At 40.8% G+C, this 455970-nt stretch overlaps 1 protein-coding gene, 1 long non-coding RNA gene and 2 pseudogenes across 3 annotated transcripts; 3 read left to right on the top strand and 1 right to left on the bottom strand.

Moving 5' to 3' along the window:
• Positions 1 to 119681: 119681 nt before the first annotated feature.
• On the top strand, positions 119682 to 400460 carry CHCHD3 (coiled-coil-helix-coiled-coil-helix domain containing 3). Of its 2 annotated transcripts, XM_045495677.1 has the most exons (9): positions 119699 to 119948; positions 131128 to 131215; positions 179649 to 179730; positions 223620 to 223737; positions 300617 to 300631; positions 301680 to 301763; positions 344854 to 344924; positions 388079 to 388214; positions 399732 to 400460. In XM_045495677.1, the coding sequence occupies exons 1-9, from the start codon at positions 119868 to 119870 to the stop codon at positions 399753 to 399755; spliced, it is 699 nt and encodes a 232-aa protein (XP_045351633.1). In that variant the 5' UTR covers positions 119699 to 119867; the 3' UTR covers positions 399756 to 400460. The 2 variants fall into 2 exon arrangements, with proteins under 2 accessions (XP_045351634.1, XP_045351633.1); XM_045495678.1 differs by lacking the exon at positions 300617 to 300631 and having other exon boundaries at positions 119682 to 119948.
• LOC123606893 lies at positions 176463 to 177948 on the top strand (annotated as a pseudogene).
• Positions 256701 to 257923, bottom strand: LOC123606892 (annotated as a pseudogene).
• On the top strand, positions 344945 to 362982 carry LOC123606894. The gene is made up of 2 exons (XR_006716550.1): positions 344945 to 349882; positions 362815 to 362982. It is a non-coding gene; the product is annotated as an uncharacterized LOC123606894 (long non-coding RNA).
• Positions 400461 to 455970: the final 55510 nt, after the last annotated feature.

Here is a 455970-nt window from a genome sequence, read left to right as displayed (position 1 = left end):
CTATAAACATTGGGGTACAAGTGCCCCTATGTATCAGTACTCCTGTATCCCTTGGGTAAATTCCTAGCAGTGCTACTGCTGGGTCATAGGATAGGTCTATTTTTAATTTTCTGAGGAACCTCCACACTGTTTTCCAGAGTGGCTGCACCAGTTTGCGTTCCCACCAACAGTGCAAGAGGGTTCCCGTTTCTCCACATCCTCTCCAGCATCTATGGTCTCCTGATTTGTTCATTTTGGCCACTCTGACTGGCGTGAGGTGATATCTGAGTGTGGTTTTGATTTGTATTTCCCTGATGAAGAGCGATGTTGAGCATCTTTTCATGTGCCCGTTGGCCATCCAGATGTCTTCTTTAGAGAAGTGTCTATTCATGTTTTCTGCCCATTTCTTCACTGGATTATTTGTTCTTCGGATGTGGAGTTTGGTGAGCTCTTTATAGATTTTGGATACTAGCCCTTTGTCCGATATGTCATTTGCAAATATCTTTTCCCATTCCATTGGTTGCCTTTTAGTTTTGTTGGTTGTTTCCTTTGCTGTGCAGAAGCTTTTTATCTTCATGAGGTCCCAATAGTTCATTTTTGCTTTTAATTCCCTTGCCTTTGGGGATGTGTCAAGTAAGAAATTGCTGCGACTGAGGTCAGAGAGGTCTTTTCCTGCTTTCTCCTCTAGGGTTTTGATGGTTTCCTGTCTCACATTCAGGTCCTTTATCCATTTTGAGTTTGTGTTTGTGCATGGTGTGAGAAAGTGGTCTAGTTTCAACCTTCTGCATGTTGCTGTCCAGTTCTCCCAGCACCATTTGTTAAAGAGACTGCCTTTTTTCCATTGGATGTTCTTTCCTGCTTTGTCAAAGATTAGTTGGCCATACGTTTGTGGGTCTAGTTCTGGGGTTTCTATTCTATTCCATTGGTCTATATGAAAGACCAATTACTTAAAATATACACTGAATGAAGAAATTTGGTGGGCTGAAATAAGCATCATAACTATATATTTTACAACTTGGCTTTCAAAACATGAATGGAACCCAGAATTGCTCTACCCTGGCTTGCACATGTGTCACCAGATAATATTTTATGTATATATATAAAAATTATATTTATAAGTATATAAATAAAATATATTAAATATATAGGTACTAATTTTATATTGTTCATTATATATATACTATATATTTTATACATAGTGTGTGTGCATATGTGTGTGTGTATATATATAAATATATATTTATATATGTAATATATTTATATATGTATAGTAGAAATGTTCTAGAGAATCCAGTGATCTGCTTCTCCCCTACGCTCACTGTCTAGACTTGACAGCTAGATCTATTTTATGTTCAATCTTAGGAATCATACCATGGGAGGAGGGTTGGGAGGGCAGGTATGCAGGTTAGGAGAATGGGAAATAATACAGCTCAATTTAGTGTTCTCCACTTTTGAATTTTGCCAGAGGCAGTCTATGAGACAAGTATTCAAGTGCAAGTGCTTTCATCTGGAAGGGCAGGAAAGAAGCTCCATAAGGGAGTGGGCAAGTGAGACAGGAATGGGAAGGCAGCCAAAAAGGCGTGCATTATCAAGCAAACTTCCAATTGAATGTCTGCAGCTTACTCCCATAAGAAACTCTGGTAAATGTTATAGAACACACACCTGTATCATCCAAGCCAAAAGCTGAAGGAGCTAAGTATTGTGGAAGAAAAATAATTTTCCCTGCACCATTCTGAGTTCTAAACTGGGACCCCTGTAATAAAAGACAGATTAATAAGAGAAAAACAAACAGAAGTTCATTAACACGTGTACCTCATACCTGCATGAGAGATGCCCAGGGGGAAATGTGTAACTCTCTGGGGGGGCTTATAATTCAGGTTTAAATACCATGGTAATAGAGTAAAGGGAGGGTCAACGATTTTTAGGGAAGGTGAATGGATCCTTAGTAAAATCTATGGAAGGTAGACAAAATTGTCTGGTGTGGCGTTGACTTCTGGTCTCCTCTCCTGTGATAAGAGTCAGTCTTCCCTGGGGAGGAGGAAACTCTTGGGGAGGAGATTTATAACTGAGTTCCTTTTGGAGGGTGCATCTTTAGGCAGACATGGGGGGTGTTCGCAGAAAGCTCTCCCTGCATCTGCTGTTTCTCAAGTGCCTTCAGCTCAAAAGAATCAATCTATCAAAATGGATTTTTTGGGGGTGGCATGTCCTGAACTCCTACAGTCATATTTTGGAGTGGCATACTCTCCTATTCTCCAGTATTAATATACAACTCCCAATAGTCATTGTTTGAGGGCTATTCTCATGGGCAGATAAAAAAAATAGCCTACAGGGCGCCTGGGTGGTTCAGTCAGTTAAGTGTCTGACTCTTGATTTCGGCTCAGGTTGTGATCTTGAGGTTCATGAGATCAAGCCCTGAGTTGGGCTCTGCTAACAGCACAGAGCCTGCTTGGGATTCTCTCTCTCCTTCTCTCTCTGCCTTTCTCTCTCTCTCTCTCTCTCTCTGAAAATAAATAAAAACAAAGTTAAAAAATAGCATAAAATGTAAGACTGCATTTATTTTTTTTTAACGTTTTTGTTTGTTTGTTTGTTTTTTTATTTTTGAGACAGAGAGAGACAGAGCATGAATGGGGGAGGGTCAGAGAGAGAGGGAGACACAGAATCGGAAGGAGGCTCCAGGCTCTGAGCCATCAGCCCAGAGCCTGACGCGGGGCTCGAACTCACGGACCGCGAGATCGTGACCTGGCTGAAGTCGGACGCTTAACCGACTGCGCCACCCAGGCGCCCCTGTAAGACTGCATTTAAATTCATATAAGAAGTTGGGGAGGCAGACCAAAGACCGTGGAAGCTTGAAACGTGATGAGCAGTTAAAATTTTATTCTTGGTATCAAGAATTTTATTTGGGATGCCTCGGTGGCACAGTAGGTTAAGCATCCGACTCTTGATTTCACCTCAGGCATGGAGCCTGCCTAAATTTCTCTCTCCCTCTCTCCCTCTGCCCTCTCCCCCAATTTTTATTAAAGAATTTACTCTTGAATTATTGGAAAGTATTTTTAGTATGGGAGTATTATCTGGCTAAGTTTTTAGCTAAGATTACTCGGGCTGTTCCAAGAAGAACAAATTTCAGGACCACAAGAGTTGAAACAGAGAAGCCAATTAGAAGCTGATTGCTTGATTGATTGTTGGAAACAATTTTAAATTAGTAACTGAGGCAAGAGATGATGGGGGCTCAGTTAAGGTGATGGCAACGGGATTGAGAGTCATGGCCTGAATCAAGATATTTATATTTACATATACATATACATATACATATACATATACATATACATATACATAGAGAGAGAGAGAGAGAGGAGAGGGGCAGAGGGAGAGGGAGAGAATCTTAAGCAGGCTCTATGCCCAGTGGGGAGCCCTAAGAAGGGGCTTGATCTCACTAGCTGAAATCAAAAGTGGGACGCTTAACCAACCAAGCCACCCAGGCACCCCCAGGTGTATTTTGAGGATAGAGTTTACAGCACTGCATGTAAAGAGTGAGAGGAAGAGGGGAGTATATGGTGAGTCTTGGGTGTTGGTGTTGAACAACTGGGAGTCTGCCAGAGCTTTGCTAATTCTGGAAAGGCCAGGGAGGCACACGTTTGGCGGTGGAAATCAGCAATTCTGTTTTGAATGTGTTATGTCAGTTAGACACACAAGTGAAACTGTTAAGTAGGCAGTTGGAGCTACAAGTCTAGATTTTAAAGAACTGTGGCATGAGATAATAAATTTAGGACTTAATAACATCAATTTAGGTGACAAATATAGAGATAACACTTATTTATTAAAAAAAATTTTTTAAGGTTTATTCATTTTTGAGAGACAGAGCATGAGCAAGGGAGGGGCAGAGAGAGGGAGACACAGAATCTGAAATAGGCTCCAGGTTCCGAGCTGTCAGCACAGAGCCTGATGCAAGGCTCAAACCCCTGAACCTCGAGATCATGACCAGAGCCGAAGTTGGATGCTTAACCAACTGAACAACAAAGGTGCCCCCAAGAGATAACATTTAAAGCCAGGAGACCAATCTTCCAGCTTTTAAATAGTTGCAGAAGGCGTTTCTGTCCCTGTGTCAGTTATCTTCTGTCTGTCCCTCTCCTCCATCCCCCAAGACTCACTCTCCTCCTGTTTCTACACCACTTTCTGCCTTGAGCGAATTGGTAAGTGTGTAAGGAGCCATGCATGGTCTCCCTTGCCCTCTGGCTCCAGGTTGAGGGCGCCGTGATTGGGGGATCCTCCATCTACCCCCAGGGAGAAGAGGAAGAAAAGAGAAGGAGGAAGGATGATAAGGTTCTTTGGTTGCCTCCTTACAGGGTCACCTCAACCAAAGGTCACTGCTACTCTTTCAAGATGGCTTCCTCTACTTAGCTCTCTCTTTTGGATCCCAGTTACCTTTCCCTGTTTTTCCCCCCTCAGGCTGGGGCCTGGTTGAGTAACAGCTCTGCTCTAGCCTCTGGCACCATAGTATCCCCTGTGATTCCCCTCCCTCCAGCTCATTCTTTGCAAAAAGTCCATTTATTAAACATACCTCAAATTATCCCAAGTTCAATATGACATATGTTTCCTCTCAGGACCCTGAATGGTACACCCCTTTCTCCTCTTAAAAATCACCCCAAACACTAATGAAAACAATGAACAGAAGAACAAACACCCCGTTTGTCATGTGTCATCCCAACTCACACTATATGAAGAGAGAAAAGAGGATGAGGGATGATAAACAACTTTGCAAAGCTTGGGAAAGCACCAGACTGTCTGAAAGGAAGGGGTACAAGGTGGTAAAAACAGGACGACTGTTTAAAAGGCTGGCTAGAGGCGCCTGGGTGGCGCAGTCGGTTAAGCGTCCGACTTCAGCCAGGTCACGATCTCGCGGTCCGTGAGTTCGAGCCCCGCGTCGGGCTCTGGGCTGATGGCTCAGAGCCTGGAGCCTGTTTCCCATTCTGTGTCTCCCTCTCTCTCTGCACCTCCCCTGCTCATGCTCTGTCTCTCTCTGTCTCTCAAAAATAACCATTAAAAAAAAAAGTATGTATACAAAAAGTCAGAAACAGACCCATAAATACAGAGAACAAATTGGTGGTTGCCAGAAGGGAAGGGGAGTGGGAGGTATAGGCTTCTAGTTACAGAATGAATACATCTCAGGGATAAAAGATACAGCATAGAAAATATAGTCAATGGTATTATAACAGCGTTGTATGTTGACAAATGGTAGCTACACTTGTGAGCATACCACAGTTGTCAAATCACTACGTTGTATACCTGAAACTGATGTAACATTGTATGTCAACTATGTTTCAATAAAGAAGAAATTTTAAAATTATTATTACTTAATTTTTTTTTTAGTTTGAGAGAGAGAGAGTACAAGTGAGAGAGGAGCAGAGAGAGAGAGAGAGAGAGAGAGAGAGAGAGAGGGAGAGAGAATCCTAAGCAGGCTCCAGCACAGAGCCCGATGCAGAACTCGATCCCATGACCCTGGAATCATGACCTGAGCTGAAATCAAGAGTCAGAGGCTCAACTGACTGAGCCACCCAGGCATCCCTTAAAAATTTATTTTTAAAAATGAACTCATACAACAAATTAATGGTTGCTAGAGGTGGTAGAGGTGGGGCAGAGAGGGGTTGCACAAAAGTACAAATTCCCAGTTATAAGATAAATAAATTCTTGAGATATAACGTACAGCACGGTGACTATAGTTAATAACACATACAACTGGAGGCACCTGGGTAGCTCAGTCAGTTGAGAATCCCACTCTTGACTTCAGCTCTGGTCATGGTTTCGTGGTTTGTGGGATCAAGTCCAGCATCTGGCTCTATATGAGAGAGCGGGACTTGCTTGAGATTCTCTCTCTCCCCCTTTGTGCTGTCCCTCCCTCTCTCTCTCTTTCTCTCAAAATAAATGAACTTAAAAAAATAATAATAACACATTCATCTATTTGAAAGTTGCTAAGAGAGTAAACTTAAGCGTTTGCCTCACAAGAAAAGAATTTGAAATACGTGTGTTGATATCCATTAACTTATCATGCTGATCATTTTGCAATATAGGCATATACAAAATCATTATGTTGTGCACCTAAGACTAATACAATGTTATATGTCAATTATATCTCAATTAAAAAAAGAAGCCAAGGGGCGCCTGGGTGGCGCAGTCGGTTGGGAGTCCGACTTCAGCCAGGTCACGATCTCGCGGTCCGTGAGTTCGAGCCCCGCGTCGGGCTCTGGGCTGATGGCTCAGAGCCTGGAGCCTGTTTCCGATTCTGTGTCTCCCTCTCTCTCTGCCCCTCCCCCGTTCATGCTCTGTCTCTCTCTGTCCCAAAAATAAATAAACGTTGAAAAAAAAAAAATTAAAAAAAAAAAAAGAAGCCAAAAAATTTAAGAATTAAAAAAATTAAAAGTATGTGTAGATACACTTGATCCCAAATGAATACTCAAGGCTCTTTGGCACTTACATGTTTTTTTTTTAATGCTGATTTCAAGTCTGCTCAAATTTCTGAACTTCCTTATTGACTCTAATAGTTTCAGTTAATTATCTTGAACATTTGCGTTACACAGTAATTTGTAAAGATACAAATAAGACAGTTATCTTACTTTCCCTCAGTATTTGGGACTTATTTCTTCGTCTTCTGGCTCCAAGCTCCAGTACAATATAGAAAAACTGAGCTGATGTACACATCCTTCCCGCACCCTGATTTTAGCAAGAATGTTCCCAATGTCCCACCTGAAGTTCTACTGCTTGGTCTGAATTCATGGCGGAGATCATTTATCAGGGTAAGAGTGTTTTCTTCCTTTCCTAGTTTAGCCTGAGGCTTTTAATGGTGATCAGAAATAAGAATTCAATTTGAGCAAAATTCTAAACCATGTATTGATGTCAATTTTCCTATTTGTTAATGTAGAAAATGACATGAAAAAGATTTTCTAACATTTCAGTATTCTTAAATTCATAAGTTTCAATGATACTTGCCTATGGTGTGGGCTTATGAGATTATATATTTATGTATCTTCATTTTATAATATATTACTTAGGATATTTATTTGTATTTATAGTCCTTTTTTTTTTTTTTTTGTTCTATCCGTGACTGTGTAGCAGGTTGGGAAGGCTTCCCTCTTTTTCTATTCCTGGAATGATTTCTATAAGAATATTTGTTTATTGAAAGTTTGATAGTACTGGTCTATAAATTTTCTGAGACCGAGCCTTTAGAGAATTGATCTTTGATTACCGATTCAATTGCTTTTGTAGTTATTGAGAAATTCAACTTTCTACCTCTTATTTCTCCTTAAGTCAATATGGAGATTTATGTTTTTCTGGAATATCATCAATTTCGTCTATACTTTCAAACATAAGGTACAAGATTTACATAATCTTGTGTCATTAAAAAAACTACTGCTAGACCTCTAGTCTGCTTTCTTTTTTCTAACGTTTATTATTTTTAATTTTCTCATTTATCTTTATAAGAATTGCCACTGTTTATTTTGCTATTCTTTTTAAATAATTCATTCTTGTTTATATTGATCATGTCTATTTTTATATTTTCATTAATACTATTTTTTTTATAATACTTCCCTTTTACTCTTGTGTTATTTTCAAAGGTTCTTGTAACAAATGACTAGTTCACTTTTTTAAATGTTATTTTCTTTTTTTTTTTTTTTTTTTTTCAACGTTTATTTAGTTTTGGGACAGAGAGAGACAGAGCATGAACGGGGGAGGGGCAGAGAGAGAGGGAGACACAGAATCGGAAACAGGCTCCAGGCTCTGAGCCATCAGCCCAGAGCCCGACGCGGGGCTCGAACTCACGGACCGCGAGATCGTGACCTGGCTGAAGTCGGACGCCTAACCGACTGCGCCACCCAGGCGCCCCTAAATGTTATTTTCTAATAAATACATTTAAGGCTATAAATTTTCTTTGGCATACCCTACAGGTTTTGATATGTGGGGCTACCGTGGCCATTCATTTCTCAATAATTTATAATTTCAGCATTGATATGGTTTGTAAACCAAGAATTATTAGAAGTGTGCCTTAAATATCTAACATATTTTAGGAGGACTTGAATCTCCTTTTTGACACAAGAAAAGGCACAACAATGTGAATATACTTAACACCACTGAACTGTACGTTTAAAAATTGTTAAGATAGTAGGGGTGCCTGGATGGCTCAGTCAGTTGAGCGTCTGACTCTAGATTTTGGCTCAGGTCATGATCTCACCGTTTGTGAGACAGAGCCCCACCTCTGGCTCTGCGCTGACAGCATGGAGCTTGCTTGAGATTCTCTCTCTCCTCTCTCTCTGTCCCTCTCCCTGCCCATGCAATCTCTCTCTCTCTCTTAAATAAATGTTTTAAAAAATGGTAAGAGACAAACCATAAGAGACTCTTAAATATGGAGAACAAACTGAGGGTTGATGGGGGTGGGCCGCTGGGGGGTAAGGAAAATGGGTGATGGGCACTGAGGAGGGCACTTGTTGGGATGAGCACTGGGTATTATATGTAAGCGATGAATCACTAAATTATATTCCTGAAATCATTATTATGCTATGTGTTAACTTGGATTTAAATTTTTAAAAATGTTGAAAGACAAAAAATAAAAAAAAAAAACTTAAAAGGACAGTAATTAGAAAAAAGATGGTAAATTTAATTATTTTTTAAACTTTATTTTTATTTTTGAGAGAGACAGAGTGCAAGTGGGGGAGGGGCAGAGAGCGAGGGAGACACAGAATCTGAAGCAGGCTCCAGGCTCTGAGCTGTCAGCACAGAGCCCAAAGCGGGGTTCGAACTCATGAACCTCGAGATCATGACCTGAGTTGAAGTCGTTCGCTTAACTGACTGAGCCACCCAGGTGTCCTTAATTTTATGTTATGTGTATTTCATCACAGTTTTTAAAAAGCTTAATGCAAAAAAGTAATAATAGAAGAAAAGACAAGTGGCTTTCTGGGTGGGTTCAGTGGAATCACAAGACAAAGACAGAAGAACCAAGGAGGTAGAGGCTTCAGAAGGACTTGGTCCGTTCTTGCTGACCTTGAAGATGGAGAAAGGGGCCCTGAACTGAGAAATCCAATAGCTTGTAGAAGCTGGAAAAAGCAAGAAAACAGATTCTCCGCTAGAGTCTCCAGAAAGTTCTGCCAACACCTTAACAGTTAATTAAGCCTGATGTTTATATGACATACTGCATTATTAGCCCCTCTCTCTATTTGATATAAACCTAATCTAAGCAGAGCGATCTGTATGGCCTGGCATATAAGCCATAGGGGAAGACTTCCTATAAGATACTCAAAGTCCCTTGCCCTCTTGCCATCCTTTTCCACAGCCATGGTGCAGAGAGCATCATCTAAGGTTTTCAATGAGAAAATGGAAGCGGAAGGAAGTTAGGCTCCTAGACCTCTCAGTGGTGGACGAGGGGGTAGAACTTACTAGATCAGGGATATCTCCACCATCTTAACTGAGCTCTCCCCAGAATCTACTCTACACAGCCAGGATTAGAATACTAAGCCCCTGGCACCCAGTCCCAGCAAGGCCCAAAGAGGAAGAGCTTGGGAAATATTAACCTGAAACACTATTAAAACTTTCATCTGCAGTGATTAGAATGGTGGTGAGAGAAAGGCCACAACCCAGCAGGCTCTTTGCCCTCTCGAGGGCTTAAGGGAATTTCATTCCTAGAAATGTATACAGAGCCTTTGCCACTGTGTCCCAGATGTGTTCCACTTACTTATCCTTTGAACTTTAGATTGCATTAGAAGAGCTAACATTTGCTTGTTTGGAAGGAGGCTGAGCCTCTTCTCTACCCTTCTCCCTGGCCATTTGAGAAAGGTCTGAGACAGAATGATTTCTTTAATAAAAGGATACAGAACTGCATCTTGCCAACACTATTTCCATCCATCGTTTTTCTTATACTATTTTTAAAACAGAATTCAAAGTGTTTTTCAGATTTTGTACAATTCCTCTGACCTATGATTTTCCAAGTTCGTGGATCAGTGCAGGACTTTCTGGCCTAGAAGGTGGGGAAACTGAGGCAGGGAGTTGGGGGAGTGATGGAGTCCAAGTTACTCAAGATTAGGAGGGGGAAGTTACAGAGAGGAGGGAGGCAAACAATAAGAGACTCTTAAATACTGAGAACAAACTGATGGTTGATGGGGGGGTGGCGGAGAGGGGAAAGTGGGTGATGGGCATTGAGGAGGGCACCTATTGGGATGAGCACTGGGTGTTGTATGGAAACCAATCTGACAATAAAATATATTTTTAAAAAAAGATTAGGAGGGGAATTTGAAAGCACACGATGGCATTATGAGTTGATGAGAAACTCAACCAGAGAGTTGATTTTTTTTTACTCTTTTCCTCAATGATTCTTTGGCATCTTAGAATAATTATCTCCCAGGCTTCAACTATAGCTCTCTTTCTACAAGGCAGAAAATGAAGGGGAAGACGAAGTTCACATGTTTAAAGCTGAAGCAATACTTTGTCTCCTACCCTGCCTCCCCAAATCATCCAAATAATTTCTGGAGTCTTTGAGAAAAAAACTTAAAATCTACTTTAAGTGGTTTCTATCATTGGTATTAAAACGCTATTCCAAATGTGAGATCTGCAGGCAAAAATATTTGCACACAATAATTTTTATTAGGACTTTTACAATGTATAATCTTTACAAATGACTTTCTTATGTAATCTTTCTCAGAAAGTAGTTTACTTAAGAAGGTAGTTTATGAAAGTTGTAAGTTGTTAAAAAGTTACTAAGGAAAATCATTTATGTGCAAAATAAAATATTGATCAAATGGTTGTAACTTGAAGCGAGCTCTCACATAAAAGAAAAATAAAACGCAAAGATGTAAAGGCACTCAAGTGAAGAGAGATCTAGAAATAGAATTAATTACTAAAAGGTTTTTTTATCTGAAGGGCTGAAATGCCTTACCTGGTCATAATCTCCTCCTTTTCCTGCTCCTTGCAAAGAATCGATGAAAAGACCTAAAACTTAGAAGGAGCTACTTCAGCAGAAGCTATGGAGAGACTGGAGTCCCTGAAATGATTCTTTAAGCTAAAGCAATAGCCAGGAATTGATGGACTCTATGAAAACAATGTTTTGCCCCCAGGCAGTCAGCCTATGGAGCCATGGACATGAACCATCTGATATATTATGTGACTTGAAAACAAATATTAAAGGGGCGCCTGGGTGGTTCAGTCGGTTAAGCTGCCGACTTCAGCTCAGGTCTTGATCTGGCAGTTCATGAGTTCAAGTCCTGTGTCCAGCCCTGTGCTGATCACTCAGAGCCTGGAGCCTGCTTCGGATCCTGTGTTTCCCTCTCTCCCTGCCCCTCCCTGCTCATGCTCTATTTCTCTCAAAAATAAATGAACATTTTAAAAAATAAATAAATAAAATCAAGTCTTGGGATAAGAAACTATGCTATGAATGATTATGTTCAGAATTTGTAAGAGATGAACTGAGTTTTATGTTATGCTAGGGTTTTTTCCAACGATGGCTCATAGATTAGTGCGTCTGAAGCAAAGGGCTCTAGAGAGGAAACGCAAGTTTCACCAATATCTAAGCCTTTTCTGTTCCACCTGGACATGCCAGGAGACTACATTCCCCTTCCCAATTCACAGTTAGGTGTGATCTCTCAATTGAGTGGAGCCCTGGACTTATTATGGCACTGCAGCAAAAACTCCCAGAACTTCCACATCTTCACGTTCTCAGTCTTCATTCAGTTCTTGGTTGGAGGCCATTTTTCCACACAGGGAACTTAATGTCCTTACAAGGTGACAGAACCATGAAATGTAAGGAGTCCGAGTCCCTGAATCTCTGCATGAAAGCTGCTAATCCGTTTGGGTTGGGATATGAGCAAGAGACAAACCTTTTCTTAAAGTCCTTTTATTTTTTTTTGAGAGAGAGAGCATGAGCAGGGAGGGGCAGAGAGAGAGAGAGAGAGAGACAGACAATCCCAAGCAGCTTCCGTGCTGTCGACGCAGAGCCTGATGTGGGGCTCAAACTCACAAACCGTGAGACTATGACCTGAGCTGAAACCAAGAGTCAGATGCTTACCGGTTGAGCCACCCAAGTGCCCTGAAATGAACCTTTTCTCATGTTAACCATCTGAGGCTTGGAGATTATTTGTTATGGCAGATAAGCTACCTTAATAAATACAGTGCTCATTAAAATTACAGATGGTTTGTTCCATTCCGAGATATATTGAATCAGATGCTCTTGGAACAGGATCCAGGACTCTAGGATTCTTAAGTTCTCCAAGTGATTCTATGCACACTGAAGTTTGAGAAGTGCTACTTTAGACTTGAATGTCTTTAAAAGTTATCCATTTATATATTAAATTGAAGCCTTTCTTAAAAATGTAAAGTTCAACTATTCAAAAGAGTTTTAAATCTGTTAGTAGAGAGCAATGCATTAGAAACAATATCAATCGTGCTTTTAATGCCACACACAGTTTTAAATCAAGTAGATCAGGGTATGCAACCTGTATTCAACAAATATTTATTAAGCACTCACCGTGTGACAGGAACTGTACTAAATGCTGGGGATACATGATCAACAAAATAGTCACATCTCCTGCTCCCACAGAGCCTCCTATGGGTACGGATACCTAAGATAACGGTAATACATTGTGATAAGTAGAAATACCTGATGCTCTGAGAGCATATGAAAAGCATTTAACCCAGGGGTGGTGGATTCAGAAAAGACATCTCAACTTAAGCATGAAGGATGAATAGGAATTAGCCTGATGAAAGGGAAGAGGGAGGGCAAAACATTTTTCCAAGTAGGCAAACAGTGTGCAAGATCAAAAAGCAAGAGAAAGCATGGAACATGACATTGAGGATAGGCACGAAGAGACTTGGGACTAGTGAGCTAAGTATGGGCCAGGTCAGAGGGCAGTGGAAATCAATTTCAAGAACTTGGAAATCATCTTGAGGGGAATGAGGTGCCATTGAAGGGGTTTAAAGGGAAATGCACTTTATCAGATTTGCTTATAAAATTACTCCAGTTGCATCATGCAGAATGGATTGGATGGGCTCACACTGGAGGAAACCAGTTAAAAGACTGGTTTGTGTGGGTTACAGAGTTCCAGGTAATAAGCTAGATAATTCATTTATTCATTCAACTAAGTTTTATTGATTCCCATACAAGGGGCTTGGGATACAGTGGTGACAAGGCAGATATGATTTATCCTCATGACCTTTAAAGCTGAAAGAGAGAGAAAGAGAGAGGAAGAGAGAGAGAGAGAGAGAGAGAGAGAGACTGAGGCTCAATATGTAATAAAACAATAGTGGCCCCAGAGTAGTCATGGTAAGGGTGGAGGAAACACCAGTAATTGAAGGAAGATAGGAGTGGAAGAAGAAGCCTAAGCTAACCCTCTGGTTTCTGGCATGATGAATGGCACCACCATTCATTGAAATAAAGAAGACAGGAATAAGACTAGGTTGAAAGAGAGAATGTATTTAATTCTGGACTTAACACCACCTGATTTCAAGACTTATAAACATACAGTAATCGAGACATGTGGTATTGGCATAAAGACAGATAAATAGATCAATGAAATAGATTAGAGAGTACAGAGATAGATGCACGCATATGGTCAATTGATTTTCAACAAAAGCATAAAAGCAATTCAATGGAGGAAAGCTAGTCTTTCCAACAAATGATTTTGTAACAATTGAACAACTATGTGCAACAATTATCCCTTGATCTTTATCTTATACTATATAAAAAATAAACTCAAGATGTATTTTATATGGAACTATAAATCCTAACACTAAACCTTCTAGAAGAAAATATTTGTGGCCTAATACAAAGGTTTCTTAGATATGGTACCAAGACCACAAACCATAAAAGAAAAAAAAAATCAATACATTGGATTTCATCAAAGTTAAAAATTTTGACAGAACTTGATCAAAATTAAGAACTTTCATTAGAGAATGAAAATCCGTAGACTGGGAGAAAATATTTGAAAATTACGTATCTGGTAAAGAACTTAGATCCAGAGAATATAAAGAATTCTCAAATTTCAATAGTAAGAAAAGAAACAATTATATTAAAAATGTGCAAAAGATTTGGGGCACCTGGGTGGCTCAGTAGGTTAAATGCTCAACTTCAGATCGGGTCATGATCTCGCAGTCTGTGAGTTTGAGCCCTGAGTCCAGCTCTGTGCTGACAGCTCAGAGCCTGGAGCCTGCTTTAGATTCTGTGTCTCCCTCCATCTCTGCTCCTCCCACACTCATCCTCTGTTTCTCTCTCAAAAAATAAAAAACATTAAAAAAAATTTTTTTAAATGGGCAAAAGATTTGAGAAGTCGCTTTGCCAAAGAAGATATATAGATGACAATCTCATGAAAAAATACTGAACATCTTTAGTCATTAGGAAAATGCAAATTAAAACTACAATGAACTGCACACCCATTGGGATGGCTAAAACTGAAAAGAAAAATGAACACATGTGTCTATGCAAAGACTTGTACACAAATCTGTACAGATTTATTTGTAATGCCCCAAAGTGGAAACAACCCGAGTGTTCATCATCAACAGGTGAATGAGTAAGCACATTGTAGTATAGCTACACAATGGAATACTAATCAGCAACAAGAGGAATTAAGTACGGATACACGTAATAATACAGATAAATCTCAAAGTTATTATGAGAATTAAAAACAAGTCATGAAAGGAGCACCTGGGTGGCTCAGTTAAGTGTCTGACTTTTGGCTCAAATCATGATCTCGCAGTTCATAGGTTTCAGCCCTGTGTCAGGCTCTGTGCTGACAGCTCAGAGCCTGGGGCCTGCTTCAGATTCTGTGTCTCCCTCTCTCTCTCTGCCCCTCCCCTGCTTGTGCTCTCTCTCCCTCTCTCTCTCTCAAAAATAAACAAACGTTAAAAAAAAAAAAAACAAGTCATGAAGAAGGGAATATGCCATATGACTGTATTTAAAATTGAAAAAAAATCCTAGAAAATCCAAATGAATCCATAGTGACAAACAGCAGATCAGTAGTTGCCTGGGGACTGTCAGGGAGTGGTGGCGTGAAGGGGCTGGAGAGGGGGGTGACAAGGAATACTAGGAAAACTGTGAGGTGATGCGTGTGTTCATGATCTTGACTGGTTTTAGTTTCAAGGGTGAACATAGACGCAAAGGTTCTCAAATTGTATACTTTAAATATGTGTAGTTTCTTGTATATCAATTATACCTCAATAAAACTGCCAAAGTACTTTAAAAAATAAAGCTATGTGGATGGGGCTCATCCAGGTTGTTGAAGGCCTGAATAGAATAAAAGGCTAAGGTAGAGTTTTCTGTCTTCAAACTTAGACATCAGTCTTCTTTCTGCCTTCAGACTTGGACTCAGATTAGAACTTATACCACCAGCTTCCCTGGGTCTCCAGCTTGGGACTACAGATCTTAGGCTTTTCAGCCTCCATAATTGCATGAGTGAATTCCTTAAGTAAATTATATATAAATTTATATATATAAAGTAAATATATATATATTTATATCTCAGCATTTCCTGCTTGCAGGTTTTGCTACTTTAAGTGATTCACAACCTCTGTAAAAAATGATACTCCTAAACACATAAAATGGTCATGGAAAAATATCATGCCTGAAATATTTTGATCAGAAAAACTGTGTATTTAGTGCTCTAGATGGTCCAGCTCTTTCTTGTCCTTTCAAGTGTTTTCAGCCTTGCAAGCTATAGGACTTAAAAAAAAAAAAAATCTTATTAAAAAAGTTCCTTTCCTGTGATTGATCTTTCCTAATCCCTCACCTGGCACCTCAGCTTTAGCACAGTGACTTGAGTTAGTTATGATTGGATGAGCTCTAGGAAATGAGGGCATTGGATTAGATCAGTGAGAGGTTCTGGACCTCTTTCTTTGTTGTTGACCTCTTTGGAAATTTGATGAAAATACAACTTCTTTTTCCAGGAAAATGAACGTTGCACATACCCACACAATTCTGCATTCAGTTGAAAGGTGGTCCATAGACTGTTGCTTAATATAACCTGACTTTGATTACCATGGGTATCTTTTCAATTCAATGACTACAGTTATACTACAAAATCAGCTGGCTTGTTAGCAAAAAAAAAAAAAAAAAAAAAAAAAAAAAAAAAAAAAAAAAAAAAAAAAGGACAATTAAAAAAATTTTTATTGTAATCCTTTCCCCTAAATTTGTCTCTGAGATCCCGTTCTGTAATTGGTGAGGTCCAGAGCTACCATATACATTTCTCTCTGATTGTGGCCTGATATTTCCCTCCTAGTGAGACCCTTCCCTGTCAGAGCACCTGAGAGTCATGTTATTCACCCCAACAGATTTTATTTAAAAAGGATCAATCCCTTCGGCTGAAACAGCTGAGCCTGGCATCCTGTTTGTTGACTGGCAACAGCCCAACCCCACAGCTGAAGCTGTGGAAGGGACATCAGAGACCCTCACTCTCTTGCCAATTCACTCTGACCTGGGAAGACAAGTCAGAGAGACAGGTTTGGCACAGAAGGCAGCTGAGGGAACTGATGGGCCAATGACAGGCTCTCTGCTATACACATTTGTGCTCATGGTCCCAAGAGTGCTTAGAAATGGCAAGCCTAGAATAGACCATGGAGCAAAATGAGGAAAAGAGAAAAAAAGTCCTTCCCGAGCAAGCAAGCAACAAACATACACCACTAAAAAAAGAAATCATATCTGGAGATAGACTTAATTTCTTATTCTCCTTCAGTTAAAATCAGTCACCAACACGGTATCTTTCGCTTTCTGTTAAAAGGTCATTAGCAGCTTGGCCAAGGCAGCAGATCTAGCTGCTTAGTAGCCAGAGTGAATGCAAATTCTAATCCGTCTGAGAAAATGGGCTCCATAGATGGGGTCTTCCTCTCTTGCTCTTAGGCAGAAAGTTACCTTTGTTCTGTTTCTATCTATGCCTTCTCTTTTTCTAGAGCAGTTCATTTTTGTTCTTGCTCTCCCTCTATCAAATTCCAAGAATGGTGATATAAAAAACATATACAGTTTATTTACCTATTACTTTGATTTTATTTATTGCCCAAAGCATTTGAAATTATTCACAATAAAGAGCAAACTTCTAGAAACCATCCAGAGAGCAAAAACATAAGGGCCAAGCAATAGGTCAGTTATAGCCATGTCATAATTTACAAACTTAGGCTAAGCAAAACTACAGTTAATCCCCAAACATAGCTCTGAGCTCCCTGGAAGCCAAGGTAAAAAATATGGTGGAAGCAGTCTTCATTAGCTATTAAATTAAATATATCAGCTTTAAAAATATTTCCCTATCATTAAATTCTCAAGTAAATTTATCTGTCGTGCAGATATTCAACTAATATGGTGGATTCAAATACCTCCAATTTTATTTGAGATACAGGGACATTCTTATAAGGAAAGTTCTCAAATACATTTTTGGTAAGTGTCAAGGGGAGTATCTTAAGTCATACATTTGTTAAAGTTTTCTCAGAGGCAGCTTAAAGAAGTCTATCTTCAAAGTGTTATTTGCTAGTTTTTGATTTGGCATGAAGATAAAACTTAGACCAGAAGAGAAGTTAGGCTGGAGGAATACATCTTTAGCTATGTTTCTTAGAAAATTCATTTCAATCATCAGTCATCTTAGGTGGATAATTAACAGACAGTGAATGGCAGGTAATGTGAGACCTAAAGCATAGATCTTCCACGCTGCTGATAGGAGACTCACACACATATCTGGTGTGCAGAGCTGAGGTTTTATTATGAAAACTAAGGCTTGATTTAAATTCTTGCCTAGGTGGAAAGATGAAGTTAAGCTTTCACTTTTTGCAGGTGACATGATATTATACATGGAAAATCCAATAGACTCTACCAAAAGTCTGCTAGAACTGATACATGAACTTAGCAAATTCGCAGGATACAAATCAATGTACAGAAATCAGTTGCATTCTTATACACTAATAATGAAGCAACAGAAATACAAATAAAGAAACTGATCCCATTCGCAATTGCACCAAGAAGCATAAAACACCTAGGGATAAATCTAACCAAAGATGTAAAAGATCTGTATGCTGAAAACTATAGAAAGCTTATACAGGAAATTGAAGAAGACTTAAAGAAATGGAAAAACATTCCGTGCTCATGGATTGGAAGAATAAATATTGTCAAAATGTCAATACTACTCAAAGCTATCTACACATTCAATGCAATCCCAATCAAAATTGCACCAGCATTCTTCTCGAAGCTAGAACAAGCAATCCTAAAATTCATATGGAACCACAAAAGGCCCCGAATAGCCAAAGGAATTTTGAAGAAGAAGACCAAAGCGGGAGGCATCACAATCCCAGACTTTAGCCTCTACTACAAAGCTGCAATCATCAAGACAGCATGGTATTGGCACAAAAACCGACACATAGACCAATGGAATAGAATAGAAACCCCAGAACTAGACCCACAAATGTATGGCCAACTAATCTTTGACAAAGCAGGAAAGAACATCCAATGGAAAAAAGACAGTCTCTTTAACAAATGGTGCTGGGAGAACTGGACAGCAACATGCAGAAGGTTGAAACTAGACCACTTTCTCACACCATGCACAAAAACAAACTCAAAATGGATAAAGGACCTGAATGTGAGACAGGAAACCATCAAAACCCTAGAGGAGAAAGCAGGAAAAGACTTCTCTGACCTCAGTCGCAGCAATTTCTTACTTGACACATCCCCAAAGGCAAGGGAATTAAAAGCAAAAATGAACTATTGGGACCTCATGAAGATAAAAAGCTTCTGCACAGCAAAGGAAACAACCAACAAAACTAAAAGGCAACCAACGGAATGGGAAAAGATATTTGCAAATGACATATCGGACAAAGGGCTAGTATCCAAAATCTATAAAGAGCTCACCAAACTCCACACCCGAAGAACAAATAACCCAGTGAAGAAATGGGCAGAAAACATGAATAGACACTTCTCTAAAGAAGACATCTGGACGGCCAACGGGCACATGAAAAGATGCTCAACATCGCTCCTCATCAGGGAAATACAAATCAAAACCACACTCAGATATCACCTCATGCCAGTCAGAGTGGCCAAAATGAACAAATCAGGAGACCATAGATGCTGGAGAGGATGTGGAGAAACGGGAACCCTCTTGCACTGTTGGTGGGAATGCAAACTGGTGCAGCCACTCTGGAAAACAGTGTGGAGGTTCCTCAAAAAATTAAAAATAGACCTATCCTATGACCCAGCAGTACACTTCTAGGAATTTACCCAAGGGATACAGGAGTACTGATGCATAGGGGCACTCGTACCCCAGTGTTTATAGCAGCACTCTCAACAATAGCCAAATTATGGAAAGAGCCTAAATGTCCATCAACTGATGAATGGATAAAGAAATTGTGGTTTATATACACGATGGAATACTACTTGGCAATGAGAAAGAATGAAATATGGCCCTTTGTAGCAACGTGGATGGAACTGGAGAGTGTGATGCTAAATGAAATAAGTCCTACAGAGAAAGACAGATACCATATGTTTTCACTCTTATGTGGATCCTGAGAAACTTAACAGAAACCCATGGGGGAGGGGAAGGGAAAAAAAAAAGAGGTTAGAGTGGAAGAGAGCCAAAGCATAAGAGACTCTTAAAAACTGAGAACAAACTGAGGGTTGATGGGGGGTGGGAGGGAGGGAGAGGAGGGTGGGTGACGGGTATTGAGGAGGGCACCTTTTGAGATGAGCACTGGGTGTTGTATGGAAACCAATTTGACAATAAATTTCATATATTGAAAAAAAAATAAAAAATAATAAATTCTTGCCTAGGTGGAAGGTTTTTCCATTTGTACCCTTAGTAGTTTTCCGATGCATATGTAGACAGTGCCAAGATTTTTGTCAGGATACAGCTTTGGATATCTAAAATATCTCCTGATGACTAAATTAAATAACAAAGTTGTTTAGTCTGAAAACTGGAGCACATTTGTGCATGGTGACTATTTAGAATTTGGTACAATTTTAGGCTTTTTTTTTTTTTTGATAGTCAATGGGATCACTTGCTTTAGGATGATTGCTAAAGACAGTAAGACTATGCCAACATCAGAGAACAGGATGAGCACATTCCTGTTTGCAATGGGAAGAGAGAATGCCTCCAGTTCATCTAAAAAGTTGTACTAATATTTTGATATGAGCTCCAAGGAGTGGAAAAGGAGTTATATAATTGCAACTAAGAGTATATAGGACTGCTCATTTCTGCTTCTCAGGACTCACTTCAAAGGTGCTGTTGAAGTTAGACTGAGAAGAATCAGACTGACATTACTTGTTTCAGTAAGGACAAAGGGGAACATGGTGCAAACTATAAAAAGCAAAAGACTCAGAGTGTCAGTGTGATTGTTAAAGCAAGAGGAAATTTGCATTACAATTTCCCATATTATATGAAAAAAAAAATTCCTTTAGATTCAAAGTCTACTCAGGTATCTTGTCCTATGACTTAGATTTCGAGAACCAGAACAAAGAATTCCTTGCTCTGTATTCAGTTTTTCCCCTCTGGGAATATGATTATTTTGTAAATTAGTAAATAGCCAAGCAGAATGGAGATGCAGAGAAGAAGAGTTTAGTAATGAAAGACACTTCTTTAAGTGCATTTGGAAAACTAGCCCAACCAGTGTTGGCAGTGTGCAATGAACAGAGGAGTATAATCAATAGAACCAGAGGTGCAAATAAACAACAAACAACAAAATGTCTAGATTTTAAAATAGATTCTAAGTCAAATTCAGTTACAAGAGACAAAGTAGGTCACTATATAATAAAGGAGCCAGTTCATCAAAAGCATGTCACAATTATAAATATATGCACCCAACACCAGAGAGCCTACACGTAGTAAATACCAACAGATCTGAAGGGAGAAATAGACAACAATGAAATAATAGTAGAGGACTCAGTACCCCACTTTAAACAATGGAGAGGTCATCCAAGCAGAAATGAGGGAATATTGTAATTTAACTACCTCTTAGACCAAATGGACCTATCAGATATATCCAATACATTCCACCCAGGAGCAACAGAATACACATTCTTCTCAAGTGTGCATGAAATGCTCTCCAGGACAGGTCATATGCTGAGTCACAAAATAAGCCTTAGCAAACGTAAGAAGGGTGAAATCATAACAAGTGTCTTTTCCAATCACCATGGTTTGCAAATGGAAATCAGTAATGGGAGGAAGACTGGACAATTTGCAAAGGTGAAACTAAACAATACATTCCTGAATAACCAATGGGTCCTGAACAACCAAAAGGGAAATTATAAAAATATCTTGAAACAAATAAAAATGGAAACACAACATATCAAAATTTATGAGATGCAGCAAAAACAGTTCTAAGAAGGAAGTATATTGTGTTAAATGTCTACATTAAGAAAAAAGAAAAGATTTCAAAAACATGACATAACTTTACACCTCAAGGAACTGGAAAAAGAAGGAGAAACTACGCCCAAAGAAAAGATCAATGAAATGAATTGCTTGGTTTTTGAAAAAACAAAATTGACAAACTGTTCCCTAGACTTACCAAGAAAGAAAGGATAGTTCAACATCCACAAATCAATAAGTGTGATATACCACATTAATAGAATGAAAGATAAAAATCATATGATCATCTCAACAGATATAGAAAAGGCATTTGACAAAATGCAATATTCTTTTGTGATTAAAAATTCTCAAGAAATTGGATACAGAAGAAATGTACCTCAACATAGTGAAGGCCATGGGTGACAACCCTACAACTAACACTGTACTCAATGGTGAAAGGTTAGAAACCTTCCTTAAAGGAACAGAAACAAGATAAGGGAGCCCACTCTCACCATTCCCACTCAGCGTTGTACTGGGAATCTTGGGGGCATGTAGGTAAGAAAAAGAAGTAGAAGACACACAGATTGGAAAGGAAGAAGTGAATTTGTCTCTGCAGATGATATGATCTTACAAATGAAAATCCTAAAGACTCCACCAAAAAAAGATTAGAATTAACGGATTCCATAAAATTGCAGGATACAAAATCAACACACAGAAATCAGTTGCATTTCAATATATTAACAATGAACTCCCTGAAAAAGAGGTTTAAAAATCCCATTTACAGTAGCATCAAAAATAATAAAATGCTAAGGAATAAATTTAACCAAGGAGGTGAAAGATCTGTAAGCTGAAAACTATGAGAAATTGAAGATGATATAAATAAAGATATCCCAAGTTCATGGATGAAAAGGGTATTATTAAAATGTCCCTAATGCCCATATCCATTTATGGACTCCAACCAATTCCTATCAAAATTCCAATGGCATTTCTCACAGAAAGAGAAAGAAAGGACAACCCTAACATTCATATGGAACCGCAGAAGTCCCTTAATAGCCAAAGAGATGCTGACAAAGAACAAAGCTGGCGGCATCATGATTCTTGATATCAAACTTTATTACAAAAAAATAATAATACAAAAGTAATATATTCATATAAAAACAGACACATAAACCAATGGAATAGAATCAAGAACCCAGAAATTAACCCATGCATATACGATCAACTATATTTGGCAAGGAGTTGAGAAAACTCAATGGGGGAAATCATAGTCTTTTGCGCCAAAAAAGAATGAAGAAAAGTGAAATTGGACCGCTATCTTACACCACTCACAAAACTAACTCAAAATGGAGTAAAGACATAAATGTAAAACCTGAAACTGTGAAACTTCTAGAAGAAAACACAGGGAGAAATCTCCTTCACGTTGATCTTGGCAACAATTTTTTGGATGTGAAACCAAACGCACAAGTGAAAATGAACAAGTGGGACTACATCAAACTAAAAAGCTCTGCACAGCCAAAGAAACAATTAGCAAAGTCAAAAGGCAACCTGTGGGATGGGAGAAAATATTTACAAACCACCTATACGATAAGGGATTGATGTTCCAAATACATAAGCAACTCCTACAACTCAACAGGAAAAAATTACTTTTTCTTTCTTCTTTTTTTTTTTTTTTTTTAGATATGTGGAATCTAAAAATGCCTAACTCAAGGGCATTGAGAGCAGACTGCTGGTTGTCAGTAGATGGGAAGTGAGGGAAATAAGGAAACGTTGGTCAAAGGGTATAATCTTTCAGCTACAAGAGGATTAAGTTCTGAGGATCTAAGGTACAGCACGGTGACTGTAGTTAACAATACTTTAGGGGCACCTGAGGGGCTCAGTTGATTGAGCTTCAGATGCTTGATTTCAGCTCAGGGTGGTGGGATCAAGCCCCACATCAGGCTCCACACTGATCGTGGAGCCTGCTTAAGATTCTTGCGCGCGCTCTCTCTCTCTCTCTCTTCCTCTGCCCCTCCCCCATGCTCACTCACACTCTCGTTCTCTCTCTCTCTCAAATTAAGAAAAAAAAAAAAACCCACACAATACTTTATTACATACTTGAAAGTTGTTAAGAAAGTAGATCTTAACAGTTATCACCAGGAGCATCTGGCTGATTCATTTGGTGGAGCATGCAACTCTTGATCTCAAGGTTGTGTGTTCAAGCCCCACCTTGGGTGTAGAGTTTACCTAAAAATAAGATCTTTAAAAAAATTATCACCACCCCCCCCTCCCAACACGCACACACAACTAGTAATTCTGGGAGGGGATAAAGGTGTTAACTGACCTTAGTGTGGTCATGATTTTTGTAACATATACGATTTTGGACTACTGCCTGAATTCCAGAACTGTAATAAATCGATGTTGTTCTAAGTCACCAAGGCTGTGGTCATTTGTTAACAGCAGCAATAGAATGCTAATCCCATGGGCAATGTGGATGAAATGTATCATTGTCATCATGAGTTGATGTAAGAGCCCGTTGTAGGCTTGGCAAGAATTGAAACTGAACTGTTTGGAGGGGTAGATTGGGTGTGGGTCTTGACTCTTGTCAGTCAGAGAGGTAATTCCCTACTCCCTTCCCATAGCGGTTTGTATTCAGAAGTAGGAGACAGTAGAGCCACGTGGGGAAAATATATGAGACTCTCTCCCCTTTCCTCGGATATGAAAGACAAAGACTATTCCTGCAGCCTAAGGCCAGGCTGCAGAACAGAGAGAAGTTATGCCACAAGAGAGGAGGAAATCCAGGCCAGAGGCTTTGACTTAGCACAAGCAGTTTGCTATCAGAGGAAACTGTTGCTTTGAGGCAGAGCCCATGGACTAAAACTTCTCCCCACCCAGCCTTCTCAGCACTCTGAGACCTCCATGGTGAAAATGGCTGTAAACTCAAAGAGCTGTGCCCGCTGCGACCCAGACAGCAGTGCGGCTGGCTGCCTCTCCCGGCTTTCCATTTGGCCCGATGGCAGGGGGCAGAGATGGAAACTCCAGGCCAGTGGGAGGCCAACAGTTCCCATTGCTGTTGACTGGCTGGCCGGCCTCAAGAATAAATGAATTCTCTCTCTCCTGGCTGCCAACAGCTGGCCAGCCCAGAGGGGGGCCTCCCTGGAGAAATCATGGGGTTCTTAAGGAGGTCTGGCAAGAGCGGCTCAGGAGTCTGGTGGCCTGGGGTCTTAAAGAAAATTCAAGCATCTTACATTTTGTCCTAAGCTTGTGGGTTTTGGATATTCGGGTTAGCGTAGGCAGATTTTTGGTCCTACATTTGCATTTGGAACTAAGAAATGACCACGTGTAAGTGACACGCTGGGACCCAAAAGAGAGATTACACAGTGTCCGTACAGAGAGATGCTTAAAATGACGGCCTTTCCTAGATGGACTCTTCCTGTCTTATCAAGGAAGATTCACTGGAGCAGACCATCTGTACATGTGGGAGAGGGATTTCCTGCGGTGTGAGGAAGGGTGGCAAGGCTGTTTGCAGAGAATACTTCTTAGTATAGGAGCTCCTCTCTGAGGAAGGACAGACAAGCAAATCAGGCCTAAAAGGGAAAGGCTGGGAGAGGGGCTTAGGGGAGGGCCCCAGGAACTATACTGTGTGCTGATAAGCCGGCTCTCTAGGGGGGCTGTCACCACCATGCCCAACACCCTCTCCCCGGGGATTAAGCCTTTAGTGTCCACTGATAATTGGAAGTATCAGCTTGGCCTCAAGGGTGAAATCCTGGGTTTTCTGCCAATAGGCACCTGGAGAGTTTTGCTGTCAGGCAAATAATGGGGAAAGCAAAAACACTGTGAACATATTTGCACCCCGACTTTGTGGAGCAAACAGTTTTACAATTGATATAAATGATGCTCTGTTTCCCAGAGCATTCAGCATTCAGGGAGAGACAATTTCACCGGTTCCCTCCTGCTCAGGCATCGCATGGCCTTGTTGTCTAAAAACCGCCAACAGGGGAGCCTTAGGAGATGAGGCTGGGAAATACTCACTCACATAACCCTTTCACTGCCGACTTCTGCAAACAGTTCTGCAGACAAGCATCGCGGGCTTTGTCTGACATTTGCCAGATTCCTACATAAATCACCAGTACCTGAATCTCCAGCAGCTGGGATAAATAAGATTGAATAGGTTCAGACTGATAAGGTGGTCCAATCTGGCTGACTTTGTTTCGAAACAAGATTAGATACCCTTACAGGAGCTTGAACGTGTAAATATGTGCTAAACATGACCCTGAAAGCCTGGTAGACACAGCTCTGGGCCTCACAGAGGTGTGAGGGGGAAGAAATGTCCTCTGTGCCCAGCTGTAGAACATTTTAACACCCTCTGTCTCTGTGGAGGAAATTCTGTCATCCTGTTAGCTCTAAAGCCTGTGTTCTTCGTTAATATTCTGTTTTCTTCAGAGAAAATGGTACGCAGTAATTTTAAGAGGGAGCCTATCACTGGAAGAGGTCAGGTTGGAAAAATTAACTGCTCCAAGCTGCTGACACTTCTGTTAAGGAGACAAAGCAAATGCAGATGAAGAGAAAGACACTCTTCGCAATGGAGGGAACACTTACAGCAGGTTGGTGAAGAGACGCACGGTGCCGACCTGACCTGCAGGCGTGGTGGGGTGCGAAATATCTTCGGGCAGGGCTTGCTGTGCGTTTAAGGAAGCTCTGAACACGCTCATCTGCATGAAATGAAGAGAAAGACGTAGAAGAACAGGAGGAAGGAGAGGGAGGGTAAGGGAATTGGTGTTAGAAAAAGCCCGTGAAGGATACCTGGGTAGCTCAGTTGGTTAAGTGCCGGACCTTGGCTCAGGTTGATCTCCCAGGTGGTGAGTTCGAGCCCCACATCGAGCTGGCTGGCAGCACAGAGCCTGCTTCAGATACTCAGTCCCCCTCTCTCTCTGTGCTCCTTCCCTGCTCACCGCTCGCTAGTGTTCTCTCAAAGAAAACGCCTACCAGAAGGGAGGTTTTCCATCAGTTTCCTCCAAAATGTCTTCCAGCTGTTCACTGATCCAAGTAACAGTTCAAATTGGCCCTGGATCTCAATTGTCAATCCTGGGTTGGGTGCTTTACCTGATCCCAGTCACCTGGCTAGGTGGGTGCTTTCCACCCACAGGAGAGTGAGTGGCTTGCAGCAGGGACGGAGGAATCCAAAGTTTCGGGAAGCTTCCCAGCACCCTGAAGTTCTCTGGTGGCCCTAGGTTTACAGGGACACAACTGGGCTCACCCTGTAACCTGGGGGTGGAGCAGAGGCTCGAACATTGGAGCATACCTAATCAGGGCCACTTATAACAGGTGGTCAAGCCACAAGTTTCAAGAGCAAGGTCAAAGGGATCTCGTAGCCATGAAACCTTCAGAAAAGCATAAGGCACTAACAGTAGGTCATGTAGAGAATATGAGCGCTTGTCCTGGTGACAAACACAGGAATAATTCTTTGTTCAAGTGTGATGTGATGCAACCAACCCCAGATCCTCAGGATTTCAGTTTCCTTGAAAGTCAAGATCCCATCTCAGTAAGAGCTAGATGCTATATTTGGTTGGTTGATGGGCTAAGACCCATCAATTTCAATATCCCTAGATTACGGCAAAATCATTTAAAGGCCCCTCTGACTGATGGGCTATTCTTTTTCCCTTCCATCATCACAGCATGTTGACTGTGTGTTTGCCATAATTAACTAACTTAATGTTAATAGCAAACTGCAGTGATGTATATCGGCCCTCAAACTCGCTAAGATCTTAGGAGGAAAAAAAAAGACATTTTTTTTTCTTACTTAACACAATCCCCCGGGGAAATCAGAAGCTAAGGAAATTTCCAGCGATGAAATTAAAAACTATTCCCTCAGTGGATTAAGTCAAATAATAGGGAACAATAGTGGCTGTAACTTAACCGTAAGGGACTTTTTAGGGTCATTTCAGAGTTGGCAACACTGGAACACAATAGGCCTTCAATAAATGTTGATAGATAAAAGGGAGGGGGAGGGGGGAGGGACTGAGGAACGAGGGATGGATCCGGAGGAGGTGGGAGGAAAGGGACATGGGAAAGAAGGCTTGCTGACTCGAATTTAGTTCCGATTTTTGAGGAAACCAATGAAAAGACTGAAAGTATATATAAATAGGTGTGGTGGAAAAGTATTTAATTACTTCCAAAAACTTGTGACATGTCAATAGTTGTGCTGACACATAAGTTACAAAATCAAGGGGATCCTGTAAAAATTTTATGCCGTGGGAGGAGTCTCCAATATTCCTTGCCGTTGTGATACTGTCACCTGGAATAAAAATGAATAAACTGTATCTGAGTCAGGTAAAGATAACACCAACAAGGAAAGGTGTTCTTTAGAAACTTTTGGGTTCAAATGAGAAAGCATTTCACAACCTCTGAAAAATAGTGTATATATATGTATATATATTATATATGATACATATGATATATATATTTTATATATATGTAGTATATATTTTGTATGTATATATAATTTTTAATTAAAAGATTCAGTTGTAGCAATGAGTGCTCCCTTGAGACCCTTTCTGGTGATTAAATTAAAGCTGTCTATAACATTGGAGAAACCTGTCTTTACAGTTTGGAAGCTGAACATTTGCATAATGTTGACAGGTGATTTGTCCTAGTCTATAGTATTTTAGTCTGGGGCTCAGGGTTAGGATTATATACACCTTCATCACTCTGCCAGAAATTCTAAGTGAAGGATGTGACCTTAATCCATAGATATTAATCAAAACCCAATTAAATGCCAAATGATTAATGGTGACAATCTCAAATTCCTCTTTTGAACTCTTTTGAAGAAGACTGAAAACAATCTAAAAATGGAAATTGGAGGAAAGGAAGAGAAAGGTGTGAAGAAGGAAATTATGAGAAAGGCTTTGAGAAGCAAAAGTAAAAGAAATCCCTAGAATAGTCTTGAAGTCTTATGTCCAGAGCCATTTACCCCTACTCTCTCCACTGTCTTTCTCAGCCACATCTTCCACATAAAACAGATTCCATCATCCAGAGTGTCAGGACCTGAAAATTCCAATGGGGCAGGGAGTGAACACCAGGGCTCATGGCCCTCAACCTGCTTCCACATACGAGTAAGATACCAGAAGGGGCTTCCAGTTTTCTTTCTCAGCTCCATCTGTCTCTTAATAGTTCTAGGGTATATATGCTTCGACATATTATCCTTCCTTTTATTCTGTACCAGCCAAAGCTCTTTCTCTCTCTTTCCCTCTATCTTAATTTTTAAAGGTTTATAGTCTATCATGCCTTAGCCTACTAGTTGTGCATTGTAATTTGAGTATAAAGAAATAAATCAAGATTGTATTGTTGTTGTTGTAAGTGACAGATAACTAACTCCGACTGACTTTCGCACAAAAATGATTAAGTTCTCATGATGGAAAAAGCCTAGAACTTCAGGTATGGCTGGGTGTAGGGGCCTGAACCAGGCCGAATCATTAGCACTCAGTTTTCTTCTCTCTCATATCTATTAACATCATTTTCAAGAAGATGGTCCCCACGTGCGAGCTCCCAGCAACTTCAAACATCTATCATGTTTATATCAATAGCGAGGAATATCTTCAAGAGCGGATCTTCCCCCATTATTTCAGTGAAACTCATGGGGCTCATTGCATTGCCCGACTTGGAGTGCGTGCCCATCATTGAACCAATCAATGTATCAGCAAAATGCAATATGCTTACTGGCCATGCTCGGGCCACATGACGACTCCCGGACCTGTGGGCACCATCAATTCTACAGAACAACGCAGACTGGGAGTGGCCTGACCAGAAGGGCAAAAGCAATCAATATCCACCACATACCCTTTTTTCTCTTTTTCTTTTTCTTGACTTTCCTAAAACCTTAAGAAGGTCCTTTTCTTTGTTTTTTCAGGAACATCTTCTCCTACCTTCAGTTCCAATTAGACAATGAATTTCTCAGTTAGTTATCAACCTCAACCGTGTGAGTTTCTCCTCTTCCTTCCTTTTCCTTCCCTCAGAGCTTTCAAACTAAGTGAAAATATTCCCTTCAACATTTGCTGCCTGTTTCCAAGCCTCTTCTAGCTGATTTGCCTCTTGCTTAGGTAATTTTTCTGATCACTTCTGCTTTCCCCCAGATCATGTTCCCTCATTATATATCATTCTTCTGCCTGCTTCCCTTGGCCCCATTCTATTGGTATTTTTGAGCGTCCAGGCCTGATGGCTTTTAGCCTGGCAAACGGTGCCTACTTTAAGCAATAGTAACACATGGGGTGGCTGGATGGCTAGGTCAGTTAAGCATCTGACTCTTGGTATTGGCTTAGGTCATGAGCTCACAGTTTTTGAGATCAAGTTCTGCCTCGAGCCCCTCATGGGGCTCCATGCTGACAGCACAGAGCCTGCTTAGGATTCTCTCTCTGCCCCTCACCTGTCATGCACACACTCTCTCAACATAAATAAATAAACAAAAAACCAAATAGTAACACAATTATTGGTTAAACTATTGACCGAAGAGAGAGAGTTTTTAAAAACTCCACAGCAGGGGTGACTGGGTGGCTCAGTCGGTTGGGCGACTGACTTCAGCCCAGGTCATGATCTCACGGTTCATGGGTTCGAGCCCCGCGTCGAGCTCTGTGCTGACAGCTCGGAGCCTGGAGCCTGCTTTGGATTCTGTGTCTCCCTCTCTCTCTGCCGCTTCTCTACTCACACTCTGTCTCTGTCTCTCAAAAATAAATAAACATTGAAAAAAAATTAAAAAGAAAAAACAACTCCACAGCAGACGCCTGGGTGGCTCAGTCAGTTAAGCGTCTGACTCTTGATTTTGGGATGTTCTCTATCTTGTGAGATCTTCTAATATCTTAAGACAACTAAAAAGGCAGTTTATTATGGTAAGTCCCTGACTATCTATTGAAAAATATTGAAAAAATTGTTCAAGACACCAAGAAGGTTAGGAATACATTCTATTGCAAGTTATTGAAAACACAGCTTACAATGGCTTCAATCAAATGCGGCCGTATTTTTTCCACATAAAAAGATATCTGACACAATCACTTTGGAAAACTGCTCAGCAGTGCATATCCAAGGACCCAGCAATTCCAGTCTTGGGTGTATACCTACCAGAAATGGGGACATGTGTTTATGCTCAGACTGTTTATGAACATTCATTGATAATAACCAAAAACTGGCTAGTATACAAATGTTCATCAACAGTAGAATGGATAAATTATGGTGTATACACACATGGGATACTACACAGTAACGAAAACAAATGACCCACAACACACACCAACATGGAAGACTGTCACAAACATAATATTGTGTGAATGGAGCCAGACCCCAAATAATACCCCCAATGATACACTGTAAAATTCTATCTATATAAAGTATAAAGTCGGGCCAAATTAATCAGTGGTATTAGAAGCAGGAAGAGGGTTATCCTTGTGGAGGTAAACAGCGAAAGAAGACATGGGATAGCGGGGGACACTGGGGTGCTGGTCGTGATCTGAGTTCTGCTTCTGTGGATGTGTGCAGTTTGTGAGGTTTCACTGAGCTGTACATTTATGGTTGCTGTCCTTTTTACATGTATATTACACTTCAATAAAAATTTTCACTTTTTTAAATGTTTATTTATTTTTGAGAGAGAGAGAGAGAGAGAGTGCAAGCCCGGGAGGGGCAGAGAGAGAGGGAGACACAGAATCTGAAACAGGCTGTCAGCACAGAGCCTGACATGGGGCTGGAACTCATGAACCCGCAAGATCATGACCTGAGCTGAAGTCAGACGCTTAACCAACTGAGCCACCCGGGTGCCCCAATAATAAAAATATTTTAAAAGAAGAAAAAGTGTAGAGGTGAGTGGTTGCTGGTATTAATTCTGGGACCCAGGCCTTTCTGTATTTGTGCTCTACATCCTAAGCCTGTTGGACTTTATCCTCAAGGCTGTCCCCTTATGTGATGACTACCCCAACACCCTGTGTCTCACATTCACCTTCCTGGCCTGCAGAAGAGGCCATCTCCTTTTTTTTTTTTTTTAATCAGGAAATCAAAAATTATTTTCCTGAAGCCCCCCCTCACCCTAACCCGAGAGCCATTCATTTTCATCACAAAGGCCAAAACTGGGTCATGTGATCATTCCGAGTTGCAAGAGAGCCCCCCTCCCCCATAGTGAAAAGTGCCAAGGGAGAAAACATTTGGGAAATGGTTTCATAATCGATCAACAGTATCTGCTATACAGGCCAAAGAAGATACATTTGTAAGTCGGATGTAAGGGTTGCTACTTTTCTGGATCCCCATGCAAGAGTGTTTTCCTGTGAGTGTGTTCCTGGGTATAATTCATCATATTGAATTCAAGAGATATTTTTGAGATTTACACAGCTGATCACTGAACTGTCTGACCTGGTAAGTCAGGCTTACCCAAAATGGTAAGTCGGGGAAGAGATTGGACATGAAGATGATCCAGAGTGACGGGATCCTTTTGACATGAACTGTGAGACTTTTTTTGGACTAAATAAACAATGAAATGTAGCCTTGCTCTTCTATGCATACCTGTACTAGTTAGATTTCAGACTATAAAGGCCAATTCTGTGTGTAAAAGCAGGTTTGTTCTTACTTTGAACACTGAACACCCCTTCCAAAAATCCTGAGCACTCAACAATCTCTAATAAACTTTTTGTTCATTTAATTTGCCTCTTCTAGATATTTCATATAAGTGGAATCAAATAATATTTGTCCTCTGGTGTCTGGTTAATGTCAACGAGTGTAATGTTTTCAAGGTTGTCCGTGTGGTAGCATGTGTCAGGACTTCATTTCTTTTTATGGGTGAATAATATTCCATCATACGGATAGACTATATTTTGTTTATCCATCCACCCATCTCTGGACATTTGGGTTGCTTCCACCTTTTGACTGTTATAAACAATGCTGCAGTGAACATTGGTGTATAAGTATCTGAGTCCCTGCTTGCAACTCTTTGGGGTATATACCTAGCAGAATTGCTGAACCATATGGTAATTCTATGTTTAGCTTTTTGAAGAACCGCTAAGCTATTTTCCACAGCTGCTGCACCACTTGACATTCCCATCAGCAACTTAGGAGGGTTCCAACTTCTCCAAGGATATGTTCTTTAACTGAATTTCTGCCGCTAATGGGCACATTCCACATCTGTCCGCCCTCACTTCCCATCTCACGTTTCCGGGAGAGAGAATGCCATGGGCGCAGCTTGGGTTGGATCAGGGGCTTGCCCCCCAAATCGGCTGGCAAGGGTGGGGGAGGGGGAGGGATCATGTGACATAAATGCAGTCAAATGTTGGGGGTGGGGTGGGGATTGTGTGAGCTGAGCAGTCAACCCGGGATGTTTCTAGGGTACTCAGTTTCCTCCTTTCTGAAATGGGGATAATACTCAGCACAATGCACCTGTGAAGATTAAAAAAAGATAATGCATATAAAGTTTTTAGTAATGGCCTCGCCTTCAGTAAACATAGGATGGTAGTGATAATGGCAGCTGCAGTCAGAGTGGGAAAAAGGATGCTTTGCGGGCAGGCGCGGCTATTCTCGGTCAAGTGTCAATATACCTAGCTTTCCCATTACAAAGGAAACCCTCTGTTGTAGATTTATAAGCCTTGAATTTATCCAAAGCAATTTTTGAGCCTCTTTCTATTTTCAGTCTATATCGCCTTCAGCGGCAACATGTTTCATTTCTTTACTACCTGCTTTGTCCAGTAGTAATTTGTTGTGTTTGTCCTAAACCGGCCCCCGCGCCTTCAAACTCCTGAAGACAGCTTCTCGGTTCTACCTCAGTAGCCCCGGGGATCTTCACCACAAGGACCTGCTCGCATTTCCGACTTCAAGCGAACGGGAGCATCTGTACGGGTGCTGCGTCGCTTTGCTTCTGAGTTGCTCTCCAAATCATGTATTTTCTTTGCATATCTTCACAGACAAGCTTACAGCCCTTTTTAAGCTTTATTGAAGTGTCAGAGTAAAATCACTTCCTTACAGCATCCACGCGAGTTGCTGCCTATGTGAAGGACGGAGCTGAGATGCTGAGTGGCTGCTTTGCGACTGTCTCGGTGCCACCATCACCTATAGGCTTTGTTCCTGGTACTCGTCACCAAGCACAAGCCACCCAAACTCAGGCCTCAATAAAGTGACAAATTCTCTTACCTGCCTTTGGAGCTACCCTGATCATGAACGAAAATTCATGAATGCAAGAGTCTACTGATTCAGAATTTAGTGAACGCATGCATTTTTTGAGCTTCTTTTTTCTTTTATGATTAGAGGTGCAATTAGGGACATCTGAAAAAGAGATTTTTTCCCCCTAGAAAACTACAGAGTCTTTACAAAGCTCTTCTTTGGCTCCCCCACCCGAGTTAAGCACATTAACCCAAACTCTGAGAAATGCTACTGTGATGTGATCCATATGAGACAACTGTGAATCTTCCCCCATATACAGTCACTCCCAATTATCGGCACAAATGCAGGGATGCGGTGGTGCAGATAATTCAAAACAGCAAACAATCCAAATGCCATTTCTGCTTGGCTTGAGAATACATTATGCAAATTTTGACAGCAAATTTACCTTCTTTATTACATTTTGCTTGGATTTATATTAAAAAATTATTTGCATTCTCTGGGTGTGTGGGGGGGGGGGGAAGGGGAGAGGAATGGCATTCCCGGAGTTCAAGAGAATCATAAAACCTGGGCATGGAAAGAAGCCTTCGAAATCGTCATGCAACTACTCCTTCACTTCTTTAGAGGAAGCAGCCGAGGCCTGGAGCAGTTACTCGACTTACGTGAGATGCCGAGTTAAACTGGCCGCGGAGTAGGCATCCGAGGCAGCATCGTTCCAAGGGAGAAACACGCGTTATAAAACCAGAAGCCCGATTGAGTGCTCCAGCTTTTCCCGGACAAACCCGAACACGGAAACCATCTTGTTAGTGCCTCCAAAGGGTGAAGCCGTCGGCATCCTGGCTTCTGGAGGGACAGGACTTCCAGAACAAGGAAGGCTCCGCCTCCACGTGGACTAGCTAACACCTGTTTCCCCAAGGCAGCTAATAGCCCTGGAGTGCTCTGGCTGTCAGGTTTGCAGTGCTTGGCATCAGCCAAGAGCTCCCAAGGAGGATCACCTGAGCTCTGTGTGAGTTGGGAGTAGGGAACTGCGGGGAGGCCACAAAGACTGGGATTAGCGGATCTGTGCCTCGGGGAGTGTTGCGAGGGAGAGAGTGCGTGAGCGCCTTGCTTTGAATCAGGACTCCGGCAGCGTGTGCCAACCTGATGGGAAAGCTGGGACCTGGACGCCACTGAGTTAAGTTGACCCTGAAATAACAGCTAAAAAGCAAAACATGAAGCAGGTAGGCGGGCCTTCCCCTCTGGCTAACTTCCCTGAGAAGTACCAGCGGTGAGGTTCCAGAAAAGACATCGACAAGATCAGCCTGCCAGCAAACCTCAGCTCAGGTGCCTCTGGAGTGGCTAGAGGGAACAGTAATGAGCTACGCTGGGTTGCCCCACTCCGCACCAACTTCCAACCGACTAGCAATTGTGCCAAAGGTCAATGGCAGTTAATGGCTTTTTGTAGCTTGAAGCCGGCCGGCAGTAGTTCCCCGAGCTTTCCTGTGTAGGCAGGTGTTCTCAGGGCCTTAGCTCCTCCTGGAGTGGTTCAACAGGAGGTGCTAGAGCACCTGGAGGTACTCGAGGTTGGCGTGGCGTTGGTGGCTGGCTTCCAATAGGAGTGGAACCTAGAGATTGAGGACGCGTTCTTTGCAGGGAAACAGGTAGGATTTCCTTTGAGTTTTCAGTCTGGCAAGTCTGATCTTTATCAACACCACTTGTGCGTCCCGCACACATTTGTTTTCCGCCAAGAATGAAGACAAACATTGATGTTTGAATGCAATGTCTGAAGCTACTTAATGGGTTGAAGTCCTCCCTTTTAATTGGAGATGGATTTTATTAATGTCTTTAATAATTTATTAATGTCTTTCATTCTTTTCAGGCAAAACCTTTTTCTCTACTCAGAGCAACGTCTGCTCAAAACTGCTAGGGTTATCAATAATAGCCATGTTACGGGGCGCCTGGGTGGCTCAGTCGGTTAGGCGGCTGACTTAGGCTCAGGTCATGATCTCGCAGTCCGTGAGTTCGAGCCCCGCGTCGGGCTCTGTGCTGACAGCTCAGAACCCGGAGCCTGTTTCAGACTCTGTGTCTCCCTCTCTCTCTCTGACCCTCCCCCGTTCATGCTCTGTCTCTCTCTGTCTCAAAAATAAATAAACGTTAAAAAAAATTGAAAAAAAAAATAATAGCAATGTTACAATACAGTAGGTTACTGACAATACATCATAACAATATAACTTCAGTTTCTGAAAAATTAACGTTGAATAGGTTGTATAGAATCTCCCATTTAATATTCACAATAGCCGTGTAAAGTAGGTAAGAGCATTTTAGTATCTCCAGGGCTTCAGAGAGCTTACTCAAGGGTACAGTAGGACAAAACCTTGAACCCAGGCCTTGTATTTCTTTTCCAGGTTCTATGGCTCTCCCTCCAAATACTTGGCAGGAAAGATTAAATGGCTTATGATAAGACAAAGTGAGAGCTGTGAGCTGGACCCTAGTGCTGGGCAGAATGCTCCATGCAGAGTGGGCAGAGCAATGTTGCATTGAACACACTGCTGTAGATTACACCTGCCATTTGGATTGAGAATCTTCTATCTTCCAGCTCATAGAGAACATGGAATGGGTAGTTGCCTACATAGGGTAATCTGAAGATCATTAGAAAGAACTGGAATTACAAATTCTTAGGCCCTCTTCAGATCTACTGAATCAGAAACCCTGAAGGTAGACACAGCAATCCATGTTTTAATAGGTTCTTCATGTAGCTCTGAGGCCCGGTAACATTTGAGAACAGCTGGCTGAGACCAAGGGTCAGCAAATTTTTTCTGTAAATGATCAGATAATAAATATTCTAGGCTTTGACAGCGACACAATCTCTGTCAAGATTATTCAGCTCTGCCATTGTTGTGAAAGCAGCCATGAAGAATATGTAAACAAATGGATGAGGCTGTGTTGTAACAGAACTTTATTTAGCCTAATCAGGGCTCACTTGGTTAATGATATTAATGCATACCGAGGTGAGTACACCTACAGAATAAATTCCTGTAAGTAAAATTACTTTTTCAAAGTATAATACTCTATTTTATGAAACTTTAAGAAGACTTATTTATTTTTATTTTCTGATTTATTTTATTTTCTAGGTATCCTCATATTACAGAGACTCTAAGTGGGTTGTTTTCTGTTTTTTTTTTACCTAATCATATTCTCTTTTATATTTTATCAGTTAGCTTTGCTGCCTAACAAACTACCCCAAAGCTTAGTGACTTAAGACAGTAACCATTTGTTATTGTTTCTAATTCTATAGTTCAGCTGGATGATCCAGCTCATTGGGCCAGGCTTGGCTGGTCTTGACTGGGCTTGCTTATGTGTCTGTGGTCAGCCAATGGGTTAGCTGGAGGCTTACTTGTCTAGGATGGCCTCACTCACATATCTGAAGGTTAGCAAACAATGATGATGGTGACTCAGACCCATGCCTCTCATAGGAACAAACCCAGGCTTGTTTACGTGGTGCCCGGACAGCGCTCCAAGAGATCAGCGAAAGGCTGCAAGTTATCTTGAGACCTATGCTCAGAACTGACACAAACTCACCCCCACCATATTCTGTTCATAATGCAATTCACAAGGTCAGCCCAGATTCAAGGAGTGGGGACCTAGATGAGTCCTCTCGATGGAAGGAGCTACAAAGGCACATGGCAAAGTAGTGTAGATTCAAGGAAGAGAATAATTGTGGCTATTTTGGCAATCTTCCATAGAGATGCTTTTAATTTTCATATTTGGCTTTTAGAAAGTTGAAAAAAAAAACTGCACTGATCATAAAACTAGCATAGAGTCCTGCATGATATTTTGGGTTTCTCTATCCCTGCTGGTATATCTGGGAAAGAATTATGTGGAACCTCAGGTTTTATGGGACCTTAATTACCTACCTGGTGCAGTGAGGAAAGGCCAAATGAGGTGGGATTACTTCAGTCTCATCTAACAATCTGTGAAGCTAAAACTACTTTGGAACCATTGTCCACGTCCTCTCTCTCTTCTCCCTCTCTGCCTCTCTTGCTGAGTTATAATGTACATGCAATACAATTCACCCTTTTTAATGCAGTTCTATGAGTTTTGACAAATGCTTATCGTAGTTCATCCCCCAGCACAATCAAGTGATTTATTCCATCACTTCAAAAAATCCGCCCTCTTCCCCCTCCCCCCAGCACCCTTACAGTCAACCCCACACTCTACTCCCAGGTCTTGGTAACTTCTGATCTATTTCCTGTCTCTATAGTCTTACCTTTTCCAGAATGTCTTAATCCTGTGGTTCTGGTTTCTTTGCCTTAGCATAATTCCTTTAAGGTGTATCCATTTTGTAGCATGCAGTTTGTTCTCCTGTGTTGCTGAATAGTATTCTGTCTGTGTTCTTTGAAATTACTCTTCAGGGGGCACCTGGGTGGCTCAGTTGGTTAAGCAGCCGACTTCGGCTCAGGTCATGATCTCGCGGTCCGTGAGTTCGAGCCCCGCGTCGGGCTCTGTGCTGACAGCTCGGAGCCTGGAGCCTGTTTCAGATTCTGTGTCTCCCTCTCTCTGACCCTCCCCCGTTCATGCTCTGTCTCTCTCTGTCTCAAAAATAAATAAAAGTTAAAAAAAAAATTTTTTTAAATAAAAATTAAAAAAAAAAAAAGAAATTACTCTTCAGGAAATGAACTTAGGCCAAGTTTAGAGGTTGATTCTATTCATGCAAACACATACTTTTTTTACTTCAAAGCTTATGGAATTAGCTTAAGAGCAGGAAAAAAGAAGCCCATGAAGGGGGGAAAAAGTCTTTAGTCCTTCAACATGCTAGTTAATTTTTCATACTTTTCTCCTTCCAAGTGGTTTCTTTCCTTGGAACCTTTTAATAGGCGCCTTTTTTCTTTTTAAGTTTATTTATTTATTTTGAGAGAGAGCATGTGCTTGCAAGTGGGGGGGGGGGGGGGACAGAGAGCCTGATGCGAGGCTCAATCCCACAAACCCTGAGATCATGACCTGAGCTGAAATCCAGAGTCAGATGCTCAACTGGCTGAGCCACCCAAGTGCCCCAATAAGTGCCTTTTAGAGCCAGGAGTAATTGTAAAGATCACCTAATATGACCACCTTATTATTTAAAAGTAAATGTTACTTTTGGGGACGCATGGCTGGCTCAGTTAAGTGTTTGACTCTTGATTTCAGCTGAGGTCTTGATCTCAGGGTGTGTGAGTTCTAGCCCCACATGGGGTGCGGGGTGGGGGTGGGGGAGACTCCCTACTGGCAGTGCAGTGCCTACTTGGGATTCTCTCTCTCCTTCTCTCTCTGCCCCTCCCCCATTTGTGCTGTCTTTCTCCCTCTCAAAATAAATAAATTAAAACTTTGAACAACTTTTTAAAAAAGTAAACATTACTTTTTAATGAATTATCGCAGGCAGATAATTTTTAAAAACCAAGGAGCACTGAAAGAAGTAAAAGTCACAGTGCCAGACCCCGCCATTTCCTGATTCCCTGCAGGCCCACTGTTCTCAATCCTTCTGTTTGTTCCTTCTGGTTTTTACCTCTGCCTCTCTAGGTCATGAGCTCATGTTGATGTGTGAGTTACCCTCTCTGGTGTTGTCTACTGACTTCGTGTTATGTCAGATGAAGGTTTAGGTTTCTTACACACTCACTCCCCTCTCTCCAGATGTGCTTACATCACAGTTGAAGGTTAAAGTGACATTTGTATTTACATTACATTACTTTGTGCAAACTTTGTCCACTGGTGCACCAGGGAGTATACCATGATTGTTTCCTTTCTTGGACTTTTTCCTCTAGCGTTAATGATTACCTCGTACTTTCCATTTCCTGTTTTCTTTGTAAATACTTAATTTTTCATCCAACTACCTCTCAATACAGCTTTCCACGGTGACACACTCATCAGATGATCAATCAGTTCCTTCTTATCCCTGGAACCTTACATTTCCTTGCTCCAGTGTTGACTGGTTGCTTTCTGGGCTTGCTGCTCTCATTCTAAGAATCCTCCTTATCTTCCTGTCTTGTGTTGGATCCCCAAAGACCTGTTTCTCCATCCTTTGGCTGGATATGGATAGAACATAATTTTCCTTCAAAATTTTAAAGACATTATCTTCTAATTTCCAATAATGCTGTTGAGAAATGCTATGCCATTCTGATTCTTGATCTTTTGTGTATGATTTTTAAAAAAACCTCTGAAAGGCTCTTTATTCCAGATGCACTGAAGTTTTACAATGATATCCTCTGGTGTGGGCCTTTTTCGTTCTTTGTAGTGACCTTCTGGGGGCTCTTTCAATCTGGAGACCCATGTCCTACAATTTTCTTGTATTATTTCTTTGATAATTCTCTCTCCATGCCTTTCTTTGTTCTCTCTTTCTGGTATGTCCATGAATCAGATGTTGGATTTCTTGGTTTGAATGTCTAATGTTCTCATTGTTTCTCTTATGATTTATCTCCTTGTTGGTTTGTTGTTGTTGTTGTTGTTGTTGTTGTTGTTGTTGTTGTTGTTTTGGTATACTCTCTGAGAGATTTCTTAAACTCTTTTTTCTACACATTCATTGAAAAAAATTTTTTTAATGTTTGCTGTGATATTTTTAAGAGCTCCTTTTTTCTGATTATTCTTTTTATAGTTCCTTTCCCCCCACCCCCATGGATTTATTCTTTTTATTATCTTTTGTTTTCCTTTTATTATTTCTAAGAAAATAAATTATTTGTTTTTTGAAAATAATTTTTTTGCTGCCTACATTGTCTCTATTTCTTCCTAGTTCCTTTTCACTGGTGTGTGTGTGTGTGTGTGTGTGTGTGTGTGTGTGTGTGTTACTGTCTTTCATATTGGAGGATTTTCTCAAATGTCAAGAGATCCTTGGGTGTCAGTTCATATTTTAGAAGGAGCTATTAGAGAGCTGATTGGAAATTCCATCTGTAGAGCTGAGTTTGCTGGCTCCGTTGTAAATTAGTAGAGTAGCAAGCTGATTGATTTTTATTGGTGGAATTCATATCTATATCTCTAGGTATTTTCTCTGGGACATTCAGTTATTCCAGAGAAGAATTCTACAATCTATTTTACTTTCTTTGGGTAGAGGGTGGTGGGGCAAGGGGAAGGCCATGGCAATAAATCTGGTTCCCAGTGTTTTGGCAGCTACGCATCGCAGAGGAGGTGGGGGTCTTGCTGCTCATTTTACACATAATTTACTTTTTTTAATCTAGTGCTTATTCCCTGCCTTCCACTGGGCTGGTGACCCTGAGTTTGAAGTTACTGCTTTAATTCCTTCCTGGTCCTGGGAATGAGAGATATACACCTGGCCGCTCAGGATGAGGTTCTGAGGGGTTCTCTCTGCTCCTTATATAGATTTTTAATCAATCTCCCCATTTCTAGCCACTTTCTATACTCTTACCTTCTATGGTATCAAGTGTCCTAAAAATCCTATTGTTAACCAACTATACAGGCTTTCTTCATGCTGCTACATCATTTAAACTCCTTCATCTATTTTCATCTATTATAGTTTGAGTTTATAAATATTTCCTAATTTCATGGATTATGGAGTTTGTGTTTTGTTTCTCATATTCCTTGTTGGTTGTGGGTGATTTCTTAGAAGAAACAGGGTCAGAAAAAAAAAAACTACACACTACACTGCTATCTTAAAATTGGAAATCTCTAATAGCACATTTTAACTTTGATGCATGTTCTCAAATTATCCTCCATAGAGTTTGCACCAATTTATAAATAGCAATATAAAGGTGTCCCTTCTCTATATCATCACCATCTTAACACAGTCCGTTTTTAGTCTTGGTCAATCTTCATGAAGGATGGAGATGGCCCAGTTTTAACTACATCTTTTGCAAAGGGCAGTAAAGCCCCATTCATTCTAAATTTAGTCGCTCAGTAAATACATGTCTTTGCCTACAGATGTTTGTAGGTAAATTACTATAAATTCCTCTTTAGTAAATATATCAGAGCGCTCACTTTTCTCACAGGAGATTTTCTGGAGAGTTGTATTTATGTATGAGAAATTGCACATGAGTGGGCTTGTTTGCATATAATAAAGGGTGTGGGGAAGTGTAATCTTAAGAACTCTGGATCCTGTAACATTATTCCCTAGTTTGCCCTCTTAGAGTTTCCTCTAGGGAGGCAAGTACAGGTGAGAGAAAGGGGTGGGGAGACTTATCCTATAGTAGGCTTTCTTCGCAGGCTCCTGACTTCTCAGCTCTTAGTTTTACACAGTATGTGTCCTCTTAGCTGTGCAAGGTAGTCTATAATCTCTTTGACAATGAACATTTCACAAATGGCACAAGAGCCCAGCTGTTAGATGCCAGGCTAAAGGGAAACATTCGCACAGAAGTGAATCCAAATCTCTGGCCTGCCATCACTGAGGGTTGTGGAAGTTGTTTAGACAAGAAAGATCTGATTAGGGAGTTATCCACCCTCAAGTTTAAGAAATGCAAAGGGACTGGATTTTCCCACTTAATGGTCAGTTCTCTCACACTGGGCTCCTTGTCTGTCTAGAAAGATAAAAGACACTCTTGGAAGGTATAGAAGGGAGAGTTGCTGCATTTTAACAAACTTAGTGCACCAAATTGTGAAAATCCTTTGTGAATATGTGGAAGAACTGAGTCTTTCCCCTTTATTAACCTTTTATGGCAATTTTTATACCAAATTTCCAATTCCTAGCATGTATCTGTGGCTAGGTTGGGGAAGTAATCTCAGTTTGGGGAGAGGCTAAGGGAGTCAACAAAGAGGGGTTCCTGTTTAGTGTGGCATATCAGCTACACAAACATCCTGGCAGTTTGAGCCTTAATGACTGTATCTTGTCTTCTAAGGATTACTCTTCTCAAAGATTTAAATGAGTCTTTAAAGTTCTGAAAAATTTTTAAAACAAACAAAATGGCTGGTTTCATTTAACGGTGATTTATGGTTCTGAATCTACTTCGCTGTGTTTCATCACCCTCATAAAAAGGCAAAATGGAAATAAACCTCTTAATTCCTTGACATTGGAGGAGATAGCACAACTACATGCTTTGCTACACTTTTCTAGGTGGGGTATAGATGGGGATCTATGCCTTACATTTCAGTGAAGTTTCTAAACATACTTTTTAGCTTCCCTAGTGAATGCCTAACACCTGTGTGTCTCCAATGCAATTCCGTATTTCTACCTTATTTAAGCAATTCCATCAATAAGGTTTTTTTGTTGTCATTTGACAAGGGAACAATACGCTGACAGACTAAGCCCACAATAGCTTCTATCAATCAAGCACTTTGGGAAATCAGAAATGACAATGAAACCCACTGCATTAAATAACCCATGGTGCTGGGAATTAATCAGAAATCTGGTGTTGTTGAAAATAAATGAGTTTTTAATAAATTAGATTTGAGAATTACTTACAAGCTGTGGATTATGGGTCTGTGCAGAGGCGGCCTCTGATTCATTGGGAAGTCTGCAGGGGGTAACTGCTGCTAAAGTAGACGGGAAAATATGCTCATCCCCCTGGAGAAAAGGAAAAGGAGGTTGATTGCCCAAAGATGTGCCAACGTCTCTTCTCCTGCCCATTCCCACACCGGCCAGGCCAGATCTTTGCTTGAAGCCCCTACATTGTCCGTGTTGACGTTGATATCCAACAAAGAAACATTTTTCCTACTTAGCGGTCTTACATGAAACATCTGCTTTTCATCGTAAATTTAAATTACCTGAAATTTTAGAGTAAATTATTTAAAATACGACAACACACAATTTCATAATTAAATTAATCAATTTAGTTTGGGAGACATTCAATTAATGATCAACAATAGGCAGCAAGACCTGGCCCACTGTACCCTAACAATCAATTAGATTTAACTCAAGACAGATGCACCAATTAGTTATGGAGTGCCTACTATGTGTGAGATTCTATGCTGTGTATTAGGAATACAAAATTGCCAAAGCCCTCCCAAGGATTTTAGAATCTTATGAGGAAATTAGATCTGAATACAAAGCAAGGTGTCTTAAGTGCTCAGCTGAACTTACACATCCCTATAGAATGGCAGAGGAGGGGCAGGAAATTGTAGGCTGAGTTGTTTGGGAAGACTTCACAGATATGGGGGTATGTAGACCAGATGCTGGATGACTAATCTAATTATAACAGGTGGAGGAAAGGTTAAGGTATTCCAACCAGGTGGAACAGTATGAGCTAACACTTAGATGGATTCTTGGAAATGCAGGATAAATATAGTCAACAACACGATATTGTAAACTTGAAATTTCCTATGAGGGTGAATCTTAAGTGTTTTCACCGTGTGCAAAAAAACAAAAAACAAAAAAAAAAAAAAGGAAAGGAAAGGAAAGGGTAAACATGTGATGGATATGTTAATTAGCTTGGCAGTATTCATTATTTCACAATCTATATATCTATCAAAACATCAAGGCATATACCTTAAATATATATATTTTTTTACTTGTCAATTATACCTCAGATGGGGGGAAAAGAGAAAGTGCAGGTTATATTTGAAAATTGTAATTCATTTATTCATCCAACAAGAATGCTTACTATAACTTAGCTTCTGTATAATGAGGCTGAAATGTAAGGTCGAGGAAGGAACATAGCAGGAGAGGAGGCAAGGAAAATTTGGGAATAGAGATTGAAGGACCAAAAGTTCATATAAAATATTTATTTTTATTTTGTTTAATGTTGTTTTCATAAATGGGGTTATACTGAGTCTATTTTTTTGCCACTTAATTTTTTTCACTTATTATGTCTTGGAGATACTTCCATGTACTGGTAAGACCATCTCATTTTTTAAATTTATGTATTATATATAACAATGAACTATAATTTATTTAACCATTTTCCCATTGATGAATATTTATTGAGGAAATTATCTTAAACATCTTTTTTTTTCATTAAAAGAAACCAGCCTGAGAGCCATTACTATGTTGTAGAACTTTTTAAAGGGAAGATATATTAGAGCCAAGACTGGATCATATCAAGTCAACCAATCAGTCAATTAGTCAATATTTGCAGAGAACGCTATCAGAGTCATGCCAGAAAAAAAAGAAAATGCATTCACCCTCAGTATTTGAGAAGAGTTTAATAAAGTTTAAAGTTTGATAAAGTAATAATCCTTAATAAAGGCAGGATTTACAAAAGTATAGGCAGGGGGTAGGGAAACTAATGAGGGATGATGTTATACCCCACATACTAAATTCAAGAAACTATCACCACTTCTAGGCCAGTTTGGCAGGGAGGAGAAGAGGTTTCTGGATAATCTACAGAGAAAGGCAAGCCAACTCCTTATGACCAGGCATAGAGGGATCCAGGGAAAGATATACTTTGACCTCATTCTCTTTCTGACTATTACTTTTCATCTGGGTTTCCCAGCGGCCATTAGCAGCCAGAGGGCAAGATGATACAGTCCACAAGGGTCAGCCTCTTGGGTCATAAAGCAGGATGGAGAAGGATGGGGAGAATCTGGAGGTGCACTCAAAAAATCTCTAATAAACTGATTAAGAGTTATCAACATTTTTTATATTACAAAATTATACCAAGGGGCACCTGGATGGCTCAGTCGGCCGGGCGTCCGACTTCAGCTTGGGTCATGATCTAAAGATTTGTGAGTTCAAGCCCCACGCTGGGCTCTGTGCTGACAGCTCAGAGCCTGGAGCCTGCTTCAGGTTCTCTCTCTCTCTCTCTCTCTCTCTCTGTCTGTCTCCTTCAAAAAGAAATAAACATTAAAAAAAATTTTTTTAATTATACCAAAAGATAGGGAGTTTTCATTAAGAGCTTCAGGATTAGTACTTGTCAGGAAGAAATTAAATATTTTTGAGAGTCAAAACTAGGACTTCTAGGGCATTCTACAATATTCCTGCCTAGTATTCCACAAAACAGGACTTCTGAATCTTTATCTTTATTCTTGACTTTTCTCCTGAGTTCCATACTCAGATTTGAATTGATTGCTGGGCTTCACTTCTATGTCAAACTTAATATGCCTCATTAGTGCCCCCCACCCACCCCCGGGCCGAAACTTTCCCTGGCCCTGTCCCACCTCGACTACTCTCTCCTTCCCCTGCCCCTGAATTTCTCTGTTTCTCTTACCTTATTATAGAAGCTAATCACTCTAAGTTTCTTCCTCTGCTACATCATTAGATTGTTGAACTCAAGACAGAGATGTGGCTCCTTTTTCACCTTCCACATGACCTCTGTAGGGCTTGCCTACCTTTATCTTGCCTACCTAATCTATTCCATAGGACTCCTCCTAATTTGTATCACCTTAGTTGTTCCCAAACCATTCCATTTTTTTTTAGCCATTTCCTCACCATATTGTAAGTTATTTGAGGGCGGGGACCATGTTTATTTGTGTTGATACATGCCTTCTGGTTTTGAGGAAAGAACTTAACACTCAGTAGGAGACCAGTGGGTACTGTTGATGTTTTTGTTCTCACTGTTAATTGTGTCTGGAGTAAACCATGTCTCAGCTTGGGCACCATCTAAGTTTACTAGACAAACTTCAACATGAGAACTAAGTTTGGAACTGTAATATTCAAGATGGATTCCTGTTGTGTCAGGGCTCCCCACCGGGGAAATTGCTTTCAGTCCAGCCAGTATTTAACTACTCTGTCAGTTGACATGAATATGCAAAGGGGAAGAAAAGGCCACTGACAGATCACGGGGTGACTTGGTGATTAGGAATTAACAGACAATCAGAGTTTGAACAGACCGAGTCTTCAAGTGCTGCGGGTATCAAGAAAATGTACTAAATCGTTCTGATTCCATTGAAATGGCTGTTAGACGAGACTGAAAAATACTTGATTATAACTACCCTTTGGTGGGTCTTTTCCACATTCATGTGAAAGAGGTATGGAAGCCCATAAAGAGCAGCAAGTTCCTTGCAAGCCAGAGGGCTTAATGAAGAATTAAAGATATTGCAACCTTGTAGCTGAAATAATAGAAAGAAAATTGAATTATTCTTCCCATATTAAATGCATATATTTGTGAGTGTTTCTGCCAAAATGCCTTTGCTAACCCGTGGAGTGAAATACACTTTGTTTTCACATGGGTGCATTAAACTAAGCCGGGGCCCTACTGCAACTGCTTAGAAGGGAACAAAAAACATCAGGATGAAAAAGCGTGCTCGACGTATGGTTATATCAGCCCTAAATTGTGTCACAGCTGCTTCTGGTACCATTAGACGGAACACTGGGCAATTTATAGAAGTCATTTTTAACAATTTGATTGTCGGTATATATCTGCCGAATTGATTGGTTGCGGAGACAGATCTTTATTTTTGTAATAGCAATAACATCCTTTGCAGATTACTGCTCAATTTATTCCTGATGCTAACATTACCAACCAGCATCTATCAATTTATATTGGAAAAATATGTTCTTATTTCTTAATTATCTGTTTAATTGTAGGGAGACTAGAGTCCCGTGATGCCCTGATTTGCCAGCACTGGGGAGCCTGCCAGAGTCAATGAGAGTCTCTTGGTTTGGCTTCTGGAGAGCTCCGTGCAACCTCATGATATTAACAACATTTACCCCTGTGTATAATAAGGCACTCATGCCCTGAATCACAGCCGGCAGCACAGCCCGCTCTTCTGTACCCCAACCGAAGTCTCTGCAAGCTGGCAAATGGCTTCTCCACTGACCTACTTTTCTGCCCCTCTAATCTTGCCAACTCTGGTAGTCAGGAATCCTGGTGATGACACCCTGCATGGGGTGTCCCTTAGGCCTCTCTGGAGAGTGATTGATGGGAGGGCAGGATTGCCTAAACTCTGTGGCAGCTCCCCCGGAGAAATTAGGGGCCTTATTTTTGACCAGTGGGTTCAGATTGGTAAAAATGGAACCTAAAACACATGTAGTCAGTTTCCTCTTTACCCCAGCCACCACTACCACTAAATGTAAACATAAATCTATATAATAAATGTACATTAGAAAGCAACTACAGTGATGAAGTCCTATTTGCCTGCTCCTTTGAGATTTCCTTTATTATTTTTTTATTACTTTTTTTTTTTTTTTTTTTTTTGAGAGAGAGTGAGAGTGCCAGGGGGAGGGGCAGAGAGACAGAAGGAGAGAGAGAATCCCAAGCAGGCTCCATACCATCAGACTGGAGCCCGACGCAGGGCTTGATCTCATGAACCATGAAACCACATGACCTGAGCCAAAATCAAGAGTTGGGTGCTTAACCAACTGAGTCACCCAGGCACCCATATTTATTATTCTTATTATGGTAAAATAGATATAACATAAAATTTGCCATTTTATCCATTTTAAGTGGATCTTTCAGTGGTATTAAGGACTTCCACATTGTTCTGCAGTCACCACCACCATCCACTTCCAGAACAAAATAAGAACTTTCTTTATTTTTCCCAAGCTGAAACTCTGTACCTATTAATCAATAATTCTTCATCCCCCGCTCCCCTCCTCCAGCCCCTGACAAACTCCAACCTACTTTCTGTCTACAAATTTGACTACTCTAGGTGCCCTGTGTAATTCCTACAATATCTACCCTTCAGTATCAGGCTTCTTTCATTTAGCATAATATCTTCAAGTTTCGTGTTGTGGCACATATCAGAATTTCATTCATTTTTAGGGCCAAGTAATATTCCATTGTATGGATTGACCATATGTTATATATATATATATATATATATATATATATATATATATATATATATATATTTTTTTTTTTTTTTTTTTTTTTATGTCCATCAATGGCCATTTGGGTTGCTTCCACCTTTTGGCTATTGTGATTTTTTTTTTATAGTGGCGTGATTTGATTTCTTTCTCTTTATCTTTTGTGTATCTACTAAAGGTTTTTTCTCTGTGGTCACCATGTGGTTTACACAGACCATCTTATAGCATTCCATTTTAAGTTGGCTGTCATGAATGACGCTACCATGAACACGGGTATAAATATATCTGTTTGAGCACCTGCTTTTAATTCTTTTGGTCTTTGCTTACTCTTTAGAAACACTGCTCATCTTTACCTTGTGACCACATCCCAACCCCATCTCCTTGTGATCTGCGGTTCCCGCCACAGCCTTTCATTGTTGCTACCTGAATTTCACCTCTTTTTATTCTCTGCCCTCCCTGCATCCTCTTCTTCAGCTCACAGACTGTGATTTTTCTCCCAAACCTCCTTTTTACCATGAGTCTGCCATAGAAGAGGCAGGGGCGCAGGGCTGGACTCCCAGAGAAATACTTGCACCTTTCCCCTTTGATGGCCAAGAGCCAGGGTGGGCCCAGTCCCAAGCCTTCGACGGTCAGAAATGGTAATTCCTGATTCCTACCCAGCAGCCTACATGAATGCATGAAAATCATCCTTGATTTTGAGACCCGGTCAGAAGATGAAGGCTGAGGATAAGTCCCACAATCAAAGACTAAAAGCCAGAACTGTGATAATGGCCTCAGCAACTTTGAACTCCATCAGCGCTGTGGCAGGAGGAGGCATTCTTTGTCCCAAGTGGGATCTAAGAATCAAGTAAAGACAGCCCTCTCTCCAGTAAGGAGGAGAGTTTGTGTAGGGCCAGCAGCCCTCTCAGGGGTTATAATCCCTCTTTTCTAAATTACTTTGGTTTTTTTTTTTTCATTGTTCTTTTTCTCACAATCATTATTTTAGATCACTACCATTTCTTGCATGCTTACTAAATACAAATGCATATGATAAGAAATGTAGCTGAATTTTTTTATTTTCATATATTTTTTAAAAAATTTTTAATGTTTTTATTTTTGAGATTGAGAGAGACAGAGACAGAGTGAGCGGGGGAGGGACAGAGAGAGAGGGGAATACACGGAAACTGAAGCAGGCTCCAGGCTCTGAGCTGTCAGCAGAGAGCCCGACGTGGGTCTCAAACTTATGAGCCATGAGATCATGACCTGAGCTGAAGTTGGACACTCAACTGACTGGGCCACCCAGGTGCCCCACTTTATGTATATTTTTAATCTCATTGTTAATTGGAGGCAGAATACTTTTTGGAACCAGACTTCCAGATTCCCATCCTGCTAACTAATGGCTTGAACCTCTCTATCCCTCACTTTTCTCCTGCAAAAGGGGATAATAGTCTACATCTTGAAGAGTTGTCAGAATTGAATGAGATCATTGGTGGACATCATTAGAATCATACCTAGCACATAGTCAGTACTTGCCTAAGGTTAGTTCTTCTTCTTTTTCCATCTTAAAATAAAGAAACTAAGGCAGAGCAGGTTAAGAAACTTGCCTGAAGGCACACATTTTGGGTGTATTGACTCATGATATTTCTTAGCTTTGTAGATGCTTACTCTGTTGTCCATGGACGAGGAACTAGAAAAAGCTGTATTTCAGCCTTTTATGTACATTACAAATATGTGCCCACGCCGAGATATATTTTGTGTTAACCAGCCTACCTCTACTTCAAGTTGCAAAGAGCAGATAACACAGAGTTAAATAAAATTCTTGCCTCTAATTTTTACTGCCCTAAGGCAAGTAGATATCTAAAAGGCTGATATATTGATATCCTCCATGTACAAACACACAGAGAACGTGGAGATTCCTTATCTCACCCTCTGCTAAATATCTATTCTCAACATTCCCAGTCACTGGAAAGCAGACTATTAATCCTTTCTCCTATCTCACCACCCCTCATCACTCTCCGTAAATTGGTACATGAGAGATAGTGAGTGGAGAAGGCAATTCACAGAGCCGGAAATGATCTCCACAGGTATTCCTCCTGCAGAAAGCTGCCCATTCCCCAAGAGGAAGGACCAGATGAGTCCTGCTCAAGTGCATTTCAAAGTCATCATAGGGAAACTCTTTTAAAATCTGGATCGTTTCAAAGTTACCTTTAAGAGACTTCACGTTTAATTTTCTTGGACTTGACTCCCATCAAGTGATTTGACTACATTCTCCCTGTCATCAAACGTCATACTGTGATTGATACCAATTGGTTATTTACAAGTGGGCCAGGCCCATGTGACAGCATGAAGGCAACAGGGCATGTGTCTGAACGCAGACGGTTTTAAATTCTGCATCATTTGTGATGGGTCTCTGGACATAGATGTGAGCTCATCTTTGAAAGGTAATACCAGGTAAGATGGACATGATGGAAGGCAGGTGAACTCTTCTTTAGAGTTGGTTAACAAAAGATGGGTGCGCACATGTCTAGGTTTTATGGAAACTTTTCTTGCAGAAAACAAGGTGTTAGACTAGAGACTGAGGTATAAAGTTTCTTTTAATGTCCACGTATTCTGATTCTATGGGTGAGAACAGGTGTGTAATGGGGAGAAGATTGTGTCTAGGTCAAGGTTGATAAACATTTTCTGTAAAGGGCCAGGTAGTAAATATTTTAGGTTTGCAGACTATGTCGTCTCTGTCACAACTACTCGGCTCTGCCATTGTTGCAGGAAAGCAGCCACAGCTAAGATATAAATGAATAGACGTGGCTGTGTTCCAGTAAAACTCTGTTTACCAAAACAGGTTGTAAGCTGATTTGGTCTATGGGTCACAGTTGGTCAGTCCCTGTACTAGGTTCTGTGCTGGGCACTTTTATGTATTATCTCAATTGCTCAGAATGTAAGGCACAGTCCAGTTAAGCTCATGTAGTTAAGTTACATGAACAAAGGCAAAGAGAGATTTTTCTCATGCATCAAGTAAGGAACAGTAAATAAGACTGGCCCCAAGCTTTTCTACAAGAGCATCCGATGCTAGAAGAAAGTAAAGGAGGACTATCATCATCAGAGTTCTAAGAGAAAGAAAGTATGATCTGTGACCATTACATGACCCAAGAAGCCTTCATGTAAAAAGCTACAGGCAGACTCTCTCACATATGAAATAACTCAAAGACTACAGACCCCTGAGCATTTCTGAAAAAACTGCAGATAACAAAATACCACATAGAGATAACTCAAAATCAAGAGCTCAAGAATGGACATTCCAAGATCCAAGGGCTGGGAGGAAGCATTAAATACCTTTGAATAGAGAGCCAAATCTAGAGCCAAAACCAGATTCCAAGAAACGATGAGAATTACATGTACAGGAATTAAAATGAAAGCTACAAATGTGGACAATATTAAAAAAAAAAAGCATACAGCAAGCAGATTGGGACATGGGTAAAGGGAGCTGAGAGGAATTGAGACAGTACTGATGTCTAAAGGAGAAATATGTAAATGACTCTATCTGTCAAATATTTTTCATATTCTCATCTTAGCTTTGAAGGGATCTTTTCGAAAATTGCTTCTACTGCAGGTGAAGGAAATAGTCATCTGCAGGTCAACAATTCTTTTGTTTCATGTCTATTAAAAGAAAGTGAAATTAAGTTTAATTCTTTTAATTTAAAATAGCATCTATAGGGGCACCTGGGTGGCTCAGTCGGTTAAGCATCTGACTGTGGCTTAGGGCATGATCTCACGGTTGGTGAGTTTGAGCCCTGCGTTGGGCTCTGTGCTGACAGCCGAGAGCCTGAAGCCTGCTCTGGATTCTGTGTCTCCCTCTCTGTCTGCTCCTCCCCAACTGCCTCTCTCTCTCTCTCTCTCTCTCTCTCTCTCTCTCTCTCTCAAAACTAAAATAAGCATTAAAATCTTTTTAAATAAAAAAATAAATCAAATAGCATCTATAGTATGAGGTCATTTAAAAAAATGTATTTGCATCTATTTCTAGGTCCACATTTGCATTTTACTTTATTTATTTATTTTGAGAGAGAGGGAGAGCACACAGGAGGGGCAGAGAGAGAGAGAGAGAGAAAAAATTCCAAGCAGACTTCACACTGTCATAGTGTGAAGCCCGATGCAGGGTTTGAACTCACAAACAGTGAGAACATGACCTGAGCCAACATCAAGATTAGGTTGCTTAACTGACTGAACCACCCAGGCACCCCTCCACGTTTGCATTTAAAAAATTTTTTTTTCAACGTTTATTTATTTTTGGGACAGAGAGAGACAGAGCATGAACGGGGGAGGGGCAGAGAGAGAGGGAGACACAGAATCGGAAACAGGCTCCAGGCTCTGAGCCATCATCCCAGAGCCCGACGCGGGGCTCGAACTCACGGACCGCGAGATCGTGACCTGGCTGAAGTCGGACGCTTAACCGACTGCGCCACCCAGGCGCCCCCGCATTTGCATTTTAAAGAGATATTTTGTGTGGGGCACCTGGGTGGCTCAGTTGGTTAAGCATCTGACTTTCGCTCAGGTCATGATCTCACTACTCGTGAGTTCGAGCCCCACATTGCGTTCTGTGCTAACAGCTTGGAGCCTGGAGCCTGCTTCAGAGTCTGTGTTTCCTTCTCTCTCTGCCCCTTCCCTGCTCACACTCTGTCTCTCTCTGTCTCTCAAAAATGAATAAATGTAAAAAGATATCGTGTATAACAAAAAGGCTTTGGTTGTGTCATCCTAAATAAAGAATAGAATTTGGGGATGGAGGGATTTGAGCTGTTTCTAAATTTCTAATTTTTTTTTTTTTTTTTTTTTTTTTTTTACATTTCCTTGAATTGAAACTTACATCCTGGACAAGTAAAAAAAAAAATTTCTTTTACAAAATGATGGAGTAGTTTTCATAAAGACAGGAATGAAAAAGAAAAGAGAATCAAACATGTTAGCAGCAGTTAACTTTTGGTGATGACACAAAAAAGACGAAATATTTCATTTTGTTCATTTATATATGAAGGCAATCTTAAAGCGACCAACATAGGTTTGTAAAAACACAAGATATATTGTCATAGAAGCCATAGAAAGAGCATTTTCAAGGAGAGAATGGTCAGCTGTGCCAATTGTAAAAAGAAGCTAAATAAGATTAAGACAAATATTACCAGTAGGAAAGCCACAGTTGACCTTAATGAGAAGTAAGTGAATGCAGAGGGAGTGGGGAGTGAAGAATTGGAGATTCTGAGTTTAGGTAACTCTTTCCAAAATAAGTCATTATTCCTCAAAACACCTGCTAGGAGAGACGGTATTTCCTCTATTCTTATGGAGAAATTGAGGTTTATGCTCCTTAACCAAGGTCACATGGCTGGTAATTTCTGAGCCAGGGCCCCAACCCAAGTCTGTCTGGTTCTGAGCCTATGCTCTTCCACCGTGTCATGTTGTGTGTGAAGTTGGCGTTCAAAGTTTTGGTTGGAGGATATGACTCTTGTGGCCATCCCAAACGGACTAGGGTACAGTACCAATCGAACTGGAGTAGACAAAACATGAGCCTAAATATTCTGGGGGATTTTATTAGAGCTACAAGATACAGTACTTTTTCAAAAATTTTTTTAGCCACTTGACCTGAGGAGAATGAAAATGGGTCGAGGTAGCCACATTTGTCCTTAGACACGTAACGAGGTGGAAAAAGCTGATTGAGAGAGACAGCTAGATGGGAAAAGGCAAAGGTGAGGATGGAGATGGAGAGAGAAGGGTGGGAGGGTCATGCAAGGAAAGGTGAAGTGAGAGGCTATGTGGTTCTAGAGAGGGAAAGGGACCAAATGAGGTAGAGAGAAGCTGCTTTGACTCATTGGGTTTTCCAGTGCTGGGTCTGGCAAAATCCAGCTGCACTCTTTTGATTGAGCTTGTTCTTTCTGTTACGGCCAACCAGTGAGTCTTGACTAGGACAGGAAGGCAAGAATTTAGCCACATCAAAGGAAGCCTGAGAGCTTGAAGGGTCACCTGACATCGCCATGGCTCTGGGCCTGCTACTCATCACTGGGTCATTGGACAGACTGCTCATCCATCAGAGTGTTCCAATTCTACTGAATAAAAAGAAGTGTCCCGAGAGACATGTGGCCCTGACCCCTCTTCCCAGATGCCTCCCTCCCTCTCTGACTGGGTCAAGAGAACCTCAGAGCATGGAAAGCATTGGCACTATTCTGATTCACGGTGATAGCTGTTAACTCCAGTCCTAGGCTCTGTAAGTTGCTTGCTATTGATCCACCAGCATGAATACTTGAAGATGATCTCCTTACAAGGCATGACTCTTTCCACAGTAGATTGGAGGCACCTCCTCTTGCCAAAAGTTTGGAAAGTTTTCATTTGTCAGATCCTCTCTCATAAGGAGCCAACGATTGTGGGGTTTTCCAGGGGGGAGCTGATAATTCAACATCGTGGATGAACTTTGGCTCTCAGACGGGGTGTGACTCAGATGCCCCTCCTTGATGGATTTTGTACCCTCAGCCATCACTTCCTGCACATTAGACTGCATCCTCTGAATAAAGAGCATGTAGTCTCCAAGCCAAAGTGTGCAACCTGGCTGATGCTGGCTTAAATGCTGCGACGCATTACAAAGTGCTTCATGCAACCCCAGGTTGTATTCGCCTCCATCACGGCTGAGGTTGATGGGATGCAACATAACAGGATGTGGCAAGCTGGGTGATGTATAATGCAATGTTACGTGTCCCGCCTGCAAAGCAGCGTGTTCTCAGTGGGAGCAGCGCATCACAACAGAAAGCCCTGTTCTCAACCGATCCTGCGTCTGTCAGTGGACTGGGGGAAGCTGGCTCACTTAGGCTCTCAACACCTTAGAAACTACTGTTCAATTCTAAGTGCATTTTCCCCAATTCTATCAGCAATTGCTTTAAAAAAAATCAGCCGCCTCAGGGAAGACAGGAGCCTGGAATGGCATATCTTTGGTTAGAAATTAGGCATGCTTGAAATCTCGGCATTTGCTCTGTCTTTTGAAGGCTGTTATGAGGACAACTTCCCATTTAGCTCCTGCATGTGTTTGCCGGATTTGCATTCGCTCTGAATATGATCAAGTCAGTGATACCAAAGAGTCTACGCCAGACCACTGTCAGCCTAGAAGTTGCCTTTTTGTAAATGGGAAAAAGGCACCGCTTCTTCCGCTGGGTGTCCACAAGACTGCTCATTCCGATGATAGCTGCTTACTAGTTACAGCCACCCCAGCTCTTAGTCGCTTGAAACGTTCTCTAAACAGTCTCTTCCCTTGGTCAAGTTACTCTTGTTCTTTGCCCATTGGCATTGCCTTTTGAACATGCCTATCTTCATGCAGAGTCTCCTTCAGAGAAAACTTACACAGCAAGTTAAGGGGATATTTAAAATTCCAAGCGGTTCCTGGGGCACCTGGGTGGTTCAGTCGGTTAAGCCTCTGACTCCTGGTTTTGGCTCAGGTCATGATCTCACAGTTCGTGAGTTTGAGCCCCACGTCGGACTCTGTACTGACAGCTGCAGAGCCTGCTTGGGGTTCTCTGTCTCCCTCTCTCTCTGCCCCTCCCCTACTCTCTCTCTCTCTCTCAAAATAAGTAAACATTAAAATAAAATAAAGTAAAATTCCAAGCTGTTTGAGAACATCCACTCCTTGAGTGCAGGACCAAAGCATACCAATGTATGTCCACAGCAGGGAAGATAATGTTGTAGGGTCTCACTGAATATGAGATACTAAATCAATTCATAAGTGAGGTGTTAGCATATATATAATTGGCTTTCCTAATCATAAAAGTGATGTTTACTAAAGAAAAATTAAAATGTGCAAAAAGTATAAAGTGAAAAACTAAAACTACTCATAATCCTACCACTCAGAGATAATCACTAGTAATGTTTTGGTATATTTTCTTTCAATTTTTGTTATAGACATACTCATGCATTGAAGAAAACCTCTTGAGGTTATATATATGATACATACTAGCATGTATAATATATTATATATAATGATTACATGATAAATAATTTCATTGTTATAAAATATATAATATATATGGCATATTATTATATATAAATATAGTATATATAATTTTGTGCCCTTCCTTTTTCCCATTTATTATATTATTAACATTTCTCCATGGTTTACTTTGGATACATTACTGGTACAGGAATTACTAAGTCAGAGGGGCATTTGTAAATCACGTGACATATGTGTATATATATATATATATATATATATATATAGTCACATTGCAAGGATGTTGTCCGGCTTTGAAATCTTAGCAACCTCACAGCATCTTTCCCTGAGAAGGATCCAGGCTCATTACAGGAACTAATCCACGGCAGCTGGAGGCTGAGGGTGCTTCTTCCAGTTCATTCACTGAGTCACTGGAACAATAAATAGTTCTACCTGCCAAACCTCACTTTCTACCTCTCTAGGAGGAACTTGCAAATTACCTCCAGGATTCAGGATTCGGGGGCACCTGGGTGGCTCAGTCTGTGAAGCGTCCTCTTGATCTCAGCTCAGGTCATGATCTCACCGCTCGTGAGCTAGAGCCTTCCTTCGGGCTCTGTACTGGCAGTATGGAGCCTGCCTGGGATTCTCTCTCTCTCTCTCTCTCTCTCTCTCTCTCTCTCTCTCTTAAAAATAAAGAAACATTAAAAAAATTACCTCCAGGACTCCTGAGGTCTTGTTGAGAGGATCGCAAGACACCCAGGATGGGTTCCCAGACTTCCTCACACGCACTGTTCACCACTTCCGGCTTTTCCCAGAAACAGGTTTTTTCATCTGCTCAGTTCTTCCAAAGACTGGAAAGGTTCTCAGGTGAGCAGAGGCTTAGGAGCAGAAGTGAGGCATGACGGGGAAAATGTTACAGAAGCCTCATGCTCTGCTCCGTTTCCTAGATTCTTCCTTACTTCCCAAAGACTTGCCTCAGGAGATGTTGGGAATAAAATGTAAACTTGTCCTTTAAACCTGTCCTATGCAGTAGCCACCAGCTACATGTGGCTATTTAAATGTAAATGAACTAAATGAATTAAAATGAGATACAACTAAAAATGTAGCTCCACAGTCTCACTATGTCAATAGCACATGTGTCTATATAGAGCATTTTCATGATCTTAGAAAGTTCTATGGATAGCGCTGCCCTAAACTCTTATTAGTTAGAGGAGAATAAATGCATACTCCTGGATTCTGGAGCATTTCCCAGAACTTCATCAGGGAAGAAATTTCTTTGAAGACTCTCATTTTCCTTGAAAAGCTCATGCGCATTTCTCATTCTATAATACAACACTTACACATTTGCTTTAATGTAAAAATATGATTTTATTTTTTGGGACAGAGAGAGACAGAGCATGAACGGGGGAGGGGCAGAGAGAGGGAGACACAGAATCGGAAACAGGCTCCAGGCTCTGAGCCATCAGCCCAGAGCCCGACGCGGGGCTCGAACTCACAGACCGCGAGATCGTGACCTGGCTGAAGTCGGACGCTTAACCGACTGCGCCACCCAGGCGCCCCAAAAATATGATTTTAAATATCAAACCTTGAATAACAAGGACAAGCCAGAATGGCATTAGATTTATCCTATGGTTTTTCATATCGCAGTTGGAGGAACAGCCTTTGGGGGTGTGGAGGACTGTTCTCCCCTGCCTGTCACCAGTGCAAACCTCTCACAGAACTTCCCCACACCTCCAGTGAGATGCTGTAAAGCACAGGGAACATTTAGAGGTCATTTCAGAAGGTCTTTCCCATTCCTTAACTATGCTGTGACAACCTGGCTGGCTGTGTGGATGCAGACTGAACTTGTTGGCCAGTCAGCAGATTCCTGTCTGATCACTGAGGTCCTAGCATTCTGTCTGAGGATGCTGATCTCAAGATCACTTCAAGCCCAGTGCTGAGGTTTGGTAGCCTTAGGCCAGAGGTTTTCAAAATCACTTGAAGAGGCTATTAAACATGTAAATTCCCAGGGCACCTAGGTGGCTCAGTTGGTTAAGTGTCTGACTCTTGATTTCAGCTCAGGTCATGATCTCACAGTATGTAGGATTGAGGCCCATGTGGGTCTCTGCACTGATAGCTCGGAGCCTGCTTAAGATTCCCTCTTTCTCTGTCTCTCTCTCAATAAATAAATAAATAAACATTAAAAAAAGTAAATTCCCTGGTAAGCCAGAGCCTTGAGTAATTACATTACATGTGATCCCTGAGCAATGATACTGAGCACCTACTGTGTTGGGTATAGTAGCAGACAATGGAAATATAAGGTAAATACTCATTAGTTTCTAGAATCCCAAGATTAGAGGCAACCTCCAAAGCATATATAATTCATGCCTATGCCTCGAGTGGCTTCAGCTATTGTCTACAGTCTGACCCTCCTTCCAGTACCTGAGATGGCGTCCTTTGTTAATGATTCGGCCTGTATTTTTTCCAAAGTAGTGCTTTCGTGACTGAAGTGAAGGCTGCTTAATGATTTCCAGCAAAAATGATGTCCAGGATGATATGAAGAAAAATAGAAATGTGTGCTGAGCATGGAGGGGTCTCTGTGTTGGGATTTATGGCCTCTTTGCTATCCTAAAGGCTTCGAGGGGAATTAGATCAGATGTCTGTGTCATCTCTTGCTCTAGAACCTAAAATGTCGAAATGTGTGCTAATTTCAGTTCCTCATTCTGCAGTGGGGGCTCATTTCTTCTTTGGGCTCTGGAGAGATGGACACAGTGAATTTCTATCCTTGGGGAATAAAACTTTTCATAATTGTGCAAGTCTCTATTAATGTAGTGAGCAGATTTATAGCCAGACTAAATCTCTGTTTTCTCACCTTCCCCATAGGTGCTATTTTCCAACTCAATCACTCTTGTTTGTGGATGGAACTTCTCCCACCTATCCATGCCCATGCTAGGGTAAATGTAACGACAAAATATGGTCTTAACCAGTGCTCTGGGATTGGATTCAACCAAACCTGCACCAAGGCCAATTTCAGTTCCAATTTCAACTGGCCCATTGGTTTTTCTCTGACCTGGGGCAAAACACCTGTTTTGTTGGTTTGTTTGTTTGTGGTTTTTTTTCTTTTTCTGTGTGTGTGTGTGTGTGTGTGTGTGTGTGTGTATGTGTGTGTTTTACCCCTGATCAGACCCCACTGTTAGGATTCTCTCAGCGTTCAACTGTTGCAAATATATCATATATTGGAGTTGTTATTGCAAATATTTGTTTCAATTAATTAGCAATGGCCTTATGATGAAGCCTGACTGCATTTTTCTATTGTAACCATGTGGTAGCTCTCGCCCCAGGGTGACACACAGCCCAGCAACAATCCTTAACGATCCTCTTAATTACACAGTCGGGGTAACCATTCTGTCTAAAAAATCTGCTTCGTAATTACAAAATCACCAGCCCAGTCAGCCGTGTTGACCCATCAATCGCTTGCATTCCACTGTGTCCTTAAAATGTGTGCTGTCTTCCCTCCAAATGACAGGGAAGCTTTGGAAACTGGTGAGTGTGGGGTACAGCTGCTCCTATAATAAATGTCTCTGCCTCTCTGCCCAGGGCCGCTCCACTGCTGGGCTTCTTCCTCTAACCTCCTGCCATCTTTTCCTCCACAACAGCTTCAAAAACACAAGGGAATTCATTTCTTCTTTCGAATCCATCTACAAAAAGCTAGTTGCGGTAATTTAGCATAAGCCTGAAAAAGTTAATTATGGCCCTTCAGGTTGACTGGCTTGGTTCCTTGGATGCAGAAGCTGTTGTTGAAATTGCTACTTAACTTGCTCCCATTCACTAACCGGACTTGTATCATCAGTGCCAAAATCAATGTGTGTCCATTTGTCATGGTGTGTACCACATTGAATTGTGATGGCTTGTGGACATGTTGGTCTCCTCCATGGACAAGCAGTTCTGGGATGCTAGCATCTAACATAGTGACTGGTCCGTAGCATGGGCTCAATGCATCTTTGGGGTTAAGTGTTGGCATTGAAAACCCTAGCAAGTTCTTAAGTTCTCTGCTATGTTACAGCTTTTCATTTTGAAGGCTCCTGCTGATAAATTTGTCCTGATCGCAGTATAGATGAGGAAATCTTGGGACCCAGGTGATATATATGCAACTTGAGTGGCTGGTTAGCGGAGCTCCTTTTTGATATCAGGGAAGCACTGTTTGGGTGTGTGATGAGAATTTCTAGTGTCCTGGGTGTTCTCCACATGCTCTTCCCTTATTTCATCCAGGGAATCACAGCCTCTCCTTATCCTGGGAAAATATTGGAGCTCCAGGTATCCTTTGGGAACTGGAGGCACATAGAGTCATGGGCGTGGTAGATTCTGAGGTTCTGTGCCTCAGTCACCACCGCTTTTTAGGGAAACCCTGCCTTCTGGAGCAGGAGAGACTAGTGAGGTGCTTGTCTTCATGTTTTAAGTGACATGGCTTGAATTAAAAGGGAAGGTTTGGAACAACACGGCTGCTCATTCGTTCCTGTGGGAATACAAAATGGTACAGTCACTCTGGAAGACAGTTTGGCAGTTTCTTGCAAAGTTGAACAGTGTCTCTCCATACAATCCAGGAATCATGCTCCTAGGCATTTACCCAGCTGATTTGAAAAGTTATGTTCACACAGAAACCTGCACGTAAGTGTTTATAGCACCTTTACTCATAATCGCCAAAACTTGGAAGCAGCTGAGATGTCCCTCAATAGGCGGATGGATAAACAAACTGTGGTACATCCCGACTATGGAATATTATCCAGTGATAAGAAATGAGGGGCACCTGGGTGGCTCAGTTGGTTAAGCATCAGACTCTTTTTTTTTTTTTTAACATTTTACTTTATTTCTTAAAAGACAGAGAGAGACAAAGTGGGCAGGGCAGAGAGAGAGGAGGACACAGAATCCAAAGCAGGCTCCAGGCTCTGAGCTGTCAGCACAGAGCCCAATGTGGGGCTCCAACCCATGAATGCGAGATCATAACCTGAGCTGAAGTCGGCGTTCAACCAACTGAGCCACCAAGGTGCCCCAGCATTGGACTCTTGATTTCAGTTCAGGTCATGATCCCAGGAGCATACGATTGAGCCACACATCTGGCTCTGTGCTGGCAATGTGGGGCTAGCTTGGGAGTATCTCTCTTCCTCTCTCTCTGCCCTCTCTCCTGCTTGCATGTGTGATCTCTCTCTCTCTCTCTCTCTCTCTCAAAAAGGTTAAAATTTTTAAAAAAGGAAATGAGCTATTAAGACACAAAAATACATGAAGTAACTTTAAAGCTCCTAAGCAAAATAAGCCAATCTAAAAGACCACATACTGTATGATTTCAATTATATGACATTCTGGAAAAGGGAAAAATATACAGCCAGTAAAATGCTCAGCAGTTTCTAGGAATTCAGTTGGAGGAGGAGAGGGATGAATGGGTGAGGGACGGGCGATTTTAAGACAGTAAAATTATTCTGTATGATACTGTAATTGATACCTGACATTAGGCACTTCTCAAAACCCAGAGAACTTTACACACAAAGAGTGAATCTTGTTTTTTTCTTTTCAGAGAGACAGGGTGGGGGAAGGGATAAAGGGAGAGAGAAAGAATCCTAGGCAGGCTGCACGCTCAGTGCAGAGCCCAATGTGGGGTTTGATCCCACAACCCTGGGATCGTGACCTGAGCTGAAATCAGGAGTCAAACGCTCAATGGACTGAGCCACCCAGGTGCCCCCAGAGTGAATCTTAATGTATGTAAACTTAAAAAAAAATTATTTAAGGTGTTGAAGGGTCCCAGGAAGGAATGCAGACTATGTCAAGAGAGTCTAAATGTATGAAACCTCACTGAAGAGGGCAGGGGAAAAGATGCTGACCTAAGTAATTTTGGAAATTAGTTGAGTCTGTAAGAATAAAAATGAAAGACACAGCACATAAGCCCTGTATTTATGAAGTTGTTAGCCACAGTTGTTAGCCACAGCCACAAGTTCTGATGTTGCATTTTGTGCATGTTGGAAGTGAACATTCATGTATACTGGAATTAGGTAAATGAATGGCCAATGATCCAAACCAATTTTCTCACTGATGGAGTGGAAATTTACAGACGAGCTAGGGGAAGAAACCTAGAATGATCCATGCGGTAATGGGTTAGAGTTGGAGACATCAGTATGAATTCATGTTTAGCTTAGTATAGATACAGATGATTACATGTAGAAATGTATTTTTGTATATGTGTATGTGTGTACACATGTCCATATGTGTATGTATGTGTGTATACACGTACACATGCATCTATTTTTGATTTGTTAGCTAAGAGGGTCTAAGAGAAACAACACCCCAGGAGCAACAAACACACTCAACACCCAGATCTTGGTTTCTAATATCATCCTTCAATGAAAGGGACCAGAACCCGTTGAAGAAACGGCAGTTTCTAGAACAAAGGCTAATGTGACAAAGTAAGAAATATATATTTGGTCTCTCTTCCCAATTCCAGGTATAGAACTCCTAAAACTCCTGGAATTTCCTGAGTCATAGGGTGAGAGGGACCACTTTTGTTCTTCATAATAAGCCCCTTTCAACTGTACCTGAGTTTATGCTAACAAAGTGACTCTTGGAGGATGGCTGGTTGCCAGGGGAACAAATCATGTGATTAGAGAGCTGGAACTTTCAACCCTACCTCTATCTCCAAAGAAGGGAGAAGGGCAAGAGATTGAATTAATCGCCAGAGCCTGGTGGCATGATCCATTATGCTATGTAATGGAATCTTCATAAAAACCCTAAACAAGGGAATTCAGAGAGAGTCTGGGTTGTTGAACATATCCAAGATGCTAGGATGATGTCATGCCCATGTGGCCATGGAGGCGCCACATGCCTTCTTCCTTGCCCTACGTATCTCTTCCATTTGGATGCTCCTGAGTTTGAATCCATTCTAATAAACTGGTAATAGTAAATAAAGTGTTTCTATGAATTCTGTGAGCCATTATAGCAAATTATTGAACTTGAGGAAGAAGTCGTGGGAACCTCCAATTGTAGCCAAGTCAGACAGAAGTGTGGATAACCTGGGGGCTCACTGCCTGTGATTAGCAACTCAAGTCAAGGGTGGTCTTGTGGGATTGAACCCTTAACCTGTGGGGTCTGTGCCAACTCCAGGTAGTTAGTGTCAAAATTGCTTAATATAAGAGTGAACTCCACACGTTTGGCATTAGACGTGTTATGCGAGTAGAGGAAATAGTTTTCCTCTTAGCAAGAAATGCGTAGAATAAGCCTTGAGCCATCTCGTAGGGCCAGAAATTAAGAAAGTGCATACAGGGGCACCTGAGTAGCTCAGTTGGTTAAGCGTCCAACTCTTGGTTTCGGCTCAGGTCAGGATGTCTTAGTTTCATGGGTTTAAGCCCTGCATTGGGCTCTGTGCTGGCAGCTCAGAGCCTGCTTGAGATTCTCTCTCTCTACCCCTTCTCCACTTGTGCCCTCTCTTTCCCTCTCAAAATAAATAAACTTTTTAAAAAAAAATTTTAAAAAAGAAAGTGCACACAAAAAAATAAAAATAAAACAAATTGATAGAGATGTGTCAGTGGACTACAGGAACCAACTGAAAAGCTCCTAATGGCCAAAGCTGGGACAGTTTGGACAACATGACAGGTAAAGTGTGTTGGATTATAATCCAAAGTAGAAAATAAGTATACATGAGTCCATACTGATATAATGAATGATTGGAAAAAAGAATAAATGGTGGAGAAAAGAAAAATCTGCCATGCAGAAAAATTCCAAATAATTTATGTAGATATTGCTCCTTCAAAGAGGGGAAGCATAATTTCCCAATCCTTAGGCGTCATGTAGTGACTTCCTTCCAGAATACAGTGTGGAAAGGAGGAAAAAATAACTGTGTAGTCCAGAGAGCTAACAAACCCTTCCTCAGCCAGGTGATCAAGGTCAACATCAATAGTCATAAATCATGTTGAAAGTATGTACCCTTGATATGACACAATAAAAATGGTACTTTACCCCTGTGGTTTTCCTTCCAGTAATCCATAACCCAGTCTTATCATGAGAAAAACATCAGACAAGTTCCAGTAGAGTAGCATCCTGCAAAATACCTGACCAGTACTCCTCAAAACTGTCAAGGACCTCAAAAACAAAGAAGGTCTGAGAAACTGTCACATCTAAAATGAGCCAAAAGAAACATGATGGCTGGATGTAATATGGTATTGGATGGGATTCGGGGTGGGAGCGAGGAGGACTTTAAACATAACCTAAGGAGATCTGAAAAAACGATGAACTGTAGTTAATAGTAATGTATTAAAATTGGTCCATTAACCATAAGAAATGTGCTATACTAATTTAAGATGTTAATAATAGAGGAAGTTGGGTGCAAGGTCTATGGAAACTCTTTGTATTATCTTCTTAATTTATCTGTAACTCCAAAACCATTCTCAAACAAAGACTAAAAGGTGGGAGGGGACAAGCTCTGTGGTCATCAAGGCTACCTTCCCAGTCCCTTTCTCTCCTACCTCCACATTCTGGGAGCCTCGCAGCTCTTCTGCTTTGCCCTCCTTTACCTTTGGCTAGCATGGCAGGGCAAGGCCAGATGTACTGTTTGTCTCTCTGCCCCTCACTCCTCACCCTTACTCTGTGCCTCTAGAAGTTGCCCACTATGAATTGCACCAACTGGGCTCCCTTGCTCTCTGACTCCTGCTGGGTTCTGCAAATGAAGGTGCTGGCAGGAGATCAGAAAGTGGAAGGAGGGAGAAGCTGGGGTATTTACTCCCCTGGTGTCCCTACTGCTTGGCTGTGGGCTGGCGGTGACTGTGTTGTGCTACCTGAGGCTAGAGCTCTGGGAGGCCCTCTCAACAGCTCTCTCTCTCTGTTTCCCTAACCACTCCGTCCTCTTTCTCCTTCAGATCTAGCCTGGTTACAGATGCTACTGCTACCCAGATATTTTACCATTCCTCCTTGGTTTCCTTTAACCCTGCCCACACCTTTATAAGTAGCCCCTTCACTAAACTCTTCCCTATTTCCCCACTTGAATGTGCCACCTGGATCCCGCCCTGATCCTACTGACATTCAGGGTTTCAAGACCCTGCTTATCATCAATGCTCCTTCGTGTGATTGCCCCATCCCCCGGAACCCCTCACCCCACTAGCCTGTAACCGACATGCTTCTGTTAGAGAACAAGAGAAACTTGCCTCCCACTGACGCTCTGAAGCCCATCCTGACTGCCTTGGAGTCTGCAAACCAGGTTGAAGCAGGACGATGAGGGATTTAGTCAACATAATCTCTCAACGTAAACTGACGGTGACCATAGCACTCGCACTGCCTACCAGGTTCTTCATTTGAAAAATGGGGGTGTTGCCACAGTCATGCCTCACTTCTTGCCCTAAGGACTGTTAGTGATAACAAAAGCGAGGTCATTAATGCAACCAAAGAAACATGGAATAACATCATTTTTATTATCTTTTCTCCTCATTACAAAAGGAATATAACTTCTGCAGTGTTAAATTTTTTATAAGCATGTATTCCGATATTAATATTGTAATTAAAAGGCTATAAAGAGATAAAAATAAAATACCTGCTTATTAAAAATTTGAAAAATATTCTATAACTTTGAAGGAGCAAATAAAAACGATCCGCCGTGTTGGGACAACAAAATGGCATGTGGAGAGAATGTGGGACTTCTCAGTTAAGATGCTGGTGCCATCATTTTTAGCTGTAACCTCGCACAAGACACTTAGCTCCTCTGAGTCTCCTTTGTCAAAGGTCTGGAAAAGGGACATTGGTACCTCCCTGAGAGTATTGTGGCAAGAATGAGTGATAGTAGAAGCATGGCCTTACGGATAGCACTTCGCGCAGCGTTTGTATGAGTAGAGACAGAGCTGGGTTTGAATCTCTGCTGGTGACTAGCTGTTTGACCCTGGGCAAGTTAGCTAACCTCTCTGAGTCTGTAAAATGGGGAGATAAAAATGACAACGTTCTCCTAGGGTTAAAGAGGATAATTAACGAGAAAAGAGCTTCTCAGTACAGCAAAGAGCCCCCGGTGAGCATCTTACACGGCAGCCCCTGTTTTCATCTTCCTCCTCCTCATCTTTATACCTTCAACATCACCCACAACCGCCACCATTACCTTAGGGAAAGAAATCAATCCCAGAGTGACCCACCAGGTCTGATCTTACAAAGAAGGGATTTACATATTCAGTGAGGGGGGTGTGATTGGGCCTGTTCACTGTCCCCAGAAGTACACCTTCCGAGACATATTTGAGTTCAAGCCTATCGAAATGCAATTAGCATTCTCTAGGAGCTCCTCGGTCCTCAGGCCGCTTTAAGGGATGGGGGCTGGGGCCCTTCCCACCCCGATGTTCCCAGACGGATCAAACTTGGTAAGAATGGACAGTGGTAATACCCTTAAATCGGAGAAGAAAGAAAATAAGTAATGTGGTGAGAGGGGGTGGGGTGGGAGAATGGAGGTGGAAGGTGAAAAGGTGAGGTGATGAGGGAGATGTTAGGAGAAGCTGTCTTTTCTAATTTGTCTCAGCAATGCGGGAACGTTGGCCGGCTTTTTGTTCATTTTGTGTTCGTCTGCTTGCTTTCTGAAGAATCCCGTATACTGTTTTCTGTGAGCCGGGCACTACTCTAAGCGCCTTGCAAATATTAAATGTGTTACAAATGTACAAATTTACAAGTCTAAGCATTTGATCGTATGTAGGCCCAGGAGTCTCGGGCTTTGTTTAAAGTAGCAGGTACACTTCTTCTCTCTCACCTTCCTCTCTCTGTTCTGGGGGGCAGCACGATGGCATGGTGCACCTAAGTGTAGACCACTCATTCATTAATTCTTTCAGGAAAGATTTACTGCGCACCTGTCAAGTCAAGGAAAGAGCTCACTCTGACCTTCCGGAACTTCTATCCCAGTGGAAAAAGACAAACAAATTAGTTATAAATAACTATTCTAGGGAACATTGGGGGATGAATAAGTCCATCAGAGAGTCTTTCCAAAAGCAGGGTTGTTTGGGTTTTTTTTTTTTTTTTAATTTTTAAAATGTTTATTCTTTTTTTGAGAGAGAGAGAGAGAGAGTGGGGGAGGGGCAGAGAGTGAGGGAGACAGGTTCCAGGCTCTGAGCTGTCAGCACAGAGCCTGATGCGGGGCTCGACTCATGAACTGAGAGATGGTGACCTGAGCCAAAGTCCAACGCTTAACCGACTGAGCCACCCAGGCACCCCTGAAGGTAGATTTTGATAGATGAGAAGATGGCCCAAACTTGAGGACCTGGTTTGGGGAAACAGGGTTATTTGGGGACATGTGAATGAGAGGAAGACCCAGATGGGATGACCAGAGGTCTGGGCTGGTCCCACATCACATCTTTGGCTGGGGTCGGTCCAGGGTCCCGGCCTGAATCCTGTAGGAGCTCTGGCATCCCTGGCTAACCAGGCTCTTCCCGACCTCACCACGTTTCTCTAGCAGCTCTTGGAAGTGGCACGTGTCCACACAATCTCCAAGAATGAGGGTAGTGCTGAGCCCAATGGCTGGGCGGCTTCAGAACTTCCTTATCTCTTTATCTCCTGCGGGGACTGTATCAATAAGGCAGAGGGGAACTAGGGATGATAAATTTTCTTAGGAAAATCATATTAAAGTTCAATTTGTTAAATCAGTCTCCTGATCTTATCAACAGTGGGCACTTGGTCTAGCAGCAGAACCAGGAGGTGATAAATCCTTTAGGCTGAGCCCGCAGATGGTTATCCTAACTGAGGACGAAATCAATGGGGAAGTCATCTAAGGAATGTACTCTGGGCTTATAAAATACCAGGCCGGTAATATTGCTTGATCAGATTGCAATCATTATTTTCCCCTGGCGTGTGTATCATTTCAATAACAAAGCTTTTGATATCATTGGAATTTCCCTTTTCTGATGAGAGCAGCCGAGACACCTGTTACCTATGTTCCTGTTTACAACAACAAAATTCAGACTCTCTACCGTGCCAGAATGTTTCCTGGAAATTTTTGGAAACAAGGCTGGAAGAGGAGGTTTTATGTTGCTGGGAATGAACACAAACCCATACGATGTGTTTCTCAGAGAGCCTTTGGTGCTGAGGAAAGAATCCTAACAGCCTGATGGGCAATTTGGGAAAGCAATTGCCTTTGGGGAGACTTCATGGGCTGATGGAATAAGGGGTTAAGCCAGTGAAAGCCTTAGGAAACAGTCTAGGGACTGGCCTTTACCCCATTTATCCAGTCACCCAGTAAGTGCCGAGCACATTCTATGTGCCAAGACTTGTGTGACACACAGGGCAGAGGCTGCCTGAGCAACTCATTCCCTTACTCCAGGAGTAACCTGAGGGCTAAGAATGGTCTTTACTTTTTTTTTTTTAGTGGTTGGGGGGAAATATTTCATGACCAGTGAAAATGATAAGAAATGCACATTTCAAGGACGCCTGGGTGGCTCAGTCGGTTGAGTGTCCGATTTTGGCTCAGGTCATGATCTCACGGTTCGTGAGTTCGGACCCCACGTGGGGCTGTGCTGACAGCTCGGAGCCTGGAGCCTGCTTCGGATTCTGTATCTCCCTTTCTCTCTTCCCCTCCCCTGCTCATGCTCTGTCTCTCTCTGCCTCTCAAAAATAAAGAAAACTAATTTAAAAAAATGTTTTTAAATGCACATTTCAGGGGCACCTGCATGGCGCATTCGGTTGAGCATTGACTCTTGATTTCGGCTCAGGTCATAATCTTACGGTTCGTGGGATGGAGCCCCTCATCAGCATCTGTGCTGGCTGTGCAGAGACTACTTAGGATTCTCCTTCTCCCTCCCTTTCTCTGTCCTTCTACTCATGCTCCCTCTTTCTCTCTCTCTCAAAATCAATAAACAAACTTAAAAAAAATGTAAATTTCAGTGTCCGTAAATAAAGTTTTATTGGAACACAGATGCTCATACATCTGTATTGTTGTCTGTAGTTGCCTGCTCACTACAGTAGCAGAGTCGAGTACTTGCAACAGAGACCTTAAGGCCTGAAAAGCCTAAACTATTTATTATCTGGCCCTTTAACAATATATTTTTTAAGTAAAGCTACATCCAACGTGGGGCTCAAATTCATGACCCCAAGATCAAGAGTCACATGCTCTCCCGACTACAGCCAACCAGCACCCCTATCTGGCCCTTTAAAGAAAAAGCTTGCTAACTATGATCGAGAGGGCACAGGCAAGTAAGAAAGAAGCCGTCTCACAGTGTGATAAGGTACACAAAGTGGTAAGTGCAGTAGTTGTCCCTTGCCCTTAGGACCAGCACTCAGCAGGTGTCCCAGACATCTGCACGGCAGGGGTCCACACGGCTAAGTAGAATGACGTTTGGGTCCCTGGCTGTGATCCATGCTGTTGGAGTGATATCTCTCGCTGCTGGCTGTCGGATCCCCTCCGGCTGGCCTTGCAGACCTTGTGGAAGCAGGTGCCTCGTGTGCTGGAAAGAGCACAGTTCTGGACGCTGGAAGGCCTGGATTCCCTGTCTCAGTCGGGATTCTCCAGAGAAACACACCCAGAAATGACAGTCAGGCAAGTATCTGGGCACCTGTAATCCAGTCAAGTTGATACATAAAATGAACCTTTGCGGTCCTGACCGACCCTAGTAAACTATTTATCTTTTCAGTCTGGAAAAAACTGCCCTTTCTAATTCATACGTTGCTGGTGAGGATTAAACTCATTTCAAGCTTCCCAAAAGAGCAGAGTACCATATAAATATGACAGGGGTACTGTTATTTCTGCCAGAGCCCCCTTCCCATTTCTTCTACAACACAGAAGACTTTTCAGAGAGTGTTGTCTACCAGCAGCTTGCCAACAGCCCCATCTGAGTACAGTTAGCACTTAGCAGTGGAAGTTTGCCTCTGTGGATTAGATAGGTCTGCCTGGCCCAGGATGTGTCTTGTTACCCACTGGCATTTTCCTACCTCTTTGTTGATCAGTCCGCTTCTGAGCCCTAAGGATCTGTAAGCATCCATGAAAAACTATAGGGGGTTCCTGTTTCTGACAAAAACAGATAATCCTTTGACCAGGACTACTTTTTATTTTTTGAAAGTGAAAAAAAAGAAAAGGGGAAAAAAAAAAAAAAGGAAGCTGTGGGACCTTCCTGAGCGCCCAGCCCACTGTTTCTTGAAAAATAGGACTATGTTTGGGTGGTATACCTCTTCACGTTATAGGCATCTTGCTTTCCTGGGACCATTGAAAGGACACTTTTCATATTTGATGGTATTTGCTGCTTGTGCAATACCTGGGGAGAACCAAAGATCCTGCTGCTTTCAAATATATGCAAAGTATATCTCACCCTGATAGAAGACAGTTTTCATCAAAGGGAGAAATAAGCCGGGGAAGAAAGAGGAAGAAAAGGAGGAGGGGGAGAGAGAGAGAGAGAGAGAGAGAGAGAGACAGAGAGAGATGTGAGCCATCCCAGGATGCCATCCATACTCTGGGCTGTCAAAGAAGAGGCAGACGCGGAGAGAAATGACGGAGACAGGGGATGGTCAACATCTGCAAATCACTGCTCATCGCTGCTTGGTTCAGTCGAGGTGAAAATGTGGTGAAAGAATCTATTCTCTGAAATCTGTTTTCACAACAGCTGAGAGAGGCACCACGTATAACCAATTCGATTTTATGGAAACGGGAAGTAAGTACCTAGTGTCCTGTCACAGTGGGGCCAGAGAGAGAATCCAGAAACATCCATTACCTGGGGACCCCTTTGGAGCAAAACAGTCTGACTCCCTGGGGTCCCATTCTGCCCTCCCTTTGCCAGTTCATCCCTCATCCCTCCACCTCCGATGGCATTTCCTTCTCCAAGGTAATTACGAGCAATAATTCTGAGATCCTGCCATTTGAAGAAAGAATTTTTTTTTTTTAAGAAATTGAAACTCTCAAATGCTGGAGTCCGTCCCTTAAGGCTCCTTCTTGTTTTAAACACTGAAAGAAAGAAATGCTCACTATTCTTAAAGAGAAGCAGAGATCAAAGACAGGAGTTAAACCCACAGTTACAGATCTATCATTTCAAAGATTTTTCCCACCGTGGCTGTATTTGGAATCTGCAGTAAGCAACATGTCTCAAGTCAATTGCTTCACATTTCTTTCATGATTCCTATTCCTGAGAATTTGACAATCTAACAGTATGTTTCCCCCATCACAAAAGTCAGCTTGATACCCTTGTTTCTCCTTTAATAGATAAAGGCCCTAAGATAGAGAAAGGGCAAATGGCTCTTCTTGTGGTCTTATCAAAGTCAACAAAAAAGTCAGCACTTGGACATGGAACTCTGGCACTCCTCCTTCTATTTAGGCTTACTTCCTAAAGCCTATATATACACAGTCACGTCTTGGGCTGACTGGACTGTAAGAAGGCAAAGAGGAACAATAAACTGGGACAACACATCCATCAGGGTATCTGGGTGGCATGTCACAGCATTCATCAGCAATCTTAAGACAGACACTGATAATTCCTGCAAGGAAGGAAGGAAGAAAGAAAATAAGAAAGGAAAGGAAGAAAGAAAGAAAGAAAGAAAGAAAGAAAGAAAGAAAGAAAAAGAAAGGAAAGAAGGAAGAAAAAAGGAAGGAAGGAAGGAAGGAAGGAAGGAAGAGAAAAAGGAAGAAAGAAAGGGAAAGGAAGAAAGGAAGGAAGAAAAAAAAAAGGAAAGGAAGAAAGGAAGGAAGGGTGAGAAAGAGAGAGAAAGAAAGAAAGAAAGAAAGAAAGAAAGAAAGAAAGAAAGAAAAAAAGAAAAGAAAGAAAAGGAAAGGAAAGAAGGAAGAAAAAAGGAAGGAAGGAAGGAAGGAAGGAAGGAAGAGAAAAAGGAAGAAAGAAAGGGAAAGGAAGAAAGGAAGGAAGAAAGAAAAAAAAGGAAAGGAAGAAAGGAAGGAAGGGAGAGAAAGAGAGAAAGAGAGAAAGAAAGAAAGAAAGAAAGAAAGAAAGAAAGAAAAGGAAAGGAAAGAAGGAAGAAAAAAGGAAGGAAGGAAGGAAGGAAGGAAGGAAGGAAGAGAAAAAGGAAGAAAGAAAAGGAAAGGAAGAAAGGAAGGAAGAAAGAAAAAAAGGAAAGGAAGAAAGGAAGGAAGGGAGAGAAAGAGAAAGAAAGAAAGAAAGAAAGAAAGAAAGAAAGAAAGAAAGAAAGAAAGAAAGAAGAGAAATTGGATGAGGAAGGGATCCCTATTGCCTCTACCCTTCTCACTTGTCCTTTGGCAGGAAGCTTGTTACACTCATCTAACAGGCTCTGGAAGATGCAAGACAGAAGCTGAGCGATGGAAGCTCACATCTTCTTGCTGCTGGTGGCTGCACAACCCCTAACTGATGCAGAGGGCATGTCCACGAGCAACAGGGAGCCCAGACACAATGTCAAGTGTTGATTTTACAAGGGAGGACCAGATTCAGAGTAAGACGTTGTCCTCACTGTCCCTAAGGAACCTGTGCTTGCAGAGCTCAGATTGGTTTAACTCAAAGCTACCCTGGAGTATGGTAAGCAGCAAAGAGCAAATTCAACACAACTTCATTTATGTTATGAGACCTGAGCCATGCCGGGGCACCACTCTCCTACGGACTCTACCATAGATTCTTGAGCTAGCTGCTCTGAGGAACTTCTCCTCTCAGTCCCGGGGGCCTGGATCCCTGTAGCAATGTAATAGATGCTCATGAAATCGAATGAGCCTAAAAATGAGACTCAGAGCCACAGAGAAAGTCTTACCACTCCTGGCTTGTGGGCGTCCTTTTCCAGTCTGGCACTCCAGCATTTGAAGCTTGGTCTATGTGAGGAGACCTGGGGACAGAATGAGGCTCTGGTCTCTCAGAGCCCCAACTAGGATGGTTATACTTGAAGAAGGTCCAACCTGAATCAAATCTGGAGGGCTGACCTACTTTTTTCAGTGATTACCTTTTGAGTTGTGGACACCTGGAGAGGTGTGTACACAGTTGGAGCTGAGTCTATCAATAGGCCTGATCTGTCAGGATTATCTTGACTTCAAAAGGTTCCTGTGTCTATCCAGGCATGAAACCTTCCCGTTCATTCTTTTAACAGACATTTCCTTGGACCCACTCTGCGCTAGGCATTGCATTCGAAACTGCAGATACGGATACAAAAAGGCTGATATGTGGACCTTTTCCTTGAGGAAATCATGGTGGGCTTTGCAGTGGTATTTCCTAGAATCATTAAGGACCAGTCTCAAATCTAAATGACCTTGACTACTTGACATGAACTCTAGGGTTTCTGCTGAGGCAAGAGCCCTTCTCTGAACCTCATACTCTTTGACTAGGGCCTTGATACCCTATCTGACGTTTGTAAAAATCTCCTACCTAATGTTGGCCTCTGACAAGGATGAACTTCTTGAACCTTAATACTGCCATTGTCTACCCTCAAGCATCTCAGCATCACAGAAACTTCTGCTGACATGCCTCACCCAGTGGGCTGGACCTCTACATATTTATGTCATCCCAGACAGAGCCTGAATTTGCTATAGCCCTTTGAAGTTGGAGTTGCCTTCTTTCCTTCTTTTCTTGTTTCTATCCTTCTTTTCATACTGGGACAAAGACCACAGGCTACCATCCCATGAGGACCACCCAGAAAGCAAAAGTAATACCTCAGTGCCAGCTCTACTTATTTGTGGCTCCTTCCTTTTCATCTTGGCTTACAGCCGAGAACCCAGCATGCCTTCAGGACAGACACCAGGTATTGTGGCACTGCCCAGATTAAATCTTTCCCAGGGAAGACCTCATCCTCCACATCATCTGTCCCATGCCCCCAACTCTGTGCTCCCATTGTGGATTCCTGTGGGTGTACTGGGGGCAGAAAGGGGGATGACAGCCTGAAATTATGTTGCTGCTTTTGGACATTGAATAGGAGGATGATTTCAAACCCAAGAGTGAAGGGGAGTTGACCCCTGATGGTCAGCCTGAAGGGCCTCCCATAACCCTCTGCCCCCTACAGGTTAGTTTATACCCACTTCGACACAAGATTTAAACTGGTGTTTTGGGACAACAGACCTGGGTTCTAATGCAAGTTCTGCCTTCCTCTGTGACTTTGGACACATTATTTAACTCTCTAAGTCTCAGTTTCTCTATCTGTAAAACAGTGCTAATACCTTCCCACAGAGGATGATCTGAGTATTTAATTGAGATGATGTATTAAAGCATTGGTTCAGTGTTGAGTAAGTGTTCAAAACATGGCAACTATTATTACTTCCTATGGTGATGATTATTTCTTTGACTCTCCTGAAATGAAATCTTAAGGGAGCCTCAATCCTACACTTGCAATGACAGTGCTAACACATGATTCAGGAGGGCCTGGAGGAAAAGCACAGGAAACTGAGGTGAAACCAGAGCAACCTGAGAAAGAGAGAGGAAGCAAGGTTCAAGGTCATGTCCTGTCACTGGGACAAAAATGTGCTTTTTGCTTTTTTGTTTGTTTCTAGAATCTCTCTTTCTCCTTTTCATTATGGATATTTTTTTAAGCATACACCAAAGCAGAGAGCGTACTCTAATCAACCTTGCACGTACTCCTCCAGTCTCAATGAGTGTTTGCCAACCATATGCAACTTGGTTTTGGTGTCTTAATTTCTCCCATGTATAGGAAAGAATGACCAATGTCTATTCCCCTCCTTGCTAACAGGAATGGATAGCAGCGATCAGAGGATCTTGCCATCCTCCTGTTCCTAAAGTACCTTCCAGAAAGCCGTGAAACATATCATCATTTCAAGTGCAAGAGACTTCCGAAAATGTTGAAATTTTCCAAGCTGGCACCCTCATCCCCAAACGTGCCCACAAATCCAAGACATAACCTTACAACATGCAGAGGAACATAACTTCCCTTTTCCCCCTAACTCCTGTCATATTATGTAGTATGAAACAATTCGAGATTAAAGTGACAAATTAACTGTTAACTGCTAAATATTTAATGTCAAGAAAAGCTGTTTAAAACCCATAAAAATTCAGGCAATAAATCTAAATAGTATAGAGGGGAAATGTTACATTAACTTAGGTTTTGCAGCACCTTAATATTGTCTTATATTAGACGCTTGCCAATTGGAGAACACACAGCACATTTACTGCATAAATTTATGAATGTGTTCCAGGAACCCCATCCATTTTCTCTGTATTGTTTTCTCTTGGCATTTGTAGCAACTTCAGTTTGTCACTGTGCAAGGATAAGTGATTTTTAAATTTTTTTGTCCAGATTTGGCTCTTCCTCAGTGGAGTACACTCATGGCTAGCTTACTTTGTTTCCATCACCCTGAAAAAATCAGGTTGATTTTTTCAAATGAAGGTGATAGAATCCAAGGTGGGACTACAGACGAGGTAGAACCCAAGGACAGGAAGCTCTCGTTTTCGACCTCTCAAAAACTCATCATCAGAATCCATATCACTACCCTTAATGTATTCTACTGAGGTTACTAATACTTGCCACAAAATAATTCTCCAGAGATATAGAGGGAGTTAATGAAGTAATAATGAGGTGATAATGCCTGTGGATTATAGAATCTTCCTTGGTTGAAAGTGGTAATAAGTGAATGTGAATCAAATGAGAGCTTCTGGGGGCGCCTGGGTGACTCAGTCGGTTAAGCGTCCAACTTCAGCTCAGGTGATGATCTCACCGTTTCTGAGTTCAAATCCCATGTTGGGCTCTGTGCTGACAGCTCAGAGCCTGGAGCCTGCTTTAGATTCTGTGTCTCCCTCTCTCTCTGCCCCTCCCCCTCTCCCACTCTGTCTTTGCCTCTCTCAAAAATAAATTAAAACATTAAAAATTAAAGAAAAAAAAGAGAGAGCTTCTAGGTCTTTGCTCACATTGGCTTCCCTACCTGGAATGCTCAACCCTCTTCTTCTTTACTTATCTACAGGGATGCCATGTGCAGCTACATATGTTGTGCACTGCATATCTCCAGGGGCTCCAGTCACACAGACCCCATGTGATCAGTGTTCTTGACGATCATGCTCCATCTTGGGATGGACCCCCTCAGTCTCCAGGGTTCTCTCCCTTCAGTGGACACTCAAAGACGCTACCAGTGGTACCTCAGACAGGTGCCTCTGGCTCTGATCTAATGAGAAGACCACGTCCTCCTAAAATGAGAATTCTCGGGGAACCCTGAAGACCTAAGGTGAGTGGTCAAAATGAACCAAGAAGGGAGCTTTAACTCCACAAGTAAAACCAGTCACCTCAGTGATGTTAAACTACCTACAGAAACCACAGCAAGGGTTCTTGGGCCAAGGAGGACTCAGCCATTACCACAGGGAAATCAAAATGGGTGTTCAGATGCAATCAGCCCTTTCATCTGAATGGAGATCAGCTCATGGTCCAGCCTGAGTTATCTCAGCTGACTATCTCAGAATACTGCTGGGAGCCAGGACAAAGCTAGTCATGTGCATTTCTTCTAGCCTCCAGTTCCACCGTCTGAGCCATCAGGAACTGGGCTTACTTAAGTTGCAACGAAATCTCACCTGGCTGCAAACGAGAGCCTGGAACCTTTGTAGTAACATCATTCAGACTCCCAGCCCAATTCCTGCTACAGACCATGACTTGGCCAGTTAGCTGTGTCCTCTAAGCTGGGCTGTTAGACCTCTCCATCACTGCTTCTGTCACTCTATGCAGGGCCATGAGGCATCCCGGGAAAAGGCAGCTGTCCTAATAGCCTGACACTCGTCACATGTTACCTGTGATATGTGTTGAACATAGTATTCCAGCACTTCAGCCTGGGTGAGGACACAGGCCAGGTTGCATTGATCTTTCTATCCCCAGGAGCCAGCACAGTGATGAACGCACAGTGGATATTCAAAAAGTATTTGTTAATAGTGCCATGCATGTAAATTGAGCAGTTTTAAATTTCCTAAGGTAATAAAAGGAGCATAGCTCTCGTATCATCTATTTTTTATTGCTTTGTGTTTACATGCCTCAGGTTAGTAACCCAAACCTGTTTCCATGGTGAATGCGGTAGGAATATGTGATTATGGGCCTGTAACTCTCTCTTCCTTTTGAAAGAGCTATGTGATCACCAGGCCTGGAGCTTTATCTCCTTTTACAAATTATTTCTAAATATTATCTTGTAACTAACTTGTCACTGCCAGTGGCATTCTAGAGTTGGCTTCTCTTGCCATGTACTTGACTGTTTTGTGGAAAGTTCTTATAAATGTTTCAGGAGAGGGGCACCTGGGTGGCTCAGCCAGCTAAGCGACCGACTTCAGCTCAGGTCATGATCTTGCCGTTTCCGAGTTCGAGCCCGCGTTGGGCTCTCCGCTGACAGCTCAGAGCCTGGAGCCGTTTCAGATTCTGTGCCTCCCTCTCTCTCTCTGTCCCTTCCCCACTCATGCTCTGTCTTTCTCTCTCAAAAATAAATAAACATTAAAAAAAATTTTTTTAAATGTTCCAGGAGAACGAGGACAGGGAATCCCTAAAGGTCAGAGTGGGGAAAAGAGAGGTAACATTTCTGTGGGGCTCTCCAATGCCAGGATATACATCTATTACTTCATTTAATCCTCTCACCACCATTTTACAGATGAGGAAAACTAAGTCTCAGAGACGTAAGTAACTACATACGACAGGGCAGGTCTTAAAAGTAGAACTTGACTCTAACCCAGGTCTGTGTGATTCCAGGGCTCCTTTCACTAGATATACTTCTGAACAGGTTGGGTTGGTAAGATAGCAATGAAACTATCAAAGGTCAAGGGAGTAGATAAGAAAAATGACATCCTGCACAGATGAATTGTGTTGTGATGAAAGAAGACAAAGGGAGATAATATCTCCTGCCTGTAATATCTGGCATTGATTTGATCTAAACGCAGGGGAAGGATCACATCTGTCCTGGTTGCCGGTGTCCACCCTCTGCTCAGAACGTGCTTAGCTCCTAATCTTTGCTTTGATTTGTCAAATAAGTTTCTAGTCTCTGACATGAGGCTCTTTTGTTTGTTTTGCAGTTAAATCTCAGCAAGAATAATCAAACACACCTTTATTGGTTTTGGCCACTCTGCTTCCAGATTGTTTTATGAATATTCAATCAGTGGTGCCTCATAGCTTACTCTAGGTCTTTCCTAGAAGGCAATTGCACAAAGTGGTTTTGAGCTGTTTGGCCTGGATAATCGGCGACTACCTAATATGATAGTCACTGGCTGCATGTGGCTATTTGATTTCAACCTAATTAAAATTAAATTAAATTAAAAATGTAGTTGCACTAACCACATTTCAAGTCTCAGTAGCCACATGTGGCTACTGGCTACCATATTGGGCAGTGCAGGGAGAAAACATTCCCATTATCACAGAAAGTTCTGTTGGACGGCACCAGTTGAGAACACAGCCTCAGTGTCAGACAAAGCCTGAATCCTAGTTGCATGATCCTACAGCTATATAACCATGGACAAATAATTAATTGGCATCTATAAAATGGAAATAATAATAGTACCTGTCCTCACCGAAGTGTCCCAGAAAACGGAATCTAAAACAGAGATCTGTGTGCAAATCCTTTCTTGGGGAGTATCACTGCAGAGAACGGGATGGGGCAAGTGAAGGATGAAAGGAGGAGAGCCTGTACATGGTATGTGTTTGAGTGGACATCATCTACAAGCAATTAACGACTCGATTCTTCAAGACTATCTGAAAAACTATATAAGGCGCAATGCAGATTCCATTTTCTGGGGAATGGAAAGGGATGGGAAACACTTATCTATTGGTTCTTACCAATTTGCTTCCTTTGCTTCCTTTGCTGGTGAGGGGAAGTGATTCAGATAGTCATCTCCGAACAACCTAAGTTTTGGTTGCCCTGCACTTGCCAGAGAGTGATCTCTGCAATTCTCATTCACCAGTCACTAAGAGATGCCCACATTGAATCCCCTGGAGTCTAGAAAAACCCCTCCCTACTTGAGTTGTATAGCACTAGCTCCTTGTAGTTATCAAGGTCAATTACCCTTGCCAGTTCCTTTCTTAGTGCCCTCGCGCTCCAGCATGAGGATCCCCAAACGATCCGGTGGTAGTGACTGCTTCAAGTTCAGTGGCTAAGTCCCCTGGCACAATTTCTCCCCTTCCAGGTATTCTAGATGTTGGGGAGATAACACCACATGTCTTCTTTAGACTCCATGCATATATCTTGAAGCCAAAAAAAAAAAAAAGAAGACAAGACAACCCAGCAGGTTCTACCTCTGAGATGGAGCCTCGCTGGGGTTGGCGCTCAATGAAATATTCTGTTAGGCTGGTTGCTTCTGAATAACAGGGTAAGTGGTCAGACCAGAGGGTCCTGTGGTCATGTATCCATGTTGCCCGCTGTTTGCTATAAAAACGACCCTTTTTCTAAGGTCGTGTTGTTCTGTGCACACTGTTAATGGATCAGGCATTCTGTTGTTCGATAATAGGGGCTCTAGTGGGGGCACTGTGGGTTAGAAAGGCAAACACATATCTGGAATAAATATCAATTCTATGAAAGGCAAATTGCTGCCCTCTCTGGGGTGGAAGAGTTTGATATAATCAACTCCGATTGTCTGGCTGATGTCCTTGAGGAATAGCGTGCTACATGGAGGGCTCATGGTCAGTCTTTGATGTTGGTAGGCTGAACGTTCAGAAATGACATTAGCCTTGGTGAGGGGAACCTAAGCCCTTGGACCCATGCATAGTCTCCATGGCTGCCACCATAGTCATTCCATCTTTAGATCCATTGTGCCACCACTGCAGTGGCTTAGGAGAGAAGCTGGTTGACATTCATTCATAGGATGAGTTAGCCTGTCCATCCACCTGGCTGTTTATAGCTTCTGCAAAGGAGATATCAGGTATCTTCTGTTGGCACCAATGTGAGACACAAAGGTCTGCCTGCTTTTTTCTCATTCCCAGAGGTCCAGCCACATGCCTTTCCCCTGGATTTATCTGTCTTATTATATCTTCTGGTCTCATTCACGTCCCTGATCAACCAGCCAAAGCATTCACCACTGCCCAGACATCTGTGTTTATCCATACCTCAGGCTACTTCTCCTTTCATAGAAAATGGGACAATTAAGTTCACTACTTCTCACTGCTCCATCTACTAGGAAAATTTCCTTTCACCACTGGACTTACAGAATCCATTTTTGGCCAGCACCAACATATATAGCCAACCCGTCTATGAACCAGATGCACATTCTTTCTCCCTGTGTTAGTTGGCTGGAAGGACACCCTCTTCCCACTCCACAAAGCCATTGTTGCAAGTCGAGGACAGATGTTGCTTCAGAAACCTGCTATAACCCTCACGTCAGGGCTTGCCAGAAACTTTAAACAGCTTTCTTGCCCACCAGGGATCTCCCTAGCACTATTAGATCTGCTGGGCCATGTGGTCCAAGCGACGGGGCAGTTTGCCCTAAAGCCTGGACCTGTTGCTGAGTTGTTTTTGTGTTTTGAATCCCACTTGAAAATGGAAGACTTTCTAGTGACCTGATAAACTGGTTAGAATAGTATTTTCAAGTAAGTGCAGGCTTCCAAAATCCAAAAGGCTCATCGAACATTGTGCCTCCTTGATAAGAGGTGCAAGGTACAAACGCTTGTCCTCTACCAGGACAGCCCAGACTTTATGGACTTTTAAAAATTTCATCACGAGCTGCGTATCTACAGGAAACATAGATGAACATGCCAAAAGACACCACAGGGATGCCATTAGCAAAATCCAATCTGTAGGAAAAATGACCCAGTTTCTTTAACTAATAAATTACAAGAAAAAAATCCCAGGGAGATGGAAAGGGAACTGGTAAATTAGAAGCAACATTAAGAACATGTCAACTATTGGGGCGCCTGGGTGGCTCAGTCGGTTGAGCGTCTGACTTCGGCTCAGGTCATGATCTCACGGCTCATGAGTTCAAGCCTCACGTCGGGCTCTGTGCTGACAGCTCAGAGCCTGGAGTCTGCTTTGGATTCTGTGTCCCTCTCTCACTGTGCCCCTCCCTCGCTCATGCTGTATCTCTCTCTCAAAAATAAATAAAACATTAAAAAAAAATTGTTAAAAAGAACATATCAACTACTTGCAATGTGTAGGATTTCTTTGTATCTTTACTCAAACAACCAACTTTAAAAACATTTAAAAACATTAAAACCAACTTTAAAAACATTTATGAAACAACTGGAAATTTTTTTTTTAATTAATTTTTTTCAATGTTTATTTATTTTTGGGACAGAGAGAGACAGAGCGTGAACGGGGGAGGGGCAGAGAGAGAGGGAGACACAGAATCGGAAACAGGCTCCAGGCTCTGAGCCATCAGCCCAGAGCCTGACGCGGGGCTCGAACTCACGGACCGCGAGATTGTGACCTGGCTGAAGTCGGACGCTTAACCGACTGCGCCACCCAGGCGCCCCACAACTGGAAAATTTTTAAAAATGACTAACATTTGATGATATTAAGGAATTCTTAAGTATTTTTGGATGTGAACATAATATTGTAATTATGTTAAAAAGAATTCTTATCTTCCAGAGGTATATATGGGATACTTATGAGTGAAAAGATACAAACTCTGAGATTTATTTCAAAATATATGAGAAGGGGAAGTGAATGAAGTTATAGATGAAAAAAGAATTGGCTATGGGTTCATCAGTGTTGAAATTGGTGAAGGATGCATGGTGATTTATTATCTCATTCTGCCTAGCTTTGTATATGTTTGAAATTTTCCATAATAAAAGCTAAATTTTTAAGTTAAAAAATTTTAAGTTTTTAGCAAATAATCACACTACTAATGTTTGCAACTTGAGTCTGTAGAATTTATCTCCACAAACTGGCTCACTTACAAGGGCATCCAGGACACTTGCCATCCCATTCCCAGCAAATCCCATTAGCAAGATGTCATTAATGCTCTGGTGGCATGTCAAGACAATCAAGTCCCTACAGACTCAACTGGGGCAGAGAATAGGAAAGTTAACACAGCCCTGGGGCAAGACAGTGAACATACTTCAGTCCTTCCCATGTAAAATCCGACTAACTCTGATCCTTCTTGTACTGATCTGGATGGGGAAGAAGTCATCTGCCAGATCAACAGCCACATATGAAAAGCTAGCGGCTGTGTTGATTTGCTTTAGTAGAGATATCACAGCTGAAATGGCAGCTGCTAATTGGGGTTACCACTTGATTAAGGTTTCTGGTTTTCATCCACCATGATCTATCTTGGATTTTTTGTTTTTGTTTTTCAGCATCTGGATAGGTGAATTAAATGGAAATATTATGGCAACCACTACGCCTGCACCTTTTAAACATTTGCTGGTAGCACTAATCTCTACAACTTCGGAGATACACGATTGCTTTATTCTCTTGGCCGGAAAAGTGAGGGAGGGGAGAAATGACAAGAGCTTCCACACTGTCCTTTCTATCACAGTGGCGTTTGTTCTAGAGCTCAGAAAACTAACGAGAGGATTCTTCTAACTTTTGAGTATATCCATCCCAATGACACACGTGGGCTTTCTCAGAACAACCCATGCTGATCATGAGCAGGGAAGCTCTGGGGCGGGAAGAATGGGGCTGAGGGCAGATATCGCCAGGTTGCATCTGCATGGAGCTGTGCAGGACTGGTCACTGTAGCACTGGCTAGACTAACAGATAACGGAGATTCAGAGAATTTAAAGTAGCCTATGTGTTCTATACAGTCAAATCTACGCCAAAGGATTATTGGGAGAATTAAACGAGAAAGCCTTGTTATTACATACTTAAGTACTCAAAAACTCTTAGCTACTCTGTCATTACTGTCATCATCATCATTATTATTTCCCTGAGGAGTAGACCTTTTATTTAGGGAAAGAGCAAGGGGCATAAAGCTTAGATTATTATAACACCACCTCCCATCATTTCTGGGATCGTCTTTTTAAGGAATTCATTTGCTTGCTGGGCCCCATAAGGCATGCAAACATAATTAAAACTACACTGGCAATTGTTATTTTACCTCTTCCACCAGAATCTTTCTGATAATAATGAGTTTTTCTTCCCAGTTATCTTCCCTCCCATTATTAATTAATTTTTTACTCAGTAGCCATGCTGGATATTCTCCTTCCTTGAATTCTCTTTTCAGAGGCCTGTTGTGATTTCATTATGGCACCTGGATTCTGAGCTATCCTTCTTCTGAATCTTGCTGACTATATTATCAGGTTCACAAAACTTGCTTTCGTGAAGTGTAATATCCTACTAAGTTCCAAACTAGTCCAGAGGCAAAAACGAGAAAAATAAAAAATAGTCAATTTTTTAAAAAGCAGTAAATGGAAATAAAAAATATATACACATGTAGAATAGAGACGAACAATAAGAAGATGAGGTGGTAGATATAAGCCTAAATAAATCATTGAGTGCGTAAGTAAAGAATTTAAATTGTATGATAATTAAGCTAAAATTAATAAAATTTAGCTAATACTTTAGCTAAAATGAAGATTTTATGCTAGGTTTAAGAAATCCAAATACACGCGGTGCCTGGGTAGCTCAGTGGGTTAAGCGGCCAACTTTGGCTCAGGTTGTAATCTCGCAGTCTGTGGGTTGGAGCCCCATGTCGGGCTCTTTGCTGGCAGTTCAGAGCCTGGAGCCTGCTTCCGATTCTGTATCTCCCTCTCTCTCTGCCCCTCCCTTGCTTTCTCTCTGTCTCTGTCTGTCTCTCTCTCAAATAATAAACTTTAAAAATTAAAAAAAAAAAAGAGATCCAAATACACGTTATTTACAAAAAACACATCTAAAACTTGAGACTATAGAAAGATTAGGAGTAAAAAGGTAGAACTTCTGATTCCAGCAAAGATGGAATAACAGAGTTTAAATTTACTCTCTCACCTGAAACAAATAAAAGCAGACAAAATATTTGAAACAATAATTTTCAAGATGCTGGAATTTGGTAATGAAGATCAATGATCTGTAGAAGATAGGAAACAAATGAGGTGAACCACACCACCACCCTAGTTTAATTTCTTGAGAGTTTCCCGGTCACGGATAGGGAGGGAGAACCCACGCAGAGGTTGGTGAACTCCCTGAAGTGAGGAAACAGAGCTAAGAATCTAAGGTAATATGGGTGGTTCAAGTTTTCAGGAGAGTGCTGAAAAGAAAGGGCTGAAAAGAGAGATAATTCCAGAGATCTGCAGAAGGTCCTTGAGTATTCAACAGAGTACTGATCAGTACATGCATGTGAGGAAACTCTGAGATGGTGGGGAAGAGGGGAAACAACCTTTGAAGGCTTTCACACAGGGTTGGGAACAGTACTTGTTTCCACCAGTCAGACTAGAAACCTACTTCACTGATAACTGAACAGAGTACTTAAAAAGATCTTGCCTAAGTAGTGAAGAATAATTAGTCCTAGACTAAATACTACTCTGGTCCTAACAAAACTTAAGGAGAGAACAGAAAGGATCAAAGGGTTTCCAAGTAACTAAACCAGAACAGAGGTCAAAATTATTTATAGGAATACAAAACTATTCAGCACCCAGCAAGGTGCAATTCACAATGACTCACATCCAATTAAACAATACCAGACCTGGAAAAAAAGGCAGGAAATTATGACCCAGAAAGTGGAGTAAAATCTGTTAATTGGAACTGATAAGGGATTTACACATATTAAAATTAGCAAAGATATTAAAAACTGTATTTTAATATATTTAAAAAGGTAAATAGAGATATTCAAGACATTAAAAAAAATGGATATGAAAATTATAATATTTAAGATGAAAGAAATGCTGAATGGGTTAACAGCAGATTAGACATTGCAGAAGAAAAGAGTGGTGAACTTGAAGACTAAATTTGAAGACGAAATAAGTGCTTTTCAAAATGAAACAAAAAGAAAAAAAAATTTTAAATGAAAAGAGCTTCAGTGACCATGAGACAACTTCAAGTGAAAATAAGAAATAAGAAAAAATAAGGAATAAGAAGGAAAGATCTATTGATGCCCACAACATAAATAAATTTAAAAATAAATATGTTGAATGAAAGAAGTCATATAAAAAAAGAGTACATAAGGAATGATTTCATTTATATAAAATTCTAGGGAAAGCAAACTAATCTACAGTGACAGAGAAAAAGGTCAGACATTGCCTAGGAACTGTTAGGGGACAATGCAGGGAGAATCAAGGGGAAAGGGAATGAGGCATATGGGAACTTTTGAAGGTGATGGTTATGTTCATTGTGATGCACAAAGATACCAGGCAAATACTAACTGAAAGAAATCTGCTTTTGCTATGCTAATATTGGGTGAAATAGATGGTTAGTACAAAAAAATACTGTTAGCAGTAAAGATGATCACTTCTTAATGATATAATTAAATTACCAAAAAGAGATAGCAAATTTAACATAATATGTACTTAATAATATCATCTCAAAATATATAAAGCAAAAATGGACAAAACTAAAATGAAAAACAGATAAATCCACAAACTTAGCAGGAGATTTTAACCACTTCTCTCAAAAATTCCTTTAAAAAGCTGACAAAATTCAGGGGCGTCTGGCTGGCTCAGTCAGTAGAGCATGTGACTCTCTTGATCTCCTGACCACAAGTTCAGGCCCCACGTTGGGCATAGAGCTTACTATAAAAATCAAACACTCAATCTTAAGATAAAATAAAATAAAATAAAATAAAATAAAATAAAATAAAATATAAAATAAAATAGACAAAACCAGTAAGAATATGGAAGATTAGAACAATTAACAATTTAACAAACAAACTTTGCCTAATAGCCCAAGTAGCACAGCACCCAACAGCTTTAGGATGTTGATGCTTTTCAAGGACCTATGGAAAATTTACAAAAACTGACCATGTGCTAGGACGAAAAAGAAATCTCCAAGCATTTCGGAGTATTGATTCCTATAGAACAGTGTTGCAAGTTGGGTGCTTCAGAGGCATGTCCCCCTCAACAGTCATGGGAACTGGGGTTCTCGTATACCAACTCCAATCAGTGAGTGGTTGAAATCCCCGAGTTTGAAGGTAGGGAGGCATTAATTTCCAGCAATTCCTATCAGGGTTCTGAGAGCCAGAGAAACTCTCAGGCAAAGAAAGGCAGGGCAGGCTGTTTGGGGGATCAGTGCTCAATGAGGAGGGAAGGGCAAGGGGACGAGCACTAACCACATCTGCCACACCATGGAAGGGGGTGGGATGGGGCGTGCGGTGATGAAAAACACACGGATGACTCTTTCCAAAGATATCCCAACTCTTGGCCTCTATTCTCCTTAATAAATTTTCCATCCTTCATATTGCCTAGAAGTGGGTGATGAGCCAATGCTGGCCAGAATGTTTCCACCACCCCTTTTATCAGTGATCTAGGGACGCAGTTTAGAATGTAGGAGTGTTTTGCACCTATAATCCTGAGTTGGGGAGCCTGAGCCCAAATTCTGAGACAAGAAGAGACCTATTTTTATATCCTATTACAAGTCCTTATAATTCTTTGCCCTTCCCTATTTTCTCTTGAGGCCACTTGGGCAAATCTTTACTCTTTGAAACCCAGAATCCAATGAAAACCTATAGATGTTGGCAAAGAGGGTGTTAATTATACGACTGGGAGGGAATAGTAGTTTCAATATTTTTGGAAAGTAATGGAGCATTAGTGATATTTGAAGCATATGGTACAAGTTCTTTTGTTATTTGTCAAGGAGTGAAACAAATTTTAGGGAGAAAGGAAATCTTCTGAACACAGGAGTTGACTGTAGTGTGCATTCTGTAATATGTCCATCTGTGCAGTAGCTCTCTTGCCCCCGGAAGCTCAAGTCCTATGCACAGTCCCTCCCACTTACCCAGTAAATAGTTCAGAGAAACTTTTCATCTCAAGTCCAAAACCAAAAAGTTGGAGAGATCATTTTCACCATCTGTTCAAGCATCAATAGACCAGAACAACTCAGTCCTCCAGATCTGTTGGGCAAAAACCACGCTGTCACCTCCAACTGGGAGCTCACACAGCTTATATCCAAAGAAAGCCCCCCCCCAGTCCTAGCTCTTGGAGTTGGGTAGTTGATTCTCTCTCTGCAATTTGTCTCAGATACGTCACTCTGTTCCCCATTCCTGCTTTCTTAGATAAGGGTTCCATATGGCTTATCTGAACTATAGTCTTCTGGAAGATTTTCTTGCCTCCCACCACTACCTCGTCACCACTATGTATGTACCCTGTGTTATCTGTAGCCAGGATAAGCCATTTAAAACACCACTTTCATCACTTCACTGTCTTATTTACTATCTCATTCTGGTTCAAATTTTTTATCCAAGGCCCCATCCTGGCTTTTGAAAGTCAGCCCTTCTTCAGCTGTCTAGAATACCCTGTCCCTAATTTTTTTTTTTTTAATGATTATTTATTTTGAGAGAGGGAGAGAGAGAGAGAACACGTGAGCAGGGGAGGGGGAGGGGCAGAGAGAAAGGGAGACACAGAATCCGAAGCAGGCTCCAGGCTCTGAGCTGTCAGCACAGAGCCCGATGCAGGGCTCAAACCCACGAACCATGAGATTATGACCTGAGCCCAAGTCGGTTGCTTAACTGACTGAGCTACCCAGGCTCACCTAGAAGTGGGTGATGAGCCAATGCTGGCCAGAATGTTTCCACCACCCCTTTTATCAGTGATCTAGGGACGCAGTTTGGAATGTAGGAGTGTTTTGCACCTATACTCATGAGTTGGGGACCCTGAGCCCAAATTCTGAGACAAGAAGAGTCCTATTTTTATATCCTACTACAAGTCCTTATAATTCTTTGCCCTTCCCTATTTTCTCTTAGGCCCCGTCCCTAATTTGTTTCCTGTGCCCTCCCTTATCTGGTCTGTTGCCCAAACTCAGGATGCTTTTCTTGATCTCACATCGCACGTGCTCTTATTATTGCCTTCCTGCCCATCATTAACATCCAAATGTTATTAAATGAGATAATACGCGCAGCAGAATCTACCACTCTACCTGACACAGTCAATCTTCACATTGGTCCTCTCTTCACAAATGTCACTGATTATTAGGGTGCCCCAGTCACGTGAAGCCCTCCACCTCAGAGCAATGAGGCATAAAGGGGAACTGATTCCAAACTTTAATGAACAGGACTTCAAAAACAATCAGTCTAAAAGCCCCTACTTCTGTTACTTTCATTCCGTTTCCTTTTCTTCATAGAGTTTTTCATCATTTGAAATTACCTATTCATGTCCTTGTTGACAATCTATCCCTCCCCCTTAGGTTGTGATCTCCGCAAGAATAGTGCCCTGTACATCTTGTTCCCCACTTTACCCTCAGCACCTGTGCCTGGCACATAGCAGGTGCTCAAGAAATAGTAGTTGAATGAATGAATGAGTCTGTTTCATGAAGCCTTCTCTTATTAGGTTGGCTAACATTGATTCCTCACTTTCCTGACTGATAGCACATTACCCCACTTTTGACCCTAGGTTAGATCGGGTGTGGCAGTTTACTGAAGTCTGAACACTATCTCTTTTTTCTGCACCTCAATATACTTTTTGTTACTTCTTGTTGGCAGGAATTTAAGCTTTGTGACTGAGATCATCCACTTCCGAAGGAGATAGAACTAGATTTTAATTCCATTCTTTAGCCTAACGATTTTGAATAAATTACTCAACCTTTCTGAATTGGAACAAGGCAAAAACAGTACTTTCCTCAGAGGATTGGTAGAAGGATCCAATGAGAAATTGCATGTAAAAACTTGGTAGAGAGTTTTTGACATAGTGAAAACTTGCTAAATGCCAGATACTTTTAATTTAAAAGATACATACATTTATAATGTATACATTATAAAAATATAATGTATGCTTAGTTTTGTTATAATATACATATTATTAAAATATAGTGTATATATTTTTTAAACGTTTACTTATTTTGAGAGAGAGAGAGAAAACCCATGCATGAGGAGGGGAGGGACAGAGAGAGAAAGAGGGAGAGAGAGAGAGAGAGAGAGAGAGAGAGAGACCCAAGCGGACTCCATGCTCAGCACAAACCTTGAGATCATATTCTAAGCGGAAATCAAGAGTGGGACGCTTAATGGGGCCCCTGGGTGGCTCAGTCAGTTAAGCATCCAACTTTAGCTCAGATCATGATCTCGCGGTTTGTGAGTTCGAGCCCCGCATCAGGCTCTGTGCTGACAGCTCGGAGGCTGGAGCCTGCTTCAGATTCTGTGTCTCTCCATCTCTCAGCCCCTCCCCTACTCATGTTCTGTGTCTCTCTGTCTCTCAATAATAAATAAACGTTAAAAACAAATTATAAAAAAAAGAGTGGGACGCTTAACTGACAGAGCCACCCAGACACCTCAATATAGTGCATATTTTTAAAAAGAAAATAACATAACAACCATGTGCCCACTACTCAGAATTAACAACTAATATTTCATCTTTTTTTTTTTCGGATTTTTTAAATGAAAGAAAGAACACATTATAGATAAACATAGATAAGCCCTTGGTGCTAAATGTTATTATGACTTTGCCTATGATTATCATTTCCACCCAGAAATGCTCCTTGAGGATAGTAATCATGTCTTAAATCTTTTCCACTCCAGTCCTTCTAGAACAAATGCTGACAGAGGTGCTCTGGGAACACTCATTGAATTAAATTGAGATGAGAGTTTATTCACACTCTAGAAATCTGATTTAAAGAGGATAAGAGGCTTCTTGATTGTCAGATCCAGGAAAAATCTGCAGTGTTTCTAGATCATGTATAAAAGATTTTATTAAGTTTATCAACCCTATGACAAAGCTGGAGATAAATTCTCTCCCTGTAAGATCTCAGAGAAACACTACAATTTGAAAAGGAATCAAATAGGGGGATGGGACTCACATTCCACTCCACCTGGAAAGCCTTTGAAAGCAGCATCTAGCCAGCTAACAGGAGTCAGAAAGGCTTCCAGCAGGGAAGAGACGATTAAGAAGACGCTGGTCTGTTCAAGGGAGTCTCCTTTTGCAAACCAAATGAGAGGTGGCAGGTTTCTGGGTGCTTGGTGGCACCAAACCCGGGCAGCAGCACTGAACAAAACCACCACCAAAGCCAGAGTCTGAAGATGCATCCAGGTCTAAGTCAAGCTGTCACCAATTTACTCCACAACAAGTGCCTTGGTCCCCTTTGAGCTCAGGCTCCTCACTTTCCTACTGAATTGTTGGGAACAGTTGAGCTCTTGCATTCCTGTAAATTCTAAATGTCGTGATATTCCAAGTCCCGTCTGTTTCTGAACCAGTCTGGCTCCTTCATGGTTTACCGTTGTATTCGTTATCTATTTCCATGTAACAAGATACCCCAAACCTTCATAGCTCAAAGCAAACAAACAAACAAACAAATGTCTATTGTCTCAGCTTCTCTGTATCAGGAATCCCCGTGTGACTCCACCTGGTGCCCAGCTTGAGGGTCTTTCTCAAGGCCACAGTCAAGGTGTTGGCATGGGCTACAGTTAGCTCAAGGCTGGATAGAGGGGTAATCTGTGTCCAGGCTCACTTAGATGACACTTGGCAGGTCTCAGGTCCTTGTCGGCTGGTGGCAGAGACATCAATTTTTTGCCATAGGGCTATTCAAGACATGGTCACTGGCTATCCTCAGAGGGAAAGAGAGAGGAAGAGGAAAAGAGAGGGAAGAGAGAGGGGAAGGAGGGAAGGGAGAAGGGAGACTGAGGAGAGGGAGTACCCAAAATGGAAGCCAGTCTGTTTTCTAAAATCTCAGAAGTAATAGCCTTCACATCTACCTTGTTTTCATTGGAAGTGAGTGAATAAATTAAGCCCACACTCAACTGGAGGGGATTAAAAAGGCATGCAAACTAGAAGGAGGGGATCATTGGGGCCATCTCAGAGGATGCCTACTACAATGGCATGGAAATGGAAATAGGGTTAGATGGAGACACAGGACCAAGGGGAATTTAGCTGGTAGGGCCAGTGATGGGGATACAGGTAGGTTGACCAACTCATCCCAGCATTCTTGAGACACTCTTGTTATTAGCAGTGCCAATCCTCTGTCCCAGGAAACCCCTCAGTTCATGGCACATGGGGATATTTTGTCACCCAATGACGGTTCCGGCAATTGCTCATTCTCCCTTCCAGGGTGTGCTCTGTCAGTGCACAGGAGCTGCCCTCTCACAGTCACTCTTCACAGACAGAGCCAATCTCACCCATGGGACAGGGTCTACACCGAAATGGGCCATGTGTCACTTGCCATAATGAGCGATGTTCCTAATTTGGCAGTGTGTGCCTTCCCTGGGAAGACCTTCTTACTGAATGGTATACAGTTTATTGTGTCATGCAGGGCATTGTTGCTAATGCCACTTTGGCTGGCACCGGGACTGGTGGATATTGGCATGTCACCCTGCAGCAAGGGCACCATGCCATCATGACAGATGCATTTGTGTGCTGGCATGTTGTGGAATCAACAGGTCCATCACGTGCGAAACTGACAGACTAGAAGGGGATTTCAGAAACCCGGAACTCAGACCAAACCCTAGGACCCCTCAGGGATATTGTCACGGCAGGGCTGGGAGATGAGTTTTCCAAAAATGAAATGAAGCCGAGGCCAATGTCCTCTGAAAGGCTTTGTGAAAGAATCTGGCATCAAAATAAAATTCCGCCCATCCTTGTTTTTTTCTCTCAGTGGCACCAAATGCCCAGACAGAAGATCAACTCCTCACCAACACAATGAATCAGAGCAAAACAGAGACAGAAAAAAGGAAAGAGACCCTCTGAGTCTCATTGAATTTTCAATCCCTCTCTGCTTTGCCTGCTTCTTTGTGCCTATATAGCCAGATCAGGTGACAAGTTAATAGAAAATCCTATGGTCAACTCTCCTTTAAGAGACACTTTTGCTAAAAATAATAAAAGTTATCTCTTACATTATTGCACTTTTTTTTTTTTTTAACCTGAGAGTCATCCTCATACCACGAGAATGTAATTCAATTTACCTTTGTGGCCATTATTCCCTGCATTTTCCTTAGAAACCTTGGGAAACATACTCTCAGTGAAGAGAAATAATAGCAGGCATAGAAAAGGAATGATTTTTCGTTTCAATGCAATGTTTTTCTTAGCGATCAGAGAGGCAGGGACAAAGGACTAATCAGGCAAGCAGTGTGCTAGACTGACATGGGCACACTAATAGTTCTGGGGGCTTAGATATTGGGATTCTCCAAGTATCTATCTGTATCAGACTTCCCTCGGGCCGCTATGGGGAAAGGAGACAGAGGTTACAGATAGAAACCACTGGAAGTTGAAAGAGTGGGAAGGGAATCACAGAGTCTCAGCCATGGTGGTGCAATGTCTCAGGATCTGTTAATTGTTCCCTCTAAAGCTTTCTCATCTATAATCTCACCTTGCAGAGGAGGTAGGGAAGGTGTTAGGAGCCCCACTTTATCTATGAGGAAAGGGTGGAAGAGATGTCCTTCACAGATCCGAGCTCCGGCCGGTATCTTACCCTCTGATCTTGGTGCCCTCACTAGAACATGGCCCCATGAAAGCTGAATCACATACCATCCAGTGCCTGAGTCCCCATATCTCAGCACGAGACACCCATCAAACAACCGCTTTCACACCATGTGACAAAGGGAAAGACGCTATATCCTTTTTCAAAAAATAGATTTTAATGTTATTTTAGACAAAATGCGCACAATAGAAATAGCGTTTCACGTAAGGCCAGAAAACTTAGGTGTGAGTCTAATGCCATGATTCAATTATTGGTAGGCATTCTTCTCTTGAGGTATAACCGACATATAACATTAGATTAGTTTCAGACGTACAACATAATTATTCCACATTTGTATATAGTACAAAATTATTCCCACGACAAGTCTGGTTCACATCCATCACTACACACAGTTATAATTTTTTCTTATGATGGGAAATTTAAAATACATACATATATATATATATATATATATATATATATATATATATATATATAATTTTACTAAGGTTTTTAAAAAATTCCAGTATGGGGCGCCTGGGTGGCGCAGTCGGTTAAGCGTCCGACTTCAGCCAGGTCACGATCTCGCAGTCCGTGAGTTCGAGCCCCGCGTCGGGCTCTGGGCTGATGGCTCAGAGCCTGGAGCCTGTTTCCGATTCTGTGTCTCCCTCTCTCTCTGCCCCTCCCCGTTCATGCTCTGTCTCTCTCTGTCCCAAAAATAAATAAACGTTGAAAAAAAAATTTTTTTTAAATTCCAGTAACAGTTAACATACAGTGTTCCATTAGTTTCAGGTCTGTGATAAAGTACTTCAACAATCCTATACACCACCCCGTGCTCATCATGACAAGTCCATTCCTTAATCCCCTTAGCCCCTCACCTGCTTGCTAGTAACCATCAGTTTGTTCTCCATAGTTAAGAAACTGTTTCTTGGTTTGTCTTTTTCTCTTTCCTTTTTCCCCGCCTTTGCTCATTTGTTTTGTTTCTTAAATTCCACATATAATTGAAATCATATAGTATTTGTCTTTCTCTGATTGACTTATTTTGCTTAACATTATACGTTCTAGCTCCATCCATGTTGTTGCAAATGGCAAGATTTCAATCTTTTTATGGCTGAATAGTATTCCGTTACATATATCTCACATCTTTATCCGTTTGTCTATTGATGGACACTTGGGCTGCTTCCATAATTTAGCTGTTATGAATAATGCTGCAAAAGGGGTACCTGGGTGGCTTAGTCAGTTGAGCATCCAACTCTTGATTTTGGCTCAAGTCATGATCTCACACTTGTGAGATCGAGCCCTATGTTGCGCTGAACACAGAGCCTGCTTAATATTCCCTTTCTCTCCCTCTGCCCCCTTCCCCTGCTTGCATTCTCTCTCTCTCTCTAAAATAATTTTTTTTAAAAATTTACAAAATAATGGTGCAATGAACATAGTGGTGCATGTACTTTGAATTAATACTTTGAATTAATGTTTTCATTTTTTTTTTTTTTTTTGGTAAATTCCCAGTAGTGCAATTACTATATCGGAGGGTAGTTCTATTTTTAACTTTTTGAGGAACCTCCACACTGTCTTCCACAGTGGTTTTATCAGTTTGCATTCACACCAACAGTGCATAAGGGTTCCTTTCTTATGTTGATAACTTTTAAGATCTATTCTTTTAAGAACTTTCGAATATGCACTGCATACTATTACCTATAGTCGTGATGTTGTACATCACACTCCCAGGACTTATTTATCTTACAGCTGGAATTTATAGCTTTTGACCCCCAAAATGTCATTCTCAATCCCCCTCTCTTGTAAGAAAGTTGGATGCGGAGAAAGTTCTTTGTATGGATGCAAAGTGAGGAAGCTGAGAGAAGCTCTAAATTGTTCCATGGGAAATAGGAAGCTAGGAGAGGGCGATGCTGAGCTCCAAATAGCTGGAGAGTCTGCTCTCCGGGAAAGGGTAGGCCACGGAGTGCTAAGAAGACATTAGAACAATCTTTGGAAAATGTTGCTGACGGGACTGTAGTATAGGTCTCTCCTCTGTCTTATCACAAGATCTGCCATAACGTATGCAACTTGCCGGTGCTTTTGGAGTTAGAATTTACTATAGATGGGTTTGTTTGTTGTGCTACTTGGGGAGATCAGGAGGGTGCATTGCAGTAAGTGGTGACGTGGCCCAGTCGGAGGGCCCTGAATGTGAGCACAGATGCTGTCCACGCAGAGAAGATCAACCTCGGCCATGCTTGGCTACCTAAAGCAGCTCAGGGATTTGTGACGTCAGACATGGTCAGAAGTGATGCCACAGAGTCAACGAAAGTGCTCCGGAAATAAGGGTATATATTTATTTCAGAGAGTCATTAGGGGTGAAGAAGGCCCTTAGACATTCTAGCTCAGGAGTAGGAATAAATAGGACAGCATTCTGACATCCTGTCATTGGAACACCTTCCCCTGATTGACCCTGGAACCACCGAACAACAGAAAAGCAGCATAACATACCAGGAGCAGGGAACAGCATTTCGCGAGCCCTTCCAATCCAGGCTACTTTTCGCTGTTTTTCTCCATTCGATTTGCATAAAGGGAAATAAGGAAACCTACCCCTGCTCATCCAATTATTTGTTTGGCCACCTCAGGCCCAGAATCTACGAACTAATGCTTTCATCACCAAGGCTTCAAAACAGCAGATGGGATCAACCCCTACGTTAAAACCAAGCAAGTCAAACATATTAGCCACATAAGCTCGAAATAAGAGTCTTTACAGCAATCTCTTGCCGAGAAAATAAGCTGTTGCAGTTGCTGGCAATTAATCAATTTGTTATTTTGTGGGGGATTCAGAGGCGCCTATGTTTCCGTAGGCTGGTAGCACACTGCATTGGCTGTGAGCAGACAATCACTGCCTGCCAGCCCTTTACCGCAGCTAAGCTAGGTTTAAGGAGGATGCCCAGAAAAGAAGACGTGTTGTTGGCATTGGTGGGGTCACACTGCTGTCTGTCTCCCCAGAGCCTGGTGCTAGCTCTGAGCCGCGGAGAGAACCGGGCTCCCAAATGTCAGGGAAAAACATCTGTGTCAGCCGCAGCAAAAGCCCGCACTCTTTCCCTCTGCTTTTTGACTCATTGCAGGAATCTCATTATGAACTCATTTCATCTCTCCAGGGAGCGAGTTGATGGAAGACACTGTTAAAATTGTATTTCAGTGTCTTGAACCTGTTTAAAGCAGACTGCTGGGAGGTTATTAGCCTTTCTGTCGTTAAAAGTGGAAACAACGCTACCAATAATAATATTGTTATTGAGCACTCAAACCACAAATATTTATTGAATACGTATTGTGTCTACCGAGCACCGCATCAGGCGCCGCTAGAACTTCAGAGTAGCTCGGCACCTGGCCCCTAGCTCTGGAAATTTACAACATAGCTGAAAGACAAGCTCTCTTTTAAAATATTTTCAGTACAGGGGCGCCTGGGTGGCTCAGTCTGTTGAGTGTCCGACTCTTCATTTCAGCTCAGGTCCTGATCCCAGGGTGGTGGGATGGAGCCCGGCGTCTGGCTCCGTGCCAGGCGCGGAGCCTGCTTAAGATTCTCTCTCGCCCTCTCCAACTTGTGCACGTGCTCTCTTTCAAAATAAAATAAAATTGGGCAGCAGACTCTGGGCTGACAGCTCAGAGCCTGGAGCCTGCTTCCGATTCTGTGTCTCCCTCTCTCTCTGTCCCTCCCCGACTCACACTCTGTCTCTCTCTCAAAAAAAAGAAGTAAAACTTAATAATAATAATAATAATAATAACAAAATAAACAAATATTTTCAGTATCGTTGGGCTGTATAGTGGAGAGATTCATCCCACAGACACAGAAGATCTGGATTCTACCTTGGCCCCAGCATCTACTCACCGTGTGCCATGGAGCAAGCTCTGTGGGCCTCAGTGTTCCCATTGATAGAGTGAGAGGTTTATCCTATCTGAGATATACACCGAATATTTATTGAACACGTAGGTGTCAGTCATCATGCTGGGGCTATAGAAATAAAATAATCCACATCTTAGTGCAAGCAGCAGATAAACCAGTAAATAATTACAATAGTTTAGGCAACGTGATACAACAGAGGTTCATTTGTTCCATCTGTCATGTATTCTCTTAGCACTTACTATGTGCTGTGTCCTCTTTAGGGCTTTGGAAAACATCAGTGAACAAAATGGACAAACATTCCTCCTCTTCATGAAGTGTATATTCTAGCAGAGGGGAAGACAGAAACCATCTAATAAGCAAAATTAAAGAATTGCCCACGCAAACGTGCTAAGTATGAGGAAGATAAAATGAAAACAGGCTAAGTTGGGCCCCAAGTGAGGAGACAATGAGGTGTGAGGGTGATTTTTGAGAAAAGACTGGAAGGAAATGAGGGAATTAATTATGTAAATCGCTGGGGAAAGAGTGCTCCAGGCAGAGTCTCCAGAGCAGGCGGAAAGGAGGTGAGGAGAACTGCATTCGTGGTGCAGGGGTAGCAGGGCAGAGGAGTAGGTGAGGGCAGAGAGATGGGGGCAGAACCTGACAAATTCACAACCCCTGAGGAGCTTGAACCATAGCCTAAGGGCAGCAGAGTCTTGCACACAAAGGAATGACATTTCACTACTTGCATTTTAGAGGGTTACCTCTGGCAACTGTGTAGGAGTGGGCTGGAACCTGAAGCCTGGAGGGATAAAAAGAAGCCTCTTTCCCCCACCCCACCCCCAGTTTTACAGACAGTAATTGACATTTAACATTGTGTAAGTTGAAGGTGCACCACTTGTTGACTTGTATATTGCACTTGTATATTGCACAACTATAACCACCACAGCATAGCTAATGCCTTCCTCCTGTCACATAATTACCATTCCTTTTTTTGTGGTGAGAACATTTAAGATTTACTCTCTTAGCAATGTTTCAGTATATGATACAGTATTATTAACTCTAATAACCATGCTGTACATCAAATCCTCAGAACTTATTCGTCTTGTACCTGGAAGTTTGTACTCTTTGACTAACATCTCTCCATTTCCCCCACCTTCCAGCACTGGTAACCACTACTCTATTCTCTTTTTAAAAGAAGCCTCTGGGTGCCTGCATGGCTCAGTCTGTTAAGCATCTGACTCTTGGTTTTGGCCCAGGTCATGATCTCATGGTTCCTGGGTTTGAGCCCCACAATGGGCTCTGCACTGATGGTGCTTGGGATTCTCTCTCTCTCCCTCCCTCTGTCTCTGCCCCTTCCTGGCTCATGCTCTCTCTATAAACAAACAAACAACTTAACAAAAAAAAAATTACTTAAAAAATTTTTAAAAGAAGCCTCTTTTAATGCTCCAGGAGGGAAACAAGGAAGGCGGATACTAAGTACTAGAGATCTCCGGAGATGGAAAACCAAATCAAAATATTTTAAGGTAACAGAATCGAAAAGACCAGTTGTATGTAGAGAGAAAGGGAGACGATGGGTACCAGATTCAAGGCTTGGGAACTGGATAGAGGGTGGTATCAGTCTCTGAGAGAGCACCTACACAGTTCAGTCTTCCGTAGGGCGGGGTGGGATGGGAGAAGACGTGCTCTGTTTCGGACTTGTTGACTAGGAGGTGAGTGTGGCCGCTCTGATGGAGATGGTCGGGAGGTAGTGGTGGCTTGTCGATATCTGCCTCCGCTGTGCTTCTGGGCTGGTGGAAAGCTTCATAGCGCCCTTGCAGCGGGGCAGGGCAGGCGATTTATTCTGTCTGACGAATTGTGAATGAAAGCGATGTGTGACATTTCTGGCACTATTTGCAAATGCACGCAAGAGTTCTTTACTGGGCACCTACTATGTGCCAGCTGGTGTGCCCGCAGCAGTGAACAAAACAGACCGAGTACTTGTATGGATCTGATACGCTAGCGTGTGTTGGGGAGGCGGATTGACAAAACATTTTTTTCACCTCATGTTACTTCTGAAACTGGGATGCACCATATAATTGATGGCATGTCATGCTTAATTGGCAACACTTTTTCTTCTTAGTAGTAGATAAACTAATAGTGTGTCTTACAACTGATGGCATCTTAAATTTGATGAAATATGGGTATAGGTCATCGAAGTCACAAATAATATAAAAAAATGACTATTGATTTAGCCAAAAGTTCTGATATACTATGATAAAGTGTCATGGGGTGTGCGGGAGCAGAGGCAGTGTAAATGACTGAGTTCTCCTCTATCCCCGTGGGAAGTCAGTAGATAATGTTTAAAAAGGAAATAGGGTATGCATGTTACTTAAAACATTAGGATAAATAGTAAGAGAATTAGAAGAATCGAGAAGGACTACCTCCTAGACTGGGGTGGAGAAGGTTTGGGCAGGGGACTGTTTACCAGTAAACGCCTTTTCCTACTTTTGTACTTTTAACTATGTCATCTATTTCTTTGATTAAAATAAAAACTAATTAAAAACAAACCACTGTGCATCTTAGGTTGTGTTCCCAAAAAGCAGAGCTGAGAGGGACTCGGGTGCCTGGGACTTGTCGGGCCCCTTGGGAAAGCTCTGTAAGGAAGCAAGAGCCGGAGGACAGGGAGGAGGAAGGAGCCCAGCAAGGAAGTGGCCTTAGCTCGAGTCTCGCTTTGGTGGATCCACAGATAGCTCTCGGTCACGTGTTCTGCAGAGTTGTCCCACCCGGAGGCAGGCCTGCATCCGTCAGTCAGAGGCTGATGCCTGGCGTAATTTCCTAGGCACCTCAGGGTGAAGATGTTTTGTCAACCCAGAGATCAGGCCTAAGTCATTAGCGTAGCACTTATGGCAGCTGGGGGATGGGCACACTAGCTGGAAAGGAGCCCTGGATGGGGCATCGACAGCTTTCACACTAACGTGCCATAGATCTCAAGGATAAATGCACAATCTCTAGTAGTCGGGGTTCTTTAGGTTGCAAGTGGCAGAAAGCCACTCCCAACTAACATAAGGGAAAACAAGGCACAGAAGGATTTTGTTGACTCTTAAAAATCAGGCTTTGGGGTGCCTGGGTGGCTCAGTCGGTTAAGCATCCAACTTTGGCTCAGGTCATGATCTCACAGTTCATGAGTTCGAGCCCTGTGTCAGACTCTGTGCTGACAGCTTGGAGCCTGGAGCCTGCTTTAGATTCTATCTTCCTCTCTCTCTGCCCCTCCTCCACTTGAGCTCTCTCTCTCTCTCTCTCTCTCAAAAATAAATAAATAAATACATACATACCCGGGGCGCCTGGCTGGCCTGGAGCCTGCTTCAGATTCTGTGTGTCCTCTCTCTGCCCCTTCCCTGCTTGTGCTCTGTTTCTCTCTCTCTCTCTCTCTCTCAAAAATAAATAACATCCAAAAAAAAAAAAATCATACTTGGCTGCGTCCAGAGCTCCACTTATCTCTCTCTTTCTCAGACAGCCTCTTTCACTGTGATCATAACGATGACATCCCACAGCCCAAGACTCCCATCTTGCTGGTTTGGCAATCCCAGTGGAAAGAGAAGGTTTCCTGCAGCTCTGGCAAAAAAAAAAAAAAAAAAAAAGTACCAGGGAAGTTGCTGATTGGCCGCCCCCCCTCCCATTGTATCCCTGAACCAATCGCTGCAGGCCTGAGATGGGGGGGGCGGGGCAAGGGGCAGAGTACTCAGTGGTGAGAGGCAGGGGTAGCCTATCCTAGCCACAAGGAAAAAGTCTCCCCCAGAAAAGAAGAATTCTACAAGCAGAAGGAGAAAAGGGGATGTTCGGTAGGGGGAAACCCAGCAGCTGTCCACGACCACCCATTTGTTTTTCTAGCTTTTCTCCTTCTCCTGGTGGCCAGACCTTTAATTCTGAGAGGTGGGGAGATTTCACCCCTTCGTTCGCTCTCTTCCCTCTAGTTCGGGAGTACTATCAAACTGCCCTCACCGCAGCTGCGGTCCTTAAGAAGCCGAGGGACCGACGTGAAATAATACTTGCGGCTCCACTTAGTTCATCTCAATTCTGCTCTGTGCACAGAGGTCTAGGGGGAACAGAGGGCTTGTGCAAGGTCAGACGAGAAGGGAAAATTTTCTTGACCCCGTGGTAAGACGATAAATTCTGCAGCTATGAGGTCTTGAATCAGGATGTTATGACCTTTTCATTCTTCAAGTTGTGTGGTCTGCCAACCTGGTTATTCGCACAAGTGGCAAGGAGCCCAGAGGCTTTCATGAAATATAGAGGATGCCATTCCAGAAAAGAGCACACGGCTCACTTCTTCCACAGTGGATTATATTTTTCCCATTCACATGAATATTTCTCAGCTCAGAATCCCTAAGCTGCTTTTAGCAAAGGATCGTTATTCCTTGTATTGCAATTAGATTCTGATTTAGACTTTAAACACTGAACCGGCGGGAAATCCTGCACCTCCAAACCTACCTCTACCTCAAGTCTGGACCTTAGGGGACATATAGGAAAACGTAAAAAGTGAGTCCTAATAAAGTCTTGGAAGTTGTACGCTGGGGAAAGAGTTAATATTGAAAATCAAAATGACAGGGAAATCTCAGATGCAGAGAGATGACCGTTTCTAGCCTGGGAAGGCAGGAAGCCCACCAAGGAGATTTGAACCATAGAAACACCAGTGTGAGCCTTTGACTACCTGCATCGGGTATCGCTGGGGATGTTTATTAAAAAGGTAGAGGGGGGGGGGGCGCCTGGGTGGCGCAGTCGGTTAAGCGTCCGACTTCGGTTTGAGTCATGATGTCTCGGTCCCTGAGTTCGAGCCCCACGTGGGACTCTGTGCTGACAGCTGAGAACCTGGAGCCTGCTTGGGATTCTGTGTCTCCCTCTCTCTCTGTGCTCCTCCCCCACTCTCACTCTGTCTCTCTCTCTCTCTCAAAAATAAATAAAGATTAAAAAAAAATTTTTTTTTTAAAAAAGGTAGATGAGGAGGTCCCACCCAAACCTAGCGTGAATCACAGTATCTGGGCATGGGGCCAGATATTTATTCATACATGTTTCAGAAGCCTCCTGGGTAATTCTGGTGCACATCAGTGCTTAGAACTGCCACCCCAAACAGAAAGCCACTAGAGGTAGGACTCTGTCTCTGGCACTGACAGCACCTGGCACTTCAATTTTAAGGCTGCTCTGGAGAAGTAAACCTTTGTAAGGACAGGTAAAGAAATTAACAATGCACTTGCAATGTTATTCTTCATTATACCACCACTTTGTAGAAAGAGGCCAAGAAATGCTTAGCATGAGATAGGTATTTTTAAAGAGAATGTACTATTTGATGGGGAAACCTCTACCTCATTTTTCAAAGGATAAAAGCAATGAAAGGATTGAGGGGACTTAACAACGTATTGCTTTGAAAAGCATGTTTAAAGTATCACTTGAAGATTCCAACCTTCTGCTAGCCAGCATCACAAGATTTTGTGTATAACCCTGTTAAAGCTATTATGGGATAGCTCCATCTCAGAGTTGTGCCAAATCAAAGACACATTCACAAGGAAAATCCTACCCGTGGCCCCAGGGTTACCCTGTCAGGTCCTGCAGAGGTGAGCTCCTAGCCGTGAGGCCAGAGGCCAATGCCAGGAGGACACAGGAGTAGGCAGTACCCCCCTGACCTCCAGCATGAGCTTCTGTGGGCTGTTGTAGAGGAAAGTGTTGTTTTGTTTGCATTTCACGCAGGTCTGTGGTTTCTAACTCCATCTTGCACACTTCTCCAGTCTGAATTCCCTTTGGATAAATTCCAGCTAGCATGAAAAGAGAGCTTCTGGTCAACTTTATATTTCTTTTTTTTTTTTTTAAGTTTATTTATTTATTTATTCATAGAGTGAGGGAGAGAGCACACATGAGTTAGGGAGGGGCAGAGAGAGAGAGAGAGAGAGAGAACGAACCCCAAGCAGGCTCCGTGCTGTCAGCACAGAGCCCAACTTGGGGCTTGATCTCATGAACTGTGAGATCATGACCTGAGCCAAAATCACGAGTCAGACGCTTAACTGACTGAGCCATCCAGGCAGCCCCCACATATGTATTTATTGATATCTGTACTTTTTACGGAGCTTCTTGAGTTGAGGAAACAACCTGTATTTTCTAATTCTTTTTATACTTCTGATGACACACATGAACAAGTATTTGAAAATTTGTCCACAAAAACTGGTGACTCGAAGTGCAAATTACAAAGGACTTTCTAGAGAGGTTGCAGGGTTGTCAGTGACCAAAATGTGGCACATGGGAATATGAACAGCATTATCCAGCAATAAACCTTTTCAAAAAATTGGGTGGATCTTTTTAGAATTCTACATAAACCATGATAGGGTTTCAGCTATTCCAGCTGTTCCTGGTAAAGAGGAACAATTATATAGAAAGATATTATATTATTTTTAATAATTGTCTTATCAGTTGGGAAAAGAGGTGGCAAGAGAACATCTTTATTGTTCCTATTCTTTCAGAGAAAAGTACTTTTTGTCTCAAAGATACCAAAATATGATTTTGCACTTTGTTCTTTCTATTTTTTGAACTATCCAAATATTTTCCAGTGACCATGTATTGCCTTTTCATTGTGTCGTGAGAGAAGGATCAAAGTATAAATTTCAGGCCCTCGGGGGCCTGAGATTCTACGCGAGGCAGAGTTCAGCTGGAGCCTGCACAGCCCCTAGGCCTCAACGAGATTGCTCTGAATTCCCAATTCCATCACCTCAGGGGGTTCCCCAGCCTCCTGCTGCCGTTTCCTCCAGGCTGACATTGACCTCTGTCTCCAGCTCTGGTGTCCTCCCTGTGGGCTTTCTCTGCCCCACCTCAGCCCTGATCCAAACTCCAGCATCATCCCTACTTTCCACAGCCAAGTAGTGTTTAGTCGGTTTGGGGGCACTTCTCGGAAGCTGTGCAGTTCACAGAGCAGGGTCACATGGAAGGCCTTGTGGCTTTCCTCCATCCCTGACAACATGCTTTCTCCACCCAGGTCCCACCCCCGCCCCCTTTCTCTCTCCTTTCACTTCCTTCTCCCCTCTCCATTAGGGAGCGAAAAATGTCCGTCTTTGTCTTCAAAGCCTATGTTTTCAGCCTTCTCTGAAGCCTTGACACTGGCCAATGTTCTTGCCTGTATCGTGTGGTGGAAGTTTTCCAATGACAGAGACTTTTTCCCTCAGAATACATTTGCTGCCAGCAACCGAGAGCATGTATTTTTATTTATTTTGTTAAATACAGATAGACTGCCAAATCCTAGGTAAGAATCAAAAGATTAGATAGCAACTTCCAACTTCTGTCCCTCCAAGAACTTTTGTTTTGATCAGAACTCCTAGAGTAATACCAGCTGATGACCCACAATTACCCCGGATCACTCTCTGGTATTAAACCAGCGGTTATTGGGGTGCCTGGGTGGCTCAGTCAGTTAGGTGGCCGACTTTGGCTTAGGTCATGATCTCGCGGTCCATGAGTTCAAGCCCCGAGTTGGGCTCTGTGCTGACAGCTCAGAGCCTGGAGCCTGTTTCAGATTCTGTGTCTCCCTCTCTCTAACCCTCCCCTGTTCATGCTCTGTCTCTCCCTGTTTCAAAAATAAATAAAACGTTAAAAAAAAAATAAAAAAAAAAACCCCAGCGGTTATTGAAGGATGAGCTACTTGAGACACCTGGTGCTGGAGAGGAGGAGCCCCTGGGGACCTGGTAAGAGAATGTCCCTGTGAACAGGGAAGCTCGCCCATCTGCAAAGCCCATTCCTGAGGTATCACTACCTGGCAAGAAACACCCCTGGGTACGGCATGCCCGATCCTGTCCCAAGCAAGCTGGTCTTGCCAGGGTTAGGGTCGGGGACCAGGGCTGCCATCACACACAAAGGGCTGGGGTAGGTGTATTAGGGTGACAGGGCTGGACTTGTAGAGGTGGGTCTCTATCCCACAGCAAACACGGACCAGAACAGAGCAGAGAAGCTCAGTTCCTGGGCCACCAAGCAGAATACAGGGCCAAACTGCCCTTCTGAGGGAGATGGGGTGACTGGGCAAGGGAAGGGGTTAGAAGGGAGGAGGATGGAAGGGTGCAGGATCCCAACCTTTTAGACTAAGCCCGCATAGGGAGGTATTAACAGTCACAGGGGGGCCACCTTGGGGAACCGAGGCATGGGATGGGCCTGGACGAGACTGACTCAGCGAGCGACGAGTCTGGTGGTCTTTCCAAGCCCTGGATTCCAGATCTAGAAGAGTAATTATTCCAGTTACTGTGGCTATTGCAGTAGAATTACCCTATAACTTTATGGCTTGAAACAATGCAAGGCTCATTCTGCTTGCAGATCTGATTTGAACAGGGCTCAACAGTGACAGTTTGTCTCTGTTCACACAGCATAAGCTGGGATCATCTGAAGCCTTACTCACTCCCATGTCTGGCGGTGATGCTAGCTGGAAGTGGGGACCTTAGCTGGTACCATCCGCCGGAACGCACGGCCTCTCCATGTGACCTGGGCTTCCTCACAGCATGGTGGCTGGTTTGCACGGGTGAGCATCTTGAAAAAAAGAGAGCCAAGCAGAAGCTATAGTGCTTTTGATGACCTAGCCTCAGAAGTCATGCAGTGTCTGTGTGCCTCATTCTATTCATTGAGGCTGTGGCAAATCCCAACCAGGCTCAAGGGGGCGGGGTTGGGGTTGGGGGTGGGGTTGGGGGTGGGGGTGGGGAATAGACCCCACTTCTTCACAGGGAGTGGCAACGCCACTTGGGATTAGAAAGATTGGAAATATCAGTGGCTATTTTTGGAAAATTCAGTTTGTCAGAGTCATAATAGAAAATCAGGGCCGTGACATTGATACAAGTCCTCTCCCAGTCAGATGGGCTCTGGTACTGGGGCCCACTTCAGCCTGGGACGGGGTGCTGCCTAGGGGGTGGCAGAGGGTGAGGCCCATCCCATTTCTGAAAGGCTGGGGAAGTTGGAGCAGAAGTGAACTGAAGGAGGAGAGAGGAGGTTGCTAGGAATTCTTCCTTCTGCTGTTCACAGCTCCATTAACCATTTAATATTCTGGTAGAAGGCTGGCATTTCTTGCAAGGATTTTGTTTATAATTGAATCGCCGTCTTGGAACACACAGGCAGTAGAGTCATGAACGTGGACGTGGTACCGATATGAGATTGATAAGGTTCATCGCAGCTCCAGATTAACTATAAATTCCCAATGTGTTTAGGTAAGACACATCTCTACCTCACAGCAGACAAAAAGGCAAACACAATGATCCATGAAAGAAAGAAACAGAGATGCTGCCCAAGTGAAATGAGCCTTTATATGTCACCTTCCTTACCTTGTGTTTTTGTAGCTGTACCTTCAGACTTCCAGATTGCTGCCTGAGGTTTACTGATGGTTTCTTTCAGGGATCATTAAAAGTGATTTGTGGGCTGGCAAGGCTTGCATTTTCCATGCTCAGGATTCGGTTTACAGCACGTAACTTGGGAAGGGGTATCTAGAGGACTGCTTTCCCATCCAGGAAATCTCCTACTCTGGGAAGTCAAAGAGGGCTTCAACAGTCCATTGGCGATTGATGATGCGGGGCTTGAGCCGGAGGAAATGGTTCCCTGGGACTCAGGGTGAGGGTGGGGTGAGGACACAGGAGGTTGCTGCCTCTCTTCCCTCCTGTCACGCTGCCCTGGTGAATGGGGCCTTGGGAGCACAGGGCTTTGAGCAGCCTCCATTTGGGGCCCTAGAGAACAGAGCTAATGCTCTGTGCAGGAGAGCTCACGTGACTAGGCTGTTCAAGAAGCCTTTTGCAGATTTTCCTTTGCTTGCTTCTCAGTGGCCCTCTGGCCCCCAATTTCTTCTCAGAGGTTGTTTCTATTTACATGTGAATAGCACCTTTGGACTTTGCAGACGCACGCACTGGATGAGTTATGGCGGATGAGGATGTGCATGTCAGACATCAAGGTGTTCTCTTTGAAGACTCTGTCCTTTCTCTGGGCCAGCTCTTCATCCTGGGGTGTACGCATCCAGCTTGCTCGCCCTCAGAGGAAAGGCCCTTCCTCAGGAATTCTGCAAAGGCAGAGCCACAATGCCCACCTGCCCCATTATTTTCTCTTTCTCCCCATACCCCAATTTTAATCAGCAAAAATGCTTTGCACAGCACCCGCTTAGTCTGCAGACTGTCACTGGTCTTTGTGTCTGTGCATGTCTGATACTCTTTAACAGAAATAAATCCCATTGTACTTTATGGATGAGCCTCAGGTCAGGGTCTCACCCAAAGAAACTGTCCAGTGACAAAAATGTAAAGCAGATCTAATCTATACTGGTGTGAGGTCAGTTTTCTGTGTCAACATGGCTAGCCTGTGACTTGGCCAGTTATTCAGTCACACACTCATTGAGGTGTCACTTTATTTATTTATTTATTTATTTATTTATTTATTTATTTATATTTTTGAGAGCACAGCACAGGCTGTGTCTGCTGTGTCTGTCATAAGGAGACAGACCCACAAGGGGTAGGAACCCAGCCTGGGAAGGTAAGGAAGTCCAGGAGAAGAGTAACCTCAGGGCAGATGGGGAAGAGACCCCCCCAGCAGAGACCCTGATGCTGAGCTCGAACTACAAACCATGAGATCATGACCTGAGCCAAAGTCGGACGCTTCACTGACTGAGCCACTCAGGTGCCCCTCGAGGTGTTGCTTTGGATCTGGCTAACATCTAAAATCGGTTGGTTAAATAAAGGAAATTATCCTTGATTATGCGGGTGATAATTTCAACCAATCAGTTGAATGCCCTTAATCGTAAAACTGAGTTTTCCCCGAGGAAGAAGAAATTCTGCTCAAGGCTATCATATCAGCTTCTGCCCCAGGGTTTCCAGCTTGCTGGCCTGCCCTACAGATTGCAGACTTGCCAGCCTCCACATAAACAAATTCCTTGAAATATCTGTACCTATGAACCATCTATCAATCATCCATAATATCTATCTATCTACCTATCTATCTTTCTATCTATCTATCTATCATCTATCATCACTATCTTCAATCTGGTATCAAATCTCCTACTATTTCTGTTTCTCTGGAGAGACAGCTGGCATCTACTGAGAGCCAATATAATGGAGCCAATTCTTTGTCCACTGAATTTCCCTGTCTCCCTCATCACTAGGATTTGCAATCCCTGACACCCTTGTGTTCTGCAGTCACCCCATGCCTCCACCATAGCCTCCACCATAGCCTCATCTGCCCAGGGCTGGAGATGGAGAAAAAGGAAAGGGGAACTGCTGAGTAGACGAGCCACATGTGTATCTTACTGGGCAAGAGCGAGACCATCTTAGTCGTTTTAAATTTAAATAATTAAAAAATTCTCCTGAAATCTTCATAATAACCAAACAGCTATTCTTTATGTTACTCATATTTAAAAAATATATATTTGTTTATTTTGGAGAGAGAGAGAGAACACGAGCAGGGGAGGGGCAGAGAGAGAGGCAGCCAGAGGATCCAAAGTGGCATCTGCACTGTCAGCACAGAGCCCGATGCGGGGCTTGAACTCATGAACTGCGAGATCATGACCTGAGCTGAAGTCAGATGCTTAACCGACTGAGCCACCCAGGTGCCCCTATGTTACTCATATCAGTTAGATGAGGTAGGTGTTATTTGTTTTTAGAGATGAGAAAACAAAAAGTTCGAGAAATTAAAAGTTATATGCAGGTCCCATTCTAGATAGCAATTTACTGACCACAAAGTTTGGGTTACAACCTAAGAATTCTGACTCCACTGCATTACAATGCTGGCACTTTATAAACGAGAGTGTGCTTGGTTCACATTAATTAATCATTTAACAGACATACATCAAAGACTAGGGACTCCAGATGGGCAGAATAGAAAGTTGAGTGGGACACAGTCCCCACAAGGGTACAAGGGAGGAGGGCGGTGTTGTGATACAGATGGGTGCTCCCTGGTTTCTCACCACGCTCAGGAGAAGGACGGTTTGTGTAGGAGCCCTCCTTGGGTGAGATCTCCTGCCTACCTTCTTCACTTTCCTCATGGAATGTGCGTAGCACAGCGTGTCCCAAATCTAGCTGCTGTAGTGTTTCAGGAATCCCATATACGAACTCGTAACCTCTGATGCAAGGTCCAGATGCAGAGTGGCCAGAGGTAATAGGGTTCCTACAGAAGCACACACAGGCTGTGTCTGCTGTGTCTGTCATAAGGAGACAGACCCACAAGGGGTAGGAACCCAGCCTCAGAGGTAAGGAAGTCCAGGAGAAGAGTAACCTCAGGGAAGATGGGGAAAGATGTCTTGAATGTCGAGGACTCTCCCCACCCAGAACCACTGCTGTCTCTGCTTCTCTTCCTATTAGTTTTGTAATTATTAAAAACGTAATTAAAAGCAGAGAAAATGATTTTCTAAAGAAATGAGGAGAGAATAAAAAGAAGATTATATAAGGCAAAAAATGGTTTGAAGAAAGAATTTAGAAAGACTCAGTAAGATGACATCAATTATAAAAAATTGGGAACAAATTTGAGAGATGGACAATTAAAAATAGATACAAAATAATTTAAAGTAAAAATCATAATTAATAATATAAAAACAAAATCATGATTAACATTATAAGGCAAAATTAAGTTAATTATACTTTTAAAAGACTTATAATTAAAAAGCGGAGATAAATATTATTAAGTTAAAAACTCTAATTAGTTAACATAATATTTTAGAAACGATAAGTACACTAACAGGACAATGGACTAAGAACATGAATTCACATATGAAGAAATTCAAATAATAATATATACACGCCAAAATGTTCAATCTCACTAGTAATAAAATAAATGCAAATTAAAACTATGAGCAGTTGATTTTTTATTTATTAAGTTGGGAACGGCTTGAAAAAATGATGCTGCTCAGTGTAGTCAAGGATATAGAAAACAACCATTTCATGCCTGACAGGTGGAATTGTGAATTGTTTCAGATACAGAGGTTGAGAAGACATACAAGGACCTTGAATCTTTTTTTCTTTCAATTTTCTTTATTGTGGCAAAGTATATATAAATTGTACTATCTTAATAATTTTAAATGTCCAGTTCAGTGGATGCAATTAAGTACATTCACATAGTTGTGCAAACATCCCCATTATGCATCTCCAGGAGTACTCTTTTCATCTTGCAAAACTGAAACCCTATACCCATTAAGTAATAACTCGACATTTCCCCCTCCCTCCAGCCCCCAGTAACTGCTGTTCTCCTTCCCGTCTCTGTGGGTTTGACTACTCTGGGAACCTCCTCTAAATGGAATCAGACAGTATTTGTTTTTCAGGATATACATTCTTTTGCCCAATGATTTCGATCCTAGGGTTTTATGGTAGGGAGATAATCACAAATATGCACAATGAGTTACTTTCATCAAAGCATTGATGGTGGCATTTTTGAAATTAAGAGGGAGAAAGTCCCTCTGGCCTGATAGTAGGAAATTTAATAAAGATTTATTACAAAAGAAATACTATTACAATCATTAAAACATTGTTTAAGGGGCGCCTGGGTGGCGCAGTCGGTTAAGCGTCCGACTTCAGCCAGGTCACGATCTCGCGGTCCGTGAGTTCGAGCCCCGCGTCGGGCTCTGGGCTGATGGCTCAGAGCCTGGAGCCTGCTTCCGATTCTGTGTCTCCCTCTCTCTCTCTGACCCTCCCCCGCTCATGCTCTGTCTCTCTCTGTCTCAAAAATAAATAAAAACATTAAAAAAAAAAAAAACAAAAAAACATTGTTTAAAAGAGTATTTAATGACATGGAAAAGAGAATCTCAATACATTAAGCAAAAACTCCAGCAGGCTAAATAACAATGCATACTATATGATTCCATTAGTTTTGGGGGGAAAATAGGTGTATATATGCTTAATAAATTAGCCCAAGTTATTTATGGGTAATGAGTAGTTATGGGTGATTTAAATTTCAACTTATTGTTTATCTACTTTACTACAATAAACACATTACGTTTTCTAGTTTTATTTGTTTTGAGAGAGAAAGAGAGCGAGCACATGCGCATTTGCACAGACAAGCGGGGAAAAGGTAAAGAGAGCAAGAGAGAATCCCAAGTAGGCTCTGCACTGTCAGCTTGGAGCCTGATGCAGGGCTTGACTCATAAACCATGAGATCTTGAACTGAGCTGAAACCCCGAGTCAGTTGCTTAATCAGCCAAGCCACCCAGGTGCCCCAACGTGTTGTTTTTAATAAGTGAAAGTAACTCAAGGAAGATTAAGGAAAATAAGACAGCAGGTTACAAATAAGAATTCTCAATTAAGAATTTAAAAAATAGAGTCAATCTAAGTAATTTAAATATCTAAAACATATACAAACAAAATACAATATTAAGGGCTTGGAAATATAATTAATAAGAAATTTTAAATCAGGCAGAATGAAATTAACCCCACCAGAACATAAAATCACCATTTATTGAGCTCTCAGTGGATGTCAGATGCTGTTTGTGCTAGGTGGTTTAAATACGTTAGCTAAAATGGGGAGAAAGGGTAAAAAGTTCCTTTATTTAAACGAATCAATAGATAATAGAGGGAAAAGGTAGAAACATCTGAGAAGGGCCAGCTTCAGGCCTTAGAGCAGACTCTAGCTGAGACATCCACTCCTCCTTGAGAAACTCCTTCCTCACAACCTAGTCTTGGGAGCAAATGACTCTTCCTTTCTGCCAGTCAGCAGGTGTCAAAAAACAACACGTTCAAATTGTTTCTCAGGCTCCGACCTACTCTAGGTAGTTTCTGCCCCTGGTCAGGGCCCCAAGAGATCTCCCTAGTTCCTGATCCAGTCCCTACCTTCTACCCTAGTGACCAAAAGGACTGCGTGAACTTGTGCAGTGACCACTCTGTGCTACCCTAAAAGTTGGTGGAATGAATGTAACTTGACATACAGAAGATGAAGCAATTTATCAGTTGGTGTGTTTTTTTGTGGCAACTTACAGAAAACAAGACTCAGATTTGTTTGCTCATTTAACTTAAAAGTCCAGGAAGACCTCTGGCTTCAGGTAAGGCTTGATTCAGAGCCAGGAGATGTGACCAGGGCTCACTTTCTCTCTCTCCAGTTCTTCTTGGCTCTGTTCTTTCCGGGTTAGCTCCATTTTCAGGCAGCTTTCTCTCGGGGTGAAAAAAAGGACACACTCTAGGCTATAGCCTCCTTCCCATATGGTGGAAGTCTCTTCCAGAAGCTTCTTCAGAAGAACATTTTTTTCCCTCCTAGAATCACCAGATCTGCTGATAGGCTTAAGCCACTGAGGAACCTCATTCCTACCCCTTGCTGGAGCTGAGGATGGGGGACAGTGTAACTCAAAACTGATGTCTGAGAAAGGCAAAGAGGGAGTTTGTGAATAGAAGACAACGATATTAATGGCAGGAGAGAAGAGAAGCAAGTGTCAGGGAAGAACCAACAAATATCCATCCCGGCAATTCTTTGATTTTAGGCATCTCGGGAAGACTTTAGACTGTGAAGATGACATTTGAACTGGGGTTTTCAGGAAATTCACGATCTGAAGAACAGGAAGAGTGTTTCTAGATTTAGATAACAACTTGCTGAATGGTCCGGAGTTATGAAATGTACTGGACTACTTGGAAGTTTAGTGAGATGGTGACCACAGGTAGATAGTGAGAAAGATTGACTGGGATCAGATCCTCCCTGATTAGTAGCCAACAGAGTGCAGACACATTTTACTTAGACATACTTACTCTCAGGTATCTGGTTCTAACAGTAGATGCCAGTACACCATCCCATGTGGATTGCACCTTAAATCCATTTCAATAACCTGATGTGTAACAAACAGCTGGAGGAAAAAAATAAAAGAGCTCTGATTTGTAGTGTTTGCCTTCCATTGTGGTGGAAACTATTCCCACCCCAGCCAAATGCAAGCCACGGAGGTGATGTTGCTGAAGAGAGAGTTGGGATGTCACCTAATGTGGCACAGCTCTCACGAGTCCGTGGAAGTTTACTTCAGCACATCACTGCTTTAAATTCCTCAATTTGGGACTGCCTTGGACACATTGGTTCCACTGCTTCCTCTTTTTTTCTGTCTTTCGATTTTCTCAATTTCACTGATGAAGGCTACCCTAGATTCAGAATGTTCTTGTTAATTATGAAGTATTCTGGATCCCAGCTTCCCTGTAAAGGATTCACTCATCCCGTAAGACATATTGTATCAAACAAATCTCTCTCTTTAAATTTACTTTCTAAAGTTTATTTATGTCTTACACAGAGTGGAGTGCAAAAATTGTAATCATCCACCTCTGTGAATTTTTATTTTTTAATTTTTAATTACTATTATTTCTCTTTGAGAGAGCGAGTGAGAGAGAGAGAGAGAGAGAGAGTGTGTGTGTGTGTGTGTGAGAGAGAGCATGAGTGCAAGCAGGGGAGGTGCAGAGGGAAAAGGAGGGAAGGAAAATCCCAAGCAGGCTCCACACTCAGCATGGAGGGGCTGAGTCAGGTCTCCATCTCACAACCATGAGGTCATGACCTGAGCCTAAACCGAGAGTTGGATGCTTACCCGACTAACCCATGCCGGCACCCCTCAGTGAATTTTCTAGACACCTATATAATAACTACACCATAAAACATTCCCAGCCTACCAGAAGACACCATCATGCCCCCTCCCAGTCAACCACACTCAAAAAGGTAACACCTACTCTGATATCTACCACCATACATTAGTTTTGCCTGTTCTTGAACACCATGTAAATCATGCAGTATATATTCTTCGACATTAGGCTTCTTTTGCTCAATTTCATGTCTATGATATTCAGCCATGTTGTCGAATGTAGCAATAGTTTATTCTTTTTCATGGAAGTACAGCATTCCATTGTGTAAATATACCACCATTTATTTCTCCATTCTAAAGCTGATGGACATTTGGGGCTCTGGTGAATAAAGCTGCAGTGAATATTCCTGTAGGTGTCTTGGTAGACACCAGCCTTCATTTCTGTTGCATATATTTACAGACGTGGAATTTCTGGGTCATTAGCTAGTGGATGGTTAGTAAATGAATTGATGAAGCCTCTTATATTCCTATGGGGAAGGCATACTGATTCTTGCTCCCTGAGCCACCTCTGTGCTGGATGCTTCTGTTGACACCTCACAGCTGTGCACTGTCCCTCCCCATCTCTGCTTGATAATCTTGTTCGTCATGGTTCCAGTAGCCACTGCAGTATCTCAGATCAGGCTTCAGAGCCCTGACATATAGGGCTCACAAGGGCAGTTTCTTATGGTAGAGCAGCATGGGGGTGCTGATAAAGTCCTAGACTAAATTGCTAGAGATCCGGGATCTCCCCAGGTTCTGATAAAGTAAGACTGTGTGGTCTTGGGCAACTCATAGCCTTTCTGGTTGTCAGCTCCTTCATCTACGAAATAAAGAGAAGATTCAATAGTTGTCAAGGTCACCTCCATTTGGAAGTCTTGTGATTACTAATCAAAGAGTTGTATTGTCCAGATTCTTGTTGCAGGGTGAGGGTTGGGATTCACTGTGGTTTGGAACATCTGAGTAGAACAGAATCTCAGTGGAGTTGAGATTCTCATACAGTGCCCTCCTTGGTGCTTCTCTAAGCTGGGGCAAAAGTGGAACCAAGCAGGGAAACACACTTAGGTGAGGACCAGTTGTGTGGAATGTATACTTAGGGACATTTCTACTCTATTAGCATCGATAAACAGGCATTTCTCTGCCTGTCCAACACTGAAGCAGAAGTGCTCATATAACCTTGATGCATTTCAAGCATTTGTTATCTGGAAGTAAAGAAGCTAACAGCCTGTATTTCAGAAATCTCTCAAGATCCATGACAGGTCGATATTGTTAAAGGGTGAGGAGAATGTCCCTGTGCTCTCAGATAAAAATGGTTTGAAAATTCATCAAGGCCAGAGGAGCCATTCAGGAGAGATGACAGATGGAATGTTTGAGCCTGTTTGAGGTTCAGAGAGGAGAAATGAGCCTCTTCTGACCTGGGCTCTGTTTGTCAGAGATGATCACTCCAGATCAGACACAGAGGAAATCCAAGGCCCTGAGACCTTTTCAGGGCTTGAGGGTGGATGAGACAGGAGCTGGGCTGGGTGGGCCTCTTACTCTCTGGGCAGACTTTCCCCTACTCTCTGGCATCCTTCCTTCCATGTCCTGATGCCAACACTCTGTATTTCAGCTACTGTATTCTGATGAATGTAGGATGAGGAGAAAAGAAATAAGATGTCAAGGAAAAAACATAAAAATGAAAAAATATATATATCAGAAGGATGTCCAGGAAATGGCAGAGAATGGCCTTTTAGAAACTGGCTATAAATTTGTTGAAGCTTTACTCTATGATAATCTTTATGCCAGAGGTACCAGGAAATCTTCTTGGTGCTTTGCCAAGTGATAACCCATGTGTAAAATTTATTTTAGCTATGTGGTGTTAAGTGATGTCTGTTAAGCAGAATGGCCACCAGAGCCCATACTGTGATGACGATGTAGCACAGTTTATACAATTTATTGTGAACAAGAAATCAGTAGCAAAGGCTACGAGGTGAAAGTCAAAGATAGATGGAGAGGTCCTTGAAACATGGAGAACACTGCCTCATGATTTTGCTAGATACATGGGCAGTGCAGGGGTCTGTTTTACTTGACCAGTGATGAGATACTAAAGGGACACCATGTGATTTGTGCCATTACTGTGGATATTTTCCAAGACATAGAGAGATATTGTCCTACTGTACTTATGAATACCTTGTAATTATTGCTGACTTGTTTCATGCTATTTTGGCTTTCTAATCTCTTCAAGTATGCTGCTCAAAATTCTTGTATTTGAAATATGTCACATAAGCACACTTGTGCAGGCACACACACACACACACACACACACACATACACTTCATTGTTTTTATGATTCTGCATACAGTAATTGGTGGGGAAAGCTTTAAGGCTGCTGTCCTGTTCTGGCTTGTTGAATACGTCTCAGTCTATATTTTCAGAATGTTTTTATATTGATTGTCTGCACTACATAAGAAGCTCTTTTCAGTGATCTTAATTGGTTTGCTATAACTATGGCAACTATATGTCCTAGATTTTCTAGGATGATCCTGATTTCAAGGACTGATTTAATTGTCTCTATAAGTACACAAATAATAGTCAGAGCATGTGTTCCAATTTTTAGCTCAGAAAACATGATCGTTAAATCTATCTTCTATTTCAGCACAGGTCATAGAATCTGCGTGATCTCCTGTGCAGCTGAAATGCTACTCAGAAATGCGGGAGAGAGGCTATGATGAACAACACATTCGTTAGTGTTTCTGGTTCAGGACCAGGAACAGGTCTCTCTCCTTCCTGATATCTCATCCTGCCAGAGCATCTTCTTTCCTTCTTTTTACCTCTCCTTCTCACACACTTCTTCCTACCTTCCCAAGTAGTATATCAGGGACAGTCAAGTGATGTGTGAAGAAACGTGGTAGAAGAGGGATCATCAGGATTTTGCTTCTGCAACTTTGTGTTTAAAGTTGGAATTGAAAAATCAAGAGTATGTAGTGCAAACCTTCCTCACGTGAGACTTCTGGAATTTTATGTGAGTGATTTGGAAGTCTAGGTGTGTTTTTATTTTTCCAGGGGATGGAGGGAATTAGGGATGATTGGAATTTTGACACCAAAAGCATTTATTTGTTTTCTTTATTTGGAGCATTAATTCTAAAGGTTTGAGGTGGTGGGAAAGTAAGAAGTCACTCAGGATGAAGGACTTGGAAGGTAATGTTGCTTGCTGGCCAAACTAAGCATTGTGAACAATCAAAGTACTGCCCAGTTCTCTGTTCGGCATCAATGTAAACTGTTGACAGTCAATGATTTTACTTAGAGTGCTGGTCTCCTTGTGAAGACTGAAGAGAATGCTATGTTGTATTATTATTGTTGTAGATATTTAGGTAGGCCTCCTAGGATTACAAAGATTCTTTGGTAAGGGCATGTGTACCCCAGAGCCTAGGAAACACAGAACAGCTGGGCATTAGGAAGAGTAGGAGCCTTCAAAGATCCAGTCCTTGTAAAAAACTGCAGTTTGAAGGCCTTTATGAATCCTAGGGAACTCCGGAAGCTTCTGGAGCTGTGGGTCTCCACCCCCAACACCCCCATGCTATGTGTAGGACTGAGCTAATTCTGAAAGGTCCAATTTATTCTAGTATCTCTTTTGATTGGCTTATTTTTCAGTACCTTGAAGCTTCTCAGAGTTTCTTTTTTTTTTCTTTCCCTTTTTTCTTTAAAAATCCTATTTTAGACTTTAGTGAATGATAAATAAATTTCTGTCATGTTGGTATGGAGCTTTCATACTGTATAGTTCACCCATTTGGGGTATACAATTCTATGAGAGTATATGCAAAGAGTTCTGCAAACATCACCATAATCTAATTTTAGGACATTTTTATCACTGCTCCTCCCCCCCCCCCCAAGAAACTTTGTTCCAACTAGAAGTCACTCTCCATCTTACCCCCTCCTAGCCCCTGGCAAACCTAATCTACTTTTTTTCCCCCTATGAATTTGCCTATTTTGGACATTATATTCAAATGGATCATACAAGAAGTGGTCTTTAATGTCTGAATTCTTTCACTTGGCATGTTCTTGGGGTCCATCCACATTGTTGCAGATGTCAGCACTTTATTACTTTTTATTGCTGAATAATATTCCATTTTCTGGAAATGCTACATTTTGTTTACCAATTCATTAGCTCACAGCATGTGAATTGTTTTTTGCTGCTGTTATAAATGAAATTGTCTTCTTAGTTTCATTCCCAGCTTGTTAATTGCTAGTGTATAGAAATTCAATTGGTTTTTGTATGTTGATTTTATATCCTGCAAACTTGCTGAATTTTTAAAATTATTTCTAATAGTTTTTTTTTAAGTGGATTTCTTAGGAGTTTTGTATTTATAAGATCATGTCATGTCATCTGTGAATAGAGATGGTTTTACTTTTTTTCCAGTCTGGGTACCTTTTATTGTTCTTATAATTTCTGCTCCCCTATCTTTAGCTTACTGTGATGCCTCATAGTTCTGCCTCAGAATTAGAGCTTTTCTCTTTGCTATCTTTTTGCATGCTCTGAAATTTCAAGTTTAAATTGGAGAAAGAAACAGAGAGATAGAGAAAAGGGAAAAAGACGTATAGAGTCTGACTGGCTCAAGCGTTAGCTGTTATTTTTGTTTGGATAAAGCTTTGCATTCTAGCTCATAGGTGTCTGGGTAATTAAATGACACCTTTAGGTTAGATGATCACTAATAAGCTGTGGCCAGAGAGAAAGGGAGATCACAGGTCCTGGGTAGCTCAGGAAATTATCTTTAGAAGGGACTGTAGGCATGGCTTGGCCTTGAAATTGATACAGATAGACCAATGTTGTTATAGTAGGCATTTTTCGAAGAATGAGATGTATTTTTTTTCAAGTCAAGGGTTTTTTTCCTTTGTAATGTTGGTTGGAATGGATTATGAATTCCAAAGTATTTTTAGATTGCCTAATAAGATCAGTTACATGTTTCTCTATCATAAAATATATATTATGGCAATATATTACCTCTCATACTTCGGCCTCCTCATCTTTATTTTGTTGAAAGAACTCATTTAGTAGCTTAAGGGCATAGATTCAAGATAACTAGTGATTCCTTCATATCCCTACTCTTTCCTTAAACTCCTGTAATTAGTTATTTTGATAAGAATTTACTTAACATCTGCTTTATGTAGAACTTCCAATAGGTAGTATATGTTGGGGTAATAAGTGAGGAGAGTGTGTATGTGGAGGGAAGGTGCCAATGAAAGGAAAGACATTATCCCTGGTATTTTTAGCTCCCTGTAAAAGCAAAGTTTAAACATAATATACAATTTGGGGAAAAGTACAAAGTAACATGTAGTCTCAAAACTGCAAAGTTGCATAATAGAATTTGGAAACATATATAGTGAAAATTAAAAAAATGATGACATAGGATAAATTCACTACTCTGCTACAGGGATACAGAGATGAAAAAGACATAGTCTTGGTTCTTAAGATTCCTACAGTAATAAATCAGCACATAATTGAAACTCAAAAATGTTATTGCAGTTTAAGGGGTGCCTGGCTGGTTCAGTAGGAGAAGCATGCAACTCTTGACTTTGGGGCTGTGAATTTGAACCCCATGTTGGGTGTAGAGATGAGACAAACTTAAAAAGAAAGTGTTACTGAAATTTTGTGAAGGCCTATGTAATAAGAGGATGCTGTGTTGTGGCTGGTTGTTTGTAATGTTGAAAAGGATCCCAGGATCGTACTGTCATTAGCCTTATTTCCAAATCGATCTCCGTAAGACTAAGGTCATATGACTAAACTTACACTCACAGAGTAGCAAATAATATTTTTTTTTTTTAACGTTTATTTATTTTTGAGACAGAGACAGAGCATGAACGGGGGAGGGGCAGAGAGAGAGGGAGACACAGAATGGGAAGCAGGCTCCAGGCTCTGAGCCATCAGCCCAGAGCCCGACGCGGGGCGTGAATTCACGGACCTTGAGATCGTGACCTGAGCTGAAGTCGGAGGCACAACCGACTGAGCCACCCAGGCGCCCCAACAAATAATAATTTTTTAAGGGGGGAGGGGCAGAGAGAGAAGGGGAGGGAGAATCTTAAGCAGGTTCCATGCTTAGTGCAAGCCCATCGCGGGCTCAATCCCATGAACCATGAGATCGGAACCGGAGCCAAAATCAAGAGTCCCACCCTCAGCCGACTGAGCCACGTAGGCACCACAAAAATAATACTTTTAAATGTGTGTGTACATTACTTAAAAATTATTTACTTTTCTTGTAGAGGTGAAAGTCTGAACTAGAAACTTTCCAAAATAGATTATCTCAACTTTGTCTGAAGTAGTTTCAATTCTTCCACTAATTCATGCCACTTTTAGAAATCACTTAACTTTTTCTTTGCCTCATTGTATTATGGCCTAACTAGCTTATATAACTGAAGTTGAAGGAGACACAAGAAAGTGAATGATCTGCATGTTTGGTGCAAATAATTGATGATCTTTGTTTTCACATATGCAGATTTGAAAACCATTATATTTAAAGTTTTACTTTACAAAAGTAAACAAAACAGTACATAGTATATAGTCCTCATGAGGTAAGGCCATTGGCCAAGTTTTTAATTTTTATTGTTACTTTTTTATGGTTAAGACTAAACTAAATGTTAAATTTTGCCTCAGATTTTATAGTTAGGAATCTAGGAATGGCTTCATTTGCCGAGTGCATCTCCGTAATTAAACTGTGAGTTCCTTTAGAAGAGACATTGTATCTTTTTTTTTTTTTTTCAACGTTTATTTATTTTTGGGACAGAGAGAGACAGAGCATGAACGGGGGAGGGTCAGAGAGAGAGGGAGACACAGAATCGGAAACAGGCTCCAGGCTCTGAGCCATCAGCCCAGAGCCCGACGCGGGGCTCGAACTCACGGACCGCGAGATCGTGACCTGGCTGAAGTCGGACGCTCAACCGACTGCGCCACCCAGGCGCCCCAAGAGACATTGTATCTTTTAACGCACCTACCTAAGTTTCTTGAATATTTTCAAAGTACGCTTTGTTAGATAAACGAACTTCCTTGAAAGTTGTCAGGCTAGAAGCCTTTCGGGCAGTCAAGACCACATCTCCCAGAATGCCATGCTCCCCTTGCGCCCCAGGTCTGAGGCGGGAACGTCCCAGCGACCATCGCGCCTGATGGAGACTACAATTCCCAGTGCCACCCAGGGGCTCCGGAAACCTTGTCAAACAGAACCTGTTGCCATAGCATCCGGGTCTGGACCAACCAATCAAGGCGCCCCTACAGAGTAGAGGCGGGCCATTCGTATCTCCGACCAACCGGAGGCCTTTTTGTTGTGGAGCGTGACCGGAGGAGGCGGGAGTTCGGGACCGGCGCCTTCTCCTTGCTTCTCGGGGTCGTGGCCTTGCTCCCGCCGTGCAAGGGAAGAGTTCGGGCGTGTCCACGCGCGTGTGTGCGCGTGGGGCCTGAAGTGCTCGTGCGTCCAGCTAGGTCTCTGTGGGGGCAGAGGCAGGAGCCATGGGCGGGACCTCCAGCACCCGCCGGGTCACCTTCGAGGCGGACGAGAATGAGAACATCACCGTGGTGAAGGGCATCCGGGTGAGTGACAGTGGGCGGGCAGAGGGCCAGCACCCGGACTCGGACCCCAAACCTCCGATCTTCCCGGGACTCGCTCAGCCTGGTTTCCCCCGTCCCGGCCCCCAGTGTTGTCCGGCCCGAAGCCGAGTTCTCTGCAAAGAAGCTTGAAGTTTCAAGACTTGGGACATTCATTCAGAGATATTTCCTGGTTGTGTGCTAAGTGCTGAGCACTGTGCTGGAGGGGGTTGCGGGGGTGGGGGGGAATGCCACGTTGAATTAAACCGTCCAGGGGCTCACAGGCTAGATTTGACAATTGCTCACGAGTAGTGGGACTTTATTTGAAACCCCTGTCTTCCCTTCTGTGAAATGGGGCTTGTCTTACACCCCCTGGGTTCAGGACCCCAACTCTCGTTTTGCACTACCCCCGTTACCTTTCTCAAGCTGAATTGGCTTTGAGGAGACCTTTACCTGCTCTCGGTCGTTTGGTGCCCTCCCTGTGATACCACCCGTTGCCGCACGCTCGCACACCCCATAGACTTCTGACCTGCCTGGGGTGACTTCTCCCTTCTTCGCTTTCACTTGGTACCTCCTCTTTCTTTCTGTGGCCAGCCGCCTAAGTTTTGGGCTAGACCCAGTTGCTTCAGCACAAGTGTCTGCCAGCCTGACAGGGCCTGAGACAGGTTTGCAATTTTTCAGACCGCTGGGAGTCATACAATCAGTTCTCAACCAGACGTCGCAGAGGAATTTTTAATGTTCCCGCACGTGCTTGACACATAAACTGACAGCTTGAGTTTTCTCTAGGGTGTCAGCACACCAGCACTAACTTCATTAACACACTCGCTGCTGCACCTGAATTTGGAGCCTCTTTTTTTTTTTTTTTTTTTTGAAAGTATGCCTGAACCTAGTAAATAAAGCGATTTCACTTCTGAACGTTTTATAATATCTTTTATTTTTCTTCCTCTGTAATTACATCGCCAGCACAAGTAAATGAAATGTATCAATTATTTTTAGCATGTTATCAGGAAATAAAATTTCTTAAATATTTACAATGTTTACAAACTTTTTACTGTGAGACTGTTACCTTGAGAAGAATTTATTAAAGTTTTCTTTATAGAAACTCAGACTGTTGAACTCAGTTTTTGGTCTGTGACCACCATTTCTTTATATTAATTAATGATAGTGCCACATTTTGTAATAGAATGTCTGAGGCTGCCTTGCATTGTTGTGGTTTAGTTGGTACTCTTTGGAGTAAAATAAAAACTACTATAAACTCTGAGTTTTATGCAGAGATTTGTTTAATCTTGCTTGAGGCTTTGATTGTTCCATACCAGAGAGTGAAAAAGAAGAGTAAGAGAAAACAAAATAAATTTTGGGTGAGAAAACATTGGCCAGAAGAATGTATAAATCATTATTCTCATGCTCTAGTACAGACACAGTGATGAGAGCAAACTAAATTAAAAGAAAATTTGGCCACAGCACAGAGGTTAGTATCAAATATTAGGTAAGGTTAAATAGGGTAAGTATGATGATAGGGGTATATAATAGACTAAAATGGAGAGATTGTTTAAAAAACTTTTTCTAAACTTTTTAAATAAAAGAAGCTGTGTCTTTTGGCTGCTCAGCTTGACAGCTGTCTTCTATTTTTTTTTTTTCCTTTCTCACAGAGCGCCCTTTATTTATAATAATCCAAGCACACACCATGCTCCTTTTGACCTCTACGCTTTACTTTTCTTCAGGATCTACCCTTCACCTGGAATGCCCTTGCAGTGTTCTCCCAGTTGCTTCAAATCCTTCTTTTTCAAGGACAGTTTGCATCATTCCGAGCTTTGGTTTTCTCATCTGCAAAATGATGGGGCTTGAGTACATCTCTAAGATCTCTGAGCTTTTCAAGTTCTGAAATTCTGTGAGTCTAGTGGCACTATAAATTTCTTGTAGCCATAGTCAACCCATCGCATTTTCCTCTAAAAATGGCACGCTCTTGAATTGTTGAGTATTGGGGGTCATTCTGAGTTCTTTGAGGTCACGGTCAAAAGAGCATCAGTCAGAGTTAAACAGACCTCGGTTTTAAGTCTCAGACTAGGCATTTATTAGTCTGTGGCTTTGGACAAGTCACTTTTTTACATTTGGTAAGAAGTTGAGTTAAGGTATTTAAAATATGGGGCACATTGTAGATTTTCTAAAAACAGCCGTTTTTGTAAGGTTCCATCACATCTAATATTTGAAGATTCTTTGGAGGTGCTGTGTAGTATAGTGGAGAGAGCACTTGCTTTGGAACCAGGCAGACCTGGGTTTAGTCCTAGCTCTGCCTCTCACTAGGCTCTGTGGCCCTGGACAAGTCACTTTTGACTGTGTTTCCTTGTTTAGTATGTCTGCATACTGTAGCCTGCTTGAAATACTTCTCTATCCAGCACTACTGGTGAGAAAGTTGACAATGTATATAGGCATTTAGTATTTTGACAGTGTTTACTACTTACATGAGTAATAGCTATTATTAGAGCTGTTCAAGGGAATGGATATATAAAGTTATATTGAACTTAAAAATTAGAGCATGTTGTGTTCTCACGGCATACCTAAAGATGTGGACGGGGAAATAGGAGTCCTGAGTTCTGCAGCTGATCGTCTATGTGATTTTTTTCTTTAGGCATTTTGTATATTTTTTCAGCTGATTTCTGTATTTTTCTTAGCTCGAAAGAGTCATCTTGTTTCCCTGTGAGGCACCGGGAAGGATAAGCAACAATCTCAGTATCATAAGTGAGTTACTGGTTTTAGCTCAGCCGATTCAAACATGGTGCCGATGAGGTCCACGCTTCAGTGTTGAACTGCAGATAGGTAGTTCAACTTGGCTGAAGAAAACATTCCAAATTTGCCCAATGTCTAATATTTATGTCCTCACTCGTAAGAAATGAGAGCATAGGAGCGATTCATGGACTCAGTCACTGCTGGAAAACCAATTCTGCATTCCACTGATAAGGATAGTAATTTCATCTTCATTTATCTTAATATAGGAAGTGTTGCACTTAGCAAACAATATCAGGCTTGCAGTAACTAGGCTGTGTTTATTGATAATGTTTGTCTAGATTTTTCTTGCTGAGGTCCTCAGTGGCTAGCAATTAAAGGACCTACTTACAATTTTAAGTTTAAAGTTTATTCTCACCTACGACATGTTATTTTCATGGTATTTATAGGGTCTTGTTTATTTCCTTTATCCTTAGCAATTGATAGCTTTCCCCCCCACTTGCATAAAATCACCCATAATCTTACACCTTATTTCAACTTCTAATCTGAAACAACTCATGGTTGGATGAAAGGCCACCTTCTTTCCTTGCCTTCCTCTCCAAGTCTAAAATAATTTCTAGGGATAGAAAGACCAAGCATTTTCATTACTCATATTACATGTGCTTAATAGGATTTTTCTGAGCACCTGCTGTGCCTGCTCGGAAGGCATGCTTACCACTCAGTCTTCCACTGGTTTATCTGAAACATCAAAGCTTTGAGTGAACTCTTCCAGAGCAAATGTCAACTTCAATGAGTATCATTTTCAAAGTAATATTTATCGTGCTTTCCAGGCATAAATGAGTCTCTGCAACTGGCCTTGAAGTTGCAAGCTGAAATTCATGGGAGCCATACGTGTGGTAGTGTAGATACTCACATGGAACACAACTAATGCTTTGGGGAAGTATTGGCAGTTGGGAGCCTCTAACTGAAAAGATTATTTAACGTGAGATGTTGTTGAGGATTCCGGAGAGTGTATATTAGCAGAGGCAACAAGTCCAGTCAGTCATGGGGAGTGTGGAGGGATGTTGTCTAGGTAATTCAGCTAACTGGTGGATGATTGGTACCTTTGCAGTTTAGCATCTGTGACTCTCTTGGGCAGAGTACCCTGTTAAACTTTCTAGGACTTTTCTTTTTAAAGCTTTCTAAGATTTTATGCAGGTAGTAGAAGTTCATTGCCACTAATGACAAATGCAAAGAAATGTTTGTGGCAAATTACAAACATAAGCTAAAAATTACTGTATTTATCTGTGTATCTCTCCCTCCCTTGCCATGCCCTTAAGTGTTTAGGAGTAACAGCTTCTAAATAATAATGGCAGTTTTTGGAGCCTGTGTCTTAAAATGGTAATTTAACAAAAAGCAAACCAGCGCTCTCACAGAAAATGACCTACGTGGAAGGAAGACCGAGCGACAAAAATGGGTCTGACTCCTTTAATCTTTTGGATAAGATGCATCTGGAAGAGATGAGAAAAACTATTATGGAGGTGAGGGTGTGATTTATTTGTCTCATGTGGTTGCAAACTTTACTTCTTGGAGAAGGGTAACTTAGGGAGCTCCCCTCCTTTTACTCTGTTCCTTGGAAGTGGAAATACTTTGTCCATCTCACGCAGCCTCCTGTTTCTGAAAATACTGGATTCTAGATTGGTGAGTGGTGTATTTGTGCTCATTTTATTTTATTATTATTACTTTTTAATGTTTATTTATTTTTGAGAGAGAGAGACAGAGAGAGAGAGGCAGAGCGTGAGCAGGGGAGGGGCAGAGAGAGAGGGAGACACAGAATCTGAAGCAGGCTCCAGGCTCCAAGCTGTGAGCACAGAGCCCGATGCGGGGCTTGAACTCAGGAACCGTGAGATCATGACCCGAACCGAAGTTGGACGCTTAGCTGTCTGAGCCACTGGGGAGCCCCTATCTGTGCTCATTTTAGATAAGACCAGTCAAGGTGGGTGGGAAGATTTGAGTTCCACAGCGAACCCTGTAGGATATGATACACCTCTTTTCCTCCTCTCTGGAGCACATGTTGGTGTGGTGAGTGGTTCAGAGCTTCGGAAGCCCCATTTACATAAATTTGTCTTTAGCATCAGTAGAGAATAGGGCAGATAAATCAAAGTCAGTGGATGGAATTCTGTGATGTTGGCAGGCCCTTCTCTAAGTCATCTGTCATGTTAGAACAGTGGTTCTTTTAGTTCACAGATTATTGTAAATCTGTGAGCTATAGATTCTGCCTAGAACACTGCAACAAGCAGAGAGTTGCATACAGCTGAGGAATTAATCCATGGGCCCCTGAGTCCAGGGACCTCCGGGCATGATTCCAGTGTGTGTGTGTGTGTGTGTGTGTGTGTGTGTGTGTGTGTCAGAGAGTTTGCCATTGTTTGCTGCAAATACTTTTTGTAGATGGCACATGGTATTTGCCTTGCTGGGGAGTAAGTACAGAGAGGTCTAGAAAGCAGGTATAGTAGCTATAGATCTTTAAATAGGACAGAAGCTTTTCTAAAAGAAGTACCCTGTTTAAGGGAAGATGTTTCCTGAAGTAGCTGCTTCTCTTACAGAGGGCTGCTTATCCAGCTCTTGCAGTAGCTTATGTTCTACCTCTGACCCCTTTTGGGTCTGTTCACATCACAAAGAAGAGTTGTTCTAAAGCTACAGATTGCGGGTGTAACCCTGACATGTCAACTGCTTCACGAGTACCCCGGTTCCCAGAGGAGATGAGGGGAGGGTGCAGGTATGAACCCATTTCTGCACCTGGAAGGTCAGCTCAGCTTGTGTTCACTGGAAATACAGAGGATAACACAGCATGGCAATTGCCTTGTATCAGCGTAGCTGAGAACGGCCTGGGGTAGGGTGAATCATACTTGGGGTACGCAGAGTTGCAACCATAGGCTGCCGTGGATGTGCCTTTGGAAGGGCCTAAGGATCCACTGACAAAGATTTTAAGAACAAAACAGGGAGGTTGATGCCCAACACAACTTGACGATGTGTTTATCAACTCAAAAGATGAATTGTGCTGCTTTGGACATGACATGCTTATACACTTACTGAAATACAATCAAAGACCACATTGGGGGAATGTTTGGAATTGATGTAAGAATTTGACATTAAGTAGCAAGTTTTGAGGCATCAGATAAGCCACAAAAATAAATAAAAAGACTTAGTGATCAGGCTGAAAGAGACAGTACACTTTACCCAAAGAGCATGCATGGGTAGGGACAAATGAGAACTTTATGTAATCATTTTAGGACTTAGGCCTTGCCACTGGCAATAGCTGTAGCCCTGGTCTTCATGCACCGGGTAGCCGAGGAGCTCAGCCCAAGCTCTGATGAGCTGGTGGACGACCATGATGACAGGATCAGTCCAAGTCCCCATGGCTGGAGCCGTATTGCTGGTAAAGTTTTACCAAGCATGTGTGTAGGTAATCCTCCCTAAAACTCTGGGCGTAGGCCTTCTTCAGTTTCAGATGAGGAAAATGAGGCCCCTGGAGAGGACTTCCTTAGGATTGTATAGCCAGGAGGTGGCCCGTGCTTTTTCCTCTATTTGGGTCAGCCTTTAGTTTTACTCTAAAGGGATAATACTTTTGAAGCTGCTTTAGTCACTGGAAGAACTTTCTGTCGTATTCATTTTGAAAGTAGCAATAGGTAATGGTAATGTATGAATTTGGATGAGAAATGGACGAAGTGATATTTAGAAGAAAGGGTAGCCTGTGCCCAATACAGGTGCAGGTTTATAGCTAACACTTGGTTTTTAGCAAACACATTCACTTTCTGATTGTGTAGGATATATATTTAGTGTAGTTGTAGTTCTTTGACTTTGGCCTGAGCAATAGAAATATAAATTAACATATAAAATTATGTGTGTATATAATTTATGTCAAAATAACCTTAGGTGATTGGCTTTAAACACAAATTATGTTAAATATGTAACATACCATACATGATGTATAATAGTGTATGATATGTGATATATATGTAATATATTATGGCATACTAATTTAAATAGTCTATAAATATACATAATGTGTAGTATATTACATTATATATTGAATGAGCTTTATATACATTATGTATCAGTTAAAATAGTTTTAAGATTCTAAAGCTTAGGCTCACTTTACCTCCTTAAGAGGAAGTGAATTTATTTTGTCACATAGGATTGTAGGGGTGTATTGTTTAACAGAGAAAGCACTGGCCTAGAGATTGGGGGGGTTACCGCTTATCCTGATGCTACCAGAAACTGGATGTTACTCAGGATTATAGTCAGTCAGTCTTAAAGGGTTTTTTCCTAAGATGTATCTCAGCTTTGCAGATGAGTTTCAACAGCAACGTCAGTGGCTGTCAGTTGTTATAAAAGATGCAAGTGGCCCTGACATCTTCAAATAGAAAGTCCCTTGACATTGTCCTTTCTAACTTCGATTTCTCTTCCAAGAGCCTTGGGATTTTCCTCCAAAGATGCCAGCTTTTGAGCTGTAGTCTTTCCCTTACCTGTCTCCCCCTGCATTCCGGTTTGGGTCCTGAGATACTAGTAACTGCTCAGGTACAAACTGTTTTGTTCACTAATGTCTTGCAGGGAACATTTGGTGAATGATTCAATAGTATACAGGAGCACACGGTTTTGTTGAAAGGAAAATACTTGTTTTGTCTTTGGAGATTTGTGCAAGGTATCGTGGGGGCACAAATAAGGGTAGCCCTTGGGTAAGCAGAGTTGGAATGGAGTGGGGAACTAATTTGGTCAGAGAAGGCTGTGGGATGTTTGAACTGGATTTTGAAAGGTGATTCCCTCCCCCAGGGCCAGGGGAGAAGGCAATAGAGCCATGTGTAAAGGCAAAGCAATGGCATCAAATAAGTAGCCAGTATGGAGGTGGGGAAACAAGGTATGAAGTATTAAGGGAAAGGCTGTGGAAATTGAGGTTGTTGAGTTAGGCCATGACCAAATGATGAGGAAGTCTTGGGTGCTGTGCAGAAGAATTTGGACTTTTCTGTCAACAGAAGGTATGAAGGAGTTGAAGCAGGGAGTTACCATAATCAGATTTGTGTTTTAAAAAGGTTATTGATGGTGCCATGAATTAGGGCAGGGGAATTGGGACGGGAGAAGGAATGTTGCAATAAGTAGATATTTAGCGGTTGAAGAATTCATGGCTCAGAGGACGAGGGAGAACGAAGAGTCAGGACAAGTCCTTTGTTCTGATTCAGAAAGTTGGATGGAGGTGGCGTCATTAATGAGATTAGGAAAGCAAGAAGATGGAGAGATTTTGGCAAATATGAATTCAATTTAGGAGATGTTGGGTTTGAGGGGCTTGTGGTCTGTCCAAGAGGAGGTGTCCATTAGGCAGTTCAATGTATAGGTTTAGTTTTTGGGACATGAAGGATTTAGAATTCATTCATTCATCAACACAGTTATCAAGGGAGTGGATGAGATTGCCAACAAGAGCTTTCAGAGTGAGAAGTGAATAAAGGCAAGGGAGGGTATGTGGACCTCTGGCATCTAAGGGTAGGCGAGAAGGGGAAGCCTGCCAAACAGATAAGATGTGGCCAGAGCCCTAGGGCTGTCAGGATGGTGGGTGGTCAGAAAGGCCACTGGAGACATTTCCAGAAGAGGAGAGTGACCGCAGGTGTTAGAAGCTAAAGGGAAGCCGTGTAAGTTAGTTGTATAAATATAAACACAAAAGATTATTTGGCCATTGGTGACTTTTACAAGAGCACCACTGTACTGGGTTATAAGCTAGATGGTGGTGAGTCAAGGACGTGGAAGTTGGAAGGAGGTCTTTGCGGATAGAGGAGGGGGATCACCCAGTTACACAACTCACAAACCTGGCTGTTCTGATGACTTCTGCTTCACTTCCATGGCTAGTCAGACACCAGGTTTGGCAATAAAGCGGGGTACCTGAGTGGGACCTTGAGACTCAGACTTCCTGGGTTTGATTCTGGCTCCATTACTGATAAAATATAAAATCCAGGCAAGTTATTTAGTCTGGCTGGGCTTCACATTCTCACCTATACAGTGGAGAAGTGTCTGTCTCATATGATAGGTGAGGATTAAATGAGGAAAGTGTTTTTAGTGTAACGCCTGGCACATAATAAGCACTCAGTGAATGTTAGCTATTTTAATCCTAAATATCTTTGAATGTGTTCCTTTTGGATGGCTAATAATTTTTTTTAAACAACTTTATTGTGTATTTCACATATTAAAAAATTTACCTGTTTTCTGTATACAGCACTTTCTATAAATTTACCAAGTTGTGCAACTATCAGTGCAAACCAGTTTTTTTTTAAAATTTTTAATTTTTAAAAAATTTTATTTATTTTGAAAGAGAGAGAGAGAGGGAGAGAGAGAATCCCCAGCAGGCTCTGCAGTGCAGAGCCTGATGCGGGTCTTGATCTCCCAAACCGTGAGATCATGACCTGAGTTAAAGTTGGATGTTTAACCGACTGAGCCACCCAAGTGCCCCAGCACGATCCAGTTTAAAAGAATTTTTGTTTTGTTTTTATTTATTTTTGAGACAGAAAGAAACAGAGCATGAGCAGGGGAGGGGCAGAGAGAGAGGGAGACACAGAATCCGAAGCAGGCTGCAGGCTCCAGGCTCCGAGCTGTCAGCACAGAGCCCGATGTGGGGCTCGAACTCACAGACTGTGAGACCATGACTTGAGCTGAAGTCAGACGTTTAACCAACTGAGCCACCCGGGCGCCCCAGCACAATCCAGTTTTAAAACATTTTCATCACCACAGTAAGATCTGTCGTGTTCATTTATAGTTAATCCCCATTCCTACTCTAGCCGTAAGCATCTATTTCTCTACTTTCTATCTACACAGAGTTGCCTTTTTCTGGGCATTTCATATAAATGAAATTATATAATATGTGGCCTTTTGTATCTGGCTTTCTTCCCTTAATTGTTGTTTTGATCTATCCATATTGTAGCATGTGGCAGAACTTCACTTCTTTTTACTGCTGAATTGAATTCCATCGTATGGATACATAATGTTTTGTTTATCCGTTTGCCTGCAGACGGACATTTGCGTGGTTCCGCTCTTGCTATATTATGACTGATGCTGCTGTGAACATCCCTGCACAAATCTTTGTGTGGACATATGCTTAATAGCTTCTTAATTGGTCCTTTAGCTTGCTTCAGGGGACTTCCTGCTTCTGTTCTTGTCCCCCTCCAATCTGTTCTCTACGCAGTGGCTAGAGTGATCTTTCTAAAATGTAAGTCTGATTTTGTCATTACCCTGCTTAAAACCCTTCGATTGTGCCCAGTTACCCTCAGGATCAAGTTCAAACTGTTTCACTTCATGGGTTTGCTAGGACTCTTTAGAATCCAAAATCTTATTTCCCTGTCCACCTTCTCTCACTGTGCCCTCTCCCCAGTTTCGTGCTTCAACCATTCTTCATTCATTCACATATTGTTTCAGTCATTTCTTTAGCCATTCACTCAATTAACCAGGCTTATTGAGGCTCTGGGGATATAATAGGACATCCAAATGCTAGCTTTCATGGAACTTCCTTTCTAGTGTAAAAGGCAGGCAAACAATGCATCAGATAGTGGTAAGTGCAATAAAGAAAATAAAAAGAATGGTACAATAGTAATTCAGGGACTGATGACTCTCAGACCTTCCAGGCCCGAGTGTTCCTCAGAGCCTCTGCCTTACTGTCAACTGTCTACTTGTTACCTGCACTTAACGTCTGATGGTGGCAAGCCCTGTTTCTCATCTATACCGCCGTGTGTTTTCCTCTTCTTGGAGTACTGTTATCCCCTTCTCTTCCTAACACCTGCTTATCTTTCCCAGTCCCGGCCCCATGCCCAAAGCCTGGCTAGATGTCCTGTCCATTATGCCTTCTGTATACTTCCATTCTAGGCCAGCTGACATAGGCAATGCTCTTCCTGTTATATTTAAATGCCTGATGATTGTTTCCTCTAACCCACTTTATGCAACTTGATGACTACTGAATACCCCAAGTCTAGCCTGGTTCCTGGCACAGGATAGCTGCATAATAGAATCTGTTGAAAGAGCAGTTGTTTGTGATTAGCCTGAACAGGAGGGATGGAGGGACACCATTTCCTTTGAGACTGGAAGGAAAGAAGGAACTAAGACCTGTTGCTTGCATAAATTAATTTATAGGATTAGGGGAGGAAAGTCAAAGGCGTTTTCTCGGCTTACGTTTTCTCAGAGATGAATTTAGTAGTGCACTGTATAAAATGAGGACAGGAGGTATTTATAATGCACAGTTAACAGTGCATTAGAAGAAATAAAGTAGCGCTGTAGGGTGCATCTTGATATCTTAAAACTTTTCTTCCTTGCTTTCAGTTTTATAGCTATTAGCTTTCTTTAGGCCATTCGCTACACATATTGATATGGATGACTAAATTACTTGGGTGCTATTGTACTGTTTTCTTTCTTTCCTTTTTTTTTTTTTATAATTGATTTTATTTTGATGTTGCCTTTTCAGCTTTCAGAAAATGTGATTGATCGTATGAAGGAAACCTCCCCATCTGGTTCGAAGTCTCAGCGGTATTCTGGCGCTTATGGTGCCTCAGGTATTTCAGAATTTTAATTTTAGAATTTTTAGTAGAGAAATTATAAGCGATAAAAGTTTACTTGGTAGTCAACTTCTTCTACACTCCTCTGTGTCTATTGTTATTTGGGTGTTCGGCTTTTTATATGCAATGTTAGAAATCAGTACCAGGGTTTCTTTTAAGACATTTTGCACTAAAAGGAGAATGAATCTACTTGCAAAACAGTCTTGGGAACAATTTTTTTTTTTTTCTCAGCCAGCTTCTGAACCCTTTATTAAGTTTTGGCAGGTTACTTCATAATATCTGTATAAAATGGATTACTTGTAGGAATATTAGAGATTTAGGAATAAACATTTATAATAAAATATTGAACTTAGAACATATCGACTTACTGTTTCCAAATTGTGAATATCCCTAATGCTTTCATTTTCCAGTAGACTTCTTCTAAGTTTATAAACAGTTTCTTTCTTCTCAGTCTTAATTATTGATGAAAACAAGATGTTAAATGAAATCTACAGACGATTATTAAGCCTCATTTTATTTGTGGATCCTGTGGAATAGAAGACTCTTTACCTTTTCTTTGCTCTCCCCTATCCCATCCATTTCTTCATCCAGCAGATAGTTTATTGAGCACCTGCTATGTGTGTGGTACTGTTCTTGTGCTACTCAGTGTGATGGATGGACACTGTTTATTCGGAAAATGGCAATGAGAAAATAATCGAGATGGTTAATCTTGGACTAAGTAGTTTCTGTATTTATTAGAAAGGGTATCGTGTGGCAAATCTGCCTCCAGACTGAGATACACTGAGAAAGATGAAATGCTGCCCAGATGCCATTCACTTGGGCATAGTCTTGACCTTCTTACCAATCATTAATACCATGAATTGAGCTTCTGATATGTTTTTTAAAGAAGAGGGTAAGAGATGAGTAAGAAATAGTTGAGTAAGAAATAATGAATAAGTAATAGTTCTTGCTGTTAATGAATCTTCTTGTTTAGTGGGAGCATTAAGAGGGGTTCACAGTTCATTAACATTAGAAAGTGACCACTCCCTCCTTGCCAGAAACCCTTTCTTTGGCTTCTGGACCACACACTCTCCTGGTTTTCTTCCCACCTCTTCAGCCTAGTTGTCTTTGCTGATTTCCACTAAGTAATTTCCCCCAATTCAGTGGCTTTTGAATCATGATACAGATGCCCGTGACTCCCATAATTGTATCACTAGCTCTGACTTCTCTCCTTGAAACAAAACTTAGACAATGCCTACTTGAAGTCTCTGCTTACAGATCTTCAACGTAACATATCCAAAGTAAGCCTCTTTGATCTTCCCCAGCCTTGCTTTTCTCCATCTTTCCCAGTAAATGGCACAGGTGGTCAAGCCCTAAACCTGGGCCCCATGCTATCCTTACTCCTTACTTTGGGCCATTAGCCAGTCTCGTCCCATCCATGTCTACAACACATGGGAATGTGACCCTTTCACATCTGTCTCTTCTGCTGTAGCACCGACCTAGACAACCAGTGCCTCTCACCTTGCCGTCTGAGAGCCTCTTAACTGGTTCCCTATTTCCTCTCTTTGTCCCTTTACACTTTGCCATGCACACAGAAGCCTTAGCAATCTCAAAAAAAAATTGATCAGTCCAGGTCACATCCCAGTGGTGGCTCTCCATGGTACACGGAATATAAATTGAACTGCTTTCCTTGGCCTCTGAGGCACACCATGACTGGACCCTTTCTGTTTTTCATCTCATCATTTATCATTTCCTACCATCCTTTTACTTGTGTCCAGTGACTGCCATCTCCTCCAGAAGGTAAGCTCCAGGGACATGGTCCCTTGTCTTTTCACAACTGAATTCCCAGCTTCTAGGATAGTTCCTAGTGCTTAAGTGTTGAATTAATTTAGGGTGATCCCATTATCCATTTTGAAAGTAGCTACTCGTGATTGTTTTGGAATATAATTCTATAAATTTAATTCAGGTGGCATTTACTTTATTGACTGTCCACTATTGTGCAAATAATTAAGCTAGTTGTTTTGAGAGCACACACACACACAAAACTCCTCTGCTTTCAAAAATTTTGGGTTTTTGGGCAGAAACAACTAAGTATATAAGAAGATGATAAGAAAGATAGAAGCATAGTATAAGAGAAACCTAGAAAGATACTAAAATTAAGTATATCAAGTATTTTGGCTTAAGAATAACTTTTGATATGTGGATTTTTTTTTAAAGTTTATTTATTTTGAGAGAGCGAGAGAATCAGCAGGGGAAGGGCAGAGATGGATGGGGACAGAGGATCCGGAGTGGGCTCCAAGCTGACAGCAGAGAGTCCTATGTGGGACTCACAAACCACGAGATCATGACCTGAGCTAAAGCTGATGCTTAACCGACTGAGCCACCCAGGTGCCCCGATGTGTGGATATTTTTTAAATTGGAATTTGTTCTACAACATGATTTTTTTCTGGGTAGATTTCTTTCCTTCCTACAGTGTTAGGGAGAGAGGATGATAATGGTGATGATGAAGACAATGAAGTAATGATGGAATAGTGATAAATAATCCTTAAATGTCATTTGCATGCTTGATACTCTGCTAAATCCTTTCTGTCTTATCTCGTTTAGTCCTTATAACCCTGTGAGGGAGGGACTGTTTTTAACCTGTTTTATATAGAAGGAAATGGAGACTTGACATGATTAGTTATCTTGCCCAGAGTCCCAAAGCTGGTAAGCAATGGAGGTGACAGTTGAATTCAAGTCTGTTTGACTCCAGAGCAGATGCTGTTAACCACCCTGTTTATTATAATTTGAATGGCACCTGGCTTCATTTGTGGAAAGGATGTGACAGAAACTAGTTGGAGGGAGAGCTCCCTTTTAGTGATGTGCTGCTTGAGTTTAGGAAAGAACCTTCTATCTGTAAGTGATTGTTGCATCTTCTAGCTTTTCCCCACATTAGTTCTCATTCAGTAGTGCATTGGAGGAGAGAAAGCGTTTTCCTGCTTGGGTTGGTTTCTTGAACTGGTACTTTCGAGAGAGTGGATGTGGGTAGGGAGGCTTTCTGTGAATGCTCATGGTCTGACCTGCAGAGCATGACCTGACATCGTGATGCACCCTGGCTGTGCTGAGGCGTCTGTCTCTTCCCATTTCTGGGTTTGATATGACTGATGAACTCGGGTCCATGGCCAGCCTGGGCACTGAAAACTCTTTGAATGCCACCTTGTGTTTTGGTGGTCAGGCTAGAACTACACTCTGAATGGTAGCCCCCAGTCACATGTGGCTGTGAAGATTTAAATTAAAATTAATGAAAAGGAGATAAAACTGATGTTTCAGCCCCTCAGTTGCGTGAGTCACATTTCAGTGCTCAGTAACCACATGCAGCTAGTGGCTATCTTATTGGACAGTGCAGATACAGGGCATTTTCATCACTGCAGAAAGTTCTGTTGCGTAGTCTAGAATATATCAGTGCTTGGCATTGTGAGCTCCATCAGATGATTTCAATGATGTGACTGAAGTTACTGAGCTCAATTGTGCTGTGTGTTTGAATCTTGTTGCCTGCCTTTCCCACATCCCAGCTCCCCCAGGATTGTGGGTAAGTGGACACTTCCGGGAATATTTCCCTGGGGTATACTTATCTTCACCTCAGTCTTTTTTTTTTTTTTTAATTATTATTATTATTTTTTAATGTTTATTTATTTTTGAGACAGAGAGAGGCAGAGCATGAACGGGGGAGGGACAGAGAGAGAGGGAGACACAGAATCGGAAGCAGGCTCCAGGCTCTGAGCCATCAGCCCAGAGCCCGACGCGGGGCTCGAACTCATGGACTGCGAGATCGTGACCTGAGCTGAAATCGGACGCTCAACCGACTGAGCCACCCAGGCTCCCCACCTCAGTCTTTATAATAGCTTCCTGAACTGTGTGTTACAAGTGTCCTGGAGGTATTGATTCCTTAGATTCCGAGTAGCTGGGGAACATCTGTATCTTCACATTCTGCATAAATACTTGCGTTTTCTGTCTGTACCATGATGTGGTACAGGATGTGGCCCTCTGAGTAGAATATTTCCCTAATCTATTCCAACCCAACTCAAGAAAAGAACTAAGATCTGACATGCTGTTTTGAAATGGTCTTGCCCTTAGGTTAAGAATGCAGTTAGACCATGACTGTGGTAATTAACAAAAATTTATTTTTCTTAAAAATAAGAAATGTTTATAAAAGTAGAAAGCCTCAAAGTTTATGTTCTTCTCTGTGTTTGTCTCATTTGGGGGTTTTAGTTAATACTCAGTAATAGAGTTTTTAAAGGTTTATCATTTAGATGCGTTACGAAATAATTTTTCAAGTCTACATATTGATAAAAATGTCACCAGCCTTTTCTACATTTTTCGGTGTCACGTAAGTTATGTATTAAATGTGAGTTGAATTTAAAAAAAAAAATTTTTTTTAACGTTTATTTATTTTTGAGACAGAGAGAGACAGAGCATGAAGGGGGGAGGGTCAGAGAAAGAGGGAGACACAGAATCCAAAACAGGCTCCAGGCTCTGAACTGTCAGCACAGAGCCCGACGCGGGGCTCGAACTCATGGACTGCGAGATCATGACCTGAGCCTAAGTCAGCCGCTTAACCGACTGAGCCACCCAGGCGTCCGAGTTGAAGTTTTTAATATTCATTAAAATGCCTTCTTCCTCTGAGGAGTCTCATTCATACCAGCCCTAGACTATTCATATGTGTGAATATAGGACAGCGTATTTGGTGGACTGAGAGCCCTAGGGTTTCTGTATATAGGAGCTAAGTTTTGTCATATATATTGTTTGAGAATATAATTTATGCTGTAAGAAAGTGAGTTCCTCTAAAGACTTTACTGAAACTTTTTTTTTGCCAAACCTTGAACCAGATCAATGACTCGTTGCAATAAGTATTTGCATGTAAAGCTGTTCAGGCAAAATAATATAATATGTGACACACAGCAGATTGTAATGCCACTTTAATAAATGAATGTGCTCTAAAGAACTTAACTGTGTCCTTGCTGCCTCAAATTCTTTGCTGTGTTATGTGTTATCCCAATTATGTTGGTTTGCTTTTACACCAGTTGATTTTTTTTTTTTTTTGGCTGTTGTAAGGCAATATTAACATTGTGCATCTGTTTTGATTTTAAAAACCACTGTTGGATATCGATTTTCTTCATTTCCACCCTGATCCTTTAGTTTTTCTGGCTTATAGTGAGGTCAGACCGCTCATGTTTGACCCTACCTAATGTTGAGGGAACTCTGTCCCCAAATCAATAGGAAAAAAACAGGCAGGAAAAATGACATTAGGAGGCTATTTGTTGGTTTCCTAAGCCACTAGGAACCAGATGAAAATGATGAATCTGGGAAAAAAGACAAATAACTCACTTTAATTGTTATCCTCACTGGGCAAGTTTCTCTGTACATTTCTTGCCATTGTGAAAAATAAGAAAGATTTGCTGATTTGTGTTAAGTGTATCACTGAGATCACTAAGTATTTGGCAGCCTTAACAAATTGCGGGAAACCAATTTAAGCCGGAAATAGCACAGCCCAAACTCAACAGCCAATTTAGGGAAATAGATTCATCTATATGTTCTGTGTGTTTTTCTCCCCAAATCTAGCCCTCTTAAACAGCTCTTTAAGGCCTATTTAGACATAACACAGTAGCGAGAGTTCACAGTAAACACGTTACACTTGTTCCTTTGACTTGAGTTACAAGAATGGAAGGGAAGTTACGGAATCTAGGTTTCCAACTTTTAATACACGAAACTTTGTTGATGTCAGTGTCTCAAGTGTGCACTTTTTGTGCTGTAATAGATAATTTGTCTGACGGTTCCTAAAAGGAAGTTATGTGTATGCTATTTATTTATTTATTTATTTACGAGGGAGGGCACAAGTGAGTGAGGGGCAAAGAGAGAGGGAGAGAGAGAATTCCACGAGGAGTAGAGAGAAAGAGAAGTGGGGCTTACCTGAAGTGTTCACCTGAAGTGGGGCTTGAATTCACAAAACGTGAGATCATGACCTGAGCTGAAGTCAGATGTTTACCTGACTTAGCCACCCAGGCACCCTGTACACTATTGATTTAAAGGCTTTATTTATTTATTTATTTACTTATTAATTTTAACTTTTTAAAAAAGTTTATCTATTTTGGGGGCACCTGGGTGGCTCAGTAGGTTAAGCTTCTGACTTCAGCTCAGATTACAGTCTCGCAGTTCATGAGTTCGAGCCCTGCAAGGGGCTGTGTGCTGACAGCCCAGACCCTAGAGCCTGCCTCACATTCTGTGTCTCATTCTCTCTCTGCCTCTCCCCCCGGCACGTGCGAGTGCGTGCACATGCTCTCTCTCTCTCTCTCTCTCTCTCAAGAATAAACATGAAAAAAAAAAAGTTTATTTTGAGAGAGAGCACACAAGAGTGAGAGCAGGGCGGGGCAGAGAGAGAGAGAGAGAGAGGTGGAGGGAGAGAGAATCCCAAGAAGGGTCCATGCTGTTAGCATGGAGTCCCACATGATCCGGGCAGAAACCAAGAGTCGGAGGCTTAGCTGACTGAGCCACACAGGCACCTCTCAAGGTTTTAAATCAAATTCTCTACTCAGTACATGCTGTTCTCAAAAATAGATCCACAGTCTATGTTTAATGGATGGTTGAACTCATATTGTTAATTCAATCAACAAGTATTAGCATGGCAGTGGTCTTTGGCTTCAAGGAATTATTAGTTTGGTCAAAACCTATTTAACATTATAATGTAGTGGAGAAATACTAGTTTATTCCCCTTTACCTGCTCAGTTAATATTTTTGAGTTGGTGAATGAATATGTAAGGAAGATAGAATATGCTAGAGGGATAGAAAGTGTTTTAGGAATTCAGAGAAGACAGTCAAGGGCTCGGGCAGGCAGGTAACCAGGGGAGGTGGAGGTGTTGGTGTGAAAGGTGTTCCATAGACTCAGTACACAGATGTGAATACTTTAGATGAAGGGTACACGTGGGGGTCTCATGGGACAGAAGGTTGAGGAAGTTAAGGAATTGGCTTTTGTCCTATAGGGCCTAGTGGCTACTGAGCACTCCCATTTAATTTTAGGGTGCAAGTTTAGAGAGTTGCATTTGGTGCTACTGTTCAAATGTACTCAGATATTAATAACACTGTTATGGCTAAAAATGCAGTGCTGATTTTTCTCATTGATATTTTTACATTTAACAAATGTAAACGGTAAGAATATATGTTTTCCACTGGAGTACTAAATAAAACCATTTTCATTTTCATGAAAAGATAAGCAGCCCCATGAGCATTTTTATTTGTCCTTAACTGTCCCTATAGCAAAAAAGAAAAAGAATAAACAAAGTTGCCCTCAGCTTTTTGAGACAGTATAGGGCACAGCAGATGATTTCTGAGCAGGGAGAGTGAAATGATACAAAAGGGTGCCTGGAAAGATAATAGACAGGATGCGCTGGAAATCAGAGAGACGGCCGCTCTGCATGGTGCGGATCCAAGAGGCCGTGGCAAAGAAGGACTTGGTGGACTTGGTGCCTCAGGCCACAGGGCTGGTTAGTGGCAGTCCCCCCCTCATCTAGGGCACCTTCCTCTGTATCTGTTGATCCGTCACTGTTGTGTTTTATTTATTTTTGAGGAACCAGCACAAATTTAAACTCACTTTGTTTTAAAATCGAGAGCAATAGTTCCCTCCTAAAAATGGAACAAAAAAAATCATCGACAATGTAGCTTATATCCCATGGTATTTTGGGATGATGAGAGGGGAGGCATGCAGAAAAGAACAACCTCCAGCAGTAGAGGCAAGGAGTTACAGAGAGATGCTTAGTAGGTTCTGACCTGTCACTGAGTCACACCTTCCAGTCGTTTTCTGTGACTTAGAACTTCTGCCCTTTGATTTCTGAGTTAACTGACCACTGTCTGAGCTGCTTTTTATTCCGTCTTCGGAGGCCCCTGCCCTGTGATTGGTGCAGCATAGCTGCCTTAGCGCTTCGAGGGGTTTGACATCAAGTGGGCCAGAGATTCCTGACTTGTTCCTCAGTTCCTGGAAAGAAGAGGTGCTTTGTTAGGTGCATCGCGTCCTGTAGATTCGCGGTGTAGTGGTGCCGTGGAGTCAGCGCTCAGGAGCTGAGCTGAAAGGCAGGAACGGCAGTGACCACGGGGGAAGAAAGAGAAGGGGTGTATTAGCGAAGCGCTCCACTTTTCGCCGTGGTAGATTTTGACACTGAAGTGAATTGCGGGATAGTGGATTGTATTTTCTCATAGAACAGGTGTTGTTCTTGGGCATTAACAAGTAAATCATGGTCAGCGCCAATGATGGCTCATAAACCACAAGAGGAAACGACTATAAAGTCAAAATGTTATAATCGTGCTTCAGGATTTATAAAATAAAATGTCCGACGTTGGTTATGGAGGCAGCTCTCCTGGCTTATAAAGTGTAGGACATACAATACACAAAAATACCATCTTTGATTTAAATTTAATATACCAGTTATAAAAATAAACACTTGATTAGCAATATTTTTGTCTTTCTTAGAATTTGATAGACTTTGAGGGCGTCATCTGGTGGCCCAGATCTCTGAAAATAAGTTGCCCAAGAGAGTGTTAAAGGTACATTTTTCCTTTAACTGAGGAATTCAAGCTGAGGTATTCAAAATCAATCTATTGACCCTTCCGGCTGTTGACCAAATTGTGGGTTATTGTTGTCGATGGTGATATGTTTCCTTGTAAAAAAACATTTTAAAAAGTAGTCTGACCCAGCATTTCATTTCTTCTCTCTACCCTTTCCTGTCTCCCTGGTTTATTCAGAATATAGGTACAGTGCTCTGTATTAGGCCAAATCAGTGCTACCTGGGAACACTAAGTGCTTTTAAGTCCCTTTTTAAACCTGTTCTGCCCCCAGGGCTACTTGACACTTTGTTGACAGCTGTCACTGGACTTGAGTGTCCCTTGAAAAGCGTTGGGCGCCCATGTGGGTCATTACGGTGAGGCTCTTCAAACTTTTTCACAGAATTGCCGTGGCATGCTTAAGACAGTGTTCTGGGTCTGCACGCCCTGGTCCCTCTGACTGAGCGGTTAATCGGAATATGGGTTTTAATTAACCAGACCGAATGATTGGAGCTTGGAATTGCTTTCCAGGGTAGTAATGGTAACTGCTTCCTCACTTCAAGGCTATGATGTCTTGCAGATTGTGCGGTGGGGAGGTAGAGGCCGCAGAAGGCCCTTGTGTATTGACTTTGTTGGCAGGACTCATTTACTTTGGCTGGTAAGCGAGTGCTGCTGCTCCGTTCCTCACTTCATCCCCCTTACTCTTTTTTTAATTCATTTTGCTGGTCCGCCCCCCTTGTGCCTGTAGTCCTACAGGGGACACCCCAAGCCTCCCTGTGTGTTTGAGGAGTAGGGGCAGAGCCATGGTTTCACGTTTTACGGTTTCTCCCGTCCGCAGGGTCGTTGGCCCACCAGCTTCCATCATCTCTCCCCTGCCGTGTTCCAACAGTGTCTTGCTCGGCTCCTGGCCTTCAGTCTTGCAGTTCCCTGTCTGTTTTCACTGCCAGAGTGTGAAACCAATCGTGTCTTTCCTCTGTTTAAGGAAACCTGAGAGGCTTCTCTTCCCCTTAGGATGATCTAGATTTCTCCTACGTTGCCAGCAGGTCCTGCACAGTCCCTTTGCTGCTTTATCTCCTACCTCATCTCCCAGACCCACCTGTCTCATGGTGAACTCTAGTCATATTGACGTTCTAGAGTGTTCCTTTTGGGTTTTTGACCATGTGTGAACACTGTTCCCCCAGCTGTCTTCCCCAGCCCCACCCCCACCTCAGCTCCTGCTTGTCTTTTATCTAGCTTGCCCTTCCGGATTGTTCAGATGGCTGGAAATCATGTACCCCAGCAAGTTTTTCCTGACTCCAGGTCTGAGCTAGGTGCCCCTCCCAGCACCCTGTGTGTGCCTCCCCTTATCCCATAGTGCTGCAGGTGCCCATGTACTCAGCCCTGTCTCTCAGGTGCCACAACTTTTCTTCACTTGTGTGTCCTCTCAGGACACCTTATGTGGTGCGTCTTGCTGTGGTGCTGACCTGTCTTGGCTGAGGTGAAAAGCGGTTACAGGTCTGTCTTTGCTGTAGGTAAGCATCGACCTGTTGAGGTGAGATGAATAGGCAAACTCACATAAAAAAAAAAAAGTCTCAGAGGGCTGAGGAGATTTCTCTTTCTTCAGGAGCCATTTTCCCATAATCTGGGTACAGACTTTCCAAACTGATACCTTTTTGAAGACTCTCCTGTGCTTTCATCACTATGTCTATAGTACTGATCCTTGTTAGAGGATGGGCTTCATTGCATTGTAGTTGCTGGCTTAGTTGTCTGTCTCTCTTCCTAGATTATGAGCCTTTGAGGTCAGGGAATGTTTGTTTACTCCTCTTGTATACCCACAGCCACGGCGACTATGTTATCATGTTAGGTGCCCAGTACATATTTGTGGAATGAACGAGCTAAAGCCATTTGGGTCATGGAGCCTGATGTGTATACGTGTGTGTCAGCTAGACACAAGGTGGAAGAGGGATCTTTCTCTTACACTTGTTCCACTGGGCATGGGTATGAGGGTCTTCACCAGGCCCAGGATGGTGTCCATGTAATGCTTTGCCAGTTTTAGTTCTTAACCATAGTGAATCCCGGAAACCCTGTTGCAAGAGATCCTTTCTTGAACACTATCTTGTGAAAAGCACAGTCTGTGGAGCTAGTGGCTAGGGAGTAGGGCCCTGATTGATTCAGAAATGCTGATGTGGCGATCCATGTCCCATTCCTAGTTATTAATTTAGTTTGGAGAGAAATAACGTGCCTAGATTTTGCCACGTTTTGGGGAGGGCTGAAGACAGTTGGGATTTTCCCTCTAGGACCTCCACTCTTTTTTTTTTTAATTTATTTTTGAGACAGAGACAGAGCATGAGCAGGGGAGGGGCAGAGAGAGAAGGAGACACAGGATCCGAAGCAGGCCCCAGGCTCTGAGCTGTCAGCCCAGAGCCCGACGCGGGGCTCGAACTCACAGACTGTGAGATCATGACCTGAGCTGAGGTCGGATGCCGAACCGACTGAGCCACCCAGGCGCCCCAAGGACCCTCCACTCTTAATTCCTGGTACCGTCCTCACTTTCCTTCTCTGTTGCATCAGAGTTAATCTGACATTAGTCCCTTTGTGCCCTGGAATTTGAGGAGTTTTAGGACGGTTAGATTCGGCCTCTGACCTTGAAAAGCAGCGCCTCAGCCCTGGCAGCCTCCTCCAGGAGGACCTTCTACTGTGTTCCTGATGTCAGTGCTCTGGAACCCTTGAGAGTGGAAGCCCTCTTCATCTCTTCTTCCTGGGCAGCTGTTCCCTTGCTGGATCTCCATTTCTGACGCAACTGTTATCACTCTTGTCTTCCAGAAAGGCTGGTCTCTGCTCTCATTGACTTCCTCAAGTGCCTGGGGCCAGCTCTGCGGTTTTGGTGTCTGGAAGCTCAGGAACTTAGAGGTGTTAGGGATTGGAAGGAAGATCTGCTGCTTGTGTCCTCTTATGCCAGTGTGGAGAAGACTGGGAGACCAGGGAGCTGGCTCCTCAGCGTGTTCAAACACACATAGATAGCTAAGCATTAACTAACAGTGATCAAAGAAAAACCTCTGGGGCACCTGGGTGGTCCAGTCCATTAAGTGTCCAGCTCTTGATTTCGGCTCAGGTCATGATGTTGGGATTCGTGAGTCGGAGCCCCGCATCAGGCTCTGCTCTGGCAGTGTGGAGCCTGCGTGGGATTCTCGCTCTCCCTCTCTTCTCTGGCCTCCTTCACTTGCGTGTATGTGCTTTCTCTCTCTCTCACTCAAAAATAAATACACTTAAAAAAAACTTTTTAAGAATTTGGTTTAGCTCATATGGGAATTTAGCCAAGGCATCCCATTTTCACCTTATTGCTGTATACTGCAGTAGTGATAATGCATATAATTATATCAGATTGGCTTTGCCCTACCATTTTGTTTGGTAGTTAGGCCAAATTCTTTGGATGTAATTAGTCTTGCTATCGATGTAACGGGCATCTCATTGCTTTAAAAAATAAGATAAATATTGATTGCTGTATGTCATTTTTGAGGATTGACCTGAGGAATGATAAGAAAATCAATTACCATAATGAGGATAGATTTGATCTAAATAAAAAATATAAAGCAGCATTAAAGATTGACAACTCCCCCAACACATTTTTATTGTTTCATGAATTCAGCCAGCTAGGTTATGGATTCTGAATGTTGTCCTTGTAATTATGTAAACAAATTATTGTAACAAAACACTTCCAACAGCTCTCATTCATTTCCCTTCTTAAAACTTGTGCTTTTAGCGAGAAGAGACGGCTTCGATCCACAGGGTGCGTGCACACTTGCAGACGTCATAGGGCCCATCATCTCTGTCTTGTTCTCTACTGGCAGGAGGAACGAGGCTAGCTAAGCAGCTGTTGTTTAATGCTGTGGGGCATCCTGGACGCCCGTTGGGCACAATGTGTTTCTTCAACTTTTTAAAGTGACGTGTTGACTTCTGGGAATCTCATGAGATTGAACCCATGAACTGCCTTTGTGACACCTTTATAAAACTCTTCTGAAAAGGTTGCTTTACTATTTTTTCTCAGAAGCTGTTTAGAGTGATTATTACAAGAATATGGGAAATTCTAATCCTCTTTTCATGATTATTTGGCCTTTGGCAAATTTTATTAGTTTTTTAATAAAAAACTTTTGAGAAAACATGGATTGTATAATTAAAAAATAATTTTTTATCAAGCCTGATAAACATACAAATGATAAATTGCTCCCTCTAATTTTTTTTCTGTCCTGTTAAACATTATAGCTCTACGGGCATAGGCATTGTTTCATAAACCCATGCTCACTTTTTTGCAAAATGATGATTGCAGAAATGACAATCAAATTTAAAACCAGTGATTTAAAAAAAAAATTGCTCATTTTTATTGCTCATTATTGCTTATAGGACTTGGAACTGAAACTTTTTAAGGCTATGTTATGTTTTGATTGAGAGTACCCTCTTCTCCATCCAAGTAAACTTCTTTTAGCTGAACTGTCATAGAGGCCTCTGTAGTACTCAGGTCTGCAGCATTATTTCTGATGTACTGCAGGAGGTAAGATTTGTACCAGGCTAACCAGACCCAGGATGGAGGCTGCAAAAGCTGACTGCAGTCACCACCTCTGTTTCCCTGGCAGTGATACAGTGCGATGGTGTGGTTTTGGGAACAGGATTCCAGAGGAAACGAGTCCGTTTCTTCAAATAGGTAATGGGAAGGTTGTAGTTGAATTACCTTGGATAGAAGAGAGAGAGAGCGTGTGTGTGTGTGTGTTTGCGCGTGCACATACGTGCATGCACAGTGTACGTTTAGTGTTCAAAGAGCTTTTGCCATTTTATTTATTTATTTATTTATTTATTTATTTATTTATTTTTAGAGCTTTTGCCATTTGATAGTTGTGTGATCTTGTGTTATCTCCGTTTTCTCCAGGATAAAATGGAGAGACTGATTTCACATGGTTGCCATGGAGACTAAATGAGATAATGTACAGGTGCTGACATATAGCAGGTGATCAATAAATGTCCCTTCGTTAACATAGCATCCAGGGCTCTGACTTCAATGCCACCTTTCACACACCAGGTTGGCTCTGCCAATCTTTCTGTCCCCCTCTCTGCCTTTGTCTTGTGTTCTGTTCCCTAGTCTCAACAATCATTTATTTAGTCCTGGCTGTGTGCCAGACACTATTAAGTGCTGGGCTTTCATAGATGCATAAAGCAGAGCAATCCAGTGTATGCTGTAATGGAGATACACCTGTAGCATGAAGAATTAAGGACTAACTCTGCCTGGGGAGGTCAGGGCAGACATCATGAAAGAGGTGGTGATATTTGAGCTGAATATTGGAGGATGAATAGAGTTTACCTATCACACATAATGGATTTGATGGTGGGGGATGATGAAGGAGGTGGGGCGCAATTCTTTCTTGGAAGAAGCAATGGTGGTTGCGGCATCAGAATCATAAAGGACTTAGTGCTGTCTGGGAATTACAACTAGTTATATTTATTTAGAATGCAGAAACTGAGTGGGAGATTAGAGTACGAGTAAATATGGATGGAATAACAGAGCTAAGGAGTGCTGTAGCAAATGCCTCCATCCCCATGTTTCTGTACTTGATTTTAACTATTTGTGTGTGTATATATGATCAACTCAAAGGCCACCTTATCAGAACTTCTCTTGATTCTGTTTACTTTGCCTTTCTCTGAACATACATGATACTTTGTCTGTATTTTTCCCTTGGTGGTCACTATTTCTACCAATAAAATAAGTGGGTTATTGATAGCTGTGTTAGCATCTTTACTCTTCAGTAAGCTCCTGGAAGGCAGAATTCACACCTGAAAGCCCCCCCTGGGCCCCACTGTGACCCATCTGGCATCTGCCTCACCTGTAGAGGGTGCTTAAGAATAGAAGGGCCCATGAGCATCCCCAGCTTCTTCAAAATACTGTTGACCTCAAGAACATTGTGTTCAATGAGAGAAGCCAGTCACAGAAGACCATATCTTATATGATCCCGTTTTTATGAAAAATGTCCTGCACAAGCACAGAGAAACAAAGTAAATTAGTGGTTGCCTACGGTCGGGGCGGTGGGGTGCAAGTGGGTAGAGAGTGGCTGCTGATGGTTCCACGACTGTGTAAGTCACTAAAAACCACCGAACCTGTACACTTTAGATGGGCAAATTTTATGGTATAGGAATTTTATCTCAATAAAGCTGTTAAAATACTTTTGAATCTTGTCAGATTTTTGAAAAGTATCATCAAATGCATATTTTTGCCTGTTCTCATGTTGACAGTACCCACTTAGGGACTTGCATTATAATATTTATTATTCTGTTTTAAAATTGTGACTTGGAACTCAGTAGAATGTAGGTGAAGTAGAGCTTTGGGAATTCAGTACCCCCTCAGAGATGCCAGGGAGTGTGAGAGGGACCTTCTGACGAGCCCACGCAGTGACATCATTCTCTGTGTTAATTTTAGTATCAATGAAGTGGCATCGTTGGATATAGTTGAACAGTGTATTTTTACCTTTCAGGTTTTTGAAGAAGTTTGTCTTAGAGAGTAAGGCATTGCTTTGTCTTAATAAAAAGCTATACGAGGTTCACAGAAGTAGAAGGAATGGTGTTATTTCTCTGTCACCTTCAGGATAAGAGAGGTAGATGTAGTTTTTTGATGTTGTGTTTCTCGTTAACAGGCACTTTATTTCTACAGTCTGTTTTCTACTAGAGCTTTTATGAAGCCACACATATTAATAAAACATGTGCCCTTAGATAAGTTGTTTAATGTGGTTTTCTTTTTCCTCCCTTACTGTAGGAACCAGTAGTTTCTGTGTTGATGAAACAGTGGGGAGCCTCTATTCTGGTGTGCTCATTCATGCAAAATCTAGCCCTCTTGAAAAGTGAACAAGATCATTGCCAAAAGGTATTCATCATGCAATCTACCCACAAGAAATTTTGAATGGAATCGTTATCAACTGACTTAAATAAAACAGTTATTTTCTGACACTATATCACCCAATGTAATCACTTAGGACATTTACCATTATTATGCGTACAGTTTCGTTTTTCGTATGATTGCCAACTATCTAAAAAAATGGGATGTTTCAGATTAATGTTTTGGGGAGGCTGATATGATCTACTTAACCCTGATTTAACATGAACAGTGGCAGTGGGTGGTTCCTCACCATGGATCTGATTGTTATGAGGGCTTCTTCAGAGACTCTGTAATAGCAAAAGCATTGCATTTCATTTCTCTTCACTTACCCTGCATCTAGCTGAGTGTTATCCTGTTATTCAACCCAGGGCTGCATCAGTAGGTCTTTCCAAGGATGAGTAGGAGGACTTATTAAACCAGTAAGAGCCACAGTCCTCAGGTTTTGGTGGGAGATTTTCCCACTTGTTCCAGATAGGCCCCTCCGGCCCTCCTGTGCGTGACCCCAAGAAGTTGCTCAGACACCTATTGAATAAATGCCCAGCGCCTGGGGTTTGGTGGAAGGAACACTGGATAATTGATAGATGTTAAAGTCCTGACGTGAGTGAACCTGGACTTCTGCTCTGCCCCCTCTTGTGTGTGTGACCTGGGGGCAGTGTGCTCAGCCTCTCTGAACCTCAGCTTTCTCTGATTTGTGAGGCCCACGAGTGGCAGGAGCTGCATCCTGAAGTCACTGTTTCTTGGGCAGTCCCCCATTATTGGGAAAGGAATGCATTTTCTTAAATAATGGATGACGTTGAAAATAATGCTCTTAGAGTAATTCTTCAGGCTTGTAATGGGTTTTGGGGTTAACTTGGAAACCCAGATGCCATTTCACTTTTTAGCGAAGAAATTACATTGAGCTTTGGCACCACTAAGGTGTGGGTACCTTACTGTAGCTTGCAGTCAGGGTTGGCTCCTTTGTACAAAGTTTCTTCTGTCTTGTGAGAGGGCTTATAATGCTTCACTTTGGGGTTGGGTATTGTCTCTATGCAGTTCTGTTCAAATAAACACATATGTATACACACAAACGTGTGTGTGTGTGTGTGTGTGTGTGTGTGTGTTCATCACCTATGGAAATGACGTGTCAACCACAGATGTGTTTGTGCGGACATTGAAACATTTTAATTAGTAGTTACTGAAGGAAGCTCTTGTCAAAGGCAAATGGTCTCCTGTTTGCTGTTGTGCCCAGGTCCAGTGTGACCAGACAGGGAAGCGAAGCGGTTGCAATAATTTATAATAGTTTAAATAATTTTGGTTGACTTTTGTTTATTCATTTTCCCAAGTGTGATAGTGGTGGCTTTTTGTTCTTGTTTTCCTCTATTTCAAGAGTATTAACTATTGCCATTTCTCCCCAATACACTTTAGAAGGGAGAATTTAGCACATGTACATGGAAATAATTTCATGACACATCAAGCCATTTTTCAGGGAGGGTCAGAGCCTGTCCAGATCTGTTGCTGTAACAACACTAGGGCTTTGGGATCAGTTCTGAATCTCTGTGGGCCAGTCACAGTGGTTTCCTCACCTAGAAAATTGGTACTGATTGGGGAGTCTGGGTGGCTCAGTTGGTTAAGCGTCCGACTTTGACTTAGGTCATGATCTCGCGGTTTGTGAGTTGGAGCCCGTGTCTGGCTCTGTGCTGACAGCTCAGAACCTGGAGCCTGCTTCAGATTCTGTGTGTGTGTGTGTGTGTGTGTGTGTGTCTTTCTCTCTGTCCCTTCCACGCGCAAGCTCTGTCTCTCTCTCTCAAAAATAAACAAACATTTGGGGCGCTTGGGTGGCGCAGTCGGTTAAGCGTCCGACTTCAGCCAGGTCACGATCTCGCGGTCCGTGAGTTCGAGCCCCGCGTCGGGCTCTGGGCTGATGGCTCAGAGCCTGGAGCCTGTTTCCGATTCTGTGTCTCCCTCTCTGCCCCTCCCCCGTTCATGCTCTGTCTCTCTCTGTCCCAAAAATAAATAAACGTTGAAAAAAAAAATTAAAAAAAAAAAATAAACAAACATTAAAAAAAAAAGAAAACCTAATACCTACAATATTGTTTAATAAATAGACTATTGAAATTAATGGGGCTATTGAAAGTGAGAAGATCTGACTTTTATCTTGACCTTATTACCAACTAGTCTTTTTTACCTTGGATAGGTTTATTTCTCTGGGCGTTCTAATCTGTCAAATGTGGAATGGACTCTTCTCTCTGAGATTTCCTGGGATAAATAAGAACCATTTTCATTCATGTTTGTGTGTGTGTGTGTGTGTGTGTGTTGACAGTGTTACCCGAGCAAAACAGGTTTTCAGCAAATGATGGAGTCATCGTTATGTGATTAGATACTGTGTAGTATAGTTATGAGCTTATTTGTTTATATCCATGAACATTTATAAATGGAAATTGTCTTTCTTCAAAGTTTGTTTCCAAGTGGTCTGAAATATATCTTTACCTACAAATTCATTCATATTAAGGAAGACACTTGTTGGGATGAGCACTGGGTGTTATATGTAAGCGATGAATCACTAAATTCAACTCCTGAAACAAATATTACACTGGATGTTGACTAACTGGAATTTAAATAAAAACTTGAAACAAACAAACCCAAAACCCCAAAACAAAACACAATTCCTTCATACATATATGTGTGGGTATGCCTAGATCTAATATATAAAATTTAAAAGTTAGATAAAATACATCAAAATGATCAAGGCACAAGAGCACGTATTTTGAAAGATCTCTTATTTTAAAATTATTTATTAATATACTTCATTATTTGGATATGATGCTCAGAATAACGTAGCCAATAACAGCAAAAATGCTGTTGGCAGCTTTTAGGTTTAAAGAAAGTCACTCTAGAGAATTGGGAAAAAATAGTAATTAGAAGGGTACTATCAAGGTTGGCATGTCTAAATTTAACACAGCAGCTGTACTTTGGTTTGTGAGGGGTGTGTGTGCCCTGTTACAAGCTGGGAGCATGTTATAATGGAGGTAGAGATACTGCCTTCTGAAATGCAGTCTCAAGAAGTAGCTGCTGCATGTTGCAGTGCCCTCCCTGCTGGCCCGCAAGAACCTCATCAGTTCCTGGAGAAGTTTATAACCGGTAGGTGGACTGTGGTTTGACTTTCCAGCTTGGCTTTGGTCTGTTTCTGAAGGAGGTCTCCAAGAACGTAGCAGACATAGCCTTTTTTCTCCTCTGTGTTTGAGATACTGATTTCTTTTCTTCTTTTTTAATTTTTTCTAATGTCTGTTTATTTTTGAGAGAAAGAGAGAGAACGAGAGCGAGAGAGCGAGTGGGGGAAGGGCAGAGAGAGAGGGGGAAGAGAATCCTTAGCAGGCTCAGGCTCAGGGCCGTCAGCACAGAGCCCAATGCGGGGCTTGAACTCCCTAGCCTTGAGATCATGACCTGAGCTGAAGTCAGCTTAACCGACTGAGCCACCCAGGCATCCCAAAATACTGTGATTTCTTGAATCTAAAGATGCCATTTTAATGATAAGAAACACCATTATTTTATGTTCCACAAAGAAATAACCTTGACACTTAAGCTTAATAAAATTCTTTTTTATCCATTAGGATGTTGATTTTCTATTTGTTGGAAGAACACAGATTAAAAAGGAAAACTGAAATGCATTGGGCATGATATTTTTGAAACTTATTCACTATCTAAGTCTGACTCACTTTCTGACTCTGAGTTCTCCATGTCTGTGTATTTCCCCACACTCTTCTTACCTTCTGTGCCATTAAAATGTTGCATTTCTTACAACAGTGCTTTTCTTTCGATGCTGGAGTTTTCTCCCAAGCTGCCGATACTCGTTCTGCGTGTTTCGATGGTATTGCTTTCTCTATCGTACATAGACAGTTTCATGAACTGTGTTCTGTGAGCCACTCTGCTCACAGCTATAGTCAGATGCTGTTGTTGTCAGAGCAGTTAAAATGTGGACAAGTATGTGTCCTCAGAATCCACGGAATATGGCAGCAATGTACTAGCTTGTGAAAGAGACTTGCACCAAGGAGTCACTGTCCAGAGGCTAATAGAGGAGGAGTGGAAGGTGGAATAGTTTTCTTTGTTCTAAGTGGTTAACGCTGCAGTTAAGGATATTGTTTCATGTTCAGACACTGTTAATCTCTAATCATTTTAATGTACAATTTCCTTTTCTCTTTCATGGAGATTCTTAATGGAGAGTTTTCCTTGAAAAGATAGCCCTGTTCTCTCTGTACTGTTGAAACACCTTCCAAACGTCAAAGTTATGTATCTAAGAGATACAAAGATGAGTGAGGCTTTTGTTCTCAAGGTACCGATGGTTAAATGAGAAATGGTAATAAACACAGCTAACAAGAGTACAGCATAGTCTGTGGACCTCATTATGGGTGAGAAAGCAGTTACTGTACTTCATATGCTTAAATAGTATAGGTAAGCCTGTCTTTTTTTTTTTTTTTTTGTAAATGTGGAAGACCACCATAATAGTGTATGTAAGTAGAACTGAAAAATTAAGTAGGATAAGATTGCTGGGCACTCTTTCTCCTGTATTTATTAAGTTTAATTTAGTCTTCAATAAATTAACAAAATCATGTATCTAAGGAAATATGGTAACTGAAATGTGTATGATCCAGGATTGGATCTGAATCAGGTTTTTTTTGGACATTTGTGGACAATTGGTGAAATAGAATAAGATTATAGTATTGAATGACTGTTAATTTCTTAATTTTGATCATTGTCCTGTGGTTATGTAACAGATTGTCCTTGCATTTCAGAAATCACTGGAATATTGAGGTGTGAGGGGCATCACGTCTGCAACTTACTGTCACATGTTTCAGAAGGGTGTGTGTGTGTGTTTATGTAGAGAGAAAAAATGATCAAATATATCTAGTAAATGTTTTTTTAAAGGTTTATTTATTTTGAGAGAGAGTGAGAACATGAACAGGGGAAGGGCAGAGAGAGAGGAAGAGAGAGAATCCCAAACAGGCTCCGTGCTGGTGACAAAGAGCCCGATGTGGGGCTTGAACTCACGAACTGTGAGATCGTGGCCTGAGTGAAACCAAGAGTCGGACGCTTAACTGACTGAGCCACCCAGGCTCCCCTATCTGGTAAATGTTAATTGGGAAATCTGGTTGAAGGGAACATGGGGATTTTTTGTAGAGTTGCCATTTTTCTGCAAGTTGAAATGATTTCAAAATAAAAAGTTACAAAATTGAAAAAATTTGCTAAAATACAGGGGTCTAGTACTTTAAATTAGCACATTCTATGTGGCTGTAGAACAGATACATTACCCTGGTTCTTTGTCTTCAGAAATCTGAAACCTCTCGCTTTGTGAATTTATATGTATTTTGAGGCTTGCTTGGGGAGTATTTGCACATAGGTTTTTATATTGTTGCCATTCTCTAAATATTATATCATTGTGTCTGAGAGGTTTTAAATTATTTTTTGGGGGACAATTCTTAACGTTTACCTTTTGATAGTGAATGGAAAATGAGTAACTGTTTTGTTGATTTAATTCAGAAAGGAGGTCTCCTCTTGTTACTTTCTAAACTGGCCCTATGATCTCTGTTCCCACCCTGCCTCTTTGGCTTTGCCTTCGTTGTCATCCTCTCCCCATTAGGCCAGATTCGTCTTTAAAATCAGTAAAATCCTGCCTCTTTCAAAACGCCTTCCCTGATCATCCCTATGCGACTCTGATCTCTTAACTCTTACCACACTCAGTTTCGCCTAGTTATTTTATTGTTTTAGGTTATTTTCAGTGATGGATTAGAATTGTTGCTTTGTGGTCCTTTAAAGTTATGTGTGCATATTATTTTCCCAGCCTAGTGTTAGAATACTGGCAGGTACAAATTGTTTTCTTTTCTTCCCTCCTGAATTTATACCCACAACTCATGACTGCTGTCTCTGTAAGGTAGTTGTTCACTAATTGATTCTGACTGTATAACTCTTACTGGATCCAAAACTAAAGCAACTGTGTTTGACTTTTTGGATTATCTATATCTGTCTTCTTTTCCTTCTGTCCCCCAGTCTTTAAAGATTAAAGATTTCTTTTTTGGGCCTGCATTAGTTGAGATAATGTTTTCAAAACTTAGCTATTTTATAAAATTTTTTTTTTTTTTTTCAACGTTTATTTATTTTTGGGACAGAGAGAGACAGAGCATGAACTGGGGAGGGGCAGAGAGAGAGGGAGACACAGAATCGGAAACAGGCTCCAGGCTCCGAGCCATCAGCCCAGAGCCCGACGCGGGGCTCAAACTCACGGACCGCGAGATCGTGACCTGGCTGAAGTCGGACGCTTAACCGACTGCGCCACCCAGGCGCCCCAAAACTTAGCTATTTTAAATTCAGGCATCATAGGTGGGTTTTTTTTCCACCTGTCATTAGATCTATGATTGTTAAAATGTATAAATCATATTTGAACAAAAAAGCATTGCACAGTAATTTATAAATATGTTGTACTCTGTGGTAAGGGTAAAGTGATGAGACTGATTTTTGCTTGAGACAAACCACATTTGCATCTTAAATATAACTTAATACTTCTCTTGTCGATTCAGCTCAGGTAAGGTATCTTCTTGAGTGACGAAAATTTAGATGATTGTATAAAATAATGAGCTGTGGCTCTGAGTTTAGTTCATATCTTGTTTTGAATTTTCTGGATTATCCATTTATTTATTTTAATATATTTTTTAATACTTATTTTTGAGAGAGGGAGCGAGTGAGAGAGAGAGAGAGCCAGAGCGCGAGTAGAGGAAGGGCAGAGAGAGAGGGAGATACAGAATCCGAAGCAGACTCCAGGCTCTGAGCTGTCAGCACAGAGCCCCATGTGGGGCTCAATCAAACTCACAAACCGTGAGATCACGACCTGAGCCAAAATCAGACACTTAACTGACTGAGCCACACAGGTGCCCCCTGGATTACCTTTTTAAAATGACCTGAGGATAAGACATTTTATAGAGTTAGGATTATAAGACTGTAAAATGCCCTCTTTTACCTCTGTCTTTAGTCTGAAACTTTCGGTGAAATCTTTTCGAGAAGTCATATTGATGTGTATATGCTATTAGCTCTGGTATCTCTACCATAATTTGGCATCATCTAAAATTTGATTCCTGTTCTTTCATACATTATCACAATCCAGCAACTTTGAGAGATATTTGCAAATGAGGGAACTGAGGCTTTGAGAGGTTAAATGACTTGCTTAGGTCACAGGCAACAACATCCGGATTTGAGCTTGGGTCTTTACTGCAAACCTGTGCATTCTACTGGATTAGACAGTGTTAACTGTTTTGTGCCATCGTCTCCTTTGGCATTCCGGTGAAGCATATGGATCTATTCTCAGAATAATGTTTTTATTAATACATAAAATCTATAGCATTAGAAAGGAAACCAATTATAACATTTTCGAGATACTAAAGGACCCAAATTTGTAATATTGAAGTATACTTACTAGTTATAAGCACACTAAATACAAAGATCTGGTGTTTTACTGTTACTTCAAAGTAGTGATGAGCATGAATTATTGATATTTTGAGATATCTGAAACTATTATTATGTTATGAGAATATGATTCCTTTTGGTGACAAAATCACAGGTGCTGTGTCTAATACTAATTTATTTTAGGCTATCATTCAAAATTGAAGGAAATGTTCACTTTAATTTAGAAGTTAGCAAAAATAAAGATACATTCGTTTTTTCTACCCAAGTTTATGAACCTCAAAATCTCCAGGTTACGAACTGCATTAGGGCCATATTGTCCATCATGCCGGTACACATTATGTTACCTGCTGGTCTTGGCACATACTAGGTACTTAATAAAGGTTGAATAAACAAATTGCAAAATCAAAATATATGCTAATGATATAAGGATTCATTAAAAAAGGAAAAATAATTAAGGTGCCCATATGTTGTTAGTTTCTTGAGGGTAAACATTAAAGTTCACTTTAATTTAAAATGGTTGGAACCTATACTTGTAAATTATGTGTTTCTTCAGATTCTAGTCAGTTCTCTACTCTCCTGTGCTCTAAAGGTATTATATTGGGGTTTAGTATTTTCATGCTTAAAAAGCATTAGTCTTATGTGTTTTAGCTCCTTTTGGGCAGTTTGCTTTAATGAGGATGATTGACTGTCAGCATTTCAGGTCTCCATCAGTAATGACTGGTACGTGGGGCACAGACAGGACCTGAAGTGGAACGTTAGAGTGTTGAAATGGCTTTGTTAGCATTAGGTGAGCCTGAAAAGGTTTGTTGTAATGCTTTCTACCTGGTGAGTCTGAACCTCTTCATCACTTGTCAGACCAGACAGCTTGAGTGTATTGTACTTGCTCCTGCGGGTACCTAAAGCCTAATTCTACCAGTTCTTTTGTGAGTTAAATAGGAGATAACCACTCAAAAACCTTTTATTTCTTCCCTCAGGCGGGGAATAGGTAGGCTGTTTTCTTCTACGGCTCCTGTCTGACTTAGTTGTAGCTTCAGAGATACTAAATAACTTGGATGGTGTTCCAGGAAGAGCTTTAGGTAGAGGGAACAAACTCCCTTGGCTCATTTGCCACTCAACAGGATTACAGCCCCCCCAGTACACAAGAAGTTTGTGTCTCCGCTTGACCCAGGCCAACTTCCTAGGTCCCAGCTGAGGAATGTGTGGGGCACGTGTGGGGCACCTGACATAGCCCTCCTCTTCAGCCTCGTCTTCCCTCCCATGAAGGGGGCTTGCAGACCTGCACACGCTTCCTTCCCCACGTCGGCCCTGCAGAAACATCTGGCAAACTTCTCTTCTGCCACACACGTTCTTTCCCTCTACTCTTTCTAACCTCTTTAATTTGTTATTTTTCTAGAGCAGCTTGCAACAGCTTTTGGCCCAAGTTTTTATAACAAGACTTTTGCTTAGGATAGGGCTGGAGGATGCTGTTAACTCCTTATCATCTGAGGACAAATCTTTAAATTTGGCATTGACAGTATACACTTTTTTTCTTTTAGTGCCTCTTTTTTTATAATGACGTGTGTGTGTGTAACTGTCCTGTGCCCCCATTAACTTTTATTTTGCTATTTGATTCCCATTAGGAAACTTCTGGAGCCCTAAAGCATAAGTATTTATACAATTCATAGGAAAGAACTTTGAAAGAATCCATGTCTGCTTAGGTTGGTATTTTGTACCATTTGAAAGCACTGTTTCCCATCTGGGGACCTGAATGGCAGTGTTCTGGAGAGCACATTGCTGTTAAAAGCTCTAATGGAGGATATTTTAATTTCTGTGAACAAATCAACCAGTAAAACAGTTATTTAAATATTTTCTTTGCCTGTCTAATGAGTTTTGTGATTGTTAGTGGAGATCAGGCAAATAGGCTTTAGTCCCTTGTTTGCTTTCTCACATAGTTGGTTTATTACACATACTCCCACCTGCCTTGGCGAGTAGACATTTAAGTAGTTTAAAATTTTTATTCATAGTCATGTAGTATTTGATTTATGTCCATAATGGATTATTGGTTAAAGTCTGGAAACATATGGGACACTAAAGATGAAAAGCAGGTTAATGAACATCATAAAAATGATGATAGTTTTGAAAATTAACTTTAGGATGCTTTTCACTAGATTAGTAAGCTGTATTCATTTGATAAAAATTCTCATATAGCCCATTGAGGTGTGTCTAATATTTTAATAACTAAATGTTAAAAAGAAAAATACAGTGATTATTATATTCAGTTTTGCTTTTAATTTATTGGGAATAAAAGCTATCCTCCATCAAATTTGTTTGCATTTACAAATAGCACCCTGAAATCTCTTGTATCTTGTCATTAAACATTTTTTTAAAAATGTTTACTTATTTTTGAGAGAGAGAGAGAGAGAGAGAGCAAGCATGAGCAGGGGAGGGGCAGAGAGAGAGGGAGACACAGAATCTGAAGCAGGCTCCAGGCTCTGAGCCATCAGCACAGAGCCCCACACAGGGCTCAAACTCATGAACCACAAGATCATGACCTGAGCCAAAGTCAGATGCTTAACTTACTGAGCCACCCAGGTGCCTCTCTCTTATCTTGCCATTTAGAAATAAAACACAGAAGGGGCTAAAATGAAACCACTTAATTTACTTTAACCACTTTAGACAGTTGAAGTGCAAAATGTAAGAATTCTGAATATTAGGTCATGGAAGAACTTTTCGTCTGTTTTTGATACCATATTTAAAAATACTCTTGGCCCCCAACATATATATATATGGTTTACTTTTTTTTTTTAAATGTTTATTTATTATTTTTGAGAGAGAGCACACGCAGGGAAGGGACAGAAAGAGGGGGAGACAGTATCCGAAGCGGGCTCCGGATACAGCTGATACAGTATCAGCACAGAGCCTGACGTGGGGCTTGAACTCACCAGTTGCATGACCTGAGCCGAGGTTGGTGCCCCTGGTTTTACTTTTGAAAAAATTTTTTTTGCATAAGTAAAGACTAGAACAAGTTTTATCACGGTATATTGTAAACGCTATATAGAAAGGTTATACAATACACTTTGTCATGATCTCAATAATATTAGTAATTTAAAATCAAATGTTTTAAACTTATAATTACTTTATCATGTAACATATAAATTACAGATTCGTTTAAAAATTACAGAACAGTTTCTTAAGATTGTATTATTGAGAGGATTTGTACTTTTAGAAGCATTGAGCAAAGCATTCGGCTATTGGAATGTATATCAGGGAGAAGAGCTTTGGGAAGGGAAATGAAACATCTCCCCAGTTTCTGCACCAGGGAGCGACTTTGTGGAAACGTGTACACATTGGCACAGACCGGAGCCAGTTTGGAATGACTTCAGCAGTGTATTGGCCCTGCTTGGTCCCTGTGTTATTGCAGAGTTGACTGTGGTGATGAGTGTCACCTGGCAAGGATGCCAAGCTCTCTACTTCTTTCTGGGGTAAGGATGGTTGGCAGGAGGTAGGAAGTCATTTATGACTCCTTCAGAGGCTGTTCTCTTGGTGTGCTATCTCCTGTGTGGCCACGAGGTTAAAAAACAGTCATTTAGGTGCTCAAAGGAAAGACCTAAGATAGTTCGAAAGAATCTTAGGGAAATGCAGAAATATTACTGTAGCTTGAGTAAGAGAAGCATTCTTAAGATGGCAAAAGTACGAGTATTGCTCATTAAAAAGGGAAAAAAACGATGTGTTTCAACAAAGCTTCCTGTTAAGCGAATATGTTTAAGTGGATTATGGTTCTCCATTTACATCTTTTTTTTTTTTTTTTTTTTTAAATTTTTTTTTTTCAACGTTTATTTATTTTTGGGACAGAGAGAGACAGAGCATGAATGGGGGAGGGGCAGAGAGAGAGGGAGACACAGAATCGGAAACAGGCTCCAGGCTCTGAGCCATCAGCCCAGAGCCCGACGCGGGGCTCGAACTCACAGACCGCGAGATCGTGACCTGGCTGAAGTCGGACGCTTAACCGACTGCGCCACCCAGGCGCCCCACTCCATTTACATCTTTTATGAAACTGGACATGCTGTACTAGGAAAAAAAGGGCCTCTGGATATGATTTGCATTTCTTAAGAATGCAGCAAATCAGTCACCGCATGCTTAAAATAATTATTTTCTTACAGAATTTTAACATGAATGCTAAGAACATTACCAGCAGCTTTAATGTATTAATATTTTACCTAACTTATGCCCACGCAGGCTGTTTTAGACCTAAACTAATGTTTATTTTGTAGCTGATGGTTGAAGTTCTCTTAGGAACTGTTAGCATATCAAAGAGAGCATTGAAGTTGTGCTGTTGTTTGTTTTGGGCTTTAGGAATTCCTGAAAGTTAGTAGCGGAACAGAGAATAGTGGAAGTGGGGTTCCTAGATGGTACATCCAGAATAGAATGTGAGTTTTTTGTGGATGATGGCAGGGCAAGGGAGATGGGGAAAATGAACTTGTGACATCATCATTCTATTTGAAATTCTGCTCGGTGAATTTGCAATTAAAAAAAAAAAAAAATCTGTAGAAAGGGAGGACTTAGGATTTGTTTAAACCCTTGGCTGCTATATAGAATGCTGCATAAGAAGAGAGAAGGAAAAAAATTGAGAGCATTCCTTCCGGTAGTCAGATTCTGAACAAACTTTGGGATAGCCGGAACATTTTCTCACAAAGGTTTCACTTTCCAGAAAGGGGGTGGAAAGTTAGTGAATTACTGGTTTGCAGGCAGTATGATGATGTTAGGCTCTATTAAACAGGAAGTAGATGGCGAGATGAAGCCTTGAAGAATTGCCAGGGTAGAAAAGGTAATTTGTGATTAAAAAAATTTTTTTTAATGTTTATTTTTGAAGGAGAGCGAGACAGAGTGTGAGTGGGGGAGGGGCAGAGAGCGAGGGAGGCACAGAATCCCAAGCAGGCTCCAGATTCTGAGCTATCTGCACAGAGCCCGATGCGGGGCTTGAACTCATGAGCTATGAGATCATGACCTGAGCCTAGGTCAGAATCTTAATTGACAGTCACTTGCTATTTATTTGAAATTTGAGGACCGCATGTATAGGTCTTTAGGTAAAGTAGGTTTATGAGTGCTAAAGTGTAATCTGATGAAGTATGGACATCCATTAGGAGGAGATATAATTTCCACAAATTCTTGTGACATGGTTACTCTTTTTTTTTTTAATTTAAATTTAAAATTTTTAAAATTTTATTTTTTATGTTTTAAAATTTACATCCAAATTAGTTAGCGTATAGTGAAACAGTGATTTCAGGAGTAGATTCCTTAATGCCTCTTCCCCATTTAGCCCATACCCCCTCCCACAACCCCTCCAGTAACCCTCAGTTTGTTCTCCATATTTATGAGTCTCTTCTGTTTTGTCCCCCTCCCTGGTTTTATATTATTTTTGTTTCCCTTCCCTTATGCTCATCTGTTTTGTCTCTTAAAGTCCTCATGTGAGTGAAGTCATATGATATTTGTCTTTCTCTGACTGACTCATTTCACTTAGCATAATACCCTCCAGTTCTATCTATGCAGTTGCAAATGGTCAGATTTCATTCTTTTTGATTGCCAAGTAATACTCCATTGTGTATATATATATATATACACACACACCACATCTTCTTTATCCATTCATCCGTCGATGGACATTTGGGCTCTTTCTGTACTTTGGCTATTGTTGATAGTGCTGCTATAAACACAGGGGTGCGTGTGTCCCTTCAAAACAGCACACTGGTTCCCGTGGATAAATGCCTAGTAGTGCAACTGCTGGGTCGTAGGGTAGTTCTATTTTTAGTTTTTAGAGGAATCTCCGTACTGTTTTCCCAGGTGGCTGCACCAGCTTGCATTCCCAATGGTTACTCTTATTATATTTATTTTACAGGTGAGGAAACTGAGTCACAGGGAAGCTAATGACCAAAGATTTACATATAACAATGGTAGAGCTGGGTTTTGGCACTAGGCAATCTGATTCCAGAGCTGACTTCTTTGCTGCTCTGCTCTGATGTCATGGGTAGAGAAGCACAGGTTCAGAATTAGGTTAACTGAAAGGAACATTGAGGTGATCTGATCCATGCCCCTCATTTTAGAAATAATGAAACTGAGGCTCTTCTAAAGAAATTAAATAGCTTGCTTAAATTACTTACCCTGGAATGGACCAAACACCTGGGTTATTTTCCAGTTTCCTTTTCTCATGCACATCTGGAGGGAGGGGCTTTTCCCTAGGACAAACATAGGACTCTGCCCTCAGAACTCTTCCGCTTCTTTTCAGGGATGCTCAACAGAGCTAGTTTTGAAGTGTCTTTTCCCTTCCCCACCCTTCCCCACCCTCCCCTCTCCTTCCCTCCCTGTCCTTTCTCAAGTGTGCATGTTTTTGAGATTGTCTTTGAGGTCTGAGAAAGGGTAGATTGGAACTTTGAATTTTTGCCATATTTTAGGAAGGTGTATAGGATAGAAGAGAGGTTCCGCTGTCGAACGGCGACCCCAAGTAACAGTGGCTTAAAAAGTTAGAATTTTATTTTTCTCTCCTATACATTTTGGGTAATTTGATGATTCCTTTTTATTGCGACCCAGACTCCTTCTGTCTTATTGCTCTTCATCTCTAGGGTGTTTCCTTTCTGTATATATGGTCCAAAGTGGCTCCCAGCTGTCCTCCAGCCTCTGCTGTGGGGAATGACTCAGAAGCTTCACCCACCTTGTCTGCTTACACATAATTAGCCAGAAGATGGCCATGAGGGTATGAAACTGCGAGTGAGGCTGGAAAAGGTAGTCTTTATTCTTTAAAAAATTTTTTTTAATGTTTATTTATTTTTGAAGGAGAGACAGAGTGAGTGGGGGAGGGGCAGAGAGAGAGGGAGAGAATCCGAAGCAGGCTTCAGGCTCTGAGCTGTCAGCACAGAGCCCGACGCAGGGCTCGAACTCACAAACTGTGAGATCACGACCTGAGTCAGAGTCAGACGCTTAACCAACTGAGCCACCCAGACACCCAAGGTAGTCTTTATTCTGATCGGCCATGTGCCCAACCAAAAATTACCCCTTGTGGTATCCTGTGCTGTGTTAGTTGAAGTTTGTAGTTCTCTTTGGATTCCCAGGTAAGGCTGGATGAGGATATAGCCAAGATTGTAAGTGCTGAAAATTTGGGCATCCCTGAGACACAGGTTCTTTTCAGAATAGAGCTGAGTAGCGCTGGAGTATTTTGGTTATCAATACTTCACTTTGTCACATGTCTGAATTCCTGTTTGGATTTTAGTTATTCCTGATTTAGTAGCATGGGTGAAAAATTGAAAAGATTTGATATTTTCAGTTTATATTCAAACTGCGTAAACAGTATCTGAAGATTTCTCTGCTACTGTAAGGAATGAATAATTTAGTTTGATTTTCCTTTAAACTCAAATAAATAAGATGAAGATTAAACTCACGATAAAGCTATAGTATCTGTTACAGTATCCTGTCATTTGTCATTGCTACTCTGTCTTGAAAGCTTTGTGAAAAGCGATGATTTTGATATTTGTTATTGAGATACAGTTCTTATAAATAGATATTTAAAACCTTTTTGTCTTAGCCAGCGATTGTAGTGTATACATGTACTAAGCAACTTTAAAAAAATGAGAGTTTGGTACATTGAATAATAGCTTTCACTAGAGATGCTTCAGGCCATGAAACCCCAGTGAGAAGTTGTCAGATTCCATTTTAAGGAAGCAAGGCTAAATTTTGATATGTATTTCCTACTAAGTATAAATCTAATCAGAAAGCAAAGAACATTAAATGTTTTATTTTGCTAGTGGCAGCAAAGAATATAATGATAGATATAATATAGTTTAAATTTATAGTTGAAGTTATATTTTCTTTTAGCCTGTGCCTCTGTGGAATAAAATAAATAGGACTCTATGTCTGTTTTGCAGCCAAAATGGACAATTTATAGATTTTCTAGAACATTCCCAAATGTAGTGACTCTGTAGCATTGACTGCTGCATGTAGGAAATGGATCTCCATAGAGCCTTACTATCATTATGTTGCGGGTTATTTGTTGCGTGATGTAGAAAATCCTATCAGTGGTTATCTTTCATTCCTTTTATCTGACTTGCTTAACCTCAGTTGATTGCTTAAGTCAGTGACTAAGAATTTTTCATCAGCTGTCCTTGATAACATATTATCATTCATCATACTAGGACCATTGGTATTATCAATTGAAAAATCTAAATGGAAGACAAAAAATTAAACGCTTCTTGAAACAATGAAGTGCAAAGAGAATATTTTGACTCTAAGGCTCCCCCTACCCCATTTTCTACCTGTATTTAATATGGCCATCAAGTATAATTTTTCTGACACTTTGAATCTCATCATTTTCACTACAAAAGAATTCTTTATCAAATAGCCATCATGTGGCATGCTTCTAGGTAGCACATAAGAAACCATGGTATAAATTCTGCTCCCGCAAACATTATTACAATAATGGTCTCTGATTATACTTTCTTTGAGTAATTTGCCTTTTAAGAATAGTCTATTATAATGGTGTGTAGGCAGGATGGTGTGTGGGGTAAAGGGAAAAAAACAAACAAGTTTTGTTTTCTTGAATCTTGTGGTGGTACTCACTTTTAGACTCTTTAGTCCCATCTGGGTCCTTTTTGGTGTCAGTGGGTTTTTTTTTTTTTTTTTTTTTTTTTTTGGTGGTGTAAGTGAGGTTTGAATGTCTTGTCAGCTAATCTGATATATTTTGTGTATTTGATGTTCATGATTGACTTGATAAAGGTGTTTTTTAAAAACTGGAATTCAAGCATTTTTAAAAAATAACCTTTTAAATGATTAGGGATGTAAAAGTATGTTTTTTGTAAAAAGTACCATTAAGTATAAAGAAAAAGAAAAATGATCCATTCCCCACCAAATTTAAAGATATCATTAATATCAATTTGTGTATATATATATATATATATATATATATATATATATATATATATCATTCTAGACCCTATGTATAGATATATGTATGTATTTCTTTGTGATGGTTTCCTGTGCTCTTTTCAGTTCTAGACGTTTAACTTACAAAACAAAATGATCAAACAGTATGACCAAAAAATATGGTAAGTTTAGGTTCCTGGCTTTCTTGTGAGAATCCTTTCATGGATTAATATTCTTTAAAGCCCATTTCTTAATATTAGCACCATATTTCATAATCTGGCTCTCCTGTTTTACTATTTTGACGATTTTCCTGTTTCTGGATATTGAGTTTGCTTCCTATTTGTCATTGCTTTATATATACAATGTATGCTTTCTCCTTTGTTGTCTAAATCTTTCTCTTTGCTATCAGCCTTCATGTTTCTAATAGTCATTTAAATGGGCCATGAAAATGAATATTTAGACAATACTGGGTCAGCATTAGTTTTACTTTACCCTTCAGTCTCCTCATCATTCATCATAATCTATGACTTTAGCAGTGTTCAAAGAAAAGGAAAGAGATTAAAATTAATTCTTGTTACTGTCAGATTAAATTCACTTATAATAAATACGTGAACCTTGGAGATCAGAAGCTAAAATACTTATGTAGTTGGACCCCGACATCAGGCAAAATCCTAAGTTCTCATGAGAGGCACATCACAATTTTTTTTTCTTTTTCTTGTTTTTCTTTTTTCTTTCTGTTTCAGGCTTCTGTTGAAACTCCAGTTAGTTAACATACAGTGTGATGTTAGTTTCAGGAGTAGAATTCAGGATTCACCACCTACATAGAACTCCCAGTGCTCATCACAACAAGTGAATTCCTTGCTCCTTCCTTATCACCCGTCTGGCCTATCCCCCCACCCACCTTCCCTCCAGCAACCCTCAGTTCCAGGTTTTTTAAATTAAAAAAATTTTTCTTATTATATCTTTTCCGTCCATTGAAAAAAATTGTAAATCATAGCATGTTGACATTCTGAAGAATATATGGCTTAAAATAGTCTCTTGTGAAATACAGTATTGGCTCAAAGAAATGTGATACAATAGTCAAGATTTTAAAAATCAAATGCTGGTGGTTCTTCAGTTGAGTAGAGCTTCATTCTGTTTTTGTAATGATGTTCATCATTGGCCTTAAAATACCTCCATAATTTACTTCATCTTCAAGAAAAACCTCCTTGGTAATTTATTGATAAGAATTTAAGTCACGGAGGGTAAAGTCAGAAAGAGAACACAGGTGTCTTTAAACATGATTCTTTAATTAAAATAGCTTTGCCTTGCTTCTCATTGAGCTCTGTTTTACTGTCCATTTCAGAGAAATTCAATATGATACGCTTCTCTATTTCACAGTTGTATGTGATACACACACACACACACACACACACACACACACACACACACACAATGGTGACTGTAAAATGAAAGTCTTTTTGTGTGTGGCATGTTATACTATTCCTGTTATCTTGCCATGTTTCAGGTGCATATAGATTTAAATCTGAATGTTTCATACAATTCTCTTAAAGATATTTTTATATTATGTGTGTATAATGTCTTATTTTTTACTGTGAAATCCTCTAGGAACTCTATTACAGATAAAATATGTTAAAGTCACTTAAAATGTTAAAACACAGTAAAATTAATTTGGATTCATTTAATTTACAATTTGTCATGAAATTAGAGAAGATTTATATTTACTTCACTAACAGGGTGGTGGGTGGGGTGAAAGAGAGGGAGAATTTGGTAAGAAAATTCCCTGCGAGGACATCTCCAATTACTCAGCAAATTATGTGATGAAACTGTCATGTACATTAGAAATTGCTATTTACAGAGAATAAGTTGATATTCTAATTATTGGTCTTATTAGAATATTTCTAGGGACCTTTACCTGATAACATTTTTTAAAAGACTGGATCCAGTTGCTGAAGGTACTTAAAAATGACATAAATACATTTTTTAAAAGTATCGTGTGTGTTTAGATTATACTCATTCTTGCTGCCTTCCTATAATTTGTGCTAGTTTTTCTATTATATGCTATAGTGAAAGCTAATTTATTTTGGTGTTTATAGAGAAATTATTCCTTACTAAACCTTTCATTTCCTTAATTTCAAGAAAGACTCTCTGTGAATTGTTGTAAGTTAATTTAGACTGAGTAACTTGAAATACCTTCTCATTTTCCTGGAATATAAAAATGATATGGCCTGTTGAACTGTTTGTTCAGTGTTAATTCTGATATTGTCACTTATGAAACACATAGTTTTAATTGGCCAAGAACCATCAGATGTAGATAGTTTTGATGGGAAGTGTGTTATGTTTGGGAAATTGTTTTCTTAAAGGCATTAACCTGAAAACGTCTGTGGGTTCTTAATGAAAACATTAGAATAGTTTGTGGGTAGATGGATATCACCCTGTATCTCCATGTATTCTTGAGGTATCATGACAGTGAGCTGGAGTCTTCAGGCTGTAATTTGAACCCACCTTTCCATTTTTACTAAATTCCTGATGGAACCCTCAACCTTGTAGAACTCATCTTGAGGCATCAGAGGAGAAAAAAATAGACAAGTTGATGATTAGCAGAAAGTGGTTTTGGAAACCTTAAGGAAAATGAAGATGATCTGTATGACTGGGATCTGGCAAATGTGATTTTGGAGAGTATGGGGAGAGAGGAAGCTAGTAACACTTGGGCACCTGGGAGCAGAGATCACATTGGTGGAAGGCATTTTGCAGTTCTTACCAGATTTGTATCTGTGTTTGAAAAATCCATATTGTAGCACACCTGCATAGCTCAGTCAGGAAGTGTCTGACTCTTGATTTCAGCTCAGGTAATGATCTCATGGTTTGTGGGTTCGAGCCTCACATCTGGCTCCATGCTGACAGTGCTTGTGACTCTCACTCTCTCTCTGCCCCTCCCCTGCTCTCTCTCTAAATAAATAAATAAATAAATAAATAAATAAATAAATAAACAAACTAAAAAACCAACCAAACAAACAAAACAAAAAAAGAAAAATCCATATTACTATCAGTGCATTATTTGCGACTATCATTGGTCATATGGACCATAAAGTAGCTAGGTTTCCCGTGTTTTTCTTGTTTCAGAGTGAATATTTAATTTAGTCTAAAGCAGTGGTGGTCAGGGATGAGGCAGTACTGTTTCCAGGTGGGCATTTTAGACATTTGTAAGGGAATCCTGGTGTTCAGTGGTGTGGGCAAGGATCTAGATGTCTTGCAAGGCCTGGGATAGTTCTGTACCTTGAAGAATTGTCCTTTGCCCTCAATTTTCTGGATGACTCATCAGAAATTTATACAGTTGAAAACCTGCCTACTCAGCCCAGAACTTGTTTAACATACAAGCAGAAAGTCTGTTTTGCATGGCTTTAAGATATACTGAATTTTCTAAGAATGCAGCTGCTGTGTAACAATAGTTATATCTATTGCATTTGTGGTGATTTAATATATAAGCTCAAGATTCAGACTATTTTGCTAAGTCTTTTATTTATTTATTTTGAGAGAGAGAGAGTGAGAGCAGGGGAGGAGCAAGAGCAGGAGAGAGAGAATCCCAAGCGGGCTCTGTGCTGACAGCTTGATCTCGTGAACTGTGAGATCGTGACCTGGTTGAAATCAAGAATCGGATGCTTAACCGACTGAGCCACCCAGATGCCCCTCGTTACATCTTCTAGTGTGGTTAGGTTTGAGCATTGACTTAGCGAAAGGTCATTATTTTATTATAAAGTAGTGTCTTTTTATTCTTTTATAAATATAACACGTAGGGTATTATATTGATTACAACTTTTTTTGTGCCAGATTATCATTTATTTTCAGGATAGTAAAGGGACCATTACAAAATGTTTGCTAAAAGAAAGTAGCATTGTTTCTGATAGGGAGAAAAACACTGGTTTGAAGGAAGCACCTGTTTTCATTACTATCTTGGATAGCCCCAGGTATTCCAAAGGGTTTACATCCTGAAACCTGGTGTTAAGCTAACAAAAATGACACGCTACTGAACGAGAAGAAAGGGTTCTACTGCCTTTCTCCGTATAGCACTGGTATTGAGGAAGTTTGTGGATCATTAGGAATATAATCATAATAAATGTTTTTACTATTCTGTTCGGCCTAACTTTACTGTGGGTAATTTATTTTACTTCTCGAAAAAAGGTTAAGTGCATTCTTGGATTTAAATTAAAGACAGGACAAGGGCTTTGGTCTTGAATTCCCTGTGCACGGTCTTGTGTTTTAAAGGTGGTGCAATCAGCCTTGATCTGCTGATGTGCAGCTTCCGCAATGCCTCAGAGTATTATTTTTGCTTTACTAGAGATTATGACTACATTGAAAATCTTTTTTTCTGAATGATAAGTGGAAATTTTTTACTTTAGATGAAGGAAAAAAATAAACAGGGCTATTGATATAATTTTACTTCAAAAAAAAGAGGCCGATCTAATTATCACAATGTGAATTAAATAAAAAAAAAGCTCAGGATATTGCACTATAGCTTAATGAAAAATATAATACCAATGTGTATTATGCTGTCTCACAGTTTTAATATATTTGAAGTACCATAAATAAAATATGAATTAAGCATGGGTGTTAAACCTGACTTGCTTTTTCAAAAACTTCCCAGAAGAGGCCATTGTTCTGTAGTGGTTAGCTAGTGTTAAATACGTCCTTTTTGGCATCTCACACTTAATGGGCTATAAATGAAGTCACTGAAGCCCAAAGGTCTATCTGTGATCTTCTTCTGTTTCTACTGTCTAATAGTGGGCCAGTGTCTAGAAATAGGACTCTGTAGTTTTCTTCCTTCTCAAAAGGGCCATAATTGGGTCAAAATTTTTATTTTCATTCAAAAGAAGAAAAGTCTTCAGATTGGGGTCAGTTGACATTTCCCAGAGCTATAGAAAGTTAGGTGAATTAGAAGGTAGAATTTATTTTCAGACTTTTGAGACTTCTGCTTTTCTTGGGGTTTGATTTCATGCAAAGATAAATTAGAAAGTAATGTTGGTCACAGTTTAAAGAACTAAATATCCTATTTAGTAATTAATTTATTTGTGTATTATTTAAACTTCTTTTATTAGTGATTCATGAATTTTTGGATAAAATACAGTCTTTATTGCCAGAAAGCACACACTTGCTCATAACAGTAGGAACAGGGAAGATTGATTTATGACTCTAAGTGTCAGAGTGGTATTTGACTTTGTATTTACCAAAGGAAATTATTTAGGGAAGGACATTAGTCTTGGTTAAAGCTTTTTAGCACATGAAGTGGGCTTGTCCACTCTGTTTCACTGTTATAAATATACTTTAAAAATTGTGCTGTGAACGTTGCAACAGGGTGGTAATGAGAAGAGTGGACTGGAAGATCATATATAAATTTTAGTTGGTCTTCATTATGATACATTAAACAATCAGATCCTTGTGAGTGATGTGTACATTGTATTCTCCAAATTACTTCTGAGAAACAACAAGCAGCATTCATCAGTCTTTTAACAATTTACAGATTATTCATTATGGTTGCCCTTCAGACATGCACAGATTGCCACTTTTTGTGAAAATCGTCTTTTATTTATAAAATTTCTACCTCGTTCTTGTTTTATTCCTAAACTTTTGAAGAGAGGCCTGCACCTGCTGCCCACCATTGCTCTCTTGCCACTGATTCCCGGTGCCGACACGATCCGAATTCCGTGCACTCCACGGAATGAGAGGTAATTGTTAGCCATGCTTCCAGATCTTCCTCCAGTGCTCACGGTGGACTATAATTCACTGAACCTGGACTGGCCGTGGAGTCTTTCTACACACAGCACTCCAAGCGGCTGCTGCCAGTCGATTGAAATTGGCGCATGAGATGAAGTCTCTTCCTCATTTGTGCACATGGTATCTTGGTTCATTTCTTCCTTCCCATTCCATTTCTTCTTTGTCTCTAACAGTGTTCCTCTTTTATTCCCCTCCTTCCTCTGATGTATTTTTAAGGCCTGTTCCTTAGTCTTCTACTTTTTTCTCTCTACACAGTTTTTTCCAGAATTCACTGAGCTCAGATCTGTAATTGTCATTCCCAAATCAGCATTTCTAGCCAAGTTGCAAATCAAATCTGAATTCCATGTGGTGATTCTACCATTACTTTCAAATGAATTTGTCTGAAATGGAACTCATTATCTTTCTTGCCCAAACAGCTTCTCCTTAATTGACCATCATGGGTATTAGTTTTCTGGCATCTGGTTGCACCTTTGACTTCTTTCTTTCTTCTCTCAGTTACAGAGGATCAGTTTTTTCCACAAAAGTTCTTGTATCTTCCAGCACATCGTTTCTGTCAGTATCCTGAGTTCGGGTCTTCATCACCTCCTGCCCCCCTCCCACCCCCCCACCCCCAAATTTGAGGGACCATCAGGATCACCTGGAGGGCTTGTTCACACACGGATTGCTGGGCCCCACCCCCAGGGTTTTGTGATTTATAGGTCTAGGGTGGGGCTGAAATATTTGCATCTCTATCTGGTGCTGCTGCTGCTTGGGAGGGGAAAGAATTGGGGATGAGGGGATGAAGCTATACTCTGAGAACTACTTATTGCCTTATGATTTTCCCATCCTGTTTATCTGCAAACTTTTGCCAGAATAAACTTCCTGTTACACTCTGTTTCGTTGTGTTATTCCCCTATTTTAACAACTGTTCATGGTGCCCTGTTTCTTAACATTTCGTAACATTTCTTATCCAAACTTCTGCTTGGTTTCCAAGCCACCTCACAATTAAACATAATTTACCTTCTATTTTTTCTTCTTACAAATAAGCTTTATCGCGTTTCCTTTCCGTCTCTAGTGTAGGTACTTGCTCCTGTCCCACCTGCTTCATGAACGTGGGACTCCACGAAGCACTCCATGACTACAGCCAACCTTGGTATGGTTCCTTAATATTAAACCTCAGTAGCACAATTTTACTAACTTAGACTATAATCTATAATAGTAGGGATCGTATGCCTTCATCTCTTCTAAGGCCTAGCATAGGATTAAGTCAATGAGAATTTTTTTTTTTAAAGATTTTTTTTCATGTTTATTTACTTTTGAGAGAGAGAGAGAGAGAGAGAGAGAGAGAGAGAGACAGAGAGAGAGCACAAGCAGGGGAGGGGCAGAGAGAGAGGGAGACGGAATCCGAAGCAGGCTCCAGGCTCTGAGCTGTCAGCACAGAGCCTGATGTGGGGCTTAAACCCATGGACCGTGAGATCATGACCTGAGCTGAAGTCAGACCCCTAACCGACTGAGCCACCCAGGCGTGCCTAGTCAATGAGAATTTACTGCTTAATGAATTGATTGATTCCCTTAGTTTGTGTTATTCCTACAGGTTGCTTGATTTGGAAGAAAATAATTAAACAAAAATAAGTTCATATGGTTAGCCATAGAATGGAATACTAAGGTTAAATATTGAAACTGAAATCCCTAGCCAGCACAGGAAGCTTCCTCTCCTTTATGAGTAATAGAGTGTCAGTAGTGGTGACTCCAGATTTCTGTAAAGGAGCGTCCGGGAGCAGAAACCTGGTGCTGGTGGCAGTGCTGTGGGGAAGTGAGGGGGAAGGGTGGGGAGCTTGTCTTGAATTTCTTTTTTTGAGTAGCAGGTACACTATTTACTTACATTGTATGTGATTTTACAGTGTGTCTGTTTCTTCTTCTTCTTTTTTTTTAATGTTTGTTTACTTTTGAGAGGGAGAGAGAGATCATGAGCAGAGGAGGGGCAGAGAGAGAGGGAGAGAGAGAGAATCCCAAGCAGGCTCTGTACTGTCAGCACAGAGCCCGATGTGGGGCTCGATCTTATGAACTGATTTTGAGCAAAATCTGCAAAAACTAATTGTGGCAAAGCCTGGACTAAACGGGAGCCCCCTTCATTTCCAGTTTGGCCCTCTTTGCATTTCACAGGACTCCCTGGAGAAATGTTTGAGTATGTCCATGCTCAGGACTACCGAAGTGAAATGGAAGCAGGTTTGGGAAGTTTGGGTACTTTATTTGGGGCTGGAGATTTAACGCTGTTTCATTTATAGTTTTATCCCCATGATAAAACACATCCATTTCCGAAACAGAAAAAAATTAAGCTATGCATCAAAAAGCAATACCCAGAGGTAATTATTATTTTTTAATTTAAATTATAGATCTTATTTTCCTTGAGGCTTTGTGAGGTCTTGCAACTATCATTCAGGATATTAAGACATGAAATACTAGATCTATCTGATTCTCAATACTGGTTTTATGAATTATCTACTTAAAAATGTGGAAACTGTAGAATATGACTGATGAGCTTGTCTGTTGCTATACAGCTTCTGTGGCCTGGTATTGATGTGTGTTTTCCCATAGAAAGGAATACAGAGCTGGTTTCCGTGAGTGCTGATTGTGAAGTGAACAATAAAGTGGACATTATTTGCGTATTATCCATTCAAATTAGAAATTCACAAAGGTATATATAAATCCTGATGGAGCAGTAATACTACGAAAGAAGCCCTTAACTTGGTGCTCCTGACGTTTAGGCTGCCAAACTCTTTGTAGCACTGTGCTTTCTGATTCAGTATTTGTGGTTGTAAATGTGCATTAGAGATTTTTCATTCTAACATTGTCATTAACTTTAACATATAGGTAGCCTCAGTTACTCTGCCAGGTACTTCGACAGCATGTTTTTGAAGGCAGCCTTAAAGTACATTATCCTTGGGTGATAGTTAACATAACTGTCAGCTGAACATCATACTTAGTATACCTGTGTGTGCGCGCGTGTGTTTAAATCCGGTTTGTCTGCCAAGTAAATGGTGCTACAGAAGGATAATGGCAAACTGTTACATGTTTCTTTCTAACCTCAGATTTATCCTTGTCATCTTTTGACTCTTCTCCCAATCAAACCCTGCACTTTTTATAAGGAGTGGGACAGGATTTATTCTGCAACCCATGCTGTGAGCCATTTAGTTCTAATGTACTGTGTGCTGTATTTCATTCATTGCATGGATGCTTTCATTATTATATTTAAAACAATCGGTGCTCTTTTTTGTTTATTAATGAATTTGTTGAAATTATAAGATTAATGGATATTTCTTCAGAGCTGAAAATTTAATTTGGTTATGTCTTCTGGTGTAAGCTGTGGCTCAACTATCTCAATCCTGGCAGAGTTTCATTGTTTCTGTAAAATCTGCTTGTGTTATGTGAATATATACATTTATTTCCTTCTGTCAGTAGATCTTCATAGTTTCTTTTCAGTGTTTTTAAACCAGCATATGAAAATAATAGGCTTTGTAAAATCGGACATGACATGTGTGTGCAGATGGTAAAACTGGAAAGAGAAATAGAGGAAAGAAAGAGTCCCGAAGGACCTGACATTTTGCCAGGAGGCAAGCCATCATTTTCATTAAGTAACTTCTAGAGATTGTTTGAGAAATATGGTAACTGGGGAGGGAATTACAGTGTAAGGATGTTGCAAAGAAGATGAAGGGAAAAGGAAAGTCATAGGCGGAAAACGTTACAGGGGACATTGATACGTCCCTTGAGGTTCAGGGAATCCATGTAAATCTTGAATCATAGTTGTAGTTTCAAGTTTTGTGTTTTCATAGATGTGAGGCATTCATAAAATTCTTCCATCTTTTGGAGTCATTTCTGTTTTCCACTCAAGGAACTGTCTTGAGTATAGTGAGTCTCTCTCTTCACCCCTTCCTTCCCGGTCTCCTAGTTTAACCAGTTTCTGAAAACAGGATTTAGACACAAGTCATATCACATAGAAGCAAGTGAGGCATAATGAATTTATGCTACACTTCCTCTGAGTATTAAGACCATGGTATTCTATTCCTAAGAACACTAGGATCTAGAACAAGGTAGGAATCTTGGAGTTTCTTATTTGATCGTGAACCCAAATGAGAAACCTAGATTCTCAGAATTTCTTTAGACTTTAAATTCTCACGGGTGCCTGGGTGGCTCATCTGGTTAAGCGTCTGACTCTTGATTTTGACTCAGGTCATGATCTCACGGTTTGTGAGAATCAAGCCCCACATTGGGCTCTGCGCTGAGTGTGGAGCCTGCTTGGGATTCTCTGTCTTCTCTCTCTCTGCCCCTCCCTGCAACCCCTCGAAATAAATAAATAAGATTTAAGACAAAAAGAATTTAAATTCTTAGAAATTTAGAATGTGGCCAAGAGGAGTAAAAGATTGCTAGGCAGTCAGTAAAGAATTAGTGGACTAATGAAGACATGTGTTTAGAATGTTGTTTACTCAAAACAAGTACAGATTTGTTAGGAATTGTGAGCAGCTTTCAACCATACAAGTATTTATTATTTTCTTTTTCTTTTTTTTAATTTAAAGTCTTAAAAAATTTTTTTTAACATTTTTATTTATTTTTGAGAGAGAGAGAGAGAGAGAGAGACAGAGCATGAGTGGGGGAGGGGCAGAGAGAGAGAGAGAGGGAGACACAGAATCCGAAGCAGGCTCCAGGCTCCGAGCTCTGAGCTGTCAGCACAGAGCCTGACATGGGGCTCGAACCCACAGACTGTGAGATCATGACCTGAGCTGAAGTCAGATGCCCAACTAACTGAGCCACCCAGGCGCTCCTATTGTTTTCAATAATAGTTTTAAATAAAGGATTTAGGGCCAGATTTGCTATATCCAAGCCATTGCAATACTTGACTTTTTCTCACATGTTCTTTGGTCAGTGTTGTATCATCTATAACTAATTGAGAAAATGCCACTATTTGTGTTCATTAAGACACAATTTGCCACTGAGGAAGACATTAACATGTTTTTTGAGAAGATTTTTAAAAGCAAAGCATTCAAGGATGTGAAGAAAATACCCTTTTGTCTTAACACATTTTAAAAGGAAAGTGTCGTATGTATGTAAAGGCTGTGGAACCATACTTACTGAGCTTGAAATAGGTTTGCAGATTTCCATGGCAAATCTGATTTATATGGCTTGAGCATTTCTCTTTTTCACTTTTTCTCATTTCCCAAACTTTTCCCGTCCCTAAAGATCTGCTTGGAAACTCACTGTGCTAATAGGCAAGGTTGGCCTTTCTTGTGCTTCTCTTAAAGTAGTCCATCCTGAAACTCTGACCTTTTAATTTAATAACAGTTTTATTTGAGAAAATGTTCAGATCCTGAGAGCTGAAAAGAGTGTTTTCAGAAAGGCCGTTTTAAATAGTGGTCTCCAAATGGTATATCTTTTTCCCTTCTGTGCTTTGGACCAGACCCATCAGAAGAAATATATTGTTGTTTTCTGTATTCTATTGATTTAAAAACAAATAACATAAAACTTAGATTTGCTCAAAACCCATTACTACACTGGTTTATTTTCCTGCCTGGCTTAGATTTGCTATTTTAGATTTTAAACTCTTTATGCTAGGTCATGTTTTATCTTTTGTTATTTTAAATTCTCACTTGTAGCTAAGGTAATTACTTTTTCAGCTGTGACCTTGGATGTGAGACCCAACATTGCATTTTTTTTTTTTTTTTAAAGAACTGGCTGGGGCATTAGAAAGACAGCTGTGCGTTGGTGTCTTTACTGACCATAAGTGATGTCAGCTAGTTGGTCCCTTGGGCATGTCTTCTTCAATGACCTCTAGGAGATCCTGGCCCTTTGCATTGCTGGTAATTTCTCACTCCCACCTCTTTCCCTTGTGGCCTGCCTGGATGACATCACCAGTTACCTCCATCTCTTTCTCACCTCACCCCTGGCCGGTGGTGGGGTTGACCTGATAGGCAGGATAGTATAGAGAAAGAGGACAAGCCTTGAGGCTACATTTCTTTCTCTGCAATCTCTTCTGCATGGCTGCCTTCCCAGCCACCCAGCTCGTTGCCATTTGGTAATGGAGTCCTTACTGTTCCAGTTTAGGTTTATCACACGATTGTAAGAAGCTCTCTGCAGACTTTGGCTTTTCCCGTGGTAGGAAGCCCCTATATGTAAGAGGCATAAAGCACACTGTGGAAGATATGGAGACTTAGGAAATAGATCCCATTGCTGTATCCTCAGATCTGGGATGCTGAGGTCTCACTGAAGCTTAGTTTTAATTGGTTGAATGAAATTCAGTTGAATTGTGGTTGAGAATTTGATTGCATTTTGCCTGAGACAAATGTTGGCTGTGGTACTTTGAAAAAATCCAGGGGAAGTGGTGTGACTACACATCAGCCTGTGTGTGGATTCTAACTGGTATGTGAAACTTAAGGGTATAGTTTGGGCAGCACTAATCGGATTAAATACTTGTTTCAATTTTTGCTACTAATTAGAGCTACCAGCTGTGAGCAACTTGAAACAATGTAGTGTGATGTTGTTTTGCTTGTTTATGAGAAGTAGCTGACAATGTGAAAATCATCGCCTTGTGGAGTGCATAGCCTAGAACTTCATAGACAGTTGACACCCGTGTAACCCAGCGGGTCCTGTTTTTGGTTGAGGAAGTCAAACCTCGGGTAGGTTATTTGACTGATACAAAGTCTAGCTAATGGAAAAACAGGGACTATTCTGTTTAGACTCTTCGTTGACCTATTATTGTCTAATTTCTCTTGTTGGTGTTTGTATTGTTTTAAACCTTTAATACTAAAAGAATTTAAAGATTTGCCTGAATATAGACAGAATTCTCTGTTCTAGTTCTTTTCTTGATTTTATGTGACCTTTTCAAAGCCTAGACTTGTATCTTTCTCATCTTATGGATGGTGAAGGAGGAGAGAAGCCAAAGGGCAGCATAGTATATAGTTGAAAGGGACCCTGGAGAACATCCATTTGAGAACAACCTTTTGAGGGAAACTGTCCAGAGAGGCTGGTAACTTCCCCTAGGTCCTCCAGATTGTTGATGGCCAAGCTGGGATTAGACTCAACTAGTGTTTACCCTTTCCCTAATTCGTTGTCCATTCTTCTTTTTTTGTATTATATTCTTTTTTCTTTGTAAAGCTTTATTGAGATGGATATACATTTTATTTATACATTCATCAATGGATAGGCATTTAGGTTGTTTTCACTTTTGGGATATTGTCAATAATACTCTGTAAATTTCTTCATGTTCTCAGCAACACTTGTTAATGTTTGTCTTTTTGATTATACTGTGTTTGAATTGGTGTATCATTGTTTTGATGCCTTTCCCTGATGATGAATGCCCTTCAGTCACGTTTCATATGCTTATTGGCCATTGGTATCATCTGTTTTAGAGAAATGCCTATTTCTATCCCTTGCCCATTTTTAATTTTGTTGTCTTTTTGTTTGTGTATTCTGGATACAAGTCTCTTATCAGCTATATGATTTGTCAGTATTATTTCTCATTCTGTCAGTTGTCTTTTCACCTTCTTGATGATGTCCTCTGATGCTCTTGTTGTTTCCTGATAATCTACAACTTAGAGAACACAGGGGCGCCTGGGTGGCTCAGTCAGTTAAGCGTCTGACTTCGGCTCAGGTCATGATCTCATGGCTCCTTGGTTCAAGCCCCACATCGGGCTCTGTGCTGACCGCTCACATTCTTTGTCTCCCTTTCTCTCTGACTCTCCCCTGCTCACACTCTTATCTCCCTTTCAAAAAATAAATAAACATTAAAAAATAAAAAAAAAAAAAAGAGAACACATCCTTATGACCTTTCCCATATCTTCTTTGTTATTGTCCAGTGTCAGCTAAATTTTAAAAAGGCTTTCTATGTCCTGTTGTAATTCACTTTTTTGCATACGCGCTGAGGCAAGGTGCTGATAAGCGTGGAAGATCATCAAAGTGTTGTTGCACAGGAGAGACGGTCCCACCTCATTTCCCACCTAATAGCCTCTACCATTTGAAATACTTCTTAGCTCCTGTAGGTATCCCTAGATTCCCCCCAATTTTTGTGGTGCTTTCTTGGTCATGATTTTGGGTAGTGGATTTCTAGTAAAGAGGAAATGCTCTCTACATATTTCTTATGAAGGCTCTTAAGAAGTATGTCAGATTTGTCTGTTTGATTTGCTATCATAGCTGTAAGAATCTTTACAAAACATATCGTACAACATCTTCCAATTGGAAACACCAGATGTTTCAAATCAAGTCACCAGGTATTTAGAAAGCTCCAGCTGTGTTCTCAGCATTTTTTTTTTTTTACATCTCTCTCCAATTGTTGGCACTTGACGTGGATGACATAGTTTCCAAAAATACGGCTTTAACATTTTTGCTCTCTCCCCCCTTCCCTCAGAGGATGTCCTCCTTCCAGCTCAACCTCAACCTGCTCAAGGAGCTACTCAGCTTCATTAAGGTCCTCGAGTGGATTGCTTCTATCTTTGCTTTTGCCACCTGTGGAGGTTTTAAGGGCAAAACAGAAATTCAAGTGACTTGTCCTAAAGTTAATGAAAATAAAACGATTACAGCTGCTTTTTTGCCTATCCATTCAGGTTGAATGAAGCATTCATTATTTGAGGCAATTCCAGATGCAAACGTGTGTGATGTAAATTGGAAAAATTATGTCCTTACTGGAGATTACCCTTCTTCTGCACAATTCTACGTTACATTTGCAGTCTTTGTCTTCCTGTACTGCTCAGCTGCCCTTCTGCTCCATGTTGGTTATATGAACCTGGGTGGGGATAGTCAAAACCTTCCCATGATTGGCTTCATTGTTACTCTTGTTGCCACTTTTCTGTGGTTGGTGAGCACTTCAGCCTGGGCTAAAGCTCTTACAGATATTAAAGTAGCTACTGGTCACAGTATTGTCAAGGAACTTCAGCCTTGTGACCATCAAGAAGTGACATGTTATTTTGGCTCTGTGGCTAGTATTGGATCCCTAAATGTGTCTGTGATCGTTGGCTTTCTGAATATGATACTTTGGGGAGGAAATGCATGGTTTGTGTACAAGGAGACCAGTTCACACAATCCATCACATACTTCTGCTTCCCACCCCAAGGAGGTATTCCACCTCCTTCTGGAATATAATTAAAGGGAGAAATACACTGTATGAAACATGTCTATACTTTGACCTGTTGCCACCATTTTGAGAAGCATTATTTGTTTCTAATAAAAGTAATGGCTTTTTCAATAAATCGGTGGGTTTAAAATTTTGCTGCTTTTTTATATAAAGCCTGTGCCTTTCCTAGAAATTTAAGATGTAAGTGTATTCTCACATGTAAATTTGAAAATTCAGGGGCCTATTATGAGATGATACACATTTTTAGATGACTGGTTATTTCTTTACTAAGTTGTTTGCCTTCCAGAGTTGTTTACACCTTAAGCCTTAACATATGTCTTCACTCAGAAAAGAGTTACGTTGTCATATCATAATAGGAGGAAAATCTCTATTTGGAATATACACTACTGTAAGTTTGTACAGATCATACATCTAAGACCTGTCTTTAAGAAAGCCTTGATTACATAAATCATATTTAGAAAAAACATTTAGTTCAGAATTTGTATCTGAACATTGTTTATATGTTATGAAAAACTTTTAATTGCAAAGACTGGTTGTATGTTTTATTTCTGGTTTTCTAAGTGACCTACAGTACTTAATAGGTGTACTAAAATTGTTTTGGAAACGGGGTTTGGAAATTTCTGATAGATGTATAGTTAAGTTAGTGATTCTGTCGCATGAGGCAGAAGCTTCTATTACGCTGGTTGTTTAATAGACTTGCTATAGAAGTAGAAAGAACGTGGTTCAGGTTGAGATTTTGATATGTCTGGGCTTTACTCTCAATGGTATTTGTTGTCCTTTGTTGCTCATGCCACTTAGTGCAGGCTGAGACCTAGTCTCCTTGCAAGCAGAAAAATAAGCCACCTGTTCTCGCAGACCCTTTCATAGGGTTAAATTTAAGATTGCCTTTCACTTTTGAAACATTTAACCTTTAGATTCAATGAAGTTACTATTTTGAGTATAGCATTGATATTGTGAAAATAAATGCAATTTGGGTTTCATGTTTCTTCATGTTCATTCTTCTTGCACAAGTGGATGATTAAGGAATTATGCATCATAAACAGGAATTTAAGTGAGCTGTATTATGGGTGCACTGTGTTTGTGCACACATTTGGGTATATTCTGAATGCAGGGGTTATTCACATTTTGCTTCCTAATCTTTTTGTTGTACAGGGCCAGATTTCTCATTCTTACCGCATGATTGTTTGTATGTGAAGCACATCTTGCTGTTGCCTTATTTGTGTTGCTTTTGTTCGTGGCAAGACTTGTCAGTATGAGAACGTGTATCTTTTATGCAACAAACTTAATAAAGAAGTTAAAAGAAAAATAAAATTTTCATAAATTGTAAATGTCCTTTTTCACAAATTATGGAAAAATGGTTGTAAATACAAATGATTTTCTTCCTGTCGTTAGTGGTTCTTTAAAGTGTTTAATTACCAAAGTGAGAATGTTTTGATGTCCGCTTCCTCTTCCTCTCTGAAGTCCCTTCCTTCCAGCCTCTCCTCCTCTTCTACGTGATGGTCACACTTTAATGATAGGACATCATCCTAAAGAATTTGTACTTAATGGTTCGGTCCCCACTGGGCAGTAAGCAGCTACTTGAGTTTATTATACGTTTTGGCAGGTGTGGAAGTTTCTAGGTCACCAGGGAACTTTTGATTAAATTACTCCTGAAGTGCACTAATTGGTCTTTTCTACAGTGCTTAGGTAGTTCCAAGGAGATGCTGACCAGCTGGCAGAACTTTGCCCATTAAGATCTAGTCTTCACTTTGTTTTTCTGGAGTATTGTCTTGCTTTTGTTTTTAAGAAATCATTGATTTTCTCTCCTTCCACTCTATTGATCCTAGTTTCTGATGAAGAATTGAAAAGAAGAGTGGCTGAGGAGCTGGCGTTGGAGCAAGCCAAGAAAGAGTCTGAAAATCAGAAACGGTGAGTTTTGCGATATCTGAGAGAGATTTTGGTGGACTCTTGTCATAATTATGAAATATTTTTGGAGAGGAGTGATTGTAATAAGACTCATATTTGTGTTTGAGCTGCAGAATGTGTTGAACATATGAACGTGGCCATTTTCAGTTTTGGATGGTGCTTGTTCAAACCCTCCCTTACTCTCTTCCCACACTCGATTGTGACAGCTGTATCTCTCGTGTGGTTCTTAGCTGCGTGATTATCGTACAGTTTCTCGGTATGTGAGAAGTATTTCTTGAGGATTCTCCAGGCATTTCTGAGGCTAGTTTCTCTCAACAAATGGTTTGTGATTGTAAATTGTGTAGTCTACTGTGGGTGTTAAGGTTTACGGTGTTGTAGCTACTAGTGAATGTTACATGTTTTACATAGTGCTCCTATTAACAACAGATAGCACTAATCAGTAATGTGCTCACTTAAAAGAGCTGAGACATTGCAGAAATATATAAGGTTGAAGAATCAAAATCCTCCGTAACTCTGTTCTATGCAGATAACCACTCTTGAACATTTTATTCTTTTGTACATCTGTACAATTATTGTCATTGTTACTACTGCTAACAGCTGAAAGAATGTTCACTGAAGTGTTTTTGTAATAGTAGAGAACAGGAAGCAGTCCACATGCCCATTATGGGGACAGGATGAATGACTTAGGATACATGCCTACAATGGAGTACTAGACAGTCAAGTACGTCCTCCTGTGCTGATTCAGATAGATGTGGAAAAGCCATAAATTGATAAAAAGCAACGCTCAAAACAGCATAATTTTTTGTGGTAAAAAATACTACTTTTAAAGATTTAAAGTATGTACTTATTCATAAAAATATATGACTACATTTTAATCCAAAATAGAGTCAAGTGTTCCATCTGTGCTCCTTCTGAAATTTGCATGTAGCACAGTGTATTATATAATCATGTGAATATCTTTCTACTGTGAATACTAGGCACATGCCTACCATGTGTAGATGCCTCGTATGTATTTGTTCTTATTTTGGACTGCTTAACTATTTTGTTTGAGAGAGCTCAATGTAAAGAATCTTTGAATTATTCTAGTCCTCACTGACCACAGGACCTTCGACATATAATTTAACCTCGCTGGGCCTTAAAGATTTTTATCTCTAAACTGAGGAGTTTGAAAAATGTTCCCTAATATTTCTTTCCCTTTGGCAATGTGCTGAGCTACCTCTAATTTACTTGAAATGTATGGAATAGGACATAAGTTTTATGATTAAGACCACCATTTTCTCAGGAAATAGGGAAGGCTCAGGGCTTAGGGTTTAAAAAAAAATCAAGATGTAATTAGTACTGCTAAAAGGGTTTTCTGTGTATTTCAATAGTTTCCTACGCAACACTTTATAATTACTTAATTGGGTTAGGTTGGTGGAGTATATAATTAGAGAGTGGAGTTTAAATATTCAAAAAATTTCAGACCATTTTCATTAAGAAGCAAAGAAAATCGATATGTTATGGTAGAATTTCTTGTCTTTGAAATTTTATTATTTTTAATTGAATTTTATTTTAATAAGGCTTTTTTTTTTTTTTTTGGTTAGACTCTCATATTTACTTTGCTTATTATATTTCACATAGGACTTTCGTCTTTCCTCCACATATGGTACAGGCTTTCAGTTACAATAACTCTCACTGTGGTGTCTTGTTTTTGTTTTCATGTGTTTTTTTCCCCCCCTTTATTATTCAACTCCCATTTGCTCTGCCTTGGTCTGTGAAAGGGTAAAGGGCAAATGGGATGAGTAAAAGGTACCAGTGAGAGCCAATTTCTTATCTCTTGTGGACTGGGGTTGGCAGCTTTGCTGTAACTGGACAAATGACTATTGATAAAGAATTTATTTTCTGTCACCTTTAAGGAGAGCGGAGGGTAGTACAACCTTTTTATTATTTTTTCTTTACAAAAATATTTTGTCTGAAGCCTTCTTCAGAATGAAAATTTCCAGCTGTCAGATCTCGGCAAAAAGTGTGTGTTCATCTGTATGGTAGTTCTTGGAAGAATCAATAGCTATTTTTTTTTTTTTTCTTTCTTTTTTCTACTGGAGAAGAAACTTCAGAAGAAGCATTAAGAAAGTTTTATGCATAGTCTTTTAAAAGCAACGTTTTGGAGTCACGAGGCATTTATACATTATTGTATCTGTTGCCTTAATTGAGTAAACCCTGGTAAGCAGTTTCAGAGAATGGTTCCTTGTGCCATTGTCCCGTCACTTGTAATGTTGCTTCATTGTTTTCCCTTGCTGTCCAGATACACACATAACTGCAGGTAGTTTCCCAAGCACTTAAGGTTGGCACGTAGGTACACGTATGTGTAAGGAATGAAATTTGTGCAAAAAGGACTTTGGAAATCATTTAGATTTTGTTATTTTTCTCCACAGAGTATTTGTTATCCTTGTTTTACCTTCTTATTATGGACATTTTAAAGCACACTGAAAATCAGAGATAAGTACAATGAATCCCTAAAGCCCATCACACTGTTTCAACAATTCTGGCTTCATCTATAATCCATTCATGCTGCCTGTGTGGCGAATGGTAAGGGAAGCAGTAATATTTTTTTTCTTTTTAAAATTTTTTTCTTAATGTTTCTTTTTGAGAGAGAGAGAGTGAGAGACAGAGTGCGAGCGGGGGGAGGGGCAGAGAGAGAGGGAGACACAGGATCTGAAACAGGCTCCAGGCTCTGAGCTGTCAGCACAGAGCCTGACACGGATCTTGAACTCAGGAACCGCGAGCGAGATCATGACCTGAGCTGAAGTTGGACATTCAACCCATTGAGCCACCCAGGTGCCCCACCAGTAACATTTTTAATAAGCTGATGAACTTTGTGGCAGCAAGCTAATCCAAAATGTCTTCCATCAGGCTAGCTTAAAGAAGGACTTTTGTTTCAGTTAGGTTTTTTGGTTGAAAGACTGGAACTGAACTCTGGGTAACTTAGGAAGCGAGGAAATTTTTAGAAGCATATTGGATAGCTCAAGAGAATCAAAAGGAAGATGAGAGAACTACTAGGTAGGGAAGAACTGAGTACTACTGAAACTGTACACAGCAGGGTAGAAGTAATTCTCCCAAAGGAAATCAGGATGAAGGTTTCACAACAAAGGGGAAAGAATGGTGGGCGGCTAAATTTCATTGAATTGAAGATGTCATCGATTTAAGAAGCATTTGATGTACCACTAAGAAAAAAATTGCTGCAAATTATAGCACAGTAGTTTATCTCTTAGAAACTTTATTGAAAGAGCTCATTAAGATTTACTTTGAATTTTTAAAAAACCTATTACTTTGTGTATTCATGAAAAAGGAAAATGTAAGCAAAATAAATAGGTTAAGGTAGTGTTCTCAACTGAGGGAGGTTTTGGTCCCCAGGGGCCATAAGACAATGTCTGGAGACATTTTTGGCTGTCACAGCTTGTCATTATTGCCATCTAGCAGGTGAGGCCAGAGGTGCTGCTAAAAATCCTGTAATGCATAGGGTAAACACCCCCCACCCCACGCAAGAATGATCTGGCCCAATATGTCCCTGTTCATATTGGGTCTGATTCTTCTGACTCGCTCTTTGACTCAGGGTCTTGATGTTCTTGCTTTTCCATATGGGATGCCATATTCTGTGCTATCAACACCTTGGCAACACAGCATTCCTTCCTTACAAGTTTGCTCCGCTGTCATTCCTGGGTTTTTTCCAGGCTGCTGCTGCCAGTTGTGCAAGTTTTGATGCTACGCGCAGGCCGTGACAACCGTGCAGGACTGCCGCGTGGCAGACAGCAGTTGTGAGATGCTTTCAGGCGGGAGAAAACACGGCACATCACAGTCCTGGAGCTGCATTTTCCGGTACAGTCCACACACGCTCCAGGCCATGACATCTGTCAGGTCCGAAAGGACTTCCTGAGGGTCTGCCTCCTGTCCCACCTGCTCAGAAGGCCTTGGACGGCATCTCTGCCTGGCAGTGCCACATGCCGTTAGATCCGGTTCAGAAATGTTTGGACTGGCCATTGAAAATTCACCTGAACTCTTTTCCTTTAAATCTCCACTCTCTGAAATCTAACCCGCAGACGTAGCCTAATTAAAAGTTGCTTTGTAGGAAAAGGTCTTCATTAAGACCAGTGACAATGCAGCTGATTGTAAGCACCATGACTGTATGTGTTGCATTCTCATCGTATCTCAGAAAACATTTACATGTGGAAGCTCAATTCAGTTAATTTTAGGTCCGATTCTCTTTTATGAAAATCTTTAGTTATTTGCTTAGTTGACAAGATGACACCCCCCAAATCACTGACCTAGTAGTAGTACACTACAATTGATGGGTCTAATTTGGAATCCTAGTTTTGCTTACCACCACATCTCATGGATGGAACGGTTGTTTGGTGCATTGGGAGTCAAGAGTAAATTGAACGCCCGTGTCAGCAGTCTGTTTTTGCTGTTATTCTTTATTGCCTGTTTTGGATTATGGCCGACCGTACTGTGTTGTAACCGTAGCAGGCCAATGTAGCAGGGATACAATATGCCACAATATGTGGTCTTTTGCACCCCACCTCCAAGAGTCAGTCTCTGACAGCAAGAAAAATGGAACTACTTCTGACCTCTGACCTTTGGCATTTGAATTTCACCTCTTTACCTGTAAAGGCAAGCACAGGTGTTTCAGTTTTAATAACCTTTCTTCAAGAAACCAGGAAGGGAATAGCTATGCGATGTTGTAACTAACCGAGCATTAACCAAGATGACTTACCTGCTGTTTTTGATGGACATCAGTTGAAATTTCACCTCTTTTTTTTTTTTTTTTTTTAATTTTTTTTTTTCAACATTTATTTATTTTTGGGACAGAGAGAGACAGAGCGTGAACGGGGGAGGGGCAGAGAGAGAGGGAGACACAGAATCTGAAACAGGCTCCAGGCTCTGAGCCATCAGCCCAGAGCCCGACGCGGGGCTCGAACTCATGGACCGCGAGATCGTGACCTGGCTGAAGTCGGACGCTTAACCGACTGCGCCACCCAGGCACCCCCACCTCATTTTTAATTACTTGGAAAATTACCTTAGATTTGTGAGACTTAAAATAATTAGTTTGGTTAATAAATTAGTCATAAATTTTATCAGTATCTGGGTAAGTTAGAGTAGAGCACAGTCCATTCAGTTTTCAATTTAGAGCATCAAGTAAGGGCTTATGTCAGCAAACAAGGGCTTAAATAAGCTTATTTGTGCGTTTAGTTTCTTATCGTAAAAGTGAAATTCACAGTGATGGTATCTTCTGTTTAAACTCATTATGTATCATAATTCATTTCAGCTTTATTATTAGATGTTTTCTCCCCTTGCAGGAAAAAACTGGGAAAGGAAGGAGGAAAGAGTCCACTGGAGAAAAACAGGGTATTGTGGGTTAGCGTCCCACTGAAAATACCTGTCAGAAGTTACGTAGCGTGATGCCTTTCATGTAGTGAGCTCTCACAGAAATTGTTGAGTTGAATCACTGGGCCTGGAAAATCCTGACAGTCTTCTAGCAGGGACGGCTTGTTCTATAACATATACACATATATTCTATGTTTTGTTAAAAATAAAAACAAATTATGCCTTCAAAAGTCAGACGTTGGGGTGCCTGGGTGGCTCAGTTGGTTAAGTATCCAACTCTTGACCATGAGTCATGACCCCATGGTTCTTGGGTTTGGGCCCTGCATCAGGCTTTGGCGCGGACCCTGCTTGGGATTCTCTGTCTCCCTCCCTCTCTCTGCCTTTACCCCGCTCACTCTCGACCTCTCTCTCTCAAAATAAATAAATAAACATTAAAAAAATTAATAAAAAATAAAAATCAGACTTTAACTAGAGACTATAGATACTTGTCTTATAAATCTTTGTTTTAAGTTAGTGCAGTGTGAGACACCATTTTCCAATTGTAGACACAAATCACACAGTTATGAGATTACATACCTTCAGCCTGTGTGTAATCTCTAGGTGTATAGTACTTAAAAAAAAAAAACAGTTTTCAGGCAAGAAGTACCATGGATAACCGTACTCATCATAAAAGTGCAGTTTTTTATTTTGCTGTTTTTAATGTTTATTTTTGAGAGACAGAGAGTGAGTGAGAGCACATCCGCGAGTAGGGGAGGGACTGAGAGACAGGGAGATCCAGAATCTGAAGCAGGCTTCAGGCTCTGAGCTGTCAGCACAGAGCCCCAGGCGGGGCTCGAACCCACGAACTGTGAGATCATGACCTGAGCTGAAGTCGGACCCTCAACCGGCTGAGCCGTGCAGGCGCCCCTTAAAAGTGTAGTTTTTAAGTGACTTTAAAAGATCACCTAGCAGTCAGTATTTTCTCAAGGCACTCCACTGTCACAGGCAAATGAATTTTAACTTCTGATTTATAAATATTTGCAAATAAGGTGATTGATGAAATTTGAGTTATCATTCTTCAGTGACACTCCTCTGATATCCGGGTGTAATGTGTATCACTCTGCTGTGATGCGAATGTATTTCTGTGTCTGGCTTGCTAATGGTAGTGGACAGTTTGTTGGCATTATCTGCAAACTACTCCTTTATACTCGCTGACATTTAAGAGCTCTTTCTGTGGTATTAAAAGCCCTAATATAATAGATTTGTTTTCTTATTGAAGCCTTTTTTTTTTTTTTTTTTAAATGCATACTGCATTGCTGTTGTTTTATACCCATCCCTTTTCTATTCCATTTGTTTAAAAGTAGATCAAGACCTAACCCGTTCTCAGTGCGGTAGGAAGATCACGTGTAGCCACCCAGTACTTTTCCGGGGAACATGATTGGAAGTGCTTTGTATGTACTGGTTATTGGAATCTCTCACCGTCTGCTGCTTTCATCTTTTTCTCTTCAAGTGACACTTTTCTCTTTTTAATAGAATCCACTCTATTCTATAACCAGTCATTATAGAAGGTTGGATTATTGAGTCTGTGTTTTATTTAAATCTCTTCTTTTTCCAAAGCCATTTTTCTTTCCTTTCAATGCTACGTTGTTGGAGAAGCCCACCCTGAATCCTGTTTAAGAAGCTCTTTCTACATGGTAGGAATATTAAGCCTGGAAAACCAGAATCAGTCAAGCATGCCGTAGAAATCTGTAACTTTTTCACTGATTGTAACAGCAGTGATGTCCAACCACTTCTTGTTCACGTGTATCTTCTGATAGTAATTACAGAGTTTTCTCTCGTGAAGCATAGTGTTTGAAGTCATTTGTGCCAAAATTGGTTTCTGCATTTGGAAGTTTCTACGAATTGGTTTCTGTGTGTTCTGTGGTTGTAGTGGTTCTTGTTGCTGTTTCTGCATTGCCCAGTACAATCTGGGGATGGGAGGGGGTGGTAATGTGCTCTGTGAATCATTTATCATTCCTTCCATAACACTGACAGTAGCATTAATAGTTTATCACTGTTTCATAGAAACATATGACTGAAGTAGACATATGTGAAGCTTCTTAGTCAGCAGCCGAACCAGGACTTGAATTGGACAGCCCCTCAGCCCCACACTGTCGATTGCTGAGGTGATAGAATCATATTGACTCTCATCATCCTGTAAAACATTGATTCAAAGGAAGCTCGACATGGGACTCCAATATAAAGTGCCATCTGGTTAGGGCTAGGACTAGGGATGTAGAGCTCTGTCAGCCTTTTCCCCCCTCTTTTCCCTTCCTAGAGACCTGGGAATCATCTTCATAGGCCCTGATGCTAATTAGGGCTTAGTTTGAGAAACCTGGGGCCAGGATAATTTTCTCTCCAATTTGGACACTTTCTGTGTGAGGAGTGTACTACTTGTCTTGTCCAAACGGCATTTGTTGGAAGGATGTGGTTTTGTTTCTGTTCTAGAAGGTGAGTGGGCAGTGGCCTGATGTCCATTTCCTTGAGTCCAGAAGTTAGTATTTATGGACGGTGGTCCACGTAGGCTGGGCCTTACCCTGGCTGAGCACGCAGTCCTGGCCCTTCTGGAAGACATCTGCTGATCCTGCTGGTAATGAATGCTGTGTTGGGAAGAGTGTAGAAGAATGTGAGATCCTTCTATGGCAGTTCCCTTTGGAAACTGGAAAAATACACAGATAGGGTCCCTTCTTTCTTCTTCTGACTTTAACAGCTTTGCCAGTAGAGTCTCAAGCTGAAAACGAGTGTGGGCAACACGGTTGTAAATCAGATGTAAAGTTTTTTCTCAGCATTATAATATTTCTAAACATTGATACATTTTGATGTTTAAGTAATAACCCCTCCCCCTTCCTTTCCTGGTTGGTGAAAACTGTTAAAAAGCTAGTGGCTCATGTTAAGTTTCTAGTAAGTATTTTGCTGAGAGAACCCATATTCATTCTTTCATATCCCATTCTTATCCAGAAGTGGATATGGTTTGTCTTTGGAAACTTTCTTCACAGTTTATACATGACAGACACACATAGGATATACACTCTGGGGTCACATATTATCTGTTATGAAAACCATTTCCAGTTCAGGACCCATTTGCCCAACTAAAATGAGAAAATTAAAAAAAATTGTAGGTGGTGTTGCCTTGTATTTGTTGTGTGTTCAGTGCTGTTCTGAGCGCTTTATGTATTTAAAAAAAAATTTTTTTTTAAATGTTTATTTATTTTTGAGACAGAGAGAGACAGAGCATGAATGGGGGAGGGGCAGAGAGAGAGGGAAACACAGAATCGGAAGCAGGCTCCAGGCTCTGAGCCATCAGCCCAGAGCCTGACGCGGGGCTCGAACTCACGAACCGTGAGATCGTGACCTGAGCCTAAGTCGGACGCTCAACCGACTGAGCCACCCAGGCGCCCCATGAGCACTTTATGTATTTTAAGTCATTCATCCCCTCAGCACCTCTGTTACCCCCACTTTATAAATAAGGAACATGAGAGGTAAAGGAGCTTGCCCAGGCTTGTATCTAGTAAGCGGTGGGTCTGGGATTCAGACCCAAGTCGATGGAGTCCATGCACTTTACCGTCCCACAGTACTACCTTTCCGTGTGTACAGGGAGTCCTTCCCTTAAAGTTTTTCATTTATCATTGTGGGGAGGAGTAGCAAGCATTTACTTGGATTTTCACCTCTGAATCATAGTAGATAAAAGATCGCTTGAAAAGGACCTCCGTAGTGTGCTCCTGGTTATTAGATCTGGGCAACTTTTTTTTTTTTTTTTTTTTTACAACTTCTTTTATTTTAGGACCAAAATCTTTTGAGAATTTGTGTTTAAAGTTAATATTCTTTATTTATGTAGGCTGTAACTTAATTATTAAATGCTCATTTGTGTACATATTTTAAGTGATGGAGGCAATGTAAATTCCTTATTAGCTTAAGATTGGGACATTTTTCTTAACTGCTCAGTGTGGTGGCTCCGCATGTGGCAGCAGGTGGTCCTCTGCTTCCTGAACTTTAGAGATGAGTGTCAGCTTCTGGTCACTGAGGCACACGTGTGCTCAGCAGTGTTCTGTTGAGTTCAGTGGAGCCACCTGGGCCCTGCCATTGTTCGAGAAGTAATAAAGAGGTGTAGGATTTACTTAAATAAATGACTGTGGAGTGGAAATCATTTTGCATTTCTACTTATATTCATTCTTGGGCTTTTTCTTTGTTTTTTTTTAGGAGACTTACAGTCATTCTAGTATTTTTTATCGGTTGTGTTGCTTCATGTGTTGGATTTTTGGTTTGTAGCGTTTGTTATTATTTGTCTTTTCTGTAATAGTCAAAGTAATTTGATAAGGTATCACATTTAGTTGACAAACTTCTGTGTTTTTAAGTCAGTTAAGAAAATTAGCTGTTAGGGCAATGTGCCTTTGGAACTAGAATATAGAATTCCTGCATTGAATAATGTACAGGTACGATGTGTGTGGAGCAATTTATCATATACTGTTTACAGCTGCTTCCCTACACATATACTGTGTAGGGAACTCAAACTATTTCACAAACTATTTCACTTGAACTGGTTTTCGAAGTTATCCCATTAAAATGATTTTAGTGTGCTTTTTGACATCAAGTATAAAGTATAAAAATAGTTTATTAACCATTAATGTTTCAATTAATGATTTAAATTTAAGTTCCTTCACAGCTTCTTAGAATGGATTGCTTAAATTCCTTATCTCCCGGTGCCATTTGACGAATGGTGATTAGATTAGAACAAGAATTCCTTAAAAACCCATAAATTACAATTTTGCTATAAGTACAATAGGATGATGGATTAAAAGCAAACCAAATCAAAACCAAACCAAAAAAAAAGGCAACTGAGACCACTAATTTAATATGGGAAATGTCAATTAATTTAAAGACCATTGCCCATACTCTGGTTTCTCTTCATATAAATCTTTCGCCTTTTAAAAACCATTACCCAGCAGTGTCTGCAATCTTTATTATTGCTACAGAGCGTGGTAGGTTTGACTTAGGTCATTCCTCAAACTACTGAAAACACGGATGTTTATTTGTAAAAAAAAAATACACACACACACACACACACACACACACACACACACACACAAAAGAAATACCTATTGAAGAAATTCAGATAATATAGAAGAACAAAAAGTTAATCATCTTTCCCCCTCTCTCCCTTACTCTGCTGTTTCCCCATAGAAAACCATTCACACATTCATACCCGGGGGGAAATATATTCTTAACAGTGTTTTACATGGTTTGTGTTTTAAACAAAATGAGATTGAAGTAATAATGTTGTATAACTTGCTTTTTTTCCCTTCCCAATCTTATATTGTGGGCCTCTTCCCATGTGTGCCATTTATACAGATCTTACAGGTAGACTTTAGATCTGATAATACACGCCATTTAAGAAGACTCTACCTAGGAAAAGTAATAGTCACAGTAATAATATGTAATAATAAGAAATAATAGTAACAGCGGATAGTTTTTGAACCTTTCCTTTGTGCCGAGCACTGGTGCAAGCACTTTGCACGGATTGATCATTTAATCCTTCACAGCAGTGCTGTGAAGGAAGTTCTCTTCTGCTGGCACACTCACTTTGCAGATGAAGTATCTGAAACACACAGAGATTCACTTGCTTACAGTCACATGCCCAGAAAATAGAGAAATTGGGATTTGAACACAAACAGTCTGGAATCTGAAATCATACTGATCACCACTCTACTTGACTGTGTCTCAGAGGCTAAATTATTTTCTGGTCCAACAGTGATGTTACCGATTATATATTAGTCTGAATGTTCTCTCTGAAGCTCTTTTGGTGTGGTTTACTGAAGTTTTATGTTTTTCAGATTTCAGTACAATTTTTGCCTTGATTGTGGAGCTCAATAAATAAGGAATTTAGTTTTGAAAAGAATTCATAAGTAAAGGGATTTTTTTTGGTATTTTTTTTTAATTCACATGACTGTATTTTGAAATAAAACTGTCAAAATACTGTCAAATAGTGGATGAAAATTAATATTTCAGTAAATTTTGCTATAAAATGTTGGGAATTATGTATTTCTTTATGAGTATACCTGTCAACCATACAATTCGTTTTTTATAGACTTAAAGAAAAAGAGCCCAAACTATTGTCCAAGTGAGTTTCTGTAACATAAGTTATTTGTACAGCTCCAGGTAGGTTTGACATAGAAAGCACTTTCCTGAAACTACTGAAAACTTACATGTTAGCCTAACAAAAATTGAGGGTAATATTAGAATTTTGATTACTGATTTTTCTTGCTGCCTTCTTCTTGTCTTTATGTCTCTCCTTTCCCCCTTCTAATTAATTAGCCCTGTTGTCCCTGCTTTTGAAATGTATTGCAAATCCATTGTCCCTCACTATTTCTATCCCTACTTAGTCTAAGCAAGCGGTTTTCAGTTGGGGGATAGTTTCCTCTCGCCCCCACCCCTGGGGCATTTGGCCATGGCTGGAGACCTTTACAGTTGTCACAGCGAAGAGGGTGGTCCTGGTGTCTAGGGAGTGGGTGGTGGCCAGGGATGCTGGTAAATATCCTATGATGCATAGAACAGCCTCCAACAACATAGAATTATTCAGTCCAAATGTCATCAGTGCTAAGGTTGAGAAACCCTGGTCTAAGTCTTTATCATTTCTCATTTGTACAATTACAAAGTCTCCTCCAGAGAGCCACCCTGGTCTCCAAGTTCTCTTCACAAAGCAGTATTAGTGTGCTTTAAAAATTTATTTTTTTAAGTAATGTCTGTACCCACCGTGGGGCTTGAACTCATGACCTTGGATCAAGAGTCAGATGCTCTACTCACCCAGCTAGCCGGGTGCCCCTAAAGATGTATTTTGAATCATGGGAGTTTATTTGCTTAAAATTTTCAACTGGATTTTCATTAGATTTAGCATAAAGTCCGGATCTTTCCATGACCTTCTAGTCCTCTGATTCCTTTTGTATATGAATATGGTCATGCCTCATCTCTTCCCACCTTCTCATTGGACATTTCAGTGGCATCAGCTGCAAACCTGTTTGTGCCTACAGCTCTTTGCCTACAATACTTGTATTCCATTTTTGCATGGCTGGCTTCCTCTTTACTATTTGGTGTTCTTTCCAGCCCCACAGAGAGGCTTTCCCTGATTATTTTATCTAAATATTTTTTCTTTCCTGTCCTCTCACTCTGGTTATCTTTTTCTCTACTTTGTTTCTTCATTGCACTTTGGCTGTTGATTGACGCTCTCTTCCACTGGAATAGGAGGGCAGAACTCATATATATATATATAGTAAGTGTCAACAAGAATGCATTACCAAATTAAAATGATATTTTATGGTTATGGCTAAATAGGATTAGAATGGGATAGAATTTGTCCAGAAGGGAAAAGAGGCAGGAGAATTATCATGTGACAACAGCAGCTCTCACTTAATGATTGCTTCCTGTTTACCGGGTGCCGTGCTGCTGTATTTGTGTACCTTAGCTCCGCTCTCCCGCAGGAGCCTTCTGACCACCCTTCCTTAGCCTGTATGGCAGCCTGTAGGATGATACCCCTCACACACAGTTCCTCAGGATTCAAGGCTGGGCGCCCCCCCCCCCCCCCCCCCCCCCCCCCGCCAAACTGGGAGCAAATGGATGGGTAGCTCTGCCCCTCACAGGTTTGATTTACAGTTGGAACGCCACTCGGAGAGGCTGAGTCCCTTGCCCTAGGCTGTGTTACTGACAAAAGGCAGCGTCAGGATTCGAATCCAGCCTCTTTCCCCTTACACCTCTTTCCCAGCTGTTCCTCTTCAGCTTTCTTGGGTCTCAGGAAACAACTGTGGTTCATGTCTTCCCCTCTAGTAGGTGTAACTAGCTCGCAGGTTTAACTGCAGAGGCAGCATTTTTTTTTGGTTTCATGTGACTTAGGCAAAAAATGATGTATTTTTCTATCCTGTCCTGAGACAGTTGCTTAGTCAGCATTGTCTAGAAGTGAAAGACTGACAGTTAGGAGACTATGGTTTGGACTCTGGACTATTTTTGTTGGCAACTAAAAACCTACAAAAAATTTGAACTACATCTAAAATACACACTGTGTCACACACTCATACTTCTATGACTGAGTGTGTTTTATCTCAGTCGGTGAACCTTGAATGTTGGGACAGAAATCAGGAAGTCTGTGGCTCTAGCCGCACGCCTCTCATTAGTCCCCTCGAATCCTGTTGAAGGTGTTCCAGTTTTCCTTTGAACATTTGGTGCTTTAAGTTCAAGAGGAGCCTGGGGTCACATGGATTTGTGTTTTGAAAATTTGTGTCCTTTACCTGGTTTTTTGAGATCGTTTTTTCTTGTTGTTGTTGAATCCCAAGAGACCAGGAAGGTTTCCTCAGCCTTCCTGGCTTCAAGGATTCGGTGTCCATGCGAGGCCCCCGGGGAGATAAAAGCCCAGGAGGGTCCACGATGGCAAATAGTTCTGAGTTTCAGCATTTCTGTACTCTTTGCTATTTGAATGTTGTCTTGTGCTTCATGCTCTCTTGTCTATCCTCCCACTACCTTTAATTTTTTTTTTTCTTTTGGTTGACTTTTTAGTTTTTTGTTTTTCATTTCCAGCAGCTTGTCATAGGAATGACACACACTCAGCAAACCCAGCTTTAGACAGCTTTTTGCAGACAAGAACAACAAATTCACCAGTCAGGGAGCAAAGTGAGAGAAAAATGAAGAACAATATTAGAAAAGAACCCTTTGGGAAGCTGCACAAAAAATGTTATATTAAAATCGATACCAGGGCTTGACCTTTTGTGGTACTGTATATTTTAAAGCCTTCTATTGATTCTCTTTTAATAACATGTTTATTCTAGTTTACTGACATAAGCCTAGGGAGAATACAAAAAAGAAAAGATCAAATTCTTTATTATGGTGGTCATTTAAATTTGTCTTAGGCATTTTTCATGACTGACTAGCGTTATCTTGATGTATTTAACATATATCATTCTAACACAGTATAAAACTGAGAGGTTATAAAAGTGGCAAAGTGATTTTTTAATTTACTTTTATTGACAACATGCCTGGCCTTGCTGTGTTATATAAGTGTGCCCCCCGCCCCGCCCCCATAGAATTTCTTGCTTTTCTGCATGTGTGTATAGATAACAGAGAAGTATCGTTTTGAATTTTCCTCTCCTAAAAATCATTGGTAATATGATCTGCTGATTCCGGTACCATATGGTGACAATTCTGTGCATAGAGACATAACACCTTTGACTGCATAACGAATGGCAAAATGCTGAAGAATAGGAAATTGCCTTAACTGACCTTTTTGATCACTCAATCTTCTCATTTCAGAGAAATATCCTTTGCTTTTCTCTGTGAGCAGCTGGCTATTCAGTCTTCAGTCAGGAAGGCAGCCCTCTTCAGGGTGTTGCCCAGTCTTGACTTGATTGCACTGTGTGCTCATCCTCCAGGTTTTCCCATTAGGAGAAAAACAGGATTAATTTTCTTACCTCATTCTGATGATTTTCCCCAACATACAGATATTAAGAGATATCCAGAACAGCAGGAAGGACTTGAAAGATACACCTGGAAAGGTTATGCTGTAAATGGCAAATTAAATGAGATTCAACCTGTAGAACATCAAGTTAATAGGCTTAGGGAGAAATAGGATGCTCGGATCTAATTCACGGTTTTAATATAATAGTCCTGTTGTTTATGGGACATCTGATATCACATGTTGAGAAGCCAGACAGCAATTCCAGGAAGGCTGTAATGAATTAGAGGACATTTTGAAAGGGCAAATAAATTAATCAAGAAGCTAAGAGAATCAGAAGATTGGGAGACATGTATCGTAGCGTGGTGGGGAGAGGGCTCAGCAGTATGTAGCTTGGGGGTCCCTGAGGAGGTCCAGAGAGTTGCCAGTTCCCCCTACCCGTGAAACTTTAAATGCTGCAGGGATCTGGAGTCAGCAGCAGCCATGACACGGGCCACCTTCTCTGCCCACGATAAGGGGAATTGGTTCCTGAGCACCAGCCTGTCCCTGAGCCTCTCTAGAGTCTGCCTCTGCTTGCTTCTCTTCCTTTGTCTGTAGTCGATTCTTTCTCGTAGCCTGCTCTGCTTTTCTATGTCCTATCATCCCCTCACCCGTACCATCTTCCTACTATTTGAGAATATCTGTGGATAAAAGGATAGTCAGAGGCACACAGTAGTAATAAATGTTTTACTGTAATCTCAAAAGTAATGTGCACTGTATACAAAATTAGAGAAAAGCAGCTAAACAAAATGAAGAAGGTGAAAATTGCCAAAATCCCACTGCTCCCAAAAAACCGTTGTAAATATTTTGGTACATGGGGGAAGGTAACAGAAGTGATGTCATATTGTAACTCCTGTTTTTCTGAGCTGCTTTACGTTTCTTCTTAAACGTATCATGGACGTTTTGTCATTGGATACTTTCATGGTAGTTCACCATTTGAGACTTTGCCTTCCAAATAAATAGCTCAGAATGTTTCACTACTGTGGACAATGCTTTGAATATCCTTGTTACCAAATTAACACATATCCAGTGTTATTTCCTTTCCTATTACAGTATTATCCAGCATTGCTTCCTTGGGGTAAATTTCTCTAAGTAGAATTGCTCAGGCAAAAATTATGCAAAATATTATTGCCAATACACCTTCAAGAAATTGTGTTGGTTAACTCACTACCCATGAGTCGCTGCTTTTGCCTCACTGTTGCAAATTTGGGGAATATAGCAGTAAAACTAGTGTTGTGTTACATTATGCCCATGTGATCATACCTTATCAGATTTGTTTGGCTAGCATTTTCATTAATTTTAGATGGGTGGTTCTTTGTGGGATGGAGGTGTCTTTTTGTTGGTCTTGTTACCGAAGGAGTGCCGTGAGAGTTTAAGCACCTGTTAAATACTTGCCAGATAATTTTGGGTTATTTAACAATAACCCAAATAGATTAAATAATAAATTAAATAATAAATTAAATAATAGACAAAAAAAAAAACCCACTCCATTTAAACTGTTACTCAGTTCTGATCTTGTGTTAGCTGTCTCTAGATATAAAAACCTGTCAGTGAGATCTGTACGCAGTTGAAGAGATACGATAGACTTAGAGCAGTGAGAGACAGTATGTGGCTGGCGGGCTCCAGAACTTGATGTTCCTAAAATTGCCACCCTAGATCTGGCCTAAATGTGGTTTGGTTAACTGATCAGCACCATGTCACATCTGTGAATGTATGATTGTGTTCTAAGATCAGTAGAAGAAATAAACCAGCTTTGAGATGTTTCCAGTTTTATAAACCACGCCTTGCACACAGTTTGTACTAAATAAATATTTGTTGAATGTTGAATTTGGCCTTACTTTCATCTTTTAAAGGATAACACAGTGTTTGCTTTTGGCTTGATACAAAAAATGAAATGAAAGGAAAATCAAATTTGAAGATTGAAATGAAAAACCTGTGAAAGGGAAATGGGTGACTGAAGTCTAGGCTTAAAAAAATTGCATGGCAGAGGGGCACCTGGGTGGCTCAGTCAGTTGAACGTCTGACTCTTGATTTTGGCTCAGGTTGTGATCTCAGGGTTGTGGGATCAAGCCCTCGGCTGGGCTCTGCGTTGAATGTAGAGCCTGCTTAAGACTCTCTCTCTCCCTCTCTCTCTGCTCTTCTCCCTCACTTGCATGTGCTGTCTCTCAAATTAAAAAAAAAAAAAAGCTGTGTAGTTTACAGTTTTGTTTATTTTCTTGTTTCTTAATTTTCTATAATTACCTGATTTTAAATTTGTAATTAAACAGTTATTTTCATAAATGTTCGTCTTATTCTAAAAAGTGTAAGTACATGTTTTTGCTGTAATGTCTCTTGATTCTGGACTACTAGCAGATGCAGAAGACAAGTTAGACATTCACTTCACCCTGGTCTGAGGGGTAGCCTGGGGATGTGCACGTGCTTCTCCCTGATGCCACGTGTGCTGACGAGTATAATAAACATAGAAGTGGCATTGTAGAGATGGAAGAGATTTGGGTGCGTACGCATGTGTGTTTTTAGACAAAAAGCACCCAGAATTGGGAGTCAGAAGATGGGGGGATCTAGTCCTTCCATATCCACTTATTAACTGTTTGAGGATGGGTGAATCACAGAATTTCTTTATCTCCGAAAACATGGAAACAGTTACGAGAGAGTGAGGTCCTACTTCTTTCCTAGTGTTTTGAAGATCAAATAATATATTGCGGTCATGTTGGCCCTATAAACTTTTATAGTAATACTATTTTAAATAATAAAAGTAATGACTGTTATTACCACAGCTACTTCTACTACAACTATTAATCTCTTGAATAAACTCCCTTCTGTTTGCAAATATGATGGTGGAGATAGAATGCAGATGTTTAACCAGTAGAACCCAGACTTTCTTCAGTTTGCTGTATCATGGGGATTATATTCCATAGATCACTGAACCAAAATAAAAAGTATCTGCATTTGGAAATTTTCCTGATTGCAAAGTGTTGTGCTCTTTTAAAGAAGTTTCTTTTGCCCTTTTCCCTTTCCTACCCCTTGCCTAGAAACTGTTCCCCCTTCACATCACTTTTTCACTCATATATATATATATATATATATATATATATATATATTTTTTTTTTTTTTTTTTTTTTTTTTTTTGTCTGCTACGTAATTATCCCAGTGTCTTAAATTGCTGCTTTCCTTCGCTTTTTGGACATATATCATAATTCGTGCTGTACTGAAAGGTACCTTAACCTGACCTCTATGCTGACAAGCATTATAAATCTTGGTTCCATTTGAGTTTTATCTTTATTTATAAGCTAGCTTTTCTGAAACTTTCCTTTTGCTTTCACGGCCCACCTTTGCAATGCAATCAGTCTTGTTTTCTAGAACTCTGAAGCTCCTCTGGTATTCTTTCTCGGGAGATGGCGTATTAGTTTGCTATGGCCACCATGACAGAATACCACCAACTGGGTAGCTGAAAACAACAGAAATTTATTCTCCCAGTTCTGGAGGCTGGAAGTCCAAATTAAAGTGTTGTCAGATTTGGTTCCTCCAGGGGCGCCTAGGTGGCTCGGTCAGTTGAGCATTCAGCTCTTGATTTTGGCTCAGGACATGATCTCATGCTCATGGGATTGAGCCCCATGTCAAACTCCATATTGGGCTCTGCTGAGTGTGGAGCCTGCTTAGGATTCTTTCTCTTCTCCTCTCTGCCTCCCCCCTGCTCCTATGTGCGCACTCTCTCTCTAAAATTCAAAAAAGAAAAAAAAAAGCCGGAGATTTGGTTTCTCCTGAGACTTGTCTCCTTGTCTTGCTGATGGCTGACTTCTCTCTGTGTCTTTATCTGGCTCTGCCCTCCCTGCCCCATCCCCCATTTTGAGAGCATCCTTGGTATGTCTTCTTCTTCTTAGAAGGACAGGAGTCCTATTGGATTAGGGCCCATGTTTATTTATTTTTGAGAGAGACAGAGTGTGAGTGGGGGAGGGGCTGGAAGAGAGGGAGACACAGAATCCGAAGCAAGCCCCAGGCTTCTAGCTGTCAGCACAGAGCCAGATGTGGGGCTCAAACCCAGGGACTGTGAGATCATGACCTGAGCTGAAGTTGGATGCTTAACTGACTGAGCCACCCAGATGCTCCACCTTGCATTTAAATAAATATATTAAAAAATCAGAAACAAACAGGAGACTATGTAAATTTGAACTTGACAGCTAACTATAAATGGTAGTGCATTGTCATAGTGAGGAAGGAAATAAAATTGGTCTTTACAGCCATATTTTACTTTTTCACTGTCACATATGATGGACAGCAACAAAATTATCGTTTCTTCAATTATCACATTTTTGAGTCATTGAAGATATTTATAGCCAATTGTACATATCTCACCCAGTTAAAAATAGAAGCTCAGTGGTTGTATTTGTTATTTTTAACTTTGCTTTAAAAAAATAATGGTTTATTCTGCCTTCCCATGGGACCTGACCTGAACCCAGAGAGGTTAATTTACCATTTCAAGCCTATGTTTAAAGCATACAAGTCTCCAGGCATTTTTAAGATCATGTTTGCCAATTCTGTACTTTTTTAGTCCTATAAACAGGTCTTAAGGAAATTTTTAAGAATTGGCCGTAGTGGAAGTTTCACGTTCTAGCAATCTTGCACAAATTTGGTTGCATGTTGTCTTTGAAACATTTATCTTACCTGATAAACTGTTTTCTGAGGTTCATCTTGATTCATTTTAATACATAGATAGATCCTTAATTATTTTATTTTATTTTATTTTATTTTATTTTATTTTTAAAAATTTTTTTTAACGTTTATTTATTTTTGAGACAGAGAGAGACAAAGCATGAATGGGGGAGGGTCAGAGAGAGGGAGACACAGAATCTGAAACAGGCTCCAGGCTCTGAGCTGTCAGCACAGAGCCCGACGCGGGGCTTGAACTCAGGGACCGCGAGATCATGACCTGAGCCGAAGTTGGCCGCTTAACTGACTGAGCCACCCAGGCGCCCCGATCCTTAATAATTTTAGGATTTCTTTTTTAAATATCCTAATAGACCTCATTAGTTACTTGTATCTTTTCACCCTATTTCCATACATATATAGATAGATAGATACACACACACACACACACTAATACACTTATTTATTTATTTATATAAAATATATGTAATATATAAAAATATATATAGATAACAAATATATAAATATATATAGCAACCTCTAGAAATTCAAATACACATTTTATTTTTCAATGTCTTAGCATTTTATTTCACCCTGGAATCTGTAATGAAACTGTACAATAATGCCCCTTAATTTCATTTTTATTCTTGTTTGATTTCTACTTAAATGAATGGTAGGTTAATATCATTGCAACATTTGCTGCCCGTGTGAGTGTATTGTGTATGAAGATTTCAGGAGGCGTCATTATTGTGTGACATTAAATGGGAGAGCAATTTTAATAAGGGTTCTGTAGATATTTGAAAAGAAAAAATTTGAAAATGTGTCCCTATTTAAATAGTACGCCCATTCTGAGTTAATTCTATTAAAGCAAGCTAAAAGTGAATTAGAAATTGAAACAGTGTTAGCCTCTAATAGTTTTGTAATGAGTGGTCTTTTTTGGTAGTGCTTAACTTCATGCAGGGTATCTCTCTGTATAACATGCTCGTTTTGAACTGTTAAGCATTACAAGTAAAATTATTTTAGTCATAGGAAAGCCTAATTACATAGATTTCTTCCATTATACTAATTACGAATCTACCTACATTGAGGGAGGGGCAGAGAATAGGCTGAAGGTTAAGAGATGGAGGTTTGATTTGACTGTTAGCTTTGTGTTTTAGTAATTTGTGATCTCGAGTAGCTGATTTACCTTCTCAGTTCCCTCAGTTGTGAAATTAGGTTAGTAAGAATACCTACCTGATAAGCTTGTTTTTAAGTGAAGGTTAAATAAGATAATATACATAAATTGCCTGGCACACATTAAACTTTCAATGCAAAATGCTCATTTTTTACAGAGAACTTTTGTCTCTTTGAAAAGCAGTAGAATGTGATGGGTAAGAGTGTGACCAGGGGTCAGACTGCTTGGGTTTGAATTCCATCTTTATGAGTTACTAGTTCAGAGACCACAGAGTAAATTACTCAATTTTAGGAGTCAGTTTCCCCCTATGTAAGATGGAACACAGGAATAACACCCACATTGGCATATCCTCAGGGCTACTTTGAGAGCTAAGTGATATATTCCATATAAAGTTCTTAGAGCAGCACAGTGACTCACAGAATCATAGTACATGTTCTGTATATGTGACTGTCTATTTTGTCTGTCGGTCCATCTACCCATGCGTTTCAGAGAATTATTCCCTAGTTGTATAGAGAGAAAAACCTACCTGCCACCTTCTGCATGTGCCCTTTCTCATTTCCTCTTGCTGTCATCATTTCTAAGGAGTGTAGAAAATCTCTTTGTTGGTGAAAATTCATGAAAAACAAGCTAAGTGAAGCTAGGTGTACTTTTTTTCTTTTGCATGAGCCATTGACTGTGTTTCTTAAGGATATGCCATGTCTAGTTTCAAAAGTGCTAAGTGGGAGAGGTGAGATAGGGCATTTTTTTCTTATCGGATTAACAAGTGATTGAAAAAAATCGACTTTTAGTTTGAAAAAATTATCCTTTTAGTTAATATGAGTGTTAAAATTGATAATGATGCTAAATGATTGATTCTTAAGTACTGGCACCTTCACTTTTTTTTTTTTTTTTTTTTTTGCTTGCTCAGAAAATAATTTTCAATCGCTGGGAGACCCTCTGTAAAGTCTGGAACTGTGTTCTTCAATTATGTTTGGCTTTAACAAAATTTTTTTTAATGTTTATTTATTTTTGAGAGAGAGTGTGAGGGGGAGGGGCATAGAGAGAGACACACACACAGAATCTGAAGCAGGCTCCAGGCTCTGAGCTGTCAGCACGGAGCCTGATGCAGAACACGAACCCATGGACCCTGAGATCATGACCTGAGCTGAAGGTGCCTGACTTAACTGACTGGACCACCCAGGCACCCCTGTGTTTGGCTTTTTAAAGACCTTCTGAAAGGAGAGCCAGGTGATCAGCAGTAGCCAACGTTGCTTAGGTAGTTAAAGCCCTGAATGAAGATAGTGGCATTGCACACAAATAACATAATTTTTAAAATTCCAGTTAGTTAACATACAGTGTATTGTTAGTTTCACATGGACAATATAGTGATTCAACACTTCCATGCAATACCCAGTGCTCATCACAAGTGCTCTCCTTAATCCCTATTACCTACCTAACCAATACCCCCCACTCACCTCCCTTCTGGTAACCATCAGTTTGTTCTGTGTAGTTAAGAGTCTGTCTCTTGGGTTGCCTCCCTCTCGCTGTCTTTTTCTGTTTGCTGGTTTGTTTGTTTCTTAAATTCCACCTATGAGTGAAATCATATGGTATTTATCTTTGTCTGACTGACTTGTTTCGCTTAGCGTAATACTGTTTAGCCCCATCCATGACTTTGCAAGTGCGCAGTGTAATTTTAAGAATTCTCATTTACATACCAAGAAGGTAAATGACATACACGGATTGAGGGCATTGACGAGTAGGCTAAATAAAGCCTTGCAGAAAGAAATTAAATCATTCCTTGTTGTGGAAGATGCCATCAGAAGCAAAATCTTGATAAAGATCTTCAAAATCAGTAGTGAAACAGTAGTATTACTGCCATTAGCTGAGAATTGATGAGAGAGAGGTTTGCATAGATACCTCCTTATTGCTTTGAAATCTGGGAAGAAAAATAACTTGTACCTAGATGTGTCTTTGAGACTTAATGTAGGTCTGTGTTGTCCTATGGCTACAAGTAATTATTAAGCACTTGAAGTATGGTTGATCCAAATTGAGATCTACTCTAAGTATAAAATACAGATTTCAAAGACCCAGTGTGAAAAAGAATATAGAACATCTCCTTTACTTATAAAAGTCTGTCTCTAATTGTATTGATTATATGTGGAAATAATTATTCTGGATGTATTTGGCTAAATAAAACACATTGTCAAAATTAATTTGATGTGGCTCTTTTTACCTTTTTAATGTGGTTTTTAGAAAATTAAATTTTTTTTTTTTTAACATTTATTTATTTTTGAGACAGAGACAGAGCATGAACGGGGGAGGGGCAGAGAGAGAGGGAGACACAGAATCTGAAACAGGCTCCAGGCTCTGAGCTGTCAGCACAGAGCCTGACGCGGGGCTCAAACTCACGGACCTCGAGATCATGACCTGAGCCAAAGTCGGCCGCTTAACCTACTGAGCCACCCAGGCGCCCCGAAAATTTTAAATTACATTTGTAACTTGCATTATATTTCTTCTAGTCAGTGTTGCTCTAACATTTTATGTAAATAATACAGTTGCATAAAAATGGTGATACCACAAAATTGAAAAAAACTCAGCCCAGTACCCTATCTCTTTCCCCAGTGGTAACCATTATTAACAAGTTCTTGTGTATTCTTCTGTTTTTCTGAGCATACTTTTCTCTTAAATACGGTAAAAAAATTTTTTTTAAGTTTATTTATTTATTTTGAGAGCGAGAACTCAGGGGAGGGGCAGAGGGAGAGAGAGGGGGAGAGAATCCCAAGCAGGCTCCACACCATCAGCTTGGAGCCTGACGTGTTGCTTGAAGCCACAAACTGTGAGATCAGTATCTGAGCCAAAGCCAAGAGTCGGGCGCTTAACCCACTGAGCCACCTAGGTGCTCCATTTGCTTTTAAGTACATTTTAAAAGAGAATAGTCATAAAAGCTACTGTATCTTAATATAGATTTTTGGGTTAGGGTGGGTAAAGAGTACCAAGTGAATTTCTGTCTGCCTTTTTGTCTCAGTTATTCACACTTGAGGGAAGTCTAATTACCGATTCTCTGTTCCCTTAAAGAGACACCATCATTACCTGCAGGAGCATCAGGACCAGTGCTGAGGAGGAATTAATTAATTTTCATTGAATTTGTAGCATCAATTCTTTTAAATGGTTTAACCGAAAAAAATTGACTTACTGATTGTGCTAGTAATTAACATTTTGTAGTGAAAGAAGACTATTACTACTTGTTGGCAAACTTTTCAGATTTTCTACAGTAGACATTTTAAAGCAGTTTTGTTTCTGTTCATCTCATTTTGAAATTAATGTTGATATAATTGCTGATCTGGTAAAAATGGGATAGAATTAACTTAATAGCATTATAGACAAGTCATGATATAAAGGAAGGAATGATACTGTAGTTGATAGAGTCACTGATTTTTTTAAACATGTTTTGTACACTATTCTAAGCACATAATAAGTGCTCAATTAATAATGATTAAAACATGTATCAAATTGAATAGTAGAGCATTGATGATCACTTGATAATTTGTCTTTTTTCCAAATTGAGAAGATAACTTTGTCAACTATCAAAATATGATGTTGATGGAAATACAGATACTAGAAACTTTTTCAGCCATATATTTGCGTTCCTTCTGTTGTTATTTTTTTTTTAATGGCTCAGTACATCACTATTTAGTATACACTTGAAAAGAATGTGCATTCTCTATTTGTTGTGTGGAGGGTTCTATACATGTCCATTAGGTAAAAATTGTGTTCAAATCTATAGTCTTACTTTTTTTTTTTTTTTTTTACCTGCTGCATCATCTAGTTACTGTAAGAGCTGTGTGCCTGTATTTTTGACAGTTTTTGCTTTATATAGTTTGTGGCTGTGTTATTAAATGCATACAGGTTGAACATTGTATCTATTCTTGTTGACTGAATCTTTTGTTATTATCATGTAGTTATCTTTAATGATACTCTTTAACATAAATTCTGTTTTGTCAACATTCATATAGCTGTACCAGCTTTCTTTTGGTAAGTGTTCGCTTAATTGCATTTTTTCCCATCTTTTTATTTTTGGTCTTTCTGTATTTTAGTGATTTTGCTGTATCTCCTGTAGACAGTATGTAGGTGGGATTTTAAAATTCTGTCTATCAATAATGTGACTTAAACTAGCAAGTTCAGTTCCAAATTACACATATTATGATCACTTCTATATTTAGTTTATTTCTGGCATTTTGCATTTTGTGCTTTTTGTCTCCCCCCACCATTCTCCTGTTATTTTCATTTTCCTCCTTTTTTTTTTAGAACCTAAATGAAGCGGCCTAGACTTTGCCATTGTCTTCTCTTTTTATTCTGACAACTACAGTGGTAATGCAAATGAAGGGTTTTGTGCAGGCCCTTTGTCGCGCATTGTAGTTGCTCAGTAAATGTTACATCAGTTTTTCTGTGTTTACTCACATTGGTATAGTGCCTTGAGTATGACCTAGTGCTTAACAGTGTTATTTAATTTGATTCTATAACAATCATTTGGCATAAGGTGTTACTATTTCCATCTGCCTGTGAGAAAAATCAACAGCTCAGCGAGGTTGTATTGATAAATTCAGTACGCCAGAGTAGAGTTTTACACGCAGATGTTCTGATTCTAGGTAGTGTTGTAGTGGTTATTGACATGGCTGTTGTGAACTATTAAGTGCAGATAAATATTAGAGACTGGGCCTTATTTGCATCCTTTGAATAGTGTTTTATTTTAAGAGCACAAGAATATTAACATTCCAGTTAAGAGTACTTTACAGTGCTTTCTTCACAGTTTTATGGTTTTGGGTATTACTTTACTGATTTTGATAAATCTCATTCTTATTGCTCTTCATGTGCTTAGTTTTAAGACATAGAAATGTTTGCAGGTAAGTCAAATTCAGTAATGTGTGCATTAGACTAACAAACAGGTTGAACCAACATCACTGTGATCCTTTTGATTAGATCCTTCTTGTGTGATCCTTTAGGTTAGGTACTTAACCTTTACAGAAGATATGGAGATAAGTTATTTGATCTGAAGTTAATACTGTATTATAGTTTCACACGTTTTTAAAAAGAGAAATAATCAAATTGACATATTAATGCAATTGGTGGGTTTGATTCTTAAATGTGTTTGAATGTAGACTACCCAGTGTTATTTTTACACTAACCCTCCTTTTCCCACCTCTTGGCATAGACATCTGAGCTCCTAGTAATTTAAAAATTCTGATAAATGACACTTGATAAATGTTGTGATGCTGTGAATACTGATAAGCACTAGAAATTCAGTTGGCGAAGCATCAATTTCACACCTGAGACCTCAGCTCAAAGTTTAGGTTAAAGGTTTGCCTCGAATCCGTAGTCTTTTTCTCAGGTCCCCTGAAAAATGCAGTGATTTCTAACCACATTTTTCTTCTGCATCAAATCCAGGCAGCACTCTGAATCATTAAATATTAAACCTTATATTCAAGAACATTATTCACTCATTAATATTGCATTGCGGCCTAAACTGCATTGTTCAAAACATTTTAGGATGTTATGCAAGTCTGTCAAAATATATTAACAAACTTAGTCATGTTGAACTAAGCAAAAAAATGACAAACTGTTTGCACCACAAACGTGTTGCAGTTAAATTTTTGTACAATGTAAGCATTTTGAGTTGGGATATTTGGAAATCACTGTAAAGATAAAATGAATTGCAGCGGAAGCCAGATGGAATGAATATTCATCTTCCATGTAACATCTGCTATATATCTTAATGAAATTTATAGTTATCCCTGAAATTTTTCTTTCTTGACAGTATTTATTTATCTTTAAAATTATTTTAACTAGGGGTTCACTATGAGTTAGTACAATTCTAGCTGCTTATAAAACTGAAATATCTGATTCAGGGACCATTTTTCAAATCTCCATGATGGCTATCATTGCTGCAAAATCGGAGCTAGATGGGCCTCCTGTGAACTGTGGGGTAACTGGACACTTTTGATATTCGGCAGAGTGTACGAGAGTGATCGAGTTCAAGCCTTGGTCTCTGTGACCAAATTTGTTCTGGATTGCTGTGAACGCATCTGGTTTCTTGCTGCTTTTCACAACCCTGTTAGTTACAGTGAGAAGCCATAAAATTCTTTCCATGAAGGAAAATGATAGAAGCGTTTTTGTGTCAAAAATCGTTCCTTCTTAAAAAAAATAAATAAACCCTTTTTCTGGTGCAATAAAGAAAAGTAAAGTAGTAAAAGGTGTGAAAATTCACAATTGAGGAGATGCGTTGTTTTTTGTGCCAATACCACAGCGTATCAGCTTTATCTGAAGTATGCTTACATTGATTATATGTTGGTGGTTATTGACATTTAATGGATTAGAATTTAATGAGGGAGATCAGTAAGAGCGTGTAGGTTGATTTTAAAACATCCTTGATTACTTAAATATTTTTGAACAGAGGGTGAACTAATTTTCCTGTGATAGGTGGATCCGAAACTATGTAAGTAGCCCATGGGCTCACCGCTAAGATGATGAACATCTATAGCTGTTATTTCAAAAAATGATAGAAATGGGCATTGTGAAGTAAATAATGAAGGTGGCGTAGCGAATTCCTGCTGGCTGAGAGTTAAATTATTCATTTTGTTGGTTTAGCTAACACGGTTCGTGCTGCGTGGGATTGAAGCACGATGTCAGTGACTAATATTGCATAATTAAAAAGTCTTAGTTCCTCAGGCCTATAATAGAGTTGAAATTTAGAAATGGTTGTTAACATCGTGGAAATACAGTTTTATTTGTATAAGTAGATGCGGTTTACCTAATCATTTTGAAGTTTTTACGTTATTAAACATCCGTGTAACACGAAGGCAGTACGCCCAAGACGTTTTTAACTGTGGTTAATGTTGGAGTTCCTTGCCCCTGCTTTGCGTACCGCCCGCTGTGTTGTTCTTCTGGACAGGCTGCCCGGGGGTCAATGGTGCGGTTCCAAAGCCCGAGGAGCACACTCCCTCCTCACTGCAACACTGCAGCTGCTTTTCTCACTTAGAATTATGTTGCAGATCACTGAAGGGGTTCAGGAGGATCCCCACCCCTATAACTACTAAATTTGAGGGACTGCATAGCTATTTGCATTAACTGAGACGTTAATGTTATTACCTCTGCGGCCTTAGTAACTCTAAAGAGAAAAAGACCTAACGCAGACCCCTTTGAATTTCTCTGTTCTTTTATCCATGGTATTTTGTAGTCCTAATCAATGCGCCTGTAATCTTTAGTTTATGCTTCTCTTAATGTAATTTTATATGCAGATTATACCTTTGGAATAGTGCCGTAGCAGTATTTCCCAACCTCAGGAGTCTGTGAGTGGGGGGAGAAAAGAGTGGAAGCACATTCTGGACCATGTGTTAACCACTTGTTGCCACGTGATATCACTACCCGTGTTTGCTTTTGCAGTTCATTATGGCCAAATGACAAAAGATGGAGGGGTCTGATGGGGAGGGAAGAAAGACTAACTGTGTATGTTAACATTGAATCAGACACTGGGCATTTTGCTCAGAGGGGCTTTTTTAGCTAAGCATTTTGCTTCACACAATCAAGGTCACGTAGTATAGTTGACTAGCATGTGGTTTTGAGAGTCAGACATCTAGAATACACATCTTGTATTTTCTTATGTGACTTTGAGCAGTGTATTTAACTTCTCTCAGCTTTGGTTTCTTTAGCTCTGAAAGGTGAATAACTACTACTCTGTGGGATTTTTGTGAGGATTAAATGAAATAATGTACGTAAAACACCTGTTAAAATACCTGGCACAAGGAGGTACTCCCTAAATGGCAGCTATTATAATATTATTAGTTGAAGATTATGCATATTTTTTTCACTTAAAAGGCATAAGTTGTGTGTGAAACTCTTCAGTATTCAAAGTAACAAATGAAATGGAATAGAGAATGGAAGGAGCACATGGGTCTGAATGCCTTTTGTTAGAATGAATTGGAATTGTGTCGTCGTTGACTCCTTAAGTGCAAGGCCTAGATGTCATGCTCTGTCTCCTGTGGGTTGATTCCTTGTTCCTACACTACGGTCTACATATTAAATTTGCAAAAAAGCACTTTTTAATGCATTTTCATTTCAGGCGATTCCATTTGTTTCTTTCATTTTTATCTCTGATGTGACTCCTGAATGGTAATAATTCTTATTCCTGAAGGTGCGTCTGTGATTTTACTTTCGAGTCAGAGATGGAAAATATCAAGTGAGGGAACGAACATGAATCCGAGAATGACAGTAGGTGAAACCATACAGAAATTCACAGTTTTGGATCTTGTGCTACATCTTTCTGCCATCTCATTTTCTGTTTAAGGTGAAAATTAAAATGAAATCCAGTATATATGCTGCTTAGTGTGGCTTTCAGATCAGTGTGTTTTTATTAGAGTTTGTTTTGTTCTTTAGCATGGTTTCTAGCGTGAATGCTAGAAATAGAACAGCTGCCAGAGAACGAGTTTTTAGCTGATGAATAGTATCAGAGAGGCATGTAAAATGAAATGGTTGCTGTTACCTAGGGAGAGTGCATTGTGGAGCAGGCGTGGTGGGTGCTGAGGTTGTCTGTTGTACTTGCGTAGACCAAGGTGATTTGTAACGGAAGACCAGCTTGGTCTAAGGGTCAAGACCCCTTCAACTCTTGGTATTTCTTTTGAGGTTACAGAGCAGTTGAGGTGAAAAAATATAGGGCCATCTTTATTCATCTGTGAGGCTGATGGATATTCTTTCCTTTTTTTTTAATTAAAAAATGTTTTTGAATGTTTATTTATTTTTGAGAGAGATAGAGACAGAACGCAAGTGGGGAGGGACATAGAGGGAAACAGAATCTGAAACAGGCTCCAGGCTCTGAGCTGTCAGTACAGAGCCTGATGTGGGGCATGAACCCACAATCTGTGAGATCATGACCTGAGCCGAAGTCAGTCATCAGACCGACTGAGCCACCTGGGTGCCCCATGGATATTTTTTCCTAAGGCCTGTATTTAACTAGCTCATAGTAAGAATGATGGCTGTGCTCAATGATGTAAAATTTTATTCGTTTTTTACTTTAGCTTGAAGTTTATTTATTTTGAGACTGAGAGAGGGAGAGAGAATGAGTGAGCTTGGGGGAGGGGAGGAGTAGAGAGAGGGGTAGAGAGAGAATTCCAAGCAGACTTTGCACTGTCAGTGAGGAGCCCCCATGCGGAGTTCAGACTGATGAACCATGAGATCATGACCTGAGCCAAAATGAAGAGTCGGACGCTTAACCAACTGAGCCATCCAGGTGCCCTGTAAAATTTGATTCTTTTTCTTTTTTAAAAATATTTTAATGTTAACCTATTTTTGTGAGAGAGAGAGAGAGAGAGAGAGAGAGAGAGAGAGAGAAAGAGTGTAGGCAGGGGAGGGGCAGAAAGAGAGAGGGAGACATAGAATTCAAAGCAGGCTCCAGGCTCTGAGGTGTCAACACGGAGCTCCAGGTGGGGCTCGTACCCACGAATTGTGAGCTCATGACCTGAGCCAAAGTCAGACGCTTAACTGAGCCACCCAGGTGCCCCTAAAATCTGATTCTTAAGAGGCTGTTATAGTGGATTTTGTTGTAGTGAATTTCCATAGTTTTTTGAGAACAAAATTTGTCTTTGCAGCATATACTTCTTTGGTCGAGGGGGAGTGGTTGTCTTTCTGTTTCATGTACAACTTCATTAGACTCTTAAGCTTTCCAAAGAGGATGTCACTCTTCTCTCAGGCTGACCTTTGTGTCAATTGACTGTTTGTTTCACCAGGATTATGGAATAGGTGCTTGCCATGGAATTTAATCTTGAACTTACTGCTGTGCAATATTTAATCAAAGCAGTGCTCTGCAAGATAGGCATTCTGCCTATTCTTTGATTCCCTAAGACCTGTCCTTCAATTGTGCTTGATTATTTTTAGCTGCAAAACTGGGCCACGCTATTCTGTCCTTACGTGAAATTGCTCTTATTTGATTGTTTAGGTGTTAATGGTTTTCACCATGTATGTATTACATATGTATGTATAAAGTATACGTAACGACTTCATGGTATTTATAGTGCGGGGAGCTATGTTCTACCTCAAGTTTTCTTTTTAGGAAAATGCAGCTTATAGTGAAGAGGTGATATAGGGAATTTTTTTCTAGAAGACTTAATTTCCAGTGCCCTAGATTGCTTCATCCAGCACTTTTTAGTGTTTAAAGAGTGTTTAACACTCTTTAGTGTTAAAAAAGAATAAAAATACAAGAGAAATTTTAGAAGTGGAGAAGATTGTAAGGAGTTGGAGGCTTGATAGCATTGAAAGCGTCTCCACTGACCTCTCATTTCAAGTTCGGTCTCATTCCCTGCCGTCCCTGGTGAGAAGAGCATGTGATGGACAGATGTGAGCCAGTGGGCTAGCTTTGGCATAGCACAAGGATCACCAGGATTGTCCCCAGTCTCTCTGAATGCTTCTCAGAGAACCTTTTGGCTTCCATGTCCTGGTCAACTGGTCTGGGAGGGAGATGGGAACAGAGAGATTCTCACCCGGTTCCCTTGACAGGGGGCTGAAAACTTTTCGGCTGGTGATATACCACTAGGCCCCAGGGGTGGGGACTGCCTTGTCTCCTACCATTGAACGGGTACCTCCACTTAACGTAGCCCTGCAGCTGGGCCTGTACCCTGGTGAGCGGGCAGATGAGAAGGGGGCACTTGCCGGACTCTGCAGCCAGGCAGACAAATGAAAGGAGCCCTCAGAAAAGGTGCTTCCATCAAGAACTGTTGCAATATTTCAGTGGTGCTTTTGCCATTTGTAGCATTGGCAGCGATTGCCACTCGATTGTGGGACACGTCGATCTTAAGGTGCATCTTGATTTTATACATATTGAAGGATGGGGAAGACAACCCGTGCAGGTTATATTTGATGAAATAAACGAAATTGTAGATGGGGATAAATGGAAGAGACCGAGGAACAGTTGTAATTAAATGGTGTAACACATTTCACTGAGTTGAAGACAGCCTGGAGTCTGCACTTTGAAAGGCCTCTCTATTTAGGAGGGTTGATGAGAGCAGATGCACCCCTATTCATAGACGCTAACATTTCTCAACTCTAAGGATAAAGAGAAAATCCGATAAGCTTCCTAACAGAAAGAACCACTAATTTATAAAGGCAATGGAATCAGTCTGGCATAGCCTTTTCTTCTGCCAAACTGTAAGCTAGAAGGTAGAATAACTCTCGGGATTCCTGAGAAAAAGAACTGTAAGTCCAGAATTCTGTGTTGAGCTCTCATTTACCTGTCAGGTGAAAAAAAGGACCTATGGGCATGCAAGGGTTTCGAGCATTTATTAACGGTAACAGCTAGCAGCCAGAATCCATTAAGGAGACAGAACTCATCAGTTGCTTTTACAGAGAGAATTTAATAGAAGAATTGTTAATGAAGTATTTAAGAGCTGAAAAGGCAGGGAAAAAACAACTCACAACAAAAAAGAGCCCTAAGACAGTGCTGTAGACACAGATGGTTCACATTATATTTCTGTTAATTAGAATTTATCTAGTAGCCATGTCCAAAAAGTACAAAGCAATAGGTGAAAATAATTCTAAGGTGTTTTATTTCCCCCAGTATATCCCAAATATCATCTTAACATTTAATATTAAGTTATTAACGATATATACCACATTCTTGTTTTCATACTAAGTATTAAAAATCCAATGTGTACTTTATACTGAAAGTGCATCTCAGTTTGTAACAGCCACATTTGTGTGGCTATTATTGACTGTATCAGACAGCACAGCTTGAAGGTGCCCCAGACTTAGCCCTGGTGGGAAGCGGTGGCAGTTGTTAAACATGGAAGTTTGCAGGAGGGGTTCTTACTGCTGCTCAGCCTCCGAGGAGGAGGTGCCCCCTGGGTGGTGGTGATCCTATCTCTGAGCTTAGAGGAGAGGCCAGTGTTGCTGGGACTCAGATTTTGAGGAGTGCCCTGGTAGGCAGGGCTGGTGTCTCCAGACTGGGGTACAGTGAGGTTGATTTTGCAAGTGTGGGCAAACTGGATTAAATAGTGAGGCCCGAGTGATGCTGAAAGGCATAGACAAGCAAACAGGAGAGTGCCTTTTTCTTCCCCTAGCTTTGCAGTCTCCCTCTGGCACCCTCTATTGGCAGAACCCAAGAGGGACCCAACCGCAGAGCAGAAATGTGGTGTAGAGACTTCCAGCTCTCAACATCACAAAAGTAGATAGAAGAGGGATGTGAAGCTAATAGTTGTAGAGAAATATCTGATGCAGTAGACTATTTTAGGAAAATACTTAAACAAAAGAATTCTAACGAAATTTCAAATTACAACAGGGATCTCAATATAGGGAAAGGTGGAGAGGAGAAGTTCCCATGAGGAACATTTTTATAATGTGTACATGAATGATAGAAACGTCTAATAAGGATACTATTAACACAGATGCTTGAAACTGGGGAGAATCCTTGAAGAGAAAACCCACAAATTGTATGAATTTGAAAACACTGAACCCTTAGCTAAGAGTTGAGTTGAGGGGAAAAGTCACTGTATTCAAATGATTTCATCTGACTGAGTTTGCAGAGGGTAGTGGTTGAGAAAATAGTAGGAGTTGTGTTTTTAAACTGTAGTAGGGGGAAAAAGTGTCTGAACAGGAAAAGGAATGGCCACTAATTGCATACAAAAATACTGTAGATCTTTTTGAGAGGGGAAGAGAATATATAGTATATAACTGGGAAAACAAGAAAGGGGGAAAAAAGGAGATAATGACAAGGTAAAAATAATAGTAAACATAAAATGGAAGAAATAAAGGTAAGTGTATCAGTTGTTATACTGTTGATAATTGTGGCTGGCCACATTGCCCATTTAAAGATCAAGGCTGCCAGATTGTGTTAACACACAGACACATTCACCTACCCAGATTGTGTTAACACACAGACACATTCACCTACCCAGAAGCTATGTATTATATGATGTATGCTTAAAACAAAGTAATTTGTTTTAACCTTAATAAGTTAAGGTTAAAAATTAATGGTTGGACAAAGTTGTCTCACACAAACAGAAATATGAGAAAGGTACAATTCAAGGTTGTAACCGCTAACCAGAATAAAGAAGCACGATTATGTGACGATAACAAGCACAGTTTACAAAAACAAGTTATTATTAACCTTTATGCACCAGTCAAATTAGCAGCTCAATATATGAATCAAAAACAATGAGAAATTCAAAGACTACTTGATTAAAAAAAATAAAAGACTTTGTGTAATCATTCTCTCCTTAAAAATGTTTACCCTGGGCTTGATGGAGGAATCCACTAAGCTTTAACATTAAAGCATCTCCCATAAAAGAGATGGATTGAGTCAGGTGGAGTGTGCATCTGTATGTTCCAGAGGCATAATGCCAGTGGAGGGTGAGAGGTTGTAGTTTGGTTCAAGCTTGAAAGTTCTTTGAAATAGAAAAGAAGTATTGATTATTTTCCTCTGCAAGTCTTAGAATGGAGAATGGTAATGTCTTCTCTCTCACTCTTATCTGGCCAAAATTTCCCCAGACTTCCCACCTTAACAAGGGCATTAATTTCAAAATATGTGTCCTGGCACAGTGTGTCTTTTATGAAGAAGAAATCTAAATGCCAATCACCGTAAAAGGCTTGATGTGTGTTCTGTATACTTGAGGATACGAAGATGCTGTCATTTCTTCATAGTTCAGAGACTTCTTTATACAGATACCCCTGTATCTTAGGTCACTGAATCAGGAGTGTTGTGGTTTTCTGTTTTCAGCAGGAAGCCATCTCACACTGCCATCTCTCCCTGGCTCAAGCTGCTCATGTGGGCTGATGAGAGGGATTTGTCCCCGAGATACCTGCGTTTGTATCCAGCGGACTCTGTGGTTGCCCTCCTCCAGCATCTTAGTACGTAAACCTCTGCAGCACCCACAAAAACAGTGCTAGCAAGGGGAGGGGTGTAGATACTTTCTAGACAAGGAACAGGTCACGCAAGGTGATTTCTTCCTCCTACTTCTATGAAACAGTTGGTTTTCAAGCCCTACTGATAAGCCACAATTTAATGGTGTCTCTACCTCCTTACTCTTACCACTGTTCATTTGTATTTTGAATATTGTGACAAGTGATGTAACCTTTAAAATAAATAGTTGATTTTGGTGTAAGATGTCTCTAAATATTCAGCCTAAGCCCATAAAGAAGTGGCCATAGGTCTTTCTGGGAGAGGGAAGACAGGGGTGCCTCAGGGTGTTGTGTAAGTTCCTCCCAGGGAGTTTAATTGTGAATTTCCAAGGGACAGAGACATTTATGAGCCATGGATATGGTGACATTGGGAATAAAATCAGAATTCTTTTCAAGTGTAAGTGTATTTTTCTGTGCAGTAGGAGAATGCATTTGGTAAGAAAATGGTATCAGAAAGCCACACAGGTAGAACTTGTTCCCAAGTAAGAACTGAAATAGGGACTCTAGGTACAAAATAATATATGATGTGTGATGGGAGGCAGTCATTGGGGGGGGGCAGGGATGAAAACCCGTTAGGATTGTGGCTACAGGTAATCCCCAGTAAAAGTTGTGGGTTTCCAGTTATGGGCTGAGTTTCACCTCCAGCATCATTTTGAAGTTATGCAGGAAAATGTCCAGACTACAAGTAAATTTGACTGTATACTAAAATCACTTAAAAAAAATGTTCTTCTGCAAAGGAAGGAGACCTTGATTGTTAAATTCTGAATGGCATTTTAAATGATATTTATGTAGAAACATAGATGACAAAAATGAATGTCCTCTCAGTTATATTCAGAGCCAGGTCATAATGCTGGTTAAATAATACTAATTTACTATATGATTTGTGAGATTGCGGTCATTCAGCTTTCCAAGACGGTGCCATTTATTGCTAAATCACCATTATATAAAGAATACCTATGTTCTGTAATACTAAACTATGCTTATAATCTGTATTCATTCTTTCAAAAATATTTGTTGAATACCTGCCAAGAGCTAGGCACTATTTAACTTACATAAGCTTTGGTGTTACATAACTTCTCTCTGTCTCTGCTTCCTCATTCAAGATACAATAATCGATTCCATAAGGTTTGTTGTGAGTTATGCCTGACAAGTGCCTAGACCTGTGCCTGGCACAGAAGTCAGCATTATTCAATGCTAACTCTTTATCTGTTGCACATCTGTATATTACATATAGGTATATATAAATGTCACATAGGACACATAGCTATTATATAACACTATAACATGGTATATTAATGTGCGTTTACCTTCATGCGTGTATTTTGGAACCTCAGTGCACAGATATCTCTTCCAGTATTTGAAGTAATTTGAGCAGAGAAGTATTAAGCTTGCTCTGTACTTTTATAAAGTCTCACTAATAAAAAGTTGTATACTTGTTCCATCATTATTTTTAATAGTCTAATAATCAGTTCGTTGAATTACCAGCTCAGCTTTTCTGTTTAAAAAATGAATAGTAAACAGTATTTTGAATGCTGGTTCAGCATGTTCTGACAAAGTATGATGCATTAAAATAAAATTCATCATTAGCATTAGAAATGACCTTTGAGGTTGTAGTCGCTCATTTTTCTCTTGCAGTGTTTGAAACAGTCTGAGTCAAGTGCGTTGCAATACTTTGCAGATATTGTCTGTGTATAATGGTCACAGTTCAGTTGTAGATCAATCATTTCATCAAGTTACTGTGTCTCTAACAATCTTCATTTCCCGTTTATTGTTGCCCATTATCTGAGGTTCTTGTTATTGTTCCTCAATAATATAATGGCCTTATACATTAAATTATAAAGTAATTTTCTGAGCTAGAATTGTATAGAATTACTTACGTGTCAACCCAGATGAAGATAAATCTAAGTGTCGTGAATGGCCACATGAGCAGTGTGCAGGTTCAGAGAAACATATAGGGCCACTGAAAGCCACACCACTTTGGGAAAAGGCTGGTAATAATTTTGACTTTGGCAAAATCTGACTTGATGTAGTGAAAACAAATAAAAAATGAGGTTTTAAAAAATAATTATGAATAATATCAGATTTAAAAACTGTCCGTGTATGACCACAAAGTGAGTGATGCAATAGAAATGAATTCTGGCAGAGGGGTTGACTCTTTAGGACATTTAAGAGCATAGCTTTGGAAATCCATTCAGGTTGTTCTCTGTCTCCCTCCCATGTGCTTTTCCACACCTCCGTCTTTCTCATGTAAAGAAGGGGGATGACAGTGCCTCCTTCATGGAGGATAATGAGGTTTACTGTACAAAAAATGGGTAGCCAAAGCTATCTTTAAAATGTCCTTCCCACTTTCTTGAAATCTTTAGGTTCTTTGGAATAAAATAATAAAGGCTGGTTTTTACATAGAAACTGAAATAGGTAGGACTAGATTATAGATAGCTATGAAAGCTGAATATATGAGTAGTTTATTTTTTTTCCACTTAAAAGGAAAAATATAATACTCATTATAGGAGATTTGGCTGGTTTTTAGAAATTCATTTTGCTGGTGTACTTAAGTCTCTCACCTGATGGAGAATATACTGAGAAAAAGAACGAAGTTGCTAGGGCTTGAGGTATAAGGGCAGAGCTGACTGGTATTTGTTTCATTAAGCTTAGGCAAGCTATCCAATTACTTAATGCAAATAAGAAAAGTTTACACTAAACTCCTACTTCTTTGCTTAAAACTCTAGAGAATTTAAATGAGGAGAGGTATGTATTTAAAAGAAGGAGATTTAAATGAAACTTAAATCAGGGGCTTAATGTAGAAAAATATTAGACCAGGAGATCTGAAATAGTAAGTGGGGAATGCCAGTAAATAAAAAGGGAATGTATTCTCCAAAATATTTGGTTTGGCTAGTTTTATCTTTTTTTTTTAAAAAAAAATTTTTTTTTTCAACGTTTATTTATTTTTGGGACAGAGAGAGAGACAGAGCATGAACGGGGGAGGGGCAGAGAGAGAGGGAGACACAAACTCGGAAACAGGCTCCAGGCTCTGAGCCATCAGCCCAGAGCCTGACGCGGGGCTCGAACTCACAGACCGCGAGATCGTGACCTGGCTGAAGTCGGACGCTTAACCGACTGCGCCACCCAGGCGCCCCATTGGCTAGTTTTATCTTGAGATAATTCTTTTTTTTTTTTTTTTTTTTCCAACGTTTATTTATTTATTTTTGGGACAGAGAGAGACAGAGCATGAACGGGGGAGGGGCAGAGAGAGAGGGAGACACAGAATAGGAAACAGGCTCCAGGCTCTGAGCCATCAGCCCAGAGCCTGACGCGGGGCTCGAACTCACGGACCGCGAGATCGTGACCTGGCTGAAGTCGGACGCTTAACCCAGGCGCCCCATTGAGATAACTCTTAAAGCTTTGGAAACCCAAGTTAATAATGCAAGACCTGTTTTATCTCATACCCTCTTTTCACCTAAGAGGGACCTTAAAAGTAAAGTGCTGCCTTCTGTTGTCAATGAGTACTTCACTCTTGTTTCCCTAGTGGAGTGTTTACCGAACGACCTGGCTTCTGGTGTGCAACTCCACCATTGGGCCGGTAGCATTCAGTGAGGTCCAGAAAACAGGTTCATCTCACTTGGCGCAAAATACGAGGAAAATCAGACGATCATACAACCGTCTACCTTTCATAGACGGCCATTGAACAGAGTAGCTTGGTGGAATAATAAAAGCAAGGGCCCCCGAGAGGAAGCTCAGAAAAGAATTGGGAGCTTCTGAGAATACAGGCAGTTTTTCTTTGCAAAGCAGTTGTAAAATGTTTTAAATGAATCAGTGAAAGAGGAAACTTAATTAGAAGAAAGTGTTGCTATAAATGAATTTCGTGGAGGAGAGATTTGGGGAAATTAGGAAGATTACAATATAGAAATTTTTAATCTGTTGCTTTCACTTCCGAAGTAAAAAGGAAACCTCATTTAGTGACACCATCTATCTGAAATCTGCCCTCCAAAATAATATGTCAGTAAGGAAAACTTGTAAAATTTTCTAAAATCCTTTTCTAAAATTGCAAAGGCCATTCATTTGAAATCCCCTTTCAAGCCTTGCACTAATTTTTATTGACAATTGTGTGTGTGTTTGTGTGTGTCTGTATGTTTTAAAAGCATTCCCTCAGTGACCCTAAATATGCCAGCCATTGGTGTCTGAGACAGCAGTCACAGAGCTCTAAAGAAAATCCTTTCTCACATGTTTCCTCTAAAACTCATTCTCCTTCCCGAGGTTCCTCAGTTAATATCCTTTAGATTTCAATTCACGTTTTGGCTCCTATCCATATAGTTTCATAGCAACCTCACTTAAAAAAAAAAAACAAAAACCATCAGAGTTTAAGCTTCATGAGGGTAAGGACTGTGTGTCTCTTGTGCTCACCATTTTGTTCTCAGTAATCACAGTAGTGTCTGATACTCAGTAATTATGTATCGAATGAATTTGTGAATCCCATTTTTTCTTTTCTTTTTCTTTCTTTCTTTCTTTCTTTCTTTCTTTCTTTCTTTCTTTCTTTCTTTCTTTCTTTCTTTCTTTCTTTCTTTCTTTCTTTCTTTCTTTTTTAATTTTGAGAGAGAGGAAGAGAGAACCCATGCAAACAGGGGAGGAGGATGGGGAGGGGGGGGGGTAGAGACAGAGACAAAGAAAATCCCAAGCAGGCTCCGAGCTGTTAGCTCTGAGCCTGACGTAGGGCCTGAACCCATGAACCATGAGACCATGACCTGAACTGCAATCGAATTGGACTGAACCACCCAGGCGCCGCTAGTACATGGTTTTTATTAAGTAGTGGGAAAGTCTAAGGATGACACAAGAAGTAGAAGTGCCCACTGAGTGAAAATTTGGAAATGATACTTAGTTTCATTTGTCCCCTACCACCACCTTTCTTAAGAGTTTGTACAGGATGAGGAATAATGTATTTAATGTATGATGTTTGTAAAACTTGTACCTGCAAGTGGCCTTAAGATGGTACAGTTCAACCTTCACATTTTAAAGCTGAGCAAACAGGTTTATTAGATTGTACAGATAGATTAGTTGCTGACAGGTAATGAGAATTTGTTCTGGCCCTACCGCCAGACTTTCTGAAGATGCAGGTCTATTTGTAATGGTGAATAAAAGTGGCTAAGAATTTATTAAGAAGGGGAAATAATTTTCTTTTTAGTCACTTTGTGCCCATCTAGTCTCTCTGCAGCCAAGGGTCCAGCACAATTAGGTGCTGATATTCCAGAGGCTCTGAAGTATTGTGGAGTATAGAATTTCCATCTACAATAAAAGTATTGTAACGTCCTTCTGTTTTAGGGTATTTCATGTAGTCTGGGATTATATCACACTTGTGACACTTGCAACCCGGTGGCTTGGCCCTTGTGGGGTTCAGCTGGTCTCACCAGTTGTTTTGTAAATCCCTCAGTCTTCTATGTTCTGCAGCTGGTTTCCCTCCATCCCTCCCTCCCCCCATTTCTTTTTCTTTCTTTTTCTTTCTTTCTTTCTTTCTTTCTTTCTTTCTTTCTTTCTTTCTTTCTTTCTTTCTTTCTTTCTTTCTTTCTTTTTCCTTCCTTCCTTCCTTCCTTCCTTCCTTCCTTCCTTCTTTCTTTCTTTCTTTCTTTCTTTCTTTCTTTCTTTCTTTCTTTCTTTCTTTCTTTCTTTGTCTGTGGTTGGAAACATGCTACTCATTCATTCTTGCATGCATACATTCAACAAGTATTTGTTGAGCACTTACTCTGTGGCAGGCACTGGTAAAAGCACCGGGAATGTAGCAGTGAACAAAAACAGACCACCTTCTTGCCCTTACAGAACTTATAGGCAAGTGGGGAAGAAACAAAGGAGAAGGTGAAGGGATAGGGCTGCAACGGCATTGTCGTTTTCAATTTTGGAAGTTCTTGAAGGTCGTAACAATAAAGCAGAACTTCTTATTGGTGAAAACTTGGAAACAAAGATGGAGAAGACCAAGCTATGTATAGTCATGGTATATTTAGCGAACTTGGAGATTTTCTTCTTCTTTTCAGAATACTGTTGCTTTCTCTGTGTTCCTGACCCCATAGTGAGTACTGTTACTAATACTGCTACTTACCCTAATAGTGGTGAGTGCTTATTGTATTACAGGCATCATGCTAAGTGCTTTGTGTATGTAGAACCCTTTAAGGTAAGTATTACACCAGTTCATTTTACTCATGAGAATAACAAGACCCAGGGAGGTTGGCTCAAGCATTGACTCAGCTAGTAAGTGCTAGAGCCTTTTTCTGGACCCAGGACTCCCAACTCCAGAGTCTGTGCTTCTGTACCAAATATTACAAACTGATAACCTTTATTTTTATTATAACATTGAAGCTGTGTATATGTTTTTGCTTTTTTGTTTTTTAAAGTTTATTTTGAGAGAGAGAGTGAGTGGGGGGAGAGACAGGAGAAGGAGAATCCCAAGTAGGTTCTGTGCTGTCAGCTCAGAGCCCAATGTGGGACTCGATCCCATGAACCATGAGATTCATGAGCCAAAATCAAGAGTTGGACACTTAACTGACTGAGCCACCTGGGCACCCCAAACATAGTAGTTTGCTTCTTTTTCATTACTTTGTCAAAACTTTTAAGCTTGAGCCCCTTTTAACTACATTTGTAGTTAAAATTGGTATATGTGAGTAAACTAAATTTTAAAAAGTAGGCAGTTATTATTAAATAAATACTACTTTAAAATATGATATATACCACATGTGGTAGAAGATAGAAAATCTAGTTGTACAGGATTCATTTTATGTTAATGAACTAATAATGTAATTTTTATAATAGTTGTATATATGTACGTAAAGTCCCTAGCACAGTGCTCGGCATATAGTAGGTGATCTATACATGATGGTGATTTTTATTATTTTTAGTTTCCACCTGACTTGTAACATAGGTAATATCTTTTACATGCAGGTGCCATGCCAGTAAAATGCTCTATTTAACTGCACCATCTTGTTACCTTACACGGTAACCTCAGCAGTGACCGGCACACTAGCTTGATGAGGACCACTTCATTTTTGATGTTCTTCTCCTTTTATAGGGCCTCCAGGATTTATATGAGTAGAAGTGTATTTTGCTAGTTGAGGGCTGTGGCTCTTGGTTTAGTAAGCATTAGAATCACCTGGAGGGCTTATTAAAAGGCAGTTTGGAGACACTACCCCCAGACTTTCTAATTCAGTAGATGTGAGTGGTGTCCAAGTATTTGCATTTCTCACAGTTTCCCATGGATGCTGCCACAGCTGCTCATTTATGGATACTTTTGGAACTGCTGCTTGGAAGTGACAAGACTTCGCATTATTGGTGTTCTTTTTCGATTATGCAGGTCCACTGAGTTACTGTATTGGTATCATTGATGTTGCTGAACTCACTGTGAAATAGTATGGAGAAATTTGATTTGTGTCAGTGTAATTGTACTTACTGTTTCAGGAGAAGTTCCTAATTTTTTTTTTTTTTAATGTTTATTTATTTATTTTTTAAGTGAGAGAGAGAGAGCACAAGTGGGGGAAGGGGCAGAGAGAGAGGGAGACACAGAATCCGAAGCAGGCTCCAGGCTCCAAGCTTTCAGCTCAGAGCCCGAGGTGAGGCTTGAACGCACAAATTGTGAGATCATGACCTGAGCCAAACTTGGATGCTTAACCGACTGAGCCACCCAGGCATCCCTTAAGGAAAAGTTTCTAGAGGTTACTTTTGCATTAGAGATTTTCAAAGTGTAGGTTTTAATGTGTTTCTGTTATTCGTCTTTATTCAAGACCTAAAAACGCACAGGTTTAATTTTTTGGAATATATTTTACAAGGTAATTTCTAATTATATTTTTAATTATAATTGATTATAATCAAGTTTGGTTATAATTGATTTCTGAGAATTTCAGAGTATCTGGATGATGTGGGAGTTTAAAAATAGTAGCCAAGATTTTTATTTTCTTTAGTTCTTTTCAAAAATCATTTTAAGACTAAATTTGATAGAGTAGTATTGAATTCAATTTGGTGCTCATCATTCCCACTTACAAAGTAGATTTCATTCAGAATTTCACTTATACCAACATAACAATTTTACCTTTTCTTTTTAAAGCAGTGCTTGTACCTTTAGGGATATGATGGTATACAGGGGTTATTCTCTCAAAGAAGAAAAGGCAATCAGAAAGTCTTTGTTCATGAGATTGGACTGAAATATCTTCTCATTCACTGATTACTGAATACCTTTATGTGCCAGGCATTATGGTGGAAATAGGTACCAAAGTAATTTATCTTTTTCATGCACAATGAGGGGTTTTAGTGGATGGTAACTGACTATGATGTAATTGTGTGATGAGGTTACTGATAAACCCAGTGTTGTCGGATGCTTCATTAACACAATCAGTATTCTGTACAGATCTTAGAGGGTGAAGTTCTGCTTTCTTATTTTGCTAGACTTATTTCTTATTTTGTGTCCATAGTGTTACATTTAGTTTGGAGCTAAGGGACAAATTGGAGTCCTTCCAGAAGTGAGGACCTCTGCTGTTGAAAGGTCTTGCCATTTTTGCATATGAGGATCCTTGGAAAATGGGAGTAATTCATCTGGAGGGAAGACATCTTAATTATGTTTTTAGTTCCCTGCTGTAATGTAAGATCCATGAGGACAGGGACCCATCCTTCTTGTTCAGCACTGTGTCATCGTGCTTCTTTCCATGGCTGGTGTGTATTCAACAAACAGTTGAATGAGTCAGTTTTGAGGGGAAGATGATGGTTACTTTCAAATATTTGTCTTGTAGATGGCCTGTTAATTAGACTTACTGCTTATATTCCAGAGGACCAAGGAGGCAGGCACCAGGGATGGAATTTTTAGGTGGGCATATTTCAGTTTTACATAGGAAGAACTTTGTAAAACTAGTTTAATAGTCCTATCAATTAACTTTTTCCGGGATTTGAATTCTGCTATTTTAAATGTTTGGGTAGGGGCTGCATGGGGGCTTAATAGAAAATATATGCACTTTTTTTTTTTTTAATATTTATTTTTGAGAGACAGAGAGAGAGAGAGAGAGTGAGTGAGTGAGTGAGGGAGGGGCAGAGAGAGATGGAGACCTAGAATCCGAAGCAGGCTCCGGGCTCTGAGTTGTCAGCACAGAACCCGATGTGGGGCTCGAACCCACAAACCATGAGATCATGATCTGAGACGAAGTCAGATGCTTATTAACTGAGCCACTCAGGCGCCCCAGAAAATATACGTGCTTTTAATAAATTATAGGCCAGAGTGATTTTTGGCTGCTTCGCTATTAAAGTATTTTGTTAACTAATAACCAGTAAAATAGTTTTTCCTAAGTTAGTTCTTTCTTGTCTTTTCAGACTTAAGCAAAGCAAAGAACTGGATCGAGAGAGGGCTTTTGCCAATGAGCAGTTAACCAGAGCTATTCTTCGAGAAAGGATATCAAGTGAAGAAGAACGAGCCAAGGCAAAGCACCTGGTGAGTATTAAAGATTTAGTAGAAATGTCTTGTCTACAAGGAAATCTCTGATGTTCCGGGAAAAGCTAAGTACTTCTGGCCAGCTTTCAGTGTTGACAAAATGCATGTTCTCTTTCCTTAGATTTTTGTTTCTGTTTTTTTGTTTGTTTGTTTTGTTTTTTTTTCCTCTTACAAGTTGTTGACAATTTGCTAAGATTAACCTTGAAGGACTTTTTAAGGCAGGTAACTTGAGAATTATTGCAGTGATGATCAACACTGAGACACTGGCACATGCATCTTCCCTGAAGGGATATTGCTTGTTTGCTCTGCTTGCCTCCCTCCCCGCCCCCACCCCCTTCCCCTTGATTTTGATTTCATTGTCTTTGAAACCTCTGGGGCAAGCAGCCTATCTTGTTTCTATCCCTGCTTGCAACCACCAGATGTTAGTCTGGGAAGTCTCCAGCAAAGGTGAGTAAGTTTTGATCAATCACTTTCTGGGCTTTAGAAAGGGAAAGATGCATAGCAAAGGCTTTGGGGAACTATATTTTTAAAGAAAAGGGATACTTTTTTAAAAAGAAACATTTTGAAACAGTTTAAGAGGAAAGATTATATAAACGTTTAAAATCGATTATTAATCGGGGAAAATTTAAAAGGCACCCATAAATCTGTCTGTCATTCTTACATAACTGTGATTTACACTGGGGTGTGATTCCTCTAGACAATTTTTTTTTAAGAGAGGGGTTGGAGAGAGGAGCAGAGAAAGAGAGAGGAAGAGAATCCTAAGCAGGCTCCGTGCTCAGCACAGGGCCTGACCCGGGGCTCCATCTCACAACCCTGAGATCACGACCTGAGCTGAAATCAAGTCAGACACTTAAGCAATGGAGCCACTCAGGCACCTCTAGACAATGTTGATTCTTAGATCAATTACATACTTTAAGAATTTGTGTATACATAAGAATATATAAGAATTTGTATAATGCTGTATATAGCATTTACCATCATGAACGTTTTCTTATATCAATGAATGTTCTTGTGAAATGTACTTTTTGATGGCTAAATAACATCCTGTCTTCTCTGTGCGACATAACTTATCAAAGGATTTTCCATTGTTAGGGAAAAGTGGGGCTGCTCTGGTTGAAGTTTGGTGTCCCGACAGCTTACTGCCCACTTCAGTCTTCCTAGAAACCCACATGTAACTTCTTAGGACCACTAGTGTTCATTGGAGTACAGTTGGGAAATCAGTGGAGAAGTAAAATGAGACTATATATTGGAGAACTTTGATTGCAGAACTGAGGGGGATGTCCCTTGTTCAGCAGGCCATTGAGAATTGGTGAAAAATTGATAAGAAAAGGGTCACTTTGTGTTCTCTCGTATTTTTTCCCTTGGTCCTTTCTTTGAGAGGCCAACTGCTATGACCACATGCCATTAGAGAAAATAAAAGGAAGCCGATGTGTAATGAATCCATTTCTCCAAAGACTAACCCAGGGTCCAGGCTAAATGGGTAGACAGTGAAGTCAGAACAGAAGTGATGGCCCAAGAAAGAAATGTCCAGGGTCACACTGTTTTGTAGGTCTCTTCTTTCTTGATTCTGGGGTTATAGGGTATAGATAACAACTTATAGTATCTTCTAGATTTTGGCACCTATCATAATATTAGCCAAAACAGAGCCCTCACAGCACTTAGGGACTAAAAGTGGAATTTATACAATAGGATTATAGTTGATCTGTCCTGGCTTGAGTGTTCTTAGAGATTTGAGTGGTAATTCATGGCCACAGCAACATGGCTGCCCATAGCAATTTAGCTACCTGATACGAGGTTAACCCCCCTGTATTGTTGTTATTCATTTTAGAAGGCATGCATATTCATTGGGTAAAAGTCAGAAAGGAAATAGAAAAATATTGAGATCACTTGGATTAACACTATCCAGAGACAATTACTGTTAATATTCTGGTTTATTATTTTTGTATTCCTTTCCACATTCCACTAAGTCTGTATAAAACATTTATATTATATTTATATGTAGTTCCCCAAACATAGGTGATGGCATACATAGTCTCATATAACTCTTACAGTAACCTGCACATTAAAACAATTTAGACTATATGTAAAGATCATTCTGTATTCATAAATATGTATTTGTGTGATCACTTTTAATGATTGATGACTGCATTTCACAGCATTTTCTTCTAATAAGATAATACAGGGACATTATAGAAAATTTGGAAAATGTACAAATTACTAAGGAACTGTCTGTCTCATACTCGTTAGGATGGCTGCTATCAAAAAAATCTACAATAACAAGTATTGGCAAGGATGTTGTGGGAATGTAAAATGATATAGCCACTATGGAAAACATTATGGCAGTTACTCAAAAAATTAAAAATAGAATTACCATATGATTCAGCCATCCCACATCTGGGTATTTATCTAAAAGATTTGAAAGCAGGGTCTCAAAGAGATATTTGTACATAGCAACATTATTCATAACAGGCAAAAAGTGGAAACAACCCAAGTGTATATGAGTAGATGAATGCATAAACAAAAGGTGGTATGGACTTACAGTGGCATGTTATTCAGCTTTAAAAAGGAAGGAAATTCTGACACAGTGCAACATAGATGAACCTTGAGGATATTATGGTGAGTGAAATAATCCAGTCACAAAAAGACAAATACTGTGCGACTCCACTTACATGAAGTGTCTAGAGGAGTCAGATCTGTAGAGAGAAATTCTGGAAGGGTGGTTGTCCTGGGTTGTGGGGAGGGAGAAATGGAGCACTTTTTCATGGGTATGGAGTTTCAGTTTTGCAAGATGAAAACAGTTCTGGAGATTGGTTGAATAACAATGTTAATGTCCTTTTCCTGAACTCTTCACTTCTAAATGGTTAAGATGGCAGATTTTATGTTAAATAAAGATTTAAAAAGATTCTAAAGAAAATAAACATTACTGCACGTGTAATATTTAGAGGGTATAAAGTTTATTCTTCCTTTTCCCCCATACGTCTACAGTCCAGGTTTCTAGATTCTACAATCTAGCAACTTATAAAACAGGATTTAAGTGATTTAAGTCTAATGTTGTCCTTTAGTACTTTGATTCTCAGCTGGAGAAGTAGGCATCCCCAACACCCGTTATTCCTGTGTGAGTGCTGGGCCCCAGTTGTGGCCATTCTTAACCCTAACATGTGAGACTCGTGGAATGGTGATCAAACATTGATTTTGTTCCTCTTTATTTAGAGCCCAGATGTTGCAGCCAGTAAGAAAGTAAAGGTTGGGTTTCACATGTTTGAAGGAATTGGAAAGCTGTCTTTCAGGAGAGCTAGGAAAAAAGAAACAAAACTGATGTGATACTGGTACTGTGAAATAAAACGAACTCCTTCCCCAGTCCCCGTTTTCCTCCACCCGCTGACAGTTGACATTTAGATTGCTGTCTCTGTCCAGGCTTCTCTTCCCACAGTTGTAGCAGCTGGCTTTACTGAAGCTCTTTGAAGGGCAAAGATGGTAGTCCTGTTGTTGAAGTTTTAAAATCGGATCAGATCAGACTTTGCCTTTAGGAAGAATTGCTTTAACTGGAGAAGCTGTTCAGTGCTGCTCTAGATCCGAGAAGCCCATACTAGCCCCTCACTCTCCTTCTCACTGACTGGTACTGATCTCTTAGCTGATTTTTACCCAGAAGTTTTAGAGAGGCAGTTCACTGATAGGAATGAGTGTTACTTAAGTGCAGGGAAGCCCCTCCATAAAGAATGAAGATTAAATAAAAGGACAGCACCAGGCAACCTGTAAAGTTCAACTTGACATTCTGTGTATCTTTAAGACCTTGTACATATATAAATCTAATATTTTCTGTGTCATTAGATTTTTTTTTAAAAAATTAAAGAGTAGGGAGTTGTGTCTTTTTTAACTTTGGAATTACATTTAATTTCTTTTTAAAATGTGAATTAAAATTTTGGTTTACTCTTTTTTCTGTCTTATTAAATTTTGTTGACTTAACATTAGTCATTTTTTGTTACCACGCAGAACTATGTAGTATTTTCTTTTTTCTTTTCTTAACCTAAACTTTAAAAGAGTCCACAGTTTACTTAAGGAAATAGTCAAATAAATATACCTCTAATTATGCAGTAGTGTTCTTCACCCATTGGATGGATGTTTTAGTGAGTGCTTACTGTGTGAAAAACACTGGGCTAGATACATACCAAGTGTATATAAATGAAAAAGACAAAATCTTATTCTTAAGAAATTCACAGTATAGTGTGGGAGACTGATACATTAAAAATAATGGTAAGAAGCACTAACTCTGTTAGTCATGCTACGTACATTCTTGAGAGAATTCTGACTTTTGTGAAAGCAGGGACTTTTAACTCATTGCCACATGTGCATTCGTTTGTTCAACACACATTGAGTGCCTAATATATAAGTGCCTAGCAAAGGGGAATTAGTCAATTAATACTTGTTGGTTGATTAAAGGAAGAATTGAATCTACTCAAGCCCTGAAAATGAGAGAGGGCGTGGGAAAGAATAGAAAAGACTTCTTAGGGAAGTGGTGCCTGAGCTGTGTGTTGAGGAATGAGCAGGGATCACACATATGGTTGAGGAGTAGGGATGCTTTCATGTTGCAGGTGAAAGCATGGAGGTGTGGGGCCAGTGACATACCGCAGGGAGTTGCCGAGCGGGAAGTCCAGGGCAGGGAGTGTTGAGTGATGAGACAAGAGGTTGGCAGGGCTAAGATCATGAGTTCTGTGTATGCGATCCAGGGAACCCTGCACCATATACACATAAGGGGAGAAATGAAATGGTTAGGTAGGCATTTTGATATCTTAACCTAGTGAAGTGGGCAGGACAGAGTAGAGGAGGAAGTAAGTGGAAAGAGACAAGTTCAAAGTCTTCATTAATCCTATTTGAGGGCGGGTGGTGCTGGAATTTGGACAGTGCTAGTGGGGATGGAGAGAAAAGAGGACAAGTAAGAGATATTTAGATGATAGTACTTAGAAGATTTTAGATTTGAACAGTTGAAAGAAGTGGCAGGGGTGACTCCAAGGTTTCTGTTATTAGAAATCCTCTTATTTTAAATAGAAAAAGTAGCTATCAATGAAAAACATTCTTGGTTAAGTGCATATTGTGCAGTGTGACTTCTGTGTGGAATTGGGGAGGATTCTGGACTCAGATACCGCACTAATTATTTTGTTTGACTCTAGATGAGATCATTAGTCAGATTTGGTCCCTTTCTGCACTTCCCTCTTTCGCAAATTTATTGAACACCTACAGTGTGTTACACACTGTTAGTTGCTGGGGATGCAAAGATGAATTATATATATCTGCTTAGTTTTCTTTGAAGACTCTTCTGCAAGGTGTAGGGTTTGTGGGAAGGTCATTCTTCAACTCTTCTTCTACTTATGTCATATTTCTTTGAATCCGTAAAACCTTGTAGTGTTTAGAAGAAATAACACTAAAAAAATAGGGTAGGTGAATGCATAAATTTAGTTTTTCTAAATTTAAGCGAGTGTTTCACCAAAATGTCACTTTTTATCCCCAGTTTCCTTTTTGTCTGAAATGCACCAGTGAAGCAATCAAGAAGAAGAATTGATTAATTTTGTGCTGTGTGCTTTTCAGTTCTATGTTTTGTTTGTGCTTCAAACTGTGACAGTTGAAATTTCATGGTCAAAGAGAAAAAGGTTTTGAAATTTGGGGTATGGAGGAAAATGACTAAATTAAAAGAAGTAGATAAGAATACCAACGCTGCCCAAGTATAAGTGAGGTTCTGCCCAAGGCCAAAGGATGCAGTTGGGATTGTCATTTTGAAATGATCAAAATGATCAGCATGGCTCTTGCTCAAATTCTCTGTAGAAGAACAGTAAGGCTGATCACTCAGGGCTTTAAGTGTCGTTAAGATTAACCAGGTGAGCCACATTGCCGTGTTGCAGCAGCTTTCCTGGGTTCTTGGGCTCTTAAATATACTTTAAAAAAAACTGTTGCAGTTTTTTGGGTGCAATTTAGCGCTTTGATTATAATCTCTATTGATGTGTTCCCTCTGGTTATATATACTGTGTGCTGGTTTTCTTGCAAAAGACGCCAAGCCCAAAATGTTTTGACATGCGTGGCGTATTAATTTGCTTTCAATGCCAAAAATGAAGTTAATGATTTTGAGCTTTTGCTTTTGAAGACGATTTAAATATAGAATTTCTACTTGATGTTTGAGGGATCTAAGCCATGTCGGTAGAAGATATTTTCCTCAGCCTTATTGGTAAGAATGGGACCAGGGATCCATCTACAAGTCTCAGTTACTCTCTTAACAGGAAGTTTAAAGGGCATTATCCCTCAAGACTGGTGGAGCCAAGGTGCACTGCACACATTTGCCTCCTGTGTGTTTGGAATCAGCAGGCCATTATCGTTGCCAGGACAAAGCATGCGGATGCCATCTCCCTTTGTTCTTTGTTACCATATGGTCCTTACTTTCTGTGTGTAAAGCAGCATTATTATTGTCAGTGGGAGTGCACAGAGCCCTGTGAAGAGATTGTTCGTGAAATATCCCATGGAAAGGTAGGGCAGCTTCAGGTGTGTTTATTTGCTCCTGCGGTGGAAAAGGAGAAAGACGTTTTGTCTCAGTTTGCCAGCCTAGCCTTATGTTAAGAGCCCAGAGAGAGAATAGGACTGTTATTACAGATTTCAGTGTTAACTTATGTACTGAAAGCTTAACCAGATGAATATACTTCTCAATGTACATAGTCAAACCCTGTCCTCATCCAGCTTTACGGGAATACCTGGGATCTCAGCATTACCAAGTAGCCTTAGAGAGGCATGCATGCTCAGCAGATACCGTGGGGCCTGGAGCAGAGAATGGCTGTTTTTCGCGCAGTGGAGATTAAATCTCACTGTCAGGGATGGCGAGGCTGTCCAGTGGACACATTGTACAGGTGACCACAGTTTGCTCGTGTTGCTTTTGTCCGAGGAACTACCTGTGTGACCTTGTTGACAAAGTGATTAGAGAAGAAATAGCACAGTTGAGAATAATGCTGTTGATGTTCTTGCTTACAACTAGTTGTATTAAAAGACCACCGTGAGGAGAACTCTGCTTAGAATGTGCTGTCATATTTCCATTCGAAACGTCCTGAAAAAAGTGCGTCAAGTTGCTTGCAAGCTGGCTGGCTGAGGGCAGCTCGTGTCGAGCGGTATCCTATGTGGTAGCCCTGCTGTAAATAGCTTATTGACGTCCCATCAGGTGGGTCATTATGGGTGTCAAGGTGAGGTATGGAGAGCACTGAGTAAAAATCCATAGGTAACTAAGGTGCAAAGGGCTGGTTATGATTCCATCTCTTTATAATGATCTGGCATTTATGGTTAACTTATTTGCTTCACTGCCTGGTCTGAAATGAACTGTCATTAGGGCCTTGGAATTTTATCGAACTGACATCATAATCTCATTTCCTGCTGAAGAGGCTAAGAAATATGGCCCTCGGTGTGAGGTTTAACCTTTAACAAATTAAAAGTTTAACATAAGTATAACGAAGTCTGCCAGTCCTTACAAATCCCAAGTAAGATTTTTGCACATTATGTTGTGAATGAGACTGTAAGACAAATGTGTTCCTTTTTGTTTACCAACAGTCTTTTCAGTTTGTCTTCATGGCAAGTCCCAAAGCTGCCAGTTCTGATGTCGGCTTTGGAGAATTGCTTTCAACCCATTGTGAGCAGACCTGTGACTTCGTGAATTCAGCAGTGAATCGAATAGCAGTGATGCTTACTCTGTGACATACAGCGTGCAATGAGATCTGCTTCATTTTTGGGTTTCGGACATGGAAATTTTCACAATGTTACGCATTCTTGAACCACTCTATATTTATTTCTTTTATGTATCCCTGATTTTATTGCTTAGATGTGATTCCTAAATGGGACTGAATTATGTTCTTTCTGAGTTTCTTGAAGTTTTAAACTATGCCCTGCTTTTGGGTGTGGGAAGGTTTATTTCCATGTAGCCTGGGGTTATTCCGTTAACCAGAAAGACATTCAACATTTTGTTCCAATGTGACTCTCTCCACTCTTTTCTTTACTAACTATATTTTAAGGATGACTTCTCCTGAAAATACCGAGGGGCAGAATTACCAAATGAAGTAAGGCCTCCATTCTCCAGAGAGCGGGAATCTGTTTACAAACCTGCAGTATTTATTACATACCTCATTTAGCCCATTCATCATTTTAATAGAAAAATGAGTCATTTTAGATGATTCTGAAATAATTCGAGGTAAGCTACATAGCCCTGGGCAGAATATGATTTACTCAGACGGCACCAGGCTATTTTCAAGAAAATGTAATGGAATGATCAGCACCAATAATTCATGATTACTTGTGGCAAACTCATCAGATGTTTTCATTGTCATAGAAATTTGTTGATGAGATTAAAAGTTTAGAGGAGTTTTCTAGCTAACTTCTCATTTGCCCATCTTTTATGATAAATGACTACAAAGTTACATACTTAACTCTGTGTTTAAATATCCTCTGCCTGTTTAAAACACTGACTATAAATTTAATTCTAGATTGTGTTTAGTATTCTCTTGAGATACCGGTCAGTGTCTCAGGGCTAGTTTTATTGGCGATTACAGACCTATTTGTATACATTTTCTGCTTACGCACTAAATATAATCCTTTAATGTTTCTTTAGGCTGATTCTCAGAAACATAGCTAACTGAATGCCTGGAACTATAGCTCCAAACGCAAAACACTTGGAAACCCACAGAACGTTTCTAGGTAGTGCTTTATCCCTCATGAGTTTTGTTGATAACCAGCATCACAATGAAAATAGTTGATAACTTGTTTTTAACGCTTTTCATTTAACCAAGAGTTTCCAAGTCCAGTGTCTTATTTGGTGTTGATAATTGGTTGAAATGGGCAGGACTTCTATCATTCCTGTTACAAATGATAAGAGAACTGTTCAAAGAGACTGTCAACTTAAAGGTTGCACAGGGAGTGAGCTGCAAATTAGGTCCCCACTGCCTGGGTGATCTTAGTTGGGGCACAATTTAGCAAATTTTGTTATTATCAAGTTTTTAACCTATAGTGCTTTTACCAACAATATTTGAAATAGTAAGGGGACTTTTAGGGTTAGGTGAATGGACAAAGGAGAAATTACTGGAGGCATAAAAAAGACATGAAAACGTCATACATATGGTGAGTACATGCAGGAAGTAAAAATACCACAGCATGATGGGCATACTATACTCATGGAGAAGGAACGTGAAGGCAGGCAGCCCTGGCCACTCTAGCAGGCCTTGTGTGGTATTGCTTAATGAAATAATGTATTCATTATTGCAACACTACCAGAGATTAAGAATAATCTATTTAAGGACAAGGAATGGACGAATTCATATTAGAACTAAAGTTTCCTTCTAAATTATTTTGACTTGAAAAGTTTCGGCCTGTCAGGTTGTAAATTTCAGTATTCCAAAAAAATTTCTCACCTGTGAATGTCAACAATGCAAAGGATACTGGTTAAATGAAATATTATTGTATATTTTCATAAAGTTATTTTCAAGTGTACTTATTAAAAAATGTTTGCTCTATTATGTTGTATTTTGAGAGAGGTGATTGATATGGATAGAAAAGGACCAGGTTTGTAGCAATTATCCATTTCCTTGCCCTCAGAAGATCACCAATATATAAAGGAAGAAACTTTCTTTTTTTATGTGCAAGGTAAACTATTTGCAGGGGAGGTAAGAGATGAATTGATTATTTTTCTACTTTGGACAATAAAGATGTGTTAATGTAGCAGGATTCTTGTTGAGAATAGAGATAGGCTTGCTGCAGATTTTTTTTTAAATGTTTATTTATTTATTTTGAGAGAGAGAGAGAGAGGGAGAGAGAGGGAGGGAGGGAGAGAGGGAGGGAGGGAGGGAAGGAGGAAAGGAGAAAGAATGAATCCCAAGCAGGGTCTGTGCTATCAGCACAGAGCCTGACGTGGGGCTTGTGCCCATGAACTGTGAGTTCATGACCTGAGCTGAAATCATGGGTTGGATGCCCAACTGACTGAGCCACCCAGGTACCCCTAGATTATATTTAAGATTAAGTGTAATATATTCACAATAATATATGTATGTATTCACAGTAATATATGTCCACTTTACTCCTGCAGTGGATTTAGTGAATTGTCTGTTTTATGTTTTACTGAACTTTATGAGAAATTTAAAGTGAAGGTATTCCACAGGTTTTCCCTGTAAAAGTCAGACTCTGAATAGAGTTGAAAAAAACTATGTCATTGACCATTTTGGAGATTTGTAAAGTTAAAAAAAAAAAAAAAAGGGAAACAAATTGGGGATGTAGTTATATAACCATTAATGCAGTTTTCAACTTAATTAATGATCCCAAGAATATTTCTTGTTCATAGCAGGTTAATTAATGCAATAGGAAAATTAGTCTTTTTCCTAAAAGTAGGCTTTTCCCTCACAGCTATGGTAGAAGGACAGGAAAGAGCCAGTAACTGATTTTTACTGCGTGTTGTAAAATTAAAACCTGAACATAAGCAGGGCTAGATGATGTTCTTGCATGTAGGTGTGTATACTTTGTGTTGCGCACGGTAAAGGTATTTTGTAGACACTACAGGAAATTTTAATTTCAAAATTATTTTCTTAAATTTTTTATTTTAAATTTTTAAGTTTCAGAAATTTCCTAAGAACAAAGAACTTTACTCAGATCCACCTAGCACACATGGATTACCATTCTGTCTCTTTCTATGCATGCCCGCACACATAACACATTCCTTCTCCGAACCATTTAGCATGGGTTGCATACGTCATGCCATTTTGCCCCTTAACACTTCCGCCCTTTAAAAATTAGCGTGTTTCTTTGGGTGCCTGGGTGACTCAGCTGGTTAAGGGTCTGACTTTTGCTCCAGTCATTATCTCGCTGTTCATGGGTTCGAGCCCTGCGTCGGGCTCTGTGCTGACAGCTCGGAGCCTGGAGCCTGCTTTGGATTCTGTGTTTCTCTCTCTGTCCCTCCCCTACTTGCACTGTCTCGCCTTCAAAAATAAATTATTTTTATGTATTGTTTCTTACATAACCAAGAACAGTTGTCAAAATCAGGACATCTAGCATTAATGCAATAGTTTAATCTTAAAAAAATTTTTTTTAAACGTTTATTCATTTTTGAGAGACAAAGACAGAGCACAAATGGGGGTGGGGAGGAGAGAGAGAGGGAGACATAATCCGCAGCAAGTTCCAGGCTCTGAGCTGTCAGCATGGAGCCTGAGGCAGTGCTCGAACTTAAACTGTTGAGATCATGACCTGAGCCAAAGTCGAACACTTAACTAACTGAACCACCTAGAGGCCCCTTCAGTAGTTTACTCTTTAATCCAGATGCCAATAATGTTCATAGTAATGTTTCCTCCTGGAACAGGATACATCCCAGGATCATATATTGCATTTTGTTGTCATATCTTAAGACATTTTAAGCATGATTTACGAACAACGGGATCTACATGAATACTGTGTTAATTTCAATTTATGAATTCTTGCTGTTATTGTTAGAGTTTTACAAAGATGGTGGTAGAATGGGCAGAAAATGATAGGTGAGGGGTTTTATTCAAACATACAGATTAATTAATATTCTACGTTGTGGGTAAAGATTCAATTGTTTTGGGTATTTTCTTTTCATGAACCAACATGAAAACAACTTAAATGCTTTCACCAGCATCTGTATTGATTCTGTGTCTTTGAAATGTAGCAGGCATCCATGTTGTATCATTAAAAACTGTTAGAGAGTAAACTCTTATTTTTCTACAGAGTTTTTTGAACAATATTTTTATCTGGAATAGACTTCTCTCTGTCCCCCCTTCTACTCCCTCAAGTACTGCTCCAGGTAATTTTAGGCAAATTGCTTTGTTTCTTTGTGCCCTTTGTTTCTATCTGTTTAAAATGAGGACAAGGTCGTTAATGCACTTATCTTTCAAGTCTTTTACCTTGATGAATAAATATATAAATACACGAGTTCTAAGAGAATGCAAAGTTCTATATGCTTATAAATTGACTTTTCATAAAGTAATTTTGCTTATGAATAGGTTACCAATTCCAAGAGTCACATCTATTTTAATTTTCTTTAGTTATTAAAAAAAAAACATTTAAAAAAAAGAAAAATAGTTAAAGTTGAAAGCCTCTATTTTCTTGGTTAAATTGGATTTTTGTTATTGAAAACTTAACTCTGATTAGTAGAAGTGGTTTAGTCATAGGCAGTGGTGTAAATGCTGTTAGCAGTCACTGTATTGAAAGGGTCAATGGGTGGCCAAGTGGCTCAGTCGGTAAGTGTCAGACTCTTGATTTTGGCTCAGGTCATGATCTCAGGGTTGTGAGATTGAGCCCTGCATCTGGTCTGCGCTGACAGCGGAGAGCCTGATGTAGGGTTTGAACTCACCACCTGCGAGACCATGACTGGAGCCTAAGCAGATGCTCATGCTCAACCCACTGAGCCACCCATGCACCCCTAAAGATTCACCTTTTTAAATGCTTACTGTATTTTCCATTTATTTCCCACTTATTTCATCAGCTCACTAAAAATCATTTGTTAATTTTCTAGTATGAGCATTGTATCTCTTCCTTGCCCATTTGAGGCATAATTTTTCTTTTCCAACTCCTCCCCACCTTTCCATGTTATCTCTAGAATGTTCCCGTCATTCTCTGTTATACATAGGTGACAGGAGAATGTATGGATGCTTCAAATTGTTTTTTTTAACTCCTTGAGGAACTCAGTATATTGTAAAGAAATTTGCTGAGTTCCAACTCTGAAGGCATCCATCAAAAAGAACAAGATCTAAATACCATCCTCCTTTTGGGGCGCCTGGGTGGCTCAGGCGGTTAAGTGTCTGACTTCGGCTCAGGTCACGATCTCGCGGTCTGTGAGTTCGAGCCCCGCGTCGGGCTCTGTGCTGACAGCTCGGAGCCTGGAGCCTGCTTCAGATTCTGTGTCTCCCTCTTTCTCAGCCCCACCCCTGCTCATGCTCTGTCTCTGTCTCAAAAATAAATAAATGTTAAAAAAAAAATTAAATTCCATCCTCCTTTAGAATGCAGCATATTTTAACCATGTATCTCCATCTTGTAGATCACCATTTCCAAGATGTATGTATAGCTGTACATATGCTCTGCATGTATATTACACTGTTGCTTCCCCCACCCTCTCTTCCCCTCTCCTCTCTTTATATATACTTCGCGCACACACACACACACACACACACACACACACAATATTTTTTTTCTTCTGTGAGCCTTGGGAACATGTACACCGGGCTTGTGGAGTGACACAACAAAGGCAGGCTCATGAAGTAGTCAGGTTTTGTCTTTGTAAATGACATGGCACAAATGCATGTGGTGGATTAAAATATGTTCACCCTGACAAAAGTCTTTTACTTGAAGTGAAAAAGCCTGCCGTCACTTCCAGTCGCAGCAAAGGTTGCGGCAGTAAGGGTAACTTGCCAAGCCGGCGAGTTTCTCTAGCTCTATTCTGGAGGTATGTTTGTTACTGGATTCTCAGCTTTGAGTTGGTTATAATTTTGTCTTGGCATGCGCTCTTTCCAGAATACATCAGTTTTCATGTTTCTTTGTTTTTTTCCTCAAGATTTATAAAGGGGTGGGGTTAGCTTTTTGTCTGGCAAGTAGCAAGGCCTCTTTGAGTTCCCCAGTCAATAATTGTAAAATAACTAGAAATTGATCCATGCCAGCTGTAAATCCATCCATGCATTTCTATTAATGTCTGTCATCCTAGAGAAGCTGCACAAAAGACATTTCTGTCCCCATGTCCCTGAAAATGGGACACAAGCAAGTAACAGCCAACTGTGCACAAGGGAATGTTCTTATGGTGGCCACAGTTTGTTACAAGTCTTCTGGAGCTTTTCTTCTGCTTTGTATTGTGTAATTGCAGGAGGTTGAAAAGGTTTTGTCGTGTGAGCCTAACTTAATTGGGGGCTTAGAGCTTCGTCCTGCATGTAGGTGGAGTAATGATGTGATTTGATGCTATTGCCAGGTTATATGTCTACAAAATATACTTTTCATTGATTTGGCATGGCCTTACCCTCTTCTCTGTTTCTCCCTCTTATTTCTCTCTCTCTCCAGATAGAAGCAAGGGAGGAAAGTGCGGGGGTGTTTACTTTGGCAAGACTACCGTTGATATGCACGTGTGATGCCTGGGAAAAAGGATGCTAGTTGATATCTGGGATAGGGGCACTCCTCCTCCTCTCCCAGCTGTCGTGATGAGGTGTTTGTCATATCGCCACCTTGTCAGTCTGGAGATCTTATAAAGCTTAAAGTTTCTAAGGATGGGGTGCTTTCATGTTGGGAGGTCTTTTCTGTAGTTAGAGACTGCAGTATAGTAGCTTAGAAATAAAGGAGGAATAGTTAGTTGTCTTATAATAAAGTTCAGAACATATTTTGAGTGACTGTAGAGTAAAACTTGCTTGTCACTGATGGAATACATTAACATGTCTAAAGAAAGAATATGTCAATTTTTATTTTTCAGTCTTCAAAATAAAGTTTCAAAAGATCTTTAATATCATGGGACATGTTTACAATATGATATTTAATACCATACAAGTCCTCATGCTCTTTCTAATCTGTATCTGCACAGACAGCTTGCTATAGGATATTTTCTTTTTGATTTTTTCTATTTTTAAAACACTTTTTGTGTTTATCTGATTCTCTGAATTGAATATGTGTTTATTATATACAGTTTTTAAAAAAAGATCTCTTCAGTCATTAATGAACTGCTTTTTTTTTAAATGTTCATTTATTTTTGAGACAGAGAGAGACAGAGCATGAGTGGGGGAGGGGCAGAGAAAGCGGGAGACACAGAATTAGAAGCAGGTTCCAGGCTCCGAGCCGTCAGCATAGAGCCCGACTCGGGGCTCGAACTCATGGACCGTGAGATTGTGACCTGAGCCGAAGTCGGACGCTTAACCGACTGAGCCACCCAGCAATTCCCCTAACGAATTGCTTTTGAAAGAGTTCTATAAATGGAAGGAAAGAGAAGACTCAAAAAGACAAGAAAAGCTGTGTCCTTCCCACCCCAGCCCTGGTCTGCATTTGTCTGGTGCTGGTGGATGCCTGCCTTTTGTGGAGATACTTCGAGCAAGCTGTCGTAGCGTCATGCCAGCACACTTCCAGGTCATAAAGCTTTTCGGGTAACTTTCCAGTGTCCACATAGATGGCCTGCAGAAAGAGCATGCCTTGGCCAGAGGTCCCACATGTGTGTTCTTTTTGGCAGACGTAATTCTTACTTGAAAGCAATAATTTGGCCTTTCGGTTCATTTGTAAGTCTCTGTAAACTTCCGAGGCGGTCAGCAAACTGGATTTTGAAACGTGCAATAGTAAGTTCACCCAGGTAAGTAATTCCTCACCTGGGGCCTTTGACAGGTATCCTGATGCCGGTCCTGTTAATAGCCTTTGCGCCATGTCCCTGAAGAAAGGAAATTGAGAGATGTGCTCTGCGAGGCGTGCCCTGTGATGGGAGAGCCTCATCAATTCAGAGCTGCAGCCCACTGCACACTTTTGCTCAGAACCTGCTGTATGGCGCTCTGTCTCCTTCCTTCCCCCGGTCTTAGTGGCCAGTCAGCCTTGGTGCAGACAGAGGTGAAATTGTCTCGCACGATCACTGTACTTCTTGTTACAACTTAAAGAAACTTTAGAAATCACCCTACCTAACCTCCTATTTGTGAAGAAAGAGGCCCAGGCCTCTTAGGGATAAAGTGACAGTGAGCTCAGTTTCCACTATCTCTAGTTTTCCTGTCTGGGATGTTTTTCATCATCTTCAGTGGTGATTTCCAGGTAGGCTGTGAAGATTGCAGGCCAGAGAATAAGAAGGCCAGGGTAGATCACTCTTCAACAGAGCTAGGGGAATGCACGTTTATCTTTGTATCACCTCTTCTGTCTCTATTGTATTTATTTTTTAAAAGTTTTTATTTATTTTGAGAGAGAGAGAGCAAGTGAGCATGTGCATGCAAGTCAGGGAGGGATAGAGTAAGAGAAAGAGAGAGAGAGAGAGAGAGAGAGAGTATCAGAATCCCTAGCATACTCTGAGCTGTCATTGCAGAGCTCGATTGGGGCTCAATCTCACGAACTGTGAGATTATGACCTAAGCCGAAATCAAGAGCTAGATGTTTAACCACCTGAGCCACCCAGGAACCTCTGTCTCTCCTCCTTACATGGTGGTTTTCTAAGTGGCCCATTTGCCTACCTCCTCATTTAAGAGACGTAAGTAGCTGGACAAAGATGAATATAACTTCTTAGACTATGAAACTGGTATCTTATGCCCTAGTCACTCTTAAATAATGGGGGAAAGTTCCATATTATTTGTCGGTTATTCAGGGCCACCGTTAGAACGACTTTGGTAGTGAATAAATGTCACTGGCTTCTGTTTTACCTTGAACGGAGGCAGATATATGGTAATTGAATAATGATCATTGATAGACCTCATTCCATGATTATAATGACATTTTATTGTACTCATGTGGAATTTTTATAAAGCTCTTATAATTTAAAACATAACTTGCCTATCACAACCAATGCTCATGGGTTGATCAAGAGCGAACGTTTTCTTTATCTCATATGTAGATCTGTCTGTAGGTATGTGTGTTCCATCTGCATTTCTCTTTATTCAAGAATTATTTATTGAGAGCCTACTCTGTGCTCCGCACTGTAGTTTATATACTGGGGATATATCAAAACATACAAAAAGAGAAATCCCTTCCCTAATGGCCTTTACATGTTGGTAGGAATAATTGGTATATATCATCCTTAATGCTGAGGCCTGAAATACTTGCAGATTAGGGAAAGAGAGGAGTTAACCAAAAAGGAATAAAAATAGTGAACTCCGTATTTCATGCTGTAATTCAGCCTCTTGATCATGTGTGCACGTGTGTGCCACCTTATATCTATGGAGTGTTTTGTCATTATTCAGGGAATTTTTACTTTTATGTTTGAGTTTGAACAACTTTGATAATTGGGTCAGATGACATTGTTTTTGAAAACATGTTTAAAAACTGCACCACACTTAAAATACCTAGAAATAAATTTAACCAAAAGAGATGAAAGACCTGTACTCTGGAAACTAAAACATGGATGAAAGAAATTGAAGATGGCATAAACGGAAAGACATTGCATGATCATGGATCGGAAGAACAAATATTGTTAAAATGTCTATACTACCCACAGCAGTCTACAGATTTAATGCAATCCCTGTGAAAATAACAGCACAATTTTTCACAGAACTAGAGAAAACAACGCTAAAATTTGTATGGAACCACAAAAGTTGCTGAATAGCCAAAACAATCCTGAAAAAGAACAACAAAGCTGGAGGCATCACAATTCCAGACTTCAAGTTATATTACAAAGCTGTAGTCCTCAAAACAATATGGTACTGGCACAAAAATAGACACATAGATCAATGGAACAGAATAGAAAGCCCAGAAATCAAACCACGATTACATGGTCAATTAATCCTTAACAGAGGAGGTGAGAATATGCAATGAGAGGAAGACAGGCTCTTCAACAAATGGTGCTGGGAAAACTGGACAGCCATAGACAAAAGAATGAAACTGGACCACTTCCTTATAACCATACACAAAAATAAACTCAAAATGGATTACAGACCTAAATGTGAGACCTGAAACCATAAAATCCTGTATGAGAACACAGGCAGTAATTTCTCTGACATCATCTGTAACAACATCTGTCTAGATATGTCTCCTGAGGCAAAGGAAAATAAGCAAAAATAAACTATTGGGACTCCATCAAAAAGCTTCTGCACAGCAGAACCAACAAAACTAAAAGATAACTTACTGAATGGGGTAAGATATTTGCAAATGACTAATCTGATAAAGGGTGAGTATCCAAAATATATAATCAACTTATACCACTCAACACAAAAAAAAAAAAAAAAAAAAAAATGCAAGTAAGAAATGGACTAAAGGCCTAAATAGACATTCTCCCAAGAAGACATCCAGATGGCCAACAGACACATGAAAAGATGCTTAACATTACTCATCATCAGGGAAATGCAAATCAAAACCACAATGAGATATCCCCTCACACCCGTCAGAATGGCTAAAATTAAAAATTCAAGAAACAAGTGTTGTTAAGGATGTGGAGAAAAAGAACCCTCATGCACTGTTGGTGGGAATGCAAACTGGTGCAGCCATTATGGAAAACAGTATGGAGGTTCCTCAAAAAATTAAAAATAGAACTACCCTATAGTCCAGTAATCTCACTTCTGTATTTATTTATATATATGGTGGAATATTATTCAGCCACAAAAAAGAATGATATTTTGCCATTTGTTATGACATGGATGGATCTAGAGAGTATAATGCTAGCAAAACAAGTTAGAGAAGACAAATACCATATGATTTCACTCATATGTGGAATTTAAGAAATAAAACAAAGGAAAAAGGTATAAACCAGAATCTCCAGGGCAGGGGAGGCAGACTGGAGACCCAGGGGAGTGTTGATGTGGCAGTCTGGAGGCAGAAATCCTTCTCCCTGGGGGATCTCATTCTTTGGTCTTAAGGGCTGCTGCTAGCCTTTTGGCCTTTCTGGGCAGGACTTCATGGACTGTTGAGAACTCTACCTGATATGCAGTTGGGCCTGCAGGTGAAGGCTCCTCTTGTTTCTGAGCATGACAGAGTCCCTATTTTGTTGAGATGCAAAAGGTGGCACAAGGGAGGGCTAAGGTGACATCATGTTGGCACTGTCATTTGCTTTCACCTTTCAGCCATTTCTCAGTAATTTGTCCCTGGATGTTGCCTCACGATAACCTCTGACCCTGTCTCCACAGAGGTATGGGTTCTCTAGGCCCCGCAGTCCCCTGTATGTTCTCCTAAACTACAGGGCCAGCCAAAAGTGCTAGGGTTGTAGCCAGAGCTGTGTAATATGGCAGGGTAACGTGATGGTGCGTGCCCCACTTCATTCAGTTGAATCGCAACATGTAATTATTAACCGGTAGGTTTTGTATACCTCCTCTGTGTAGGTGCTGTGTCCGGAGCTGGAGGAGCACAGATTGAGCAGGATCCTTGCTCTCAGGACACTTAGAGTAGCCATGATATGGACTGCCATTTACAAAATAAGGTCGTTCGACTAGTCAGTGGTTCAGAAGCAGCAGATGTGCCTTGCTTCTTGTATCGTACTCAGGCTGGTCCTTCTGCCTGCAATGTTGTCCTCTGCTTTTCCGCCTATCTCTGAGTCCCCTCGTTTAAATTTTGCCTTTCATTTCAAAGTACAGCATAAATACCTCTTTTATAAAGCCTTCGTGATTTCCTAATTCAGAAATGATTCACAGTCTTTCTGTATTTCTAAAACCTTTTGTTCATAGCTCTTTTATTAATAGGGCCACCCTATAATTTATCATCTAAACAGGGAAAGCGGAAGGAGGCACTATTAATTAATTATATGAGGACAGTACACTTGAACTGGGACATCCCAGGGAAACCAGAACATGTGGTCTCCCTACTCATAACCTTTACTCCCTGTTGGAGTAAAGTATGGTCTGGTCAAGTGTGTGTTCATCTCTCATTTTAGAATGTCAGTTCCATTGTAGAGGTGGGAAGGGCAGATGAGAACCCTGCCCTTTATGCCTGCATTTTCACACAAAGTTTTACACTCAGTAGGAGCCCAGTTATGCTCACTGAATGGAGTTTCTCCTATCCACAATAGGTATCAGTAGCTGAGCAGCCCTGTTGCAACCTTCCAGCCGGGTAGCTAGCTATCAGAAGGAAATCAATCTGAATAGGCAGAGTTGGGCCAGGGAGAGTCAGCTGTGATGGGGCTCCTTTGGGTCGTTCAGTAGTCCAAATCTTGGTATAATGGCAATTCATGCCCATTCTGGGCTGCTATGGTCAGCGAAATGACTGTTCTGTTAGGTGGAGGATGACCATGGGTGATGCTCCTTGCTGCATTCATCTAAGAGGACATGGGAACCTAGCTGGGGGAGTGGGGGGGGGCACTACCCCTGAGGCCAGTAGGTGACAGGGCTCTGTTCCTACATGCTGTGGTTGGTATCTTTAGAGTCTCCATTAAACTTGAACACCTCCTGGCAATATATTAAACTCAAAGCACTTGAGAAGGTTATAATCACTTAGTAAGTTTGCTAAAAGTTACATAGAGTAGAAGACTCTATAAGGTTCTTTTATAGACTAGGTGTCACTGACAGATGTCCTTGATGAAGGGTCCAGATGACATTAATTCATGGGCTTTTACATATAAATGAACCACTTGCCATTTAAACAGTCCTTTTCACTGGGTAGACTATGTAGCTATTGGTGTTATTAATTCAGGTATTGAATAATATTGAATTTATTACCATGTGGTTCTAGAATAAGTAAATAATGGACACATTGACTTCTACTTTATAGATGACCGTAAGTTAAGACCTCTTTAGAACACTTCAAAGGTCTTTAGGTGCAGTATTTTATTGCCACCTCCCTGGTTATCATTATTCTTGAATGCCAGGGGGCAACTCCCATGAAAAGGGAGACACTTAGAATCTTTCTGCAGGTAATGAGCATTTGGTTTTACTACAGTCTATAATTTGGACTTCAATGGCAAATCATTAATACAGACTTGAGCTTAGGGTGTCATAACACCTTTTGTCAAGCACCTTTGCTCAGCAAACACTATATGGTGTGAGCTTATTGTAGTCTGTCTCTGTTAAAGTGAACTTCTCATCCATCCATTTAGGGCTGTCTTGAGTGCTTTCCTTTTCTGTAGTTAAAAATCTCTCAGGCTTGGTATTACCTTCCTGGACAGGATTGTTTATTGTTTAATTCTTTACTACATTTCCTGCCCTTCACTTAACTCTTACAAAATCTGTAGCTTACTTTTAAAGCTGTGAATTTTGTCCCGACCTCTTTTTCTCTACCAAGTGTGTGTGGAGGTACAGTAGAAAGGGCTGTGACTCTAGGATTCCCAAGCCTGGCTGGTCACTCATGTCCCCTGTCAAGCTAGTAAAAAACATAAATGCCTGAGTGGACTGGCGGTTACAGGGTGGGACCTGGGCAAGTGCATTTTTAAAACACAGGATTTTATTTTATTTTATTTTATTTTATTTTATTTTATTTTATTTTATTTTATTTTATTTTATTTTATTTTTTAAAAAAATAAATAAATTTTTAAAATATGAAATTAAATATGAAATTTATTGTCAAATTGGTTTCCATACAACACCCAGTGCTCATCCCAAAAGGTGCCCTCCTCAATACTCATCGCCCACCCTCTCCTCCCTCCCACCCCCCATCAACCCTCAGTTTGTTCTCAGTTTTTTAAGAGTCTCTTATGTTTTGGCTCCCTCCCTAACTTTTTTTTTTTTTCCTTCCCCTCCCCCATGGTCTTCTGTTAAGTTTCTCAGGATCCACATAAGAGTGAAAACATGGTATCTGTCTTTCTCTGTATGACTTATTTCGCTTAGCATAACACTCTCCAGTTCCAGCCACATTGCTACAAAAGGCCATATTTCATTCTTTCTCATTGCCACGTAGTACTCCATTGTGTATATAAACCACAATTTCTTTATCCATTCATTGATTGATAGACATTTAGGCTCTTTCCATAATTTGGCTATTGTTGAAAGTGCTGCTATAAACATTGGGGTACAAGTGCCCCTATGCATCATTACTCCTGTATCCCTTGGGTAAATTCCTAGCAGTACTATTCCTGGGTCATAGGGTAGATCTATTTTTAATTTTTTGAGGAACCTCCACACTGTTTTCCAGAGCAGTTGCACCAGTTTGCATTCCCACCAACAGTGCAAGCAGGTTCCCGTTTCTCCACATCCTCTCCAGCATCTATAGTCTCCTGATTTGTTCATTTTGGCCACTCTGACTGGCGTGAGGTGGTACCTGAGTGTGGTTTTGATTTGTATTTCCCTGATGAGGAGCGACGTTGAGCATCTTTTCATGTGCCTGTTGGCCATCCGGATGTCTTCTTTAGAGAAGTGTCTATTCCTGTGTTCTGCCCATTTCTTCATTGGATTATTTGTTTTTCGGGTGTGGAGTTTGGTGAACTCTTTATAGATTTTGGGTACTAGCCCTTTGTCCGATATGTCATTTGCAATATCTTTTCCCATTCCGTTGGTTGCCTTTTAGTTTTGTTGATTGTTTCCTTGGCAGTGCAGAAGCTTTTTATCGTCACGAGGTCTAAAACACAGGATTTTATATGTCCAGCCTTCATTGTGAACAACTGATGGAGGTGAGAGAAACGAGGCCCTCTCCTCCTCTTGTTGGTACCTGGCAGCCCTGTGGTCGGATAGCCTTTTGTGTAAGCTGAACAAGGCTGTTCGTTGGGTGTGCCAAGGCCTGGGTGCCCATATCCGTTTTCAAGCGTCTTCCATGTAATGTGACTGTAACAGCTATCTGAAACATGTTATACAGTAGTCATAGTCTTCATATTTTTGTAGAGATCTAAAGAAGCTATCCCCACCCTTCCTACCTCTCGTCCCTCCCCGCTTCACATCACTTCTTTCGTGTTTGGTCTTTGAGAAAAGAGTACTGGCCTTAAAGACAGAAGACCTGACCTCTGGGCGCTTCAGCTAATGAGCCTGAGATATACTGAGTCAGTCCCCTCGCTTGTAGCTGCGCTTCGGTTTCCTCTCTTCCAAAAGCAGCATGGTATTTTCTTTATAGCCTTCTTGGTAGGATCCAGCGAGCTAACATGCATGCATTCACTTTGTAAAAACGCACTGGTCTACTTGTTGATTCCCACAGTGGCTGGGTCAGTGTTTCTTCTCAAAATGGGTGATCAACAAATATTCTTAACAGGTTGTAACGGAAGGTTCTCCGAATAACGATGTGTTGTTTCCACTCCTCCTCCTTAATTCTTCTCTTCTCCCCCGCCCCTGCACCTCCCTGTGAGGCTTGCAATTCCACACCTTGATTCACTCCTAGGAAATAGGATATGTTTTGCCTGCAGTGGGTGTTTAGTGTTGGAGACTCACCAGTTAGTAAGTACATGGAACTTTCTCCTTGGCCTTTTTAATGGTTTAATTCCAATCACGTTGTTAAAGCAATATTTCATTACTTCTGATTTTCTAATTATCATGCAGACAAACAGTGGGGATCATGACATTAGAATAAGTGAGTGGCTTATGATTTTTGCCTCAGAAAGAGAAACTCTTGCTGTTTTTCTCCCCCCTTGAGCAACGCAGCAGTAATAAATGAGCAAGTCCAGAGTACTTTATGATAGATAGTTAATGGTGCTGTGCCTCAGCCAACAGGCCTGTTTCCACAGCATCTGTCACAATTCAGAGTCATTAGCATACCTTTAATGGTTTCTTTTCAAAATAATTTCTACGAGGGCATTTAGAATGCATCAAGGAAAAATATTGAGTTGTAGAGATGAGGAATTTTAAATGTAGACAAATGGTTTTCATTCTCTCAAATGTAATTTTGATAAAATGGAGAAACCACATAGCAACATATTATACAGTGTAACACAATTGACAGCATTTAATGTACTATCTGGGAATTATTTTTTCAGACATTGGAAAATAATTAACAAAACAAATTTTTAAATAAAAATCTAAACTTAAAAAATTGTGGGGTTTCTTAGCCCCCTTACTGCCACCCTAGGCTTTCTGATCTGTGTTTGGATGGTCCTTTGGTTGTCTTTCACATTCTGTTTTATGATCAATCATGGAATCAATGTTTTTCTCATCTTATAAGATGAGAAATGTTTTGTTGGTTGTATGTCATTTTTACATAATACTGGTAAATATTAGCCTTGTTATTTATTTAGTTGTGAGGGGGAAATCTTCAGAGCAGCAAATTAAGCCATCTTTTTCCTGAAATGCCAAGTGCAGGTGAGAGGAGATCTTTATTAGATTTTTAAATATGAATGCATTTACAGTGACGTGTTTTTTTTTTAAACAAATGACTTTCTTTACTTTTTAAAAATGAAAGCCAGTGTGTATTTTAGCATGTACACATAGCTATTTGAATAATAGTTCCTTATATTTGCAAAGGATCATTTTTTGGATCCATTTATAAAATGTTTTTTCCATACTTAATGTCTACAACAGCACTGTGAAGTAGACTGGGCACCTGTTACCTATTTCTCAAAGCAAAATTGAGACCCTCCAGGAGGAACTCAGATATGGCCATGTTTGTGCAGGTGCCAATTGGAAGGGCTGGGGCTTCTGAGTTGGATCTGTCTTTTAAGTCCTTTTGTTGAATATTGTTTTAATTCTTCTCTGCCTCCTCTGGGGTGATTTTTGTAGTCTTACCTATACTGAAATCTTACACCTTTTTGGGGAGACCCTGTTGTTTCTGTATCCTTTTCTTGGTCCTTCAGAATCAAAGAATTTGATTTTCAAAGGTCTGAAGACTTATTTGAATTACTCTAAGATATGAGTTCTTAAAAATTTATTTGAAATATTGATACTTTTTGAGGTCATTTGTACATTGTTCTAGATTTTTTTTTTTTTAAATGAGACTACTTAAAATTTAAAGCCATTTGACTGAATTGGGAAAAGGTATTATCCATTTCTGGAGGATATCACATACATTTTTACATTCTGCAACAATTACTGTTACACTACTTAGGCAAATAAGTATAGGCTCACTAAAATATGGAACTTGCAATTTTAAATTTTATATTAGTATATGTTTATGGTTAGTCTTCATCCATAGGGTCTAAGAAAGCACATTTTCACGTTCCATACAATGGGACAGTGTCAGGGGCAGAGGGGCAGTAGGGATATATCCCTTCTCAACTAGGATGAGTCCTGCAAGGTACAGATACTACTTTGGTCAGAACTTACTTACTAGTCCCCACCCAGCATCAAAGGAAGCTAGGAAATACCCCCTCTCCCTATGTGCCAATCCCCCATGATAATGAGCCGAGCTAAACATCAGAGGCCCAACTATTGATAAAGGTGAGATGGATATTATGAGGAGTTATCAGTCTGCCAAAATTACAAGGTCTTCAAGACTGCTTGCTTGAGCTTTCTGACGTGAAGCCAATTTAAAAAGTATTTAGGTATTTAACATTCCTTGACAACTCCTTTGCGATTATAAATCATATTGACTTTTTGATTACATATATTCTTTTGAAAACACCAAATACTATTATTTTCCTAGATATTATAGTGATAAAAAGTTGTCAGTAAAATTTAGATTCTTTAAAGAAATTTTGAAAAGGGGTGATGGACGAAATGGAATTATAATCACTTGATTTCAACTCATTTCTCTTTCATTTGAGTCTTTGAAGGGAAAAGTGAAAAGCAACATTATTCTTGAAAAATTCTCTCTCAGCATCTAAGCAGCCGTTTTTAATTACAGAACATGTCTTCAAAATTTGTTTTGCCATTTTAAAGTTTTAGCTGTGAGAAAGTCAATTGTCAGTTGTGAAATGGAGGAAAAAAATCTTGAAGTAAAAAAGCCACTTATACATATGTTGAGTAGACGTATGTTATTTGAACGTTAGTGACTGATTCCCCATAGAAAATTTTTCTTCTTGAATTTGGTATCATTGTTGGTCATGTAAATACAGAAGAGTCTCCACTGTCAACCAATTTATGCCTGTAGAAGTATGACTGGCATGTAATGAGAATTGTTTAAAAATAAACTGAAATCACACAGTAAGTGTTCTTCCTTCTACAGAGCCTCCCTGAAGCTGTTGTATTGATTCTGTTAGAACTGCCCAAAGTCTTGCCCCATCCTCCCCTGCCCTGCCCTGCCACCTTCTTTCTTTTCTTCCTTTTTTCCCCTTCTTCCAAGAATTGCCTTTAAAAGCACATCCTTTGAATATCCTCCAAAGTGATAAATCTTCATCAGCTGAGAATAGATTTGATATTTTGGGAACAGGCTGAAGTCATTTAGAATCAAGGCTATTGGGTGATAGAACTGTAATAATATTTTCAATTCGATACAAGGAGTAACTGTAAAGTAATTAGACCAATTTTCTTGAGTTTTTGGAAGGCTAGGAAGGAAGTTCCAAAATAGGATCTCTCAGCCTGATGTGTATGTTTGTTTAAAATATTAGTTTTATTATTTGATAATGACATGACAAAATTTGTGTATTTATTTATCCTCTTACCTTTGGATTTGCCCCTATGTCTTTTTCCGAAGGGCTGTGTTTTGTGACTGTTTTGTCACAGTTTTATTTTATGATGATAGTCCTTTTGGAGTTTTTACTGATAATCTGTATGTCATATTTGAAATATAGTAATTAAACTGACACACACCAGAAGAAATCAAATTTTACTCAATGTTTAATTATATAAATTGGGTACCTGATAGATTTTTTTTCTTTTACAGTTTAACATTTGAAAATTGGCCGTCAGGTTTTTGTGCTTATCTTAAACATAATCATCATGTAGTTCCATATTATCAAATGCAATGATATTATTTTAACACCGTCAAATAAATGATATACTTAGTGCACTATCAATTTACTTTGCTTGGAAAATACAACTTTCAAAAATAAATTGAAGTGCTCAGCAGTTACACTAAACATTTGAGTCTTTCTATATCTATTAAATGTAAAACTTAATGGTCTTTATTTAAACTTAAAACTATGGTTCTCATTTCCCTATTTCTTTTGAACTTGATATCTCAAGTTTTTAAGGCTCTACTTTTAGAAACTTTTGCATTCTTTTAAAATTTTTTTAATATTTATTTTTATTTTTGAGGGACTCAGAGTGCGAGTGGGGGAGGGGCAGAGAGAGAGGGAGACACAGATTCCGAAGCAGGCTCCAGGCTCTGAGCTGTAAGCACAGAGACTAACATGGGGCTCGAACTCGTCATGACCTGAGCTGAAGTTTAGATGCTCAACTGACTGAGCCACCCAGGCACCCAAAACTATTTTGCATTCTTTTTTTTTTTTTTTTTTTTTTAAATTTTTTTTTTTCAACGTTTATTTATTTTTGGGACAGAGAGAGACAGAGCATGAACGGGGGAGGGGCAGAGAGAGAGGGAGACACAGAATCGGAAACAGGCTCCAGGCTCTGAGCCATCAGCCCAGAGCCTGACGCGGGGCTCGAACTCACGGACCGCGAGATCGTGACCTGGCTGAAGTCGGATGCTTAACCAACTGCGCCACCCAGGCGCCCCTATTTTGCATTCTTAATGCCATCAGAGATTTTTCGTTTGTTTTTCTTTTCTTTCCCTGAACTTCTTGTGTAAAGTTTTAAAATAAAGCGAAAATACTATTGAAATTGCTTTGGTAAGGAAGCAGGAAGGAAAATAAATTAGTACAAAAGCCAAATAGGCGTGCTTAGATATTGAGATAACGTACCCTTTGTTTCTGGTTATTTGTGCTACATGGTTTGTTTCATTTAATTTTTGATTAATAAAATTATGCCTTCAACTATGATACTATATAATAAATTTAAAGCACTAATAGTAGTGAAGTAAGAAAGTTATTTTATTAAGTTATTTTTTGTCAGCTTGTTTTAAAACATTAATTTTATATAAAAAGCAACAGTGTTCATTAGATTTTCTAGTATTTTAATAGAGTGGTCTATCTTATAAATACTCAGTAGCTCATGTCTCAAGAATGGGTAAAAGTGGTTCTTGTTTAGCAAAAAGAATGCTGATTCATGTACATTCTTTTGTAGAATAGACAACTGATAAAACGTAGCTTGGTAAAAGTTTTAAGATGGTGGTATAAAGGTTATTGTGGATTTGAACATTAAAGAACAAAAGAACATACAATTCAGACATTTCTTCTCATTAAAGACATTATCTAAACAGATTATAATGTTAATTTGTTCATTTATTCACTCATCCATTTATACAATAAAATATATGTATCAGGCTATAAGCACACTAATAAGAGAGGTAAGTTTGCACTGAAATAGAATCCTATCACTTTTATTTATTAAAAAAATTTTTTTTAATGGTTATTTATTTTTGAGAGAGACAGAGACAGAAAGAGAGACAGAGTGCCAGCAGGGGAGGGGCAGAGAGAGAGGGAGACACAGAATCCGAAGCAGGCTCCAGGCTCTGAGCTGTCAGCACAGAGACTGACGCGGGGCTTGAACTCCTGAGCAGTTAGATCATGACCTGAGCCAAAGTCAGATGCTCAACTGACTGAGTCACCCAGGCACCCCAGAATCCTCTCACTTTAGACCTTAGCTTGATATATACAAATTTTTACCCTGCCTGTATATTTATAAAATTAGAATATGGAATCAGTCATTAAATTCTTGGAGTTAATTCTGACCTGTTGGAATAAATTTAGCCTTTGGCATTTCCAAAAGAGTGAAGCCTTAAATGACATGAAAGTCCAGTATGAACTCAGCCTCTCAGCCAAACTGGCCAAGGTCACAAGAAGAGTTTTAAGTGATGTTCCAATCATAAGGCTCTAAAATGGGCTGATTTTTATTCCAAAAAACATATAATGAGTGGCTACCCTGTTCCAGGCCCTCTTTGGTGCTGATTTTCAGCAAATCAGGTACATTCCAAAAATATTGAGATACTCTTGAATTTCTCATTGTTTTCTTTCCCCAAAAAAGGCCAACCAAAGTTTTTAGTCAAATTATTCTCCTATGGGTAACTGAACATATCTTATCAAGACCAAATATAGTAATCATCAGTATAACTTATCAGTGTTGGATGTAATACCTATTTTTACCCATTTTGTAATTCCTGGTGGCTCTTTGGATAGTGGGTGTATACAGATGGTTCTGTTTATCATTTTCCATAAAAATGTTTATGTGACCTTTGTAAGTCTGCCCTCTGAAGATTATGCATCATAGAATCTCCTGTGCTTGTTAGTATAGTTGCTGACTGGTATAGATTGTGGTTTCAAATTTAATTCAGAAGATATTGTGAGCACTTTTTGTGTGCCTAGTGTCAGTGGTCTACATTTTAGTGCATCTTCAGTAGTTATCTGAACAGCTTAATTTTTCTTTTTAAAAGTTCTTTTAAAACACATTTTATTAATGCAGCTTGAATTTACATCTTCGAGTGTTAGACGAATGATTGCTTACTCTTCATGTTAACAGTATGCGTCCAGCTTGCTCTTGCATGTTTTCTTTCGGTCTCTTCCCTTTTCTTCATTTACATCACTTTTAAAGAAAAGAAGTTTGAGGTCATTTACTAACATGTATTATTTTAACTTTCAGTAAAATACAGGAATTCATTTAGGGGCTTGACAACCCCTTTGGGGGGTGTGTGTGTGTGTTTGCGTTTGTGTAGAGACAGATGTGTATGTGTGTGTTAATATACACACAGTATTGAAGAAATTTAATCTACTGTGTTATATCCCTTTGACACAAAATATAGAGTTCTGGAATACCATGCCTTATTTGAAAAGTGTTATTTCAGGTTAATTTTACATTATTGTGCATATTTAATTAATTCCTTTTAGTTTGAGGCAACAGTGTATGCTCTTAAGATGAGCCTTTTTAAAAATTGATTTTGAAAGAAACCCCTAAAATCCAAGATGCCATTGTGATTCCTAATGGTGATTTAAAAGAAGCATTCCCATTAAAGTCAGGAGCATGATAGGATGTCCATTATTTATTTTGTTCTGGAAGTACTAACCAGTACTGTTAGATAAGAGCAAAAAATGGAAGAGAAAACATAGAGGAAGTAAAATGTCCCTTATTTGCAGGCTTTGTACCTAGAAAACCAAGGAAATCAACTGACAAATTTTCGTAAGCTAAGAGAATTAAGTTACAGGAACTGTCTATAAAGTTAATGAAGAAATTATCTGTCTTGATAAGGAGTGAGTTCAACAAAAGAACGTTTAGAGTAGGCTTCCATTTTGGAAGACAGTTATGTAATATATAGATGATTACATCAACATAAAACAAAACCAAATGTTTATTGTAAAAAATTTGTACCGATATTGAAAAAGCAAGATATCTATACCCTACCACTCCTGAAGACTAACCACTGTTAATATTTTATGTATGGTTCCTGTTTTTTGCCATTATATATGTAGACATACATATGCATACATACACACACAAACTTTTGGGGAGTGTGCATGTGGGGCAGGAGGGTACAGGTTAGGGCTCATATTGTATTACTATTTTAAAATCTTTTTTAATGCAGAAATAGGTTGTGCATATTTTTTCTACATTATTACTTTTCTGTGGGAGTCTTTTCGTGGATGTATAGTTTGGATATTTGACCATTTCCTTATTTTTGGATGTTGTTCCTGTTTTATTAAATTTTATCAACAAAGATAGGAGAATGTACCCGTGCGCTAAATCTTTGCAGATATCCATGATGTATTTTCTGTTTTTTTGATAAATTTCTAGAAGCAAATTTGTTGGGTCAAAGGGTATATTTGAATGTTTTTGTTTTTATACACACACTGCTAATTTGAATTGCCCGTTCATAACCTTTTTTACAGGATTTACAAATATTTTTATGTTTATGGGGTGCCTGGGTGGCTCAGTCGGTTAAGTGTCTGATTCAGCTCAGGTCATGATCTCACAGTTTGGGAGTTTGAACCCCGCTTCCAGCTCTGTGCTGACAGCTCAGAGCCTGGAGCCTGCTTTGGATCCTGGGTCTCCCTCTCTCTGCTCCCGCCCCTCCTCAAAATAATAAACATTAAAAAAATTTGTTTCAATTTTTAGAAACTCAAATCTATCACTTTTTATAGTGAGTATATGCTTAGAAAGGTTTGTCCGTCTGTAAGATTTAATTAGTTTTATTTTATTTTTTACTTTGTTCTGAGTTTTTTACAGTGAAGTTTTTATTCATTCTTGTATTTATTTTGGCATAGGGTATGAAGTTTTTCTAGACAGTTTTGCCAGTAGCAGTTTTTAAAATAAATAATGTATCCTTTCTCCTCAGAGATATCTTGGCTATTTCATACCCAAGTTCTAATGTAGAATTAAGGCTGTTTCTGGTGTTGAATTCTGTTTGTCTGCTATATTTGCCAATTCTTGAACTAATATCACATTATCTAAATTATTGTAGATTTACACTTTAAAAAATTTATCAAGGCAATTCCCTAGTCATGGCCATTATTTTTTAAAGTTTCTTTATTGGTACAATTCATCTCTTCTTCACAATGAATATTAGTCTCTTTTCATTAAGTATTTTCATACTTGAGACCCTTGGTTATTCTTTGTGCCTTGAAATACCTTCACGTAGTATTTGGAATGTATATGTAAATAGAAATTTTTGTGCTCCTAATATTACTTTAGATATTTGGTAGTTTATTCTTTAAGGATCTATTCATGCTTATTCCTTATCCTTTCTCTTTTCTTCTCTTATTGTTTGCTAGAGTCTCTTCTCGCTATTTGCTACTAAACCGTTTATCACTCTTGCATGTCTGGAAGTTTTGTGACCCTTGCAGCCAATCAGATGCCTGGCAGTAGACATCATGCGTAATGTGGGTTTTGTTATTAATAAATAACATCAGTTTGTTATTTATTGAGGTTCACCTGTGAACTTCATTTAGCTAACTCTTCCTGTTGTCATTATGAACAAAGAGAAGTACTTGTTTGCTTTTTCAGAGGACATTTGTGTGATGTGTTTTGCTCTCTTCATGTTTTATGGATGTTGTCGTACAGCACTTTCAAGTCTGTAATACTAGTCTGGATCCCATCATATCATTTTTAGCTCTTCAATGTATTTCATATAGATATCTTCTTTTAATATTAAAAGCACACAGGAGAAACTGTCTGAAAATTCTTCTGATGTATAAAGCCACAGGATTCAACGATGTGAAATTATAGTGGGTTCTTTAGTATCTTCAGAGAATTGCAATTATTAACACCGAGAGTGATTTTCTTTCTTGTAGTTGTTAGAGAACAATTTAGAAAATTGATGCTTCTGTCAAAAGTCTGGATGAGTAGGATACAGGCTCAGTCTGGATATGGCAACATTAAGAACCCCACTAACTGTAAAAAAGAGAGCCTACTTTATACTCCATTAAACTGTTACACATCATAAATAAATTATTTCAACACTTGTTCTCATCTTTATCAAGGACGATAAACAAGTCACTGTAAGGATTTTTTTAATGAATGTAATAGTGTTCCCCTCTTCTGCCTTGTGTGACTTTCTGCCTTCCCTTCTCCAAGCATCTCTTGACCTCATTAGAAACAAGTGTATGCCTCCTGGATGGTCCCTGTCAACAAATATAGGCCTAGAATTGTTATGGGGGTGACACTGGAGGAGGTCAGATGACTCAGGGTGACTTGCTCCCGAGCTCTTCTCATTAAATAAATGATTTCGGCCACTATCCGGTGTCCCTGAATCTGTTTCCTCACCTTTCAAATGACCATAGTTACTTCAGAGGTTTGTTCTGGAAGTTCATAGAGATGAGACATGTGCTTTGTAACCTTTCGTCACTGTAGTCCTGTTACGTTTCTGTAGATAACGATTCCCGTAGTTGTGTTTGGCAGTGTTAACAAGGATTGGGAGATCTATATTGAGATCCCACAGTTGGACATGGGAATCCATGTGCTGTTGTTAGTGCTTTCCCACGTTGCCCTGTTGTCTTCATAAACACCTCATGCTCCCTGACTAGATCCCTGCCCTGTCTGACCATCCATCGATCCCAGCGGTTTGCCAGAAACGCAATCAGAAAAGCAGAGGAGATGATGCCATTAAGGGGAACAGGATTGAATTCCTAATTTTTGGTGTCTCCAGCAATGTGGAGAACCCGGCGTCCCTAGGAGGTGGGCAATTGGTTGGTGAAGGTGGAAGGTTTGAGAGAGTTTGTTAAGGAGGATAAAAAGAGAAAAATGAGGCTGTGGTTGAAGAGATGGAATCTCCAGTTACAAATCTATGTAGACAAGCAGAGCACCTGTAGAAAGAACCCCAGTCTAGGAGTAGCTGTTCCAATGAGTGGCTGATGGTCTCAGAGGGGTTGTTTTGAAGAGGACAAGGAAAGGCATTGATGTGAGCTGAAGTGTGGTTATGCTGAGCAGCAGGGAGTCTTAGCAGAGGGAGCATAGCTGAGGATGGCCTCGGGAGTGGTGCATAGATAGGGATGCCTAAGCAGTAACTGCAGCTAGTCCCCCCCCCCACTCCCACCGTATGAAGTTGTAAGGAATCTAGTGCCTTCTTTTAAGTACTGTCGTCGAGGATGACTACAAAGGTAAGAACTGGTGTTGTAAGTAGTGACATTGGCCACTTCTTATGTTGGATATAGTCACAAATTTGAGGAAAGAATCCAAAGAATTGCTGCCCCATCATAATCTTTTTGGTTTGAACACACAGAGCATGATACCTTTAGCAGATGGAATCATGTAAGAGTGGATGAAAATGGGCCCGCCTAAAAGTAAGGCCCACCTTTATGATTGGGAAGCATCAGCTTTAAATTATTTTGAGAGGATATTCGTCATTGAGAAATTGGCTTCTCTGGTTGTGTTTGAACTGGATCTTACCTGTGGAGTCTGGGGTCCTTAAGAGTTCCCCTGCTGTCTTCTCTAAAAATGGAAACTGACAGGGTAAATGCAAAATACTTTGCTCATTGAATTTGAGTACTAATAAGAATAATAAAACCGTATGCTTTTTTCCTTATGCCCCCATTTCTAGCCCTATTGATGCCTATTGAGTGTGTGTGTGTGTGTGTGTGTGTGTGTGTGTATTTTTTTTTTTTTTTTGACCTAAATTGTTTCTTAGGTAAGAATTTTACAAGCATGACTTGTATTAGTGGTAACGGTGGAGCTGGAGAGTATTGCTTCTTCTCCATGCCACTTGGCGAGAACCAGCAATATAGTCTAGTGGAACTTGTGACCCTTTCCAAGGCCATGGCTTTTGTGGCTTGCAGGTGTCAGCCCTCACATCTCCCTGAGCTGATAGACTGGTTTGGTGGTCTACTGGCTGTCAGGATTTCTTCTGATAGCTTTATGGAATGGATCAATGAGTATAACCTCAAAGAATTTGCACGTGGAATCTTCTTCAACACAGTAAGAGTTCAAGACTCTCAGAACCCCACAGTGGTGTCCAGCTCACTCCTCTGCAACAGAGAGAAGGCTTTGGGGAAACTTGAGCTGGTTAACACCATGGTGGACAAACTGGCCATAGGTTGCACCCTTAGGCACTGAGTGTTTGCAGCCACCACATCGCAGATGAATCTTGGCCTTGTACCCCAGTCTTCATTCTTTATTGGGCCAGGCTGGGCGGGGGGGCCTCTGTGGGAGGCACCACACAGAGCCGGTGGTATTGGCAGCTGAGCACTCTGAGAAGAAAATGCATTACATTGGATGGCTTCTTCCTCCATAGCTTCTGGATGTACATGTAGGTGCCCATCTTGGCTTTCCTATGAGCTGATGGCTCTGCCAGATGGAAAGGCTTGAATATATTTCTTAACATGTTTGGTTATTTGCTCCACCAGTCCATGGAAGATGCAACAAATCCCAAGACTGGAGTGAATAATGGAATCTGTAAATTGGAAGCCATCACTGTGATCCTGGTAGAAATGACTGCTAACTGCTTGATATTGAAGGAAAAGACACAATATAGAAAGTAAGAACTGTATGACAGTGCTTCAGTGGTGAATATTCCTTAAAATTTTTTTTTATCGTTTATTTATTTTTGAGAGGCAGAGAGAGACAGAGCACAAGTCGAGAAGGGACAAAGAGAGAGGGAGACACAGAATCCAAAGCAGGTCCAGGTTCTGAGCTGTCAGCACAGAGCCTGACGCAGGGCTGGAACTCATGAACTGTTAGGTCACGACCTGAGCTGAAGTCAGACACTTAACTGACTGAACCACCCACGTGCCCCTGGTGAATATTCCTAATGATGGCCTTGATTCATCCATAAAGCAAAACAACTTGGAAGCACTTCACTACTTTCTGTCCAATTGCCTGTAAGGAGACAGGGAAATGAAATACTCCGAGGAAAGATTTCCTTTACAGATGGCCACAGATTTAATCAGGGATTTAGGATGCATGAAGATAGAAGCTTCAGTTATATAGAAAATGCACTTAAATGGAGCACTTTATTTCCCAGGGATGCCAGATAATTGAGTTATACCTAAAATCTTGAACTGTCTGAATAACACACATTCATACACACATCTAGCTTCTGTGTGCCAAGAGGTGTTAAATGGTTTGAAAACTGTAATTAAATAGCTGAAATTCTGCTGCAAAACCACTGTAAGCGTTGCCTCTTGTAGTATTTCAGTATTAAGTGCTAAAATTTAATCTGGGTAGCTGTGACTAATCTACTCTCTATTTGTAACACATTCAAATTAAGAGGTGTATGTTCTTGTTCATGTACTTTCTCATTAGCACTAATAATGCTAATGGGAGTGACAAATGTATTCTGTTTCTGCTTTCTATCACTCACACCTTTTAGATAGCTAGCTCCTTAGAGGAAGTAATTTTCCATGTGATACATTTGTGGAGCTGTGTGTTTACTTAATAGTTTACCTCAAAAGAGAATATGTCCATAGGGACTATTTATTAGTTGATGGGCTCCTGGGAAAAGAAATTTGAATTAATCAATTTGAACTGTGGAAGAAATTATGATGATAATTAATATAAATGAGAATACCGCAAACTCATTTGTTCCAATACATCTTTCAGGGTTGTTGTTTTTTTTTTTTTTTTTTTTTTTTGGTTTGTTTTGTTTTGTTTTTTAATTTATTACGAGACTTCAAGCATTTTTTTTTTTTATCCCCCAGACTCTTGACTTTGATGCTTGAGTACACCCTATTCATTTCTCCTCTCCAAACCTTCCTGTTTGTTCAAAAGACTCTTTAATGTTTAAGCGAGTGAGTGACAGTTCTCAGTATTTGAAACAGTGCAAAGCCCTCTTCTTTTTGTGAGTACTCATCTCATTAAGGGTTAGTATGCTTTGTTATTATATTCCCTCCACCATCTTAGCAAATCCTTTCTTTCTTTCTTTCTTTTTTTTTTTTTTTTAAATGTTTATTTTTGAGAGAGAGTGAGAGCGTGCACGCATGAGCAGGGGAGGGACGGGGTTGGGGGAGACAGAGGATCTGAAGCACACTTTGTGCTGACAGCAAGAGAGCCTGATGCGAGGCTCAGACTCACGAACCGCTAGATCGTGACCTGAGCTGAAGTCAGATGCTTAAACAACTGAGCCACCCAGGTGCCCCAAGTCCTTTCTTTTTTGAGAGATCCAGAATGGGATCTGTGCAGGGATAGCCTGCTGTTACCAGGTTTCCTCCTGCTTTCCCCAGCCCCCAACTCTCACACACTCATTCATGTTCACTGCACCCCATGCCTCATGGGAATGGTGGCTGTGCAGTCCACAGCTCCGGCTCCTCTTTCAGAGGAGATTCATTGATCTCCCCAAACCAAATTCCAAGTGGAACAGCCCATTTTCAAGTTGTGTACAGTCTGTATTTGTGTCTTGTCTTGATGGGTTACTCAGATTGTTTTCTTAGGCTCTGGAAATAGATGTATCAAGTGTGCAATGTCACATGGGGGAAAGAGTGTGAATCCCTACCATTATTAACTTTATGTCCTTGGGCAACTCATTTAACATCCACAAGCCTCAGTATTTCCATCTGTTAAGTAGAAATAATTAATAGCCATGATACCTACTTCACAGAATGATTGGAAACATCATAGGAGATAATGTACATAAAAGTGCCTTGTAAGTTTTTTAGAACGGGATATAAAACAAAGACAATTATTTACTATTTAACAGTTAGAAAGAGAGAAGAACTGTGTTGGCAGGTCTCTAAAATGCTATGAATTTTCTTAGCTTGTTGAAGGTATTTGCTAGGAATTCTTTTTTCTGTCATTTTATAAAACCAATGATATATTGTTTTTAAGTAACAGATTTTTAAGGAATTAATTTCCTTAATGGCAGTATGCTGTGTAAGTAAAACACTTGACAATAATAAGGTACTTCGAAAAGGCAATGCCCTTTGACAGATGAAAGATCAGCCAGTCTCTTTATGTAGCACAGTGAAGAAATACTAGCCACCAGATTAAATCTTAAAGACTAATAGTGTTTCACTAATTATAAGAGCTCATTTATATTTTGGATAAACTGCTGTTGGTAAACATTGGATTATATTATATTAGCTCACGGAGCTGATTGCCAGCCCCAGAATAGGCATAAGAGTTACTAAAAGCTTTCATCAGCGGCTTGAAGTCGGTAGGCACCACTGCCTAATATTTCAGTTAGCGTGGAAAGGCAGGTAATGACATTATGAATACATTTATAATGCAGGCCAATTTCTTCTAAAATGCATGTAAGTATTATTACTTTACCAGGAGTCTGTGAAATATGATTTATTTAATGCATTTCAGCCCCCATAATATTAAGATATAATTGAGATGCGAAGTAAAAAAAAAAAAAAAACTGCATGCAGTTGGTATGGTACATGAATCATAGACTAAATTGCTTGTAATTTTAAAGGCACTTAGAGAAATTGTGAAATTTATATAATGCATTCTTATATTTGGAAAAGGTTATAAGAACAATAGTCTGGTTATTTTAGTATTTCAGTCCTAAAAATAGGACTTTTGAATTATTATTAAACCTGAGATAGCCATATTCGTGAACAAATCCAAAAGTCTTTGTGTCCACTTCTCATTAAATAATTTTTGTGAATTTTTCCTTTAAACATCTCCTATTTATCAGAGTAGTTGAGCAGCACATGATTTCTATAAAGGCCATAATCTAGTTTTTATAAACTATACAACTGATGAATGACAACATAAACGTTGCCAGCATGTTTAGAAGGGAATCAGTTAAATGGTACTTGGAATTTCGATGATTATTGCTTTGAAAAGACTGAAAATCACAGGTCTTGGCTTATAGTTTAATTACTTGCTTAACAATTGCTAGTGATTCACTAAATCACAAGGCTTCCAAACAAATAACATCAGTAACTGCCGCCATGCCTGAGCAACTCCAATTTTCTTGACAATGGCTACCAAACTGTGTTTAGCCTAATAGAAACTGTTAGTTTAACAGCAAGCAATAGGAGTTTCAAGTGTACCATTGATGAGATGCCAGCGAAGTGAGTGCTTTACCAGTGGTAACACTTGTGTCAAGAATAAGGTCAGCATGTTTCATCAAGACCAGTTGGAGAAGCGAATACAGTAATTATCCACCTACCTTTTTGATACTGGATTTAATAATTACGAGCACTGTCCAGCTTTTCAGGGCTTCTAATTAATAACTGGTTCTTAAGAACGCAGCTTGCAGTTCCTCACCGTTTGAATAAGATTGGGCAACAGGGCGAGCTTAAGGTCCTTCATACCTTTGTGGGCCAGGGTCAGAACTCCTGGTGGCAGTTTAAAAGAAGAGCAAGATTCAGGTGTCCTGGTGAGAGAATTTAATTTGTGCCTTTATTGACCTGTGCTCTCTTTCTTTGCCGTGTCTTAACTTGGTGGCATTTCTGTGAGTTAGTGACTCTTCCGTCGTGCCCTTTTGCAGTGGCAAGCTCTTAATCCAAGTAGATTCTCCCAGAATTAAAAGAGTTCCTCATTTTTCACTTATTTAGAGCCACAGTCTTGCTCGCATGAGTTACCTTAACCCCCGTTCCTTAGTATTTTACCACTGAAATCATGGAAAAAAACGTATCAGACCTACCTTTAAGTAGTGATGATAATGGTACTTTATCGAGCGCTCAGTCATACCAGGCTCTGTGCCAAGAACTCCACATATATTTTATATAATTGTTATAGCATGAGGTGATAGTATTCCTGCTCCTATAAGATTGGAGTAACTGAGGCTTAGACAAGTGAAGTAATTTGCGCATAGTCACCAGGCAATCACTTTGGCCCCAGACCCATGCTTGGAGCTACTATGCCATACCATCCCTGTAGTATAAATGTGCCCTCTTAATTTGTGAACAGGACTTATTTAGGTGTGATGCTATGTAAAATATGGCCCTCCTTGGTGTAGATGGGTTCTTAATTGTGTCCTACAATAATACATTTTAAATTATGACCCACCGCCCACAGATAAATTAATTGAAACACAAGAAAGAATACTATATTTTATTTATTCCCTTTTCTGCCTTCATCTTTTCTACTTTCTTCTGTTTCCATTTTCAAAAACAGTGGGTTTTGACCCACTAATAACGATTTCACAGTCCACTAATGGGTAGCAACCTACAATTTGAAAATCATTGCAAATCAGTGCTGGTGTTTTGGGTTCATGCTAGTGAGTGAAATCTGGGTTTCACTGGTTTCACACTTGCTTATATGCTGCCTCAGGTAATTGCACTTCTAATTTTGTTAGTTTTCTAATTTTGTGAGACCTTCAGTAGTTTTGCTAGGAGGCATTTATGAGTGATTGAATTCTGAGGATGGATTAATACCTTTCCTGAGGCTCAGAGTTTCTCCTTTGCCATTTCATCATGGTCCTTTGGGGATCCTGTGGAGTTTAGATTCAGGGTTATGCTTAGGTTGTACTTTCCAGAGGCTGCCTCCCTTTCTTTCTCAAGTTCTCTTATGCCAGGCAAGTTCATTATGGCAATTGAAGGAAACTGAAGAGGAAAAAAATGGTCTCCCTCCAGTTATACCTCTTCTGTTTTGTCTCCTGTTGTGCTGGACACTGTATACCCCCTGTGTTATTATAAATAGAATTGCGAAGGTGCAGAAATTAATCATCTTGTACCCTTTGCCAGGCAGACCTACCCAAGTACTGGCCAGAATTCAAGACTAAGGTTATTGCCCCACTTGTCTTTGCCTGGAATGAACTGGTAGCACAGACTAGGGTAACCCAGCACTAGGTGACACGTGGTGCCCCCATCCTCTCATCCAGTCCCTCCTTGAATCAGCAAATTTGGGTACCTCCTCCGTGCCAGAAGGCTCCAGGGCTGTGATGGGGAGTGTGATACACATGGTGCTCCTTTCTTTGAGTTTACATTCTAGTGGGAGACAGACCATACGTAAGACATGCAGTCAATATTGGAGGAGCTATAATATGGAGTAAGATGATGGAGGCTTGCAGCCTGCAGCATTTCTCCACTTGTCTGTGCCCCATCCCCAGGACTGTCAGTTTTGCCAGTACCCACAGATCCTCGAAAGAGACGCAGAACGTGTAAGTCAAAGGCCACCGTGGGCTTTTCATTTGTGAGAGGCCTGTAACTCAAGGGGAGACTGTTGAGGGGAATGGGGCCAGAGTGGTCCCTGGAGCAGCAGCATCATTTTTTCTTGTTAAACGCAGACTCTCTGACCCAGCTCAGACCTACTGAGGCAGAATCTGCATTTTAACAAGATCCCCAGGTGAATATGCACATTGAAGTTTGAGAAGTACTCTTAGAGTCGTGGTATTTCTCTACTTGGCTATGTAGAGAAATAAGAGTTGGGCACGAGAAGTCATGGCCAGCAGAATGATATTTTGTCACACCTTTAAGCATCAACAAGGATGTCAGATGCTGCTGCTTTTACTCACTTCTCTTACTCCCAGCAAGACCGAGCAGTGCACCCTATCCTGTCCTTTTGATATCTCCCTCCCCACAACTGGAGTGGACTACCTGAAATTAGTCCTCAGCCAGCATCATTCAGAAATCCCACTGGTATGCTGTAGTTCCATGTATATATGCCCAGCACCTGCCCTCTTTCGTCTCCTTGCACCCACAGGAGGGCCCTTTTGCCTGTGGCCCCCTTGCCCATAGACTCTCTTGCCATATGTATGCCTGTGTGCCATAAACCTTTGAAATACTTGTGATCTTTGGCTCAGCTGTGTGGTGTTTTGACCTCTGGTATCTTTTGAGGGAAGGAAATCCAGATGTGGACCAAGTCAGACTAGGGCTTTACATTAAAAAAAAAAAAAAAAAAGGAATCTCGATTCTCAGATATCACTCCAAACCAATGAAATCCATGTTTCTGCAGGATGGGACCTAGGATGTGGCAGTTTTTCAAAGCTTCCAGGTGATTCCAATGGGCAACCAAGGTTGACAACCTCCTCTCTAGAGGAAAAATATCTTTTATGTAGGGCCCTAGAACAATTTAGAAGCTACCTATGATAAATTCTGACTGATGCTTTCAGTGTCCATCATTGAAGTACACCCTTGTTGTGCAGATACAGATGTGTGTAGCATGCTGAGTGCACACCTGTAGAATTGCTTGGGCTCATTCTTGTAAAAACGTGGCAGAATTGATGGCAGCAGAACGGAAAGCTACCAGAGTTGAATTTGAGTCAGCACAATGAGACTGACATCAGATCCTGTGGAAAATATAACACTTGTGACTCAGTTGATAGATGAATAATAGCACTTTTGCATTTGAAAAATCACAGTTCTTTTGAACGTTTAGGATGTTCTTGCCTACCGTTGTTGTCTGTCTGTTTCACGCTTGTGAAACTCATCAAGACCCAGGGTTATATCTGATTCTGAAAAGGACAGCTGTAAGTCCCAAACTTCCACATTCTGGAAGGTTTTCATGTCAGAAAACCTTGCTTTTGCCTTTTGCTTTTTCAGATGACACAGAGCAGAAAGGATCAGCTGGGAGTCCCTCAAAGCCAGAAGATTAAATGGAATTAAGAGAAGGTATTCTGAGTCAGGACACAGTGGCTAGATGAAGGGACTCCAGGGGGAAGATTTTGAGGTCCTTAGATTTTATGACGTTTTCATAAGCCAAGGTGATAAGCTGTGGCTTGGAAGAGAAACTCAGGTGGAAAAATTGAAAGGAGGTCCTTAAAATTTTGTAGGATGTAAAAAAGAGAAATTTTAGCGGATAAGTTTTGCGTGCCAGTAATGAGCCTGATCTGAAATAGTGTCCTTCCAGCACTTTGATATGGGTCTATCAGTGGTCTGCCTTTGACGTTCAGACCCTGCATGAGCCGCCTTAACTTGTGAATCCTGACTAAAAGGGAACAGTTGGAGATGGCAGGTTCTGTGCTCATGTACGAGAGTGATGGGCTCCCGAGTTGTGCTGGCCAATAAGCAGTTCCTTCCAGGGTAGAGACCAAGGGAAGTGCCTTGCTTTTGCTTTGTCTTAGTGCCTGCATGTCTTTGACAAGTGAACAATAAAATGTACTGTTTGATTTCAGACTGTCTTGCTTCTTTCCTGTGTCCCTCCTGCAATCTTTCTTTTTCATGTCACATTACACAAGGTGCTTTTCACCTCTCTTTCTTGACCCTGGGTTCCAGTGTTCATTGGTCGCTCTCACCCAGGATGTGCTCTAATTGGCAAAACTGTAACCTGGTGGCAGCAGTTCGCTATTTCAGTTTCCTAATTGGTGTCAGGGGCTGCTGGTGGAGCCCAGCCATGTGGGATTGATTGATAGATCGGCCGCTGTGACCGCCAAGCTTCCGTCTGACCAACAGGTTTATTGCTTTTGAAACCAAAAATTAAAATGTTAAATATATCCTACAGTGTTCATGGTGGGTCTGAAATGAAATCAGCTATTCATCATTAAGGAACACTTTCAATGTTACCTAAAGGTCCCTTGGGTTTGCAACTCGAAATTTTGTTCTATTTCTAACTCACAGCTGGCTGTTTTCTTGCTTTCATAATGCAGTGTAAAGCTGCATTATATTTCACACTGCCTGCTGCACAGTGGGTTTCTTCTTTTCAGAAGTAAGGCAGACATGGTGTTAAATGTGTGTGTGTGTTGGGGGTTGGGGTGGCATTGAAGATACTCTTCTTATAAAACTTGAAATGTACAAGCTCGTTTACATTGGTCAGTGAGAATGTAGATTGTTAACTGTGAATCATAAGAAAAAATGAAAGCTGCTTTTTCAAAAGCTATTTCATGTAATTGACATTTACGTTGAAAGTATAACTGAGCATTTAGGTATAGGAGTGTAATATAATGACTGTTTACCCAGGTTAATGCCTGAAGTTACAGAAGGCTACAAAGTACTGCATTTAAAAAATTTTGTTTCTTAAATGTTTTATTTATTTTTGAGAGAGACAGACAGAATGAGAGTGGGTTAGGGGCAGAGAGAGAGGGAGACACAGAATCCAAAGCAGGTTCCAGGCTCTGAGCTGTCAGCACAGAGCCCAACACGGGGCTCGAACCCACAAGCTGTGAGATCATGACCCGAGCTGAAGTCAGATACTCAACCGGCTGAGCCACCCAGGTGCCCCTACAAAATACTGTATTTTAAAATCTAGTTTAATATTTTGTGATTAACATGTTATATTTCAGTATGATAAAACAATGCATAATCTTAAAGAGATAAAATATTACCAGTGAGCAGACCTCTTTGATGTTTTTGTCTCATCCAGTTTCTGTTGCCAGTACTTAATCATTTATAGCAGCATTTCTTTTGGAGAAAAAATTCAATCTTTATCAATATACATTGTGTTTTAAAACATTCTAGTAATGCTGTCTTATGTTTGTTTGCATAATACTGGTTTTCCAAAGAACTTTCATATATATTCTCTCTCTTGGTCCTTTGGATACCCTCAAATTAAAGAATTCTTATTTTACATTTTATTGAGGAGGGGACTGATAATCAAAACATTAGGTGGCTTGGTGGAAATCACTACTACCACAGAAGTGAGTGAGTCATGGCTTGAACCAGCCCTTGACATTCCTTGTCTAGTGTTTTCCCACATTAATGTAGTGCTTTCTATGTGCTGAGCGTTACATTAGTGCTCTTGGCATTACAAAGATGACTCACACTGTCTTGTTTTTTGAGGAGTCTCCATATTGTTTTCTAATGTGGCTGCACCACTTTGCATTGGGAGATTTTCTTTGAAGAGGTTGATGTATTTGGGAGTTAAGGGAAGGAGCCCCAATGGCAAGAGAAGGATCAAAAATGCAAGAAAGGTGGTGATAAATTGATAGAGCAAAATCTCAGAAATTTGGGAGTACATCCAAGTTTAGAGTTGAGGGTCTTCCTCTCCAGAGTGAGAGAAGGAGGAAAGGAAGGATCATGTGAGGAAATGTAAGCTGAAGGGAGAGAAGTTTGCAGCCTAATGGCCTCCATTTTCTCAGTTACAGGATTTACTGAGATTCTGCATTCTTCTGTGTGAATGCCGAGTCGATTTATTCTTTAGAGTAGGGCTCTGAAGCAGCTAAGGTGAACATGGTCAGGTGAGAGGCGATGGAATTCCCAGTCCAGTGTCCTGAGCAGGTGCATCTTCATTGCTTAGCAGATGTTGATGCCTCTTACCTGACTCGCTTGCCCCCTTCCTGATACCTCTGTCCCAACTTCAGCTTTCGCTCATGTCTCCCAAACTTCTTTTTGTTTTTCTTCCTTATCCTTGATTTAATTCTCTTCCATGTTCTAGTTCTTCCTTCTTGCCTGGGCCTGCCCTCCTCCCTCAGGATACCTTCCTCGTCAGGCCTCCAGCTAAAGATCCTAGTCTAGTCTTTCTGTGGGACTCTTCTGCAAGTTCTGTGCTTCTTAGAGATAAAAAGGCTGAAATTGCTTCATGGGTCCTTTTCTCAACTGTATCAATCAATAGATTTGCTATATGAATACTTAAATATGTTAGAAGATCCTTCAGGATATGGATATCGTTGACTTTAGGGGTACATTAAGATACTTCTTGTGAAGGATGAAACCTTTTAAAAAAGTTAAAATGAAGTCTAAAATGTATCTGACAGATTGGTTTTCTATCAGATGGACTGGGTTTTTCTTGCCAAAACATACTTTTGAGTTTTACTGAAGGGTGAGTTCTTCCAGTGCTTCTGAAATCTGTTCTGACATTGGAAATGGACATCCAATTCCAAGAAGAGCCTTACATTAAAGATTGCCAATTTCAAACAATTTAATAGATACATAAGTGATAGAGCTATTTTAACAGTGTCTTTCAGCTTTTGAAAAATACCACTTGTTTTAGAAATTCAAGCTGTTTTAAACCAGTTGCTTCCACGCAGCTTGGCGGTAGCTGTTAGACCCTATTATAAATGCTTCAGCAAGGTTCAGTGTTGTAATCTTGGAAGGGGCTGAAGTTGGTTACATATTTGATCAAATTACCAGGCACCTATCTGATTAGAAGCAGAGTTCGTTGATGGCTGATGAGAGGTTAGAAATGAATAGAGAGTTTCCAGGGACTTGGTGTGTATCTTAAGAGTAAAGGAGATTTCCCATTTCACTTCATTGTGGCTAATAAAGGCAGCTGGGGAAGGGGCCAGAAGCCTCAGCAGTTTGGAGAAAATTTATGATTTTCCATGAAACTACTGTTCATACTACATTTTGGGGAAACAGGCTAACATCTGTTTCATTGTTGTAGTGGGCTCTTTACTGTCTGAGGTTCTAATCTGGGGGTCGTGGGCTTCTGTGTAATCTGTGGGAATGTATGTTTTAATAAACTGTACTCCCTAAATTTCTGTCATACTTCAGATTCTAATCATTAAGTCCGTATCCCATAATACATAGAACTGCTCATAAAAAGACGAATCGGTAGAGACGATTGATAAAAGAGTACGGGCACTGACATTTTATTACCTGATGTTATTTATTATACTGATATTTTGTACCTGTGTCTCAAAGGCACAGCTTGCAATGCATTCACACACATCATCTCATTTGCTCGTCACAGCTTCCTGTGAGTACTTCCTGTTCAACCTCTGTACTCTCTCTTTACAGTCTCATCACACCCATGGCTCCAGCCATCAGCCATAGACCAATAACTTCAGAATGTATATTCTCAGGCTGTATTTTTCAACATGTAACATTTAACCAGTGTTCTCTTCTCACCTGCTAACTTCAGCAGAAACTGCTGTTCTCTTTCTCAGTGAGTGAGACCGCCATCTATATCCGAAATCTGGTTGTCCTCCTTGCCATTCCTGTCTCCTCTTCCACAGTCCACTGATTCCACTTCCTTAAACCTCTGGAATCCAAACCTGCCGCCACAGACCTTGTCTGGGCCTTCGTGACATTTAGCCTGTATCTCTGAAAGCATATCCCAGGTAGTCTGCCTCCGTGTTCCATGTGGCCTCTGGAGTGGTTTGGTTTGTCTCAGATGAAACTCTGATGTGTTACTCCCATGCAAGAAGTCCTGCAGCAGCTCATCTTGGTCTCCAGGTAAAGCTGGAGGCTCAGGATGGTAGCAAGGCGTATCTTCATAGTCTGCCCCTGCACGGTTTTGCCACGTCATGTTTGGCCATATTTCTGAGTGCGGCATAGACGCCACTGCCCTGAACCATTGGTAGGTTGCTGACCCTGCCGTGTACTTTCATGCTGCCACCCCTCCATGCTTTAATGCCTTTGCTTGCAAATACGCACGTACGTCTTTTCCATATTGACACTTTCTTGAGCCCCATCTTTTGGAACCATTTTTTGTTAATGTTTCTCCATCCACTGTGAAATTTATTACCCTTCTTCTGTGTTCCTACTCCACTTTCCCAGCAGATGTGAGCTTTTAGAGGACAGGGGCAATGAGGTGAACATCTGTTTCTCCAGCACCTTGTGTCATCTGGGACACTTAGGAATGTCATGGATGTTTGCAGAGCATTGCACAGGTCTGAGCCTACACACATATCATATCAACTAATTCCAAAAGTTCTTCTCGTCTAGAACTTCTCTTCCACTTCTGTATACCCCGATTCCTAAAAATGTAAGTTGTGATTCAACTGACAAAATCATTGACTTGGTTGAGTTATTCTCTTGGTTAAAAAAAAGTATCCTTTTGGCTAAAAAACATTTAGGGGTGCCCGGGTGGCTGAGTCGGTTGAGCATCCAACTTCAGCCCAGGTCATGATCTCACAGTTCGTGAGTTTGAGCCCCGCGTTGGACTCTGTGCTGACAGCTCAGAGCCTGGAGCCTGCTTCGGATTCTGTGTCTCCCTCTCACTCTGCCCCATCCCCATTCATGCTCTGTTCCTCTCTCTGTCTTAAAAATAAAACATTAATAAAAAAATTTTTTAAAAATTTAGAATGAGAGGGCGCCTGGGTGCCTCATTTGGTTGAGCGTCTGACTCTTGATTTCAGCTCAGGTCATGATCCCAGGGTTGTGGGATCGAGCCCCATGTCGGGCTCTGCTCTGAGCATGGAGCCTGCTTAAGATTCTCTCTCTCTCTCTCTCTCTCTCTCTCTCTCTCTCTCTCTCTCTCTCCCCCTCCCTCCCTCCCTCTCTCTCCCTCTCCTTCTGCCTCTCCCTCTCCCTCTCCCTATCTCTCCTTCTTCCCTTCCCCACTCATTCTCTCTTTCTCTCTCTCAAAATAAGAAAAAAGTATTGATGATAAAACAGTTTGTTAGTACGGCATTAGTATGGCTGGGTGCTGATAGGCTGTGCCATAGGTGAAAAATATCAGCCACAGATGTTTTTAGAGATTTCTATAAATAACACAAACTCAGTAAAAAACTTCACTTTACTAAACGGAGGGGCTAGCTAGGGGAACCGTGTGCCCTGTGAATAATGCATTTAATTAAGTTCAATTTTAATGTTTAAAGGCAGCAACTAGACAAATTTATTACTCCCAATATTTATATATTACAAAGTAGTAAATTGTAGCTGGAAAGCAGTAATAAAATGTAGTCATTTTGGAACGAATTCCAGAGTCACAGTAGTGCAGGGTTAATCCATGATGTACCGTGGTTTCTGCTTGCAACTTTGCAGCATAATCGGGTTCTTTTAAAATTAATCTCACTTAAATGAGAAATTGTCTCCCACCCATTTGTTAGATTAGAATCTCTCCCTTTCTAGTGGAGGCTGAAGTGATTTTCCTTACATCCTTTCTTTCTGCTTGGCTCCTCGCTCCACTCCATTATTGGTATTATTATCTCATAAGGATTGTTTTGTGTTTTGAGAATTTATTTTTCCCCTCCAAAACTCCCCCACCCTGTTCCCTTCCGAACAGATAAATTCAAAGAAAGAATAGTCCTTCTTTCATCCATTATAAATGATTTTTCATTTGAGCATATGTCATCTTGCTTTTTTGTTACAATGAAGATCAAAGGGGTACAGGTTCACCACTAGTATTCAGCAGTTCTTTTCAGTTCTGGGCCTTAAAGAAATAGGATCTAGTTTAATTTGTTGCAGCCTTAGATCTCTGTCAAGGCATGTGGCACTCAGATGGCTGGGCATGACTACATGCTGTGTGTGTGTATGTGTGTGTTAAAGTGAGCGAGCTGGACATTTGGTATTTCATATGCTTTGCAATGCATATCCCAGAGATAACGCATCTCAAAGGAATGCATTTGTGTTAAAATACTACTTGCTTCTATCTAACCCAAGTTGGGAGTCCTTTAAAGATCCTCATTTAAAAATATCCACTCCACAGTTTGAAGTCTGGTGTCATAGGAATTTTGGATATTCGACACTTGCTTGGTTTTTTCTTTTTTTTTTTTCTTTCAGAGGTGAGAAAAACGAAAAAAAAAAAAAAAAATTCAATTCCTTACTCTGACCAAAGCCAGTATGTCCCTTTTACGTGATGACCTCTCAGTTGTTTGTTGTCTCAATTTGGAGTATTGGTGGGTGAGATGAGGAGAAGTTAATCATTACCTATATTTCAAACCAGGAATAATAAATTGCACTTAAATAACTGTGATACAGTGACAGATTTATAAATTAAAAACAATTGAGCTGTTTTTAAAGTTTATTTATTTTCAAGAGAGAGTTTATTTATTTCAAAAGTTTATTTATTTTCACATGCGAGCAGAGGAGGGGCAGAGAGAGAGGGAGGAGAATCCCAAGCAGGCTCTGGGCTGTCAGTGCAGTGGCCGATGTGGGGGTTGATGTCACGAACTGTGAAATCATGACCCGAGCAGAGATCAAGAGTCAGACACTTAACCGATTGAGCCACCCAAGTGCTCCAACAACTGAGCTATTTTTAAACACTCTGCTTTTTACTTCATTCTGCCTTTATGTCATGTATTGTGAGACTATAATTGGATAATATTAGAGTGAAACCTTCCCCCAAAGCCTATTGAGGCTTATTGTCTGATCATTCTTAGTTTTCGAAATTTCCACATAATGTATTCCATATTTCACTAAAACCAAGCCTCTTTTTCCAAGTCTCATTATTGTCACCTAATCTCACCCTTGTCAGTCATCTGAATGCTGATAGTTCTTGGGGAACCTGGGTGGCTCAGTTGGTTAAGTATCTGACTTCGGCCCAGATCATGATCTCGTGGTTCATGGGTTTGAGTCCCACGTTGGGCTCTGTGCTGACAGCTCAGAGCCTGGAGCCTGCTTTGGATTCTGCGTCTCCCTCTCTGTCTCTGCACCTCACCTGCTCATACTCTGTCTCTGTCTCTCAAAAATAAATAGACATTAAAAAAAAAATTTGGTTTTTAAATGATGACAGTTCTTTTCTTCTCATCCCTTATTTCTCCATTTGTGGTCAAAGTTCCATTCTTCTAGTTACCTTGACTATTTACTCCAAGGTTTGTAAGCCAAATGTTATTCTTTTGGTTCAAATGAATTGCATAGTTTATCCGTGTTGTCTGCAAAGGATTACAGGATTCTTCAGAAGTCTGATACCCATTCATTTATTGCATACAACTAATAAATACTTCAACGCTTCAGCTATGTACCTTGTGCTTAATTATTCCTGCTCATTCCCTAAGTCAAATTGAACTTTCCATGTATCTGTTTCTTTTTTGTCTTTGGGTGAAAAAAGTGTGTAAACACTTCTTCCAAAGTCTGAAGATCAAAAATTTTTCTGGTTGTTGAGGGAGGGCTATCTCCTGTTTGACAAGTTATACTTGAAAAGGTGTGTATATCTGGATGTAAAACTTGGGTTCTGATTTTTTATCTTATTTTACATGTGATTTTATGAATAAGGATCTGAAGGCACATAAAACTCATGTATAATCAGGTTTAGAGACCCTGACACCCCTGTTGCTAAGAATTAAAAAATAAATCTTACTTGAAATCAATACTTTGTTTTAACTGGTTACATTTGCCAGAAATCTGGCCACTGCATAAATGGAATAATTAAAAAAATTTTCTCTCTGAATTTTACATATTTATTTCTATCTATGTCTAGTCTTATCTATTCTATCCATATGGAAAAAGCAGGTTTGGAGTGTCCAGTCACATACAAATCTGCCTATAAATGGGTAACCACATTCCAACTGTGTTGAAACATAGACATTTAAAACCCACCAGAATATCAAATAAACTTTTGAAAAGGATTATTATAAGTTTTCTTGGTAACTGGAGAAAAGAAAATTATTAGAAGATTCTCTTGATGCATTTGAACTTTGAATGTCTGTTATGGCATGTGTTTGAAAGCTCTTTGTTTTGTTCTCATTTAAGTGAGACATCATTCCGATTATTTTGAATTCACATTGTAAATGGCACTTTGATTTTGGTTTTCCTTATTGACCATTTTAGATTCTGCCTCATGCGGGAATAAATAAGTTTTCACATGAAGGTTTGTGTGTAAATTCTTTTTACGATATACCTTAATATGTTTATCCAACAACATTTAGCACATTATGGGTGGCATGAGCTTGATACAGCATGACTATTTGAAATGATGTTTCCTCATTATCGGTTGAGGGATATGATTTTTAAAAACAGATAGTTGCTTTTCTGGTAGCTTCCCCATACTTAAAATACAGCATAGCAGTTTATAAGGTGGAGAGTCTCAGTTGTGGCTAAAATCCTGAAAATGAATGAAACTCCCTGAAAATTGGTCAAGCGACTTAGATGCCAAACTCAAATAATTAAAATAATTTTAGGCCCGAGTGAAAAATGGGGGTTAGGACTTTCAAATCAATAATGGACATTTGCTCAAAGTTCAAATGTATCATTAGTACCTGCTCGTACATTGGCCATTCCCCCCCCCCCCCTTTTTAGTATTGAGAGGAAAAGAAACAGAGTGATAGTATTGAAACTTCTTTCAGTGAGTAAGCAGAATATGGGGGACAGACCCGGCATGGACTCACAGTCATTGAGTGGCACTGCAGTGGGGTATCGGACAGTTTTCTAAGTCCTTGTGGCATTTTCTTTGGTTACGGGCTTTGGGGGACATGAACCAATGACTGTTGATTAATTAGCAGAGGTGCTTAGTGGTGATGTTAGTAGTTTTGCTTGGAAGAGGTCACATTAAATGTCTGCAAACAGATTTTGAGTCAGGAGAGATTTGCTCAACCCCTTTCATCCTTCTTAGGGTATATTGGGTGCGCCCTATGAGCCCGTTTTGTACATCTCCAGCAGCTTCACTTACCTCCCCGCACTCCCCGTAAGCTGTTTCTTCTTTTCCCTCTGTCCTAACTCTTGCCTGCCAAGTTGACAAAAGGTTTTTCCCTTTCCTTTCTGCGTCCTCTTTGTGAACTTACAAAAACCAATCTAGTCAACCTCAGTTGTATGCACCCAGAAAAAGATGCAGGAGTTGAGACGGTGCCTCTTCACCCTTCTGGCAACTCTTTCTAGCTGTGGGTCCTTGGGTGGTCATTTCCTCTTGCTGAACCTTTGTTTCTCCTCTCAACAGAGATGTGGCTTGAAGAGATGGATTTCTCCACTCCATTGAAACTAAAATTCTGTGTCTCTGCAAGTTCCCTCTCTTCTGTAGGGAAAGGAGACTTGTCACTAACCCAGTACCATCAGCCTCTGAAACTTGGTGCTAAGAAGTCCCCTTTAGGCTTTGCAGCTAGCTGCCTTTGGACCATTTTCTAATGGAAAAATGCATTCGGAATTCCAAACAATTGCCTTTGAATTTAGTCTTTGGAAGATGACTTATATAAGTGCTTTTTGTTGGTATGTGTCATATTTTTCTGTTTTGTATTTAGTAAAAGTCTTAAGCTCTTCTTAATTTCAGTTTGTTTATCTATAAATTGAGAGTTTTGACACCTCCTTCAAGCACGTTTTAGGTTTATTTACTATTTACTTGTAGGGTGAGCTTAATATGCAGAGACTTGTAGATTATTTAAAAAAAATTTTTTTTTTCAACGTTTATTTATTTTTGGGACAGAGAGAGACAGAGCATGAACGGGGGAGGGGCAGAGAGAGAGGGAGACACAGAATCGGAAACAGGCTCCAGGCTCTGAGCCATCAGCCCAGAGCCCGACGCGGGGCTCGAACTCACGGACCGCGAGATCGTGACCTGGCTGAAGTCGGATGCTTAACCGACTGCGCCACCCAGGCGCCCCGAGACTTGTAGATTATTAATCTCATTACTTTGCAAAGGAACTGTTTCAAGGGGTGAGTAGTGAAACTTGTGCTAGTACTTGGGATTTACTTGCTTTTATTACATTTCTTAAATGAAATTTCAAAGCCTGGAGGAAAGTAGTGGTGTAAGTGTATTTCAGGGATATATAATTGGCTTGAATTCTTTGGTAGAGAAGAATTTTATAAAATTAGAGTATCATTATGAGTAGTTTGGCTTTTTGCTTGTATGTATTTATACACTCTCAAATCTTCTCAAAATTGGAGTCATAATTTCCTCAAGTATTATAATATTAAAACTAAAATATTGTTCCCTTTACAGAAGACCTTTTCCTTTCCCTTGTTCTGCATCTGATTATATTCTATGAGTTTTGTTTCTGCGTGGTGGTGATTTGTCATGAGGAAGCCATCAGTGATAGGTGGGAAACAGCCTCTTTCCGAGGAGCCCAGGGGAGGGTATGACAACGTGGTTGCCGTTGTAACCCAAGCAGTGTCTGTTACTGTGGTTCTTGCTCAGCCGGTAAGTGTTGGTAAGTGGGCAGAAAAGAAATGATGTTTGGAATTCTCTTTCTTATTCGCATTCAGCAAAGAACATGAGCTGTATTGGGATGTATAGTTTAAAAAGCTGCTTTCATGATAAACTGCAGGGCCAGACTTAATCTGTAAATCACTTTTTAAAATGTCAAACCTGAGAACATTAAAAAAATATTGATGCCTAAAGTAAAAGAATTAAGTGAACAATGATTATATTCTTATTTGTGGACATAATCCTGTAATTCTAAGTGAACTTGAACTTGGGTCAGATGAGCCACTTGTCAGGTAGCCATATTGACCATGAAACAACTTGCTTCTAAAATGTACAAGAGCATGCTGTCACCATCCTGGAACTCCATAACAATTTTTGGTTCTCTTTTTCATGGCAACAAGTAAACAAATAAACAATAAATAAAACACAAGTTGGGAAACTATCCTCTCTATGACTCAGTTTTCTGGTGCTTAAGAATAATAAGTTGAGAGAACTTGTTGATCTTCACTGTATGTGTTTGGTCACTCAGAAAACTAGTTTTTTGTTTGTTTTTAAGAGAGAGTGTGAGAGAGGGGTAAGATGGAAGGGAGAGGGGGAGAGAGAGAGAGAAAGAGAGAGAGAGGGAGGGAGGGAGGGAGAGAGAGAGAGAATATCTTAAGCAGGCTCCACACTCAGCATGGAACATGACCGAGGGCTCGATTCCATGACCCTGGGATCATGACCTGAGCCAAAAGTCATACTCTCAACTGACCAAACCACCCATGCTACCCTCAGAAAACTAGGTCTGTATCTAAATCATATTTGTCTGCCTTTTGGGAGGACTTGCATGTCAGATAAACATCTTTTTTGTATATTTTCTTTTTCTGTCCCAGAGTGTCAAAGGACTGGGTTTTCTAGGTCTTTTGGTTAAGGTACCACATTTTCTGTTAGAGCAAGGATCAGCAAACTGTATCTGTAAAGGGCCAGATAGTAAATATTTTTTAAGCATTTCATGCCTTACAGTTTCTCTTGCAATGACTTAACTGTCATTGCAACATGAAAGCAGCCATGAACAAGTACATAAATGAATGGATGGGGCTATGTTTCAGTAAAACTTTATTTCCAAAACCAGTGGTGGGCAAGATTTGGCCCTTGGGCCACAGTTTACTGACCTCCGTGATAGAACGATTTTTGCTCTTTGTATATTCATCTATACAACATTGCTGCATGGGTTACCTGTGTTATAAATAAAGGGCTAGATAAAGGCATGATGATGAAATGCATTTCCAGTGTGCTAGCTAAAGCTCTACCCCTTTCTCACTGAAAACACCCAGAAACCCAAGGAATGAGAGCAACTTATCACAGGGATAATCTTGAATCTTCTGTGATTTGTGTAAGAGGGAAACCAGTCACAACCTTTAGTACTTTGTTAGTAGGGTCAGATTACTTGTCATACTCCTCATAGATGTGTGACACATCAGCCTGTGGCTATACATCTGTGAGAAGTGCCAGTTTTAGAAGGCTAATTCTTTGGAGTTAATGGCTTGGGTTGCATTTAGAACACAACTTGTTAAAACTGGAGCAAGACATGTCTGCTCATCCAGTAGTGTGCACGTGGGCCACAGAGATCTTAGGGTGCAAAAAATGCTCTCATTATCAGTTGAGCCAAATAGTAATATGCCTTGTGTTTAATATTACTGGATCGTTCCCTGTCTTTGCTTTCTGCAAGCTAGAATTACTGCAGACTAATCACGAAAACTTGTGACTGGATTTGGGCGACTTGAAAGTTGATTTTATTGCTTCCTGGGAGGGGGTTAGATCAGTTGTCTTAGGGGATCATTTGGTCAAAGAAGGGTAAACAGCTTATGTGGAATCTTCCAGGAACAAATGGAAATATATGGGATTAGAGTGAAAGCAAACGTGTTGGTGATGATTCAGCTATAGTATAACCCTTCTCTGACCTCTTCAGATTTCACCTGGTAGGTTAAACAACTTCTATTCCCTCAGATACATACTCTGTGATGTCCATGGCTCATTGGTGCTCTTGTTACTAGTAGACTTTCTAACATTCCTGTGCATTTCTTACCTGATGCTTACCAAGTTGGATGCTTACCAAGGGTATGTAATGTTTGTTTGCAAGCCTATTTATGTTAGTTGTCACTTCTGCATAAATTAATTAAATGTCGTGTCATCTGTTGCTATTACATGAAAAGTAAGGTGAATGCTTTGGAAAGACTCATAAATGTGATTTACTGAAAATTTGCTGTTGAGTTAGGTATGGGTATGGGTGAGAGAACTGTGGGAAAGATTAGGGAAGGAATCCAAGAAGGATCCTGCATGCTGATTGCTCTATGAGGGTCTTTTAGTCCTCACTCACCATTAAGGAAACCAGTTGAAATTATTGATAATCCATTATGAAGATTATGGGGAACTCAGCAGAACCATACCCAAGGAAAAGGACTCATTCTTATTTCAGACAATTGGCAAGGAATTTGTATTTAGGTATTTTATTACAACTTAATGTATAAAGTACGTAGGTATTTTTTGTTTTTCAGTCGGTGTTTTAAGTCTGTCATTTACTAGTCCTGATGGTATTGTTTCCCACATGTGTGCCGCACCGTGCCAGAACTTTATATATGGTCTTATTTAATCCTTACAGAGCCCATTTAAGGAGTGTCTGATTGTTGTCCTCATTTTGGTGATGGAGAATCTAAGGCTTAGATAGTCTGTGTAATTTTCCCAAGGTCAAAAACTAGTAAAGGCTAGATTTGAGATTTTCCCAAAGTCAAAAAGTAGTAAAGGCTAGATTTGAGATTCAGTGTCTTGGTGTCCCTAACTATACCATCGCCATCCAGCAGCCAACTCAGCACTTTTGTAGTAGGTCTTTTTGAATATAGCAATAGGTAAGATCTTAACTTGTTGTCAGTTGCTAAGCTATTCCTTATTAGAATCAAAACTAGAAGTTGTCACAGAGTGAATTAGCTGTAGTGAAACAGAAAATAAAGACCAAGCTTGAACTTAAATTTTAACTATGTTAAATTTCCTGTGTTTTCTTCATTCTGGTCATCATTTCTCATTTGTTTGCTCATATACCTACTTGTAATGAATATATTGTTTTTAAATTCTTAATGCTTTCACAGGTATGATTTAATTTGGTTCTTAAAAGAGAAGTAATAGGGCAGGTGTCACTAGCTTTGTTTTTTAGATGACGAAACCAAAGTTCACAGAATCTAAATAAACTGAGAGGGATGTTGAGTTTGAGTAACACACAGAAAAGATCCACATTGCAGTTAAAGAGCTGGATAAAAAAACATTTAGCTGTATAGCCCAGATATTTAGTTAAAAGAGGAGACGCTTGAGGGGATTACCTTCTGCTAGTATGTGTAGAAGTATGATATGGAGGATTACGACTGGTTCTTTTCTAGCTACATCTGAGTATGGGATTAATTTTTTTAAGGATTCAATTTCAGCAGGAGGGATTTAGTTTAAAGACAGGAACTAGTTCTGGTAGAAGGAAAGTCTATTGGTTAATCTGCTCTATGGGACTGTGTATAGAACACTTTTAGATTCAGTCCAGATTCAGCATAATAAACTAGCCAACCCAGTGCAGAGTTCTACCATTAGATATATTGATTTTACTTTTTTTTTTTTAAACAACAGCAGAATCATAAACGTGGGTGCAGCCCATACCATTTGAATGCACTCATTATATACTTAGAGACTGTATTATAAATAATTTCCTACCACATTCTTTTCATTCTAGGGAAAATAAAGAATAGTGATATGAAGCTATCTATTTAGGGCAAAAGAGGCTGCTCAACAAAGTGTCACATTTATCAGTTTCTATCTTTTCCTGCTGAATGATTTAGTTATTATTTCTAATTCTCTGAAAGAGCACTTGAAGGGTAGTCCCAGACCACAATAAACTGGTGAGGATGAAGAGTAGAGACAGAGAGAGAATGGATTTAAAAATGAGAAGTATGTGAAATCAAGGGATGAGAAGTATTGTTTAACTAGATCACTGGGAAATATAGAAAAATAGGTCATGAGTAGGCAAGAGACATTGGGAGAGCTAGCTTCAGGCGGGGGCTCAAGAATTCACTGGCCTGTCCCCCATATGTGTTAATTCTGTAGTGTGAGATTCTAGAACGACAGTGCTAATTTTGACTTACCAGAGAAAAACATTTTGCTTTCTGTGAAAAATTAGTTTTATATATATCTCACACAAAGCATCACAATTTTACGTGTGCCAGGGATAATTGTGGCTTAATACCCTTTGTTCCCCATGCTCACAAAGTCAGAAATTACAGAAGTAATGAAAAGATCGGTGAGGCATCAGTACGAGCAAAGATGCAGAGAACTAAGAATGTATTTGCTAAATCAGGAATAGGGAATTTTTTTTTCTCTGTAGTTCTACTAATTATCTGGAGGAAAGAAAGAAAGAAAGAAAGAAAGAAAGAAAGAAAGAAAGAAAGAGAGAGAGAAAGAAAGAGAGAGAGAGAGAGAGAGAGAGAAAGAAAGAAAGAAAGAAAAAGAAAGGAACCCAGCCACAAGTAAGGGGCTGAGGGTGGGACTAATGCTTCTGGGTTTTTAGAGTCAAAAGTACAACATATTCAACTTGATTTCCTTTGAACTTCAAAACAATAACAACAACTTAATGCGTTGCATACATTTTCACCCACTTAAGGGCAAGAACAAAAGTGAGGAAGAAAAATGAGCAAAGAAAAGAGACCAGAATAGAAAGAATTACTGATAAGTGGAAAAATGGATAAATAAGTGAGGGAAAGATGATGGCAAAGAGTCCAAAAGAAAACACCAGAGGAAAGAGAATGAGGGAACAATAGAGGTTGTCCACATCTGCCCTCAACAAGCCTGTTCCAGCACTTTCTCAGGCTTGCTGGCCTATGCTTTTGCCCTCTAAATGTGACTCACTCACAGTAAAGCTTTGTCAGAATTGTCCCTTTCCTCACCCCATGTTTCCCAGAAGCTCCATCGCTGCTCTCCACCTCTGTCTTGCCTGAATTCATTCCTGCTTACCTCAGCTTTGGTTCCTTGCTCTGCTCTCCCAGTGGATGTCCTCGAAGCTTGTGGTATCCATAGGACTTAGTGTGTCCTTGTTGGATTTATCTTTCTCTTCTCTATTTTAGCTTCATTAGTAAAGTTTTCCTCCTGTTGTTTCTAAGTTGATGTATTTAAGTAATCTGATTACATAGCATTTTAGGGTCCCTGTTCCCCTCACTGAGCACATTCTCAATGCTCACACATCTCTGTCAGGTAGGGGGTGCTGCTTTGGCATAGCTGCACCCCTTTTCCCCACTTTCAAGCTCAGCGGTTGGGAACATTTGAAAGCTGTTGCCTGGAAAAGAAAAGTGTGTTTGTATTTCATTGACATTTAGGATGTATCTATCACAACAAATAGATAAACCAGACCATCTTTTTTTCCCATTCTGTGGTGAAATATATTTCTTATTGATTACATGCATAATGATACTAATTTAGATGAACACAATTGTATGCCCAGGCCTAGATGGTTGAGGTTATAATGTCATTTCTGCATGTTTGAGTCCTAAGTAGAGATCACTGTTCAAGAAAACTGATGTGCAGACCCCCTTTCTTTGGTTGGATTTTATATCCCAAATGAATCAGATGTTAGAAAGCTTTAGGTATTTATAGCCCTGATTTTCAGCCAGATGTCATTCTAAATACATTGTTCACCATCACCTTTTGGGCTTGGTTTGCTGCTCATCAGTGTGATCTCGCCTTGTAGTTGCTTCCAAGTGGGTGACAGTGATGTCACTTCGTTTTCAGCTATCTTTCAGGCCATCTTTAAAGACTTTCTTCCCTTCCTGGTGCTGCTGGCCGCAGCCCACTGTGCCAGTGATTCTTCACATTTGTTCAGTTTGGGCATGATGTGGCAAGAAAGCATTGTGTTATAGATGTCCCTTGTTTTCAAGGTCTTGTGTGTTTGGGTTTTGTTGGTGTAGACAATGTAGAGGAAGCTGTTCAGGTTCTCACATGTGTTGCCAGTCCTTGAATGCAGCCTGCTTTCCCACCTTTAGGCATCATACATTCGTCTTTCTCATTATATTACGTTGTGATTTTTAAAAACCAACTGTCCCTCTTTAGATTTCTAGATCCTTGAAGCAGGGTTTTGTCATCATTGACGTGCCTATTACAGTTACCTGAGGTTGTTGAACTTGGGGAGAAGCCAAATCTCTGGTCTACTTCAAACAGAGGAAATGCAGGGCTCATTTCCTTCACTTCGGTTGAAATCTCTACATTCTCTTTGGTCTCTCTTGGCATGTGTCCACGACATACCTAGTGTCTTGATTTATTCATGTTCTTGAATGTTCATCATGATAGTGTTATTTGTTGTGACTTGTGAGTAGTTGCTGTGCCTGTGTGCTTTTCAGCAGAACCTAGTTTTGTCATTGTGGTGGTTATATTCTGTTTAACAAACCTGTAGTGAAGATTTAGTGTTTTGCAAATGCTAATCTGTTTCACCTCATAACTACCTCATGAGGGAGGTACTGTTAATAGTCCCATTTTAAAGATGAGGAAACTAATGCACAGAGGGGTTAAAATAACTTGCCTAATATCACACAGCTAGCAGGTGGAGGAATTAAAATTCCAACCCAGGAGTTCTGGCTATGGATTACATATCATTAACTCCTGCAATTTACTGCCAACATCGTTGGTGATACTTTGTCTTTACATGCTAGCATGGTTAATCTACCTTTTTAATAAAGAGAATGGGGCATGTCAGAGGGCAAGCTCAGAATCTTGGGTTGGGCAATAATTTCTAACCAGAAATTGTTTTCATTGTATTTTTCTCTATTATCTTCTATTTGTGACAGTTGAATCTGGTTTTCTAATTATGGTAGTTATATAAAGTTTTATAATTCTTCGGCTTTTAAAAATGAGTTACTTTGAAGAAAAATATCGAGCCAATAGCAGTACGTCTTAATGGTGGTTAAATTAATATCATAAAAGTCCTAAGAGTGGTACATGAACTACTAATTGATAGGATATTGTGATAGTTGCATGGAGAAAGTGAAGAAGAGTTATGGGTATGACAGGTTCCTAGTTTGGCTGATGTAATTGACTTTTATTCTATTACCAAAGAAAATATTAGCACTAACTGAGGGAAAAAGAGGGGATAAAAAGGACATGGGAGGACACATTAATGTTCAATTATTAGTTTACTCATATTGCATATATATTGAATTCTTTTGTCAGATTGGATTTATAAGTAAAAACTCACTCATGCCAAAAGTGTTCTCCTGCATAGTTTATGGTTTTAAGCATTTAACCTGCTTGGGAAGTGGTTTAGAGAAGTTTATAAAAGAAGGGTACGGAAAACCAAACATCAGTCCTGTGAGGTCAGTTCAAGGGCACTAAATCAGGAGTCAGGAGAGCAAGGCAAGGAGCAAGTCGGCTGAGCCAAGATAAGTTTTGTATCCAGTAGTGCACACGAGTTTTATTTTCCCATATCACTTTCTGTGCACCTCTGCAACAAACTTTTGGTTTCTCACAGGATTTCTATGGGAAGAAGGAAAATGAAAATAATTTGAGCTGTCCACACCTTTGGGTTCTCTGGGCCCTTTTATGGGTCTCTTGTCAGTGTCTGCCATGACTCATTTGCATTCTGGTGGTTGCTGGGCACAATAGGGCGCCATATAAACAGCCCGTCCTTTCTACGCATGTGAGCTGAAAATAGGCTCTGGCTGCTCTCTGCCCGAAGGTGATGTCACCCTGGTGATGCTCTGTGGTGGCCCTAGTTTTGTTTGGGTAGGAGTGGTAAGTCATCTTTTGGTCACTTCCTGGCTGGAACCTCTTTCCATATTGTCCCCATCAGTCCCTGATTCCCAGAGTGTGGCCTGCTTTCTTTTTACCGGTTTCTACTTAGATGTGTGCATTTAGGGACTGGGCATGGTCCTGGGGCCACTGGATCACCGTTTTGTATTTGTGCAACTCCCATCTCCTCCAGCTTTTCTGTCCACTGTCTTCGTGCCCTTTAACTCTTTTTATGGTTCAACACGGTCTGTGCTTCTTTTGGGGCCTAATCTATGATTGCACCTCCCGCACCCTAATTATTCTCCGTTACTCCTCTTAGTATTCTGTACATTTTTCTTCGCTTTTTCTTTGACCCAAAGCATGTCTGACAGCCAGGACAGTGCTCTGGCAAACTGTCAGCCAGCTCCAGTTGATTGGGACTGCCTGCCTAGAGCACTGAGTTGAGGAAGTTCTGCGGCCCCCTTTAGACTCTGTGAGTAAAGGGCAGTGGTGGCCGAGTGATGTCTGCCATGGGCGTGGGAGAAAGAGGTGTTGACATACTTGCTTCTGTCTGCCATCCTGGACGCGTGTCTTGGAAGCATGTAATTGCCAGCTCTTTACCGATCAGAATGCACTGCTATGTTCCGTGTGATAAAGTAGAGGGGGTCAGATTGGATCAAGGGAAATGGAAATCGTAAGCTGACTGCTTAGGCCTATCTCTTGGAAGAAGAGAGATGGAGGAAATGACACATATAAAAATGCACAGTATCAAATTGGGCGAGAGATCTACAAAGGGGCATTTCAGAAATACACTTTTTCTTACTCATCTTCCTCTTTCAAAAATATACTCTTTGAAATGCCAATAGTCAATAAGAAAGTTGAGGAATAAAGAGTGTGCATTTAGTTAAACCACTCTGTGGCCGTCTGGAACCTGAGCAATGTAGGTAAGTGTATGAGGAAATCTCGTCATTCATCCTGCAAACTACATGGCGCTTCTCTTAGGTACCTGCTAGGCTCTGTTCATGCAGTGATCAAAAGGCATCCACCCTGCGCCTGAGGAGTTCATAGTCTACAAATTTTACTTTTGTTTTTATAGTTATTTGTATGCTTGTATCCTCCCTCCCTCCCTTTCCCTCTTTCCCTCTTCCTTCCTTCCTTCCTTCCTTCCTTCCTTCCTTCCTTCCTTCCTTCCTTCCTTCCTTCCTTCTTCCTTCCTTCTTCCTTCTTTCCTTCCTTCCTTCCTTCCTTCCTTCCTTCCTTCCTTCCTTCCTTCCTTCCTTCCTCTCTCTCTCTCTCTCTCTCTCTGTCTCTCTCTGTCACTCTCTCTTTTGGTGATTTTATTAAAGCATGGAGAGTTTTTCAGAGGAAAACCCATACCTGATTAGTTTCTCATTCTTGTTGCAGCCTCTGTTGGTTAACTTTATGTGTCCGCTTGTCTGGTCCAAAGGATACCCAGATAACTAACTGGTAACACATCATTTCTAAGTGTGTCTGTGAGGATATTTCTGAAAGAGATGAACATATCTGATTCAGTACACTGAGTAAAGAGATCTGCCCTCACCGATGTGGGTAGGCGTCATCCATTCTGTTGGGGTCCTGAATGGAACAAAAAGGCAAAGGAAGGGTGAATTCTGTCTCTTCATCCAGGATCAAGTCCGTTTCTCTTGCCCTTGAACATTGAAGCTCCTGGTTCTTGGGCCTTTGGACTCCAGGAGTCAAACCAGTGGCCTCAGCTCCTCTGATTCTTAGGCCTTCAGATCCGGGCTGAATTAACCAACCAGCGTTCTGGTTCTCCAGTTTGCAGACAGCAGTTTGTAGGACTTCTCAGCTTCCATAACTGTGCAAGTCAATTCCTATAATAAATGTCCTCTTATATATCTCTCCACATATCCTATTGGTTCTGTGTCTCTGGAGAAATCTGACTAATACACCCTTAAGCAACAATTCTCTGTACGATGCCTCATACACAGAAGTTTTCTCATAACTTTTGCTGAATGCATTGGGTGCTGCAGGCTGCAAGTGCCATGGGAGTTCGTACCAGGGAATGGTTAGTGGAGCCTGGGCATGGCTTTGGGCAGAAGGTGAGAAAGGTCCTGTACACATCTTGACCATTTATTGGCTTTGTAACTTGACCATTTCTTTTCACTTCTGTGACCTTGGTGTGTTCTGGTATAAAATTGGGGTGATCATTTTCCCAGGGTTTATTTTACTATTTTTGTGCTATGCTGTTCTCTAGGCGTTGTGTAGAGAATTTAATTTAGTCCTAGCGTTGTTTTGAGAATTAAATGATGTAATAAATATGAAAGAACTTTATAAACTCCTAAGTGCTGTACAACTATTAGTTTTTATTAATCTTTGTTATTAAGAGTGGTTTTCCTTTTGGTTCATTTTCTGTTTTGTTGAAGTGTCCACGGATGCCTAAGGGATCCAGCCTGTTCTGGACCCAGCACGCAGGACAAGGGCTTTCACTTCTGACCTACTTCTTGGGGCATCTTAGCCATCTATTGAAATTCATTGGAGGAGGGTCTAGAGTTTAAAACTCTTTCACCATACCTTAGAAACCATTAAAAAATGGTTTTAAGATCAGAAAGCTAGTTAAATCACAAATTAATCATGGAATACAGGTTTCCTTGACTAACATTTTTAAAGTGGCATACAAAACAACATCTCGGTGAAATATCTGAGCAAATATTAAAATTAGGGTATTAAAAACTTTATCTAGAGCCATCATGATTTTTCTAAGGTAATGGATTTTATACAGTAATCTTTTGTTCAGGATAAGGGACTTGAAATTTAGCATTAGACTGTAGTGAATTTGAACATCTTGATGGAAGGACGTTGGTACTTGTGTGGAGCTGGATCTGGAGAATGCTGTCTGTTGTATTTTCCCAGATTTTTAACCTTCGACTGCCACTGGTGGTTAAAGAAAACAATGCCTGAGATCTCATGGTAACCTGTCCCAATTTTCGTCCTCTTTCATTAATTATATTTTCCTTGCTAGTTAGTTTTATTTTAGAATGGTGTGCTTGACATCAAATATATCCATGGCCTATCTCCAAATCACATGGTTTCAATGGTTATTTCTGTCTGGAGATCCTCTGTGGCGTGGCTGACGGGACGCACTGTGTTCACGCTCGCACGTCTCCCCTGCGTTTTGGAGAATGGTTTGTTCTTTCAGTTTTGCAGTCCCCTGTCCTCTCACTGGGATTTATATATTTACTTCAGATGGTATTTAGAAAGTGCTGGTGGAAACATAAATGCCGTTCAGCACATGTAGGCCGCTATTATCTCACACCTGGATCCTTTCAACAGCCCCCTTAATGGTTTCCCCACTGGCATTCTCCCCTCTTTCTAATCCGTCCTATGCACCAAGATTAATCTTCCTAAAATACCGTTTTCATCCCACTCCAAAACCTTTAGAGGCCCCCCATGGCCTGCAGGATGAAGTCCGGACCTCTTAGCCAGACAGTTATGTCTTCCTGCAGACTAGTTCCCACTTACTTTCTGACCCTCCTACTGTAAATTCCCTCTTAACTGCTGTATGCGCCGAGGCCTCTTGTCTTCTCTCCTGTGTACCTTTGATTACTGCCCCCTCTCTTGCAGTGGCCTTTGACTCTGCCTCTGCCCATCTAAATCCTACTCATGGAGCTTTCAAGTTCTGGTGCAGCTGATCGAATCCTTTATTTTTTGTGCACCATTCACTGTCCTTATCATATATTATCTTTTATTATGGTTGGTTGTTTATACAACCCATGCACTGCTCTTCACGCCAGTTTGTGAATTCTTGAAGAACACAGTTAGTAGACAAGAATGGATTGTTGCTGGTTTTATAGCTCTGTGCAAATCGGAAGTTCAGGGTTGTGGTTTATGGTCACTGAGATGTATTTGGCTATTGTGTTCTACCATGTCTAGCACAGTGTTGGAGGATCTTCATAAAATAGGTTTCACTGAGTGCTTGTTGAATAAAGGAATATATATGTTAGGTTGATTTTGTTGTCCAGAGGGGCAAATTATTTTAGCATTTAACTTAACATGTTTGCAGGTGTGTAGGGTCTGGTTTAGGAACAGACATGTTCACAGTGGCCCCAGAGTCATTCATGGGCTGTCTTGTGTTGTGTATTCTGCTTAGATCATGGTTGTATGCTTATTTAGAACTGAGTAAGTTGGTGGCCCATTTTTTCTACCAGCCAAATTGGAAAAGTTCTCCCAAGTGTTCCAGAAATCATTTGCAGAATACGTCAAGTAACTGCTTTATGTTACATTTCAGCTCTTGAGGACGCAGGCTGCCTCAGGAGCCAGAAAGCACGAGTAGGACAAAATACAGCTTGTTGCAAAGATCAGTTAAGCAGTCTTTTTTACAAATATTCCGCCAGTTGTCAACTCTTCCTTGATCATGTCAACATTACTGCTTGTATTCATCTGACACCAGACAAAAAGAATAAAGGAAAAAGAGAGGGGGACTTGGGAGGGAATTCCTTCAGCGCTTAAACCAGGCTTGTCACACCACAGGGACACAGTATCTGGTTTTAATAATCTCATATATCATTTGCAGTATATTATTAGTAAAATACAAATCCTATCTCAGAACTTTTTGCAAAATTTTCGAGATTATGAAATGTCACTTTTGCTCTTCTTTGAGGAAAGTAGGGGAGGGAGTGTTAACTTGCTAATGTCATTACACTGCTTGTTTTCGGGCTCAGATTAATAGCAGGTGGTAGCCATTTTTCAGAGCAAACAGGCTGCCTTTTTAGTTCAGTTAGAAAAAAGCACTAATTCTTTCCTGGAGTCTGGAATATTCTGTGCTAGGTGACATGGCAAGGATCACAAAACATCCAGCATTTTAAAATAGAAGAGCTGGCTAATATTGTTAAAATTTTAAAGAATCAAGCCAGAGCTTTCAGCAATAAATTTCTTTTGCTGTACTGAATGACTTACGCATGTTGGTATTTATGCTTAACATATATACCTGTTACTTTCAGTGAATATGTTTTCATGCACCTCTTTTGATTTGTGGTCTGTAGTATCTTTGTCCACTTCTTCAGTGCTCATCCCAGATTGTGAACATCCCTTAGCAGCTCTGTAGATGATCACCCATGCAAATGCATGCTTTTTTATTGTGTATATGCCTGGTGGGCGGTGGAGGGGGGAAGTAGTGATGTTATGTTTGATGTAGCAAGAATTTTTATTTTTGGGTTCTTTTTTCTTATTCACAGGCAGGTTTTTTTGAGATATTGTTTAGTATGTCAACTCTAAATGTGAGTCAAGATAACCTGTATTCTTTTTTTAACTCATGAGTAACTAGCTTTATGATCTTATGTGAGTAGAGCTGTCCCAGAATTAGTTCTTTAACATCTGAAGACCTTGGTTTCTAAGGCACATTCCTGCTTCAAATGTATATGATCCTTTCTCTTTTTGTCTGAGTGTTTTTGATAGCTGATAAATATGGCATCACGTGTCACTCATGCTATGTCATTAAGATCATCTTTTTACTTGCATTGTACGTGCACTTGGTTTAAGAGACTTGAGGGTGGGGGTCACTTTCTTTGGGGCTGGGATCTTATCACTTAGCTCCTCAGTCAGAACAGTTGCTAGGGGCTTTCTGGCATCTGATCAAATGATGGATGAATGAAAATCATACTCACAGGAGGATGATTTTTAAGCCAGAAAGATAACATATAATAAGATGGCCATAACTATGAGGCAGGCAGGATATCATGTCAAATGGTTAATAATATTCTGACTTCCCAGCAGGCAAAACCAAGTCAAAATCAAAAAAGTTGCTTTTCATTCTTGGATCCAAACCTATAGAAGTGTCTGCCTGGTGAGCTGTAGTAGTAGGGAGAGTTAGAAATTCTGTTTTCACGAGACAGTTCTTCCAGCTGTATATTTCAGGCAAGTCTCTTGTCTGGAACCGTTTCCTTAACTATTGAAAAAAGGGGGGGGTATAAAACTGTACTCTTTACTTCATATTGCTGTGGAGTGAGGCTTTCTAACATGATTATGTAGTTTTAGGTCTTAAAAAGTGATAAAGGATGTTAAGAATTGTAAGTGGACATTTTGGTTATGTCCATTCCTGAGTTCCTTATTCAGCAAACCTTGGATGAAAAGCACCCCTCCCTCCCCTTAGTGTACCAAGGGATTCTGGAATTTGAGAATCTCTGTATCATTATGGGGTTTCCACACCAGTGTGTAAACAGGGATGAGAACAATGCTAAATCTAAGCTAGCCGAGCTCAGAGAATGAGAAGAGGTGTGATTCAGTGTGGTTCCACCATGGGCAGATAATGGCTGCCTTCTCATCCTTCTTCAACCAGCTTGATCCAGGAATAGAAGTGGCTTATTTACATTCTATCTGGTCTGCTCTCTTGCTTTCTGTTTGGATGATTTATGGTTTGGGTGCATTCTCTTCTTTCCATTCCTCCTCTCTAAGACTTCTTTCCATTTTTGCTTTGTTGAAGCTTGAGTTTATCATTTGTTGTTCCCATGGTCTCATATCTTAACCGCTTTTCCTTGGTCAGGTAAGCTGGAGGCCTTGTACAGAGGGCCAGGTACCCCTTCATAGTTTCATTACCAGTGGCCATTGCTGAGGAAAGTTTTAAAAATAATTTTTATCCTTGTAATACTTTCCCAATTCCAGTTTTTCTGGGAATACAGTGGAGTCACATCTTAAGGGTTTAGTGTTAAAATCAGCATGAGAATTTTATATGTCAATTACATCTCAGTAAGACTAAAAACAAAAACAAAGAAACCTCAAGCCCAGAAACAAAACCCGTGTATGAAGCAAAGATTTCTTTTGTTCAAATTTATTCTTAAGAGCCCAGCCATGCTATTTTTCTTCTGTTATTGAGTCACTATGTTTCTTTAGTTGAGCACTAGATAAAATGTTGGTTTTTATTTAAGGATTTATGAATGGAAACTCTATTATCTTGAAGCACTAGAATTCCATTCATTGGGCAGGAAATGAGGGAGGCCAAGAGTGCGGCAGGCCGTCTGTCCCAGGCTTCCCGATGGGGTAGTAGAATCCTTTGCGTTACTTAAAATTCCTCTGTCCAGGGGCACCTGGGTGGCTCAGTCGGTTAAGCATCCGACTTCGGCTCAGGTCATGGCCTCGTGGTTTGTGAGTTCAAGCCCCGCATCAGGCTCTGTGCTGATGGCTCCGAGCCTGGAGCCTGTTTCAGATTCTGTGTTTCCCTCTCTCTCTGACCCTCCCCCATTCATGCTCTGTCTCTCTCTGTCTCAAAAATAAATAAATGTTAAAAAAAAAAAATTCCTCTGTCCCCTCCTTCAGGGACTAGTTTTGTATTTGCATAAATTAAATGTGCCTGTGACGTAATTCCACCGTGCCATCCTGTTTAAAGCATTATAAATGAGAGAAGGATGCCCAGTTATTTTCTGCACTTAGTCATTTTTTTTTTTTTTTTTTTTTGGTAGAAAATGAGAGCCAGTGTGATTTGGTTAGCAGCAGTGAGCTGAATTTGTTTTAGAAAGCGGCCCATTTTATAGTCAGTCTTACCTGTTTGAATCTGACAGGTAGCATTAGGTTCAAGAAGCAGGCCTGTGACTATTGCTGAGAGCCTGAGAGCCGGGAAAGGCCACATCACTTCTCCAGTAACTGGACACCCACCACCAGTGCCACGTCAGGCAGAGAGGGAGCGTCACGGCTGCCATGCAGCGTCTGCCCCTGGCAACCAGGTGTCACATACACACTCCAAATGTTGTTTAATGTGTACTTGTAGCATCCTAACAATTGGGCAGCAAAACATACGCATTCAGTGAATTTCCTCTGGCCTAGCTGGAGAGTAGATTCAAATTGAATAACAGCAGAATTGTTGTGGTAGATGTAATGCATAAAACGTGAATGTTAGAGGGATCTTAGGTATTATTTAGACTGTCCCCTTAATTTAAAGGAAAGGAAACAGGCCCCAAGAGGTTAAGGAACTTATTACCAGGATCATGAGATAGCAGCCAAACTGGAATTGAAACTTTAATTGTCTGATGACTGTTTTGTTGCTTTTCTTGCTACACAGGACTTCTGGATCAAGTTGTATTCCTTAGGTCCAATTGGAAATATGCAGCCTGGCCTGCATAACTGGGGCAGTTCCCAAGGAACTGATACGTACAAACAGATATGAACTCACTTGTGGTGGCTGGTTTATTTCGAACTGGAAGCTGAAGTTTAAGATCTGCTCAGAGTTGGTTTTTGTCATTTGCAAATCAGGTTATGTGGCAGCCATGGGGGTGTGCCTTTCGGCTCTCACTCTTGGAGAGAATGTGCTGCCAAGGGTGCACTTGGCCGTAAGCCTCAAGCTGCTGCAAGTCTGGAACCCACCGCAGGCGTTCGTCCCCAGGCCATGCCCCTGCCTGGCTGATAGTACAGGGCAGAGGCTCTGGAGCTGCGCCATCTTGCCTGACACAGCATTCCTCTAATGGTCAGTCTTCGCCCTGGGGCTCCTCTTTGTCCTGGCCTTTTCGGAGCTTTTCTGAGAGCTACGCGGTTGTCTCCTTCCAACCTCACCTCGCACCACAGGTATCAGACCTACAGCATAGTCAGAGGCTCACTCTGCCACTCCTGCTCCCTCTCTCCTTTATCCTTCCCCCCCAGTACATCCCTCCTACTTCTGATCTGCCTCCGCGTCTGCATCCCAGTGGGCCTGAGCTGACATGGCATATCGGTGGTTTTGAAGACATGTTTAGAATATTCTGCATTAGCCTCACAGCAAATTTTAAAAATCTCTTTATGTTGGGTAGGGTTGAAAATAACTACAAATCGTTGACTAGTCACTTTTACATTGTCTTCCCTTCATGTCGAGCCAAAATGAAAAGAAATCCAGTCAGTGAGTGATGTCTGCTATCAAGAGCAAGGGTCCCAGAGCCAACTCGCTCCCAGACCTTGGGAATTCCCTCCGTCAACAAGGAACTTGGAGTCGGCTTGCTTCCTATAAAAGGAGCTGGGTAGTCTCTGGAGTTTGTTTCCAGCTCCAAATTCGAAATAGGTTATAAGAGGAGAGGTTGACCGCGGCCAATGGGTCCCAGTAATATACGCATTGAATCTAAATGTAAATTGAACAAACGCAAGTTAATACAAAGAAAAGGAAGTCAGAAGTTGGGCGGTAATTGCTTCCACGTTGTTGTCCAACTTAGGTGTCAGATCAGGGCCACCAAGTGTCTTGGCACAAATAGTGTGGCTCATGCAGCATCTCTGTGCTAGAGTGCTTCTGAGAGTTTTTAATCTCCGTGGTAAAACAGGATTATACCTAAGTGCCTGGAAATGGAAGTACTATTCCCCACAATGTGGAACAAGGAGATCGAGACATTGTAGTGGAACTACACTTTGCTCCTTTCTACTCTGGACCCCGTCAGATGTGGTCTGGAGTTAAGACCATGCTGCTCTTATATGCGATGGTAACACTCAGTGGTTTATAATGCCCATCTATTCTGCAGCTGGATTTGATAATAAAAGCCCCTTCGTGCTCTGAGCCGAGTAGTTTTCTTGAATATGGTCCCTTTCAAAAACTGCCTTTTCCTCTTTTGATGGTCATTCTGATCCTTTAAGTTTCTAAGCTTACTAATGATTCTGTGACATGAGGTTCTTATTTATTCATAGAACTTGGTCTTCTGGAACATCGTTTTCTATTCCGTTGCCAAATTTGATTCAGGTGGTCTTTTAGACTTGATGCATGTTTGCATTCACTTGTGTCTTTCGTAAACATGGGGTAGCTAGTGTCATTAGAAAAGATAAAGCTGCTTATTTAAGAATTCTGAAATCCTAACAGTTCATTTACTTTTGATTCAGCATTAGTTAGTGTTTCTTACGTGCTGGGTATCGTGATGAATGTTCTTTTTTCGAATGGGTGTTTGGGACCAGCATGGAATATACAGAACTGAACTGAGCAGGTGGTATATTTCAGTACTTTTCATGTTGAACTGTCATGTTGGTTTGTAACATTGAAAGTTGTAAATTATAATGGAATCATTATATACCTATTCTCAGGAATGATCTATAAAATATTTAACATCAGGTCTAGTGTTGTCATTGCCCAAGCGGAACACATGTTAAACAACTAGTACCAGTTCATGTCAACTGGATATCCATTCTGCCTGAACTGAACATCAGTTGCATGGATTCAAAAATTTTAGGTTATACGGGCGTTGATTCTGTTTATATAGGGAGCTATAGAAAAGACAGAACTTACATACTTATTTTATAAATTGCATACTTCAGAAATAAAGAATTCACAAATAAAAAATTACATTCCCAGTTTCCTTTCTCACTGAGATATTATTCATTACATGCATGTGAGCCATTCTTGTTGCTTTTATACATTATACCTTTGTGGTGCAACCCTGCCATGTTATAATGGGAGCAAGTCTCCACCTCAGTTTTATAATACAAACAGGTGTTTATTGAAGAAAAATGTATTAGCAATAATTGATACAAGCCATTCAGTAAAACTCAGTGGTCCCAGTTGTCTATTCTTTTAAGTTGTTTTATTTTCAGGACAAGGTTTACCTGGGGCAGACTAGGCTGCTTATGGTTGACTTTAGGCAGCCAACAATCCTCTTAAACCAGTGGTTCTCAACTGGGGCAGTTTTGGCAATGTCTGCAAACATGTTCGGTTGTCCCAGCTCAGAGTTGGAGTGGTACTGTTGGCACCATAGAAGCCAGGTATGCTACTAAACACATTCTGCGATGCGTAGGGCAGCTCTCCACTACAAAGAAGGATCTGGCCCAAAATGTCAGTAATGCCAAAGGTGAGAATCTCTGTCTTCAACCAATGCCTGGATAAAAGACTGTTAAGCGATTAAGCCTAAGGCACCATCCTTAAAGTTAGAGCTGTGTGCTGTTCTCATAAGCTCTCACTGTCTGATAACTGGTCACACCGCAGATGTAGGAGTGTCCTTCCATTAGCTAACCCTTGTATCTTTTTGAGCGTTCATTTTACGAACTAAAAAGAACTTATATCTGACATCATGCTAGTTAATGAACCACTTTCACTAATAAAATCTCATTTGCACCAGTCATTGTGCCAATTAGCAAACCATCATTACTGATCAAGGCATGCATGAGTGAAGCCCTTGTAGTACCCACCTCTATCTACTTTTTCAGCTTCCGATTTCGCACTTCCAGTAAGAATACTTGCTGACTGCTCCCGTTGTGTGTTCTTGAGTAGCATACTGGCAGCACCTGGTTCAGAGCTTAACCTAAGGAACACAGACACATGATGTCATACTGCGCATCTTGAAGTAAATCACAGATGCTGTGACAGAATTGCTCCCCAGAAGTGGTGTCTACTTACTTCCTCCAGTCTCTTCACCTCAGTGTACTTTTTTTCCATTTGAGCTACCATGTCCTGAGTGTTTTCCTTTGTGGAAGCTCCAGACCTAAGTTGAGCCAGAGATCCAGAGAGGAGTAAATCTCTTCCTAGACAGGGAGGAGGGTTTACAGTTGAGAGAGGGACAGTGGCTAAGTAAACATACATGATACAAGACAAACTCAAAAAACAGGGGCTATAAGGGGCAGCTGGCTAGTTCAGTCAGTGGAACATGTGACTCTTAATCTCGGGGTTGTGAGTTCAAGCCCCACATTGGGTGTAGAGATTACTTAAAAGTAAAATCTTAAAAAAAAAAAAAAAAAAGGCAAACAGGTGCCGTAAGAGACCTGCTGAAAGTTTTATTAGGTGCAAAAGTAGCAGAGGCAGCAGGGGGTGGGGAGGTGGGTATGACTTGGGAAAAGCTACATGAAGGAAGTAATATTAGAGAAGGATTTTAGAACATGGATGAGGCCTGAGGTGGCCATCGTGATTTAACAGAGTTGAATGGGTATATGGATTTCCTGACTCCCCACCAGGTGGACTACCTACTATGTCATAGTGGTAGTAAGTTCTGAAACTAGAAACATGGAGAAGTGTATAAGTAAAAAATTATTTTTCCTCTCTAAAGCTGTAGAAGAAAGCTTGTAAAATTGTTTCTGACTTCATCTAGCACTTAATTTTGCTTCTTTTGTTAACTACCATGTCCTGCACAACTACTAGGAGAGAACTGGAAGAATTTAAAGCCAAGCAACACTAGGTTGTTTTCTATTCTAAATTTCTGTACCTAATAACGTCCTCTCTTCACTCATGGTTGGCTTTACTTTTTAATTTCAAAAGCCACTTTGCCGGCATTTTGAAGAAAATAAGCAGATATGCCCAAAAGTGGAAGAGGACTTATTCATTAGGCTGTTTCCAGTATGTCCTTAGCATGAAAAAGCTGAAATGTAGACCAGAGTTCTTGAAACTCTTCTGGGGAAGACAAAACAGAAACAAATGGACCGATCAAGTCCTGGGGCCTGGATTTGAGTTCCAGATTTAGGATTAAGGAGTCTGTTGGAAGTCCTGGTCCGTATTCAATTTATGTTAGTGGACATAAGTGTAGTTTAACATTTCAAGCTGGGGTTTGGTCATAGCTCGTGCCTCTAAGTAGTCATTGAAAGGTGCTAAAGTTGATAATAGGTTGGGCATCACTCAAGTTAACCTAGATGAGTTACCCTTTTTGAAGGTCATCTTCTAATGTGGTTCGGAAAACAGCACTTTGTGTAATTCTTTGTTTATTAATGCCACTTGATAAAAGCTCAGTGAACCCTATGTAATTTCTCATTTATAACGGAAGTCTAGTATTCAGCTAATTGAACACATGGCTACTTTAATTATTTTGTTACGGCCAATTGATATTCTCAATGATCATGTTCCATAGCTTCTAAATGTATTATTACCTTACAGGTTTAGGTTCATCCCTGTTGGATATTTCAGTTCTCTCTTTGTTTTATGTCAGCATATAATTTTATTAGGTTCCTATATATTTTGTGTTCTGTGTAGGTTTGATGAGGAATAAAGCTCTTTTTTCTGCTCTTATTTGCCTATGTGAGTTATTACATAGATGGAGATTGATCTATGCCACAGATGATCCATATCATTGTGAAAGACTAAATCTTTCTCCATCCATTATATGTGTGTTTCAGATTTGTTACAAGATTTAGAATGATAGGAAATATAATTATAGGGATATCCTGGGTGCATTGATTTACAGTTGTTGCCTTTTCTCAATCCTGGTAATCTCTGGCTTCTTAGTATCAAATTGAGCAGGTACCTGCTTTGTTTTCTCCCTTGAGCAATTAAAATTGAACACTAGCGTTTCCAAGTACTTTGTCATTCAAAATATACGAGCTTTCCCTTAGTCCCAAACCTTTCCTTAACATGCCTTGTCCTTGATGTCCAAAGAAGAAGTACAACCTCTGAGCTAAGTGATTGTGATGTCACTGGGTTCTCAATGCCACGTACCCTGTGCCACATCTCAGTCCTCAGCAGCAACCAGGCCTAAGAAGGCTCAACTACTATGCCCAAAAGTTTTCGGTACGAAGAGTTACCTAGGAATGTACGGGGGAAGGTAAAGTTCCCACCACCACAATATGTTGTATCCAAAATCCCAGTTTTTACTTCTGTTGATCTTATTATATTCTTAGTCATAGTACCTTCAAATCCTTTCTGAAAAGAATCAAGTCTTAAGGAAGATAATATATGGGTACTTTATTTTGAAACTAGCTACCACCGAGTTTAAAACATTGAAATATTTATGTGTTGGGTTTCTTAAAGGAACCTTGATTTCCTTATTTTCTTTGTTTCTCTTGCATATGGGGTGCTCTAGTTTTCCATAATGATCCACTTAAGTTCTGTCATGTTTTCCCAAGTTCTGATCATGTTGTCCCAAATCCAACAGGATCTGAAAACTAATCAGCGTACATTTCTTGTAGTGAGAGGAATAATAGCAAACGAGATGAGGGGAAATTTTTTATATTCCTTTTTTTCTAAGAAATAATTCTGTAATAATGTTGCAATCCTCTTTGTTTTTATTTGTTCATTTACAATGATTCTCTGTTAGAGAGTTATACATAGAAGTTTTATTTCCTTGCACTTGGTTTACTGCTTTTTTTTGTAAGTTGAGTGTGATTCTCCATCCTTGGCAGCTATTAGCTTAGTCAATGTATTCTAGGCTTGTTTGAGTTTCAGGATTCATATTGTGTGACTTTCCCTCCCAGCATCACATTAACTGTTTCAAAGCAATGTGCTGTTCAGGTGTTGCAGCCATGTTTCTTGCTTTGTTGTTCTCCCCAGTGGCTCGCAAACTATTGATTCTGTTGGCTGTCTAGGGAAAGATTTGTGATGTTTGACTATAGTTTGGTGTTTTCGGGTCTTTGGAGGTAGTTCCTTTTTAGTGTGCATATCTGACCTTTTCACATGTTGCTTTAAATTTTTTCAAAGATTACATCTTAGAAAAGTGAATGAGGATATTGCTATACATCCTTTATGTTGCTTCTCAAAATTAAATTTGTTGGTGTATGTGGTCCTCAGTAGGTTCAAGCAATATATTTATAGTATTGAATTCTTTAGTGTTTTCTGAATAACCATAATGGAATAGCTATTACTTTTTTGTGTGTGTTTTTTAAAAAAGTCTCACTGTGCACTATACATGAACAAAAGAAACATTTAGTGCAAGTGTTTTAAGAACCATGGTGGGTACTGTCAAAAATTGAATGGGAGAGAGAATCAAGTGCTAGTACATTAAGGATTTTGTAGGTAAAATAATTTCCATGCTATAAATAATCGTTCAAGTTGTTAAAACAATTTGGTTGTTAATATAATTACTTAATACCTCACTCTTTGAGCTTCTCTATCATATTTTTCCATATCCTAGTCAGGGATACATGTATGTGATATTAATGTTTGAGAAGCATTTTTCTGATCACAGAAGTAATAATTGTTCGTAACAGGAAATTTGGAAAGTATAGGACAGTCCAAATAAAAAATATCCCACTATGCATATCATATTCACTGTTAACATCTTAGCATACTAAGATGGGTAGTTTTTTCCAAGTCTGTGTAACAAGGCGCTCAACTTTCCCTGTTCCTTCCTTAACCACAATTAGGAATTTCCCGTATGTGCTATTTTATGACCTGCTTTTTTCCCCCCACATAAAATTTTGAGTTAAAGAAAATTAACATTAATTTTTAGTGGCTCTCCATGTTTGGTCATTATAGCTGGACAAAATCTTTATAATCAATATCTTTGTGTTGGACCAAATCTTATTTACACAAACTTCTGTCGTTCCCAATTATTTGTTGCTTTAAATAATGTTGGCTGTATTTTCTTAGGTATAAATCCTTGTGTGCTTTTCTTAATATTTCCTGGGATTAAATATCTAGAATAAAATCAGCCAAGTGATAAACAGATGAATAATAGTAAAGACATATGTATGCATCCATCCATCCATATGTTTATATGTAGCTATTTTCATAAGTTTTAGTGTACTTAATTTGTGTACACTTTCTAATATTTATGTAGTTAAATTCATTCTTTGTGATATATAGTTCTATGAGTTTTGACGAACGCATGCAATTGTGTAACCACCACCACAAGCAAGAAGAGTACTTCTCTCACCTCAGACAATTCTCTCGTATGTCCTTTGACTATAAAGTATGTTTTTTTTTTAATTTGGAAAATATAAAAAAGCAAGAATAACTAGAAACCACTCATAAACCTACCATATAAGTTTTGTTGACATTTTGTTGAGTATCCTAGTTTTTTTCTTCCCTACCAGAAAAGAGATTATACTGTCCTTTCTGTTTATTATCTGTTTCTTTTTTTACTTAGTATATTTTGAGGATATTTTTATTTAACCATTAAAATGTTGTGGGTTTTTTTTTTTTTTTTTTTTGCTTTTTTGCAGTTCTATACAACTCTATCATGAACATCTTCATATATTGTCATAATTACTTAAATCCTAAAAACAGAGTTTAGATCTCAGTGAATATGTATATTTTAAAAACATTAGATTTTGTCAAATTGATTTAAAAAGGGGTTATACCAGATTACATTCTGATCAGTAGTGTCTGGAAGAGCCTATTTTCCTGTATCCTTGACATTTTTATTAGTACTTTATATTTTTGTCTGTTCAGTAAATGAATAATGGTATTTCATTATTTTAATTTTCATTGATTTCTCTTAGGCTTTGATTTTTACCCCATGTGTTTATTATTTGTATTTTTGTGTGTGAATTACCAGTGTAGGTCATTTGTTTGCGGCGGCGGGTGGGGGGGGAGGTACTTTTTAAACGTGTTCTGTGTTGTATTATCTTTAACTCTCAGTTACATGTTGAAATTTCTTTTCTTCTTTCTGTCATTTGCTTATTCATTTGGTTTAGTGATTTTTTTTTTTTTTTATGGTGGGTCTCATAAATCCATTCTTCTACATTTCCTGTATTCAATGTGTGTGTGTGTGTGTGTGTGTGTGTGTGTGTGTGTGTGTGTGTGTGTTGAATTTAGGAAGATCTTTTCTTTTTAGGTCATATAGTCATGCGTGTTTTCTTCATACTTAGCTTTGTTAAAAATTCTTTTCCTTGTTTACCTTTTCTTTTATATTCCTGACAGACTAGTCAGCTTTTTACTATGTTGCAACAAGGAGCCATAGATTATGTACTTTCATATTAGTATGTTGTGGCGCAATCTTAATGTTTGTTTTTATTTATTCATATGCTATCAAGTAGCAGGAACTTTTCATTGAAATCTTCTATTCAAACTGTAACAGCACAGTGACATTCAAATGCATTCCAAGTTAAGCAAGTCCTCTGATTTTTTTCCCCCCATTGCTTTCTTTGGTTTGCATCTCAGATATTATCTATCAGATTTCTTTGTGACATTAGGAAAAAATACTACTTGTATTGTTAAAAAGCTGTTGTTTGTTTGCTTTAAACATGCTGCAGGACATTGAAGACAAGGTAAGTAGTGAAGCAATGACCTATAAATGTGCAAAATGGGTACACTGAATCTAAGCCTCTAGGGGAAGTCACCCTTACCCAGGCTGAGCTAGGGGACACTTGATCGCCCTGCAAAATAATGTGCTGCATGGCACAAGGATGGGTGTGCCAGGATACATACTTGCTTAATATCTTAAAATTCCTATTCAAGTGTGTTTTCAGCATTCTACTGAACAAAAATATTAAAAACTTTTATCATTTGGGGTGATTTAGGGAGATCTGTTATCAGAGATAAAGATCACTTAAAATGTAATGATCAAGATACAAACAACAGTTTGAAAAATGCATTTCTTAACCTTGAAAAACATCCACAAGTAACTATCTTTATTTTTTCAAGTATCAAAAAATATTTTATTACATTTTTTTAATTTTGAAAAAAAATCTTATAAATTAGAAATGGGACGACCAAGTTTTAAAATTACCTTCACTATTTTTTATTTATTACTTTTAATTTTCAGTTATTCAAATAAACATTTACAGTAGTTTTTGCCCCTCCCTCCAAAGACAGTTGCTTCATAAGAAAGAAGATAGACCAATACATGTATTTATGTGCAGGTTTCAGTGTGTAATTTAAGCGTTCTCAAACATAAGATTTATGTAGAAAATGTCATACAGGCATTTTTGTTGTTCAGAAAAAAAAAAGAAAAAAGGTTAATAACCATGTAGCTTATGATCAGAATAAAATCTAAGTTTTATTGTAGAAAATATTTAAGAAAAATTTATTTTGAAATTACTCTTCGAAAGAAGTTAAATAAAATTGTCTGCTGTATTCTGATACTTTTGGACAAAGTAGGACACAGCTGTCACAGTAAAAAAAAATACAATGTAGACTCCTTTACATTTAAATACAGCAATCATCATCTTATTAATATTGTTCTGTGGCAGAGACCTAATAGATTGCAAAAATCTTCAGCTTTGTGTACTTATTTCTAATGTAATTTATACTTGACTTTTGCTTTGCTGTTGCTGCTTTTTCTTGATATAGTATATTCTTCATTTCTTTTTTTAGGCTAAGCAGCTGGAAGAGAAAGATCGAGTGATAAAGAAGCAGGATGCATTCTACAAAGAGCAGCTGGCTAGACTGGAGGAGAGGGTATGACTATTTCTTGTCATTGATTCTCTTCTCGTACCACATCTGCAGCTTTCCCATATGATTTATTTAAACATCAATAATTACAAATATAACTGTTTTCCTAGTTAACAAGTGGCCAGGAAGTGAAGATGCCAAGCAGGTAGATCATTCTCACAGGAAATATCATTTCTTCTTTGATTGCCTTGGGTGTGGTCATGTCATTGGCTCAATGAGGCATTTAGCACTCTGCAAACACCCTCATCTTTTTTTCTTAAGTGTTTAAAAAAAAATTTTTTTTAACGTTTATTTATTTTTGAGACAGAGAGAGACAGATCATGAATGGGGGAGGGTCAGAGAGAGGGTGACACAGAATCTGAAACAGGCTCCAGGCTCTGAGCTGTCAGCACAGAGCCCGACGCGGGGCTCGAACTCACGGACCGTGAGATCATGACCTGAGCCGAAGTCGGCTGTTTAACCGACTGAGCCACCCAGGCGCCCCTTTCCTTAAATGTATAGAAACTGCACTGCCTCCAGGTCAGATAGTAGAGTGCTACTCTTGTCTTTCTCAAACATTGTGCAAAGTTGAGTAGGTTCTTAGAAATGGTAGTGTTTTAAGGGGATATTATTGTCTTTATGAAATCTCAGTTTCCCTGCATTTGTGGCTAAGAAATGAATATCTCTTTTCAGAGTGGTGGCCAGGATGGGGCGCCTGGGTGGCTCAGTCAGTTGGGTGTTCCACTTCGGCTTGGGTCATGGTCTCGCGGTTCATGGGTTCGGGCCCCACATCGGGCTGTATGCTGACAGCTCAAAGCCTGGAGCCTGCTTCGGATTCTGTGTCTCCCTTTCAGCCCATTCCCCGCTCACACTCTATCTCTGGCTCTTTCTCAAAAATAGGTAAACATTTAGAGGGGAAAAAAAAAAAGTGGCGGGCAGGAGTTGAAACGTAGGACTTGGGGAGAAGAGTCAAGTGGAGTAGCTGAGGCAGTACCTCTAGTCAACATGGCCCCAGAGTTTGACAGAGATGTAGAGGAGGGAATTAAGGCTAAAACAGAAGGAGACCGTGGGTTTAAGAATGGGAGTTTGAGTACCTCATCAGTGCCCTTGTTCAGGAAAGTAGATTTATCTAGAATAATTTCATACATAGGTCATACAGAGCTAGCTTTCTCTTCCCTTTGATTGAGACTTCTAAAATTTGATTTGTTTAGAAAGGTGTTTAATAAGAAAGTAGATAAAATAAGAAATCTACTATTAAGCCCCATTCAGTACAATTATTTACATGTTAAGTATGTTCACCCATCTCTGTGTGTCACTAATCTGAGTGCTTCTTGCACACAGGGTTCATTTCCTCATTCATTGAGCAGCTATCTTCTTAAGCACCTAATAAGTGTCAGGCCCTGGTCCAGTGCCAGAGATATACTAGTAAAAAAAAAATGAACTAAACTTCTGCCTCAGGGAGCTTAAATTCAATTAGAATCCAATATATCTATTGAATGGCAGGTTGCAATAATATGGATGAGCAATAAAGCAGAGAAAAAAGGAGTCCCAGAGGCTAGGAGTGTTGGTGGGGATCTCGTGGAGAGGGAGGGCCTGTCTCATAGGTGGGTCTGCAGTAATGGGGAGCAAACCAGCACCAAGTAGGGGTATGCATGGCATGTTTGAAAAGCTAGAGGGTTTGTGAGTATGGGAGCCTTCTGGCTGCTGTCTTGGGCAAGAACTGATACAAGAGAGACCTAGTAAGATGTAATGGCAATAATTCAGAAAAGGGATAGTGATGGCTTGGGCCAGGCCACTAGCAGTAGAGGGAATGAAATGGGGTTGGATATTTCACAGGCAAAGCTGGTCACGTTTGCTGATGGTTTTGAACATGAGTGAAAGAACTCAAGGATACTCTAGATCTATGGCTTTTATACCTAGAGGGATGGATTTTCCATAGGGGAAGACTAACCAAAAATGGACCTGCATGTAGATGGTGGAGAAAATCAGGACTTTGATTTTAAATACTTAAAGTTTGGGGTATTTGTTAAGACATCCAAGTAGAGATGTGAAATAAGCATAGAGTGGAATGGCTTACAGCAGGAGGCAGCAGATTTTTCTCAGAAGGGCCAGTTAGGAAATATTTTAGGCTTTGCTGGCCATGTAATGGTTTCTGTCACGACTACCCCACTCTCGGTTCATTGCAGTGTGACAGCAGCCATAGCCAGTATGTCGCTGAACAAGTGTGATTGTATTCCACTCTATGGACACTGAAGTTTGAATTTCATGTAACTTTTGTATGTCATGAAATACTCTTTTTTTGATTGCGCCCACCCCCAATCATTTAAAAACCTAAAACCACTCTTAGGGCTATATAAAATAGATAGCAGGCTGGATTGGACCCATGAGTTATAGTCTACGGAACCCTGGTTCAGAGCACAGCCTGTGATGTCAGATGGCTCGGATTGAATTCACTGAGCAGACATTTACCTGCTGAGTTTTTGGGGACATGCTACTTAGAATTTCAGTTTCTTTAGCAGTAAAATGAGGATGTAACAGTACTTATCTCACTGATTTGTTAGGTGAGCTAATTCTCATAAAGCACCTATTGTAGTATCCAGCATAGAATACCTACTCAGCCAGTGGTAGATCTTATTTTACTTCCATATTTCCAGAGCACCATACTTGATAGTCGATGTTATTAGCAGGGTAAAATGCACCAGTGGTAATTTTTGAGGTGATTTATGTAGCATCTCCTTTTTCCCCACCCTGTGACAGTTGTCTTTGCCTTCAGGTTTTACTGTGCTAGGTACCTTTTGAATTTGTCATTGATCACTGTTGGGTACAAGAAAAGGCACTGAAAAATATTCACCCATTTCTCATAAGTCCACCAATTTGCTGGAGATAATTCAGTGATTAGTGTGAAGTACCTCTTGGTGCTCTTGCTCTTCGTGCGTGAAACTGACCTGCTTAGTGTGTAACTGTTGTTTTTGGCCTCAGGTTAGAACAAGCAGTGGTACATCAGATGGATATGGTACGGTGGGGTCAAATCATTGCGATCAGCATCTTCTTATATAGGAAAAAAATACATATGTTTTCTTTTTGAAGATAAGGCTGGAAAGTAGTTATTTAGGAATTTTACCTGAAAACTGGGAAGTATTGGTGAGCTTAGAAAAATCCTGGGGTGGAATAATCACATTACTATTAGTTAATACCTAATAACTCCAGACTAGACCAGGAGCCAGAAGGCACGGTGCTGTCATCTTGTTATTTGACAAGTCACCTAATTCTTCGGGTCTCTGGTTCTTCATCAATGAAGTGGGGATAATACTTCGTTACTTGTTCACGTTTGTGAGTTATTGAGGGAACCAGATAAGATGATGTATATAAAAGCTCTTTGAAAACTGGAAAATGATTAGCAAAAGCTGTTGCCATTAAAGAAAGCTACTTACTTTCCGTTGTGTACAAAATACTAAAAGTCATGAAATTACTTTAGTATTATTCAACTTTCTGCTGTCTTCTCCTATCTCTGTAAAATCCTGTTTACTATTGCCATTCCTCAAGTACCTACATTAATTTCATTCAACTAGATTTCTTCCAGGAATATTTGAGAGACATTTAGGTCTCCAATGATGAAGCATTTTCTAGGTTTAGTGCAGAAGACTGTAAAAAGAGTTCCCCTTGTATTGGGATGACAGTGAAAAGTGCAATGTCTAACCATTTCTATTAGAAGGTCTCCATACACTTCAGGTTAGAAGATATAAAAGTACTGAATCCAATAATGCATAATGTCAGAAAAATGATTATGATATTATGATCACTTGCAGAATCGTCTAACTTACTGTATGAAATCCAGACTGCCTGTGGTTTAAAAGTGGTTTAAGCACATGTCTTTATTCTAACCAAATGAGATGATGAAACCATAGACTAGATACTAGGTGGTGTATCATTACTGAAGAGGGAACATTGACCAGTCTTTCATAGAATCATTCCAAAAATGATCCCCTAACATCACTTTACCACCTACCTGTCAACTAGGTGAACACCATAACTGTCTACATTATCACTTTTTGACGACTCATCATCTTATTACTTGAACTGTTCATTTTCATGGACTTGATACAAATTTCTTTTGAGAGTATGAACCCAAGCCCCCTGAGCATGAGGAGCACATTTACTTCTATAATACAGCTTGCCTCTTTGATCTATTTCAATAAATTCTGTCAATTAGATAATTCCCAGGTGTGAATGGAGCTTTTTCCTCGCGCATGTCCATAGTGGTTAGTTCACTAGGAGTCTGAGATAACTTTCTCCTACCACTAACTCATGGGGAGGAATAAGTAAAAAAATAAAATAAGAATTTTTAAAAAATGTTTACTTTTTGAGCAGGGGGCAGAGAGAGAGGGAGAGGGAGAGAGAGAGAGAGAGAGAGAAAGAGAGAGAGAGAGAAAGAAAGAGAATGAATCTCAAGCAGGCCCTGCACTGTCAGTGCAGAGTCAGATGCCAGGCTCGATCCCAGGAACTGTGAGATCATGACCTGAGCTGAAATCAAGTCAGACGCTTAACCACCTGAGCCACCCAGGAGCCTCAGAATAAGTATAATTTAACTGGACACCAGTTCACCCTTCTTAGAACCAGTATTCCAAAACCAGCAACTCTCTATTGAGAAAGAAACTCAAAGCCATTTGAAAAGTCTTTCAAGTCCTTATTTCATTGGAAAGGTTGCTGGCTTTGTCAAACAACATTGAATATAGTTGTGAATTGAACTTCTATGTGAAAAGAACATGAAAGGGGTCACATTTAGGTATGTCACGTCATTGAAAGAGACTTGAACACTAACTCTGGTTGTTGATGCCAGAGACTTGGAGAATATTGATTCCTGATTGGTGATTTGATGAGAGGAAACCTAGGGCAGCTTTCAAAGCGAAGGTTCTTAAGTGTTTTTAGGAAGCTTTCAACAAATTGGTAAGGGAATTCTCCATAGTGTTTTATATACCTCTCTTCAAGGTGCCATATTCATGATAACTGTGGTAAGTTATCTGTTTTTATCTTGTAAATTCCTTCAGAGCAGAGGTAATTTTCTTGTCCCTGTATGTTCCACAACTCACGTAGGAGTTGAGTGAATGAATCCTAGATTTACTAAGCTTATACCATAAAATTATGTCTAAGCAATTAATGTATACTTTTTAACTATCCACCAAGTAAGTGGTCATCTTCATTAGTCATTTAAATTAATAGTATATATCTGTCCTCTGAGAATCATATTTAAGTTTGACTGCCTTAATACTATTTGTAGCATCATCATCATCATTATAGTAACTCAGAATAATGTTTTTCGAGTATTTACGTGTGCCAGACCCATTGCATGGACTATGTCATTTTATTCACACACACAGCACTATGAGGCTATCAATCCTGTTGTTTAGATGAAGGCCCTAAGGCTTCAAGTAATTTGCTGAAGAACATACAGCCAAAGCTTCTCAATCTGGGGCAGGTCCAACACCTTACCTTTTAGCTATTAGCCAGTATTAGCTTTAATATTTGTTAGTTCTACACTCATGAGTTAAATCCTGCTGGTTGGTTGTTCTTGGGGTGGTAAATTCATTCTTTTTGGCTTCTAATACAGTGCTTTTTGGTCCTGATGTTAAAATGTGATTAATGCTGCCTTATAAACTGCAAGGGTGTTAAGCATTCAAAATGCAGAATCTTCCCCCCAGGATTTGGTACTTCCCGGGGACATTTGGCCAAAAGGAAATACATAAAGTCAGTACTATTACCTACCAATTACAGCGTGATACCTCTAAGAGGTATTTTAATATCTAGTTGTGCTCCTTGTACTTCAAAGTAAGGAGTTCATAGTCATTCAAACAGTTTAAAAATGTTTTTGAACCATTCATCTGTATGTTCGTTGTGTTGCTATAGGAGAGTCATCTCATTCCATCTCTAGAAAGAAAACAGACTCTGTTACTGTTGATAAGCCGCTTTGATGGCCATTTCATTAGAATCTGGATCGCTTGTCTTCATGTTCTTCAGGGAAATGTGTATTTTCCAGTAGTCTGTTACCCCTATGTGGGGAGGGAAGCGAGAAGCAAGGCCAGGCCATAGTATGAGAGGGCAGAGTCCAGATTCCCCCAGAGATCTTCCAGCATGAAGGACCCCCTTCTGCCCAGGACATCTTGGAGATGTGAGTTCTTTGATGATTAGTGTGTCTTGCATGTCTAACTTCTCAATTATGAACTTGAATTGATTTGCTCTACTGAATCCACTTTGCTCCTGGCACTCGTAAGAATGGCGGGGTTTGGCACAGTGTGAAGAGAGCTATAAAAGCCCTGGTGAGCTGAGGAGCTGAGGGAGATCAGAGGGCTTAGTTAGCTACAGTTATAATGTTCAGAGCAACAGGGTAGGGGGATCTGTATTGCTCTCAGTTTATAGGCTCCTCCGGATTTCAGCAGCTATTTGCATACACACTGCAGTCAATCCCATACAATTAAGGAGAGGGAATTGTACAAGCTGGGCAAAAGAGAGCAATGCAAAGAGAATGGTGAAAAATAAATTGTCATTAAGAAGAAAAGTACTTCACTAGTTTGTCACCTGTGGAGAGAGTTACTAATTAAATTCTAAGGTCGTGCTTACTTACATCAAATGAGCAATTTTTAAAAGCCTTTTACTTATAGTGGGTGGCATATCTTCCATTGCATCATAAAGAGTTGGGCTCATCTGTATGATTAATTGGATTTTTTGATTGCTTGACTTCTTTGTCAATTAGTACCTCGGTTTCTCGTTTTCTTTGTGCAAAGCTTGGGGGAGAATAATGCCAACAATGACATTAAAGAGAAACGACAACAGAGCGGGTTATTGTCAGCCCAGTGTGCTCCTTATGGGAAGAAATTATTATGTATTTTTATTACCAGATGAAGTCTGTCATTATAAAAATACTTCATTGAGTGAAATTTGGTCAGCCTTTTGAAGGGATTAATATAGAATCAGAGATCAGCGCCATCTGAAATACTAAAACATAAACATTCTTTTTGGGTAGGAAGATAATTTAATAAAGTCAATTTATGGGATAAAAAAATTCTTTGGTAGTTTCACCCTCAAATGCTCCCTAAACAATCATCATTACCCATTCTAGGTCATATGGGTAGCTCATTTATATATACTAAATTTTATTGTGTGGGCTGCTTTGGCCATACGGTGTGACATAGCAAATTTAACACAATAGTTAAAAGCAAGTGCAACTTTGTGGTACATAACTAACTAGTTTGCGTTTGTCAACCTAGAGATCTATTTTTCCCTTGGCACCCTGAATTGTTGTACTGCCTTTCTCATTCATCTTGAAATCAGGACAGATTCCCTGTCGTCTGAAGTTACCCAGCGTTGCAGAAACAGAGTTCTCTGGTCCACGAGTTGGACACTGAAGGCAGTGGAAGCCAGTGAGTGACTCTTTTAATTGTAATGCCATCACACACGACAGAGGTTTTAGTAGTGGTTTACCTTGAGTTCCTCTTTTTTTTCTCATTAGCAAGTAATGATAATTCAACTAAATATACTTAGGTTTTAATTATTAGGTAGAGAAATTAATAAGGGTCAGTATCATTACAACTTTTGCTAATATAATTGACATAGTTCTTTATAATGTGGGTTCAAGGACCAAACCCTTTTATACTCTAAACTACCTCCCTAAAGGAAGCTTGTTGTTGCAAATACTCCAAAAGCAGCAAGCAGGAATGGAGGTTTTTGTTTTTGTTTTTGTTTTTTTTCTTCTGTTTTGTTCTCCTTGGGGGGAAGGGAGTGATCCACGCAAGATAGTGGGTATGGGGGTCTTATCCTTAGTTCATTATTCAACAAGTCCTTCAAACACTTTGGCTTTTCTGTTAACCTCTCTGAATTTCCTAATGGGAAATGTGATTTGGATAACCTTGAAATGCTTTTTAAATCTGGCTTTACGGTTATGCGACTTACATTCTTTTCTGGGGTGAGTCTGTTAAAAGTGCATCCCGTGAATATTATCCTTTTAACTGGAGCCAGTTTTTCTGTGCCTAACTTTAGAGGAAAGATTTGCAAATCACAGGATCAGCACTTAATTTGGGGCTCTATTTACCATGTAGGCTGTCAAGAAGTATTAACCTGAAGGTAAGATGAGAGCATGGAGTACAAAGCTATGAGCTGATGGCACACAGTACACCAGGTATTAAATAGCATTATCCATCCTGCTTGCTACAGTAAATAGGATTTCACCATTATGATGTGTCAGGGCTTTCAGTGAAATCAAATTTACAAGACACTAAACTGCCATCCTCTCTGCTGAGCAGCTTTATTCTGGGATCTTGCTTTCATATTAATCCTGTTGGTAGGAAATACTTGTACCAATTGTGCATGGAAATTATAATTTAATGATCTCTTCCTTTTCTCTATTCAGGGCTTAGAATGGACCACTGTGCTTTGCAGTGATAGCCCCAGGGCTCTGAGAAAGAGATAATACAGAGTTCAGCTTTAAAGCCCAGTATTGCCTTTTTGTGAGTGCTTGTAATGATCATAAGTGCTACGACGCCAACCATATGGGATGCGTACTTTCTCAACTCCTCACATTTCCTTTACCTTGTAAAAGACCATACCGTAAAATAATTAAATTCTGTTTACCATAACAGTTTTTTTAAAACGATATGCCACTTGAACGTGTAAAGACAAGGTAAGAAGGAAAGTGTTAGGAAATCCAGGGAAAATTAATTTCACTTTTAAAGATTTCTGTTTTGTGTGAGGAGGCTCAGCCAGGCTGTTTTATTTGTCAAACAATGAATACCCCTTTTCCTTTCTTTGGGATCTTTTCTTGCTATTGGTGAGAACCCTGCAGCCAGGAAGTCATCTTGTGTTTCCGGTTTATGTGATTGAAAATGGGCTGGACCTCTGAATCTTCTTTGCATCCAATTTCATAATTAGTGATTGTTTTGTTCCTTGGTATCTTGTTTATTTATAAATTTCAACCATACTCCATTTAGTTACACATAGTTATACCAGCCAATGTTTATTTTCCTGTTTCACTGACTGAGGAATTGAAATACACGAATATTAATTTTTTTTTAAAAGAAAATTGCAGGGCTGGTGTTAGGAAATGCTCTTGAATCCCAGTTTTATGTTCAGACCATGAGCCAGCTGTGCCTCTATAAGGGATTACATTTCAACACATTAGCTCCAGTTAGAAAGATCTATTTGGTCATTAAAACATTTGCAAATAATATTAGCTCATAACATCATCAATAAAGAAGTGCCCACATCTGAACTTGGCATATAAAGCAGGTTGGCACAGTAAGGGCAGCATTCAATAAAGGGAACCTAAATCCAATTTGGCCACAGAGACTAAGATAGGATTTTGATCTGGGTCATTCTTAGTCTGAATTTTCAGGGGCTAGAAGGAGTCCTTGTCATTTACCGTTGATTCAAAAACACCTTTGTTAAACCCCGCCGGTGAGCCAGGCGGTGTATGTAGGTATAGTGACGAATACAAATGGCACAACCACCCTTTGGCATCTGGTACAGAGCTTTTAATTGCCACAGCGGATCCAGGGAGACTATGCCAGACTATTATTTTCCAGAGCAGAGATGTTTTGTGAGGAGTAGCTGCCACTTTTGTCTCAGAGAGCTAAAGATCATGGGATTTAGAGGGGAATTTAGTGAGTTGGAGTGATCTATCAGGTTAAAGGCTCAGATAAAGACCCAGTGAACTGGTTACCTTCAATAGCTGTCTTTGAAAATAAATATTAAATATGTAAGTTACATGAAGACCAGAAGTACTTCCCCTTTGATCACCATGGCACATAGTAGGCACTAGCGAACTCTTCAAAATTAATGTGTTTGTCAAGAAGTGGGCTGGGTTCCACGGCCAAATAATTTTGAAGAATGTTAAGTTTAACTAGCTGAACAGATTTCTTTACTGTAGGCCTTGTCAGAGTTTATATACATCCAGAGCTTCCAAGATGAGGATGCTGCATGCCATGTTTCAGCATTATACTCAAGCCAGGGAATCTTTTTTTTCAGGAAACACTAGCTTATCCCAGCACACCATCTGAGATCTGCTGTGCCCTGCACAGTGCCGTTTCCTACAGTTTTGAGTCCTTCCTGATTTCCATCGTAGGACCCCAAAGTCAAGAGCCATAGTTTCATTAGTAGAGTTTCTAATTTGAAGACTTCTGAGGGCCTGCAGCCATCCTAGAATGGTCTGCCATTGCACTGTTGCAAAAGAGGAGACAGACGAGAAAGAGGCTGGAGGATTCTTAAGGTCCTCTGGAGTGGGAGTTGTTCACACTTTTAGTTCTCTTTATAACCATTAGTCTTTCTAAGAATCTTTAGCAAACTGTGCCTATAATTCTCAGTGTTGTGTTTATATTCACATTCATTATTCAGGCTTGCGTTATTCCAGTTCTGCAGACTTGGGAGTGAGCGGTAGTAGGGTTTCACTAGAGCGCTTCCATCTCTGGACCCAGAATCCTTGAGTGACGAATCAGGCAGGGGGTGCTGATGCCACCAAGAATCAAGGTCCAAATAGGAATTTTCTTTTCTTTCATAAAATGAATTAGGATGGTAATCAAATTAGATAAATATTTAATTACCTTTGCAGGCCTTTAAAAATCTTCCCACAAGTGTTTACACAGTTCTAGAGCTAGAAGACTAAGGACAAGATGTATTAACACCTTCCTTTCCTTCAGAGCCTTGAGTTTTCTGTGACCCTTCAGGAAGAGTTTATAGGACTGGCTAGTATTTGATGAGGAAGCTCTAGGTTTTGCTTGCCTAGGTCGGAAAATGTGGTCTTTGTATCCAGTGAGCTAAGCGGAATAAAGGTCAGTAGTCATGTGCTCTTAATTTCAGTTGCCTTCAGAGACAGTTGAAAACACGAGGTCCGGGGAGAATAATGTGGCCACGGTACTGTGCCCTTGCTATTTGTAGGTCTCACTTAAGATCCCTAAGAGCAGGAACCTTGTCTGTTCACTGTTGTATCCCCAGTCCCTGGAACAGTGCCTAACACATAGTAGGTGCTTTGTAAATCTTTGTTGAATAAATGAATGAATGAGTTTTCAGGAGGTAAAAGTCTTTAATATAAAAAACGATCATGTAGTTAAGATATTCATCTTCCAACTTACTTAGTGTCCACCTTACCTCAGGTTACACCTTATCCTGCATGTTTTCCTAGAGATTTGGGTGAGGGTCCTTCTGGTCCAGTCACACTAGTTACTGATATTAATACAACTGCACATCTTATTTATATAAAATTAAACATTGGTGTAGATACTACTTTTTGAGCAAAGTTTTGAAGTAAATTAAGTCATATTGCCTAAACAGTGTTCTTAGCCATTACTTTTTACATAGTTTTGAAGAGGAGGTAAACAGTTTTATCTACAAGCCCTGTCTTAAATAGAATGCCCAGCTTCATGTATTATCCCCAGACTTGGCTTTGGGTGAAAATGCTCTTTGGCCTATTGCACTGTGGACAGTGTTGGCCAAGAAATACGGTATCCATGTTGGTATCATCAGCAGCGTCCTTGAAACAGCTGTCATCTACTGAGGAGTTATTATTAGCCAGTCAGTGTATGAAAGGACTTAACACCATCCTTTTAATGCCAGCACAGACCCTTTGGGGAAGGTATTTTCTGTCTTCACCACCTGGTCTGTTGTTGATTTTGTTGTTGAGGCTCAGAGACCTCAAGTAACTTGCCTTGAGTTTCCCAGCGGTTGTAGCCAGGCCCTTCTCTTATCCTCATTAGTAGTCTTTTCTCTTGTGTGACCTGTGCTTTCTGGCCTTATATTCGTTATGCAGTTCCAGTCCCCTGCCCCTTGTTTTGAGAAGATTTTTGGTGGAAGTGGGCATGACACTTTTAGAGCCATTAGAGTTAAGGAGCAGGTTCTCAGCTGAGTCTCCCCTAGCATCTTTTGTTCTTGGCTTCTTTTATAAACTCTGCACCAGTAGGCTTACTTAATAGTGGATCACGTTCCACAGTAAAGAGAGATTGCGCCAGTTTCTTTTATAGGGCCTGATCAGATGCTGGATACAATTCGTCTGACGACGTACACAGACTAAATTGATAGGAGAGATGGCAAAAGGTCTGCAGATTGGGCCTTATTCCTTGGAGGATGGAGAGAAAGAAGGTGGTCTGAGAAATACTATGGGGAGAAGCATCCAGAAATCAAAGTTACATGCCAAGCTAGATCAGCCATGTAAGGGCAAGTCTTAGTGTGCTGGCAGCAAGGAGAGAACGGGATGTGGTGTCCCTTTCCAGCTCGCACTGCTACTTGGACACATTTTTCCCTGCCGTCTTCCTTTGCCGCAGCTCATTTTGCAGAATCATTTCTTTCTAGTACATCTCTGGTGAGGTAGCCCTTGAACCCTGTCTCCACAACAGCCCAGCTTTGTTATTTGCCCGCTAGTTAGATTGTATACATGTAGAATCCTGGGGCATAAACTTCCTGTAGATTTGGATCATGGTCACACAAATAGAAGTTTACTATCAATTTCCTTTCTCTAATTTAAGGCCAGAAATAGTCCTCCTATCGTAGAGCTATTTGAACTTCCAACTCAGTGGCTTCCTTAGACTCTTCTTCAGAATTAACCTGAGTAATTTCAATATTATAAATCTCAGAAATACACCATTCAGTAAACTACCCAGAAGCCATTTCTCCATTTCATCTCTCGTGATGGTCTCCATCTGCCGCTTCAGCGTTGCTCACTAGAAAATCTCCAAGCTTGCTGTCTCTCTGTACATTCTTCTACCCTGTGTTAGACATCCCCCTTTTAGGGGATGTCGAGCACCTACTGTGTGTCCAGGGGCCATGCATTGTAGGCACCTGAGATACACAGAGTGGCTGAATCCGACACAGTTCATCTCTTGTCTTTCCTCCTTGCCTGTTACCTCTTGTTAATATCAGTGTTTCTAGAGCTTAATCCCAGTGTGCTTCTGCCTTGCCCAGATGGACAGTATGTGATGTGGCACAGAGAGTGCAGACACAGGCAGGAGAAGGGTAGTTTAAGGTGGAGAATTGAGATCCTCAGGTTATCTCCTCCGGTAGGTAATCTGCGTGTTGAGATCTGTTTCTCCGCTTATCTCAGTGTCATTCACATAAAAATGTAACTAGAACTACAGCGAGTGTTTCTGTAGTTCAAAAAAAATAATACATAATAAATTGTGAATGGTCTATTCTTTCATGATATATTTGCTGTAAATTGTAGAAGTTTGGCAGACATTCCTAGAACTGTTTGTCAAAATTAAATAGCATGCATTTAAAGACAGAGATTGGCATTTCTCTTTTGGGTACATTAAAAAATTATGTATCATTTGGATGTGACCCTGAACTCGGTGCCCAGAAGAATAGTGCCAGAAAGACAAAAGAGTGTTTTAGTCTAAATAAAGGCACAAGTTATATCGAGTAACTACATTTACAGAAATATCAGTTCTACTCTAGCTATTTAAGAGTAATTACGCAAAAGATAGTTTTTGAATGAATATTATTTAGGAGTAGCCAAATGGAAACAGTGATTATGATGGAATCCTGGATTTCAAGCCTTGCCAGGCAACAAAACAAGATTGCCTGTATTTGAAGCCTATGCTCACTGACAGTTAAAACCATTATTGATACAGCAACCTGGATTCTGAATGAATGAAATGGAGTATTTTATAGACATGAAAATTTACTGCTCCCTGGAACTTTAGCATTTGTCTAGTATGGAAGTATACTTTTTCAGACAAAGAAGCAGAAGCCTGGAGGTTTAAAAATTGGTTTAATATAGTTGGCAGAGTGCTGGCAGTATTTAGTCCTTATTATTATCTTTTCAAATAGGTTCTAAGTAAGTAAATGAATATTTATTTTGGCTCTTAGAACTGATTGGTGTTAGGGTGGTCATCCCAAGTACTGCAAAGGTGACTGAAATATATTGGATACTTGGATACCATTCCTTATGTTTTATGAAACTCAAACAAAACTTCACTGGGTTTATTGATACCATGGCACAAAGCAGGCACGCGGTAGTTTTTTTAATTAATTGCTGTACTGAATGAAAGAAAGTTCCAGTAGAATTTGCCTGATTTGTTCTAACAGAGGAAAGGACAGCTAACTTGCTGATTTGTTCCATTTGCTAATTTTCACATACTCACTGTGTTGTAAAGCAGTAATTTCCAAATGCTTGTCTCTCAGTTATTTCATAATTACTCGAGATGTTTAATAACCCCAGGCCTCAGCAAGTTAGGGAGATGGGCTTTGATGATTCTAGTATTCCTCAAAGGCTTGAGACCTCTCCCTCACAGGACCACAAAGTAAACATAATGACATCAAAGATCAGTCATGTCAGACCTACTTTTTGACTCTTCGTCCTTAGAAACACCACGCAACCTGTTTCACCCCAAGAGCCTCATCAGTAAAGTGGTTTTCATAACGTCTTGAGGGTGTAGAGATGAAACCAAATATTTTACGTGAATTTATATGGATATTAAATTCGGATAGCAGCTATTGCCAAGCCTCAGTCTCCAGCATCTAGGAGGATGATAATTACGCACAATTTGAGGTAACTTGTTGGGGACAAAAACTCTAGGGAAAAAATATCCATTATTTCGTTATGTTGAAATGTTATATTGAATTTTGCCAGAAACAACGATTAGCTCAATTGTATAACCATTTTGTAATGCAGGAAAAAAGAAGAAAACTGCAATTAGGTGTGCCTAATCTTTTAAGTTTTCAGAGCTCTGTAAATACCTTTTTATTTGATAAAATGAGATGTCTCTTTGTTTTTATTAAAAAAAATTTTTTTTTAATGTTTGTTTGTTTTTGAGAGAGAGAGAGCGTGAGCAGGGGAGGAGCAGAGCAAGAGGGAGACACAGAATCCAAAGCAGGGTCCAGGCTCTGAGCTGTCAGCACATAGCCCAACGCAGGACTCGAACCCACGAACCATGAGATCATGACCTGAGCCAAAGTCAGACACTTAACCGACTGAGCCACCCAGGAGCCCCAAATAAGATTTCTCTTGTATGTGTATCCCTTCAAATTTGAATGACTCTGTGTGTGTGTGTGTGTGTGTGTGTGTGTGTGTGTGTGTGTGTTTGTATATTAGAGAGAGGGAGAGAGATCAAATCTGGACACTTCAGTGTATTTAAGCTGAGGTCTTTTCTTTCATCCTCCATTTTTTGAGGAGAGGCTGGTTAGAATCTTTGTTCATTTATGACTATAAGGCCGGCCAGTAGGTGGGAGATTAAAAAGAACAACAACAAAATGGAGCTGGTTGAACTCACTTCTCCAGGTTAGGAATGGTTTGTTTATGAAACATTGAGGTATTGTGATTCTGGAGTGTGGCTTCCCAAGCCCAGGGACTGACACATAAGGAGACTGGGTTCTAGAGACGTGTGGTTGCAAAGTTCAGGGGAAGCAGCTTTAAGGAAGTAGTTGGGGTGTGAGGAGCACAGGGATGGAGGAGACTGAAGAATCTGTAGAATTATTAAATGTGCTATGATTACATGTCTTTTACTTGAGTATTTTTTATTTTAATCTTCCATCGGAAGTCTCTGATCTGGGATATCAGTGCAGAATAAGGATTGACTTTTCTTTGTGATTTTTTGGGTCAGTCTTGCAGAGTTTTTATTTAACAAGTAGTACAGAATGAGTTATGTTTTCATCTTCTGTATTATCCATTAAGGAAGGAGAAAGCATGAAAGCCTGGGTGAAAACAGGTCATAGGGTTGTGTTGGGGCAAGAGCAAGGAGATGCGTGGTAAAACAAAACCCAAAAACAAAAGCACAGTAGGGTGATTCCTTGACACAGACTGTGCTTTAATGATGGATTTCATGGATCAGAATATTATTCCTGGTTACAAGGGTCTTTTTTTTTTTTTTTTTTTTTTTCTTTTAAATGAGGCTTTTATTTTGGATTGTATTCCTGAGAGGCAGAAAACATTTCTGGTGTGGTCATGACTTCGGGGAAATAACAGTGGGATGTTGATATCAAATCGTAAATTTCATTTCTACAGAAAAGTGTATTAGGTCAGACAGACTTAATTCTGGCATGTCTCATCATTTTGTGCAGTTTATGTAAGAGTCTGTTAAAAGTACCACCAAAGAGCAAAATCACTGAAGTCCTTTTAATTATAAAACTAACACCTCAGCATATTGTTGGCCTGCTCAGAAAAAAAAAAAAAAAAAAAAAAAAAAATCACAGTAGGTTGTGTTAACTTTCTTAAGAAAATACCTTTTTTAAAAAAAAAAATTTATTTATTTTTGAGAGAGAGAAAGACAGAATGCAAGCGGGGGAGGAACAAAGAGAGAGGGAGACACACAATCCAAAGCAGCCTCCAGGCTCTTAGCTGTCAGCACAGAGCCCGACATGGGGCTCAAACTTATGAACTGCGAGATCATGACCTGAGCTCAAGTCTTAACCGACAGAGCCATCCAGGCGCCCCAAGAATATACCTCTTTTGACTAGATTTCTCCAGAGGCATTCTGAGATTAGAGAATTTGCATAGAAATAAATGACTAAATACTACATCTAAAAAACAAAATCAGCAAACAGTAATATTTTCAAAAGATCTCTGTGAACCTCTGTGTTGCTCTCCTGTAATTTAAATTCATTTTTATGTCTCTCCCACAGCTTCCTGTTGTCTTTATTGCTTGGGCCTCAAAAAACCCAAATACAACGAATATTGGTTTGGCCCCTTAAATTATCTTTTATATATGCAGATCTTGTATTTTCAGTCCCTGGAAACCAAGTATATGTTAATGACTGAAGTATGCAGTTATTGTAGTATAAATTATGGGCATTATAAGGATTAAACCTAGTTTCTCAATCGTGGGTGAATGTCTTTTTTTATTTGAATATGCTATAATTTAAAGATAAAAGCATAAGTAACTGTGATAAATTGTGTTTTTCTTTCCCATTTTCTCTGTGGTACAAAATACGGCAACTTGCCACCTTGCACACCCACACTGCAGTTTAAAAAATTTCCCAGAGCTTATTTTATATAATGTACTTTCTGGATCTTCCCATTATCTGAAGAAAATCATTTTTCTTTTGAGAAAATTACTGCTGTTAAAGTTTATCCACATAGAAAAATGGGTATAGGTAGGTTCTCTCTTTGCTTTGTAGTTTTCATTATTCATTTATCCCAAAATCAGTAATGGCAATAAAATACTGTATGTTCTTGGTAAGTATTTTAAGGAACAGAAATACTGACTTTTACTTAACATACATCTAGTCACTTTCTTTATCTGTGGACATTTTATGGGAGAAAGGAATGTGTGCTGATTTTAGTTAACAAGTGAAATAAACTTTCTAAACTATACATTCTCATAAACCTACCTTGTGTGTTCCTCATTCATTTTTGTTGGATTCAAGAATGACTGTCCTCCAATTTCTTGGTCCCATCTGTGATTTAGAATGCCTTTTAGATAGTTTGCTGGGTTTGCATGAACATGAAAAGTCATTATTGCTTTAACTGGCAATATTAATTTTTTTTAAACAAGCAGTTTAGTAGCCCATTACAGTTTAGAAATTTTTATTTTCAGTGTCTTTTTCTTTTCTTTGTCACCGTGAGCTCTTCACCAGGCTGGATCATTCATTTAATATTTATTTAGCGCACACTATATGGCGGACTCCGTTTTAGGCTCCGGGAATATACCAGAGAGCAAAATTGACAAAAATTCCTGGTTTTGTAGAGTTAACACTCTGTTGATATTGACAGTATATAACAAATATATTTTATGTCAAGCAGTAATGAGTCCTGTGAAGAGAAATAACTCATAATAAGGGAAGAGAAAATGACAAGCTTGTGTGTGTTGGGGTGAGAATAGATAGGTGCAGATGTTGTTTTATACTGACAGGCCTCTGATTGAGCAGGGACCTGAGCGCCAGGCGTGAACCACGCATATGGGGGAAGAGCCTTCTGGCAGGGCCCCTTGCACACCAGTTGCCCACATCTCTTGCCTTGATTCCATGCCATTTATTGCTCTAGCGCATTCTTCACTATCTTTTCAGCAAGTGCCAGGTTTGCTTTTCAAGTACAGTATCTGTCTTGCCAAGCCTGGCAGACGTTGCTTATTTTGGTCTGTACTTTGTTAGCAGATCAGTTCTGTTGAGTTCAAATGGCACTGCAGTTTCAAGGGTGATTCTAATCCTCATTCTCCTAGAGGAATAGAAAATAGGTACTCGGGATCTGGTAAGTGAATACTCCAGTATTTAAAAGAAAATTCCGTATCAGTGGAAATGTGCCCACAGGTCTCCCTGTGACCTCACATTCCTTTCCTCAGGCCCCCATCACCCTCCCCCACATCCAAGTCAGCAGGAATAATCCTGCCTAGCTATTTGAAAGGAAGAACCACAGCATTTATTGTGAGCTTACCATTTGCCAGCACTGTGCTGCATACGTCATATACATTCATGTGCAGGCCTGTATCCTCCTTTTACCTTGGAGCAGAGAGTGGCAGAGTAACAATGTTCTCAATTCTCAATGTCCACATTCTCAATCTCTGTGCTGCATAGACTCTTGGGAGGCCAGAGTTGGGATGGGATTGGATTAGACACAAAGAATCACGCAGGCCTCTTTCACTCGGTGTCCCTAACCAAAGCTGAACACTATGTGGATTACCCACATACGTTGTAATATTAGTCGCACGAAGATTTCTCCTCTAATCATGTCCACAGATTGGACATGGTTAGCCTGTTTTCGTGATCCCTCTCTTCCCTTTCTGGCTTTCATTGATCCTATCAGAACAGAAAAGGCTTGGTAGCTACTCTTTGCACCTCCATTTTGTGCCCCCTTTTTGAGGGAATTCCCTTCCCTACTTACAGGCTTATAATGCCCCTCCTGCCCTCTACCTCTTTTCCATCCTTAAAACAAACAAACAAAAAGAGATTAGACCCCCTGCTGGTTTCTGTACTGTGGACGGTAAATGTTAGAGTGGCTGTGCTGGAGCTTGGGGACACGTATTTGTGTGTCATCCTTAGCATGGCCGGGCCATCACTTTCTTTTTTACCCCCCTCCCATTAATTTTTTTTCAAGGCACTCAGTTACAGGATATTGCTTTACAATTTACATTTGGCATAATTTTATTAGATATTTAAAGGCATCTTCATACCATAACCTTTTTTATCTGATAAATTAAAATTCATTTTAATGGTCTGTCTTACCATTTTTAACTATAGAAAATGCAGTTTTAATGACAGAGGTATATGGTTGGAGGTCAGTTTTGTATTTAATAGAGATATTGCTGACCTTGTCTTTGAAAATAGTGTTTGTTCTGAACAGGTTGACCTACAGGATAATAGGAGAGTTCTTAGAACTTTTTACATTTTTTTAAGGGTCTTTCAGTTAAAGTCATTATTGTAGTTTGAAATTGAGGTTTATTGTATGGCCACTCATCTTTTGAAATTGCTGTATTTCTCATCATGGCCAGATAGTACCAGAATCAAGAGAAAATAAGCGTTGTCTTTGTTTCAGAGTTGGGATACATTTCTGCAATTCTCTTCCTCCTTTCTTTCTTGCCTCTCTTGTGATAAACAAAACAAAACAAAACAAAACAAAAAAACATTAAGTATTTGGTGAGAAGATTCATAGACCTGGTTTCCTTTTCTTAGGGAACCAGTAGGCTAGTGGAAGGGTAACAGGTATGTGAATACAAGGATTATTTTACAGTGTAAATTCTTCAGTGGAAGTTAACACTGATCACCTAGACTACCATTTCCTCATTCTCCTTTCCTTGACACTAGATGTGTGAATTTTGGATAGACCAGGGGTCAGCAAACTGCGGCCCACAGGCTAAGAATGCTTATTACATTTTTAAATGGTTGAAAAGAAATCAAAAGAATAATTTCATGACACACGAAAATTGTATGAAATTCAAATTTCAGTCTCTATAAATATAGTTTTAGTGGAACACAGCCACACTCATTTGTTTGCATATTCTCTGTGGCTACTTTAATGCTCCAGCTGAGTTGAGTAGTTGCAAGAGACTGTGTAGCTCTCGAAACTTAAAAATATTTACTATCTGGCCCTTTTTGGAAACAGTTTGCTAAGCTGTCTTTTAGGCATGTTTTTCCCCCCTCTCCCTAGAAATTCCTGAGGATAATTGATTGAGCAAATGTTTATCCAGTAGCAGTTATGGGCCGGGACCTGTGCTTGGCACCCAGGAGTTAGGAATAGATGTGAAGGACATACTTGCCCTAATGGAGCTCATAATGTAGTGAGTGTGTGACCATTAAGAAGGCAAACAAGCCAGAAAATCAGATGATGAATAAAGTATGATTAAGGACACATGGATACTGTGAGAGAAACTAGGTTGGAGAGGTGCTGTTTCAGATGTTGTGGTCTGACAATGAAGCAGTTAAGAGGAAGGGCACAGCAGTCTGTAGAGAAGGTTGAGCGTGGGGGTCACGTAGAATCTCACGTGTGCGCGCATATATGCACACCCTCCCTCACTCAGAATAGCAGACATAGAGGTTATGAGGTGTTCTGGACACCAGACTTCCTCCAGCTTTCTTCCTTCCTCAGCAAGTGGTACCATTATCTATTCAAGGGTTGAAGCTAAAAAACTCACGACACAGTATTGATTCTTCTTTTTCCTCACATGCCCTCTTTTTTCCTTCTGAATATGAGAAAGTTCTTTTGAGACTTGTTCCAAAACACAGCTCAATTTTGTCTGCTTTCTAATTCTATTACCAACAAAGACCAAGCAAGCCTCCATCATTTCTCACCTAAATTCTTGCAATCACTTGTCACCTTAACTCTGTTATCTGCCCCACCCACCACCAGCCTATTCCCCAACTAAGAGCTACAGTGATCTTTTAAGAGCTTGAGTTATATTACATCATTCTTTGCTTACAGAATTGTTCCTGCTTCCCCACCGCTCTTAAAATAAAACCCAAACCCGTTACCTGCCTGTTAAAGAAGAAGAAACAAGGCAGTCTGGCCTGAAAGTAGGGAGTGAGAACACATGATGTGGTGCACTGAATATAATATGAGGAAGGAGAAAAGAAAGAAGGGGGGATTCCTGTGTTGGAGCGTCATCATCTGGGTGAAAGGAAGAACCGTTTATTGAGACTGGGAAGACCAGGAGGATGAGTTGGCTCTTTGAAACAAGAAAATGTCTGTGGGGCACAAATCAGCAATTGTGTTTTTATCCATTTAATTTTGAGGTGTCTCGGTGATAGCCAGTTGAGATGTCAGCAAAATATTTGGACCGATGAGCATGTCATCAGAGGCAAGATATGAGCTGGATATATAAATTTGTCAACTGAACTGGGGAAAATTTTAGAGCCACTAGACAGGAGGAGCTCCCTTAGAGACCCAGAAGGAGGGAGGACCATGAACCAAGCCTTGAGGCCTGAATTGGTGGTTAACTCTTTGGAGAGGACAAAGTCTGGCAGAGGGAGTCTTCCACTGGGACTTGTTGGTGCAGGACTATTTTGGATGGTGTGGGATAGTGTAAGACTTGTGCTGATTTGTACAGGGAAGTGGTTCTCTATCATCATGGAGGGAATGCGAATTTGGACTAGAAAAAAGCAAAAGATTATTAAGAGCATTTTCTATTAGAAAAGTCTGACTAGTCAAAATTTAATTCAAGGCCTTGTAATATACAGTTTAGCAGTTCATTTTAGTTTAATTTGTATAGAGTGAAAATAAGTTTTGACCTTTATAATTGCTATGTCAGAGAAAGCGCATGTTCATTGACTTGTTAACCAGTTTCCCTCTGATTGTGTGTGTGTGTGTGTGTGTGTGTTTTGTTTTGTTTTGTTTTTTGGCTTCGGTTTGTGGTGTAGAGATTTAAAAACAAGTGTTTGGATATCCATAAAATCATCACAGCCTCTTAGCACCTGTATCTGCTTTTGTTTGTAATTACAATTGATTTATCACCCTTCCTCCCTTTTTAAAGCTAAGTGAAATACATAATTTTTTTAATGTAATAAATTAAATATCTAATAATAGATTGAGGCAAGGAATAGGATTTAATTAGAGGCTACCTGCTACCTTCTACGTGAAGCCTCCTGATCCTTCTGTACAGATGTGATTTCTTTACATAAGGCATTTAAGTTTTTATATGGCTATTTAGAAATCACTATAGCAGAGCTGTTAAGAATATCATCTCTGGAGCCAGTGGGCTTGGATTCTTTTCTGGTAGTGCCACTGACAAGCTCAAACAATCTGTTAACTATTCAACTTCTTTGGGCCTCAATTTCCACCTCTGGAAAACAGAAATAATAATACCAACCCGATGGTAGTGTTGTATGGTTTAAATCAGATAACCATGTAAAGCACACTATAGTGCCTGGCACATAGGATTTTATCAGTGAATATTAAATATTAACATATATAAACTCTCTGGCAGATTGGTTAGTTGAGGACAGAGATGGTGTGGTGTTGATTTTTGTGTTCCTCCTATAGTTCCTTACATATAGTGAAGCATTTGGAAGAATTTAGTTTTATTTGATTTTGTTTTCATTCCAGTGTAGTTAACATAGTGTTGTATTAGTTTCAGGTCTACAGTATAGTGAATCAACACTTCCATACATTACTCAGTGCTCATCAGGCTAAGTGTACTCTTTAATCCTATCCCCTGTCTCACCCATACCCCATCCACCTCCCCTCTGGTAACCATTAATTTGTTCTCTATAGTTAAGAGTCTGTTTTTTGGTTTGTCCTTTTTTTTTTGTCCTTTGTTCGTTTGTTTCTTAAATTCCACATATGGGTGAAATCATATGGTATTTGTCTTTCTCTGACTGACTTATTTCAGTTAGCATAATACTCTCTAGTTCCATCCACGTCTTGGCAAGTGGCAAGATTTCTTTCTTTTTTTGGCTTAGTAATATTCCACTGTGTATATATACCACATCTTCTTTATCTATTCATCAGTCGACGGACACTTGGGTTACTTTCATATCTTGACTATTGTAAATAATAATGTAGGAAACATAGGAGTGCATGTATCCCTTTGAATTAGTGTGTTTTTGTAAGGAATTTAGGAGTTACGGACTTCTTCAGGAATACTCTTACTTGGATAAAATAAATGCTGAAACTAAATTGAAAAATCTTAACCATCCTGTGTCACGTAATGGCATATGGACGTCTCGTTAAACTGTGAACCCCCCTAAAGAACCTCTGTTGCTTTTTTATCCAAGCTGATTATATGAAAGATACCACAAGTTGGGGAGACTCTAGAAGCTAGGTCATTATCGCGCAGGGGTAATTTTGTAATTTTAATGAAGTATCCTCTAGCTTTATGTTGACGTTAACTCTTTTGGGAGGAAGGACACGAATCTTTGCAGCGTTATGTACTGCCGTGTTCCACAGGCTTCTAAGCCATGGTTGAACATGTAAGGGGGCTTTTAATGAAGTTATCATCAAGTACATGCTGCATCACTTCCTTCCAGGGAGTTCACGGACTGTAGCTAAGGCTTTCATAGTCATGAGTGGGAATCTCTTCCAGCCGGTAAACTGAGGCTGTGCGGCACGAGCGGAGCCGCTCATCAGTGCTGTAGTAGCACACAGAGCAGTGTAGTTACCCAGGCTGCTCTTCTCATTGGATTTAAGAGCCGTGTAGGAAAAATGGCTATATGAACACCTGGCTAAAAGATGTTACTGATTTATGAAAATATTCTTACTAGCATTTCTACTCTTTCTTATCCCCAAAATGATTGGGTGGGACTTGAGCAGTATTTTGAGCTATATTGTGTAAGAAAGGTTGGTATTCCCTAATATGCAAACCCTTAACTGGGAAAAACCCTAAAAATCAATTTTTTGTGTATAATCAGTGCTGGCACAGTACTAGGCCATTCATGCTTTGTTCAGTGGAGAGCTAAACCCCAGAAAGTTGTTACCAGAGAAGCAGGAAGATCAGGGCACGGTTGGCATAGACCGGCTGCTTGCGGGGTTGTGTTAGTGATTGCCGGCCTCAACAGAACTTTCCATTGTGTTGTGGTTTCTGCTTTTTGTCAAGAACGAAAGGTGTATAACCAAGTTGGTTCAGGGGAAGTGAAGCCAAAAAGGAAGGAGGCAACAAGAATTGAAGAAGGAATTGACAAAGAGTTGAAGACAGCTGTACCCTAAATGAGCTCCCATGTCCTGGTTGAAATGGCCAGGACTCAGCACAGTTAGACACCAGCCTGGTGGCTCTGCTTATGCTGGGACACTGTCTCCCAGGACAGCGTGGTATCCCATGACCTGCTGAATTCAATAGTCTTCTGGCTGGGATGCAGCAGTTGCGTCTCTAAATGACTTCCCCTCCTCACCTCTGGTTCTTACAACATAAGGGTAACCTAATTTTTGAAGCAAGGACCCCGAGGCCAGGAGAGGTCAAATGACTTGCCCAAGGTCACACACATTCATTCAGGCCACCTTTAGGAGGTGGCCTCCTGTCAACCAGAGGTCTTCAGCTCTAACATAAGCTGTCTTGTGGGGTAAGACAGTCTCCCTCACACCACCAGTGTTTCAGGCAGAATGAGAACGATCACTTGTCAGGGATGCCATAAAGAAGATTCTTGGGATAGGATTCCATACCTTGAAAGGTCCCTTACAGCTTTAAGTCCTGTGATTTTTGCCCTAGTTTCATTGGTTTGAGAAGTGCTCGCTCCCTAGCTCCTTATGGAAATGGATCTTTGAAAGCATTTTGTACATTTTCTGTTTAAAATACCAATTAGCTTTGCATCTCAGATACTTTACTGGGTACCATGTGTATCATTCAGTCAGAGTATTAGTTTGCTAGCCAGTGGCCCACAGTTTTAGTTCCATATGAAGCAGTAGTTTAGAGAAATAACATGGCAGTTCCTCACTAAACCCAAAGCTCAAGAAAGCTGCTTATTGCAGAGAGACCCTCATTTTCCTAGCTGTCAACCTGACTGATATTTTAATTTTTCTGCCCTGTAGAAAACTTCAGTCTCTTATCCAATAGATAAATGAGTGAACCCCCCAGGAAATGCAGCAGAATGTTTCTGTTTGCCAATGCAATAAATGCAGAAGCTAATAAATGTCTCCTTACATCAGGAGGAGGCGTGTAATGAGTAAATGATGAGAAAAAGAATCCAGGGAAACAAATGATCTATCCAATCTAAGATGACAACCGGGTTCTTAATAACTTGTCCTCTAGTTGGAAGAGAGGGCTTTCAGCAGGCAGAGAATAAACCTATAGGACATAGCCGTTTACATCTAGCTGCTGAGGGATTTAGTTACATTTAGGCCACACTCACGATGCCAGCGGAGCCAGCTTATTACAGACTTTCTTTGCTGTGTGATTTCTGTGAATGTGGGCCAAAAAGAGCAATGATTTCAGGGCCTCATTCACATTACTTACCCCAGATTACATTTATATTTCACATTTGTCTTTTTAATAAAGACCTTTTGTCAGAAGTAAAGAACCAGTCTCTTTCCCGTGAGATGTGTTCAGACCACAGGGGTTTCACAAGAAACTCTTTCCTATGGGTGAGTACGTTCTTCTTTAAAGTGCTTTTGTAGACCTCAACTCTAAATCCCCAGGGCCCGCCTTTGTGGAAACTAACGGAATACAGTATGCTTTGTCCCTGGTGGATGGCTGCATTCTTGCTTGCGGTGTTTGGAAGGACTTGCACTAGGCAGAAGGCACAGTGTGATTAAGACGGAGTGAATAGGATAGGCCCTGGAAGGAACCGCAATCCACACAGAGGATGTGCGAGAGAGACTCCATTGCCAGACCAAAAGATCATTTGATGACACGCATTTTGTTATCACCCCTCTCTGTGATCTTTCTAAGAACATTTCTCAGTAAAAGCATGTGGAAAAGATTGGCTACTAAATACTAGCAGTTTTCAAGAACAGATTTTCATGAATATTTCTAGAAGAAGACTTATCAAATTTGCTTACTGGGTCTTCCATAATTATCTTTTCTTCTCCGCCCCCCTCATCCCCCACCTCCCCCTGTACCGCTTGCTTTTTTTTTTTTCCTTTTTTTCTTTTCTTTTCTTTTCTTTTTTTTCTTTTCTTTTCTTTTCCTTTCTTTTCTTTTCTTTTTTTTTTTTTTCCTTTTCTTTTCTTTTTTAACATTCTGGCATGTTTCAGTACCACACGAATGAATGCATTTCTGCAGTTGGGGAGTGAAACTTTTAAGTAGTAGTAGGATTTAGGCCTGTAATGAAGGGAAATGTTAATGAGTCATCAGATAAAAGCTGGACAGAAGCCACACTGCAGGGCCCTTGTGTACTCAGCAGCATGTGAAATGCGCCTTTGCCTTCCAGATGGAGGAATCTTGCACAGTGCTTTCTGAGGGAGAGCCATTATACCTGAAAGCTAAGATTTTTCAATGTGCTTCTATTCACATGCATATTTCTGTGCCAGATCTTTCAAAAGGCCTTTCCTTTGAAATACAAAAAGATAAACATGTCTTTGAAATGGATAGGTGATCCCTTTGCCACTTTCGAAATCTTTCTCCGTTTCATAGCTGAGAGTTTTAACCCTTAAAATTAAGTCTTGAGTTTTCTGTTCACCTGAGAAGCTTTATATGCGTTCTAGCACTTGAGAGAACCATGCCACTGTTATTAACAACTGAGTTGGGGCTCAAAATCGATGAAAGGTAATTAAAACTTGAGATAGGTGTTTCACCTGCACTGGATCTTATTTTGCTTGGGTATTGCAGTTCATTCTTACATGACTGTTAAATAAATATAATACCTTCTCTGGTCAAAAAAAATCGTAAATCTGTCAAGTATTTATAGGATACCATCTACTGCTTTGTGTTGAAGAGGCTATATTATTTTTAAATCTCAAGACCTAAGTTACAGCCCTGTACTTAGAGCATCAGACCTGGGCTGATTTGGTTATAGCGCATACTACCTATGGGATATCAAGCAAGCATGTAACTTTGGTTAAGCATACCACTCGTAGGTAAAATGAAGGCACAGCCTCTGACTTTGCTGATTCTTTAGCTGGTTTTTATCATAGAATCCATTGAGATAAATGATTGCTTCCTCACCGTATTTGCCTTTTGCGGGGGCAGGGGGTGGCGGGCAGGTCTCCACCAGCTTTCCAGCAGTTTCAGGTGTTGGTCTGATGGGATTGTGACAGTTGTAGAGATGGGATTCCCAGACCCTCTGCTCTTTTCAGGACTTCTTTATATGAATATCACATTCCTGTAGGCTATAAACATTGGAATCACATAACTACCTTTAAAAAAAATTTTTTTTAATGTTTGTTCTTGAGAGAGAAAGAGACAGAGTATGAGTGGGGGAGGGGCAGGGAGAGACAGGGAGGGAGACACTGAATCTGATACAGGCTCCAGGCTCTGAGCTGTTAGCACGGAGCCTGATGTGGGGCTTGAGCTCATGAACCGTGAGATCATGACCTGAGCCAAAGTAAGACACTTAACCAACTGAGCCACCCAGGCACCCCTCACATAACTACCTTTAAAAAAAAAAAAAAAAAAAAAAAAAAAAGGAAGAAGAAGAAGGAGGAGGAGGAGGAAGAAAGAAAAATATTTTCCTCAGCTTCTAGCACTTTGCTCTTAGGAGATGTTTGTCAGTAAATATTTGAGTGAATAAAAAATGGACATTTCACCCACTTAGCAAATAGGAGAAGAATTTCACAGACACCACGAATAAATAGGGTTTTGACCTTTGTAATTTAAAATTGGTTTCCCCCCTCTTTTAAAATCAATCTCTACTGTCTCATCTGTATTGGCGTCTTGGATGGATACGTACTTCGTAGCTTGTGAAAATGCCAGCTATTTGTTTTTATTTCTTCTCCTCTGGAGGAGAGCTGATACTGTCTGGGAACATGGTAAGAAATTGTAAAACTGTCCTTACTCTTCAGTATAATCACGAAAGGAACTTAAATATTTCTTCTCTCATTTTCCATCTTCAGGAGTGAAGCAGGCTGAAACAACTCTATCCTTCCATTGTTTGGGTGATCTATTACTTACTTTAGCTGCCCTCTGTGGTTGAATGTTTAAGTTGCTTTTCATTTTCCCGTGTTGTAAACTCTATGATGAAAAATATTTTAGCTAAATTTTTATACACACCCATGATTTTTTCAGATATTTGTAGAAATGAAGCTGAGTCAAAGTCATTTGAGACCTGTTGCTCTAAATTGTACTAGTTTATACTTCCATTAGCAAATTAAGAGGGGATCCCACTTCTTCATATACTCATCAATGTCATCCATCTGTATAAACAACAAAAAGCAAACAAAAAACCCAGCCGAGTTGATAAGGATAAAGTGAAATGATTTTACCAATCTTTGACAAATTTTCCTGTAACCTATTGAATGCTACTTCTAGGGAAATGGATGTGGCAAATACTTGTACTCTGGACCTTTCTTTTTTTTAACCAGGAGATTTTGAAAAATGGCATTTTCTTTCAGGTGAAAAGTTTACTTAGAAAATAATAAAGTTATTTCTAAAATGTTGGCTTTGGTTGGGTTTTGCATAGTTTTTCTCTAACCCTCTGATCGTATAGAATGCCAGGGACAAAAGTAGATGCGCTAATGAGAAACTGCCGTGGATGATAGTTCCATACCCCTTACCCGCATCTCACCAAGAATACTGAACATGGGTGTGAAATGTATGCATTAGAGGGTGAGCACCCTAGCGCCTTAATGAGTAAATCTCAAGGTGACAAATAGCTTTCTAAGCAGATTGATGAAACTGTCTTTTAAGCTTTGGAGTGCTTTGCCATATCTGCATCTAGGGGGCACCCTCATTAAGGGTTTTAGTCCTAACAGTGCTGAGGTCCGCCAGAATCCTAGCTTACTCACGTGAAGAGATGTGCTCAGTCTGGGATTCTGAGCTTGTCTGTGGCCCTCTCCTTTTATGTGAGCTGCTCCTTTTCACGCAGTGTTGGAAAGGTATGACCTCTGAACAAATGCTTGATTCACTTTGCGGTTGCCGCTTAGCTGGTGCCAGAGAAGCAGAGAAACTCTTACGGAACCAGGCTGGAACGCTGGCGGAAAAACCAGGCGGCACTCGGAGACCTCGGTGGGTCGGAGATTTATTTAACACCAGCGGGCTCAGAGGAGACCGTTTCTCCAAAGATCTGAGCGCCGAATGCAAGTGGGGAGGGTAATTTATAGTTGTCAGCTTCCATATCTGTGGGGGTTTTCGGGCGCGCAGCAAACAGGGCAAGAAGAACCCGGAAGAGGGGTCTCCAAGCTAGAGACCAGAGCTTGTTGTGGTCCAGTCGGCCATCTTTGGCGCAGTACTTTATTCATTTCTCCAACAAAACCGAGTGTCGTGTCTGTGAAAGCAAGCTCAAACGTTTGCTCAACTTTCACGAAAGTTTTTCTTGGATATGAATGAGTTATTGGTGTTGGCCTCTACCATAGTTTAAAAATTCTGGTTCTAGGCAAAAGTAGGAAGAAGACAGTAGGAAGAAGAAGTTGGCCTCTCCAACCTGCTGTCAGGACCCCTTTTTTTCCCTGACACTTCTTCCTCCCGGGGATGCCGTTTTTACTCTACACACTTCTCTTTTGCCTTGGGAAGCATTAGTCTTCCCCTACCTGTTTGGTTAGGAGGCCCTCTGAGGAAATCACCTTATAATAAGCTACAGGGCAGTAAATGGATTAGTTTAGAGTTTCTCAATCTGGATTCCAAGGAAATAATCTCAGAAGGTCTTCTAATCTCTGTGAGAGTCTTTAACATTTGTGTTTTCTGTTCTGTATTTATGTGATTAGTAGAATCATATTTGCTGTCAGTAGGATGGACCTTACAGGTTTGAGGAGCAGGGGTGGATGACAGTTTACCTCCGCTCAAGGCATTTTCAGTGTCAAAAGGGGCTCTTGGAGGCTGAAAGGCTATAAAACTGAAAGCAACTACCTGTGTTTCCTGTAATGGGTTAGTTTAGGTTTTTCTCCCCATAAGCCTTTAAAGAGGCCCTCACCCTCCCATACAAGGGCTCACCCCTGTGGGTGTGGCCAGCATTAGCTTTTCAACAATAAGCCCTTTTAAATGCCTGAATCTCAGGTTGGCCTAATTAGGGGCTAGACCTGAAGACTTGAAGGTAAATGGGACAGCCAGTAATGGTCAAGGGGAGCTTGTGTTATAGATTCTTCAGATTATTAGTATAAAATTGTGAACAAATGAAGAACTCAGGAGAGTTGATGATGAAGAAGCTAATGTTTGCCTCCTTCTCTACTGTAAGGATTATCATTTCCAGCTTTCTTTTTAGCCCATGGTTTTCAAGAGGACACTGAGCATGTGTGGGCGCCAGTGCATGTGCTGAGCAAGTATAAGAGAGTTACAGAATTCCCTTCTATGGGAGACGATAATGAGACCAGTTAGGGTAAAATGGAGTGCAGGCCTGAGATGTGTTGGCAATAGAAAAGTGACGCCTTCTGTGTGGAGCCATCCGGTGGGGGTGCTGTTAAATGTGCATGTAGCGTCACCCCAATGAGCCCTTCACAAGACTTATAACCTTGAGAATTGACAGTGTCATGTTACACAGTCCTCAAGAGAACCAGATTCCTGTGCAGTCATTTAAAAGGTTCTGTATAGGTCTTGCAAGATATCATGGTAAATTCTCATGATAACCCTTGTGATAACTGAAATTGCTTTGTCTCACCGTTGTTGAGGGAACAGTGAGACACACAAGCATGTCAAAAGTAGAAAGGTGTCAGGTGTATAATGTAGAAGTCTAAAAGGTGAGTGTAGGAGGGGCGGGTGGTTTTATCTCAGAAGAGCTACAAGCAATATAACGACTGAAGACCTTTTATCGACATTATTATAGAAAAGGATAATAGAAAAGTTCATACCTTATACTTCGGGTAAATGAGAAGTCTTACTGTAAGCATGGTAAAAGGGAGCTGTGGGCAGGAAGGGGTCGGGGAGTCACTTTCCCAATAATATCTAGATAAGTTACTTTTCTGGCATGATACAAATATAGGTGTAATGCCTGTTAGAAATTGCAGCATGGGGGCGCCTGGGTGGCTCGGTCGGTTAAGCGTCCGACTTCAGCTCAGGTCAGGATCTCACAGTTCGTGAGTTCGAGCCCCGCGTTGGGCTCTGTGCTGACAGCTTGGAGCCTGTTTCGGATTCTGTGTCTCCCTCTCTCTCTGCCCCTCCCCTGTTCATGCTCTGTCTCTCTCTGTCTCAAAAATACATAAACGTTAAAAAAAATTTTTTTTAAAGAAATTGCAGCATGGTTAATTTTCTTTTAAAAAATAATACGATCCCATGGTAAAAAACTTAAATTGTCACAGGCGGCTATAAAAAAAAAAGGAAAGTATTTCTTCCTCATGTCCCTTTTCCAGGAATGACAACTATTGCTTACAGGGTATTTCAGGGTGTACGTGTATGTGCACGTGGACCCAACAGTTTAGAAAATATACTCTTCAAATTATTTTACATCTTTCTGTTTTTCTTACTACTTGGACCTCTTTCCATCCATATGTTCAAGTAGATCCCCCTTATTTCTAACAGGATTAGAAGAGAGGTTTACAGTTGGAGAGAATTCTGCTATGAAGCTTGACTTATATGACAGAAACAGCTAGAGAAATTGAAAGGAAATAAAAGCATAAGTAACTTAAGAGCTGAATATGAAATATAGAAAATATAGGGCTTTAGAGACTCATTAGACAAACTACTTCCTAGAAATAAAAAATTCTGTATAGTGATCCTGTGGCACTGTAATTCTTTGTTCATTATAATTTGTGTGATTTTTGAATTTGTGTCTGTCTTCCCCTGTATGCCATAAGCTCTGTAGAAGTACGGCCAAGCCTCTGTTTACTCTCCATTATATTCCAAGTTCCTGGCCTAGGGTCTGGCACAGACCTTCAGACCTTCAGTATCTGTAGAATGAAGAAATGAGCAGATGAAGGAAACTTAGAATGCCAAGTGAATGTTTGGTACAGTTTATTTAAATTGCCCAGATGAAGAAACTGAGGCATGAGACAATATAACTCATATATAATTAATATACCTCATGTAGTGGCGAGGCTGTCAATGAATCTATGATTTCTATTCTAATTAGAAAACTAAATCAAGAAAGGAAAAACCTGAGACTCTAATTAGTGAAGTTTCTAAAGTGCCTGGAATAAAACTAGAAATGCCAGAAGCAGCTCTGACTAGTTCTGTTGCTTTTTATGAGAAATAGTAGAGATGGAAGGAAAACGTAGGTACAAGAGCAGTTCATTATCTTTGCCAGAGTGCCTAGGAGACCCTGGTGTTTTCATGAAATGTGGTTTCTTATGACTGGTAAGATTTGATGCTAGAGTTAACCATGGCTCTAAAATTTTTCAATTCTTCCTGTCCTTTGTCAGAAAAGGAGAGAGGCGGATGGAAACAGATTTCTGACGAGTGGAAGCAAAGCATTACTGCAAAGGACAAAAGTTTACTCCTAGTGCGTCATTTCATTTGATTTTATTAAAGTCATTCCTGAGGTGCACAAAAAGCAAACCTATCAGGGCTTAAGGAAGAAGGTCTGTTCCGGATTATTGTGACTCAGTGTGTCATAACGATGGAATGGCTTAAATTACAAGTTTATTTTTTTCTTATTTGGTAAGAGTCTAGAGGTGGGCAATTCAGGGCTGGCATGTTGGCTTCAAGGTTGTTAGAGCCCCAGGCACCTACTGTTTCTCTCCAGCCTCCTGGCACAGGGTCTTCTCTCTTTAAGGTCAGCTTGTATTCAGGATGGCTGCTGGGGCTCAAACACTTGCAGACTGGAAAAATGAGGAAAAGACTGGGCTGAAAAGATTTTTTACCAGTCGAGGTCAGCTGTCTTTAAGCAGCCTAACTGGAAGTCCCCATACAGTTCTGCTTACAGTGCAGCCTAACCTGAAGCAACCTGGAAATTTTAGTTTGGTTGACCATATATCTAGCTTAAAACTGGGATTTATCTAACTAGGAAAGAGAGATGTTGGAGTAATTTACTGATAGGCTTTTTCCATAGGGAAATCTTCATTTGTCTTTATCACAGAACTTAATGGTCAGAACTTCTGATTTGTGAGAAGCTGCTAAATTAGTAATTTATTGTCCATCACTACTGATATAAATTTGAAAAAAAAAAAATAAGGCTGAGCATAATTAAAATACACTTATATATGTACCCAAGTGGTTATTAGCAGAAATGTGGGGCTATTCAGGATAGCTACTTATGCATCTACTCGATTTGATGATAATTCTTCAGGTTGTGGAGCCATGCAGGCAAATTAATGGAGACCCAGGCTCTGGTGGATCAGCTAGGGAGCTAGGGGTTGTTGGCGGGAGTGGTGTTCTGCTGGAGAACAAGGAGAAGCCAGGATCTGTGGCATTTGGTGAGCCTACAGTGGCCTATTGATACAATCACTCTCAAAGATAAGGTCCTCGTATTTAGATGTTAAAAAGTGAGACTCAGCTTAAATAACCAAATCCATTCCTTGATGTGCATCTTAGAAACAGAATACTGAATCTGATACACCATGCATCTGAAGCAGTGTTGGTAGTTTGCAAACTACTTAAATAGGCAGTGTATTTATTTACACAGCTTTCTCTGGGGCAGGAGGTTAGAGGGAGGGAAAGAGATAAAAGGAGAGAGTAGAGAGACAATGGACTCAAGGCCGTGGGTTTAAGAAGTGCCAAAAATGAAAGAGTCTTTACTATGCCAACTACTTTATTCAATGGCCACTTTTCTGACTGAATATGATCGAGTTCCTCCCATGGCTCTTCTGCCCACCTGTTTCAGACTTCAGGATATACAGGAACACACAGAAGGCTGAAATTCAAACCAGCCGTTAGATGTTCTGATGGAAGGTTTATCAGGAGAAATAACTGAAACCACTAGATAAACTAAACTGAGACCATTAGTGATTTTTTTTTTTTAATTTCTAAAAATTCTATAGTTCTTTTAAGATTCTTATGCAAAAAATTTAGTTATATTGCAGGGAGTCTCTTGATTCTGTGTAAGTCTACAAAAAGACAGGTTGAGGAAGCATGAACTCTTTTCGGCCACCTGATGCCATTCAGTAAATGACTGTTTCAGGGATTCTGTGCCTGGAATTGTAACCATGCCGCACGTGCAGGATTAAATCAGGTCCTCATATGCCTAGCTCGCATCTTGGGGGAAACGTACTTACCTGCATCTAGCTGATTACATATTATAACATAGCTCCTGGGCAAGTGTTTTAACAAGAAATAGAAGCCTGTTTTGAATCCAGCTACTTAACATAGGAATGCTCACATTGACATTGTGGATAGGAAGGCTTTCATTGGTACTTGTACACACTAGGCCTTTGTTTAAAAAAACAAGCCAGGAACAGTAACATTTACATTTGGGTGGGTTGTAGGAGGGATAGAGACCTATAATTGTTAATGGTAATTATAGATCAGTTTGGAAAGAGGAGAGCCACACCTTCAAGCTAGACCGCTCACACTAAGGCCAGACCTGGTCCTTCTCCCATTCACTGTTGCTAAATGCCTGCTGAGCTGCCATAATCTTTGAATGGACAGTGAGTAGGAGTGTTACTCACCTCTGAGAAAAAGTGTAAGATTACCAGAATTTACATTATACTTCAGTATGATGTGTTATGTAGTTGTGCCCAAATCACCATATGAAGCATTTGGTAAAAGAACTGACAAAAGCTCGTTAGCAAATTTTTCTTGTGACCTTTTTGTTTTGTTCGTTTCTTACATACTGGAGATATGATCATATTAGTTAGAACAGAACAGAAATGAGATTCAGAACCTGAGAAAATACTGCAAGAATACTGTGTGTGCGTGTTTTCTTTTGATCTAATTTAGAATTGAAAACAGATACTTTTCAAATCTAGCAATAATGTGTGTCTGTGCATGTGCATTTAAAAATACACTTTTAAAGGGAAACTTTCTGAAAATGGAAAATGGCAGTGTCACACATTCAAAAACATGGGCCGTGGCCAGCCCCCAAAAAGTGGGAATGATGCCCACTCTTGTTGATTCCCACTTCCTTCCTATACTGTCTAAAAACTTTGTTCTTGAGCATTAGGATACCAGATGTGTAAATCCATCCCCCCATACCCCAAATTTGAAGTTTAAGAGCAGCTGGAAGGAAATACTGGGAATACCCGCATCCAAAATCAGCCACACGGTTTTGTGCATGATTTTGTGCTGTCACTTCAGCTGTCTGTGGCAGGTATGATAAATTGGCTCAATAAACACCAATTCCAAACTCCTGCCTTCTCTTTCTTACTGTAGAAGTGAGAAAACAAAAATTCTTGCAGCCAGGGTTGTGCATGATCTATAACTCTGGCCAGAGAGATGTAAGCACAGATCTCTGGAGAGGGCCTTTCTCCCCTTTTTTTCACTTCCCTCCTCTTCCTTCCTTAGACCATGGGCATGATAACTGGAGGTACACTAGCTATCTTGAGGCTATGGGAATAAAAGGGAAATGCTAAGCATGGCTGTAGAGGAATTGAGAGAAAAGGGCCTAGTCATTTGATAAAATCCTTGGCACCTACATCAGCTCTGGGTTTCCAGCATCTGGACTTGTTATTTCATGAGAAAAATAAACCCCTTACCTGTTCAAGCTGCTGTTTGTCCCTTGAACTGTTAATTGTACTGGGACGGTAATTGAACACAATCTCCGGCAATAGCCATTTCTTTTTTTCATTTCCACAGCAGACTGCAGTGTTGCTGCGTTTGTAAGAGATGTACGATAAACATAGGGTTCCACTTTTCCATGTTACAGTATTTCAGTTACCTTAAACTTCTGTCTGTTCCAGCCTGTTGTAAATAAAAGTAAACTTTGGAATGCAGCTTACAATTAATGGCGTCACTCTAACACTATTTCAGTAAGTTTTGTGTGTCACGTACTTTGCCGAACGCTTTACGTACGTTGATGAATGGGATGAAATACTCGCCTTTAGGGATCTTATGGACTAGTTGGAGAGACCACATGTAAAAACACGTGGTTGGTAAGTGCGTTAAGTGCTTTGCTAGAAGTGCATGGTGCTGTGAGAACACAGACAAAGGTATAAATCAGTTAGCTTTTACTGTATAACCAACTACCCCAAACTTCGTGGATTAAAACAACCACCATTTATTTACTTCATGATTCTGCAGATCACCCATCTGGGCACTTCTTCTGGATTTGACCGCCCTCACTTACACTGAGTTGGCTAAGGTTTGGCTGGTCTAGGACGACTTCAGCTGGGGTGACTTACAGTCTCTCCCTCTTCAGCCTGGACTTCCATATGTGGCATTAGGCCAGGATTCCAAGAGAGAGGCTTATGTTTGCAACTGGCCCATTGTCACTCCTGTCATTTTGTTGGACAGAGCAAGTCACAGGCATGCCCCAGATTGAAGGGGTGGAGAAACAGACTCCACCCTTTCTTGATGAGAGAAGCTTGCAAGGTCATGTCACCAAGAGCCGTATACACAGAAAAGAGGGGAAAACGTGGCCACAGGGCACTGAGGGAACAGCAGGGAGGTACAGCAACAGTTTTCTTTAAAGAATTCATCTCAACTTTTTAAAGTTCAAGATAATAGGCTGCTCCTTTTTATTAGCACTTCATAAAGAGGGATGCCATCAGTCCTGGAATCATTTTCCAGTATTGCTGATTTCTACCCTTTGAACATGAGTTGTAAGAGTAACCCGTAAGAAAATGTTGCTCTGGGAAGAGAAAAGTTGCACGCAGAGAAGTGCAGGATTGAAATAGTGGTTGTGAACTTGTCTTTAACCCAGCGTTTCTCCTGGAACATTTGAGGAGTTCTGTTCTCTCGAGATGCTCCAGAATTAAAAGGTTCCATGGGAAATCAGTTTGGGGCTCATCACGAGCAATATTTCTCATCTTGGAGATTTATAATGCATGCTAAGAATTAAGGCCCTGGGAATCCTGGCAGTAAAAAGTACTTTTACTGTGTAATTTGGTTCATTGGATTTCATTGATGATAAGGTCAAAAATTATTGGTTTATTTTTTATTTTTTGTAAATATGGTCTAGTGTCACTATCTCTCTATGTATTTATAGTTTTTTCATAGGCATTAACATTCTCAGTACAGCCCAGCCATTGTCTTCACATTTCCCATTTATCTTAAAGAACAGAAAAATAGAACAGATGAGCCATGTAAACAAAATTCAGTGATTGGTCCAACAGAAGAAAAGATATTTGTGTTTTAAAGATTTAAATGTTTATTAAAATGGCTTTTGCAAAAAGTTACCCAACACTCTGTACTTTTTTTTTTGTACTCTTCAAATGATTTGTAATAGTAATAGGTAACATTCCAAAATGCTTACCATATAGAGTCCCAGGTATTGTTCAAAGAACTTTACATGAATTATCATATTTAATCTCCCAGAGATTTTTATTAGGCCATTTTTGTTACTGTCCCAGTTTTACAGAGGTGAGAGAACTGTTGGGGTACGGTGACATGTCCTGTTTTATAAGGAAGGAGGTGTACTTGCAGTATGGCTCCAAAGGAAAGTACGTTGCTCACTGGAGTACAGAGTGCTGTGGACAACACATTCTGTTTTAAATATATTAAACATTTTGTACAGTGGAGCATTCAGTCTCTCCAACTCAGTCTGCTGCCTGTGTTTTTAGTAACTGGTACCTAGTGCCTTAGATTGGAAAATGTTTTAATACAGAAAACGAAAATGCCTGTCATTTCCAGTGGTGCCTTGACCTCTACTATAGGGGACAGGCACATCTCCCATATCTAGTATTATGTTGTTATTTTGGAGATAGGTCACTTCCTAGGAACTTCGTTTCACTTAATCTTTGACAAAGACAAGCCTTTATTAGATTTTTGATAGCGCTGAAACATCAAAAAGATACCATTATTCTACTTTGAATTTACAAGATCTACCTTTCTCAAAGGAAATCTTGATAGAAAACATTGTTTTAATGCTCATGTCAAACAAGAAAATTTTAAAGTAAGAAAATAACAGACTTTTAATATTTGATTTAAATAAGATTTACTTGCTACAAATTTATGCTTCCACTGGACAAATCATGTCAACTATTCTACCTCCGTTGATGGAGCAGGAAACTACAGAATGAATATGAATGAAAGAGAGTTTTAAATTTTAGGTTGTAAATATTTTTAAATTTTAAATTTAATTACAATTTAAATGTTTTTAAATTTTTAGGTTGTAAATCTTCTTAAATTTTAGGTTGTAAAGGACCCTACAGTCATAAAAACAATATGACCATGCTCAAAGCAATGAATGGTCCTTTCGTTGAAAGACCACCATGTTAGATTATGGGCAGCCTTCTCTGCCTGTTCTTTTTGGTTCTTTTCTTAGGGTCATCTGACTAGATTATTCTCCCCTACCCCATATGGTGTGAGGACTTAGAAAGCATCTTAGCGGGGGCGCCTGGGTGGCTTAGTTGGTTAAGCATCCGACTTGAGCTCAGATCATGATCTCACGGTTTGTGGGTTCGAGTCCCACATTGGGCTCTGCGCTCACAGCTGAGAGCCTGGAGCCTACTTCGGATTCTGTGTCTCCCTCTCTCTCTGCCTCTCCTGCATGCACTCTTGACTCTCTCTCTCTCAAAAATAAATAAACATTAAAAAGCATTTTTTTTTTAAAGAAAGTATTTTAACAAAGTTTGGAGGGGAGAGATATAGACACATATAGATAGGTAGGTAGGTATATTTAGACAGGTATATATGGCCATTTTATATACATACATATATAACATAATATCTACCTTCTTTGAAAATTGGAATGTGGATATTGCTTATTTGAAGCACAGACCATATTGTTCTCAAAATGTGGCTATTAAAAAAGGATCAGGGGTGCCCGGGTGGCTCAGTCAGTTAAGCATCCGACTTTGGCTCAGGTCATGATCTCACAGTTCGTGAGTTCAAGCCCCGCATCGAGCTTTGTGCTGACAGCTAGGATCCTAGAGCCTGGTTCAGATTCTGTATCTCCCCCTCTCTGTGCCCCTCCCCTGCTCAGTCTCTGTCTCCCTCAAAACTAAATAAACATTAAAACAAATTTTTTTAAAGGATCAGACAAAAACACAATTGATGTGTGTACTTACTACAAGCTGTAGGGTTGACCAAATAACAACAAACTTAGCTACCATAATAACATTAAAGTAACGGTAATTTCTAATTGATAAGAAAAGAGGCATATACACACCTACTACCATCTCAAGACAACATAGATAATACAAACAGCCTTTCTGAAAATTAGGGTCCTTTTTTTAAAAAAAAATTTTAATGTTTATTTTTGAGAGACAGAGAGAGAGAGCGCGCGTGCAAGCGGGGGAGGGGCAGAGAGAGGGAGACAGAATCTGAAGCAGCTCCAGGCTGTCAGTACAGAGCCCGACATGGGGTTCAAACTCACAAACCATGAAATTACGACCTGAGCCGAAGTGGGACGCTTAAAGGACTGAGCCACCCAGGGACCCCAGTTAGGGCATTTCTACCACCTGTGAGTACCTGTTCAGAGTAGAAGCATTGCAGGATCGGTAGGCAATTGTGAAGCTAGAATTTGGGGAGTAGTTGAGGGTCCAGTTTGGAGAAGGGCCGATTGCCCCTATGATATTTGTCCCAGTGATGCATAATAACGTCGGTCTAATGAGAAAACATCGGACAAGTCCATATTGCCAGCCATTCTACAAAATATCCAACTGGTGTATTCCTCAGGAGTGTCAAGGGGTCTTAAGAGGCAAGAGGATACCGAGAAGCCGTGACAATTAAATGCAAGATGACCTTTGGAATTGGGTCCTGACATAGAAAAAGAACATTCGTAGAAAAAGTGTAGCAAAATAAAGTCTGCAATTTAGTTAATAGTAGTTACTAGTAATGTTGCATTGTTAACTTACTCGTTTTGATGATTGTGCTGCGATTATCTAAGACATTGACGTGAAAGGAAGGGGGGGGTGACAGTATATAGAAACTTTCCACCATTTTTGCCCCTTTTCTGTAAGTCCATACTTATTTCACAACAGAAATTGCTTTTATTTAGTAATTTGTGGACATTCAGCAATAGGTTAGCATTCAAGAAAATATACAAAATCTTGACTTAGCCAACCTGTTCAGCATGTATCCCTCTACCCCTATTTTTATGTTCTGGCTGTATTATTAAATTATTTGTTGTTAATTAGTTCCTTTGAGGAGGGGGAGAGTAACACAATTTTAGTATATGTTACAGGCATTTATAACCAGCATAACAATTGGCTATGTATACCTCATTTTAAGAAACATAACAAGTCAGTGAGGTCCCACTGTGTTTCCTTTCTTGATGGTGTTCTGCCCCTAACCCCCCGACTACCACCACCAAACTGCTGCTACTTGGGGATAATCCATGGAATTTGCTATTTACTAATCCTATTTGATTATTTTGCATTTTTTCCAAACTTGACATAAATTACACTCTACAATATTATATCTAGAACTTGCTTGTGTTTGCTCCACATGTATGTGTAATTCATTCTTTTTCATCACTGTGTAGATTTCCACTGTGTGAATACCCGGTATTTATTCATTCTCCTGCTGGCAAGCTTATTGGCAAGCTTTTTGTTTTTGTTTTTTAATGGTTGTTTATTTTTTTTTTTCAACGTTTATTTATTTTTGGGACAGAGAGAGACGGAGCATGAACGGGGGAGGGGCAGAGAGAGAGAGAGAGGGAGACACAGAATCGGAAACAGGCTCCAGGCTCTGAGCCATCAGCCCAGAGCCTGACGCGGGGCTCGAACTCCCGGACCGCGAGATCGTGACCTGGCTGAAGTCGGACGCTTAACCGACTGCGCCACCCAGGCGCCCCAATGGTTGTTTATTTTTAAGAATATTTTCTGCCACCAAAAGAGAAACTCTACTCTTTCTGTACTCCAGTAACACTATCCACAACTTTAACTCAATATTTATGACCTTTCATTTGACTCTTTTTCTTTTCTCTTATATCGGATGGAAAGCTTCTCAAGAAGTTTTCAGATCATCAAGATCTTGTTTCCCCAAGTTGGACATTATTTGGATAATAAGTTTCTAATTTGGTTGAATGAATAAGTATATACTTACATGAATTAAACGCTATCTGCATACAGATCTTGGGCATATTTGTGTTTATTCCCTTAGTTGTTATATGGCATTGCCTCCTGGGGACTTTTCCTCATTATAAAGATTTATACAGTGTGGGAATCTGGCCACTGAGGTGGAAATACAGGACATAAATAAAGCCTAAAACTTTAACTTGGTAAGTTAAGAGCTAAGATTGCAGACAGCACAGGTACATGTCTTTTGTCTGTTTAACGTCTTAGGGAAACTTTGACAAAATCAGTAGTAATTTTACCTGTATTTGGCATTATAAAGCAGAGGGGAGCTTGCTAACTTATGTTATGGCAGAACTCACTTTTGTGCATCATTCTTGTTAGAAAGCTTAATATTTGCCTTTGATCATTTTGAATTTGTACCCAGAATTAGTTTTGCCCAAATTAGCTTTTTCCTCCAAAATTATTTTATTTGTATGTTGACTTTACTCTGCAAAAATAGGTGGCACAGCTCCTGTGCCAATCTCATTTGATTTCTGTAACTGCTTTGGCAGAGATAAGCAAGGCTACTTCATCCGTATTTTACAGGTTACAAAAGAAAGCCAAGGGGACTTTGAAGGACTTACTCAAGGTCACAGAGCAGAACCAGAAACCAAATCTGTCAGCCTTGTCCTGGCTCTGTCTGGACATTACTGTTTCAATGTTTAAATTAATTGAAAGCATTAATCAAGATGTTTAGCTTTGCCAGCATTTTGAAACTTTAGTATCATAACGCCCCCTTGACAGTTTATTATAGTAGTATGGGGCGTTTCTCATCAGTGTTAGTGGCAGGTTAGTAACTGCCTTTTTACTGCCCTCTTTGTTAGAAGGGTTCACACAAAAAAGCTCAAGTCAAACATTGCAAAAGAGCATGTAGTGACCGGTGTGTATTTTAAAGGAAAGAAAAATCTTATAAAATAAAACTGAAAGGGAGGTGTGATACGACATAAGGTTATAATATCTGGGAAGACAAAAGGCCTTTTGGTAGCTTGCGACCTACAGATGAATTAAAACCTCTTGGCATATAGACCGATGAAGTTGGTCATTCGCAGTGTGATTTTAAAACATGCAGAAGCACTGCATGAATATTGTCTTCATGTCAGAAACGCACCTTCGTGCCTGAAAATGATAAAAAATTACAATCGATCCTTACAACTGTTCTGTTCATCTTTATTGATCAGGTGCAAGAAAGATAAATCGCAGCCCAAATAAGATTATAGTAAATGTTAGCATCGTAGGGGACTCTGGGTTGATAGAGAGCCATTCATCATCTCAAATGGTGACCTGTCCATTGCTCCAGCCACCCCGAGTCTGCTGTCTAATCACATATCTATTGATTTTATCTACATCCAACAAACCTGGATGTGACTGTCATTGGGCAACCCAGATTGTTAAATGCAGAGGGGTCACTGGTGTGAAGAGGATTTCATTTTCATTTTCTCACCAACCAACAATGATTTATTAAAAAATAAACTACCCCAAGTCATGTATGTGTAACCTGAGTGATTAGGGATTGAAGGTGCACAATAGACCACTGTATCATGTAGTATTCTTTTGTCCTGGGACGGGTTTTGCAGGGTATTTCATTGAGTCTGAAGGCTCTTGGGGTCATTTAGGCCACCCCCTGAAGTAAGATAGGTTTCAACGTAGCCAGCCAGAATGGAGAGTTTAAATTTTTCTGCCTCAGGAAAGGCATTCCTTTCCTATTGCAGCTTGATTTATGTTGTTTATGTGTTCATTTATGTAATACTGGAAACATTTTTTTTTTAGGGGGTAAAAAAATTACCTAAACCCATACCCTGTTCTTACTAATTAATTTGTTATAAATATTGATGCTCTTGTGGTCATGTGAAGGTAATAGAACACATTCTACTCTGTAAAGAATCCATCTTGAGGACAAAAATACTGTATAAAAAGAAGTGAACCTTTAATATCCCAGGTAGAACATTGGAATAATAGGCAAATATGTGAAGAATTTTCTCACAAGGATCAAATAATGATGAATTATAACAATGAAGATTTACTCTAATTACAACTTGTATACCAGCAGATGTGCTATTATTTAAATGGATACCTTTACGTGCACTTTAATAAGTATCTATGTCACTTATGCAAGAAATCTTTGTCCTACTGCTTGAATGGCTGAAAAAAAGATTTTATGTATCATTTTGTAACTGCAAGTCTTACTCACATTTTGCCCTCTTGAGTAGTGAAAACTCTACTGTCAATCTCTGTCCGCAGAGCTCAGAATTCTACAAAGTCACCACCGAACAATATCAGAAAGCAGCTGAAGAGGTGGAAGCAAAGTTCAAGTAAGTTTTTAACACATAATGTTACAGTATTTCCCGTCCTTGACAAGATCAAAGTACAATGTTCTTGCTTCTTGAATAGTGGATGGCTTGTTGTGGGCCCTCTGGAATACTTGGAAGTGTATTTGGGTATTTGGGTAGTGAGGTGCATCCATGTTCTCCAAATACAAGGAAAGGGCATTTGATGAAAGCTTGTTGCAACTCAGTTTCATGAAGTAAGGGGAAGTTGAAAGCAATGCTAATAGAGTTTTCATTTGGAATAATATTATACAAGATGGGATGCCCTTGATTATGAAGGTGATGTGAAATTGCTATCTCTGTTAATAGAATCATAGAGACCATTCAGTTTTATATAATAAAATGACAGGCATGTCCAAATTTGAGTAACCGCTTTTCTCATGTTCAAGCTGTTTTCATTTCTTCCCATGTACCTTGAAAGCATTTAAATCACAGACTTTACCTTGCCCTTGATTATGAAGGTGATGTTAAATTGCTGCCTCTATTAATCCTTGGAATGTTTAAATGAATGTTCTAATTGATGGATCAAAGTGTCCGTGACCCGTAGCCCTGTACTTTCCCTTTGCTGCCAGTTCTCACATTAGGTGAGAAGACATCATTCAGAATTTTCCTGAGAGTATAAATAGTTTTATTGTGTAACCCCTGTTAGTAGCACATGTGCAAATTAGTGAAGCAAAAAAAGGTATTGTGACAGGTTTAGTTGAAAGATCGTATTGGGCTCTGACCTTCTTCCTGGTGCATGTTTATAAGCTTTTGATAAAATGATTAAACCCTAAGGTATAACATTATTTATTACTTTCTGCTGTGGTACAATTTGTATGGTAAATGGATATTAGTGTGTTCTTTAATGTAATAAAAAAAAATCTTTTTTTTTTTTTTTTTTAAGGTAGTTTGAGGTATATTTAGACAAACCTCTTTGTCTTTGTTAGTGAATTATCTTTTTAGGTCAGCAGGGAGAGACCTTCAAAGAATGGGCCACAAATCTCACTCTTAAAGGTTAATGTGCTTTCTTAAGTATTTAGATATAAAAATGGATCTGGACTTGATTTTAAAAGGTACTCTACATATGTATTTTTCAAGTTATGGTTTATCTTTTCCCCTAATGATAACGTAACATTTGTTATCCTTTCTGTCTCTATGCCATGAGAATCTTTGACTCGGCACCCTGGGTATTCCTCTTACTGTCAGAGGGTAGCTCTTCAAATAAGTAAAATTTATGATAAATCAAAGGAGATCAATTCTGACTAGAATGATCTATGACGTTATCATAAGGAAAACAATTACTCAGTTGAGGCTTGAAGGGGAATATTGAACAGGTGGCAAGGAAAGGATTCAGAAGGAAAATCATGTTCTTGAGTTGGGTGACAAATCCCTTAAGATCATTGGTTTGACTCAGAGGGACTCTCATGCAAGATGAAGTTGGAAAAGTCAGTACGGTCCTTTGATAACTGCTGGGCTAAGAAGTTGGTCTTCATGTAGCAAGAAGTCTTTGGAAGGTCTTTGACCAGGTAAGCGCTTGATTTCCGTGCTCCTTTGGTAATACTAACCAGACAGTGGATGCGAGGCTTGACCAGGGGGTGAGGAACAAGAAGCAGTAGTAGGAAATGGGAGGACTATGTAAGTGAAAGAGAAAAGATAGGGGGTGCAAGCAAGTCACTGAAAGATTAGACCTGGACTAGCGAGTGACTGGTGTATTCGTTTGCTAGGGCTGCCGTAACACAGAACTACAGACTGAGTGGTTCCACAGAAGTTGATTTCCTCACAGTCTGGAGGCTGCAAGTGTGAGATCGGGGTGCCCGCACGGTTGGCCTGTCTTCCCTCTCCACATCCGTGTCTCAGTCTCCTTTTCTTATAAATCACATTGCATTAGGGCTCACCGTAATGATTTCGGTTTAATTTAATTACCTCTTTGAAAACCCTTTGTCCAAATACACTTTCTGATACCGGTCATTAGATCTTCAACATACGAATTTGGTTGGGGAGGAGCCCCTTCAGCCCGTGACACCTGGATTTAGGCACTAGGGAAAACCAGAAATAGAGGTTTAGCAGATTGGAAAACTGGTGGAGGCTCGATTTTTATAGAGAGAGGTAAATCTGGTTTTAGATGAACAGAATCACTCTCCTAAAAGCCCTGTGCAGCTGCCATGTCATTCAGCCTGGACTAGCCTGCTGGCAAATGAGAGGCTGCAGGGAACACAAAAATAAATGTCTTGCTGACTTACTTTCTCCAAGACAACATGGAGCTGGAGGTTAGGCTTCGTGTTTTTGTTTTTGTTTTTTTTAAGTTTATTTATTTATTTTGAGAGAGACAGAAAGAGTACAAGTGGGGGAAGGACAGAGAGAGAAGGAGAGAGAGGATCCCAAGCAAGCTCCACACACACTCAGCATGCAGAGCCTGACACAGGGCTTGAACCCATGAAACCATGAGATCACAACCTGAGCCAAATTAAGAGTTGTCACTCAACCGACTGAGCCACCTGGGAGCCCCTAGACTTAGTTTTAATCAGAGCCTCAGCAGCTTCATTCTCTGTTACCTTTATAAGATCTTATTCTTTATTAAATTCTACTCTCATTTGGCGTGGTAAAGAATTTGGCTTTTCCCAAAGAGAGGTCTGGCCTATATACTCATCTTCTGGGAGAGGGAATTTGGAATCCTTTGGAATTTCCCAAGTGATGGAAGTGTTTCATTAGTCACGATGGGCCCTTTGGGCCATGTGTTGTCAAACCAATCTCTGGGGAAGTGGTGCTGGAGACTGAATTCAGCCACATGAGCGATCAGTCAAGCAAACCTATGCGATGAGGCCCCAGTGTAACTCTGGACACTGAAATTTGGGTGAGCTTCTCTGGTTGATTCTCTGTGCATATTGTCACAGGTTGATGCCAGGGGAGTAGAGCATCTTGAGGAGAGTGGAAACTTTGCATTTAGAACTCTCCCAGAGTCCATCCTATGTATCTCTTCCTTTGGCTAACTCTCTGTGTCATTTCCCATGATAAGCCATAACTGTGAGTTTAGTAACTTTCTGTGAGTTCTGTGAATACTTTTAGTGAATTATTAAGGCTGGAGCAGTTTTGGGAACCCCTTGAACTTGCAGATGATGCCAGGGTGGGGACAGTCTTGGAGACTCTGCCCTTGGACTTGGCAGTTTGGCCAACTCTGGTACAAACAAAACCCCAGGTTTTTACATACTGTGAAGGAGTTTTAAGAGCTAGTTTTTCAGAGAGTGGCTTCCATTATATTAGTCCCCCCCCCCCGCCGCCCAATACTACCTGCTAGATGGAGCTTCTTAGAAAGTTTGTATTTTGATTTGTGGTGAGTTTGTTAGCTTCATGCGTAGGAAGAGATAGTGCCTTGACTATAAGAGATGCTTACCATCTTTGAAGGCACGGAAGTTACTCAGTGGAACTTTGTTTCTCCTTAGAGACCTGAGCATCTCAGGTAATCCTGGCGGCTTCAGTCTTTTGCAAGGCAGTATACTGTATCCTTTTCATTGCATGACATTGTTGATTTCAGCATTGTTGATCTCAACAGGCTCTGAAGAACTTTGGGGAGGATTTAGTTAATTTTATTTGACGGGAGTGTTCATTTGGGTGCATCTTGGTTACAGGAGATGGAAGCTTTTTAAAGTGCAATTTCAAGGGTGTTATTACTCACCTGATAGAGGGGCACACAAAATCATTATAAAGTTGTTTTGTTTTAACGTTTATTTATTTTTGAGAGACAGAGAAGGAGCAGGGGAGGAACAGAGATAGAGGGAGACACAGAATCCGAAGCAGTCTCCAGGCCCTGGGCTGTCAGCACAGAGCCCAACGCGGGGCTCGAACCCACGAACCGTGAGATCATGACCTGAGCCGAAGTCAGTTGCTCAACCGACTGAGCCACCCGGGCGCCCCCACACAAAATCATTGTAAAGAGAAAGAAAGCTAAGAGCATTTGAGGTGGCACGTGATAAACACCAGTCACATCCATGCGTCCCGCCAGGATAGCTAATGGAATTATTTTAAGGATGCTTAAATATTAACTCACCCTTCAGTCTTTCAGTTTATAGTTTTGGCAGGAACCCATTGAAACACTTTAGATTTAATGGGATTTTTCCTCCTATTTTATTGCCGCGTCATTCATTCAGAGAGCTCCTGTGTGACATGCCCTCCGAGTTCTGAGTACATAGCTCTGAGGAGACAGGTAGGACCTCGCCAGTGTGGAACTCAGAGTCCACCAGAGAGAGCAGGAGGAAGACAGAACTTTACAATAGAGAGCATCTGAAAAACCCCAAATTAGTTCTACTGTAATGGAATAATTGTGTCCCTAATAAGTTATTAAAAATACTGTTCACCATTTTTTTCAGTAAGAATCAATTTGGAGATTAAGAATGTGGGCTGTTTATTTTCCTGCAAGAACTTTTCCCGACCACAATCGCTTTAAGATTTTATCTATAAAACCCAAATCACTTAGCAAACCCAGCAGTTTTTTTTTTTTTCTTTTTTTTTACGTCTAGCTTTTATTCAAAAGGTAACCGTTACTCACCCAGTCCAACTAAAAAGTCACTGTTGGCAGTTCCAGTCACCTTTTATCACCCTTTGTTAATATGTGTTAAATAGAGCCATTTATGGTGCTAATTCTTAGTTACGTGCTGCTAGGACCCTAGTACTGTGTCACATAGCTCAGCATACCGAGAATTACGTTCCATATTAATCCTTATTTTCCACCTGATAGGTCATTAATTAAACAAACTAATACATCAAGTAATGTTACACTGACGGTGCTTTGCATTGGTCTAGCACAAGGTAAATGCCCAGGGCGTATTTGATTTTATTAGTTTTCATTGTTAAATATATTGTGATGATATAATTTTATTATTATGTCCATTCAAGTTACGCAGCTGTGCACCACAGGAGAAGTTTCTGTATGCTTCCAGACAAAATCTACATGATGTTAAACAAAAAAGGTAACAGAAAGGGTTCTTATCCTCAGGAAGCCCCCAGCCCAGCTGGAGACCCGGTGACCTAGTGTGAAGCCCTGGGGACCTAGGGCGCCCTGAGGGGTTGGCAGAGCAGTAGGGGAAGAGTGCTGCAGGGGCCCTGCTTCACGATCCCTGTCATAGTCAGACCTCTTTGGGGTTCAGTAGGGCTTGAATGCCACACCTGCAAAGCTGAACCATTGTTACCAGTGTATTTTGTACATATGAGGGTTTTTTTTTTAATGTTTCTTTATTTGAGAGAGAGAGAGAGAGAGAGAGCATGCCCAAGCAGGGGAGGGACAGATAGATAGAGGGAGAGAGAGTCTCAAGCAGGCTTCACACTGTTGGTGCAGAGCTGGACGCGGGGCTCCATCCCACAAACGGGAGATCATGACCTGAGCTGAAATCAAGAGTCAGATGCTTAACCGACTGAGCCACCCAGGCGCTCCACGCGTTTTTTTGTTTGTTTGTTTGTTTGTTTGTTTGTTTTTTAAATATAAAAGCTAATATCAAGCAAATGTAAAAGCACATATCAAAGAAATAGGAATATGTTGAAGGCAGCGGAAAACCTCGTGAAGACATGCGCTATCAACCAAATGAAAAGCATTTTAAAGACGACTGATGTTTCTTTCCCATCCTGGCTTAGATAATGAAGTGGCCCGTTTCTACCTTCCGGAAAGGAGAAAATGTGTATGTGGGAAGTGATGTAGGTCTGTGGAAAACAGTTCTGGAATCCTTTTGTTAGAAGTGTAACTTTTCAGCGTGGCTTCTGTTTCTTTGAAAGATGAAGGAGTGTGATTCTGAGATTGGATGTGAGCACTACTAATACTCCTTTGTGTGCCTGACTTCAGAAGGGGTTTTCACTTTTATCCTTGAACGAAGTTGTTGAAGCCCGACTTATAAATTTAGGCTCGTGGAAGAAGCCTGGGCTATCCTTACAAAGTATTAAAAGATTAGTCACCCTGTGGAGGAAGTTGAGGTGATTTTAGAGTATCTGAGGAGTGCTGTGCAAAACTCCTCGAGATAAAATGGGTTTTGTAAGTATTACCATATATTCAAAGTTTTCTTCAATGTAAAATCCTTTAACTTTAAACTGTTTTGCTTTTATTAGGTTTCACTTTGACTGATGTAGGGGTGGAAAAGTTTTCCCTTCCTCTGGGTTCTTTGGCTGGTTGAATAATTAAATTTGTGTAAAACCAATTAACAGGAGAACACAACTCAAAGAGTAGCGACATGTATATGTGAAAGAGACCTGGAAAAATTGAGTAACTCTCCAAAATGGCCCAAAGCATCAACTTAAATACTGTCTGTCTTCAGCTAAAGACAAAAGATGTTAGAGGTACAGAATCAGTTACAGGAGCACAGTCAACAAGGGTGAGGTGGTTATGCAGACTTAAGTCATTGTCTTCTCCATTGAGAGAGGACTTTCTACAGACTGAGTCATCCCCCCTCTTCCTGGTACAGCAAGGGAGACCTCCCCCCACCCATGGAGGTTTCCCTTATGCATGGGTACGTCTCTTGCGAGAGGGTAATTGCTCCTTGGTTTCCGGATCTTCTCGTGCGTTGGCGTGTGTTTTTTCCGAATGATCAACCAAAACTAATCCTATGCCAGAGGGACATATTTTGGGGTGGCAAGTTCTGCGCCTCTACACTGGCCGTACTGTTTTGTTTCTCTTTTGGGTGTATGATTTTAATAGCTATACTGCAAATGAATTAGAGAAGCTGAGGATGACAGGCCAGTGGTATCAGCAGGTGTTTCTCGTGTTCTCTATAATTACACATGGGATCATGGACAGTTTTAAGCAACAGTGTTTAAAGATCCTGCTTAATTGGCCGTGAAATAATTAAATAAGGTTTTGACTGGCAAATTTATAATTCTGTTAGATGCGTAAGCCAGTGTGCCTGAACGTCAACTTGACTTCAACTTGGAAGTATTAGATTAATAGAACTAATTGTACCGCAGGTACAAAGTTTGCTCTGATTAATAGTCTCAAAACTCGTCTAGAAGTTTAGCCAAGTAAATTTATGTTACTTACCTTTTACTTTTAATTAAAACTTATTTCAGAAAGTTTGAGCTGTTTACTTTCGCTGTGCTGCTCTTTGTGGTTTCTCCAAAGTTGAGCTCCAGTAATTTTTCAGTGACTTCAGCTGCCTTATTGAATAACTTGCCTTATCAAAAGGCTTAAAATTATATACTGTTGGACATGTATTTGTATCTGCAGCTGACAGGTCCCCCGCACATCGTCTCTAACACTTATTGATGTCTACTTATAACGTACTTTAGTGCTGCGTGAATGGCTCTGATAGACCAAATGTACATGATAAATGTTTTATCTCTGATTCTCATTGATCAATTTCTAAATGATCAAATGGTTTATCTCAGTGAGACACTAATTCACATTGATCAAATTCTAAATGACCAAGTTGACTTGGTTTCTGCTGAACACAAATTATATTAAAACAACATTACTTGAACATGCTGTCTTTTCTAATGCAGGAGTTATGTTACCAGAAGTTACATTATAACTAGAGTTATTGTATTATAAAGATGTCTCCTTCATAATGAAAAGTTTACACAAGAAGAAAAGAATGCGATATTGCAGGAAGAACAGGGCTTTGAGCAAGGATTTGGGCTTTTACTAACTAATTAAATTCTGCATTTGTATTGGACCCTCCTTTCCCTTTTCTTAATTTGAAAGGCTGTGAGCAGGAAATATAGCAGCTGCAGTGGTGACATTTTATTCCCTAAGGACCTTGAAGCCAAGTAACATCTTGATTATTCAGTAAGAGACTTAGTAATTGAAGAGGCAAAATTCTAGATAAAATAAATATACCTGTACCCTTTGTGTATAAACTTGGTTACAATAGCCTATTTAGAAGTTTAGGGTTATTTGTTGTTTTTTAAAAAACATCGGCTCACTTTTGTCAACTTGCACAGTATTTCATGTACCGTCTAGAGTTTGTCGATGTGTTACTGGTAGAGGATTTCAATTCAGAATTTGAAAAACAAGGTTTATGAGCTTAAGAATATACTTTGTATATGAAGCTAATGGCAAGTACACATTTGGCTGAAACATGGGCTTGGTTTTTTCCAACAACCAGTTCCCCAGGCAGGTTATTTATTACATCTTTGGCTTGTCTCTTGCATCTGTAAAATGGAAACTATAACCACCACTCTCTTGAGGGCATCCAAGCTGAGAAGGTTTAAAAGTTAAGAAAGAAGGAAAAGAACGTTGTCATTGAGCCTCATCTAAAGAGGGTTGTAAGTAGTTGTTGTATTCAGTTCTGAGACACTGGCTGCCATTTGAATTATCTTCTAGATGGTGCGGCTGCCCTTCTGTCCTTCATCAGGGGGTACGTACAAAGTAGTTTGCCACCTCTCCGGCTAGGAGTCTGTCTCCCTTTCCACCCCCCTCCCCCCAAAATCCCAACTGCGTCCAACCACAAATTAGTTCCAATTAAAGTGAGGTCTGCTTGGGAACACACCAGTTTTTGACAAACATTTCATGTCATAGGCATTTAGGATTGGTTAGATTTGCAAAGAAACCTTAGGTGATTAATGCTTTTTAAAATTCCTTTAAGATTGAGACCCTTCTAATCAGATCTAAGTTATTTAGTTTCCTTTTGTTCCTTGGTTTCGATCTCTGTAGTTAGTCTCTGCACTGTTTTTTAAGGGAACAGAAGTAAGTGGTAAGAAACATTAACACTACTTGGGGGTTAGGTTTTTAATCTGCATTTTTTCCCTCTGCTTCCTAAACTGTCCCTCACAGCATTCCACTCAGTCCAGGGTGTCTGTATTTGAAAGGGGCAGGGCAGAGTGGCCAAGGAGATTGGGACGTAGGGCAGGTGCAGGGATGCAAACCATAGACAGGATTGTCTGTTTCACAAAAAAGAACCCAGACTGCAGCCATCACTTGAGCATCGGCAGTTGGTCACAAGGTCACGAGAGGGTCATTGCAGCAACTTCCTCGTCATGTCAACGTAGGATGTACAGGAGCCTCAAGTGGTGACAGAATCCACCAAAGGTCCAGTCACATTCGCCACATCCTATCCATGACCTGGAACTCTCTTCTGGGTCCCAGCTGTGGCAATCACGGTTGGTTTGGGTTGCTTTGGGCATCTTCTTGACTTTAATGGAACCTGTTTGTGCGTTAAATGTAAACGATCCTAACCAGTCTCGCTGTAGCCCTTAGGTTTGTGGCCATAAGCTCCTGAATCCATGATTTGTTCCACGCGAGATAACAAATGGTTTCTGTTTTCCCCTACAAGAACATTAGCATTGAGCTTTCTTCCTTAATCAATACAATCCATTTAGAATCTAGCATACCCTACATGGTTATATGAAATATTAATTGCACACTCAGATAAATGAAGATTCTGCCAAAATGATAGCTTGTTTCTTTCCTTGTATTGTAATATTTAAATGAGAACATTTTGAGTTCTAGAGTGCGTGGTATTTTGGAATGTGTTCCTTGATCCTTGCTTTTTTGGGTAATTAGACAACCATACAGCTTATAGCTCCCAAAAGATATTTCTAACTGGGACTTGGAAGTTTGTTCCTCTTGTTGATTCTGACTAGAGGTCCTTTATGTTTTAAAGGATCCAGTAGAAAATAATTTTTGATTTTCCTTTGATGTTTTCAAAGTAAGAAAAAGTTATTTTGCTTTTTGAGTGCCACTCAGCTCCAGGTAGAAAGGAGAGAAGCTTGTAGGAGGGCCAATTAGAGTTAATTATTGTCTTACTGACCTGCCATGTTTTAAAATGTCCGGGAAAGTTCTAGGATGTAGGTTTTCAATTCTCTCCTTTTGTCAAGGTTGCAGAGTTAACCATCTTATGTCTTGAGCATGGTTAAAAATTACATCAAAGCCGTTATCTACACATAAAAATGATAGCTCTCGGGACAATCTTTGAGAAGTTGTGTAGGTTCAGCCATATTGTGAGATCCAATTATGTTTTATCATCTCATAGTTTGGGAAGTCTGTTCCAAATACTGTCAGGCCTCCCTGCCTTCAACCAGATAATTATAGATGTCGGTAGTTGCCCTTTCACCATGCCTGGGGTTCAAACCCTGGTAGTAAAATCGAAACCAGAACTTCTAGGATAATTCTACTTAGGCATACATTTCTATAGGTCTTTTGACATGATAATTTATAGTGAGATGTCTCATGGTTTCAGTCTATCAAGGATTCTCATTGCTGCCTCTTTTGACTTTTCTTAAGACATAAGCATACAAAATACAAAAGTTGATAATTTGGACCTTATCATGATTTAAAAGTTCTGTTCATCTTAAGACACCATTAAGAAAAAAAAAAATTTTAATAGGCAAAAGATGTGAACAGACACTTCAAAGGAAGGTATAAGGATGGCCATTAGCACGTGAAAGGTGCTAATAACATCGTTAGTTATCGGACCGTGTGAGTTATAACATTGGAATGCTGCAAACCAAAAGGACTGATAATATTGTTTGTAAGGATGTGGAGAAACCAAAACTTTTATCCTTTGCTGGTGGAGGTATAAAATGGCAGCCACTTTTGAAAAAGTTTGGCAGTTTCTTATAAATTTAAATATACACTTGCTCTATGACCCTGCAATTCCAGTCCTAGGTATTTACCCAAGAGGAAAGAAAATATACATCCACGAAAAGATTTGTGCACATATGTTCGTATCAGGCTTATTCATAGTAGTCAAAAACTAGTAACAACCGAAATGGTCCTCTGTGAGAGAATGGATAAACAAATTGTGGTATATTCATACAGTAGAATAGAATACTATCAGCAGTTAAAAAAAAAAAAAAACCCACACAAAAACAGAAAGGCAAACTGTTGATACATGGATAACATGGGTGAATCTGAGAAACATGTTAGGCAAAACAGAAGCCAGGAGCCAGGAACAATGATGTGTCTGTCCTTCCATTTGTGTGATTCCATATATATGAAATTCAAAAATAGGAAAAATTAGTCTATATTGACCGAAGTCACACTGGTTGATGGGGGTAGAGGGTATTGGCTTGGAAAGGGACACAAACTTTCCAAACCGCCGGGAGTATTCTTTTCTGGGTAATGGTTATACAGATACATATGATTTTTACTACAATATGAACACTTAAGATCAGTGCAGTTTTTTCGTAATGGTAATTATACTTAAAGCACCCTAAAGTCATTGTTAATTAATTTTAATGAGGGGAAAAAATTGCCCCAAATATTAGGAGTGCCCAACTTCTAACTGTAATTTGCCCTAGGTAAAATAAGTTAAGTTTCTTGAATTTAGTCAGCCTTAAGAAACTTATGATTTCTAATTGTGTCCATAATCATATTGTTTTCATTAGAATTAGAGTCCCTTATCTCAGGACCGTTCATTCAGTATGTTTCAATGCTGTAGAAATAGGAGTAAACCGTGCTTTGCTTTATTTATTTATTTTCTTAACAATTAGTCTTCTCCCCATTATTAAATTACATTTGCCTATTATACTTTCTTCCTCATTAGCTAAGAGTCTTGTTTGTAGATAGACCTGGTTACATTTTGAAAGTTATTTTTGATAAAGGGATTTTGAAGGCGCTATTTATAAATGAAACATTTATACAGTAACACTGGTACTTGGTAATATAATAACCCGAGGCAGCAAGTTGTTCATACTATGTATTGCATCCTGGCAAAATGCTTCAGAACTTGTAAAAGCCTGCATCTTGGCCCTTTTCTACATGTTGAAACGGAAGCACACATGTTCCCATGTTCAAGTGTCGCCAAGCATCCCCAACTTGCTCACATGGCTGCCTTAAGCTGTTTTATATGCTTTCTCATTCAGTGGCCAACAGTTAAATTGCCGTGTTCCTTTTGTGAGCTTATACGTCTAAATGCTAGTAATCAACTGCGTCCCTTGAAAATTGATAGATGCGCTCATTAAGGGGCGTTTTTGCTCTTGGCTCCTCTCTAAAGTCACCTCAGCTACTGTTTCTGGATGAAGCTGGCAAGAAATACTGTGCAAGTGATACATCTGGCTTTGTACTCCTTTGTGAGGGCTCAAACCTCCGTTTTCAGTATGTTAAACATGCTTTGTAGGGATCTTAAGTATAAAGAAGTCAGCTATTTGCCAATTACAGTATTAACACAACAAAGACTAAGGGCTGCTGTTGTGTGGTGGGATTTTATTTTTTTTTAATTTGCTGCCATTTGCTCTTCGTTTTGTTCTCTTATGCTTCTGGGATTACACACATACCTGTTTGCGAGACATCCACATCCCTGGAGACTCTGAAGTCCACCAGCCCGCCACTGGTAGAGAACTCAACAAAGCTGCCTGTGTGAGAGGCACATTCAGCGTGGTTTATGATTGGGATTTTGAAGGTAGCATACACCTGTTTCTGCCTTCAGGATGAAAAATGAATTGCCAATTACTGTAGACATGTTCAGACATGACACTTCATATGGCAGAAGCTTGCTCAGCCTGCTTTATGCTGGGCCCCCAACTATGAACCATCAGTTCTGAAAAAGGGGTGTGTTGGCAAGGAGCAGAAGAGAGAAGGGCCTCGATCCTTGATCCTTTACTGTTTTGTGTGCTCGTGCAAGCTGTGGGAAGGAGGTCAATGCCTCTCACCTTTGTTTCCCCAGCAGAGCTCTTGAGCAAGATGAAGCGCTCAAAGCCCGGTGCCAGCGCATCATCACAGTCTCATTACTTTGCAAGCTGCACGCCCAGATGCTGCTGTTTTCTGCACCAGGCTTCACTGCTACACATTCATAACACCTCCATCACAGCTCATTTGGTGCTACTCACAATTAACTGGCTCTTTTCACGATGGTGTTTCTCTGATACAAAAGATGCTAATGTAAAGAAGAAAATGACATCGTCGGGTGTAGAATCCATCTTTCAGACATCCTTCGTTAGTTGAGGGGAAGCAGGAATCAAGTGTTTTGTCACTACTTAAATAATATGTGGTTTTGGTTTGGTTAGTTGAGCGTTGGTTTGGGCGTATTTTTGAGGTCTTTGAAGCTGAGATAGTGGATTTCGCTGGCAGACCAATTGCACTGATGCCCTGTCCTGGAGGTCCTTTCAATTGGTGGATTCTGCCATACTCATTTATTGGGATTCTTTCCCCAGTGAAGAGCTCAGTGATGTCTATTTATTTTGAAAGATTATTAATATGACATTTTTGCTTTAGAGAATTTAAATCATCATTAAAGTCAACAGATCCATCCATCAAAGGCCTTTGATGCTCCTCCAAACGCTGCTGGCACCGGAAATGCAGAAATGTAACTTTGAGTCCCTGTCCTCAGGGGTCTTGCACTTGTTGAGATCATTAGCTCTGCTACAGAGATGTCAAAACCTCACACAGAAACTATAACATTTGTTCAAGAAAAACTGTTGAGTATCTCATATCTCATACATTCCTGGTGGTTTTTATAAACGGGACATATAGATATGACGAGGTTATGATCCTTGACTTCAAAACACTTGTAGAATATATGGGGGAGGCAGATTAATACACAAGTGACTAAAGTGGGGTAAATGCTGATAGAAAGGTACAGGCAAAATGCTATAGGAGTAAGGAAGGGAATCTGGGTTGCAGGAGGAGGTGACTGGTGTAGGCTGGGTCTTTCCACTTTGAGATATTCAAAAGGTAGGAAGAGGGGGAATAGCTTTCCACGAAGAGGGAATCGGATGCTGGAAATGGTTGTGATGAACGTGGAGGGAGATGTGATGGAATATGAAGCTATAAAGGAAGATGAGAGTCAGACTTCACACACCATGTTGTGAAAAGCAGAGGGAGTAAGATGTGAGGATTCAGCCAAGAATCCTACCTACTTGAAAATATTTTTTAAAGTGTAGTTATTTATTTTGAGAAGGAGATTGAAAGAGCATGAGCAGGGGTTGCAGGGGGTGGGCAGAGAGAGATATAGAGAGATAGAGATAGAGAGAGAGAGAGAGAGAGAGAGAGAGAGAGAGAGAATCCCAAGCAGGCTCCATGCTGTCAGAGAGCCTGATTTGGCACTCGATCCCATGAACCGTAAGATCATGACCTGAGCCGAAATCAAGAGTCCAGACACTCAACCAACTGAGCTACCCAGGTGCCCCCAAAATACATATATATTTTATATCTCCTATACCTCGTGCCCATAATTCTCACCATGGGATTATGCCTTCTGAGTTGGTCATTATTCTTAGACATCTTCTATCAAATATACAAGGGTAATGTTTGGTGTGTGTGTGTGTGTGTGTGTGTGTGTGTGTGTGCGCGCTTCTTATAATCACAAGTTATTATATACTATTAGTTACTGTTATTTTAACATTATTAATACCCATTTAAAAATAAGCACATATTAATTCATTAACTGTCTCTTTGCAAAGTTCAGGGCTTTAAGAGACTGGCCACAGGAAAGAGCAGTTTTGATTGAAAAGAAACAAAGGGAAGAGAGAGTTCAAGAAACGTTTGGTTCATAAGATGCTGTGTGGGGAAATCCTAGGGCATTTTAGCAGAGAAAGAACTTTTTCAGATAAAGGAACACCAAAAGCCAGTATGCCAGTTCCTTATTTAGCACTGTCCCTGCAGACCAAGTTATGGGATCATCTTTTAACTGAAATGGTATAATGGTGAACTTTTAAAAATATTCCTAGGCGTGATCTCTTTGAATGGTATACTAAGAATTCACATGATACCAGATTCTGCATGTTGCAAAGAGTGTGTTAAAGGCAAATTTTATGTGGTTTATTCAGATACGGTCTGTCTGGGTATGTGGTTTTTGATTGATGTCTAACGGTGATTGCATGGACCCAAGACATATAAAATTAGCTCCTATGTTGCCATAAGATCCTAGTATTATTATTAGATAAATAAGAACTCTTTTTCCTTCCCATTGCATTTTGTAATCAACCTTTGCCTCTTGATATCCATCCTAGAGGCTTAGTGTGAAAAGAATATGAAATTAATAAATGCTATTGGATTTTTAAAAATTATCAAGGTAGTACTTTTTTTTTATAACAAGGCAAATGTAATTTTTTTCTTCATTTTTCTTCCAGGTTAACCCCTTAAAAGCAAATCATGTGACATTGTAGTTTGATAGTAATCCTTCCACATTTATGTCTACCCATAGAAACAATAAATATAGATGTTCGTTTTATTTTTCACACACACACACACACACACACACACACACACACACACACACAAAACCACATGAGATTGTGCCATATGTATTTTCTTTGACTTTAATTTATTATGGATATATCCTCCTTGGTCAACACCTGTAATTCCAACTCATTCTTTTAATATTATTCTATGCCATTGACCCATCAGAATTCATGGAGCCCATCCCCTACAGACAGGCACTCGGTTTTGTTTCAGATTATTTATTGTTTTTTTTTTTTTTTTTTTTGAGTGGTGTAAACACCAAAACAAAACTACTGCAGTGAAACGAATTTGTACATAAATCTTTTGGAATTGGTACTTTTGTTCCTATAACATGGGTGCAGTTTGAACCCTGACAGTCCTTACTGTGTGGCACTGGGCTGCTCTTTGCTGATGTAGGAAATGTATATCCTGTAATAACCCATGGGGTTTGTAATAAGGGGTGATGAATAACGTAGGTAACATTCTGGGCATATAGTAGACACTCAGCCCTATAGAGGATCAATTTCTGTACAGATCTAGTGGGGTTAGAGTTGGCAGAGCCTAGGTTACTTAACTTTAGAGGTTTTATTACAATGTGAATCTAAATCTGGCCTCCCAAGTGTGTGTGTCTCTCCTTTAAGAAAAGCAAAACCCATTTTGTGAAAATTTTCAGCTTTTTTGACTTGTGTAATTTAAAAATATTACATTTTGGCACAACCTTTAGAGTTTTTGCTGCTGGTTTATAATTCCCTAGAGGTGAATTGAAAAGATTAGTGGTAGAACTTTTTCCATTAACTCTGGGAAAAACTACAGAGCAAAAAATTGTCCTTTGGCAGAAATGTCAATCCATACCTCTTTTGGAGCATTTGGAGACTGAAGCACTGAGAAGCTGATTTAATAGGAGAATTGAAAACCAAAATGTATACACATCTTCACCTTTCCGAACTGATGACAAGACAAATGAAAAATACACTCTCGGAACTTGGTGATGCAAAGAAAATAGGATCATTGCTCCAGAGAGTGCATTAAGGCCAGATCTTTAAAAGATCCCAGTGCTAGGCTTTTGGCCATGTTCTTCAAAAAGCTGATCTGTTCTTATTAATGATACATCTATTTGTACCTCATGCCATAAAATTCCCCTTTTGTATGATGCAGTTTCTAGAGAGTAGATTTAAGAAAAAGAGAATGTTTAATATGCTACAGATTTTGCTATAACAACTACCAAGAAAATAGGCTCATTTTCTCTTGTTTGTGGGTCTTGGTCTCCCTGGGTTTTTTTCCCCCCACTTAGGACGTCTCGTAATTGTTACATTCCATAATGTCAATATAGCTATAATGGAATAGTAAATATCCATGTCAGCAGAAATTTTACTGGGTATAATCTTTATCCTTCACATTTTGCAATTGAGTTGTTTTAGCAAGTTACCTCTCCTCCTCCCCCACCTCCAGGTATGTCTTCTGTATCTATGGAAGGTGATAATCACAGAGATGCTAACTAGGAATTAACTGAAGGCCATTCTTGTTCTTGGCATACCCCATGATGGCTATCAATAGTTAGCAAATTGGGATGGTCATTAATAGTTCAGGTTTCTGTTGAGTGAACTCTGTGTGTTTTTAAGTTGATGTCCATCATATAATTCAGTGTATGGTTTCTTTGGAGATAATCCCTGGACATATAAAATTGCAACTGAGAATGTACCATGCCTCTAAAAACATGTTTAAAGACACATGTTTTCTGTCAAATCATTAGCTAACAGCAACACTGCTCAAAATAATAATTGTATTTTAACATCCCAGGTTGTACACATAATTTAGTTAGGAATGCACATGGGAGGTTGTGCTTGGATAAATGCAGCTATTGTTTATAGTATAGTTTTCATCTAATAACTTGTTTTGCCTTTAGAATATTAATATTACCTTGAGATTGTGGGCAGTTATAGGTTGGTAGTCTATAATGCATTAACGAAATTCTTCCTGAAGTTTCTTCTGAAGTCATTTGCTTGGCATTTGGACTATAATTTTTCCAGAAATAAAAATGATACCTGTGATTATGTTAGTCCTCAAAAACCTATTTAACCCCTGTATGTTTGCAGTTAAGAATAAAAGACTGGAGATTAGGGGGTGTGGGAAGGAAAAAAAGCAAAAAGAAAAAAAAATTGTGTGTGTGTGTGTGTGTGTGTGTGTTTAAATTACATTCTGGATTTTAGTGGTGCCTTGATGGCTCAGTTAGGCTCAGATCATGGCTCTGTGCTGGTAGTACAGAGCCTGCGTGGGATTCTCTCTCTCTTCTGTCTGCCCCTACCCTGCTCATGTGCTCTGTTTCTCTCTCTCCCAAATTAAATAAATAAATTTAAAAAAAAATAAACTACATTCTGGATTTTAAAAGCTAAGCCAATCATGAGTATAACCTTGTTTCTGTGAAAAAATGTAGATCCACATAGTGACGTGGGAACACAGAAACCTTGGAAAGAACAGCTTTCTCCCAGGCCCTTTAGTAGCTTTTGCACTTCTGGGGACCAGTGAGTGGGATTGTTTTCAAATGAAATCCTGGGTGGAATCATCAGACTTACAAATGATAAAGGGTATTTTTAAAAATATAAATGTAGTTTCTAAGCTTATTTACAATCTTTGCTTATTATCAGGAAGACAGAGACACTTGTTTTCATGAACACAACATTTGAAAATAGGGGCTAAGGGTGGTGGCCTCAGTCTCCTGTCATCCTCAGCACCCAAATTTTATTTGGTTGCACAGTGTTGTGATGATTTTGGTTTGCAGTGATAAGTAGCGGCAACTGATAATACTTTTTTTTTTTTTTTTAACAGCTTGCCCTGCAAGCTCCAGATACTCATCCATCAGTCTGATCCATATGATTAAAAGTGAAATAAGTTTCTGCTTTAAAGCTGAATAATTGACAGTATCTAATAAATCATTATATAGAAGTTGGGACAAACACCCAAAACTTACAATATTAAAGCACAATATAAAAATAACTTTTGACATGACCTCAACCTCATCTTTTGCCGCAGTCTGTCATGGACCTCAGAGTTCTTCCTTAAAGAGAGAACATGCCTCACACCTTCCTGCTTCTGCAGGCGTGCTCACACTGCCCCCATAGCACAGCACACCTTCACCATCTGCTCCTGGTAAACTCCATTGTCAAGACCTGTCTTAGATGTTAGTGTCTCTGAAGCCCTTCCTTGACACTTCCTCCCCGCATCTCCCCCTTCCCAAAAGAGAACACAATTAATTGCTCCCTCTGTGTTTGTACAACTCAAGCCCTTTTTACATTGCAGTCTGTATCGCGGTTGCCTGTGCCCGTCTCCCCCTTAAGGCATGAGCTGTGTCTTAGCCACCTTTATAGCCGTAGCACTCTTAACAGGTGTTCAATTAATATCGATATTGTTATTTACTAAATTGATTTTAAAGTCTTATAAAACTTTTTCCTGCTTTTAGCTTCTACTCACAGGATGTTTTTATTTGAGAAGGGACTTCGAATTTTCATTAAAGGAAACCCTTGTGGGGGCGCCTGGGTGGCTTGGTAGGTTAAGTGTCCGACTCTTGATTTTGGCTCAGGTCATGATATCATGGTTCGTGGGTTTGAGCCCCACGTCAGGCTCTGCACTGACAACCCGGAGCCTGCTTGGAATTCTCTTTTTCTCGCTCTCTCTCTGCCTCTCCCCTACACCTGCTCTCTCTCTCTCTCTCTCTCACAAACAAACAAACAAACAAACAAACTTTAAAGGAAACCCTGGTGTAAAAAGCTAAGTAAGAATTACAGACTCTTGGGAGTTTGAAGGTTCATACCAAGGTTGTATAATCTAGTTACATTGTGTGAATCTCATTCCCAGTGGAAATGAAAGCTTCTTGAGGGCAGGAATTGTATTTTATTCTGTTTATAGATCTCCCCCAGCACCTAGCACTTATACTGTACTTAGTAAATAACATGCTGAAATAAGTTCCTTCAGCAAATTAGAGGACTGTGGCTATGTGACATCTCTCTGTCTAGCCTAATGGTTTGATTTCTCTGGTTGTTGGTGTTCTTTATTACAGGCTGTTAATATAGGGCTGATTTTTGTGGGACACTAGCTAATTGTCAGAATTCATCTCCAAGACGTGCCAGAGAGAAGATGAGCTTTCCTCTTGACAGTATCAGTAGGGTAGTTAAGATTATAGCCAAATCCAAAATACAGTGGAGTGTTATTTGTTAGTTTAAGGTTTGTCCTTAATTGGGAATTCCTTCAGTTTCGATTTCTGTACAGTGTGAATTTTTGTTAAAGAAGATATTTGAAAACTTCCTGACCTTTGCTATTTTTCAGGACTGTTTTTCACCTCTGTGAATGTAGATAGATTTATATATTTTCTGTAACTAAAGTGTGCCTTATTAACATTTTCTAGTTGAACTTGGAAACATGACATCTTCAAGTCAGGTAGCTCTCTACCAAGAAAGCCAATTAAATACTTCATAAGAAGTTATCTTATGCAAGCTGACTTACCTGCATTCCCCGTGAGGTCTCTATTGTCTGCCATACAAGTCTGTATCAAACTTGATTATAGGCATTTTATGATCAAGGCACTGATGGAACCAAGGCACAGCGGAGAAAACTCCTGTATACTTTAAGAAAAGGATAAAAGAGCCATTTCTTTTTCTGGCTCAATTAAAACCGTACTGATTGTCAAGTCCCATTGACCTAGTGGGTTGCCACTTTGCACGTATTACCATTACTGGCAGTCCCACTGTAATGTGGAACAGTCTTGCCACATTATCGACACATTTACTAAGATAGATAACAGCTAAGGTTCAGTGTTAACCTTTATTATCAGGCTGTATAAGAAACTGGCACCAAAATAGTATGGTATTGGCATAAAAACAGACAAATAGACCAATAGAATAGTATCAGTAGCCCAGAAATAAACCAAATCGTATATGGTCAGCTATTATTTGACAGGAGAGACAAGAATATTCCGTGAAGAAAAGACAGTCTCTTTAATAAATGGTGCTGGGATAATTGGATATTCATATGTAAAAGAAAAAACTAATATCTTACGCCACTCACAAAATGGATTAAAGACTTAAATGCAAGACCTGCATTCATGAAAATCCTAGAAGAAAACATGGGAGCAAATCTCTTTGACACGGGTCTTGATAATGACAGCACAAGCAACAAAATGAAAACCAAGTGGACCTCCTTCAAACTAAGCTTCTGCACAGCAAAAGAAACCATCAACAAAGTGAAAAGACAATCTATGGAATGGGAAAAACACTTGCAAACCATATATCTGATAAGGGCTTAATATCCAAAATATATAAAGAACTCATACACTCAATAGCAAAAAAACAACCCAAATAAAAAAATTGGCAAAGGACCTGAATAGACATTATTTTCAAAGAAGATAGATGAGGCTCCACATCATCAGGGACATGCTAATTGAAAGCACAATGAAATACCATCTCATGCCTGTTTAAATGGCCATCACCAAAACAGACAAGAGGTTACAGATGCAGGTGAGGATGTGGAGGAAAGAGACCTTGTGTACCCTTGGTGGGATGGCAAATGGTGCCGCCACTGTGGAAAACAGTATGGAGGTTCCTTAAAAAATTAAATATAGAATAACCGTATGATCCAGCAACTCCACTTCTGGGAATACATACAAAGGAAATAAAAACACTATCTCAGGAAGATATATACATCCCCATGTTCATAGCAGCATTCTTTTTTTTTTTTTTTAAGTTTATTTATTTTTGGGACAGAGAGAGACAGAGCATGAACGGGGGAGGGGCAGAGAGAGAGGGAGACACAGAATCGGAAACAGGCTCCAGGCTCTGGGCCATCAGCCCAGAGCCCAACGCGGGGCTCGAACTCACGGACCGCGAGATCGTGACCTGGCTGAAGTCGGACGCTTAACCGACTGCGCCACCCAGGCGCCCCCATAGCAGCATTCTTTATGATAGCCAAGACATGGAAACAGTCTAAGTGTTCATCAATGGATGAATGGATACAGAAGTTGTAATGTGATATGTATAGTATTCAGCCATAAAAAGAAGTCCTACCATTTGTGGCAATGTGGATAGGCCCTGAAGGCATTAATGCCAGTAAGTGAGATAAGTCAGAGAAAGACAAATGCTGAAAGATCTTCCGTATATGTGGACTCTTTAAAAAACCCCAAATTTGTAGAAAAAGAGATCAGACTTGTAGTTACCAGGGGTAGGGGAAGGGGAAACTAGAGGAAGGTGGTCAAAGCTACAAATTTCCGGTTACAAGATAAATACAATGTGATGACTACAGCTAACACTGCTTTGTGATAGCTGTTAAGAGGGTGGATCCTAAGAGTCCTCATCACAAGGAGAAAACGTTTTTCCCCCTTCTTCTTTCCTTTTATTGTATCAATACAAGAAGATGCATGTTGGCTGAAGCTGTTGAACTAATTATTGCACAACATATGTAAATCAAACCATCATGCTGTATGTCTTAACCTTCTTCAGTGATATGTCAATGAAACTGGGGGAATAAAAGAAACTGGTTTGGTTTTTGCTTTGATTTATGAAAAGGTTGCCACATGAAGAAGATGTCACACAAAACAGCACTGTGGCGGCAGTGTTATTAGATGCAGTTGTCAGTATAGCAAATAATAACTAACTAATTAGGGTCATTATCTCCTTGCTACATTCTGTACTTTTGATGGGGGTGGGCCCTCTTAGCAGTACAGTATCTTCCCTGCTTTCACTTGGATTAGCATGTTTCTCCAAAGGTTTCCTGTTAACAGTAGTAGCAAGCAGTGTGATGCTGGTTGTCTGAGGGGATCATTAAGTAGTCGACTTGATGGTTCAGTTATCCCACAGTGACAGCATCCAGTAATTACCTATTGGTTTTGCCTCAGGGTGCACGTGCGTGCATACTCTCCTACACAAATAGATGGAAGGACTCAAATTCTAGCTCCTGAATATTTGCAATAGCTCCAAGTAGTAGCAGGTGGCTCTTCTAGAAAATGGCACCTATAGCTTCTTGCTCAAAAGGACTTTTGTCCCCAAGGAGCATAGTCATTACTTTGCCTTGGTTTTTTAGATTCAATGCACTTTGGTATGGCGGAGTATCTTTTATGCTGTAAACTTTCCTTCCCTTTGAAATCTTTGGTCTTTCCAGTTCCATTTGCGTCTTAATATGCAAGAAAGGCAGCTGTGTTTTCCTTTAAGCAAATATAATTGTGGGGGAAGGCGTCTCTGTTTATCCCATGGACAAATACATTATGGGTAATGCCAAATTAAAAAAAAAAAAAAGCTTGGGACCCCAGAAAAAATACGTAAATCTTTTCAATTCTCTATAAAGCAGATAAGTGCTGCCCTTTATATGACTGCCTCCTGCAACTCGCATTTTCTTTAGAGCCAGCAGCTGTGGGGGACTAGGGACAAACACACGCACAGGAGAAGTGGCCACCTTTCCTTCAGTTCCCACGTATAGACAGAGACGCACTGTGTCTTTTCTGGCTTCTGTCCATTTTTCAGGCAGCCACATTTCTAGTCATTGGAACCTACCTCCATTTGGGTATTCCAGATTATTTTCGAGGTCTTTATGTGCCATTTACCAAGTGAACTTTTGGCAAGGTTTTGCCATTCTCTGATCTTCTGTTGACTTCCTTATCCAGAGAGATCCTTCGTGCAAGTGTGGGAGATGATCCTCTCTTAATCTATGGAACGAAAGAATACAGGCAGAAGCATATATGAGTTACTCTTGGGAGCGGAATGTGGCCCTGGCCCAAGCAGGCTGCATCTAATAGCTTCCTGTTGCCTGGAAGGCTTCTGTTCCTGGATGGCCTGGAGCGATCGGGCAGGCCCCTGTCATAAAGCATGAAGCACAGCAGCAGCTGGGGAGAATCACATTTGGCCCACAACGGCAGGCAGGAAGACCGTGCCCAGGAAGTCCTGCTCTCTGAGGTGGAGGGAGCCAAATTATGAAGGTTGGATGTGAGGTGGTGTCATTAAGGGCTTTCTGGAGAGAGAGAGAGACCAATTATATTAGAAGCCAAATGAACGAGTGTGTTAATGTATGGGGAAGGTATTCCTAAAATGATCGTGCAGGGTGATCTAGTGACTGTTATGAAACTTTCTTTTAAATGCACACTTTTAAAAAGTGTAAATGCTGATTCTGAACCTCATATCAGCCTTAAAAATAAGCACAGTTAAGATCCAGCTTAAACATTAATAGGGGCCTGCCAAGCCCAGGTGATTTTTCCTGGCTTTGCTCACCTTTTAGAGGGTTGTGGAATGAGTCAGAAAGGGGTATTATCTGGTCTCTTGCTTACTTTCAGATGCCTTGGATTCTGTATGGCAAAGTGTTCACTGGAAGAAAGCTGGGGCTCTTGTGAATTTCAACATCACGAACTATTCAGCCTTAACTTCAGGTCCTAGGAGAGTGCAACACCAAGAGAGTCAAGCCCAGTGCTAGAGCTAGAGCACTGGGGCAAACTTCCATGTCAGGGAACACAACTAAAGTTGGTTTCACGCACCAGCCCCAGCTGATTGTAGTGAACTCCCTACAGCATTTTGTTGAGAAGGACTCTGAGGCTGCAGCAAGGCTCAGCCTGGAGTGCTGTGATTGATTAGTGATGTCTGTCTTTGGCATAAGCATTGAGAGAGTTTTTCCTCCCCCCCCCCCACCCCTTTAGAAGCATATATGTAAATCTGTTTGCTGCCTGATTGACAGCGCCTAAACTAGAAATAGGAAAAATGAGGGGAGGGAAAGGGGGAGGAAGGAAAAAAGACTGCAGTTTTAATATCTTTTCTCAAAAAAAAAATTGTTTCCCCCTTTGTTCTTTTTTCACCTTTTCTCCTACCAGCAGGTTTAGTGAAATGAAATACCACACGACAGGACTCTCTTTTGCTGTCTCTTGTCCTGATGTGGCTTCTAGTAGGAGAGCCCATTTCTTTTGCCCCACTTCAGCTACCTGAGCACCAGCAAAGCTGTGACAAGCATTTGCAGGGACCTAAGAAATAAGCAGGGTAGAAACAACTGTTGGTAAAATGTCCGTCACGTGGAGTCGTATCAGCCGTTTTCTTCATAATGAATAAGATAATATATTAACACTCCACTTTGATTAGCATTTGTAATGCATGTGAAGATATTAGCCTTCAGTGCATTTCTGAAAATAGTGTCTCATGGGCAAAAGCCTTAATTTTCAAGTAGGGAAATAAGACTTCAGTCAAGTGACCTCTTTCCTAAATATTGGAAGTAGTGAAGCTCTATCTGTTAAATGATTCTTCCCTCAGTCTAAATATTGACACTTATTGCCAGTATTGGAGATCTCAAACTGGTAAAAATCTATGGTATTTGGTAGAAATTAATATTATACTTGATTTATCATCATGTCAATAAAAGACCTCAGTGTTTTATTTCACTGTGACTGTGAATAACTTATCTAATTGTTTTATCCAGTTTGGATAGCCAAACCAGCCATTCAGACCTGAAACTGAAGTTATAATCCAGAGCAGTACTTAAGATTTTCCTCTTTCAGGACTCTTCAGTCCTAACTCCAGCTGGAGTTGCTGGCCACAGTCAGACGGCTTTTGACAGTTTACATTGAGCAATTAGGCAGATACGTCCAAAATTTCTATTTCATGGCATGCTGTATCACCATAGGCATTATATTCTTACCATGATATGAAATGATACATATAGCGCATCAGTTTTATAAGCTTTTAACATCATAAGTTAGTCGTGTGCAATTAATTTCTGAGCATTAATCAATCCACAGTTGTCTGTTGTGTTTTTTGTTTTTTGTTTTTTTTAACGTGTAGGGATCCACGTGTCTCATTTATCCTTCACAAGGGCTACACATTCCGGCACGGGGAAGACCATTTCTGATTTCTGATCTGGGCTTTCTTTGCATCCAGTATTATAGAAAAGAGAACTTATCTATCCATCCTTTCCCCCATCCCTGCTTATTGGACTGTGCTGTCACTGCCTGTCAATGCTGTCACTGCCTGTCAATTTCAAAGCGTTTGAAAATGAAATCATCGTTAGTACCCTCCTATTTCTCTCTGTTGCCGAGTGCCCTTTGGTCGTTAAAGTTTTTGAGGGTGGGGTGAGGAACAGATCTCACAGCATGAATAAACTGAAAAGTTATCCAACATTTTTAATTAACACTGGCACTTCTCAGCTTCCCGCTGAGGACTGCCAGCTTGACTTTACAAAATGACATTTATGACACTAAAGATACGGAAACTCACTGAAAGAGGCTGAAAACCAGTTTCTGGCCTCTTTGAATACTGGTTTCGTGGTAATAGAACTGTAGCTGTGTGGTGTTGATTATTCTTGAAATGCCCCACTTGTTTTAGACACGCTTTTGCTACTATTAAAGCAAATTAAAGCAGTGTGCCATCGATTCCGTTGAGTTCCCCCTCACTGCCTAGTCACAAGTAGCAGCCCCACCACCAGCAGTGGGCAAATCTGTGCCAAGTGTAATTACTTCAAATACAATTCCATTTATTCAAAGGGAGGGCTGTTGCTCCCTGTGAGAACTTAGTTGAGAAAAGAAAAGATATATAGGTTTATGTTAATTATATACCCCATGCCGGAGGTTTGATTTTAACACAAGTGCAGCTTTTTAATCCCTTTATCAAAATACGTGCAGGAACCTTATTTTACCACCACCTGAACACTTTGTGCTCACCTTCAAGTTGTGTGAACAGTTAGCAGCTCTCCCATGGATTATATTCTAAAACTTGTTTTTAAGTTAGTCTTTTGAAAGTGGAAACTTGTTTTCCTTTGGAAATAAGGTGGTAACTAAGAGGTTCCCAGAATAACTTACCGATGTTTAAATGATTATACTTAATCATTTCGAAGTCAAATGATAATTTGACATTCATATTATTATGAAGTATCGTAATGATACTTCATATTTACTAAAAGCGTACTATGTGCCAGGCTTTGCACTGAGTGCTTAAACATTATCTTACTCATCTCTACAGTAATCTTAAATAGGGGAAACAATGAAAAAGTCGCATCTTAGAGAGATTAAGCACTTTACCCAAGCTTCATAGCAAGTAGAAGGTGGTGCCCGGATATGGACGTAATGTGTCTTAGATACCAGATCCTGTATTAACCATCACCACAAACAGCTAAAATCTAAGCAGTAACTGTAATATGGAACCTAACTTTGGGTATACTACTTTATTGGAAAGCTCATTCTTAATTCCAGTTTGGATGTTGGGAGCATTGGTCTCCCCGGCACAGTTTGGCCACTCTTCCTCACATGTCCACCTTATCCCCCCCCACACACATGGGCTAACACAGTGGCAGCGAGGAGCAGGGAGGGTGCCCAGTGGCTGCATGGTGGTTGGCAGTGCTGTGCTAGGCATGGCGACCACGGTGGTAGACTAAACTGATGTGATCCCTGCTCTCTTGCAGCTTGTAGTCTAATGGGAGGAATCACTAGTCACTCAGATAACTTGATGACTGCCAAGCACTGAGAGAGCACATTGTGTGGGGATGGACTGTGAGAGATCAGCCTCAGACCTGAAAGCTAAAGTAGCAGGCTTTAGGGGGAACACAAAGGAAGGGCATTTAGGCAGCAAGACCAGCCTGTATTAAGACCCTGAGCAAGGAGCTTGGCTCACTGGGGTCCTGAAAGCATGTAGGAAAGCATAGTGGACAGAGTTGAGGCTGGAGATAGAGGCACCTACAAGGTCATAAGTAGTATTTTAAAGTTTATCCCAAGAGCTGGAAGATGTATTTCAAGGATTTGAGTTGTAACCTAGAAGTCAAGAGTTTATTTTTTTCGTTGTTAAATTTTTTTTAATGTTTATTTATTTCTGAGGCAGAGAGAGACAGAGCATGAGTGGGGGAGAATCAGAGAGAGAGGGAGACACAGAATCAGAAGCAGGCTCCAGGCTCCGAGCTGGCAGCACAGAGCCCGACGCAGGGCTCGAACTCACAAACCGTGAGATCATGACCTGAGCCGAAGTCAGTCGCTCAACCGACTGAGCCACCCAGGCGCCCCTGGAAGTCAAGAGTTTAAAAAGGGGCACTCCAGTTGTGTTGTTCATAATGAACGGCAGTAGAGATTGGGGGGATGGGGGCGCAGAATGGAAACCAAGTGACTACTTAAGAGATTTTTGGGATTCATTATTCTTGAACTAGAATAATGACAGTGAAAATGGACAGAAAAGTAGGTTGATTCTAGATCCTATTTTAGAAGTTGAATTGACAAGACCTGGGGACAGATTGTATATCGGGAGACTCCTCCCTGAATTTGGACGGTCCATTTGCTGAGATGGGGAAGAAAGAACAAACTGGGTGTAGAGCAGGGAATTAAAAGTTCAACTTTAATCATGCAACGCTTGCAAAACCTTCAGTGTAGATAGTAGTAGGCAGTTGCCTGTAAGTAGGGAGGGCTAGAGATACAAATTTGATTGCTGTCAGCACACAAGTGGCATTAAAGCCATGAGAATGGTTGAGATAATGGTGGAGAGAGTGTAAAGAGAGAAGAGCAGAGAGAAACATCCAAAATATGATCCTGAGGAACTCCTATATTTTAGATATTAGTTAGAAGAAAATGGCCAGTGAGCTAGGAGGAAAAGCAGGAAAGCACAGTGTTTCTAGAAGCCAAGAAACTCCTTTCAAGAAAAGGGAGTAATTTATATGAACAAGTCCGAGCGAGTGTTCCTATATGATGTGTACAAAGAATCATTGGGTTTGACCATTTTGGTGTGAATCAGAGAGAATGAACGGAAGGTAGGGCAGTGGAGGTGGTTGTTGTAAGCATAGTATTTCCCAGAACTATGCTTTCAACAATAGGATAGTCATTAGCCACGTGTAACTGTTTAGATTTAAGTTTATTAAAATTAAGTAAAATTTAATGCATTACCTGTGCATTAGTCACATTTCAGGTACACATGAGCACCGTGCGGCTGTGACCACTGTGTTGGACCGTATAGGTATAAGACATTTCCATCATCACAAAAAGTTCTGTTGGATAGCACTGTTGTAGAGACTGTTGGATTTCTAGTGACAATGATAATAGTCAAGAAAGAGATTGAAGATAGGAGGTGGAAGAAATCCCACTAGAAAAGAGGGTAGGGGAAAGGTAAGAACTGGATCCACGTGTAGGAATTGCCTTTGTTTTTCTAGAAGAAGGATCTCTTCCTCCAGAGTAACACCTGAAAAGGTACAGATCCAACTTTTACCCTGGGAAGGTAAAGGAGTTCTCCTTTGGTTTCAGTTTTTCACAGCAAAACATAGAAAAATGGCCAAGCGTGAAAGAGGAAGGAAAGGGGTGAGATTTGGGGGAGAGGTTGGAGATGGGATGAAATGATCACTGTAAAGGGGACAAAAGTGAATTTACCTCAGAAGTGTGAAAACACGGCAGGCAGAATTTAGTGTCTGCTTATGAATTTATAATGACTCGAGTTTCCCTGGTTTGTGTGATTTTTCTCCAAAACACTCAACTGGAGAGCTGTATTAAGGGACATTCGTAAGGCAGACGTTCATAGATTGAGGCTGTGTGTAATGGCTTAGATTAATACTGCTGAATTGGAACCCTTAGGGAGATGTAAAACTAATGGAGCTCAGCATGGTGAATCCAATCCAGGACATGAATTGAGAAATGCATTGTTTAGTCCTGCAGTAATACATCATTATCCCTTTATATAGGAATCATTGAGATTCCACCTCTGAAATGCTCATGTATGAGGCTCATCAGAATCATTTGGAGAATTTGTATAGCAAGCTGTTGTTTTTCTGTACTTCGTGGTTGGTCTTGTTAATTTAGGTCTCAGCAGCAGCCTAGAATGTTAAGCCAATTTGCTAAATCTTGCCTGCCCTCTGAAAAATGCTTAAATCCATTTATGTAACACAAGGAGTTGAGGTTATATGATGTGTTAGAATTTAATGCCTTCTTATGGCATCAGAACTGAATATTTTAGTTAATCAGAACCAAAAAAAGAAACATGTTAGAATTTTTAAATTAAAGAGTAATTGTGTTGGTGTTTCATAGGTGTGCGTGTAGTTCAGTGTAATTATACATACCGTATAAACTTTTCACTTTCATTAGCTATAAAATGCTTTGGAGGTGTGTCCCTCATTTATGAACTATTAAGTAGGGAAATATTAGTTACTTGAATTTATAATGTATTTTTCTTCTAAAACTTGGTAAGTCATGTTACCACGTGTGATTAGTTGTGCTTAATGCTAGAGATGAAATGGATTATCAGCAACTTGACTTGCAAGTTCTTTCTTTTCCCTACCAGTTACATTAAATAATTTGTTTCCCAAATACCCATTTTTTTCTCATTTCTGGGACTTTCACGGAATTAAGAGGTTAATATTTATAGTACTGAGTTTCAGAGATGTAAGGCACTGTGTATAAAATCTTGAGCACTTGTTTTTGAGCCTCTGTGTTCCAACCCTTTGAAATGGATTTAGTTCCTATGGAAGCTTATCACTGTGGTAGATAGTGCCCTTACCCACAAGTGAGAAATTGAATCAAGTCAGAATGATTGTATAATTTTATAACATGGCTTGGAAAGTGCACATTAGGAACATGTATATTTGTGCTCTTTAGCCGTTGTACTGGTTCCTATTCGATTGTGTTTGGAAACAACCTTGTAGGTGTCACCATATGTCCTTCACGTTGAGGCCAGAATAGGTAAATAGTGGTTTAGTAGAGGTTTCAGTGGGTTCTCTTTCTCCCAGTACCACAAGTAGTAGCTTATTGAGGAGGCAAGGAACATGAGAACTATTTTCGAAGTAAAATTAGTTACGGGAGATGGAGAAGAAGGAAGAGTCCTGATCGTCTCCTCTGAAAGGTTTGTGTATGCAAGTATGCATGTGGTGAAATTCATGATGTTGAGCTTAAAGAGGAGGCAGCTGAGGGCAGAGAGACTATTCAGAGGATAGTGATCATAGTCTGTTCATGAACTGTTAGCCTAGGGTGCTGTTAGGGCGAACTGAGCAATGGTTGAAAGTGAAAGACTTTTCAAAGGAAGAACTAACAACCTCAGTGACTTCTTGACTATAAAATATTAAGAGCACAAAAGAGCAACAATTTAATGCCTCCTAAAAAGTTAATAGTATTGCTATTGGTGAAAAAATGGAAGGAAAATCTCGTTTGGATGAGAAACTGGAAATCGAATAAATTGGACATACCCATTTAATGCTTAGTCTAAAGGTTTTCAAGTTGGAAGGACTGTAAGAGGACCACCAGATCTAGTCCCTGGCTTCAGGTGGGGAAGATTACTGTCTGTGTATTTTATAAAGAACTGATGCCCAAAGAAACCAAAGCTCACACAGCTACTAACTGAAGGAGAGCAACTAGAAAACCCTTTCTGTCACACACACAGCAGTAGCACTCCCAGAGGGGGAAGGGTAACTTGCCCTGGAATTAGAAGAACAACAGGGCAAAGACCTGAGCTTTGGGGATTATGCACAATTAAGAGAAGAAGGAGATGGGGAAATGGGGAAAGAGCAGTGAAAAAGATAAAGAAGGGAGCAGCCTCCCTGACAAGGATTTCATGGATGGAGACAGCTTCCAGGCTTTCCAAACACTCATGTTACATTTTACTGCCAGCACTTTGCCCTGTGACTTAAAATAATTGGGCAGTTTCTCTGTCCTTTTTTCTCACAAAGTTGCTGAGATATTAAACCAGAAGGGCTGTGCTGCAGGCTGACATGTGTGAAGGCATTTTTCAATTATTTTCCAGTTTACATTTTTGTCTTTGTGTAGAGTTGGCATGTGCGGTTTCACATCCGGTGTCTTGGTGTTGTCTTTAAGTTTCCAGTCACTTCTATGTTAAGTGCTACAGATCTCACAGCAACAGGTTTGGGTGCTTAGGCATCTGGAAGGAAAGCAACCTTCCTTTTAGCAATTTCCAGGGCATTCAAAGTATCTTTAGATAATACGGCATTGTAATCTTTTAAATCAATTATTTATTGATAAGCAACAACAGATGCCTGTAGTAGAAGATTTAAATGTCAGATGCAAAAGTAGCCCTCTTCCTTAAGTCCATAACCTCCTATCCCAGTCCTCTCCTTTGAAGCAACTCCTGTTGCCAATTGTATGTATATTTTTTCATACACCTTATGCATATATCAGCATATACACGTTACATGATTTTAAATTGAACCTGAGTACATCATGAGTTAATGGAGAATTATAGTTGACCAACATCCATAAACTCCTGTTTTTCAAATATATTTTATGCCAAGCTTTCTCTATCTTCCATTAATCATCCATTAATTTCAGTGTATGTCTATTCTGGAGAGCAAGCAGGGACTCATAATGAACATACTAGACACAGCGTGAGCGTGAAGACAAGACCAGTAAATGCACTAATATATCCCTGACTTCAATGCATTTACTTTATGCATAAAAGAATGAGCTGTGGTGGGAAGTACAGTGTGGAGTGGGGGTACAAGAGGGTCTCTGGCCTGTCCCTTGTTCTTGTCAGCGTCTCTTTGGATGGAATCCCTGGAGTCCCATCTCCGCCCTTCTGCCACCAGCACTCAGTGACACTTTGAGGAGGAGAAGCCCTCTCATGTCCTGCTCTCTTTTGTACAAGATTTCCCGTTCCTGCCACATGATTCTGTTAGCTTTTGAGGTTTCTCAGCAAACAGATGATTGCCTTCTCCTCCTGCATCTCACCAACCTCATGTTTTGTATTCTTTACAGTGGACTTCATGCTTTAACCAGGAAATCTGTCTTTCTCCTTGATCATACCATGTCTGCGGGAACCATGCCCTCCATTCTTCCCTTCTTGCTTTTCTCTAAAGGACTGTTGAAAACCTCTTTCTTCACACAGCCTTCCCTATTTACTAACTTCTGAGCACACGTTCACTCATTACTGTACTTGGTGGGAATTCCTTCATCTGCTTACAGAACATGTTCCTGTTGAAAGTGCTGGGCTTTCTGATCTGTTTGTAAATTTCCATATGACTCTTTGGAAGAAACAGTTGATTAGTGACATCACTGCCTTTCCTTCTTTCACTTTTCTGTCTGGCGTTCCTTTCCATTCCTTCTTTTACCTGCCTAAGGCTTCCCTACTGTTTAAGGCCCTACTGAAATCCTTTCATCTCATCTAAGACCTTCTCCAGATCTCCAGCCAGGTGGAATCCTCCCCTTTCATATTTTTCCCTTTCTCCTGTTGCCAATTGTACCCTATTGAAGTAGCTCCTGTGGGATGGATGTCTCTCCCCCCGCCATACACACACATAGTTTCTGCTGTGTATGTAACATGCACCCAGTAAGGGATATTGAACTGACCTAACCCCACTGCCTCCATTTCTCTAACTGCCTGTTAGCCTGTTACTGAAATTGTTTCTCCAAATTGCTGGGGATCAAATGCCATGACCTTTAATCGGTCTTATTCTTGTTAACTGCCTTCTCTCTCATGAAACTCTGTCCTCCCTGGCCTGGGACACTGCGCTCCGCTGGCTCTTCCCTCTACTCTCAGCTTTGTGGCCGGCCCACCCCCTTCCCTGTCACTTCCCCAGGCCACTGCCCCGCAGCGCCCCCTGTGGGTTGCTCAGGGATTTCCCATCTGCGCATGCAGCCCTGCCCCGTGCTGAGCTCCAGCTCCACGCTGTGGGTCATGGTGGCTCCTTTCCAGCTGTGGTTCCTGATGCCCTTGAGCAATTTCATTCTTTAAAGACTCAGGCCTAAACCCTGTGTGTGCCACTCCGTCTTTCCTCCTCTTAAATCCGTGTCTGGTACGTTATCTCATCCTTCCATTCCTGCTTTCCAGGGCTGCTGTTCTTGCCTGTTTTATACCTGGGGACTGCTCTGCTGGCGTCCCAGCCTAGACTGCTCCCTCTGCCGCTCATGTGGTTTATTCAGATCAGTTCAGCCTCTCCACGGTGGCACCTTTATAACTTCACTCTCTCATCTGGACAGGCTGGTGGCTTGCCATCGCCTGCGGAGTAGACTGTAAGCACGCTGTCTTTTATAGGAAGTCTGTCCCAGCCCCTGCCCCTTCCTTTGCAGCATTGCCTCCAGCCTAAGTCCCCTGAACATGCCTGGTTCCGCTGAACCTGAGCCGGCCTCTGTCTTCTTGCAGTCTCTCAACTGGCCTCTGTCTTCTTGCAGTCCCAGCCTTCACTCAGGGGTCTTTTACCCCCTCTCCTTTTTCTCTGGAAAAGGCACCCAGACTGTCCTCCTGCCTCCCTCCACTGGGAGCAATCACCACCTCCTGAGAACAGTGTGGCACCTACCGCTGTACTGTTTCCTTGGCACCTTTATTGCCTTGTGCTGCCTATGACTTCTGCAAGTGTGTGTCTTTCATGTGTGTGTGTTTTTCTCTCTCCTTTTGTTTCTGCACACCCTTTAGGACTCTCTTCACAACGTATACATGGTGGCCACCAGTATGATGCCCATGTGACTTTTTTCTGCCTGGCTGCCTGGTGTCCCTAGAGATTTGCTGGCATGCCTGTTGCACCCGTTTAGGGATTTCCTGCTTCTGGTGGCAGTGCTTAAGCATCCAGCCCTTCAAGTCCTCAAAGGAGTGGAGACCCAACAACAGGCTAATCTCTGCCTCCTTCATCCCTGCTATTCCCTCCACTCCTCATTTCTAGCACCCTGACACTTAGAGGACAAGTCAGTAGGGATGACCTTTCTCTTCACTTGTCACTAAAATAAACACATCTGCAATTCTTTCAGTTAAGAGAGCCAGACACATTCCTTCCTGGGCGTATCTGCCAGTTGGATCTTGCTTTCAAAACGTGGTGGAAGAAGGAGCATCACCTCAAGTAGTGTGGTGCACCGTGTCACTACAGACCTCTTGGTCTTAACCTACTTGTCTTAGGATGTGCCACAGTCCTCACTGAGCTGTGTGACAGTTGTGAAAGTTTTAGAACGAAGCTGTTCCTGACTTATCTTAGTGTTAAACGTTCACCTGTGATCACAGCTGGGAAGATGTGGGGATAGTGGAACGTATTTTTATGCTTAGGTGACTCAAATGGGATTTCACCAAACTTCTCACTGCCTAAGCATCCCCTCGGCTGAGGAGCCTAAGAAATCCATCCCAACGGGTAATTCTTTTTGAAAACTTTTAAGTGCCTAAAAATAGGAGCTTAACATGAATATGTGTGCTCAACCATATTTCTGTATAGGCTCCTGGTACCATACTACTCAATTGGAAGATTCTGTGATTCTGTGCTATTATAATAGATTTCATTGGTGAAAATGATATTATAAGGCCTCTGAAATCTATATTTCTCCAAATATGGAAGGATTATCTCTGGGAGGTTGTACGCAGTGTTTCATTACATTTGCTTGGAAAGGCCTAGGTTCATTGCAAGTACTCTGTCTTGCCAGGACTGGTGCCCTGCTCCTTGGCTGCATTGGGGATGGCCACACTGGCTATATCCAGTCCTTCCTCTTCTGAACCTGAGGACTCTCTACAGGAAGGATGGGTGATGAAGGGAAGTATAATATTCCTTCCACAATTTGCAATGAAAGTTGTCTTGGAAAACAACTGCCACAGTTGGCTTCAGCCCCGTGGCCTAGAATGTGCAGCCTCCCCTTTCCCATGGGCTGGTTGGGATGCTCAGTCAGACCCTCTGTTTTTTTCTCCACTGAAACTCATCTGGCCCATAATGTCTTCCCTTTCTCCTCCATGATTTCCCTGTAATTCTGGTGTGTTCTTTTGCTTCCTGGTATCTTTTTACTTCCCCCATATTATCCCCGCCCCTCCTCTCTCACTCCTAACTCCAAATTTGGGCATTGATCCAGGACCCAGTTGTTCAGTTTGCTCCTCCTTGGCCCTATCAAGTAATAAGGCAACAGAGTGATTACAAAAAGCATTCTCAAGTAGCGAAAACATTGAAGGCTGAAGAGTAATTTTAGCATCAGTTGAGAGTTACCACCAGAGCCCTCCTACTAAGACAGAAACTGGGAGCTTTTCTCAACATTTGTTTATTGTTGGTAGGTCTAAAATTCTGTCCTGGCCTCTGATTATTTCCTTGTGGATTCCTACTTGACTCAAAGAGTTTATAAGCTCTAACTCTACACAACTACTTCCACCTCTCCAAACCAAGCCCGTGTTAGCAGATGTCATGAACGCAAGTACCAAGCTTTCCTCTGTGGAAAGCAGAGGAGTTCAAAAGGCTTGGAGTCATCAGGTTATGGGTGTATTCATATCCCCAAGTTCAGAGGAGGTCTCTCCTCTCCATTTCTGTCTCTATAGTCTGCATACACTGTGCAGATCTTCCAGCAGGCTTGAAAGTTACTTTGAGGAAATCATAAAGTCTATTCATGTTTCCTGTTCACTAGTGATAGATGTCCTCATGTCTCCAATACTGTATGTTCCATCTCTGTCATATCCAAAACTAAATCTCTGGATTTGCTTAGCACTAAGTTTACAAATGTATTATCTCTTGATCTCATTATAAGACCTTATACATACTTTTGTCTCCCCGCCCCCCCATTCGAGCCATCTGAAGGCAAAGATCATATCTTATTCAGCACCTGTCATAGTGAATGGCATGTGATGAATGCTTAATAATATTTGTTGTTAGAGTAAAAGAATGGATGAAAGAATGAATGAATGAACCATCCAACCTTCATATCTTCCATTCTTAGACCAATTTTAGTGAACGTTTCAAAATAACAGGATAGGAGAAATAAAAACCATTCACAAAGTCTGGGTCGGGTGGGGCAAAATAAGCTAACTTGTGTTGGCGTAAGTTCGATATATTATATATATATACACACACATATTTAAAATAAAAGAAATGCAAGGGTGATGTATTGTGTATGCTCAAGATTAACATTTTGTAAGTTGTCTAATTAAACAGCTGTTTTATCAAGTCAGGTGAGAGTAAATGCCATGCTTTTCTTTAGTAGTACTCATAGTAGTATTCCTTATTAATACTAATACTTTTCTTCACCTTGATGCCTTATGAAAATATTGCAAATAAAAGTAATTTGGTGTATTAAGGTGGCCTTGGTCTCACTCACATTGATGTATCCTTGGGAGATTGAAATTTAATGTTGGGCCCTGGACAGCTCTGCATTCCATGGCTTGTAGGTCTTTTGAAGGGACTAAGAATGCTTCTGCAGATATTACAGTTCTTATAACCAAGGGCCACTTCTATGAGCTGTGATTCTGTTTTGTTAGTGCTGTGTGCATGCAGCAGGTGATGTTTCTACTCAGGATGCTTGTATAAACTGCTGCTGTCTCGGGCATATTAAAGCACAGAGCTGCATGGTTAACCCACTAGAGTCCCTGTTTATATTACCGTATTATTAGTGGGCATTTATTAAGCAATAACAATATTCCAAGCATCGTTAAGAAAGAAAGGGAGAGAGGGAAGGGATGGCTTATAGGTCTTTAAATTAAGGGTCACTCAGACTAAAGTGCAGTATTTAGCTGTAGAATTTCACCTCATGAGAGGAACTGTGTGAGTATGAGAAAACAACATCTCCTGAGTACATGATTGTTCTAAAGAAAGTGTGACCGGAAGTTGATTTGGGGTCCTTCCAGGTTGAGTTAATGTTGGCATCATTTATGTTCTTTGTCCCTATAATTATTGTCTCATGTTTCAGGTATCTTTTGTGTAAGTAAGAAGTGTTTTATCTTTTTAGAGATGTAAGCCTTGCTGCACATAGCCCAGATGTATCAAGGGTACCATGCTATGGTAGAAAATTCAAATTAGCCAACTGATTGTTTTTCTCTGCCTCATACCTGATACCTGACTTCACAAATCTTTTGAACTGAATAAATAACTATTTCTTGTCCAAGGCATTATTACCTGGAGAAATTTTCTGGAAAAGTTTTTTTACTAACATTAAGTTGCCATTGGTCACCAGATTTTAAGAAACTATTTATAAAACAAAAGGGTTCAGGCCCTTATTCTTTGGAGATGCGGCAGAAGATGGCCCCATTTTTCTAAATCCAGACCCTCGTGGGGTGAGTCTCTGTAGTAGGATCTCACTCAGCGAATGGTGAAGTTGGCAAGATGCCATGTCGTTCTCCCTGCAGAGTAGAGTATTAGCAACCTGCTCAGGAAAACAAAACCAGACATCTGGGAGTCCCATACTGTCAGAGTGGTTTTTGTCCACTGAGCACCATGAGAAGAGAGAGCAGCCAGCCCCCACCAGCTTTCTTGTGGTCACATGGGAAGTTCCCACTCTCCTCCTAGGTTTGCCCTTGTGTCCCCATCATTTCCAAGTACTCAGTGTTACTGGATGAGGAAGCAAAATACATTGCAAAATTGGAAAGCTTTTCACTCACCTAATATTCTGCTGTGTTTGTGTCCATCTGCTTAGGGTTTGTGGGGCCTGTTGGTCAAAAAACAGTGAACCTGTGTATGTAGAACATTGTATTATCTTACCTCGGATAGGTGACCACAGGTTCTATCTGTGTATTTTTCCTAGCATTAGGCCTTTTACTTGGGATGCTGAAATCTGGGGTAAGACCGGCAATATTTTCCCCTCTCTCCTTGCAGACAGGTCACCTTCCTCCTATGGATCCAGATTACTGAGTTGTGATACTGGCATCTTTCCCCCAAATCAACCATAGATTAAAATTAAGAATTAAGTATTAAAATATTTTCAGATAGATGTTGCTCTTTCAAGCCTTTGGGTGTATAGGATAGAATTCTGTAAATTCTGTTGTAGCTCTAGCCATGCTAGGCTTTTCTTTCACAACACCCAGTTAAATCTGTTGGTTGAATGGTATGGCACTCATTATGGGCAATGAGCACTGTCAGCTTGATTGGTTCATTGAACCCCTGGTTGAACACAGGTTGACCTGGGGTAGTCAAGGTCAGTGGTCCCTCCTCTGATAACAGAGGAGGCCTCTTGGCATTTTTTGTGTTGTGAGGATAGACAACATCATAGCTAATAACATTCATCATTTTAGAAACTAAATGTAAAAAAAGTTTTCTGCTTTTATTTCATTTTATTTTTCAAATTTTATAGCAAAGTGTATATGGAGACAAATTGAAACAAAGAAAGCAGACAGCTTTGGGAGATGTTTGGCCTTTAAAGTGTAATTGTGGAAATTTGATTACAGCCCAGGTAGAAGCTTCATTAATAAAGATGGTTAGCAGCTAGTAAGAATGGAAAGCTTAGGGGCGCCTGGGTGGCTCAGTTGGTTAAGCATCTGACTTTGGCTCAGGTCATGATCTCACAGTTTGTGGGTTTGAGCCCTGCGTCGGGCTCTGTGCTGACAGCTCGGAGCCTGGAGCCTGCTTCAGATTCTGTGTCTCCCTCTCTCTCTCTGCCCCTTCCCCGCTCATGCTGTGTCTCTCTCTGTCTCAAAAATAAATACAAACATTAAAAAAAAAAGAATGGAAAGCTTGGAGTTGTCTTTCAGATTTTGCATAGTTAGAGGCTGTTTACATTTTATTCTAAAAACTATTATTAGGATATTGTAATTTAAGGTAAAATTAAAATGAAAAAGATCTACTTGATAACACATTTGAGTTAATACTTTCTTCTTTGCTGCTGCATTTTATGATAGCTTTATTATAAATGATAAGTGGATTATTTCATGTTTTAAACTATTGGCAATGTACTTGATAGCTTTAGTTTTGTGTCATAAAACCAGAAATCCTGACTCCTGGGCTTAACATCTAATGAAATGTTTAATACAGAATAAAATTACCATTTTTGCATTATGCCATAGGAATTGGAGCTAAAGATTTGATTCCATGGCTGTATTGTGTGCCTGCTTTTAATGTGGTAGATAACTGTTTTATTAGACCACCAGATCCCATGAAGGATGCAGTCACAACCTGTTAAAAAAAAAAATCAGAATTCTTTTAGCACCATCCATTCCATACCCATCCATCTACCCATCCATTCCTTCCCTTCCTTCCTTCCTTCCTTCTCTCTCTCCGTTCCCTCTCTCTCTGTACTTACTGGTCCAGATACAGGGAAAGGATCCTTTTTCATGCACCTGCACTCATAACGAACAATTTCTGTGCTCCTGAGAGCTTTAGGAATTTGTGGCTGCTGATTGTCATGACGTGACTCCTTTAGCCTTCTGGTAGAGTGGTATGAGGAGAACTATCTCCATATTTTCCTCCGTCTCTGAAGTTACCTTCTTATCCTTGCCATTTATATTAGCAGAACTAAAAAGATGGGTAAGTAGTTTCCTCGAAATGTAAAGCTCAGACCCACATCAAAGAAGTTTCTCAGACATGAAGTAGACACAGCAGCAGTGAAGTCTGCAGATAGCTCTAAAACAGGTGGCCAGGCACCAGCGTGTCACAGATGAAGAGGAGAGCTGAGTACCGCTTATCTCAGCTTCATTTTTACCAAAATGTTTTTATGTGTCTTTGACCCTTAATGCAGCTTACAAGAAATTATGCCCAGGAAATAATCAGAGAGAAGAGTAACAACATATAACATATCCATCTCTGTTACTTTAAGCACTGAAAAATTAGGAACAGCCTTGATGTGTTTCTGTATTCTTCTCTGTTTTATTCCCCCCCCCCCCCCCGCCCGACAAAGTTTCTACAATGGCCTTGTTAGTGTAATGAGAAAATACTTGGATATATTTTCTTAGCTGCCTTTTAAGTGAATATTAGCATTAAACATTAACAAAAATGGTTTCATTGGCTACATAATGCCTACCAGGAGTGATTTTACTCTCTGTTCAAGTCTTTGGCTCTCCAGTTCTGTCGCTGAATATGGTCATCAACCCTCCTGGTCCTCAGTGCCACTGTGGGGTGGGGTAGGAAGGGTGAGGGCAGCTGCTGATACTTGAAGAAGTGAGGGAGGTGGCAGGGAACAGAGAATGAAGAGTCCAGGAACGAAAAGGAAAGTGAAGAGGGAGGATGGATATGAGGTGGGACCCATCAAAATCCCCAGTCCTTTCAAGTGACCATGAAACTTTTTTTTTTTTAACTTGTTTTTGATCAATATATATTTTCAAGTATCAACTTTATTCCACCAATTCCTTTTTACTCAATGTTTCTGGGTTACTGTCCTCTCTTTTCTTTATTACTGTTTTGAGTTCTCCATATTTATATTTCATCTTTCTCTTAACATTTGTCGTTCACCATTTCCTTTTTAAAATCTTATTTCCCTACAAAGAAATTAAATTATTTAAATGTCCCTTGCAGCCAAGATTTAATTTTCCTTCTTAGGTATCTTGAAATTCTGCCCTTTTGTTATTTTTGCCTAGTAGTGACTTTTTCCATCAGCAGGAAGGAAAGCAGTCAATAAAAATCAATCGCTGACTCAATGGCTATATGGAGGGTTGACCATAATGCATATTGGAAATGCCTTTAAACCTTTTCCTGAATGGAAGGTGCCATGGCTTGTGTTTTATGGCCTTCTAATGGTGGACGGTAATCTCATTTCACATTTTCCCAAAGTGAAAACAGTACATTAGAGCAGCATAACAAGCACTGCAGATCAATATGGAGGCAGAGCTTTGCCCTCGCAGATTAATCCAGGAAAAATGTACCAGAGGCTCCTCCAGGAAGTGGGAGACAATTATGCTGATTTCTACCCCTCTTCCCCCTTTCTACTATCTAATCATCAATAAACATTGAAATGTATACAAAAAGGATTTCAGAAGGGGTGTGTGTGTGTGTGTGTGTGCGTGTGTGTGTGTGTGTGTGTGTATTTGTATACACGCATGCATGTGCACGCGCACGCATCCACACAGGCCTACTGGACTCCCATACAGGAAATCACAGGCCCTGGAAGTGAACAGTATTGATTTGTGGTGATAAAAGTATGTTTTGACACATTTCAAATCATAAATAACTCATGGACATTAACTTGCATGACTAATAGCTCAGTTCAGTAAACGTTTATATACAACTTAAATTACCTCTTTCTAAGGAGTTCATAGTATTGAATGAATTATTCCATCACCAATAGTTTTTTAAAGGAAAAAAACCACACACTATCTTCTTTATGATGTGCAGTATGTGGAAGCTCATTCTTTACAATCTTTTCCTGTATGTTAATAAGGAAGAGCTGAATATATGATTAGGATTGTTCTAGGCTTCTTTCCCTATCCTGCTTCCCCTGCTTTTAAATCTAAGATATATTAGAAGAATGATGGTCCACAACACTAAGACAGACTATAAGCCTGTTTTCCCTTGAACTGTTATAGGCATTAGTCATATATTTGCTAGGTTCAGCTGACCTAGTGCTTGATTATATTTTATTCAATATTTATCCAGATGTGTCTTGCTATAATCAGTCAGTTCATGGTATCTTCTCTTCAAAGCACATCTTTTTAGATGCTGATGTTCATGGTAGGGGATTAGGGAAATCCATGTCCAAAAAAAATTCTCATAGACATGTGAACTTTGAAATCTTAAAGAGAATGGAAACTCCAGGGATTGGATTTAAATTCTGTTCTTAGGTATTTGGCAGAGTAGGAAGGTAATGAATGAAAAAGTAAAAGCAATGTTATGTAAAATTTGTGGGATTATTTTTTTCCTGTGTGTCTACTTTCTTTAGAAGGTAGTAAGAAGTAAATTCCCTCAGGGACCAGTAACGTGGTTTGCATGTCAGTTTTCTGTTCTAGCAAAATCTGTGTTAGCTTAGTGTCTTGGATAAAAGTAATGAGACAAATCGTCACCCAGGGGTTTCCTTATTGATGAAAAATATTCCCCCTCTATTCTGTAGGGGTTTTTTTTTAGAACCCATTTAATTTAAAATAATGCTATTTCAAGATTACTAGAGAAATAAAAAATTTAAATTTCAAAAAAAGAACTGATATGAAAGACTGGAAGCCTTTTGTACTAAACAAAACTAATTTGAAAAAATATAAATTCCTAGATTAAAAGTGATAATATTATGTATTTTTTCTGCGTGTATTTAGCCCTTATAATTCAAGTTCCTCTATAATCTTAACAAGAGTATTTTATTTTCATTTGTATAATTCATTCGGTTTATTTTGTTATCGTTTTTCAAGTATATATTTTAAGACTTTTGGAGGCATTTGTGTTTAGTACTGCATATTCACTGAAAGCAAAGATTTGTAAGTATAATTAGTAAAATTTTAGCCCAGAATTTAAAAATGTTTTTTTCTCTACCCATTTATATTCTAAGCAATTTATTGCATGACTGCTAAAAGAGGTATCCATATCAATAGCTGAGGTCACAAAGAAAATAAGACAGTCCTTACTTCTTGGGATTTGCCTCCCAGTAGATGTAGGCTAGTAAATTACACCAGGCTACGGTGTCATCAGTGTTAAGTGGAAGGTGAAAGAAGCAGTAGAAACAGCCAGTATGGGGTCAGTGGGGTCACCAAAAAGGGAGTGGTAGATTCCACCCTGAACGGAGAGTTAGTGAAGCTGTCTAGAGAAGGTTACACTTCAATACTTAGCTCAACTATTGAAAGATGAGTAAGTATTTTCCAGATATATAGGGATGGGTGGGACTTTGGGAACAGAGCATGTCCAAAATCAAGGGCAGCATGAGCAAAGACATGAAGGGGCGTGTCTGGATCAAACCCTGAAAGTGGCTTGGTCAGGCTGCGGCAATCTGAGGATTGAAGGCTAAACGGCAGGCAGAAACCTGACCCAGAAGGACTTGCCTGTTGACCTTGCATTTTATTCAGAAAGCAGGAGGGAGAAATATGGTCTCAGATTTATATATTAGAAAGAACCTTCTGGAAGGCAGTAGTAGAGGGGCAAAAGCTAAGAGACAGACTAGCTTGAATCCAGGATATGAGTGATTACAAATTAATGTGATGACAGTGAGTACAGAGAAAGAGGACTAGACTGCTGGGTCTCGAACTGTGAGACTGACTAGATATGGGCATGGAAGAGAGAAGTTAGGGCTCTCAGGTTTCTGATTCGGCCAACTGGGCTGAAGAGTATCAGTGCCATTCACCTGGTTTAGGTAGGGGTTTGGGTGGGAATGTTACAATGTCCAGAGAGGCTCGTGGTGGTATCAAATACTGCAGCTCATTTCATAGAAATCATTTACGTTACATGTATTTTTATCATGGGAACTATTTTGGTATCTTTTTTTAAGGGTTGAAGAAAATTACTTCTCAAACTTCGCTTCTACATTTGCAACATTTACATCTTATTGAATGTTTTATCCACTCTTTAGCCTTGATCTTTATTCTGATTGAAGAGCATTTGTCTCACGGGTTCCTGTTTTTGTTTTCAGGCGGTATGAGTTTCATCCTGTCTGTGCTGATCTGCAAGCCAAAATTCTTCAGTGTTACCGCCAGAACACCCAGCAGACCCTCAGCTGCTCTGATCTGGCCAACCAGTACATGCGCTGTGTCAATCAGGCCAAACAGGTGGGTGTGCAGGCCAAGCTAACTGGGGCACCAGAAGGAAGCAAGCCCAGCATCGTGGGGCAGTGGTGAGGACTGAGTGGACTAATGTGTGTGGAAAAGCTTTATAAACCAAACTAGTCCTCATCATCAAGATTTGCTCTAACACGTCCATTAGGTGCTAATTAACCTCCATCCAGGTGGTTGTGGGAAGAGTCCATATTCTCCTTATATTTAACTCATTTATTTGCAGGAAAGAAAAAGATTCTTACTAAAATAATACTTTCTCCAGTTGCTTTGAACTTTTGTCGTCCACTGTATGGTAATTGTGTCCACAAGGTCATTGCCCCATATTTCTGGGCCACTACTCAAAGACAACAAAGAGGAAAGACACAAGTTAAAGGGTCTGTAAGCAGCAAGTACTCATGCAGAGAAACACGAAACATGAAGGATCGACAAAAAAACCTAAAAACAGAAAGCCATCTTTCAAGCCCTGTTCAATCTTCTACCAGTTGGTAGAGCCCGCTGGATTGAGCAGGGAAAGGGAGGCCAGAGATAGGATTTAGGCAACACTTTCCATCTCTTTTATGTTCCTGCAGTCATTCTCTTCTCTTGAGCCCTCATTCCAGAATAATACGATGTCCACAGGACACGTGTTTTCTCCAATTCACGTGCTTTACAGAGCTAATGATAAACACTGAAGCAAATGATCATTTCTGGCAGGTCACGTAATTGCCCATCATTTAACTGGTATCATAGTTGGATATAGGTTGTTCTGACAGATAGAAATTGTTGGAAACCGTGATTCTTTGTGCTGACAAACTCCCTAGAGTTGACCTTCTGACCCAACTAAATCTAGTGTTTGAGTTACACAGCATGCCTTTCTCCAGTCTAATTTGCTGTAGTTATAATAATGCCACTTACTGTATATTTCTAACACTATAAATATCTGATATTTACGGGAGGGTTAGTATTATCTGGGTAGCTAGAAAATAACATCAACACTAGTGGAAGAAAATACAATCAAGACTTATTAAAAGCCTCCGTTTTCTTTAAAAGCCTAGTGGCTTGAGGCTTTTGCTGTTTCTTGCTTGAAGCACCACCTGTGTGGCTCCTAGTAGCATTGCCAGCGATTCTTTTCTTTAAAGGTCTTTGGTAGAAGCAATGTCGCTAATGTTATGTTAGTACATTTCATTTGTCAAAAACAGCTTCCTGATATGCTCTTAACAAGCCCCAACCTTCACTACCAATACTAACTGAAACACCTGGGACCTGCAAGCTTGACTCATGGATTTTTCTAACTTAATATTAGTGCCATATCGAGGTGGGGGTGGCGGTCAGTGCAAAGAATGGCTGTGACAAAGTGTATGTCTCTACCCCAGCATCCAACAAGCATGCCTGTGTGCACTGTGTGATTTGTAACATTACTGAAGTGGCGACTGAAAGGGTGTATGCAGTTGCCACTCCATCATGCCCGTCTGCACCTGGCCCCATGCCGTCAATGGCATATATTTATAGAATAAAACACTTTGTGAAAACGTCACATATGCCACACAGTACAGTAGGGAGTTCACACTGGGCAGATCTGGGTGTGTATACAAGCTTTGTCTTTTACTAACCCTGTGAGCTTGGGCATTGATTTTTCTCATCTGCGAACTGGGGTGATGTTATCCCCAGGGTTGTGAGGATTAGGTTTATATGAAGTATCCAGTAAATCTTATTTTTTCCTTTCCTCAGTTGTATTATTGCACGTTGAAACCACTGAACAGATCATCTCAAAGCACCAACTTATTACTAGTGATTCCAAGAGACCCCCCTTCCCCAATCTGCAATATAATTTAATATCCTTTTCAGCAGGTGTGTTTTGAGGTACTTGTTGTTTTCACAGCTCTTATATTCAAATATTAGGGAGTGTATAGCAGGTAATAATGAAAAATAAAAATCTAATAAAAAGATAGCTGTTCACATGACATTTTTATCCTAAAATGGGCAACACTGTAATGGGCAAGAAACAAGAAGCAATGATACCTTGTATTTCTGTAGGACTTTAGGTTTCAAGGTGATTTCACATCTATTTTCTTACTTCTTTTTATGACAACCAGAGATGTAAATAGAGATGCTTTTATTTTCACTGTTTTACAGTTGAAAGAATCAAAACCCAGGGAAGTTGTGACCGTAAATGTAACAACTAGACCAAGATATGCCTTGCCATAAAAACAAAAAGTTTTAAAATGGCGTTTGGTTTTTGAGTTGGGTGTGAGAAAGGACCTCCATTATCTAATACAGAAATAAGGCAGTGAGAGAAAATGTGAACGATAATCACGAAGGGAAGAGAAAAAACAGGAATAACAAATTAAGTAGTAATAGAGACTTAAGGTAACAAATAAGGTGGGATTATAAAGGCCACGAGCAAAGGTATAGCTCAGCACCGCCCTATCTTTAGAGCATGCTCAAATGGCCACAGGGCATTAATAATCAGTATTTCATGAGCACTTTTCCTCTAATACTACCTTTCCCTTTCTCTCAATGTGAAATTAGTCTAACCTTGTGACCCCGACTCTGCCCATTGGTAGAAGGGGCTTCAGCAGTATAGGGTCCTAAGTGTCAATTGTAGCAGATCCTGACTCGTTACCTCCCCTTCTTATGTTCCCTTGTTAAATCCAAAGAACAGGCTAGGCGTGCTAATGTGGAAAATGGTCAACATGACAGCAACCCATTAGGTTGTGCTGTCCATTTCCGGTGCAGTGCAAGACTTTTCCCCTTGGAATGATTCCAATAGCCAAATCCTCTCCATTTTTAAATGACTCATAAGATTGGGCTTTCACTGGTTCCCTTGAGACATTGTTCTATAGACTAATAGATTTTACTGATTGGAAAATTTCCGGATATTCCTCGGCCTTACTTTTCCTTTCTCCAGCCACTTATTCACATCAGTCTTTCTTCAGCTATTCTTAAACAATTCCTCATGGGTTCATATGAGACATTTAGATTCTTATTTCCAGTATATTAAGTTACATGTTCTTCATAAGGGTAGAGAGATAATAAATTGCTATAATTATTATTTCTAAGACTTAAAAGCTACGGGCCAGCTATATGAGGTATATCTTTTAAAAATGTAGGAGGACATTGATTGATAGACTATTGTATCTTTTATTTCTCATACCTGCTTAGCTTCAGAGCTTTCTATAAACTCTCCAAGATTGTATGACCTGATCTTACCATTAAAACCTGATTCCTATTCAATCCTGGTTTACCTACCTTACAGGAGACTACAGAAGATGGGAGAGAGATGGGGAGCCAGTGATACTTGCCACTAGTGGACCAAAATGTACCCAAGTTCTCTTTATCAAAAGGCGAGGAAGGGTATAGAGAGGGTCCCTCTCAGATCTGCATTGCTGTGTTCCCTGGGATCCCCCACCACCTTGCTGTTTTCTTGCAACATCTGGCCGCTTGGGGGATAGCATTCTTAAGGGGCAATTCAGAGCATTCAAGTGTTTTCCCACCCCTGCTGCTGACAGAATGGTACAGAAGCTGGCTGGCCTCTGGGTGAACATTCTGTATTCACTGGAAGGCAGGGTTTATGGGAAAGACCTGCTAATCTAGTAGCTAAGTAGCTGATCTAGTCATGGTGACCTGGATTTCAGTTTCTTCTTTGGTAAATTGTGGGTTTGAACCAGGTGACCCATGAGGACCTTCTAGCTGTGATACTGTGGCACTAATTCTACTTCCCTGCATGAGAACAAGAGGCCACATGCCCAGGAGCACACGTTTATGAGCACATTTCAGTCAAGAGACCTGTTGTTCGGTCTAGGCAGCACCGCTGCTTTGGGGACCTCCGGCACTTGTGCCTCTGCCTCTTAGATTCTTTTGTCAGCCTTAAACTTTCACTCCAGAAGAACAGCTGCCCTTCTCATTGGCCTGCCTGTTGCCTGGCCTCCCACAGCCGTATATCCTTTCCTTGAAGCTCATACTCCTGACAGCCCCCGGGAAGCCAGGGTGGCAGAATGAACTAGGAGGGGGTAAAAACAGTTTCTCTAAGGCAGTGTACTGAAAAACAGTTATCTCAGCACTGCCTGGCAGAACGTAGCCTTCCAGATAATAAACTCCATTAGAAAATGCAGGCTCTCTCCCTCTAGCCGGCCTAGGCTCCCCTGTGCAATGGCTTTAACCTTGTCCACCATGGATCATGGGTGGTAAAGGGAGTGTGGAGACAGAGCCAGGAAGCCAGGTCAGAAGAGCCGAGGAAAGACGGGGACTAAAAGCAAGGGCTGGACCCAGGAGATGCCAAGGGACAGAGGTCAGTTTGGAGCCTGGAGTCAGATGATGGAGGCCAGTCAGAGGGTAAACCATAGCAGAAGTGTAAATCAATAAGTGGGCAGTGGGTCAATAGCCAAGTAAGCAACTTAGTTGAAGGAAGGATCAAAATGAGGACATCTTGTAAGTGAGGCGATCCCCACCTTAAGCCAGTGCTTCCTTCTGGCATCATTGGGGACGTCAGAGAGCCACCCAGCTGTAGGGGGGGAGCATGAGGTCAAGACCCTGATAAATGAGGCTGGGTCTTAATATGAAGTTACTTAAGCCCAATGCTAATGCACCCAGTTCTTCATTTCTAAAATACAAATGACGCCTCCTATCCATGGTTAGCCTCCAAAATTAAAAACTTAAAGATCGGTGCATATGATGGAATTTTTCATGGCAGGAAGCATCAGCCTTCTTGTAATAATTTTTCTTTCTTTCTTTCTTCCTTTTTTTTTTAACATAATTTTTTTTTAACATTTATTCATTTTGAAAGGCAGAGAGAGACAGAGTGCGAACAGGGGAGGGGCAGAGAGAGAGGGAGACACAGAAACAGAAGCAGGCTCCAGACTCCAAGCTGTCAGCACAGAGCCCGGCACAGGGCTCGAACTCACAGACCACGAGATCACGACCTGAGCCGAAGTCGGCCGCTTAACCGACTGAGCCACCCAGGCGCCCCTTTTTTTTACATAATTTTTAAGTTTATTTATTTTGAGAGAGAGAGAGCGAGCGAGCAAGCAGGGGAGAAGCAGAGAGACAGAGAATCCCAAGCAGGCTTCACAATGACAGCCTGGAGTCCAGTGCAGGACTTGAACTCACAAACTATGAGATCAAGACCTGAGCCGAAATCAAGAATCAGATGCTTAACTGACTGAGCCACCAGGTGCCCTGGAAGTGTCAGCCTTCTTAAGGACATCGTGTTTTATCTCCCCACATAGTGGGTTTATGTTAGACCAGGGCTCAAATACTTCCCTGTTATTGGAGTGTGAAGAAGGCCTGAAAACCCAGTAGTCACTGTTGCTTTTGAAATCATAGTTCAAAAAAACCCAACACTAGAGCAAGCTGTATTCTCTCATTGTTTTCAGACAGACTGTAAATAACATCCGAATGACTTAATAGAGCTGGACAGAGCTTAGTGATCATGTGACCTAATCCCATCTTTTCACTTGGAAAAAATTTGCACTCAGAGTTTCGGTGATCATCTGCACATGGGGCAGAGTCCAGACCAGCACAGCCCATTCCTGATGCCTAAGCCAGGGTGCTGTTTTCTATAATACCAGGTCTCAGACATGGGGGAACATCAAAATCAGCTGGGGAGTATATTTGAATGCACTTGCCTGGCCCCATCCCTGGAGATGATGGATCAGAAGGTCAGGTTGGACCTGGACATCTGAAGTTTGAACAAATTCCCCAGGTAACTCTGTGCACCACAGTTTGACAAACATAGCTCTAGAGCACATTGGCCTAAACTGCATTCGAGGCCTTCGACCTTCAGAGGTCCTGCTAATAAGAATAAGTCTTTGTTTTCCCTCTTGAGAGTTGAGGGGCTGCCACTTCCCATCACTGCCTGTCGGGTCCGAGCCATGTGGCAGAGCTCTAATCAGACCAACCCTGGGAACTGGTTCCTGGTTCAGCCTCAGGAACAAATTGGAAGAGGTCTTGGACAGAGGGCAGGAGCCTCTTAAAATGAAGTTATTTTCTCCCCTCCTGTTTTCTCCTTTGAAACTGTAGGTAGGCCTGGGTGAAGAGCTGGCAGGAGGGAGGAAAGAGGCACTGAACCAAGGCAACACGGTCCCCTGAACAGCTCGAGGTTGTAGCTAGATCCTCTCTCGGCCCTGCTGCTTCAGTCACCCTGCTCTCTCCTGACCCACAGCAGGGGCCCCTCGCCTGATGCGGTTCTTCCGATGTCCACACACACCCACCTTCAGGGAGCACAAAGATAAATCAAGAAGGTTCATTCCCTGGGAAGACCTATGGGAGCATGTTTTTATTGTGTTTGAAGGCTTCTTTATCATCATCACCTAATGACATGTATTAATCGCCCAGCTGGGTTGCTCATATTCAGGATGACACGTGGGTGTTCCACAATAGATTTCCCGTCCTTCGGTGGGGCGGCCCTTCGGATTTGGAGTCACATCAAAGCAAACTAAATTCCAAACTTTAAGTGTGTTAACCCAGTCTCTTCTATCATAGGAACCCTTCTATCATAGGAAAGTGGTTTCAAAACCACTTTCTGAGACTAATAGTCACTTTACAATGTTTTCTTTTTTTTAATCTGGATTTAATAGAAGAAATATTACCATGGTAATAGACTCCTTCTTCCTAATAGGCATTTCTTTTCTAGTGCTTATCCTTCAAGAGCTAGAACCGCAGTATGTTAGTGTTTTGTCTATTATTATAGCAAGTTGTGTAAACAGTTAATTACCTGTAACTTAATTTGCATATTACACAGAACATTTGTCACCGAAGGAATGAAACCAGATCCACGCATGAAGCAGGAGGATAAAGAACAGCCCTTGCTGGTCAGGGACAGACAGAGAGTGAGAACACAGTAAGTTAGCTAATCAGATTTTCAGGTGGTCAGGAGTGTGTGCTCGGTGCACAGGCAAGGCTCTCTTTGTGCTCCTCATAAATTGAATTTATTGATTACTTTTGCTTCTATCTCAGAGTCTCCTCGCTGTGTCTTCACCACTCTCTTTCTTTTACTCCCACTTTTCATGTCCCTCCTTGGTAAAAACTGAGGCATACCCAGACATATTCCCATTTTAGTTCTCCCCTGTAAGCCTTCCCGCTTCCGTATCCAGCTTCAGGGGGGGCTGTTGAAATCTTGGCGAGATGTTGGGTGAGCTCAAGAGACAAGCACTCTGAATGGTATCTTTAAAACACACACACACACACACACAATTTTATTCTCTTCATGGGTATTGTTCAGCAATCCAGGGTTGCCATAATTCTTCTTAAATATATTGAGACATCCAGTAGCTGACACACGGCTGTGATAGTCAACCCCTTCAAGAAAGCTATGATTCGGAAAACAGTTGATGAGATGACTGTGTAACAAAAATATTTGAGGAAAACAGTTAAGATCATATTAATAAATGGAAATGACAAGCAATCTTTGGTCTCCAAGGGCACTGCTCTTGTCTGATGGTGCGAGCTGCCAGCTGTTCCTTCCTCGGTGGCTGGGATCAGGAAAAGACTTGGGGAGAGAGCAGTCTTGATGCCTGAGCCGTCCCCTCCTTTTGGTAGTTTACCCAGCTGTTTTTAAAAGGGGTTTCTGCAGGCCCATATACGTGAATGATGAGCAAATGCGAGGAATTTCTTTCTCCACATTAAGATGAAGTGTTAGCAGTTCCTTAAATGAAGGAAGCAATTTTTTTTATAACTTGCAAATCTTCTCCCTGGTTCTTCGGGGAATTTCCTATGTTAATTTATGCAGTGTTAAATTTATGCAGCGTTGAAATTCAGCCCAACAGCAGCTACTTACAGAACCAATACGGAGATTGTGGGAGAACCTATAAGGTGACACTAAATGACACAGACCTTTCCAGGCCTTGGGATCCCTCCAGCCAGAGGTCCTCAGGCCTAGGTTTTGAGCAGGTTTTATTGCATAGTTACAATACAGTAATAACAGAGTGTTTTGCCAGTTTAGTTTTTAAAAAATTTCAACTTGACGTTGTATTTATTGCTGTTTCTCTGACCAAAGTGAGCAGGTTTTGTACCGACCTCTGCCACTGTTTGGTGGCATCTGAGTGCCACTACAGTTTACAGCCTGTGTGTAGACCAGCCCTAGACCTTCCCTTGTTCTTGTGTCTTCAAGGAGCCACCCGTGAATTAGCTGAACTGCTGTGCTATCTTTGAAAATTAGAATTTTAATACATGTAGCAGGCCATTCTGTGAATGTGGTGATTTCTCTGTGTTTTGTACTTGCTCCAAAATGTTCCTGTTCGTCTTTTTGTCAGACTGGCCCACTGATCATCAAACCAGCCATGGCCTCGCTTGTCTCTCTTAAATTTAAGAGAGTCCAGGGGCGCCTGGGTGGTTCAGTTGGTTGAGCGTCCAGCTTCAGCTCAGTTCATGATCTCGCAGTTCATGAATTCAAGCCCTGCGTCAGGCTCTGTGCTGATAGCTCGGAGCCTGGAACCTGCTTCGGATTCTGTGTCTCCCTCTCTTCTGCTCCTCCCCTGCTCACACTGTGTGTCTCTCTCTCTCAGATATAAGTAAAGATTAAAAAATACATATTTTTTTTTTTTTAATTTTTTTTTCAACGTTTTTATTTATTTTTGGGACAGAGAGAGACAGAGCATGAACGGGGGAGGGGCAGAGAGAAAGGGAGACACAGAATCGGAAACAGGCTCCAGGCTCTGAGCCATCAGCCCAGAGCCCGACGCGGGGCTCGAACTCACGGACCGCGAGATCGTGACCTGGCTGAAGTCGGACGCTTAACCGACTGCGCCACCCAGGCGCCCCAAAAAATACATATTTTTAAAAAATTTTAAGAGAGTCTGAAATTCTTACATAATCTGGTTAAAAAATTACCCATATGTATTTGGATGGCGTTGCAGGAAGAACAGTAAGATTCCCTAGACTCTGGAAGAACTCTTTAGCTATTGCTTTAATTACATTGTGGTCAGTGTGGATTATTTTGCAACATTTGAAAAGAGTAACACGTTGTCATATAGTGATCGTAACCATAAGACCTAAACTGTAGTATGAGGCACAGCCATGTAATCTTGACCAGGAAGATAATTGCTTAAAGTTCCCATTGGTATGTTGAAGAAAGTAGTGAGTGTATAACTCCAAAATGCAAAATGGCATCACTCATAAAGTGATCATTTTCTTCGGTAATGAAATGCCTTTCGATGGGCTCGGTATAAATCTGCTTCATACTGACTTCTATTTTATATTAACGTGTGATGTTGTGGTGAGGTCATCTATATATCTGGAATCCATGGTTTCCTGTCCAAGTAGCTGGACATGTGGTGGTTGTCTCATGCAGATCAAGCCACAAATGGGTGAGGATAAATGAGATGCTGTGATACTGGGACATTGTCTGGTGTGACTCTTACATCGTAGGTGCTCAACTTTTAATTTTTCCAAAGGATGCAGAGCTTATGTGAATGCTGGGTTTAAGAGAGAACTCATGTTTCAGTGCTTGGTTTCCAGACAGCTCTGCTGAGCAATCTTCTGCTTTATCTGTGTTGTCTTTCCTGTTTTCTCTAGATGCATCTGGCTTTTCTAATTTACTTCCTCCTTGAATGTATCATCTTTATGACCATTTCTGTGTGTTCTCTCTAAACTCGTTTGCCTGCTTTCATATCTGTTCTTTTGTGCTCTGTGGCCATAGCCTTAGAAACGTGTAATCCAGGATGAGTTAGGATAATCCTTAGGATAATCTATCCATCCTGTGCTTTTGTGACCCAACATGCTCTCTTATTTGTCCTTCCACTCTTTCTGTTCTGCTTTTCTATTTCAGTCATCATTCTTCATCTTTGGCCTTAAATCTTTATCTCTAAAGACAGTTGACATCTCTTTTCAAGTTTGCAACTTCCTTCTAGACATTTCCATCTGGGATTTTTTACAAACCCCAAATTTAAGTCACCTTCCTCATTCCCAAACTGGCTCCTCCTACTGTTTTCTCTTTCTGTTGGTGGCACCACCATTGTCCCTGTCACTGAGGATCACCATACCTTTGGTATCACCACCTCTCTTTTCCTTCCCCTGTCTTTTTATGGTTCTCTCCCATTTCTCATCCCCACCCTTGCTTGATTCCTAATCTGCCTCCACCCTGGTCTTCTTCACTCCAGACTCTTATCTCTTGGATCCATTAGGCCATGGACATCAGGGGAACCTTCCTAAATGGCATTTTCCTATTTAAAGACATGTTGGATTCTCAGGTTTTTTCCCAGAGACCAATAGGAAGTAAGTATCTTTGCCAGGCTTTTCCTCTAGTTCTGCTCATCTCTCTCCTCTGCCCCCCACACATACTGGGCTTTCTCCTACCTCCGAATTGTTGCCGCTGCTTCCTGCCCTCACCCCTCCTCAACCTACTCCTGGACCTTCTGTCTAGCTTCTGAAAGGCTCTGAAAGATGGTCTGAAAGGTCTCTTAGAAGCCTCCTCTGACCACTCCAGCTCTAGAGAGTTTTCTTCTTCTGAATGAGGCAGAACCACTCACTCCTCTTTTAAACTGTTACCTTCTCTGTTACCCAAGAAACTGGGAAACAGGCGGGAGGCAAAAATTATTTTTTCTCTGTATTCTTTTATCTTGAATAAATACTTGAATCTTGAATTTTATACTGTGTGTATGTATTACTTATTCAATAAAATCAACTTTTAGCATGTATTTAGCAAGTATGTTTTTTTAAAATAGCCAATTATTACATTATATTACATCTTAATTTTCCATGGGCATGTCTGTTGGTTTCCCTGTAACACCTCACTCAGTCTAGTGATTACCTAGTGGGAACTCAGCTAAGAGCTGAGTGAGTAAATGGCTGGAAGCATGGGGGGGATCTAGGGAAGAAAGTGTGAACAGATGAGCTAGAGGCAACCTAGCCTCTTCTTCCTAAGTAATTTCAAAACTAAATGGGAAAGCATCACTTTTGTCTTTTAAAGCTTCCTAAGAATGGAGAGAGTATATATCTTCTGTCCTGGCTAGTTAGAGAGTTTTAATCTGATACTTGAGAATTCTTCCCATTTACCACCCCCTACCCCCATTCACAAAAATAAATAAATAGAATATAGGGGCCATTTTTGCAATTTGGGAATAGATACTTATCTTCGTAGCTCCATCCAGCATTATGAACTCATGAACATCTGCATTCTGCCTGGAGTGAGCAGAGATTTCTGGGAGAGATTCTTACCCTCTCAGAACCTTCGGGGTTTAACCTCCACTCCACACCAGTCCCTGTGGCCACCAGAAATACTCCCACACATTTCCAGATGTCTCTAGTAGTGAGAGAACACACATGTCCGGCACTCCCGACCCCCGACCCTGCAGTCCAGACCATGCTCACTCTTAAGGTTCAGCTTGGTATGGTGGTGGGGGTGGGGTCATTTGGAGATTATTCATGATTAAGCAGTGGTGTTCTTTAAAGGTAGTAATATTTTGAGAGCATGGAGCATACACCTTGTTTTTTCTGTTTTTGAGTAGATCTTTGAAAAGTAATACAAATAGTACTAAATAGTTACTGCCATTTTTCGGTCCCTCCTGCTAAAACCCATGCTTTCTCTTTCTCTTGCAGAGCATGCTTGAGAAGGGAGGATAAACTCAACGTTTAGAACAAGCAAAACTCCTCAACGTTAATTCCAGAGGCGGAACATTTTTTTTTTTTTTTCTAGTGAGAAAGTAACCCATTTAAAGAGAAGACGATTAAAGAGAAGCACCAGAGAGCAGATTCAGCCGAAGCACATCCCAGTTTGAGTAGCTGCAGTGTGAAAAGCCAAGGCCTAGATCAGGTATCTGCCAGCAAGGACACTGCAGTGTTAGTCAACCCATTTATGACCATTAAAAGAGAAAGGCACCCCCTCCTCCTTTTTAACTTTCTATTCTTACCAGGCTCCATGGTTTGGTGAACGTTCACCAAACAAAGCTGGGGTCTGGGATGGTGGGGGGCGGAAGGGGGGACAAAGTAATTAGAGTGGGGAGGTGGGAGGGGCACCAAACCTCCCTCTCCGCCCAGCGGTGCTGGGTAGAATTGTCTAGGCTGTGGCACGTTGTTTTTCTCTTGTTCCTTTCTCCCCTTACTATATAAGAGCTACTTCATTTTAACTTATTATAGTGATCATGTAAGTAAGACAAAAAGGAGAGAAAAATGTACCTCTTTTACTGGAATGATGTTTATGATTACAAGTGAAATAAGGCATTTTTTATCCTCATAAAGGCAACCTTGGCTTATACAACCTCTTCTCGATCATGAATACTGACATCTTTACTTCACTCACTATCAATAATAAATATATTTTCCGACGAAGACTGGCATTGTAGCCTGGGGCCTCGCGTATTCCTTTCGTTGGGTTAGATGCTTATGCATAAGGGAATTGAGTTGATTTATATTGTTATTAATTTGCATTTATGCTGTACCTTTCCTCTAAAAAGCTCCAAAGTACTTTGCAGAGCCTCAGACAGTCAAGAGATTCTTCTAACTTGCCTCTCAGCTAGGTAGGATTCAGTAAGATCTTTACAAATTGCATGAACCTTCCTGTCTATGGGATGACTTAAGTCACCCCGCCTGGGGCAAGAACTAGATTAGATAAGCTTGGTTACTAATGTCTGACCCTGCAATACTATGAAAATGTTAAAAAAAACAAACAAACAAAAACCCCAAAAAAACAGCCTTGCAGTTTTTCCTCTTTCCAGTTTCATTGAAACTTCTTGATTATAACTCCTTTTTCTACCAGAGGATTGGTGCTTCCATCATGGATTTTGGTAAGTTGGAAGTTAGTGTTCACACAGAAGCATTCTAATGGAAAGGTCCTTGCGGGATACACATGGAAAAGAAACCGCCAGTGCTCCGTGGGGTCACCTAAGTATCTTTTGTCATGTAGAAGTTTTATTCCGTTTTTATTTTGATACATAAAGCGAATTTAGCAAAATGAGTAAGAATACAGGCTCTGGAATAAGGAGCATCTGTATTCGGATGGTGGCTCTGCTTCTTACGACCTTGGGACTAACAAGTCACATAAGTGTACAGATCCTCTGATTCTTCAACTGGAAGCAGATGGGAAATTGAAGAACCTGCCTTGTAGGCTTCTGGTGAACAGTCGGAAGAATGCTTGCCACGTACATTCATTCCGGCCCAGTATATGTTGTTGTTGGTTTGTGTGATTACTCAGTAAACTGGTATTTGGAGTTGGGAGCGTGGAAAGAATATCCACATTCCCAGATTGCCTTTTACTTAGAGGCAGTCAGGATGTACTCGTGTTGGGAAATTTCAACCAACCCCCATATATGTAAGTGTGGCGTTTTCGTTCCTTTTAATTCCCGAGTTGGCTCCATTTGAATGGCATCTTCGTGTACCCTTATGGACACACACTGTGGACCTGATGTTGATTCTGAGTGACGTTGGTGACTCTCCTACCATAATCACTGAGAGGCTCTGTGATTACTGTTTAATGAAGGTTTGGGGGCTTTGTTTGTTTGTTTATTTTTGTTTTGTTTTTTATTTTTTTTTGCTTTCTTGATGATGCAAAATAAGTTGAACTCACTTAAGTGTGAATGGAGGAAGCATGGGTAACTTGAGCAGCACATTTGGCCGCTGTCAGGATGGGATCCAGGTAACTGCCTGGGAAAAAGATAGGTACACAAAAACAAGTGTTTATGCAGTGACTTGCTGTCGTGTTTGCAAATCAGCTAACTCACAAACTCCCTGCTATACTGTTTTGTTTTGCAATTGAGAGCCAAGAACTTGGCACATCCCAGGCTGCCAGTATTGTCACTGGCAGAGAAATGCAGCACTGAAGAATCCAGCATTTCAAGCTGGTTAAATACAATGAGAACGGGAGGGTGGTTTGTCAGATTATTAATTTATTATTCTGATAAACATGACAGTACAAGGGGGAAAGATACCACTTTGGGGGAAATAAAAGAGATGATGCCTTTTCTGCACCTTTGGAGAGCTCCTTGCTGACAGCATCACAGCTCTGTTCAGGTCACTGTTGACTTTAGGACAGGTGCCTGGGAAGAATGTTGTGATTTATGAGCATCATGGGAGTGACCTGCTCCAATCAGTTTCTCCGTGAGGTAGAGCACATCTTGAACCACAGTAGATGAGCTCTCAAAATCAAGAAGAATAGAGTATCCTAAAAGTTGGTCACAGTAGCAAATGTCTTCTAGAAGACAGCTGGGTCAGACCAGTACAAAGTCCTCTCTTTGAAGAGGTGGTAATTTATTACAGAAAACTTGCCAACATGTGATAGCTAAAAAAAATTATTGGCTAATTGTCATTAGTAGCAAATGTAGACTGCTAAAAGCCAGATGCTTGTGGCCTGCTGGTCAACCAATGAGACTCTGTAGCAGCTCTGAGTTGTATTCTGCTTAGAACTGAGCAAGCAGCCAGATGGCTTTAGTTTCTCTGGCTTAGGAGCTGGGAACCTGTGGTTCTTAGCTTGATGTCTTTTAACCCACGTATATAATTGCTTTTGCCAGAAACTCACAGGGTAATTCTCTTTTCCCCATTTCGGTGAGCTGTTGGAGCTGACCCTTTCAAGATTTAAGAATTAGAGCAGGTGAAGAACAATCAAAAGGGTAGCAGTAACGTACTGTGATTCAGACCAAGTGAACTGAAAACCAGGAGTTTGTTTTGAGTTAATATTCTTGAAAAGCTAACACTTTTCTTTTAGAGAGAGAGCGTGTGAGTTGGGGAGAGGGGCAGAGGGAGAGAGAGAGAGAGGGAGAGAGAGAGAATCTCAAGTAGGCTCTGCCCTCAGCATGTAGCCCGACGTGGGGCTCACTCCCACAACCCTGGGATCATGACCTGAGCCAAAACCAAGAGTCGGACGCTCAACTGACTAAGCCACCCAGGCGCCCCAAAAAGCCAATACTTTGAATGAATGAGTTCATAATCCATTCTGTCACTGAGCCCCTACTTGGGGCTTCATCCCCTTCTCATCCATTTCTCTGCTTGCCCCCCTCTGTCTTTTCCATATGTGTTTCCTCTTCTAGCTTCTTCTGTCTCTTTAAACTTCTCTCACCCTACTTGGCCTTTCAGGTCCAGCTCCTGGGAGGTGTTATTATGAGAGTGCCGAGGGCATTATCTTGGGGGCAGAGTCTTGGGCTCTTACTCTGCTTCTGCTGCTCTTGCCATTTGGGGCAAGTCATTTCTCAGGTTTTTCACTGTACCGTCTCTCTGTCTCTCTGTCTCTCTCTCTCTAGACATAGACATAGATAGATAGATATTTCTTGTTGTATTCTCTCTCTCTCTCTCTCTCTCTCTCTCTCTGTCTCTCTCCAGGTATTTCTAGCCTCAGTATTGCTGGAAGAACCACACCCCTCCTCCCCACTCTCCTCCCCCCCAAGTTGAATTACTTTAGGAAAGTTGTCATCTGAATCAAGTCTTCCACTTTTCCTATCAGTTGTCTTGAACCTTCCAAATAGACCTGCAGCCTTATTCTTGTTTTTAGGTAAGCTCCGTGCCCAATGTGGGGCTCAGACTCATGACTCTGAAGGTCAAGAGTTGCACGCTCTACTGTCTGAGCCAGCCAGGTGCCCTAGACCTGCAGCCTTCTTTGGACCATGATTATATGCCCTGTATTTATGGAATAGTCCAGTATTAAGCCCAGTTTATTTATTTATTTTTAACGTTTGTATATTTTGAGAGAGTGTGCATGCACGTGAATGGAGGAGGGGCAGAGAGAGAGAGAGAGAGAGAGAGAGAGAGAGAGAGAATCCCAAGCAGGCCCCGTGCTGTCAGCCCAGAGCACGACACGGGGCTCAAACTCACAAACTGTGAGATCATGACCTGAGCCAAAATCAAGACTCGGACATTTAACCAACTTAGTCACCCAGGTCCCCCAAGCCCAGTTTAGATTCAAAACATATGGTCACCATATTTATGGGTTTTCAGTTAAGTTAACTGAAACTGTTAAGTTCCCAAAACTCCCTCAAAGCAAGTCCACCCTAGGTGGGAAATTAATGGAATGCCTCAAACCTCTTGAAGTGAGTGTGATTGGGCAAGGCCTCCATACACTTCAGAGAGTTTCCAATGCAGACAAGCTGGACTTCCCTCACCTATTTATTCCTACATGATCTCCCAGCTCCCTCTCCTGGGAGGATCCCTACTGAGCTGTGGTCACCGTCCCTTGGTCGAGAAAGTAGTGTGCTTTGAACATAACTGTGTCTTCAAAGTAAGTTACCTTTCCATAATGGCTTTTAAATGCAAATGTGGGAACCAGAGGTCAGTGGCCAGTTGGCAGGGTTCCTACTGCTTCTCTGCTCTCGCTATGCCTCTCCTTCCTGGGCTTCGTCCTGGCACACATAACAGCCTTCCCCGGGCCTAGAGCCTCCTGCAGTGCCCTTCCTGTCAGGCCTGCCCACTGACCAGGCTGCTTCTAGGCTCTCCTCAGTGGCCGCAGCACAGGTTGCTAGCCTGTGCTCACTCTGTCTTCCCATTGCTGGCAAATATATGAAATCGGGGTTGAGGACCAGGTGACTGGGGCCAGCTGCTCATTATCCGCCTGTGCAGCCCAAGGTAAAACCATTTTCTTCATTTCGTAGCCACAGGCTGCTTCCCTCAGTCAGCTCAAACCAGAAACCGAGTGCCAGCCAGCCTGCAGATTTCAGCTTTGCTTTGTCTCTCTTCCTGAGGCAATGTACACCCTAGCTTCAGAAATTCGTCCACAGAGTCATTGAAAATACTCTTCAACATAGGGTCAAAGTGGCCGTGTCGTCTTATTTCCAGCTTGGAAGACAGGCTGCAGAGCAAGCACCCGTGACTCTGCTTTAGCTGAGGGTGAATGGGACGGCCGCTCACCTGCTGGTGAGAGTTTATTTTGAATTACCTTGGTGTTCTTAAAATGCCTTTGCAGCAGCCGCATGTTCAGTGTGAACCCCAAATAAAAGAGCCCACACTCATCACTCTTGGGTGTATAACACAGCACTTGGAAATCTCAGTAGCTAAGGCAAAAGGTGATTTTCTTCTATTAGAAATGAATTTACCAGTGAAGTTAGAGAGATGTTAGTGTGTAGAAGCAGAAGAGGAATTACGGATCCCCATTGCGTGATGCTCTTTCAGGAACATCAGAAGTTACTGTCCTGAGTTTGTATACCCACTTACAGCTTCCTCCTCAGTGTAGGAGTGGCTTGTTCATCACCTTGTGGATCTACCCACACCACTCTGCTCACCACTGCTGCATTCTCTTCCACCCCGGGGGAGGTGGTTTTCAGCCACAGTGCCATGCCACACTGGCATTGACTGAATCATCCACACATTGATGCAGCAGAGCCTATCTTTGTGCCCTAGGCACTGTCCCCCGAGTCAGGGATACAGGGATCAACATGATAGAGAGGGTCCTGGCCTCCCGGAATTTACACTGGGTGGGGGGTAGGGGAACTGAACAATAAACCCAATGGCAGGGCAAGGACTAGAGAGTTCAGGGAGAGGGAAGAGGGCTTTGGAAGGCGGGGGGATTGGTACTATGTAAGCTTGAGTGGTGAAGATAGCTAGAAAGAGGTGACAGCTGAGGAGATTCTTGAATATAGTGAGTGGTGCATTCCAGGCTGGGGAGAATAGTAAGCACAAAAGACCCGAGGTAAGAAAAAGTTTGGTGTGTTAGGGGAACAGAAAAGGGGTCCTTGTGGCTTGAGTGGAGTGAAAAAGGCAAATGGTATTGGGAGACGAGTTCAGGTAGGCAGGGTCCAAACAGGTGGGACCTCTTTGTCCATGGACAGAATTAAGTCTTACTCTTAGTGATTAAAAGCATTGGAAGATTTGGTGCAGGGCCATTAATTGATCTGATTTACATTTCTAAAGGATCACTCTGGCTGCTATGGGAAGAACTATCTGAAGTTTGGGTTAAGTGGAAACTGAGAGAACATTAGGAGGTGATTGCGCTAATGATGTGCTGACTTGGTGCTAGGGTGGTAGCAGTGGAGAAAGTGAGAAGTCCTCAGATTTTGAACATCTATAGATAAAAGTAGACCCAGTAAGACTGACTATGGCTTTAGATGGAGGGTGTGAAGGCAAGAGGAAAAGTGTAAGAACCCCAAGATTTGCCTGAGCAACAAGCTGAGTGGTGGTACCATTTACTGGGATGGAGACACAATACTAGCAAGATGGAGGCAGGGGCAGGAATTGAGGGGTTGATTTTGATCATGTTACATTTAGTATGCAAATTACAATTCCTAGTAGAAATGCTGAGTAGGCTCTTTGGTAAGCGCTGGGACTAGATAGAAGATGGAGGAATCCGTGTGGACGTGAGGCAGAGCCTTGGCACTGATTATGCTCACCTAGGGGGTGAACAGAGGACTTAGCCCTATGGCTCTCAGGAGAGAAGTAAGCAGAGAGAAATATGTGATTGGCCACTGAGGAAGGGGACAAACCAAGGCCAACTTAAAGGCCAAGGGAAGAAAGTATTCAGAGGAGGAGGGAAGGCCCAGCTGTGTTAAAAGCTGCTGATGGGTTGAATTAGCCAATGGATTCAGCAATATGAAGGTTACTTGACAAGAGCCATTTTGGTGACTGTGGTAATGAAAGCCTGGTCCAGGGGGTTGAGGAAAGAATGGGTTTGGGAAGTGGAGGCAGCAGAGGCAGCACTTCTGAGAAGTTTTACTAAAAGGAGGAGAAGTAGGTGGAAGAGCTATGAGGCTCTAGGGAGCTTTCTTTTTAAGATGAGATATTTTAGCCCTTTTTGTATGCCAGTGGAAATAACCAGAAAGAGAAGAGAAATTCAGTGAAATGTTTCTGAGCAAGCAGGCCAAGAGGTGGGGATACAGTCTTGGATGGGCACAGTTTGTCCATTGTGATAGGAGGGAAGGTCGAGTTCATGAATATAGATGTAGACAGTCTATGGGTTTGGTCATGAGAGGATTAGGTCATTTCCTTCTGATGGCTTCTATTTTTTGATGAGCCACGAGGAGTGTCTCAAGTTAATGTTCACCAGTGATAATTAAGGTAGCTGAGTGCTTTCTTTTCTTGCTTCCTTTTCTTCCTTACTGAACAACTCAGTCCAAAATCCATTAGGTGGGATCTCTCAAGGAAGGCCTCCAGGCTAGAGGTTGCGGTGATGGTGGCCCACATCGGGATGCCTGAGCAGAGTGAGGAAGGACGTCCATTCCCGGTAGGGGAACTTTACAATGTTGTGTCAGAGCCTGAGTGATTGGAGGAGGGTGGCTGTATTGGTAGGGAAAGAATAGAGTCAGTAGCAACAGGAAAGTGGTTACATACAGTGGATACTGATCTAATAAATATATTGAATGAAGATGATGAGAGCCAACTTCTTACTGTCAGATGAGGGAGTTACAAAGATGGAAAAGGAAAAAAAATAAGATGAAGTCTGTGGTTATGGTTTGGAATTGGAGGTATGGGTGTGATTATGGTTTTAAATATATATGGGTACAGAAATAAGTGTAGATATAAATGTGTGTGCATATTTATATGTACATATACCACTGTATATATTAAGTACATATATGTGTATTTATATTTGTATGTATATTCATACATATATTCTTTAGCTGTGTCACTCACTTAGAGGACTGGGAAGCAACAGCATCCTAATAGCAATGAGCATCCCAGATGCCCAGATCTTGGTTTCTAAATACCATCCGCCATGAAAAGGAACCATATCTTCTTGAAGAAGTGACTAACTCCAGGGCTGGGGCAGGGAAAATACAAGATGGGAACATATCAAAAGGACAGAGCCAACTTGAAGGGAATATCATTGTTCATAACTGGAACACTTTAAGTATCAAATATTGAGGGTAATCCATGGAACAGGTACCTACCATGGGCAGGTAGGGTTCATACTGATAAATAAATGGATGAATAGATAGGGAGAAGGGAATACTTCTTCCTTAAGATAGAATGTAAATATAGGAAAAGAACTAATTGCATTATAAAATCATCACTAGAAACCATTTCAGTAATAATTCACCCAAGAAACATCAATGGACATTAATACTAGGGGTGAAAATTTTTTAAAGAAACATAGTCTCAAACTGATGCCCAACTTACGAAATATAAAAGTAAAAAGAGTAACCTTGCAGTAAAGAAACCTGACATAAACCTTAATCAAGTGTGCAACATTCCCATTCCAGTAATGTGTCAAATCAAGATCTGATGAGACGCAGTGAGAAGAACACAACAGCGTCACCTCTGTGATATTCCTACCAAAAAGTCCAGAAATGTACAGCCTGATCTAATCACGCAGAGACAGCAGACAGACCCAGAGTGAGGGACATTATACCAAAGGCCTCCAAAGTGTCAAAATTCCAAAAACCAAGAAAAAAAACTGAAGAACTATTCCAAATTGAAGGAAACAAAAGAGACACAATAATAACAGTACAGTATGTGATCCTAGACTGGATCTTTTGCTGTAAAAGCCATCTTTGGGATACTTGGTAGACCTTGAACAGGGACTGGACTATGGATTGGATGATAGTAAGGTGACTTTTTTTTTTTTTTTGGATGATCATATGATGGTTATGTAGGAGACTATTCTTGTTTGAGGTACTTGGGGTGATGGGGCACATCTCAGCAACTCACTCTTAAATGGTTCAGGAAAAAAAGTTACTTGTACTATTCTTGAAACTTTTCTAGAAGTTTGAAATTTATTTCAGAATCAAAAAAGAATTATAAAGTAGCCATGGGTAAAGAGATTCACTTTTAAAAAAATTTTTAAAAAGGGATGGCTAAGAACTTTTTTGAAGAACTAGATGAGAGGACCTCCTGTTCTAGAGTCATTATCAAGTTACACTATTGAGGAGTGAATGACCTTGGACAGATAGTGGAATAGCATAGGGTGTCCACAAACGAAATGGCGCATAGGTGAAAGGTTGGCTTATATCCAAGGTGATACTGCAGGCCAGAGAGGAAGGACTGGTCTTTAAAACACATGTCACCTCACACCTATTTGAGTGGCTATTTAAAAAAAAAAAAAAAAAAAAAAAAAAAAGACAACAAATATTGGCAAGGATGTGGAGAAAAGAATACCCTTGTGCACCTTTGGTGGGGATGTAAGCTGGTGCAGCCACTATTGAAAATAGTATGGAAAGTCCTCAAAAAATTAAAAATAGAACTGCCATATGATCCAGAAATTCCACTTTTGGGTATTAACTGAAGAAAATGAAAACACTAACTCAAAAAGATATATACACCCACGTTCATTGCAGCATTACTTACTACAGTTATTAACCATAATGACCAAGATAGGGAAGCGACCTGTGTCCATCAAGAGATGAATGGGTGAAGAAAGGATCTATGTATATACACACACCTGGGATATTATTCAACCATAAAAAAGAGGGAAATCCTGCCATTTGGGACAACATGAATGGCCCTTGAGAACACTATGCTAATCAGAGAAAGACAAATACTGTATGATCTCTCTTACATGTGGAATCTTAAACCCAAGCTCATGGATACAGAGAACAGATTGGTGGTTGCAAGAGGTGTGGGAGGAGGGATGGGCAAAATGGGTGAAGGTCGTCAAGGTACGAACTTCCCAGCTATAAAATAAATCATGAGAATGTAACATACAGCATGGTGATTATAGTTAATAATACTGTATTGCCTATTTGAGAGTTACTAAGACAGTAGGTCTCAAAAGTTCTCATTACAAAAAAAATGTGTAACTGTGTGTGGTGATGGATATTAGACTTATTGTTGTGAATTTTTCACAGTATATACAAATATTGAATCATGTTATACACCTGAACTATTATAATTGTATATGTCAGTCATATCTCAATAAAAGTATATATAGTGCTGTGTCAATTTGATATCTACATGGAACACGGAAGGGAAATTGGACCCTACTTCATTCCATACTCAGAGGTCAATTTTAATTGGAGCGCATTTAAATGAGTAAGTAAAACACTAACACTTCCAGAATACAATGTAGAAGAACAGCTTCGTGACCTCAGCATAAGGGAATATTTCTTAAACAGGATATTAAAAAGACATCATAAGGGAAAAGGTTGATAAATTGGATCACTTCAAAATTAAGAATTTCTGTTCATCAAGACACCATGGAGAGTGAAAAGGCAGGCCTTAAGAGAGAAGATACTTGTGAAGCGTAAGCCAACAGAGGGCTCGTATCCAGAGTATATAAAGAACTACAAATCAGTAAGAAAAAGGCAACTGAACAGAAAAATGAGCAAGAGACCGAAATAAGCACTTCACAGAAAGTAAATATCTAAATGGCCCATAAGCATATGAAATGTACTCAACAGCATTACTAATTAGGGAAATGCAAATTAAATTCACAATGAGATGTCACCATTTACCACCAGAATGGCAGAATTTTAAAAACATGGAAACTATGGAGTGTTGACAAGGATGTGAAGCAACTAGCTTCTAATACATTGCTGGTAAGACTGCAAATTGGTGTAGCCAGTTTGAGGAATAAGTTGGCATTATCTGTTAAAGCTGAACATACTGCCTTAGTTATAACAAAACTACTCTAGAGGACTGGCTTTTAACATCAGAACAAAACAACAGAAATTTCTCTCTCACAGTTGCGGGGCTGTGAATTCCAAGATCAAGGTGCCTGTCTGGTGCAGATGTGCTCCTGGTTCTTAGATGGCCATTTTTCTCCCTGTACCCTCTGGTGGCGAAAGGGGCAAGGGGTCTCCATGAGGTCTCTTCTATAAGGGCACTAATCCCATTCATAGGTGATCCACCCCCATGACCTAATCACCTCCCCTAGGTCCCACTTACAAATACCATCACACTGGGGATTAGGTTTCAACATTTGATTTGGGGAGGACGCACACTCATTCTATAGCACATACTCAGGACTGATGACCCAGCAATACCATTCCTAAGTACATCCCAGAGAACATCCAATAGCATTCATAATAGCTACAAAGTGGAAACAACCAAATGTGCCTTGTAGTAAAAATGTATATATGGAGGCATGTGGACTTCTGTACATTAATACAGATGAATGAATCACGGCTACATGGAAACATGGGCGATTCTCACAAATGTGAGGAAAAGAAGCATTAAAGAATACATGTCGAATAATTCCATTCATTAAAACTTCTCAAAAAGGCAAAGTATGTGATAGCGTTTATGAATGGATACTTATGTGGTAAAACTATACAGAAAAATGAAATATTATTTCATAAATGCATAGGAGTTAACTTTCTGGGGGTCACAGGGGGTATTGATGAGAAGGGACACAAATGGGTCTTCAAGCGTCCTGGTAGTATTCTTTCTTTGCCTGAGCGGTTAATGGATCTATTTCTGATAATTCACTGGGCTGTACATTTATGTGCTTACTGTGTCTTATACTTCACAATAAAAAGTGCTCAAAATAAATGTAAAGAGGTTTAAGGTTATCCCTATGACAAAGTCATTTCTGCTCCCTTGACAATACTTACTAATTAGCACCTGATATTCAAGGGTATTTTGAGCCAAGCACTGTATTAAGCATTTTATATACATCATCTTTTATTGCAGTAATCCTCTAAGTTAGGTGCTTTTATTATTCCCATTTTACAGAAAGGGAAACCGAGGCTTAGAGGGGTTAAGTAACTTGCTAGGGGTCACACAGCTAGGAAACTCAACCCAGTCGCGTTCTCCCCAGTAGTCTGCCTTTTAATTGCTACAGGTTCTCCTTTCTGTACATGCTCCATCCTGCTACCAAGACGTTTAGGGCATCCCTGTTTATTGTAAACTGCCATACCCCCCCCCCCCCCCACGGCCTCCAGCCCAGTGCATTGTACAATATAGGCCTTCAAGAAATGTTGAGTTGAATGAATAATGACTGAAAGCTCCGTTCGTTTCATCCACTTCCTCCCACGTACTGGCTGCACTAGTGCAAGGTTTCCTTGACTGTGCAAAGTCACTGAGGTTTCAAGCAGAGGAAAAATAACGGAAAGCTTCCTGCCTGTGGCTGATGCTACTTTTGCTTGCTGGGGTTTGTCAGACAAATTCCCTACTTCCTTTTTTGCCTTCCCTGAGCTCCAAGACATCTGCCTCACTTCCTCGTGTTCCCTCCCTTGGCCTGCCACCCAGGAAGCGATAGATGGAGAAGCAGCCAGGCTGCGTGCATGCCTGCTGCTTCTGCCTCCGGAGGGTGTCCCAGGTGCAACCATTCCGCAGGCCTTAGGCGGGCCAGGAGGGTGCAGGGCAGAGAGCCCAGCCATTCTAAATAAAGCTCCTAGTTCCACGTTGCGACTGGTTTCGGAAGGTCGTCTGAGGCAAGAAGACTTGCAAAGAAAAGTAACTTGGTTTGGAACTTTCAGGCCATATTCGGTGGCGATTTGTCACTGCCTTTGAAGCCGTAGGTGCTCAGTAATGCAAGTACAGAGGCAGGTGCGTGGGACTCCATGAAATATCACCAGCTCAGTCTTTGCCATTTGCCTTCACTGTATGCCCTTTGCCTATTGATAGAAGATTACAGAAAATAAACGACGGAGGTGCCTGGGTGGCTCAGTTGGTCGAGGGTCCGACTCTTGACTTAGGCTCAGGTAATGATCCCAGGGTCATGGAATTGAGCCCCATGTGGGGCTCCACACTGAACATAGAGCCTGCTTAAGATCCTCTCTCTTTCTGTGTGTGTGTGTGTGTGTGTGTGTGTGTGTGTGTGTGTGTGTGTGTCTCCCTCTGCCCCTCTCTCCCAGCTTGTGTACTCTAAGAAAATAAACAAAAAGAAGAAATCAAATCCTGAGAACTCTGCATATTTTCTTGGACCATTTTTACCACAATCTCAAGTTGTTCAAAGCAGCTAATTACTTACAGTTCCCTCACCTCCGCTGAACTGGCTCCTCCTCCTGATTTTGATCCCTCAGCCACCTACCTCAGGTGTCTGAAGTCCATAACACTCCCTCCATTCCCTCCCACTCACCTACTCTTGCCTGCCTTTAAGGTACCATCCATTTGGACCTGACAATCCTTTAGGTCCAGGAAAACTTGGGCCAATGCTTTGTTTTATAGACAGCTTCAAGTCACATGAATAATGTCCTTAGAGTGAGGATTACTAGGCACTAAAAAGGTTATGGGCGGTCTATAACATCCTTCAGGAAAATCTCTATAAATCTGTGTAGAGTGATATAAAAGGGTCAGAGTCTCTTCAGTGGTTTTTTCCATAATCTCTCACACAGACTGTAATAAATGATGTTCACTGTGTCCTACCTAAGAGTATCCTTCCTTGAGTTTGTTCAAGTATCAGGTGGCCAGGTCTTTCAACAGGAAACTTGCCTTCCCAGCTGCAGGGATGAATCTTGATTAATCTGTGCCAATCATAGTAATTCATTTTCCTTGCCAGTGATTGGCTTAGGAGTGGACATGTGTAATCCTGGCCAAAGAGGTGTGGGGAGTTTTCTGGGTGCTTCTGGGAGGGTCAAATACGTACATTAGTGAGGCTGGGTTCTGTGTCCTCTGATGGCTTTTATGTTGCTGTGTGAGTGCGCAAGACTGGAGCTCTGGTGCCCACCTGTGACCATGGAACAACAGGCCTGAGGATGGAGACCAAGACAGGGGGGTAGCAGAGATAAAATGTGGGAAGGACGCATGTGTCAGCCAAAACTGTTCTACCATTGGACATGGGGCTTATTGTTATGAGAGGTGATACATTGCTACTTGTCATTTATGTGATTGAACCGGGCTTACTGTTACTTGGGCTGAAAACCTGATACATCTGCATTTAATAAAAATACAGCCTTCTCTCCCACCTCCCTCATTAGGGTACCAGCTTCAGGCTAGCTTTTATCCTAGCAGGGGGTTGGGTTTTTAATGATATCCTCATATTCAGTCATCTCAGCCTGTTACCAAATGCTTGCTCAAGGTTAGACTTTTATTTATTTGTTTAAAGTTCATTTATTTGGAGAGAGAGAGCGCGCACACACACACGTGAGTGGGGGAGGGGCAGAGAGAGAGAGAGGGAGTCCCAAGCAGGCTCCACACTGTCAGCACAGAGCCAGATGCAGGGCTCAATCCCACACACCGTGAGATCATGACCTGAGCCGAAATCAAGAGTCCAACGCTCAACCAACTGAACCACCCAGGCACCACTTCAAGGTTAGGATTTTAATCTCTAGAATCCAACAGTATGAAATGAAGTCCCCCGAACAGGTACATCAGAGTCACATGGGAAATGGGCAGAAGATCCAGAGAAGTTAAAAAAATAAGACTATGAGAAGACTTCCAGTATCACTTATCATTAGGAAATGCAAATCAAAACCACAGTGAGATATCTGTCACGTTCCACCCACTAGGATGGCTGTGATCAAAAAGGACAACAGAAGTGTTGGTGAGTATGTGGAAAGATTAGAACTCTTCATATGCTGCTGGGAATGTGAAATGGTGCACCTGCTTTGGGAGAGTCTGGAAGTTTTCTCAAACGGAGTTATTATATGACCCAGCGTTTCCACCTCTAGAAACATACCTAAGAGAACTGAACACATAGGCACACATGAACGCTTGTGCCTGATTGCTCGTAGCAGCACTATTCATAATAGCCCAAAAGTGGAAACAGTCCAGATCTCCACCAGCTGAGGAATGGATAAACAAAATGTGGCATATCCGTACAGTGGAATATTATTTGATCCTTGTAAAACAGAATGAAGCTCTGATACCTGCTACAGTACAGATGAGCCTTGGAAACATGCGAAATGAAAGAAGCACATGTTGTGTGAATCCATTTACGTAAAATGTCCCAAAGAGGCAAATCCACAGAGACAAAGTAGATAGTGGGTGCCGGGGTAGGTGTTAGGCGCGATGGGGAATGACTGCTAAAAGGTACAGGGTTTCTTTTTGGTGTGAAGAAAATATTCTAAAATTAGATTGTGGTAATGGTTGTACAACTCTGAATATACTAAAAACTGTTGGATTTGTACACATTAGATGGGTTATATGATAGGTAAATTATATCTTAAAGATGTTTAAGAAAGGTCCAATTCAACCATTTTTGCTTTCTGAATTTATAAGAATTGGAATCACTCCCATTCGTTTTTTAAGTAACAATATGGGCAAAAACATTTGCTATATAGAATAATAATCAATGGCCTTTATGCATCTAAAAAAAAATCTGGGAAGTTTTTTGGTTTTTTGTTTTTTTGAGAGAGAGAGAATGAAGGAGGGAGAGAGAGGAAGGGAGAGAGAGAATCTTAAGCAGGCTCCATACTCAGCCTGGAGCCTGACATGGGGCTCTATCTCATGACCCTGAGATCATGACCTGAGCTGAAATCAAGAGTCAGACACTCAACTGACTGAGCCACCCAGGTGCCCCACCCCAACTTGGGGAGTTTAAATTATAAATTCCTGGGCATCTCCTCATACCTACAGATCAGACCCTCTGGGAGTGAGGTCAGGGAATACACAGCTCTCCAGAGATGCTCCTCATGCTAAGGTTTGCCAACTGAGAGATCAGAGAGAGTTCTGGCCTTCAGAATAATGGTTCCTGCCTAGTGGGAAGTGTTTATTTGCAGAAAGGATGCTGAGGGTTGCATACATAACCATAGCATGGTGTATCATGAATGTACAGTTATGGCAGACTTTTAGCGTCACAGACCTTCCTTGAGTCCTGGTTCTGTTAACCCAAAAGCTGTGTGAAGTCTGGGAACTTACTTCAAGTCTGTTTCATAATCTGTAAATGAGGATAAGAACATTGCTGTCAGTGGCAACTGATGTAATAACAGTTAAAAATCTGAGGTGCTTCATACAGTGTCTGGTCCCCAATAAGCTTTCATCTGAGTGGCATGCCAAATTCAGTATATCCTAAAGTATATCCTTACATCAATTTAAGTCTTAGGAGGAGTCTATTTGAAGGGCATTAGCTCAAGAGCACACAGAAATGTCTTTATTGAATTGCTAGCCATATGGTGAAGTCCATAGAATATAAACCCTGTGAGAGCAGGGCTCTGGTTTTGGCTCCATGCTGTGTTATCAGCACCTGGAGAGTAGTTGAGTCTTAAATATTTGTTGAGAGCAGGAGGGATACAGGGTTTTTCAGCAGTTGTGAGTTAATGTTCCCTGAGTCCCTTGCCATAATGTGAGTAGCTCCATTTGCCTGATTGTGGACACCTGGTGTCTTAGTTGGCTTGGGGCTCCATAACAAAATACCACTGCCTGGGTGGCTTCAACAACAGACAGTTATTGCTCACAGTTCTGGAGACTTAGAAGTCCAAGATCATGGCGCTGATTTGTTGCCTAATGAGGAATCTCTTCCTGGCTTGAAGATAGCTGCTTTCTCTCTGTGTCCCCACAGCTGTGTCTCTTTTTCTTACAAAACCACTAACCCCGTCATGAGGGCCCCACCTCCTATAACCCTCATTACGTCTTAAAAGCCTTAAAAGCCTCCAGTTACCATCACGTTGGGGGTTAGGGCTTCAACGTATGAATTTGAGGGACAGAGTTCAGTCCATAGCACCTGGTTCCTCCTCCAGCCCCAACTCATCAGCTAATATCTGTGCTTTTTTCAGTACCCCCCAGCTAGGTCTGACAGAGATCTGCCCTTCTGCTTCTGCCCACTCCTGCACTCAGCTCCTGGCCAGCTTTTATTCACATTATGGGAACTGCTCACTGCCCTGCTCTGCTGACCCAGATCTAACCTATAAACTTGCAGTAGGCAACAATTTGTAGAGCCTTCTGTCCTTATAAATCTTTGTTCTCAAAAGTTCCTGTGAGTGCCACCTGCCCTAGAAATATCTCTGAAAAGGTGTCATTCTATCATGGTAGGACCAAGATCTTTGCTACAAGAGTTGGCAGGTGCTGTTTGGACTGGCTGAGCTAATGGCTCCACGTTGCATGGCTATTTCCATTGGCACATTCTCATCTCAGTTGCTGTAGATTATCATCAGGAGCTGACATCAACAGTTGTGCCTCCTGGGCCTAAAGGAACCAGCTTCTTCTCCTCTCTGCCAGGAGTGTTGGTTGACAGACATTGTTTTCCAACACACCTCGCTTGGTGATCATTTGCCTTGGGTTTCTAACCTCTCCCTCCACAGATAGTTTGCTTTCTCTGTTCGGGTCGGTGTTTCCTGCACCTCCCAAAATAGTATCATCTGTGAATTTCATCACCCACTGTTTGCCCCCAGTTCTCCTGGCTCATTAATAGGCATCAAAGTGTAAAACACTCTCCATCATGGCAGGAGAGACCGCCAAGCTGCCATAAGCTCTGGGGGTGGTTGGGAATGTGACTGTCTCCAGTGCTAAGAGCTATATATAGGCTTCTGCTGAGGAGGTGACACCTGTCTAGAAAAAGGAAACCTTGGAGCATTCTAGAAGCCAGTTGGGAGCTTGGAGAGTCAACAGTGGATAGACAAGAGAGGGCCCCTGCAGGCTCGGGTGGCCTGGCCCTTCCTCTCTACTTGAGAAGCTCTCCTGAGCCATGAGCTGGGGGCTCAGAGACATCATATCATCCCCTGCTCCTGTCGGTGGCTCCTGTCCTGGCTCTCATCTTGGCCCAGAGGCTCCTACCCAGCAGACCCTTTGCTACCCACTGTGTCTTCATCCTGACCCTGGGTGTTAGCACAAGGTCTAGCAGAAGGTAAATAGCCCAATGTTTGAGTGAAAAGTATCTAGGTCTACTAATCAACCTATATTCCATCAGTATTGATGACCATCAGTATTGCCAAGCTGAGGAAATCCCAGTGAAAAGCAAAACTGTACATTTAAGTTGACCTACTTGGTTTCATAACAGGGTTACACCATATTCTTAGTGTTCAAGAACAGCTTGTTGAGATATCTGTACACCATACAGTTCCCCCTTTTCAAGTATACACTTCAGTGTCTTTTAGCATAATCACAAGATTCTGCAACCATCGCCACAGTCTAATTTTGGAGCATTTTCATCATCCCAAAAAGAAACCCTACGGCCATCAGCCATCACTCCCCATTTCCCACACCAATCCTCAGTCCCCGGCAACCACAAATCTACTTTCTATCTATCTAGAGTTCCTTATTCTAGACGTTTTGTAAAAATGGAATCCTACAAAGTGGGGTCTTTTGTGACTGGCTTCTTTCACTCAGCACAATGTTTGCAAGGTTCACTCATGTTGTAGTCGTGTGTCACAACTTCATTTCTTTTTATAATCAAATAATATGCCATTGCACGAATACAGGAGATTAGGATTTCCACTTTTTGACTATTGTGAATAATACGCTGTGAACATTGGTGTACACGTTTTTGTGTCAACTTTTGTTTTCATTGCTCTTGGGTATATACTTAGGAGTGGAATTGCTGGGTCATATGGTATGTATGCTTAAAATTTTGAGGAACTGACAAACTGTCTTCCAAAGTCTCTACCATTTTGCATATCCACCAACAGTACCTGGGGGTTGTAATTTGTCCATATCCTCATCAGTACTTACTGCCTTGTCTTTGATCATAGCCATCCTAGTTGGTGCGAAGTGATGTTACACTGTGATGCTGATTTACATTTCCTTGATGACAAATGATACGTCTTGTGTGCTTATTAGTCATTTGTATATCTTCTTTAGAGAAATGTCTGTTCAGATTATTTGCCCATTTTTAAACTTGGGCTACTTTTTAGTATTGTAAGATTTCTTTACATATTCTGGAAACAAATTCCTTATCAGATATATGACTTACAAATATTTTTCCCATTCTGTGAGTTGTCTTTTCACTTACTTGATGGTACCTTTGCAGCAGAAAGATTTTACTTTTTAATGAGGTCAGTGTATCTGTTTTTCTTCTGTTTCTTGTGGTTTTGGCATCCTATCTAAGAAACCATTGCCTAAATTAAGGTTATAACAGTTTTCTTCTATGTTTTCTTCTAAAAGTTTTGTAGTTGCATTTCGAGTTGATTTTTGTATATGGAGTGAGGCAGGGGTCCAATTTCATTCTTTTACATGTACAGTCGTTTCAGAAGAGTGAAAATAACTCCACCCCCTTTAGCATGTGCTGTCAGGTTGTAACCCACACCCTGGCCCATACCATCTCCCAGGGCATATAGCAGTAAGTGTGGTGATGCCTGAGATGCCGTTTGGGGAAAGATTAGCGTAGAGAGTATGCAATAAAGAAACAACAGACCAAGGGACCAGCTTTGGATTTCAACTGGCAGCATCTCTTTTGCAACTGCCCACTCCTCTCCTGGTTATTAAATTGGGAGCAGTGTTACACTGGAGGTCAACTTGGACTTTTAAAAAATACTGGATGTTAAGTGGTGCCTCGATGTTCACGCCCTTAGCAGAACACTGCCTGGGGGAAACTGCTAAGGCACAGTGTTTACTAAGTCTCAGACACCATTCTGGGCATTTTACCTGCTTTTACTTACTGATCAGGGTTCCTGTGAGCTCTGCTTTTCAGGCCTGTGTATCTCCCCTTGAGGGAGGAGGGTGGAAGTGGTGGCGGGGACTGGAGGGGGAGGGAGGGAGAGCAGAGTGATGTTAGGGGAAGGAATCCAGTAGAGGAAGAGGTGGCATGTGTGGAAGAGAATGTGGGGGTAAGGGAGGATCTTAGAACAAGTCTACCAGAGCCACTTGAAGGTTGGATGCGAGTGCATACGTGTGGAGGGGCACCTCAGTGTCTTTGTCTTTCTCGTCTCTCTGCCTCCCCTTCCTCCCAGTGCCCCTGTGTCTCTGCTTCTCTGCACTGCTGCTGCTCAGGGTGGGCCTGCTCTGCCCCTGTCCCTCAGGGAGCACCTCCCCAGACACAGTCACTTATTATCTTAGCGAATCATCTAAATCTCAGCTCTAGGTTAGCCAAACCTGATGATTTATTTGCATTTTGGCTTATCAGGCTCTAAAATGCTTTAGTTTTGAAGGGGCCAGTGTCAGGGTCCAGTACCTCATTGGGTTGGGAAGGGAGACGGAGAAGACCTGGGGGAGGAGAGGATATTTTTCCTTGGTGCTCAAACCCACAGTGGCCTTTCTGTCTTAGCCCCTCACTCGTGACCCCGTGGTGGGCTAAAGCCAGGCTCCCTGACCCAGAGCAGTGAATCTTCCTGGTGTGCCCCCCCACACCCCAATCTCTGCCTGCCCTGGGCCAGCCCCAACCTACAGTTGGCATGAGAGGTGAGAAATGGAAGGAGCTCTGAACAAGGGGCCAGCCTATGTGGGCTTCAGCCATGCTGAGTCTCAAACTACTTGTGTGCCCCTGGGAATTATGTCCTCACCTGGCCTCCTCTGGCCAGGCTCTCACCCCCCATTTCTGGTTTTCCATATCGTCCTCCCAGGCACAGCTGGCCATTCTGGGTCCTGCACTGGGCTTCCATAGCCAGTCTCCTCCATTGGAAATAGATGACTGTGCCTTTCTCTTCTTCCATTTTCAGGGCATGTGGGGCCTGCCCTCCCAGGCAGATACACCTTGTCTGCCTCTCAGGGGAAGCAGCCGTGGAACAGCCACTTACTAGCTCTGTGACCTTGGAGATTCTCTGTAGCCTCTTTTGCCACAGTTTCTATATATATATGTGTGTGTGTGTGTGTGTGTGTGTATATATATATATATATATATATATATGGATGGGTTGTGAGGATTGAGTGAGTCAATCATAAAGCTCTCAGAACAGTGCCTCTTGTAGAGGTTAACCGAGGGCTCCCGTTACCACAACCACCACTTTTCTGCCTGGTTCCAACTGATCCTGCACATCCGCTCACCCTGTCTACCCTGGAAAGGCTGCCGAGTGTCACCATGCTGCTGTCCTGGTCACCATTCCCCACTTTGTAAGCTGAGTCCTACTCCCTGTCACATCTCCCTTCAAGTTCCCCAGCCTCTGTTCTCCTTCCTTGTGGAGTCTAGGGCACATGGGGATACATGTAAGTCGGACTTGGGGCATCCGCAAGTCTCAGGTCCGGAAATCTGCGTATCTAGAACCTACGTTTTCATACCTACAGAATCACAGTTTTCAATACCTTCTAGTATGTTCTATGTGTACCCTGTAGGCCACACATTGAGGTTTTTCCTTCTGTTTTCTTGGTCCTCCATGGTCTTCTCTTGGTCCTATATCTTTAGCTGTTGGGTGGCAGATTACTTTAAATTACTTGCTTTGTATTAGTTTATAAGTGATACCTATTTGTAAACTTGGAAAATTCAAGAAAGTGAGATAAAATAACAACAAAAGCAATTAATGTTTTCTTTATTAATCCTATAGGTAAAAATATACATGAACAATGACATGATTTAATCCTTTAAAGAGATTTAGCTGAAGTACTTTTAGTGACAAGTTTTAAGAGAGGAGTTAAACATGCTTATTTGACAATGATAATGGTTTTAATTCCTTTTAATTCAATAATCCTTTATTTCTGTCATGGTGAACAAATGTCCACTATAGTGTTAGCCACTGATGTTTCTACATCCTGCAACACTTTCTCTCTGAACCAAGATGTTGATAGAAACATTACTTGTGTTGTCAAATGCTGAAGTAAACAAATTTATAACCAGCTTCTTCATTGCAAGACTTTTCAGAGCCTTTAATTGCTAATTTCCCAGGAATGACAAGCTGTACATAGTATTGCCCAAACTTGACTACGAAACAATACCACACTAGTTTTAAAATGTACATTGTAACATCTTGCTAGGAGTTAGGATTCCCTGGAACTCCATTCGAGAAACACCACTTTATATTAAACCGTCCAAGTTTTCCCCTGGTTCACTTCACACCCCAAAACCAATAGCACAGGATTATGTGTAGGTGAGTGGAAGAGCAGCCTATAGCTATTACTGATTTCTAAGTGAAGCAAATCTTGGATGAAGTAGGACGTTGGACGTGGAATAGAACACAGGGCTTCATGTCTCGGCATTGTTGCTCAAAAACTAGGTGAATTTGGTTAATCACAGCTGAGGCTGTTTCCTTGCCGACACACTGGGAATAAGATCTGCCTCCCAGGGTTGTTGTAAAGAATAACTGACATTGTTTATGAAAGTGCTTAGTTAAATAAAAATGCTCTAGACAAGTAATTTTTAGGTGTTTATTAGTATAGGAACAAACCCAAAAATTGTAACCTTGTTAGTATTGTGTTTTATCAACTTGGCTCCTGCCTGGTGCTCCAGAATCCACAGGCCTTTCTAACCTGACAAACAGCATCCTCACTCTCTAGGACTTCCTGGAGAGAAACACAGAAGCACCTGCTCTGCTGTGCCAGCCCCACCCCAGCCTGCCATGGGACCGACTCCATCCACATCGGAAGCCCCTCTGTGCAAGGACGCCCAACTGCTGGGCCACGAGAACGGCTGCTCCGTCTGTCCTGGAGGGTAAGAAGTAGCCAGAGCACCAGGAAGCCCTCAGTTCCCTTCCCACTCACTCTGTCAACACGTCTTCACTGAGCTGAGGCCCCGAAGGGAAATAGCACAATAGCAAACACTCAGAAGTAGAAACCATCCTCTCTCCGTGGGTCGGGCAGGGCGGGAACCACCAACTTCAGCGTCTCCATTTCTTCATCTGCCCAAATGTCTGATAATGCAGACAAAAGAGAAAACGTCAAACTTCTAGCCCTCAAGGGGCTTCATTTTAGTGTGGGAGGAGAGTCTCGTACTCTAAGAGCAAGTGAGGGGTGCCTGGGTGGCTTAGTCGGTTAAGCGTCTGACTTCGGCTCAGGTCATGATCTCACAGTTCGTGAGTTCGAGCCCCTCGTCGGGCTCTGTGCTGTCAGCTCAGAGCCTGGAGCCTGCTTTGGATTCTGTGTCTCCCTCTCTCTCTTCCCCTTCCCCACAAGCACTCTCTCTCTCTCTTAAAAATAAACATTTAAAAAAATTTAAAAAGAGAAAATAAATAAGGGCAAGTGACTTTTTATGATGAAGTAGCTGCCATAAGGCCCAATGTGGCATCCACTCATAGATGCATGGCTACCTCAGCTGACCGTGGCCGAAGAACCTAACATCACAGCATGGTGGTGGCTCAGCTCGGGATGCCATGACACAATACCATAGACTGGGTGGCATAAACAACAGACAGTTATTTACTCACAGTTCTAGAGGCTGGAAGTCTGAGATTAGGATGCCAGCATGATCAGGTTCTGGTGAGGGCTCCTTTCCTGGCTTACAGACAGCTGCATGCTCACTGGGTCCTCACGTGGTCTTTCCTCAGTGCACATGTGGAGAGAGAGAGAGAGAGAGAGAGAGAGAGAACGAGAACTCTCTGGTGTCCCTTCTTATAAGGCCACCAATCCAACCAGATGAGAACCCTCCCCTTATGACTTCATCTAACCTTAATTACTTCTTAGTGCGGTCACATTGGGGTTAGGACTTCAAACATATGAAGGGAGGAAGGGGCACAACTCAGTCCATAGCAGATGGTAGTGAGGTCAAGGCTGTGCCTCATGTTCCCAGGGGATCAACTGAATCACCTTGGTTCTAGCCACAGGTAGCATTCTACCTAGGTCTGCTCACAGCATGGTGGGGGGGTGGGGAGTGAGGGGGGGCGGCGGTATGGATTAGATGTAGACCATCCTAACCACTGGAATGGCAAAATGTTAGACCCCTAACTCTTTTAAACCCCTCACTTTGAAGGATGAGGAAATCAAAACTCCCAGAAATTAAGTGGTACTCTTGAGGTCCCACAATCCAAATCCTTGACTCCCACAGGGATTACCAGTTTAAAAATACGATTTTTAAAATCCCATGCCCATTTAGGGCACTGCAAACTACTCCCAGGGCTGTGCATTTCAGGCATCCCAGGAAGATACTCCCAATTGATCTTGCTTAATGTCAGGCCTTTGTAAATATTTTTAGCAGCCCCCATGATTAACTCTTAAGGCAGGGAACACCAAGCCCAAACTATTCTCTTCCTACTCCCTTCCCCTTTGAAGCTTCTGGAACCTCCAAGGAAACCCTGGGGCTTCTAGGACATAAGCAGGAATTCACTTATTCAAGTCCAACATCCTTATTTGAGAGATAGGCCCAGAAGAAAGTCACTTGCCCAGTGTTACATAGGAAAACACACCTGGAACAGAACCAAGGTCTCCATTCAAAATCATGAATTCTTCCAGTCCAGAAGACTCCAAACTTAAACAAGTGTCAGAATCACTTTAACATAGATGTCTTCAAAGAATTCAATTCAGTAGGTCTAGTGTGTGGCCCTAGTGTGGAGATTTTTAAGAAACACCAAGTTACTGATGTGGCTGCTCTCACTATAACCAGGTGTTCGTGTTCACGATGTGCAAGCAGCTTTATTGAAGGCAGGAATAGGAGTCTCTGAGGCTTTCAGTCCAAGTTGTCATTGGCTTTTTATGTCCCTATAAGCACCATGGGCTCTATTCCTGCTTCCACCAACTGAAGGGTGATTCCTTGCAATAGTTTGTGTCTGATCCCTCAGCATCACTTGTTAGACTCATCCAGAAAGTTCCCAACACATTCCTATAGGTGAAATGTGTACATAAACAACAACAGGTGCAGGCAGGCGATCCCACTAATTATCACCATCTGGATGAATAGACTAAAAAAGAAATCCCCTAAAAATATGTGATGGAATTTTCCCCTTTTTGTTTTCTTATTTCTGGTGGCTTAAATGTTGTGTTTGGTTTAAATACAGGCATGATCCGACCACAAATATTATGGGCAGAAAAGCCAACACAGCAGACTCTGTGGAAAGACTTGCTTTCAGGTAGGACGTAAAAATAGTGCTCGCTGCGTCTGCAGGTGTTCCTGGCTCTTGTTGGAATGTGTCACTTTGCTCCTCCATAGGAGATCTCTGCAGTTAGTTTACTCCCGTTTTAGGGAGAAGTAATTGGGGAGGAAGAGGTTAGATGGCTTAAGGTCACAGAAAGTAGGTAATGGCATGTGAACATGTGGACGGCATGTCTTAGCTACAACCAGCTCTGGGCTTGGCGTCTGGACCCCTGAGGTGGGGCTGACAGGGCTGAGTTGTTGGCCCCTGGAATAAAGGAGCCAGGAAAGGAACTCCAGTCAAGTGGGCTTGTTTTTGTTTTGATGATTAATAAGGAGCCTTTGAAAGGTAATCATCTGTGTAAAGTACAGTCCAGTCCTGTGCAACGTCCTCTCAGCCCCCAGATAGTTGTTGCTACCTTTACGGTAACGGGGTGGGGAGTGTTGAGCTCAGCTGCCAGGGAACCCCCAGGGAGAGGTGTCTCTGATCAGCTGGCGCCCTCACTATTTGGGAAATGAGATTTTAATCCTGAAGATTCACTCTTGGCAGATCGTCACGGTTTACATTTTGTTTCTGGGGACTCTGCGCCTGACCTTTTCCTACGTCCCACTGTCCTTGCAGAGAGGAGAACTGGGACTGACGTAGTCAGGAAATGAGGACAAAGTTGCCCGCTTTCCTCTCTTCCTGTAGCTCGGGAATCAGAACCAGGGCTGGTGTAGCTGGGGCGGGGGGTGGGGGGGTGGGGGGGGGTGGTGCTGCCGATTCCATTTTGACCTGCTAAACACCATGGGACTCAGAGATATAAAAGATGAGGTCCCTGCCCAGCCCCATCCCAAACGTCACAGGATAATGTCAGTCAATGGGACACGGGACTGGGTCTGCTCAAGCACATTTCTGTGGGACCCCCAGGGTAGGAAAGACCTTGTTGCAGAGGGATGAAGCTGGGGTAAGGCAGGGGTGAGCTGGCTTGTCCAGGTTTCTGGAATCAGACTCTGAAACATGGCAAACCCAGGTTACTTACAGAATCTCTTTATTTTATATCCATATAATATTGGTATAAAGACACTGAGCTTGCCTGTTTCTTTGAGTCTCCTTGCTTCTGCGGATGGGGTTCGCGCCAGGCGAAGCCCATTACCTATGAAAGTGAAAACATCCCTTGGGCCACTGGTCTCTCTTGAATGAGGCACTGGAGCCCTTGTTAAAGGCAAAACATTATCTGACCACGTTATTAGTTGTAACACCTTAGTTCCATTCAGCAAAGCAGATTTGCTACTTCCCAGCCAGGGCCCTGGAAGGACAAGACTTGGGACAGGTCTTGTGTTAGTTGTGAGATGGAGGGAGGGAACCAGGAGGGTGAACTGGCCCAAGTGCCCCATTCCTGAGGTAGAAGGAAGTTTGCTGGAGGATGCTGGGGAGATGCTTAGCTGGGGTGGGAGGGGCCCTCCCACCTTGCCAGTGATGCCCAGAGTCTGCCCTTGGGATGCAGCGTTTGTACTGTTTATCCTCGCACCTGTGGTCTGTCTGGCTGAGCCCCCACACAGGTGGCCCACCTGTGTGCCTCCCTTGCATCCTCCCTCACCACCCCTATCAGTCATCAGTACTGGCTTCTCTCATGCGACTCAAGTCCTGCCTGCTGCCGTGTTCTCTTCAGTCTGGATCCTCTGCCTTCCAGCATGGGAAAACCGGCTCATGGCTAGAGCCCGTAAGGAGTCTTCTTTTGTAAAGCTTAAGCAGTCTCACCACTTAATGCAAATCTGGTGAATTCTTTCTGACACAACTGTGGTAAGCTAGGCAGTTGAAAGCAGAGGCATTTTAAAATAAGTGAAGATGCCACCGTCCGATGAGCTGAGGTTGCAATAAGCAGAAAGGAGTGCGTTGGCTAGTTCACTGGGGCTGGAAGGTTCGGGCTACCCCCAGAATTGGTGCTAACCCCTGTAAGAGTGTACCAAGGAAGAAGGCCAAGGGACAAACCACAGCACCCCCTTGTGGGCCTCACACTGACCTGCCATCTCATTAAATGTCAGCAGTGGGTCTGGGGAGCAAGGAGTCCTCCCCAGTCCCTCTCCTGGACCCCTGAGACAAGAAGCTTTCGTTTTCAAAAGTACTAGTCAGAGTTAAGAACATGGCAGGTGGCTATAGAATACTGCAGAGTTGAGTTGCTCCCTCTGATACGCCATGGGGTGGGTCTACAGTAAAGAAACTGAGTTTACACATAGAAAGGTCTAGCCTTTGCTCTCAGCTACTGGGAGCTGATCTCTACTGGGAGGTGATCTCTAGGCCCTTGGAATATTCCCCTTGAAAGGAAGTGGAAGCCTTGAGCCACACTGGACAGTGTGATTTCTGATAGGGGCTTTTGGCCATGTGGTATCCACTCTACTTCCAGAGGGGTCAGCCATGTTGGCAGTTCCACAGAGCCCCAGTGCAAACTCTACACACCAAAGCTCAGGCAGGCTTTCTCGGTTGGCAGTGCTCCGTGCATATGTCATACATCATTGCTGGGAGGAGTTAACGCGGTCCACGGCTCCATGGAAGCTCTGCACGTGGAAGCTTCCTGGACTCTGCCTTATGTGCCTTTTCCCTTGGCTGATTTTAAGCTACATCCTTTAGTTGTAATAAACTGTAACTGAATATAACGGCTTTCAGTGAGTTCTGTAGGTCCTAGTAAATTATGCAACCTCAGGGGAGTCTCAAGAACACCCCCTCCCCCCAACACTAACCAATTGCAGTTGGTAATTATGGAGGGGAGTAAAATCCTTTACCATCTGAAGGCCTTTTTAATGCTGGCTTTGTGACTCAGCTAACTGACTGCAGACAGACAGACAGGTTGAACCTAAGAAAAATCCAAGAAAAAAGTGGTGGAGACACAGGCTCTTAGAGGCAGATGTCACAGCAGTGATACTGGGCTTTGGGCCAAGCTCACTGCATGATGGGCCGTGTGAGCTTCAAGTGCAAATACAAACTGAGCTAGCTGGGCTGTCACTGAAACACTTTCTGCTGCCAGGATGGAGAAATCCCAAGTAAATATGCAAGGTTAGAGTGTAATCATGACCCAAATGACTATAGTGTCTCCTTGCTGGAGGGGAACTCTGATTCCTAGGGTTCAGCGGGCATAGCAGCTGGGTGGATTGGGGGTGGAAAGGTGGGTTGGTAACAGGAAAAAAAGAATAAACAGGTGATGAGTCGGAAGCTGAGGATTTGGGTCCTAAGATTGTTACAGACTGGTCATGACCTTGGGCAGGTCATTGCTATTGCTGGATCTTTGCCCATTTGGCATCTTGCAAGCAGGTGTTCATATGTTTTATAGGAAGATGAGATAGATCCAGGGAGGATAATGGAAAAGAATGAACATTTGGGTACTTTCTCTGTCAGGGGCCGTGTGGGGGCTGGACTTACTATCTTAATCAAGGTTCTTCATGGAAACAGAACCAATAGCATACACACACATACACGGAGAGATTGAGAACCTTGTTGTAAGGAACTGGCTTACGGAATCGTGGGGACTGGCAAATCTGAAATCTGTGGGGCAAGCCAGGAGGCTGGCAACTCAGGGAAGAGTCGATGCTGTAGTCTTGAATCTGAGTTTCTCAGCAGGCTAAAAAACTCACATAAGTTTTCTATGTTGTAGTCTTGAGGAGAATCCTTCCTTTAGAAAAGGAATCTCAGTCTTTGTTCTTAAGGCCTTCAACTGATTGGATGAGGTCCACCCACATATGGAGAGTAATCTGCTTTATGCAAAGTCTACTGAGTTAAATGTTAATCACATCTTAAAAACAGCTTCACAGCAATACCTAGACTAATGTTTGACTAGACAACTGGGTGCCATAGCCTAGCCAAGTCAACACATACAAATAACCATCACACTTTTCCATTTAATGCTCACAGCAATAACGCAATGTAGACAGAAGTAGTAAAGCATAGCAGTGAGGCTGTCTAAGGTGTTTCTGGCTCCATTTTCACATGATACCATGCTGTATCTTGTACATAATCCCTAAGATCTTCCAACTGGATCATTTAAACTCTTTGTAAACCCTAACAACAGACCATTTTTCTTTCTGTCCCCACCCCCAAAAGAATTGTAAGTATTACTATCTCCTTCCTTCCTTCCTTCCTTCCTTCCTTCCTTCCTCCCTCCTTCCCTCCCTCTCTCTCCCTTTCTTTCTTTCTTTCTTTCCTTCTTTTCTTTTCTTTTCTTTTCTTTTCTTTTCTTTTCTTTTCTTTTCTTTTCTTTTCTTTTCCTTTTCTTTTCTTTTCTTTCTATCCCCCACAAGGTAATGATTTAGTAGGATCTGGGAAAGCTTATTAGTAGCCAAAGACTTGTCCTTGTGTCTAGCCTCTGATACTTACTAGCTTCCTTTAATCTCTAAATTTGAATCTCCACTGAATGGTTCAGGGAATGCACTTGTTCATTCAACAAAGTCTATTAAATATTTATGATGTTCCAGGCATTATGATGAAGCTTGGGGATGGAATATGGCTAAGACATATGGCTCAGTCTAGCCGGTCTTGAGAAGATTATGATAAGATGAGCAAATGTTTGGAAAGTGCTTTTGCTATTGTAAAATGCTGGCTCTAAATTTCTACGTGCTCATTGTAGCCACTGAATGCACAGGCTTCCATGATCCTGCAGTCAAATGATGTCGTTGTACCTGCAGTCAGCATGGTTGTGACTCAACACTGCATGCATTCTGAGCATTTATTTGCCTAAAAGTTTAAGTATATCAATTGCTTAACCACCTGTAAAATCTCTGGAATCCCAGAAGAAATGCTAAAGAAAGACCTTAGCTGAAACTCAACCATGAGCTTCACCAAAGAGAGGAGAGAGTGAATAGAAATGAAGAGTGTCATTATGCAGGACCAAATTCTTAAAATGCCGGATGTTAATAATCAAACTTTCCCTAATGGAGAAGAACACAGCAGAAGAGATGTTACATCTGTGAAGTTAAAAACTCTTCTCATGCCTAAATGACTCACATTCCATTTGGGAAAATGCCCCTTTCTAAGGAGATGAATTAACTAGGTAAATTGCCTCATGACTGGAGAGACGCAAAGCACCCTTGTCATGTATTCACCTGTAATGTCATGGAAGAGTCATTTTCTTAGCAGTGCAAACTTTGGGCTCAGGTGTTGTAACTGGAATGATATTTTTACCCTGAAACGTATGAATAAGTAACATATATATTTTACCAGTGAAGACCAGTGCAGTTCCTTCATAAGTGATTTTGAAGATATTCCAATGGAGAGAAAAATCAGTTTTATCAGCTCATGTGGGCCCTGAAATAAAAGTGACCAGGAAGAGAGAAAGAACTCAGATGGGCCTGCAGAAGCCTAAGCTGTTTGTTTGTTTTTTTATATACCTGCAAAATTATAGGTTTTAAGAGGTGTGAATTTCATTGCTTCCTCTTCGCCCCAACTTCCTGAGACCCCAGGGTGCTCACACTGTGCTCTACTCCTGGTACTACTCCATTGTTCAGGTGATGGGAAACCGGGACAGTCATTGCTGAAGGATTATCTCCAGCTTGACCTGGAGCTGAAGCTTTGTGCCCACCCTCATCCTGGCAGGTCCTGGCCATGGCTGGACTGGTGAGGGCAGGGAAGGGAGGCAGTTTCCCTGGGGCTGGGCAAGGTCCAAGGGCTTACTCCATCTCTCAGAAGCGTCTTGGGACAAACATTTGCTGAGGCTGCAGAGGGGGGCGTGGAAAGGGCATTGCCATGGCAACCCCCAAATGTGTGCACTCCAGATCTGTTGATGTCTCCCTCTCTGGCTTTGTGACTTTTCTGAAGGGAGGGAACAGATAATCGGGAATGACCTGGGGATATGAGTGAGTTTCCACAAGTCATCTTGTAGCCCACAGCCTAAACACAGTTCCCAGAGGAGGGTCCAGCACCAGGACACCACGCAGCACATGTAAGCAGTGCTGCATCCAGAAACAGTTTCCTGGTGCCTCTCAGTCTGTCTTCAAGGCCTGACCCAAAGCCCACTTGCTCTGAGGGGCCCGTGGCAGTCAACCCCCCATGGTTCTGTCCCTTCTCTGAATTCACTCAGCATGTATGTTGGTACTGATGTGCATTATACCTGTGTAAGTATCCTTAAGGTTTCTCAGCTGTCAAAGGTTTCAAAGCTGTCAATATAATAGTTAGCCTTAGTCTAAACTGTTTCTATGATAAATCATGTATGTAACCATGTACTGGTAGCATAGGAAGAAATGGGTGGAGTGAGTGGAGATCTGTGCTCAGGTGTAAGGAATAAATATACAAGGAAAGGGGAGATCAGAGAGGGAGTCACCCAGAGAAGCCAGGTAGCTGAAGGAGAGGAGAAGGGGGTGGAGAGAGAGAGAGAGAGAGAAAAAGAGAGAGAGAGAGAAAGAGTGAGTGTCAAGGGATAATGGATCCCATGTGATTCTGGAAGGGAGGTAGGAAAATTTGAGGCAAGAATAGATACAATTTAATTAGGCAAAAGCTAAGTGTAAATAACATTGTTAGTTGCATCAAGGAACCGGTTTTGGTTTCGGTTCCTGAGCGTCAGGGCCTGTGGGATGGATGGCCACTGAGAGCCTGCTGTGTGGGCCGCAAGGCACGAAGATCACTTCTGCTTTTCCTTCTCGTGGCCCCTTCCAGTCCTGGAGCTGCTGCCCACCAGCCCCTTGCTGGTGCCCATGGAGGCTGGAGGGACTGACCACAGCGTTTCGGAGCCTCCGCTCCCAGTCACCGCTGTTTTTAACTTAGAAGAAGTTGGCAAACAGACCCTCAGAATGGCCTCAGCTGCCCCCCATTTATCCCCCACAAGCCTGTCCATGCTGAAAAGACTTCTGTTGTCCTGGCTGCTCCCAGGCCACTGAGTTGTCAAAGCAGGCAGCTGTTGGACGGTGTATTCGTCATGCACGTGAGTTCACTGGAGTCTGGTGTGCGTGGCCAAGCTTCCACTCTGTTCTCTCAGCTTTTTCCTCAGGCTCCGTGGCTTGGAAGAGAGCTCTGGCTTTCATATCTGTATGATATGAAAACAAGATTCTGTGTGTGCTATATATAGTTGTGCACAGGTGTTAGATAAGAAGTACATGTGTTATGAGTGTAAAATATGGTCTTAAGACACAGATGCATGTATCTATTTATTTCCAGCCAAGTGCATCTGTTTACAGATGACCCGGTGGTCCCTGCCCTGGTCCAGAGAATTAGTTAGGGCCATTCAAAATGAACCATACTTGTCAACATGTTCTAAAAGCCAGTTAATAAAAAAAGAAAATGTCAAGTTGCTTCCACATTGATCTAAGTAGGATTTTTTTTTTTAAATGTACCCAATGAAAGTTATTTATGAGACAGTTTCTATCATTTTACACTCAAAGAATTCCAATGACATCTCATTGCCTATAGTGAACAACCCAGATTCTGGCTGGTCATCCAAGGCCTTCTACAGTCTAAACCTAGCATTATTTACCTTTTAAGATATGGCCTCCACTGCTCATACCCCAGAGATCATTTTTGGTTGTATCCTTTTGACCATGTGAAAAATTCAGTTTCTTGGACAAATATATAATTGACACACACATCCATTTTGCAGATGGCTCAAAGCTAGAAGGGAGAGTGCATTCATTTATCAACTAATATTGACACCTAGGCTGGGCTGGGCTTGGTTCCAGCACTGGGGATGTAGCAGTGAACAAAACAAAGCCTCTGCTGTCATGGAGCTTACATGCTGGAGGGGGAGACAGACTGACATGTCAGGTGGGGTAAGAATGGATACCAAGCAGCTTGTGACGGGGGTTATTGCTGGCCTCAGAAAGACAGCTTCTCTGATAAGGTGACCTTTTAGCGGAGACTTGTGTAACGTGAAGAAGAGGGCCAATTAAGATTCAGGAGAACGGTGTCTTTAGGTGGTGGGAAGAGCAAATGCAGACTCTGAGGCAGGGGGATGCTTGGGAGGTTTGTGCCACAAGAAGACGCAAGAAGGCCAGTTGTGGCTGTGATGCGGTGAGTGGAGGTGAGAATAGGAAGAGGTGAGATTGAGGGGCAGCTAAGGCCAGATCGTACAGAGCATTCTGGCCATGGTAATGGCTTTGGATTTTACTCTGGGTGACATGGGAAGCCACTGAGATGAGAGGTACAGATGACTTATGTCTTAAATAATTACTTTGGCTGCCATATGCAGAAAGGGCTAATGTGGGCTTTAAGAGTAGAAGCTGGGAGACCAATTAGGAGAATATTCTAACAGTCTGGGTTTGGGACTAGGTAGTTTGGACTAGGGTGTGCATGGGAGTGGTGGTGAAAATGGTAAGACTCTGTAGATACTTTGAAGGCAGAGTTGTAAGGATCTGCTGATAAGTCAGATGTGGAATGTGAGAAGGGAGTCAGTTTTTCCAAGGGTTTTGGACTGAGCAGTCAGGAAAATTGAGAATAGAGTCACCATGGAGATGGGGAGGAGAAGTTGGGGGGAGAAGTAAGGGTGGAGAGCTAGGGGTTCTATTTTAGATAGATTACATTCTTTTCTTTTTCTATTATTTTTTATTTTTTAAACTGTTTATTTAAATTCAAGTTAGTTAACATACAATAGAATATTATTTTCAGGTGCACAGTATATTGATTCAACACTTCAGTACAACACACATTGTTCCTCACAAGTGTACTCCTTATCCCCATTACTTGTTTAACCCACCTCCCCACCTACCTCCCCTCTGATTCCATCAGTATGTTCTCTATAGTTAAGAGTTCGCCTTGGTTTCTTCGTTTGCCTCTCTTTCTTATTTTCCCTTCATATGTTTTGTTTCTTAAATTTTACAAATGAGTGAAATCATATTTGTATTTTTCTGACTGACTTATTTCACTTATAATACTCTCTAACTGTACCCATGTTGCAAATGGCAAGGTTTCATTCTTTTTTATGGGTGAGTAATATATTATATATATTATATATATCACCTCTTCTTTTTCTTTTTTTTTTTATTTCAAGTTTTTATTTCAATTCTAGTCAGTTAACATACATGGTAAAATTGGTTTCAGGTAGAATTTAGTGATTCATCACTTATGTATAATACCCAGTGCCCTTCCCAACAAGTACCCTCCTTAATGTGCATTACCCATTTAGCCCATCCCCCATCCACCTCCCTCCATCAACCCTCAGTTTGTTCTCTATGGTTAAGAATCTCTTATGGTTTGCTTTCCTTTTTTTTCCCCCTTCCCCAATGTTAATGTGTTTTGTTTCACATATAAGTGAAGTCATATGATATTTGTCTTTGACTGACTTATTTTGCTTTGCATAATACTCTCTAGCTCCATCCATGTTATTCTAAATGGCAAGATTTAATTCTTTTTGATGGCTGAGTAATATTCTGTTGTGTATATATTCTACATCTTCTTTATCTGTTCATCAGTTGATGGACATTTGAGCTTTTTCCATGGTTTGACTTTTGTTGATAATGTTGTTATAAACATTGGGGTGCATGTGCCCTTTCAAATCAGTGTTATCCAATTATCCTTCAGATAAATACCTAGCAGTGCAATTACTAGGTTGTAGGATAGTTCTATTTTTAACTTTTTTTTTTTTTAATTTTTTTTTTCAACGTTTATTTATTTTTGGGACAGAGAGAGACAGAGCATGAACGGGGGAGGGGCAGAGAGAGAGGGAGACACAGAATCGGAAACAGGCTCCAGGCTCCGAGCCATCAGCCCAGAGCCCGACGCGGGGCTCGAACTCCCGGACCGTGAGATCGTGACCTGGCTGAAGTCGGACGCTTAACTGACTGCGCCACCCAGGCGCCCCTATTTTTAACTTTTTGAGGAGCATCCATACTGTTTTCCAGAGTGGCTGCATCAGTTTGCATTCCCACCAACAGAATAAGAAGTTTCCTCTTTCTCTGCAGGATAGGTTACATTTTAAGATGCCCATTCTGTAGTTAAAAATCTTCAGCAGGCAATGGGATAATATGATTCTGAGATTCAGAGGAGATATTAGGATGGGAGAAATAGTGTTGGGACTTGTTCAGTCTATAGATGGCTTTAGGGAGCTAGGTAGATAAAGAAGGAAGAGGTCCAAAGACCCAGCAAAGACTCAGAAGGAACAGCCAATGGGATAGGATGGAAACTGAGACAGATTTTTGTGAGGAAAGAAAGCATCCCCAGGAGGAGAGAGTGATCAATCAACTAGGTCAGAGGTTGCTGAAGACAGAGACGTCACCATTGAATTTAATGTTGTAGAGGTCCATTGCTATATAGAGTTTGGGTTTCAAAAGTCCCCTACAAGCCGAAACTGTTATGACCAATTTAATAGGTACCTACACATGGGTTCAAATGGTCAGGTTTTCATGTACAGGATTTGGAAGATGTGGCTTCACAACTGTTCATGGGAAAGGGTCTATGATTTAAGATCCCAAGTGCCTTATGAACCACTATGTGATGGGGATGTCAAAAACGCCACACTAACACTGACTTTGCCACATGACCAGAAGCACAGCGTCTAGACCAATGCGATTTGCAGTCTCTCTGAGAGGTCCATGGTCAGAACACAGGTGCGTGTGTTTCTTTACTGAGCCCCACACTTGTAAAAAAGAGGGACAAACCAGAGCACCTTTCGCCTACTGCGAAAATTTGTTGAAGAACTAAAGGCGTTCAGAAGAGTATTTAGCCATTTGAAGGCCTGACCTGTGGAAGAAGGATCATTCTTCCTTTAATAGATGGAAGGTAGAAGTTAAAGGGGGAAGTATTTCAGATCTCTATTTCTGTATAATGAGCCATCCCCAAAATGTATTAGTTTAATACACTGGTTTATTATTTCTCACAATGCTGTGAGTTGATTGGGTGGTTCTTCTGCTGGTTTTGCCAGGGCTGATACAACTATAGTCTGATTGTGGATTGGCAAGGCTCTGGGCTCAGCTGGCTCCCTCAGACCACTTGGTCTTGAATCTTCAAGGAGGTAAAATTGGACTTCCTCCAATGGTGATGGCAGTGATCCAAGAGGGTGAGCCCAAGGCACAAAGACTTGCATCATGTGTATCCCATTGGCCAAAATGAATTGTAGGGGCAAGCCCAAGGTCAAGGTGGGGAGACAATATCAGTATATGAATACCAGAGATATGATTCACTGGGGGCCATTAGTGTAAGATCTCCACTGGCAGATTTTGACTTGGTATGAGAAAGCAGCTTTAAATAACTATAACCATGCAGTTAGCTGCCTTATGAAATAGTTGGCTTAGTGATGGTAGAGATATTCCAGTTCTAATTCATATGTTTGTTCTTGCACTCATAACATTTTATTAAATATCTATGATGTGCAAGATCGTGGGTTAGATAGTATGGGGGGTAAAAGATGGATAGAATGAAGTCTTTGGAATGACTTTTACAGACCACTGGGAGAAATGAAAAACAAAACAAAAAAGGAGAGACTTACAGATAAATAAAGTACAGTAAGCAAGCAGAGAAGAGAGAGAAGTAGCTGAAGTCAGGATGTGGAGGGTAGAGGAGGCCTCTAGAGCCTTTACGGGAAAGGTAACATTTTAGTAGAGGTCTGGGAGCTAAGCTAATGATTATCAAGTTCTTTTTGCAAGGCAAAGCACTAGGTTCTGTGTGAATGTTTTACCCTTTAATCTTTATGGCAACTGCATCATTCTCATTCCACAAATGAGAACTGGATATCAGAGTGTTTGCAGATGAATTAACAGGCCAAGAATGTTGGTCTGGGTGGTCCAAAGTCTGTATTCTTTACAGGAAGCTAGGCTGCCTCTGTAAAATTATCATGGACATTACAATTCAAAGATTTAAAAAAAATTTTTTTTCAATGATTATTTATTTTTGAGAGACAGAGAGACAGAGCACGAGCAGGGAAGAGCAGAGAGAGAGGGAGACACAGAATCTGAAGCAGGCTCCAGACTCTGAGCCATCAGCACAGAGCCCGATGTGGGGCTCGAACCCACAAACCATGAGATCGTGACATGAGCTGAAGTCAGACAATTAACTGACTGAGCCCCCCAGCCACCCCACAATTCAAAGATTTTTAAAGTACTTCACATACAAAATTTCATTTGAACCTCACAACAAATTTGAGGAAAATACTATCCCCATTTTATAGATGAAAAAACTGAGGCTCAGAGAAGTTAGGTCAGACAGATATGGGAGTTTTGCATTAACTCTTCCCTATGTCTGCATTGCTGTTTTCCATGACTTTATGTAGCTGGCTCCCTCTGTCATTCAGATTTCAGCTTAAATGGCACCTTCCCTCATCACCAAGTCTGATGTAGCTCCCAAGTCCTAGGCTCTCACATCATCCTATTTAAATTCTTTATATAGCACATGTCATTTTTGGAATGATCTGTGTGCAAGATTTTTTCCCCCTCTTTTTTCAGTTCTGAACTTGACTTCTGTAGTTTCATTATGACGTGCCCTGCTTGGAATTGGTTGGGTTTCCTGAAACTAGGAAGTGTTGTCAACTCTGGAAAATTCTAAACCATTAACTTTCAAGTATTTTTTCTTTCTCTTTCTAGTTACATCTTTTGTAACCCCAATTATACTTAAGTTGTATCTTTTCATTCTTTCATTTATGTATCTTTATTTTTATCATTTTTTTCTTTTTTCCTGATGCATTCTGGATAAGTTTTTAGCTATATCTTCCAATCTAGGTGTATATTTTTCCTGTGTCTAATCTGCACTTTAACCCACTCCAATGAGTTTTAAATTTCATGTTATAATTTTTGTTTCATGAAGTTATATTTGGTTTCTTTAAAGTAAGTTTGTTCAACTTTGATAATCTTTTGCTCCTTCATAATACTGTGAATTCCCTCTTATTTTTTAACCATGTTAAAAATCTTTCTCTGATAATTCAATACCTGTAGGTCCAGTGGGTCTGATTCTGCAATTTATTGTTTCTGTTGACTCTGACTCGTATTGGCTTGTACTCCCCATGTGTTTTGTGATTTTGTTCTTCATTTGTGAAAATATCAAGATGTCTGAGTTGAGGGTCCATTATTTCAGAGAAAATTTGTATTTGAGATGACGATAACCCTGGCTATAGATCACTAGGAAATACACAGTTTTCCACAAGGAAAATGTCTCTGTAGCTTACTCATTCCCATCAAATTGCACTTTTTAATTTTTATTGTGTCTGATTGGTTCCCTTATTTTGCTGCTAGCTAAGCCATACTTTGAAATGTGTTCTTTGTTTTACCCAGCGTTTTTAGGTATTCTCTACTGGGAAGATATTCTCTCTTCACTTATTCTAACATATTGCCGGAAGCAAAAGCACCTCTCCTTTTCCCACAATACACTGTGTGGCCTCCAAGGTTGACAAATACTTGCCAGAGATGTAGCAAAAAGTCATTTCTATTCTGAACAATGTTACCAGGATCCTATTCTCCTGATATTAAAAGTATCCCTCTTGGGGCGCCTGGATGGCTCAGTCGGTTAAGCGTCCGACTTCGGCTCAGGTCATGATCTCACGGTCCGTGAGTTCGAGCCCCACGTCGGGCTCTGTGCTGACAGCTCAGAGCCTGGAGCCTGTTTCAGTCTGTGTCTCCCTCTCTCTCTGACCCTCCCCCGTTCATGCTCTGTCTCTCCCTGTCTCAAAAATAAATAAAATGTTAAAAAAAAAAAAGTATCCCTCTTTCCTTCAGCTTCTCTTGCCATAAAAGAAACCAAAGGTCTTAATATAAAATGAAGGGATAATGCTGCTAGAACACAATAAGAAATGGGAAGAGAGGTACAAGAACAAGTTGGAGATAAAGATTGGAATCAGATCAGGAAGGGCTGTTGTGGGGAACTGGGTTTTATTCTAAGTCAGATGGGAAGTTATTGAAGGGGTGTTAAATAGGGAAGGGATGTGAACTAATTTTATTTAAAGAATATAATTGAGAGTAACAAGTTGTTGGAGAGCAGAAGTGGGAAAACGGAAACTATCACAGTAGTCCAGATAAGAAACGGAGGTAGGTTGGAGGGGCATGATAGCCATGAAGTGGCTGAGGTGTCAGCCATGAGGTGACAAAAATGCGGATGAGTGTAGTATCTATTGTCGTATAACTAATTACCCCCAAATTTAGCAACTTAAAACAATAAATACTTGTATTATAGAGTTTCTGTGGGTTAGGGATCTAAGATCAAGTTCCTTGGCTATTTCTGGCTTAGGGTCTCTCATGAGATAACAGTCAAACTGCTAGCTAGGGCTATAGTCATCTCAAAGCTTGACTGGGCTAGATACTCCACTTTAAATCTTATTCATGTGGTTTTTGGAATGCTTAGTTCCTTTTTTGGCTCTTGGCCAGAGGCTTCTGTTCCCTACCACTTGGGCCTCTCCAAGGGCTGTTTACAACGTGGCAGCTTGCAGCTTGATTCCCCCAGAATAGGGGTGGTAATGGGGAGAACAAGATGGAAGTCACAGTCTTCATAACCTAATCTCTGAAGTAACATACTATCAATTCTGTCATCTACTATTGGTCATGGAGACCAACCAAGTACAATGTGGGAAGGGACTATACAAGGATGTGAATACCATGACAATGGAATCATTGGGGCTCTTCCTGGAAGCTGCCTACCTTAACAGTTATGAGGTCTGCTTTGATTGTAGAACAAACAGAACATTGCTGATGAATTTGGTGAGACATATGAGGAAAAGAGAGAATATCAGGATGGTTCCTAGGCTTTTGGTTTGAGCTGCTTACTACAATGAGAACTATTGGAAGAGAAATATATTAAAGGTGAGGAGAAATTAAGAGTTGTACTTTCAACTTGTGAAGTTTGCAAAGCCTTTAAGATATCCAAGTGGACATGTCAAGTAGGTAGTTTGAATGAATGATTCTGGAACTCTGGGTAGAGCCCAAAACAAGAGATTAAATTTGCTAGTATAGCCTATGGCTAGGATTTAAAACCTAGGCACTAGATAAGATCGCTTAGTTGCAGTTCTTGACCTTAGTGGATTAGGATCATCTGAGAAGCTTCAAAAAAAATTTTACACCAGGCTATTCTCCAAATCAACTAAATCCGGGGGTGCCACCCAGCCATTGGGATTTTTAAAACTCCCAAACGATCCCAATACGCAGCCATGGTTGAGAATCCTTGACAAGGGAGAAAATGCCAATGGAGGAAAGAAGGAAACCCGGGACTCTTGCATGTGTGTAACGGTAGAGGATGATGTGGTGCTCCAGAGAGAATTATGGCAAAAGACACAGCTCATTTTGCAGTGCCTGAGAATTGGTTAATTTTGTGGTTACTGTGCCACTGAGGCAGTAACCAGCTGGGGACAATAGTTTGTGTACTACACGTGCAAAGGGCTATCATCTGTGGCCAGTGGAGAGCCTAGGATCACTTTGGAATTTCAAAATGTAAAAAGTTGAATACACTTATTCCATTTCGTCATGCAATCAGACTTAATTAGACCCAAAGTATTTACCAAGTATTTCTCTGGCCTTCTTAATTAGGGATAAAAGTTAAGCAAATTTGAACCTGACACTCTTTAAAGGGTGGATGATTCTATGCAGAGATGTGGCTTGATTCCAGCTGGAAGCTTCTGAAGCCAGGCTGCAAGGGAAAAGAATTAAGTGTCCAGCCCAGTTCAACTTCAAATTAACAATTATGCCACTCTTTGCATGCAGAAAGAATTTGGCGCAATCCAGTGTCGAGTAGGTGTTTGGAGGTATTTTTCCATCTGTGGAGATTTGTGCATTGAGAGATCTCTTTTCTTTTTTTTTTTTTCTTTAATTTTTTGTAAATGTTTTTATTTATTTTTCAGACAGAGAGAGACAGAGCATGAACAGGGGAAGGGCAGAGAGAGAGGGAGACACAGAATCCGAAGCAGGCTCCAGGCTCTGAGCCGTCAGCACAGAGCCCGACGCGGGGCTCGAACTCACGAACCGTGAGATCATGACCTGAGCCGAAGTCGGACGCTTAACCGACTGAGCCACCCAGGCGCCCCGAGAGATGTCTTTTCTAAAATTGAGGGCTCTATGTGTTACTTGCCCCCTATGTATAACTAGTATACCTGAGTGAGCTAAGAGAACAATGGCTTGCAGGTATGTTCTAAATCCTGCTCCCTGAGACACTGAAACTGTGACTTTGATATCATTAATTAGGATTCTAGGACCTTTTTTTGTTTTTGTTTTTAGTAGGCTCCACTCCAAGTCCAATGTGGGGCTTGAGCTCACAACCCTGAGATCATGATTGCCCCACGGTGCCGCAAGGACTCTTGACCAATAAATCAAACAGGTCAGGTTTATAATTATTGAGTCCTTTGGAAGTACATAGCATATTACCTTACCCTATACAAAGCTGTCACTTTGTCTATGTTCCTATTTTTATTAAGGTCATTAAGGGAGCCCTAAAATACTCTATAGTTGGAGTACAAAATCCTCAGTTCAAGATTAGCTCTACCACTTGTTGGCTGTGACCCCTAGGGCAAGCCACTTAGTCTACAAATCCTTCTCCCCCTCTGTAAAACGGAGAGGATCCCTGCCTTACCTCTTTCCTGAAGTCATTGTCTAAAGAGAAATGAATGAATATAAATAGTCTTATCGTCCTGATGTAAAGACTGGCTGCTCTTACCATAACCCCTCCTTCCGGGCACATGTAAAAGCCACTCATCTGCCTTGTATGTCTGCTTTGTCTTCTCACCGTCAAGCCTTTTTTTCCTTCCAAGTCTCAAGGTACAAACCTCACATTTCTTCAGGAAGTCCTTGATTTACCCTATCTCACTTGGATCATTTTGTTTGTTTGTTCTTCTATAGATGTCTCTATAATTTGTCCCAAGTGTTCATTCCGAATCTCATTAGATCGTAAGTTTTGGGGGTGGTTAAGGACTGGAGATTTCTTCCAGCTTTGCATCAACTGATGTATATAAAATTTCTGTCCATCACTGTGGACTTCTTCCTGCATCTGATTTATATTTCTCACTGATCTTCACAAATCATGATCACCCAGAATGCAATCCAGTTTGAAATGTCTGTAGACATTTTCCTTCATCAGTCCTTCCTTTGTTAAAACAATTCTTGGTACCAGAGTCTTAGTGGTAACTGGCTATCAGCCAGTGAGGGAGGGGATGGAAACATTCCCTTTTGCCTTTTGTAAGCAGGAGCATGTCTTTATCAGCATACTCTGCTGAGATTTCACCATCACTCTCCTTCCTTCTCTTTCAAGTTGTTCCAAGCCCAGTGACATTCGAAATGATGAGTCATTGTCTAAATGTGGAGACCATCATTCTGCATGCACATCCCAGGCTGTGATGGGAAGCATGACTCTGACCTCATGAGGGAGGGCATTCTGAAAATGATCCTCTGTGAACTTGAAAGTGGCATAAACCATGATCTGATATTTTTGGAACCTCCACAGGGACGAGAGGACTCAAGCTGATGTTTTATGGATTTTACATAATAAACCTGTATCGTAGGCTTCTGTGGTATAGTAGAAACCACATCATCCTGGAAGACAGGAGACCTGAGTTGGGGTCTTGCTCTTTCACTAAGTAGTTGTGTGATCTTGGGTGTGCCATGTCACCTCTCTGGACCTCAGGGAGGAAGCAAGTGGAACTGGATCATCTTCATTTCCTTAAAGCTCTAAATTTCTACCGAGTGCTGTGAGATCATGCGACCCAATAAACCAGGACTTTGCAATTTTTTTCCTGACTCATAATGTTTCTGTTGATCTAGAGAGGTAGGAGGGGGACTATTCTGGGGTAGCTTTCCGGTTGTTTCACAGATACATATGCAACAGTGAAGGGATCAGATAGTGAAGGGATCAGAAACCAGAAGGTGGTAATGGGGAAAGAGAGGAAAGAAAAACAGAAAAGAGGATGTTCTGGTGTTTCCCTCCATAGTGCCATTTTTTCTGGTGTCTTGGTAGATTTCTGGTCATTTCCAAATGGTCAAGGGTGGTTGCTGATGGCACTGACTGCCTGTGCTCTCCCCAAATTCTTCTTTGTTTTTTAAGTTTATTTATTTATTTTGAGAGAGAGAGAGAGAGAGCGAGCACGAGCAAGGGAGGGGCAGAGACAGAGAGAGAGAGGGAGAGAGAGAGAGAGAGAGAGAGAGAGAGAGAGAGAATCCCAAGCAGGCTACAGAGCCATCCCCAAATTCTTATGTCGAAGTCCTACTGCAATGGTATTTGGAGGTGGGGACTTTGGGAGGTGATTAGGCCATGAGAGTAAAGCTCCCGCAATGGGATGAATGTCCTTATAGGAAAAGGAGGGGGCTAGCCCATTCTCTCTCTGCCACGTGAGGCCACAGTGAGAAGATGACTTGTGTCAGCCAGAAAGAGGAACTTTTACTAAGAACCCAACCATCCTGGCACCCAGCCAGCCCCCAGAACCATAAGAAATAATGTTTGCTATTGAAGCCACCCATTCAGTGGTATTTGCTGTAGCAGTCTGAGCTAAGACACTGATAATATCCAAAACATAGGGTGGGAACCTGTTTCAGCCCCAATTCAGGGCTGGAGTGACCCCCCCCCCACCGCCCCCACCACATCACTCTGTTTCAAGGAAAAATGTCTGCTTGGAGAGGCTGAATCTACTGCCCTTGGACCCCCATGTTGCACCCTATTCCTCACATGCTTTTAAAATTAAAACTTTATATAAAGGTACCATTCGGCATAGCTTTCTGCAGCTTGCTTTCTGTGTGTGTGCATGTGTTATGCATCCGTGTTGGTTCAAGTGGCTCAAGCTAGTTCATTTTAACTACTACATACTTTTCCATTGTTAGAATGCGACTGTGTGTACATTCTTTTCATGGACATATATGTTGTTTCCAGCCCCTTTCTATTAAAAGCAAAGCTATGGTACACATTTTTAGTCCTATCTCCTTGAGCACATGGAGTTACTGGATCAAAGAATATGTAGACCTTCAATTTTTTATTGCCAAAATGCTCTTAAAGGGGTCACACGCATTTATACTCTCACCGGCACTACAGGAAAGTTCTTATTATTCCAATCCTTGTATCCACGCAGTATTTTCCAGACCTTTTAGGTTCTGCCAATCTCTGATATAAAGGGCATTTAATCTGCTTCCAGATTTTTAAGGGAATGATTTAAACATTTCAGCATTAAGTAGGATGTTTACCATAGGTTCTCGACAGATGTTGTATATTAGATTGAGGAAGTTACTCGTCTTACTTTCCTATGATTTTTTTAAAAAACACAAATGGCTATTGAGTTTTATCAAGTATTTTTGTTCTGCGTATCTAGAGGTGATCATCTAACATTTTATATAATCTTCCTAATGATATTAGATCCAGGTGACTGGTTTGATGGGAAATTGAGATGAGGTAAAGATTCTTATTAAGACAGATTCCTTCCAGGTTTTCAGAGCATCAACCTGCCATAGAGCATCTCAAAAGTCACCTCCCACAGTCAGAAGGTTGGAAAGGAAGGCAGGTATTGTCATGTACCACAAATAATCCATCATGTGGCAAAGTGGGGGATGTGCTAGGGTGTTGTTGTAACTGGAGACTATTACAGCATGCTTCACAATGGGTTGTTTGAACAATATACGATTATTATGGGCCGATGCCTCTGGCTTGGATATATTTTTGTTAAGGTGAAATTTTCTTTGTAATGGAGTTGGTTATAATAGGATTTGATCTCCATCCATCTCACTTACCCATTCTCCCTCTGGCGGCTGTGATAGCCTTGCTCCCTGTGCAGCAGCCAGCCCAGCTGTGTCTAAGGAGCCAAACGTGCCTCTAATTTGTGACCAAACGCTCTCCAATGGGGCTCTCCTCGTAAGCCCCAGATCTCTTTGATTTAGCAAATGTTCATCCATCATGGGTAACTCTCCTCAATCTGCTTTCCCAAGGTGTTTATGATCTCACTTAGCTCATCTCCCTCTGAACCCTCCCAGCCTATTTAGACACAATTCGAGCTTGTCACACATTGTGGATGATGAGCAGTTACGTCCTGGAGGGTTCTGAGTTTTGCCCCTGGCTGGGGTGAGCGCCCTGTCTGCCTGGGTGGAATAGTAGTCAGTTCTAGGATGATGCTAACAAGCTTCATGTCACAGGTTTTGAGTAGAGGCACCTCTGCCAGCTACCTCACGACAATATTTGGAGCTTAATAAGTTTGGCCTAGAAGAAGGGTGTTCATGATGCTACAAGGCACCAAATCACCACTCCAGCCTGCAAGATTCACAGGACATCCCCCCATGGGCATTGATTTGGTTGAACAATCTATATGCAAATTAGGAATTCCTCTTCTCCTGGAGTGCTGTATTAAGTATATTAACCTCATCATGCTTTTCTTTTTCTTATTCTGTACATGGACTGGTTCTGCAAGAAGTTACAGTATGGGCCATTGTTTATGGCATTCCACTGGAGGGGTGTTAAAAGGCCCCCTCACCAGATATATTTCCTCTGCCGAAGTGCCTGGGAAAATGTGACTGTCATGGTTGGGGGACATAAATCATTGTCACTCTCAGGCTATGATTACTTAATTAATAAGCTTAGCTAGAGAGTCGGGGCTCATAGGAAGTATAATGCAACGTTTATTCATTCATTCATTCATTCAGGAAACTCTTAATAAATAGTGAGCATGTGCCCATGCTCTGTGAGGTTCCAGTGAGCCAAAGATGTGCTGGTGTCCTGCTGTTGCATCCTGCCCCAGAGGAGCACATGGCCCAGCATGTCTCTGAAAGAGCATGGAAAGAGTGAGGGCCTTGGAATCTTGTACCAATCCTCTACCAGATCTGAGAGCCCGGTGCACCAGGGAACCTCTTTGGGTCGCGATTTCCACATTTAACATTTTAAAGCGGAGAAAGAGTAGAACAGCTCCCTGAAGTCCCTCGCAGTCCTGGCCTGCTAAGTGTAGAACGGGACTTACATTCACCTGGTTCCCACATCAGCAAAAATCTCCCTTTCCCCTTCCTTGTGTGTCATCTGTCTGGTTCTGTCTTCCTATTCAAGCAGGTCACCATTGGTGTTAGTACTTGCTTATCCTTTCAGAGATTAAAAAAAAAAAAACAACAGGTATGTACTAGCCAATTGAAATCTGTATTCTTTATCCCTTTTTCATGTAAGGCAAGAAGATATAACATGCTGTCAACATGGTCTTGCCATTGCCTTTTTTTTCCAGTTAGCAACATATCTTGGATTTTTTTATGTTTATGAAGAGCTTTTTCAATCGTTTTTGTTTTTATCATTCTATAGAATTCCATTGTATGCATGCCAGCAGATGTGAGCAGGGGAAGGGCAGAGAGAGAGAGGGAGAGGGAGACAGAGAGAGAGAGAGAGAGAGAGAGAGAGAGAGAGAGAGAGAATCCCAAGCAGGCTCCACGACACAGGGCTTGAACTCACGAACTGTGAGATCATGACCTGAGCCAAAATCACGTGTCAGACGCTTAGCCAACTGAGCCACCCAGGTGCCCCGTTCTTTTGCTATTTTAAACAAGGCCCAAATGTACAGGGTTTTATTTACGTCATTTTGCATGCTGGTGAGTGTATCAGCAAGGTAATTCCTAGAGGTGGAGTTTCTGGGCGGGTCAAAGATATACATACACATTGGTAATTTTGAAAATGTGATGTCTTTTTTCTGACACCAAATGTGTGGTATCTGTTCCAACACCAATTCCCTGATTTCTCTGACACCAACTGGGTATCCAACAACGCAATTCAAGTCTGACACTGTATTTGTGGAGTTAGCATCGTACTCCACAGTTCTACAACACTGAGCTCACTTTAGATGCACTGAGGTTGCAAATGGGGTGCCTGCCAACTACAAACCTGGGGCTCTCGTGGCGACTGGCGCCCCCCTCCCCTGCTCAAGAATTCTCTAGAATGACTCATAGAACTCAGGAAAGTGCTTTAACACTACTACCAGTTTATTATAAAGGATGCAACTCTGAAACAGTCCAATAGAAAGGCCAGGTATAAGGCGGGTGGTGGAAACTTGCGTGCCCTCTCCAGGGGCTACCTTCCCAGCAAGTGCATCAGGGTGGTCAGTGACCTGGAAGTTCTCTGGACCTCCTTCAGGGACCAGGGCTGATAGTTTCCACCCTTAAATCACCGCCAAGTTTGGTGCTTTTGCTGACCTGGCCCCATCCCGAGTCACCTCATTAGCATAAACTTAGGTGTGGTTTACAGGGCCTCTCTGTGAATCACAAAAGACACTCTTATCACTTAGGAAGTTCCAAGCTTTTCGGGAGCTCTGCGCCAGAAACTGGAGACAAAGACCAAACATGTTTTTTTATTACATTACAGAAAGATACAGTCAACATATCCTAATACATCAGTTTACACTCCTGCTCCTGCCATTAGTGAATGAGCCTGCCTGTGTCCCCACGGCGTGGCCAGCACTGTGTGTTACTGAGCATTTGGCCTTCTGCCGCCTTGATGGTGGTAAATGGAGTTTCTCAGTAGTTTTAATTTGTCTTTCTTTTATTCTGAATGAAGCTGAGCACCCTTTCATATATTAGAGAGCCATCTCTATTATGAGTAGATACGTTTTGAGGGGGAGGTGAGAAAGGAGAAGTCCAGAACTTGGTTCTCTTTAGGAAAGGAGAGAGAAGGGGCTGAGGGGTCCTGTACATGGGGCACATGCAGGGTCAGAAATGGACTGAAGGTCACTGACCTCCCTTCCCTCATGTCACTGTTGATGCTGGAGGGTAGAGCAGTTGTGGAGGGCTGGAACCCGGAGAAAGGAAACAGTAGGAAGAAAAGAACAGAAAGGGAGAGAGAGTGGGTAATGCTGTTCCAGTGGCTGATAGTCACGGTCAGCTCTGGTTGGTCCAGACCCATTTATGTCCAGGGTCCCCTCATCCCAGGATGTGGGACGGCTGACAGCATCAGGGGAAGCATGTGGTGTGTGTTGGGGATCTTGGCGGAGGGCTTGCCGGTTTGGTCTCTCTCTGGCAGCCAGGGCTGGGAGAGTGAGCTGTCCGTGGGAGGGAACCCCACTTATCCACCTGGGGTGTCAACCCACCTGTTCCTGGAGGACAAGAGACTGGCCTCTTCTGCGGCATGGATGAAGGGTAGGAGCCAGTCCCTTTGAGGGAGTAAGATGCTGCTGGCAGGGTGATGGGCCTCGTGTGCAATTCCCATGTCCCTCCACCGAAGCTGTACCCAAAAGCAGCCTTAAGCATAGATGCTTGGCAAGTAAAAGGAGAAGCGCCTGTTGCTGAATGGTTGTTTCCACTCTGCCCATTTCAAAACACGGTTAAGATGCAGCTGGGGTTTATGTTGGTTTCTATCCCATGATGCACGACTCAGTTTCCACGTGTGTGAAATACTTGTGAGCGTTCCCAGAACATTCTCATTTCCAGCAATGTTAAGAGTCCCAAAGACCAGTTGCTCAGATCTCCTCCAAGGAGCAATGTGGGCAAGTGTGGAGTGTCGTCCCCCAGCAGCCATGGCCTCTACCTGAGTTTTTGTGTACCTGAGTCAGAACGTTCCTGGTGCTATGATGGATGGAGGTCCCGGGCAGCAGGATCTTTTGGCAGCCGCCTGCCTGGAGTCTGACGAGCAGCCAACTCAGAATGAAGATAAAGCACCAGTGAGCTTTGATGGACGATGGGCAAAGCTTGTCTTGAAATTGGTCTCTCAAAACAATATACAAACTAATACACAAATCAATGCAAAGTGTTTAAACCGCCAGGAAAACTCGGCCCATCTATCACACTTAAGGGGAAGAGGGGGCCATGGAGTTTGGCAATTGCCTGAGTCCCCAAGGCCCTGGGGAAGGAAACTCTATCTCTGGGAACTGACAGCTTGATTCAGCATCTCCCTCCTGAGCCTGGACCCCAATACGGCTTGAAGGGGTAAAAGGGAAAGAATTCCTGACCTCAGCCATGCACCTGTGCTTCATAGGAAGAACTGCGACTCTGGTCTCTTCAGTGCCCTCAGTGACCACTCACAGAGGGCCCACGGTTTGGGGGTGGCCATTGTATCAGGGGGCCTGAGGTAGGTGGTAGCTCCCAGGCCTGTGCTGGCGATGATACACAAGAATGGGTCTCAACTCGGGGTGATTGAGAGCCCAGCAGCACGGGCACCTGTGATCATGGGCACCTGTGATACACATGGATATATATTTTTATTTTTAATAAAAGTTATAAATATTTAAGGTGCAAAGCATAGTGTTTTGGTATACACACACAAAGTGAAATGCTGACTTCAATCAGGCTGTTTAACATAAACATCACCTCACATAGTTACTCTGTGTGTGTGTGTGTGTGTGAGATGAGAGTCCCTGAGATCTACTCTCTTAGCAAATGTCCAGTATTCAGTACAGAATTGTGGACAATAATCATCATGCTTGTACGTTAGATCTCAAGATTTACTCATCCTACATAACTGCAACTTTGCACCCTTGACCCTCTCCCTCCCCCATCTCCCTGCCCCAGGTGACCGCCCTTCTAATCTCTGCTTCTGTGTATTTGATTTTTTTAGATTCCACGTATAAGTGAAATCATACAGTATTTTTCTTTCTGAAAGTGGCTTATTTCACTAAGTATAATGTCCTCCAGATTCATAGATGTCTGTTGCAAACGTGGCAGAATAATATTTCACTGTGTTGTGTGTCTCTGTCTATATATGGACACACACACACACACACAACAATTTCTTTATTCATTCATCCATCGACAGACTCTTGGGCTGTTCCCATGTCTTGGCTATTGTGAGTAATGCCACAGTGGACATGGCTGACTGTTCTCCAGCTATGACTCCAGCCCCACTCCCCCTACCCTCTGCCCACATATGCGGTGACTCACTTCTTTCTTCGTTCTCTGAATAATTACACTGTCTGCCTTGGACTGTTTCTTTCATTGAAATTAAGGTCTTACAACTTTGTATCAGCCTTATTCATTCTAGATATTGCTTAGCTGGAATAGGAAGTGAATAAACATAGCCATTTACAGCACGCCTTGGAGTTCACAGTCTTTTCATGTATATGGCTGATAGCATTGGTTCCATTTAATGGGAGAAGAGAGTGAAGCTCAAAGAGGTTTAATGCTGTGACCAGGCTGCTAGAAGAAAAAACCTTGTAGGAATATGGAGTTGCCTTAGTGTTGCATTTCTCAAACACTTGACCACAGTCTCTGGCAAGCACACTATTATCCCAGCTTCCGCAGAGGTTCTGGGGAAGGGTTAGCAACTTCCTCCTTTCCTTCTGTTGTTATGGTTTCTGACCTCATCTTGGTGGGTGCATGTGGGAGCAGAGCCAGCAGGCAGAGGCATCAAACCCCCTGTACCTTAGTAGCCTAGGCATTTGGCCAGAGTAAAGGATGGTTACATTTTAAGGATTTTGTTCCATGACCAAAAACTGAAAGAACAATCCCATGTTCAGCAATAAAAACAAAGGTTTGGAGAGCACCCAGCAAAGGGGCCATGTAAGTCATAGGGGCAGAAAAGCTCCTGGAGGCTTCTCACTCATCTGCTTCCAGGCTGCAGCCAGGCCATCCCAGCCAGGTATGCTTCTGACTTACCCTCAGAGGGAAGGAGATGAGATGACCTTCTTCTGGAACTTATCCTAGTGCTTTGCAAAGCCCATGCTTGGCAGTTCATCCTAAATCCCTCTTCGGTGATATTGATCCATGGTCCTGGGTTGGTCTGTGTCCTGTTATAATGTCTCAAAACTGCAAAATCATTCCTGTAGTCTACGGGTTATTCTCTATGCCATTTGGATCACCCCTGAAACATGTGGTCAGTCGTGGATATCCTTCTCTCTAAAGGATGTGGACAAACTGGAGGCCTCCAGAAGAGAGTGAGCAGGACATGGAGTGGACAGGCCATGCTGCCACATTGAGAATAGTCCAAGAGTCTGAATTGTATGGAAAAAAGGCTTTGGCTTATTGGCTGGAATTTCAAAGGAGTGCATTGGGGAAATGCAGGGATGCATGGGGGATTGGAAGGATGGAGATAGGACGCTATGGGGAATGTGGCTAGAGAGATGGACAGGAATCAGGGCATGGGTGTGGAGTGTCATGATAGGGAGTATTGTTCTGAGAGTGGTAGGGAGCCAGTGAAGGTCAGTGCATGTCAATGACCTACTTAGATGTATGTTCAGAGGACTTTACAAGGCTGTGTGGAGGAGAGCTTGGAGGGGACAAGACTGGAGGCAAGAAGGGCCATAGGAGGCTGGCAGAGTGTCCGTCTGCCTGTACCTGAAGAAGAAACTTCTGGCTCTTTCATGGGGCTCGTGAATGGCCCTGGGGGTTGCACGGGCTTCCCTCCACCTCAGGAGCCCTGATCTCAGAGGACATGTGGGGCATGGATGTGGAATGTAGATGGCATTGCCTGTGGAAGGTACTCTGCTTCTGCAATGGATCACATGGGGGCTGGTCATCAGTCGAACTACTGTCCTGAGAACAGCAACCATGTAAGAACCCACATCTCCCACCTCCCATCTTGGGCTCTCTGGTTGCTCCTGTTGTTCAAGCATCTGGGCCCCAGAGGATTCTAGGAAGGCCAGCTGGAACAGTTCACAGAAGAACACACAGCAGGGTGTTTCTTGCTCCCCAGTTTCTGTTCGCAGGAAGAAAATAATCAAAACTCCTATTTTCATAGATACATACTTAGGAGAGGCTGAAATTCATTCCAGAAAGCTGTTGGGGCAGTGGCTGTAATCTGTACACTGTCTTTACCTGTTGGGGCCCATGAAGGCCCAGGCCTGTCCCACCCCAGACCTTTTTTTTTTTTTTTTTTAATTGTAGTAAGGTACACATAAGATAAAGCCTGAATGGCTCGGTCGGTTGAGTGCCCAACTCTTGATCTCGGCTCGGGTCACGATCTCATGGTTCATGGGATCAAGCCCTGTGCCGGACTCTGTGCTGACAGAGCTTGGGATTCTCTCTCTCCCTCTCTCTCTCTGCCCCTCTCCTGCTCATACTTTCTCAAAAATAAATAAATATTTTCTTAAAATTAAAAAAAAATACAAAGATAAAATTTACCATCTTAACCATTTCTTTTTTTTTTTTAAGTTTTTATTTAAATTCCAGTTAGTTAACATATAGTGTTATATTAGTTTCAGGTGTACCGTATAGTGATTCAACACTTCCATACATCACCCGGTGCTCATCAAGACAAGTGCCCTCCTTAATCCCCATCATCTATTTTACCCATTCCCCCCATACACCTCCCCTCTGGTAACCATCAGTTTGTTCTCTATAGTTAAGAGTCTATTTCTTGGTTTCTCTCTCCTGTCTCTCTCTCTCTCTCTCCCTTTGCTCATTTGTTTTGTTTCTTAAATTCCACACATGAGTGAAATCATATGGTATTTATCTTTCCCTCTTTTTTTTTAGTTATTTATTTTTATTTTTATTATTTATTATTTTTTAATATGAAATTTATTGTCAAATTGGTTTCCATACAACACCCAGTGCTCATCCCAACAGGTGCCCTCCTCAATTCCCATCACCCACTTACCCCTCCCTCCCACCCCCCATCAACCCTCAGTTTATTCTCAGTTTTTAAGAGTCTCTTATGATTTGCCTACTTCCCTCTCTGTAACTTTTTTTCCCCCTTCCCTTCTCCCATGGTCTTCTCTTAACCATTTCTAAGTGTACATCAGTGTTACGCACATTCACATCGTTGTGCAACTAATCTCCAGAACTCTTTTCATCTGGCAGAACTTAAACTATACCCATGAGCCACTCCCCGTTCCTCCTTTCCCTTGCTCCTGGCAACCACCATTCTACTTTCTGTCTCTATCAATTTGTCTACTCCAGGTGCCTTTTATAAGTGGCATAATATAGTATTTGTCTTTTCATGACTGGCTTATTTCACTTGGCAGAATGTCCTCCAGGTTCATCCACGTTGTAGCAATTGTCAGAATTTCCCCACTTTTCAAGGGTGAATAATAGTTTATTTACGTATGTACCATATTTCATTTGTCTATTTTGAAGGACACGGGTTACTTCCACACTTTGGCTATTGTGAATAATGCTGCTGTAAACATGGGTGTTCAAATGCCTTTTTGAGAACTGCTTTCAGTTCTTTAGGTTATATTCCCAAAAGTGAAATTGCTAGATCATATGGTAATTCGACTTTTACATTTTTGAGGAACCGCCGTCCAGCTTTTCCACGGCAGCTACACCAAGCCACTGCAGACTTTTTATGACATGCCTGTAAACTACAGGGCTACCATGGGAGTCGAAGACACGGGCTGAGTTACAGCCACACTGGGCATATAATTCAGTCCTCAACCACACCACTACACATTCATGAGCCCTGGAGGTGAGGGGCAGGGAGCAGTGGAATCTCTAAGCCACCCAGCCTAAAATTACTCTTGTTCAATGTCAGAACCTTGGGTTTAAATGTAAAAATTTTCTCTAAAAGACTATTTAAGAAACAAAAAAATTTTTTTGAATAAGCTTTCTGAGTTACTGAACTATAGGTTGTTTAGGGGGCATCCCTTATTTCCTTTTGTTTTTTTTTTTTTTTTTACTGTGGGAAACTTCAAAGTGTCTCATTCTAAATAGGACTTTGTTTCTGAGAACCTCAAGAGACTGCAAGAAGTTTCTTGCTACTCAATTCCATGGGATTATCTTGAAGTCAGAAGATGTAAGGGCTGATACTCCCAATTTATGGTTGCTGTAATGAGAAGCAACGTAGTGGACCCTTTGTGGGGTGGCTCCTCAGACTCTCTCCTCGGAGAAGCCTCACCTCCAGGTTTTGGCTCTCCACAGCTGTGCTTCTGCTGTGTTTCCCTGACTATCTGGTTACTGACTAAGGGACTGACTACTTAACCCATGCTGAACCATTCAGATTCTTCTGAAAATTTGGGGTTGTGTCTAAGGCAGGAATCAGCAAATTAGCCAAACCTTGTTCACTGCCTGCCCGTTTTCGTAAATAAAGTTTTATTGGAACACAGTCATATGCCCATTTATTACATATTATCTGGGACTGCTTTTGCATGACAATGGTAGAGTTAAGTAGTTGCACAGGGACTGTATGGCCCACAAAGCCGAAAGTATTTTCTATCTGGCCTTTACAGAAGAAGTTTGCCAACCATCAGTCTAAGGGAAAGTCAGTCTCTCTGAATGGTCAGACCAGTGTATGTGAATACCCAATCTGTGGAAGAGTCACATTCTGCCATGTAGACTGAGGAGAAGAGAAACTCAGTCTGCAGAAAGAGAGAAACAGGAGGGGCGCCTGGGTGGCGCAGTCGGTTAAGCGTCCGACTTCAGCCAGGTCACGATCTTGCGGTCCGTGAGTTCGAGCCCCGCGTCGGGCTCTGGGCTGATGGCTCAGAGCCTGGAGCCTGTTTCCGATTCTGTGTCTCCCTCTCTCTCTGCCCCTCCCCTGTTCATGCTCTGTCTCTCTCTGTCCCAAAAATAAATAAACGTTGAAAAAAAAAATTAAAAAAAAAAAAAAAAGAGAGAGAAACAGGAGACAGAGAGGACTGGGGCTGGGAGATAAGAGAAGGAGAGCAAATCCTTTTCAGGATAGCCCCCAAGGCCTTTGTTCTGCACCTTTCTTAAGGCTACTGGTTTTCAATAGTTACTCCCAGACCCTTATGGTAAGATCACCTTTTTTGATTTTTTGTTTTGCTTAAGTTAGCTCAAATCTGTTTCTGGTTTTGGCAATTAGACCCTGAAAAATACTCTGGAGAAGCTCTCTGCCTCCTGCCACTCACAGATCAGTGGTGGACCAGCACATCAAAGCTAAGTCATGAGATCCAGCCTTCCCTCTGTCTTATCTTCTGAGCTGGTGAGTCTCTCCTGGCCCTGCTGGGGGAAGCAGGTATGCACAAAGGTTGGCAGCTAAGCTGACGCAGAGAAAAAGTTGCTGGTGAGGAGCCCAGGATCAGAGCTCCCGTGCATGGCCTCTTGCCCTCGACTGACAGCCACTGTATCCTCCTGGCAGGAGCTAGAGTGGCCTCCAAACCTTGTGCACTATAGCAGCTGCAACTGGGGGAAATGCCAGAAGCTGCCAACCCTGGCCTTTCTGCCCTTGAACCCTTTGAAACATTTCTCTCAAGTCTACTTTGAATTTCCTTTGTAACTTTTTAGTAAAAATGGACTCAAATATAATCTATAGTCAAACACTGTTTTTTAAAGTAGGCTCCATCCGCAACAATGGGGCTTGAACTCATGACCCCAAGATTAAGAGTCACATGCTCTATGCCAGCCAGGTACCCCTCAAACACTTCTTATACCAGCAGCCTAGTAACATCAAACACAATGTTTGGCATGTAGCAGAACAGCATTCATGGTTTAAATTCATAGTGGAAGTCCAACAAATTTTTAATGAGAATTTCTGGTTCAAGATGGTGACTTGAGCTCATGCTTTCATCTTTGGCACTGAGATTTTACTGGAATAAAGCTATAATAATGTCTATTATGGCAAGGGATTGGAGAGGAAGATTGCCACAGGGTAAGAAAGCTCAGTACTTTTCTGGAAGATGGAATGAATGCAATTTGTGATGCATGCAACCATCAAAAAAAGGCACAACCTGGAATAGAAGGAGGCTGCATTGGATGTGGGAGCCTATAAACCTGTTAGAGGCCAAGAAGGGTTCTGGTCTCAGACTTAGCAGGTGCAGTGGAAGGTAGGAGTAAGAGATGGGGCTCATAGAGGAGGGATGGTTAAATTTGTATGTGTTTGCAGAGGTAACCTGGTGTCTGCTCCAAGACCACATACAAGAGGTGTATCTTTAAATTTAAACCAGCCCTCTGACCTTTTGGGATGAGCACTGGGTGTTGTATGGAAACCAATTTGACAATAAATTTCATATATTGCAAAAATAAATAAATAAACAAACAAACAAACAAACAAACCAGCCCTCTGGAGAAGGCTGAAGCATCTAGTGTAGATTTGGGTGCACATTCTGCCCTTCAGGGAGTCTATAGCTTGACTGTCAAGGAAGCTTCTTATCTACTCACCCTAACACCAAACCTACCAGCCAGCATGCCACCAGGCAGCAATCCACACCCCATGGAGAGCTAATCAGACTTCTAGGGTAGAGACCTGGTGGCAAAATAGATCTCTTGCATTCCAACACAATGCAGAAGAAAACCACATCAGCTGCCTAGTCCTTTTAAACTATTAGGGGCGCCTGGGTGGCGCAGTCGGTTGGGCGTCCGACTTCAGCCAGGTCACGATCTCGCGGTCCGGGAGTTCGAGTCCCGCGTCAGGCTCTGGGCTGATGGCTCAGAGCCTGGAGCCTGTTTCCGATTCTGTGTCTCCCTCTCTCTCTGCCCCTCCCCCGTTCATGCTCTGTCTCTCTCTGTCCCAAAAATAAATAAACGTTGAAAAAAAAAATTAAAAAAAAAATAAACTATGGAATGACAGGGGCATCTGGGTGGCTCAGTTGGTTAAGTGGCCAACTTCAACTCAGGTCATGATCTCATGGTTCATGAGTTCGAGCCCTGCATCAGGCTCGTATCCTGGAGCCTGCCTTGGATTCTGTGTCTCCCTCTCTGCCTGTCCCTTGC

The sequence above is a fragment of the Leopardus geoffroyi genome, chromosome A2 (genome assembly GCF_018350155.1).
Source record: "Leopardus geoffroyi isolate Oge1 chromosome A2, O.geoffroyi_Oge1_pat1.0, whole genome shotgun sequence".
NCBI classification, from domain to species: Eukaryota; Metazoa; Chordata; class Mammalia; order Carnivora; family Felidae; genus Leopardus; species Leopardus geoffroyi.
This window is presented reverse-complemented; position numbering and strand designations above follow the sequence as displayed.

Coding starts and splice junctions, on each gene's coding strand:
- CHCHD3 (XM_045495677.1), top strand. CDS start 119,868: ATGGGCGGGACCTCCAGCACCCGCCGGGTCACCTTCGAGGCGGACGAG. Junction 301,764..344,853: donor TGGCTAGACTGGAGGAGAGG/GTATGACTATTT, acceptor CTCTGTCCGCAG/AGCTCAGAATTCTACAAAGT. Junction 344,925..388,078: donor GAGGTGGAAGCAAAGTTCAA/GTAAGTTTTTAA, acceptor TTTTGTTTTCAG/GCGGTATGAGTTTCATCCTG.